Here is a 540050-nt window from a genome sequence, read left to right as displayed (position 1 = left end):
CCAGTTGGCCATTCCCAGTTTTTAAATTTTCAGGTCGAAATATATTCAATTTATTGACCTCCAGGTCGAAACTGGCTGTTAAGTCATTCAAAATTAAGCCACAAACATTGAAATAAATCATATCCTTAGATATATTTTCTTCTAAACTAGCTACATTTCTCGGTTGATAAGGTTATACTCAAGTTCTAAAAGTTAGTCCATAGACGCCTATGTGTAAATGGACTTAGTTTCTGGGCACCTAGTTTCAGAGACTCATAAATTAACATTACCGATAAAAGTCTTTGAATATGTTTTAACCAATCGTGGCTGGTGCAGGAAACATTTGCCATGCACTTTTAGGGCCATGGAGCACCTACATCTCTATTATAATAACATACACATGACCAAATTAGCCAGATAGAATGATTATAAATTTTAAAAAACCAATAACACCAGACAAAAAAATGACACAATTCAAGAGAAATGCGCAATCAAAATTTCTATGGCATCGTCTATGCAAAGTTTCATTTTTATTTGTCAGATCAGGGCTTCTGATGTCACGAGGCGGTAATCGTAATAAAAATACGTCAGGGTGGTTTTGGGGGTCATGCTACCGAGTGATAGTTAAAATTGCACTTGGTTAAAATGGCACCTATGTAAATGGTTAAAATGGTACCTGGTTAAAATGGCACTTGGTTAAAATGGCACCTAATATAGTCAAATTAGCACTTATTTGGTTTATTTTTGGAATGAAAAAAATGACTGATAATGACATTGCTTATCTTATTAAATGCTGTATAGAATAAACAGAACAAGCAATGAACACAATCAACTGAAGTGTAGATGAAAAAAAATGACCAATGACAGAATAAATGTTTATTTTCATTAAACATACCAATATGGATTCACACACACATACACAAACACATATTTAGTCATAAATATTACCAATAAAATATTTTTATTTTTTTATTTATTATTTATGTTAAAGAGCTAATTTCGTTAAGAAAATGAAATATTATTCAAGTTTTGATTGCAAATTCATTAAGTAAATTAGTTTGGGAATTGGATTATGGTTTATGGCTTTGCTAATTACCTATAATTTATGGCTATGTATATTTAATAGGTGATACGGGTATTATAATTATTTAATTAGATTATTTCACTACTTCAATTACCATCTTGATATGTCCTGATATCCACATTACTTTTGTAAAATTTATAAGTTTTATAAGATTATTTACAAAGTAATAGATGTGATATCTACTTCTGTATTTTAATCTAGTTTTTATTTGTGATATAATTCACGCCATATTTTTTTTTTTGGGGGGGAGGGGGGTATTTCATTTAATTTCACAAAGTATTTTTATTGCGTTATATATTTTCCCATTTTTATAAATAATTCAGTGAAAATGATATATAAAGTGTATGAACATATTTATATTGTAAATGAAAAAAAAATATTCAGGCGAAATTATAGAACATTTTTCATCACAAATAATGCATGATATGTCTTGCAAAAAGACTTTAATTTCATATCTATCCAAAACAAAAACCTCCAAAAAAAATACCAGGAAGACTACTAATTATATTAGAGGATTTGTTTTTATATCATTTAATAATTAACCATACATTTATGGTGGGTGCCAATTTAACTATATGCAGGTGCCGTTTTGACCAAGTGCCATTTTAACCAGGTGCCATTTTAACTGCACAGGTGCCATTTTGACCAAGTGCCATTATGACTAGAATTCATGCTCCCTTTTTTTTTTTTAAATATGGACAAAAGATAAGTGGCAAATAACATCCTGAAACCTCTTTCTTTATACAAATTTCTTGACCGTAACCACTGCCCCTATTATCCGCTAGGGCCTGCATGAATTATCTGAAGACAGCTCTTCCAGTTGGTACTCAGCTCAGCATTCCTCTTTATATTTCAATTATATGATTGATGGCTAGAATTGTCAGAAGATTACAATCTAATCAAAAAATGGCGGAGAGTTCCAAGCCAATCGACCCAATATACAGGTATATCGGATCTTGTTTACGCTGAACGAATGTTAAAACTGTTTATGACGGGTTTTACTCTCAGTGTTCCAACTAGCATGACTAGGTAGGTCTCACGCACAGGCGCTTGTTTCTGTCTATGTGGGGACCCCGTGCAGGTCCGGGTGTCAAAAGAAAAGGCCTGCAGCAGCGCTAAGCTTGTCGTAAAAGGCGACTAAATAGTACTCAGAAACCTAGCCGGAGGCTAGGCGCTCTGCCCACAAAGCTAGTGGGATGTGTGCCCCGGGTGGTGGAATGGGGTACCCCTGGCGTGTTACATGCTGAGGTGTCAGGCTATAATACGGAAATCCTGACCTTGTTGGGAAAGATGTCACGTTCCTCGTACGTTAAGGATGCACTATACAGTTAAATTAAGGCGCACTGTTTCGCACACCAAGTTACCCCGGTCAAATTTTGTAAAACTTAAAATTAAAAGTTGAAATTTGGTGGGTATATTGGGTATAAGCCATATATATGGGTATATGGCTGATTTTCAAAATACCTTATTTTGCACGAACTTTTGGGACTCAAATTGTGAGAGAATGAATCAAAAAGGGTCTCATTATTTTTACCTTTTTTCCACCTAGTCCATGCATGCTTTCATCCTGCCCGATATTCTATATAACATAGTATTTGGCTGTTAGTTTTGGAAAGGCACCCCTGATTTGTAATAAAACTCAGTAATATTTTTTTCAGTATGTTACCATGGCTACTGGATTTTATAAGAATAACCACTAAATTACTTATGAATGACTTGAACCTCCACACACCAAGAATTTAAAAAATATGCACTTTTTATGACAAAAACACTAGAAATTTCTGTGTTGACTGCCTCAAAACAGCTTTATTTCACCAAATGAGACAAAATTTTCAGAAATGACCTAACTGTATTGTACTACATTAAAGAACCCAGCTGCGGTATTCGATAGGAGTAGGAACCTTTGCGCTCCGCCAGAGGCTAAATTGCCCGACTTTACCCATCCCTCCCTTTTCCTAGTGACATTCAAAATTTGTCGACCCTATTATCATTGTGTCCCATTCCATTTCTCATTATATCATCATTTCATGTTCATTTTATCATCCATTTCATGTTCATCGTCTGAATATAGCTGAAATATTGCTGCTCGGACGTTAAACCCCAACAATCAACCAATCAATATGTCTATGTGGGGGAAATACTATCAAACAGGGGTCGACTATCTGGGCATTGATAGTCGACCCCTGTTTGATAGTATTTCCCCACGTAGCTAAAGTGGAAAAAAAATGCCTATTTATAAATATTTATAAATAATTATAAATATTTGTAATTCAATAATAAATATTTATAATTCATTTATTAATATTTATAATGATGATGTTATTTATACATATTTATAATTCAATTATAAACATTTATAAATCCAAGAAAATTATAAATATTTATAATTCATTTATAAATATTTATAATTCAATTATGAATATTTATAATTATTTACAAATAGGCATTTTTGTCCACTTTGGATTGAGTTATAAATATTTATAATTCATTTATAAATATTTATAATTCATTTATAAATATTTATAATTCAATTATGAATATTTATAATTATTTACAAATAGGCATTTTTGTCCACATTGGATTGAGTTATAAATATTTATAATTCATTTATAAATATTTATAATTCATTTATAAATATTTATAATTCATTTATAAATATTTATATTTCATTTATAAATATTTATATTTCATTTATAAATATTTATAATTGCCATATTTATTAATATTCATAATTCAATTATAAATATTAATAAATGATTTATATAGGCATTTTTGTCCACTTTGGCTTGCCATACATAGACAGAAACAAGTGTATGATATGTACTTCTAATAACTTCACCTTTTGTAAAGAAAAGGCTCACCCCACATAAAGTCTTTTAATTCATTATTAAGCAAACTTTGCTACCCTCCTTCTTTTGTAAAAAGAGCCTTCTCACCCACCCAAATACATAATAAAAGAATGTAAATGGACCATCTTTGATCCCCCATCTTCTATATTAGCCATGAGTGTTTTACGCTTTATCTTTCCATCCCATATAAAACTGTAAAACATTCTATCTATGTCATTAGTCAAAGAGTGATATATATTATTATTTTTTTTTTATAGGCAATGCAGTAAATAAATGTATAAGCTTTGGAAGTGCTTGATATTTTATTACAATGATTTTACCCTGAAGTGTCAGCTTACATGTATAATAATACCATAGATCTTAACTCTAATCTATGCTAAGATACCTAAAGTTTAAAAATGACCAATCAAGTTTTGTGTCAGGGCATAAGATCAAATTTGAAAACTTTTTACTACCTACCCATAGCACTTTTGTCTTCGAGGTGTCCATTCTTAGCCCAGATATCAAATCAAAATAATTAGAACATTTTAGTGATTCTCTTAAAGATGATACTCTACAATCTAGTGATAAAAATGTATCATCTGCATATTGGCTTAGTGTGGTTTATTGTCAGCCACATGTACTCCTTATATACCAGATGTTAATTTCAGCTTAATAGCTAACAGTTCAACTCCAATTATAAACAAGTAAGGTGAGAGAGGGTCACCTTGACGACATCCTCTTTCTAATTCAAAGAAATTTGATAAGTCCATTATTTATCACACAACTTTTTGTCCAGGCCCTTGATAAAATATCAACCCAGTTGCAAAGAGATTCACCAAAAATAAATTTTGAAGTGCTTTTTTAATGAAATCCCATTCAGTTGAATCAAAAGCCTTCTCAAAATCAATGAGTAACAACAAACCTTCCTCCTTATTTTATTCTAAATAATGCATCAGGTCATAAAGTAATCTGGTATTTTCTCTAATCAGTCTACTTTCCGTAAACCCTTTTTGAGGATCACTTGCTTTTTACTTAGCAGGACCGGACTTTGGGGCTATATATTGTACATATCTTTAGTTTAATGATGTTCTATATCTATTTATAAAAAAGACATTTATTGGGGGCAAAAAACTCACTACCTCAATTGTACTACTATAAAACATTAATATCATATTTTTGTTTTTATCAACATTACTAATGTTTTGTGTTTCATTGTTTTTGTTCTATACATGTATGTACAATGTATATGTATTTGTATTGATTGATGCTCACTATCAGCAAAATGTGTGTAATTATATTCAGATTGTACTTTTCAGCCAAACACAAGCCCAAGTATTTTACACATGATGGAACTGTTCATCTTAAATCCTTGTTTAACTTTCAGGATGAAGGTTGTGAAGTGTAGAATAAGTTCAGGGAGATGATTTAGTGACATAAGCCAGAAGGAGCACACAAGTACAATAGTCAGCAATGAAGTTAGTACATTTTTCAACATTTTTCCCTTTCTTACAAGTATAAAAATCTAAGAATTTCAAAGTTTTGGTAAAAATACACAATTTTCTTTAATATAGCTTTTTGGAGTAATATGGAATACATTTACCACCTTCTTTATCTAAATTAATGTGTAGAGCAGTGTTAGAAACTGAATTTTTTGTTAACATAGACCCATCATAATTTTACATAGACAGCACTGTACATTTTAAAGGAAATTAAGCCAATTTCATCATAGACCTGCTTGATTTTACATAGACTCAGTCCGTAGGTCTACTGCTAATTTCTTTCACTGGTAAGAAAATAATAGACTAGAATTAGAAAATCATAGAAGACATTTGAAGTGACTATGCAGTCAAAAAAACACTCAGCTTCTATAAGTAGTATGGATGTACATACAAACAACTGTTTTGGTGTGATGCAAATAGTCATACCCACAAATATTTAACATACTGTATATGTCTGTAGTACATGTATCATCTGTCAGAATGAATTTTGAATTTTGGAAATATGCTCCAGTGCATGTACTGAATTACAATGAACATTATATTTATATATATTAATGAAAATGATCATTTTTCATTATGTTTTACATTTTTTAGGCTGTACTAGTCTTTGCAGTTGAAATCCAGCCTACATGAAGTCATTGTGATTGGAGGTTAGACCAAATTAGGACTAGTGTACACTGACTCTGAATGGCAATTTCCACACATGATAAAAAAAAACTATGGAATGTTAATGTATATGGGAATATGAAAAAAAAACTGTTGTTTCCTTGAGTTAAAAATGACATTGAAGTTGATAATAAATTAAGTAATAAGGAGCATATAATATATAACATGTACATGTATCAAATGTAACTACAAGTTTTATAAGAAGAATTTGAATGTGTATTTTATGGATGGTAAATTAATCTTGTTTGCATGTTTTTGTTTTTGCCATTAATATTCTAAAGAAGGACAGAAGCAGTGTTTTTTATTAAGAATAGGCTGGAGGCCAATTTGCATGCTTCAAACACCTGTCTGGCTGGTTCAAGTGGACACAATTACATATCATTCAATTAAAAATTGATAGATGTGTCCTGTTCAAATTTGTATTTGACATTTTAGTAGAAAAAATAGTGAAAACACTGCAGAAGTGGATATACAAATATGAAAGGTCAGTCAAATACTGGTCACAGAAATGAAAAGTTGTAGATATATATATATATATGTTTTTATTTACCGGTAAAAAGTGGTGTATGCTTAACAAATAACATCGATGGCGTTCGAGAATGGTTTCCATTTGCATAATTATATTGCGCGTATATACTTCGCAATCTAAAGGAAATGGAATTTCATTTTTATGACAAAGATCTCCATTTTAGGCTGACATTTATGAGAAAAGGAGTCGGGTGACAATCCCATTTTCGTTTCAAAGTACGGGGATCGAACTCAAACGTATCTCAACACAAGGTTATTGTTATAAATTCTCCTACTCAGTGCATAATTGAACTACAAACTACTATTTGGTCATTCCCAGTTGTTAAATTTTCAGATCGAAATTCAATTTCATTCACAATCATTGAAACAAATAATATCATTAGATACACGATCGTCTCAACTAACTACATTTCTCAGTTGCTCAAGTGCTACAGGTTATTCCATAGACATCTATGTGTCAGGTAAAAATCGCTTAGTTTCTAGACACATAGTTCCAAAGACAGGTACATTAACATATCCATAAACAATAAAGCCTTAGAATATAATTTCAACAATGGTGTTTAGTGCAGGAACATTAGCCATGCACCTACAGCTCTATTATAATAAGATACAAATGGCCAAAATAGACTATCATTATTGACCATTTGTTTATCTTGAATCAACCTACTAAACAGAGTAAGCCGACTCTGTTAGGGACAATTGTACTTTACAAGATCCCAACTTACAAGAAAGTGTTCAAATAGAGGCGACACGTGTTATATCTATTCTTAGACAAACTACATCACTCCGAAAATTATACTCAGAGCTTTGGCTTGAAAAGCGGGAATCCAGAGAGAATTGGAAAATTTACTTGTATTTGATTTCAAAATGGTGTTTCCAACTTTGCCAGATCGCGTCAAGAAATAGAATGCGTTGCGACATTTATTGCGAATAACGCCATCTATAGACAGTGTGCTACATGATACTTGTATAAGCCAGTCTTTTCATTTGAAAGTCTACGGGCATATATCTCAAGTCTCTTATTCTTTTATGAGAGTCAACACAAACGTAAATCATAACGGAGCAGATTTTTTTAAAATAAAAATGTAAAGAAAGATATAAAGTTAATTCAAGCCACTTAAAAAATGCGGACAAGAACACGGTTAAGAAAAGTGCATGCACGTGCATGCAAGCATGTGGACAGGTGGGTAAAACAAAATCTGATTCAATAACAGAATAATTATACATATAAGAACATATATTTGATAATAACACAATTGAACATTTCACTATGGACTGCTCGTGTACTGACGCCATAAGAGGCAAATATTGGAACACAGTGTTAGACGTTTTTAGGGTCGAAACACACGTTTACCTTGACGGACTTTTCTCATTTAACAAAGAACGCTCCAATTCTTGGCAATGTTACTGTGTTAATCTGATTTGATTTGTTGCGACATGCATTATTAATATGATCATCTATCCTACATAATAACACGTTAATGAACTGTCCTGTACTACCATACATCGTGTACTAAGTCACAGCCCTAGATTAATCCTACGAGGAGGAATGATCTATATAGCCTAGCTGGCCGAGTGGTCTAGGGCGCTGAACTTTGTGCAGGTAGTATTGCCATATGTCACAGCGGTACGAGTTCGAGTCCCGCGGAGGGAACGACAAAATATTTGCATCGCAAATTTGACCGTTCTAACATCGTTGGGAATTTTTCAGACCTATATATTTATATAAACTTCTTCCTATATATATTACGTGCGATTGTGTGGTCATTACCCAGTCCTCGATAACTAAATACCCGTGCAATTAACTTATATACTAACCGCCAAACCGTTAACGACAATAGTTATCCAACTTATACAAAATCCCTCTTGAAAGATTAATGCGCAATCTTTCAAATTCATTCCGCATACCGCACATAAATTCATAATTCTGACCAACCTTGTCCCACCTATGGATGAAATAGCACTTGAAGAATGGCGGATGATTTTCCCCCTAATAGGGTACGTTAGATTCCACTCTCTAGATAGGTCACTGCTGATAATTTCATGACAGTATGTGGAAATAAAGCCATATTAAGACATTCAAACAAGCAAATCCAACAATTTTTTTCTGTAAAAAGTACATATATTTTTCAAAACCTTACATTATGGAGATCCATGACAAAACATAAATATTCTTTTGTATTTGTCACGAAAATCAGTATCCATGGTTACAAAATGAAAAAATATATCAATTTACAAAGCAAGTTTTGGGTGCATTCCCAAAATCAACTGTCAGAAAAAAAGTTTTCTAAAATATCAAGCACTTTCAAACTGCCAGAAAAAGTAATAATGCATGGTATTATTGTAAAAAAAAAACCCCAAAATAAGTGTACCTTTGTCTTCTCATTTGTTTGTGATTTTAATTCTTAAAGATTGTGCAAAATTTTGCATTTTTGACAAACAGCCAAGTTCGTGCATAGGAGAGAACCCAATCCGGCGAGTACCTGAATCTTTCCGTGTATACACTTAAGGCTAAAAACCACTAATTCCACTTCCCATAGGCTTCTATGCTAATTTCACAATATTCAATGGCTTCTCTGGACTTTACCTTAACTTTAACCTGCAGAGGACTATATATCAGCATGATTCTACATATGTCAGCTCACAATCCTCAGAATGGCATGTGGGGTTAGCAGACATTGCAGTGCAGTACTGGTCACCGGAAGTGAAGTGTCTATAAATAGCATGGGAAATCCCAGTGTTTTCACAAGATAGGGGTATATTTAGAAATCATTATGGAGATTAGGCTTCACATCACAAGAAGCAAAGTGCACCTATAAAATGTACAGAAATGTTTTTCCTTTCAGAAACTGTTTAAATTTTTTAAATGAGATGAGAACTTTTTTCACAGCACTATGAGAAACAGGGGTAATTTCTGCGTAGGACTATTTTTGCGTACGTTCCAAATGCTCATTGGTTGAATTGGTGGTCTGTAACCTTAACACCTCTTTACCTTCAGAAGCATCTATTTATGTATGAATGCTCTACTATCCATGACTAATATTTCTACCAAGTTTCACCTTTTATTTTTAAGTTTTACAAAATTAGACCAGGTCAATTTTGTGTACGAAACAATGCACCTCAATCGCATCTGTAGAGTGCAATCATATTCGACCAAAACTAGTAGATTTAGCTTCTGGAATGTGCGGACGCTCTACCAAACAGGGAAATTAACCCAAGTAGTAAGGAAATGGAGCTGTACGAGACCGAGCTCCTTGGAGTCAGTGAAAACAGATCGACAGGAAATGTATCAAAGCAGAAACTCTACTCAGGGACTCCGAAGTAGCTATAATTACGACAAAGGAAATCTTAGGTGGAAACCTTCTAGGGAGTGGATAATTACAGCATGATATAACTCGTCATTCGCCTAGCTCCGTCACTGCATTGGCTGTTATGCGCTATCAGAAGATGCAGAGGTTGAGGAAAAGATCTCATTTAAACGCTGTCCATGTAACACCAACTCATGATGTACATGTACTATTGGCGAGCACCGCGAAGCGGTGTGAGCTCTATGGTTATAACATGTACTATCTTAATTTTCCATAAGGTTCCCCAGTATATATATATATATATACTAACGTAAAAAGTCATGTTCCGGAAGTAATAAAGAAATGACTGTCCTTACGGAGAGAACTCATCGTTTCCTTATATAAAACAAATAAAAATACCAAGATTAAGATTATGTTCAAGTAAAAATAACATAATCTTTTCAGATAGTATTCGAGTCTTTTCAAATTTTTTTTTACATATTAAAATTTCAAATATTTTATTGTCGTGTAAACATAATAATGTTTGTGACAAACAAAAGCCAACAACAAAATTAATGACAAATCATACAATAATGAAAAATGCAAATATGAGACTATTTAAAGTAGAACATGAAAAAAGTTATGCTTCTTCTACCCTCAGTTTTAATGACTGTTTCAAAAAGGAGCCGATGAATTTTACATGTTCCTTAGAGGAGGAAGGGATTAAGTAGTTTAGATACAGTCTTCAAATTTCCAATTTAGGTCATTCAGAAGTTTATTTCTTCAGTTTTCATATAAATTGCAGTGTATAATGAAGTGTTCTTTAGTTTCAATAACATTGCAATGCTTACATAGTCGGTTTTCCCTAGGAATTTTAAAATATCTCCCCCTCTCTATTTCAAGATTGTGGTCGCTTAATCGTAATTTTGTAAAACATTTTCTAATGTAGATATCAGGAAAGTTTAAAATAAAATTCTTTATCAAGGCTTAATTTCATATTTTTATTTTCATCATAGCTTTTTAATTTATTTTCCATAAGACAAGTAATTTATATTTCTCTTTTACAGATCTTTTTACATGAATCTACAAGATTGACGTCTTTAAGGTTTTTACAGTTTTCAATTTCTTGCAAGATATTATCTTCTATAAATATGTTTTTATATATGTATACCAGGAATAAGTTTCCAAACTGTCTAGGGATTTTGTCAATAGACAGACTTCTTTCAGAAGAGGATTAATGTTTTCAGTGTGGAGTTTTGCCAAATATACCACAGACCGAGATAGAATAAAATGTTTAATAGGTACACAACCTAGTTGGGCTCTTGCTGCAAATATTTGATGCAGACTTTTTTATGCCTAATACAAATTTACAAAAATTCAAATGAACTTTTTCAAATGGGATTTTATCATTAAATGAAAATAAGTCGACAGGATTTCCATTCTAATTTCCTCTATTGATGGCCCTATGTAGCGCTAAGTACCCATTCATAAATGAAACTTCTGAATTGTAAGTTAGGATAGGGCGTACAAGTTTATCAAAGAGATCTTTTTATACTTCTATAGGGAAGTTTCCAAGACTAGCACTTTCAGCTTTTATAGAGAATAAAACTTTTCTTCCTTTTCTTGCCGGATCTTCTAGACTGTGAAGTAACTTCCCATTATTCTTTAACAAGGATCCTAGAAATTTATATTCAGTTACATTCTGTAATGTTTTGCCTTTATAACTAATAAAGGACTCAGATTTCTTTATGCTGTTATGTTGGATTACCTTACTTTTTGTTTTCTCTATATTAAGTGTGAGTTTCCAGTTATCACAGAAAAGTTTATTCATACTTGGTTGAAGACCCCCTTTGCTCTCTGATAGTATTATAAGGTCATCTGCAAATAACTGGGACCCGACATTAGAGTCCACTAGTTTGGGTAGTACAGAACTATCACCTGATGCCACCATTTCTAAATCGTTTATAAAAATATTAAAAAGAGTGGGACTAATTGAATCCCCTTGTTTTACTCCTCTAAACGTTTCAAAGAAAGGAGAGTGACACTTACCATGCTTCAATGTTGTTTCTGTTTTAGTATATTGATTTTTAATAACTTTGAATAACTTAGATCCTAATTTAGCTAGTTTATATAAAAGCTATTCCTCCAAACAGGGAAGAAGTGAATATGATGTGTTTTTTAAACAGTTCGGGAAAAAACGTGGATGTACCTGCGTGTATAGTATATCCACTGTTCCACTTGCTGTTGTCAAGAACCTAATCTGGCCCCTTGGTTAATATCATATGCGATATAAAAGGATCGCTAAAAATACAGACTCAGATCACCAGCGACGGATATGCGCAATATACGAGTAAACTGCCGCTTATGAAATAAAATAAAAACAAAGATGAGGATATCTTTTAAAATTAACTTTATAATTGTGCAATTATATCGAAAGATGATATAAGTATTTTGAACAAAATATTTAAACGTATTTTTAGTTAAATTTTAATATTAGAACGTATAAAAGTAAATAACATAACGTTATATCCGCTCAGCCAATCAAGAGATAAAAGACGTCACTGGTGACTCGGGGTTATATTTGAGAGAAACGTGTGTGTAACGAGAATATTACCCATTCAGGTTAGTCAAGGACCTAACCCGCCTCGCAAAAAATATAACTCCGATTGTATTATCCAAATCGAAGCACAGCTTTTCTAAGATAGGATAGGCAATATTTTTTTTAGGAATTTACAGCTGTCATTTGCGTTTTAATTTTGTTTACGTCACATGATAAGTGTAAAATACAATCGGCAAACCTCGGGTGACTCCGATACTCTACCTCAATCCCTCGGATGTGATACGGGATTTGATATGTGTCTCCGCGCTACATTTATTCGGCGAAGATGACCGTGTCACCTATGACCATTAGAAATATGGCTCGCTTGACCTAGCCATAGGGTGTACGATACGCTCTATCAATAAGACGTACATATCCGTAAAAATAGAATTAAAAAAGTTAAGTTAATTATCTTAGAAAACGACATGTTTATATTTATAAGCACACAATTTCCAATTTCAAATCCATATTATGGGCGCATCCATCTTTAAATGAACATTAAGTACCTCTACATAGAAGATTTCCGAAAGTAGTTCCAATGGCAGCTGACGTAATACAGACGAGGTATGAGGAGGGTACGGATTCGGCCGAAGTTGCGACGAGTGGTGTAAAATATTCCCACCATCCGCGGAGAACTGTAATTTTTCCGATATCCGTACAAAATAATCTGACCCGCTAAAACTGAAAAGTGTGGCGAAGTGCTTACAAAGTTACCGACCCTTTTAAAGCAAGGGGAAAAGCGGGGCTAGGATTTTTTTACTCATTCTTTTACTCATTCATTAAAAAAAACCATTTCCCTCATTATTTAACAAGGCAGATTTTCAAATGAAAAACCTTGATTTCGCCTGCTGATGAAATAAAAATAAAAAATTGCACTTGCAAAACATAAAATATCTTCCAACCCCACCCTTTTGTGCCAAAGGGGGTTTTAATGTCCTGCACTATTTTTGCGAGTCTCGCACAGACGGTACACGTATGGTAAAGCTCGCGTTGCTCGCTGATTTAGGCAATGCAAACTCCATATTAGTTCTTATAATTGGATTTCTGAATGCTGAATGGAAAGAATAAACTGGGTAAAATAAGGTACAATGGGTCAGCAAGGGGTAGGAGAGTGCATCAACATTGAAGAAAAGCTGAGTACATTTTGCCTGAAAAACAACTTACTAATGGGAGACACAATCTTCATGGACAAGAACATCCATAAAAACTCCTTATGGTCATAGCAAAAATCAAATTAACCATATCATTATCCACCAGAGATGGAGGGGAAGCCTATTAAACGTAGTTGCCTGACATGGGGCAGATTTTGGAAGTGATCATTCACTGATATTGGCAAAGATCAAGCTGAAAATAGGGAAAGTTTTAAGACAGACGAAAAACCCCAACAAATTGATATTGATAAACTGAAAGATCCCAAAATACAGAAAAAATAATTCGGATCAAGGTCAACAATAGATTTCCTGCTCTCATGGAAAACCCGGAAAAACAGATATTAAAATCTGAATACCAAGAACAATTTAAAGATGTTAAGAAATGTGCAAGGTCAGACAGAAAAGTTTACACCGAAAAGCTGGAAGATGAAGCAGAAACAGCAGTTTTTAAAGGAGACGTGCGAAAAATTTCTTGTATAACAAAAACACTGGCTAGTAAATTTCAATCTTCAGATCTTTCCATCAAGGATCAGCAGGGAAATCTAATATCTAAGGAATATGAAATCTTGACACGTTGGAGAGATGACATTGAGAAACAACCTAGAAAGTGAGGTACAACGGCTACCAAGAAGACCTTGGACATCAACACCAAATCGCCTAGCATGGTAAAAGTAATTAAAGCAATTCCCAAACTTAAGAATGGAAAGGCAGCAGGAATTGACCAGATACATACCGAGTTCCTAAAAGCGGAAAGAAAATATATCCCTACCATACTTACAAATATGTTTAACTGACGAAATAGCATCCTTCTGGAAAACTGGTCTTATTGTTAACCCCCCCTCCCCTCAAAAAAGGGAATTTATCTGATTGTAACAACTATATAGTGATATAATGTTGCTTTTGGCCACCTAACTATGAAAGTTTTTAGCAGAGTGATCTTTGACCCTCTTCTGCGTAAAAAACAATGGAACCCTAGATAAACTCATCTCCATCATAAAAATGCTATACTATGGTGATTTCTATTCTATGCAAAAGTTATCTGTAGATGAAATCTGCCAGAAGAAATTAAACCGAAGACAGGGCTAGAGCAAGGATGTAACTCGATATTGATTCGATTATGAGAGAAACAACTAAGAACAAACGGCAATGACTTAACTGGGCAATGACAGAAATGCTGGAAGACCTGGACCTTGATGATGACATCACGCTCCTGTCTCATCGTCACCAAGATATACAAAATAAAAAACAGCCAGCTGGTATCTTCGGCAGCAAAAAATGTCTCAAGGTCAATGAATCCAAAACTAAACTAATGAAAATAAACACGATAGCAGATGGTCCCATCATCATGCAAGGTACTAAGATTTAGGAAGTGAATCCTATTGTTTATTTGGGAAACAAGATCAAGAATAATGGAGACTCTGAATTAGATTTACAATCTATGATTTCTAAAGCCACATGAGTCTATGCTACCCTCTGTAACATTTAGAGGTAATCCAAAATGAAAAACCATACTAAAATCAGGATCTTCAAAGGCAATGGACTTAGAGTCGATCCTCCTCTATAGTGCTGAATCTTGTTAAGTCAGATCATTCATCACATCCAAGCTTGATGTTTCCAGACCCGGTGCCTACGAAAAATACTACAAGTCTATGAATAAATAAAATGCATGTATCTAATGACTAGTTGTACCTCAGAACAAGTACCACCCCGATTTCTCAGGAGATAAAAAGGATAAGACAAGTCTGTGAAACGCATTCTTACTCCATCGACAGGGTATCATTACGATGGACTCCAAGTGGAAAAAAGAAAAGAGACATGGAGGAAGTCACTGGAGAAAGAGATGAAAGTAAAGCATTGGACATGGGGACAAGTCCAGCATTGTCCCCAAGACAAAGGGTCATGTAAGTCTGGTGACAGCTTTATGTGTAATCAAGCAAAAAGAGGACTAAGTAAATAAGAAGTTCTCCATCTTTTAAAAATTTAGATAGAACGGAAAAGTTAAGTTTTATTCTTAGCTCTATCCATGTACTTTTAAGTCATGTTAGAGTCTTCTTTAAAATGTCATTAGAACTGATAACAGTGGACCCAAGTCGGACAAGTTCGTAATAGTGAAATCGATTTTTCTCTAATTTTTTGTATTCTATAAAACTTTTCGTATTGTATAGTTTACTGCTTGACCCTAAACGTTGTAAGTTTGCAATAAAGATAAGTCTGTTTACAGTTCAGAGGAAATATCACAGTTTTGCATAAAAATTGTGGTTTTAGTTTCTTTCAGGCATCTGTCACATAGTGTATCTTTTAATGTGATAATTTTGAACGTTTCGTTATATTCTGTTATATTTCAATGAGTTAACGAGTCACTACTTATTTTCGATTTCATGCAACGATATTCAAATTATTTTTGCTTCTATTAATGGCCTTATAAATCACCATTTCAATAACATGGTTTAACAAAGGGTTAAAGCACAATCAATTAAGTGAAATACGAAACCATCTGTTCGAGACTCCGACGACTAGTGTGTTTCCTTTCAAGTTAATGGGTTTCCCAAAATGTGATATTTTTTTTATCTTCACGTCATCGTCGTCTTCAGAAAACAAAGCATATAACATTATTTTTGCATTATACAAGCAAAATGAAGACAACTTAATGCTGTTTTCGTTGTTTTCCTCGTTATTAATAGTTACATATTTAGGTTGGTTTAAAAGCTCATCTCCTTGCTGACTAAGTTGAAGTGGACAGCTAAGTATATTACATGTTTCCGCCGTCTTCTTATCTTTAACAGTACAGTCTTGTTTGATGAATCTCCAAACTTTAAGTACTCATAGTGTAAAACTAGAAAGTCCTTAATCCCGTCATAAGCTTTCCTGGTTCAACAAAAACTTGCAATGTCGTGTATAATAATAAAAAAAAAACAATGAGCACATCGAATGTATGTAATACAGATAGATACGATTTCAACAAAGAATTATAATGCAGAAACAATCCAGTTTTCACCGAGAGCATGCACACCACCAACAAAATATCTAACTCTGTTCAGAGAGACTCCGTATTTCTAGAAAAAGCAGGTAAGCATACCGACGCACCACGCTTTCGAATTTAAGTGGTCATTCATTTTTTTCTAAGTGCGTAATATTTTGGTTTTGTTGTGTATGTCAATTTTTTCTTTGCCTAGTTATTATCTCTAGACTGTGTTCTAATTGATTGCCGTTCGTACTTTGTTTCCCTTTATTCCCCCCTCTGGACAGCTGAGATGTTTGACTCTTTTCTCGTGGCTATAGTAACTTCAGGTACCTGATACCGGCGATTTTAAAAGTCCAAAATTCTCGTCCCACTCAGTCCTGCTATTCAGTGAGACGAATACTTTTGACCGGGTTGCAGCCACTAGATTTTTGGTATGCAACTTCAGTATGGAGTCCCACATCATGCGATGAGGTTTCAGATCTATTGCATTTTACTCCCTGTTTACCGACTTTTTCTCAACATTTCCGGTCAAATGCGAAATTTTTCGTAACATTTTTCTCAGCAACTATAAATATTAGGTATTCAACTTCAGTACGGGTCCAATATCGTGGGACGCAAGCACTTTATGGCAACCCGACCATTTCAGTCTTTGAACCACTTTTATAATGAGTCAAACATACTACTAAGGGTTTTTTTTTTAAAGTCCTTGGCTACTCTTACGAGTCTCGCATGGACCTTTTTTTTTGTGTTTTTGTTGTTAATTCTGCCTCGTACACAGTTGGATAAAATAATCATATACAAGAAAACTTGTAACAGGAAAAAAGACCAAAACAAATTCAAAACAACAATACAAAAAAGACATCTTAATGACATTTCTGTTTGTGAGCAGGGAAAAGGTCCATCAACATTGAATAAAGGTTACAAAAGGGATGTGATCCACAATTGACGTTTACAGTTTCTTGAGAGAACTTGAAAGAAAATAAAACAATTCTATTGAAGAATATATAAAGAAATACAAACTTATTGTTAAGACTTAGTTCGAAAAAGAATAACGATGGAACATTCAGTAAAATGAAATAAATAATATATAGCTTAGAGGGTGATACAGAGTTTGTTACCCTTTGAAAATACATTGTCATCCTCGGCTACGCCTCAGGGTGACAACGATTTTTGTCGGGGCAACAAACTGCTCTATCACCCTCTTAGCTATATATTATTTATATAGTGGCACTGAAATGTGCAAATTCTACGCAACTCGTTCACGTTAGTGTTGTATTTCTGTCAAGGTTTAGGGTGCACTGTTTCGCATACCAAGTTACCCCCGTCAAATTTTGTAAAAATTAAAAGATGAAATTTGGTGGATATATTGTTTAAATGTAGTTAAGCATTTATACATAGACAGATGTAATATATGTAATGGTAAACAGGTGTAATTTAAATGAAGAATATTATCCGGAATCTTTCAATCCTCTGCCGTATTAGGTTCTCTCCACAGCATCAGATGGCCGATTTTCAAAACACCTTATTTCACACGAACTTTTGGAACTAAAATTACGAGAGAATGAATCGAAAAGAGTCTTACTATTTTTACCCTTTTTCCACCTACTCCATGCATGCTTTCATTCTGTGGTAGTGTCTAAGTGCCTGATACATAGCAAATAGACCTCAGTGTCTTGAGACATGGTTTCGATTCTTTTGTGACTTGAGATGTCTCAAGACACATGTCTTGAAGACATTCCCCGAATCAAAAAATTCTTCAAGACACCCAAAAAAATTGTTTTACGTGCCTTGAAGACATCATGTCAAAAAATGATCAGGAGCCTCCAAAATGGATTTTAAACTTATTTCAGTGAATTGGGCTATGCCATGTCTTGAAGACATGTCTAGTAGATGCACGTCTTGAAGACACGACATGTGTGTCTTGAAGACATATGTTAAAATGCATTAGAAGAAAAAATAATCCATTACTTTTTAAAGCCGTCTTATAGATTTAAGCTAGATTTTCACACAATTCGGAATTAAAGATATGAAAAACATTTCGCGTGTCCTTAAGATACTTTACAATAAGCTCGAGAAGTCATACCAGGAACGAAAAGGACTAAAGAAAAGCCAAAGAAAATGGGAAGTATTCTTCATAGCAAAACTTTTCATGATTATTTTTTTTCATTTGGTTTATGGACTATATGTTAATGAAGTATACACCTTATACTTTAAGGAGACTTAAACAAAATTTGGCTTTATTCTTTCATCGTCCACTCAGAAAGATACATTTTCAGATCAGTTTATAACATAGTTCATTTACTCCATCTACATCATTGTGGAGATATAATTATTAAAAAAATCAATTTTAATAGACATTTATAAACTATCGAGTATTTATATAAAATACATTTTCGAATTCGAAATTGGAACAAATTTAAAAAAGGAGCGAAAGTTTCTGGGGACGAACTAGCAGTTGGTACTAGACTGGTTTCCAAAATACGGCACTAGTTGATGTGCGCGGACAAATTTAGTTCTAGTAAGTATAATATAAAACCACGCATTTTATGTTTATCTTTCACGTTTTCATCGGAGATTTTAATTTTTTTTTACTATAAACAAATATACGATGAAAACGTGAAAGATAAACATAAAATGCGTGGTTTTATGTTATAGAACTAGGACAAATTGTGTTGTGAACGAGTTGTGGACTGCAGACCTTCTTGTCGAAGAAAATGACCAATAATTAGTTAAGTATTTTCCTTGTTTTATTTGTTAACCGATTATTTTGAGACTGCACTTTTTGGGACTCAGTATCGTATTAATTTTCCCACACAGGCCACAGACTTCTATAGTGAAGTGCATATTTTTAGGATTTAAAAAAAACTATGTAAATTGATTCAATAAAACTTTCACTTATGTAGCATTTCTAAGGACCTGTGAAAAAATAATTTCCCGCAAAGAAAATCGGGTGAGTCCACGGAGATCGGACAGAAAAATAGTCTTGAACTATAAATAGCCATTTTCTGTACTTTGCATTTCGTTTTTGCACTCATCAAACCAACCTTTTCAGTGAAACATTTTTATGTTATTATGTTAGATTTTCTTTTAAAAAGTTAGTCATCTTATAATGTGATGTTCGCTCTATTTTATAAGTCATTGTTCATATCTTTTGATAATACATTAGTTTGTAGAGAGGCAAAAAGAAAATGCACTACATTTTTATAGCATCCATGTTTTGACATACACCCGCTCAGGGGTCTGCAATGCAATACTGGTACCTTTAACAACAGATCGCATGAAACCCAGAAAATGCCACGCTGTTTTGTACTCACTAAACATTCGCTTTATTATAAGTACATGTACATTACACCTTTGTGGATTTTCAAAAATTGGAAAGTATGTTTGTTTTCCGCTGGTACATGTATATATGCTTTGAAAGCGCATTACACTAGAAATTCAACTTGTCCCACTTTGACACAATATAAATAATTACCGAACTTATGGACAAGTATCATCTGACAAAGAATTTTCCTAGATGATAAACCCTCAATTGAATAAGATACAGTTGTATGTATGTAACTGAAATAATATTTAAAACTTTGCGCTTTGTGGTTTATCTTTATATTTTGTAGTTGGAATAAAATCTTTAAAACAGACATGATATAGGTAGGCTTCCTGTCTTCTCATGCTCTATGGGGATTCACCTACCATGTTTCCCTGCTTGTGTCTATAGTGAAAAACAGAGAACAGAGAAGTACATGTATTTCTAAGTGTTAACCTTCAGCATAGGGGCATTTTGCATACACTTCCTTTCTAGAAAAGATCTTTATTTCTATGGAAGTCAACTGTGGTTGACAGGTCTAAAATCAGAGACATTGCTATGGGAGCCAATGGAACAGAAATTTGAATCGATTATTACACCCAATATTTTAATGATACATACATAATAAATGCATTTCAGATATTTTTATGTTTGGAGATGTGTTTACACATAATTACTACCATGATTACAGTTCTTATAGCCTGTAAATCTTGTGTCCTTTCTTTGTCAGCTATCAAACCAGTTTCAACAAAGATTTGTCATACATTTGTTGTAAATGGCAAATGTTAAAGTAGTCTATTAGCGAGCTCCACAAAGCGTTGTGAGCTCTATGGTCATTACGTGTACTTTCTAAATTTCCCTTAAGGTTCCCAAATATACTAACGGGAAAAAATCAAGTCCCGGAAGTAACAAAAAGTGACTGTCCTTACAGAGAAAATTCATCATTTCCTTCAATCAAACAAATAAAAAAGTATATTTTAAGATTACGTTTCAGTAAAAATAAATTCATCTGATCTGATAGTTTTCGAGTCTTTTTCTTATTTGTTTTACTTATGTAAAGAAGTGAATGTTATGTTTTTAAAAACATGTGGATGTACTTATTTGTATCTCCGCTGTTCCACTGTTTCTGTTGCCAAGAACCTAACCTGCCTTGGGAAAAACCTTGATTATATTATCAAAATCTAAGCATAGCTTTTCTAAGATAGGAAAGGCAATCATTTTCTTGTTTGGAATTTGCAGCTGTTGTCTGAATTTTGTTTACGTCACATGATATGTGTAAAATATTCCGACCACCCATAGAGAACTGTAATATTTCTGGTATCTATACAGATTGATCTGACAAAGTGCTATAAAGTTATTGACCATTTTGAGAGCGAGGGAAAAGGGGTTATGGGGTTGGAATTTTGTAGATACGATAACATAACCCTCCGTACAAGGAGCTTAGTGTAGGGAGGGTTACGTTATCGTATCTAGGAATTTAGGGGGAAAATTGTTGAAGTTATTCATTTATTGAAAAAAAAAATTCCCCCATTAATTAACAAGACAGGTTTTCAAATAGAATATATAAATAAAAATATTGCACTTGCGAAGCAAAAATTTTCATCCAGGTTAACTCCCCATCTTTGTAATGTCCTTTATTATTGTCCTTTATGTCTCACACAGACAGTACATGTATGGTAAAGCTCACTGTGCTCGCTGATTTAGGCAATGCCTATCCCCAGGTTAGGAAACTCAATCAAATTTTAGCCAGCCCTGAATACAATTTTTCAATATATTTACTATATGGCTACATAAATTTTTTTTTAAATTAGCCAGCCTTGCCAAAAAATAGCCTGTCTCAGGCAGGCGTGCAGGCTACTATTTCCAACTCTGCTACCCCATATTACAGGAGATTTTTTGTGCCACATACACAATACCTAGTCAGTAGGCGGTCAGCAAGCATGTTCAAAATGCTTGCCAAATGTACGGTAAACAAATACCTGTATTGTGCTTTTAAAATGAAAAAATGCCATGAATACTCAATAAAAGAAATTTTTTAGTAGTCGATGTACATTACTATCGTACAATAACAGACAAATTGAACTGCGTTTTAATGTACTTCAACATGTTATTGTCAATCTTCTTTTTTCTCACATCTTACTTGATTAAAAGAATCAAGTAGTTCACTGTGTTTTCTTTATTTACACTTTAATGGTACTCTTAAAGCTGAAAACATGTTATATTTTACATGTTTTATGTATTTGTCTGGATAAAAAATAATAAAACGGTTCTTAAACTTTTTTAAAATGTGACTTGAATTGATCCAGTCATTGATGACAAATTGTAGAATAGTCACAGGTGAACAAAAACATTTCATTAACTGTTTGTATATTATTACAGACACAGATCATAACATCATACATGTACATGTAAGTACAATATAAGAATAGCCATTTTTGGAGGCTTCACAGGTTAAGAACTTATGCAGGATTCTCTGAGTTAACACCTACATGTACATGTATGGGGATAAATTCAAATTACATGTATCTCTATCCCTAGTAATATTGTTGGCTTTTTTTCTTATCTTGAATAAAAGTCCGTGTGAGTTTATACCATAATTTGCATCAATTTAAATGTCAGGAATGTGAGACTTAAGTTACTACTTTAAATAGGATGGCAAAAAATTGTGGTTTTATAATGGTACATGTATGTTGCTGTTTACGTGTCGTCAACATTGTGTGTAGACACTTGATTTTCATTCAACAATTTGAATAGTTGTTTGTTGATCTTTATGACGTTTCATAGCAGGGTTCAAAATCTGTCTTTAGACACTTCGTCTTTGTGGGATAACTTGAGTATTAGTTGGTTGATTTTTTATTAAATTTTATAAAAAGGACTTAGGTTACAAACCATAAAATGAAGGTTGGTATTGATTTTGAGGGTTATAGTCCCAACGTTGGCCTTAAAAAAGCATATGACTGCAGTCATCGATATTGTTTCACAATATTCTATACCACAATGGTCAGACGGATTGATTTTGGGGGTAAAGACTTGAACTTTTCAGAAATTAGGGGCCAGAAACATGCATTTTCCTGATGTCAAGAAAATAACTTTTTTTTATTTTTGGTCCAATTTTGAGAATTTTTTTAATTGGATATCTAATTAAAATCCCTGCCTGTATTGTTTAATCAGATTTCAGATATCTCTTATGGTTTTAAGTTATAAGGGGTCAAAGAAAGAGGCTGCACCGGAAAAAATTGACATTTCAATATTTTGGCCTGATTTTGAATTTTTTTAATTGAATTTCAAGTTTTGTGCTATATTATGTCTTCAAACAAGTTGCTGTGTTGGACACTGTCCATAATGAATTGTAAGTCCCTATGATTATGTGTGTCAAATCCCAATATTGTGTCCACACTTGCCCCAACTGTTCAGGGTTTGACCACAGGGGTTGTACCATGCTGCACTCAGGGAAGCAATTTATTAGGAATGCGACTTGAGCCAAGTAAGAATGCCAGTAAAGGGTTTCAAAGGTGCCAGAAACGCATATTTATACTAAATTCACAGAAATAACCATTTGTCAGACTTTTTTTCTAAACACTTGCAGATTATGACAAGCTTTTTGGTATATAAGTTCACCATGATAAGTTACAGGTCAAGTGTACATTTTGTTCCACTACGATGATATTTACTTTAGATTAACTAAAACTCAAAGAAATCACAGTCTGGAGTTTGAAACTACCATTCTGAGTAACAGAATTTAGTTAGAAGATAAAGGTCTAAAGCCTAAAAAAAAACACTCTTATACATTTTTGTATCAGGGTCCTTATACAGTGTACATGTATTTCTCTAACGAACAATTTACTTGAGTATTCAAGATTGGGACACATGGGGTGTGTGAGTGTGCTCACTAAGGTTCTTTAATTATTTTCTGATTTCTGGACAATAACTTGAAAGTCCCTGGATTACTTCGTAATTGTGCCACAAGGTACAAGGTAGGATTGATTTTGCAGGTTTTGACTGGAACTATTTAGGGATAAATGGCTGAAGTGACCACTTTAGTTCTGGTTATTTTTTTATTTTGTGTCAAATTTCTAATTGTAATCAAATTCAAAGCTTTGTTAAGTTAAAATAGTGTGTCCATACTATCCCCAACTGATCAGGGTTCAACCTCTGCGGCAGTATCAATCTGCGCCATGCAAAGCATTTAATTGTCCTTGCTCTTAGACTCAGTGTCAAATTTCTGTTTTTTTTTGGGTAACAAATTCGTGTCCAGGCTGTAACACTTGTCTTTGGATGTAGGCTTTTACTATTTGGCATGTGGGTAGATCACCTAAAGTATGTGTGTCATGCACCACCATGGATAGTGGCCTATGGCTTTACACATTGACCTCAAGGTAAAATTTTTTTTTTCAGTGACAAACTTGCGTCCAGACTGTAACTTTTTTTGTCTTTGAATGTGGGCTTCTGATATATGGCTTGGGGTAGATCACCTAAAGAATGTGTCACGAACCATGGATAGTGGCCTATGACATTGAACTTTGACATCAAGGTCAAATCCCTTTTTTTTAGTGAGAAACTTATGGTTGAAATGGTTTAATCCTGGTTTGCATACATTTAATTACAGGTTTAAATAAACAAAGATGAAATTGTTGTTTTAATCATTATAGTCTGTTCTTTATTGGTCACCTTAATTGCACCTGTATTTTACCTGAAGAATTGTACTTAAAATCTTAAAAAGATATTGTTATGAGAATATCAAAATAAACTTGATGATGTTTTAAATGAAATATTTCATTATTTAATATTTTATTTTAATACATGTTGTCAATATTTGGATTATAGTACAAAAATACAATTATTTACGTAATGTAATACAGTGATCCAGTACTCAGCAGGAGGAGCTCGTCCACCCAAAAGACCAGTTTACCGACGCATCAACACACAACTACAGCAACTCAAAGACAGATATCAGCAGCGGATTATGACTGTGACAGACTACGCAGATGCCGCTTCTCACTTACTGCATCTTAATTAGTGAACTTTTATACGATACAAACATTGTAATATATTTCATGCTTTGTCATTTCTGATAATTTAAGCTGATTTTATATTTATTTTAATGCTGCAACTGATACAATGGGTCTTAAATGTTGTATATGTATTCTTAGTATATGCAAATTATTTATTTTATTTGTTGTGATTCAAGCTATCTGAAAATGAATTGTCTTGTCCCTTATCTTGTTCCATACTTCTTTTTTTCAACTGATATATATTTCTATTGAATGGGAGTGCTGCATTATAAACCGAAAAACTTAAGTTGGTAAGTTTTTTCCCAAATCCATTTCATACATAATTAATTGCCCAGGGAGTGTGGGGTGGGAGTTGGCCAAAGAGATGGATTCCATCTCAACGATTTCTAGTTTCTTGTCTGATTTTAAATTCAATGAAAGCTGTAAACCTTGAATATTGTTTCCATATTTGCCCCAACTGTTTAATCTTTTGAGACACTTCAATATGTATCCCACAGAACATTTTATCTTTCTAAAACTTGCAAATCTTATGTCGATTTTTGTTTGATGTAATTGTAATTAAAGACTGATTTGACATTATTATATGATATTACATTGATGTTTCTATACTGACAGATAAAAGCAAATACAAATTGTGATATATGAATTGCAAATATGGTTGGTTATAAATGAATTGTACAAGTCACAAACAAACAAATTATATTGCCAAATGTTGCCTTTTACTACAGATAATTTTAGATGCAACATGTTTACATGGCTTAGGGTGGATTGAGTGTCTTCACTAAAATTGACCAAGCGTTGGTTGAAATAATAAATTTAAAAAAAAAAAAGCAATGCAAAAATAAATAAGTAAAGCATCAAATACAGTATTATATACATGTAATCTCCCATGCATTCTTTTAGAAGGTCAAATCAAGAATTTTTTCGATGTATATTTAGCTCTCCTTGGCAACCTGAAGCATGTATGTATAAAGCCAGTAGCAACAGTGAACATTTATTGAAAAATACAACTGCTGAATAAATTGATATGTACATGTATCCTATAACAGCTGACTATACATATAGATACAGTGTCTTAAAATATTTAAGTAATGTGCTTGTACATGTATAAAGACTTTTTTAAATATGAAATTTTGTTCACTGTTGTGTTTCAATATGTCTTAAAAGACAAGTGAATGTGATCTGAAGATGTCTTGAGACATGAATTTCATGTCTCAAGATGTCTTAAAACACGATTATCATGTCTCTAGATGTCTCAAGGCATGTCTTAAATACATGTCTTGAAGACGTGTCTTTAAAGGTGTCTCAAGACATCTCAAGACACTGAGGTCTATCTGCTATGTATTTTATAAAACACAGTATTTGGCTGTAGGTTTTGGAAAGGCACCACTGATTTGTTCTAAAACTCAGTCATATTTTTTTTTCAGTATGTTACCATGGCTACTGGATTTTATAACAATAACCACTAAGTCACTTATAAATGACTTGAACCTCCAGACCAAGGATTTAAAAAAAATATGCACATTTTTTAGGGTCTGTCTAAACACCGCTTAGCCCGGGCTAAGTGCACTTAACCCGGGATGGGAACACTTATGTGTGCATATTAGTATCAATAGACAAAATTTGAATTATGAAGAAGTTGTATTTCGATTTTTGTAAGTATCGCTGCAGCAATTATTGATTTAAACGTGTTTTAAGATATCATAATGACACGTGCCTGTATATCCAAGTTCTGTAGACCGTGAAGGATTATCACACCTACACATTTTATTACTAATTATTAATTGGTGTAAATAACAAAGTAAATGTAAATTATTTTGAATGATTTATTGCAGCTCTATATTGTATAACATGTAAAACATCAACAAAATAAAGACATTTGCAGAACTATTGTCATGTTAAAATCTTGGCTTTGTACGGCAGTTTCTAGGTCTTATTCTTTGGTATGGTTTGGCAGCAAGTCTTTTTGGTTGTGGAACTTCAAAGTTTTTATATGAAGACTTAATGCTGGTATTCTTGGTGGTAACATCATTTAGAAGTCTATGCAACAGGTTGTTCTGTTGTTCTTGTGTTTTGGTTTGCCAACTCTGGTAACTATGTAAGTGTTTTCTGTAACGGCCATACAATTCATAATTCCCACTACCGTAAAGTGAACGTTTTAAGTCTATGAAATGCACGGTAACAATATGTAAGTCTTATATCAAATTCGGAATTGACTTTGGTTGCCAGTTTACTGCCTTCTTGAAGACGTGATTTATGGATTCGCAGTTGTTGTTTGTCCATAAACGATTGTAGTCCAGTTGCCAGTTTGGAATGTTAACATAATGAAACAGTCTGTCTTTTAAACGGGTTTGAAAATACGAATCAAATTCATGGTAGTTTCTGCTAATATCTCGAGCCTTGATATGAAAATTTGAGGGATCTATCGCCGATGTCAGTCCGTTGGGCCCAAATAGGTTATTTAGAATATTTGTTCGCAATTGGTCGTTGCATCCAATTTTATTTCTAAGGTGATCGGAAACATTGTCTTTAATGTGTTTAGTGCACAAAAGTCGTTCTATGTTAGGAAAGACACTGTCAATTGCTTTTGTCAAACCACTCTCATCGTCGCTTCCAATTCGTAAATCGATGCATTTCACACTTTCCTGAATGCGTGCTTTTACATGAGATAAAAATGTGTGGTACGAAAGGAACGAACCTTCCCAGTGTAAGAACATAGGGCCTATGAAAATCGGATGATCACCAGTTTCTTTTGACACCACCTTCTTGTTTTTGTATACTAGATTTGTGACATAAACGGCGCCAAGGTTAAAAGTTCTATCTATACCTAGAATGCAATCTTGATCAGTCATCAAAAATTGTTTCAAATCATCTAGTTGCTCTTGGACGGGGGTTTGTTGTTGCCGTGTGTATATACCACTTCTTGAACAAAGCTGTCATTGTTTACCATCGCCAAAACTTCAATAATTTCATCAGCAACGTTTCCAATGGCAGAGGAAGACGATTTCTTTTTTTCGTTGTACTTCTTGTTTCTTATTTGGTGTCTGTCCCTTGGTGCGTTGTCTGAATCGGTTAGAACGAGATTTTTGTATATCTCAGAAGAAGACTGTCTCTGTTCAATGCCTGTTTTTATCTTATCAAAAACCTCTGGTTTGATTCAGATCATTGCGTTCTTTTAAGGGGTATATTTCTGGACAAAAAAGAAACAATGATCAAATAAATCTTACTAACTGAGTTAATTTCCATTGTGCAACAAGACGACGGGCGATACATTGGGGGCGATATATATATACTCAGCGGTCAGAATTTGTTCAGATATTTATTTCGTTCCATATCTTATAATTTTATAATTTATATTGTAAATACGGAAAGTGATAAATGCATTACCTAAAAAAGAAACAACAATCTTTCATCTAAATTAATAATAATTAATATATACATATATATTTATATACACCTCTTGCAATCTATGAAAGACCATGTCATAATCAACGGACGTAGTTGGTGATCCCCAAGGACGCCACATCTCGTATATTTTGTGAAATTTATATTGTATATTGTAAATGCGCTCGCTATGAATGTCCAGAATACCGATGTTCCATATTTAAATGATATTTAATTTTACTCAAAAAATCTTACCAAAACAAGAAATCTTTTTAATATTGCGACAAAAAAAGACTGTTTTTATATTTTATTCTTTATCGTTCTTTGTCTAAACTTAAATTGTTTTTATGAGATGAACATCAAAGACCATTTGTCCAAGCTAGTGCACATTTATTTTTCGCCAATTCTATTGAACAGGTCATTATTGCATATAATTGAAGACAAACAATTAATCATAAATTAATTGACAAGCCGTATATTGCTTGATTAACTTGTTAATTTGTATACGCATGATAGCACACGAAATTGCCGACACACAGACAGCGCGTGCCGTTTTAAAAACCGTTTTTTCCTAAAATATAATAACAATATCTCTAAACAAAGTTCAAATATATAACCATATCTGACATATCTTTTCATCCCAACCTTCAAAAATATAGATATTTATCAATATTTGGGGCTAAGTGCACTTTTAAGGGCTAAGTGCACTTAGCCGGGGCTAAGCGGTATTTAGACGTACCGCTTTTTTTATGATAAAACACTTGAAATTTCTGTGCGGACTGCCTCAAAACAGCAGTTTATTTCAACAAAATGAGCCCAATTTTTTATAAATGGCCTAACCGTATTGTACTACCTTATTATCAGCGAATCAAAAATAAGTAAACGAATATACATTTTCTTGGTGAATCGATTTTGTACTGATAACATATAAAAGTTATACAATAAAAAAATTAGAAAAAGGACAATTCAAAATATGATTTTTTTGTTACCGTGTAGGCGGTAGGTGTAGTGTATAATCAATGATCCATTTTAATGTATTTGTTAAACAATTTCAAAACTGTCCTATATATTTTATAATTTATCGTAATAAATCAACTCCTGTCTGTCGATCACCCGTGACCAAAACATACAACTTCCGTTCCGTATGACTGAGTTAGAGTAATGATTCACGAAAAGAACATGTACATAGAAATCATCTAAACAAAATAAAAGGCATTTTGGTTTCAAAACTGCACTCTTAAACATTACAATTGATTTGTTATTTCGTTTTGTTGAAGAACTGTGAACGTTTGAATTATTATTATAAAGAGGTTGTAAGTTATGAAGGCCAATGGCGCTATTGGTGTCAGGAAAGTGAAAAATTGGAATAATTCCTAATACACTGGAAGCAATAACAACTACAAAGGAATGATATCATATGAAAAAAATGTCATCAAGTTCTTGTTCGAATTTCTGCAAACATGAATTCAGAAAATACCATCTTTCATTGGACTATGTTAGTCCCTACGATTTCATTACATTTCAGGTATGTTTGATACTTATAACACTTGTTAAACACCAATAGACACGAACGTTGGCAATACCTCTCTATATTTGTGTGTGTGTGTGTGTAAATTTATAATGCATCAATTGTAACTGGAAAAATCAGGAACACTACATTATCATATGTCATTAGCTTCGTCGACAACATATTTACTGTAATTTCAAATTTGTTCCATTGAGCAAGGACTTAAAAAGAAGTCCGTGCAATATAATGGGTTTTTTTTTTTTGTTGTTTTTTTTTTTTGTGTTTCATCTCTCTCTCTCTCTCTCTCTCTCTCATGCTAAAAGCAGTAAATTCTCTTAGTTTTTTTTTGTATGCTAGATATTTATATTTATGAATATCTCGGTATATTTTTCAATTCATCATAGATCGAAATTGAAAATTTGTTTTCTTGTCAACACATTCCTATTACATTTAATTCGAAACTCCAACCCGGAACAACCTTGTCGTCAATTAATCACAGCCTTAAACTGACCAGTCAAACATATTCAATGTAAAATTACCGCATAATCATTTGAACCTGTCATGTCATATTCAGTTAACACTAATGAAAACTATAATTCAGATTGCAAACATAGATTAGGCGTATATAAGGAGATAATGGACAACTCTGTTGTATACCAAAACTGTAGCGGAGCACTTTATGTACAAGAATTAATGTATAAAATTGACGCAGTTATTACATGCTAGAATCTAATAAAACAGGACATGTTACCAAAATGTACTTCTTGGTGATATAAGTTCGGAAATTATTTCAAAATAAATTGAATATTGCCAGAATTAGTTTCATTTTGTTACAAAGAAAATACTATAAAACAACCTTTAGTGGTTGCAAAATGAAAAATGTTAAATCGGGCATACAATTGTTTTGCTCTTATAACTGATTATAATTATCATAGACCAAGGACTGGTCAATATCTATTGGGGGCTGGACCGGTGCAATAGGACACACACTTTTCCCCCTTACATTCTGATAGGACTCCAAACACTTTTCATTTAAACACTGATTGGACATCGACATGTGCTTTTTTATATTACAAATGTATTCATGTAAAAAATACGAAAGAAGTTTTTTCTAATGTTTTAATTCAACAGAACTTATTTATTTTACAAGCAAACATAGTGTAATGTACCCATGCTTGAAATCATGTCTGATTTCTAATATGTTGGATCCAAAGGAGCGAAGGTGGACTCGAAACCATGACTTGGGAGGATGATGTTGGATAGGACACATACTTTTGATTGCCCAACTGACAGGAGACATTAAAACTTTCTGTAATTTTAGAAGATAGGACAAATGTTTTTTTTTAAATGAGAATAATGGATCAAAAACATTAACCGGTTCTTTGGCCCTAGAGAAGCATTGCTATAAAATGACAAAAACCACCCAGGAAGCTGTTGACTGCAATTAGATTCCCGTCGCCAGTTGCGACAACATGATATATGGCTAAAAGCATTGAAAATTATTTTTGAACTTCCTCCCTTCTATGTTAGTCATTTCTGCCATTTTCTTTCGCAGAGTATACAAAGAATAATTAGATTACAATGGTTATTATAGAAGTTTATGGAGTTTAAGATTTTCTAGAAAAGTATCACAATCCAATTGTGGTTATTTCTTAGAAATGACGTTTTTTAAAAGTCCATTAAACAGAAATATTAACTGGTTGATCGGCTCTTGCCCATTTAATTTGGCTTTTCTGACTTTTGTCATCAAACAAAAAATAAAATTTCACATTTTAACTTAACTGCTGCGCGTCTCGTTATTTTTTGCCCATTATTTATCAAAATAATGTAAAAAATAAATTAGGATAGCTACAATGTAAAAGAAGTCTTAATGTTAGTAGAGTTAGTAGAAATGAATAGGACGCGAGAGCGCCTGAAATATTTGTGGTTAATAATCAAATATTACTTATACGGATTACGTTTATGATTACTAACTAGTACATGTAGCTAAGGGGTGTGATAAGTGATTAGGGCATAACATTTAGGAATACATGTATTACATTTAACACGGGCGAATATACACGAAAAGACACTTAAAACCCTTCATACCATGGCTGTAATAGATGTAAACAATGTTATTCATTAGCAGTTTTTTTAATCGACGTCATAGCTACGTGCACATATGTTGACTGAATGTAATGATGTTACATGGACATAATGTATATAAATTGATTTATTTAACTCTTTGGCTACTTGATCAGTAAATTTAATTCAACACACGTCAAATTGGTTGAAATATATAGATGCATATAAAGTCAACTCGTTTTCCAATTTCATGATTGCAATAATCAAATAATCCTTTTCCAGGAGTTAACTTTTTTTTGTATAAAAATGAACGGATGAAACGCTCTACTAGGCAATTTAAAGCAAGAATTCAATTTGTATTTAACAGTTGAATTGGTGGTCAAAGAGTCTTTTTTTAAAAACCAGTTCGTGTTATAGGTCAAGACGAAGAAAACGTTCATATTTCCTACTCCCGTTTGTCAACAAATGTGCAGATGCCATTAATTTGGCTGACCATCTCTATAAAAAAAACCGCCACCAACAGAATTCCGCTGCAAAAATCCATACCGATTAATTCCTAGTCCAATACTTCACCTATTGCACCAAAAAATTTCACCTACAAAAGGGTATTACGGGACTTCAATGCTTAACAACCGGACTGATCTTGCCAATAGTAATCAAAGGAACCAAGTTTCGAGAGGAAACAAAAGAATATATTCCAAGGATAAAGACTAGATAGGGAAATTAAACACAAACAAAAAACAAAAAACAAAACAAATACTATCTTTATAAAAGATAACCGACGCATTTTCTCGCTTTGTTCATCGAAACTTATTTTGTGAACTGTGTGAACACTGTGCTACGATTAGTAATTCAATTATTTAATTGGTTCAACTAGTAAGCTATTATTTTTTATTCAATATATAAAAGATTATTCATAACTCAATATATAAACGTGATTGAAAATATTCCGGACACCAATGTCCCTTATGAAGCTTTGAATTTTTCGGTTGAATTTTGCGCTGCAACCACTTGACAAATGATGAATCTAATGAATAAACACAGGTATCACCATCAAATACTAATTAAATCAACACTATGATTTGAACATTCCAACTCCAAATTTCTACAATCGCTTAACCAGTGCGAACTTGACATAGACAAATGCTTCAGTACCATTCTGTGTAAGAATCAGGTAACGTGTGGTACATCTTAACTTAGTCTTTTTAAATTTAAATATATTCAATACATATCTAATCATGAAGCAGCTGTGACTTACATTTTTCGACTGTTTATAGGGAAAAAGTATGGGAAAACTATCCTAACATTTTCCACGGTGCATTTCAACTAAATTTGGTCTATCAATATCTTAAAAGGCAAACTTCACTAACACTTTGATGGTTATTTCTAGTGGTTATGAGGTATAAATTCTTGGATAATGCTATAAAATCTGTTTTTTTCCTTCATGTGCCACAAATTATTCACAATTTGCCTGATTCTTTTACGAAGAAGCACTTAATTGCGATAGAACTAGGAATTGTTATTGTCTGTCTAGCGATGTCAGGGTCGCAGAAGTTTCACTTGCGGTCCAAGCGATTGTAGAAATATGGAGTCATTGTGTTGAATTTGACAGTGACGCCCGTGTTTATTCATTAGCTTTATCATTTGTCAAGTGGTTGCAGCGCAGTAAATAATGATATATTAGATTTATTTGAAAAAAAATGAGTTGAAGCGAGGCACCCCCATATCTGGGATCACCCTTGTATATGTCATATACTAGTGGGGCTGCACATTTGATAGTGGGAGCAAGCCCCTGTGCCCGGACTCCGAGAACAATTGGGAGCGTGGAACAGGTGCACCAGTAGCCGGGTAAGCGCCCTCTAACTGCTTATGAATTTACATCACGTCCATTACATGGGTAAAAATGTTGAATTAGTGGTCCTTTAGGCCTTGCTTCAGGTATTTTGTTTTTGTTTTTTTTTTTTAAGTTTGATTAAAAATGGAACCATTACTTTTGCAGAAGATTCTGATAAAAACCTTACTGTCAGCATAGTTTTGCATATGTATATTTTTTATACAATTATATTAAATTTTCTAAAGAAGGAAAGTATCAAAGTACTATAAATTACGGTGTAAATTACATTCGTGTTCCATAAAAATACCACCAACAGCAATATGTACTCTTGGTTAACCGAATTACTTTCCAATGTAGTTCTGGGGTATTCCGACGAGACAGTTCGTCAAGCTCAAAACGATCTCACGCACGCATTATACCATGGCTGATCTCGTGCATAGTGATATATTTCTTTCACATACAGAACCATAACCTAACTTTGGCTTTATTTGTTCCAGTTTAGCTATTAGCCTAGTTTGTGTTTTATATGTAGATTGAATAAACCGAGACAAAAGTATAAATAAAAAACAAAGAATAAAGACAAAATACGTAATTGATTAAATGTTGACTTTCACCATCCATTTCAGTGTGGCTATCACAGATTATATTTGATATGGCGGATATTCTGGGCGTTGTACCACTTCGTTTGGATTATTTTAACTGGGGTATACAGCTATCAATGGGCTGGTGATGACACCACACAGCAGGTCAAATGGTTTATATACTTGACAGATTGGTCTTATTTTGTTTTGACTTTTTCAACCATTTTTGATTCCATATCTGTGGTCTATATCAGCATAACAAAAGATGACATTGTACAAGGTAAGATCAGAAACAATCCAAAAACAACATTACTTAATAAGAGTACACGAATAAAGAAGAATTAACTTGAATTTTACTAAGATACAAAAAAAACACGTTTTGCTTAGTTAGCACTATATTTTGCACTACTTAAAGATTTCGTGCACTATACGTTTTAAAGAACGAAATCAAACAGAACTCAAACACATTTGTCATTCTCGTTTGCGACCACAAATGCACGGCTTGGATCATTTGTTACAAATATTACAAAATATAACAAATGACAGAGACGGGCAATTATACAATAACGCGACACCATTTTTTTCTTACAGATATATGCCCAATAATGCCGTGGTATCTGAAAGCAAACTGGGTGCTGTTAAACATATCAAACACAAGTAGTGTTTTAATTTCAGTTTTATACTGGGGAATGGTTTATAGTAAGTATAAAATCATTATTTCTGTATTTTGTATTAAATACAAATGAAACTGTCTCCCTTATGGGAGAACATAAAAACAGACAGCCACAGGTAAGAGTTCAAATCTTTTCTTCCACACGTTATATCATAAAAAGTATGGTGCTTAAAATAATTGCATACTGCCCACGATAACATTAATCGTTATATATGTCTTGATATCTGCTGAAAATCAGGCTTTACACATCTTTCATGTAGCTCGAAAAAGGAGTGGATTGAAATGCTCGAAAATTTAATTAATTTTATGTTCACTCCATAACTGTTACGTTCTCTAATTGAGTTGTATCTTTTAATTCATGTTTCAGGTTCAGAACCAATGACAACAGTAAATATAGAGACACATGCCTTAAATACGGTCTACGTGTTCATTAATATTTTGACGACTGGAATTCCAGTGAGATTTTATCATTTCTTCCATTCCATGATATTCTGTGTTGTTTATATAGTGTTTTCTGTTATATATCAAGTTTCTGGTGGAACCAACCATAACGGTAAAAACTACATTTACACTGTGATGGACTGGAGTGACACAATGCATACTGTCATGATAGCATTAATCGTTATATTGGTTGCTGTACCAATTTGTCATTTTGTAATGTTTTTACTATATCTGCTTAGGTTATATTTAAACAAGAAATGCTGTTCGAGACATAAAAAGAGGTGTACAATTGTGACACCAGTAAGACAAAATTCGAAAACTTGTAACGGTCTTGGAATGCAAAACAGTAATGAAGATGTTAAAATTTCTTTGGACGTTACAAGAATTCAAAATCTGTACATAGACGAAAAATTACCCGATCTCCACCAGCCACCTGAAAGCCCTTACGATCTTGTCCAGGAAGATAGCATAGATGGTAATACAAACGAAATTAACGACACTTCAAGTGAATCGACAGAAGATATTAAGCCGGAAACGAGAAAAGAAGCATGTGCAATTATAGAAAGTGTTACTGTTGACAACGAAAACAACAAAAATCGTAAAATGTCTATAAGTTAGCAAAAAGTGAACATTTACTAAAGTAGAAGTAGATGACATTACTTCTGCGACTACTGAGTAATCGATGGAACTCCCATAAAATACCAAATAATACTCCTAGTGGAAAATTTGATTTTATAAAAATATTAATATTTTACAATATAAATATTATTGAAAAATTGTCAAGTATTTTTTCTGCTTACTAAATTTCTTTGGAGGTGTTGAATGGTCTCTTTATTGTTTGATGCAAGGATTTTGTTTGTTATATCAATATTCGACTTGTACTTTCGTATGTTATGCTGTGTTTTATAGCAATATTTCAAGTCTTTATTAATATCGGTGTTATGTTAATACGGAGTATGATCACACATATAGTTTGTGAAAAATGTTAACAGTTCAGAACAAAGACGGCCAGCAAATAACAATACACTAACTTTATAAACAAGCAGAAACTATATCACATACATGAAGTATAATTCTCAAAACTATATCGTGTATTACAAGTAATAATACTGGTTCGGTAAATCTCTTAAATCTATACCTTTGTAAGACACACGATTGATTCGTAATTTACAAGCGAAATATTGAAATACCTCTCTCAAAGATAGGCAGTTAATTTGCACGATGAAAAAGTTTCGGTTGTAGATTAACAAATGAAAGAAAGTTTCGATTAGAATGCATGTGTACTACGTTCGTGGTGCGTTGCCTATTCCCAGAACTGTCTTGTATGATCCCATTCCATATTTGCCAACTGAAATAGAATTTTACATGTCATCAGTTTAATAATAGTTACATTCCTCATAAAGAGCTGCGGTATTAGCGCATGATGCGCCCGCCCTCGACTGTCGAAAACTGGTGAAAAAAATGGATTTTTTTTCATTAAAAAAGGTTCAGTAAACAGATCTTGAAATAATCTTAACTTACAACTCTGTTTGTAGCAATCCAAATCGGGCATTCTGAAGATATGTTGCAACATGCGTAGAGCTGCCTCTTCATAGTGTTCAAGATCAATAACTCAAAGCAAACGAAAAACCAAATTTTCATTAAAAAGTATAGAGAACTCATGGTAAATATAATAAAATGAGGTTAAAAGTTTAAAGCTATTCAGATCGAGGTTTTAAGGTACAGCTTGACATGTTAAAAATATCCCTACAAAGTAAGAGGTTGGAATTCCGTTCTCCCATACCCCAACCTCTTACTTCAGTGCACCACATTGCATACCGCTCCTTCCACCAATCAAAGAACGTCGGTAGAATTGTACCCCCAAAAATTCCATTTGAAGCTTTTTATAGGAGAGTTAGCCCATCTCATTGGTGATGTCATATTCACTCATTTTGATATCATTAAGTGGCAAATAAACAGTTGACAATTTCATGATTAGAACCCCAATTTTCAAAACTTTATAACTTTATTATTTTATATCCAATTTTGGTTCTGTAAAATGTTTCATTTAGATAAAATAATTCATATTTTATATGGGAATATTTTACTCGAAAATAAATCTGTTATGGTTATTATATGTAAACCATTATTTTCGTACCAAATTATTATTATAATTTTATACTCATATAGTCTAATTACTGAATATTTATTTAAATATTCCATGGATAAAAAGAGTTCCATTTGCAGTTTTGGTAACCAAAAGAATTTTTGAATTATATGAAAAAATGAAAAAGTTCTGATAATTTAACGTTGATGCACCATGTCACTCTATGGATTTTTTGCCAAACAAAACCTAATCATATGCAGTTAAGTGATGACATCACGGAGAACTCTCTTGTACAGTTTCTTTACCATTACACGGGAGAATGTGACTAAACTTAAGAAAACCAAATGACCCACCTGATGAGAAAATCCAGCAATCCTAGACATCCGTTGCAAAGAAGATTAATTGAACTTTCCATTCGGGTTTTCAGCATTTTGAATTGGTACATCCGATTAATAAAATTGCGGATTTTAATTTGCGAAACGAAACTATCTAATTAACCAACGAATTGCCGTTACCAACTTAAGTTCTTTTTGTCAAAATACACTGTATTTCGTAAAATCAGTGACCTAATTTAAAATGGCTGTCAGTTTGATAAAATATTTTATAGGTATTTAAAAAAATAGGATTTTTATCGGTTGACTTCCGGTAGGTTAAACTAAAAGACTTAAAATATTTCAAAACACAATGTTTAGCTCATTCGCATTTGCAGTGGCTTTCAACATAGCCAGTTGCTAGAGGTTAGGATAGCACCAAGTCAGAAAATAGCTTGCCAGACAACCTCTAGCATTACTTGAGTAGTTTGAAACACCCCCTTTCCAAAGGATGATTCCAGAAATTGAATTTTCACTTAAAAATAAACAGACAACTAACAACTGTTCATTTTGAGGCAGTTAAAATAGATATAATGCGACGTGTGAAAGCACCTTTTTTAAATGAGTATGTTATAAACATTCAATAATTCCCCAGAGAAAAAAATCCGCATTCACTTAAAAGTATAAAACCCTTAAGTATTCACAACAAACAACTGGGTAAAGTTTAAAATAAATCCAATCAGGCAATCTAAGGAAATTGCGCGACATTCTTGACCCCCTTAATAAAATAAAATAGTACCATATTTCTGAAACTAAATCAAAATTTTCTCCAAAATGTATCATAACAAACCATTCTCATGTTACATTGAGACATGCTTCAGACGGGTGGGGGACATTTGTATGATATTAGATACGAACAATTCACCATAGTTTCACAAAAATCGACAGGGAGCTCATGTCAATAGTTATAGACAAGTCACTAAAGTTTCATGAAAGTAGGGGGAAGTGCTTTTGAGTTATTGTCTGAAAACTTAAAAAAAAACCTTTTTTAAGTATAAAAAATCCTAACACGGAAACAATAAATCTGAAATTTATAAAAATCGAAATGGAGCTTACGTCAATAGATAGGAACAATTCACAAAAGTTTCATAAAAGTTAGTGAAAGTGTTTTTGAGTTATTGTCCGAAGTGTTGACGACGGACGGACGGACAACAGTATACCATAAATACGTCCCGTCCTAGACGGGCGTATAAAAATGACAGATAGCTAGAGTCACGTGCATTATTCTATTGCCTGTAAGTTGCTTTCTGCAACTAATTTCATGACCTACGTTGTACCGAGTCAGGACCACTGCTGTAGTTTCCAACTTTCAGTTTTGACTATTTGGTAAAAGTGAGATTTATATATTTTTTCAAGCATCAATTGACTTTTGTTGTATTTCACCCAATAAAAAAATCGTAACTGAGCTAAATTACTAAATTCATGAATTTGTATTTGTCGAATTAATATCATGAATAAAATTAAAACTCACAGCTTGTAGGTTTTGGTCGTTCTATGAGCCAATACTTGAATCCTTCTTTAGCTCTTTCATTGAAAGTATTACGGAGAAGTGATTTGTTGACGCTATTTCTGCTTCTTGACATATCTCCGGTTCCTCCAAATCCATCTAAAACCAGAAGATCATCAAAAGTGCGATGCGTAAACAGTGGTTTTGACTTTTTGCGGACGTCTACAATACAATATCCAAAGCATGTGCTTTTAAACAAAGTGAACTGTCATTGTATTAAAGCCACCACCAGACAGCTGGTCAAAGCCACACCAACAGCATTAAAACATTCCAAGTACCACCAAATTTCGAGGCATTAGCATGAAGTGGTGTTTGAAAGCAAGCAGACGCCGCAAAATTCCTTCAGTAAAAGAGGGGGCGGAACAAAGAAGTGTCTATATTATACGAACAACAAAAGAAAAAAAATCAAACGTACTCTTAAAAAAACATAATTTTTATTTATTTATTCGAATTTTACATTTTTTGTACATTATTACATAAAATATACGCAGCATTTTCAATACCGGCCCGTGTATCAACAGGAGACTGCTTTATCAAGCTCGATAGCTCTGCTCGAGGCGAGGGCTGATTTGGTCGATGCTTGTTGCAAGGGACGATATGGAACACTGATATGTCATAATCTTTTTACCACATTTATTAATTATTACAAACTCTAGATGACTATTTCAAGTCATACTTTAATTTAATTTCTTTGCTTATTAACACACTGTCACGTATTTGGAAGTGATATGAACGTTTTTGCCCTAGAAGTAGAAAACATAATTAGCCCGGGTTGATAACTGTTTGTTGGACCACAGTCAACGACAACGCACCGATATCAACCCAACGTCAATGGTAACGTCATCAATAAAGGAAGTAACGTTTTTATTATCACATTTTTAATTGAAATAAAATTGATTTCGCATGTGTCATGAATGCATTGTTCACTGAATGTTGTCTGCCCCAAACAGGGCAATACCATTTCAGGAGGGCAGATAACATGAGCTGTACTGACGTCACGAAAAATGGTAAATTGCCAATAAACTACCGTCTGCTGACATAATAGAGAGCAATGCCGCTATAAACACCGAGAAAGTCAATTGCAACATGATTGTTGATCAAACATTATAACATTATTCATATACAAAACTACTACATTGCCATGCTTTCTAGCGAAATATAATTGTGGGACGACAATAGGATATCGGCACTACCATAACTTTATCTCGTGTTCCAGCATAATAAATGAAATGAAAATTTTTAGAACTCATTATGAAAAGGCATGAAAGGGAACAGCAGAAAATTTGCACTATAATTATGAATAAAAAAGACAAATGTAAGAAAAACTTCAACTGGTTACAATATTGATATTATCATACTTACTTATAAAATCTTGGGCTCTGACATTTGGTCCCATAGGAACTTCTGTCTAAAAGAAAAAAATAAATCTTGGAATTTATTATTTATACAATTTCCTTTGTGTTAGATATGTTTATAAAGAAATGTCCCCATTTCAAAATACAGCTAGAATGCGCGACGAAACTCACTTATTAGCAGAATTAGTCCAGTTAAGGGGAGATAACCCATAACATTTCACTACATTTCATTTATATATATATTAAAAACTTTTAGACTATTAGAATGCTATGAAAATGAAACTTATGCTCAATTCAATTGTTCAAGACATAATACTATCCGGTTAAATTTTATCCAATAGATAATATATCATCTTGGACTCTTTTTCCATAAGAAAGACCTTTGTCTGAACTTTTATTCAAAACCCCGAATTGGAAGGCTGTTTTTACAATATATAAATAAGGCTCCACTTTTTTTTATTATTTTCCCTAAAGACAACACTTTCAGAGATTATACACAACATTGTGCAATGAAAATTTTAAATTATTATAAAATATAAATATCACGATTCGGTGGAGGGTATTTCATAAATGATGCTATTGAACTGTAGACCTGCACTGGCAATCAAAGCCATTGACTTACTCTCTGTCTGAACTTAGACCAATGATCTGTGTTTCCCTTTGGTTGGCGAATAGGGTCATATCTCGACCAAAACGTCATGCTGAAATTAAATACATATCAAGACAATTGAACATTTATCAACAACAAAGGAGTCGGCTAAACACAATGCCTCTTACAATTTTTTACTTGAGTCAGACGAAAAAGAAGTACCGGAAAAAACACTAACTTTCAACTGATACTTGGATGCGTAAAAGAACATCAGTTACATTAATTACTCGGAGTGAAGAGTATAAAATACTTTAAAATCTTAGGAATGCTTGACAAAAGGATGGTTAGATAAAATATATACCCAAAAGAATTATTTTAGATGCAATCCAAGTGCCTGTTTCAAGGATTAATTGGTATTAAGGCATTACCTCGGAGTTTGGAGATATATTTTGGAGATATATGAGGTTTGGAGGTCTGTGGGCAAATCCAATGGTGTAATGATAGTTACCCTTCATTTTAGTTTTAATATACGTCCGTGTGCCCGGCTCCTGGTGATTTTCAGAAGATAACACGAAAATATATCAAATCATTTTCCTTTTTCAAACACAATAACGCATGAATTTAAAAGTGCTATAAAACAAAGATTAATTTTTTTTTCAGTACTAGTCCCATTTAAAGCTTCTAGTGACGTTGTTTTGAACATTTCTTGTCCCTCTTTTTGTGATTTTCAGATGACAACATGAAAACAGATAGAAATATTGCTTTCTATGAATTACAGATATAGTTAGGCAGTCCCATTTTTGGCTCTCCAGTTATTTGCAACCCCCTTTTTTATAGTTGTAAGGTTTGTTGAATAGCTAATTTTTCATTAGATGACGTATTTTCGTTGTTACTCTAATTAGAAATTGGTTTTAATTTACGAACAGTAAGTGACTGAATGATTTCAAAAATATTGTTCAAATGTAAAACGTATTAGTAAGAATGTGCTATAAAAATGTCACTGACAAGTTCATTGTTCATTTATTTAACCGACCGACTTAAGAACTTAGCACAAAGATTAACTTGTTTTCTAAGAAGTTCGTGTTTCCGAAAGAGTGCACATAATATCAATACGTGCACACTTGACACCAAACAAAACAAAAAAGAAAGAAACAATACTTAAAAAAACATAAGAAAATGTACAATATCAATTTTTTGGCGACAATTTAAAAATCACTCCAATTATGTCTACAAAGCAGCAGCAAAAGTTTGAAAGGGAAATTAATTTCTTAATTAATACAACTTTCTGTCAAAAACAAAAATCTATGCAATTGCAGAATCTAGTGAAATGATGTATTATGCGAGTCCTCTTGGTTTGTATACTTCTAAAGGAAGTTTACTTATTATCTGAAATATTTTTAAATTACCGACTATCCTACTACATGTAGTATTTATTCATTTTAAGTATGCATTGATTTAAAAACTATTAATATTCTAGTGTCTGAAATACTAAAACCTTTCAACATTCCAACATTTAATTAAATATATACCTGGTCATATGTTTAACATATTCGAATTACTATTCAATTTAAAATCTTTTGTCAGATAAACAAATTAATCACCCGAAACTTCTTTTGAACCAGACTTATTTGTTTTGTCTTTCATTTTTACAGAGTTTCAGGCGACCCAAGACCTTTTCAACAGTGTGAAGTGTTATAGAATTCTAAGTACAGTTTTTTAAAATAAAAAAAAAACAAAACAAAACAAGACAGGACAAAACAAAACAAAAAAAAACCACACTACATCAAGATTAATGTAAAAATTACTTTTTGCAATCGGTTACTATAAAAAATTGTAACCTTGGAATCCGTTTCATTACTTTAACAGATATAATCCTAAGGTTTTTCAAGCTTGCAACTGCAATCGAGGTTTTCCAATCTACTTAAGGCAATTTACTTTCGTGATATGATTAAAAGTAATTAAATCCACTCTGTATGTTAATGTTAGCTATTTGGGACTATACAAATATAGACGAAACTATTTAAAAGTTGGATTAAATCTTTTACAAAGCATGAAAACTTGGTGTGAAATATTTATTTATTAATTCCTGAATTCGAGTAGGTAACTCTTTTACTAATAAGTCAAATGTTTCCTACATCAAGAGAAAAGGTTATCATTCTTTTCTTCTAATATTTCAATAAAATAGTTGTTCCTAACACAAGCAATTACCTTCTTTTCGATTTACTCCCATTTTCTCTACCGCCGATTAATTCTGGGTGAAAATCGACAGCCAGAGTTTTCATTTCTTTCTTATTCAAGGTTTTTACGAACATGGCAACAAAAAAGGTTGTCCATTGTGAACTCACTTTCAAGAGTGAGTGCATTTAAGACAATCTTCTTTTAATTAGATACATCTCAATGACACAGACGTACCTGCTCATTCTTTCGACTGCCGGTGTAGTCTCCATTTCACTAAACGCTAGTATACCGTATGAAGATATTAAATATACGGCCAAAAATATTGTCTGATTAAAACAAGTGTTAGAATCGATTGACTGACAACCAAAAAAAAAAAAAAAAAAAAAAAAACGTCATAGGGGTCTACATGGATACTCAACGTTATGACTACCGAGACGCTCTTTACAACAAAGCCAATTTCCTGAGACGTTTTTTGTATTAGTGCAATTATTGATACCCTTAACCACACTTATCCGTCTGTAAAATAGAAGTCATATACATGAGATTATAAAATTTCGATTCTCGTGTAACTGAATTTCATTGCAAGTACCCTAATTTAATACAGAAGTTGGATTTGTCGTGATATTTAAGAGTTCTTCCTACCTTCGACAGTTGGTCAACGTATTCTAGTATTGACTTCTACAGTGTTGTAATAGAATTAAAATATTCTTTATTGTAACGAGGTATAATTATTTAAATTCGCCTTTTATGAAGTGATCCTTTAATATGGATTTTTACTATTGCAGTATATAATATTATATACCATTTGTTTTGTTTATGTTAAACGGCCAATCGTTACACACACGTACACATTTATGTATGTATTCGTCTAAGTTAAGTTCGTTATGTTCAAGCGATCGTTAAGATTTGGGACGGATTCCGAAACTTAATGAAAGGGGGTGTAGGCCATCATTTGTTTATTTTTGTCCAAATTTTGCACAATATCAAAAAAATTTTCCAACATATTAGGAAGTGGCCCCCTTTTTACTGGATCCACGTCTGAATTCACTTGAAATCTTTACATTACTGAGTCCAAAATTTTAATTTCATTTGATAAATGTTCTCGATGCGGAAATGTAGCTACATTAATGGAAAAATATCACTTCATATATGATCACATTTTACTATGGCACGCCATTCTCTTCTAAAGTATGGGAAATGCGATATAAAATTACACATTCTAAACGTTTATTCCGCACTATGATTTAATATTAGCGTTACTGAATAATGCACCGTTTAGACCACCTTAACCCTGTTTGCACCATACTTATTGTACGGATATTAAATTTCTGATCGATTTTATGTACATTTTATCAGAGGACAATAGCTTAATATGGACTATATAGATGATATACATAGTGATAAAACATTGTCGATTGCATCAAGCTTCTGAATAAATTAAATTTGTTAAATTACCTTAGAAAGTCTAAGAGTGGTTCGACTGCCACTTTTAGACAATTTTAAATATCACTTATCCATAGAATCAATTTTTTTTGTTTCAATTAATACGTTAGCATGCCTTTTTTAATCACACACCTTCGTGTGTGACTAAAAGGCCTTTGCTTTATAAAGCAGACTTTGAAAAATCAGTCTTTTCAAGTAATTCAACTATTTTTCCTCATTCTTTTGTATTTAATTCATAATTATACACTTTCACAGTATTTAGCAAATGGGTAACTATTTACTTACTTCTGTGGTTATTTTGGGTTATTTCAGGTATTTCAATTTAATACCAAGACAACAGGGCAACTAACACAGATGCCCAGCCACCATTCTAATACACTGAACACATCTTACCGATATTTATGTCGGTTTTACAGCATATGCATCGATGGTTCAAATTGGGTGTCATAAAAATAAAATAGATTTTACCTACCGATTTTCTGAATTCTGCAATACAGTACTGAACATATTTCTTTTTTTTTTCAAAAAGCGAACAACGAACTTATGATACAAAAAGATCGAATTTGTAATCAACGTATCCTAGTCAGAAATGATATTCGACAAAAGATTTCCATGCTTTTTAATTATCTATAGTTTTTTTTTCAGCAATGACAGTGGTGTCTCTTTCGGTCAAGATATTTCATTTCACTCCGAGACCTTTTTTTAAAAGGACCTTCACACTCCAATTTATTATCTGATGACAGGGTAATATGTGCAACAATATATATTTCTTTAATTGGAAACGCCATTAGTTGTCTTCTATGAATAGATTGAAAGTTAAAAAAACCATTTTTGAACATACTACATACATCAATAATGCAAGACTTTCTGGAACTGAAGATATACCGTACGACTAAGTCTTCAAATTTTGGGACACGGGTATGAATAAATTTTTACCAAGCAAACTGATGAAATATAAGTCACACACAATAAAGCTTTGTACCATGATGTAAATTCTTCAATACTGCTTTTCTTGCTTCAAAATCTGTGTTTTTATTGCATATACCTTTCCAAATTCCACAAAATGTGTTGTGTTGGTGTTAAGTTGCTAGTAAATTAGTGCTCGTGCAAATTATTTCTTTTTACCAAAAGGGACGACCATGAGATTTTTAGGGGCTGGTAGATTTTGAAAATAAATAATTTGTCCCTGATTATTTAGGGAATACATAATCTGGCCTCATCATACCAGAAAATAAATAGCATGGCTTTGCAAAATGCTAGAAAATAAATGTTCTCACCTTAGCTAGTGAATTGAAAATAAATATTCTGATCTTGGCTAGTAAATTGAAAATAAATGTTCTGACCTCCACAAAACCTTTAAAAAATTGGCTTGTTACCCACACCATAATTTCATAAATTAGAAAAGTATACATGTTCAAATACTCCACAAGTTTTATACAACATCCTAATAGTCTCCAGTGGCAATACTAAATACATGTACACAAATGATTTTACTGGGGTAATGTTTAGTAGACCATGTGCAAGGAGGGTCCATCGTGCACCCCCACTCATCAACTTAATAGTGATTTTGAGGTACCTTTATACCTCCTTTTGCCGAATCAATTTGCCGCCAAAAATATTCTCGAATTCTTTTTCAGTATAAGCCTATATTTGTACCCCACTGGGTAAAAAAGCCAAGATTTTTGTACGCTTATCAGTCACAAAACATTTTGATTTTGACGACCAGATTTTTCTCAAATCAAGGTAAAAATCTGCTTCGTTCTGGTAATTGCTTCTCAATTAAGTGTTCATTCAATGGCCCATAAAGGTCAGAAGTCACATACAGTGCCTGTAATGCAGATCAAATCAATGACAAATCTATATATTTACAGGTTTGAAATAAGTGTCATTATTACTCTGTATATAGCGAGTAATTTACTAAGAACAAATTGATAATCGAGTTTACAAGTTAGCACTACATTTTATCCCGAGCTACTGCATGCATTCTAAATCACTACGAGAACTACAGCTAACCACTGCCACAGAACCAATTACCTCTCCGCTTCTCCGTATTTGGAGGCTGCTCGTCGTTGAGGTTGTATTTCATCTAGCTCAAATATGTCCTCAAAGTAATCATGGTAATAGCTAAATACCAAATACATTTATTCTTTATGAACACATGAAAAAATGATGTTTTTACTTGCCAGCTACTCGTAATAGTGTGATGTATGCGATAAAATATATGATGTTGTTCGTATTTGCCAGTAGGAGGCATTCTCCGTCATAACTGTTAGACAAGCTGAAAACTTATCTTTTCCTAAAATCTTTAACTCTTTGAAAAATAAGTTAGCTGTAGAATATAATTTAATGCTTCCGATGTCATTTCTGATATAAATGTAACTACTTCTATAAATTGGTTAAATCTCTCAGGACTTGTCCCTAATTAATTGAATTTATTATTATCAATGTTAACTAAAAATACGTACTTCTTAGTTTTCATATTCATAATGGAAAACTTAATGAACAAAAAAACATTTAATGTTCTGCATTTGTTTCTCTTACACTCTTCCTCAACATTTTGTCATTCTATTGACGACACAATACGAATAAGAATGTTGATCGATTGTGGTTCTGGATAATATTTTCGACCATTTTGGTGATTTAATTTAGGAAAGAAGAAGAAAAACTGCCAAGCGAAAGAAATTATTGTGAACAGATCAATAATATCTGTCAAGTATCGAGCTCGTGAGCGGAGCAAGTAAAAGATCGTGAACAAACATTTTGCTACCTTTTCGACAATATTAGCAAATCTGCAACTCTTACAAACAAGCAGGCTTGTAAAATACATAGGGTGGAAGAGTAATCAAGGAAACCAAGGTTGCTCTTTGCATGTTCTGAAAAGTGGATTATCAAAATAAAAGACGCATTAGTACATACCCTTTGCGAATACATGTTGTAATAATTTTGACAGATATGTTTGAATTGTTTGCAAAAGTTGCTAATTTGCTGAAACTGTCGAAAAGCAACAAAATTTCAATAAGAATCTAGCAGTAGAGGCATAGGTCAGTTCAAAATCGGAAGACTTCTTTTTTCATTTAAATATATTGGAGTGCAAATTGAATAATTTGTTTGCTTTCCCAAAGTATTGTATGTGCTTTCAAAGGATCAAAACTTTCTCAGACTAAATTTAAATGCATGTTTCCTACAAATACATATTATCTTTTCACACTTTGAATTATTTCCACTTCCAAGTATTTTTCTTTCGAAGTTTTATCGCAGCTTTTTAAATACCATAATCTTTTTCATTTTATGTCTAGTTTATCCTTTTAGAAAATTTTCGATTTATTCAATATGTATTTACAAACGAGAAAGAAATGACCTAATATTATTTCCAATTTGTTCACCTAAACAAATTACTTGAGTGATAAATGAATTAATAAATATTCGTTACTGTACTTTAGTTTTAATTTCTATTAACTGGTATGTTTTTCATGTACACCAAAAGCAGAGTTTTCTTTTAGATCTGCTACTTTTCATATCGATACAGAAAGGAGTTGTGATTTTGTAATTAAAGGGTTCCGGAGAAAAGATTCTCTACCCTCTCATGCTGTACACGGTAACGATGTTTTGGACTTTATGGCGCATATTCGAAGTAGCGAGTGCAAGTGTCATCTCGTGTTACTTTTACGTGTTGTCCAAATATTATAACTTTCAAAGATACTGACATTTCATATTTATACACACGCACAATATTGAAGTTCAAGCATTGTGTTATAATAAGAAAATTTTCGTCTATTTGCATGAACAAGATATTATTTTATTTTTAATGACTTACGAATCGGTTGTATGTGGTCTCCGTTGCATTGATATATCCATTCTCCAATACAAATAATGGTGCTCACAGTAAGACGATATTGTCCTACATAAAATACGGTTTCACTTTCAAATTGTGAAAATACTTGATATCATGCACCCTCAAGGATTAACCAGGTTAGACGGTTGCTATGCGACTTCTGAGGGTTTGCTCTCAGACGCGATCAATTCTAACACCCCGATTAATAATTCAATTTTATCAACACCGTATATGTATGCAGTAATTCTTATACAAATTTTATTACTATCTATAACCATGTTTATCTAATGGATCCTTCGAGCGTTTATGTCGTAAAATTCTTTAAAATTATTAAATTGGCTTTCTATTTTCAAATAGATAATTAACTATTTATACTTTTCTTAAACTGTAAAGAAAATTGATGGGTTTTCATTCTTGTAAGTTTGCCAACAAAATAATCTTAAAATACGATTACACAAGTGTTGAGCGCATTAAGAGGTAATTATCTAATTTATGTCTGTATTGAGTACACAGAGCAAGACAACCAAAGTGTAAATCGCGGGAAAATCTGTTGACAGAAAAAACACAAAAAAGACAGCAGGCAATCAGAAGAATATCTTAACATAATGTAAAAAAAATACACAAAAACGCTTCGCAAGGCATTTTTCTACGACCGCAGAGGTCAAACCTTGAACATTTAGGGAAAGTATGACACGCCATCCAGGCTTAATATAGCTCTTATTTTGGAATAGACACAGTATATATATTTCGACAAGTCTCAATGCGGCCACATATAATTCTAAATGGTTTCAAGTCATAAACCAGCTTCCCTATGGCACCGTAAATTATGGTGCTCACAGTATGAGCTCGCAAACCTTTGCTACTGTCCCTGGGTTACATTCTTTTGATTACCGCTATAACCTTGGTTCCCGTGATTACTCTCTTACACACGTAAACGAAAGCCACAACACCACCTAAATGAATGTTGCGTTTGTTTATGTCCATATATTCAATAGGGTGCAAGGACTACACTTTTGAGAGCTATGCTTGTAGTAATTTTAGTTCAAAATTAGTTTAGCAAAGAGAATACCAATAGACTTTTAAACGAAGACTCGAACTGTATAACTCCATATCATAGTCTGATCCTTAACCTGATATTCTAAATAAACGAGTGACAAAAGCGGACCCGAATCGCTCACACGGAGCTCATTTATTAGCCGTGTATTTGGTGTCACGAATAAAAGAATATTCCAACAGTTGAAACATTGTCCCTATCCGTTACGGTTTGTAAAATATAAGTCTAGAAAATGTTTCACTGGACTCAACGTAATACGACCGCAGATGTCGAGCCCTGAACATTTAGTTTAAACATATTTTATTCAGAAATAGTTTAATTACAATAAATTACAAAACATAATAGTAATAAGACAAGCATTCGGAAACAAGCAGAGCTTATGCTAAGTCCGTCTCCTTATAAGAATGACAATTTGGTTAGCACATATGTTCTATTGCACGCTCACATGTTGAAGAATATAATATGTGGCGAGGAGAAAATAAAGTATTTAGGAAAAAAATGGATGAAATGCATTAATAGGTAGTTGATTATAGTTAGGTGTCCACAAACCTTTACTGTCTACTATATACTTTTGCACATTTGTAAATATATAAATATTTTGTTCTAAAGTTAGAGCATCTGATCCATGAAGCAAACTTTTTGGTGAATCTAACGACAATATGTACGTCTGGCGAATGACTGCATACTTGTTACAGTGAAGAAGATAATGGGCTGACGTTTCAGATTGACCGCATGTACAATATGGGTTATCGACAAGATTTCGCGCAAATTCAAGGAACTACTATCCATACGTAATCGCGCATGGAGCACCTGACCGTTTCTACTGCCGATATAGAAGTATGTTGGGCATTTTACGTTCTGAACTTTCTAACGACGACGCCTTACGAATGTCGACAGGTAAGTTGTTCTATAACTTGACACTTGAAGGTAAAAAGTAACCAGAATATATATTGGTTCTCGTACGTATTTCTGCCACGTTGTTGGAATGTCGAGTAAAATGATGATGCAGGTCCGAAACCGTGTTTGGTATCAAATTACAAAGATAGTCAGGAGCTTTCTTATGCACCATTTTATGAATCATAATAAGTATGTTTCTTTTTACGATTTGCGAGCTTTTTCCACTCTGTCTCAACGTATAATTTTGCTATAGAAGTTAGTTTAGTCCCATCCATTACTATTCGCATGGCCTCGATTTGTACTCTCGACTTTTTCAGACAAATATTCTATATTGTTGTCCCAAATGACGTCGCCATATTCCATTAGTGGTCTAACGTACGAGAAATACATTTTTTTTCGAGTGTAAATCTATCAAGAACTAATCTCAAGCGACGAAGTGCATTTACACGGGTAAACGCTTTTCTGACAATATTGTCGATGTGATTATGCCACGATCCGTTATCTGAAAATGTTATACCCAAATGCTTATGGCTTGTCACTTCCTGTATGTCATGATCGTTCATCTTTAATACCGGATGTACCACTCGTGTAGACTTGCGCGAAATAATCGTCTCAGTTTTCTGTGGGTTAAATTTTACCAGCCAAGTAGTTGCCCACTGGTGAATATTTCGCGAGGTCATTATTTAAGATATTCGCGGCGATAGCAGGCGAATCGACGGTTACAAAGAGGCTAGTATCGTCGGCAAATAACTTAATAGTTGCATCTATGTCTACAACGATGCCGTTTATAAATATATTAAATAACAGAGGTCCCACAATCGAACCTTGCGGTACGCAGGCATCTATGGGTGTTCTTTCGAAGAGACCCCCATTCAAACAAACGCGTTGAGTTCTACCGCTCAAATAACTCTTAAATCAATCCAAGTTTTCCCGAAATACCGTGATTCCTTAGTTTAAGTAAAAGACCAGCGTGCCATACGTGCTATATGTTTTGCTTACGTCACAAAATATCACTCTGACTTCCTTCCCACTATCCGAAGCCTTACCAAAAGTATTCGATATATCAACTAGCTGGTTTATGGCCGAATCGCCTCCCGTAAATCCAGATTGGTGAGCAGTTATAAAATTGTGGCGTAAGAGGAAGTTATGTACATACTTATAGACGCATCTTTCCATACACTTCGAAATAATATTTAACAGCGAGATGGGTCTGTAGTTTTTAACCTCGTTAACATTTTCGTTCTTAAAAACCGGAGTAACGTTTGCCTTTTTCCAATCTGTTGGAAAAATTGCACTAGTCAACGACAAATTAAAGATCGCTTCATTCCAGAAATCTGGTTACAGATTTTCCACCAGTTTTTGGTCGTTGGTGTGCAGTTTACAATTTTACTAACCATATTTGAAATATAATCATCTTGGGAGCGATGAATAAGAGTAGTTAGCTCATTTCGAATATGTCTAAATTTTGCCCAATCTGACTCTCTATTTGACCTCCTTGCTTGTGAATGAATTCGCCGTTTTTTAAGTATGAGTCTACGAAAGTTGTTATTCATCCAGTTCGGATCCGATTTACGGACTGTTACATATCTATTTGGAATACATTGGGCGGCCGCATCCAAAATACGCGTAAACACTTCTCGAGTTATAGAATCTACATCACCGTTTGCAAAAATGTCGTTCCAATTAATATTTGACAGTGTACGTCTATATGCGTAATAATCACCACGATCGTACAGCCATATCTTACGTCTAAACGGTTTGTTAAGTAGTTTTGGGACTGTTTATAATTCCAAATATTGGAGCATTTGCCCCTGAACATTTGAGGCAAATATGGACAAACTTTAATCTTTAAGCATAATACAGCTCAGAATTTTGATTGCAATTAAATATTTAATACAGGTACAGGCTGAGAATTTGATCAGAATAGAAGTGGTCTCTATTGTACAATAACAAAATAAATCAATTCAAGCTTTCCGTTGGTGGTTTAGCAATTACAAAGATATTCGTTTACTTGAAGTCAAGTTATCGTCGGACATCAGGAAGATACTTGTTTCTGGTCTTTAATTCCTTAACGGTTCAAGTCACAACCCAGTCTATCGTTCCGACATTAGAAAATGCTTGTTACTGATCCCCTTTGAGCCCTCAATTCTCAAACGGTTCAAATCACATCCCCAAAGTCAGTCTCAGACTTCCTTTTGTGGTATGGCACCTTGTAGAGTTTCATAAAGATCTAGACACTTATGGTCACTTATACTCGACTTTTCTTCAGGACATGAAATGTCTATGGGCGACGACAGCATGACACCATTACACGCCTCCACTGTGTAAAGTATAAAATTTATTGAAGGAGGGTTCTTAAGTTAAAAATATCAAAAAGTCCCAAAACTCTGAAACTGAAAATACAGTTTTCTCCAAAAAGTAAATATTACAACAAAAAACTGTATAATTTGGAACCATTTCTATAATATGAGATGACATGTAAAATCTTAACCTTCCCTCTTCTTAAAAAAAATAAGTTCTCTTCTCAGATTTCTCCAAAAAAGCATATAGACCATAATAACAAACAATTGTGTAAAGTTTGAAGTTTATTTGACCTCATGATCATTAAATTATTTACCACATTTTATTATGCAAAAAAGGCAGATTAATAATATTTTACAGTCTTTGAAGAAAAGGAAATTCTCAATCACCCCGAACACACAAGACACCTGGAAGTGCAGTACTTTTAGATGTGCACCACATGCATTGAGGTTATAATTTCCTTATAACAGAATATTTCTAAATCACAATCACATGGTAAAATTGTGTCTATGGGACATAAGGAAAAATGTCAACCAATCAGAAGAGTTGCTACACAAGGAATTAAAATTAATTTGTTTAAAATCAAATAATGTAATTCAAAACCATTATTTTTTCACTGAAATTTTGAAACATTTTTGTTTTTAATTATGAACACTAACTACTTGTTTACAAAATTTGGGAAATAAAATTATTTTCTTCCAGCAAAATAACAACATCACTCTATGAAGTAAAATGGTCCATTCAACAGCTTAAATTATAGGAAATAATTTGTCAAGTTTATCCAAAATATAAGGTAGCATTTTAAAAAACACTATGCAGTTTGAATAACAATGGTGTAATAACTTTTGAATAACATGTACCCCTAAGCCTGATGGATAAAGTCCAGGAAGTACTGTTTTCAAAATTGGTGAAAACAACACAATGCTGTCAAGTTGTTGCAGGGGAAACAATTCAAATGACCAAAATGCATATGTCTACTGTACCAGATATTATTTTCTAATATTAAAATGCATAAAAAAAACTAAGTAAAGGCCTGGAATGAATCACCTTTATAACTACAATTTATTCATATTAAAAATAGCAAAATAATCACTAAGTACGGTGTTCAATTGAAGTATACACATTTTATTTCAGGAAGTTGACGAAAATTACCATAAACAGCTTTTTGTAATATATTTTCCAACAAAACATACTAAAAAAAAATCATGGGACATTTATCACAATATTTTATCATTATGAGCCATGAAGTTGATGCTTTGAATTGAATAAGCCAAATTAATCCATAATTTCAAGAGTGACAATACTGATTTGTTACAATTGAAAATTTATTCAAAATTTATCCACTACCATTGAAACCTTTAACTATTACAGCTTGTCCAATTACCATTTATATGTGTATTTTCTTATCAGTTAAGCAAATTTACAAAATAATATACTGAAAACCATAGTTTTCGGTGCTTAACTGTGTAACACATTTAGATCAAGGTAATTTGTTTGAGATAACACAACAAAGATTGAAGACATTTAATTTAAATAGCAAAGAAATACAATGAAATGTGACTACCTGACAGAACATACATATATTAAACATTACATAACAATACATTCACCAACATCTAACAGAAATATCTCTGTTACTGTTTTACGCTGTTCCAAAGCACCCCCTTCCCATAAATCATCATTTGTTGGTTTCTTCTTTATATCAATTTTAGAAAATGCATAGAATTTCATCATATTAGTCTGAAATAAAGCGTCAATTTTGTTTCATATTCTATATAGCTTCTAGACTTTACCATTAAAATAGCATATGCAAAAATATAACCAATCCATATACATGGAAAATCTAAAATCAAATGACTTCTGACAATAAAATGTAGATCTGTTCCAAATTTTGCTTTCTAAAAATTAAACACATTAAAATATTCTATTAGCAAAACATGACTTCCATATCAGATATCTTGAGAACAAATGTTAATGTACAATGACAGAATGTGTCTCTCAGTGATAGTAATGAGTGATTTTACACTGTTTATCACAATGGGTAGCACTTTATTTAGTGTTAAGTCCTCCAATCTCATCTCCTATTGTCACTTAGGAGTAGCATACAACGAAGTCCATTGTCTTGCTGAAGAAGAAAAAAAAATGGAAATGACTAAAAGAAAGGACAGACAGGTCAAAAGCATACCCTCAGCATCTTAATGTGTAAGGTATAAATATTGCAAACAAGGTTTTCTTACACAAAAACTTACCCTAAGCAAATTTAATGTGTATGTTGCAAACAAGGTTCATAGGCACATTTTCATATACAAAAACCAGTACTTTGCACTTCTGTATAAGACTAGGAAGAAAGACCGTCATCCTTTCAACCCATATATAATTACTTTACTATCATCAAAATTTGTCCTTCTGATTATTCAGTTAAACTGTTTCATTTCTGCTTCACAATGCTTTAAAGTCTCTAAAGCAAATAATATTCTTTTTAAATGGGAAAAAATCCTGCTAATCCAGAAGTTTTAAACTTTGATTATCTCCCTTAGAAGGCATAGGATAATAATTTTCTTCTTTCTGGAACATTACATATGATGCTTACTTTTCTATCAAATTTCGTCAAAATTCATTAAACTGTTAATGATGAAATGCCCTTACAAAATACGTAGGCGGTCAAGATGAACAGTCAGACTGACAGCCAGGGTGACATATCACCAACTTAGGGGAAGTATAAATATTAAAAAAAAGCAGCTTGTACATTTTCTGTCTCAGGTAGAATGTGAAAACATCAATTTATCACACACTTAAATATAACAAATGTCTCACCATGTTTAATTGCTTCAGCTTCATTTGTTTTCCACAGCTCTGCTACATCATTTTGTAATGGATCATCAGGATTAGGTGCACTTAATAAAGCTTGTATTGATAATAATACAGTTCTTATCTGTAGTGCTGGACTCCATTTATCTAAACAAAAGTAAGAATCACATATAGAAAAAAACCTTTTTTTCATAATTATACAGAGAGTAAGAACTTCAGGCGGCAGAGTTGGTATTGATTGAAACATTATTACAAGACTACACAATTCATTCATCATTTGATTAATACACGAAGTGTATGATTTTTTTCTTGTTAACTGGGAATTTAGAGTTTTAAAAACATAAAATAATTGACATATGTAAATAAAAAGGCATTCCAGGATGCAGTTTTATACAATGGCAAAGGTTCCACCTAAAACAGTATGGGCAAGTTTAGATACAACATTCACCCTTGATAAAATGTAAATGATAAGACACAGCAATAGTGTGACACAAACCCAAAATGCTAAAACAATTTTAAAATTTACCATGTATGACCCATTGACAATACTTAAAATATTGTGGTAGAAAAATATCAAGGCAACCTACAGAATGGCAGACATTACAGTTACTTGGGAGACTGTATGATAAAATCCTGTTGTAAAAGTTTTGCTTTTAAACAAGCAGAAATGTGCATTTTTGCATATCATGTTTAACTTAAAATTCACTTTTCTTCAGGTGTTGTTGATAACTAACCTTTTAATATGTCTAAGCATATTCTACCCAATTTATCTATATTAGGATGGTATATTTTAGTCATAAATCTAACTTTAGGTGCTGACATAGGATATTCTTCAGGTAGAAACAATTCTAAATTAAATACTCCATTCTCATAGGGAGACTGAAAATAAAAATCAAAACAAATATTTAAAACTAATCAGATACTAAAGAAGGTAGATGTCTCCATAAAGTGCAAAGTTGGGGTGTTTAAACATTGTTTCTTTTGGTTTGAGTTTATGATGCAGTTCATATCAATTATAGCAAACAATAAAACAAATCCATACTAAAAAAGATTTGTCCATTTCCATACACATGTATATGTACCTCTACAAACAGCATTTGCATTAGTATGTTTTAACAACACTAATAAAATCAGTCCATAAAATTTTGAGTTTAAAACTGAAAGTTATAAGATACTGACTCATTTGATACCAAACAACTGATATTAAAGCATACATATCACATCATACCTCTTTTGGACCCTCTACTATAACTTTAAAATATCTGGCATTACTTTCATCTGGAATAGCTTTAATACCGGCAACAGGTTCTGTCATTAATCTTTGTGTTTCCTACAACAAAATAAATTCATCATAAATAAATTCTTCATTATAGTTAAGTATGCTTTTATGTGAAATTATTTGACCCTTATAACATTAAACACACAACCATTTTTCTTCCCATTTCATTGTTTTGCTAGGACATCATGGTGCTGTGATCAAAAGCATGATGGCCACTGTGTGTGTGGCACATGTGTTCTGCCAAGGCTACATACTTGTGTATTTCAGGAAGTATTTTTTGAAATTTGCCTGTATGCATAATTTTCATGCCTAAAAAAAGTTTTCTTGAGGCCTCGAGGCATATCATATTTTCAAATGTTAGTGATAACTTTCGGTTTCGGGCTTTTTCATTTAAACATAACGAGCATGTGGTGCTCCTTTAGGGTTGAAATCGTAAATTTTAAAAAATATAACAACATGCCAGCTGCCACTGCCAAGAAAGGTCTCAGTATCATATTAATTTTCCCATAGACTTCTATAGTGAAGTGCATATTTTTAGCATTTTTTAAAAAATGTGTAAATTGATTCAATAAAACTTTCACTTATGTAGCACTTCTACGGACATGTGAAAAAATAATTTCCCGCAAAAAAAATAGGGCGAGTCCATGAAGATCGGACAGAAAAATAGTCTTGAACTATAAATAGCCATTTTCTCTACTTTCACTTTCGTTTTGCACTTATCAAACCAACCTTTTTAGTGGAACATTTTCATGTTGTTATGTTAGATTTTCTTTAAAAAAAGTTCATCTTACAGTGTGATGTTTGCTCTATTTTATAAGTCGTTGCTCATATCTTTTGACAAAACATTAGTTTGTAGAGAGGCAAAAAGAAAATGCACTATATTTTCACAGCATCCATGTTTTCACGTACACCCGCTCAGGGATATGCAATACGATACTGGTACCAAAAAGGCAAATCACCGATTCTTTAAAATTGTCTTTGACATTATGAACTAACTAGTCTCAATGTTTCAATGAATCTCATACTTTTGTTCACATAATGGCATTTGTGTTGTTCACTGGCTGTTGATCTTGTTTTAACCAATAAATTCAATTAAAATTAGTCTCTTACCATGGATAATTTTATGTATATGTCAATGTGTCCTGTCTAAAAACAGTTCTAAAGGTAATTATGATAAATTCATCATCTTTATAATTCTGCACAATTCACTAACATAAACCAATGTGACATGAACACACACAAAAGACAATTAAATCAAGTTCCAAGGTAAGTGCATGTAAATACGGGTATTTAGTAAACTTTTGACAAGTTTTATTGACCTGTAAAAAATTCACCTACTATTCCAGAAATTCATCCACAAAATTTAGACATATGAGTGAAATTCACCCCATTTTTCAAAAACCTTGGCAGAACACTGCACATAGTTGCAAGCTGTATGAGTGGGACACAGATGCAATGCTTCAAGACATTCTAAAGTCAATTCAAGCTTTTCTTTTCTTTTCAGATTTTAAAAAAGTTCTATAAAACTAATTCCTAAATGGCTCAAGTGACAACACCAAAGTCATTTCCAGGCTTCCTTTTGTGGTATAGCACCTTGTGGTATACATGTAATTTCATAAAGATCCATTCACTTACAGTAGTTATTATCCGAACATCAAGAAAATGCTTGTTTCTGACCCCTATGTGGACCCTGATTCCTAAATGGTTAAGATGACAACCCCCCAAAACCAATCCTAGCCTGGCTTCCTTTTGTTTGTTTGTTTGTTGGGGTTTAACGTCCGAGCAGCAATATTTCAGCTATATTCAGACAATGAACATGAAATGGATGATAAAATGAACATGAAATGAAAAAAAGGATGGGTCACAAGGACAATAGGGTCGACAAATTTTGATTGCCACTGGAAAAAGGGGGATGGGTAAGGTCAGGCAATTTAGCCTCCTGTGGCGGAGCGCAAAGGTTCCTACTCCTATCGAATACCACAGCAGGGTTCTTTAACGTGCGAGGAACGTGGCATCTTTCCCAACACGGTGCACCACTATGGTTTGCGGTCAGGTTTTCCGTATTATAGCCTGACAACCCCAGCATGTAACACGCCAGGGGTACCCCATTCCACCACCTGGGGCACACATCCCAGTTGCTCTGTGGGCAGAGCGCCTAGCCCCCGGCTAGGTTTCTGAGCACTATTTAGTCGCCTTTTACGACAAGCTTAGCGCTGCTGCAGGCCTATTCTTTTAGCACCCGGACCTGCACGGGGCGGCTTCCTTTTGTAGTGTGGCTTTAGAAAATTATGTCACAAGATGTGATATAATTTTCTAAAGATCAAGCTGTCTAAGGATGCCTAACAACCATGATACATGTACCATTATACAACCACACATTTTTTGCATCCTTCATAAAAGTGGGAAAAAATCATGTCTGTGAAGGGAATGCATACAACCCTTCTTCACCTATTTTTAATTGTTTATATTCAGTTCTGCCATTTGACATTTCTAGGTAAGCCTATGATGGGAAGCTGAGAAACTAATTCAAAATTCAAACTCCCCCTTCTTGCTCCTGATTACTGACTTGTAGCCAATTCTTTGAAAATACTGTATTTATTGGTCAGTGGTGGCAGCAGAAGGTTGCCAAATGTGGCCAAAAGCTACATGTAGTTAAGCTTGAATGTTGCTAATTAACTTTTGAGGCTTGCCTATTCAAATGCATTTGACATTAGCCACAACATTCATCTACGCCTTTATTTCTATAACAGTGTGGGTAATGCAAATTTTCTTCTACCACATCAGCTGATGAATGTAAGCAGTTTTATTGAAAAACGGTGTGCTTTATCTGCTTTGTACTGAGGTTTGTTTACCAGTATGTATTAAGATGAAGTGTGCCTATACTGAATAGGGGTGGTCTGATTAGAAATTATTGGACTTCCATGATTACCATTACAACAAACAAGGTAAAGTCTGACATTGATGTTAAAAAAGCCATAATAAAAAATAATTTCTAGATTCTCATTCAACCTTTTTAAAAAATTTGGGCCAGGGCTCACGCTACTGGGCGATTCGGGCGAAATAGTCGCCCTGGAGTCGTTCACTTTGCCCGCAGACGACACCAAAAGCGAAGTGAAGTTGCCCTCTTATTTTCAGACATCGCCCATGATCAGAACTGTACTCCGTCTTTTAGTGGTATTTTCCCAGAGTTATTTCTCTTCCGATAACAATTCAAACAAAAATGGCACCCGTTCGAGAAAATAAATTGTAAAAATTTTCGAAATCTATCAAATTATCGGTTACAGGTAAGTATTTTTATCAGCTTTTTGTTTCAAACATTTAAGACAGGATACAGAATGAACATTCTTCACTTCAGCTTACGATAATTCATGTTTTACTGTTTACTGATTACGGAACGTGCAAATTTGTCGTGCGGGTTCTTTGAACTGGAGTTAAATTTATCTCAATTGATAATTCGGGGAAACCCATAGCGTTTCTTTTGATCTTCATCTTTCATATCAGAACAGTTCATTAACCATTTCAATGGAACATTTCTTAAACTTGAGACAAGTTGGTAACGACCGCTACAGCCTACAATATGTGTCAATAAAGTATCAGTCTTGATTTGTCAGTAATATTTTTTTTACATGATATACTTTTGACTAACTTATATCAAGAGACTGGATATTTTGAACAAGAAATCATTATGGATTAAGTGGGATCAGGAAAAAAAAACAACAAAATGAAAATTCCAACAGAATGTCACTGCCTGAAAATTTCTATCCCAGTGCTGCTGAAAAAACCCAAAATCAATAGGACAATGCAATGCAAGAAGCTTGGCTTTGCTCAATCATATTTTAATTTTGCTGTAACAAATTTGGTAAGGGGTAGAGGTATAGATTAGAAATTCAATTTCATGAATATACCATGCAGTCAATCATTCAGTCAGCAGGCTGATTTCATTTGTTCAAAATACTTAAATACTTACAAATGTAGCTTATAAAAAAGTAATATTTAACTCAATAGAAGAAAATGAATATATGATAATGCTTGCTTATATTGTGTGCATGTAAGTAACATATAACACATAATTTTAAAAAGCATTAGTAAATGATGAACCTACACGTTTACTTTTCCCTAGTGTCTCTCTGAAAGAGAAGTCACTTCTCCCTGTTTTTCCAAAGTAGCTTGAGCCCTGTTGGGCAGGGGGACGAATTTTATTTTTGTTTTTCCTTCAGTAACTGTAATTTGTGCCAAAAACTAGCAGATTGTTATAACAATCTTATTATCTATGCATGCTTGGTGATAGATTTTACCAGCAAAAAGATATTGAAATAGCTCTATTCAAGTATATATTTTCTACTGTTACATCTACATGTATATAATTTCACCAAATCTGAAACCGTTATAAAAAGAAATAGAAGCAAAAAATTGTAATTTTCAAACATAATGATACTTATAAATCAAATTCATACCACACATGAAATATTTCTGGAAATTTGAGGTGACTGACTGAAATGAAATGAACATGGCCAGAAAAACCTAAAGAATTTCAAGTTAAATGAAAAAATGATTGTCTGTTGGTCTGGGTGGGATCTCGAAGTTGGGATATGATCCCTATCAGAACAGAAAGATTCTAGGTGGAGCTGCAACATCAAAATGAATGACAATTGGAATCAGCAGATGCCATAGTAAATAAACAACATCTACTGATATGATTTTATTTATTTGTGGTGTATACCTCTCACCTAAAAATGAAACAACAAAGCATATACAAATCTGAGGTTAACTTATTTGTTGCATGAATCTTTCTTGTTATCTAAAATTGCCCCCCTTAAAGTCCTATCAAACTGCCATTTTTCTGAAAATGACACTGTTTCACTTCAAAGGGGCCACTGGACCTATTTTTCAATTTTCTAGAATGACAACTGAATTTTTATCATTTATGACATTATTTGTGTGATAAACACAAAATGATTTAACTGTTTTTTTTTTTCCAGAATGGTGACAATCTTGTAACTATAAGTGATTAGTACAATTACATCTTGATTTGAGGTACAATAGGAAAGATATCAAAATCCTAAAAATGACATCAAGATTTTCTTCTTTTCAAGACCTCTTGAGACTTACAGCTAACTATACTCGACGTCACATACAACACATTTTCGAATTGAAGCTCTACTTTTTAAACCATCAGGAATTACCGCTAGAGCTGTCTTTCTTTTATTTAATCTGAAGATAGTTCGCATATATATGCACGACGTGTTAGTACCAACGAGTCGCTTATTAGCTTAAATCATGCGTAACAAATCCTTACGGGAAAATCCCATACTAATATCCGCCATGTTGGTTTTTACGGGACGATTTGTTTACAAACGAAGTTCGTAAGTTCCCGTAGAACTCCGGTGACAATCATCTGCTTGATCAACTTCTCGGTATTGTACGTTGTTCGCGTAAAATAAATCTGAGATATCCGAAATAACGCCGAAATGCATTCTGGGTTCTTCGGTTTTTGGACAAACCATTTAAACGTAAACAACATCTCCTAGCACCCCAATCACTGTAAACATGGCCGACTTTTTACAATGTAAATATTGGTACCGAAATTAAAATCTGACCAGAATTTAACGATTTAATGTTTAGGGAGAAACCGTTTGGCTTAACAAATGAGCAAGTCATTGAAGACAATTTAAGCGATGGTAGGTGTCAATAAAGTCGTAGAAAATATTTTTCTTCAAATTTTAACAGTATCTTATTTATGTGATGCCGAGTATAGTCCTTCCTAGTCCGATTTTCCTCTGACCCTCCAACCCTCCTCTTTTTTATTTGGATATTGATATGTCGGGTTGGGGTCAGAAAAATGTGCCATACAAGAAGTTGGAGATTCAGCGGTACCGCGGAATATCGCCCTTCATGCGCTTCTTACGACTTTCATGTTGAAATCGTGTAGGTGGTGCATACCTAGTTCGATTCGAGATTCATTTTTCTTTATGCTGATGTAAGTTTTATCGACTATTTGTCATCAAATCTCGGTAAAAAGAAGTTTGAAAGCCTCAACCCAGGGTCAGCAGCCATTTACTTTTGATTTCCAACTTTGCGTGACGCAAGCGAGATTTGGTCATATGCAAATGAGATTCCGTCATACACAGATGGTCACGTGAGATCAACAAACACCGCCTTCTTTGTGTGTCTAAACAAGCTTGTGTACTGGAACAACATGGTGTCGGTAAGTCTGAATTGGGACACTGGTAGATTAGGAATTAAGGTGGTAAATCAAAGAGATCGTCGTATATTAGATGGACGCAAATTTCAATGTGACTTTTAAAAGAAGTTTCAGCAAGTTTCCCTTAATTTTTCATTATTTTTATCCCTTATCCCCTGCTCTTTGTTATTTAGTTCCTGCAATAATATTCCCAAAAAATTGAAAAATTGAACCAAATTATGTGACATGCAAAATTTTGGCTCAGGTCATTATATTGTTCCTTCCATTAGTGCACTACACCAACTTATTTATACCCCTACTGGACATATATATCTTATCAAGCAGGCGCGGATCCAAGGACTGGCGTACTGGGCGTACACCCTCCCCCCCCCCCCCACAGTTGGAAAACCAATTTTACCACAAGTTTCGCCCCATAATATTTTTGCCTTGCTTTGCACTGCATTTAATTCAATTAACGCCCCCCAAACTCAATCCTGGATCGGCCCTCAAGGAGTCATAAGATTTCTTCATATGAAATTTATGAAGGCATAACACAAAATGAATTGGATGGCATATTTATTTGTCATAGAGTTGAAAATAATCTTGATTTTTTTTTTCAGTGTAACTATGAACAGATGAATTAGGAAACATTTCTGATCTGGTATTTAATTGTTAAAGACCTTCTCATTGTATTGTTCTTTTATCAATAAATAATAATATATATTGTGTTTGTCTTGTTTAGTGACCTTCTTTACGTTGTGTGTATTTATAAGTAAAACCACGTGTTTCTCATCTATAAATAGTCAAGTAATTTCCTGACCTTTCTATGAAAGAAAATCCCATATTTCATATTTCTGCCAGGATTCAGTGTAATATTCATCAATGTTTGCAGTTCTGGGCTTTTGAAATGGTCTGTGCGTTTTTATTCCTCTGTTCAATCACCACTGTACACTGATAGCTGTGTATTATACGTGTCATTGACCTCGATATATTCCTATAAAGTGTGGATAGTATGGGGCACCTTAGGGTAGTTGAATATCATTAGACATTGTACTGAATGAATGATGACTTTTAATTTTCGGTTGATATTTATGCCTAGTACCCCAAGCTCACTAAAATCTGTTAAGCTCATAAAAGAAAATTAAATTTACATTGATAATCATTTGTAGTCGGAAGAATTTAAATAGGGACAAAAAATACCCCAAGCCGCATCATAAGGTGATGTTTGGCATGTCGTCAGAAGTCATCGTTCACCTAGGTGCTTGTTTATTTTAATGTAATTAGAAATCATTTAAATTGTCTTTTATGTCCATTATGTTTTTAATCCATTATTAACACCTCCTGATTGATGATAATCTAGTTTTTACAAAAATAAATATGATTGACATATTCATGACCCGAACGCTTAAAATAGAATTTGGGAAAACCTCTTTACCTGGATGAGGCAAAATTCTCTATGCAATAAACCGAAATGCACCTGCAAGGCCTATGCAAATAAAACGCTTAAAATAGAATTTGGGAAAACCTGTCTTTACCTGGATGAGGCAAAATTCTCTATGCAATAAACCGAAATGCACCTGCAAGGCCTATGCAAATAAGCAATTTTTTCCCTAATAGAATAATAGGAAATGGTTTTGTGCAGGAGAAAATTATGCTAATAACCGAAATATGCAATGAAGCAATATGCGATTAAGTGGAGTCGACTGTATATACATGTACATGTACATGTACATTTGTATATCTGCAAATTGAAACAGCTAATATTTGTGTTGGCTCTTAAATCCTAAAATCACAATGTTTTTGTACAGAATGATGTTTTTGGCATTCATGCACAAAAATGATTTGTAAAATGGACCATGTCTTATGTTTTATTACTCTGTCTTTGTTCAATCTATGAAGCATCAACCATTTCATTAGCAAGGGGAGAGTGATCTTTTAAAAATGTTCCAAATTCCTGAAAGGAATATTTTACTCCTCCAATGAAAAGTAGAATAATAATGATTCTATATTTCCTCAATTACTAAACGAGGCATTTTTTTTTTCATAATGAAATAATGATTTCAGTTGCTTCTGAATTAAAACTAAATATTTGTGCTTGTGCAACATAAATTTCTTATCTGACATCAAATCCCTGCCCCCTAAATCCTACAAGAATATTGTCACTGGAAGACGTAACTAATTTACTAGTATATAAACATGTTTTATTTATGATGCATGCACATAGCAATAGAGACAAGTGTAACATTTTGTCTAAATATGTAGGTACTCAGGTAAAGTCCAAATAAAATTTTAATTAACTAATGTGAATGTTATAACTTTCGCCGTAACATACATAGGTGAAGAAAACTCCTCAGCAATTAAACAAATTGAAAGAAAATGTGAAACCCTACAATACAAGAATGTGTCCTAGTTAAAATAAAAAGCTTTTCCAGATGCAGCATGATACAACCACAGACAATTAAACTCTGCATGTGTGGACACAATATTAGTTATTGACACACTTAACATAGAGACTTACAGTTCATTATGGACACAACAAATCATTTGGACACAATATTGCACATTTTGAAATTCAATATAAGTATAAAGGTCTGCTTTAGAGTGCATTCATGGATCACTTTGTACTTCATTATCTCAAAAATAGGGTTAATTTGGTAGACATACTTCTTAAAGCTCTTGTATTTAGGCTTGGATTTCAAATGGCATCCATTGGAAAAAAGTTTCAAAATTGCACCTATTTACTCAAAAAACGTATGAAATACCCGAAATCTGATTGAAACATGTAGACATGGACTTTCATAAGGAATGTTATAAAAAAAACTTGAAAATGGACCAAATATAAAAAAAAAATGATTTGTTAGGGCATGGCTTCCTTTATAATTTGTAAACTGTAAAAGATGTTTGAAATCTAATTGAAAAATTCAGGCAAGGATTTTGATGTGACATCTACAAATTTTTTTCAAAACCAAACCAGAAATAAACAATTATTTTTCCCTTTATTTCTTGAAAAATACTTGTTTAAGGCACCTTATTCTTACTTGGCTTAAGTCACAACCCAAACGATCAATGCAAGTCTGTTTATTGTGGTATACATGTAGAATATTGTGAAACAATATCATAGGCATTGCTATACTTTTATTAGAGTTGTATTGTTAAATTCAATGAAATTCTTGTTTTAAGACCAATTTATGCCCCTAATTCTAACCCCCAAATCTATACCAACCTTTCTGTTGTAGTTTGCAACCTTGTTTTAAAATTTATAAACATCAACCAATACTAATATTTTCACAAAAACCAAGTGTCTCCAGATGACCACAACAAATCCAAACCAATATACGAGCGAAAAATGTTTGGGGTTGTATAAATATTTGAGATAATTTGGACTCAGACCTGTGAATACATGCAGATATCTTTTATTATGACCAAAGAGTATAATTTGGAATTTATGTCCTCATCTATGGTAACCTATTAGGACTTACATGTAGTCAACAGAACCACATTGGTATTCAGATGCAAGAATCAACCATACATTCATATGAGGTAGTACATATATGTATTATTGATAGTTTTTAATAAAATGCAAAGAGATATGGCTGGAATTTTTTTCTGAAAATAATATTAACCTTCAACTTAGATCGAATTTCCTCTAAAACTGCGACCCTCTTTTTATTTGGACATCCCAACTCAACATATTCATAACTGATTAAAAAAAATATTAGAGTTGCAGGATCAGAGGAAATTTGAATGGTCTTCAGAAAATGTATATGATTGCCCTCTGCCCACACCCCTCCCCCCACACACACACCTCCCAATGCATTTCCAATACATATTTTAATAACCTGTTCGAAAATTGAGTTTAAACAATTAAATTAGAGTATTCTAAGGATGGGGTGCCACATGTAATATTTTACACATCTAAAAAATTCACAGTTCAACCAAAAGTATTGCAGCAGGATCACCAAACAATTGTAAATTGGATCCAACCAGGTGTTTTCAAAATATGTTGTTCCAGTACACACGCTTGTTTAGACACACAAAGAAGGCGGTGTTTGTTGATCTCGCGTGACCATCTGTGTATGACGGAATCTCATTTGCATACAACCAAATCTCGCTTGCGTCACGCAAAGTTGGAAATCAAAAGTAAATGGCTGCTGACCCTGGGTTAAGGCTTTCAAACTTCTTTTTACCGAGATTTGATGACAAATAGTCGATAAAACTTACATCAGCATAAAGAAAAATGAATCCCGAATCGAACTAGGTATGCACCACCTACACGATTTCAACACGGAAGTCGTAAGAAGCACATGAAGGGCGATACACCGTGGAACCGCTGAATCTCCAACTTTTTGTATGGCACATTGTTCTGACCCCAACACGACATACCAATATCCAAATAAAAAAGAGGAGGGTTAGAGGGTCAGAGGAAATTCGGACTAAGCCTGAGTCACCAGTCTGTTTGGATTCAATTGCTAAAGTCATGACGATTCTTTATTTTTTATCTATTAGTAAAATGCGGTCAACTTCAACGTGTGGGCTACTGTTCTGTTAATCGTGAAATTATGTTTTCCCTAGCCGGTGTGCAGTTAAAATTGTTCATATTCAGATAACGACACCATGAAATCACACAATTTAAAAACCTTAATGATTCGACGGGGTAGACCAGGATTTCCAGGAACAGAAGCCATTGTCTTTCACCCGTTTGGGTTCTGATTTTTTTCTTCAAAATGTGAGAAACTGCTCAAGATGGCGATCTTCCTTCGCTAACGTAAAGCTAAGTATTAATACATTCGTACATAAATTGTGTATATTTAAAAGGTTCTGTTATGAAAATATACAAACATAAAATCGTTTAACCATGGACATACTTTATTCTTGTTTTTTTTATCGGAGTAACAGAACATTTTATTTCCAAAAATAAAAATGGTTATTTCGACCCAGATAGAAGTTGTCACATATTTGTCTATTTGTATGGGTTCTTAAACGATACTGTCACTGTATTACAGTTTAAATAATATCGTGTGCAATACCAAAAACCAAAAAAGACATAGTCACACTTACAAAGTCCTTACTTAAACCAATGAGTTAAATGCTTTGTATAAATCCTTGCTTAAACTTTTCTCACCGATTGAGAAGTTTCCTTTTTTCAGACGAATAACATTTTGAAATTTTGCTCAGCATTCATGACCACACCTTCCACTATATAAGTGATCTTCTATGTAAAGCCGTGGAAAATATTTTCTTTGTAAATCGTTAAACAACAAGACAGCTAGTAACGACATTTTGTTGTGTATCTCCGTCTCAATAGGTCATTGAAGTGCCTACAATGGCAAGTTGAGCAGTTTGAGGCCTGTATTCTTAGTCCTTGCTACGATGTGCCTATTGGAACATTGGGCAATGATATCTTCTTAGTCCTTGATGTGCTTATAGTGACAAATTGGGCAACTTGAGGGCAGAATTCTTAGTCCTAGCCACGGTGTGCCTATTGGAACATTGAGCATGGACTTCTTAAAAGTTCTTAGTCCTTGGTGTGCCAATTGGCGTTTTGTGCAAGTACTAGCTTCCTCCACTCTTCTCTTTTGTTAGCCTTTCTTTCAATTGTACCCCAAGTGTACATTCCAATTATTCATCATAGTCTGTCAATAGGACGTCGTTATATGTAGTATTAGGCCTTATACTTATAAATCTTTTCCTTCTTCCTTATACATGAAGATAAACCTTGATCATTATGGAAGCCCAATGCATGACCAAAGCCACCACCACCTCTTTTGCATCAATAAAGTATCCACGTAGTTGTTGTTTGTTAATATGTACATGTGTACATTGGATATTTTATCTGACCAGAATAATTTTATGCGTATATCCAACACCGAAGTAAGATTGTGTACAACCCTATTGTACGTGGATGCCAAACAATACTATATACAAGTTTCCCAACCTTACGATGTATACGGGAGGTGAAATGATGGAAGACCATTTTAGAAATACCTTTAGTATTTCTAGCAAATTCGAAAATATTGTTTAATAGGACCATGTAAACGAAAAGATCATCTGTAGGTACATATTTTAATTTCGTTATCAAAGGAACCAGTACCTCAGGAAAATTCGCAATTCGGGACAACTAATAGGTTATTTACCATATAAATGCCAATTCGATCAAAGGAAAGAGATTTTCTTTTGATTTTTTGCCTGGACCTTTAATTAGGGCTAAATTAATTTGAACGTGTTATAAGACATGACTGGTCAATGCATATTTTCCCAACTTTTGTAGCCAAGTCAATTTTTGTGAAATATTTGCAAGCTTATACTTGTCAAATAAACATTAAACAAGATGAGAAATGAAAACGTAAAGTTTACATTCCTGCGACGCGAGAATTTTTTTACCTTGCTACTTAGCATATCAAGAAATATAAACAGTATACTGAAATAAATCGTTGTAACAAGTATGCAATGGGTACATTTATCATTTACGTGATGTTTTCAGTCATTTTCCCCTGTATTACAAACCAAATTTGTCATCGCAATATAATACATTTTGACATATATCTGTCCTCGGTCTCCAACTTTATAATAATACCACAAACTTTCTACTCATCGATTTTTAATGTGTAATCCCACGGATTTTTTTTTTAGCTGTGTGCTCTCAGACGAAGAGACATGCCCTCCGCAGATCTATAAAGCTACAGATTCACTCGGCTAGAAAAACGGGAGAAGACTTCATAAGTTTTTAAACTTGTGTCATATCCCTTTTGTGACGTAAACAAACAAAATAGTTGTTAACTTATAAAAAACGGTAAATGAAAATAAGAAATAAGTGTACATTGTCTGAAATATTAATATCCGTATTAAAATTTTCCAACAAGTATTTTATTTCCAAAAGAAGTTTAAATCAGTAAAACTATTTTTTTCGTCCTTAAGAATTATGTAATATGGTGTGTTCCCCGAACGCCTACTGGATTAAAACAACATCTCATTAGGTATAGGGATTAAGAGGCCTCTCAAGGGGTGTGTAATTATTAATTTACCTGTAAAATTACCTGTAATTGAAAAGTAGACATTCATAATTTAATAATATGTAGTGACGGACCCTTCATTTTAGTATAACATTTATATAATTTTCTATATCTATATATAAAATAAGAATAAAATTGTAGATTTGCAATAAACTATATTTCATAATTTCATATAAATAAATAAAAGCTAACAACATTATTCATGATGTTTAAAAAATAATAGAAAATTTAATATTTTGCAATAATTATTTTCAAAGTAAGCATTATCTAACAGTTATTATACTGAGCAAATATTTAAAAAAAAAATAGATAATTCATAAAACAAACTAAGTGGTCCAAGCTTTGCACAATTTGAAGCAATTAAGCAAATAATTAAATGATTAAAGTCTGGAACTTAACAAGCTGCCTGTAATTGCTGTCCAGTGATTCGTGTTCAAGGGTACACATACTTATCGACGACAAAATGACACCAGTTGTATACGCTTTCCTACCAGGAAAAGGTCAAGCTACTTGCACCCGTTTTTTCACTCTACTACATGACAAAGTAAGCACTAAATGTATTAATGACGTATGCTGACTCTGCTTCCGAACTTCTTCACCTTGCTTGAACATTTCTAAGAACTTAAAAAAATGTGATTCATGTTTTCATTTGTGACATTAGTGCTGTACTGTGATATGTGCTTAGAATAATTATGTTGTTACTTGTTGGAAATTCATGTTTTATATTGATATTTATATTAAATTACATATAACATTTGGATAACATGAAATTGAAAACAGTGGAATAGTGCTGTACTGATAATGTATGTCTGTATGTCATTTATTGTTTTAACTTTATGTTGTATGCTTATTTATATTTCATATGACATTTAATGTAATATTGTTTTGATTTAGCAATAATTATTCCATATACCCGGAGGTCATTTTAAAAACATTTCCAATGAGTATTGGGATCCTAATTATCGCTTTTTTACTTATCACTTTTGCCAATAAACAACATGGATTTTATTAATAACAAAATCTTACATTTATCATTGAAAGAAATTAAATCTAAAATATTGCTGAATTGATTAATTATGAAAATTAAATATAAGACATCATTTCTTTATTCATAAAGTCCAATTTATTCCAATGTCTTGTTTATGAATCAAATATCTTTCAATTATATTTATTTGCAATGTATACCCAAATTCCAACTTTATATTACCAAAAGCATGCAGTGTCCGCGAAAGGTCGCGAACACAAAACGAACAATGCCAGAAAAATAATAAAAAAGCACCAAGGCATCAATCGCCACACCACCATGTCTCGACCATGATAATTCGAATTTCTTCTGGACATTGATATCAATATATAAACAGAGACCTATAATTACATTACATTACAACGATCCAAATAAAAAGAGGAGGGTTGTAGGTTCAGAGAAAATTAGGATTATTTTCCCCAAACACAAAAAAGGATGTTTAAAATATATTTAATATACAACGTTTCAGACAGAGAGGGCACCGAAATCTCGAGGAGCGGGGAGCCGCATATCAACCTCATATTCTTCCCTCGGTCTATACTTTTCTCAACATTACACGTATGTGGTATTGTACTTGTGGTAAAATCCCATGGGAAAATTACCATGTCCTTTCAATCTGTCATAATCATCATTAAATAATAATCAACATCCGAGCCCTTGCTTACGAAGTTTTCTTTTCTGAGCTCATACGTATTACAAGAAATCGTTGTCCATAAGGGCTAGCTAAGCCTCTAGCGGCTCGCAGATTATAAAACAAGAGGCTCGCAGGAGCCTGAATCGCTCACCTAGGTGAATTTTGCATTTCAAGGGGAATAAATTTAACAAGGAGGTGTCCAACAATTTTGATTCAAGAAGACTTTATCATAAAGATCATTTCACTAAATGAAAGTTTCTTTCTGTCTATCGTAGTTATCAAGATATTGGCTGATAACTTAACAAAACAAAAAACAAATAAAAAAAACAACAACAACAACAAAAAAAAAAACCCCAAAAAAACAGAAACCAAAAAAAAACATCATTTTTCCTCTTTCAAGGGCAATGATTCTTACAAGGATTCATCTGACAACTTTTATCCTTGAACACTTTTGTAGGCCTTATAATAAGAATCATTTCAGCAATTAAAAGAATTTGGCTAAACCTAACCGTTTTGGATAAGATATTAGTATTGTCAGGTATGTCAGTATGCAGGCCCTTGTGTACTTAAAAAAAATAGTACACAATGGCAAGGATATGTAATAACATGTTGATAAGTAACAAGTAACGTGCTGAAACCTATTTATGGATATATGGCAAGCCAAAGTGGACAAAAATGCCTATTTATAAATATTTGTAAATAATTATAAATATTTATAATTGAATTATTTATATTGATAATTGTGTTATATTTAGACATATTTATTATTCATTTATAAATATTAATAACCCATTTATTATTATTTATAAATCATTTACTTATATCTATAATTGAATTACAAATATTTAAAATTCAATTATAAATATTTATAATTATTTATAAATATTTATAATTATTTATAATTATTTATAATTATTTATAAATATTTATAAATAAGCATTTTGTCCACTTTGGATTGAATTATAAATATTTAAAATTCATTTGTAGATATTTATAATTGAATTATATTAATATATAAATTAAAATTATAGATATATAAGATTATTTATGTATATTAATAAATAGGCATTTTTGTCCACTTTGGCTTGCAATATGGGTATAAATATTTATTTACTAATTTGTAAAAAATATGTCATGTTAACTGGTATCAATGGATGACGATTTATTGATACCAGTAAATAATCCTTAATATCATTATATAATTCATTTAATGATATTAGCAAATGATTTATTGATATCAATAAAAATGAAATAAATCATATATTTTTACTACAGAGTGCAATTTCCTTTTTTGTAAATATGATCTATTGTAAAAATATATTTTTTAAAGAAAAAAAAACATGCACAGAATAAAAGTAAAACAATTGTCAGCTGAGAGGCAATGGTCACATATAGTGGTAGAAAATAAAATAGATAAAAAATAAATAAATAAAAATAAATAAGCGTTTCGTTACATTTCACTTCGGTTACGTTTCGCAGTGTACACTGATAACCGCACAAGGTAGATAACTCCAGAAGCATGGAACAAAAGACTGGGATGGCGTCAGATATTGTTATTAATCAAGATGTTTTAAGGCGATGGTTAGATAATGTTTGCGAAATAAGCTTTACTTTTTAGCTGTAGGGTTCGAACAGACGATAATAATTCCATATATGTCTGACTTATACCACTTGACTTGAAACTTAAAAATAATGCCATGCAATATGTATCATTGTATGATACAGTTGCGATCACTTCTAACCTCTTTTCGATCCTGTCAGGACTCGCTGTCATAGAACAGTTTTAAACTGTCAGAAACTGTTCTTACCCGCGATACACCTTGTCAGAGTCTGTCAGGACTTTGGGCAAGCTGTACCTCCTGTCAGGAACTGTTCTAGGCAGAACAGATACGTGGATTAGAAGAGTTCCTGACAGATTCTGACAGTCATTAGCTTGAAAATACTTCTCTGACCGAATTTCATACAGTACATGTACGTGATCACGAAAAAATTCGTAGCACCCGAATCCTGATTGGTACGACGTGAAGGAAGCCTTGCTATGTTTTAACTTGATTTTTTTTTTCAATTTTTTACCCGACTTTTATGTTTAGCATGCAGTACCAACAAAAATTATTGCCTGCCGTATGTGTTATGCCCCTGGCAATTTCAAACAGTTCATACAGAAATTTTAGACCTTTATGGAACTTTAAAATGCTCACACTCATATACATTTTGCAAGAATAAAATATTTTTAATGAATTTTGACTCCAACAAATGTGTCTCAGCCACCCACATGATAGTTATATTGAAAAAATTAGCATTTGAGTAATTAATTTTAGACCCTCATGCAAATTAAAAGTGTGCACACTCATGCATTTTGGAAGAATATGACATTTTTAAATAATTTTGACTCAAAATAATATGACGCAGCCACCGCATGATAGTTATATTGAAAAAATTAGCATTTCAGTCATTATTTTTAGATTGTCATGGAAATTCAAAGTGTTTGCACTCATACATTTTGCAAGAATATGACATTTTTGAAAAATTTTGACTCAAATCAATATGTTACAGCCACTATATGATAGTGATATTGAAAAATTTAGCATTTTAGTCAATAATTTTACGCCCTCAAGCAATTTGAAAGTGTAGGCACTCATATATTTTGCAAGAATATGACATTTTTAATGAATTTTGACTCAACAAAATGTGTCACAGCTACCACGTGGTATTTATATTGAAAAAAAAATAGCATTTAAGTAATTAATTTCAGACCCTCATGGAAATAAAAAGTGCTGGCACTCATACATTTTTGCAAGACTATGACATTTTTAAGAATTTTGACTCAAAATTAATGTGTCACAGCCACTATATGATAGTTATATTGAAAAATTTAGCATTTTAGTCATTAATTTTAGACCCTCAGGCAAATTAAAAGTGTGGGCACTCATACATATCCTGGAATATGACGTTTTTGAAGATTTTTTACTGAAATAAATGTCATAGTCACTTATATGAAACTCACATTTTTAATTTTTACATTTTCTACATATAAGATCTAGACCATGTAGTGAAATTGGAAGTGTTCAAACTCATAAACTTAAACTTGGTCAGTTTTGAACTTCGTGAGAATTACCAAACATCTGAAAGTTATCTGTTATGACTTTTACACTTAGAACAGAAACATAGACCTTCAATTTTATAAAAAACTTGATTTAATTAATGTCACAGTTGTATGACAGAATGTAAAAAAAATTTTAAATGTAAACAATGATTTTTTTTTAATGATGAGTGACTGGACCGTGATCAAGGAAAATTGGAACATGAACAACGATCAAGTTACTGTGGGATGATGATCATGACGAGCTTTTGTATATAAAATTGGAAATTCAATGTAAATTTACATGAGTCACACAGTTTCATTTATTAATCGCGGACTTTCTGTTTTAAATTACGTCACAAAGAATAGAAAGATTTAGTGTCAGAAACTGTCCAGGGGTATGACAGTTCAGAACAGCTTTTTGTATTTTCTTTGTCATGACCCAGGACAGTTTCTGTAAGGATCTGTCAGGGAATAGGGCTAAATACGTTTGACTGTCTTTGATTGTTATGTATGTTATTACTATATTGATGCATTGAAGTGATTTCAATAACACGTACTTCAGTTTTGGATCACATAATGAGAAGGGTTAAAAGAAAACTGATCAATAAGACCAACTGCCTTTGTGTTTACAGAAACTATTCGGAAAATAATAAGAATTGAAACAAAAAACTAAAATAAATATATATTGCAGTTTACAGGACAAGAGAGGCATTTCATTTTAGCCAAGAACATAAATTCATCAACTGAGTGGACCGTGATTTATACTAGCCCAGCACTTTGACAAAGTTTACCACACAAAAGCGGCAGTCTATTATAATAACCCATTGTGTACTTGAACACATTATTCTGACCCCAAACCCGCCATCAGTAACTTTACAACATCTTAATGCTGTAAGTGCTTATCATACTACCAGTTACTTTTTCTTTTTGCTTATCGTAAGAACAGTTACTATTTTTTTTTATCTTCCATGGTATATGTAGAATTGCTAGCACTAGAACAAAGAGGCGGTTCAAAATATCTTATAAAGTGCTTGTGGGTTGATCACAGCCAAGTCTATACACACTAAGTAAACTTGATAGATCTGATTTACCCTATCAAAAAGAAAAGATGTGATGGAATGCATTAAATGTGCTGGTGTACAACCTTAATACAAAATAACGTTTCAGGCTTACTCTGTATTCACAGAGCTGTCTCTGTGTTTTCTCCCATGTATGTTGATTTTTTCATATCCCAGTTCATATGAATGATTGAATAGCAGTTCATTTAGCAAGTATATATCAAGAGTTATGACCACTGTTGTGGTGTACTGGCAAAAAGCTGCAGAACAAACAAATGACACATATTTGACAAAAGAAATCTAGGTTTAGAAAAAGTAAACAAAAAAACAGGTCATGTTGAATTTCGTGAATTGTTGTAATCCCCTACAATCTCAATCCACTGGCATGCTTGCAGTTTTATAAACTATTATTTGACTATGACCTTGACACATGTTTTTTTTTTTTGCATACACAAAAAAGGTGTATTTTAATCTACATGTATGATATATGCGTATATAGAAGGTTCTTCAACTACATAAAATTATAAAACTTCAAAATTGAACTAGCCTTCAATATATTCTTTTTATGCTTCTAAGACATTCATCAGTGTAGAAATTTGTTTCTCCAAAATCACCTATTGTTATTCTCCTTTATTCTTGAGAGATGAATTGCATGATACATTTTACACTTAGTAATACACGCATCTCCTGATTAGCAAGTGACACAGGATTGCCAAATGTGACACTCTTGTGTAATAGCCTGAGGGTGTTTAGCGACCAACGACTACCACTTAGCCATAAGGTTCAAGACATGGACTCTAAATTTACCTGAGTTCACCCCATTGGATATATATTGTACATATACTTTGCTGTGTCTTGTAATATGCTTTTTTTCTTTTCTCTGTACCAATGCTCATTGTATAAGAAATAAAGTAACATATATAACAGCTGATACTGCAGGGACAACGAAAATATTCCAAATGCTAGCTGTAAAGTAAACAAGACAATAACATAAATCCTGGACATTGTGAATGCACAAAAAATATCAGGAAACGTGATACATTGTTGGTAAGAAAAAGAGCAACAGATACCTGTAATCGAGCCACGGTAAAAGCTCTCAAAGTTCGGTGGAACTAAACGTCATTTTATAATTTTTTTTATTTCATACGACAATTAGGCACAAATTAAAAGAATTAAAATATATAAGATGTCAACAACACTAATTAAAAGTTCTAATGCAAACATCAGAGATTGCAGCACAGGGGTTAGTAAATGACAGTTTATAGGTACATGTATGTATGCATGTGTGAGGATTACTCTAGAAAAGTTTGGACTTGGAGTCTTGAGAATGGGCTAGGAGAGCTATTTTGATAGCTTTCAAGCTTTGTAGTTAGTGTGAGAGTTAGAAACACATGTATGCATAGCTTAATGTTAAGCCAATATAATCCCATGTATACCGGTGTCTGGTATGTACAGGTAGTAAAAAAAATGCATAAAAATAGGACATTGATCCCTGTTATGTGAATCTTCCAGTTCCTTCTCGCACGCCAACAAAGTAACTATGTGAAGTACCAAAAATAGTTATTCACATTCTGGAAGTGCTTGGTAGTGTTTACTACATACAACATATACGTACATGTTCACAGCCTCTTTCAACTCATTATTATTTACACGGAGGAAAATGAAGAAGAGCTATACCGTACCTTTGAATACAATTACACTTTGATGGAGGGGGCCTAGTTGTATACAGTTAAAGTTTTGTATTGCATGATCTGTGAAAGAAAATAAAGACACATAGTCCATGGGCTGTGAGGGTCCACTGTGCACCCCCACTCATCAACTTTATGGTGATATTTAGGTACTTTTATACCTCCCATTACCAAATCAATTTATCGCCAAAGAATATCCTCAGATTCTTTTTCAGTATAAGCCTATGATTGTACCCCACTTGGCCAAAAAGCCAACATTTTTTTGACTCAATTGTTTGAGTGTCTTAGCCTTCCTGGGATAGCATGTGTAAATGAACCAATCAAATTTAGGTATCATCGTATAGCCCAATGTCTCAGCTTTACAGTGGTACCAAGAAAGTTGCGGTGATATAGCTCATAACTTGGCAGATAATTGTTTTATATAATAATGTTAATATTATTTTTCAATCCAACCAAGAGCGAAATCATAAGTTGGTCTGGTTATCATCTGCCAGTGCCATTTTTGATATATTTGATTTTCAGGAGGGTGGCTGCTATTCTTTTCCAAACAATACGACCAGCATCAGGTGTGCATATAATTTTCTGACATTTTCCATATTGGAAAACTATTCCAAATCATCATTTTTAATATTTATTAAAGGATTCATATGCAGAGGAAAATTACTTATATTCATACATGTTTATCAATACAAAAAGACAATTGTAGATAGTGTTTAGGCCAAATAAAATTCTGCCTCTGTTTCCTCTTAACCGACCTACTCACGCCTCACCCCATTCTTGGTCTTCATTTTGCGATACGATATTTTCAGCCTTAAAACCCAAAACCTGAAATATATGTTGTGGAAGCAATTTAAATGCATAATATTGTTAATATTTTACACAAAAGAAGTAGAATAAATATATGTATATAGCAAGATTTAGATTTGGTCTTCTTTGGTCTTCATTTCTACCATTTTGGTCTTCATTTCACGATATGATGTTTTCAGCCATAGAAACCCAAAACCCAATATATATGTTATGGAAGCAGCATTAATGCATCACATTATTAATATTCTACATAAAAAAGTAAATTAAAGATATTTTTATAGCAAAATTTAGGTTTGGTCTTCTTTGGTCTCCTTATCTACCATTTTGGTCTTCATTTTGCGATATGATGTTTTCAGCCATAGAAACCCAACCGCAATATATGTTATACTTGAATGCATCATATTATTCATATTTTACACCAAAAATCGTATGTTTGTAGCTAATTTTAGGTTTGGACTTCTTATGCCTTCTTTGGTCTTCAATTCTACCCACCCGTAAGGGTCGATAATTAAATATGTAAATAAAGCTTTTCTTATCTTATTGATTACTGGTCAAGGAGTAGTTCTTATCAGCAAGTAATTCTCGCCAACCGATTTCTCGTCTTCTCCTGGAAACAAGTTTGTGCCCAAAATTTAAGAAAAAAATGTCTAACAGATAACATACATTTGTATATCTTTCTCTCAAAAATGAGCTATCATTCAACAATTTGCATTGAGGAGTAAAATTTTCGTGAGCAGATTGGCAAGAATTGCTTCTGTGTTGAAAATCTGAGATCTACTTTCTGACCAGTATATGGTAACTTAGGGACAATATTTCTTTCAAATTGAGAAATCTGGACTAGTTATGGAATTATACAGCCCTATCTGACAAAAATTGGTACAAAAATAAACATAGTCTTGCATGTTACTAAACTTATGTCTGAAACAAGGTTGATATTCCAAAATGATCATAATTGATGCTAATTTTCTGTTAGTAGAAAATAGGGGTAACAACAAAATTACCAAAAACTAATCTGATCCATAATCAAGTAAAGTCCAAAATAAATCTGGCAAAATAAATATTACACCACCGGAGCAGGTAGTACCACAATGGAAAGTAAGAGCATTGTTTGGCTTTATAAATCTATTTTCTTCATGAAATCAAACAATAAGGATTTCCTTTGTGAATTTCTCCCTCACTCTTCATTTAGTGACCTGTTATTTTACCTCAAATAATCTTTACTGGAAGTGGAGGAAAGTATAAATTAATGATATTTTTTCCAAATTTCAAATACTGTCTATGTTGAATGTTTTGATTGTTGTATTGCGAATGGAACAGCCAAAGAAACGTCACATTATATAAAAGTAACAATACATATAATTAACGTCAATATCCTTGGGTTGTGTAGCGCTGTATATTCTCAACATGTTTTGAACCATACAGTGATTGTGATTAAAGTTTTGAGAATGGGCCATTTTAGACAATCAACAGAATCTTTAACATTCCTTGTAAAAAATTCTGATTCTTCTGGGACATTTTCAGCTGGAATGTGATAAAGTGCATATAGCACCCTCGAATGCTAATCACTGTACTACATGTATATAATACATGTATGATGCAGGTGTAACCAGTAAGAGGACAAAGTTGGATTAGCATTTTTTAAGAATAATCATGCCATTTACAGTTTCACATAAACAAGGATTTTATTTTTCTTCATTACTTTGTAAAACTTAAAGGTGTGAGTGATAAACATGCATGGACTTTGTATAATCCCTGGTTAAAAGATAAGAAACTAGTAAGATCCTTACTCAACATCACAGGTTGCCGACTGGGATTTTACTACACCTCTTATGTTAGTGTAATACCACTATTTCAGGAACCAGTCACTTGAACATACCAGAAAGTACAAGTAGTTTGGAATGAAATGAATATTGCACCCTATCATTCTCATAGATTAGTAGAGGTGTACAAACTTGGTGTCATCTGAATGAGTCAGCAGTAGTCTAAATACTTCATTTTATCTATTTAATGTAAAGTCAAAATATTCTGAACAAAAATTCTAGGCCCTAGAAAATACTGGAGGTTGTTATTAATAAACTTTGACGTTCATTTCGTCGTAAGAAATTCTGACTGCGCTCGGGGAGCCTGTGGTACATTTGATAATATTGGCTTTATAAATAAATGAATAAGAGGGCATAATATTGTTTTGTTATTTTGTAGCCTTCATTTACAATGTTTATTTCAATCAGCTCTCCCTGAGCACTGTCAGATTTTTTTATGGTGAAATGAATGTTTATACTGTGAGTATCACTGTCTTTGATACTCAAATCATCTATTGATAATAAAAACCTTATATTCTAAATATAAATGGCAGGGCAGCTGATGATTAGAGACCAATGATACAATATCCATGAAATATGCATATTAAACAATGATTTAATGACCTGACCCTAGGAAGGTCAAATATTAAATATTAATGAACTGAAAAGCTTCTATAGCATTTTGTCTAATCATTCACTGTCACTACTATTTATATCAAGGGCATTTATACTAATGATTCCTATTATATAATTTGACAATTTGTGATGAATTCAGTTGTGGCTTGGGGCCTGTTTGTTTATACAAAAGGTGAGCAATGCATTCTCTATAGAGCCTCTATTGTACATTTTAGTATTGGTGGAAATGAACAAGCATTTGTTGAAGCTATAGAAAATGCTGCTAGTGTAAATACACGCTTGTGTATTGAAAGAAAAATGAGGTTACCATTTTTAGATTCTCAAACTGGTGTTGCACAGAATCATACTATCTTATGGCATCCATATAAGGACAGACAACCAGGTTGGTACCCCAGTTATCATTTTAACGTAGACTTTGTTTTCTGTAGTCATAAATTTCATATATTTTATAATTAGCAATTTGCTATCGTCATGCAGTAATATAAAGCTTAAGAGATTGCCTTGTGTATGCATTTTAAACAATCAGATCACTACTTATCAGGTCATAGAAATGGTCAACTCTACAGTTATCCTGCTAAGAGGTGGAAAAAGAAAAAGCGATTGGCTTTTATGAATGCAGAATGTAAAAAACAGTCAGACATTGAAACTGGAGAGGCTGGTAAGAATTGTGTATAAGAAATGAGTCTTAAAAATGTGGTAAATTGTTTTTTTCCATATATACATATGCATCATGGTATTAAGTTGTGGGTCAGTCCACACTTGTATGATATCTCTGAAATTACAGGCTTTGGACTTATTAGCTCACCTACATAGGTGTTGACCCTCCCGTTTTTAGCTCACCTGGCCTTTGGCCAGGTGAGCTAGTGTTATCACTTTGCTCCATCCTCATCGTCGTCGTCTGTTATCATTAACAATTTTTCAAAACTGTCCTTCTCTGATACTACTTGACCAATTGGAACCAAACTTGGTATGAATGTTTCTTAGGGTATCCTGCATAGAACTGATGTGGGGATTTTTGATCTGTTGAAAAACATGGCCACCGTTACTATAAATAGAACATAGTGGTTTTTCGCAAAAACTGTTAGGTTTAGCCAAATTCTTTCATAGCTGAAATGATCCTTATTATTAGGACTACAAAAGTCTTCAGGCATAAAAGTTGTCAGACGACACCTTGTAAGAGTTACTGCCCTTGAAAGGGAAAAAATGACAGGTTTTTTTTTTTAACAGTTTTCAGTCAATGTCTTGAAAACTATGATAGATAGATAGAAACTTTCAAATGTTGAAATGATCCTTATGAGAAGTCCTACCAAAGTCTTCTTGAGTCAAAATTGTTGGACGACTTTTTGTTGAATTTATTGCCCTTGAAATACAAAATTCAACCAGGTGAGCAATTCAGGCTACTGGGAGCCTTTTGTGTGTGGGAGTCTCTTGGAATTTTACCTTTTAACCCGCCAAAAAACAGTCTCCTATGCGGGAGGCATTGATCTTCCTGTTTCAAGAATTCCTCTCGTAAAAACCTTCTGTAATTGAATTTATCAAATTTTTGTCTTTGTGAAAAAGAAAAAATTCCCTGACAATAAAATTGGAGAGAAATTTTAATGTAAATGGGCTGAATGCACCCAAGTCATAAAGCAGGTTATCGTACCAAGTCTTGAGGCTACAAAGGCACAGTGATTGAAAACTTTGAACAGAAACCATTCAGTATTATATGTGATGGAAGCAATGGTAGGGGTACCAAAAAGTTTTGCTACTCTTGTTCACATTTTTAAAGATGGAAGCAGGTCCATCAAGACCAGATTCATTGACATGCCAGTGGTGAACATTGGAACATGGCAAAATCTATTTTATGCCATACCAAGCATCACTTTTGTGAATACTTGTATAATTCATTTTGTTGATTCATTTGTATATATCATGTATTTATGGTTTTAAAATGAAATATTTAAATTTATATTCCCTGTTTTATTTGATTTATAACATAACAAAATATGTCGATAATGTCGTCTCGCAAAATATCCCGCAATTTTATGATGGATTGCAGGAGATCTCCCACAATAACGTTTGACCAGGTATGGAACTAGCTGAATGGCCATGTGAGCTATTGCCATCACTATGTGTCTGTCGTCTGTCATCGTCTTCTCTGAGACTACTCAATAGATTGTCAGGGGCTACTGGCTTCCAAAATTCTGTCGCCAGAAAAATCGCCAGCTGCCATTTTTTGTTGCCAGTTTTCAGAAATTAGAGCCAAAGGGTGCCAAAAAATTGTACTTTTTAAAAAAAAAAAAAAAAAGACAGTAGAAGTCCACTGTTGAATTATCTTTGTCAATTCATCAAAATAACCTCTCCATTCATGACATACAAGTACCCAAGATTCACTCTTGATGCATCTAGTCTGTCACTTTCATATGCATAAAATAAAAAAAAGTACTACTTCAGAAACAGGTATTTTACTTCTATCAAAGACTTTATATTACTATTCTCTTATAGTCAGTGATTTTAAAACATGTTCAACTTTGTCCTGTATGGTCTAATTTATCTAATACAATATAATTGTTTTGTTTATTTTTAACAAACTTGATTATTTTTCTCAAGTGGTAAAATTTCTATCAAACTACATTTTGTACCATGGACCATTAACGTGTCCCTGTTTAATTATCTTGATATCTGAATAGCATTTCTGTAATTAGATTTTGGGAATCCCCATTCTATTTGTTTACCGATTTTCCCACCAAAAAAGTCCTATGACAAAAGTGTAAACAAATGTCATCTATTTTCGTTTATCAGTTCTTTTAATTCGAAGTATTTAGACACTTACTGATGGGATGATCTTTGTTAATTGGATTTAATTTATTCTGTTATTAGGTAAGTCTGTTTCTGAATGTATTACATGATTAAACAGGGCTGTGAAGCTTGTATGTAGCCACGTGCAGAAGGCCTTTATTGTGTTTACCTTTGACCAGATGATGAGAGTTTTGATTGGATCAATAATATATTTACATTTGATTGACACCTCCCATGAGGATATTGTCAGTCCAGTCGCCTGGTCCAATTACCTTTAATTGCCTTCAGTCCTAAATTGGTCATAGTCAATTAACTCTGACCAGGTGTCAACACAAAATTAGAGAGAATATCTGTTGCTGATAAATTTTCCGTCAATTTTAATATACAAAACCTAGGCGCCAACAAAATCGCCAACTGCCTATTTTTGTTGCCAGATAAAATAAAAAATCGCAAATTACGACAATGGCGAAGCCCAGCGCAACCCCTGATTGTAACCAAACTTTGCATGAATGTTCACCAGGGTATTAATCACAATCTTTGTGTGGGAATTTTTGATCTTGCTAAAAACATGGCTGCTGTTACTGAAAATAGACCATAGGGGTCAAATTGCTGAATTATGCAAATAACTTAGAAACATTTGGATTTAGCTAAAGTCTGGCAGGGTGTAAAATTGTTCAGCATGATGGGATTGACCTATGCCAAAATTTTCAGAAAGATCCATTGACGAAAATGAGTTATGGGTCCTGAAATGGATATTTAAAAAAAAATCTTCTCTTAGACAACCTGTAGGATGGATTGTAACCAAATATGGCATGATTGTTTGTTAGGATATCCTTAACCATTTTTTATTTGTCGAAAACATGGCCACCACTTCTAAAAATTGAGAACTTGTTTAAATTACTTGATAACCAAAGGGTTTAGCTAAATTATCTAGGGGGGAAACTTAATCGGCATGATGAGACGGAACTATTACAAATTTTCATGAAGATCTGTTGCTCGTTGTTACGAGTTATTGCCTTTGAAGAGTTAAAAAATGACTATGACTTTTTCCGGACCTTTTTTTTCTTAATGCTTGCAGATATTAAGCTAATTTTTGGTATGTGAGTCTACAATGTACCATGATGAGTTAAGAGCAAGTTTCATTGGGATTTTCTGTGAATTAATGCCCTTTGAATTTTTTTTTTTTCAAATACTTTTCATTTGAGAGTCCACTATGTGGATGTGTGGGGTATGTGAATATTTCTTTTATTCTTTTCAGATTTTTTTTATATCAGTGTTGCAGGACTTCAAATTATCAGAAAAGGGGGACTGGTAGTAATATAATTTAGCCAATTTTGTCAGTATTGAAATGTATTTATACTATTTAGATATGCATCAGATAAGCACTGTAGAAAATCCAGCAGCACGTCTGGAGGATGAGAAAGCAGATGTAAGTAAAGATTGGTATGAAGAGTTCGACGATTTAGATGAACCACCTGATGCTGGGGAGATGGTTGATGATCAGTCAGACATCAGTGATTATGAAGAGACTTATATAAAACGTCGTAAGAAAAAGGTTTGTATTAGGTGAAATTATTTTGGAAACAATTGTTGAACAGTTCCAATGATCAAATACTGCAAAAATGAAACAGAGTGATAATCAGCCCATCTGGTGTTGATTTTGTCTTTATTCTGTTTTGTGAAGAAATATAACTGATAGTATGTAGAAAAATTCTATTAATGTTGAACATTTTCACATGTAAACAAACTAATGGTGTTAAGTACATTGACATCTGAACCAAAATAAGTTTAGGCTATCTTTTTGCATCTGGAATTTTTTATGAATATTTTAATAAAATGGACTTCTCTTGTAAGTATAAAAATTACTAGAAATACTCCCCTTTTTGTTGACTTTTCTGAAGGTGGAAAGAAAGGAGAGAGAAACTAAAGTATTTACTATTTTGTAGAATGTTGCTTATAGAGCCTGATGAGTGATTCGGGCTCTTTAGAGCCTCTAGTTTCCATACCTCATGGTAGACATTTTTGCATTTAGTTATGATGCTGGCCCAGGAACTAAAATTACATATACATGTATTACAAAGATTGTCCAACGTGCGCTAAAAATATTATAATTTTGTGCCATGAAATAGGGAACTGGAAGAGGGAGAAAGAAGAATGTTGACAAGGACAAGGATGTCAACCCTGAGGAGCGAGAGAAACCATACGCATGTGATGTCTGCAATGCACGCTACAAGACTAGACCAGGCTTGTCATATCATTATAATCATTTTCATAATGGCATGATGGATGACCAGGAGCTATCACAGTCACCAAAACCTCAAAGATCTACGAGAAACAGTTTGTATAGATTATACAAATACAAAGAACAGGATTTTATTTCTCCAGAAAAATCCTTGTTTTTTGTTAGATTTGACACTTTCTTGATATTTTCATAAATATCTTCCTTTTGAAATGTGGTAGAAAAGTGTCAAAATTCTTGATACACAAAAAAGTACTATTAGTTTGTATTCAAATTTGTATAAATAAAGGAGATAATCATTATTTTTTCAATCTTTAAAAATCTTGATATACGATTGAAAGCTGTTTCTTTAAAATAACATCATAAATATAAAAGCAATAAGTATTCAGAAGTTTTCAAACATTAAGTATTGTAAGAAAGTTATTTATTTATTTTATATATAGAAGTTGTCATATTAGAATTTTTTTACAGCTAATAAGAGTGCTCCAGCAGATGACAAAATTTCTGCAAATAACTACTGCGACTTTTGTCTGGGAGATTCTACTGAAAATAAGAAGACAGAAATGCCAGAAGAACTTGTTTCTTGCAGTGATTGTGGGCGTTCAGGTATAAATGCTTTGACCATACCACTTTTTGATAAATTAAATGAAGAGGGCAAGTTCTTAGAAAGAATTATAACAAAATTTCATGTTCTCCATGATTAATTTGAAAACCTTCATTATACCCCACGTTTTAAAAAGGGACAGTTCATATTTCTGTTTGTCTGTCACTCTTTAATATTCTATTGTGCATCTGCTTACATGGAGATTTTTACCAAAAGGAAGGTTGGTATTGAGTATTATGGCTTCAACTATTTAGGAATAAGACCAAAAACAAGAATTTTATGGAATTTAGCCATGTTACTTGTACAAATATACAGATCTCTATGATCCTGTACTACAAGGCCTCTTACAACATAGATCAGACTGGGAATAATTTTGGGGGTTATGACCTGAACTGTTTAGGAATCAAGGACTGAAAATGGCAAAACAAGCATTTTTTTTCTGTTTTGGATAACAGTTTGAATGAAAGTTGATTGATCTCAATGAAATTGAGCTGTATGTACAAGGTACAGTATCACATAGGGAAGGTTTTGATTGATTTTTGGTGTTATGGTTTTAATTGTTTAGGGTAAAGGGACCTAAGGCAAGTATTTAATAAAACTTAACTCTGGAGTTTGTATAAAAGTGTATTGACTGTTCCACAATGTTCCATGCCACAAAGGTAAGGCTTGGATTGGTTTTGGAGGTTATGACCTTAACCATGAAGGAATGCGAGGCTAAGCCAAAAATAGTTTTCTGGTTCCAAACAATTAATAAAGAAAAAGTTTATGAATCTCTATTGAATTTACTACAAGGTTCCATACCACAGGAGGACATTTTTGATTTATTTAAGGGACTATATGGCTGCTGTTGCCATGCAAATTGCCATTGAAACCCTTTGGCCTATATTTTATACTTAATAACTATTTTGCAAACTTTGCAGGAATGAAATAATAAAGAGCCTCTATATGTGATTAAATTTATTTTGCTTGATCAGATTATATAGCCACAAGATGTCTATTTTTTTCAGGTGAGTGATTCCGGCTTGTAGAGCCTATAGTCCAAAAGTGACCTCTCTTTTCAGTTTGGAAGAAAACTTAATTTTCACTAGATTAAATAGCTTTGACTTTGAGATATTGAATTACAGCGAAAAAGAAATTAAAAATGCATATTACTTGATAAAATCATTATATCAACAAATATCTTGTTATTCATATATTTGTATTTTAAAACCTCCCAATTTTGGAGGCTTTATTCCTTCTATTGTGCATGAGAGTACTTCTTGATGCTAGAGCTCTGTGCGGGTCCGGGTGACAGAATAATAGGCCTGCGGAAGCACGTGTACTAAATATTCACAATACTGTAAACCATGAATTTTTTACAATAGTTGTATATTCCCTGAAAAAGACAGGGTGACAAATTTCTGGTTTACAGTATAAGGTTCATAATTTTGTATAATGGATTAGATGTGTTTTATATTTTTGGATTTCAGGACATCCTACATGTCTACAGTTCACACAAAACATGATTATATCAGTGAAGAAATATCCTTGGCAATGTATAGAGTGCAAGTCTTGTGGTCTGTGTGGAACTTCAGATAATGATGTAAGGTTTTATAAATTTCCTGTGAATTATATGCTCAACATGGTAATCATGTTTTTGTTTAGTGGGGAAAGTCTCAAGTAGACCAACATGCCAGAAACATATCCAGCTCTATTATTGCATCGTATTAATTTTTGTTCACACTGAATGACTAAACTTGACAGGAGTTGCTATTAAATTAATGGTATATTGAAAAAATTCTTAAGTTTAATTTCTGTTGATACAACTTTTTTTATTAGGGATAAAGTTAAATAATTGCATGTTTCATTAACAAGTTTGAAATATCTTTAACAAGAATCATTGTAACCTTTAGGAAAAAAAATAATTTGCATTTAAAAAAAACAATCAGGATTTTTGTTTATTAGATCACAATTATGTCACACCCCCTTAATGCCTGATCATAGAACATAATTTATGATGGAAGGAAATCAACGATTCAATGTGAAATTACTTATCATAGTCCTTTTTCCTGTACTGTTTTCACTCTGATTTCTAGACATTAACCCCACTAATGCAAAGAAAAAGGAAGAAGTGAATTTTTCATTGGAAAAAAACCTTTACTTTGGTAAATTCCTGAATGAATAAGTAAAAAAGCTAAAAGTAATTGCTAAAGCTGAAATCATTTTAGTTTCAAAGCAAAATGTCTTGCTGTCCTGCTTTAATAAGGCAGTGAACCAGTCCGTCAGGAGTGTGAGTTACATTATTTTACATGAATTGTCTAAGAAAAGGACTAATATCTATGTCACAGTCAGTTAGTGATATATGTAACCTGTCTGTCAGGTTTGTAAGTTACATTATTTTACATGAATTGTCTTAAGGAAAGGACTAATAACTTTGTCACAGTCAGTTAATGATGTATGTAACCAGTCTGTCAGGTGTGCAAGTTACATTATTTTACATGAATTGTTTACATTATTTTACATGAATTGTCTTAAGAAAAGGACTAATATCCAGGTCACATTCAGTTAATGATGTTGAACAGAGTAACATGTCTTAACTAAACTTGTGAAAAAACCTTGTGTGGGGGGACATATTGTTTTTGGCTTGTCCTTCTGTCTGTGTGTCCGTCACAAAATTTGTCGGCGCAACTCCTCAGAAACTATTAAACAGAATTTTACGAATTGTGGTATGTGGCAAGAACATCATGTATTTGTGCTTATTGCCAGGAAATTTTGATCCCTTAATTTTTGTAGGAGTTATGCCACTTTGTACTTAGAAATTTGACAAAAATCCTCATAAATTACCTTTTCAGTGCAATGCCATTAAGAAAAATTATTCAGGTATTATATAATAATTGTTAAGAGACCTTTGCAATATCCAAGAACTTATATTATGATATAACATACCGGTAGAAATTCATACTGAAAATAATCTAAAATTGGGAAACCATTTCTTATACCTGCATAGGTTTCATTTCCACTCAGAACAGTTTGCGGGATTGGGGGAGACATATATTTTTGCAGTCAAAAACAAACTTTAATCTTAAGGCACTTTTTGAATCTCTTTATGGCAGTTTAAATGTATTTTAAACCTGAATAAACCAGACTTCTAAACTGAACAAAATCTACTGCACAAAAGAAGTTGTTTGTAGACATCATAGATGTTTCTACCATATGTCTTGAAGGCTTCTAATATAACACAAATATTATGTTTAGTTATTAATAAACATCTATCTTTATTTTTAGGACCAGTTGCTGTTTTGTGATGATTGTGACCGTGGTTATCATATGTACTGCTTGAATCCACCCCTCACAGCTCCTCCTGAAGGTTAGAATCTTAGTATTTTCCTGTTTTACACAACAGATACAAAGACATGCTAAAGGTGTAATATATAAATAACATATAGCTAAGAGGGTGATAGAGCAGTTTGTTACCCAGAGAAAATTGTTGTCACCCCGAGGCATAGCTGAGTGTGACAATGTATTTTCAAGGGGTAACAAACTCTGTCACCCTCTAAGCTGTATGTTATTTATATTATTATACTGAATGTTTCATTTTCATTCTTTTTCAAAGGAAGCCCTAACAATCAGTTATGTATGTTCGTCTTTTGTCTTTAATTTTTCTTCATTAAAATTGTTTTATTTTCTTTCAAGTTCGCATTAATTTGAAACTGTAAGCGTCAGTTGTGGATCACACCCCTTTTTGTGACCTTTATTCTGTGTATCAGCAGTGGGCCTTTTCCCTGCTCACAAACATAAATGTCACAATAATATTTTTTTTTTTTGGTTTTTTTTTTGTTTTTGATTTGTTTTTGTTTTTGTTTTTTTGTTTTTTTCAGGTTTAAGTTTTCTTGTATATAGTTATTTAATCCACTGTTACCATAGATGTCTGCAAGGCAGAATTAAAAAAAAACAAAACAAAAACAAAAAAGGTCAAGAATGCAGTGTATAGACATTTAACAACAATGACATACATTCTCATTTGAACACTTTCTCTTCCAGTTCCAACCTCAGTCACTTTTTGATTTGACAATACAATATTGGTTACATTTGGCATCATAAGTGAAAAAAAAATGTCTATTAAGGAAGTAGACCTAGGTGATATGGGACACAACTCTTAAAAATCATTGGAATGTTTGTGTTCAGCATTTAACATAAATCTTAAGTAAGCATCTAATTAACCTGGATTCATTTTATTCTGCTTCAAACAAAAGCTTGAGAGGCTTTGGTGAAATTGAATATGATACAAACATATCACTGATTTCATGAGGTATGTCCCTTACCCTAGGTCTACCTCCTTAATTGATGTTTTATCAGTTGTTGATACAGACGCAAAACTGACTAAGATAGAACTGGTACCTAATTTTTACAGGAACCAGTTTAGCATTTCATGAGTGGGTAATAGACAAAAAATTATCACCCTCTGAGCCATGGATAGAGCGCAATATTGCCCTTGTATTGAACCAATCAAAATTCAGCAAATTGACATGTAATATAATAATAACGGTTACAAGTGCATGTAAGAAATTTGTCCAGCTGTAGGCTGTGTATCCTGTGAAAAGCAAAATTCCATTTAAACATACATGCCAGCCATTACAAATTTTGGGTTAATTTTTACAATTTTGGGGTCAAAATTACACTATTATGGTCAAAAGTCTCGTATTTACGGATTCCTGGTAGCCGCTGTTCAAATTTGTGAAAGACATATTTTTATATTATCATTGCCATTCCAGTCCGATCTGTTTTTTTTCAGAAAATGCCAAATGCTTCTGGTTTCCTCTGGAGTTACCAATTCATCTTTTGGTAAACTATGGTAACTGAGTTCTGAAACAAAGTTGTCATTTTTCCCCTTGTTTAACTCACCTGGCCAACAGCCGTGCGAGCTATTGCCATCACTTGGCATCTGTCGTCATCGTTAACAATTTCTTCAGACATCTTCTCCTCTGAAACTACTGAATAGATTTGCATGTAAATTATAACAACTGTTCCTTGGAGTATCCTGCACATAATGACCGTTTGGATTTTTGATCAGTTAAAAAAACATGGCCGCCTTTACTAAAAATAGAACAGCAGAATTTTGCATTTATCTCCAAAACTGTTAGGTTTAGCCAAATTCTGACATTGGTAAAAGTATTCAGCATGATGAGATCTATCTGTGGTCAAATTTTGGTAAAAATCTGTTGACCCATGTTAGAGTTATTACACTTTGGACGTTTTTTTTTTTGTTGTTATTACTTTCAAAATTTTTTTTCTCAAAAACTACTATACAAATTCAATGAAAGTTGGTATTTTTGTTTTTAGGGCATCCTTAACAAAATGAATATTTGGATTTTTGATCAGTTAAAAAACATAGCCTCCTTTACTAAAAAAAGAACATAGGGGTCAGACAGCAAACTTTTGCATATATCTCAAAAATTGTTAGGTTTAGCCAAATTCTGACGGGGTAAAAGTATTCAGCATGATGAGATCTATCTGTGGTTAAATTTTGGTGAAAATCTGTTGACCCATGTTGGAGTTACTGCCCTTTTTGGACGTTTTTTGCTGTCTTTTGTTGTTATTACTTTAAAAAAAATCTTCTCCTTAGAAACTACTATACACAATTCAATGAAAGTTGGTATTTTTATTTTTTAGGGTATCCTTAACAAAACGACTGTTTGAATTTTTTATCAGTTAAAAAAACATGGCCGCCCGTACTAAAAATAGAACATAGGGGTCTTGCAGTAGTGTTTTGCGTGTATCTCCAAAACCATTAGGTTTGGCCAATATCTTCCAATTGCTGAAATATCCTTATTATAAGGCCTACAAAAGTCTACGAGGGATCAAAGTTGTCAGACAACTCCATGTAAGGGTTATTGCCCTTGAGAGATGAAAAATAACTTTTTTTTTGTTACAGTTTTCAGCCTATATCTTGAAAACTATGTTAGATAGAGTGAAACTTTCAATTGCTGAAATGATTCTTATTTTATGGCCTACAAAAGTCTCCAGGTATCAAAGTTGTCAGATGACTCCATATAAGAGTTATTGCCCTAGAAAGGCAAACAATTACGTTTTTTGTAGCTTTCAGTCAATATCTTGAAAACTGTAATAGATAAGATGAAACTTTTGATTGATGAAATGATCCTCATGATAAGTCCTACCAAAGTCTTCATGGAGTCAAAATTGTGGACAACTTCTTGTTAGAGTTATTGCCCTTGAAAGGCAAAAATTTAACCAGATGAGCTCTTTTTCCTTGACAATTTTCTGTCAAAACCAAAATGATAATGTCTGAATCAGGACCTTAAAAAAGGAGACAGGGTAATGTTGTTGACCAGAATATATGTTGGAATATCTTTGCCTGACTAAATCATGAAGGAAAAATTATGTGCATTGTGCATATTGTAATCAAGATGTCAGTGTTTTACATGGGCTGTGACAACATGAGCAGCATGTGGAGTAAAAAAACATGAATACAATGCAAAGTGACAATGTGAAAACCAAAACCAAGAACTTTCTTCATTTTTTTAAAAGAAAGAACCTAATGGAACTTCAAGTGACAAATGCTGAAACTTTTTTAAAATAATGTTCTTGTTGAACATAATGTCCCCATTGCAGTCAGTGACCATGCAGGACCTTTATTTTTTTTTTTTAATTTTAACGTTTTTGAATGATTACTGATAAGTGTTCAAAATTACTGAAAATTTGATGGCTTGTTACTGATTGTATCAATAGGGGGCTGGCATCTATGTTTAAATTGGAAATCAAAATAGTGTATCAAACATTGGTATTGCATAAAATTTTACTGAGTTTTTTAAACCCTAAAAAGATACCATACAATATGTTAGTTTGACATAATTGTAATTCAGAAAAATAAACAACTGCAAAAGATCAGTTTTTTACAGTAGTAAAATAGATGCCTTTTAATATATATACATGTAAATATATATTTTTTTGTTTCCAAGGTAATTGGAGTTGCCATTTGTGTATAGAAGAGTTCCATGGTGGGAAGAAACCAGAAGGTATGCAGTGATGCATGTATAAAGACATTGAATATTCTAGAAAGTTGAAAGAAAAAGGCTTGCATATATTATCACTGGTATGACTCACACAATAACTACTGTGTATATCTTTTATAAATGAATAGGTTTTCTTTAAACTATTTGTTGTAATATGTATATCTGGACTTTGCATTGTTTTCAGACTGATATATATATAAATTTGATAGCTATTGATAATAAATCATATAATAAAAAATCATGTACTGATGATAAAGAAAGTTTATAATAGCCATTGCTCTATTTGTTTATGTGAATATTAGATAATGTATCTTTTAGATTATAGTACTGTCACTAGAAGCAGTTTTCTCACATATTTTTTTAGTATGCATGTATAAAACTTGTACAAATGGTTTAGTTCTACAATATTAAGTGTATAGTATATACCGTTACTGTGTTCTTTCATCGTTTATATTTTCTCCATTAAACCAATGTAAATTGAGTCCTTGGTGTTTTTTTTCTTTGAAGGTTGTGAAGTTAGTACTGAATGAACACAAAAATTCTGCCATTGCTGTTTTTAACCCACAGGAATTAAGTTGGTTATATCAATAAATTGCTCTATCAGTAATACTGATAAAAAATAAATAACTGGAAATCTCTTCAGATGTCTTCTACCTATTTTTGGCATATTTTATATGCATGTATGAAGAAAAAGTCCTGTAGAAAAAAACAACTTAAAATTGCTATGGTGTATGGTTGATTGACAAATTAAAGTTTTATAATTTCTCCCTGGAGATGCTGGTTCTATATTGTTTATAAAAAAAACTTTATTGTATCTTTAAATATGATGGGTTTATATACATGTATATTGATTAAAAACTATGTAAATATTGCAGTAACTTCAGTTTTCATAACTGTATGTTTCTCCAAACTGTATTAATAGATAAGCTTTATTTAAAAAAAAGCCTTTTAAATCAGAAAAAAGCCTTATTTATTGTATGTATTGTTCTTATAGCTTATTTTCCTGTAATTCTGTGAACATCATGGATAGATACATACATTAAGTTACTTCTTGTTTAAATTTTTTTTTTAACAAAGTTATCACTTGCTTTCTGTTGTGAATATTTTATGATTACTTTATTTTTATTTATTTTTTATTTTTTATTTTATTTTATTTTTTTATTTATTTATTTATTTTTATTTTTATCAATTTTGATAGAATCTGTCAATTAATGTCGGCATTTGTTTTTTACATGACTGCCAAAATTTGCAGCAAAAATAACTGGAGTGAAAGTGAATAGATTTCATATAAATTTTACTACAAGGTGCAATACCACAAAAGGAAGACTGGGATTGATTTCTGGGTTGGCACTTGGGCCAACTTAAGTATGAAGAGCAGGAAAAGGGCCAGAAACAAGTATTTTTATGAGTAAAATGGAATAGATCTTGAAATTGTACATGGTGTTATACCTCTAAAGGAAGGTTGGGATTGATATTTGAAGTTTTAACTGGAACCATTTAGGAATAAGGGCCACTTTGATTTTGGTCAAATTCTGATTCTGTGTCAATTGTCTATGAGTAATAAAAATTCAAAGATGTATCAAGTTTGAATGATGTGTCCATACTTGCCCTAACAGCTCAAGGTTCAACCTCTATGGTCTATGAGGCTGTGCCCTGCAGAATATTATATTGCTATCAACTGTATGGACTTAACACTTACCATGCTGATTTGTTTGAAAAAAAATATCTAGATTTCGATATTTTGCAAACATGCAAATTGTATGCAAATTAATTGCATCATGGTGCTGATGCTGATTGTTTTGTATAAGTTAAAAAGTAGGTGATCATGGGGTGGATGGCCTGAGGAGGTGGTGGGAGAATGGGTGTGCATGCATGGAGAAAATGGTCTGTTGCCTGAAAATTGTAATTTTTAGCAATTTTTTTGTCATTTTTCACCAGCTGTGGTGGTTATCAGTGGTAAGACAATGTCAAAAGTGCAATTTTTCCAAAGCTTGTTTCCTGTGATGGTCGTTTAAGCCAAATATTGTTCATTACAGTCATAAGTGGAGGGCCAGGGGTCCCCAAAGGGGTAAATCACGAGAAACAAGGGGCACTAGAGAGCCTGAATCGCTCACCTGGTCAAAAATAGTCCTTGCACTTTCTAAAGCTGGACTCATGACCTTACCGTACTATTGTCAAAAGAATCCTTTAATCAATACAGAGCATCTTATTTAACTCCAACAGATCTTTATGAAAATTTCAGCATAGGTCGGTCTCACCATGCTGATCAATTTCACCCTAGAAAATTAGGCTAAACCCTTATGTTTCAAGTTATTTCAAGAAGTTGTCAATTTTTATTAGTGGTGGCCATGTTTTCAACAGATAAAAATGGTTAAGGTTATCCTAACAAACATTCATGCAATTTTTGGTTACAATCTATACTACAAGTTGTCTAAGAGGATATTTTTAAAAAAAATCGATTTCAGGACCCATAACTCATTCATTTGTCAATGGATCTTTCTCAAAATTTCGGCATTCACATACATGTAGGTAATCCCATCATGCTGAACAATTTTAATTCCAGCCAGATTGTGGCTAAACCCAACTGTTTTTGAGTTATTTGCATAATTCTGAATTTTGACCACTATGGTCTTTTTATAGAAATGTTGGCCATGTTTTTCACAAGATCAAAAATCCACACACACAGATTGCCCAACATATTCTACACAATATTTATGCAAAGTTTTGCTTTAATCCATGCAGTAGTTTCTAAGAAGATTCTGAAAGTTGGAAATGTAAAATTCAGGAAAAAATCCATTTCAGGACCCATAACTCATTCATTTGTCAACGGATCTTTCTGAAAATTTGGCATAGGTCCATCCCATCATGCTGAACAATTTTACTCGACCAGATTTTAGCTAAACTTTTTTGAGTTATTTGCATAATTCTACAATTTGATCCCTATGGTCTATTTTTAGTAACAGTAGATATGTTTTTTGCCAGATCAAGGATTGTTATAAATACTCTAAGGAACATTCATGCAAAGTTTGGTTACAATCTATTGAGTAGTTTTAGAGGAGAAGATGTTTGGAAAAGTTTATGGACAACGACGGCGGATGATTAAGGATGACGAAGATGGACAACGGACATAAAAATGAGGATTTTTTGCAACTTTTGACTTCTGATTGGCCTAAAACTGGAAGTGGTTAGTATATGGGTTTGACATCATTGGAGTGGTGCGAGACATCATTATTCTACAGAAATCAGGTGAAATGAAGCACTATGGATCAATTCTGCTGTTGTTTGTGTCTGAGAATTGAGCCCTACCTATAAAAAAACTTTTTGTGGCCTTCTTAACTCATGACCCCTTATTCAGCTGTCAAGTCCCTATTTTTGATAAAACTCTGTATAAGATAGCCTCATTTTAAAGCACATTCACTCTGCTTGCATATGAAATCAAATTGTGGTTTTGAAAGCTAAATATAAAATTGCAAGAAACCAAAAATTGGAAAACTGCCCATGACCATTTATATATGATTCTTGCATGGTAAGGGTTAAGATATGGCTGATTAAATTGTTATATTTTCATCATCACCTGCCCCTTTTATTTTATCCAGACATAAAATACATAATCAATAAAGAGCTGCGCTTTAAGTGCATGATATGCCCGTTGCCCTTTTAACTTGTGCTTATGCTTTCAATGAATTTATATGGTCAACTAGAAATACTGTAAGCTCTGTCAAAAAAGTAAATAAAAATGCACAGAGATTCATTTAGGCTTATCATCAACTGGAAGTGCTAAAGATATCAAAGTCCTCTTAGCACTGGGGGTTTCTGATTCTTGTGAAAACTGTAGCATGAACAAAACTTCAAAGATTACAAGATGCAAAATGAAACTATTATCATACATTTGCATGTCCCATATTTATATTTAGAACTGTTTTTTTTCGAATGTATTTAGAGAACAGGTATGGTGTATATGTCAAAGAGACAACCCCACCAAGATATGCATGAACTGAATATCAATCAATACTAATGATTTCTGAAGTATAAACTGTAATCTGATAAAAAACAGAATCCAACTTCATACACATTCACAAATTTTGTTCCGTTTGATGATTTCCCAAATTTTGAAACCTGTCCAAAAGTTAATTTACAATCACATTCAAAACTATTTCAATAGAGTATTATCCTATACTCCAATTATACTAAAATAAAATAAATTTCAGCTTAAAAATTATTTCCTTATTGAACATCTATACACTTTATCAATTTGAATTTTCCTTGGTTTAATTCTTCCTGTTTATTATCATAAATTATCAATGATAAGATGGAGATTTTGACTGATAATTGTGATATATGGAACATGCTTAGCACATTTAAGTGTTAGTTAGAATCAGGCAGCAGGTAAAACATGGTATGACAAAAAACACCATTTTGAAAGTTTAATTTTCACTGTTTGCAACATAAGAATCAAGGTAAAATGACAAGATCTGCCGTATCATTTTGGTAAATTGATCTACAATTTCATTAAAATGCATTGAAAATGAGCACTTCAAGGACCATTTTCCAAACATTCTATTGAAATTTCTGAACAAATCCAGTGATGCAGAGATCAAATAATGGTCTTTTCAAATAGGAAGCATCCTTGAATGATATTATATTGTCAGATCAGTTAGTTTTTCCCATTTTGTCTGATTTTACAAAAACTTACAGTTAATGCTTCTCGACATATTACTGCAAGACATTTATTCCCTAAATGCAAATTTATTACTATATAAAACATCTTTCAAGGCCAAAAAGGAGTCCCTCAAATCTTAAGTTGATTTGAAGACTAATTTTAATTCTATTTCTAGAAATAATAGAATATTATTGAGTTGAATAATTGCCAGAAACATTTACAGGTTATGAAAGATGTATAAAAAGGAATTACATTTGGACTATATTCTTGTATAGTATTCAGAAACAGTAGGGAAGTTCCTGGCATTGTCTGGCAACATAAGGTATTTCAAAAGAGTCAAACCCAATAAGCATTAATCTCATTTGTTTTCAAGAGTAATATCTCTTAAAAGGATTCTTCCTACACCTTCAACTTATTGAAGACTTTTGTGGGCATTATCATTAATATCATTTCATACAATGACATTTTATTTCTTCAAGATATAAGCTTAATACTACAATAATCTAGTTTTTTTTACCTTTTAAATGTAATTACTCTTATATAGAGTCATCCTGCAACTGTGACAGTGGAATGAAGATTTACCAGTATGTAGAGCTAAATCTAAAGATAGTCACCATTATTTTTTCTCTCATAGTGCTAGAGATACTACTTGAAACAAGTGGTTTTAACCCATGAGTACTATCTATAAATAGACATGGGTGCCTTGCCCTGCTTGCTGAAATGCCTTTGTATTTACAAGACGTCATAGTGTGAAGGTTACGAACATCGTGTGTTTCAACTCTCCCTTGGGTGAGATAAGAAAATTTCACATGGCTAAATATAGGAATATCCTTGCCTCTTTAGTGAGAAAAGTGTACAATAAAACTGGTATATTCGGTTAATGTAAAATTTGACCCTCTAAAATAATTAAATCAGTCTGAATTATGCATAATATTGAGTAAAATGTGTGTTTCTTTTGCAGTTCGTCTATGCATGACATAGGAACTTTAAATTTTGCCTAATTGGGGGAAAAAATTGATTTCATTACAATTTTTTGCTGGAGATTTTGGCCACAAGTGTTGACAACTTAAATTTAAATCATTAAAAGCTATTCAAACAACTTGTGACAAAATATCAAATTTGTTGAATCATGTAACCAATAAGTCCAAGAAATCAAACATTAACCCCTAATTTTGTAAGAAATTTTTGAAAGTTGAATAGAAATAATACTTTTGACGCATAAAATAATAATTAAATGTTTAAATGTTTAAAAGTAGTACCTTCCAGAGGCAATTTAATATGAACATCTTTCTCAGGCTTGTTAGATTGAAGTAAAGATGATGTACATGGTTTTTCAACCTCTGGAGTTGAAGCAGAATAACCAACATTTAATTCATTAGCCAATTAGTTAAAACATGATTCCACTGTACAGGATCAGAAGAACCAGGAGCACCTTCACCCACTACAGAAAAGTCCTGCTCTTGACTGACTTTCTCGATTGTTGTTAATATCAGATGAAACAGATGCTATAATGCCAACATTGTCCACCTGATCCTGCAATCTGACAGAAATCTGTTCATCTGAGGGTAAAAATTTGCTAAAATGAGGCCTAGAGGATGCTAGGTCTCATTTTAGCAAAATGAGGTCAACCAGTGGTTCATGACTGGGTGAAATATCAAACCGTGTTTGGCAAGTTTGCAAGCTATCACTGTTCAAACAAAATTGGCATGTTTGTAACAAGGTCTGAAAAATATCCAAGTAGACATTTTCATAGCTAAATGTAAAAGTGATCTTTTTCCTTGGAGATGGTAAAAGGGGTGAAAAGTCACAAGTAATTATTGTACGGGGCTACTAATGGGTAAAGGGCAAATGTTTTTAGACAGGTAAGTACAGATTTTGAAATAAACAATACTTTTGACACATGAAATAATAATTATATGTTGTAACAACTTGTAAATCTTTCTTGCCTGGCTTCAGTCATTTTTACATCCAAAATTTTAGTGAGTAAGCTAGAAGTTTCAAAATGCAAAATGTTTAACAGGACTGGAAACTGATATAAGTGAATAAACTCCTTTCAATCATACGTTTCACCATCACCTTACATGTCCAGTGGTAAAATGCACAGAGCCATAAATCATGTAAGAAGGAAAATCAATTCCAGGTTAACACTATCATTCAAAGTGTCACGGCAGTTACTAACAGTGTAAATTATGAAATTAGCAGAATGGTGAAATGCCAAAGATAGCATAATATGGTGAAATGTTTCATAAGAACAAATGTTATAAAATAATTTTTACATGTCTCAGTATTTTCAGCTAAGATTCTGATTGTAGTTTATCCTTTTACAGATTTTTCATGCATTTCAGGACATAACCCTGCCTAGTTCCAGACTAACATATCAAGTGTGATTATTAACATAATTCCTTGGAGATAGGAAAGGAGACTGCCTATACACATTTAGACCCTGAGCCAAGAAGCATCTTACATGTGCAAGTTAATTTAATATGTTTGTTTAATAAGTTGTTTTTGACACTTTAGGATGGTTTTCAATATAACAGATCTACTCACACACATACATGCAACTAAAATAAATGACTGCAAAAAAAAAACAAAAAACAAACAAACAAACAAACAAACTAACAAAAACCCAAGCAAAAACATGAGAAGATTTGGAATTTATTGTTAAATATAAATGGCTTCTATCTTGACAGACTTATTAAAAATCCTGACCCAGTCAATAGGTCAAACTACAGAGAAGATTAAAATGTAATACTATAATCCATAACTAACTAGCTAACACAGTCATATATAAGTAAATTATGTTTACATAAACATACCACATTGGTATGCGCAAAACAGGGTCCGACATTATTTTTTATCATACAAAACCTTAAGAAAAAATAACACAACATTTATCTGAACCCCAAAATGCCTCTGGTAAACTATGAATATCAAGGACAAAATGTTTCTACCATGACAATATGGGAGACAATTCTGGATAGTGACTACTCAAAGATAGTATATAGATTTTTTTGTTTAACAACCTATCAGTATGTGTCTATCAGCTAAAAGCTGACTTTTTCTTTCATATAACTTCACGATCTTGAATTTACAGATTACTATGCCTATATATTAATATAAAAAAAACTAGAAAATTTGGTGTTAAAAGAGATTCAGATGATACATAAGTATATAATGAATGCATGAATAGATCAGAGGAATTCAATTTTTTTTTATTATGCAAATGAAAAAAGAAAATCAAATCAAAGGAATCATAAAACTCATTGGGATACTACACTTAAGGCTAGGTAAAAATGTAAACTGTCTTTTTATTTCTACCTTCTAAAATTGATTAAATTTCAATTATTGCATTGTTTATATTCTTAAAATATAAGACCAGAATTGTTTGATTGTTAGAAAGATTTACATAAAGTCATTCAGATTAGAGTCTATTGTCCATTTACCCTATACCTGGAGTGGTATAATATAATCATTATTTATTCTAATGGTATTAAGGTTAAAATGAACTGTATGCAACTCCCTAATATTGTGAGGAAGCAATTAATATTTTAAGGCCTACAAATGTTTTTAATTTTAAGAAAGACATTTTAGACCAACTTGTCTTATGGACAGTTTCCCTTTTAAAACAATGCACAGATCTTCCATATAACATTAAAAAATGCTTTAAATATAACACTGAAGCTGTAATTTATTTATACATACTTAAGCAATTAAGACTGAACAAATTATATTGATCTTGACAAAGTTTGTAGAATAAAGTATCACATTCAAAATCAAAATTAAAACTTCTTGCTTGGCATTTGATCACAGTGGAAATGGTAACACATATTATAATAGAGGATTCATCAATAAATAAACAAATTGTTTGTAAATTTTCTCCATTCATTTGAGACAATAAAGAGTTCAAGAGTTCATACTTACAACCATCACAACTATTATAAGTAGATAGAGATTTAGACAACCAAGTTCTCAACAAAATTCTCTTAAACATTATTCTATAATAGCACCATATGAAATATAAATATAAAATGAATTACATGTCATATTTACACTAGTCAGCAGTGGATTTCTTCATGAGATTAATTAATTTTTTTCTTCACAAGCCTGCCTCTACAATAAAGTGACTTTACATTAGTTTGAACACTTTTGCAACTTTCATTTTGTGTATGCATGATGAATAAGAACAGCAAATTCATAAATATTTAGTGTGTTTTAATTGTCTGTTTTTTCTTTAAAGAACCTCAAAGACTTTATAACATCATTTTTCTCTACAAATCTGAATATGTCTGGGCAAAAAAAATCACTTGAAATATGGAAAGAATTCTGACACAATTCAGAATATTGTCATGGAATTGTCAAATAATTTACCTTCATAACATTAAACAGTGGTGTTATTGAGAAATAAAAAATAATAATAAAAAAAAACCAAAAATGTTCATAATACAAGCACAAAGTAACTTTATGAGCCAAGAAAAGTACTTATTAAATAAAAGACATTTACAATCAACTTAAGTCTGGAACTTTGCTAATTAAAGAAATTCCAAAATATTCATTGACTTAAAAAAAACAAACAGAATCTTACAGTTATGTACTAAAACAGAAATGTGCACATCATAGGGATATGCTGCATGACTAATTGTACAATATGGTAAAATGATAAAATAAGATGATATAAAATTGAAACTATATACATGATTATCATAAAAATGTCAATACAAAATATCAAACAAGAAAGTACTTCAACAACTTTTTTTCAAACATAAAAGGAAAAATATCTACTGATACTATTGGCACATCTGTATAATGACTGAGTATAAAATTATGTACACTGACCGTGAGGTACTGTGAAATACAACCTGGGTAGACAGTTTTGATTTATAGAGGTTACAATTAACATACATAACATGTACATGTAAAAGTACTATGTACTGGCTAAAGCTTATCTTTACATGCAGCAAGCTATCACTGTTCAAACAAAATTCACAACTTAAAGCCCTAATTAAATGTGTAGAATGTGCTTAAAAGTTGGTGTCCAACTATGTTTTACATTTGTAATATTCTCTAGATTTTTCTGTTATTGCTTGCAAAAATATGGTCATGTTTCTATTTAATTCATCTATATCATCTGCCAACATATTTAATGTTTGTTCATTTCTGGTAAAATCATCCTGCATTTCTGTAGAAAAAGACAAAAATTACTATTTAACTAATCACTTCATTTTAGTACTTATATTAACTCATCAGTAGCAATACAAATTATTCTTGATCTAAATTACCAACATAACTTACATGTAACCTTAAATAATACTGACCAAAGTTTGAAAAGAACGTGTAGTTTACAAACTGTGCTTCCAGTTATGTGTCCATCTTTATGTCATACCATTATTTCAATTTTTTTTCTAAAGATAGGATAACAATGCAATGTAAATTGATAAAATGAATACTTATATTAACTAATAAAATAAGGACACAATAGGTTTAAGAAAATTTAATCACATCTGTTCCTGTAGTACCAGAAAAAAACCGACTTCAATCAGCCAAAACTAACACAGTCATTTCTTTTTCATTACTGTAGCCATAATTATATGAAATTAAATAGCAATTACTTACTTCTTAATTTATCTAGTTTGTTGGTTGTTTCTCCAGCTAATTCATCTGCTCTCTTCTTCAAGGTCTGGGCTTTCGCTTGTGCTGACTTGGTTAAATTATACCTTGAATCAAGTTCAGCTGCAGTTGGCTTGTACTGAGTCTCAAGCTCATTAGCTTTCTGAAAGGTTCATAAAAAATATGCACATTTACTTAAGAAACTGTTAATCTGGAAACTATTGTAAAATTTATTACCACAATAATCTAAATTTAAATTAAGACATTTTTAATAGAAATAAAGCAGGTTTTTCATTTAGCATAGAATTAACTAGAGGCTCAAGAGAGCCTGAATCATTCACCTGGTTAACCATTTGCTTATTTGAAAAACTTGAGGAATGAGACAGGCTAAGTTAAAATCAACTAAATTGTCAAATGCAGGAAATGCTTTTCATAGCATTTTCATGACCTGAACCAGAATTTTGCTAAAGGCAATAATTTTTGAATTTTTTTTCAAAAACCTGTCTTATGTCCCCTAAGTTCCATTTTTAGTATAGGCAGCTGTATCTTTTCATGGATTAAAAATCACAACTGTCATTTTGAGCACAATGCACTAAAAAACTATTATGATTATTTTTATTCAATGATCTTAAATGGTTTTAGAGAAGAAGATTTTCAAAGTTGTACATGTGATAAAAAACAACAGAAAACTGTTTCAGGGGTCGCAACTCCTACATTAGTCAATGAATGGTTTTGAAAATTTCAGCATAGGTCCTTCTCATGATGCTTAACAATTTTACCCATGCCAGAAATTTGGTAAAGGCAACATTTTAGAGTTATTTGCAAAAAACTGCCATCTGACCCCTATGTTCTATTTTTAGTAATGGCGGCCATGTTTTTTCATGAATCAACAATCCCAACTGTCATTTTGTGTGGGATACCCTAAGAAACATATATGCCAACTTTCATTGAATTCTGTGCAATGGCTTTTGAGAAGAAGATTTTCAAATTTCCACATGCGAAAAATGCAAAAAAAGACTCTTTCAGGGGCTGTAACTCCTATATCAGTTGACCAATCGTTTTGAAAATTTTGGCATAGGTCCATCTCATGATGCTGAACAATATTACCCAGCCAAAAAATTTGCTAAAGGCAATGGTTTTGAGTTATTTGCAAAAAACTGCAATATGTCCCTTATGTTCTATTTTTAGTAACAGTGGCCATGTTTATTCATGGATCAAAAATCCCAACAGTCATTTTGTGCAGAACACCCTAAGGAACAATCATGCCAAGTTTAAAACCTATCAGTCTAGTAGTTTCAGAGAAGATTTTTTAAAATTTGTCCACGACGACGACAGACACCAAGTGATGGCATAAGCTCACGTGACCTTTGTTCATACGAAAACAAATTTTTGGCTTCATTTTTTAAATTTTTAAGCAAAGAGAAGCAACTCTCTAAACCCACAGACTGGTTTACCGTCCATAGAGCACTGGACAGTGGCAGACTTCAAATTCAAGTAGTTGATTTATTGAAGCTGTTGAAAGTACCTGAATACTTTTAAATAACTTATTTCAAAAACCATTTAGGTACCTATGCAAAAAAAGTTTAAATTTCAAAGAAAAATGCTTTTTGTTCTTCCTTTCCCCAATTAGACCACCAAACAGGTTGTTGTGTGTTGTTTGAAAAACTAGCTTAAACGGCTTGCTTTCCATAAATGTGAAAAAGGACTATTAAAAATGCACGAAGATTTTCAAAGAAATGTCTCTTACATTTACTTAAAAGATTACACAAGAAAATTGGATTTAATTTCATGTCACAGTTCATGTATCCGTCCAAGTCAAGAATAAGTTTAATTGATCTTTCATTGAATATCTTTTCTTTACTACAGACTGTTTAGTGCTCCTATACTTTGTTGAAGACAACAACACATCCATTTTCATCAACAGATTTTACTACATAGGATGTCATCTTGTGCAAATTTTCCCTACCACTTTGTTTCATTATCTATTGTAAAACTTGTACTTTAAGAGGTTTTTATTGCTTGGTTTAATTACTTTCCTATTTACTCAATTAAGCCTTTTTTATAATTACAGTACGAAATGTCTCTACTTTTAACCATCTGACCAAATGATGCATATCTGGTAAAACAATGCACAGGACTAGATTTGTATACAGATTCATTAGAACCTTCCAACTGCTTCATTAATGATGCTAACAACCTAAATAGGACAGACAATGATCCATATTTACTTACTGTTTCAGCAATAAATGCAGTTTCACTAGCTCTCATTGCAGCATCTTCAGCTTGTTTTACTTTAATGTCATTCTCAATATACTTCTTCCTTAAAGCATCAAGTCTCACTTTCAATAATTCTATTGCTTTCAATGACATGTCTGATCTCTCATTAGCAGCTGCAGTCTCAGATTCAATCTGTCAAAACAAATTTGAACCAAAAAAAATTTAAAAAAATTAATACACATTCTTACCTACTTTTAAGAGGATAACATGCCAAATAAAAGAACAAATACTTTACTTATAGCCAACTTTTTTATTATCTGTTATACAGGATTTTTAAAAAAAAAAAATGGGTCGAGGGGAGCAAGTAAAAATAAAAATAAAAGTCAAAATCTTGGTGTGTCGATAGAAAAAATAAAAATAAAAGTAATTGTTTTGCATTTTTATTTTTTATTTTTTGCTATATTCTAAATGTGCGAAAAATAAAAGCTTTTGATACCACATTTTTATATACATTTCATTTCTACAATTATTAAGACTGATTGATACTGTATTCACAATGAAACACAGAATATACACAAATTTTAACTTTTGAAAAGAAGATGTATAAAAATATTTTCAATGTGTAGATACATTTGTACCCCTTTCCAAGTTTTTGGCTACATTTCTGAAATATCTGTTTTGAATGTGTATTTCAAGTCATTTGTGGACATTTCGACCCCTCTAACAATATATTTTTGCCTAGGTGAATACATCAGAACCCACGCCACATTTGATCTTATTGTCACTGATCAGTTATGGTTATTAGTTGGAGAATCACATTTGTATTGCGTCCTAGGTATGACTGGATGTCGACATCTTATTGATATAATGCGTTTTGATAATGGTTTTATTGGTAGGTGAAATGATAAAAATTGTAAGTGAAATTGATAAAAAGCTGCAGCTGAGATGTGTAGTGTTGTCCATCAATCTTTGCTTTATGTAATTTGATAGTGAAAGTTTAAAAGGTCTGTGTTGTTTAAAATAATGACATGTACATTTATTATAATGACCAGTAATCATCAGCTATCCAAGACAGACGAAATTGTAATTATAGACAAGATGTTTACCCAGTACAGTATATAAATGTAATTCCTTTAATTTATCCATAGAGGATAATCTTATCTCTCGGTGGTTAGATAGGAGCATTTTCTAGATAAGATGATTATTTTGAATTTGCAGTTGGTATTGAAATAGTTGGTTACATCAGTATCAATTGCGGAGGTGGAATGTTGGATGATTCTTGCTTTTTAAAAAGTAAATAATTTATGTGCAGAATGTTTTTACTGTGTTACAAGATATGTTGAGATTTAGCAATACTTTTAAGCTGGTGAGTTAGGCAGTGGGCAAGAATGTTGTTTGGTAAATAAGCATTTATTTCATAATCATGGAGTTAAATATATTAATCCTTGTGAAGCTGTTTGCATAATAAAAATGTTTGTGGGACCATGGCAGGACACCTTTGTTATGACAACCGCAGCTTTCTCATCGACAATCTCATCAATTATTTTGTTGACGGATAGAGAAAGATTCACCTTTCTGTATTCCCCAATAATAACGATTTTGAAATAATCGAAGGCTGACCCTTGAACGCGTTGCTGTTGTGGTCGGCCATTGACCTTCAGTGTTTTTTATTAACTAATGATAAATTCAGAGAGCTTCCTATAGCTTACTAAAATAAAACGATCGCTGATTGGTCGCTTCCTTTTTACTCGTCCCATGAAAACTTGCGATCTATTTTCTTTCATTTTTATCATGGGATTTTCTCGCAAATATTCCAGGAGTAGGTGGAATTACAAAAATAAAATGACATTCACATACTTTTATTTTAATTTTATTTTTGGCTAAAATAGGGTTGGCAGTCCTGTAAAACAGATTTTAAAAAAATATTGGCCTAAAGCTCAAAATATACATGCCAACATGTGTGGTTGAAAAGAAACTGTCAGAATGAAAATTTCTACACCATGAATATATATAAATTTAGGAGTTTTACACTGTCCTACTGTATTTTGGTGGGTATAATGTGCATATTTTTTACATAGAAAATATTATGCATCAATATATAAGGTTTGGCCAAAAAATAAAAGATTTTTATAAGAGAAAAGAGATTGCATAATGTAAACAAACAAGCCGGAAGTGAAATGTTACAGAAAGAAAGTTCATATAATCATCAAATACATCTTTAAGTCTTAATAACATGTTTCAGACATAGCTTGTATAATATTTCTATCTTATAAAACAGGTTGGAGATTAAAATAAAACAACTAAAAACCAAAATATAACAGAGTCCTTTTTAGTCAATCCCTCCTTTTTGAATGCTTTTGCAGCTGAAAATGATTATTTTGAAACTAATATTAATTGTAATTAACAATTTTCTTTCTTTAAAGTATGTTTTAAAATGAAAAATTACGAAATTTGAGTAACAACCAAAACTAGAAATGTCTGATTTTCCGACTTTTGATTTTGTTTTATACCCCATTTCATACATCCTGTGTCAATTTTACCATGCTTTGAAATTTAAATTATCCAATTTATATAGCTACCCATCTTTACATGCTGTTTAAGTGTGAATAGAAGTTTCTTTCCTTCACATTTATGTAAGAAATACTTGATCAAGGTAAATAAATTGACCAATCAAGGGCAAAATATCAATCTTCTGTCTTGCAAAATTCTACAGCAATCTATTTCTACAAAACTTTTTTTCCCATTTTTGACCTACAAAATTGCACTGCGCACAATACATAAATGTGCATTATACACACCAAAATATGGTAATCAAATAAAATTGCCATTTGCCTAATAGAAGAGTATCACCCAGTAAATGCCTAATAGAAGAGTATCGCCCAATAAATGCCTAATAGAAGAATATCGCCCAGTAATGTCAAATGGAAGAGTATCACCCAGTAAATGCCTAATAGAAGAGTATCGCCAAATAAATGCCTAATAGAAGAATATCGCCCAGTAATGTCAAATGGAAGAGTATCACCCAGTAAATGCCTAATAGAAGAGTATCACCCAGTAAATGCCTAACAGAAGAATATCACCCAGATATACCTTATAGAAGAGTATCTCCCAATGAATGCCTAATAGAAGTGTATTGCCCAGTAATAAATAATAAAAGTGTATTGCTCAGTAATGCCTAATAGAAGTGTATCAACCAGTATGCCTAATAGAAGAGTGTAGCCTAGTAAATGCCTTATAGAAGTGTAATGCCCAGTAATGCCTAACAGAAGAGTATCACCCAATAAATGCCTAATAGAAGTGTATTGCCCAGTAATGCCTAATAGAAGAGTATCACCCAATAAATGCCTCATAGAAGTGTATTGCCCAGTAATGCCTAATAGAAGAGTATCATCCAGTAAATGCCTAATAGAAGTGTATTGCCCAGTAATGCCTAACAGAAGAGTATCACCCAATAAATGCCGAATAAAAGTGTATCACCCAGTAATGCCTAATAGAAGTATATCGACCAGTAATGCCTAACAGAAGAATATTGCCCAGTAATATGTAATAAAAGTGTATTGCCCAGAAATGCCTAATAGAAGTGTATCAACCAGTAATGCCTAATAGAAGAGTATCACCCAGTAAAAGCCTTAATGAAGAGTATCACCAAGACATGCCTAATAGAAGAGTATCGCCCAGTAATGCCTAATAGAAAAGTATCACCCAGTAATCATAATAGAAGAGTATCACCCAGTTAATGAAACTACATTTTGCACTATTTAGTAACCTAGTGAAAATTTGCTTAGTGCAAAATTTCCCTACCTGAGTAAGATCAGACTCAGCATTTGTGATGTCCTGATCAGCATTATTGATTGCTCTACTAGCAGCTTCCTGTGCTGCAGTAGCTCCTTGTAGATTGTCTAATACATCCTGGGCTTTACCAAGAATAGTGTTGGCATCAGCTCTAAAATATAATTATGTTTTAATCATATATTTCATGAGTTTTTACAGTATTCATGTAGGTTTCAAAAGTAAATGCATTATTCAGGATATAGAAACTAATCACACCAGATAGCGAGTAAATGTCTTGGGTGCCAAATTTAGTGATTTGCTCTATAATAAGGCATATTAAATTTTCGCATCATTAGATTTAATGGAATGAAAATTATATGCAAAATATCTGAACTTTAATTAGGCAAGTTTTTCATTTCAAGATTACCCAAATATTGTGAATATAGTGAAAATTAGAACCTCCAAAATGTTCCATTATACGGTATAAAAAGATATACAAAAATAAAGAGCTACATCTTTGCAACAGTTATGATTAAGTCTGAAATGAGTTATTCAAATAAGGTTTCTTAATTCATTGAAGTCATCTTTTCCTTGCTTTTAACTCACAGTCTTTTTGTGCACTTCCTGGAGTTAAGTGATGTTAGTGATACTTACTTAGCATTTTCAGCTCTTTCTTTGAGTTTCTGTGCTCTAGCCAAGTCATCTCCAGTGGCATTCAAGATGGCATCAATATCCTGTAACCCTTGAATTGTTGCATTAATCTTTTGAGCCAATTCAATGATTTGCTCTGGTGTCAGAGAAATACTCATTGCCAGTACCTCATCAGCAATCTGTTACAGAAAATAATAACATTACAACAAAATTAATGTTATTCTTTCAAAATTAAGAAAAAAAAAACAGGTCTAAAAGTTCATTACCTGCAAGATGACCCCAAATACACCAACTAAATAAGGTAAACTTTAAGATGATCCCAAATGCATTGAATACAAGGGTACCAATGAAAACTTAGGGTTTTAAAAAAGTAAGTATCTCTAAAGAATGAAATTTCATATGAGATAAGGATGGTAAAATTCTGCTTGAATATTCAACTTACACAACACAACAATTCTGAAATATCATTTTAAAGACTAGAATTTATTTTAAGCCTGATTATAATTCAAAATCAACACAATGAATGCTTTAAGTAAAGAAACATGAATAGACTAAAATGCCTGTAAAAACTGCAAACTGTTGATGTATGATAAAGAATTGTATCTTTCTGAAAAAAAAGATGGAACAGATGTTATCCAATATTAATACAAACAACAGCATAGCTTTTTCTAATTAACCACACTTAGTTACATTTTTCACATCCTCAGGAGTAGCTTTTCCTAGTCCAAGGAAGTCTTCTACATCAGTCAGTAAACTCTGAAGTGTGAGCTTGGCTTTCTCAGTTTGGTTCTTAGCTTTAGTTGCCTCATCATAAGCCATTTGGGCTTGACTTTTAGCTTCATTTGCTTCTTGTTGGGCTTCTTGTATCTGAAATAAAATTATATATCTGGTGTCAATAAACAATATACCATTTCCTTTTACAAACATTTTTTGTTTGTTTTAACAACTCATCATAATTTAAAATATTTTCCTCCAGCAGCCTAATTGTAGGTACAAGGGGGTCTTTAATTATTAAAAAATCTGATTTTCAAGAATAAATAGCACAGAAATGGGATTAAAATGGTATTCACTTACAAAGAAATTAGTACAGATTCACATGACAAAATAAACATATGAGGACTGAAATTTTGTTTTAAACAGACAAATGTCAAATTGATTATGACATAAATTCCTACAACCCCCAAAACTAATACTAACCTTCTATTTATGATTATTTACTGTCACAATTTTATAAACAATATCTCACTAGTAATCAAGTTATTGTCTGGAAACCATACCATTACGTACAACGACACTGCCCTATCAATATAGAGGTTTGCAAACTGGTAAGGTTTCAAACAGTACTTACCTCAATTAACATTGTATTAGCATCTCCCTCTTTGACTTCCAGTAACATTTTAGCCTGATTAGCCCTGTCTACAGCATTATCTGCCTTGGTGAGTGCCCCACCATCGCAGCTGATACCTCCACATTTACCACATCCACCTCCACCACAAACAGCATCACAAGGATCACCACGACCATCACATACCTAATATGTATTCATAATTCAACATTATTTAAAAACAATCATTCTTAAATGTAAAAGCAATGGTAGGAATAGTTATTGCAAGACTAGGAAAGTAACTTAGTGTCAGTGTTAACCCTAACCACACTGTGACTGAAAATATAGTTTTCCGATTTTTTGGGGTTCTGGCAATATTATTTTAAGCTAAGGAAACTTGTTTTCATCTGCAAGCAGAAAATTGTGCTTTAAAATAAGTCTTAACTTATATACAGCTGGATGAAAAATAGTCACTTGCGAGCTGAACAAGGGGCCATGAATAACGTTGGCCACAAAAAGTTACTTTTTTAGGGGATATAATGAAAAATATCAGTCTAGATTATAAATTTCAGATTCAATAGGTCCTTATGCAAACCAGTGAACTTTCGAAAATTTTGGTATTTTTGATCTCAATTAGGGAGTTTATTCACCTTGATTAGAGATTCTATAATTGTCAAAACAATTAAAAGGCCTACCATTTCATTAATATCAGCTATTCTGCTGCCAAGATTTGATACTTGATTGTCTATCTCACTAAGTTGTTGCTCATTTTCCTGAATCTTTTTGTTAAAGTCATCTCTGTGTTCACTTAACATTTTTTCAACATCTGTTCTAATTTTGGAGGACTCGTTTAACATTCCTTGTGTAGCATCAACTTTGGCTTGGGCCATTCTAGATTTTTGTTGAGACTCTCTTGTAATGTTAAAGGCCCCTGAAAATTACAAGAAACATTGTAATAAAGATATCAAAATCAGAAGCCAGAATATATGTTTCATATTCAGTTATGTTTTCCTACCCGATGTTGACTTATAAGCGTGCATGAGTGTTCAGAAATCATGGATAGAATGACAAATCTTGAACACTAAGCAAAGCTTACTTTGTGATACCCATTCCTCCTCCACAGAAACAACATAGGAACCCCATCCCCATAAGTCATACAGATGGAAAAAACATACTGCAGGCTTTATAGAGCTTAAACCACTCATCTGGCTCAAAAAGCAACATTTCATTTTTGTAAAAATGCCCATGTTTTTTAATAATATTTTTTTTTAACTTAAAGCAAAAAAAATGTAAAAAAAGGAAAATAACTCAAAACATGGCTTAACATATTAACATGAAAATTTGACCACAGATAGATCTCATAATCATGATCACTTTATACCCAATGTCAGAATTTGGCTAAACCTAACAGTTTTGAAGATATTTGCCAAATACTTCTGTCTGACCCTTCCTGTTCTATTTTAAAGTAATGGCAGCCATGTTTTTCAATGCTTCAAAGATCCCCACATCAATTCTAAAGAACATCCATACCAACTTTCATTCTAATTGGTCTGGTAGTGTCAGTGGAAAGAAGATTTTTGAAAGAATAACATTAAAAACAAAGAAAAAACAACAATAAAGAGCAATAACACCAACATGGCTTAACGGATGAAGACAAAAAATTAATCACTGATAGATCTCATCATGCTTGAGCCAAAACTTGGCCAAATCTAACTTAGTTTTGCAGATACATGCGATATACTTTGGTCTGATCCCTATGTTCTATTTTTATAAATGGCAGCTATGTTTTTCCAAGGATAAAAAATCCCCAGATCAGTTCTATGCCGAACACCCAAAAGAACATTCATACCAAATTTGGTTCTAATTGGTCTCAGAAGAAGTTTTGAAAAATTGTTAACAACAACGGATGCCAAGTGATGGCAATAGCTCATATGTGCCCAATGGCATCAAATGATAAAGAATTTGTGAAAGTTTCATCAAAGTCCATACAAGTTTTAGAGGACTGTCCTTATATCTTCTCAGTATTCTGAGGAATTCATGCATATTTTCAAAATGAATTCAATTACTTTCACTCATTAAAAAAATGATTATCATCATTTGGAGTTTTCTATTACATACATACATTATTTGTATTTGTAAGTATATATATTAAGAAATATAATATTTTAAATATATTCATTTTTCACCTTCAACATCCCTTGCTTGTATGTCTGTAGCATTTCTCCTCAATTCACCAGCTTTCTTCTTCAGTTCTTCAACTCTTCTCTTCAGAGATAGAATATCATTGTTGCCTTTCCTGATGTCATCCATTCTATTATTGAATTGACTCTCTGTGTTGTTAAGTCTGCTGTATTCATCAGATAAAAGCTGTCTGTAAAGCAACAAATATAAAGCATTTAACTGTGTACATACATAATAATTAAGTCTTTTCTTCACTGTCCACAGAATATCTTTAACTGTGGGCAGTGAAGTACAGAAAATGATAATTGCCATCTCAATGATAGGACCAAATTAATGACAAAACAAATGTCAGCATATACAAAAAAAAATTAAAAAAAACATTGCACTGATAAATTCCTTCCTGAAAAGGGAAAATAATAGTTTTAATCAACATTCAGATTTGTTCAAATTGATTGGGTCATGTTTGAAGTTGGTATGTTGGGACTCTAATGATGCTTTTTTAATACAGTCGACTCCACTTAATCGCATATCGCTTAATTGCATATTTCGGTTATTAGCATAATTTTCTCCTGCACAAAACCATTTCCTATTATTCTATTAGGGAAAAAATCGCTTATTTGCATAGGCCTTGGAGGTGCATTTCGGTTTATTGCATAGAGAATTTTGCCTCGTCCAGGTAAAGACAGGTTTTCCCAAATTCTATTTTAAGCCTTCGGGTCATAAATATGTCAATCATATTTATTGTTGTAAAAACTAGATTATCATCAATCAGGAGGTGTTAATAATGGATTAAAAAATCATGGACATAAAAGACAATATAAATGATTTCTAATTACATTAAAATAAACAAGCACCTAGGTGAACAATGACTTCTGACGACATGCCGAACATCATCTTGTGATGCGGCTTGAGGTTTGGCTTGGGGTATTTTTTGTCCCTATTTAAATTCTTCCGACTACAAATGATTATCAATGTAAATTTAATTTTCTTTCATGAGCTGAACAGTTTTGAGTGAGCTTGGGTTACTAGGCATAAATATCATACGAAAATTAAAAGTCATTCATTCAGTACAATGTCTAATGAAATTCAACTACCCTAAGATGCCCCATACTATCCACTCTTCATAGGAATACATCGAGGTCAATGACGCGTATAATACACTATCATTGTACAATGAACAGAGGAATAAAAACACACAGACCATTTCAAAAGCCCAAAAACTGCAAACATTGATGAATATTACACTGAATCCTGCCTGAGATATGAAATATGGGATTTGCTTTCGTAGAAAGGTCAGGAAATTACTTGACTATTTATAGATGAGAAACACGTGGTTTTACTTATAAAAAAGCGTAAAGAAGGTCAATAAACAAGACAAACACAATATATATTATTATTTATTGATAAAAGAACAATACAATGAGAAGGTCTATAACAATTAAGTACCAGATCAGAAATGTTGAACAGTGATATTCCTGGTTGATCCACAGTATCGTCGTCTTACCTGAACTCGCACTTCCGGTAAAATCGTAATTTCGGTTATAAGAATAGCCCGGTTATTTGCATATTTTTTACTGGCAAATAGGCTATGCAATTAAGCGGAATCTACTGTAACAATATAATGAAGAGAAATTACCACTGCATTTAAAAATACATTTTTCTTTTAGAAATTATCAAGAAAATTATAAATCTACCTGAGATTTTTAAGCATTGTTTCCAGATCCTTGATATCTTCAGAGGAGATGTTGGCATTTCTGACAATCTGTTTAATTTCTTCCAAATTATCTTCCATCTGTTTGAACTCCTTGTTGAATGCACTCTCAACTCCTGTGGCTTTTATATCAACAGCTCGTTTGATTAAATCTCGAGTTTGTTCTGAAAAAGGAAACGAAATATATTTAAACACCTTATTCATAATTCATTAAAATAATTTGTCTGCATAATTTTCACGTTGGCACTTGGTCAGCAGCTCGTTGGGAGTTGATGCAACTGTTTTAGTGAACCCCCTGATTTGTACCCAGACAAGAAATGTAAACAGTTAAGATGACTTGTTGGATAGAACTTTTATAGTATTCTAATCAATAAATGGCTGACTAACCATGGAAACATAAAACAACATGCTCCCAGGAGCCTGAATCGCTCACCTGGTTAAAGTTTGTCTTTCAAGGGCAATAAATTTAACAAAGAGTTGTCCAACAATTTTGACTCAAGAAGACTTTTGTAGGACTATCATAAGGATCATTTCAGCCATAGAAAGTTTCTTTCTTTTAGTTTTAAAGATATTGGCTGAAAACTGTAAAAAAAAACCTCATTTTTCATCTTTCAAGGGCAATAACTTTTACATGAGTCACCTGACAATATTGATCCCTGACGACTTGATGGCCTTTTAAAAAGGGTCATTTCAGCTATAGAAATAATTTTGCTAAACCTAACAGTTTAAGAGATATATGTGAAAAACTATTGTCAGACCCCTTTGTTCTATTTTTAGTAACAGCAGCCATGTTTTTTGACGGATCAAAAATCCCAACATCAGTTCTATGCAAGATACCCCAAAGAACATTCATACCAAGTTTGTTCAAATTGGACAAGTGGTGTCAGAGGAAAAGATTTTTGTAAGAAATAATATTCAATATAACAAAAAAACGTCGAAAAAGGGCAATAACTCCAACATGGTTAAACATAACAAAATGAAATAAAGACCACAGATAGACTCATCATGCTGAACACTTTTACCCCATAACAGAATTTGGCTAAACCTACCGGTTTTGGAGAAATATGTGAAAAACTATTGTCTGACTCTTATGTTCTATTTTTAGTAACGGCGGCCATGTTTTTCGAGGGATAAATAATCCCCATGCCAGTTCTATGCACAATACCCCACGGAACATTCATACCAACTTTGGTTCCTATTGGCAGGTGGTGTCAGAGGAGAAGATTTGTTAAAGAAAAAATAGCAAAAAAAAAAAAAAATTCAAAAAAAGGGCAATAACCACATATAGATCTCGTTATGCTGAACACTTTTACCCACTAAGAATTTGGCTAAACCTAACGGTTTAAGAGATATATATGAAAAACTACTGTCCGACCAATATGTTCTATTTTTAGTGACGGTGGCCATGTTTTTTGAGGGATCAAAAATACCCAACTCAGTTCTATGCACGATACCCCAAGGAACATTCATACCAAGTTTGGTTCCATATGGTCAAGTGGTGTCAGAGGAGAAAAGTTTTGAAAAATTGTTAGTGACGATGACTACGACGACGGCGGATGCCAAGTTATGGCAATAGCTCACATGGCCTCCGGGCAAGGTGAGCTAAAAAAAAAAAACCACTTTATTCAAAAGGTTAACATTGAAAGGATAAGCATTTCATGAAGTATAATAATACTCTTTCTTCTCAAAGATGTCTTCTACAATAAAATGTTCCTCCCTTCCCAATATGCATTTTACACGGCAAATAAACTTTTTCCCCCAATCTCCCTTGCCAAGAAGGGGGTGTGAGGAATATATGAAAGAATATGGTACAAACTAACATTTTACTCCCTAAATTACTCTAACAATAAGGGCTATAACAACAAAATTATTCCAAAACTTTAACTGAGGTAAGGATTTTTGCTGTAAATTTTCAAATGTTAATCAACAAATACTTAAGTTATTGCACAAAAACAAAGTGTCTACAAACAATGACCTTGACATATTATACAAAAGTAAAATGTTTTACTGAATGTTGTCCTATTTATACCTGATAAATCTCTGATAACTCTATCCCAGTTGTCAAAGCATTCTCCACATGGTACACAATTAGGTAATTGTCCTGTTGTTCCTCTATCACACCTGTCACACTTGTAGCCACTAATACCAGTTAGACAGACACACTGGCCTGTCCTTCTGTCACACTGGGTCTGAGCAGAGCCTTGGTTATTACAATCACATGCTGAAATAAAATACAGGATTCAAAACTAGTGTTACTACTCATATAATGCTAAGATCTTATAACAAACCAAGCTTGAATAGAAAACTGTCTCACCATTCATTGCAAATATTAATGCATACTACTTGAAATCCATTCAAAAATTTTATCTATGACAATAGTCCATTTGTCCATCATTTCTTTTAACAAAAACTCTTCTATAATAACTTACGATAACACTGAACAGTTGGGTCTCCCCAATAGTTGTCTTCACAGGAGCCACAATCTCTACCACCTCTACCCACCAAACATTCACACTGACCATCAAACTAGAAGAGAAATTAACACAATATACTTGTTTATTTAAGTCATGAATGAAGTTTTTCTGATTTTAAGAGACAAGTGATATAAATATTTAAAACAATCTTCACCAAAAGGAATAAAACTAGAGACTTCCAGAGCCTGAATTGCTGATGTGGCATAATTAGCCACATTCTATTTTTCGTGAAAACAGCCATGTCTTTTCTGGGATAAAAATTCCTAACACTCATACCTAAGGAACAATCATATCAACTTTCATTGAATTTGAAAGTTAAAACAAGCAAAAAGTGTAAAAAAGGGCTTTTCATTCCAACATGGGTAAACACCTGACCACTAACAGTTCATATCATGCTGAACACTTTCACCCAGTCAGAATTTAAATAAACCTAAAGGTTTTGAAGATACATGCGAAAAACTGCTGTTTGACCTCTATGTTTTACTTTTAGTAACAGCCGGCGTGTTTTGAGAGAAATAAAAAATCCCAACAACAGTTCAATACAGAACACCCTAAGGAATATTCATATTCAATTTGCTTCTAATTGGTCAAATTGTGTCTGAGAAAATTTTTTAAAGTAATAGTATTAAAGCAAAAAAATGTCCAAAAAGGGCAATTACTCTAACATAGCTTAACATTATTTACATAAAAATTTGACCACAAATAGATCTCATTGTGTTGAACACTTTTACTCTGTCAGAGTTGGCTTCACCTACCAGTTTTGAAGACATGTACAAAAAAGTACTGTATGATCCCTATGTTCCATTTTTAGAAATGGATGCCATGTTTTTCGACAAATAAAAAAACCCAGCACAAGTTATAGGTAGAATACCTAAGGAACATACATATATAGTTTGGTTCTAATTGGTCCAGTAGTTTCAGAGCAGAAAAGTTTTGAAAAATTGTTAACGAAAACTGATGTCAAGTGACAGCAATAGCTCACATGGCCCTACAAGCCAAGTGAGCTAATAGTACCAAAATAATCAATGAAATGAATGTATAATGTATGAATACAGTAAAGCAAATCATATATCATTTTATATCGTTGCTAATTTACTTCACAAGCGAAGCTCTCTCAACCTTGTATTTTTCACTAAAGGATCCTTAAGTTGGTTTACAGTATTAAAGGGCTGAACAACCAAAGCCAGTCAGCTATGAAGTTTTAAATTGTTATCCACTTGCCTGATTACAATCAACACTATTAGAACCAGTAGGATCACAGCCACAGGAAGAACATCCCATCTGACTTGTTATATTCCAGAACCCTGAAGCACAGGCATCACACCTTTGTCCTACCACATTGGGGAGACAAGGGCACTGTCCAGTTATCTGATTACATTCACCACCTGATAGATCTGTACCATATGGATCACATATGCATTCTACAAAACATCAATAAATATTTCTAATTGTATGTAGCAAGCATGTAATAGGGATACAGTATATTAAACCTCTCTATTTCTTACATTTTCAAGATTTGTGCAAATAGTACCACTATACTACAGACCTTCAATTTCTTCTCCATTTTAATATTTTTTCAGCTCAATTCAACTTACGTTTGCAATCTTGTGTTGTAGCATCACCAAAGAACCCCGGACTACATTGTTCACAGTTAAATCCCTCTGTGTTAAATAAACATTTCAGACATTCTCCTGTTGAAGTATCACAGCTTCCATCCACATTAGGGTCAATGTTGTTATTACAGACACATGGAACACATGTACCATTTACTTCATTCGGGTTACCAAAGTAATTATCTGTACAGGTGTCACAATTGGGACCTGAAATTATCATGTGAAACTAAATTTAAAATATCAAACTTGTTAAACAGCTAATGAATATAATAGCTGAAATAGAATGACCTTAGTAATAACGTAAAGATTCTCTACTTACTCCTCATAGAATGTTTAATGAAAAAGACCCCCCAAAAAAAACAGAAAACATTGATACTCGGATAACAATTTGGAAATGTTCATTTTCTCACCTTTGAATCCAGGATTACAGTTACATACAACAGTTTGTAATCTAGGATCTTCATAACATGAATCTGCATGCTGAACATCACTAGTAGGTCCACCAGGACACATACATGGTCGGCATGGTATTCTGTATGGTATTCTTGGGTTGCCATAGTAACCATCCAAACATCTTATGAAGAAATAGCATGGTATTAGCCAAACAATCAACACCAGGGATCATTTAACAAGGTCGAAAGACAAAGCAGAAACTGGCAAAATTGGAAGTAAATATACAGTAAAAAAAAATTGTAACAGTAAAATCCAGATTTGAAATAGCGAAATTCCGCTAAAAACCCCTTTCCTAAGAGTTTTTTGAAAAATACCACAAATGTACTTCTAGTTAAAATTTAACAAAAAAAGATGGAAATAATCATAAAAAATTCAACAGAGAAAAGATTCGTAACAGCTATAGGGAATTAACTAAAAGGTTAATTATTTGTCTGATATGTAAGGTTTGATAAATTGTTTGATTAAATATCAATAGTTCAGGTTATTACTTCAGACTGTGAGGCAATTAATCAGGTAATGGTCATTCAATTACGAGAACTAAGAAGTTTACTCTTTTACATTCTGTATGGCTTAAAAACACTTCATGTAAGTAAATATCAGTTTTTCTTCCTTTTGACATCAAATCAAATTACAAAGAAACATACACATTACATGAATTATGTGAAAGTACCACCATCACATACAGACGGATGTATGCACCAGTCAAGACTTAATGCATGTGGCTATTCCTTCACTAGATGTATTAAAGTTTATCTAAAATTTTAAATTCACAATAATGCAGAACCTTTAAAGTTTTAATGATTTTAATGGTTTTTCTTAAAAAATAACAGTCATTATGAATCAACTAAATTTTATACAATTGCAATAATAATTCAAGATCAAATATAGGTGAAATTTTAAAATACATTTATGTATCATAATTTAAGATGTGGGTTCTTGTCTGAGGTGCTTTCATCCAGGGGTTTTGGAGGGGATTTTGTGATGCTCCACAAAATATGAATACAAAACAGTCCTGATACTAGAAACCCTACCTTCCACACTGCGGCCCATCAGTGAAATCTTTACAATTAAAACAGTGACCTGTCAGATCATCACATGTATCAGCATTACCATTACAGTTACATGATCGACATTGTGGAAATCCCCAAAATCCATCCTGACAGATGTCACATACTCTATTGCCTACATTATTAATACAGTTACATTGACCGGTCCTGGAATCACAGAACTTGTCTTGAGCACCATACTGATGACAGTTACAAGCTAAAAATAAAAAAGAATGAAAAATGGCGATGACAAGTAAGTACACTCAGAAGCAAATCAGTCCTTATCAACTTTTTCTCTCTTTTCATAAGCAAAATTGTTCCAGATTTCAATGATAATTTTAGAAATCGAAAGTGATCTCTTTCTTTTGGAAGTGAACCTTTCTCTGCACTCAACGATTGCATTTAATCTCACTATGAAGTCACTGTGTCAAGATTCCACTTGTGAAAATCAATCAAAACAAGGGAAAACTTAAGTATGAGGGGGTAACCAATCTGAATGAAAGGATAAAATGGAAAGGCAATTCAAAACTAAGATCTATAACCATATAAAATTTCAGAGACAACAATACTTCAGATTCCAATAGAAAAAGACATACACAAATGTATCAATTTTTCATTTCTCATTTCAACAAAGTACTTAAAACCCTTAGTGTTTTACTAAGGCTTCAAAGGGAATTGTTTGTGATTCAATTATTGTCAGCAATTTTATCAATTTTCCATTGTTCCTAATGCCTGATAATTTCTTACCTCAGGCTACTGCCGTGATACAAAAAAAAATATTGGTAATTATTTTCAAGTGTACACTATGTGCATTGACGTTATTTCAAATAGACTGACAAAAAACATTTATGTCACTTCTTCTATTTTCATTTTTCTTCCAAATTTTACAAGTAAATCAACAAACAACACTATGACAGTAGAATCACATGGTAAAGTGATGTATATCAAATCACAACCAATAAGACGAGATGTAACTTCCAAACATAAAAATATAGAAATAACTATCATAGTACATTTATAGCACATGTGCTTGAAACCTTTTTATCCTGCAGTTAGGCTTTCTACTATACAAATACAGGGTGTCAAATAAACCTACAGTACTAGTATAGTAGCATAATATTTTGTCCGGTTTACATATCTCATTTCGAGCAAAACCTAATGCAAAAAAAACCAAAAAAAACAACAGGTAAACAGTTTCAGGATGCTTCCTACTATGTCTGTGTTCAGGAGATGACATAAAGATATATGATTTATCATATTTTTTCAGCATAAATCAATTTTTTTTTTCAATTTATATTCGCAGTTACAGGATAAAAACAATACATGTTCTTTGCAGGAAATATCAAATTCATATGTCCTTACTGCATAACAGTCAAAATTGCTTTGGATACCCTCATGATCTGACTATTGCTGAATAGTACAAATAAATTTATTATTTTCTGGCAATATACATGTATTGTATACTGTGAATGAATTAATTTTAATGGATGCTAATTTTCAAAAATATATTTCTTCTTACGTTTGCAGCCATCAGGACCAAAGTCATAAGTTCCAGGTGCACATCGGTCACATCGCCGACCAACCACATTTGGCTTACATTTACATTGTCCGCCAGCTGGTTCACATTCACTACTCAAGGAACCAGTTGGATCACACTGACATTCTAAATAGAAATAATACTATTACATATTGATACTGTGCACTTACCTACAGTTTAGCAAAAAAGAAGTTAACTTAATTCTAGCATTTTGTTTTGGATATTGGTCAGATAGTAGATCAGATTTATTACATGACAGAAGCAATTCTCACTAATCTGCTTACTAAAATTTCGATTATCAGTAAAATTTTGTGTGTGATTGCTCATATCTAATAAGTAATATATTTGATACTTGATTTTGAAAAATCAGGATTCAGGGATTACCAGCTAGAAGAACTATAAAATTTGCAGTTTGAAACTGTCTGGTAAAACTTCCACATGTTTGGACAAAACATTGTTTTAGGCCATTTAAACCCCTTAATTCATTAATAACCCACAAAATTTATACTAGACTTATAGACTAACCTTTTTGGTATAAAATATTGTTGTACAATATTAAGAATTAAATACTTCAGTATTATTTGATTTATTGAAATGCATATTTTTTCTCGAGTTCAAAAGTTGACTATGGACCAAGTGTCTTCTGACCTTAACAATGACTAAGACGAAAGTACCTAACCATTATACAACTATCAAATTTTTTGCAATCATATAAGAAAGGGACACCAATATTCCTATGTTTGTTCAAACCTGCTTACCAAGAGCTTTCTGATGAATGATTGATGAGATACTGAATGTCAGCTGTCTACAGAGATCCTGTAATTCTGGCTGATAGACACCCAATTGGCTCTCTCTACATCTATAACGCTGGAATTCATTTTTAATAAACTCAGGATATCCAATGCCATGGAAGATTGGGATGCTGTCAATATTTGGTGTCAAAACAATCTGCAGAAAAATTATTACAAATTGTTAGAGACACTTTCAATACGGTGCACAGTCTTCTTAAATATTTAAATCAACAAACACACTTGTTTTGACAACTTCTGTACCTAAATAAATATTTACTTCGGTAATTTTAAATGTGATGTGTAAAATAAAGTAAAACTTCTTTCAACTGGTTGATGATGAATTAGAAAATACAGCCTACATGTAAGGTGGTCAATATTTTACTAGCTATGCAAAAAGGAATGAAACAAATATTTGGCTGTATTTTATATGACAACATAATTTCCAAACTTTAATTATAGATGAAGGCATTTTAATCATATCTGAAATAACATATTCATTTATAACTATAGTCGGCGTCACATAAATAACATACTGTTAAAATTTGAATAAAAATATTTTCTACGACTTTATTGACACCTACCGTCGTTTAAATTGTCTTAAATGACTTGCTCATTCGTTTAGCCAAACGGCTTCTCCTTAAACATTGAATCGTTAAATTCCGGTCAGATTTTAATTCTAGGTGGCAATATTTACATTGTAAAAAGTCTGCCATGTTTACAGTGATCGGGTTGCTAGGAGATGTTGTTTACGTTTAAATGGTTTGTCCAAAAACCGAAGAACCCAGAATGCAATTCGGCGTTATTTCGGATGTCTCGGATTTATTTTACGCGAATAACGTATAATACCGAGAAGTTGATCAAGCAGACGATTGTCACCGGAGTTCGACGGGAACTTACGCACTTCGTTTGTAAACAAATCGTCCCGTAAAAACCAACATGGCGGATATTAGTATGGGATTTTCCCGTAAGGATTTGTTACGCATGATTTAAGCTAATAAGCGACTTGTTTTTGAGAAGCTGTTTGGCTAAACGAATGAGCAAGTCATTTAAGACAATTTAAACGACGGTTGGTGTCAATAAAGTCGTAGAAAATATTTTTATTCAAATTTTAACAGTATGTTATTTATGTGACGCCGAGTATAGAATTCCATTATATGCAAATCTTATAATGAAAAAAAAAAAAGTCAAAACTGAGACCAACTGACATTTCCATGACAGATATTAAAGACTAGAACCAATTTGAGACCTAAATATGCTAACAAATAGACACTATAATTACCAAATACTCACAGAATCAATCAAAGTAGTTGCATCAGGGGTAGCTACACTGTTCTTGTATCGATTGAATTTAATTCTGATTTTGTATTCTCTTTCAGGCTCCAAACATGCAGCTGGTCTTACAACAGAGTATCTACTACCTGTGTTAAAATATCGTCATAAATATGCTGTTGCTTTTTAGTATACATCACCAAGATATTAGTCAAAGCAAAGTAAGCCATCTCAAGTTGATGGTACTGTAATGGCAGCATTTCATACAATTATACCCATTATTATGGCAAGCCAAAGTGGACAAAAATAGATGTTTTCTAATATTAATTTTTTTTTTTTATATTACAAATTCATTTTTTAATATTAGAAATTCGATTACTAATATCACAAAACTGCCTTTTAATATTAAAAAATCATTTTAGATTTTAAAAATTCAATTGAATTTCTAATATATAAAAAAACAGTTAAAAAAAAATACTGTGAAAGTACTAAGGCCAAACAATGAAATTTGGTTCCCATCGAAAAAGAGATTTCAGTTGATGGGTATACTGAAAACTTCAAAACCACAAATTAAAGAATCCACCAATTGAAGAATCCACAAACTCGTGTTATTTCCCTAATCCACTTTGAATTTTTTACATTAGAAAAGGATTTTATAATATGAAAAAAACATTTTCATATTACAAAGCCATTTTCCAATATTACAAAATCAATTTCCAATGTATGAAATGCATTTCCTAATATTAAACAATAGCTTTATTTTGTAATATTTGAAAATCATTTTCTAATGTACACAAATTTTTGTAAATATCAAAAAATGATTTTTTTAATATTAAAAACCTATTTATGTTTTTTATATTAAAATATGTGACTGATTTTGCAATATTGCAGAGTGATTTTTTAATAGTAGAAATTCATCAGATTTTTAAACTAGTGTACAATTAAAATAGTGCCATGACATTATTTCATGGAGGATCATTTGTTAATGTAATATTTTTAATAAATGACTATGACCATGTGTGTTACTGCTGTAATTCTAATTATAAGATTCTTCATGCTTATAGCTGATTTTGATTGGTTTAGAACATCATACTTGCATGAACTTCTTCAGATCGTTCATACATGCATGAACACCAGTCAGATTGAAACTAATATGGCCACCCTGTAGTATTGAAATGATGCCTGTTAAAAAAAAAATTAAAAAGCCTGACTCAGACTGAACATGTGAACAATCACTCCCAAACATTACATAAAAGCCTTTGGCCGTTCAGTGAGTTTGGGAGCTCTGAGATCTGTTCGTACATGCCTGAACAACTATAATGACTAACATATTCTTTTATAATTTCTGCATAGTTTCATGTCTTAAAACAAGACATGATAACATGACATGTTAGAACATAATGCATTTCTATTTGTTGTACCTGCTTCAAAAACAGTTGTTTTCTGGTCATCAGCAGGTTGATGGTTGGCACATGGTCCTGTCTGATCAACTGGCTCTGACCGTATTACATCAACTCTAATATCTTCCCACATCTCAGGCATCTATAATACAGGATAACAACCCTAACTTCTAGTAATAATACTTAAATACACTAATTTCTTTGCTATGTTATAGTACAACTTACATATCAAGAATCAACTTGTGTACAATTTGTTTTGTTCAAAACATATAATCAGTTATACATTAGTATTGTCAAATAAAATGATTATATCTTAAAGTGCAAATCACTAAAAAAAAATGTCACACATATACAAAGAGAACATTAACATACTCATAATACGATGAAAACAACATGAAAAACATTTTAAAACAACTTAAACAAAAATTTTTGAAAAAAAGTTTTGAACATAAGTTTATATTACAATTCCTGTCTATTAGCTTTATGGAAATATTCAAAAATTGTCAAGGAAATACTGTTGTTGAATTTCCATCCAAACCTGAACCTGTATAGCAAGAAACTAAAATCCCTTGTTTCCAACAATAAATAGATCCATAACATGCATACAAACACAATTATTGGAAAAAGTATAAAATAATCAAATACAACTTACCCATCCTTTAAGAAGCATTAATATGTAATGAAATAAGAAAAATTCTCAAACCTTGTTTAACATTCTTAATTTGCTCTCCCAGTTTTCAGCTTTTGATTATTCCATCAGAAATATAAAGAGAAAGGGGATTTGAAGTAATTCATTTGATGATAATGGTTATAAGAGCTAACTCCCTAGATATTCTGGTAGTATTTTGGATCATTATATAAAGTGCGTGATAAGAAGTCAACAGAGACAAATTATGCAAGCAACATGATTCTAAAACTTAACATACAGACAACTTACTTTCAAAGGGTTAGGTTTCGAGAAAAAAAAAAAACATGATACACAATTTTTCATTTGATTTAAGCTCTTTGCAGAATTGTCTTTATGGTCCAAATCCCATTAAATTCTTTCAATAACTTCCTGATGAAATAGCCTATACCATTGTTTTTTTGTTCACAGTGACTTTTCTCTTTTATGTATTTTGTAACTGCAAACTGTAAATGTAAGCTATATTGAATGGAGTTAAGTACATTCACAGCTAGAGAACATTTTCTTCTTAGTTTACTTTGAAAAAAAAAAAAAAAAAAAAAAAAAAAAAAACTGTAAAATTTCTTGAAATGAAACATTGCATATGCTTACCCTTGGGTCATATCTAATGACAATATCATAATACATTGGGAAAACAAGATCATTGACTGTAAATTCTAAAATATCTCCCTCCATAATCTGCATAAAACCATCACCAGTCCAGCTCCAGTACTCTGGTCTAGGCTCTCGGATGTAAGGGCGTGTATTCTATATCAAAAAGAAAATTAATTTAAATTTGCAATGATATAAAGCAACTAGAGGCTCAAGAGAGCCCGAATCGCTCACCTGGTTAACCATATGCTTATTTGCAAAACTTGAGGAATGAGACAGGCTAAGTTAAAATCAACTAAAGTGTCAAATGCAAGAAATGCTTTTCATAGCATTTTCATGACCTGAACCAGAATTTTGCTAACGGCAACAATTTTGATTTTTTTTCAAAAGCCTGTCTTATGACCACTAAGTTCCATTTTTAGTATAGGCAGCCATATCTATTCACAGATAAAAAATCAAAAAATCACAACAGTCATTTTGAGCACAATACACTAAAGAACTATTATGCTTATTTTCATTCAATGATCTTAAATGGTTTCGAGAAGATTTTTCAAAGTTGTACATGTGAAAAAAAAAACAAAAAAACTGTTTCAGGGGTCATAACTCCTACATTAGTCAATGAATGGTTTTGAAAATTTCAGCATAGGTCCTTCTCATGATGCTTAACAATTTAACCCATGCCAGATATTTGCTAAAGGCAACAGTTTTTGAGTTATTTGCGAAAAACTGCCATCTGACTCATATGCTCTATTTTTAGTAATGGTGGCCATGTTTTTTCATGAATCAACAATCCCAACTGCCAATTTGTGTTGGATACCCTAAGGAACATATATGTCAACTTTCATAGAATTCTGTGCAATGGATTTTGAGAAGAAGATTTTCAAAGTTGCACATGCAAAAAATGCATAAAAAACTCTTTCAGGGGCCGTAACTCCTACATCAGTTGACCAATTGTTTTGAAAATTTTGGCATAGGTCCATCTCTTGATGCTAAACAATATTACCCAAGCCAAAAATTTGCTAAAGGCAATGGTTTTGAGTTATTTGCAAAAAACTGCAATATGTCCCTTATGTTCTATTTTTAGTAACAGTGGCCATGTTTATTCATGGATCAAAAATCCCAACAGTCAATTTGTGCAGAACACCCTCAGGAACAATCATGCCAAAATTAAAACCTGTCAGTCCAGTAGTTTCAGAGGAGAAGATTTTTTAAAATTTGTCCAAGACGACAACGATGACTTGCCAGGTAAAGCTTGATGCTTACCTTGTAGTTACCATAGATTGTTTAAAACCTTCAGAATTGCTACAAGGTAATGAAAACTATAGGTTGAACTGTAGTATTTCAATTTTTTTCTTTATCTATAGATAGATATTAACAATGACTCACTCCAATTCCTAATGCTACTTCTGCCTCATAAAGGAAGTGATCCAATTTTCCAAAGAAAAATCCTGGTCTTGGCTCATCACACTTTCTTCCCATGATGTTGGGTTTACAGTCACATTGCCCATTGCCAATATCACATTCTTCTGATGTAGCTCCACCAACATCACAGTCACAGGGTCGACATCCACTATCAGCTTTACTTAAACCCCAATATCCTGGCTAAAAAACATATCTATATATTATCAGGGATTCTGAGCGCATGGATTACAAAGACATCAGAGTATCACATCACCACAGCCCACAGTGAGTTGGGGTAATGTTGAGGAAGAAATTAATTTTCTTTTCAAATGCATATCACCTAAATAATCTATTTAAGATTAACACCAGAAGAATATGTCTTTCTTTAATGGTCTCCATAACATTCCATAAAATACTTTAAAATATACTGTTATAGCATTCACTTTTTAAAGGGCAATTCACAACAAAGACTTTTTTTGGCCCAATGCAGAATAAAAAAAAAAGTTTTAATATTTCTTGGAAAGACTGGAATGTCAACTTTCATAAAACAACAAAATTATTTCATTCTGATGCAGTTTGTGACATACAAATGACTTCATACATAACATTGTCATTTTTGTGAATTTAAGAGTTCGGAGGTAAACATAACTATATGTAAATATAATATTTTAAATGAACAAACAACAGTTAATTTCTCCATACAATGATTAATATTAATAAAACAAGTAACCCCTCTCATGTAGACAACATTAGAGTAATTTCAAATATTAATATTAATTAACACAAGTAACCCCTCTCATGTAGACAACATCAGATAAATTTCAAAGAAAACAAATGAAAAACATGTAATTTATGTTTATATAAGCTTAAGATTATTGAAAATGAGTTCTTATAAAAAAAGAAGTCTATCTGATTGACTAAGGTGAGTCTGTATGTTTGTTAGTATCAATCGCATCTAAATATCCAAATGAAGATAACCAAATAATGACAAAAGTTCAGATAAAACGAATGTTAGGGGAATTTATGTTAGTGGAAAAATATATTTTATTGGAGATAAGGTTTAACAATAAAGAGGGTTATCAAAATGTGACCTTTGAAAGAATTGTCAAATGTTTTCACCCCTTCATGTACACTGCTTTACTTTAATTGACCAACATTTTTAAGTTTTCTTCAAGTTTTCAGATAAAATTTGATGGTCAAACTATTTACCACATGTTATACACAAATTCAAAGAAATGTGTTGAAATTACTTTTTCTCTTAATTTCCATGTTAATTAAAAATTCATTTTTTTCTAGTACATTGTATGACTAATACAATGTAGTAAGTACCAACCAAAAAACTATGAAAAATATTTTGAGACAGAAAAAGAATTATGCTTTAAATTTTAGCATGATCCACATAAAAAAAAACACATCAATTTATAAAAGGGTACAATGCAAATTCTTTGGAGTTTTTTTTCCTTAATTATAATATAATTTACCAACAAATGTGCAAACAATATATATGCTAAGACAATGAAGACAATTTTCTAAAGATTCAATGTTAATCAAGATTAGACAAGGGCATGTTTTCAAATTCTTAGTGGTGCAAAATATAGGATTTATCATAAATATCTTTTAAGAAACTGCAATAGTTGTTTGGTAAATAATAATAAAAATCAAACTTGCTTGTTACATTTCAGTTTTACAAAATTCTTTGGGCAGCAAACACCCTTTATTGAAAATCATCGTTTGTATTCATAAAGATTCATTATATGTTAAAAAGTTGATTTAATATTTTCATCTTGAAACAAATGATATATTTGCCAAATAATGCTAAACTGCTATTAATCAATCAATATATTTGTGATATACTTACATAACATTCATCACATCTTCTTCCTGTTACAAATCTCTTGCAGAAGCAGGATCCATCAAGTTTATCACAGCCTGCATTGTCTATTGTTCCAAGCAAATTACAATCACATACTGAAAAAAATATATTCAAGCAGAAAATTTATCAACACAAGCCTACAAAAAAAGTTCTGAAGTTATATCCTTGTAATGTAAAAATGGTTCAATTATCTTGGTGACTCATATGAGTCAGGTGTAACTTAAATGTAGATAAAGCCTGATAAAAGCTATGGCACTTTAAAAGTGTGAAATGTAGTATAGGTCTTAATGTCCAGAAAAACTAGTTTGTTTTCTTGATTATCTAATTGTGAAACATCTCACAATCCTAAATAATCATATGAATAATGGTTAAATTGTGTTTGTATTTAAACTTTGTTTCCTACTAGCCAGAAGCATGAGGTGACCAGTCTAGTCATCAAAATTTTCGAATTCCCCATAACCAGTTTAGTCATTTTCATGCATATGCACAGGAGATATTCGTTCCTTTTCAGGCAATTGAAACAAGACTGTCAGTGAAGACTAAGGTTAAATTTGTATAGATAATAGTAATATAAAGACTTTGACCTTTGTAACTGATTTTCTACATAAGAAATGAAATCAACTTTGTTATTAATCAAAACCTACTTTGACATCCATCTGGATTATCTTCATTTAGATTCCAATAACCATCCACACAGGTATCACAACGACTTCCTTCAACATTGTTTTTACAGTGACACTTTCCTGCCTCTAAATTGAAGTAGGGGTCAGTATGATCATCACACCTGCCATCTCTCTCTGAACCAGCTGGATCACAATCACAGGCTAAAAGTAAAACCATCATATCAGCTCTGTCTCCTCAATCAAGCACATTTATAACCACATTATTTTCTGTTTTTTTTTAATGTGTTCATCACTATTGTAACAGTAAGAAGTAAGAAACCTGCTCAATAATGAGGTTGCTCAAAAACAAAAACGATTAAGTACTTAGTAGAAAAATGTAATATTTTTATGATAAAATCATGTAGTCCAGAATGACTTTAGAGTGTTGTTTTTGTGACTGCAAGATCATGAATTTGGAATCCTGGATGTAACCAGGTAAATGTTCACAAAGGGAAGACAAGTGTTCAAGGCCAACTTCAAGTTTTCCTCTTCCCTTATTCCATTGGAATCAGTTGAATTTTAATATCAAAACCATGACTTTATTAATGCCCTCTATGCAGACATGTTTGGAGCTAAGGTTATAATAAAGGTAAACAAGTAGAACAATCTATAATAACTTACCCCGACAGATGTTGGGATCCCTAATATCTCTATTGGGATCTTGGTAGAAATATTCTTTACATTCCTGACAGTTTCTGCCTGTTGTATTGTGTTGACAGTCATCACACACACCACCACTTATTTTACCAGAGGCCACATATACAGCAGGATCAAAGTGACATTTTTCTGTATGGCTATTACAATTACATTCTGGAAATAGGATTTTATATTTCTGCCATATGAAACCAAATCACCTTTCTAACTTTCACTTATTATATAACTTTACTAAAAACTAATCAAAACTGTGATGAAAAAGGTACAGATAAACAAACAAAAAATAAACTGATTAATGGACAGATGGATGCACAGACACCATGACAATTAATTGCTCTCTGTCTCAAAGAAGAGGATGTAATTCAAGAATCTAAGTAAGCTTGATAATATACCCCATGCGCCATCATATTTGGCACTCACTCCAATACCATGATTACAGAGGAAAAAAATTTCTGGGAAAGTTGATCCCATCCAAGCATTGTGATTACATACATTTCATCCAAGTTTGATGGAAATTCAACAAAAAATTAAGACTGTATCTACGGGATGACATTAAGTTTTACCTAAGTCTCCCTCTCCAAAAGGGAGGTTCCTCTGTTCAACTTTTGGTGAAAACATCCAATTCAGGCTTTTATGATCACAAAAAAAATACCCATGTTAGAAAGAAATCCAACAAAAAAACTACAAATACCGTTTGTAAATTCACCTAGTTTATCTCTTTTCAGGCAACAGACAACTATTTTCCTCTTTCAAGCCCATCTACTAAAGAAACCTAACTTTCAACAAAATTTTAACAAATATATACTGAAACCAATCTCATTTAAAATGTCATGTGACCAGAAATTAATACTCTCTTGTAATACTATTGGGATAAGTTTTCAAATAAAATTTTATGAGATACCGGTAATGATAATGGTTTCAATCTTCAAAACAGATTGAAAGATCTGTTTCTAAGAATTGTCTAAATTTAATTCTTACTCTGACATGTATTAGGTTGATTCTGTTGAGCAGGTTTCCAAGGAAGGTCATTGTAAAAGTCCAAACATCTCTCACAGTTATCACCTTGTGTATTGTGGGTACACACACATTTACCATGTACCTAAAATATAAAATATTCTTATTAAAGTCAGAGCAATCATTTCATCATTATGGAATAATTAGATTATAAAGAACAACATTAAATTTTTTTAAAACATTTGATCAAGTCATGAATATTCATACTAACTATTAATGCATATTGTAAATTATTTAGAAGAACAAACTTGCTTACAATGAAATTGCAGATAAAAGGATTCCATTAATCTTTTTAAGCTTAAATGGCCTCTGATGGCCATCTTGTTTAATTAAGCAAAAACAAATTGGACCAATTGTAAAGGATCTTGCATACTGTGAAAGTACTTTTATTCGTGGGTACCAATTTTTGTGGTTAAGGGAAAAATTATCAGTTAATAGATTCTTGAATTTGTGGATTTGACAACTCTACCACACAAACAAATCGGAAATTTCCTTTCTGTTGAGAAACCAAATTTTGTGGTCTATCAAGCCCACAAAAAACATGAAAATTTGTACCCCACAAACAATAATACTTCACAGTGCATTATTTCTGCCAAGTTTGGTTAAAACTGGTCAAGCCTTTTTATGTACTTGAGCAAAATATGAAAAACTGATGGACTATGGAGGCAAAGTGATGGCATAAGCTAACTGGGTTTTTTGGTCAAGGTGAGCTATTTAATATCAATTAACTAATACTTAAGCCATCACACAAAAACTACAGATTACGACAATACAGATGACAAAATGGACAATGACAGTGCCATTTCATTATATAAATATAAATGCAAATTTTTTGCCGTTGTGTACAAAAAATAAAAAATAAAAAACCAAGTGTAGTGTGTACAAATTCCTGAGTAGTATTCCAGGAGTTTCATCCACAAAGTGTTCCTAAAGTGTAGTACAAATTCAACTAAGCTCTCACTTATTTCTAGTGATATCTAACAAAAATGTATAATGCCACCTAGTGGATAGAACTACTCGGAATGGCTTAAGACTACAATGCCGGCAAATTTTTCAAGAAGTTCTCCTTTCTACATCCTAGGTTATTTTTTAGTGTAATGGAAATGGCCTAGTAGTTTGGATGGGCGGCGCAATATGAAACTACATATAGTGACTAACAATCCAACAAAATTTAAAGAAAGTCTGTTAGCAGTTTTCAAGAATACAAATTCAACAGAGTCCCATAACTCCTGTAAAATTTGTCTATTCAAAATGGCAGCGCAATATGATCTGCTGATATGGCATATGGCGACAATCATTCAAAATTTGAACAAAATCCATTGAGCAGTTTCAGAGTTGTGTCCTCAACATAATGTGTGACAGAGGGATACATGCCTGGACACCAGTATTTCTATGTCCCTCTCAGCAGTGTGGCAGATGACACCATTATTCAACTTTGCATTTGAAAATAGCCACATGCATCTGGCCAATGTTGAGTAACCTTTGACAACAGTCACTTTTGGTTTGCTCACTATAATTATTTTCGTCTAATTGACACTTCCTTTGAATCTATTTGAGGGATGAGTTCCATGAGTTGGGCAGAACAATGTAAGCATGTAAAACATTAGGATGGATAATTTTCCTTTTGCTAGCATCTGACAATACAGATATTTCTGAATGCCTTCAAGGGCCAGGATTGTACTAGTGACAATAGATTTTTCAAAATACCTTCAAGGGCCAGAACTGTACTGCACCTACCATATTTCCTACATTTTCTCTGCCTTCATATTTATCAATTGGTACACACTGAGACGCATGACCATAACAACTGCAGCTACCACGAACTATCATTTCATACATGGCATAGTAGTATTTCTCTTTAATTTCAGGTCTGTTGTCAACTAAAGTATCACCTGGAAATATATATATGCATAATTTAATTGATCAACATAAAAATTATTCATAAAAATTATTTATGCTTTTTAAATTGAGTTTCATTTCACATAAAAGAAGACAAATGAACAATTAGAACATCTACTTAACAGCAGTCGAAGAAAATTCAGATCCTTTCTTTAATTGAAAAAATAAACGGCATGAAGCTGCATATGACTGCCGAGTTCAAATCCTGAACATTTGCAAGTATGTGCACACAATTAAAGAGTAATCTAGCTAATAAAGATGAATGGCCTTTGGTCCAGGTGAGCTAAAAATTGAGGGTCACTGGGCAAATGAAAAGCTTTGAAATAGATAGTCAGTCTGAAAATCTGACTAAAATGACTGAACATAAGCGGCAAACATCCTTAATACCTAAATGATTCATCATAACCTCAAAATCAATTGGCAATCTGTAGTACATTTTCAGAGATCCACTGCCTTTTATTCAAGTCACCATACATACATCAGAAAAATGCTTGTTTCTGGCCCCTTATTTCTAATATGGGTCAAGTCATAACCCCAAAAATTTACCCAGCATACATTTGGTTGAATGACACACTGTTGTACAATTTCAGAGATTATCCATTTACTTATAGTCAACTAATTATCTGGAATATTGTAAAATGCTGACTTCTGGCAGGTTCAAGTCTCAAAATATACCCAGTTAGACACTGATGGTAAAGGTATTGAATATAGTGGAACAACATCATAAGTATCCATATGCTTTTACAGGAGTTATATAGTTAATTTATTTTCCCTATTGGCCACTTTTGCCATTGTATTAAAAGTCTTTTCTCATGTAACAACTCAGTTACAATTAACAAGAGGCTCCAAGGAGCCTGAATGGCTCACCAATTTTAATTTTTACACTTCAAGGGCAATAACTCTAACAAGAAGTCGTCCCAAAACTTAGATGTCCTATCTAACTATGGAGGCCTAATTTCATCAAATATAATTTATTTAAGAAAGAAATCTTGGAAATTCCATTTTATCATTGTTTTACCACATGCTGACCATTTATGCTCCATTAGTTTACCCTGAGCGATAGCAGGGAATGAAAACAGTTGATACACATGCTACATGTGTTTGTTAACACGACTGAGGTGGACAGTAATTTACAAACACACAAGCCACACCCAATAAGTCACATGATGCTCATATGGCCATCGAAAATTGACCACAGTTGTGGTCTCAAAGCCTGTTAAGGACATCATATTAGAATTTTTCATCTATCATAGTTTCCAAGAAATCAGCCAAAAATTGCCATTTTTCGCCTTTCAAAGGCAATAACAATATGTGACATACTATCCAAAAATTCACATCCCAAGTCAAAAAACAAAACAAGAGGCTCCCAGGAACCTGAATCACTCACCTGATTAAATTTTTGCTTTCAAGGGCAGTAACTCTGACAAGAAGTTGTCCGACAATTTTGACTCCAAGAAGACTTTGGTAGGACTTATCAAGAGAATAATTTCATTAATCAAGTTTCATTCTATCTATTATAGTTTTCAAGATATTGACTGAAAACTCCAAAAAACGTAATTTTTTTGCCTTTCAAGGGCAATAACTCTGACCAATTCTCATTTCAGCAATTGAAAGTTTCATTCTATCTATCATAGTTTTCCAGATATAGGCTGAAAACTGTAAAAAAAAAAAAAAAAAAGGCATTTTTCACCTCTCAAGGGCAATTACCCTTACATAGAGTCGTCTGACAACTTTGCTCTCTAAGAGGCATATGTAGGCCTTATAATAAGGACATTTCAGCAACTGAAAGATATTGACCAAACCTAACAGTTTTGGAGATATATGCAAAAGACAGAAAAAATGTCCAAAAAGGGTAATGACTCCAACATGGATCAACAGATTTTCACCAAAATTTGACCACAGATAGATCTCATCATGCTGAATACTTTTATCCATGTCAGAATTTAGCTAAATCTAATGGTTTTGGAGATATATGCAAAAATCTGCTGTCTGACCCATATGTTCTATTTTTAGTAACAGCAGCCATGTTTTTTAAATCCAAATGGTCAGTATTTTGTGCAGGATACTCTAAGAAACAATAATTATAAATTTCATGCAAATCTATTCAGTAGTTTCAGAGGAGAAGATGTTTGAAGAAATTGTTAATGAGGACGACGACGGACGCCAAGTGATGGCAATAGCTCACTTGGCCTATGGCCAGGTGAGCTAAAAAAAAAATATGGCCCAGATGTTGTTTAAGAAGAACGAGCATGAGACGAAAAATTTCCAATTAAAACAAGAAGTCCCCTTCTTTGAAGAGATAATACATGTACAACAGGTGACTACATTTATCTTTTAACACACTGTCTTATCAGTACACCACAAACTTTAATTGTTTACCTAAAGTATGTAATTCAGTAAAGTTAACCCTAAGATTTGTCAGCTTTAATAAATCTTGTACATTCTGTGCATAGGGGTCCTCTATTGGGATAAATGGTGGAAGAACCCTGAAAATTACCTGAAAATACACATAAAAGTACAAATAAATGGTGAATCATATAAATTAAATGATTACCAATATGTAAGCGAATGCATGTTAACACACGAGGATGTCTGAAATACTCATGACCAATAATATAAGGGCTATTGCATTTATTTTGGTGGATATAATCCCTAACATAGTATAATATTGCACTCTCGAGATTGTGCAATATACTATCTGCTCAAGACAATATTCACCAATAACTTGAGGCTCAAAAGAGCCTGAATTGCTCACCTGGTTAACCATTTGCTTATTTGAAAAACTTGAGGAATGAGACAGGCTAAGTTAAATCAACTAAATTGTCAAATGCAGGAAATGCTTTTAATAGCATTTTCATGACCTGAACCAGAATTTCGCTGAAGGCAACAATTTTTGAATTATTTTCAAAAACCTGTCTTACGACCCCTAAGTTCCATTTTTCGTATAAGCAGCCATATCTATTCACAGATTTAAAATCACAAGTCATCTTGAGCAAAATATGCTAAAGAACTGTTATGCTTATTTTCATTCAATGATCTTAAATGGTCTTAGAGAAGAAGTTCTACATGTGAAAAAAAGGAAAAAAAAAAAAAACTGTTTCAGGAGCCCTTTAACTCCTACATCAGTCAATGAATGGTCCTTCTCATGATGCTTAACAATTTTACCCTTGCCAGAAATTTGCTGAAGGCAACGGTTTTTGAGTTATTTGCAAAAAACTGCCATCTGACCCCTATGTTCTATTCTTAGTAATGGTGGTCATGTTTTCTCATGGATCAAAAATCCCAACAGTCATTTTGTCCAGAACACCCTAGGGAAGAATTATGCCATGTTTAAAACCTGTCAGTCTAGTTGTTTCAGAGGAGATGATTTTTAAAAATTTGTTTACAATGACGATGACGACGGATGCCAAGTGATGGCATAAGCTCACTTTGGCCAGGTCAGCTAAAAAAGCAATAATCCTATATTCTTAAAGCAACCAAGTTTATTTTACACAAGTAACAACTAGCATAAAGTAAAATTCAGAAGACTATATATTATTTGTAGCCAGACATGTGGTTGATTACATTGGAATGTAATTGATTAAATGATAATGATCACATTTTTGCAATATTATTTATTAAATTACAAATATTTTTATCATATAATAATGATCACTTTGGATTACTTTTGATTACTTTTTCTCAAAAATAGTAACTGATACCACAAATTCAACCTTCATCAGTATATGTTTAATGAAACATTCTATAGATATAAGAGCACTTTTCAGGGTTCTCTATAAGTGCCAGCGACCAGCGATTTTGTTGCTAAAAAAAAATTAAATTGAAAAAAAAAATGTTTGGTTATTTCACGTTTCAAACATAAAAAATTCTGTCAGAAACCGTCGATCATGGTGTTTATTGTAATGCAGATTAGTTTCCTTGATAACTTAATTTTGTTTTGTCGTGATCAGCAGTACAAATAAACAAACTTTAATCTTGGTTAATTGGCCACTTTTGTAATGGATGTAATCCTTTTTTTTTCAAACACAGTACTGATTCCGCATCACGAATTCTGTATGTGGGAAGTTTTAGAATCAATTCAGTGTTCGGTTCGGCCTGAGGGTCCTCAATGGTACCATCTATTTTAAAACTTATTGAGAACCCTGACTTTTGAGGTAGATAATAAAGCATGTTTTCAACACATATGTGCAAGTACAACAAAACGATGTTTGCAATGAATATAATGTTTGGATTTGTTTTTTTTTTTATTGCCTGATATGATATAATAAAGTTAACTTGTCCTTGGACAAGAACTCACTCATATTGCACTTGATTAATTTCAACTTGATTAACAGTGAAAACATTAAATTGCATTTGTTTATAAAATTATTGATGAAAATGAACCCCCAGGCTAAGATATAAATTTAACCAGCATTTGTTTGTTTAGTACAGTAAGTAGTAATTATTTTATCATAGTGACCTGTGTTAACATATATGATAACTATGTTACATCGAATAAGTATAATGTATCAAACACCCGGCCCTCACCTTATACATGTATTTAAATCATTTTATATAGAAACAATAAGATACTCAACAGAACATTTTTAACGTAATGACTAAAAAGACAAAAAGGAATATGAAAATAGAAGTATCGAAAAAATATTATCAGTTGATCAATTACTTGTATTTGTGAGAACGTCTTAAATTGGAAGCTCAGACAATAAACTTTGCTAACTTCCTTGCATGCTCAAACATTAAAATATTCATCTTAGCAATAGTGTTCATGAATGTATATTCATTAAACATAAAAATATCATGAAATGTGTCATATCGAATGTTATTATCACATTCCAATAGAAAATGGGTCTTTGACTCCTAGGTCTGTTGGTTACACAGTCTATACAGCCTATCCTCGACCTGTTCGCCAAAATAACATCCTGTCTCAATGCGCAGTGGTAAAATACCAAAACGAAATTGTGATAAATGAGATCACTCTGATTTGTTCAAGTTCAATGTCACATAACTCAGTAGTTTGATTTTGGTTTTCAAAATTCTGTAAGTCCTCAGTTAAGAAACATTCTGTAAAGAATCTAACCATATTACGGAGTACATTTCAAGTAATTTCTGTTCTACAGTTTTTAAATCTATTGTCGACTCTGAGATGAAAAAATTGTCCATATCAAGCTGTTGGAGTATATATTTCATGTCACTACACCAGTTGTTCGTACACTTTAGGTAGTCCAGTTCAAACAGCATTCTTGGGATTCAATCACCATCAAACGACAGTACTCTGTTCCAGAATCTCACCATATTTATCCACCAACGGTATTGGCTTGGTAACCAGCTGACATCTCCTTGTAGTGCAAAAATAGGAGAAAAACAATGGATTCCAAGGATAGTGGAAGAAATTAGCAGTAGACCTACGGACTGAGCCTACGTAAAACCAAACAGGTCTATGATGAAATTGGCTCAAGTTGCTTTAAAATGTACAGTGACATCTATGTAAAATTATGATGGGTCTATGTTGATAAAAAATTCAGTTTCTAACACTGCAAGGAAGTAGCCGAGTCTGCGATTTTGAATATATTGTCAAATGAGTTAAATTTCCTGAAGCCCCATACTGCTGATGAATAATCTAAAACCTATACAACACATGATGCGAGAAGTTTCTCATATGACTGAAATCAAAAGTCTTTGAAATTATGTATAGTAGATACAATGTATTATGCATCCAAGTGCTTGTCCTCCAGCTTTGGCAAAGTTTTCAGCATTGGTAGTGAAATTACTGCTGTAAGTAAATACTACACCAAAGTATTTATAGCTGTCAATAATTTTGATTATAGTGGCTCCCATGTTCCCTCTTGTATTTCTGAAGTGGATGCATTTTGATGTGACAGTATTCATTAAAACATGCCATCATTTACACCATGTGTGTTATGTGACTAGCATACACTAGATTTTCAGGCGAATTTGCAAGTAAAACTATGTCATCAGCATATGTAAGAGTGGATAATTTCTTTCTGCCTAAATCTAGTCCTATGTTGAGGATATTTATATCGGACACAAAATCATTAATAAAGATGGAAAATAGCATAGGAGACAGATTATCACCCTATTTGACTCCCGTTTTGCAACTAAACCATGATGTCAATTTTTCGTTGAGCATGACACAGGATTCTGAGCTTTGGTACACACATTTAATAGAGTTGTATAGTTACCCATTCACATTATTAAGTAGCCATTTGTAAAGCATCATATCTCTATCTATGAAATCAAAGTACATGTAACTGAAATGGCTTTGAAGTCACACCTATGTTCAAAACTTGATTGACAGTGTATGTATGTAGGGTTGTAGCCCAAAATGCCTAATCCCAGAATGTCTAAAGGTAAATTTTACATATTTAACCTGATTTAATATAAATCATATATTGAGGGTAATTCCCAAAATGTCTAAAGGTAAATTTTTAACCTGATTTAGTATAAATCACATAGAATTTATCACTTTAATTGTGAAAGACTATGTTTTACAACAATCTTTTCCCATGTGTTTTATTCTTTTGCTGAATTCAACACTTTAATATTTGTTTGCACACCAATATTCCTTTGTCCATGTTGTCAGACATACTTAATTATTAAACAACAAAATATGTCAATTCAGAAGACCAACTTGAAAACCTTATAAAAACAAACAAATTGTAAGGGGTGTTGGGCAAAAATGATAAAAATATAAATAAAAATTCATAGTTTCAATAAATATTACATTTCGTTCCTTTTATTACTAATTCTTCCTTTTTAGACATTTTGGGAATAACACTATTTTTTTTCATTAGACATTCTGGGCACAATTTCATTAGCCATTCTGGGATTAGAAATTTTGGGAACATTCTGTAAGAAGTGTCAAGAAGTAAATGATTCAGATATGACATTTTTATTATAATTTTATATGCAGCAAGCATACATGTACGCTATCAAATAATGGTTGAATTAAAGGATTTTTAACATATTTAGAATTAACTTCAGGGTGGAACTTTACTGGATCATATTCAAAAAGAAAAGGTCCATATGGCCCCCTTTGGTTGATAGAAAAAACAGAGTACTACTTGATCTGATGCCAAAAGAATTTCATTTCTCCAAAAAAAAATAAAAATATTCAGAATGTAATCAAATAAAAGTAATCAGAAAGTACAAGTAATCATGATTACTGTCCAGTTTGGTCCTGTAATGAATTAAATCAAATTACAAGTAATCATACATGCAAACATGTAATTGATTACAGCTGATTACAGTTACAATCAACAATTTCCACATGTCTGTAGCTATCCTCAATGTCTACTAGAAAATGACTTATATGACCTGTAGACACATTTTATTACATATAGGGCTGTAAAACTCATTATCTTGAAGGGGTAAAGTCCTATTTATTCTCAGGTAAATTCAATTTTAACCCATAACAAATATTTTCCAAGTACTTATCTACTTGCGACTTTCAATGAACATTTGACCACACAATCGTAAGTACTATAATTTTGATGTGGTAAGAAGATGGAGTTTTCTATTGTGAGCTAGTCAGAGCAATTAATTAGAACCATTCAGAAAGCTTACATTGATGACATTATTGGCAAAGCACCAACTTATAGTGTAATGAAACTCACATACAGCATATATCATCACACAGATGGTAAACTAATGTGTCTAATCATCAACTTTTATTCGATGTTTAGCATACAGTATGTGAGAACTATTTCATGAGTACACAGATAATTTCATCATGCACACTACTGAAGCCCTTGAGCAAACAGGTGTACCAACATTAACAGTTGGAGTCATGCTTGAATACAATCACAATTCCATCAATAATTCTTTATGAATAGTTACATTCATAATAAAGATTCCCTAGATTTGAGTTCAGTTCAGAAACAACCCAAGAACTGTATCACTGTATTTTCAGAAGTTGCTAAATTCAGAATTTAAAGTTCAAGCCCTGTTAGTACCATGATACCATCACATAATTTTTGCAGTCATAAAAAAACAATAAAAGAATACTTTACCTCTCCTTGAGTGGAAGGAGCCACATCTGAATAAGTATCATCACATATAACATCTTCTAATGTTTTAGGGGGCCACTTTTTCACTCCAGGAAATGAAGTGTCACAATCTTCTGCGAAATACCTGTACACTCCCCAAGATCTACCACTGTCAAATGATCTTTCAATTAACATTGCTTTTGGTCTGAATGTTTTAAATGTCATGATTAAATGAGTAAAATGAAACTCTGCTTCTAAGTTTAATTGAAGAGAGACATGTTGTTTTCCTGCCTCTGCTTGCCACCACCTTCCGTACCTATTCCCATACGACCACACTATGTTGGTAATATTATGACTGTCCCTTGGATATCTAGCATCACACACAAAACACTTAGCATCCTCCTCTAAATGACTAACAATACAATATCTTTCTGGTTTGTTTAAACCACAAGTTGAAGTTGCAGATAAAGAATCATCACGACCTATCAACAAGTCCCCAGTGGCAGGGTAACAGCTACCTTGCTCACATCTTGGCTGCCTGATACTTTGAAGAATTATACCTGGAAGACAAATGAAAAAGCAAATCACATTTTAGGATTGATACATTGTTAGTAAAACTGAACCAGTAACTACACTTACAATGTAAAAAGGTAGAGGCTATAAAACAGTATAATAATCTTAAATATTAAAACTACATGCAGTTACTGGCTGTTTTGTTGCAGCTCCAAACTCTTGTGTTAAAAAAAAATCACTAGTAAACCAAAAATAAAGTTTCACAAAAATAAGGCATAAATAAACCCACTGGAACAGGAAGTTGACATCAAACAGCACCCAAAATTACTCATAAATTATGCCATATCTACAAAATGTATATTAAGCCACACCCCATCATACATGTACAGTACTAAAAATGTTTACAATGTATATTCCACTTACAAAATCTGAAATCAATCCTTTCATTAGGAAATGAGATAATTGAGACAAAATTTGTGGGGGACAGAATGAAGGACTAAGTGATTCAAATATACCACCCCTTATTGAGTGGGGGTACAACAATGTTCATGTATACCAGAAATTACATGTATAAATGACAGCTAAAAAAGTTTCATAGGGGTTGTACACGTATGTTTTATGTGTATTAACAGATGTCAAGATTTGTTTCCCATCACTGTGTCAAATGCCGATGTATAAGAAGGGTTGGTTAAAAATTCTATGAACTCATATGTAAATCAGAAGTAGTGTAGAACCTATAAATTCAATACACATCCAATATTTACCCTGTTGAATGGAAAACTGGTATATCTTTATGTTGGTTAACATTTACATTTAATATGTTGAATTGTTAACTTCAATCCTTTTAGGATTTTCAGTCTTCATAATTAACCTTCATCTAACTTGCCACCTTGCCAGCAGGCATAACAGGCAGTAAGTAAGTGACTGTAACTTACCATTTGCACAAATAAGTGAAAACACATGCACAATTTTTGTGAATTGTAATCATTTGTAGGTTGACCTTCTAGCCTAGAAATGCTGTAATGTACTGACAAAATAAAAAATTAAAAAAAAACAAGTGTTTTTGTACACTTGTCACTTACAAGTATATCATTTCAAATCTGTAAAAAACTAGAGGCTCTAAAGAGCCTGTATGGCTCACCTCGTTTGATAAACAACATTCTTTTTTGCACTCATAATTTCAGTCATTTATATTCACATATGATTCGCATAATTATATATATATTTATACTCCACGTGATGCTGCAGATCTGAGCCATGTTTACCACCATAGCGTCATAGTTCTAGCTTCATATGAGATAAAAATGTACTTCTTAAAATATCATACATGTGTGTTTCTTGCTTGTATGAGAACAGCCCCGATATCTATGAAAAATCATTGCCAGTTGTTTAATCTGGTTCCTAATCTGGTTCCCTGGTCAATATCATAAGCCCCTTAAAAATGGCTACAATATACCTCTTTTAAAAAATATCATACACTGTCATATGTATATTATGTGTGCTTTTTGCTTGTATGAGAACAGGAAGTTTACATTAAAAGATGAAAATTAATGATTAATGATTACATTGGAAGTAATCGGACCCATCTCTGATATATAACCATTGCCAGTTGTTAATCTGCTTCCAGGTAACTGAAAATATTCGGGTCATCACCGTTACGGAAGAGTATGCAATCATAACAAGGGAACCAAGATTTTAGCGGAAGTCACCCAATTTTATATCATATCACATTTGTGCCAATTCGGATGTTGAAAATAAGCCAATATCAGTGACGGAGAATATTTTGACGATCGGCAACTTTAAAGACTTCGATTTTAAAAAGCACCATGTTTTTACTAGGATAAAAATTCTTAATGTTCATACCTGAGGTTTTCATTAAATTCTTTCCAGTAGCTTCTGAGGAGAAAATTGTTTAAAGTAATAACATTAAAAATAGCAAAAAGATGTCAAAGAAGGACAATAAATCCAACATGGCTTAACAAATTGGCATGACAATTTGACCACTGCAAGATCTTATGCTTAACACTTTAACCTGTGTTAAAACATAATGGTTTAGGCGATATATGTGAAAAATTTATGTCTGCCCCCTTTTTTCAATTTTCAGTAACAGCAGTAGCGTGAGATATACATGTACATGTATCTAGAATACTTTCATTTAGACAAACAATGAAGTCACAACACCATGCATGTATTCATGTTAGCAAAATAACATGTAATTTATATCTCAATGCTTCATGGCAAAATATGACATACATGTGGATTCGATAACCTTGACAAAATCTTATTATATTGAGATACATGTAATAATTGCCAGCTTAGACACTGTAAAATCCTGAGGATTTATGATTACTAAAGTAGCAAATACAGATGCATTTGCATGGAAGAATGTTATGCAACTACACAAGATTCCATCAAAACAGTCAACAACATATCACTTATGGTTGGCTTAACTGAAACAAGATAACACTATCTTCAATATAGAGTTGCCAAGGTTTCTCAGATTTTCTAAAGCAAGCCACTTATTGATGGAAGATAAGAGTATACTTCTCAACAGGCAGTCTTTCATCCATTAGGACTAAAAAGTCTCTTAAAAAGTAGGGTTAAAGACTAATAAAATCCTTCACAAATCCAAGCAGGATACTTCAATGTCCTACTACTAACATAATGTATGTCTCAATCAGAATTTAGAATTACCACAAACTGTAAATAGGTTTCAGAGGCAGATTGACAAAGGAGTATGGCAGGTTATAGCCTTTTTTAAAATTAGATTTAATATGATTATTGCATGAAATCTAGTTTTTCTCTCTCACTAATTTCAGCATACTCAACTTGTATTAATTCAATTTTTTGGTGACCCTCTAGACTAAAATCCTGATCCTGTATTCTGTCAGAAAACGAAATATTCTTTCTTACAAATGCCAGTGTTAGACCGACTGAATGCATCTAATTCAATAATAAGAAAAACACTTCCACAGTGTCTGACTAGCTACCTGGAATAGCAGGTGCTGGTCAGGTAATGATGTTTTAATGGACTGGTAATTAAAAGCAGTTTTGCACTGGCTTATCTCTTAGACTGACATTGTTCTCCTAACCACACACAATGATGTGCCTTGTTAGGAAAGAGAGTGCAGATACAAGTACACAGCCACTTCCAGAAAATAAAGTTCTCAAGTGCAAATTTATTAAACATCTTGGTTTCTCATTTACTCACAATGTACGTATGTATATATTATGGTAAAAAATTGCTACTGACAGTACACTGAAAAGTTAAGAGTAGATGAGACAAAAAAGAGAGTTACAAATTGTATAACGTTCCACATCATACATGTACATGTCATATTTTCAGTGTCAAAACAGATTGCAACAAAAATGTACATTATTATTTTAAGGAGAATGTCAAAAACTCCACATAAAAATACATGTTTGTATGTACGACTTGATTTTGTTACAAAGGGTTGGTTGATATTTTCTGATGTCATTTCTTGTTTAAGATGGAAAAAAGAACAGATATGGTGAAATGCAACAAATGCACCAGTGTATAACCTAAATACAAAATAGTAAATACCTTCAGAAATCACCAAAAGTTCCTCTACAAGTATATAAGAAGTTCCTAGTAAAGGAAAAATCTTAAACATAGGATAATCAACATTAACCATTGGATCTAGTTTAAAATACTTATTAATCTTATAATAGATCACCATTTCTTTTATGCATTAGAAAAATTAATGTCATTTTATAAATTTTAACAGTCTATAAGTATATGTAATTTTTGCTTCCGATCTTCACTTAATATAACTTTTTGTAAAAAGCAACCATGTTTTTTTCTTGGATAATTTCTAAAGCTCACACCTAAGGAACAATCATATCAATTAAGTTCTGTGCAGTAGTTTCTGAGGATAAATAACATTAGAAATTAGAGGCTCTAGAGAGTCTGAACTGCTCACCTGGCGAACTTGAAAACATGTGATCATATCAAGAGATAATTAAAAGCCACCTTGTTTAATCGAGTGGAATCGAAATGTTTAAGCTGTCCCTTTTAATATTTCTTTAAAGTTTGGTCATTATTTGCATAGTAAAAGTAGATATATACCTTGGCCAAAATATTTCTCCCCAATGGGTGGCCAGAGCCACTCCCTGAGCCACTTGAGCAACACAAAAAGTGAATTGTTTGAAGAAAGCAGTGAGGAAATTAGCCCTGATCAATCAGGATGCCATTTTGTTTTATTAAATGGAATAAAAATTCTATCAGATGTTAAAGTTGACCCTTTTATTATTCCTGCCTAGTTTGGTCACTATTGGCCTTATAAAAGAAAAGATATAGGCAGGGTTTTAGCTAGGATTTTGAGGGCTTTAGTCACTTTTGCGTAGACAAACGACATACTATGGGCAGCAGAATTTTGTAAATAGTCAATAGTATCATAAACTAAAGACATAAACACTCCTAATATATTCATTTTAAGTTTACAGATACAGGCATAACAATAAATACAATAAATGTTACAACAAAATAACTATTATTTTCTTTACATCATGACAAAGCTTTGATGCATTCAGTCTAAAAATAGCTACTATTTGACAAAAGATACTATTATGGTATGACCTGACACTAAACTAATAAGAGAAAATCCTCCTGTCCTTTGCCATACGCCACACCTGAAAAGCCCTCTTCAACCTAAAACTCCTCTAATCAGAAGAATGGAGACAGATCTTTAGAAGAGAACTGATTGATGAAACCTTCAACCTGTTCCTAAGATTGGTCTTGATCAGATAGTACCTTCTAAATCCCCTCTCAGATTGATTGATTGATTGTTGGGGTTTAACGTCCGAGCAGCAATATTTCAGCTATATTCATATGATGAGCATGAAATGGATGATAAAATGAACATGAAATGATGATGAAATGAAAGATGGGATGGGACACAAGGATAATAAGGTCGTCAAATTTTGATTGCAACTAGAAAAAGGGGAGGGATGGGTAAGGTCGGGCAATTAAGCATCCTGTGGTGGAGCACGAAGGTTCCTACTCCTATCGAATATCACAGCAGAATTCTTTAACGTGCAAGGAATGTGGCATCTTTCCCAACACGGTGCACCACTATGGTTTGCGGTCAAGTTTTCTGTATTAGAGCCTGACAATCCCAGCATGTAACACACCAGGAGTACCCCATTCCACCACCTGGGGCACACATCCCAGAGTGCCTAGCCCCCCGTAGGTTTCTGAGCACTTTTGAGTCGCCTTTTACAACAAGCTTAGCGCTGCTGCATGCCTATTCTTTTCACACCCAGACCTGCACGGGGCAATCCCCTCTCAGTCACCAGAAGATAACACAGAAACTAGACAGATAAAAAGGAGGTTGGCCACATTGGCATAGCCAACTGTAGAATGTTGCACTCTGTAAGCGGTTGCACGGTGATATCTTACTGCTGGGTAGTACTTTTTTAGTGACCTTTGACCCCAGATCATGAGTAGAATTGAAGACGTTCGTAATCATTTGATTTCGTTTCAAGAAGAAAAGAGAATCGTAAAATAAATATTTACTGTTGATTAATACTTCATAACTGTCCGTGATTGCGTTAAAATTAATTGAAATCCATGAGATGACCAGTCACACAATCGGAGACATTGTTTTTGTGTGCATTTAAATTTCTAAAAATAGATAGCTAAATATACGTTGCGAGGTTCGTGAAGGGTTTGTTTTTAAAATAAGGATATATATAAGTTATATTTTAAACGTACTTAAAAGCAGAAATGTCTCGAGTCAACTTGAAGCTTTTTTTGGTGGTCGAAAATGACCGGCTGAAGTTGAGTGAGAACCCTGGGATATTTTGTGTGGTCTTAATGATCAAACGATTGATAAATTGTTATTTTAAAGGATTATAAACGATGCTCATATCAGGGATGCCAGGTTAACAACAATAGAATGTATGTCACACCTGGTTGAGTAGGTAATTACCAAGCTTGGGGTCATATACTTGTCGGAACGCAAGGCCAGGTGAAATTATGTAATTTTCGATTGACAGTTTTTTACAACATTGTTATTTAAGGTGACCAAAATTTATACGAAATACTTTTTGAATGGATTTTTTTCTATACACTTTTCAAATTTTAAGTGACGAAAACGATATAAAACATTTTCGTCATTTATGAAATCCTTTCGTAAATAGCAAAAATGATGAGCGCTAGCTTAGCCTATACTATACGCCAAAATGTGTTTCCCCACAGGGTTTCAAAGGCAACTTTGAGTGGTTGCAGCCACCCACTGAGCCACCTGAGCCAAACAACAAAATGCATGTAAAAAAAAAACACATGCACAGATGGTTAAATTTGTTCTAGGGAATATTCATGCTAAGTTCTGTTTCAAAACTCCCAGTAGTTTTCAAGAAGAAGATTTCCAAAGTTTAAAATGTAAAATCTGGCGAAAAAAATCTATTTCAGAACCTATCATGAATTAAAAACATGTCAAAGAAGGGCAATAACTCCAACATGGCTAAACAGATTTACATGAAAATATGAACAGAGATAGATCTCATCATGCTGAACATTTTACCATATGTCAGAATCTGGCTGAACATATTTTAGTTTTGGAAATAAATGTGAACACCCTTAGGAACACTCATACCAAGTTTGGTTCTAATTGGTCTGGTAGTGTCAGAGGAGAAGTTACATTAAAAAATAACGAAAAAATGTTGAAAAAAAGCAATAACTCAACGTGGCATAACAGATTTACATTAAAATTTAACCACTGATAGATCTCATCATGCTCAACTCTTTTACTCAGTCAGAATTTGGCTTTACTTACAGTTTATTGAGATACATGCATAAAACTTCTATCTGACCCCTATGTTTTATTTTTAGTAATGGCAGCCATGATTTTTAAAGGACAAAAAATCCCATCAGTTCTATGCATGATACCCAAAAGAACATTGTTATGAAAAGTCTGAGCTTTCTTTCTATATACAAAATATCACTAACGCAGATAACTATATAAAAGGATAATTTACTAAAACCAGGTACAAATGAATATCAAAGCTGGGATCTTCTAAGTACACCACTTCTTTGTACATAAAACATGTCATATACGGCAATATTACAAAGTGTCCCCTTTGAATTGTCCTCCATTTCGCTTCTGTTATTCCTTAAGGTGGAAGTTAACATCATATCCATGAAACTATGGGAAACGTAATAACTTCATTTAGGAAACGATAACACTAGGAAAAGCTGAATCACAACAAACATTCATACTACGTGTAAGTTTCGTTCAAATTGGTTGTTCAAAAGTTGTTTGGGAGGAGAAGAGTTTTTAATAATTGTTACAGACAACAACAGATGACAGAATTCAAGCGAAGGCAATAGATCACATGTCCCTTAGAGCGAGGTGAGCTATAAATGCAACAATTACAAAACAGCGTCGCTTCACAAAACTTATTCTGCTATTACTACAGTAACATAGGGTCTAAATATAAATCAGATGTGCTAGTGAATGTAGACATGGGAGTATTTACATGTACATGTAAAAAACATATTTTGAGGAAAATTCAATACCAATGCACAATCATTTTTCTAAGCCTCTAAAGAAATGGTGATCTACATGTACTATAGGATTCATTTGAAGTAGCCTTAAGTATTTTTTTCAAATGGTTAATGTTGATTATCCTATGTTAAAGATTTTTTCTTCACAAGTCTTCAGATATACATGTAACTTGCACATAAAATACATATGTACATGTAGAATTTCTACATAAAAAGTGTCGTATCTAATGCAGTGTGTACAACATAATGGAACTTGACCACTACTATGTTGTTCACAACAGTTAAAGAAAGATTTTAGTTCGACAATTTTTAAATACCATACAGAACTCCGCAATGTGTGATTGAATCAAAGAGAAAGGTGGGAACAATACATGCACATTGTATACACCCTGACTTGTGGATTGGGTAATGTATTACAGTATTGTAAGTACATGTAAATGTAAATTTGTCCATTCAGACTTCCGAATCTTTTTTGACTTAATAAAAATAAAACAATTTATATACATCATATATTTTGAAGTGGCTTTCATAGGGGGAAATTAGTTATACTAGTATTTGTTCAGTGACAAATAATAAAATGATTGTCAGTTGTCAAACCTAAATATCAAAACACTTCATTTAACAATAAAACTACTGTCTAACTCAAGGATTAAAATAGTTAAACTATGACAGACCATAATTTCAAACTTGTGTGAATAAATAACAATTTACCAAACAAAAGGTTGGCTTGAATTGCAAATTCCTATCAGCTGTAAGGAACAATAGGCAACCCTATACTGAAACCAGAAATTTGAAAATCATAATTTGATTTCAATGAAGTAATGTATTTTTGACCCTCAAAAGAAAGTCCTGCATTTGGCAGTTATGTAAATCATTTTCAACTTGAATAATATTTCTGATTGCTGGTACTTGAAAAGACTTAAATGTAACATTTATACATTTATCCAAAAAAAAAGCAAACTGAAAAATTTACAAAAAGCATACTTGGTCAATCTTAAGGATTGAGGAAAGTTCAAAACTGTTGACTGGACATTTGATGATTCAAGGTCCTACAGTAAGGTTAACAGCAGTACATGTACATGTACTTAGTTCAAGGACCAGGAGTGAGAACCCTTAATTTCTGAACTGCAACTATACCCTTTTAATGGACTCTATTGTGGACTCTATTTGAAATTCAGAGAAAGTCTGGACTATCCACTCTTAAATTTGAACACCTGATCATATCTTTGCAATACTGAACCCAACAAAACAATACAAAAAGACAATGTTGGTCATGTCTATATACTAAACAGTACCCTGAAAAACCAGGCATTTAGTGGGCAAGCTTTTAAAAATAATAGAATCCCTCATTTTGATCATCAAGCTTTACAATTTTTTAATCTTTACTCAAAGAAATAAAAACTTGTAACTGCAACACAAACACTACATTTTGATCATGTTTTTAAGTCGCTAATATTGTTAGCAACTTATTGCACTCATAAGTTTTGTACTTAATATTCGCGTATGATTTGCACAAATATAATTATATGCCATTAAGTGCTGCAGATCCTTGCCATGTTCACCACCATAGCGTCAAGTTCTAGCTTCATACAAGTAAAAAAATGTACCCCATGAGTTTTATACATTGTGTTTCGTGCTTGTACAAGAATGGAAATTTTACATGAAATAACTGGCTAGCTTTGAACATTACCCAGTTTCTGATTCAGGCACTGAGGCTCGTTATAAGACTATATACATTGTAGATCATATACACTAGCCAATCCCGATGTTTATGAATATTCATTGCCAGCTGCTTAATCTGTTTCATAAAGTGGTTCACCGGTCAATACAAAATGTACCATAAAATCGACTGAAAGATCGCTACAACCATGGAAGTATAATGTCTAGATATTATTGTTCCATGCTACAACCTACCTTTTTTTAAACATATAATACACATGTCTATGCGTGTTTCTTTTAGCTCTTATTAAAATGGGAAGTTAACATTAAAAGATAATGATAGGTTAGCATTGACTTTATGTAATATTACCCAGTTTCCAATTCATACAGGCATTCGTTACAATTCATTATATAAAGGTCATACATTATATATTATCAGGACACCGATATCTATATACATGTATATAGCCATTCAGATCATAAAGGTTACAAAAGAGTTTGCAATATCAAGGAAACCAAGATTTTAGTGGTAGTCACCTGATTTTAAAGCATATCGCATTTGTACCATTTTGGATGTTGAAAGTATGCCAAAATCAGTGACAGTGAATATTTGATGATTAGCAACTTTGAAGACTTCAGTCTTTGATTTAACTTTTGATACTTTAACTTCTATGATTCATGAAAGTTACCCAAACAACCAATAAGATACATTGTACTTATGCCACTTAACTCTGCTGTTGTGGCAAGTAGACTTTTCTGAGAAAAAAAAAACACTTCTGAATGAGTTCAAAACTGGAGGTCACTGCATAACTTATGAATGAGTTCAAAACTGGAGGTCACTGCATAAACAAAGTAATTTCCATTCCAGACGAGAATACATTGCCTTTATTCAATTACAATTGTAACCATGTTTCTTTTCAGAAAATACACAATGAACCAGTATTGTTTGTTACCTACATTTAAATTATGTAAATAAGATTTGTCTTTTATTCATTTTCAGTTGTATTATCTCCCTATGCTGGAATTAAACAATAGGGTACAAAATGTATGTAAGTCTTGTCATGTGACTCCGTGGTTTCATGTGAATAGGTCCTTATCTACCATTCAAATGCATGGATACTTTGTTATTTACAGACCACTGAAAGTGGTAACATCTTTTTTGTGTAGAAATACTGATTAAATGACAAATATATATTTCTACATGATAAAAATGATAAGCAAAGCAATAAATAGAAGGTTTTGCAATGTAATTCAGTATTCGCAGATCCGGGAAGTAAACAATAAAATTCAAATCGGTCGTCATATTTCAATACCTTTCACATAAAAAATTCCAGTAAGGAAAATGAAATTACATGTAGAACAAGCCTTACATGTACAAATCCCATATTTACATATATCTCTCTTAGCAGGCATTGAACAATATTTATCTTCCTTCATGCACTGCCACATCTACATATGATGATAAACTCTCTTATAAAATTCCAACAAAATTCATTGAGTATTTTAGAGAATGTACAGAGATTTACCATGTACATGTATTTATTTTTTGTACAATTATGTACATTTTATTACCTTAACCAGGGTTAGAAAATTGTGGACTGTGGCCAGTAAAATACCAAAAACTCAGGTCGCTGACGAAACCTTTGCAGAGAAGGACCACTACAGTGAGAGATGGACCAGCTGAATCTAATTCTTAGTGGTTGGACCACTACTGCGTAAAAGTTAGTGTCAACTTCTGCTTACTATGTAGGTTTAATTATCTCCCATGAAAGGCATGAGACAATACGATAATATTATTTTGTACCCTTTTCTTTCTTCATACTAATCTACAACTTATCTGTCTAGTTTCAGGCTTTCAAGCGCAAACTGGCTATCTCTGCTGTCATACTGTCAGATTTTTCCCCCCAAAAAAACACCAAAAAAAATCACTGATTTCCCCATTTAATATTTTGTTCCGAATGTTATTTCACAACTGATACTTTCTATTACATGTATATAACAAAACCAGCTTCAAAAAGTATCATGGTGAAGAACTGAATGGCACTGACTGAAACTGGATATGTAAGAGACATTCTAATAATGTTTTCCTATTAACGATCTATAAGTTATCTTTTGGCACTGCATGGTATAATCTTTTTGATACACCTTGTTCTGAACTTGGGGATGTGAAAAAAACACATTAAAATATTTTGAAAATCACAAAATCTAAGGAGCCCCAAGTTCTCCCTTCTCACAGCTCTGATACATGTATGATGTGATGCCTGGCCGCCTTAAAAGGTTCATAAAAAGCCATCATTTAGTTGGGATTACAAGACACAAGTGTGTAGGCAGACAGACAGGGCCATATAAATACAGTACCCCCTGAAATTCATAATAAGGTAAAACTATCAGTTTATCAAATTCAAAACTCACCATGAAATAATGCAAAAAATATCAGGAGTTGCATTACTTGTTTTTCCATTCTTTCTTGTAATAACAATCCTAAACGGTAGAAAATTCCATAAATAAGATTTAATTAATGACCAAACTGTCTACAATAGTCGTTTGATAGTATAAAGCACTGATGCTTTCCTTGGGATAAAAACCCTCCTGCAATAAAAAAAAAAAACAAGATATTATTTAAATGATAAAAAATAGTGCTATACATATACATTGCATGGCCCCTGCCCAATCCAGTCTCTGTTAGAAAAAAGGGCATACCAGTACATACATTTAAACCATTAAAATAATATTTTAATACTGTTGTTTTTTTAAATGTTCTAAATCCTGGGATAATTTATGAGATCAACAAATAAAGCAGAAATTGGCACAATCAGAAGTAAATATACAGTAAAAAAAAGAAATGTAACAGTAAAATCTGGATATGAATTAGCAGAAATCTGCTATTATTTTTATTATCAAGTATTGGTTGTTATGATCCTATTTTGGAATGTTTAGTGGTTGTAAACAAATCTCCCCACTGACGACCTAAAACCCTTTCAGAATCTTTCTTCTCGTGGAAGACTGGTGGAACTATCTATTTTAACTAACGAAATGTTAGTGGTGAAATTAAAAACATCGGCGTCATCGTTAAAGATTTCCAAAAAAATATCGAGCACTGCCACTGGTCATGCGATCGCAAGTCTACATGTAAACCCTCTCCAGTTGTATAGTGTAATAGTGGGATTTGTGACTGTGCATTTTTGTGATCAAACATGACAAATTTCATTCTGAACTCACACGCGTAAATGTTATTTTAGCAACGAACGGAAAGTTTCGTAACTTCAAATGCGAATAACACCTAAAAAATAACATTTTTATTGAATAATAGTGTAGCTTCACTCAGATTTCCCTTAGATCCATTTGCACGTTCTTTTAAGTTCATGTTTAATCACCATGATTGTTAAGCAAACGTGTTTTACAAACTTACCCCAAATTAATTGCAAACGGAGCACTATCTCGACAAACAGTTGTTGAAGTATCGTATTTCCAACCGGAAATTAACTCTGAAATGGGATAAAAGTACTTACATTCAAGAGTGATTGTCAATTTAACGTTGAAAGGCGCTTTTCACTAATAATGACGCATGCAATCAACGTTTATTTCAATTGTTTGTTCATGATGAAATCATGTATGGTTTCTTTTAAAGACTCAGAGCTACTTATATTACCTTTAAAAGGGGGTTTGTAAACATAATGGAATGGCAAACATAATCTCTAAATTTGGGTTCTACCAAAAAGCGTCCAATGCGCCCAGAGAGTTTAAAAAGCGTCCGGAGAGTACAAATACATAATCCACAGCTATTATGAGATATAAAGAGAAAGAGTATGGTGAATATGTCAAGGACACAACACTCCAACCGAGATGAAAAATGTCAGATAAGAATTATAGAAAGAGTAATCAAGGGAACCAAGGTTATAGCGGTAATCAAAAGAATGCAATCCAGGGACAAAGACCAGACATGGAAAACAGACATACACAACGAAGAACATAAAGTAATTAAAATCATACATACAAAGCAACAAAAGCAAATGAGCAACCCGGACTCCACTAAAAACTGGGAGCATGGACCAGGTGCACCGGTAGGGTAAGCGTCCTCTGTTTTTCTAGAAACACCCACCGAGTTGCTCATAAAAAGTCAAGTGCGGGATAGACAAACGAGGAGAGGACAACTATGACCCGTTGAATAAATCAGTTTTCATGGTGCAGGTGGATAAACCATAACGATCCACGAGTTCATGATGACGACCATAAAACTTCTGTAGTGATGACTTCAATCTTGTAGCAACATAACCCTGTTCCAGAAGCCTATTTGTTAGAGTTCTAGCGCGAAACAAAAAGTCTGCGTAGTTGGCATAACGTATGAGTTATGATATGAACACTCCATACGCAGGTGCTGAAGGGATGTTGCCAAAGATGAAAGGAAAGTCAGAAGCATCACAGTATATATATAAGCGTTATTTTCCTGATTCCACGGTATATTATCAGAGACCTCTAAGTTACAAGTCTATGATATTATTTCCGCTTTGCATCATTTTCATAAAATATTGCAATTATTACATTTGGTATTGTATATTTTCCATTTAAACTTTTTTTACGAAATTTTGGATGTCCGACAACTAATTAGGGATAAAACACAAATGTATTTTGTATTTACAGTTTCTGTGTTAATAAATGGTGATGTTACCGGATCCATTTTGTATAAAAACAAATGCTTTTAACATAGACCTGTAGTTAAATTTGATTGATCCATAGCACTACCTGTTTTTATGATATTGCCCACACAATCACTAACTATTTAAAAAGTTGTTTTCATTGGGAAGATTATCGGATCATAGTCAATATTAATTGGTCAAATATCCATGAGGTATTTGCCTAAATTTGTTCACCTTTAAATAAAAAAATACATACAAAAATATGGTTATACGTACTTTTTCTTTCAGAGTATGGGTTAACCGACAACTAATTAACTGAAAGAACACGAGAATTTTCATATACGCGGGCTTATATCATCATGCACCACGCACGTCTTTAAAGCCATGGAATAAAACGTGGCGTTTGCATTTACCGTTTCCGCGTTTTTACACAGATTTTGCACAGATTTCACAAAATTTTCCAAACCCCGGAAACCTGTCCATTGATCTGCCACCGAATACAATTTATTTCCCCACGGTAGGGTCAGGGGCATAACGTTTTGACTGTCTATATATACGTTTTTATTTCAAATTTACTTTTTTATGTACAAGCACACATACAAAACTTCAAATTCAAAAGTATTAACAAAAGTGACTACAGCTCTTGAACTAAAACAGCTGTGTAATTTTACTGGTATTTGCAGCAGTGATATGGGCTTCCCACTGCTGTTGTTAACTTTTTGAATAGTTTTTCATGAAAAGAAAAAAAATAGGGCATCTAATGGGACATTACATAATACCCCGCCGTTGCAAAAAGGTTTTTTTTAAACAAATCCGATCAAACTGAAATCCGAAATTCATCTCATTCTGCATTTTATAATATTTAATGACTTTACAAAGTTTGTATATGATTCTTCCATATCTTCCACAGTAATCAATAGAAACCGTCGGGGCGGACAAACGGACGGACGGACACGCAACTTTACGGAAGGTTTCATATAATGGCTTGACACTTCGAGTAGCGGGGTTTAAAAATCAAGGGAACCAGGATTCGAACGGTAATCTAAAGAATATAACCAAATGATAACAAATAGACGAGGAAAATAGCCACAGACAACAAGGAACAAGAACTAACAAAAATAACACGTACAAACAACAAAAAATCAGTGCATGCTATATATCTAGACTTCATAAGACTTTTGGTGTTATTCACGAATGGTAAGCCCACAACTGGAGTACAGTCAGTGATTTAGAAAAACGAGGCCAATAGAAAATATCTTAAGACGTGCTACTAAATAAGGTATTTAATTTCTACAGAACGAAGAAATCTTCACATTAAGAACGACTAGGTGCTATATTAAAGTTGTCGATTTAACACCACTAACATTGGAATAAACTATGTTTTTCTTGTAGGAATGAGCTGCCGAGACAACCATGCAATATCCATGCATGCACCATTATCATATATCTGGAATATTGAAAATTCATACTCTTTCATATATCATTTTCACAAAAAGTATGGTTATTGGTTTCTCACGTACTTATGGTATAATTAGTAAGTCGATAACATAAAATCTATCATAAACTCATCTTAATTTCACGATCTTATCATTTATCACAAACTTGAAATAAGACCCTTATTAGCGGCTCATCCTCACAGAGAGGGGAGGTCAAATCACCTTATCAATTTGAAAAATTTGATAAAATAGCATATTTTTGTGTGTAAACGCATTTTTTGTCCCCATGTACCCCTTAGGTGATTCTCTGGATCCGCCACTGATCCTTAATACATGATATATAGTAGAGTAAACGTACTGTTTTTTCTAGAAACACACCCGTGTTACTCAAGTCTTTATGTCACGTCATATATTAATATCTTTATTAACGATATATTTCACTTTATTATAAGTGATTTATATAACAATGCTAATGACAATAAATTATCATATAACACCAATGATCTACACAATATTGTAAACACTCTAGAACAGGAGAGTAGTATTTTAATCAAATGGTTCTCAGACAATCATATGAAAGTCAATTAATCCTGAAAATTGACTATCTAAAGATTTACGCCATTCTTCTATAATTTTGATAAAAATACCTTGACAACTGGTCTAAAATCAGAGAAGAAAATGTTAAATTTGTTTAAAAAAAAAATCACATATCTGAGATTCAACAGCTCTTTCATGAAGTCTTGAAATGGTTGGCAGTACACTAACTGGTCTGTAGTGTCATTTTTCTACTGTGCTGTTTTTCTTATGAATTGGTACTATTTTTAATTTGTCTGGAAAAACTGAAAATTCAAAGGTCATGTTGATCAGGTTGGTGATTGGATGTTTTACTACTGGCGCAACTATTTTCAGAATTTTAGGTTAGACTTCATCAAAACCAGTAGCCTTTTTTACATTTATTTTGTTGAACTGTTTTTTTTTTTTGTTTTTTGTTTTTGTTTTTGTTTTTTTTTTGTGAATGCTTCTGCAATAGGTTTGAAGTTGTAATTCATTGGCATTTTCTTTGATTGGTGTTTCTTTGATTTTGGTAATGCTGGAGTGGTAGCTATCGATTTGACATGATTGCCCCATTTCCTATGTCTTTGGCTACATTGATAAATAAGCACTATCTTTAAAAAAAAGATAGCCGACGCAATAAAATTTGTTCTTTTTACTTATAATTTTCTTCATTTCATTCAGGAAATAACACGACTTGCAATTTCAATTCCCGATGCAATTTTTTCGAACGCGACTAAGTTATCAGTATTTGGCTAATCGGGAAACAGAATTTTGATCAGGTGACTTGCGTTTCTATGGGTCAAAGGGTAAAAATCGAAACTATACGGACTGTCCGAAAAAATCATTAAATACACAGCTAATATATTTCTGAATTGTTAACAGTTGATCGTTGTCTTTAATTACAATATCTGATTCAAAATGGCTACCTTTGTTTGTCAAAAACGGTTTATGATGGGCCGAAAGTCTTTACTTTTGGAACCACCTACACATCTTTCTATAAAATACTTTTTTGACAGATCCACGCTTGATCTTATTTACCAAATTTCTTTGTACTATATAATTTTCCCATGATTTAGAGTCTCTTTTGCTTTTAAATATATTATGGACAATTCTTTTCTTAAGTACAGCTTGCCGCAATTTGTGGTTCATAAAAGGAGCTTGTGCTTTTACAATATTTCTCCTTTTCAATGGCACATGCTTATTATATACATCCATGAAGCTGTTGTTAAAACATCATATGCTTCATTTTCCTTTGTATAATCTAAATTGTCTACATTTTACCAAGGAGTTAAATATAGATAGCTATATATAAAACCTTGGTCTGACTGCTCTAAGTCTCTTAAAAAAGGCTCACTATCAAAATTTTTTAAACTTCTATAAAATTTACTAGTTTTTTACTAGGTAGAATAAATGATTTATGCAAGCTCTGATTTGGTTTAAACAAGGATTTTTATAATCGAATAAAAATCCTTTGTTAACAATATTTGAAATAAATCAAGTACACAAATAATAAAAAGCCAATCTACTTTAAAATGTGCGTGGCTCTGTGTTGTGGTCCGATTTTGTTTAGATCCGATTTATCCTGATCGCTTATGTCAAGGTCAAGAAAACAAAACTGGAGGAAGGTATGGAATTAGAACGGGGACTAGGAAATGAATCCTAAAGAAAATTTGAACAAAATAACTGGAATAATATTACACGGCTTACTTTAAATAGTAACTTCTGATTATTCTAAAGTCTATTATCAGGCATCTTGACCTGCTGGTCACTTTGCCTTACATAACTTCATAAGTCAAATGTTGGTAAACTTAGTCTTGGTAAGTTAAGTGTGTACACGTTTATGTCTTGATTCACATACTGGTCACGAAGTAGTTCAATCGACTTTTTGTCCTCTCTTCTGAGATAAGCACATGCCAAAAATTTTAAGATAAAACGTCTAACAGATGACTAATATTTTGCAATTTTCATAGAGGAAGAAAATTTTTGTGAAAGGATTGGTGAGAATTGCTTCTGTCTTGAAAATGGCGAGATCTTCTCTCTGACTAATATAGCATGTACTCAACGTTCATTTATAAAAAACACTGAACTTTGTACTACACTGGTGATGTATCCACATTCTCTTCATATTTTCTCATTCCTCAGCCATAGTGAAGTCATGTTGTTGAATCGACAAAATGTTTTTTTTAAATTTGAAAACAAAGATATCATATTCAGTGTTAATTCCAGAAAATTGCCAGAGAGGGCGAAATAGGGGGTCATTTTCAGAATAAAGGGGGCCAATATGGCAGTATCATAAGGGGTCATTTTTTTATAACAGGAGAGATTCAACCAACAAATAAGTTACCCTCAGGTTTGTAGACACATAGTTTCATTTTAGGTGAGAGGGAACAGAGGTACATGTAAACACTCCAAATGAATAAAAACAGATACTAGTATATGTTTTTTTTTTATTATGGCATTGTGTTGATTCAAATAGTAATTCAATTTGATGTTGCAGCTCTGTTTAGGATCTTTCTGATCTTATTGGGATTGTATCCAACCTGATTCAGGCCCATGGACAATGAACAGTTTCATTTTCACTCGAAATTCTCTAGGTTCGCTGGCCATTTCCGTTTGTTTTCAGTCAGTCAGCTTATCTGAAATTGACTGGGTCCCATCAATAGGATCAGGGGAAATGATCCTGTCCCCTGCACACTGCCTGCAGTATCCCTAAATCGTTTTTGACCTGAGAAAAGTTTTAACTTTTGTTTCTCATGTTTACTACGAAAAGGTCAAGGCCATTGGAGGTTTTAAATGACAGATACACATCCGGATACGGTACCAAAAAAACTGGAAATTCAGAGATCAACCTACAGAAAACTGTGTGCAAGCTGGGCTCACATGCTGCACTTTTTGTGTGTTATGCATAAATAACTGTGCCAATGATGCAAGGGTATAGTCTGGAATGAACACTGTATATTAAGTTCTTGTGTTATTTACCTCCATTATATGTCCTTTCATTTTTAATGGGAGAGCATGGTTTGACCGTCTGATTTATTCTTCTGCCACTGAGCATTGAACCCTTGACCACTGGGTGACAAGCCAGTGACAAACCGATTGTAAAGAATTAATGTTTTAGCCAAGTCAATTAACTGGCTATTTTAATCAACTACTTACATGGTACAACTATGCAGGTAGGCCGCTCTGCTACACTCCCCCCCCCTATACACACACATACACATTAAGAGTACATTTCATGCTAAAAATCTAGCTATCCAAACCCAGTGGGTTTTTTTAGTTGGGCCCCAAATGTAACTGCACAGCAGGATTTGTTTTGCACAATTGCATTGTTGCCACTGAGAATTGAACCCTAGACTGCCCAGTACACAAGCCAGCAATGAACTAATTTGGCTGAAGAATTAATCCTTTAGCCCAGTCAATAGGGTATGTAAGTCTCGTCACATGACTCCGTGATTTCATGAAAATGGGTCCTCATCTCCCATTCAAATGCATAGAGATTCGTCATTAACATAGCATTGAGTTCAACGTTGATAGCAAAATATATTTTTTGTGAAAAATACTGATAAAAAATGACAAATGTCTAGTTCTACTGGATTAAAATGTTAAGAAAAGCATAAAATAGAAGATTTTGCATAGTGATACAGCATTTTAATTTCCGGAAAGTGAACAATAAAATGCAGACCTGTCTTTGGATTTCAATACGTTCTACATCTAAAATTCCGGAAGGAAAACTGAAACTAGACCGAGACTTACAAACCCTATTAACTGTCTATTTAAATCTTCTAGCAACTACAATGCTGGTTGGCCATCCTGTGCCATAATTTCATCATAAACTTTGCAAACTTTCTATGACAACCAGATTTTTAAAATCTTGACAAATCATATCAAAATATTCTTTGCCAGGTAATATTTTAATTATAGGGGACCTAAATGTCCATATGTGTTATAGCAATGACAACTAAATTATAAATGGATTAAATGTCAGTTTAGATGATTCTTTACATAACATGAAGATACATACAGGAATATAAAAACAAACCTAATGGTTATGTTCATAAAAGTAATTGACAGATGCTTGGTTAAGAAAAGTTTTTGGAAGTATTTTACTGTAAATGTATTAATTTTTTGTATTTTCGTGGTGGACTGAAAAACGTGAAAAATAGTACAGTACAGCTGGCAGCATAGTCTGATAAATGCCAGGTATACCTCTAATACCTGGCACAGCTCTTAGAAGTTTACCTCTGTTATTTCTTATATATTACTCATTAATTAATTAAAAAGATAGTTGTGGCATCCCAAGTAAATTTAGCATATTCACCTGGACAGGCACAAGTAGCTAAGTTAAATAGATGATTAGTGAAATGTTATTGAGTTATGATTAGAATTTTATGAAACAAAAACGTGAAGAAATTAATTCAATTTTTATCATAAAAAGAGTGAGAAGAATATTGACTTTGTAAGTCCTTATTATGGCTCATAAGAACATATCATGATACTGGACAGTCATTTCGTTAAAAAAAATATATAAGTCACAAAAAGTTGTATTTTCTTCCAATGCAGACAAATGATTTTATTTTTCAATTTTAAAAGGAAGTGAGTTTAAAAGTTAAAAATGTCAAGGTTTTAGTTTTCTATTTTGTACTCAAGATGAAATTGAAAAAAAAGGAAGTACATATAGACATATCCATCAGTATTAGGTTTGAAATAAAAGCAGTTTTGGCTGATGTTATTTTTAAAAAATTATGGAATATTGAAAATAAATTACACTTTATACCCATTCAAAGTGTAGCTAATGTCATTTTCTTCTCAAGAGTCCAGAGTTGGAACCTTTATTTCTTTTTTGAATAAAAAATGCAATATTATAAAACAATTTCATATGGATATACTACAAAGTAGGATGAATTAATAGATTTTTAATTTGCCTTAAAGTCCATTCTGTGTAATCTTTGACTGTACTACTAAGGAGGTTTTTGATGTCCTTCGCTACCCTGTCGGGTCTCGCACAGACGGCCAATTTAGTGGGTTTTAAATAAAATTGTTTATTTATTTTAATTGTATTTTTAACAAAATAAAATAAATAAGTAAATAAATAAATAATAAAAATTAAAAAATTAATAAATGTTCAGTAGAAAATTGTAATTGGGAAAAAAATGATAATAAGGAAATATGATTTGTGAATTATTGAAATGTTGGTTATTAAATAAAAAAATACTACATGATTTTTGAAAAGTAAAATTAAATAGGACCATGTAGAGGAGGAAAATGCCAAGTCAGATGGAGAAGAGCCAAGGACGGCCATCCGGACCCAGAAGATGGAAGAACTGTGTGATTGCCAAATAGTGTATGCGTTTTAGAGTCAAATGGGTGTGGTTTAGTGAATATCCAATGGTGCAGTGCAAATTTAATAATTGATTGTATTAGAAATTTAGTTACTTACCAAAGGTATATGCTTATTTAGAACACCGAAAAGTTTATGCTGAGCCAAAGAGTGTATGTAAATTTAGACTGGCTTGTCTAGCCGGATGTAGTTCCCGTATTTTACTATGCTAGTATGACATTAGTACGCAGTTTTACTAACACCACATGAGACCATTCAAGCCCATGCCTCTGGTGTCATCTGTGACTGTTTTATGACCTTAAACAAATCCTGTCAAACTGGCTCTAAATTCTCAATTACATAAAACAGTGGATGTACAAACTGAATTTCTAGAGTCTTTACCAGTAAATTTCTATAGAAATTTAAAACTTGAACAGTTTATTTTGCAATAAAAATCTTAAATTGTTACAATATATAAAAATAAAAATTATTACAATATATAAAAATAAAATAAATATACTAAAGATTTCTTTCTTGATTTTTGTTAAATTTTAGCCTCCAAATATAATTTCAATGGGTTTGTTCCGAAAGTATAAAATTCAGCCCCCAAAAATAAAATGTTTCAAATAAATCTGAAAATTGCATTGTTCACTAGTTGAATGTGTGGGCCTTCATATAAAACAAAGTTTCCTTTCAGTTCATGCATGTGTTGCATTTAAATTGTAGATGAAAATAACGCAAAATTAGAAAAAAAAATTGCCAATTTGTAATGAAATTGCTCATTTAGTGAGGCATTTTTATGTAGAACATATAGAGCACTTTTGTCAGACTTTTTGATATATATACAAAAAGAGTTCAGCATCATTACAACTCTTGACAAAATATTTTGTTGTTCAAAGCTTGTGTTCTATCATTTGGGATTAAAAAAACTACCCCGTATCCTCTCATTTTTTGTAAAAATTCTTTGAAAACTGAATAGAAGCAGCATTTTTAGCTCACTTGACTAAAGGCCATGTGAGCTATTGCCATCACTTGGTGTTCGTCGTCGTTAACAATTACACAAAATTCTTCTCCTCTGAAACTACTTGACCAATTGAACCAAACTTGGTATGAATATTCCTTGGGATATCCTGCATAGAATTGATGTGGGGATTTTTTATTTGACTAAAAATGGAACACAGTAGTTTTTCACTTATATCTCCAAAACTGTTAGGTTTAGCTAATTGTGACATAAATAGAAGTGTTCAGCATGATGAGATCTATCTAAAGTCAAACTATGGTTTTAATCTGTTTAGCCATGTTGGAGTTATTGCCCGTTTTTGACTTTTTTTTTTGCTATTTTTAATGTTAATTCTTTCAAAAATCTTCTCCTCTGACATTATTTGATCTATTGGAACCAAACTTGGTATGAATGTTCCTGGGTGTATCCTGGATAGAGCTGATATGGGGATTTTTGATCCGCCATGGCCGATATTACTAAAAATAGAACACAGGGTCAGACAGTAGTTTTTTGTACATATCTCCAATCCAAAACCGTTTGGTTTAGCCAAATTCTTTCTGTAGCTGAATGATCCTTATTATTAGGACTACAAAAGTCTTCAGCAATAAAAGTTGTCAGATGACTCCTTGTAAGAGTTATTGCCCTTGAAATGGGAAAAATGACCTTCTTTTTATACATTTTTCAGTCAATATCTTGAAAACTATGCTAGATTAAAAGAAACTTTCAATTGTTGAAATGATCCCTATGATAAGTCCTACCAAAAACTTATTGAGTCAAAATTGTTGGACAACTTCTTGTATTGCCTTTGAAAGGCAAAATTGAACCAGGTGTATAATTCAGGCTCTTGGGAGCCTCATGTTTTACCAAAATGTGACTCAGTTATGACACCACAGCTTGCAATTTCTGAATAATATTGTTTGTTGGGGTTTAACATCCGAGCAGCAATATTTCAGCTATATTCAGACGAGTTCTCATATAGGATTCAGCTATAATTCAAGCTTTTGAATATGCATATAGGAAATTTCAGAAAGTATTTTCAACAAAATAATTTGCCTGAAGTAGGGTTAACGACTGAAATATCAAGGCAAAAACTGGAAAGATAAAAAAAACCAAATGGTTTTGACTTACTACAGGCATTTCAGATGGAAATGGTGAGTTTAACACCTGCATGGTTGAATCATTGTGTTTCTTAGATTCAAATTTTAATTAAGAAAACAACTATAAACTCCCAAAAATACTTTAATAATATAACAAGCAACTCATAGCCATATGTTCCCTTGTCTGCAAAAAAGTTGAAGTGCAAAAGTTCCTTCACTCCTGTTTAGATTTGTCAAATCTAAACGGTGGTGCAATATGACCAACTACAAATGGTGACTAACAATCCTACAAAATTTGAACTAAATTCGTCTTATAGCCATATAGTCTTATAGTCCAAATGTAATTCCTTTTTTATAAAATCTCTTTTTAAAATCGGTAAATATGTTTAAGGCAATTATTCAGGTAAATTGTATTCTATCATTGCTGCAACTACAAAATCTACATCTTTTCATTGATATTTTATTATTGATAAACAGGAAGTGAAGAGGATTGTTTGTTTGTTGGGGTTTAACGTCCGAGCAGCAATATTTCAGCCATATTCAGATGAAGGAAGTGAAGAGGAGTAATTAAAATTAATAAAAAGTATCTTATACACATTTCTGATTTTATAATTGCAAATTACTTTTTGGGAAGGTTTAAAAGCATTTTAAAAAGTGAAATCATTGAACTGTGATTAATTACAGGTCTTTGGTGAAATGAAACCAAATTTGTAAATGTGTGTGAACTTGGACACTGTTAAACTGATGATCTACAGTTTATTTCTCTGAAATCGGTAGTAAATATTGACTTTCAGTTTATACATATTAGAAGAAAGCAATTCTAAATAATATAGCAAATGTTATTTTATGATTAAAGTATTATTTTACATCATGTATTCTTAGAAAATCTGTTCATGCTACATTTTTTACAAATGATGCTGAAAGCACTTTGATCAATGCATTTTTTATATTTCCTAAGAATCCATCTTCTTACATGTCATGCACACAATTTAGAAGTGTAATTCTATTCTACTTGATTTACATGTAGCATCTTCATACATATGCTTGATGATTTTAACTTTTTTTTCTTTCTATCTTTTATTTTTTGGACCCTGTCTTCAAGTTAGTCTAAAAAGTCCAAAATTAAACTTGATTCTATTTCAACAAAAAAAAAATGAATTTTAAGGGGTTCTTTGATATGCTGACTCTGTGGTTTCAGCATTTGAATACTGGTATTAGCTTAATTTTAAACAGTATTTATTACATAATCACATGAACTCTACAAAACATTCTAATTAGGATTCAGAAGCAAGTTTCAAAATATGTAACTTATACTGTCTCATGAAAAGAAAACATTAGTTTAACATTATTTAAGTATCAACGGCATCAGTAAATTTATATAAAACCATCAATTTGCCTAAGCTATGACTGTCAGTAACCAATCCAAGGGAGACAACTCAAGCAATCCAATAATTAAACCATTTACTTCTATGAAAATAAAATTGAAGACTTGTAAAAATATTTAATAGTTTTTGTCTTAACTCAAAGTTTTACATCAATATTGTTTAGCTTTTCTTAAGTTTCATGTCATTAATATACCCCCTGCTAACAAAGTTTGGGGGTATATAGAAATTACCCCATCTGTCCGTCTGTTTTGGGCATGGAAACAGAAAATGTAAAGTGGTTTCTATCTGACCACAACAACTTGACTTGGATCTCTTTAAAATTGTGCCCCAAAGTGCCATACCATCAAAGAAAGGCTGCAATTAATTTGTGGGAGTGGGGTGTGAGTATGGTATGATTTGTCCTGACGTCAGGAAAAAGGGACCAGAAACAAGCATTTTCATGATGTCCAGACAATAACTTGACTATGAGTAATATATATCTCAATTTAAATTGTACTACAAGATGACATACCACAGAAGGAAGTCTTGGATTGATTTTGGGGGTTGTGACTTTAGTCAATTGAGAATTAAGGGCCAGAAAGTGAAACAAGCATTTTTCTGATTTCTTGATGATAACTTGAGTAAACTTTAAATGAAATGGATCTCTTTCAAATAGTACCACATAGTGCCATACTGCAAAGGGAAGGGTGGGATTGACTTTGGAGGTTGTGACTGAAACCATTTGGGATTTAAGTTGAATTTGATTTTGGTCAAATTCTTATGCCATGTCAAATGTCGTATTGTAATCAAAATTCAAAGCTGTATTAAGTTAGAATAGTGTGTCAATTCTTACCCCATCTGTTCAGGGTTTGACTGCTATAGTTATATTTAATTGCAAGCTGTGAGGCATTTTATTGCATATAAGTGAACATTTAACAAACTGCACTCCATTTGTATTCACAATAGTTTTATTTTGTCTTTCCATAAACTTACAAATGAAAGTAGGTTGATATTTTTAACGTTTAGTGTTAAGTAGCTGATTCTTTACTTAGAGGGATTATGTATCTCACTATGTGAACAACTTCATTGTTGAATAAAACAATTAGTACTGCAATAGATGGTTTGCAAATTTGATGCACATATTAGATTTTTATATGCCTGTCAAAATTTTGATGGGACATATTATGGTATACAAATGTCTGGCGTCCATCTGTTAGTCATAAACATGTTGCACTATACTTGAGAACAACTTATCAAATTTTTTTTAAAACTTAACATAGTTGTTTCTTATGATAGTAAAATGGTCTGTATACTTTTTAGTGAAAATCAGTTTAATACTTTTCGAGTTCCAGGACTTAGGAACTAAAATATTGGTTTTTTTTTCACATGTCACGCTGTATCTCAAAAAGGATTTATGATTATTGCTTAAAACTTTACACACCTATTAGTTTTTAAGATCTGTATACATTTGGTGCTGATTCAATATTTTATTATCAAGTTATTGAATTTTTTATTGAGTTTTTTGTAAAAGAAGGATTTTTTTTCCACATTTCTTGCTGTATTAGGGGGATTCAGGAGGTGTATTAATCCTTAAGATATATGTTTTGGGTGGTTGTATCACCAAAAATCTTCCAAACCCCACCCCCACCCCCAGTTCATTTATTGATGGAATAGCCCTTAGAAAGAACCAATTTGGGGAATTAATTTAAGAGAAACATTATACCATGAACACTGAAAGATGTTGTAGCAATTTTTGTTTCTGTCTTTTATCAACATTCTATTTTATGGAACTTTAAAATTTTCAATATATGTAAAAACAAAATTTTCCTTGAAAAAATCATTGCTCCCTTCATCAGAATTATTGCTTCAATAACAATTTTTGTTTGTCTCTTATATAAACTTCCTATTGAGCTGGAATAAGGAATTAGTCAGGATATACTTAGCATGACATCCTGTACAACCTATTGTTATTCCAAAAACATTTATTATGTTATTTTCACAAGATGACAGCTTATCATGGGCTCGTTGTTTATTGGATATTGGGCTATAATTAGTATATGTTCAGTTTCAATTGTTTCAGAAAACTTTGCAGTAAAAAACTTTAAGTCACTATTCAAATGCAGAGCTAATCAGACTGGAATGATGTGTCTTTACTGGCAGAAATTGTTCAGGGTTCATATCAAGCTGCATTTTATTATATTTGTATGTCTGAAATATAAAGAGTATTCATGTCATTGTTGATAGACAAAAAATAGTTTTTTAATAGTACATGTGTAAAGATATATATCATAAAAAATTAGTTTTATTTGACTGTACTCTTTAATGTATGTTGATAAAATACATACATGTATAACAAGAATATGTATGGTGGATATGTCAAAGGGACAACAACCCCTCCTGGATGAAAATGTCAACCCAAGGCCACCAATTGGTCTTCAATGAACGATGAGGAAATCCTCACACCCAAGGGCATGCTGTAGCAGTCCCCAAAGCATCATTATGCACAGGTACAGGGAAAGAGTTGCCCTTGTATAGTCAAGTAACATATAAATAAACTAACGGTGATAATGAAACAAGACATACAGAGGCCAGAAATTGCTTACTCGGTGCAGGTGCAAAAAATATGGCGGGGTTCAAGTGTTTCGGTGTTATCACAACCCCCCTCTTTAAAATCTGGCCACTATGAAAAAAAATAATACACAATTAAATACACCTAAAAATCAGTTCAAAAAGGTCTGAGTCCCTTGTTACATTGGAAATAAAGAAACTGAATGTAAAATACACAAATGTACAAACTAAGGACCACTAGCAGTTAACTGATATTCCAGCTCCAGACCAGTTTAAACTTACAAAAAGTTATGTCCCCATCCTATGTAAAATAAATCTCAGTTCTTCCCATGCAGAGTTGAGAACCACAGTACATCATAAGTCATACAATAAGGACACAACCCATGTCATGCTAAAAACTGCTTTTATGTAGAATGTTTTAATTTGTATGTAAAGACCCTATGAGCAAATCAAGGATAAAATGCATTCATGTATACCTGCATTGTATTACTTAGGCTATATTCAGTTAGTCAGCTTTATAAAATATTTTTACATAATTCCCAATGCCTGGATACAATAATAAATGTTAAAAAATAATGACAAAAACATAGGTATGTCCTAGTATATATGTATATATGCAAATCAAGTTTCCCTTGATGCAATTTAAATTTAAAAAAAATGGAGCCTTTACATGTATGTCAAACATACATATGTTTTCCACATAAATAAAATATACAACAGTGTTTGATAAATTATACCTGTAAGATAATAAGTTGATAAAATCAATTCATAAAAATAAAGTTACATTAGTAACAACTTGAGTTACTATGACATAAAAATAAAGATATGGATTTTAAATAGATGTTTATACAAACTTAAAGTTTAGTAGGATGTAAAACATCAAAGTTGCTTTAATGTGTGTTAATAAGCAATAAGTTTAAAAACCAGGATTTCAATAACGGAAATCGTGACATATAGTAGTTTTTCTTTTCTTAAGGACTGTACTGACCCTTGACCTACAAGAGTCATGTCCAATCAGAATCCATTAATCATTATGTTGACATTTATTTGGTAACGTGACACAGTCATAGGGTATGATAAACATTTGAAACAGGTGATTTTCATTTAAACTGATTGCAACTGCCACATCATCAAAGTACTAGGTAAGGAAAACATCATTTTACCAATATACCTTATCTCTCTGATAGGATTTGTTATAGCAAACTTACATGTGTAGTATGTACAAAATGTCCATGTAATTTTTATTGTGTTTTATTTGTATGTAATATGTAAGATAACAGCCCTTTAGTACTATTATACAAAATTTCTCCAAATGCAATAAGAATTTATACTTTTACTAAATATAAACCAGTTTTTGATAGCATGGACCAGGGATATTTATGTGTTAACCACATGTCCAGTCTGTGTTAATATAAGTGTTGCATTTTGTAACAGTGATAACAAAAGTGATATAATGAAGGTTGACTATGATACCACCATAAATGACTGGTATGAGTGATATAATGAATTGAAGTTACATAGCTTTGATACATCCAAAATGTAGAAAACCACAATCTAAGTTAAGTTGGATCTGATTCTCAATCTTGTAGCCTTTTACTGATATGCCTTGGCTTCAGAGACTTTCCAATCATCTTCATGCAGTTAGTAACCTCAAGACTGCTGCAGTCATCATCTATCAGGATGTCGGTAAACGATGCAAACTGGAGATCATATTTTTATTGTATTAAGAAAGTCATTGGCAAGCCCTTTAATAACATTTGCCATGAAATGCTTTGAACTTGAAAGTTAAAAGTAGAGAAAATATGTATACTAGAATTATTAAAATTAATTTTTACAATAAAATGGAGGACGTCTTGTTAATAGTGGTGTTAATTATGATGTCATAATTGTTTAATAACCAATGCTGTCCTTAAATTGGTTGTATTAAAAGTACTGAATGGCATCATAACTGTGTATATTTTAATTTAACTTCAAATTTTCTTTTTATTTCATCAAAATACATTTTTTGTCTGATATTATTACTATCACCTCAACCCTGGACAATTGTAAAATGTTCATGTCACAGATTGAATACATTCTAGCCAAGGGATTTATTTTTTTATCATTCTAAGGGTGACAAGTTAAATTTGCATATAGCTAAAAACCCAAACTAATTTTGTAACAACGGTTGAGTTCTAAAACTTATCTTTTACTTCTGAAAATTTTAAAAACTTAAGAGATTGTTTGATAATTACAAAAAATAAACAAACTTAACTAAGACATGTACCAGAATCTGCAATAACAAATTGAGTGTGGATAAAAAGTATAGAACACTAAAAATAAATTTTATAGAGCTTGGACAAATGAACAAGAAGTTTTGACTCCCAATGTTTTAGTGTCTTTGGCAGTACTTATTTTTTGCTCTCCTGGGCCAAAAGGCCATTTGAGCTATTGCCATCAATTGGCATCCATCCTCCGTTGTTGTCTTTGTTAACAATTTTTTGAAACTCCTCTCCTCTGAAACTACTAGATCAGTCAGAACCATACTTGGTATGAGTGTTCCTTATGGTATTCTGCATAGAACTGATGTGGGAATTTTTATCTGTCAAAAAACATGGCCACAGTTACTAAAAATAGAACATTGGGGTCAGACAAGTTTTTTCACATATACTTCTATAACTGTTAGGTTTAGCCTATTTCTGACTGGCCAAAAATTTTAAGCATGATGAGATCTTACTGTAGTCAAATTTTTGTTTTAATCTGTTTAGTCAAGTAGGAGTTATTGCCCTTTTTCGATGTTTTTATTTCTATTTTTAATTTTTTTTTCTTTCAAAAATCTTCTCTGACATTACTTGACCAAGTAGAACCAAACTTGGTATAATTGTTCTTTAGGGTATTTAGCATGGAATTGGTTTGGGGATTTTTGATTCATCGAAAAACATGGCTGCTGTTACTAAAAATAGAACAAAGGGGTACATATTTTTTGCTGATATGTTTGCAATACCATTAAGTTGAGCCATATTCTGACTTGGTAAAAGTGTGCAGCATGATGAGATCTATCTCTGGTCAAATTTCCATTGAATTTTCTAAATGGACAACTTTTTACCTGTCCTTTCTTGCCCCTTTCAGCTATAGTCCCTTTTTTCAAGGATTTAATAAATGTAAGAAAATGTAAAAGTGTGATGCTGGGATGTATGCGGTTTCCTAATTTATATTAGATAGAAAGAAACTTTCAATTGCTGAAATGATCCTTATGATAAGGCATATGAAAGTCTGCCAATATCTTGAAAACTAGTAATAGATTGATGAAATGATCCTTATAATAAGTCCTACCAAAGTCGTCTGGAATCAAAATTGTTGTCAAACTACTCCTTGTTAGAGTTTTTGCCCTTGAAAGGCAAATATTTAACCAGGTGAGTGATTCAGGCTCCTGTCTTCATTTGGTTCGATATTCTGAAATTTTAAAGGGATTGTTAAGGTTTTTAAAGGGATAAAAGTTTGTTAAGAAATAGGAGGGAATGTATATTATGGTAGTATAGGTAGGTATGTTTGTTAAGAAATAGGAGGGAAGTGTGATTATTAGAAAATTTGGAGTTTGTATTACAGTAAAGGTATATAAAAATGGTCTCTCTACAAGTATACCACATCTTGCTTGAATCAATAAAATATTTATTCAGTATTTATGATTTTATTTAGTTGACACAGTTTCCATGACTGCTTATTGATCACTTAGTTTAAATGGAAGTTTCAGTATTGATTTAATAGAAGAAATTGGACTTCAGAAAGTAGCACAAGATATAGAATTATATATCTTTTTTTTTTATTTTTTAATTGTACCAAATTAGCAATGTTATCAAATATTTATGTGTGTTTTAGTTTTTTATATCCTTACCGGTATGTATCTAAATGAGCATGATTTATTTCTATGTGAGAGTGTAACTTAAGGCAAAATGCATCTTTAATGGCTACTGGTACATGAATGTATTTGTATAAATCTATAACTAATTAATACATTTAAGTGTAACATTACTTAAAGAATACTGATATTTATGATTAGTGGATGGAACGTAACTCTGTATTTGTCTGAAGTGCTGTAGTTTTAGACCATCACTGCAAAACTGCTGGTGTATAAAATTGACGATTTTTGACTAGCTTAATGTGGAGTTTCATTACCTTTGGTAGAACCCTACAGGCACTGAAAATACTAGGTTTAAAGAGTTCTTTGAATTTTACGATTTTGATTTTGTCGCCATTTTTTGCTGTTAATGCCATTGAAACTATATGTTACCTCGATAAAATTAATTTGCATATACCGAGGCTAAGTACACATAAAGAAAAACAATCGATGCTACTGCAATACAGAGTCAAGTATAGGGCATTTGAAAATATGTGTCTCAACATAAATTCTATCCGATTTCTTTAGAATTAATGTCGCGTTACTTATATATAGCATTTGATATTCTAATGGGAATCTGGGTATATGGGCTATGTAAAGTCACTTTCTTAGTCGATCCAATTCCCAGAAATTTATTTATGTGGATAATACATGGTATCTTATTATCTCTGTATATTTCTTACTGACTCACTGACTTAATTGAATTGCTGACGTACTGACTTGTTTACTTGCTGACTTATTGACTTTTTACTTTTTGACTTGCTGACTTGTTTACTTATTGCAATACATGCTACAGGCAACAAGTGAAATAAGTGCCTATTTATAAGGAATTACAATTTTAATTAAGTTCAATTGTAACAAGCTTACAAATAAATTCTGTAGCTTGTTGTAAAATATAGGTCGTTCTTCAGTTTGATTGATTTTCTGAAAATAGTCTAAGTTATCAATCATCTGATTAATGGTCTATGTGATGTATTTTGCATGCAGAACTTCACTTGTTACATGTAAGTTTTTGAATCATTAAACAGTATATACCAGTTAAATCATACTCCATCATGATCTAAAGAAATTTAGGGAAATTTTTAGTTTTGTGGTCTACACTTTATTCATAGACCTGTAACAAAATTTTATAAACTTTTACTCATTGTGTTTTCTGCCTAATAAGTTTTGGTTCTTTGTCAATTTCAGGTGTTCATTGCTTTCAGTAGAAGCATACACAACTGCCACAAAAGGAAGCATTTAATACTGTAGGTAAATATTCATTATACAAGTTGAAGTACTTAATACATATACTGGTAATGGATCGGGAATTGATGATTTTTTTTATGATACCAGTAACAAAAGTTACATGTATGTTGACATTTTGTTGTAATTACAACAGGTAATTCCATAATCCAAATATTATCAAGATAAACATCTTATGACGTTATTATGTCACATATGTATACAACACCTTGTGAAATAAGTATTTATTTTATTATTTGATTTTCTGTGACCCATTTATTACATGAAAGCTCTGAAGTGTAATTTCCAGATAGATTTATTAAAATGTAGTTACATAATAGTGCTTGTAATGGTATTACATAATTCTAAAGATACTGCACTTAGTAGTAGATAATTGCATACCAGGTGAATTGTACTTAGGTTATATATAATGGTTGCATTTGAGCTTATACATTGTTAGAGATAGATGGCAAATATCACACACTTTGCATGACTGGATGCTTTGACCTGTTTATTCATAGGTTGTTATAGAGTCTTTTAACTTACTTATTGAAATTTCAGACTAACAACTAGAAAAATTTTTACAAAAAAAAATCATCAGCCTGCCTTAACCGAGGCCTCTTAAAAAGGCAAAAAGATAAACAATGATTAAGAGCTCATCAGTTTTAGTATGTAACAGAAATGAACACTTGACTGACCACAAGTTTTTAAATGATTACTCAACATAAATTGTACTTGTTTTTCTTATATTTAATTAATTACAAAAAAAGAACAAGTGTTTTATCGTGTCCATCTTCTTTTCAACAGAGTTAAAACAGTCTTTCAAATCTATAAAATTTTATTATACTCCCTGCAAACCAAGTATTGGGGATATATAGGAATCACCCTATCTGTCCATCTGTCTGTCCATCCATTTGTTTGTATGTTCACATGTCTTGTAAGCGCAACTCATCCTAAACTGCTCAAGGGATTTTGATGAAATTTACTAGAAGGTTGGGTATCACATGATGATTTGCATGAAGGAATATAATTACTGTTTAAGGACTCTTACCTATTTAGTACTTCTTCAAATCCAGTCTGCTGGAATTGTATTGACTGGTAATTTCTAATGCTGGTAGTTTTTATGGTATTGTCATTCTTGAATTTGTTCTGAGCTAGCTTTCAGTAACTGCAAGTATTCTTTAATTGTATACATGTATCTCATTTTGTCTATATGTTGCATGTTAAGGTATTCCATAAAGGAGAATTGGGTATATTACTGATTGAATTTATTGTGTGTTTATTTGTTAAGTTCAAATTTGACCTTACATGAAAGAGGGGTGACTAAGGCCTTATAAAACTAGTATAAACACACCCCAAACATGTGTCTGTGTGTATGTGATATGTAGTTGTGCATAAAGTAATATGACTACTGTTAGATGATGCAAAAAGGAGATAGTCCAATAAGCTTTTTATATTTATTTAAGTCCATTAGAAGGGGGATATTCTCTTTGTGAGCTTGCTCACACTATTTCTCATTTTGATTGAATTTATAAAGTTGTCTTTCTAAATGTTAACAAGTTTTTGCCTTTATTGAAAGTATTTACTATTATACATTTATGGAATATACTAGTGTATTTTTTTGCTTTTCACAGTTTCTGTTCTTTTTTCTATTGTTACATATCAAGTTAGTTCGTACAGTCTTTTGAAATATTGAACATTGAAAACTCTTTATATTGAAAAATTCATTCCTTTGAAAAGGTGATAATATCCAGAAATTTCAGGCATTGCTATTTTGTGAAAATTTTAGATTTTTTTAGAGGAAAACTAGAAATGATAATTGAACTAAGGCATTAAACATTTTTTTTGCTTATTCATTTTTATAATGCCAAAAATAGTAATTTTCATGCACTGCAAATTTTTTTTTCAGTCATAAAATGGTATCACCCTGTTATTAGGGGCCAAAGGGTCCACAGTTCAAAAAAATAAAATAAACTTTTTATATGGCTGCACAATTTTTTTAGTTGTATAATGGTTTAACTCAGTTGACAGTCCATTAACTTATTTTTATTTCCAATAACTTGAGTAAATCTGATCTGATCATTTTGAAATTTTAACACATTGTTCATAGTGACATGGCAGAGGATTGTATTTTTTTTGTTTGTTTTTTTTTTTTGATGTTTTTGCCCCATCTCTTTTAGATATTAGGGGCGTAATGGTGGGAAATAGGTGTAATCATTAGAATTGATTAGGAAATCTTGTGATTGTTTCAATTTTTTTATTCAGATCTCAATTAGTTCCCTTTGAAGTTCTTTTTTAATATTTTTTTTAATGTAACCTTATCTTTTACCATTTTGAAATTAAATAGGTACAAAAAATAAACTTCTTAAAAAAATCCTTTTTTTTTCTTTGGTCCAATTTAAAAAAATTCTTTATTGAATTTCAAAATGTGTGTCATATTGTGTCCAAACCAGTTGTTGTATTCGTAATAAACTGTAAGTCCCTATGCTTAGGAGTGTCAAAAAATAATATTGTGTCCACACTGTCCCCAAGTAAACAGTCTGACATGTTGGGTCATATCATGCTGCACTTCATTAAGCTCTTTATTTTTGGTCTGATTTTGAAATTTTGAAATTGGATTCCTTATGAAAATTCCTGTTTGTATTTCAGATATCTGTTATATTTTTTTAGTTACAGGGATCAAAGGCAAATGTCTTTGATGAGCACCCTCAAAGCAGAACTTTTTTTCACCTTAAATTGAATTTCCCCTAGTAAGTCAGTAAGTCACATCTTATCTATTTCTTTTTTTTTCCTTTTTTACCAAAGATAGCCCCTCATTTATGTCATTTTTTTCTTGGTACTGTTTACATGCATTGTGTAACCTGTAAGTACTATTGTACATGTATTTAACCTGTAGTTTTCCAACTTTGCTTAGTATATGTAGTGAAGATGTGAACCTTTTATTTAGGAACAAATTTTTACAATTAAATTTTACCTGTTGAACTTCATTTTCTTTTCTGCAGAATATACTATAATTGCTATCAGTACATAATTTGGAACTCCAACTTTATTTTTTAAAATTTTGCATAGTGTTAATGCATGCTGACAAAATATGACAGTGACACAGGTCCAGCATGGTATTGGTCTTGTTTTCTTGTTAACAATTATAATCTAAATATTTCTTCAGATTACATCATGACTTCAGCACTAAGATGTCCATTTCTCAGTCGAATACCAGTAAGCCAGGTGAAGACAGCAGCACCACAGCTTATGAATTATGCAGACAGATGTCCAATAATGGTTCATGCAATGAGATACATGTCTGTTGGGAGTGCTACACTTGAAAAGGGTAACTGTTGTGTACCTTAGGCTATTACAATAGAAATGGTCTTGGAGTGCAACATAGACGTCTTATAATAAAGAGGGAAATCTCTCTTTGAAAAAAATTCCAAAAGAGGGAGATTTGATATAGTGGTGTTTTTGTAACATATTTAAATTGTATTTTGCAACAAAACGTTACAAGAATTATATCACATTTATTTTCAAACATTACAACATCAGATTCAAATTTTTTAAAAGAAAATAAAAAGAGATTAAAAATACATAATTGATAAATTATGAATGGATCTCTTTCAGATTGTAACACAAGGTGTTATACATGTACTACAAATGAAAGCTAGGATTGATTTTATGAGTTGTGATTTGAATTGTTCAGGAATTAAAGGCCAAAAATGCAGCCAAAATCAGCATTTTCATAATGTCTGGACAATAAATTGTTTACCGGTAATTATGAATGGATCTCTTTGAAATTGTACCTCAAAAGGAAGGCTGGGATCCATTTTGAGGTTTTGACTCAAGACTGGGAACTATGGCCAAAAACAAGCATTTTCATGATATCTGGACAATAACTTGGTTAATTGTGAATGGATCTTCAAAATACAAAATGTCATACTGCAAAAGGACAGTTGGGATTGATTTTAGGGGATTTGACGCAAACCAGTTAGGAATTAGGGCCACAAAGAAAAGGCCTGATGTGTATTTTTCATGGTGTACTGTGTATGGACAATCACTTGACTATAAGTGAATGAATCTCTTTGATATTGTATTACAAGGTGTCATACTGCACTAATACAGCTGGGATTGATTTTGGGGTAATTACTTCAACTGTTTATAATTTAGGGGCAAGGAAGAAGCATTTTCGTCAACTGACTATAAATGAATAGATCTTTTTGAAATTGTAGTATAAGATACCTTACCACCAAAGGATGGCTTGGATTAATTTTTGGGTGTTGTGACTTTAACTGAAAAGGAATGAGGGACTAAAGAGCAGCCAGAAACAAGCATTTTCCTTATGTTCAGATAATAACTTAACTAAAATTTAATAGCTCTCTTTGAAATTGTACCAAAGGTGCCATACCCCCAAAGAAAGGCTAGGATTGATTTTGGAGATTGTCCTTATTGAGGAATGTGTAAGGAGCCAGAAAGTAGTTGAATTCTTTTCCAGTGTCAAATATTTAATCACCATTAAAATTCAGAGCTGTATCAGTATTGAATAATGTGACCATTTTTGACCCCACTGTTTAGGGTTCAATCTCTGTGGTCATATCAAGCTGCACCCTGAAAAGCTTTATACTCCACTGGGAATTGAGTGTAATGTGACATTTTCAACCTTTTTTAGAAATAGATATCGGCCAGATCCAGCAATGTCCATTCTTGGCCCACAACAAGATTGGTGTAGAACCGGTTAAAGATGAGATCAGAGTCCAGACCATTACAGGTATGTAATATTATTAAGAGTTCAGCATAATGAGCTCTATCTCTGGTTAAATTTTCGTTTTAATCTGTTCAGCCATGTTGGAGTTATTGCCCTTTTTTAATGTTTTTTTTCTCTTTTTTTTAATGATATATCTTTCAAAAATCTTTTTCTCTGAAAATTCTTTACCAATCAAAACCACACTTGGTATGAATATTCCTTAAGGTGTTTACATGGAACTCATTATGGGATTTCTTTTTCCTTCGAAAAACATGATCGCCGTTACTAAAAATAGAACATAGGGGTCAGACAAGTTTTTCACATATATCTCAAAAACTTTTATGTTTAGCCAAATTCTATCAGTTGTCGAAATGATCCTCATTATAAGACCTACTAAAGTCTGCCTGGGTCAAAGTTGTTAGATGACTCCTTGTTAGAGTTAATGCACTTGAAAGGTGAAATATTGTGTTTGTTTTTACAGTTTTCAACCAATATCTTGAAAACTACAGATAGAGGGAAATTTTCAGTTGCTGAAATGAACTTATAATAAGGCTTTCAAAAGGGTGGGGATATCAAAAACGACTCTTTGTTAGAGATATTGCTCTTTAAAGGCAGAAAATGATGTTTTAGCAGTTTTCAGCCAATATCTTGAAAACTATAATAGAAAAAAAAACATTCAATTGAAGAAATGATCTTTATGATAAGTCCTACCAGTCTTCTTTGAGTCAAAATTGTTGTACAATTCCTTGTTAGAGTTATTGCCCTTGAAAGGCAAAAAAAAAATTAACCAGGGTGAGCGATTCTGGCTCCTTGTTTCTTTTTTTAAGATGCATGCTGGTATTCAGTCAATCACTTTCAGTATATCGCAATTTCTTCTTTCTAACCCAAAAAATATTAAGAAACACCTTCAAGTATTGTTTAAAGATTCACTGTTTCAGAGACAAGACTTGATTTCACTAAATTAATTATCCTAAGATTCTTTCATTGGCCTGATTAAGGAACAGTTTAAAAAAGACTCTTACAGCTGCCAAACTTATAGATATTAGCTTTGTTTTATAGATATTACTGAATGTCTGACTTAAAGTACTGTTAATTCAGAATTATTGCTATTTTTTAGTTATTCTTATAAATTTCTCATTTAAGAGAAAAGAAAATTCCTATTTTTAGTTGTCTGAGATTTTCTTATTTTACACAAGGGTTCAGACAGAGCGTGTGTGCTTTCCCATAAAAATAATAAAAATATAGCACAATGAAATACAGAGTTAGGGCTCCATTATATCTTACTAATTTGTGTTTGGGAGTTCTATTTCCAGTATCTATTTTAACAAGAATAACCAGCAATTTATTATGTCGTGCAGTTTGTTTATCCAGGGGGACCTATATTAAACATCTGGTCATGACATACTACTGCCCACATTTATGTGTCAAGATCAGATGTTAAATTAAAGTCTCATCCTGTGGTGATGATAAATTCAAAATTATGAGTTGTAGTTAATATCTGAATGAACAGTATGATTTTATTTTTTATTATTTTGTTAATTGGACCTAGACAAATTTAATTGTGTTGATACAATGTCTAACATTATTGTTGAATTTCAGACTCTGATAAAGATTTCTGTAGAGATTTTGAGAGAGACTTGTCTCCTGCTCCTGAAAAGGAACCTGCAAAGAAAGAAAAAAAGTCTGGCAGAAAAATCACCTCAAAAGCAGAGCTGTCTCAGAAACAATCCTATGCTTCTGGGCTCAAAGTGGGAGGAGTTCTAAATATGATGAAAAAATCTTCACTAGGAGAAACCTCATGGGGTAGGCCATTCTTGAGTCTTTGTCATTTTTTGTGATCTTTTCATCTTTAATTAATACTAGGTTATTTTCACTAGGCAAAACAAGTGACTTCTTTGCTCAATGCAACAAAAATAACATGTACTTTACAATATCTTAAAATAGTCACTATTGCAAATGGTCTCTATTCATAAGTATTTTATTTTCAATCTCTGTTAACAAAACATTTTCACAAAATCCCTTTGATTTATTGCCTTAATTAGTTTCATTTCAATGATGATTAGAATGTTGTACATGCATTCAGAGGATATCCAAGAATCAATTTTTTAAATTTTCATCTTAACAATAATAATCTCTAATAATCCTATGATTTATAATAAATTCTTATGTTACAATGTATTCTGTCATCCTAGGACAGAGCAGTGATCCAACATTTGATTATGAACAGTTCTTTGGGGAACAAGTAGAGAAGAAAAAGAATGATCATACTTACCGAATATTTAAGAAAGTGACTAGAAAGGGAACCCAGTTTCCATTTGCTGAAGAGCATTCTGGTGAGAAGAAGGACATTACTGTCTGGTGTAGTAACGATTATCTAGGAATGAGTTGGCATCCTAAAGTAACCAATGCTGTAAGGTAATGGCACTGAACTTATTACGAATGAAACTCCTTATAATTTTACAAAATAGTGAGCTTCCATTATGCACTTTTCAGTTTTCTGTCTAATTAAATGAATGTGATAGAGAAAATGTTACTAATATGTGTTTAGGGCAGTTTGGTCTTAATGCACATTTATTCCACATTTCAGAACAAGAATTATGGGATTAATTAATTTATTTTTGTATATTTGTTCCTTGTCTTACATATAAACTGAAACAATCTGATTGTATTTGTTATCTAGCTACTAGACATATTAATTATACACCAACACTTTCAGTGGGGCACTTGAAAACCATGGTGCAGGTGCTGGTGGGACAAGGAATATCTCTGGCAATTCACCATTACATGAAGAATTGGAGACTGAATTGGCTGCATTACACCAGAAAGAAAGTGCTTTAGTGTTTACATCATGCTATGTTGCCAATGATACCACATTGGACACTTTAGGGAAGATGTTACCAGGTAAATAATTTTAGTTAGTGGTAAAACTGCTTTACTCTCTGATCTATTATTAAAAGTGTCCCAAACTACTAGAGATGCTGTATTCATATTTTTTTTGTTTAGCCACAATATCCATGTTCTTGCACTTTTGTGGTTCAATCCCAGGTACAGTGTATTTGTATGCTATTAAGTTTAAAAAGTTAGTTCATGTACTGACAATTTCTCCATTATTACCTTTGAAAAAAATTGAATTATTCACGGAAGTGCAAAGTTTGTTGCTTGATTGATAGCTTCCATAAGCATTTGTCCTTTCATAGAAGTATTGATTTTATAATACTTTCTCAAAAATGTTTCTATGTTAGTATAGTGGCATAGTGTCAGTTTTGTTGGTGTAAGTATTAGACTACTGGTTTTCTCTAAAAAAAAATTAGTATAAGATATTTCAATATGGATTTTTAATGATAGTCATGGTTATTATTTTATTAGCTATTATTACCATTATCTGTTGTGATATATAACTACAGTAAATAACCTTTTATAGGTGTTCACATTTTTTCTGATGCTGGTAATCATGCTTCTATGATACAAGGGATAAGGAACAGTCGTGCTCCAAAGCACATTTTCCGGCACAATGACCCTGAACATCTAGAGCAGCTGTTGAAGGAAGTTGATGTCAGTGTTCCAAAACTAGTAGTGTTTGAAACTGTTCATTCTATGTCTGGTATGTAAAATTGTTGACTTTCATGTTTATATACTTATAAATAGTATTAGTGATAAGTAATCAGGGAAAATACAGATTCAAATAAGCAGTCAAACTCAGAATGTTGATCAATAGAGTAAAACCTGAATGTAATACAGGGACAGAGACCAGACATGGAAAACAGACACACATATAAAGTAACAAAAGTGAGTAAGCAACTTGGACTCTACTTAAAACTGGGATCATGGACCAGGTGTACCAGTAGGGTAAGTGTCTGCTTTTCTAGAAACACCAGCCGAGTTGCTCATAAAAAGTCAAGTCTAGGGTAGACAAAAGAGGAAAGGAAAACTATTATATGTTGAACACCAAAACGATCTATGAGTTCATGATGACGACCATAAAACTTATGTAGTTAAGAATTCAATCTTGTAACAACATAACCTTGTTTTAGAAACCTAATTGTAAGAAGCCTTGCATGATACAAAAAGTTTGCATAGTTACAGCAAGCTCTGGAATAATGTATGAGTTGTGATATGAAAACTCCATACTCAGGTGCTGAAGGGATGTTGCCACAGATGAAAGGAAAGTTGATGAAACAATGAAAAGTCAATGCGTATGTTGTATAGTTTGGTCAGTAGTCTTCCTTTACCATCAATTTCTAAGTGTAGGTCAAGATATGAGGCTGACTTTACGGTGTCTGTAGTATCCTTTATCGCAAGTTCTTAGAGCTAGATGCATTTTATTAATGTTAATCTCTCTTTATTGTGAACAAAAACAACAAATGACAAATTGTATTGTTTCTGACATAGTAATGTTGAACTTTCAATCCACTTCTTGTGAGAAGAAAACAAATTATTCAATTATGTATCATTTTGACAATATTTTTCACAAATAATATATCCCATTTGCTGATATATTATATTTTCTGATATTCAATTATACGATAAAATTTGATCTAAGTATATGAGAAATGGTTTTGTGTTTTGAAAAAATATTACAATAGCCAATATTTTCAATTTTCTGCTATCTGCTTACATGGAATCCACTGTACTACTTACGATATTGTCTACAAGCAATAAGAAATGCATTGATTACAGATTGAGTCAAAAGAAACTATGGAATGAACCCTCAAGTACAACATGTGGAATCAAAGATAAACAAAGGAAATACCACGCTGCAAAAAAGTGCACTTCTTAAACTTGAAAAAATGCCTTTTTCTCCACCGGCACCCTGCTCTTTTCAATTTCTAGCTGGAGCACTGCATATGTTTTATGTTTTGTGATAGGGAGATACTTATACATATGTTTTATGTTTTGTGATAGGGAGATATTTGTACATATGTTTTATGTTTTCTGATAGGAAGGTATGTGTACACTTGTTTTAGGTGCTGTTTGTCCTCTCAGCGAGCTTTGTGATATAGCTCACAAATATGGTGCTTTGACCTTTGTTGATGAAGTACATGCTGTTGGTCTGTATGGTCGACATGGTGCAGGGATAGGGGAGAGAGATGGATGCATGGACAAGATAGATATTGTGTCTGGTACATTGGGTAAGTAATATACCATCAAAATTGGCTAATATGATAGAGATGTCAAAGTGGATGTACCTGATGCTGCTGTAAATCTCAGGAATTCTAATTTGGAAAACAGTTGATGTATGCTTATTTTATTAAATGATCTATAAAAGTTGTGGTTTTATAAACTAAAATAAGTATCTGTTTAAAACATGTTTTTAGATGTCTATTATAAAAAATCTTACTTTGTTTACAGGTAAAGCCTTTGGAAATGTTGGAGGATATATAGCTAGTACCAATAAAGCTATAGACACAATCAGAAGTTATGCCTCTGGTTTTATATTTACTACATCACTGCCACCAACAACATTAGCTGGGGCTTTAGCCTCTGTTAAGGTGAGTACCAAATTGAATTATGACTGATTAAAAATAGCAAAGTTTCATGAGTCTGTGAGAAACACCACAAGTATTTATAGAGCTTTGTTAACTTCAAGGGTTTATATGGCTTGTTTGATATCAGATTGTCTAACACATTAAATCTATTTGTTGTAAAAAAAGCCCAAGTTTTTAGAAATGACACTGGTAGAACTTGTTACCCTTAATTAGGTTTCTTAATTTTTCAACTATCATTAAAAGTCACATAGAAAAAGTGCTAAGTTTGTTAGTTAAAAAAATTTAGAAAATAGATTTCAACTAATATTCCAGTGTTAAGGTCAGTTTACTTCATCATGGGTACAATAGTGGATTTTGAAAATGACAGGCTATGTTAATGTTTTATTTCTTCTTTGTAGTGAATACTTTGTTCGTAAAAGAGAATAATTTATTTGCAGATCTTAAGAAGTGAAGAAGGAAGGCATCTTAGATTTAAGCACCAGGAGTCTGTACAATACCTTCGTGACAGGTTACTTCAGGCTGGACTACCTGTTATACACTGTCCTAGTCATATCATTCCTATACATGTAAGATAATCTTTGGTAACAATCTGTCTGTACACATGTAATCAGATTACTTGACAGTTATCACTTGACAGTTAATGAAGGTGGTAATAGTTGACATCAGAAGCTGAATTCATTCTTGGTTATACATGAAGAAAATGTTGCCCATTTTACATATCAATACAAAATCTAAATCTTGTGTAATTATATATCTCCAATGTTTTCATTGATATAAGGACCACATTTACACAGTTTCTTCTACCATTTATTTTTCTTATTTCTTGTGTATTAATTTGTTCATATTTAGACATTTTACCTTAGACATGAGGTAAACTTTTAGTAGCTTAATTTTGTAATTCGCCTTTTTGCTTGACAAAAGTACCGCAATATTAATGTCGAAATTTTCTAATATTTTATATGACAGGAAAAGGAAAATACCATATTTAATTCACAAAATATGTATAGGTTTTGTTGTTATTGATTTAGCCAATTTATTTCTGTTACTAGGTTGGTGATCCTGCGCTCTGTACAAACCTGTCCAATGAATTGATGACCAAACATAATATCTATGTTCAGCAGATTAACTTTCCAACTGTGGCCAAGGGACAAGAGAGATTAAGGATTGCCCCAACTCCTCATCACACTAGACCAATGATGGACCAGTTTGTAGAAGCTTTGAAGGATGTTTGGCTTGGAAGTGGATTAGAACTTAAACAAGGAGGATGCTGTCCAAAGCAATGTGAATACTGTGCAAAACCACTTGATTTTGAGAAGTTCACTGCCAGGGAGAAGATATGTGAGCGTTCCAACTGCACCTATGCATCCCTTCAATCTGCTCTTTTATAAAGTTGAAATAATAGCAGTGGGAAGGAAAAAGATTAATATGATATAATATTTATATTCAGAAATTTTTTGTACACTTTTGGTTCACACTAAATGGTCAAAAGAAATTTATGAAAGAAAACATTTTTATGAGATTTTTTTCATTGAAAATTGTTAAGATTTAGATGTTTGAGCAAGTCAAATTATGAAATTTAAAGTTTTGAGTCTTTGCAATAAAAAAAACCACAATTTTTTCACTATCCAGATAGCAGATATCTGATAATATATTATGACTAATTAATTTCTTTTAATTTTTAATCTATGAAGGGTCATTTTTTAATTGCTTTGGCAAGATATTTTCAGACCATAGAAATTCCCAAGAATACCCCAGAACACCCCAGAATACCAAAGAATACCTCAAAATATACACTTGAACCTCCATGTTAATTGAAATATGTTTTATTTTATGAAAGATAATGTTTTTATTCTGTTTTCATATTATTTGCATTAACAATCACTTGCCTTGTTAATCTCATTTGAATATACTAAGGTGAGATAAGTCTTCATGGTTGACTGATCACAAGGCTGGTCACACTTTGTTCTTTCATATTAAAAAGAGAATACATAGTATAAGTACAATGTTAAAAATAACTGATATTATGTAAATGCATTAAAACCTGAAAATAGTGAGAATATACAGACATGCATCCGTTAATATGAACGAACAAGTGCTGGGTGCATTTAATTCGTCTGTCGTATTGACAATCCATCTGTTGTTTTAAATATATTTTATTTCCATTAAAAAATATCACATCTCAATAGAAAATATAGTTTTCTATAATTATTATGATTACTCTATAATGTTTTGGTGGTATTCTGGGGTATTCTTGGGTATTTCTATCGACCCAGATATTTTATTAGAGAATAATCCTACATATGAGAAAAAAAAATAGTTTGTTTTCTTGGTTTTATTGAAACTGTGATAAATATGAATTGACTATTAATGTGATTTACTGTTTGTTTGTTAAGTTTAACTGATAGTTTGTAATCTATTACACTACTGGTAAGTTATTTTTCTATTGTAAAGCAATCAAAGCGGGTTGACCCTAACCTGACCTAGTTAAACTGGGGTAGACCAGTGGTCTGTGGTCATTTTAAATAGGTACATTCATTCATGCAGTGAAACAGCTGAAGATAAGATAATTTTTCCTACAGGAAAAAAGACTTTCTAGTTGTCAACCTTGAGCTACTCATAATTTTGGGAATGAAAGTTGTATAAAAGTGACTTAATGATGAATGATTAAAGCTGCATCGATTTTGTATAATTTTTATTACTATTTAATATTTCATATTCAAATTAAACAAAGACTTGGTTACCAACTTCTCATCAAATTTACTGAAATTACACAAATTATTTTAGAATACAAAATGGTTTTGAAAATATGCATAAGCTACCGGTAATGTAAAAAATGCTCTAAGCACATCTTGTATTATATTGTAAATTATAAAATTTGCAACAGGATGGTCACATTATTCAGAGTGTGTCATGACTTATTTTCCTGTATAAAATTATGATTACTTGTAACATGAACTTCAATAAAACTCATAATAAATGGGAAAACCAATTTTTTTATTAGAATACTGTTTCACCAGTTCATGAGTTTTTTCTTCTATCACACTCCAGTGGTTACCTATAGAAACTAACAGGTCAAGTTTTACATTTGAGGAAAAAAATCTAGCTTCAGCAGTTTAACTGCATGAGTGATGATGTCTATTCAAATGACCACAGAAATAAAACATCATCGTTTCTAATTCAATAAGGAGTTCATTGAACTGGTATTTACCTTTGGCTTTTCCAGTTCAACAAGGTCAGATCATCTGACCAACTCTACATTTTTTAAAGAGTGAAAAATTCTTAGTGCTGAAAATGTCACTACATCTTTTTATCTCTTGTTATCTTTGTTCTGCTCAGTGATTAAAATAGATAAAGTGATACTGGTTTAAAATTTTGGTGAATGATCCAATTAAAATTCTTTAATTACATGGCAGTTTCAATGTACCCCAATGTGGTAGAGGTAATATATTTTTATGGCTTGTCACTTAAGTTGGTGGCATGTAGATGTTCTGTCTTTGTATCAGTCAGTTTGTTAATCTTGCTTGGGGTTTATATTTGCTTTCAATCTTTTTGTCTTAGCAGGTGGTGTTACATTATTATGAATCTTGTCACTCATGTTCATCATGTTATAAATGTTTTATCGTGGTAAATATTTTAATTATTTAAGTACCTGACATTAAAGAAAGAATTCATAGGGAGTATGGTGTTATCATTTACACATTGGCTGGGTTTTTATATATGATTATTTATACCAAGAATAACCAGGGATGATTTTATTATGCTTTTTAGCGGAATTCCGCTATTTCAAATCCATATTTTACCATTATGATTCTTTTTTTACAGTGTATTTACTTCCAGTTTTGCCAGTTTCCACTTTGTTTGTTGAGCTCATAAAATCTTCTCTGTATAACAGAGGTTTGAAAAACAATTTAAAGGCCAACCCGTGTATAAATGAGTTCAACACCATACATGAATTATTTTTATTCTAATATGACAGAAACACTATTTTGTGTCTGTATCAACCAGGAGCAGATATATCGGGTGATATATCAAATGGCATTTAAAGGATGTCATATTAGAATTCTAGGCAGGGTATCAGAGTTGTTACAGTTCAGGTTTTCTTACATCTAGTTGAAATAGACCAGTTCCAATTTTAAAACAAATTTATGTAAGCTAGTGAGTAATTTAAATAACTCATTAGGTAGAAATCTGCCTTACATTATTTCAGTGTGTCCTACTTAACTACCACAGTAGAATATTATTCTATATATTATTTTTCTTTTTTTGATCATACTCAGAAATCATTGGGCAGTTATTTACCTAATCAAATTTCAAACCTCTGTAACTCACATAAGTGTCTGGTAGGTCAAACATTGATGAGATAATCTTACATTCTTTTTGCGATTTTAAGATTTATCTTCAGATAAAAAAAGATGTTTTTTACTTCCTAAAATGTTCTCGAAATTTCTGGAGTCTGTAGAAAATCTTCGTGACAGGTTACTTCAGACTGGACTACCTGTTATAGTCCTAGTCGTATCATTCCTATACATGTAAGATTTTTTTCAGTGATCACTTTGAAAATCAAAAATTATTTTTCTGCTGGTTTCTTGATAAATTTTTGTTGAAAAAAATTATCTGTGGGAAAATAAAAATCCTTTCGTCTTAGTTATCACTACATATATCATCATCCATATGTACTTGGATTTTATGTGAAAACCATAAAAGCGTTAGTTCATGTATACTTATGTACATGAAAGAGAAAGGTTGGCATTGATCAGGGCGTGTCATTGGAGGGGGTGGACCCCATTTTTTGAGAAAAAATGTTAATTCTGTGCAAAATTTAGTAAAAAATGAGCAAATAATAGTCTTGAACCCCTCTCCATCCCCAACCACATTTTAAAAAATTTTTGGATCCAGCACTGTTTTTGTTGGGGGTTACAGTCCTTACAGTTTGGAAATTAGGGACTAACATGGTCTTTGAATATATCTTATAGAAACTGGATAAAACTTTGATGGGTATATGTCAATGCTGGGAGTATTATGTAAAGCATTTGGAAATCTAATAAAAAGGCAGAATTAAGGGGGAAATTGTGCATATTTTGTCATTTGAAATATTTTTTTTATTGTTAATACATTCTTTTCTGAATAATTTAAGAAGCTTTAGGGTTGTTGCTCCTTTAACTTTCAGTTGGCTCTTCAATGATCTACATATTCTTTGAACTGAGTTATTTCTTGGCCTGTAGAATTGAAATTTAAAGCAATGTGTTTGCTTAGTCATATGTACATCTCAGACAGCTATTTAATTTCTAGTATAGTTTAGTTGATACGTGAAGAAAGCTACTGTGTCTAAAAAAAAAAAAGAAACTGTTTGACAATTTATCATGATACATGTAATTCAATAAGTATTACCCTCAAAATTGGTTATCTTGTTTTTAAACTGATAATTCCTTGAATTTAGAAGATAGCTAAGGATATGTGTAAAAAAAGTCTACAGGGCAATTGAAGTTTTATTTGTCAAGGAGGAATTCTTGTACTAGAAATGTGAAATACACATGTAATTTCATTTTTATGACCCCCTCCCCCGCAAACAAATTTTGGGGTATATAGGAATCAGTCTGTCCATCTGTCCTTATTCCTTGTAAACACTAATCCTAAACTGCTGAAGGGATTTGGATGAAATTTTGTAGAAAGGTTGAGTATCATATGCAGATGTTCATGAAGGAACATTTTTACTATTGGATGACTCCAAAGGGAGATAAATCCAAATTTGAGTCTGTTTGAAGCGGGGGTATTCTCTTAGTGAGCTTGCTCACAGTATTTCTAGTTTTTTTTATGTTCTTTTATGATTGTTTTTTTTTTTTTCAGGGTATTAGACCAAAATGTTAATCAACAATGGGAAATAAATTTCTTTTTGTTCATCTAGCTATTATCTTCTCTCTAGCATTCTGCTGAGTTTTATAGCACTATCAACACTATGTTGTATTTTTTTTTTTAATTCATAACCAACAAGGTTTTGAAATATGAAGATGACAATGTAACCAAGTTTTTTAGTATCTGTATGCACTTTATTTTTAAAGAAGTCATTCATATGTGCTTGTTTAAGTAAGACCTAGAATGACAAATTAGATTCTTTAAGTCAGATATTATTGTGTACAATAATTAAGATTTTATTTTTGTCAAAAATCAAGAATGTGAGATTTCGATTACTAGAAAAACAATCTGTGACATTTTTCTAACATAATAAAATAAAAAACATTGCAAAATATTCTGAATTTACAGTTTATGGTGAAATGTAAAGCCACAATTATCCTCATTGTTATGTTATATTTTGTGGTATATTTTTTTATATTGTAATTCATCTTGATAACATAGAAAGTGCTGTGGAAATATAGACTCCACATATTTTTTCCCTATATACCAGTAGATTCTGTTCAAAATCTTACTTTTTATGCATTTTATAAAATCTTGAAGGGATTATTGAAGTTGACCAGAATTTCCACAAGAACTGTTATTCACATTTATGAAATATTTGAAAATTTCAATATAATTTTCACATGTTTTAATCGTGGATAAAAAGAATAAAATGCTGATGTCATAGGACTTGGCATTAAACTTTTTAGAACTTAAAGGTCTATATGAGCTTATGCAATCATTTTGTCTGCCCTCTACTACAAGTATATGAAGTCTTTCAAATTAAAAACTGGTAATTATAAAACAAAATACAGATTAATTATGTTGAATAAAAGATAAGAGAAATGCTGAAGTTTTTGTTTGATGTATTCTCTGTATTATCCTGTCTTCATAGTCAATAGTACAGTATTATAACAGCAGCATTAGAAACAAACCCTATTTTATTAATTGGATGTGATTATTACAGTTTAGAATAGAACCATATGACCGCTACCTGTGAGAATTACTTTTAGATTTCCCACAGATTTACTTTTGAAAGTATTTTTGAACTCATTAGAAAAATATCAAAATATGTATCACATCAATAACTCCCATAGGGAATATAGGGTGAGGGTCGACACAGCATGTGATATATATTTATCACATCAAGAACCAGTCCCCACAGGGAATATAGGTTGAGGGTCGACACAGCATGTGATATATATTTTGTCATTTATTTCAACCATGGAATGTACTGAGATGTGGGACAAAAGGGTGCAATACAGAGTTTTTAGGGTGTATGGTGTAATTTTGCCTTGAGACAATTATTGACAGTGTGTATTTTTTTTCTAAATGTATGAAATATTGGGATCATCAGAATGACAAATTCATTTCACAAGTATGAAAGTATAGCATTTTAGTTATCAATGACTACATGATATGAAGGTGTGCTGAGATAACAAGATGTTGCACGCTATGTCATGCTAAGAAAATCCCAGCTCAAAACCATCTGTGGTAAACAGGAAGTAGAAAAGCAACAAACCTGGATAGGAAAGATACGGTATAAGTTATTTTTCAAAAGTATAGTACCAAATATCAAAGCATTCCCTCCAATAGAAGTAGAGAAATCTGTTACAAAAATCTCCATTACACATCATCTTCACTACCACTCATATTGTAAAAGGGAAGTAGATGAGTAAGAACCTGAAAAGGAGAGGCACAGTACAAGTCAACTTGCAAAAACAAAGTACCAAATATCTAAGCATTCCCTCCAAAAGAAGCAGAGAAATCTGTTTCCATTAGGATCACCTAAATAATTACCAAGTCATACCATAAACAGGAAGTAGATATGCGACAAACCTGACATAGCGAGGCATAGTACAAGTCATCATGCAAAAGTAATATACCAAATATATAAGCATGAATGTGAATTGTGTAACGGACAAGATGATTGCTATATCTTGTTCAACATACCCTCCTTAAAATATGGAGAGCTTACATGTCAACAGCAGCATGTATGTATCTTTGGTAGAGCAAAACTGCACATACTCAATTATTTTCCAATTTGAACTTTTATATTGGAACATGATAATAAGGAAAACACTTACATATAAAGACAATAACACTTCTATTTAGGAACAACACAAAACAAAGTATTCATTATCAAGCACTGGTCAAGAAAGTCTATACCCCCTCTCAAAAAAAATTATTGCAAACATCTTTGATATGTACCAGTAGGAGTTGCTTGTCATCACCTCTTCAGTTTGTAGTTAGACCTACATGACATACTGACAGAGTGTAAATTAGGTGTCCATCAGATAATTTTTTTTACAAGAGTTGTGGCCCTTTGGTATCTTTATTGTAAAACTTTGAATTGTCTGATTATTTTGGCAGTGGTAAGATATACTGATTTGATAATTTGTAGTTCAATCTTGGTGAGTTCTTGATAAGGTATTATATTTAGTTCAATTGGATAATTCAATCTCTTTTGCAGAAGTATATTAACCATTTCAAACCTACACCTGCATTTGCCCAGTACCTAAGTTTCTTAAGGTGAAATATGTACAGTACACAGGAAACAGCTTCACATTTCTTTTAGATTCATTTTCAAGTCTTTTGAAAGTATTCACAGCCTGGATAGTTAGTTCATAGTTCATGTACTTAACCATAAAAAAATTCAGAAACTGCCAATGCTAGAGGTTATTAAAGGTACAGAAAACACCAAATGATCTTCATTAGCCATATTTTTACTGTAGCCCTTCTTGTATTCAGATATGGATTTTGGAGATAACCATACATTCATTCCCCAATTAAATTAACCAAATCAGGAACAATACTGCTTGCAATTTGCAAACTTCATGTACAATCTATACATTTTTTTATCTTAAAAGTGAACCAACTGAATAACAAAGTAAAGCTGGTTATGTGGTCTATAACCATTTCTGAAAAAGGAATAAAAGTGAATTTGTTTGTTTATGACATGTATAAATCACCTCTTGTCTGTAAAGACTGTTTCTATTGAGTGATAGGTATGAACATCTCCTTTTTAGAAGTGGATTGAGATTAATGTATTGATGAATTATTTGAAGTTTGATATTGATGAGTTACTATTGATACTGTGTTGTGGTCTGGACTCTAGTGGTTGCTTTCACAACAAAGTCATAAGTGGAAAGTTGGTTGTAAGTATTGAAGTCATAATGCTGATTTTATTATGACATCATAACATAAATAAATTATACACATGACTTTTTGTGAAATTGACCACAATGGTATAAGTTTTATTACCTCTAATGGTTTTGCTTTTTTTTTAATTCAGGAAATTTCTTGTGGCCAAAATACACCAAATGAATAAAAATGAGTATAATCAACAATTTATTGTGCATTTAATAGACAGTCAAACTAAACAGTAAATGATTGCACATCCATTAAAATTCAATAAAACATGTATCAGTAATTTAACTTTTTTACAAAGCAATTTGATTGTTTTCATCATTCACAGTTTTATGTTTTATTTCAGCCTAACAACAAACAAATATGAACAAAATAATAAAAAATGCACATTTAAAATGCTTTTGTATACTACAAAGTGTTGAGGGAACAAATAAGATGTTTTAGCAACCACTTCCTCATTGCCAACAAGTAATTTTGACAAAAAGTGATTGACTGTAGTAAAAAAACTTGCTGAATTTAAAAAAAAGAGCATAATATATTGACCAATATCATATGTTAACAGTTCAAGTTTGAGTAAAAGACAAATCTCAACAACATCATCCATAATAACAAATCAAGAGTGATGAAAAACACTACACCTTAAACCTCTATAAATAAAAAAAGTCATGGTGATATCACAAATAAGCTTGAAACAAACTTCATTTTTTACTTCTAGCAGAGTGTGGATTTGATTTATACTAACTATTTGTACTGTTAAATAATAGCAAGGTGTAAAGTAACACATACATTCCACTTACGTTGATTATTGCCTAGAATTTATCAGTTTGGTAATTTTGTTACATGTGTATTACCCTTTATCATAAAAGCAGCTAAGCTCACCAACTAGTTGACAAAACTATGATTTGCATACAGATAGATACACACATTTATAAATGGACTAGAATAAAGTTGGGATACTTTTGGAACATGAATTTTTACTTTAACAGACAGTGCAAGAGTATAACAAAGACAACACATTGGCAGTTGCCAGTCAAAACCAAATAAGTTCCCAATGTTTTTTTTCTGACCACAAGATCATATACAAAAACTAAAACCATTAGGTAAAGCTATTATCTTGGTTAATTTTCCTATTTCCAAGTACAACGACTCCAATATTTTTATTATTAGTATGCAATTCAACCTTAACCTGAAATTTATCATGATAATGCTGACACACGAAATTGTATTTGAATGTGTTTTACTTAATTAAAATCTGCCAAGGATTTCCATGAGGAATTCAATGAAAAAAAAAAACACACAATCATAAAATTTTACCAGAAATAAAAAAATCAATTTTTAGGGTGTTGCCCCACTTTGGCCCCCAACAAACTGAAATACTAAATGCTATTTGAAATCTGTTAAATATTCTTCAAACAAAATTTATAAGAAACATTTTGTTTTATTAAATTGCCAAAATTGAATGAAAAATAACCCTTCTACATCAATTTTAAACCAATGCCTATTTTACCCATTTTTGTCCCTTATTGTCTGAAACCCCTCATCTGATACTGCAAGAAATAGGCACTTCATTTCACTACTTTTGATCATAGTAAATGTAACAAATGTAGATAATATCTAGTATCACATTATGTATATTTATGTGGAAATTTAAGTTTTCCTTTTTTTTCATAACCACAAAAATATTTTATACTGATATAACTTTTTTCTTCAAAATTTGAAATATGACTAAAATTGGTAAATAGAAAAAAATATATCAGTGATCTGTATTTAGTAAAACTTCTTTAACTTTCTTACCAGTTCAATCCATCTTATTATTAAAATTAATCAATGAATGAAAACAAATATTACAGCAGGTAAAATAGTTAACTTTATGGAACAGTGTTGGTCTTATTTTGATTACATGACCACCATGATGTCCTACAGTAATTATCTGAACAAAAGACAAGATCCAAACTTTTTTATTCCATCAGTATTTGAATCTACATATGAACGAATGTTTTGAATCTTCTAAGTTGTCCAATTAACTCAATTAGACAATTCATCAGGTAATGGTCATTCAAGGGAAAACCAACTTTATTTCCTAAAGTTAACTGTTTCGAACTCACTCAACTGAAAGAAAATCAGAATATAAAGGCACTATCCTGGCAACAAACCTATTTTGTATATACAATCCCTCTATAAAATGCTCCACAAATAATATTTTTCTTATTACTGGTATTGACAGTTTAGTATTTATCACTGCTGACCTTATCTAGATTTAATAAAAAGTGCCATTGTATTACTATGCACAGACAGACAGACAAACCACATATGGCATATCTAGCATTTTTGCTAGTGATTATTAGTAAGTTATGGCACATGAAATGAATTGGCCTCAGAAATGATTTACCTTTAAAAGGAATGAGATAAACATAATTGTACTACAATACATTACCAACTATGAGATAAACATTTAGTTCTGCTTGGATTGAATTTCATTTCTATTGGCATCTAATTTTAAACTTATGACTTTCGTTACACCACGGCACATTTTATAAAACCAAAAAACATTTATGCTATCTAAAATCACACAGGAAAGGAAAAGGACAAATCGCATATGTCCTGCGTTATTAAAAGATTTTGTTCCATACACATTATAAACAATGTACCAATAATGTGGAATTGCCAGAATCCGTACCACAAAAAATGTGACAGTCATAACAACACCATTAACTATATTCTGTTTACTTGTCTTGGGATAACCAACTGTGTCTATAAACCACCTGAAAAAAGGGAATAAATATAAAGGGAACAATATCTTGCTAAAAATAAAACAATGACAGGGTAAAAAGAAAATTATAGAATTTGAATTATCTAACAAATTCAATTACTAACAATACAATCAACCAATTAAGCCGTAATCACGAACTACTGAATCGTATGACACTGGTGTATATTCAAGCAACAATCATCAAAACTCGAAATACTGTGAGCAAACTCACAAAGAGAATATCCACCTATAAAACAGAATTACATTCAAACACATAAGTTCAAATATCAGCACTTGGAATCTGACAAGTATTATTTTCCTTCATGACATAAAAATATGATGCCAAACCTTCTTAGAATTGTTTCTCAAAGCCTCAAGCCTTGAGCAGTTTAGGAGGAATTGTGATACAAGAAAAATGGACAGACTAATGGTAACCCATACTTTGAATTTTTCTACTTACAAGTCACAAATGACATCTATAGGTCAACTTTAAAAGTTTAATTCCTTATTGTTTCTTTTTAACTAAGAGAAGAATGAGTGCTTAATGGAAAAATAAACACTCCAAAGTCATGATCTGTTGAATATATCTTACCTTAAATCAACAAATGGTGTAGATATTTCTGCCAACAATCTGTATATTGCAAAAAATGACATTGTTCCATAACCCTAAAATATAAGTGACATAAATGGGTTCAGATGATGGTGTTCAATGAAAATTGCTCTTATTGAAGATTTATTGAATCGGGGGTGCCTCAATATTCTATTCTTGGACCTAGCTTTGAAATTTATTAACAACATAGTGTTGCTGACACTAGTTTTTATATCATATTTTGGACACTCCATAAACTGCTTTGCAAGCTTTAAAAATGTAGGCTACAAAATTGTTGTTTAAGAAACAATGAAAGAATCATTTTTTTAAAAAGAAAGTATAACTTTATCTTGGACAGATTTACCCTTGAAAACATGTATGGTAATTTCCTTTCATTCAATCTTCATTAAAATTTGATAATGTTACATAGCATTTGAGTAACATCTCAACAACAAACCTCTATTCTAACTATCTTCTTCCATCAACTCATTAAACTAGTTAACAAGTTAAAATTTGATATTCATTATTTTAATGTAATTTTTATGAACAGATTAAAGAAATTTAGAAATGCATCAAAAATATTATTATGCTAGTTCTAAAAAATCCACTCTAGGCTTTGTATAAACAGTTCATCTTAGAATTAGTCTTTTTCAGTTCTCAACCAATGTTGAATCACATAAACTAAAATGTGAAATCAACTTTTCATTACTTACTGTGCAAAATATGGCCATTAATTAAATTATGGAACTAAGTGAATATGCTCAAATGTCCTACGCCTACACATTCCTTGGAGAGATGTGAAAATTTTTTATTCTAATAATCTACTAGGATAGAAAAAAGATTGAAAATGGACCAAACTTTGTTGTATTTGATACAACATATAATAACATACATGCCATGTATCATGATAAGCACTGACAATACTGTTTCAGTAATACACTTACTGTAAACATATATTAATTTTTGCAGCATACTAATTTTCACTGTTTTGGCAGTGGACAGAAAACCATAAAAAAAGTACATGCAAAATGGATTTTTAAATAACGCTAAAACATTTTTTTTAAACCATGAAAATCCATACCTGCCAATATGTTCACTTCACAAAATACTTCAGAGGTATACATTCAGACATTTTTAAGACCAATGAAGTAGATAATATGAACTGAATGTTCTAATGATATGTACATCTTTGTATTGTGTACCTAATCTTTACCATATTTCAGAAAATTTAATTCAAAAGTTTCAGACTTGCTAGAATGACAAAATGACAATGACAAAAATAAATGCAGATCAAAGGACCACAATTAAGAAACAAATCACAGAAACTAATTGTTTTACCACAGTCTGGCTGCTTCTGTCACATTATTTCATTGTGAACAATTAGGGGGGTTTATATATCAATACAAATTAACTGTAGCATTTATTTTTCCTAGACTATCAGCCAGAAGTTATCAATCCAAATGAAGAATTAATTTAAAAAGTATAATCAATTAATTTATTATTGACATGGATCTCTTTTTGATTAGAATCTCCTTATTATATGAAATGCTATACATGTACCAGTATTTGTAAATCTAAATCTACTACATGTACTAGTACTTACAACGACTTGGTAATAAGCATAAACAGTTGCAAAATGGTGAAACAAAAAGTACCAATCCCATAACAGCTTGTAGTGATATGTAACAATGGTTGTATCTGCAAACAAAAGGAAGTGAACCAATTGCAAATATAAATGTAAAAGGCAATGACATGAAAAGCAGATTTTGTGAATTTCTTCATAATGTAGATCACAGCTTTTTTTCTTTATTGAAATTAAACCATATTTTTTCTTTTTTGATTACATTTTTGTACATGTATTTTTAATCATTCTTTTTTTAAACCACATTTATAAAACTAGAAATACAATGAAAATGACATCTGAAAAATAAATATTTTTCTTCAAGCACATTGACAGAATAATGCCTAATCTTCATATAAAATATGAAATAAAGAGCTTTGCTAAGCGCAGCACGGTACAACCACAGTGGTTGAACCCTGAACAATTGGGGAAAGTGTAAACACAAAACAATAAGAGACACTTGAAGACTGAATAAAAAACCTAACTAGAAATTTTCATGAGGAATTCAAAAAAAAAATTAAATTGGAATAAAATCTAAAAAAATGATTTTTTGGTGTGTGGCCCCTTTGATCCCTTTAAACTAGAAAAAGGCAAAATATATCTGAATTCTGAATGAAAAACTCTGGCAGGGATTTTCATAAGGAATCAAAAAAAAAAAATTTGAAATCCAACCAAAAATAAGAAAAAGTTGATTTTTTTGGGCATGCTTAATTTTGTACCCCCCCTTAACTCAAATGCAATTAAAGATAAACCAACCATGTGAACATTTTCCAAAGCAGCATTTCAAAAGGAACAGATTGAAAAAAAATTGTAACAACAAGAAGCTTTTTCTATCAATTCTAATGATAGCACCAATATTCCCTCTTTTAGATCCTTATTTCTGAAAGTGGTGGGGCAAAAACCCTCTAACCCTGTAGGACCCTCCACCACGTCTTTAGGAATAATGTGTTAAAATTTCAAAAAGACTGGATACGTTTACTCAAGTTAACAGATGCAAATCCCAAATAACAATGACACGGACAACAATGATGACAACAGAGTGATACCATTATATGACTGAAAAGTTTTTTTGCGGCCGTATAAAAGAAAATTCTAATTTAAGAAAAAGTTTGGCTTACATACAGTGAACAGAACACCCTTCACATACCAAAAAACATATATCCCACACATATTGCACATGCTATTCTTGAAATAGGACTGTCATACCTGAAAAATTGAACATACTAAATTAGTACATGTACATGTACTACATAAGAAAGTGGAACATTATTATCAGTTAAAACTGTGCAAATAAAATACACCTTGGCCCAGTTGTTCAAAACTTCATCCACAAGATTAATATCTATCCTCAGTATCCTGAATAACTTATGTCTACACAACAACCTGTTAAAAACAGCATTACTCGAAAACTATAAATGGATTGTGTTGAAAATTGATAAAGCCAACATGGTACAAATAAAAAAGTTACAAGATAACTACATGTAGCCATATGTCCCCAACTGTGGCTGATTAATTCAATAAAATCTAACATGATGTTAAAGCTGTTAAAAGGAGAGTGAAATACTCATTCATTTGTAATGCCTTGTTGTATTTGTCGAACAGTATGCATGGAATTCCTGAAATAGTGTATTTTTCATAGGAGTTGCATTCACAGTCTTCTATAAAAGAAACATGTTAAAAAATAATCTAAGTCCTATTACTAAAATGAGAATTTGTCAAATCAAAATTGAAGCACATTTACACTACATATTACAAAGTATTAAAAGTATCAATCAAGCAGTTTCAGATCAGTTGAGTCCACAAGGTCCTATTTTGTTGAAAATTGCTGGAAAAGGTCTTTAAGTCCCACAACTCCAACAAAATTTGCAGAATCAAAATGGTACTGTAGTATGCACACCTACACTTCATAACAATACAACATACCAAAAATCATAAGAATCTGTCCAGTGGATTTATAAGAATTGCATCCACAACAGCTTACAATCGGACAGATGCCTACCATTACCATGTCCCACAATAGCTTCTAATTTGCCATAGGGGAGAAAAACCTTAAAAAGAGGAAGTGGTAAACAGTTTAATTGGAGATCTTACAATGGATTTGTGTTAGAAATCAAATTTCATATTTATTCTATACTGCCAATCAATTATTCACAGTCTGAAAAAAAAATCTTTTATCAGTTCTCATGTCAACATCTGCAAATCCCCAAAACTGGGATGACAATTTTTCAAAATAACATTATTCAATGTAGCACTAAACATTTTAACAGCTCCTTGGATACTTCCTGATTTTTTTTAATATAGAAACTACATGAGTTGGCCAGATGGACAGTCAGCCACACAGCTGTCAATTTAAATAGACTTACTGTATCACATTATCCTACAGTCTACATGTCAGCCACTAAGTGTGGTGTGGTAAAAAAGAGATTCACTCCTTTTCTGACACATTTTCCCTAATAGTATTTTTTAAGATACTGATCTTCTCATTCTGTTACAACAAATTTTCATTTTACAACAAATTCATCATCACAAATGCTGCTATCCCAACTGATATTAGATATCATTACTTAGAAGAGATCAGTCCTGTCCCTTTCAGTCATATGTTGTATTTTAAGGTGGTAATATTGAACATATATACATCCATGACTTTTTATTTTCCCATTAAGTAATGTTTCCAATGTTTAAACAGTTTATATGAATTAACCTTGTTTCCAGCAGTTTACACTGATAAACCATTAACCTCGCAGTTAATAAAAAATGTAAACTGGCCCAAACCAGGTTATGGAGTATAATCTGTTCAAAAATTAGAAACATTCCTTATATTTTAATTTCTACAGAATGACAGTCCAAATATTGATCATTGACTGGTTTTCAAAATGTTACTTTGTTTGGGTTTACTTGTATCGCAGAATGCAAACCAATGGGCGTTAATGACTACACAGTAACCAAGCCAGGTTAAACAAAATAACCTGGTTTGCTCAAAGAGAACCAACCAATCAGAAATCACCAAATATATGGTAAATTAAAATGTATGTGAAGTTTAAACCATAAAACACCATTGTTACACTTGAGTTCAGAATATACATTTTGTATAATTAATTGTCATAGACGTTGTCATCTCCTCCCTACCACTTGACCCCAAGTTAAGTTCTTAATGCCATCTTACCATACTGGATCAGTCCACATTTCTCTGTCATATATGGCAAACACTGATAGAAAACTCATCACAACTGCATGGACCAAGGAATAAACACTAAGATAACAATTAACACAATATACTTTAATGAAAAATAAATCACATACATTAGCTAATTCACTTAGTTTAATAGGAATCTTAATTCATGCATTAGTCTGACACAGAAATGTTTGTCAAAGGTGTATTCCAGTGAGTGGCAGTATCATCATTTAAAAATTTTGAATGTATAAAACAGTTAAACTTGCAATAACAAATCTTTATGTGTCCATGAAAACTCTGTTAAACATGAATGAAAATATTTTAACCACTTAGAAATGGCCTATACAGGTAATTGTTTCAACAACATGCACACCTCAATGATAATTAAACAGTATATCCAAAAAAAACTTATATATACAAATAACATGAACATCATATTGTGTGCACTGTCATTCATGTTTTGAGATCAAATTCAAAAAATATTTAAGAGTCTATTGTTCATTTACAACACTTCTTGCAAAGAAGTGTACATAAACCCCTGAAAAATTTTTTTTTTCATTCAAACAAGGTTGATGATCCTCATATTGGCCAAGCAGATTAATGTACAGGATTTTTTTTTTACAATTGACAATGTTACCAAGAAAAACAATCTGTTCCTCACAAAATAAGTTAAAGGCTTGCAATAAAAATTTTAAAAAATGCGGTGAAATTAAAAATAATGGGTTAATGCAAATCAAAGTGTTCTTTGCAGAAAAGTCAGTTTCAAATAAAACTATAAAAATTGAACTGTTGCAAACTAAACAGATGATGTAATAATTATATACTCACTAAGTATGCCATATTAGCTGTTTTTCTTGTGAAAGAGTTTTATAGGTTGGGCAAATGAAAGCTGACAGTGAATGAATCTGTGTGTAAAACACAAGCAAGACAACATATGATAAACCAATGTACGGCATATATATCCAGTCCCACTCTAATACTTCTAATCTTGTCATCCTGTGATCTCAAATCTAAAACATATGGAATAAGAGTTTATAATGTATGCAAGTAAGCCAACTTACAGAAACATTAAACATTGCTTTGATGACATTAGCCAGGCAAACAAATGAAAAAAAAAATAATAATTGCTATTCAAATGAACAAGACAGCTAAATGTGTAGACAAGTTACCTCAATATAAACTTCATTAAATCAAGTAATTAATTTCCACAACTTAAATATCAATCACCTATAGGATAAACCAGATTTAAAACATTATACAATGACTGATTAAATATCAATATTCTATACAATTTAACTGATAACTTTAAATTCAGTTTATTGACCTGATAGTATATAGATTAACTTGTCTGTCACCCATTTATCTGCACTTGTACTGTAGATAAACTTACTAAATGCATCAATATGACCACTATGGATAAACTTCAGTGCAAGGATCAATAAAAATACCTTCTATAAATGAACTGATGTTAAGTGATTAAATGTTATGCAAAATTTTATTGCATCATAAATCATATCAGACTGAATACCAACTTAAAAGTAAATCCACCACCTTACAAAACAATTACTGATGTTCAAATAGATTACAGTAACTAAATAAAATACCAATAAATGTATTTTTTTTATAACCTAGACTTGCTACAAGTCTCCCTGTAATATGTATTTTATTTGATCTTCATTCACTATCCAACTGCTATACAGAGAGACTTGTATAATCTTCAGTGTCCATAATTGAGGCCAGAAAATTTAGCAATAAAATTTCATTGAACCTGTCACCTTGGTAATAAAAATGTACTTAAAACCCAAACATCACTGATAGTTATATAATAAGGGTGATAATAACCATATTATTCTAACATTCCTAAGCTATGTAACAATTAGTATATATTTTGTGCTTATGGATTCAGATGTTCCTTTAAACACCTGAAAAGAAATTTCTTTATATTGACTATACACCAACAACAAAACAATTAGTATGTGTATTATGTGGTGATAAAGTTGTAAAAAGAGAGTATAGAAGAAAGTTATTTCATGGTAGTACAAAAACAGAATTTTGTCATCTTATTGAAAGGCACTTGGATATTTCTATTTGTCAAGATTTACATACCTTTTATGTAGAAAGTGCCTCAGAAATGTTAAAAAACTTGAAGAAACAATTAAATTATTTAAAGACTCATATAACAAAACATTGGTAAAATTGCAACATTCCCGTGGAAAGGAAAATCCTATTTACTCTAAACTGGTTGATAAAAGAATCATACACTGTATAACCAAGTCTGCATTCCTAGCTTTTAGAAGCAATTAATTTTATGAGTGAACTGTGGAAGAGCAGTGACAAGATTAGGTGGTCTATCTATAGGTGACCAGAATATGGTCACAGGCTCTGCAGATTATACAAGTCTCTCCGTACAGCAGTTGGATAGTGAATTAATATTTTATAGTAATGATATTTAATCAAATAAAATATATATTACAGAGAGACTTGTAGCACGTCTATTTATAACCCTGTCGGTCAGGAAATGGGTCTGTGTTTGTCTTCTGACTATTTGTTTTTATTCTGTATTACTGTGATGGGTGTTGTACAGCAAACATTAATTATTAGTTAAACATGTATTAATTTTTTAGAAAAAATTATGAATCTAGCTAGCACTTTAAATAATCTATTAAGGCTAACTTTTTTAAATACAAATGTATCTTCAAGAGTCTTTTACAGGAATAGTCACTATTACTAAAGGAAAATACAACACTGAACGCTTTTTCCTTATTTCCCAATGCCAATCAACTTACCTTACTTGAAGATGAAATGGATATTTTCTTGATTCAGTCATTTAGGAATTAACTGATTTTATGGGGCTGGGATTTAATATTTAAGTTAATATTTTCTGCCAAGGCTTTTCTTTTACCTTAGGCTATATTATAAAAAAGTCTATGATGTTTCCTGGATTTTTCCCCTGGGTTCTGGTGCTGTTTTATTATATTCCATGCCTACAATGTACCTCAACAAAAACACTATTGTTAAGGTGAAAATTAACTTTTGCGGTTGTCTTTCAAAATAATTAGATTTCATTTAAGTAGCACTCCAGTTAAGAATCATGCAAAATGTGATTCATGGTTGGAAAGCCTACTTATTTTTGTTTTCTGATATATTGTTTAAAATGTTATAGTAAACAGAAATTTACAAGTGACTTTTTATATAACCCTTCTTCTTAGGAGATAAAAATCATGAAGAATGAACTGCAGAATTCAAAATTAAGGGAGATAACTCTGTAAATGACACTAAAATACAATAGATATTGTTGGATTTTCAATGTGGATTATCTTTTAAGAGCAGACAGATTGGAATGAATAATTATGCACTTTATCATATAAACCTATAAAGCAACTTAATAACGAAAATAAAAATGTGTAACCTTTTTTGGTGGTGGATCACACATTACAATACTTGCATGATTCTGAAAACTTTCAAAACTGACTGTTGTAATGTCTTTGTTGTTCTTGTCTGAATTTGAAGCCTCTACATTGAAACAGTATCTCTATGGGATAAGCTTTATCAACTCTACTGTTCAATTTATTTTTAGCAGACATATTTCAAATTGTATTAGCAGAAAAAAGTAAGTTTGCTGATGATGTCACCATTTGACATACAAGGAAATAATGTCAAATGCCTACTGAAAGAACTTCAAAATGATATTGATTGTATACATCAATAGAGCAGACAATGAATGATGAAAATAAGTGTGGAAAAAAAAGAATAATGTATATTCAGTAGAACTATTATCAACAATGATCGATATGTGTACTTGAAGATGGGAACACACAAGAGACTCCCAGGAGCCTGAAGTTGTCCAACAATTTTGACCCAAGAAGTCTTTGGTAGGACTTATCATAAGAATCATTTCAACATTTGAATGTTTCTTTTAATCTATCATAGTTTTCAAGATATTGACTGAAAATTAAAAAAAAATGAAGTCATTTTTCCCATTTCAAGGGACAACGAGTCGTCTGACAAACTTTTTCCCTGAAGACTTTTGTATCCCTAATAATAAGGATCATTTCAGCTATTGAAAGAATTTGGCTAAACCTGATGGTATATATATATATAAACGTCTAAATATGTTCAACATCACCAGAAGATGGTAAAATTTAAATTGAATATTTCAGATAACAGATATCCTTCCTCAGCATAAAACTCATAAAGATCTGTTATCTTAAATATTCAATTTAAATATTACCATCTTCTGGTGATGTTAAACATATTTATACGTTTATTTTATTTATTGTTATGTTTCGCATCGTTTGTAAAGATCCATCACCCCGTAAGAGTGATTGCTGACTATTATTTAGACGATTAATATATATATATATATATAAAACCACTGTCTGACCCCTATGTTCTATTTTTAGTAACAGCAGCCATGTTTTTGGACAGATAAAAAATCTCCAGACCAGTTCTATGCAGGATACACCAAGGAACATTCATACCAAGTTTGGTTCCAATTGATCAAATAATGTCCGTGGAGAAGATTTTTGAAAGAAATAACATTAAATTTAGCAAATAAACTTCAAAATAAGGCAAGAACTCCAACATGCCTAAACCGATTAAAACGAATATTTGACCACAGACAGATCTCATCATGCTGAACACTATCATGTCAGATTTTAGCTAAACCTAACGGTTTTGGAGATATGTGTGAAAAACTACTGTCTGACCCCTATGTTCTGTTTTTAGTAACAGTGACAATGTTTTTCAACGAATCAAAAATCAAGTCTGGTCCCAATAGGTCAAGTAGTGTCTGAGGAGAAGAGTTTTGAAAAATTGTTAATGACAATGACGGAAGCCAAGTGATGGCAATAGCTCATCTGAAACCAAACAAAAAAACTGAAAATATTAGGTGTTGCACTTGATACCAAAATGACATTCAATGCCAATATAGACAACATTCAAAAGAAAACCAAACAATCACTTGGAATACGGAGAGATATTAAAGGGATAGCCAAGGTTTCGACAAAAAGATTAATCGAATTATACCGATCTTTTAAAAGTTCCGCTATTAATTATGCTAGCTGTATTTGGCAGATAATTAATTCTACATCCCTGGATAAACTGAATAAGATACAAAGACATGGACTAGCTTTGTGCCAATAACTACAAGTCTGGGTGTCCTGCAAGTCATTGGTTTAGTATTGCCAATTGAGTCCAGAAGGGAAGAAATTGCAATAAGAAAATTGGCAAAAATCAAGTCAAACAAAACCACAGTACAAATCAAATGTAAACTTTAAAACTTGAAAACCAAGACCATTCCAGAAACATATGTATCACCAATAGGGCAAATGTTGTTACAAGCAATTGAAATGGAAAAAAAGAAACATCAATAAATGTTGATAGCATTGAAAAACAATTTGAAAGCTGAGGAATGCAAGCATACAAGAAATCCACCTGAATATTGGACAACATTAGGAAGTTAAAAAAATTGGACCAATGAACAAGGTAATGAAGGTAAAAACATCATTTGGAGTTAAATTTTAATTTTTATCATCAAATACTGCAGCAGCTTTAACCAATGGTTCATACATGAGGATCCTTGGACCTGTGGATCAGGGGACCATTATTTTTTATAAAGATGAACAGGAAACAATTAAATATCCCGTCACAAACTAAGGATTCATCCTACTTGCAGAACTTGTCACAATTAAGCTTGTACTGGAGAAAGTTGACAATTACAAATACTGCTCAATGAACCAAATCAATATGTTCTCAGACAGTCATTCATTGCCATAATCACTCTAAATTGGAACTCAGATAATTACTGACAAACAATTCATGAAATCAAAACAAGAAAAAAGAAATTGGCAAATAAATGCATTCTGGTAAATATTAACTGGGCTCCAGATCATGCAGACATTTGAGGCAACAAAGATGCAGATTGACCAGCAAAAGCAGCAGCCGAAGACGCAGAAAGGAGTGACCAAACATCAACTGTTATAACCAAACAAGATATTATTCATGCTGCTAAAACATCGGTCACAATCACATAGCAGAAACAATGGAATATGATTGAAGTTGGGAGGAAATATTATAATCATCACCCTCAGATCAAATCCAAAAGAAAACTACCCAAGGACCATCCAACTAAAAAGCACTTTACTTTGATAAATGGACTCAGATAAAGATACTGGTACTCAATGCTAAAGGGATATCAACACTTGAATAAAACACATGTGGAGGATAACAAATGCACTTGCGGTGACATTGAAACATTACTTACAAATGTAAGTCAATGTGATGAATATGATATAGAAAGAGAAAAACTGAGGCATTTTGTATATTTCAAAATAGGATCCTTAAATTTGGATATGGACACCCTAATCAGGGTTCTCCCTGGATTGAAATTTAACCATAGAGTAAAATTTTCAAAACAGTTTTTCCCATGGCTGTCCACAGCATGTTTTGTGTTTCAGTACAAGTGATAAGAAAGATAACATACATAGTATTACAATTTTTATTCATTTCTTTTATTGAATTATAATATTTCATCAATGTGAAACACTGTCACCAATATCAGTGTATAATATGCCCACATCAAGCTTCATTTTCCCTAAACTGGACCACCAATCAACGGCTCTATCAAAATTAAAGTCTATTGATGGTGGTCCTTGTGTGGTACCATCAAAAAATTATTCAAAACTTTCTGAGAAAGTCTGTTTTACGTGGTCTGTTCCTAGATTTTGTTTTAACTAAATTGAGTATGCTGGATCCTCTCTCACAACCTGCAGTGGAAACAGGAATCAGCATACAGATCTCAGTTAGACTGGCCAAATAAGGATGTAATTCTTTGTATTTAGTTTTCAATTACTTTAAAATGAACTTCATGTTGCTCTTCATGTGCACATGTATGACTAATCTGAAAGACTGATATTCCTGAACAGCTGATAATTCATCTATTCAGATCTATTCAGCTTTGATGAATAATGTGCTCTTTTGGATACTTTGTGTGGCAATAGTTATTTTAAAGGTTTCAAATTCATTTATATAGGTATTCATCTTGTTAACATATTTCATTTTATTCTTAATAATCTATCATTAACTCTGTTAAATTGTTAACTGCAAAATGGACTAGAGGAGATTTCATAATTGGAGGCTGATGGATGACGGTGATCAATTTTAAAATAAGCATAAATATGAAATCTAGCATTACGATTCCCTGTCACTCTTATTTCCTGTGGTAATAAACCGTTTATCGAGATGATCTCACTTTTTAATCATGGCACACATTGTTTTAATCATGGCGGCTATGTTATCACCATGGCAGACTTTAACCATGGTGATGTGCCATGATAAAACAGGTCAAGGAGAACCCTGCCTAATTAGTATGGATGCAGGTAAAGATATTCTTTTTGTTCTGTGTGATTATATTGATGAGACAAAAAGATTCTCTTTTTTTTGACAGCACCCACCTACTTGTACAAGTGTGAGAGTACATTATTAGTGTTTACATAATTACAATTACGCATCTGAAAACTACATGTACATATGGGAAGATCTGCATAAAAGTAACGCTTTTGAAGATTGAAGATTGATTGACAAGCCAATGTCCTTGCTTGTTTAGCACTACATATTCTCAACAGTATAAACAGTTATTCATTTTCTACGCACTAGTACCTGCATCTGGTGAGAATATGAGATAATAAACTGTGATATGACATGTATCAGAAAGCCAAAGATCATTACTGGTAAACCCCTTATCTGGGGCCAGTAACTAGAAACTTAATGGTAAGTCTGAAATAGGAGTAGTCTTACGATGGTTTAAAGAGAGAAGTACAAGCTTTCTAAGAGTGTAACCAGAAAACCCTCTTAAATCTCTCGTAAATCATTTGCATTCCTCTGAAGTAGCAAAAGAGCCACTTCTTAGTAAAGTTTTCCGAAGTTACCGTCTTTAGTTTCACTTATTTGTTTAGAATGCATGGGACTTCTTCGTGTTTTGCTTTAAGTCTCTAATAATGATGATGGTGTGTATACAATTAACATTGACTTTTTCCCTTTTCCTATTCATGAACATATGTTTTATATGAGTTCAAACCTTTTTTTCATTGCCCGTGCAAGAGCTGAAGAGGTGGTCAAGGAAAAAGTTTTCTGAGATAAACCTAGCCCCTTTCCTAAAAAAAAGAAAAGCATACATTGTAAATGGCTTACCATTTGATTTCTTTTCAGAGGGTGGGCTAGAATCAAATTTGAATTAAAAGAGGCAGCATGGAAGTTTCCAAGAGATAAAAACACCATGGAAAAATAAAAAGCCATGATCAATTATTATTGTCCAGATATTTTTTGTTTATGTTAGAAAAAAAATTTTGCCACATTGTACCCAGTAAAAAAAAGCCCTACAATAACTTTAAATGAAAAGGCAGAATAGAAAATCCTCCTATAGAAATAAAATGGGTGTGTCCTTACATGGTTAAGTGCAAATTCTAATAATGAAAAAGTGAATAATTGCCACATTTGTAAACAAGAGTATCCTAGGAGCCTGAATCGCTCACCTGAAGGGCAATAAATTTGACAAGAAATTGTACAACAATTTTGACTAAAGAAGACTTATCATAAGGATCATTTTAGCAGTTGAAAATTTCTTTTTATCTATCAAAGTTTTCAAAACTGTATAAAAAACATCATTTTTCACCTTTCAAGGGCAATAACTCTTACAAAAAGTTATCTGACAAATTTTTTCCCTGCAGATGTTTGTAGTCCTAATTAAAAGGATCATTTCAGGAATTTAAAGAATTTGGCTAAACCTAACAGTTTTTGCGATATAATATGCAAAAAAGTATGGTCTGACCCCTATGTTCTATTTTTAGTAAGGACAGCCATGTTTTTTTTCACAGATCAAAAATCCCCATGTCAGTTCTATTCAGGATACCCAAAGGAAAATTCATACCAAGTTCAGTTCCAATTGGTCGAGTAGTGTCAGAGAAGATTTTTGAAAGAAATAACATAAATAGACAAAAAACATTGAAAAAGGGCAATAACTCCAGAGTGGTTTAACAAATTACAACAAAAATTTGACCACATATACCGATAGATCTCATCATGCTGAACACTTTTACACTGTCAGAATTTGGCTAAACCTAACAATTTAAACGCACTATAGACCAAAAATGAAAAATAACAATATTAACAAATAATGAAGAAAGAAAAAATAGAAAACAGATTAATGAAAATATATAAATCAATAATAGCAAATAAATATAAAAATAACAGTTGAATAAAGGAAATAATCAAAGTACTAAATAATAAAGGAATGCTTCTATCATGCATTTAAAAGAACGCTCCTAGCGTGCGTTTAAACAAATGCTTCTATCATGCATTTAAGTGCTAACCAAACACAAGCTCCTAGCGTGCATTTGAAACAAACGATAGGCGAATAATATTAACAAATAATGAAGAAAGAAAAAATAGAAAATAGAATTTATGAAAATATATAAATTAATAATAGCAAAAAATATAAAAATAACAGTTGAATCAAGGAAATAATCAAAGTCAAAGTACTAAATAATAAAGGAATGCTTCTATCATGTGTTTAAAAGAACGCTCCTAGCTTGCGTTTAAACAAACGCTTCAATCCTGCATTTAAACGAATGCAAAATGATGTGTAAACACATGATAATTGATGCACAAATGCTAAAATGGGAAACATGAATGTTTCAAGGAGTGTACATGTACTTAAGACAGAGAAACAAATTTGTTTGTTAAAGGTTGCCCTATCTACCCTTTTTTTTATACCTACCCTAACACATTTATCAGTATTTTTTTAATACAGCCAAACAGTGAAACTATCACTTTTTTAGTTGAGCACCATTAAGATCAAGAAATCCACCAATTTTTTTTAAATATTTCACCTTCCCACCAAACCTTTGTCTTCATACAATTTAACATTAAACAGAACTTTCTTGGCCTAGGTAACCAAATGACAACCATGTGTTTACGGAAGACTTGCAATATGTTTTTATTTTTTGTCTGTCATATAAATGGATGGTGTGAATTTATATCAGAATTGAAGAAATTGTTCCTTGCTCGTCACTTTTATGTGCCTAATTGTTATAGGGATAGGACCTTAACCCTTTAACCACGAAATATCCATTTACATGTAGGTACCCACCATTTTTATCCTAGTAGGGGAGAGGCAGATTTGATGTTGGATAATATTTTTTTCATAAATGGGTAAAATTTTATTTATATTTCAGCGGCAATCAAAATCAATAGGAAAATCATAGAATCACTATTTTATTTCTTCCTAAGTATGAGAAACAATTTTTTGTCTAAAATTTAGGGGAAAAAAGGTTTCACTATCCCTGATAAAGTGGACAGTGCCTTAGATATTTGGTTTTTTCGATTTTAGAGAAGAAGTCCCAATGCACTAACCATTTTTTACTTAAAATGTAAGGGGTACTCTAGATTTCTCTTATTCATTTTGACTAAACTTGCGATAAGGTGTGTTCTAGTTACTGAAGAAAATTTCTAAGCGTACTAAAAGAGTACCCAACGTTTACTGTTTTTTATCTAGTTCCACAATTTAAGTAAGAACAGTCGACGAGAGGACTACATTAATTATTAAAAGTTTACTGTCTGGTCAATAATTTAAAAAAGTCAATTCTTCAAAGAGGGTGTCTAGTTACTCAATTTATACTTAAGTTGCACATAAGATGATCTAAAGGCTAAAGAGAGCTTCTAGTTACTGGCCCCTGGTCAATTTAAGATACTTTCACTAAGAATTAACTCTTAAATGAAATTTCAATTGTCTCATGTTTGGGGCACTAATTTATACTAAAAAAAACCATTTACCTTTGTTTTACGAAATTCAATATCAATTAAGGTAGGTCGTAGCCTGTACTGGCTGTAGCCAGTGTATGGTAAACATTACAAAGTAAATAATAAAGGTTTGTTGCAATGTTGGTCTAGTATATTGGTCCGGTCATCATATGCTAACCAGAGATTATGACAAGACTTCAGAATAAATGGTTGCTGTTCATATAATATCAATTCGCTTGTCAATGTAAGTCTCATAAAGCAAATGAAACTATTGCTGACGTTCACTTTGTCTGTCAAGGGACGGGGAGCGAATCAACAGTGCAGCAAGCCAAACAGTGACAAGTCGTCCCACATCAGATACATCCCAATGTATGTTCAGTTTTTTCCATAACTAAAATCCCAAACTTTCAATCAGAGTGGGTTTTTTTTTTTTGGTAAACGAATCTATAAGTCTCTTGACCATTTTTGTCCAATTTTTCTAACCTTCGAAAACCTACCGAATCCCGCCAAAAATGTCCCTTAAATATCCAGGAACTTAAAATGTGAACGAAATAATTATTCCACTTTCAACAGCATTCTTAAATGGACAATTTTTCTCAGTTTTTCATAAATTTACATCAGATAAAGCAGGGCAGCTTTTTCTACGTTCTCGATATAAAGCCAAGTTGGGATTAGATATATATTACTTATGTTGTTAATGTTGCTTAATTAGTCCCAGTGCAAAGGAAGCATTCTTCTTCAAATCGTTCGCGGATGAGTGTTTTTTTTTCCTGAAAAAAAAAAAAAAGAATAGTTCATGAGCTGACATAGTTTATACATTAAGATACAAGACGATAGCGTAAAAGTACACAATAAACTTTAGATACTGATCGCTTTTATTGTTTCATTTCGTGCTGAAGTGTTTGCGAGCCCTTTGAAAGGAAAGGACACATATCAATGATAATTTCAAAATGAAAGGATATGGATCAAAACATGATTGTGCTCATTCGGAGTTTTAACGACAGCTTTGCAATCTGCATCTGTTATTACTCTGGCCAGGGAATGTATATCTAATATCCCTGTTCTGGCTTTGCAAGATTTTTTTGAACACCTATACGATTTATTACGATTTTTGTTCAAAGCATTAGACATTCTACATGTATACGCAAAGCCGTCAAATATTATAAATGTATATTACCAAAATGCTCATATTGTGTGTCATTCTATAGAATTACTAGTCAAAAGTTATGCATATTGTTTTTTTTTCTTTATTTTTTTCTTTTTTGTCTTGTTTTGTTGTTTGTTTGGTTTTTTTTTTTTTGGTTTTGTGTGTGTATGTGTGTTGTTTTTTTTCCATAATTTTCCGAAATTGATATACGTTGTATCTAGAATGTAATACTAAAAATCTAGTATGATTCCAAATCTTACAATAAAATCAGAATTAGGATTCTTCTGGTATAAAAAATAGGATATGATTGAAGTGCTGAGACAAATTGAAATTCAGTTTGCACTATTTAGGAAGACTCTGGCATCTACTTGCACACCATACATGTTTTCAAATTTCTACTTGATAATCGTGTTTGTATACTTGGAAAGGTTTATATACACTTATTAATATATATGAGGAGGAATATTTTTATATAGCCTAGCCGAGTGAAGATGTCACAGCGGTACGAGTTCGAGTCCCGCTTCGCAAATTTGACAGTTCTAACATCATTGGGAAATATATCAGACTCTTATATATATGTATATATGTATATATATATATATATATAGGTCTGAAAATTCCCACCGATGTCAGAACTGTCAAATCTAGATTAAACTAGATGTTTATATATAGTTTTATAAGTTTTATGCTGATGAAGGATATCAGTTATCCGAAATATTTTATATAAATTTTACCATCTTCTGGTGATGACGTTTATTTAATTTATTGTTGTTTCGCATTGTTTTTAACGATCCATTACCGCGTAAGAGTGAGTGTTGACTATTATTTAAACGAATATATATATATATATATATATATATATATATATATATTCGCTACACTGCTCCATCGGATCAAATTGATAAAGGGAAGATAAAATAAACGTATAGAAAGGTCTGAAACATTCCCAACGATGTTAGAACTGTCAAATTTGCGATGCAAATTTTTGTTCGTTCCCTACGCGGGACTCGAACTCGTACCGCTGTGACATCTATGGCAACACCGCCTGCACAAAGTCCGCCCCTCTAGACCACTCGACCAGCTAGGCTATATAAAATATAGCTTTCGCTGGCCGGGTCATTCCTCCTCGTAGGATTAATCTAGGGCTGTAACTTTCTACACGATGTATGGTAGTACGGGGCAGTTCATTTAGGTGTTATATATATTTCTATATTAATGCGATTGTATCATGATACCAGGAAGGAGTATAATAATACTTACTTGAAGCATCATTATACATGTACCTGTGTACTTGTTAGAAGTATAATGTGTCACGATACATTCGAGGAATCAGGTTATTGCTGTAAGTATTATTTTAAAATAATGTTTCTCGCATATATCATACAATTGACAATCAATGAAATCATTTGTTTCATTTAGTCTTGTTCTCGAAGATGTTGATAAATATCATTTTACTTTCAACAAGTATCACTATATTGACTAGAAGTTATCATTATACTTAAAAGAAGTATCATTATACTTATAAGAAGAATCATAATACTTTTAACAAGTATCATGATACCCACAAGAAACATCCTTTTACCAACAGCAATAACCTGATCGTGATACAAGTCGTGTTAATATCATGATGGAAGAGAAAACTGTCATGATAGCAAAACAAAAAGTATTGTTATAGAAATATCCTTATTGTGACATGAATCGCCACTCATTAATATTTTTATTTTTAAATCATGGTTAGAAATCAAGCTAACTATAGCAGGCAGTTAAAAATTCACTCAATTTTCCAATCCCTCACTTATCGGTCTCTTACGTTGACGAAATTGTCTTATCAGCGAGTCTAAGCCAGACGTCGAGACCTTTAAGGTTTTACGGTACATTTTAATATTCTCCTGAAGAATGCTTTCGTTAGGATTTGTTGTTTTATTTTCTTTTACTGTAGTAACAGCAGTATCCATACAGGCGAAACTACAGTCTGGACTTTGTCTTTGCTTGGAAGAAAATGACGTGTATGCTCGAACAGATCGTAAGTGGTCTTGGTTCTAATACTTCGTTTCTTTAAATTTTCATGATTATTCAACAACAAAACATGTACATATATAAACTTGTCCAGACTTCGTGTACTGAATACGCTTATTGAATATCTTGTGATTGTTGGTGATCTCCCTCAATAATTGCAACTTATCTGTTCTGTCTAACGCCGATTTACAATTTCGACCACGTCATTTAGCATATTGTGCGATCATTATACTATTAAAAAAATGCTTCACTGAGCGCAACTTGATATGATCGCAGATGTCGATCCTGAACACTTGATGCAAGCATGGACACATCATTCAGGCTTTATACATCTCTGAATTTTTTTAATTTTGAATGTGATTAAATATTTGACAAAGGATAAAAATTTGTCTTATTCAGCCCCTTTCTGCACATTTATTCATAAATGGTTCCATTCACAACACCTCAAATCGATCACATCATTCTTTTTGTGGTATGGTACTAAAAAGATCCATTAGTCACACATAGTCAAGTTGTCCAAACCCCCAAAATAATTCCCAGCCTTCCTTCTTCTGTGGTATGACACCTTGTGGCACAATTTCAAAATGACCCATTCAGATTTACTGAAATTATTGCATGTTCGTATATCATGAAAGTTTTTTTTTTGTCTCCGGCCCCTTTAGGCCCTTAATTCCTGAACGGCTCAAGTCACAATCTCGGCAAAATTAATTCCAATCTTTTGTATTATGGCACTTTGTGGTACAATTTCGTAGAGATCTATACACTTATATTCAAGTGTTAAGTGATGCAACCAGCAATAAGGACCCTATATTATATAGATACTCAGTTGGACGACGATGACGATGACAACATTGCAATATGATTCCATCATACCGCAATTGCGGTCGTATTTATCTTTTTATGGGAAAATGTTGCCAATACTTTAATTTATTCTCGTAAAAAGAGATTCCGTCCATTTCGTCCATAAATATACACATTATATACACTAGGTCTACATTATTTAAACTGCGACGCTTTATATACAAAATAAGAGAAATGAGCATTCCCGCTTTCCTGGGAAATTCCGGCTGTCATTTAACCGATTTTTTAAAAAAAACTTTTCTTGTGTACATTAGAGATTAACTTTCGGATAACAATGTCACATTCTATTATTTGTATACGAATCCGTTCAATTTCAGCTGGAGGAGACAATCCGATAGCAGGTGTGCTGGCAAAGGGACATTGTTTGGTTTCAAAAGGTGGACTTCGTCATGTAAAAGGACATACATGGTACGAAGTAAAGCTGGTTGATGGAACGGTAAGGGAACAAGATCTGCGTCACTGTTTTATTATATATTTGTCGACACATATAAACACTAATAAAAAAACTACATTGTGCGGTACAAATTGCCATGTGTATAATGATAGCATATACTGCTGAATAAAATGGCTAAGTTCAACATGCTAAAAATGTAGGAAAAAATTATCAAACATCTCTATAATAAGAAATATACATCTTCAATATGTATGTAAACTAATCACTGTGCAAAGTTTAAATACTTTTTGAGTTAAAGAATACACAAAGAAAGTACCATTCACAACATAAAGTGACAAAACATGACTAAGTTCAACGAGCTCTAAATGTAGGAAAAAAATCATTAAGTTACTCCATATTAGGAGGTCCACATATTCAATATGTATGTATATAAAAACTGTGCAAAATTTTAATACTGTTGTTTCTTAGTTTTGTAGTTAGAGTTAACACAAAATGTAAACTATTAATGTGGCGGGCGGACGTACACACGGACGGACGGATAGAGCGGCTACTAGACCTGCCGCCACTGTTGGTGACGCAGGTGAAATAGGTGAACACCGGATTAATTAGATCTAGATATGTTATGAACAGAGAGAATACTCCCGCTTCAAAGGGGTTTAATGTAATGCGTGAAACCGTTAAATTGTTTGTTTTTTTTATTTGGAGTCTTTCGACAATAATCAAATTCCTTCATTCCTACATTCCTACAGAATTTCATAAAAATCTTTTGTGCGTTTGCATGAAATGGGGAAACACGAACGGACGAACAGACAGCCAGGGTGATTCCTATACTACCTAAACGTTGTTTACGGGGTATAATAAAGATACCCCTTCAGCTATAGAGGCTGACATTTCATTATTCCAAAACCCAACGCAACAAGTCAAATGATAGCTAGTTAAACAAGGTGCTTAAGATTTAATAATGCAATCAATTTAGTTATAAATCCATAATTTGCTTCTTTTAGTGCAGCTGTTTAAACACGTCCAGTTTATATAACATATCATCACAATCCATAATAATCGGATAAGCTAATAGTAACTTATATTTGAATTGTTTATCTGTACAAATTGTCGAATTTTTCTACGAAAGGGTACTTGGGTCGATGGACACGACCTCAGAGCCGTTGAAATGACGGTCTGTACCAACCCGACAACAACGACGTCGACAATTACCTCAAAAACGGCCGTACCTACGCAAGGAACTACACCATTCGGTGCGTATGTCACTGTAATTCACTACTGTAAACATAGAGCATTTAAAAACAAACTTTTTTTTAAATATTGTTTGATTTAATCGAATGCTCGATTTTTTTAATTGAAATGTATGAAACATGAAAAATTTTGCCATTAATAAAGCCACGTCGTTGCTTTTAAGTGGAAGCGTCTTCATTCTCCTATAAATAATTGGTCGGTGTACACTAAACTTTTAAATCAACATATTAAAATCACCACAAGATAGTTACTACGATTTATTATTTAAAAGGGAAAGTTGACGACCGGGAACCAACTCTGATGACGGCTAACGACTTCGGTATATATTTCCCGAATTATCACTTTTTCAGATCCATTTGCTGGCGGCTTAGACTTTTGCTTCACGGATAACGGGTAGGTCAGCAGCCTTCCATTTTGTTTAGAAAATGAATGTAATAAATTATAGTATTCAGGCATATGCTGATATTATGTTCTATTGCACTACCTAACCTCTACTTGTAAACATTACATGTATATTGAATCGAAGAAAAACAACAATAGGTACAAATTTTTAAAATTTTCAAGGCCAAACTTCTTTTTAAAATATATCACATCTCTATTGGCTTGCCTGCTTTCTCTGTATATTTCCAATGGTCACGTTGTATTCAACATGTCTAGAAAGTGTATTTCTCTGTCTTCAGAAAGGGAAAGGATGACGACAATGGAAAACAAAAGTAGTTTAAAACTGCCTTTGAGATAGCCAGGTTCACTTTTCATGGATACCATGAACAAGAAAAAAAAATCCATGTTTAGGCAAACATCGATCGATTTTAATGGGGTAAGGTGGGGATAGAAATCGCTCACCTGTAGAAATTGAAATCATGTGGTCATTTAAATCTTAAATGACATCTGACATCTAGTTTAATCAAGAGGAACCAACGTTTTATCAGATGTTTAAGTTGTTCCTATTGTTACTTCTGCTCAGTTAAAGTAAAAGATATTGGCCGAAATGGGCCCCATAGGATTTCAATGGCAACTTTGAGTGACCGCACCCACCTGCTGAGCTACCTGAGCAACACATAAAGTGGATCATTTGCAATTGTAAAATGGCATTGAGGTCATTGATCTCATCAAGTTTCAAAACAATGACACATATAATTTCAGAACTTTGAAAAAAATGGCCAATCAGAAGCTTCAATGCCCTCTGGTGGCCATCCCGATCAATCAAGCGGAACCAAAAAATAGATTTTCTGTAAAGGCGTACACCATTTCTGCAAAGTTCGGTTAAAATTGGTCAAGGGGTTTTCACGTAGTTGAGCAAAATGTGAAAAGTTTATGGACGACTTGATGACATGAGCTCGCTGGAACCTTCGAGTCGATGAACTAAAATTACTGAAAAAAAACTTCGATTGATTGATTGATTGATTATTAGGGTTTAACGCCCGAGCAGCAATATTTCAGCTATATTCAGGCGACGAACATGAAACTGATGACAAATGAATGAAATGAAACAAGAGGCTCCCAGGAGCCTGAATCGCTCACCTGGTTGAATTTTGCCTGTCAAGAGCAATAAATTAAACAAGTTGTCCAATAATTTTGACTCAAGAAAACTTTGATAGGACTTATCATAAGGATCATTTCAGTAAATGAAAGTCTAAATCTGTTATAGTTTTCAAGACATTGGCTGAAAACTGTAAAAAAAAACCCGTCATTTTCCCCTGTCAAGGGCAATAACTCTTATAAGAAGGCGTCTGACAAATTTTATGCCTGAAGACTTTTGTAGTCCTAAATATAAGGATCATTTCAGCTATTGAAAGAATTTGGCTAACGGTTTTGGAGATATATGCGAAAAACTACTGTCTGACCCCTTGTTCTATTTTTAGTAACAGTGGCCATGTTTTTCGACAGATAAAAAAAAAACCACTTTAATTCTATGCATGATACCCCAAGGAACACTTATACCGAGTTTTAATATTGTCGGAGAAGATTTTTTGAAAGAAATAACATTAAAAACAGCAAAAAACTTTTAAAAAGGGCAAAAACTCCAACATGGCTAAATAGATTAAAACGCAAATAGATCTCATCATGCTGAACACTTTTAACCCCCTTTCAGAATTGGCTAAACCTAACCGTTTTGGAGATATATGCAAAAAACTATTGTCTGATGCCTATGTTCTATTTTTAGTAACGTCGGCCGTGTTTATCGACGGATCAAAAATCCCCACATCAATGCTATGCAGGATACCCCAAGGAACATTCATACCAAGTATGGTTCCAATTGGTCAAGTAGTTTCAGAGGAGAACAGTTTTGAAAAAATTTCTAACGACGACGACGGACGCCAAGTGATGGCAATAGCTCATATGGCCTTCGGCCAAGTGAGCTAAAAAGGGAAGGGACACAAGGATAATAAGGTCGACAAATTTTGATTGCCACTAGAAAAAAGGGGGGTGGGTAGGGTCTGGCAATTTAGCCTCCTGTGGCGGAGCGCAAAGTTTCTTACTCCTATCGAATACCACAGCAGGGTACTTTAACGTGCCAGCAACGTGGTATCTTTCCCAACATAGTGCACCACTATGGAATCAAAAACCCAAATTCTATAAGGCCCTCCGCCATGGTCCTAAGAACAATGTGTTCAAATTTAAAAAAAAGATCGGATAAGTTTTTCTTGAGTTATCGTAAATAAAGTAATATTAACGGTCGTAAACGACAAGTATGATGACGACAGGGTGATACCATTTTACGGCCGATTTTTTTTTCCGGTTGTATAAAAATGAAAGGCCATGATCGTTTAATGTCCTAATAATATATTTTTCATACTTAAAAAAAATCTAAGAAAATACAAGACCTACTTTCTCTCAAAATATAGGAAGGATAAAAATTTGCATCCTAGTTCCCCCTAAAAACTTAAGATATATTGTTATCAAATCGTTATTGGTACTAACATTGACTCGTTCATAGGGTCTTTACATAAAAAACTAACACACTATATTTAAAAGCAGTTTTCCGGCATTACACGGATTGTGTCCTTTTTGTATGACTTATGATGATACCGTGGTTCTCAACCCCGCACGAGAAGAATTGGGATTGATGTAACATACGATTTATCGCGATGAGCATATAACTTTTTGTAGGTTTAAACTGGTCTGGATCTGGTATATCAGTTAATTGTAATCCTTTGTTAATTCGTGTAACGTATAATCAGTTTATTTCTGCATTTTTTTGCGCCTGTACCAAGTCAGAAATTTCTGGCCCCTGTGTGTATTGTTTTGTTTTCACTTTCGATTTTCTTTTATGTAGCTGGAATATATATAAAAGCAAAATTTCGCAATACCTATGTATACTGTTATTTTTGGGCCAGCTGAAGTCTGCCCTGTGGTGCGAGGGCTTTCTCGACGTTTATTGAAGACCCATAGGTGGCCTTGAGTTGACATTTTTCATCCCGGTTGGGTTGTTGTCTGAGATATTCACCATTTCCATTCTTGTATATTTAAGTTTCATATATAGCCAGTTTGACTATATATCTTCGTGTAACTTTTCACCGAAAGAAAAATAAACCAGTTGTCTGTTTATCTTTGGTCATTTTTCAGGCTTATTGGAGATGGTTTACAAGCGACCCAAAATGGTGTGGTATGCACGTGTCATGCAGGCAATTTGGAATGTCCGTCTTGAGATGATTAAATTTTATAAAAAAAAAATGAATAAGTACTCATTACAATAATAAGCTTGAAATTATAATATTTCAGAGTAGTTTCAACAAGAACAATTTGAAAAAGAAATTCAAGGGCCATTACTCTTAAATTGGTCCAGAATTATTTTGTAACTTGGTGAGCAGGTACAAAAACTATGAAGTAACAATTTTAAATTATTAGGAAAATAAAGCTTTATATAGTTAAGACCACTGACGTATCGTACGGTGTTGGTGTCATATTTGGTAACGTCGAAATCGGTAAAATCTCGACGTCTTTTTGGATTGCAACGTACATCGTTCTATGATTGTTACATGTAAAAACAAGTGTGCTTATTTAATTTTCTATTTTCTAATTATTTAATTATCCGATTCGATATTAATTTTTCGTACGTTTTGGTCAGTTGAAATGATTAGATTACATCCTGATATGGTAAATACTATAGTTTGGCATCAACCATTTAAAATGATTTGAAGGAAATTTTTTCCTATGAGAAAAATGTTAGGAATTAAGAAAACAAATTTCGTGATGCGCTAAAAAACAGTAAAACATCCTGACTTAAACAGAAAGCCAACAAACCTACACGCAAAAAAAAGTCAGTAACACCACCACCCCCCCCCCCCATCTCCGGAAATCAAATAGTGGAAGAGTATAAAGTGAATTTATTTCTTTCCTATTTGGTTTTTTATCTCTTATGTAACGGTCTCAAAGCCAAAAGGATCACTCCTTTAGTGGTAAGTAAAATCATATCAAAATTTCAAAACAATTGGCCCACCACAACTAAGTAATCGCATGGAAACGAAGTGTCCCCAGATGACGACAATGTGGACAATTGAGTAAATACATTATACGACCATTTGTTTGTGATCGTATAAAAATACAATTAAAGGAAACGTGACACAAAAATATCATTTTATAAACGTTTATATTTATAAAAACTATAGTATGTTTAGATACGAGCGTAATAAACATTTTCTCATCAGGTTAGCGCAAAATAAATAAAATGATTTATTTGTGTTTTCACGACGACCTAATTAATATGCATAAATGAAAACAGGAAGAAACGCTAAATTACCATACATGGAAGTGCTACGTCATTGGTTCTCAATCTCCATTTGGATTCAAGTAACATCGAAAAAGTATATGCGTGCCCGAAAAAATAATTAATCTTCGAAAATAGCTTGTATATATGATGCAGAGTGGTCCACTGATCTGTGTATGGGTGCAATAATCGTGTTTAGAAAATAAGAAGACCTTAATTAAGTTCTTCTCGTTTTCTGCCAGCTTTACATTTTCGTTAGGCATACATCCCCGGGTGGTAAATACACAACTACTTTGCACACTATTTTTAGGACTTGAACTGGAGGGTACAACTAAAATTGTGACACTGATCTTTGGTTTCAAAATGAGCAAAACAAATTGTATTTTTTAAATGAATCAGCTAAACTATTACATCCATATTTAAAATTATTTCAATTTTACTTCATTTCATATAAAAATAGCAAAAGCAACCTACATTTATATATTAACCATGTATCAAAAATCATCAAGGTATAAATTATTGGAAAAAATTTAAAAAATGAATTGGGAAGTCCCTTATATTTCACAAAAAAGGTGTCATTTATCATTACTAATATAAAAAAATCAAATTCAGTAAGTTGCAATGACTATTTATGCAAAAATGAAGAAAAATATGATTCTCTGCTGAGAACAGGTTCATTTTTGCAGTTTTCCACAAAAAATGCACTAAAATTTGTGTAGCACTACTTTTGTGTATGTTTAAAAGCCCATTGGTTGAATTAGTGGTGTTAAACAAAATGGACCTTAATTTATGGCCACCATGCATGCTAACAACTAAATACACCCTCACACATCTTTTCAACAGCTTAAATTATGAGACAAAACACAACTGTTTAATATGTATTAAAAGCTACAACTACATCACAGCTTGGTTCATAAATTCAAGAAAAAAAAATCCTCATTTCAAGACAAATTCTTTATACTATCCTGCCAATATATTCAGTCTTTGGATATTTTTGCTGTAAAGTCTTCCATTGCACAAGTACATGATCAACAAAATAAAACAAAAGTTTGGCTGATAGTGATAAAGTCTCTACTCTGCACATACTTTCAACATATATAATTTTTGTTTTCCCACATTTGAGAATCTGAAAAAAAATGTAAGGGAAAATTTGTTTTCATTAATATTGATACTTGCTGTTGCAGTGTTACAGTAATAACCATATAAAAATATTGTTTTTCTGAAGTTTATATGTCATAACATATGAGTTTAAAAAGTGTCATCATGATGGGACTCCTTCATAAAAAAAGTTAAAAACAAACTTAAACTTGAGGAATGATGAAGGAAAACATGAACTGAGTATCTTAATGTCCATTAACAGAGATTAAATAATAGTGGCAAAAGCACTGTTATATACCCAATCTGTAAAAATTGAATACTTTAACAAGTTTTGGTTAATTTATATTTTATTTGTGTAAAGTACCTCTTTTATATAAAATTGGGAAATCTGAACAATGAATTATTGTACAATAAAAGTGGGTTCATCTGTAGTTCAAAATTTAAAATTGTTGATGGCATTCATAGAAGATTATTGAATATTTAACTACAATGCTAATATCTGGATGTTTGTTTAAAAAAAAAATGGTTTTCATTTTTTATTCAGAAACAAAAGTGCTTCAAAGAATCCATTGAAAAAGCATATTAAAAAAAAATACATAAAAATACCCCAAAAAGTAAACAAAAAAAGAAATTCTCAAGCCTGTTACAATTACTGAACACTGATAACTTCACTTTGAGATTTAATAACCAGTAAAAAGTTGGTATCAAACAAATACATGTATTACATTCAGTTATCTTTAAAATAGAAAAACTCACCTTTAGTAAGTACCCAGCTATACATAAAGGAATACATGTACCTGGGCCATTACATAAAATCTGAAAAAGATAAAACACATGAACATACATTGAGCAATATTTTAATGTATGACCACATTTGATTAAATAATTTAAGAACAGTTAAAACTTAAAACTGTCCAATTAGAATTACATTTGAGTAATTAATACTGATAAATCAAATAATACCAAACGTTAAATTGTTTTATCTATGCATTATTTTTTGAAAGTTTGATAAACAATTTATGAAATCTAACGAATGCCCCATGATTTTCTGAATTTGTTTAACATTTTGACTGGTGTCTATCTTAGAATGGCAGCTATATTTCAAATTAAAATATGGTATATTGATAGCCTTTATAGGGACCTATTTTTAAATCAAGTTTGAACTTTCTACGATTTTTTTGGGACAATTTTTTAAAAAGTTTAAACAGCAAATGTGCACATTTACATGTAGTCTATATCTGTGCCAAATTAGATTAAATCCATCAAGACATTTTTACGAGGACACCCACAGACGAGATCGAGCAGAAAAAAGAAACAAAGTAAAATCAATTTGTTTTCCAACTTTGTTGGGGAACATATTTAACTAACTTACGAGGTTTGGGTTTATAGAAAACACTAAAGGTATCGCATAGAAGATTGAGATTAACGTGGTCCACACTGTGGTAAACCAGGACTGTTTAACTTCTCTGCTCCGAGGTATTCTGTATATCTTGTACTGCAATGTAAATGATTATATATTAACCTAAATATATCACATGACATATTGGACAATTAGCCAATAAAAGTATGATTTTTTAAGGTTTTCCACATAATATAATATAATATAATATAATATATATATATATTAAATATGGAAAACCTTATGCAATAATAATACAATACATTTCATAGTAAATAGATGACACATCAGGTTTCAGCCATATTAACCAATATGGTTGAAAGCCAAATTCAAGCAATTATATTGAATGAGCCCTAAGAAAACAAGTTGTAATTGTATAGGTTAACCAACACAAACTCTAAAAAATGAAGTCAATTACTGGTAACTCCTCTTGTCATGTAGATCAAAAATATATATATGGTAAAGGGGTTAGGATCTTAATGCCCAAATGGATTGAGAGATACTAAGTCATATGAAAAACCATAATGGATAACACAAAAGAAAATGATTATAAGGTAATTGTTGTGTTCTTTATAGCAGATAAATGTTTCGATGTATTAGAACCAGAGGGATACAGGATTTCAGGTTGGAGGGTGTAAAAGCAAGGTGAAGCAAGGCACGAACATTTTTGAGGGTATAATTTGTAAAAATCAAGATTTCATGCAAAAATTTAATTTTTTCCCAATTTTTAGGGGACACAGGTCTGCTCCTAGATAAAAAAAAAAGAATACATTGTAAGTCAATCTGCATTAATGCACATGTTCATAGTTAAGTTGCCTAGTGTTGTTACCCATTATGACCTTAGGGCTTTTCAAATTACTTCGAATAAAACTAATGTGATACTACTAAACTACCTGTTCTTTTTTTCCTTTTCTTTCAGATTCAAATTCCTTCACCTTATCTTTACTTATTTGATCTGTGTTTGCTATAATATAGTATCTAGGAGTGTAATATGGTCCAATATTTCTCATTAAGCACAGCATTTCTTTGGTATGTCCACCTGTGAAAAACAATTGTAGTTTGAAATGTTAAGACAAGTATGTAGTTTCTTTCTCCTTGAATCAATTAATAATACTTTTGCTTTCCATTTGATATAAAACATTTTATGCAATATTAAGTCCCCAGGATACCATAAATATGAATCTTTACATCATACTTCAAATTCAATTAATAGGTGCTTGTAGTTAAATAGATTCAGGAACATTCCAAATATCTAATTATGTCTTGGTACATGTATTAGTTATTTTGGCAGCACACCTTTTCCACACATCCTTTCCAAAGAGTAAATTCCTTTTACTGTTGATAAGACTTACTCAAGGACAATAACTTTAAAATGCCCAAGAGGTTTAAGTTAATCTATACAATTATAATTCTTTTAACAAAGTATTTATCTAAAATACAGACACGGGTGTGCAGAGTGCATATTATGCTTCACGCTTGACACCAGAAGCAGTAAACGTGACTCTGGTCTCTATAAACATCAGACAGAAATGCCCGAGTGGCATGGTAATTACCCACTCTAGCCTCCTAACTTCAACAGTAAGTGCCCTTGTATTGCTGTGCAATGATCAAAAGTGATCACATTTTTTGTCCACTTCACCATTACATGTACATTGATGTTTTCTATGTGTATTTTGTGTTTGTAATTTACTTTGTGTGCATTAAAATGGAACATCCCTAATCCACTATTTTTTTACCATGCACCCACGTATTGTGCAATCTGCTTATCTCTGCCGATTAGACTGCATCCCTGATCAGTACAAGTTATGTGAAATGAGACTCCACATGGAAAGAAATGTGCAGTACTAGTATATATGTAATTGATTTTTGGTATCACATATGGTATGGAAGTTAAGCCATGATATTTTATTATTTTGCTTTAGTTTACTTATCATCAGGTTATTTTCCTAGTCATGGACTCAGAAGTCAAGAAAATTTAAAAAAGCCCCATTTTTTACAGTTTAATTAGTGGATCATCAATGTAGGAGTTACACTTGTAAATGCGTATACACCTGGAATCAACATTTATCATTATACGATTTAAAAAAAAAAAAAACTTTTTTTTTCTTAACAATTTCCCACCACTAAGAAAAATAGTTCATTCAAAGACATTGAGATTTGAGATTTAACTTAGGGTTAAGTAATCTTGGTTCATGGGGAATTAAATAAGCCAATTTGGAGGTGAAAATTCATTTAACTACCATGTTTCATGAATACTCTTCAGAATCATTATAATCTTTATTGTCAGTTAGTAGGGCATTTTTATTGTTATGCAAATTATCTTGACTGCATTATTCAAGAATTGGCTCTGATAGGTAGACTGGGAATTTTTTCGCTTGAGAGGACCCAATGAAAGGTCTTGTTACATGATTGTTACACTAAAATATCTAGTGCAGTGCCTGCAATTTTAACATATTACCACTTTTAAATAATAAATTGTGATGTTTTATATTTATTGATGTTGGTAATGAGCTGGAACATACATGTAGCATAAAATATCTTTATTTGCTTACATAAAAAGAAATGACAATTTGTTCAAGCAAATCAATGCTATCTCGCACTGCATAACATTTGTGAATAGGAATATATGAATTTCAGATTTAACATAATTTTTTTTTGACAGCTGTAAATTTGGATCTCCTGTACTTGGCAAAATCAATACAGGTATAAAATGTTGTTTATGAAATATTGTAGTGTATGATGAAATGAATAAATTATAAAACATTTCCCCTTAAATTTTACTTGCACTTGCATGTAAAATACATATACAGCTGTCTTTAGCATAGTTTTAGAGCTATATTTTAGGCATTATCAAAACTATGAATGAGAACATTTCAATAATTTGACTTATAAGTTATATTTTAAGCGGAACTCAAAAATGTCGCTACGAACGTCATGACTCATGGTTATACTTGGACAAGAGATGAGGTTAACAACATTGTGGTAAAAAAAAAATAGACAGTGAGCCAGTACAGTTGTAAAATATCATACCAGAGCCCATTATAGCCATTAGGCGTGTCTCTTTCAAGGGAGACATCGCCACCAGGAGTAACTGTTCCAACTATAGGAGCAACTAGGGGTGAACGGAGACAGGGAAACGAAACGATACATTTGAATTTTGAACCAAGTCGTCACTGTGTCGAAGTCGTACTTCGAAAGAGTAATCAAGGGAACCAAGGTTATAGCGGTAATCAGAAGAATGTAATCCAGGGACAAAGACCCGACATGGAAAACAGACATACACAACAAAGAACATAAAGTAACTAAAATCATACATACAAAGTAACAAAAGTAAATGAGCAAATCGGACTCCACTAAAAACTAGAAGCATGGACCAGGTGCACCGGTAGTGTAAGCGTCCTCTGCTTTTCTAGAACCACCCGCCGAGTTGCTCATAAAAAGTCAAGTCCGGGGTAGACAAACGAGGGAAGGAAAACTATGACCCGTTGAATAAATCAGTTTTCATGGTGCTGATGGATACACCCAGAACGATCCACGAGTTCATGATAACGGAAAATACATCGTCATAAGCCCAAATTTTTTTAATGGAAGAGAACATCAGGCGATCCGGTGGTGTGTGTGTGGGGGGGGGTCCTACATATTGGACCATCTTTTTGTTGTCGGGAACTAGCATGGAACCCCTGTTTTTCTTGTAAATGTACCCTCTGACCCTGCAACCCTCCTCTTTTTTTATTTGGATATCCTGCAACCCTCCTCTTTTTTATTTGGATATCAATATCCAAATAAAAAAGAGGAGGGTTGCAGGGTCAGAGGAAATTCGAAATAATTAGTTTAAAATCGTTCTAAGACATATGAGAGTGCCGCATTTGCAGACCACTTAGTATAACAAATCATTTGCCTTTCACAGTAGAGCTCGGAACACCAACTTACCTCTTTTTCCCTCACTTGAAATTGCTGCTAGCTAACTAACATATTACCTCCATGTTAAATTGTACACGGTGAAGACAGCGCACAAAAAATTAAGACACTTTTAATATGAACTGCGGGTGACATCAGGTACTCCGATAAGGTAAGCGCGTCGTGCTTCGCCAGCGGCACTAGTCACATTGCAAGTGCATAAAGTCCGACAAGTACCAAGTTCAATGGATTGGCAATTTCAATATATACATCTGCCTTGGGCTGATATTTTCATCCCAGTGGGGTTGTTGTCTATTTGACATATACACCACTACTATTCTCGTTATATCTAACACCAATGCTGAACTTACACCTGCCTTTTTACAGTAGTCTCGCGAAACAAAGAAAGTCTGTGTGCAATGTACAGCTACAACAGTATACTGGGCAATGTTTGGAAACCATAAGGAAGTATTACCGAGTTTATCTTTTACAGTGATGATTACCTTAAATACTGATATGATGTTAGCAAATACAGTGACCTGCATTATATTCAAGGTATTTCGTGAGAACAATACCAAACATATTTCATTGTCACCTTCAAAGCGATATAAATGACTACCACTTTTTTCAAACATAGTTGGCATGATTGTTAATTCTTCGGTAAGCCGTTTTTGTAGGATGATTTGTTCTGTTTTTTTTTTCGATTATTTTTGTTTTTCACCGAGGTTTAGTGGTTTATTTACATTGGTAATTTGCAGACGAGTGTTTTTATTCTGAATTAACTACAATAAATATGGAAATATAAAAAAGGTATAAGTTTTGAAGATTTGTCTTTAGCATGAACAGAAATGGAAGCTCAAACTTTAATTCGTCGTATTATTGTTTATATGACTTGAATGCCACGAATTCACAAAATCATGTACTTACAAGTCATACGTACTGAATCATTTACAACTTCTTGGTGCTGGATTTGGCTTCCTATTTTGACAATTTCAGATTTGAGAAATTCTTGTATACAATTTATTTTGGGATTCCTTTATAATTAATTTTAATGTTGCTCATGAGAGGTTATTGTGTACAGCATGTCAAAACTTGCAATATTATATGATTGGTATTTTTGTATTTAATTAAGGAAACAACTTTCTTTCTAGAATGGTTTAATTCCTGATTGTCTAAAAGATTATAATTTTGCTAGTCAACTGATATATAGTTGTAAATTTGAACGTCTAAGGTTATAACTTATTATCACAAAGTTGGCAACGAATTTCATTTAATACAAATATATGTATATGAACTTGTACTTAATAATGTAAATGTTTTACCATAGATTAAATCGCAATAAAAGGAAATATCGAAATAACAATTATACGGTTTCAAACCTGATTACAATTTTCTAAATACAATGGCCATCATCAACTCTTAACCAAATTATGTTCAATACCAGTCAATAGATGACACACTATTTTAGAGGAATTACATAAAATTTCGCCCAGGAATCCAAAAAAATGAAGCTGTTAAAATAATAATTTCCGAAAATTGATCGTCCAGAATATTACAAAAATATTTGAATAAAGGTTTAGATTTAATTAACATAGCTGGTATTTTGACATAAAACGTGCAGTTAAATGAACTATCCCTGCTTATTTTGATAATACTGAACTTTCTTCTATTTGCTATATTTTCCCAAATCCAACAAGTAAAGATGCTTTTTATTATAGTGAATTGTGCAAAGATGTGAACATGAAGGAAAATTCACAAATATCTTGAAATTGCAGTGGCTCAAAATACATGTTTGGCCCAACTATCGTCCTCCGGCCACGATCAATTGGGATGTCGTAACATCATCCTGGACTCACCCCCATTCGTATTGTATAATCAAAGTACTGAGTCAATGAAGCTTTCATATTTTGCTCTGTTTCTTACTGCACAATCACATTTCTAATCATAAAAAAGGATTGTAAACTAGGGAAAGTAATAGCGAGCACCACGAAGCGGTGTGAGTTCTACGAGCATTACATGTACTATCTAAATTTCCCTTAAGATTCCCCAATATACTAACAAAAAAAAGTAATGTCCCGGAAGTAACGAAAAGTGAATGTCCTTACGCCGTTACGGAGAAAAATTATCGCTTCCTTAAACCGCACGAATAAAAATACATAGGCAAAGATTACGTTTCAGTAAAAATAAATTCATCTTTTCTGATAGTTTTCAAGTCTTTCTCTATTTTGTTTTACTTATTAAAAGAAGTGAATATGATGTTTCTAAAAAGTTCGGAAAACACGTGGGTGTACGTACGTGTATCTCCGCTGTTCCACTGTCGCTGTTGTCAAGAACCTAACCCGCCTTGGAAAAAATGTAACTCCGATTATATTATCAAAATCGAAGCATAGCTTTTCTAAGATAGGAAAGGCAATAATTTTCTTGTTTGGAAATTGCAGCTGTCGTCTGAGTTTTGTTTACGTCACATGATATGTGTAAAATATTCCCACCATCCGTGCAGAACTATAATATTTCCGGTATTTGTACAGACTGATGTGACCGGCCAAAATTGAAATGGATATTGCTAGAGATGCCTTTAAGGGACAAAAAATGTAAAGCATTGCCAAGTGCTATAAAGTTATCGACCATTTTGAGAGTGAAGGAAAGGGGGTATGGGGTTAGAATTTTTGGTGGAAAAAAATTCAAGTTATTCATTTATTGAAAAAAAACCCCATTAATTAACAAAACAGATTTTCAGATAGAAATATTGATTTTGCTTGCTGCTTAAATAAAAATAAAAATATTGCACTTGCGAAGCAAAAATTTTCATCCGGGTCGACCCCCCTCTTTGTAAAGTCCTTTATTATTTTTTACAGGTCTCACACAGACGATGCATGTACGGTATAGCTCACGGTGCTCGCTGATTTAGGCAATGCCTACCCCATATTAGTTTTACCATTCTTTCTTTTAGAAGAATTTTCTTTCAAAGACCGTTTATTAGCTGAGCAGCCATGGCTTCTTGAGTTGACAAGACGAATGGGGGAAAATGACTCAACCTCTTCTTACTTTTCACACACACAGATTTGACGATACACATTTAAAAATATACATGTTAATTCACTCTTCCATGTTTTTTTTGGTTTTTTTTTTTTTTTGTTTTGGCTTTTTTATATCACTTCACTACACAGCTTTTGCTTTTACTTATCATAGAATTGAAGCAAATATTTATACAACTCCAAGTTCTCCCTTAGTCATACATGGACGGAGACTTTTTAGTTAAACCACTGTTGAATCCTGTGTCCCTTTGTCAAAGCATGCAAATTTGCCATTTTTGGTGTCTGATTACTTTCAAAATGAATTATGTCCATGAACATAGCAGTTCACCCAAAACGAAGGTTCTTTCACCTCTACTAAATAGAATTACTAACAGAGTCATAAAATGGAGGAGTCCCGAGAGACGCAAAAAGGGTATTCAAGACTGTGATAGAAACAATCCGAATTTTCATGTCATTCAAACAACTTGTATCTTTCAGTACTAATGGACCCCGTATTTTTGTTTAATGGCTAAATCAGATAACTAGCAAGTCCCATCCTATTAAATGCAATGTTGTCAAAATATTCTAAATAAACAGAAACTGAAAACTTTTGGTAAATAACATTTTTACTATCTATTCTAAACTATCTAATATTTAAAAAAAAATGCTTAAGAAATGTTTTTAAAATGATTGTAAATACTAGAATCACTTTAATTTTTTTTTTTTGGTTTACAGTGACTGTGTTTATAAAATGCCCCAAAATATAAACTTGAAAATGTACCAGTATAGAAAATTTAACAATGATTTAAATGGCCTCAGCGAGTTGTATTTACTCGACCAGCAGATTTCTACCTAGAGAGCTATTTAAATTACTCACTAGCCTACCTAAATTTGTATTGAAATTGGAACTGGTCTATTTCAACTAGCTGTAAAAGCAGTTTTCTGCAGGATATGGGTTGTGTCCTTATCGTATGACTGTGGTTCTTAACCCTGCACGGGAAGAATAGGGGTTGATATAACATACGATGCGCACATGACTTTTTTAAGGTTTAAACTGGTCTGGAGCTGATATGTCAATTAACTGCTAGTAATCCGTTGTTTGTACATTTGTGTAACGAATAATCAGTTTCTTTATTCATGTTTTAACAAGGGACTCAAGATTTTTTAAATTTATTTTTTTGGTACTAGTATGCTTAATTGTGTAATATTTTCCCCCAGAGTGGCCAGTTTTAAAAAAGGGGGTTGTAATCACGCCAAAGTCCTTAGTCAGGAATCTTTGGCATCTGTATGTCTTGCTTCGTTTTCACTTTCAGTTTATTTGTATGTTGCTGGAGTATATAGAGGTAACTGTTTCGATGTAGCTATGTATAATTTTAATTTGGAGCCATCTGTAGCCTGCCCAGTGGTGTGAAGGCTTCGTCGTCGTTCAGTAAGGACCCGTGGGTGTCCTTGAGCTGGCATCTTTTCATTTCTGTGGGAGTTGTTGTCTCTTTGACATATTCACCATATCCATTCTCCTTATATAAAGTTAAATAAGGACACAAAGACACATTAATGACCCATATCTCCTGACTGTGAACAGGCGCATGTCTGCGTTGTGTAAAACTAGTTTTATAAGGCCTTTACCATAATTTTGTCGTAGGGCAAAAATGGACTTAAACAACAAACACACCATAAAATTTACTCAATAATACATCCAGTTCTCCCAATGGAACACCTCAACAGAAACCATAAAGACAAAATGAGATATTCACTTAAAGAACGCTCACAAGCTAGCTCAGAACATTTTAAAGAATGAAAATATCATAAAAAAAACTATCGGCATGAGACATAATCGGCCACGATAACGCCAATGGACTGGAATGATAACGTCAAGTACTGTACAGGCAATAAGTGATGTAGTGACGTAGTGCAATACTAGAAAAATCAGAGACGGAGTTAGGATTTCAGGTTAGGGGGCGAGGCAAGACATTTTTGCGATAGAATCTGTGAAAGATTCAAGGTCCAGTGATGCAATTCGCGGTCGAATAAACAAGATTCAAAGAATGGACAAGAATTTGAAAATTGTATTCTTTACTGAAAAATCTATAAACTCATCAGGTTTTGTTCGAAAGAATGGGCTTTATAGACTACATTTCTGTAAAAATGGGTGAGAAAACGCCATTTTTAATTATAAACCCGCAAGTGCTATTATATATAACGGAAAAAATGATAACCGAAGACATTATTCTTTCAGTTATAGTGTTAATTAATCGGATTAAAACAAGAACACGTGAAAACAGAAATATTGCTTTACCGGAGAAAACCAAGAAATGGTAACTCCTATGATGCAGAAATTCGGAATTCTTTCGTTGGCACATAGAAGTGACCATCAGCGAACCGTTAAACCAAATATAAGAATTCGAAAGAAAATATGATAGTATTGATATAAAATGCAAAACATTATCGGCGAAAAACAAGAATCATTGAACAAAACAAAAACTAAAAAATCACAAACAATCAATCAGAAACAACATTATTTATGTTATTCATAATCCAACTAAAGCAAATAACTTGTTGTTTCTATATCTGATATAGGTAATCGTTTTTTATTGTTACCAAAATCAAAAATTAAAAAAAAAATTATAGACTCAAAACACGCATACACACCCACACAATACCTGACTGCTTTTTTAACTTTCGTATATGTAAGAAATTGGTTATTAACATAGACTATTATTAAATGTTATTAAAACAAGATTATTTAAAATGATGGTATTGTAGCTAATATATATTTAATTTGTCGAGAAAATGCTATTGTTGTGCGAAAGCGTCTAAGAGTCAATGCAGAAACACGTCCTTTTGATCTAAAGGAATGTACAGAACAGAAATGTGATATTTTTCTTTCACTGCCAGGCACTCGGGAATAGAATATACTGTTTTTAACTACCTTTTTAAAATGAATTCGTTCTTTTTATTTATAGAAACTATAAGCAGTCATACTGCGAGTCAGACATGCATGTTCAGGCTGTTTATGGGTTCAATATATATGTAAAAATTACGAATAAAAAAAAACGTACTATATCCTGTTCTTGGGTGCCTGTGGTTTCATTGCAAATCGAAAACAAAGTGAAAGAAAATTATATTTAACCATTTTCGATATCTTGTGAAGCACTCCGATCAGTATCATCGTCAATTTCATCATAAATGTTTCCGTTTTGGGCATCATCAACAGGTAAGTCACGAAATTTACTGCTCCTTATATTTTCTTGGTCTTCTCGTCCGTATATTGGAGAGTTAATAGTACGCAGATTTCCAGGAACCTACAATAAAAGCGATTTTTTTTTACAGTAAAACAATAACAATAAAAGATTTTTTTCCAAAAAATATTTGAGCAATACTTTTTGCGGACAAAAAAATTAATAAAATTTTTACTATACATGGACGGTTCAAGACATTTGAAAAAAGAGTCCGATCCAGAAATTCATGAAAGAGTCCAAATGCACATAAGTACCAAAACTACACAAAATTAACAAAACTGTCAAACGGAACATTTAGTGTAGCCATTTTACTAAATACACACAAGTAAGGCACCGATAATTTCATAGGCGGGGGTGTGGCCTGCGATCTTTTCGAAAAAAAAAAACATAAATGTTACTGTTACTACTAGTATTTTTGGAATGTTTTTTATTCATCCCATGAAAAAAAAATTCTGTATTTTTCACCATTACTTAACAAGGCAGATTTGCAAATAAAAATATCTATTTTGGTTGTTACTGAAATATGCATTAAAATTTTGTGCTTGCGTGAAAAAAAAATATCCGAAACAAATCCCAGCCCCCATCTCAGGTCAGTGCATAAACCTACGATATACTGAGATGCGTCCACTTCGGAATACATTTGGTAGGTACTATTTTTTCTCGGATAGTTCTTTTTGCATTCTCTACAACAACAAAAGTATATCACAACAGAAGTAACAAGAAGAAAGATAGATCCGACAACTGTAGCACCTGCAATCAGACCTGCGTCTGTCTTTTTAAGTGGTTGGGTTGATTGACTTGAAGTCAGGGCTGTGACAAAAGCAGTCGTAGGTGCTAAAATTAAATTAAAACACAAGCAATTACATTTCAGATCAAGCTGACTTTGTTATGAATTTTGAAAATAGAAATTCTCAAAACTACATTTCTTAATATTCGGGTAAATGTGTGGTTCTTTTGGACCCATGACAACATCATTCACAGAATCACTGACTAGGGGAGTATTTATAATCTCCCTTATACCAGAAATGCCAAAATAGAAATAAGTTGTAATTAAGACAAAACAAGTTTTTGGCTTCGCTTTTTTTGTCCTTCCACTTTTTCTCTGAAAGGTCACTAAAAGTTCTGTAATAATCAACAGAATTTGATTTTTTTTATATTTGAGTTTTGAAATAAACGTGTAATTTATAAATACGTAGTTTTGTATCAAAATTAAGTCCGTTCTTATCAATTGCTAAGCCATAACGGATCATTTTCTTCATCTTCAGCATTGAGGTTTAAACGATCTTGCCAAATACGTGTTCCAATTATTTGTTGTAGCAGATAAACTTATTCTCTGTTTAAACCACATGTTATCATTTGGAAATTGTGATGTACCAGTGTTTCAAATAGTAACCTTTCAATAGCAAAATTAGAACTAAATACATAACAAGGAAAATCGCGATAAAAAAATTGTATACAAGAAAATTTAAAACCAAAACTATCGAAATAGGAAACCAAAGCCTGTACTGAGAAATTCTATCAAAAAAGGTCCGGATAAATTACAAGACAACCCATTAAAGATGTGACGAAATTACACGACATAGTTCAGTTTCGCAAAGAAGAATATGTCACACATTCAATTTTAATCACCAATTTGTAACAGTGAATTTGTAGCAGAATGTTTCTCCCAACCTTAGTTAATCTGTCATTTATTGATTTGATATGTTTTATTTTTGTTGTAATTTGATATTACTTAATTGGTATTTTTATATGAACAATTAACTCAGCATTATATGATTTTTTAATAAATGACATTTTTCCATCAATTTGATTTATCATTTTTAGCAAAACAAGCTCGGGCTCTGAGCTTTGTGTATCTAAGTGTGTAATAATGATGTCTGTCTGTCTTAAATAATAATACTTTCTTTGTAACAGTGACGTATGCTACCGTGGAAAATTATGCATACCCCACTAAAGTATCTACAATTTACAAGTTGTTTCGTAATAATTATTTTTGTAGTCAGCATAGTGTATCGATTTAATTACGTAAAAACATTCGTCGACTTTTTAAAATGCAATTTCTAATATGTAATTTCTTTTTGTTTCCAAATTTAAGTATCTACCTAATTAAAAGCCAATTATTCACACCATGTTTGCACCCAGTTTGATACAAGTGGTTTGATATGGCGTAGAATAGGCGGTATTACACCATGCTTCATATTTTTTTACTTACTCGTTGTATCATATGCTGTAAATATTGATGAATCTGTATAGAAGAAATAAAAAATATTATTTTCGATTTGTAATTTAATTCAATTTGTAACAGGCTTAAGGTTGGTGTGTTCATTTTGAGTAATCAAGGTTGTTGTGTATTTATAACCCGGTTTGTTACATTGGTTGACAGTACGCAATTCAAATAATTCGAAACATTACGAATCACCCTTGATATTTGGTCTTTGATATTTTCACTAAAATTATTGCGTATTAGTCTGTTCAAAAACAAGAAACTTTCATTAAATAGTCAATGAAGGAAAATTGGAAGGACCAAATATCACACTTTTATTTCCCATTTGAATAATAGTAGTATGAAGTTCCAAGATTAATAAAAAAAAACTGTTTAATTATGTATCTGGTTTTTGCCATGACATGGCTATTTATTATAGTTCTTAACTATTTTGACTATCGCATAGTTTATCTCGCCCCAGGCAAATGTTGGGCGACATACATGATTGGGTTTATTCCCCGAACGCCTACTGGATTAAAACAACATGTCATTAATTTTATGGATTAAGAGGCCATCTAAAGGGGCATACAATTAAAGTTACCTGTATTTTTTGTGAATTTATGTCAAATTCTACACATCTATATCTAATAGATGACAACAAAAAAAAAAAATATAAAATATACAAATATCATCAAAGATTAAAATTTAATTTATTGATGATAATATGGCTATATTTTTTAAATTTTACATTTGTTGTTTTCACCTATGAAATATATTTTTATTATAATTATAAAAGACTAAATGTAAGATTTCAATTTTATTTCATTAAATGTCATATGAAATATAAATAAGTATACAACATAAAGTTATAACAATAAATGACATACAGACATACATTATCAGTACAGCACTATTCCACTGTTTTCAATTTCATGTTATCCAAATGTTATATGTAATTTAATATAAATATCAATATAAAACATGAATTTCCAACAAGTAACAACATAAATATTCTAAGCACATATCACAGTACAGCACTAATGTCACAAATGAAAACATGAATCACATTTTTTTAAGTTCTTAGGAATGTTCAAGCAAGGTGAAGAAGATCGGAAGTAGAGTCAGCATACGTCATTAAATCTATGATTCCTGTTTGGTAACGGTTCTTCAATGTGGCGAGACGGCGGTCGATGCTCATGTATTTCTTGGTGCGTGGTCTAGTAGTTCCACCGGCTGCTCTCTGTATTCTGTTGATGTCGTTGGCATTTTGAACATCTTTAAGCATCTTAATTGCAGTAAATATGTTGGGGTGGGCTTGTTGTGTCATCTTTATTTTGCTGTGCCACCCTTCGATGTTGTTGGTTCTGGGTCCTTGTGTTCCAAAGTGGTTCCAACGTGTTCGGTCTCCTTCCACCCACTGCTCTGTGACATAATCTGTAAAAGTCTGAGTTATGTGTGTGATGTTGGCGTCGTCACGGTCTTCAAGAGCCTGGAACCAAACATCCTCAATGGCGTCCATGGATATAAGAGGAAGAATAGCAGCACGTCTCACTAACGTTTTCACATCATTGTTGTCTCGGTATGGTATTTGTAGTCCACTGGCTTGTGTCTTTTTCCAGATGGCCTGTACGTAATGTAAGAAACATCCCTTAGTATGTACGCCTGGAAACACATCTTTGATCGCATTGTGAGCAGCTGTCTCGAAGTCTAGATATGCATTGGTTGCAGTGAATTGAAGTCAATGTTCTGCCATCCATAATAAAAAGTATACATTATAATTGATGTAATTGTTACTTGTTATCAATTTACAAAAACTCTTATAGAAAACATGTCAATATAGTAAATTCTAAGTATTTATCTGCAAGCCCAAAGTCATAACAGTTACAAAAATGTGTAATTCACTTGCACTTTTTACAAAATCTTTAATGGGATTTGTCTCAATTACACTTACTCCATATCATCATTTTTTTTTATTTTAAATAAAAAATGTGTATATGTTTTCTAATTACATTTAGTGCTTACCTTGTCATGTAGTAGAGTGAAAAAACGGGTGTAAGTAGCTTGACTTTTTCCTGGTAGGAAAGCGTATACAACTGGTGTCATTTTGTCGTCGATAAGTATATGTATGGTGTAGATTTGGTAAAAGAGACTAGGGCATGTGTAGAAGGTACCATCACAAAAGAATTTGTCAGTAGTGGCTAAGTCTTGAAGATGTTCTGTTGTTGCGAATGAAATCATTCTGCTGGTTTGGTGTGTGTTATCAAATAGTAAGAATCGGTCTCCTGTTGCTGTTTGTGTCCATTTACCCTCGAGTCTGATGTCTGTTTGAGTCTTTGGTAGTGGTGGTGTCTGCTTACGTCGAGCTCTGTAAAGTAATGACTTAGTGGAGTTGAAAGTGGGCAGATGTTCAACGACTTCTCTAGTAGTATCATCCCACTCATCGTCTCGAAGTTTGTTGAGTTCTTCTGTGAATATAGTAGGGATTGGTCTGACCTCCTCTAAGCAACGTTTAGTAATTTGGTTCATAATCTGTTTTGAAACAACTTCTGCATGATCTGCTACATGACTATGTGGTTGCCTTCCAAAACCAGTGGGTATGTTGTTAGCTGTTGATAATGAGGCTGAACAACCTGGAACTATGCACCTCCAAAACACCTTGTCAGGTGTCCTGCGGTTAACTCTGTATAAGAAACCATCTAAGGCTAGGTTCTGGCCCCCTTTTCTGTTAGTTATGAACTTTACATTCAGTTGTGCATTTGCCATTGTTTGACGTTGAATAAGGAATTTACATTTTTCAGTCCCCTTTATACAACTTTAGAGCTTGTGCTGTTCACATAAGCTGACATGATGAACACGAATCACTGGACAACAATTACAGGCAGCTTGTTAAGTTCCAGACTTTAATCATTTAATTATTTGCTTAATTGCTTCAAACTGTGCAAAGCTTGGACCACTTAGTTTGTTTTATGAATTATCTATTTTTTTTTAAATATTTGCTCAGTATAATAACTGTTAGATAATGCTTACTTTGAAAATAATTATTGCAAAATATTAAATTTTCTATTATTTTTTTAAACATCATGAATAATGTTGTTAGCTTTTATTTATTTATATGAAATTATGAAATATAGTTTATTGCAAATCTACAATTTTATTCTTATTTTATATATAGATATAGAAAATTATATAAATGTTATACTAAAATGAAGGGTCCATCACTACACATTATTAAATTATGAATGTCTACTTTTCAATTACAGGTAATTTTACAGGTAAATTAATAATTACACACCCCTTGAGAGGCCTCTTAATCCCTATACCTAATGAGATGTTGTTTTAATCCAGCAGGCGTTCGGGGAACGGTGTCTTCTAGTTATTCCAACATTTTAAAAATATATATTCTGGATATTCCTACATGCAGAGAACAATGGATGTTGTTTTAGTAGGTTTTGTTGTTTTAGTAATTATTGCCTAATTAATTTTACAGGTAAATTTGGGATTCAACATGGGATTTAAACATTTTATTAGCAAAATTATAATGTGTTTTAGAGAAATGTGGGGCTATTTTTGCCAAATTTATAACTTTTTTCATGGTAATAAACATATAAAATATAGACTTAAAATGTTGAAATATTTGAAAGAAGATAGAGACTGAAAATTAAATTCAGTTAATTAATAAACAAACGAAGAAGCCGTCCATGCCTGCACCTTGCTCCAGTACCAAGCCGATGGTAAACGTGCCCCAAGAAAACGCGAATACCGAGAGATCGACTCCAGACCGACAACACTAAAGATTCGTCTACAGAACCAGGAACTCACATCAGTCGTTTGTTTACGCTGCTTCTCATCTTTTGCATCTAGAGTAGACTTGTGAACTTTTGATTAGTGCTTGAGATGTTGTGCTTTTTATGTTTTATTTATGCATTTACTGTATGATTCTTTTAAACAAATCATGTGTACTTTATCTTTATTTACTGCTTTTTCATTTATTTACAATGTTATCAGTGCTTGAATAGTATGTACTTATAAAGTGTGTATTATCAATGACTTATTGTCATCATAAATAATAAATATTTAATAAAATTGTGAAAAAAAATCTTATTTTTTATTTGATAAAAAAGAAAACTTTAAATGGCACCTCAACACTCACAAATCTAAAATTTTTATAAGAATTTTCACATGAAACCTTTACAGATCCCAAATAAAATTTCATACATACAGCAAAAATGTGACAGGTAACTCCAACACATTTAGAATTCTAATTAAAGTTTTGTTTTTACAGTATACACAAACTTAATCCCTTGTTTATACAACCGTTCTGGCTATTCCTACATGGATTTTATAATTTTTACCTATACATTTTAGAATGTTGAATAGCCAGAATACCCATGATTGTTCTTCTTGTTCTTCTTCTTGTTCTTCATCTTCCAATGATTTTGTCCATAGTTTTTTTAAAAAATCACTGAAGGAATGACTTGAAACTTGGTGACAAGGTAGACCTCACTGAGAAGGTGTGAAGCAAAAGTTTTTGCCCAAAACAAGGCTGCCGTTTTCACGGAAACTAGAAAAGGTCATTTAGGGAAATGGGAAAAATTGGAAATTAAGTTATCTCGGAGACCTGGGTGGCTAGAAACTTAAAATTTGGTATGGTGGGAGAGTTAAATGAGCCTAATAAAATTATGCAATAAAAGTGCATTGATATGTTGTCTGTTGCCAATCTGAAGATTTAACGAATATCAAAAACCACTTTTTTTTCACTACTATAACTTTTTTTTATTTATGAGTGTGTCTAATGAAGATCATGGAATTTATATATACAAAATCTGCAGAAATTCCGCCATTTTCAAAATAGCCACAAAAGACATTGCAATATCTCTGCAACCTGGCCAGGCCAGCACTCCAAAGTATTGTAGAAATGCATAATTTTGATCTTGTAATCTGATGCTTTATAACATTAATCAATTTAAAAAAAAATACCAAGCTTCTGTAAGTATATATATCTATAAATAGCTCAAGCCAAGGCCTAAAAAAATTCTGGAAAAAATATACTCACAACCATAGAAACGGTGCAAAAAGCAAAAAAATTTCGATGTTAGTGATATCGGGTTTAAAAATGTCAAAATTTTTATTTTATGTCCATTAACTGTCAAATCTTCTTCCTTGTTTTAGTTTAAACATATTTATTAAGTAATTTGCATATTTTAACATCAAGCCAAAACAATAGAATGAAACGAACTATAGCAAGTTAATTACAGGATTCAGAAACAAGACTTAAAGTCTTATATCAATCCGTCTCCTGTACTTCTTCTTTGGAAAGCTCTTTCTTCATATATGCGCATCGCCGGTTAGATTTTAGCTATTTCACTTCGTAATCTAATAAAATTTAGCATGGTAAAAATTGATTTACTTTCACAATGAAGTCTAATTGTTATTGGAAAAAAGCCCCTTCAACATTGAAAATACTTTTAAAGGTCCCTTTTAAAAAAAATGCCTTTCCTACAATAGAATGTTCATTTTTAATCACGATAGCAACCCCCAGTTTCCATTTCTGTTATTTTAAGATGTCAAAAGTGCGAATCTAAACTGTGGAGTGCTGTCTAGAAACTTCAGTTTTAGTAATTTAGTAGAACTATATAGAGATGGTAACACGATGTGAAAATTTGAGACTTATATTGTTACCAAGGACGGCATTTGCTTTTTCTCGCAACGGCAATTCCAATTTTGTATTACCTTTTATTTGATACATGCATTTACCATCGAGCAGTAATATTTTTTTCAACTTGCGAGAATAACGTAATAATATGTTGGCGTGCTGCAGATTGGAGTCATTCATTGGAACTTAAAATGTAGTTTTTAATGTTGAACACAATATGATTGGTACAAAAGTACTCTCACGTTTTATTGTATAGAAGCAAATAAATGCATGTGGCATTGTTGTATATGTTAATAATCATCATTTTTGATTTTGATGATATCCTTCCACAATCATCTTAAGGGTATTAAGGGTCTAAAATTTTGAGATGACCACCAAGGCTATTTTCAGGACACAGGAGTAGAGCTAACTAAGTTGACATAATTCTGAATAACTATGATTGTACTTTCGGTCGAAGTGGTATAACTACTTTGCATCGGAATTATTTCCATTGAAAGACAAAATTTGACTTATTTTGCTGCTTTTGGTTTCTATCTTTATTAAGTGCTAATAGAAAGAACCTTGAACTTTTGAAAACAGAAAAAAAAAGAATCTTTGAATTGTTGAAATGATCCCAACGAACAGCACCACAAAAGATCTAACTGATCGAAATTAAAACACCTTCTTGTAGGAGCTTGTGTCCTTAAAAGTGAATATTCTTTTATTTTGTGACATCAAATATTTTAAAGGAAAGGAATGAGTTCAAAGTGGGCGATTTTAATTTGTGAACGGTTTCAATTATACTTTGCTTTTTCCTTTAAATATAAAAAAAAATGCTTAAACGTTAATTTGCCTATTTGCCTTAGATATATTATTAAACTAATAATAATTTTCCTCATACGAAAGTGAAATACTCACAGCTATTTTCATTCTTCGGTTTCTTTCCTTTCATTGTATATGAATCTGCGAGCAAGAGAGACTTTTATAGATAATAAATTGAAACCTTGAAAGGGGATAGATAAATTTCATTTATAATTACAGTCATTGCAGTGTCACTCTTTCCTACATCCAAATTCCTGAACTATCACAATATTCAAGTTTTTCATACTGTACAAATTATTGTTTGCTTAAATAGTGGCAATGTGTAGTGATCAGTTTGTCTGACCCTTTAATGACCGTTTCAATTTTGTACAAATATTAGTAATAATACATTTGAGTTTTTTAACGTCCAGAAATAATTTAATTTGAGATGTAACACGCTTTCTGAATGGATAAAAAAATGTCCATCATCTCATTGACCAAATTTTGTAATGTGACTGTGACGTCATGAACATTGTTTTGCTGAATTACTCCTGGAAATTTGATACTAAAATTATATTATAAAGAATGATATATATATTTTTTTCGGTTTATTTGAAATAACCCCAATGCCCGTGGTGCACACTTGAAATTAACCTGCTACGCAGGTTATCTAGTGTGCACCACGTATTTCAGGTTATGTCATCATGGACCGAAAAAAATATAACAGTCATTCCTTAAATGTTGTTAGTTATATATACTGCTACCGTTTTGATCATTATATGAAAAGAATGATAACGGTCTTAATCTGTCCAAGGGTTTACAATTCTGATTTTAATCCTGACAAAAGGCGAATTGCCTTTTAAAGCTTTAAAATTGCAGTTCAGTTGCTTACCTTATTACAGCAAATATGTAAAACGATATATACCATCACAACATCATATCATATTATTCACTTTTATTCATCATACTATGATGTACCAATGTCTAATACATAATATAGACATCTTCAGACACGAGCGTTTAGTCAGAGTTTCCGTAAAGGAAAAACAAACTTACATTAACATAGATCGGAAATCTGCAATCAAAAGGTCTCGCACTATAATTAAAGATCGAAAACGTAGCTAAAAGCAAACGGTCTAATCAAGTATGTACATGTGTCATTATTAAGACAAATTAAGAAAAAAATGTCTGAAAAAATCATTCCCATGTATGCCTACATCTAGGCAAATATATTTTTTTCTTTATACGAAAAGTCATGAAATCAGATAATACTTTTGATGCAACGACTGACAAAAACAAATCATACTTTAGATGCTATGACTGATCAAAACAGAAAATATTTTAGTCGTTGTTACCACCAAGAGTATTGTTTATTACGGTTTAAACGATGCAGGTTGAGGCGAGATCTGCAATTTTTTACATGAGAATCCACCCTCTCCAAAAAGAATCCTTTGATCCGTGTCTACGCGCAAATTTACCGGGTAGGACTATGTCGGGGTTAAGAGTACTGGTGGTATACAACGATAAGTTAAAAATACAAAAAAAAAAAATAAACAAAAATAAACAAAAACAAAAACAATGTCTTGCTTTTCAAAATAAAGGCCAATGAAAAAAAAAATAATACCGTTTGTATGTTTCAAACACGAAAGCTGAGAAACAAAGAACACAAGAAATAACTCTTACACATCCTTACTTTTTAAAACTTCAAATATATGTACTCCCTTTATTGGATTCATCAATTGAGCGTGAATATTGTGTAAAGATTTTGTTTCACCCTATCTAGTTCCGGGTGTCAAAAGAAGAAGCCTGCAGCAACCCAAAGCTTGTCGTAAAAGACGACTAAATAGCACTCAGAACCCTAACTGGGGGGGGGGGGCTAGGGCGCTCTGCCCCCAGAGCAACTTGGTTGTGTGCCCCTGGTAGTTGAAGGAGCTATCCCTGGCATGCTACTTGCTGGGGTTGTCAGGCAATAATATGGAAAACCTGACCGCAAACCATAGTGGTGCAACATGTCGGGAAGATGCTACGTTTCTCGCACGTTAAACAACCCTGCTGTGGTATTTAAAGGAAGAAGGAGCCTCATATTCGCTACAGGAGCCTAAATTGCCCGACTCTATCCACCTTGTCCAATTTCCAGTGGCAATCGGAACTCGTTGATCTTATTATCCTTGCGTCCCATCTCATTTTCCATTTATCACCATTTCATGCTCATTTAATCATCCATTTCTTGTTCATCACCCGGATACAGCTTAAGTATTGCTGCTTTGGCGTTAAACACCAGACAATCAATCAATAATTCTATATCCAATTGGTCTGAAGATTGTTTATACCAGCATTCTATTTGAAATCGGGAAATCCGCTTAATCAGTTACTTACTTCATACATGTATTTTACCAACCGATCATGTTTATGTGTACCACTTACCACTAGTATCAATTTATTTAACAATATTTTCCTCATTTTTTAATCTTTCTTTATACCATTCATTCTCTTTGCTAACTTGTTTGATATGATTCGCTCTAAACAGAAGTTCAATCAAAGCATATTCTTTAATGAATTTGTGTTATTTGATTTATCTTATTTGGAGGATGAAGAGAGGGTTTTGAAGAAAAAAGATTTTACACTGAAAACGTCGCTGATGTTTTCTCTTCTCACAACGTCTCTTGCACTAAATTACGTCTAACTACCATGTGGATATTTTGTTTAGAAATCGGAAAATACTGTATATATGTGATACGATTCTGCAATATTTCATAATTTAGGGTCTCAAAATATGTTTTGAAATGCATATTTCGAATATCTCTGTTAGGAATGTTTAACTATATTCATTAAAGATATCTAAGGCATGAGCATGAAATACATTAAGACCACGCTCGAATTGGCTAAAATATTGAGGTGAACATTTTCTTAATAATTCGTAAAAACTTCTATCATGTAGTTTATATTTTCCCTATTGTTCATGTTCCCGGTTCTATATTAAATGCACATTAATATTTTCATTTGTTCTTTTTCTGTGTATTGAAATTAATTTAAATGGGTAGTTTACCGTTCGTTTATTGCTGAATTCTCCGATGATGTACAGCGTCCACATCAATATCTCTACCTGGAAAGTGGCCATACTGAATGAAAAACAAACGTGAATTGCGCGTTACTTTTGCGTCGCTTCCTGCGAAATTAGGGTATATATCGCGAGTTTCATTTTTTTTGTTAAAACACTCTATCCGTTCTGTATGCAATATTTAGGTTACGCGTCTACAGTCATTTTCAACTATTTTGGTTACAATATTGTGTCAGAAACCGATTTAAATATCATAATGTGCCGTTTTTAGGTATATGCAAAATACCAAATATTTTGATATATGGCAAATCCTACTTTGGTTTACTGTTGATGACTCGTGCAAAATAAAAAAAAAGCAATTTTCGCAACACAGTACGGAACATCGTGCGCAACGTCATACTCAAAAGTACAATCGAAGTGTATGAAGGGTCAAAATAACGATACTTTCTATAATAAGTACATGTATATATAAATTAGCATGCCAAGAGCACTAGGAAGTTAATAAAAGGTCAAAACAACTCTATCATTAGGTTTGACCTACAAAGAGAAAACTATGTCAGTGTCTTAATGAGGTCTTTTTAACTTCCAATCACACTTGGCATTCATGGAATACCAAGATTGCCAACAATTCTGTCTTCTTTCTGGCTTTATTTACTTAAGTTTGACCAAAACATTTTTTTGTTCTTTTTGCAAGCGAGTTTCGTAGAATTAACAAATTTGCTACAAGTATACAGAGACTGCTATTACTGTTGCAGTAATTACAATGATTTTTCGTTTTAAATATTAATACGATAAGGGCATAACTTTTTGTGGGTTTAAACTGGTCTGGAGTCTGCATGTCCTTTGTTTTTGCATTTGTGTAACGTACAATCGGTTTCTTGATTTATGTTTGAACAAGAAACTCGGATCTTTTTAAACTGCTTTATAAGTATGAATTATTGTGTAATATACCAGTATTTTCCACGTTGCCAGTTTAAAAATGGGGATTGCTGTGATCATGCCAAAGTACTTTAACCCGCCGCGTTTTTTTCGCACCTGGCCTAAGTCAGAAATTTGTTGCTGGAGTATATAGAGGCACCATTTCGTTGTACATGTATATTATGTTGTTTTGGGACCAGCTGCAGTCTGCCCAGTGGTGTGAGGGTTTCCTCGTCGTACATTGAAGACCCATGGATGGCTTTTTCATCCAGGTGGGGTTGTTGTCTCTTTGACATATTCACCATATCCCTTCTGATATTATCATGCAACGATAGTAAATGAAAGAATCAAACTATTAGTTTGTCTTTCTATATTGACCATTAATTCCAGCAAAAAACAAATGCTTTTACAAACAGACATGTCAAGTGATATTTATCGGTATATGGAAGAATAAAACTAACGTAAGGGGTGTCAACATTTATCATTACGCGTGTTTATCGCATAAAGATGAACAGTAATAATAAAAGGGAAATACATCTATTCTTATACTTATGTCTATACCTTAAAGTTGTCGAAAGTTGTTAAAGGTCTAGGGCAGTACTGTAACTTTTCCAAGTTTTGCTTGGCTTATGATGCTTCGACGAGCTTATCTATCTCCGACGTTAAATTGTCCACAGATGGTCTGGGATTATAGCCCCTCTTCTTCCGCTCCTGAACACAGGGCCCGGAATTTCCGCCAATCAGAACGCCTAATAGAGGAGTCAGCTATTTCATTTAATCTACCAGGAATGTGTATTGCTTTGATAAGTATGTTATTTTTAGGTGTAGACAAATCTAAGCAACTGACTAGTCCCATAACCTGAGGAGAGTTTTCTACTAATAATGTGAACCACAGACTGATTGTCGATATGAAAAAAATGTTTCTTGTTTTTTAGTTGGTCGCCCAATATATGCAAAACAACTACTACCGGGAAAAAACTCCAAAAATATTATGTTTTTGACCATCTAGGGGCCAATTACCTTGGGCCCATTTCCCACGAAAATATACACCGTAACCACAGTAATTCCCCTAGCACTATCAGTAAAGAGTTCAATAAAGTCAGCGGAGGGCCTATTTTGAAGGAAATAGCAGTGGTACAGTGGTGTAATGTTCGAAAATGAACTGTTAAACCACGAGATTTTTTTCCACGGGCTTTGATACTCGTACTTTGTGATACAGTCGTTTCAGTCCACATATAGCGTCAATAAGCCTTCTACAGAAAGCCCTTCATGGAGCCACAACTTGACATGTAAAATTTGATTGCCCTATTAAGGATTGTAGCTCGCGTAATGTTACCTTTTTTGAATTTAAAAGGTAGCTAAGCATTTGTTCGATCTCGGCAATCTTATCTTTCAGTAGGCTAAGTTCCATGGTGAAAGTATCAAATTCTATACCCAAAAATGTTAATATCTCCACAGGTTCAACAGTTTTGTCCTCGTCCAAGTGAACTCTGCATTCTTCACAAACGGTTCGGAAATCATTCGGTGTATTGCTACATAATGGTGAATTACCTGACCCCCAAATAAGGAACCATCCAAATAGTGAAGAATATTTTCATTACCGCCTCGGTCTTCGGTGTACCACTGTAATGCAGAACATTTTTCGAATATGGAGCAGATTATGGATGCACCCGTAGGTAAACATTTGTCGTAATAAAATTTACAATCAAACTGGAATCCTAATTGGTCGAAGTCGGAGTGGATACCCTCAATAACCTACACGTGCTTTGGCAACCCAGTTCCTGCTTATTGCAGTTTCTAGGACATCATCCAGTATAAAAATGTCCGAACCTGACAACATTATCGTTAAACAATTCTAGTTTCGTGGATTTGGTACATCGCATCTATCCCAAAGAACTTGAGATAAAGGATATTACAGACACTGTGAAGTCAGCCTCATATCTTGACCTACACTTAGAGATCGATGGTAAAGGAAAACTATTGATCAAACTTTGCGACAAGCATGATGACTTTTCATTCAGAATTGTCAACTTTTCTTTCATCTGTGGCACCTGCGAATGGAGTTTTCATATCAAAACTCATACGTTATACCAGAGCTTGCGTAACTACGCAGACTTTTTTTTGTAACGCGCTAGAATTCTTACAATTAGGCTTCTGAAACAGGATTATGTTGCTAAAAGATTGAAGTCATCACTACAGAAGTTTTATGGTCGTCATCATGAACTCGTGGATCGTTGCGGTTTATCCATCTGCTCCATGAAAACTGATTTGTGCACAGTGTTATAGTTTTCCTTTCCTCCTTCTTCTACCCCGGACTTGACTTTTTATGAGCAACTCGGCGGGTGTTTCTAGAAAAGCAGAGGACGCTTACCCTACCAGTGCACCTGGTCCATGCTCCCAGTTTTTAGTGGAATCCGATTTGCCCATTTACTTTTGTTACTTTGTATGTATTATTTTAGTTACTTTATGTTCTTTGTTGTCTTTGTCCCTAGACTACATCCTTTAATTTCTGCTAGAATCTAGGTTTCCTTGATTACTTTTAAATCCAAATTCAACACCAGAGATAAATTCTTTAGCAATAATAGTTTTCGGGTAATGTTTTTAAGATTCTTTGACCTTGTCGACACGAATAGGTGAGGCTCCAAGCGAAGAGATATTTATGTCTGCCTGGATGCTCACCAAAGCATTTTGTGCATTTTTGTGCATATTTGCATTGTCGTTGGGCCTTACACTTTCCCTCATTTTTTCCCAACAGGCACAAAAGGAATTCTCTGAGGAGAGCTCTATGTCAATGACAGCCCATGATGACTCATATTACCTAACTTTCCGTAACATAAACCGTTCATCATAGGAATGAATACCCAACCTAGTCATGAACCCCATTAATGAAAGGGAAATACATGTATTCTTATACATATTTATTTCGTATAAAAGTTCCGGGTAGTCCCGCATAGTATACACAAGTAACGTAACTTACAAGCATCTACACAGCCAAATAGATAGATAAAATCAGGGGTGAGTGGGGTTTTCAAAGATGCTGAATATGACTTTCTTTTCCGTCGTGCTTTTGTTTGTAATTCAGGTCCTGTTGTTATTTGAAAAAGCAATTGGTGCTGTGCAAGCACTATTTACAGAAGCTGATAGGTATTGATGCGACAGGCAGTACATGTTGGTTCGTTTTTGATAAAGTATATTAAGAGGATCAGCTTTTAGTGACAACTTAATAATATAGCACCGGATGGACTGTTATAATTTTTCAGCGTTTTTCTATAATAGATTTAATGTTCTCGAGAAATAAATACTACTTGGTTCGATAGAACTTCATATATCTAACCGTTTTTCTTTTTTTTTGTATGCTTGTTTTTTGTTTGTTTGTTTGTTTTTGTTTGTTTTTATTGATAGTTTTTTCCTTATGCTTAAAGTAATAGCGATGAAGAGAACATTAATTTTTACTTCTGTCTAGTTATTATTTTTATTGTCTCATAGTGTTAGCGGGATATGACCAGATGATCAGGGGACATGTATACCAAAATTGTGCGCCAGCTTATATTATGTGTTGAAGCTTATGTAATACCACTGAGTTTTGTGATGGTCTCCTGCTTCCCATAGAGACCGGTGATTAAATTGATACCAATTTGGATCCTTAGTAATTGAAATTATCGTTCAAACCAAAGAGTTATGTATTGAATTTCTGCCTGCGTGCCGGTTTTTTTGTTTTTGTTTACGTTATTGGTATTGAGATTTATCATTTTGAAATCGGAAGGATATCTCTTCTTCTGTTACAAAAGAGCACGAAATAGTCACATATACTTAATCGGCAGTTCACCAAATTATCTTTTCATATCCTGTCCACGCAAACATATATTTTTATTTTTTGGCGCTGTGGCCATTTACGCCATTTTCTATTTTGTCTCATTTTTTTGGATTGAGTATTAAACAGGCTTGTGCTAGTATTATCTTGAAACAATTTCAGCATGGAATTTATGTTCAAAGTAAATTTGAAGTCATTTTCTGTTAATTGTGTTGCCAACAGCCAAACAAAATTGCACTGATTTCGGTTTGGAGTTGCGTGTTTTAGAAATGACAGCAAAATTGTTTGTCAAAAGTGCATAAAAGTTGTGTCCAATATGGATCGTGTGTACACATTGGTTCCCAAATGTACAGGATTCAACAGGCTGCGAGGTATCATTCCCGTTAGCAGCATTGTCTAGTTTTTACCAGTACATACGGCAAAGTCTTGTTCAGTAATGCCAACAAAAACAGAAAACAAACAAACATTCTAACAAAACAAAAACAAAACAAAACAAAAATAAATAATAAAAAAACAAAAACAAAAACAAAACAAAGAAAAAAAAGATTGGTCTTGGTCATACGATTTCAATATTTTATTTTGAAATATTGCAACGTTTATGTAGAAGATTAATACAAATCAATCGTACACAACATGTTTATTGAACGTATCAGCTTTTATATTGTTACAGATGTGTGCTGTGATCTAACCTAGTTTAATCAACAAAACTTGCTGTGTGTAGTGTATGTAAAATGTAAACAAAAATGAGCATATATAGATATATATGAAATGGAAAGTTTACAATATTTCATGAGGTGAAAACAAAAGAATTATGCATAGTTCTAAATTAGTAAAATACAACAAAAAGGATGAAACATCTCGACTACGAACCTTTAGGTAATGTATTGGTCTATTTATACTTACATGTTCAGTTTTTATCTAGTATAGGGCAAATCACATAATCCCGTTCATTGCATTTAATGTGTCAATATGATTGAAATACACGGTCTGACCTGTGAGGGAAGCGTAATTTAAGATTTAATTTTAATTAGATTGTTAATGTATGAGCCTTAATTTTTTCGAGATTTGTTTTGAAATCGTTAACTGATGTGCTGTTTAGCATTACACTTTCGAAGTCATACATAACTCAAGTTAATGCTGATGAAAATTTGGCATGACCTTTTCTGCATAATGATGAGCAATTAATGACATCATCTCACAGATGATTGGTCAACTAATTATTGATAATTTACAATTTTAGCATTTTTTCCAAGTTTTTTATTGAATATATTTCTTAAGCATAACAAATGCTTTTCCACTACTTAAAGATAAAAAATAAATTCCTCAAATAACCAATTTTCATGCACGTGACAATTACGTGTGTATCTAAAAATAGAACTCAGTATCCCTCCCCCAATGAACGCTTGATACATATTATCCCCCTCTCAACAATAAATTACCATACATGTAGTCCCCCTATCTTAAATACCAATCTAATCAGACAACATAAATTAACTATTTTATTTTACATTAATATTATTTGATTTATCGTTATTTCAATGTGATCACAAAATAAAGACACACAAAGAGCTTATGCAGACGTTTTATATATACCAAAAGGCAATTAAGTATCAGACAGATAATGATAACAATAAAATAATTCATATCGTACTTCGTAGCATATTCCAAGGCAATTGGATTTCTGGCGTTTTTTTCCGTTGATGTCATAGCCGTTTTTTGCTGAACGATCGGTCCACGCAATTTGCATTATAATGCCTTTCCTAGATTAACTCGGCTGAAAATAAAGTTTTATATAGACCAGATACTTGTATGTAGGTTACTTACAGGCATTGTTTTCACAGATGCCTTCACAGGAGGAGTTCGAGTCTCGACAAATAGACTGACATTGTATATCATTGTATATTAGCAACCTCGTGTTTAAGAGAGTTTAAAACTGAATATTAATAAACAGTTCTTCCCATTTGTACTAGCAGTGCCTGTCGATCTTTATTTCTTATATTTGAGATAGTTTTTGCGGATGTGGCTGTATTAATGTACAATTCCATCTCTATTTTGTTTTCGGCAAAAGTCAATATGTTGCGAACACGTGACAAAATAAAAACGGCTCATTTGACACGTCTGCACAATGAACATATTTACTTTATTCAGATTTTGTGTATTTACTTTTATTCAAAGTATTGAATGAATTCACAAGTCTTAGAAAAATTACTTGGAATCGACATGTTAGTCCAAGAGTAATCAAGGGTACCAAGGTTATAGCGGTAATCAAAAGAATGTAATCCAGGGACAAAGACCCGACATGGAAAACAGACGTACACAACAAAGAACATACAGTAACTAAAATCACACATACAAAGTAACAAAAGAAAATGAGCAACTCGGACTGCACTAAAAACTGGGAGCATGGACCAGGTGCACCGGTACGGTAAGCGTCCTCTGCTTTTCTAGAAACGCCCGCCGAGTTGCTCATAAAAAGTAAGTCCGGGGTAGACAAACGAGGAAAGGAAAACTATGACCCGTTAAATAAATCCGTTTTCATGGTGCAGATGGATTCACCATAACGATCAACGAGTTCATGATGACAACCATAAAACTTCAATCTTGTAGCAACATAACCCTGTTCCAGAAGTCTATTTGTTAGAGTTCAAGCGCGATACAAAAAGTCTGCGTAGTTTCGGCAAGCTCTGGCATAACTTATGAATTGTGACATGAACACTCCATACGCAGGTGCTGAAGGGATGTTACCACAGATGGAAGGAAATTTGACAATTTTGAATGAAAAGTCATCACGTTTGTCGTAAAGTTTGGTCAATAGTTTTACTTTACCATTTATTTCTAAGTGTAGGTCAAGATATGAGGCTGACTTCATAGTGTCTGTAATATCCTTTATCTCAAGTTCTTTGGGAGTATATGCGATGTATCAAATCCCCGAAATTAGGATTGTTTAAAGATAATACGTCATCTAAATAGCGGAAACCGAGATTAAAGAATCTAGCCAAACGATATTCTTTCTTTCGGATCAGATCGGCTATAAAGTCAGCCTCACAAGAGTGAAGGAATAGGTCAGCAAGATAAGGAGCACAATTTGTTCCCATTTGGAATGCCGACCGTTTGTTGAAAAACACGTCCACCACACTGGACAAAAACAAAATTATTAGTCTTCATAATGTTTTTCTTTGTGCAAATATTATACAGACCAAGTACTTCGGGATTTAAATATCTTTTTAGTATGCAATGTTTTAAAATAAGCCAGGTTATAGTAAATTAAGAAGATAAACAAAGTTTTTTTTTTGGTGAACAGATCGCTGTTTCTGAACAAGTCTACAGAATATCGGCAAAAAATACTGAAGCGTCAGCAGTGGATGATCAGTTATTGAATATTACGACAATGCATGCGTTGGCCGCGATAAATTATATCGAAATGTGTACAAAATGCTTATCAATGGAGAAACAACAGAGAAAAGCGGAACTTTGACAATTTTCGCAGACGTAGCATATTTTGCATAACTTTATACGTCGTCGCTTAAATAATGCAATGAAATGTTTTGATTTCGTTACACAATTGACATCATTTAGGAAACATCATCCAAACAGTATTAAACTTGCTGTACATAAATGTTTTACTAACGAATTCTATCTCACAGGTACTGAAGCACTCTTAAAAACCCTTGTAACTTCAGCTATATATCTAACAAGTTTGATATGATTACGATAAAATATGCTCATTGTATCACATATAAATGAGGACAATTGCAATTTATCTCAACAAACGAAGTCATTCAAATGTAGACTATAGCTCCTCTTGTGAGATCAGTCAACTCACTTAATTCTTTTGAATGGTCAAAACTTTCATAAGATACATAAAACCCAAGAAGCATGACAAAACAATGCAGTCTTACCAATAAATGGTATATCACTCTGTGAAAAAGGATAGTTATATAAAAAAAAAACCGGCTGTCATAGGTTTCTTTCAGAAACGATTATTGGCGTTTGTTAAACTGACCACTCGTTCTAAGAAAAGTTGATAGTATTTGATCTTAGATTTATTTTCTGTACTATTTAAGGCAATGATTGATAGTATGTTGGCAAAGTTAATTTAACAGGACTCTGTCTTTGATAATGGAATCTTTATTAGCTTAACAAGAACATTTTTGCTGAAGTACTATTTTCATACATTAAGGTTTAAATTATATAAAAAACAATTCTTTGAATTTAATATCAGCATGTAAAAAATAAAACCATTATGAAGAATATTCAGATCGTTTTTTCCTTCATAAAAGTGATCATAGTAACCAGATTAACACTAAGGTCAAAGGTATTTACGGTATACTACGGTTATGGACCGTGTGTGCAAGACATGATTTTAAAGTCAGTATTTAATTGTTTGATATCTTTGTTGTACCTTGTCAAAATAGGCCAAACAAACAAGAATTATATCGAATATTTCTTCGATAAGAGATACCAAGCGTTTTATAAATGATCGAATTTTATTTAAAATGTCCGAAACGTTTCGTACGTTTTTGATAACATTAAGTCCATCCAAATATTTCTGTATCTATCAATTATGTATATGCCAACTAAGAAGAAGAGATAACACCTGCGCTTCTACCCAGTATTCTTCGATCAAGTGACGGGCTCGGACTCGGTTAAGAATATGCAAGTTGAATAAATAGACAAAACTTTATTCAGCTACGGTCAAGAAGTTGTTGCAGCTGCTGGTGCTAAGATCTAAGTCAATATCAATAACGGTTGCGAGACGTTATATGTTTTTTGAGCTAAATTTATAATAATGTCAGACGAAAAGACTAAAAATGGTGAAATGTCCATTTCAGAGCCACAAGATACCAGCGGATCAAAGTTTTATGTTATTTTTTTAACATGTTTTGCAACCATTGGAGGACTTTTATTCGGATACGACACCGGAATCATTTCTGGATCTATGCTTCTGATGAAAGACTATTTCAATCTATCCACGATCTACCAGGAAGCAATTGTCAGTGCAACTATAGGAGCAGCTGCCTTCTTTGCATTGCTAGCTGGTTTCTTCACTGATTTTCTTGGCCGTAAAATCGTCATTATGATGGCAAGTTTTGTTTTCACTGGTGGTGCAATTATGATGGCTGTTGCAGGAAATAAAGAAATTTTGATCATTGGCCGTCTTATAGTTGGAGCCGGAATCGGTAAGTGCATGTTAATGGTCAGGTATTTACTTGTTGTATATGATACCTATCTCAGAGTTCCTATGGTATAGAAGAAAGCAAGGAGTAAGCGATAACCCTTTCTGAACTTGTTTAAATTCCGTATAAGCATAGGTGCAATTACTGGTTAGCTACACGCATGCAATCGATAAGTTAGTTGAACAGAAAAAATACAGTCAAAATGGTGCGTTTTCCTTCTATAACTTTTAAAAGTAGAACCTTTGCGAACTTAAAAGAGAAAAAATAGTAAAAATAGTGTTTCAAAATAAGGATAACATTAGGTTACTATGAAATTCTAAACTGAAGTCTAAAACGATTGATACACAGTATCAAAGACGGTCCTATTTGTGTTCTGTATGTCCTGTTGAGACGACTCATAAGTACTTGGTACAATCGGCATGACGTCAAATTTTGAATTTCAATACACTAGTGTATGCCGACCGATGAAACGCAAGTTATTTTATTAATAAAGTTCAACAAATAAAAATACTCGTATGAGCTGCAAAGACAAGTATAAATGTTGTGTTGAGAATTTTCAGAATTTATTAAAAAGGCCTATAGTATTCGAAAATTGACACTTTTACTTTACAATTAATAGAATACACAGATTTTAATGAAACAAAATTAAATTAAATCACCTTATATTTGCAGTTTGCATTTTTTTCATATCCAATTAATTTCTAATTGTTTAAAAGAATCTAGAACAACAAAATGTTAAATGTTTTTTGAAGATGTGTTGATGTTCATTTCTTGGTAGCTTAACAGTAATATGTGCGCGATGTATCGATTTATGAATAAATCGCAGAGGGAACGACCAAAAAGTTGCTTCGCAAATTTGACAGTTCTAACATCGTTGGGAATTTTTCAGACCGTTCTATACGTTTATATATCTTTCCTGTATCAATATGATCCGATGGAGCAGTGTAGCGAATAGAGTCGTCGCATTCTGAGACGTTTGTATAATATTGATTTGTTGTGACATGCATCATTAATTTGATCCTCTATCCTACATAATAACATCTAAAATGAACTGTCCCGTACTACCATATATCGTGTACTAAGTTACAGCCCTAGATTTATCCTACGAGGAGGAATGACCCGTCCAGCGAAAGCTATATTTTTATATAGCCTAGCTGGTCGAGTGGTCAAGGGCGCTGGACTTAGTGCAGGCGGTGTTGCCATAGATGTCACAGCGGTACGAGTTCGAGTCCCGCGGAGGGAACGACCAAAAATTTGCTTCGCAAATTCTAACATCGTTGGGAATTTTTCAGACCTTTCTATATATATATATATATAAACGTCTAAATAGGTTTAACATCACCAGAAGATGGTAAAATTTAAATTGAATATTTCGGATAACAGATATCCTTCCTCAGCATAAAACTATATGAGCAGAAAACTCACAAAACTTAACGAGCATGGAGTTTTATGCTCATATAGTTTTATGAGTTTTATGCTGATGAAGGATATCTGTTATCCGAAATATTCAATTTAAATTTTGCCATCTTCTGGTGATGTTAAACATATTTAGACGTTTATATATATATATATATATAACGTCTCAGGATGTGACGACTCTATTCACTACACTGCTCCATCGGATCAAATTGATACAGGGAAGAAAACGTAAACTTATAGAAGGGTCTGAAAAATTCCCAACGCTGTTAGAACTCAAATTTGCGAAGCAAATTTTTGTCGTTCCCTCCGCGGGACTCGAACTCGTACTGCTGTGGCATCTATGGCAACACCGCCTGCACAAAGTCCAGCGCCCTAGACCACTCGGCCAGCTAGGCTATATAAAAATATAGCTTTCGCTGGCCGGGTGATTCCTCCTCGTAGGATTAATCTAGGGCTGTAACTTAGTACACGATGTATGGTAGTACGGGACAGTTCATCTAGGCGTTATTATGTAGGATAGAGGATCAAATTAATGATTATGTAAGTTTACGTTTTCTTCCCTGTATCAATTTGATCCGATGGAGCAGTGTAGTGAATAGAGTCATCACATCCTGAGACGTTTGATTTGTTGTGACATGCATCATTAATTTGATCCTCTATCCTACATAATAACACCTAGATGAACTGTCCCGTACTACCATACATAGTGTACTAAGTTACAACCCTAGATTAATCCTACGAGGAGGAATGACCCGTCCAGCGAAAGCTATATTTTTATATAGCCTAGCTGGCCGAGTGGTCTAGGGCGCTGGACTTTGTGCAGACGGTGTTGCCATAGATGTCACAGCAGTACGAGTTCGAGTCCCGCGGAGGGAACGACAAAAATTTCCTTCGCAAATTTGACAGTTCTAACATCGTTGGGAATCTTTCAGACCCTTCTCTCTCTCTCTATATATATATATATATATACACACATATATATACCGTGAAACAAAGCGAAAGCAGAAAGAAACAAAATACACTTGAAGAAAATATGCTCAGGACAATACTTAAGTCAATGACAGCAAAGACATCTTGGAGCATGAAATAACTAGTAAGTCATTGGAACATAAAGGAGGAAGTTTATGACATTTCAAATCGTACATAAAGCATTAAAAACGTTTTTGACTTAAGTGTTTGTATTCATTTGTATAACTTTACATTGACAGATAAAATACATGAGTAGACATAATTTCCATTCAAACAATATTTGTTTTGTTTTGTTTTATCCCCTTAAATATTTTTTTTCTGCTAGTTTTGGATATTACACTATAAAAAGAAATTTAAAAAGTAAAGACCAAAATAATGGGATCGCAAATTATTAAACGCCCAGGATTTTTGCTACCTATATGGGATTTGATCTTATCACAAGACCCGCACTTTAAATGAACACTGTCAATCATCTTAGCTACTGGGGCATTTTTTTTATTGATTTCAATTGATATTTCAAGAAAAGCTTCAGAATACACCATACCCCAAACACAAACTAGTCGAATACCTTTAAAAATGTTTTTAAAATATTTTAGTTTAGGATTTTCCTTTCACCAATAATTTTTCATAAGCAATTTTAAATAATGAGGATAACAAAAATTTGCCGAACGCTAATCTGATCCATAATCAAGTCTAAAATAAATCTGACAAAATAGACATTATATCACCGGCGTATCTGGTACCGCAATGGTCCTTATATGGTATAGGCATTTCAAACGAAATGATGGCGTAAATTTAGGTTTACAACGTTCTAAACCTCCTTCTTCCATTGCAGCGTGAATATACCGGTGGTGATAAAGTAGCATTTGCATGTTATAATGTCATAATCGGTAAAGCAGTGGTCATATCAGTTTAAAGAATAATTTATTCATATCCCTGATTCAGGAGTGTGTTACGCAGATATTTATGGCGTTCAATTGTAAAGAAAAATAAGTCAATTAAGATAAAAAAAACTTGGATATCCAAACTGTTGATAGTTTCCTACCTGTTGTGTCATAAGTCCATTATCAGTCTTCCTTTGATAAGTAATCATGTCTCTTAAATCATTTAGTAACAGTCCACACAAAATTCAGACACTGACAATGGTAAAGTGACTCATGGTGTAGAAAAACTCACCAAACAAACGATGTTTTTTATCCTACATGTGCTATACTTTCACATAACGATAATCATTTCTGCATGCAGATCTGCACTTTTTAGAAAATCATACATTCATCTCCCACTAAAATCAACCAAATGAAACCTACTCAAGAACGATAACTCTTGCAAAGTGCCAATTTCATGTACAATCTATATATATTTTTTTTTATCTCAAAAGCGCAACACCCAAATGAAAAACTAAGACTTGTTATGTGATCAGTAACTGTTTCTAAACAATAAATAAAACTGATTTCAATGGGGTTTTGACATGCATGAATCACCCTCTGTCTGAAAAAGCTGCCAATTAACACATAAAATCATAAATGCATTCCATGATGCCATTAAGGTTATTTTAACGAGTTACTGATGTTAATTATAATCATTGTTTTATTTTTATGCACCTTTCAAGTTCTCGAGTTGGTATCGGGACTTATTTTTTTCAGTGTACCTTTAATGTGCATGTCGTTTTAACTTAGATATTTTTATTCACTATCTATGTTATACTTTTGAAAACACTGATCATGGTTCGTGGTGACTAAGCGTTACCTCTATAAATTTATAAACAGTGAGACCTGATAAAATTATACATAATAATATAATCATGCAAATAAATGACTATATATATTCTATAAAAATATATATTTTCTGTTATAAATCGGACAGACCTGTAAAATCTGGAACAAGTCTGAACTTCAAACATCATGTGAAATGTACATTCCTAGGTAGATTTGCTTTGATCGGGCGTAAATGACACGTTTTGTAAACTTCCCTTTAATCTTAATGATTAAAATATGTGTCATCTTAGACAAGATAGTATATATATCGTTTATTAGGCTTTGTCATGTGAAGTTTGTTTTGTTCAAAATTTTGTTTGCCGGAGTGCAATTCAAATGTTAAAGATAAAAACATACTTAACTAGTCACAGTGCACAGTAGATGTCTATATGATGGTTAAGTTATGCTCTTACTATTCTTTACTTAAAAGCAAACTTGCATGTTAAAACAAAAATAAATCATTACTCATTACTGTCTATATCTAAAAACAACATTTATGATATTAGATGTTTGTTTGTTTGTTTGTTGGGGTTTAACGTCCGAGCAGCAGTTTTTCAGCTATATTCAGACGAATGATATTAGAAAGATAAAGAGTCGATCAATTCCTAAATAGTTACAACCTCAGAATATAACCTGGCATTAGTATGGCATTTGTAGTCACATTTTGGTACATGGTTTGTGGTTTTCTTGTAAAACAATAATTTTTAGTAGCATAACAATTTAAAGCTTTACAATCCAATTCCTTGCAATAAAAGACGGAAAATAACTCCCGAATTTTGTTATTGCAACCTAATAATTGTCTGCGAAAAAGGTAGCTGAAACATTTATGTATTTTACATCAAACAATTTTTAAATATGACTTGCGTTACTGGTATTTATTGGATTTGTTTTGAGGCCACTGGGCATATTTTATTTTAATATGTTTAGCTCAATAGTCGGGTTAACGGTTATAAATAAAGACATGTTTTGATATCTTGTACTGAATTGAACTTTATAATCGAGTTTACAAGATATCTACATTAATATTTTAAAGCATTTTAGGTTTTTTGTTGTTATTATGCGTAAATCCAATCGGAAAATGAGGAATAAATCTTCGATCTATTTCTTAATTTTCATATCACTTGTACAATGACTATCTATTCATACAAAACCATGAGACATTGCACTCTTTTTGTAGTTATCTCTGCTTTGGCATGTCTTGGGAAATTGAAATTGAAAACTTATTAGTTCCGAAACGAAAGTTGCTTGGAAGTACTTACATGAAAACATTCAGAACGTTTATATCCATTAATACATGTTTAAAAACAATCATAACGTTTTTCTTAGGTTTTGCATCCATGTCTATCCCTATGTATGTTGCTGAAACGGCACCGGCAAACATTCGTGGTGCTTTGGTATCTCTCAACCAGTTGTTTATTACAATTGGCATCTTACTGTCCAGTATCGTAGCGGGTGCATTCAGTACTGACAAAGATAATGGGTGGAGGTATGGAACAAGTTTGAATATTACTTACTAGTACACATGTACTACAATAGGATGTGATTTAAATTACAATAACGGAAACGATTATTTTGGTTTTTTCCTCCAAAATTCAGTTTTATTGGATAAACAGTGTATAACTTGATGTGTATATAATTGCTATTGTAATGTCTTAAACGTTTAGGACAAATGTTTCTTTTCACATCACTGGTACATAATGTGTTAATTTAAGCATACTCGTGAACGTTAGGAACGTTAAGACCTCAACATTTACTATCTAGTAACCAAGACAAATGATTGAATCAGTTTTGTTCCCTGGTCTCATTTTCAACATTTTTTTAAATATGGGACAAAATATATATATAGGATAAAATATTTTTTGCAAGTGATGTATAATTTTAATTTGTTTAAGAATAAACCTTAACCAGAACATTTTTTCCCGATTCATTCAATTATTTATCAAATATACGAATGCAAATTTCCGGTATTAAAATAAATGAAGGAAATGGGCATAGATCATTTGGTGCCATATGGAGAGTAATATTATTAATTGAAAACTGTGTTTAAAATGTATAAACTAATTACATTCAGCAAAACCTATTTTTCATTTGTCTAACAATAACATACATTGTAGTAAATCTGACCCATTCATTGGCAACAAAGAATATGGCTTCTGTATTTTTTTCTCCAAAATTCAGTTTTATTGGATAAACAGTGTATAACTTGATGTGTATATAATTGCTATTGTAATGTCTTAAACGTTTAGGACAAATGTTTCTTGTCACATCACTGGTACATAATGTGTCAATTTAACCATACTTGTAAACGTTTACCACCTAGTAACCAAGACAACGAAAGAAAGACAACATCATTCATGAAAGCTAACTATCATAACGTCGATTAAAATTAAAGTATACAAACTTTATATCATGTCAACTTAAAAAAGAACATCTTGTTCTACATTTCAGGTACATGTTAGGTATTGCAGGAGTACCAAGTGTAATACAATTCTTCGGATTCTTTTTTCTGCCCGAAAGTCCTAGGTGGTTAGTCAACAAGGGCAAAACAGAAAAGGCCAGAAAAATATTAGAGAAATTGAGAGACTCAACAAATGTCGATCATGAAATGAATGATATTATAAAATCAGTTGAAGAAAGCAAAGAATTTGAACAGTCAAGTATGTAGTGCTATTTAAAAATATTTTTTTCATGTTTATTTAAGACTTGTATATATTGAATTTGTACTATTCATTATTTGGCACTTTTTTTAAAGTTCTAATCTTTTTATGTACATTTTTAATATTTATACCAAAAACGGTTTGAAAAAAAATTGTTATTTTGTTTCGATTATAAATAAAACTTAAATGGTCTTGAAAGGTCCAAAGAAGAAGCAATACCGGAAATTACAACCAAAAAGCGAATTTAAACAACACCAGGAAGACAAGGAACAAGTCGTACATCACAAAAGAACAGAAAAGAACACACATAAAACAAATAGTATGAACCACCAAACAAAGGGTAAATTCAGGTACAATTGAAGAAACCTACCATGCTGCTCGGTGTTAGCTAGACAAATGGCAAGAACATCTATGACTTATGGTTGTTGGTCATATTGAAAATGGAAACACCAAATCGGTCATTTCTCGTATTGTACATGGAAGTCCTCTCGGTGATGGATTTGGTTCCCTATTTCTATAGCTTTGTTTTTGAGTACTTTTTGTTTTGTTTTTATTTTTTGTTTTTTGTTTTTTTGTTTGTTTTTGTTTTTGTTTGTTTTTGTTTTTTTTAGGATTTTTCTACCAGGTCTTGATGAATTAAGCAGAATTTTGAAATGATAACAGGGAACACGCTTTGTCCCCCTGTTTTTTTTTTTTTTTTTTTTTTTTTTTTTTTTTTTTTTTTTTTTTTTTTTTTTTTTTGTGTGTGTAATTCACTGGGCCCTATCTAGATAATTCAAATTTGTAACAATAATACTTTGATTTGGTAAGACGACAAGTTTTTTGACACATTATTTTTTTTTTCATAGACGTGTTTTCGACTTTCGCTAAAATGATGTCAAACCAGCCAGTTAGGAAGGCTTTGTTACTTGGGTGTCTAATGCAGTTTTTCCAGCAGCTATCTGGTATAAACACGGTTATGTGAGTGTTTTATTTCCAGTAAGGTTTAGTGACGCGTTTTCAAAAGAAGTAATCGTTTCGTTTGATATTCTGATATCTGAAATTATAGTTTCCCACACTTTTTTGTCATAATGCGTGAAGTATAACTTTAAAAAGCCGAGACTGAATAAACAGATTAACCAAAATAACTGATTAACAGAGGTACCATAGCAGTGTCAAGAGGGTTAACTTATAAAAAACTTGAATGTGTTTTTTAAAAATGTCGGTTAAGTCAATGACACTAGAAAATATGCATTTTTAGATATTACAGCGGTAGTATTCTCCGAATGTCAGGTTTCCCGTCCAAGCTCGCTATCTGGTTAGTATGTGTGCCGTTTGCACTAAACTTTCTGGCAACATTCATTGGTATTTATCTGGTAGAACGTGCCGGGAGGAGGATCCTAACCTTGGGCAGCTTTTTAGGTATGTTTTTTTGATATCATCGTAAACTGAATTTGAATGCTTCTATACGCATATTATCAAATCGAATGATTATTAATGTTCTGCTTTTAAATAGTCTGTATCCATGTTATTTTCAATTCTAAATAAAAGAAATCAAAGAAGCACTGTTGTGATCTTAAAAAGTAAAGAAATGTGCATCTTTAACGAAATAAGATTTGATTTTATCTATATGTTTTATGACTTAGGTATCATCATTGCCCTTATTATTTTGGCCGTTGGATTCCAGTTGTCTGTGATTCACACTCCACCAGTTCCTATTAATGAAACATCAATTAACAGCAATGATATTTGTGTACGTTACAGGTAAGCTTTTGTTTGCTTTTTTATACTTGTAAGGTGAAAAAATAGTCTTCATACAAAAGTGACTGAATCAGTTTTGTTCCCTGGTCTTCAATTAGATAATTTAGTAGAAAACTCATTTTCAACTTTTTTTTAAATATGGGACAAAATATATATGGGATAAAAAAGTTTTTGTAAGTGATGTATAATTTTGTTATAATAGTTTTTAAGATTAAACCTTAATCAGAGCTATTTTTCCATTTCATTCAATTATTTATGAAATATACGAAGGCAATTTCGGGTATTAAAAATAGATAAAGGAAATGGGCATAGATCATTTGGTTCCGTATTAGGAGAAATATTATCAACTGAAAACTTACTTTAAGATATATAAATTAATTACATTCAGCAAAACCTATTTTTCATTTGTCTAACAATAACATACATTATAGTAAATGTGACCCATGCATTCGCAAGAAAGAATGTGGCTTCTGTTTTGATAAAGATAAACCAACAACTACAGGATCCTGTTTACCAGTATATAAAGATCATCCTGAGCGCTATGCCGATCCAAATTTCGGGAATGCTACTCTAGGAACCAACATCACATTTAGATGTGATAAGAAAAACTACGATAATGATATGGATCAATATTCATGGGCTGATAGTTTTTGCCCAACTGATTATTCCTGGATGGCTGTTGCTGGTTTAGCACTTTTTGTAATAGGCTTTGCTCCTGGTAAGGTTTGCGCAAGATCGAAATATGTTTGTTTTCTTCACAGTTAAAAGATATATTTGTTGTTGTATTATTTTCTATTGAATGATTTTTAAAAAAATTAAACTAATTCATACATGTACTGTATACAAATTATGACTTAATTTAAGAAAAAAAATAATAGTGTTTTAGAAGCAATATTGAACATTTCTATTTTTCAATTTGTACCTTCAGCTTTTAATTTTGGCGCTGTGAATTTCAGGACTTGGACCAATGCCTTGGACAGTGAATTCAGAAATATATCCTATGTGGGCCAGGGGAACTGCAATATCCATAGCAACTGCATTTAATTGGATAGCAAATCTTATAGTGTCTTTCACATTCTTGTCCTTGATTGAAGCCATTACTTCGTATGGTAAGATATTATCACTATGTTTTTTTCGTAAAAACTTTGAGTTATATAATGAAATAAAGAGTTTCATCAATGTTTTAGTCGGTAAAAATTAGCAATTGTTGAAAGTCCACGACGGAATCTTATTAAAGATACATACAGATGTTATTTCACCACGTTCATAAAGACAAAAGTCCAAACGTCGAAGGTTAAAGGCAGAAAGGTTTAAACATAAGTCCTTCTTAAAGATGTTAGATTTCTCACACTAGTGTTGTAAAAGGCCGTCTGTTTATGCTTTGCATTACTGAATTTTATCACTATTCAGTTTTCTTAATTTGTTATTTACCTGAATACAATCTTCGTGTTAAGATTGTTGGATCCATAGACTTCGTCAATTAGCCAGGTCTACTCGTCGTATATCGTTTCGTTTAATAAATATCTTCTTCGAATATTGCCAGAATAATCTACTTTAACAAGAAATAAAAGGTATATTACTAACCATGCACAATTAGTTCCATTTCATATTTCGGACTGTATTTTCAACTATTCATATTATCATTTTTATCTTATTAAACAGGAACTTTTTACTTGTTTACTGGAATATCATTTCTTGGAATGACAGTCCTGTATTTCATGCTACCTGAAACCAAAAACAAAACTCTCGAGGAAGTACAAGAACTATTTATGTCAGAGGAATACAAACGCAAACACAAAACTCAGAAACAGTATGAAGCAAAGGATAATCAAGCATACGATGGAGAAAAATTATAATTAAAATTTAATGGTTTGGCTTGTATATTTCATCATCATAGGGATATTACCGAAAGGGGAACATAATTAACAGTTTTCTAGGCTGCAAATTGTTTTATTTCAAGTTTTTCTTGTGAACAAATGCATAATGTCATTAAAACTTTGCGGCTTATCATTAGTTTTTATGTTTTTCACCTAGATATCATACGGAACAGATGGTAACCATCCCTTTTTTTATCGATTATTGTTAATAGTCAGAATTTTTAAATGTACTTGAATAATAACTTGACGTGATTCATTTATCTTCCGTGAATGAAATGTCATATTGAACACATTACTATCTTTAACACCTATTTGTACAATTATCTTAAACTTGAAACACCTCTTGAATAATGTATAATAGAAGTTTTAATTCAAGTTTATTGTATTGGAAGGGTTAGATATGTTTAATAATGTATGACATTATTTCTATTTAGATTTCTCAGTGACAGTACCATATATTTTATTAATCAGTATAAAGTACATTTGACTTTCTGTCATCAAACCGCAAACAATCATGCTACTAATTTTGAATCTCGACGTTACGAGATCTGTATTTTTTATGTGTTTGTTTATCCTTTGAATATTTGCTTATTTTTGTTGTTAGATAAATTTATTATTATTTAAAGGCTTTCTTATGAAAAAAAATAGATGATCTTCTATAGCACTTCTTTTTTGCTTGAAATGTAGATGATAAGATAATGTTTTAACTGTTTGCAAGGCAATTGTACTTTGTTGTTTTTGTTATATCTGTATTTCATGGTTATCTTATTACATCTATTAAACAGAAAAAAAAACTTTTTATATGAAAATCTAACTTGTTTTGATTCAGTTCTCTTGTTATATCTCTGTACTGTAGTGCAATCATTTTGAATATTTTTACTTTATTGTTTGGGAACCAAAAGAAACAGGCAAAAACAATCAACAACATATTGGGTCGCAATTAAACATACAAAACTATAAAGTACATAATTAAAATGAAATTGCCATATGTAATGTAAGTTTTGATTTATAATTAATCGTATCCAGTCTCTGTGTTCTCATGTTTAAGATTGTAAATTTCAAGTAGAAAACATGCATAGCTAACGGTACCTACCGCTTCGACAAAAAAAAAATAAAAAAAAAAGATAAATAAATAAATAAAAACAAAAAGGGAAACAAAACTAAATCGAAAACATAATAATTAGGATCCACAAAGTATGACACACACACTTTATTCAACTAAATTCATTTTAATGAAATGTTGCAAGAACAAAATTTGTCGCAATTACTGAACTTACGTAATGTAAAAGAAGTTTTTTTCTTAAAAACAAACACGTCAAACTTCGACTCCAAAAATAGAAGAATGGACTTTTAAAATTTTTTTTATAAATAATCAAAAGTCGTGTAAGGAAATTTCCATGACTATACAAGTGAAATATGTCGTCCTTATCACCAATTGTTATTCCAACAACCGAACATGAAAATTGTTTGCAGAAATGACCACCACTAAACTAAAACAGATATATATATATATATATATATATATATATATATATATATATATATATATATATATATATATATATATATATATATATAATCGTCTAAATAATAGTCAACAATCACTCTTACGGGGTGATGGATCGTTAAAAACGATGCGAAACATAACAATAAATAAAATAAACGTCTAAATATGTTTAACATCACCAGAAGATGGTAAATTTTAAATTGAATATTTCGGATAACAGATATCCTTTCTCAGCATAAAACTCATAAAACTATACGAGCATAAAACTCACAAAACTTAACGAGCATAAAACTCACAAAGTTCAAGATCAAAACAGTTTCAGAAGCTGAATCGCGTATGCTGTGGGTGATTGTACCTTTATCAAAGGCTCACATAAGCAACTGATGAGGAGCCTGAATGAAAATAACAAAGAGGGTCTTTTTATCAAAGTTACAATTAACTGTGGAAAACAATTTAAAAAAATAAAATAAAAAGTCCAAATATAGTAGTACGGCGTATTGATGTATAGCAAGTAGTGCTGTACCAGCCTTAGATCCAAGACCTAAAAATGAATTATTTTTTCTCGTTAATTCCATCTGGAGAAGTTGTTTGCAATTTCTTCATCCAAAAGCTTTCCCGAGATACTCTTTTACATTTTGACCAGTTTTTATTATGTTCTATGTTCTAGAAATGAACCATATATATACGAATAAATATTGACAAAAGCTCCTACCCAAATCCTGAGGAATAAAGGTTACATGAAACATATCCACCACATTGGACAAATAAGTTGTCGCTAAAACATTCCAGTATTTCGACAGCAGTTTATTTGATAAATTTAATTGCTTGTGTCCATATCTTATTCAGTTTGCATTCGACATTCGGATTAGGCTATTTCAGGAATAGCTCTTTCGACTGTTCTTTCTTTCAAAATATTTTCTACTGAAAATGTCACACCAGAATAATCATTAATAATTGTGTAAATGTTACTTGCCTCTCCCTTTTAAAATCTCTGGACATCTTACTCTGAGGTATATGTATAGTTGTATTCCTGCTAACTTAAGAGAATTGGCTTCTAACTTCATGATCTTAAATTCTTTTAAATGGGATAATTACAACATTCAGAATCTGACCTCTAAATATAGAAAATTAATAATAGAGAAGATTTCATGAACAAGAATAAAACATGGCTATGTGGTATTCATTAATGTGCGTTAAACTGTCAAGAGTGCAATACCATATGATAATGATCGCTTCAAATTATTCAATGAAATAAACACAATAAATGCTTATGTAGAATGCATTTTCGATTAACTGACTGTCCTTATGCGGCTTGAAGTATTAACAACTATCCATGTAATATCACTGTAACTTATCATGAAAATAGATGTACTTCTAAGCAGGAAGAGAGTTTATAAAAACCGTTTATAATATATGTTCTCCCAAAGTTATTTCAATTTAGCCTCTGCATTGTATTGGTATCAACAACCATCCCTTTACGTCATAATTACAAGTATCGATCATTTAAAACGGAAATATATATATACACTCTACTTTTACGTTTGAAGATGGAAGGTCACTAAAATGGATTCAAAATGTAAGTTGTTTGCCAATGTTCTTTAATTTGTTTGTTTGTATGCATTTTTGTTTGCATATTTTTCTTTAGCTAATTTAGATTTGTTTATTTCATTTAATTATGAAGTATTTCTTTTGTTTACCACCAACATGCAAGAAATTACATGCATTGCTAAAAAAGTTCTTATATTCTTTACAGATGTGTTCCTATTTACACAGAAATTAAAAAATGAATATTTATGTTTCGTTTACACAAAGTACTTTAAACGACAAAGAACATAGTGTCCATGAAGTCATATATGAAAATAAGTAGGTCATTCTATTTAAAGTATTCTTCCTTGTTTATTTTATTCAAACAATAGTATCAGGCAGCTTGAGCTATTGAATATAATATCGTCAATATGACAACTAAAATGTGAATAATATAAGCTGAAGTCATTATTTTCTATCCCAATCTAAGAGTGGAACTCTTATTTCCTTCCTTCTCTCCCGTTTTTTTTTATTAAATATCCGCTAGTTTTTGCACGAGTTATCAAGGAAACCAAGATTCTAGCGGAAATCAAAAGAATGTAATACAGGGACCAGATATAGAAAACAGACAATCACAACAACAGAACATAAAGAAAATAAAACAATACATACAAAGTAACAAAAGTAAATGAACAACTCGGACTCCACTAAAAACTGGGAGCATGGACATCTGGAACAGGGTTATGTTGCTACAAGATTGAAGTCATCACGAAAGAAGTTTTATGGTCGTCATTATGAACTCGTGGATTGTTATGGTGTATCCATCTGCACCATGAAAACTGATTTGTTCAACGTGTTAATTTTTCCTTTCCTCTTAATCTTAGTCTACCCCAGACTTGACTTTTTATGAGCAATTCGGCGGGTGTTTCTAGAAAAGCAGAGGACGCTTATCCTACCGATGCACCTGGTCCATGCTCCCAGTTTTTAGTGGAGTCCGAGTTACTCATTTGCTTTTGTTACTTTGTATGTGTGATTTTAGTTACTGTATGTTCTTTGTTGTGTATGTCTGTTTTCCATATCTGGTCTTTGTCCCTGGATTGCATTCTTTTGATTATCGTTATAACCTTGGTTCCCTTGATTACTCTCTACTACTGCTGTAGTAAAGGGGAAAATGTGAAGATCACAGTCATTTGATCAAGAACCGCTTCAGAACTTATCTTGGTTTTATTTTCTTCAAAGATTTGAAAATGCTTTTCAAACTTACAGACAATCAAAGTAAGATACTCCTGTGCCACATTAAAAGTAGTCGGCTGTGGTGTTTACAGAATTTAATTCGGTCAGCATTTTTCTGTATTTCTTTCCTTCATTTAATAAACTTACTTCTCATTTTTCAGACATCGGTAATTTATGCACACAGATAGGATTAGAATGGCATTTACTTGGAATTCATTTAGGTTATTCCAGTGTACAAATGGAACAGTTGAGAACTGCACACCCAGACAATATATACCAATGCGCATTCGAGTTAATATCAAAATGGACCTCTATTCTGGAAGAGCATAACGTAGACACAAGAAATCTACTTGCTGATTCATTAAGGGATGTCGGCAGAGCAGACCTCGCTGATGATCTTATGGTAGCTTCTCCGCGCCTCTCTGGTTATTCAGAAACGAAATATTTCAGCAAGCAATTCAGTAGTGATCTTGTCGATGAACTCGATGGCTTAAGTTTAGGTAATTTATTGTTTAATGATTAGTTTAAGTATAGCGAATCAAATTATGTTTTTGTAAGTGTTTTGAGAGGTATGGTTTTATAAAGTAAAGTAAACCTTTTCTTTTTTTATTGTTGCAGAATCAAAATACTGTATAAATGGAGCAAAAATGGAGGACATAAAAAGGTTTGACACTTAATTGGCTTACATTTAAAACAAAAGCAAGGATATGTTTTCTGTTTAAAATGTTCTATGACTTTTTCAAAAGATTTGTTCAAACATCAAGCCATATTTTAAAAATTAATGTTGATATTTTAGACTGTCACAATAGCCGCGTTGGACGAAGGAGCAGTAATAAGTGCATTAATGATCTCCGAATGGTGAAATTTGAGAACACAAAGACTGATCCACTTTTTAGATTTATCGGTAAGGTATTTAACAAAGGTGAGATGGTCTAGTTGGACATTTACCACTTTTTAATTTGTCCTGACCAAACATAACTCTTAAGAAAAAAAACAATAATAGTTTTCCTTTACTCTATACATTCACCTTTTCTTTAAAGTATAAAATCGTGAATAAATTAGACATTTTTTTTCAAAAAAGGATGTGTTTAAAAACATAATTTGTTAACTTATTAGAGAACAGCTACTTTTGATTTAGGTTGCATTTGTTGTGTTTCACAATATCTGTTCTTTCTACCATAGTAATACGAACTTTTTCTTTTTTGTTTAATTTAAGGTTTTCCTTTTTTGTTTCGATTTGTTTTTTTGTTTTTTGTTTTGTTTGTTTTGTTTTGTTTTTTTTTATTTTAAATTCACTTTTATTCAGAAAGTATTTCGGGTGGCTAACTTCTATTGAGAAAAATCATATTGTATCTAAACGGATTTATTCTGGCATTCGTTCATTTCTAGCATTTCCACAAATATAATTTCGATGCAAATGAAAAAAACAACGGAAAGAAACTCTTGCATCTGATCTATAAATTGGTATGAGATACTTGTAACAACCTTAATGTACGAAAAAAATCAAATCAACAAAATGAGAACACTTGTACTTTATTATTACATATACAGTCTAAAAATATATTTATTTTTCATTGAAAACATTCTGTTTGCACCGAATAGCTGGTTGCAAAAGCATGGTTGTAGAAGTACACGCAACAAAAGAATTCGGTAATTAAGTGTAGTCATTAATTTTCTTTCAGAACAATCCCAAACGTTTATGCAACACAAACTTAACTGCACAAGATCCGGTTTCATAAAGACCGGGGCGTTTGAGAAAGCAATAAACATGCTGTTGTCAACAGGTTTAATAATTCTAACAGGAAACGCAGGTGATGGTAAAACTACAATTGCAGTGAACATACTTCGACGGTTGCAGACACAGGGGTACACAGTATTGGTTCTCTCTGACCCTGGTATGCTTGAGCAAACAATTGACCCAAGCAGGCAAATTGCATATTTTGTAGATGACGCATTTGGAACACCGACATTAAGTAAACGAGCCGTAGAAATTTGGTTATCACTTTACGAAAAGCTTGAAAGTTTAGTATCTGGACAAAAAATGGCTCTTGTGCTTGCTACAAGGAAACTTGTACTAATGAAGGCAAAAGAGAAGGGTATGGGTCGATATTGTCATAGATATGAAAAAGCAATAATTGATTTAACCAATCCCAATTTTTGTCTTACTGATACTGAAAAGAGGATAATGATTGCCAACCACTGCCAGGGACTCGGGCTCTTTCCATTACAACTCACTAGAAATCTTTCATTTTACTCTCCAGGATTTCCGTTAATGTGCAAATTATATGCCAATAACCCACGTCTAAGAAAAAACACAACATTTTTTCACAACCCTCTTGTTGTCTTACAAAAGGACATATCTGACCTTCTGCTAAACGACCAGATTGGTTTTTGTGTCTTAGTTTTAATTGTCCTGTACGATGGTAGACTTCCTGTTGAGTGTTTAGATGTCGATGAAGAGGATTCAGTTGACAAACAAAAGTTAGACGTTGTTGTGAAGTCGTACGGCCTCGACGAATCAACTGCTTTAGCAAAGATGGAGCGTTCGGTATCTATTTTGAAAGGGGTTTATATAGAAGAACAAGATGACACGTATGTGTTTCTGCATGATTCTATATTTGATGCTGTATGTTTAACATTTGGACAGAAACACCCCAAGGAAATAATGAAAATTGCGTCTTCCAATTTTATAGAACAAAGAATAAGAACAGAAAGTACAGTTTCGACTGAAGGTAAGGATGAACTTGATGTCATTGTCTTAAAGAAAGCCAAACTCAAATATTTAGCAGACAGATGGATATGTGACATAAAGAAAGGAGTAATCAGACCCATTGTAAATAATCCATCTTTTCATGACACTTTGATGGCAAAAACCTTTATCGAACAGATCAACAAATTATCTTCATCAGATTTTGAAAGCATTGTTTGTGGAGTTGAAAGCCAAAAGTCCTTTGTAGAATATGTTATCGATGAAAGTCATGTATCTATAGCAGCATATTTATTGAAACGGGTCAAAGATAGTCACTTATTTCTAGAATTTGAAATTCCTGTTAAATGCTTTCATATGGCGATTGCAAAAAAAAATTTGGAATTAGTCAAATTATTGCTCGATTTCGGAATGAAACCAAATATAAGCACTCGTCCTTGGAAAATGAATGCTGTTCATTTTGCGGCAAAAACTGGAAATTCTCATATTCTTCAAGTAGTTTTAGAATACTGTGAAGCAAAGTTCGTCTACAGTACAGATAGTTGGGGACTTCTTCCTATTCACTATGCATGTCAAAGTTCCAGTTTGCCTTGTGTGGAGATTCTTGTTTCGAAAGATAGTGGATTCAGGTGTATAGACGGAGACGGGAAACTTCCTATTCACCATGCAGCATACTCTGGAAATTTCGAATGTGTAAAATTTCTTCATGAGAAAGGTTGTTCACTAGGTGGTACTGATTATGCTGGAAGAGAACTTTTGCATTTTGCAGCTATGAGCGGGAATGAAGAGTTGATCTTTTATTTATTACGAAATGGATGCAATATTAACATTACTGATGAACAATCAAGTACACCTTTGATTTATGCCTGCAGGAACGGTTTTCCTGCAGCTGTATCAGCTTTAGTCAAAGGTGGTGCGAATGTAAACTTTTGTGACAATTATGGCAGATCTCCATTACATGCGGCTGCTGAAGGATGTCATTCTGATGATTCAGCTGCATATGCGTGTATACAATGTCTTCTTCAAGCAAACGCGGATCCTGATATTCTTGACGACCAAGGTAAATCAGCTTTACACTATGCATGTGCGTGGTCATTCGACCATAGATATGACTGCGTTTTTCTTTTATTGGAAGTGTCAAGTGGCGTGAATACTTCTGATAACTTTAAAATGACACCTTTGATGTACGCTTGTAACAGTGGAAGTTTTAATTGCGCAACTCTATTGATTATGAAAGGGGCTAATCCAGATTGCACAGGTAGCCGAGGAAATAAACCTATTCATCTTGCAAGTGCAGATGGAAATATTGAGATAGTCAAACTGTTAATTAGTAAATCAGTCGACATAAAAGCCACGAATGAAGATGGCCGGCAGCCGATTCATTTCGCAAGTCAATATGGCAACGATGACGTCGTTTGTTTTCTTATTTGGAACAAAGTCAACGTCAATGCAACTGATAAATTTGGGAAAACTCCTTTACATTACGCTTGCAAATGGGGGAAAATTAAAACTGTCAAGTTACTATTGAAACTCAATGCCAATCCTCTTATACGAGACAATGAAGATAACTTTCCTAAAGATTTGATCCCAGAGTGGTCCGCTGATATTGAAATGATTCAGACGTATCTAAGTAATTCCTAAAATTCACTGTAAAAACGGAAAACTGACCATGGAAAATTCATTAGTTATTTTACTATCGATTTAAAAAAATATATTTAGATTATTTACTTTTTTTAAAGACATATTAAAAAGGCAAAGAAACAAACTTTCCAGAGCTATATTAAGCTACTTACATTTTGGGTGTTAGTGTATTTCTGTTTAATGTTTTAATCTATGTCTGGGACTGTACATGACATATACATCATTAGTCGAGTGATGATAGAATAATAAATGGCATTTACCTTACTAGTATACATTTATTCGCCGATAGTCCAACGTCTCAAATTTGTCTTTTGGGGGAATGTTACTGAGACCGACTTTTTTCATCATGATTTTTTTACGTTCATTATTTTCCAAAAAGATATACCATACACCAGAACGTGAACTTTGAGTTTAAATAAAATCACTTTAACCTTGGTCATCTTTAATTTCGTGTGTTATGGTTATCCATACTAAAACTAGACGCCACTGCTTTCGAATGGGTTTTAGTTTTAAAAGAGTACATAACTTTTTAAAAATGACAATAATAAAATACAAAATCTTTAGCATAAACATTCACATTCAACAGGACCGCTAATAAAAAGTACTTGATTTGTCAATCCCACATTTCCTTTATTTTCCGTTCAATCATAACCGAAAAAAAAAATTCATGAAGATAAACATTGTGTCAGACATGTTCTTAAATACATGGAGGCTTTTGTGGGAAGTCATACGACCTATGAATAGACAGGGCTGTGGGGTGTGTGCAAAAGTTGTTGACATCTGTCAAATTAGATGGGCATAATTAAATGTGAAAAAGGGGAATATGTGTAACAATTAGTCTGAGGAGATTATTGTTTTTCTCCCAAAGACCAAAGGAGTTGCTTAGAAAATAATTTTATTTCAAATTACAAATTACCCAAGTAGTACTGTTTCTTGTTGTACATCGCATTTTTATATAATTATGAAATCTTCAATCATGTATTTTCAATTGTCAAGCTTTACACGTAAAAGCGTGTCAAGTCAGAAGTGGTAAGTTACAGTGATAAAGCAGTGATATTAAGTTTATTATTTTAAGTAGAAAAATGTGCACGTACAGTACATAAATATATACAAATGCTAAAGTTAGCAATAGGTATGTGGTCTTAAAATTTCGGTAAGTCTTCGGCTTTGAAATATATAGTTGTGTACGACAAAGGAGGAGAACATATTGTGCAATTTATACATTTAAGACAGAGCGAGTAAAAGTTATAAATCACATTTTACATGATATTGTTAGACGGCACATACTAAATAGTTAAATGCACCTAACAAATTAATTCGTAATTAATCTGCCTTTGTTTTAAGTTGTTAACAATTGCATTTAACGGTATCACGCTGTGTGTACCATAGAGAGAAATACTCTGAAACGTTGAGTAACAATTAATGGTCTCAAAATGATACTGCGATAATTATCCCGAAAATTTGAATTAATAAAAACAAGTCAAATTCAAAATCAATTTGACTGCACTATTATGTTAGTTGTATTGTATATGTCTTTTAAACTTCGTTTCTAAATCCGAATGATTATGACCCTTGGTGAACCTCGTTATTTCACCTTAACAAAAGTGTATGGTTTCGCAGTGATCATTCATTATATCAAGAAAGATAGAACAAAATGGCAGGAATTTTACCCGTCACCGGTGACTCAAGAGAATTAAGTCGAACCAAAATGACAGCATCATCACAATCCAGTGAAACAAAAGTATCACACGATCTGCCTTTTCTCAAAGAAGACGTTTTTACAGATACGATTTTAGTAATTGAAGGACGAAAAATTTATACTCACAGATCATTACTTGGATATGCATCGCCTTATTTTACACAATTATTGAACCAGGCTCATAGCGCGGCATTAGCTGAGAAAAAAAGCAAAGCCGAGCTTAAAATTGATGACAGAAATTATGCTGACTTTGTTGACATGTTCGCTTTCTTCCATCCAGGGGTGTGTCGTGAATTAAACGGTAGGTGCAATTTAACTTTTGAAACAAATGAATGAAATGTAAAATATTTACGATCAATTACAATTGTTTACATTTAGAGTTATTTCTTACTAATTGGTGCTCTGATCCAAAAATTTCTCGTAAATAGCCTGATTTACCATAATAAAGCATTACTTTTTGCAGAGAAAATGGCACTGAGATTGCTTCCTTTAGCTGATGAGTATCAAATGTTCGCACTTAAAGACAGATGTGAGAAACTATTAGTGAGCACATTAAGATCAACCCCACTGTCGAAAATGTCAAAAGCATCATCATTTTTGAAAAATGGAAGATATAACACTCCTGATATGTTATTAAAATATACCAAAGCTGCTGACCAAGGCAACTCAAAAGTTCTTTGTGATCAATGTATAAGGCTGTTTTCTAATCCAGAAGTACCACTTAGAGATCTGAAACTTAGCAGTGATATTTCAGACTCAATAAAATCGAAGATATACGAAACAAGAATGGATACTGCATCCACCAAGTTATCTAAGATAGCTAATGAACTAAATAGAGAGAAGCACGAAACAGAAATGTTAAAAAAGGAACTTTCTGACAAAGTTACTCAGAAAAGAGTAACGCCAGTGTCTAAAAATGGAAAAGAAACTATAATTAGTAATCAAGAGAGAGGTCATTCGAAACCAGGGGTAAAAACATCGCACAAACACCAACACAACTATCTCAGTCACCAACGGTAATTATTCACCAGTTATAAATTCAAACGCCAGATCAACTATGTATCTCAGTCGCCAACAGTTATTATTCACCAGTTAAACACAAACACCAATTGAACTATCTCAGTCACCAACGGTAACTATTTACCAATATCGAAAGCTTGAACTAGTTGAGAAGCATATTTGTAATATACAGGCATGAAAACGATGACTAGTTTATGGTTAAGTTATGAGGACATAATTTTTGTAGGTTTAAACTGGTCTGGATCTGGCATGTCGGTTAACTGCTAGTAGTCTTTAATTTGTACATTTGTGTAATTTAAATTCAGTTCCTTTATTTTCGTTGTAACAAGGGACTGAGACCCTTTTGAACTGATTTTTAGATGTGTTTAATTGTATTATATTGTAATATTTTGTTCACAGTGGTCAGATTTTAAAGGGGGATTGTGATCACGCCAAAGTACTTTATTTTTACGCCTTTCCCAAGTCAGGAATTTCTGACATCTGTATGTCTTTGTTTATGTTACTTTAGTATATAGAGGCAACTCTTCCGTTGTACCTGTGTATAATGATGTTTTGGGGCCAGTTGCAGCCTGCCGTGTGGTATGGAGGATCTCCTCGTCGTTCATTGGAAATCAATGGGTGGCCTTCTGCTGACATTTTCATCTCGGTGGGGTTATTGTCTCGTTGACATATACACCATACCTATGCTCGTTATATAAATGCACTTCAACTTGTTGAAGTAAAGCATTATGTGCATTGTAGTTAGAATTTTTTTTTTCTTTAATTTAGTGCCCTTTTTATATGCGTATTGAATAGATTAACCTAAACATATTGCTTTTTCTAGGCAAATTAAATATGCGGAAAACATTCTTGGACCTGTTCACGAGTTCTCAAGGGATGAATTTAAAGACTAAATGTAAGTTAAACTTACTTCTAGTACGTGATAACATCTTGAAGGACAGCTTCTGTGTTTTCTTCAACAGTCAAATTTTATTGCTTCAAATAAGACTTGATGTCATCGATATAAAATGGAAACACATTGATATAACAGATGAACTTGTTCGCTAAAAAGATACATTTTGTACATGTAAAAAATAAATTACACAATATCTACAAGACATATGTGTTGCCAAACCAACAGTTTAAGAACATTGTTTATATAAAAAAAATCGTTAGTTTTGGTTACATCAACGTTTCAATACGATATTAATTACATCATCAATAAACACAGTACTATCTTTTAAATAATACTTTTGACTACTTTTGACTCAATTTTTAACAATCATATTAACAAAACTATGTTACAGCCTATCATTGACGGTAGAATGACATTATAGAAATGTATGAACTGTGTAAAAAGGATTTTTGATATAATCGTCACAGTTTCATTATGTCGGTATTATGAAACAAACCAAACATTTGGATACTGTTAAATCCGATTGTAATAATACACTAGCTTCATTTCATTTCCAGACTGGCAAATTCATCATGGACTGTGGAGGAGCTGAAATGAAATGACATATTGACTTTTTCATAAAACCAAACGCACATTCATGCGTTTGAAAAAGCATGAACATGGATTCAATTAAGTTGATTGTAGTTATTTTATTTTCATTTTTATTTTGTTTCGCACTTTTTTCCTCACCCTTACACTTTTTCTCACACTTTTCTAGAAAGTAAAATAAAATTTGTAATTTATGAGTTTGTTTTTCTATGGCTCGTTGCTGATACCTAATTATAGTTTATGAAACATTTATATGTGCTTCGGCTTAAAAGTTGGTTAACATTTTCTGAAAAAAGTAAATTCTGTACCCGGTATGAATTTTCTTATAATTATCTTAAATATCTTTTTGTAACACATGGCGTACGTATTATCATCAAAGTTTAGATAGCTCGATGTAATTCAATCATTCGAGTTTAACTTGATGGGTAACAATTTGATTTTTTTAAATGTAAATTTGTCGGCAGATTGATATACATTATGCTTGGTAAGTTATTTATCTGACACTTTTGAGGTAATTGGTATATATCTTCACTCTTTGTTTTTACTTTCAAATGATTATTTGCTTGTAATAACTGACAATAGAAGAAGCTAGCAATCGCATGATATTCCACAAGTTTGATAAAGTCCTATTTGTACTATAAATACAGAAGACTGCATTAAGCAATCGCTTGATAGTTTATAAACCGTGATAGCGATGCGTTATGACAAACAACATGCAACATCAAGTTTGAATTATAATAAACATATCTTCCAAGCATATTTTAACGTTGAAATAGATGATTCGACATGAGTAGCATATTTGATTTAGATCATAGTTGTGTTTAATGTCTGGATATGGCTGAAATATAGCTGCTCGGGCGTTAAACCCCAACAAACATTCAATCATGTTTTGTGTCAATCGATACCATTTAGTTTTTTTTTGTTTTTTTTTTTAAGTTTTTTTTATTCTTTTCCAATAAATTATATTTGTTAACAAATCACATTCTAGAAAAAAATCAGAAATCAATTTATTCTATTAAATGTGTATGATTTAGAAGAGAAAACTCCTTTTTCTGAGTTTGAATGTCAATTATCATACTTGAAAATTAAAGGAATACTATATAATATAATTTTACCTTTATTCAGCGATGTTTAGTTATCTGATTTAGTCTTATCTCTTATCCACGCTAATATAATAACGTGCCATTTTCTTGTCTTAAGTCAGGGGCGGATAAAGGATTTCAGGTTAGGGTGGCGTAAATAGAATAAAAGACACTTTTGTTGGTAAAATTTGTGAAAAATCAAGATTTTATAAAAAAAAAAATGTTTTTTTTTTTTTAATTCTAGAGGGGGGCGTACGTCCGGCACGCCCATCCTTGGATCCTGTAAGTAATTGTTAAAATCCCTGTTTTCTAAGACCAAATTGATAAATGTGTTAAGATCTATAGCACCATTCGTAGTAGCGATGAATATAACCTTAACCACTCACACAAATATTGCAAATTTCGGTAAGCTGCACATGTGTGTTCAAGGAGTGACCTCTCTTCGGCAGCATAAAAAAACGAATGCTTTGTAATCCTAAACTCGAGAATAAATTAGCAATCAAGAGAAACAGGATTTGAACAGTTATCAAAAGAATATAATCCAAGGATAACGATTAGGGAAAACAGACACACACGACAAAGAACATTGAAAAAGAAAACAAAAAACAAAAACAAAACAACACGTGCAAAGAAACAAAAGTAAAATAAGGAAAAATAAGCAATCCAAACTCCACTACAAACTGCTAAAAATTGAGAACAAGAACCAAGTGCACCGGTAGCGTAAGCCCGCCGTGTTGCTCTAAAATGTCACGTCCGGGGTAGACAAAATGAAAACTATAACACGATGAACGAATCGGTTCTTGTGGTGCATATATTTACACCATAACGATCCACGAGTCCGTAATGTAACTTTTGTAGTGATGACTTTAATCTTATAGCAACTTATCCTTATTCCTGAAGCCTAAAGTTTACGAAGGCTAGCACGGTACAAAAAGACCGCGTATGGCATATCGTAAGAGTTGTCATACGCAATTCATAAAAAATTCTTTTAAACAAAAACGCATATAATATTAGTCCATGGGCTGGGAGGGTCCACCGTGCACCCCCCCCCCCCATCAACTGCATGGTGATTTTTAGATACCTTTATACCTCCAATTACCGAATGAATGCCAAAGATTATTCTCGGATTCTTTTTCAGTATAAGCCTATATTTGTACTCCACTGGGCCAAAAAGCAAAGATTCTTGTGACTCAATTGTTTGACCGTCTAAGTCTTCCTGGGATTGCATGTGTAAATAAACTAAATATTTGTCCAGTGTGGTGGACGTGTTTTTCAACAAACGGTCGGTATTCCGTTGGGGACAAATTGTGCTCCTTTACTTGCTGACCTATTCCTTCACTCTTATGAGGCTGACTTTATAGCTGATCTGATCAGAAAGAAAGAATATCGTTTGGCTAGATCCTTCAATCTCAGTTTCCGCTATATAAATGACGTATTATCTTTACACAATCGTAATTTCGGGGATTTGATACATCGCATCTACCCAAAAGAACTTGAGATAAAGGATACTACAGACACTGTGAAATCAGCCTCATATCTTGACTTACACTTAGAAATCGATGGTAAAGGAAAACTATTGACCAAACTTTACGACAAACATGATGACTTTTCATTCAGAATTGTCAACTTTCCTTTCATATGTGGCAACATCCCTTCAGCACCTGCGTATGGGGTGTTCATATCACAACTCATACGTTATGCCAGAGCTTGCCGAAACTACGCAGACTTTTTGTATCGCACTAGAACTCTAACAAATAGACTTCTGGAACAGGGTTATGTTGCTACAAGATTGAAGTCATCACTACAGAAGTTTTATGGTCGTCATCATGAACTCGTGGATCGTTATGGTGTATCCATCAGCACCATGAAAACTGATTTATTCAACGGGTCATAGTTTTCCTTTCCTCGTTTGTCTACCCCGGACCTGACTTTTTATGAGCAACTCTGCTTTTCTTGAAATACCCGCCGAGTATAGCCAAAGATTTTTTTCTGTCTCAACGAAGTTTTTTTCGCATATATCTCCAAAACTGTTAGGTTTAGTCAAATTCTGACATGGCTTAAAATGTTCAACATGATGCTATGTATCCGTGATCAAATTTTCATGTTTAATTTGTTATTTACAAAAATAGAATGTTGTTTGTCGAACCAGGTGAGTAATTCAGATTCTTTAAAGCCTGTAGTTGTTTTTTTGGGGGGTAACAGAACTGGTGGACAAAACTTAAACAGAATACTTTAAGGGAAACACGATATTAAAACTGAATGGCGTAACAGATTTTTTTACCACTTTCCGATAAAACATACACAATATAATACGCAGAAAGCATCAACATTTCATCTTTTGTCCACTGGTATATTATTTCGTTTTCTTCGTGAATTAAGAATATTAGAATGGCGCATTGTTTTGTAAACAATGTCATTTTCGGTGATAGTTGCTTCCCAGTAAGACAAGGATTTGTATTTTGACAACTTTATAAATACCACAACATACTAGGTTCTGTATCATTTCATTATCTTTCAAGGAAAAGTCAGTGTTTTTTTCATGATGGTTGGTAGACTCATGAAAAGCCCTTTCGATACGTGTTTATCTTTGACTTTTATTACTGGAGTCGGGTCTTTTGATCGTTTTCGCCAACTTGTTAAATTCACTTAATGCTTTAAAGCATACCATCACTGAACTGTGGTGTTTTAATAGAGATATGTCTTTTAAATAGCCGTTAACATGGTCTTATTGTTTGGTAAATTGATAAACGATTGAATGCACATAAATTTCTATTGTTTTATATCAATAGAAATACTTTCTACAACACAAAAAAGGTTCACTCTTTTAAAACGAATAATTGTTCTGTTCAAGCAAGGTTGTGTGTATATAATATATAGAAATGATATAATTTAATAGCAATACACATGACAAAACTTATGTGAAAATATCTGATCGCTAATATATAAAGATAAAAACATGTCCGGTGCATTGACATATAGCGGACTCCAGACAGCTCCTAAGAAATCTCTCGAAGAACAAAAGTTACCATTCCTAAAGGAGGATCAATATACAGATACAGTGCTGCTTGTAGAGGGTAAAAAACTTTATTTAAATCGGGCATTATTGGGATTCTCATCGCCTTATTTCGAGAAAATGCTAGAAAATGCCCACAAGTCTAAAGTGGCAGAGAAGAAGTCCAAAGCTGAAATCCGAATCAGCGAGAAAAACTATCCTGACATCGTAGATATGTTAGCTTTCTTTCATCCAGGAGTATGCAGGGAATTAACTGGTAAGATCTGTTTAAGATTCTGGAAAATCATGAAAGGCATACTAAGATTTGCCAAGTAAACAGAAAAAGTACTACATGTAAATAGTAAAACAAAATGAACACAAAAGTTGTGCAAAACAACTTGAAGAAATTGGTACCACAAACCGAAAATAAAAATTGAACTAGTCTATCAACAATTGCTATAAAAAAAACAGTAAGATCATAATCACTTTCTTAATTTTAAACAAAAAACTGTGTAAACTGTAAGACAATATAATTGTTTTAATTTATTGAATGACTCCGGAGATATAAATCTGTTTATGTTAAATATATTCTACATACTTTCCAGAAAAAATGGCTTTAAGACTTCTACCACTGTCACATGAATACCAAATGGCAGCTCTAAAAGAAAGATGTGAAAAAGTTCTTATAACAGCCCTGAAAAGGACCAAATTAAATGACGTGAAAGGACCTCCTCAGCAAAGGAATCGACGCGATAACACTCCAGAAATATTGTTAAAATGTATTAAAGCTGCCGACAATGATGTTTCATCTGCAGTTCTTTCAATATGTCTACGAATGTTTGCTAATCCACAAGTTCCGCTGAAAGATCTGAAGTCAAGTACAGATATTTCCTCAACGACGAAGTCTAGAATTTTCGAAAGTCGAATGGACACTGCTGCATATAAAATTAATAAAGTGGCGAATGAACTTGACCGTGAAAAACACGAGAAAGAAATGCTCAAGAAACAACTGAAGGAAAAGCAAATTCCACAAAAGCGAGCAGCATTTGGATATGCAATTGCTGATAGAAGTATGGACAAAAGTAAGGAACAGTCAGTTCCAAAAGCAATACCTTTGCACCAAACACATTACAATTCACATAAGCGCTACACTGAACGTAGACAGTTACAACCTTTGGTTAGTTCTATGAATACGCCTCGATTTTGATCACAGATATGAACATTAACCAGTTCCAGCGAAGATTGGCCAATTTACTTCAACGATTCATTTGTCTCATTTCGAAGCAAGTCCTGTCCGATTGATTTTTATTGTACCAAATGATATTTAAGGAAAAAATATGTTTTTCGTAATTGTAAATCTATGGTCTGAAAACATGGTATTTTTTTACTCATTATGTTTGAACGTATTTCGTTTTCACATATTTGTCAATATTTCTCAGTTTCTACTTGGTTCAAAGTTAGTATAATGGAGGGTTGAACAGATAGTCGAAACACACATTCGATTTCTTATTATTAATAAGCTTTTCCTGTATTATAGACTTGCTAAATCAGAAGTTTTATATGTGGTAATAAACAGATATTTTGCCGGGAAAGTTCTATACGTATTGGTGGATTATTACACATGCTCTCGTAACACCTGGTCAAAAGCATTACTGTAGACCTCACTTTACCGGATTCCAGATAGAGCAAAACATTCATTACAAATGCGAAGTTGCTCAACACGATGTCAATAAATATTCCTAGTTACAACAGAATATATTGTAGGTCAAAACCTGAACACTTCATTCTCGGAATTTGGAAGATAATTTACCTTTTAACACAATTTACGTTTCGAATACAATTTGTGTGTGGTTCTACGTGATGCACATTGATATAACCTACATCATAACAAGGATTTCTATAGTATAGTCTACTTTCAAAATATCTTTGCTGAAACTGGGTGAATATGGTAATAGATCTTTCAAACTAGAGACTCTAGAGCTTGAATCGCTCACATGGTAAAAAAAATCTTTTCAGCCTTCGAAAGCAGTAACTCAAAATTGGACTCTTGGCCCTACTGTACTGTTGTCATAAATAGAGAACATCTTAGTTTTCCATTCGGATTTCAAATTATAAAATAAATTTCTCAAAGTGATGTTTTGACTTTTCAAGGGCAATAAATCTAATAACTTGTACCATATAAACATTTGGCCGGCACGTACATGGTTTAAACGGTTTGTACTTATGATGCAAATTCTGGACTTTGTCTTGACCTTTTCGTAGGGTATGAAATACATGTATTATTCCTTTTTATTAAAGACCCCATGCTGACTGCCAAGATGAAGAATAGGAGAAAAAGCTCTATTCCTTGATATAACGAATTTTGTTACATGCACATTCATTCTATCATCTACTTACTTTCTAATGATAATGCATCAGGTCAAATTCAAGCAATCGGGTTAAGAAAAGCGCATTGCCAAAACTAGCTACTGATGCTGCTTGTATGGTCACTTTTGCAATAACCGAAAATTTCACAAAAGACCGTGCATTTGTTGTGACCTTTTTATATCATTTTTTTTTGTGCTTTGGAACAATTAATACCTTTTCTTTTGGTATTTTTGTGTCATATCTAGTTTTCTTAGCGATAAATATTTTAGATTTATCTGTAAAAATATTACTTGACCATTATGGTAAATGTTTAATAACAGTGGCCAAGTTTTTCACCAAATTAAAAAACCTCCACACGCAGCTTTTTAAAGACATCCTAAGGAACATTCATGCCAAATTCGGTCAAAATGCATCATGTATTATCAGTGGAGAAGACTTCCGAATTTGGAAATACAAAATTCGAGGAAAAATCTATTTCATGACCCACAACCATGGACCTAAATATACATTATGTGTATTATATATCTATTATATATGTATTAGAACAGATCTTTATGAAAATTTCAGCATAGGTCCAGCTCATCATGCTGAACAATTTTATTTCCTGTTATATTTTAGTTCAACCCAAATGTTTTTGAGTTATTTGCAAATTTCTGCAGTTTGGCCCCTATGGTCTATTTTTAGTAACGGTGGTCATGGCCAGATAAAAAATCACTACATATGGATGGTTTAAAATACCCTAAGGAGCATTCAAGCAAAGTTTGGTCTGTCCAGAAGTTTCAGAGGAGAAATTTGAAAAAGTTAATGGACATTGACAACAGACGATACGTGGATGACAGACACATTGTGATGACATTTTTTGCTGAAACATTAAAAGTTTAGCATAGAAAATAGTGTCCGAATCAAAACTTAAAATAACGTGGTTAGATTCAAAATGACAAATTTATGTATTCAACTTTTTCACAAAATTAAATTATAGAACCTGGAACGGGCCAAATTTATAACAGGGTTCAATTTTTTCTGTTTATCAAACAACTTCAAGATTCATCAAATAAAATCAGATTAAAATTTTGATAAAGAAATAAGCAATTCATACTAAGTATGGGCCCATTAGAGTTAGGGCCACAACACCCAAAATGTGTCCCATTACCTTTCATCGTCATATAGATCAGGGTGGTACAATTTCATACAAACTGTTTAAACCACAGTTACTGTCCAAAAAACCAAATGAAACAATGTAAAAGTTCACACTTAACTGTCTATTTTTTCCTTGATGTTATACAGTGTATATTATCTTCAAAAGTCAAATTAAAACAGTTCTGAGAATATTCTCATGTGTTATCAACAGCTATTCTCAATTTATGATGGGATTCTAAGATATCATAAAAGGTCGCTCTTAGTTTTCAGATAAAAAAAAAACAATAAGTGCATTCTAGCCCCTTTTTTTTCCTTTTAAGAGCCGCACACAGGAGATTTGACAAAAAGAAGGCATACTTGAACATGAATTTTATTTACAGTAACTAAGTAAACATACGAAGTAAACATACACAGCACTATAGGACACTAACTAACAGAGAACAACTTCTGAAGAAGAACCTGTAAACTGAACAGATGTTCAGCCAATTCTATCAAATACTATAAGATTGTACAAATAATAAATACAAGATTTCAAAAATCTGGTAAATTACAGACAATACTGACAGTTTTCATAATTGATAACAATCTTGTCATCAATAAGTTAGTCGAGCACTTAAGCAAATAGAAATATACATATGATATGACTCGTACAATACCATATGATAATAGTTACAATTATAAATACAATGCAATGATTTGGCACAGGTTTATAAGCCAGTGAATTAGCATTTTAATGGTTGAACCTAAGTAGAAAAATATAAATATAAATTACTTTCCATAAATATTGCAACATTTTAGCACAATCTTAAATAGTGAACATGCAGCCTGAGATTAGTATAAGAAGAGCACATAACTTATTTGATAAATTATTTTTCCCAATTTACTGTAACAAAATGCAGTTTACTAAGCAAGAGGCAGCACTACAACTTGTTATTTTTATGGCAGATATTAGGTATTGTTCTAACTATCCTTTTAATAACTACCAGTTCAACATTTCCAAGTGAAAATAGAAAAGAAGTAGAAACATCTAAAGAAGTCATTACAAAAAAATAAATATGTTAAAAAAAAAAACTTATTTTTATCAGTGATTTATTTTCATGAATTATGCGTGCAAGCAAGAAAAATATGCAAAAAATAGCTGTGAATTAGTCCTTTCATTATTAAAGACATGTTACTATAAATGAAATAAAAAAGCAGGAAATTCAAGCTGACTTCCTGAAATGTGATATAAGTGTAAGCAAAAACCAGTTGGTTTGAGTATTTCAAAAATTTCAATGGCTACCACATTTATACCTGGAATTGCCCAAATACAAATTGTTTAACAACAGGTAGTGAATTACAAATTTTGCTGATAAACCACCTATCTCAGGAATAATCAGCAGCTCCTGTGGTGTAATATCTATTTTGCAAGATTAATTGTGGACTTGACTTGATTATGAATTGGACTAGTGTTCAGTAATTTTGTTGTTACCATTATTGAAAATACAAAGTTTAATCATTTAGCTCTGATGAATCATATTGCACTCGTTTTGCCACATCTTCGAATACGCTTTACAGCTTTCTAGGTTTCAGAGGAAAAGCATTAACTATTATACAGAAACTGATGGACTTTAAAGACTTTGTAAGGGAAATAAAAATGACAAACAAAATAATAACTACCGGTAAATAGACAACTGCATCACTTAGTGACAACTTACCGTAACTAATTCACCTTTGTTGGTGAATACTACTCATTAATACTTTTACAATAAACACACTTTTTAGAAGTGATATTAGGGATAATTTTACTTGGAAATTGATATTAAATACAATTTTGAGGATGGGATTATCTTCTAAATGTATATCAAACATAAAATTTGTGAAAACAAATACTGTGAAAGTACTATTGTGGGGTACCAATTTTTGTGGTTTTCTTTGATAGGCCAAACTATGAAATTTGGATCCCATTGAAAAGGAAATTTCCATTAATATGTATACTGAAAACCTCAAAACCACAAATTCAAGAATCCACAAACTTGTGTTTCTACCCTAATCCATGAATTAAAGTACTTTACACAGTTCTTTTTAAGAAAACCGAAAAAAAAAGTTTACCAAACAAACCTAAATAAATGTAAACCCTGCATCTGGAAATTTTAAATTAAATTTTTATGCTAGTTACTTTTTTTGTTAAATGTACCATAAAATATCAATATATTGTGTAAACAAAAACTGAGTAATTTCAGAAATAATTGTCATAGTTTTAGTCTGAATGAATAACCCCAACCACAAGATGCACAGTTCATAACACATATTAAGCAAGAAATTTACAAATGTGTGCCACATTTATTGAGGTTAAAAAAATATATCAATCATTCATTATGATTTAATCTAATATTCAAAGTTTAGTAAGTAAGTCAAAAAAACAATTTAAGTGAAACACATCCAAATTTAAATTATTGAGTCAAATATAAGCAGTAATTTAAAGATATGTTCAATGTTTTATGTTCAATTTTATGAATTTTACATACAACCTCCATATTTTATATGAATGATTTCCATAGATCTATACTGGTCCATAAGTTGACTCCCCACACAGAAAATAATGGGGCATACAGATTAAGAGCACATGCTGCAAAAAAAAAAAATTCCTCAATATGTTTTTCTTTTTATACATGTATGTTCAGGGATTGTGAAACCACAGACAGGCACAAAACATTATCAATCCCTTTTTGATGTGACAATGTTACACTATGATACCAAGCTTAAATGTTTAATGACCTCATTGTTACCATAGGTAAGTTTTGCATGGTCAGGGTATTTAATGACCTTGTAGCCTACAGTATGGAGGCCTTGCACTGTCAGAACATTTAATGACCTTGTAGGCTACTGTATGGAGGCCTTGCACTGTCAGAACATTTAATGACCTTGTAGGCTACTGTATGGAGGCCTTGCACATATCAGAAAGTTTCCTAACCTTTCATGGTAAGTGTGACCCTGTTGCCTATACAAGCCTGTTACTGTCAGAAAATTAAGATTCAGCATGTTCAAGATTTCAGAACATAATCTCAAATGTAAACGGAAATGGCATAACATGTATCAATACATGAAAATAGAATTTATTTTCCATATGATTTTCTATAACTAACAATTATAGTACTGTATTCCCCATTGACAGGTACTAATTATCACTAATTATGTATGTGAGTCTTTCTCCTTTATGAAATGTATAATCCCTGAATCTCTGCCTATCCTTAGAAGTCCTCCTTAACAATTTCACCTCTTCTTCCTGGAATCATCTTTTAGTTTCATATGCATAAGGTCCATACATGAAGCAGCATCCTCCATACTGTCATGACCACCAACTGAAAAAATAAATAAAAGTTGACACATAAATTCTGATAAGTCATTACTTAAAAGAATAAAAGTAAATAATGACCTCACTAAGGATGTAATTAACACTAAGGATGTAGTTAACCTAAAGTAAAACAAGCTATAACTAATTTGTTTATGAAAGAAGTGTTTCGACAAATGCAATAGGATAATATTATAAATCTATGTATAGAGAATATTAATAAAGTTGAAATATTTCCCAATTTGAAAAAAAATCTATTAATAATATAATAAGCACTTAAGAAGTAATGCAAAAGTAATTGTTCTTTCATTTTGTGATGTTGGGATTTACTTTTAAAAGTCATTTAAGTTTCATTATATACCATCATCCTGGATTATTTTCTGTAAATATTCAGCCATTAGTGTTCGTAATGCTCGTTTATATGGCAGGCCCAGTCTGTGTGGGAATACAATGGAGGTATCAACTACAGTGTTGTGTATCATCTGAATTAGACATATTTGATCATATAAACATATAGTAATGGTATTGGAAAGACAACATGAAAATTGCCAACTTTTATTATCCCTAAACAAACTCATCTGTACTCATAGTAAATTTATTTAAAACCAATGTTTTAAGTTTATAGTTGAATATTACAATGTCCTGCTGAATGAAAAGAGGAAACAAAAGAATAAATCCTTCAAAGCATTATTATTTTTTCCCTAATTTGATGATACTTGATGATACTATGTAAATGAATGTCCACTTGATATATTCTTACTTGTAATAGTACTTAACTACTATTCACTATTTTTTAACTTGTAAAATTCACTCTTAAATACATCAGAACAATCTACTGTATTATTTTTATTTGGTACCTTGACAGCAGTCAGATCACTTTCTAAGCTGTGACCCATCAAAATTGTTTTATCATTAAGTAAACTAAGTAGTACTGCCTGAACATCACGAAGAGTTGTAGTAACATCTTCCAAATCTTCATCAGTGATACCACTAAATCTGAAATTACGATAATTTTGTTTATTAATAGTAAAGTCACATAAAAATTACTCAATAATTATCTATTTCTAAAGAAAAAATTAATTTTATAGATTATGTATTCTGTACCAACAGTGTAACTCTAAGTTTATCATTTGTCAATAACTACTTCAAGCATGTTTAAAACTACCTCTGCCTACAATGATAATATCAAGGACTACACCTTACCTTGTATTAAGATCCACAATGTCATTATCAGGTTTTACAAATGTTTCATACACAGCAGTGTTGTCCTGATCACAAACAGAAATTCTGGCCAATTCTACACCAGCAGTAGTGTACACCTAGTAAAATATGGATTACTCAACATAGAAGGAATACATGTACTGATTATATCAATTAACTTTCTCAAATACATGTATCATGTCTAATCAATAATAATACAACTTTCAATACAATAACCAATCATGCAACTGATGAAGATACACTAAAATATTTCTCATATTTTTTGTATATAAAATCATGTAGCATGGTTTGAATATGTGGAATAACAAATTAAAGAATATAAGTATAAAATATGATAATAATTTCAGAAGATTACAGTAATTCCAAGAATGTGGATAAGAAGTTTAATTAAAATAATAAGTGATTTAATTTTTGAATATACATGTAATTGGTATATAACATGAACTGACCATTTCACAATCCATAGCAAACACACCATAATCACCATCTATTGGTGGTGAAGTTGGTAATGTCTTCATATAACCTGAAAGTGTCTCTAACTTGTTGGTTTCATGAACATGACACTACAATAAAAACAGAAATATAATGAAAGGAAAAGTACCATACAAAAGTTTAAAATATATTTGTACCATATTGCATTTACGGTAAATATCACTTTGAATGTGGCACCATATAACTGAGTAATTTTTAGACCAGTGCAGACTTAAACCTCAAGCTGTGTTCATCTTCAGCTATGCAGAGTGATAATATTTTAAAAAATGTTTGAATATATTGTCTTCCTAAGTTTTGATAAAATGTGCATATTGGCTTCTAATGATAAAAAAATGCTTTAAAACACAGATCTGTTTATGCTACTGATGACAATCCATAATTTAGGTCATATCAAATGATCTATAAAAATCCTATTTTTGTTACTTTTAACATAGGTTATAATACCTAGTGTGTAATTTTCAAAATTTGTAGAAACTACAGAGAATCAGTAAATGTAAACATCTCTATAAAACAGACAATTCATATTACCTTGCCAACTTGACATCCTTCTGAACTTGAGTCTCCTTGACAACAGTTGTATCTGCTATCAAATAAACCATTCACTGAAAAAAAAGAAACTCCTCTATAAAAAAAAGTTTTAATCTTGTGTTTTAGAATTTGACAACATTATTTTTTATAACCAAATGAATTCTTTTTCTTGAAAAAGAGTTTCAATCTGTTTTTGCAAAAAGACTGCATGCGACAGTGCATATGGCTTATAACACAAATCCATAACAGTTGCTCTATCAAACAAACCTTTTCGCTTCCAAGCTTTTGCCCAGTGATAGACACATTCCTCCTGTCGAGCATATTTTCCACTTGGGTAAACAATAAATTTCTTTCCACATCTTACACAAATTTTCTCATGCACTGAAATGAAGAAATAAAAAAACTTGATATTACATCTTATACTGAGTACAGTAAACAATTTTCCACAGAAGTTATCTGAAGACAAAATATAGACTTTTAAGCTAAACATGTACTTTGGCATTTTTTTTCTTCTTAAATCAATAGTGTCTTTGTCCTAAAATTTTTTTTTCCTGGAGCAATTTTCTATGTTGTACAAAACTTTCTTTCAAATAAAAAATTGTACTTTTCATTTCATAATTTAAAAAATAATTCTTAAAACTAATTAATTATAGAAATTTATAACCTGTCTTGCAAGTTTGGAAATACACAAAATAAATATGAACTGACATAACTCTATGCTCCAGTATGAATTTTTAAGCTTTGGTACATCAGAAAAGTTTTTCAAACTGATGACATCTCTTGTAAACTATATATTATCTGAATATAGATACATGTAAAATGGCTATACTATAATAAGCTTACATCTATCATTCTTTTTGTAGCCGACATCCTTATGGATAATAGCTGATCCTGGACAATCTGGGTTTGGCCTGGGAAAACCATTGTCTTTCAACTGATCATCAGTTAGGATATACTCTGACAACCTACTGTACAACTCTGCACCTAAAATAAGAATTTTTTTAATAAGAGACAAAAATATTATGTGTTTTTTAATTTTATCCTGATTTCAAAAAAACTTAGTAAATTATAATTTATTCACAAAAGTAAAATCAAGAGAAACCATGGTTAACGCATTATCTACAGTTTGAATTATTTTACTAGTAAAATTTCATTTGGATGGGTGTTGATGTGATACTTGACCACCATAATATTCAGCATATTGAAGACTAGAAAACAATTTTCTTTGAAACTGACTTATACTTATGAGAAAATATAATTCACTTTACCATATAAAATATGACATAGTCTTAATTTGTATTATATACTGGGTACATGTAATATAATTGTGTATGGGGTTATTCAAAGGTCAAAATTAATTTTTATTTTCATTGACAGTTCAACTTGTGTCATTTAAATGTACATCTAAAAAGTTTGCCAAAGACAAAGGATAATGTTTTAATTGCCTCACTACATACAATATAGTTCTTTGAATCTTCTTATAAAAATGATTTGATAAAAACACAGACATGAAATGAAAAGTATATGAATGGATTCATTTTCCAATTTAATTTTGTTATTTCACCAATTTTAGAACTATTTGACTTGTTCTGGCTACATCTGATTATTTTTCACCAAACAAAAAAGTAAGAAAGAAATTTTCTTTTAAGAGGCATTTTAAGGACAAATTGATGTTTCTGTTAGTTATAGCAACCTCAAAAACTTTCAGTCTTTGATTTACCTTTACAATCACTTTAACAAGCATGACACAAGTTGCATCTAACTAAGCTCTTTTACGAAGTATAAGGGATGTACCTTTAAAATTTTCTATAATTTTAGTATTCTGTCCTGATCTTTTGACAGTGTATGTTGCTCTAGTTGCATTCTTGCCACCTAGTACTGCTTCATGAGATAACTGCATGGCATTTAATTTGGTCTGCTTAGATGTAGAGGGGCAGCTCTCTGCTACTTCATTTCTCAGTCTTTTTATTGCATTGATGGCAACATTGAGGTAAATTGTTTTAGTATTACTTCTGTTGTAGACAGCCATTTCTTCCTCCTGACCCTGAATTAAGAAACATACAGTTTCAAACAAAGTTTCCATAATCAAGCTTTATAACTGCAAAATGCATTTAGAGGAACCACTTTAGTAAGCTGTTATAAAAGTTTACATGAATTTTGTTTAAGTAGGCACAATCTGGAAATTTTACACACTTGTGATTTTCATAAATTTTTACTTTGTTTATCAATTTTTCGAACACAGTAATATTGCTCACACCAACACAACAGAAAATGATAAGTGTGTTGTAATGTTTCAAATACTTTATCAAAACATTTTAGCTCATGAAGTTATGAGAAATGGCAGAAAACAATACCCTTTTAAAAGCTTCTTCTTCTTGGTCACATAGCTTCAAACATTCATCAATAATGAGATTCAAATATCTCTGTCTGATGTTTGTTGGTACTTTACTTCCAAACTCAGCTGGAATTTGAGGTCTGACTAAGTTGGACTAAAACAGTTAAGAGGTTAGACAAATTAAAGTAATGACTCAATTAATTTGCCTATTTCATCTAAATAATTTTAATATACATGTTACATAAAATGATAGTTAAAAACTTTAACTTACATAATAAAAAGCTTCGCTGAGCACAGCATGATACAACTGCAGCCACACATGAGGCAAGTTTGGACACAAAATTAGTTTTTGGCAGACTAATCATAAGGAATTAGAGTTCATTATTGATACAACAACTCATTTGGTCACAATATTGCATAAAATTTTGTAATTCAATTTAAGTATAAAGGTCTGCTGCAGGGAGCATTCATGGATCACTTTGTACCTCATTACCTCAAGAACAGTAAATGATAGGGTTTATTTGGTAAGCATACTTTTCTTGTATTTAGGTTGGGATTTTCTTATGAAATCAAAAAAAAAAAAAAATAGAAATTTCAAAATCACACCAAAAATTTAAAAAGTCAATTTTTTGATGTGTGGTCCCCTTTGGCCCCACATAACTCAAACACCATAAGAGATACCTGCAATCTGATTGAAAAACTGCAGGCAGGGATTTTCATGAAGAGGCTAATAAATTTTTTTCAAAATCACACCAAAAATAAAAAAGACGATTTTTTAGGGTGAGATTTTTTTTTTATTGGCTAAGGGGGAAACATATTCACCATATGTACCGAAATCACTGTATTTTTTGGGATGATTCAGTACATGGTATGTCATGGCCACCTACGATACTAATGATACAATGCTATTTTTAAATTAATTTATTGGTATTAGTGTTATAGCTAGCACTATTTTAATGAAGCAGAAAAAAAAATATAATTTTGCTTAAATGTTTTATTACAAATGGAATAATGGATCAAATCCTTACTTATTATTTCCTGTCCTGCATAAGCGGCTTTGTTTTGTAAAATATGGTGGCGCCCATAAAAGACATATGTCTATTAAAATGTATTGTGATACTACATATCCAATATCGTGATATGTATCATTTGAGAAAAAAATGTATCGTTACAGCCCTACTCAAGTCACAACCCCAAAAAATCGATCCTAGTCTTCCTTTTGTGGTATGGCACCTGGTAATACAATTTCAAAAAGATTCATTCACTAATAGTCAAATTATTGTCTGGACATCAGGAAAATGCATGATTCTGGTCCCCTTTTTTACCCCAAATTCCTGAAAAGCTCAAGTCTTTACCCTAAAAATCAATCCAAGTCTGACCATTGTTGCATAGAATATTTTGGAACAATTCCATAGACATTCCATATCTTTTGTTGAGAACAAATACACTTTTCTCATACCACGGTATCAGCAATCAAGTTTTTGTCACTTCTTTAAAGGTTTAAAGGTCACCATCATGAAACAGCCAATGTAGGGTGATCATCAGTATTATTTAAGAAACATTTCCTTTTGTCATAATTTTCTTATTCTGACTGTTAACTGATGGACATGACATGACCTACCCTTGAAAATTCTTCACATGCTTTAAGAAACCTACCTAATTATAACAGTTGTTCTATGCCCAAAGCATTTGTTTAAATCAGTTTCCCATTTAATGTAGTTCAATGAAGGATGAATTGTTACAAGAGCCAAGATAACTGCAACAAAATTCAGAAGGATGGAATGATGGACAGACAAAAGGGGGGACCGACAAACAAGGTGATTCTTTAATTGGGGGTATAATAAATCCAATTGATTAAGTCAAAATACATTTTGAATGCAGTTCATACAAATGTATCTAAAAATGCCTGTTTTTATCCACTTATGCTTAACAGTTGGGACCAGTTAACCAAAAATCAACCTTAATCTTATCTCTTAATAGTACAATTTCATACAGATCTATTCACTCTATTTCCTAGAAATCTAAGGCTAACAGCTCCAACACCCACCACTGCCAGGATTACATTGCCATACCAATTTTTTTTGGTGATATTACCAGTATTTAACATACCACATTTGGAATTCTGGCTTGTCGTTTCTGAAATTTAGATGCTGTTGTTATAACAGTCTTTTCTGGCTTTTCCTGTTCATTTGACTTTGGTTTATGAGCTACTCTGGTCTTGGATGATGATGACTGATAAAAAAAGAAAGAAATACAATCATACATAAATAACAGGTTTTCATTTATAACTAAAGAAACAAGCAATTCACAGACATTTCATAAGTTGATGAAAAACCCAGTGGACTGTACATTTAACATTGACACCAATAAAGCACTTGGTGCAACAATGATTTCTTCCACCTTACTATTCAATCCATGACAAAAATTCAATGATAAAATGTAAATTGTATACATGTACATGTACTAAGTTTCCTATTCATTAGATCAATGTTAACATGACCTAAACCCGAGATTGATTCAGAAATTCTTTAATCCCTACAATTCTGGTAGAAGGTCTTAAAGACAAACTTACTGATGAGGAAGTTGAATGTTGATTTGAGTGTAGTTTAGCTGCCTCTTCCAAAGCTTTCTTTCTCATCTCCATAAATCTATTATGCATTACTTGTGCTGGTGATAACTTAGAATAGGGTTTCTCAACTATCTTCTTAGCAACCTTCTATTAAATACAGATCAAGCTATGGTTTATAGAAAGAGCATTTGCTATTTTATCAAGTACACCTATCACTTAATTCCTAATTTGCATAATTCTTAAATAAAGTAGTAATATATAAGTACAATGTCAACATTTATTATCTATATCAAAACTGTGAAAAGGATAAAAAAATAAAAATGAGCAAGCTAACTAAAGGACTTCACTTAAACTTTATCGTTCAACCAGTTTTGAAAACCTTTGACCATTCTTCATTATGTAGAACTTAAATACTCATTAAAAATAGTTTCAATATTTACCTATTAGTTTTTTATCTTTAAGTTTAATTACCTCTGTTGTATTAGACTTGTGTGCAACTCTAACTTTACCGGGAATAACAATGAGTTCATCTGTCTTCTTTTTCTCTGGAGAAGATTTCTGTAATGTAAGAACTATAACAATGAACAATGGTTAAACTTTGATGTAAATGGTTCACTCTTGTACTTTTATAGTAGCCATGTCATCTTCTTATTAACTTGGACAGTAGCCATGACTTAACCCATCAGGCTTTTAAAGTTACCAAACTTAAAAAGCTTGGAGTAAAAGTATTTTTTTCAGTTTAAGAAAAAAAAATCAAATGCATGTAACTTTAACATAATCTTTAGAAATAAGTTTTCTTATAATAGATAAAGCATACCTTTGGCTTGTTTACTGTAGGTTTCCCTTTTTGTGCCTGTTGAGATTCTTTGAAAATCTGGAGACATTCATCATAAGGATCCTGATCAAATAGATCATCCTCATCAATCAATGGATTGTGCTCAAAATCAGAATCATCAAGAGGTTCAGCATCACTATCTTCCCCAAATAAGTTAACATTTATATCTACAATCTTATATTCTGTAGATAATCTCTTTTCCTTTGGTACATTTGATGTCACAGATTTATCACTGTCTGTAGAGTTACTTGATTTCCTCTTAGAACATTGTTTTTCTGAGGATGAGGATAAATGAAGCTTTTCTGAAGATTGGGACTTGTTATTTGAATGCTTTGAGTCACTTGAACTATGAGAATTTTTATGATGAGATTGTCTAGAACTACTAGAATGAGACTTGTGATCAGAATGTTTACTTCTACTTGATGAATGTCTCTCTGACTGAGAGTGATTCTTTGAATGTTTATCTTTGTGACTACCTGATTCTATGTGTATTTTAGTAGTTTGTTGTTTGTCCTTGTGTGAATGAGAATGATTAGAATCCTTGTGTTTAAATGAATGTTTGTCTCTATGACTATCCTTGTCTCTATGAGAATGTTTGTGCTTACTATTCAATGAATAATCACTTGATGATTTCTTTCCTGAGGATTCACTTTTATGATCTTCTCTTCTCCTAGAATGTTTTTCTTTCACATTATCACCTTTTTCATTTTCACTTTTACTTGAGTATTTACTTTCTGAATGAACTTTTTCGCCCTTAGTTTTGTCTTTCATACAGTTATTTTTATCACTTTTACTACCACCTTTATCACTGGTCAATTTGCCAGAGCTAGATTTTTTCTCTGAGTTGGAGTTCTTCTCTGAGGACTTTCCCAATATCTTTTCAAATATGTTACTCTCTGCATTTTCTTTGTGTGAATCCTTATTTTTACGTTTGTCTTTCTTTACTTGTTTTTCTTCCTGTTTATCATTAATAGGTTTGGAATCATCATCATCATCACTAAGTTCAAATGATTTTGTGTACTTTCGCTTTTTCTTTTGAGGACCATCACTATCTTTAGAACTTGAAGATTTCCCATCTGAACCATCATTAGGTTCCTCTGATGGTGTGATTTTGCTCTTAACAATATCTTCAAATGATGACTTTTTGGGATCGCTTAACAACAGATTTTCAAAGTATTTCAATGAATTAACATCTTTCTTCACAGTTTGCTTAGCATCTTCTTTTTTTGAGCCATTAGAATCTTCTTGAAAAGATGATACTTCTTCAGATGAAAAGTTTGATGATTTTTCTTCAATGGATTGAATTGGCATAGGTGAGTATTCTTCATCTGGATCACCATCCACCTGTTGGCATTCATCACTGTCACTAAATCTTGATATATCAAATTCATATGAAGATTTTCGTGGAATTTTAGCTGGACGAATTTTAGTAGGTTCATATGAAACTAGTCTTTTGGCTGCTACATGTAGTGGAAATGAATGGGAGGCAGTAATTGATTTAGTAGAAAAATTTTCCTCAGGATCATATTCACTTGAATTTCCATTTTTACAGTTTGGAGACCCATTAGCATTCTTTTTCTTTAGTTCCTCAATTGGAGTAGGATTATATTCAGGAACAGTTGCCGCATTAGATGATCTGTTCCGATCAGTTGTATACTCAGGTTTCCCAGTATATTTATTGACACCTACCAGAATTCTCTCATTTGGATTTTCAACTTCATACTTTTCTTGTTTGAATTCCTCATAAATAGGATCACCAGTATACTTATTATAACCAATAACTTTCCTAGTTTCTGGTTTATCAATTATCTCCAGTGTTTTGCCATTTAATGTTTCTATGGATGATTCCGTTGAATTGGTAGTCCCTGACCATGGTTTGTCAGCATAGGAACTACTTGAAGTTTTATTTGGCTGAGTCTTTCCTGAAACAAGACAGTATTATTGATACTGTTATGTAATACAACATTGAATTTATATTTTAAAAAAATGGCTAAAATCCTTTCATTATTAAGAGTTTTTCATTTGAGTCAACTTTGATAGTAAAACTTTTTAAGTAAATATATCACAGCTACCTTTAAAAGTAGAAATTGCATATAATTGTTGCAGAAAGTACTATATTTTAGGTAGCAAAAATTAATAGACTCATGCAAATTTAAATATTAGATAAATAGCAGGGTAAAATTACAGATAAGGAAAATACCATTTGGTTTATATGGAGGGGTGCTAGGATCAAATTAGAAATAAAATGGCAGGATTGAATTTTTCAAGAAATAAAAAGCCAGGGCAGCCCATAAGATAAAATAAACAAGAGGCTCCCAGGAGCCTGAATCACTCACCAGGTTAATTTTTGGTCTTTCAAAGGCAATAACTTTAACAAGGAGCTGTCTGACAATTTTGACTCAATGAAGACTTCAGTAGGATTTATCATAAAGATCATTCATAAATTGAAAATTTCATTCTATCTTTTACAGTTTTCAAGATGAAAACTGCTAAAAACATGATTTTTCACCTTCCAAGGGCAACAAGTCTTACAAGGAGTCGTCTCACAACTTTGATTCCTGGGTCCAGGCTTTTGTAGGCCTTATAATAAAGATCATTTCAGCAATAAAAAGAATTTGGCTAAACCTAATGGTTTTCTAACAGACCCCTTTGTTCTATTTTTAGTAACAGGGGCCATGTTTTTCCGTGGATCAAAAATCCCTACATTTGTTATATTAAAACAAAATACCCTAAGAAACATGCATACTAAATTTGATTCCAAATGCTCAGGAAATGTCAGAGGAGAAGATTTTTGAAAGAAATAACATTAAAAATAGTAAAAAAATGTCAAAAAAGGACAAAAACTCCAACGTGGCTTAGGTTTCACTGACCACTTCCAGGTCAAATGGCCACCCCACCCACCCCCCCCCCCCCACACACACCCAATGTAGTGCTAAAAAGACACTGAACCACAAAAATTATCACTGAACATTTACGGTTTGGGTTCTATACAAGTTCTCAGCATTTCAAAAAATTAAAACATTGTTTCTGTACATTTCTGATACATTATTTCATTTTTTTCAGATGCAACATTTTATATGCCAATATTGTCTGTATTTGAATTAATTTGGGTTTCCCCATGTGGTTATATAAAGACTTAAACTACTGATATGTATTATTCAATAAAAGTATCAGGCAGATAGTTAATTTGTTTTATTAAACTTTTTAGTATACTAGTAGTATAATGTAACTTAATCAAAAATACCAATTCACAAAAAGAAATAATTGATAAAAAAGTGCTTTTGGTTTTAAATGTCTTAAGTAACCCCATGCTTGGTCATGCTTCGTGGTTCAGGTAGAATCCAACTGCCCCAAAGTTGGTTAAATTGTTTAACTTTGTCCAAATTTTCAAAAAAAAATCCTTAAATAATTATCTTCTATATGGACATCTACATTGTACATATTACACCTAGCCTTCATATAAATATTCATCAAAATCTAGAGCTTTTGAAAGGAATTGTGCTTAAAGGATTTCAAAATTTAATACCCTCAAGTTCCCTTTGCAGGTACAAATGTATCAAAATAATATTCTTTCTTCATGCACATCTAAATAAGATGCTTCATAGAGTGGTTTAGGCTTCATCATGATGTACTTATGATTTGTTCATATATTGAGTATAAATGTACCCTATCCAGTATCTAGCTGTCCCTTTTTCAAGCACACAAAATTCTTTGTTTTTGATGTAGATGTTGCAATACTATAATCAGTAATTATTGGTGATTGAATAGCAGGGGTACAATCTTTGAAAAGATGCATTTTAAAGTGATAAACCAAAATCACATGAAAATTAAATCTTAGTAAATGAATTTCGATGCAAGTAAAACATTTTGAAAGAAATTAAACATAAATGATAGAAAGAATCTTTCTTGTTCTCTTGATAGACAAAAGGACTCATTAAGAGGAAGGAAGGGGATCAAGCTCCTATATTTAGGCATGCCCTACATGGGTCCATGATATAATTTCTATTCAAAATAACTCCACCTTACTGTACCTCTTTTCAAATGCAGGGCTTTGCAAGGTTAATCCCTTTCAGAATTCTGCGCATGAGGTATTATTTTGTTTTGACCACTATCTGTGGTGGTTAAAACACAAAGAGTAATTAAGGGAACCAAGATTCTAGCAGAAATCAAAAGAATGTAATCCAGGGACAAAGACCCAAAATTGAAAACAGACAAACACATCAAATAACAAAAAGTAACTAAAATAATACATAAAAAGTAAAAAAGGTAAAGGAGCAACTTGAAAAAAATATATATCTCCTGCGCTGATTTCCAAAAGGGATTAATGCAAGGTATGCTACAATTTATAAATATTTGGCATTGTGAAGCACACCAGTTCATTGTATATTGTAATTGTATATAACTGTTTTAGAACTTATATTTCTTTGTTCTTGTTCTGTTTTATTGTGTGATACACACAGAACTAAGATTATCAAATGATGTATCTTATTACATGTAAACACTTACAATACAAATTGGTGTATAACAAACTATCACAATAATTTTTCTCACGACAATTTTTTTATTTAAGAATTAACTTTAATACAGTGTTACATTTTTTAATATATAAAATTACAAAATCAACTCGGTACCTTCGTCAGGTTTTGAGTGTTTGAAGTGACAGTAAGGTCTTTCACATAGGCCGCTCAAGAAAAAAGGACAGTTTAATCCTTTGAAGTAACCCGCCGAAGAAAACATGTTGCTTATTCAAGCACTTTTCTTAAATGTGTATAATGTTTATTTTTAGATTCTTTTTGCTCGGAACCTGCCATTCTGTCATTCATAGTTATGTCCCTTCCTTCGGTCATTCAAAATAAAGACTAGAAACGAATGTAAAGCGGCATATAATGTAGAAATCAGAAACCATAAAATGAAACACCTCAATTGATTATTCTCAGTCAAAATATTCATATGTGCATATATTAAAGTTTCATTGAAATTTTGTTTGATCGCTTGACTGATATTTTCATATAAGGCAACCGGAGAAAAGGGTCTATATTTTTAGGTATACTCCATTCTCCCCTTGTCTTTGATTAATATTACCTTTTTAATATCCCACAGTTCACTAAAACAAATGTCAGCGTCCATGTGAAACTGAGGAACTGAATTGTCATGTTTACAACTACTAAAACACTTTACACTAACTGCACCGTATTAATAGTTCACGTATGTTAACAAGTTGCAATCTATTTATTTAAGTAGGATCAACTGTAGTTAACCCGAAAACCGTCTATGTTGTTAACCGCAGTCATATTTCCCATTAAACGAAATTCTAGTTTCACTTTTACTAGTTTTAATTCACTTTATTGTAATGTAACTTATCAGTAAGACTTATGCAAGGCGCTTGAAGTAAATAGTAGTTTTTAGCTTCTGATTAATTTAATTATGTTCATCCTATATACATTTTTTGCAATTTAAGGGGGTTATTTCACTAACACTAGTTTCAGGCCTACTATTTTGCTGAAGTTTCAACTTATCTATTTGAAGTTTTGAATTTGTCTATTTTGAAGCTAAAACACTATCTGAATACTTATATACAGAACATACAAAGCTGTTGTGTCATAATATAGTCACAAAGAAGGCACGAAACTGCTTCTACATTGTTTTCAAAGAATTTTCACAAAAATGAGAGGATTAGGGTTGGCAGATTATCGCAAAGGTGCATACACACGTCTTGAACACAAGAAAAACTTGCTGGATGTGCCAGCTTAAAACATTGTGTGGCCGGACACATCCTCACAATATCAGCTACATCCTAACATTTGTAATTTATTTTAAAATCAGTAAAACTATTCTAAAAATTGTGGAAAAACTCTGTTCAACATTATTTGACAACCGGACAATTGGAAGTTTACAAAGTTATTTACACATGATGTTCATCATATAATTTTTCATTATCAGCAATTAAGTTTCACTTTAATTAGGTGTTAGTTGTTTCTTTTATGTTTTACTGTGAATACTGCACCAGAATTTTACCTTGGGTGCATTTATTGCAAATAAAACTAATTTTGGTTTTAGTTCATGGTTTTTAACGGGTTTGCTAAACTAGTTACAGTTTTATCAAACTAGTTTGAAAACTAAACTAAGTTTGGGAACATATTTTACTACATGAATTGTTATCACAAACTGATGATGAAAACCTGAATGAAAGACTGTATCAGATTCACCAGCATGTGTTAAAAAGAAAACTGTTCTTCTCGACTTCATACATCTTTGTTTGGGAAATGCAGACGAATACCAAGATTATGTTGAAAACGTTATCCCTAGATATACACCTGATGACTTCAGAAACCGTTTTAGAATGTGCAGATCAACATTTGATGCTGTAGTTCTTAAATTCTCTCCCTATTTAGCTATTGGTTCAAGGGGTGGTCTCATGAAAGTTTCAATAGAAAAACAGCTTTTAATTTTTATTAGATATGCAACATGTCAACAGATCTTCATAGAACTAGCAGACAGCTTTGGTGTTTGCAAAAGCGACAGTTCATACTATTGTTCATCGAATATCTGCAATTATTTGTTCTGATTTTCTCCCTACTTAAGTTAAATGGCCTTCTGGAATGAAAGTACAGGAGACAGTTGACATCTTTTTTGAACACAAAGGATTTCCTGGCATTATAGGTGCCATTGATGGCTCGCACATACCTATTAAGACTCCTAAAGTAGATAGTGAACTGTAACTAGTAACTATAATCAAAAAGCATTTGAGACAACTGTAGTAGTAACGATTTGATGTATGAAAGTTACCCTTTTCATGCTCTTCTACCACCCATTCCATTGAAGGGACGTCTTGTAAAATAAGTCACAACTGTTGCGTCTGCTTTTCCGCCATATTGATTTCTGAAACCAAACTGCAAAACCGCACTGGTGGGGTGGTTTGGTAAGTTTCCGGAACTGGTTAACGTTTGGTCTCAACAAATAAACAAACCAGTTTCAGTTTCAAACTATGTTTTAAACTGGTTTGGAGAACCAAATGAAAGGTTTTGGAAACCTATACAAAACTAAAACCAGTTTGCCTGCAATAAATGCACCCCTAGTTACAGTGGGGGTCAGTCTATGTGATAGATTTTTACGCAGTATTGGTGATTGCACAGCTTGGGGTAAATAGCTTGAGGTTAGATAGAAGCTAACTTTATTAAAACTAATGTTTTAAGTCCAATTTAGGATTATTTGAGGAAAGGAAAGTTGCAAAATTTTGGTGAAACATTTGTCTTCCTATTAAAAGGGACAGATTAATAATATATACTGAAGTATCAGAAGTGTCTTTAATGTCTTTTTTATTTTATATTTTAATATACATGTATTAAGATACAATGTATATTCAGTATGAAAAAAACAAAAAATTGGAGTCATACATAGAAATCAACAAAGCAGAAAGCAGTTTGTGTAACAGTTTATTAGGTCACAATACCAGAATTGGTATGATCATGAATTGGCTTTTAAGCCACAACTGTATAGTGAGGTGCATGACTAACATTTTTTTTGTATTTGGTTTCCACATTAGCCAATAAAATTTGGGGGTTCTTTAAAACGATCTGTTATTTCAATGTTGGTACATGTATCAGTTTCAACATGAATTGATAACAATTGTCTTTCAAACCAAAGTTTCAAGAACATAAGTATTATAAATGTAGTTAGATGGAGTTACATTTAACTTTATACACATTATATACATGCATGGAGTTTTGTCATGTAGCCAGCAAACAAAAGGAGTTCGTTTTCAAATAAAAAAAAAGATGCTGAGTTTACCTGACACAATTTAAAATGGATGACATGCATAATTGCAGTCAGATATGGTTTTGTATGATTGTACATATATATTATGTAGTAATGATGTATTCATGGACCACATGAAAATAATGAATATACATTATGTAGCATTCAAACTGGTTTTAAACCAGGAAAAAGGGTGGGACCCACCAAGTTCATCTGGGACTGGCCTTCCCAAATAAGTGATGAGTCCCAGGACTCATGTAAAATTCCTAATGAGAACCCTGGGGTAGTTTTTTAATCCAAAATTATAGAGTGCAAGCTATGAACAACAAAATCTTTCGTCAGAAGTTGTGATGGTACAGAAGGCTGTTTTTTGTATAAATAGAGTTCGACAAATGTGGTCTATATTTTCTATATAAAATTGTCTCATGAAATAAGCTATTTTTACACAATTTCCTAAATTTTCTAATTTGGATTTATTTTCATCTACAATTTTAGAGCAACACATGCATGAACAGCAATGAAACTGTTTTTTAACGAAGGCACATATTCAATTAGCGAATTATGCAATTTTCAATATTTGAAATACTTTAGTATTTTGGGTCTGATTTGAATATTTTCGGAACATACTCCTTTGTATTACTACATTTTGTGTATATTGAACTTTGAATTTTTAAAAAGTTTAGAAAAAACCTGACATGAATGTTCAGAAACACCAATATCATGCTTGTCATTTTGTTCTGGATTACCCCTTATTTGTCTCCTAATAACCTTATGACGTCTGAGAAACAATATATTATACAGCAAAGAGCACATTTCAAAAATCAAAGTTTTAAACCTGATAAGTCATACATATTTGAAGGGTAGAGTCATTAAGTGCAAATATTAAAAGTTGTTCAAAGGTAAGGTTGTTTTTTATCAAATGAAAGGTTTTAATGCATACATCCCAAATATCAGATGTTTTGTTACCCAGAAATGGGTTGAGTTGGGTCAGTGTGTGCAAAAACTAAAATGTTTTATATGGTTAGGTTGTCGCATATCAAATAAAAGGTCACACAGTGTATATCACAAATATGAATTTTGTTTTACAGAGAAATAATCTGGTTGGGGTTAATAAGTGCAAAATGCTAAAGTTCATAGGAAGTAGGGTTGTTGCATATCAAATAAAAGGTAATCAATTGTACATTTCAAAAATCATGATGTAAATGAGGACAACTGCATTTAACAAGGTCACTAAGTGCAAAAAGAAAATTGTTGTAAAGATTAGCTTGTTATATATCAAACTAAAGGTCTTAATGTGTACATTACAAGGAGAAAGCTTTCAAGGGAAAGACCTTTGAATTATTTTACAAACAATTGACATACTACTTGTAGTTGTGTCTAATTTTACATGTAAAATTAATCATTGTTATTAGATATTCTAGAGGTAATTAGTTCTAACTGTTGATTAAGTATCTTTCGTATTTAAACCAAATTTTATGCAATAAAATTTTTAAGCATGTTTATGTACATGTACATGTAATTCAAAAGTGATTTATCTTTTTAATTGGTAGAAATTTAGTTTCAAATGATTGATGAACCGTAAGGCACTTTCAATTAATTAAATATTGTTTTCAATAATTTTGGAATATTGGACGAACATAAACTGCTTTGCAAACTTCCTGTTGGCTGACATGGTTTATTTTTTTACCATATGATTTCAGGGAAGGAAACCAGTGGTTTTCCTTTAGTGAGCTTTGCTCAGAGACTTTATACACCCTTCTTGCTAGATGGGACATTCATTGTATAATGGAATACCAGTGTCCGTCGTTCACACTTTGCACAAAACACTTTGGTAATGGTTACTTCTATTGATATAAACTCTCTTTCGATTTTACCTGTGTCACCAATGTTAGAAGCAGGTATAGTAGCCTTGTCTGTCCATCAGTCTGTTTGTCTGTCCGTCATCAGTCATGCCTAGGGGTACCTACTTAGAGTAATCTGTAACTTTAAAAATATTGAATTTGCGAAGTGATTATTAGCATATTGAAGCTGTGCACCTCCTTTTATGAAGAAATTTGATTTACTATTTCTACATTTTTAGCATTTTGAAATTAGCATTTTTTGTCACTTTATGAAGTAAATGGTACCTACTTTGAGTAATTTGTATTGAACCAATATTATTCAAATTTTGCTCAGTGATTATACACTGGTACAAATTGAAGTTGTGCACCTCCTGTTATGGAGAAATTTGATTAAGTAGCCCTCCAGCTACATGTAAGTATCATGCAAAATGTGATATATGGTTGGAAAGCCTACATATTTTTATTTTTGATATACTGTTTAAAATGTATAGGTAAACAGAAATTAACATGTGGCTTTTCATATAACCCTTGTTCTCAGGAGAAAAAAAATGTATAGACTGCACTGTAGAATTCAAAGTTAAGGGAGATAACTCTGTAAATAACACTAAAGTACCATAATAACTGTTGGATTTTCAATGTGGATTATCTGCTAAGAGCAGACAGATTGAAATGAATAATTATACATTTCATCATATAGACCTACAAAGCAACTTAATAACAAAAATAAAAATGTGTAGCCTTTTTTGGTATATCACATTTTACAGAATTGGCATGGTTCTTACAAAGACTGCTTCATTTTTAGCATTATATGATATCATTAGGATATTACATGTAGAAATTTGTAACCAATACCAGTGTTTTAACTTGCTTTAGTGTTTATGTTCATATTGAAGATGCTTATGTGGTGACAAATATATGACGATGGCAGGATGGTTCAGACATGACTTGGTGTCGTTATAAATTAATCTTAATTAATTGAGAAGGAAATATAACTTTTTTTTTAGAAATAAAGTAGTTATGGCAGAAAGTTTAAGCCGTGATGAAATAGAGAAAGGGATAAAGAAACTAATTAACTTTGGAGAAAAAGAAAATAATGATTTAAGTCCAGGGATTCAAACGAAAACAACACCTGAAGGAGGTCATGAAAATCTTTATGATGAAAACAAAGAAAAAACCAAGAAGAAATGGAAGAAAAAGAACAAATATGGACTCGCTAATGATGATCAAGTTAGCCCTAGAAGAAGTCAAAAGAAAAAACATTCACAACAGCAAAAATGTTTTGAAGAAATGCAGGGTAATGCTGGAAATAATTCAAAAGAAACTACAGATGCTCAGAGTATTAGTTCAGTAAAACATCTTTCAACTGATTCATCAAATACATCAGAATCGGTTGAAGCTTTGAAACCAGGGCTAATTATCTCTGTCAATGAAAACAGTAAAAGAAGTATTGTTTCTTATTTATCTAAATCTGTAGAAGGCACTAAGGCTGAGGAAGTAAAACAATCTGGTATCGAATCTCCTAGAGAGAGTTCTGGACAGTGTAAGAGGGGAAGTGAAAGTAAAGAGAAACCACTAGAGGACCGACGTCATAGACAGAAAAAGAAAAAGAAAAAAGGAAAGAAAGATAAGTCAGAAAGTGGCAGTGATGAAGAATCCACTCAGGATGCAAAAAATACTAGCCCTCATACGCAGACCTACAGCAAAGCTGAAATAGATGCTTTTGCCTTAAAGTTTTGGAAGAGGGATTCACAGTCAGCTAGCAAAAATAATGAGAGCACAGACATGAAGAGAGTTAAAAAGGGTAGGTTTAACAAATTTATAATTGTTCAACATTGTGTATACATGTACATGTACTAAAACAAACTACTAAAGATTTATCTGTTAAAGTGTACTGGACTGATATCATTATTTATGCACAACCCTGAAACAACTTGTTAACAATCTTCTGACCATATATGTTTATCTGGCATGTACTGGTACACAGAAAATGCTTTTGTTCTATTTCAACAGTTGATTGTATTAGCATTGACTATTAAACACATGGCTAAAATATAGACAAACATGCTTGTACATACACTAAACAACATTATGTTTGGATTAAAGGATTATTTGCCTTTTCTTCCTTATGTGTTAGCACCATAACAAAGACAGATCACATCTTTATACATGTATTAATAACAATTTGTTAATTGACAGAGGAAGAGCTATCTTCAGAAGTTGTCTGTCAGATCTTGGAGCGAGACAAGATTTTTCCTTTAAAAAAGGTTAGTATTTTCTTTAGTAAAAATTAGATGGTTAAGTTATTTGCTAACTTTTGAAAATTAGAAGCAAATGGAAAGGAAATTGCATATAAATATAAGGATTGATGTGCAAGAAATTCTAAATTTTTACCTTGTTTGGTTTAAAATTGTACAGGAATCCCCTATATCCCCATTGGTCTGATAGGGACACCTGCATTTAAGAAAGCTCAATAAATTCCTTCCCTTTGCAAGAAAGTAATATGAAAAAATCTAACCAAAAAAGCTTTGTTAAGTTGGAGGATATTGAAATCATACTTGTCCTTGATTTCCTTGTGTTTGATTCTTTCCTTCCATTTGGAAAGCCAAATCTGGACACCCTGCTTGTGACTATTTCATTATATTCAAATTACATCTAAAAATATTTCAGTGTGACCTTAAAATGATCACCTACTTTACCTCACTTAAGGGTGAGACAGGAAAATTTCACATGGCTTAAAATTATGTAGGACTGTCCTTCTGTCTAAAGCAAGGAAGGTGCCAACACTACCACTTGATGTGCTTCTTAATTAGGACAGGTAGTATAAACATAAGTGTGTATTGTAAAGGTAATACATAAAGGTAATAAGGACCACCATTTATTCATATTACACTTTTGTTGGCGTGGCCTTAGGGAATACATGTTACTAGACAGTTTTCAAATGGCTGACTTATTTTAAAAGTGCAATTGCTTTTAATTTCAGAAATCTATAAGATTCCCAAAAGCAAGGTATTTTTGTAGAGTTTGTGATTATCACATGGATACCCATGAAGATGTTCAAAGGCATGGTAAAGATCACAGACACCAGAGAAGGGTAGAAGTAAGTCATTTAAATTAATCAATAGAATAAAAGATATACTTTGTTGTTGGGACCTTTCTGAGCTTACTTAAAGAAGTGTTTACACTTGTTGGAGACCTTTTGGTGATCTCTGAAAGTATTTACTATTTAGTATATATAGGTTATCCACAGGCGTACTTGTTTTGTTTCACCATATCCATTCTTGTTTCCACAATGACAATTTCTTGTTAGATAAGAACTGTAGAATTCAGATTGTTTTACATGAACATAAAACTTTTAGATACATACAAATTTATAATCTGATAGTGATATACTGGAATGGAGAAACCTTTCTGTAACCTAAAAAAAATTGTTGTTGAAGCATGCATTCATAGTCTTTTATTAATTGCTTTGTATTTATTATATAGGTAGCAGTGGTTTCTTTAATGTTCTTTGTTATATAAAATTTGATAATTTCATTCTCAGACTTTCATTACAACACAAATATCAATCCACCGATCACAATGTTAAAAATTTATGTTGAAAGTATCAAAAATTTATGGAGAAAATAATAAAAATGATAGTCAGTTGGTTATTCATTCATTTCAAGTATTCTATCATAATTATTAGTATGTTCTGAATTCTGTATAAACAATAACAGCATCCATTTAAATTGTTTTATAGAATATAAATATTCAGGATGAATTAAAAAGATTGGCAGACCCATCTACAGAACATATTTCAGCTTTAGATGTTTTATTGGAGGACACTTACAAGGTTCAACATCTTTCAGAAAAAATGTTGAAAGAAAGAAAACAAGTAGTAGAAAAATTGGAATCATTCATAAGAAATCTTATTCCAGGTAATGCTTCTGTTTGATAAGAAGGTCAATGTTCATTGACAGTCATGGCCTTTAGACACATGTTTTTCATTATTGTTTCATAGGTTGGGGGCAGATCCTTGCTTTTCTTAGAAGAGGGTGTCACCATTTAAAAATTATAAGCTCTTATAGTTTAAAACTCATTAAAAATGTGTACTAATGCTAAAACATTTCATAAAAATGACTTGTTGCACTCAGATATGCCTTCAGTAGACCAAGCATAGGCCAAAAAAAAATATGTGTGTTTACGGTCACCCAAATGACCCTCATTTTATCGCCATGATCCTTTTTTTATCTGCAACTTTCTGAAATTCTGGGAATTCCTGCCTTTTCCATCACTGGTACTGGTTTTTATCATATTAAACAACAATGGCAGCCTCCAGTGCCAGCACTGCCAGCAATTTGAAAAGAAAACTAGCTGATAGACAATCATGTGCACCATTACAGTGTTTTCTGTTTCTCTCTATGTAGCTTATTAGCCAAGAAACTACAATTAAAATCCCCCCCCCCAAGAAAGAAAAAATCGACCTACTGACCCTTTTTTTTTTCAGCATGTGACAGTAAACACGCATATTTTTGTTTTTTGTCTTACTATTCATGACTGACATAGTATAAACAATATCAAACTATATTGAATTTCAACATAAATCTGTCATTCTCCATCCAAAAAATGGAGAAATTGGAATTATTATTAGGAATAAATGTATAATCTTTATGAAATTGTACTACAAGATTTCATACCACTAAAGGAAGGCTTCATTCGATTTAAAGGCAGTAATTGCCTTAATGTTTTAAGAATTAGAGGCCAAAAAAGGGTCAGGAATATTTTCCTCAATTTGATGTTTCTTTTGCCTATGTGCAAATTTTAAGTTCTTGAACCACTTCATCTGGTCTGAATCTTAAAATGTGTCAAACATTTAACAATCCTAATTCAGGGCAGTATCAATTTGAATGTCCACACTAGTCCCAACTGTCCCTGGGTTGACATTTTTTTCTATTTTACTGGCAATTACTTGAGTTAAAGGTTATGGATCTTTTTAAAATTGTACAACTAGGATCCATTAAATAAAAGGAAGGTTTCGATGGATTTAAAAAGTTTTGGTCATTTCCCTTTAGGAATTGGGAAAAGGCCAATGGGGGTTGGATGTAGGCGTTTCTTCAATTTTGTATAGGTTGCTTGTTTTTTATGTCTAAAATTTTAATGTTCTTTGACCACTTTCATTTTTGTTTGAATCTTGTTAAACATTTAATCGCAATCAAAATTAAGAGCTAAATCAAATTTAAATTTTAATACATGTCCAAAGTGTACTGGAATCGACTTCTGGGGTTGTATTAAGCTGTACCTTTCCAGTCATTTTATTTTAAAAAAATCATTTTAAAAACTATTTGAATATCTTATTTGATATATATACATTGTACATGAGACAGGTTTGGTCTATTTTAGATGCCAAGCTTCAAATGTTTGGTTCATCATACACAGGATTAGGATTGGTATCAAGTGATGTTAATGTAGATTTAGAGGTCCAGAAAGATCATGCCAAATGTTTGACTGTAGCATTTACATCAATGAAGGAATCTGGTAAGTTTCTGATGTGTAAATGACAGATAATTCTTTATTGACTTACAATGATTAAAAAATCTCAAACTTAAATTTGATTATCCTATAACCCAGTCAATATTGTAACTGATAAAAGTAAAAAAAATACTCTTGCTAGAATATGCAGTTACTGGGCACAGTACGTAAGCTGGCTTTACAAAAAACAAAAATGCCTACTATGTAACCTCGCATCAGAATTGAAAGGGCTCACCTTATTGACGTGTAAGGTAGAAAACTATTATACTTTAATTTTTAACAACTGACAGAAGGCATTTTAATCTACACTGAAGTAGAATCAACACAGGGGTTACAGCTAGTTGAAATAGACCAGTTCCAATGTCAATACAAATTTAGGTAGGCTAGTGATTAATTTAGATAGCTCTGTAGGTAGAAATCTGCCCTACATTATACCAGTATGTCCTATTTAACTACCAGAGAACACTTGTGTGATTTTTTGGACACTGTCTATTAATTTTGAATAGCTGTCAATTATGATGACCTTAACCTTTAAATTTGCCATCCACCATCATAATTGACAGATATTCAAACTTAAACATGTTAAAAAACAGTGTCATCCAATAGATCACACAGGTGTTTTATGGTAGTAAAATAGGGAATATTGGAAAAATGTTGGACAGATTTCTACCTAGAGAGCTATTTAAATTACTCACTAGCCTACCTATATTTGTATTGAAATTGGAACTGGTCTGTTTCAACTAGCTATTAAACTCTAAGACAGTTACAACTAAAGTAATGATTCCTATTCTTCTGAAGAGCAGAGGAGCAGAAAGATTCTGGACTCCTTTATTTTGGCTTAAATTTAATATTGAAACATCTTTTGGAATAATTCTTAGTCTACCCTCTTGTGTCATCTAGCTATTCAGTATTTGTTTTTATCAATCTTATCAAAAAAGTCTTTTTCTTATGTATAAGTTATTGGGAAAGAAAAGTTTTTTTCAACCATAGTCTTGACTGTAAATATATTGAATAGAAAAGAATGGAATAGAATAGAATATTTTTTTTATACCAATCATCGGGCAATAAAGATCATATTACATAAATGATTATTTGTAATATATGTGTACCAATCATGTTTTCAGGAGATTATGAGAATGTATTAAGTGACTTTTCTTCTAAAGTACCATGTATTTACTTCACTGTGAATGAAGTGAACTACAGACTAACTATCAGTAATGATTCAGCCAGAAACACTAGTCGTCTACTGAAACTCTACTCAGACTGTGATCCTAGGTTCAAAAAGCTTGCTGTAGTATTTAGATACTGGGCTAAGGTTTGTTGAATGTGAATGCTAATTTGGTACCATAGTAAACAATGTAAAGAAAAAGTAGCAATCTTGTACATGTTTGGCTAGTCTAGTCATTTTTGAAATTCTGATTACAACTTGATGAAACTATATATATAGATTCTCCTTCAGTCTTGAGGAGATTACAGGATTTCTCCACTCAAGATAGTTAAAATCTAAAATTTAACTATCAAAAGTGTAGAAATCATTTAATCCCCAAGAGAAATGAGGGAGAATCTGTTTCTCCCATGAATAAAACCATAAAAAATAAATTAAACAATATCTTAAATTCTCCCAACATCAACTACATCATCAAGGACCTCCCCTCCAGTCATCATGTCATTGCGTCATTGATATCACAACCATTATGATTAATTGATACACTACCTATATGAATAACATTTGTAATTCAACAAGTATTTAATTTATCAACAATATGAATAACAACTGTAACATGGTAAACATGGTAAGCATGGGAGTCTTCACGCAACATTTTAATTTTCTGGCAGAAAATTACAAATTTTTAATCACTCGCTGGTGTGGTGTGAATGAAGCCTATGAATAGGAGAAATAGATATAATTTATAAAAACAAATGAAATATAACTTGATATAAACTGACATTTTTTTCTGTAAACTTTGATTTTTATCATTTTATATATTGATAATTTTTTTCCTATTTGAGTTTTTTTTTCTGTCAGAATGGTTAAAGAGCTTACTAACATAGTATATAAGAAGATTAGGGTATTTACTATAACTAGGTTCTTCATTTTTTTATTGATCTAAATAACTAAGTTATCATTTTCATTTATTACAGGTATGTAAGATAGACAGACAAGATGAAGGAACTCTTCCAGCATACAGTTTCTACCTACTGTTAGTGTTCTTCTTACAAAGGTGTAAACCACCTGTCTTACCTTTGCTTTACCAGGTAAAGTTTTGTTACATTCTCACTAAGATGATGACCTCTTACAAAATGTGTAGACCACCTTTTTACCACTTCTTTACCAGATATGGCTTTGTCCCAATGTGTAGACAAGCTGTTTTACCTCTCCATTACCAGATATGGCTTTGTCCCAAGTGTAGACAAGCTGTTTTACCTCTCCATTACCAGATATGGCTTTGTCCCATTGTGTAGACAAGCTGTTTTACCTCTCCATTACCAGATATGTCTTTGTCCCATTGTGTAGACAACCTGTTTTACCTCTCCTTTACCAGATATGAATTTGCTGTAACTACGCAGACTTTTTGTATCGCAATAGACTTCTTACAATTAGGCTTCTGAAATAGGGTTACTGTATATACTTGCCTATAAGTCGGATTTTTGGGACTAAATTTATAACTGCTGGGAAGGGTTCCGACTTATAGACGAGATCTCGACTTAGAATTAAAATTTTCAGCTTGAAAATATCAAAAGCTTGATGATTGACATGTGCGTGACACCAACATTGAACAGCCAGACCGGCACGGTTTACCCCAATGTTAAATTGTAAATGCCAGTTTTAGGAAGACTGTCTTCATCTTCTACCGTTTACACTTAAATATGATGCAGTATAAGAATATTTACTGTTTAGTCTTTATTTTGTCACAATACTGATTTTATTTGTATTTCCCACTCATCCATTTTTTGTATTGATTTTGACCTGTGTACACTCATATAGCCAAAAGCCCAAAGGTGTAATAGAGACATGACCCAATAACGTACCATAATTCGTAACAAAAGTAATAAATATTTTAGTTGGTAATGACAATTTTTTTTTAATGAATTTCTTTTTGATAAAACCTCTTAACTCACTTAAATGTCTTCAAATGAGTTGTTAGAGTATCATAAACTTTCTGTTTTATTCTTTGTTGTTCACTATATTTTTTATTTTAACTTGGGTTATTGGTTGTACCCAATAAGAATGAATGAGAAAATAGTCATATCAAAACAATCCACATGGCTTGTCAAGAATTCAGATACTTGCTACTATAAAAACAATTCGGGTTTGCAATTATTCATTTCAATATTTATTGAAGTTTGCAAAACAAACAGGTATACCCATTGAAATTAGGGGTAAAAAATGTTAGCAATGCAGTTGTCAGAAATCAGTCTGACTTATAAGTGGATCAAGGCTAGGTTCCAGAAATTTTGGGCTGAAGAGGGGGTCCGACTTATAGGCAGATCGACTTATACACGAGTATATACGGTATGTTGCTACAAGATAGAAGTCATCACTATTGAAGTTTTATGGTCATCATTATGAACTCGTGGATCATTATGGTGTATCCATCTGCACCATGAAAAATGATTTGTTCAAGATGTCATAGTTTTCTTTAGTCTATCCTGGACTTGACTTTTTATGAGCAGTTCGGCGAGTATTTCTAGAAAAGCATAAGACGATTACCCTACCGGTGTACCTGGTCCATGCTCTCAGTTTTTAGTGGAGTCCAAGGTGCTCATTTACTTTTGTTACTTTGTATGTATTATTTTAGTTACTTTATGTTCTTTGTTGTGTTTTTCTGTTTTTCATGTCTGGTCTTTGTCCCTGGATTACATTCTTTTGATTTCTGCTATAATCCTGGTTCCTTTGATTACTTTTCCAAATGTGTAGACAACCTGTTTTACCTCACCTTTACCAGATATGAATTTGTCCCAATGTGTAGACAACCTGTTTTACCACTCCTTTACCAGATGTGGATTTGTCCCAATGTGTAGATAAGCTGTTTTACCTCACCTTTACCAGATATGAATTTGTCCAAATGTGTTGATAACCTGTTTTACATCTCCTTTACCAGAAATGGCTTTGTCCCAATGTGTAGACAATCTGTTTTACGTCACCTTTACCAGATATGGATTTGTCTCAATGTGTAGACAACCTAAAACCGTATATTTTAATGTAACTTATTGTGATTTTCACTTACACTTGGAATCTGAATTTTGATAATTTCATTTTTTGGATCCATTAGCAGTAATCTCAACTTCTACAAAGTGTATGATTATTTAGTCCAGATTGTTGGTGATGAAGATAACTATCCAATGTTGGCAAGTATAAACTTACGTCCACTTGATTTGAAGATAGTACTGTCACATACATTTATATAACAAATGGAATCTTCTCTTTAAATCTTTATAGGGATCAGATGACACAGAAAATGCATCTCCAACAAAAAATAAGACTCCATTAAAGCCTGAGGTTGTTGACTTTGAGGATATTACTGAGATGGTATGTGTACATGTATTAAGTTTTTTACACAACTGCAAAAAAAAATTTGTGGTTGTCGTTGTAATCCAAAGACACTTGGTTTCCATGCCATAACTTTAATGTTGGTTGATCTTTATAACATTTTATAACAAACCACAAAAGGAAGCTTGATATAGATTTTAGGGATTATAGCCCAACCGTTTTAGAATTAGGGACCAGAAATGGGCTTTAAACAAGCATTTCATAGAATTCAACTACTAATTTATATACATATACATGTAACTCCAGTAAAATGTCTATGATAATGTACCACAATATTCAAACAACAATGTTCAGACTTAGGTTGATTTTGGGGGTAAAGACTTGAACTTAAGAAATTAGGGGCCAAAAAGGGGGGCCATTAACATGCATTTTCCTGATGACCAGACGATGACTATTATTTATTTTTTGGTCCTATTTTGAATTTTTTTTTAAATTGGATACCGTATGAAATCTGTGCCTGCTTTTTTCAATCAGATTTCAGATACCTTTTAGGGTTTTAGCTCACTTGGCTAAAGGCCATGTGAGCTGTTGCCATCACTGGGCGTCTGTCATCGTCTTTAACAGTTGTTCAAAACTCTTTTCCTCTGACACCACTTGACTAATTGGAACCAAACTTGGTATGAATGTTTCTTGGGGTAGAACTGGTGTGGGATTTTTGATCCGTTGAAAAACATGGCCACTGATACTAAAAATAGAACATAGGGGTCAGACAGTAGTTTTTTGCATATATCTCCAAAACTGTTAGGTTTAGCCAAATTCTGACATGGCGTAAAAGTGTTCAGCGTGATGAGATCTATCTGTGATCAAATTTTCATTTTAGTCTGTTAAGCCATGTTGGAGTTATTGCCCTTTTTGGACGATTTTTTTCCTATTTTGAATGTTATTTCTGACAAAAATCTTCTCCTCTGACACCACTTGACCAATTGGAACTAAACTTGGTATGAATGTTTCTTGGGGTATCCTGCATAGAACTTATGTTGGGATTTTTGATCTGTTGATAAACATGGCTGCCATTACTAAAAATAGAACATAGGGTTCAGACAGTAGTTTTTCCCTTATATCTCAAAAACCATTAGGTTTAGCCAAATTCTTACATGATATAAAAGTGTTCAGCATGATGAGATCTATCTGGTCAAATTTTCAGTTTAATTTGATAAGCCATGTTGGAGTTATTGCCCTTTTTCGACAATTTTTTCCTGTTTTGAATGTTATTTCTTTAAAAAATCTTCTCCTCTGACACCACATGACTAATTGGAACCAAACTTGGTATGAGTATTCCTTGGGGTATCGTGCATAGAACTGATGTGGGGATTTTTGATCCATTGAAAAACATGGCTGCTGTTACTTAGAATAGAACATAGGGGTCAGACAGTAGTTTTTTGCATATACATGTATCTCCAAAACCCTTAGGTTGAGCCAAATTCTGACATGGTGTAAAAGCGTTCAGCATGATGAGATCTATCCGTGGTCAAATTTTCAGTTTAATTTGTTAAGCCATGTTGGATTTATTGTCCTTTTTAGACGATTTTTTTCCTATTTTGAATGTTATTTCTGACAAAAATCTTCTCCTCTGACACCACTTGACCAATTGGAACTAAACTTGGTATGAATATTTCTATGGGTATCCTGCATAGAACTTATGTTGGGATTTTTGATCTGTTGAAAAACATGGCTGCCATTACTAAAAATAGAACATAGGGATCAGACAGTAGTTTTTTTCGCATATATATCTCCAAAACGGTAGGTTTAACCAAATTCTGACTGGTTAAAAGAGTTCAGTGTAATGAGATCTATCTTCAGTTAAATTTTCATTTTAATATGTTATGCCATGTTGGAGTTATTGCCATTTTTTAATGTTTTTTTGCTATTTTGAATGTTATTTCTGTCAAAAATCTTCTCCTCTGACACCACTTGACCAGTTGGAATCAAACTTTGTATGAATATTTCTTGGGGTGTCCTACATAGAACTGTTGTAGGGATTTTTGGTCCTTTGAAGAACATTACCACCATCACTAAAAATAGAACATAGGGGTCAGACTGTGTGTTTGTCGCATATATCTCCAAAACCGTTAGGTTTAGCATAATTATTTCAATTGCTGAAATGACCCTTATTATAAAGCCTTCAAAAGTCTTCCAGGATCAAAGTTGTCAGGCGACTCCTTGTAAGAGTTATTGCTGTTTAAAGATGAAAAATGCCTTTTTTGCAGTTTTCAGCCAATATCTTGAAAACTATAATAGATAGAAAGAAACTTTCAATCGCTGAAATGATCATTAAGATAGTCCGACTAAAGTCTTGTTGAGTCAAAATTGTTCAACAACTCCTTGTCAAATTTATTGTACTTGAAAGACAAACTTTAACAAGGTAAGCAATTCAGGCTCCTAGGAGCCTCTAGTTGAGTTATAAGAGGACAAAGGGGCCACACCAAAAAAGATAGACTTTTTTTTTGTTCGATTTTGTAATTTTTTCATTGTATTCATTATGAAAATCTACTTCTGAATTATTCAATGAGATTTCAGATATTTTTAAGGTTTTCAAGTTACAAGGGGTCAAATGGGCTACACCACAAAAAAATCTGGCCAAAGACCATGTGAACTATTGCCATCACTTTGCGTCTGTTGTTGTTACTTGACCAAGTAGAACCAAACTTGGTATGAATGTTCTTTGGGGTATCCTACATTGAACTGATGTGGGGATTTTTGATTTGTCGAAAAAAAAACATGTTTGCCGTTACTAAAAATAGAACATAGGGGTCAGACAAGTTTTTCACATATATCTCCAAAACTGTTAGGTTTAGCTAAATTTTTTCAATAGCTGATATGATTCTTATTATTAGGACTACAAAAGTCTTCAGGGATAAAAATTGTTGACTCTTTGTAAGAGTTATTGCCTTTTAAAGGGCAAAAAATGATTTTTTTTTACAATTTTCAGTCAATATCTTGAAAACTATGGTAGATTAAAAGAAACTTTCAAAAAGTGATCCTTATGATAAGTCCTACCAAAGACTTCTTGAGTCAAAATTGTTGGACAACTTAATGTTAAATTTATTGCCTTTGAAAGGCAAAATTGTACCAGACGAGCGATTCAGGCTCCTGGGAGCCTCTTGTTTAGTCTGATTTTAAATAGTTTTAATTGAAATTCAAGTTTTGTGTTATATTCTGCCACACCAGTTGTTGTGTCCATAATGAAGTCTTTATGTCAAGTGTGTCAAAAACTAATATTGTGTCCACACATGCCCCAACTGTTCAGGGTTCAACCATTGCTGTTGCATCATGCTTCGTTTGGCAAAGCCTTTTATTTGAATTATTCATATAAGTTTATTAGGAGTCTAAGTTCAGGTAGGGTTTTATTTCCATCCCTTATTGTTTGTTGTCTGTCATCTGAGTTCTTCAGTTTGAAACTTTTACTGTGTAGAAACTGCAAGGCAGATGTTTACTATTGTTTGAAGGAATAATTTTAAGAAGAAATTAATAGTAGTTTGGTTTTGATAAGTAAATAAAGATATTCTTAAACATTTGTTCCTAAGTTTGACTTGTACTTGTGTGTTATGTACATATAAAGATGCATTTAGCAATGTTTCAGTGTTTAATTTAATGTATTATTAAAACTATGAATGAAAACATTTCATTAAGGAATGCCCTACATATTGACTTTAGCAGAACCTTAAAAGTAGTTTCAGCATTCAGTTAAATTAAGTAATTGTAACTAAAAATAGGTTTGGTTAATAGGTTTAATACAATGAACAGTGTTATCCAATCAGAAAGAGTAATCAAGGGAACCAATCAGAAACAAGTAAATTACTTGCATAATAGGTACAAGCTACCCAAAAACACTGGTGGATGGTATAATATAGAGATTAAGGTCATCTATTTGACAGCTATTTAAACTTAAAAGGCAGTGTCCAAAAGATCACACATGTGTCCTGAAGTAGTGAAGTAGGACTCATTGGTATAATGTAGGGCAGATTTCTACCTAGAAAGCTATTTAAATTACTCACTAGTTTACCTAAATTAGTATTGAAATTGGAACTGGTCTTTTTCAATTAGCTGTAACAGATATTTGAAAGTATTGCCAATAGAAACAATTCACCAGTTTTGTTGTTCATCAGGCATGATTAGTGTGTTATCATTGAACTTCTTTTTTCATTATTTACATGTTCCTTGGTAACTTAGTAGAAGTGATATATAAAGGGTTTTCATCAGCTTAAATAACATGTGCAAATGTTTAAATACTTTACATATCAAGAAAATAAATCAAATCATTTTGGTTTTTAGGCAAGTGCTTGGAAGTCAGAAAACACATGTGCTATTGGTGATTTATGGTTGAGCTTATTCAAGTATTATGTACTTGGATTTGAGATCAACTCACATGTTGTTTGCATTAGACGTCTAACAGCTTGTACAAGAGCAGAAAAGAAATGGAACAGCAAAAAACTTGCTATTGAAGGTACCGGTCGCAGTTTCATGACTCTGAGTATCTATCCATTAATAATAACAATTATCTGAAATTTTAATACAAAGAAAAAATTAATTTGTGCTAAGTCAAAACAGAAAGTAAAAAAAGTGAAAGAATAATGTAGATAGATATTCCAGTAATTTAAAAATGTGCTGGTTTTGTTATGTTTGTCCTGTCAACTTGACAAAAAAAAATGACTGTTTACTGTTCAGAATTTATTACCGTGTTTCAACATACTAATTTACTGTTTCAGTATCAAATAATTACTTCTCTGTCCTTCCAGATCCGTTTTCTCAGAAAAGGAATGTAACCAAAAGTGTTATAGGCTTTGAACTGTTTGAATATATTTGGGATTGTGTCCGTAAAGCATACAGATATTTTGGACAGCCTACTAACTGTAAGCTACTGAAAAAGAAAAAGAAGAGGAAAGAGAAAATTGAGGAAATTAAAGAAAGGGAGGATATTGTAAAAAATGAGGTAGATGTTTCTAGTACAAGTAATAAAGAGTGTGTTGAGTCAAGTCATGGTGTTTTAGATTCTGTGATACAACATTCAAATGTTGATACAGAGACAAACTTTCCAAAGGATGTTGCATTAACTTGTAAGGAAGAAAGTAGTGCTGGTGCCGAATCTAATCTGAAAACTACTGTAGAATGTAAGGATGACCTCAAACCAAATGTTGAGCCCTTAGTAACTGGTAAAAATATTCTACAAACAAATCTAGACACTGACACAAATAAGTTGTATAAAGTTGCAAGAGATTTTGTTGACAGTATAATAGTGGCAGCTGTAAATTCTGTGAACAGTTCCAATGGTGATTCAGAAAACATTCATTCACATGTGTCACAAGGTCATCCTTCTAATGACAGTTCTGTGATGGTAGCTAATCATATAGTCAAATCTTATAGTGATCTCAATACATCAGAGACAGAAAGCAAAAGCAAAAGTTCAGCAACCTCAGATATAAAAGAGAGTGATGACAGCAATAAAACAGCAACATCTACTTCTCAGCTACACCAAGGACATCATGGTTCAGAACTCTCTAGTGATGAGGTGGAAATAAGTTGTATTGGCAGTGAAAATAAGGCCCAGTATGACCATTCCTTCCATTTTACATCTCTAACTGATGGAAAGGTATGCATTATTTATTGATTGTAAAAAGTTCTGTTATTTTTTTAAAATAAAAGCTTAGAAAAAGAAATAATTACAAAGTTAGGATGATATTGTGTTGCAACTATACTACACTTACAACAATGTTTTTCCAGGCTGCAGCAGTGAAATAATATACAGACAATAAATGTCTAAAGGTACAAGGTTTTGAACAAAAGTTTGTAACAAAAGTACTTGACATATTTGATTGTTGTCGTAACAGAAGTTTGTGATTCATGACTACACATCCTTTGTTGTATGCTGGAGTTTATCTGCAATATTATCAAATCTGAAAGACAGGCTTCAAAATGCATGTACCCTCTAATGATCAGACAATTTTTTTCTATTTTAAAATTATATTTACCATTTAGGAGTTGTTATGGCTCTTTTCTACATAAAAAAATTTAAGCGTCTGGGCATCTTTTATAACATGATAAACTTTTTTATCAGACCATATATTTACTAGTGAGATTTGTCACAGACAGGATATAACTTTCTGTAGTGATGTCACAAGTGTTATATTGTTTTGAAGTTGCCAGGATGATGCCCACTTCAAATAAAAACCTTAATTTTTCTTGCTTAAAAGGTCATATTTCTTTTAGTATAAATTTTGCACTATAAAGACAATAACATGGTACTGACTTGACATGAATTTGGCTCAAGCTGGTGAAAATGCTTGGCTCAGCCTTACATTTTCCGCCTGTTCTTAGCCTCATTTTTATATAAGTTTTATGTCTGGTCAGTGCACTGTTATTGTTTATTTAGTTTAATTTATGTTTTTGTTTTAATTAACAAAAAAATTCTTTGATATTGTAGTATTATGTGATATGATATTACATGTGTGGTCAATTAAAACTGCTGTTTTGTTTAAATCAGTCAAAAGTAATGTTACATAAAATATTTAATAGGGGCCTGCTGTTTACTGTTCATCATGTGAGAAAGAAGGACACTTAAAACAATATTGTCCTGATGACAAATTGCCAGTACTTATAGACCTGCCTACATTTACTAAGTCTCATAAGGAAATGCTGAATGCAGTGCTACAGAGAATACCAAGTAAGTAAAATTTCTTGTCATCTTGAAATGAATTTCTTCGAACTTTAATATTTCTTGTTTAAGGTAGAAAATTTTCGCTCTCCTTGTTCATAAATGAAATAATTAAAGGAAATTTAATAGGAAACAGTGAAAAAAAATGTGGTCTCATATGCTCAAGTTTAGTCCAGTATGTTACCATTCTATGTTTTACATAAAAAGTAATGGATGGCGACCCAATTCACCATAAACGATAACACTTGAAGTTGAAGACTTTAAACGTAGCAAAATTTTGCAAAATTTTAGATTAACCTTTTCTATTGGTTCAGTATTTCCGAAGCCCCAAACTTCTGAACTATATAGTAATATAGGTTTTACAACCTTGTCAAACAGATCTAGTTGACAAGAAATTGATAGGTTATGGTGTCTACCTCTCTTGAGTATCTCATACATAGCCTTCAGTCCCTTTTCTGCCTGTGATTGTATTGCTTTCACAAATTTTCCACTCTTTGAAAGTAGAACACCTAAATAATTGAAATCTTTGACAATATCAAAATTTTGGTTATTGAAATTAAATGTTAGATTGTTGGGCAATCTACCATTACAAAAACAAAGAATCTTAGTCTTGTTAACATTAACTTTAAGTTTCCAAGTTTCACAGTACTGGAGAAAAATATATAATTGATTCTGTAGGTCCTTTGGCGTTTCAGCCATCAGAGCTGAGTCATCTGCATATAATAAAAAAAAAATTTTCATGTATAAATTTAGCTCATTTTCTATCTCATCACATATTGTTGACAACCCAGGTGCATCATGTCTACCAATAAAATCTTCTATATCATTGAGGAAAAGAGCAAACAAAAAAGGAGATAGATTTTCACCCTGTCTCCCATTTCACATGGGAAATATTCAGATGCACCTTTGTTACAAATAATATTGGATTTAATATTCTTATACATATTTTGAATAACATCTAACATTTTACTATTTACTATTAAGAATACATTTATACCAAAGACCGTTTCTCCAAACTTTATTGAACGCCTTCTCAAAATCAATAAATTGCGCAATATAATTTTCGCTTTTTTGGCTTAAGAATTTCAAAAAATGAATATAAAGTAAATATGTTATCAATGGTAGAATATTTTTGTCTAAAGCCTGTCTGGTTCTCATTCAATATCAGAAAGTTATCTGAAAAAGTGTTCAGGCATTCGCTTAGTATAGCTGTAAAAAGTTTATCTATATATTTATTTAAATTGTAGCTAATCAGAATGAATTCATCATTTTGACCATTTGCAAACAAGGGAGTGGAATCGTCATTATTCATAGAGGGACTCAATACTGATATTTGGTTGTCTCTTTCTCCTTCCCTGATTAAGTACTTTCCAATATTCCTTAGAATTTTGTGATCTCATTAGCTTAAGTTTTCTGGCCATATCAGCTCTATATTGCTTCTGACAGGTATCAAGAGTCCTCTAAGATAACTTTTGGGCATTTCTTAACTGTTCCTTTTTGTCAGTGGTCTTGACTTATAAATCTACGTCTAAATTTTCTATAATTTGTTCTTGTCTATATTGAACCAAGGCTTATCATTCATGGTACATCTATAGTTTGCTTGTTAGTATGTCGAGGTATATAAGTTCCAAAAGTGTGCTTTGCACTGCTAATGAATACATCATATATCTTTCCTACAAGATCATCTAAAATATTCGAGTTAATATTCTCTCTCGGTAATTCTAAAATTTGGGTGATTTCATTCAGCTTAGCCTGATCTATATTACATATAAAGTAATTTTCTTTATTTTCATTCCATTTCTTAGCTTTCTCTGTTTCATGTGACATTTGTAACTTTCACTACCTTGTCTTTCTTACTTTTATACATACTCATGGAAATACTCACAGGACAATGCACATCTGAATATAGTTTCAAAAACTCTAGGATTTTGTAACTAAGAAAACTACTGAATAAATCAACAGAACTGATGCAGTAGTCAACAACGCTCACATTTTTACAAGTAAATTTACCCTCTTGATCACCATTCACCCTTCCGTTAAGTATAAACATGTTGTTAGATTTATAAAAATCAAGTAACTGTGTGCCAAATCTGTGTTTGCCTTTATCACTATTAATCCTATCTCTGGGGATATTAAGCTTGTCTAAAAGAAACAAGTTATCATCTACATATTCTGAAAATTGTTCGATGGATCCTTATCATCAAATTTGAAATAGTCTAATTCATCTGAAGTTCTTGCATTGAAATCTCTTAATAAAGAGATATACTTATACCTGTAAGAGATGGTCAAAAAATTCATTTTCTATTTGACAAATTGCATCAATAGAAGTATACCTTGTATATTCCAGAGGAATATACATGATACCAAAAACTGCATTGCTATCTTTATTTACAAGTTTTGCATTTACTCTAAACCATAACCATATTTACAATCAGTCTCAATGCATTCAATACAATCTTCATATTCTATCTTGTATCCCAACAATATACCACCAGATTTAACTTTCGCCACTTTTTTTTTATTTGTCATGTAAACAATATATCTTGGAAATTTATTATTGTCAATACTATCTGTTTTTGTCTCAACAAGTCCAATAATGTCATGATTATTAACCAAATCTAAAAACTCTGGATAGTTCAACCTTTTTTTTTACCCCACAACAATTCAACATTAGAATATTTAATTAATTATGAGAACTTTGATCATTTGGACAGAAAAATGAAATATTCACATCAGTATCACTATTACTACTACAATTTACATCAATATTGCTATTAATATTGCTACTACAATCTACATCACTATTACTATTGCTAGTATTGTAATCTACATCGGTATCCTTTACATTATTAGAGCTATGTATAGTTACAATGACATTATGTTCTATATCAGGAACGTCTGTATTGTCACTTCTGTCTGTGTTCTCTCCATGGTATTCCTAGCTCCACAGAGACGTGGTGTGACATGCTCTCTTTCCTGGTCTAGCTTCTTGTGTAATCTGGTCTACAGTTCTACCTTGATGGTCATTTCGTGAATCACCAGTTGGGCTGCGAACAGCTTCAGCTTCCATCGCCTCACTTTGTACCTCTGGTGGTATTAATGAATGCTACTAGCCATTACATATAATTTCAGAAGAATATGGACCTACAGAGGTGGAGTTAAGAGATCGTGAACTAATTCGTTGTGAAATTCAAGAATTCATTAGAGAAAGATATCAAGGTACATATTTTTAAGGTGTTACATCCTAATGTTATAACATAAAAGTATGAATATTCATTAACATCATGGAAGGTCTGTTTTATTTGTCTCTCTCCTTTAGCTTTATTAAGGATGTTGTATATGAAATGACCCACAGAAAAAAATCTGAATTTGAGAACATATTTTAATGGCTTTTCTTATGTTTTATGCCCCACTTGCAAAAGGTAGGGGCTGTACTGCATTCATGTCTGTTTTACCATATCTGAAATGTAGTTAGTTTCATTCATGTAAAATGAGAAACAAAGAGACCCAAACATTTTTGGTGTTTGTGTGTTAGTAATTCACTTAGAAATTGTAACAGAATTGGAAGAAATATATTTTTGTTCTGGTATAAAAATACCAGTCATATATATTGCAAATTTTGTATGCTGCATGTAATAATGTAATATCAAAATAATATTGTCATGATGTTAACTTAGTTGTTTCATGTTCATTTCAGATGCCAAAGTACATCTATTTGGATCATCCCACAATGGGTTTGGTTTCTCTCATAGTGATCTTGACCTCTGTGTTACTTTAGAAAGTCACCGTACAGGAGAAGTATGACATTAGATATTGATTCTGCTTTGTTGTCAACTTCTGTTCTGTTCAAAGTTTTGATCCACAGTACATGTGTCATAGCTCAAAGTTCCATTTCTTTGGGGTTTTTTTTTAACCTTACAACTTAAATGACTGAATTAAGCTTTCTGCTGGTTGCGAGGGAAAACTACTGTACTTGTGCAGATTCCTCTATAATGAAACTTTTTCTTTTTGCACATTTGTTCTTCTTTTTTTACCATACATTGTATTACCTCTTTTTGTTTTACCCCCACTTTCAAAGTGGGGGTGTAAAGTGATAGCGGTATCTGTCCTTCCTTCCTTCCTTCCTTCTGTTACCAATGAGGATCCATTTTTTTGTCCGTTACTTCCTATACCACTGAATGGAATGGTATGAAACTTAAACAGAATCTTAATTACATGTTTCCATTGTGCACTTCCTATTTTAGATTCTGATTCAAATCTGCTTGGGGATTTCACATAGCAAAACGTGGACTTTGTAATTTGTTAATATGGGCATATGTGGGACTTATTTCTTATCTGTTACTCCTCTTATACCATTGAAAGGAATTGAAGGAAACTTTCACATAATCTTTATTACATGTTCCCATTGTGCAGTTCCTATTTAAAATTTTGATTTAAATCAAGTTGGGGGTTTCACATTGCCAAAAATGGACTTTTGTCATTTGTAAATATGGGGACAAGGGGGACCCATCTCTTATCCACTACTTCTGGTAGACCACTGAATGGAATTGAAGCAAACTTTCACAGAATCTTTATTTCATATTCCTTTTGTGCACCTTTAGGGGTTTCGCATAGCAAAACATGGACTTCATCAATTTTTAATATTTGCAAATGGGGGACTCATTTCTTATTTTTTGCTCCTCTTATACCACTGAATGGAATTGAAGGAAGCTTTCATGTAATCTTTATTATATGTTCCCATTATGCATCTTCTATTTTAGATATTGATTCAAATCAAGTTGGGAGTTTCACATAGCAAAAAAAATGGACTTTGTTATTTGTTAATAATGGGACAAGGTGGACCTGTCTCTTATCCACTACTCATTCTGTACCACTGAATGAAGTTAAAGTAAACTTTCACAGAATCTTTATTGTATGTTCCCATAGTGCACCTCCTATTTAGATTTTGATCAAATCAATTTTGGGGTTTCCTCTAGTTGCTCATTTGCTTTTGCTACTTTGTATGTATGATTTTAGTTATTTTATGTTCTTTGTTGTGTATGTCTGTTTTCCATGTCTGGTCTTTGTCCCTGGATTACATTCTTTTGATTACCGCTATAACCTTGGTTCCCTTGATTACTCTCTCTAGCAAAGCATTGACTTTTGTCATTTGTTAATATTGGGACAAGGGAAGACCTATCTCTTATCTGTTACTCCTCCTATATCACTGAATGGAATTGAATGAAACTTTCACAGTATCTGTCTTACATGTTCTCATTGTTCATCTCTTATCTTATATTTTGATTCAAATCAAAATGGGATTTAAAAAACAACAATCAATCAAGAAATGGAGGTTAAAAGTTTCATGTTATCAAACGGGAGAGTTGGGGGTATCAAGTTTGTGAGCATTGCTCACAGTTTTTTTTCTAGATTCAGTTAAAGTAACTTTCCCTACTAACATTGCATTTGGTACCATTGTATACTGGTATATATACTGCATTAATGTGTTTGTCCAAAGTCATGATAATTTTTAAATGAATAGTCACTGAACACAATGGATTAGGTAGTTAAATTAAAGAAACAGTATAGACAAAATGTACAATTAAGAATCCCAAGTAAATAAACAAACAATAAAGAACCGATGCCATAGTCTTAAATTATCTCATTTTGCTTGAGTACATGTACCTGAAATTTAACCAAACAATGGCAGGAATTATGTGTGGAAGAGCTTCTGTAAGTAATCTACTTTGAGCTTTTGTTGGATCAAGTAAGATGGCTTTTAGTGGCTATCTAAGCTTGGGAAAAGACCCAAAGAACTAACAAGTGAAATTGTTTTGAAACTTGATATGGATTGATGACTTCAAAACCTCTCCACCTTTGTATGGCACAGGTGGCTTATCAAGTTGCTGCGGCCACTCAAAGTTGCCTTTGTAATGGTGTTTGAAAACACATTTTGCTTTATACATGATATATCGTTGTTAGTTCTTAACCTTGGTTTAGAAATCTTGGTAGGAATGATGTTAGGAGTATCACTTATTTATGATTTTCTTTTTGTTCCATTGATATGGCCATCAGATTTCTCTAGTTTAAATCTTTAGCTCACCTAATTTGAAAGACCATACGAGCTATTGCCATCACTATGTATCTGTCCTCAGCCATCATCAGTAAACTTGCATGAACATCTTCTCCACTGAAACTACTGGACAGATTGGAACCAAACTTTGCTTGATTGTTCTTTAGGGTATTTTCAACAATCTGTGTATGGGATTTTTGATCAGGCAAAAAACATGGCCGCTATTACTACAAATAGACCATAAAATGGCAGATGTTTGCAATTAACTCAAAAACAGTTGGGCTTAGTTTAACGTATTTGCTAATAAACAACAGTAAAATTGTTCAGCATAATGAGTTGGACATGTTCCGAATGATCCTTAAACAGATGAATTAGTTTTGGGTCCTGAAATGAATTTTTTCCTGAACTTACATTTCCAATTTTGGAAATCTTCTCCTCTGAGACTAGTAGGATGGTTTATAACCAAACATGGCCAAATTTGACCATCATGGTGAGATGGACCTATGCCAAAATTTCCATTTAGATCTATTGGTCGATGTTGGAGTTAATGCCATTGAAGGGTCAAGAAATGATTATGAGAGATGGGATCCTGGTGGATAACTAAGGTGATCTCTATTGATTAAATGTTTCTTGTGACAATAGTACTGTACAGTAGGGTCAAGAGTCCAGCTTAAAAAAAGACTATAATTGAGCAGGTGAAGGATTCAGGCTCTCTAGAGCCTCTAGTTGTTAAAGTAGTAAGCATATTAATGTTGGCTTCAACTAATTGCATCAGTTATATTTTTGGAAAATATCTTATCTTTTATAACTTGCCGGTAATTTAGACTTTGTAAAGTTCATCTGGACAAGTGTCTTTGTTATTATTTTTACATAAACAGTTTGCACAGCATCTTGAAAAAAACCACACAGATTTTACTGAGCTTGAATAAAATGGTGTATAGAAGGAAGAAAGATCTTGCTACTTGATAGTAAAAGAAAAGCAGTGGTAATTTTATGATCGTCAAAGTAAGAACTTTTGTCAAATCACTGTCGCATTTCTTTAGAAAATAAATGATTGACACCCATTAGCTTTCCTTTGGATTTTTTGTATTTATTAGGTTTACCTTTTTTTCTTTGCTTATTTTCTAATTAGGACCTAGTGTACAATTAATGCTTTCTTATCTTAACTCTTACCTATTTTATTTTAAGGGCCTGAATATGGTGAATTATATTGAAGACATATCTATGAAGTTGAAAACACACCGTGGACTGTACAATGTATTTCCAATTACAACAGCCAAAGTTCCGATTATTAAGTTCAAACACAGAAGATCACAGTTAGAAGGAGACATTAGTATGTACAATTTATTGGTAAGTATTTTTTATTTTGTGGAGATATACTGTAAATCATTGTAATATTACGTTATTTGAAACTGTGAATTCAGAAATTATAAACTTATTCTTTAGAAAAATGTGTATGTATTGCAATCACAATGATTAAAACTTGCATTATTACAGTGTTACCACCACTTCTGGAATTTTCACTTAGTCTCAAAAATAAAACTTGCAAATTATGTTTATGATTGATGCACTTCTTTTATAAAGTTTAAAGCATTGTGATTGATTAATTGTGGTTTTATGTCCTATGGCAGGTATTTTATACAGTTAAGGATGAGAATGTTTGACCAATCAAACAGACCCTGCTTTGTAGAAGTGTGACACATTTTATTGTGCTAGCTCGTAGAAGCAACAGCCTGCAGTTGTCTGATAAGCATGTCCCTCTTTTGGACACATTGTTTTAATTCTGTGAGTCAACCAGTTGTCATTCTATCTCCTATGTACCACATGATTTGCAGAGGAGCTGTGACTACCAGTTAAAAAGTCAGTCAGGGATTGGACTCATTACATCCTGCAAGTGTACTACCATGAGTACACATAGGCAATTAAAAAAGTACTTGCTGCTTAATCCATCATATTTTTATGTTTCCCATCTTTCATAGTTTTTTCAATTAGATATTGTTGCATTGACTTATCTAATAACAATGATCGTCCTAGAAATATTGTAATTTTTTCATCTTTTTATATTAGGCAATACATAATACAAAAATGGTCAGAATGTATGCAGCCATAGATTCTAGAGTCAGAATATTAGGTTATGCTCTCAAAGTTTTTGCTAAGGTAAGTTAAACATGATAAGAAGAATAAGATGTTGATTTGTAGTCACTGAAAGGTGCCTTTTAGTTTCATAGCTGCATATTTCAGTCATAATTATCCTGTTGTATAAATTTGAGGATTTTACGTTTCTTCACAATAACAGATAAAGAGGAAGTTTTTATCATTATAGTTGATTTGGAATCTCTCTTGAAAAAAGTACATAAGATTTTCCTTATTTGATAAGATCTTCAAAAAGTTGAATATGAGTTATTTATTATTATTCCCCTGCTTGAAAGTGATCATGCTGTGCATCCATAATTTGTCTGTCCCCAGTTTGATTTGCAGATAGTAATTTAATGAAACAACACATTTTTTATCTCATGATGCCATTGTTCACCTATTTTGTGTTTCCTCTGAATGACTTATGGGTTTCTTGATGCAAAACATGCACTTTGTCTTTAATCAACCAAGGGGAACCATCTTCTAATCTGCAACTTCATAAGATATGATTGCAAAAAGACCACTAAATGATTTTGACCTAAAGATAACTTAGGCTTTTTCAGTGCAGATGGTGAGTAACAACAAATTTAACAAGTGTAATCTGCAATATCACATTTATATGAAGATAATGAAAACAAATTATGAATTATCAAATGTTCTTTGTGCAATCAATTTCGATAAATCACATGTGAAAAAACTTTGATAATTTGTATGTTCGACCTGCCAAAACAACACAAGACATTTCTCTTGAGACAATACCTTTATTTGATGTCAGTGAATATTGATCCAACCACCACAAAATTTGAGATTTGTTTGTAGGATATTCAATTGATTTTTTTGAATAACCAAAATTACCCCCTTCCCCCCAAAAAACACTCATGCTGAGAGTACTTGCAGATTTAACATATGCATCAAACAAGTTCAGTGCACTTGTGTTCTTCGGTATGCCTGAGCATGTATGGTTATTTTTTTCAATTAATTTAAACATTTTGTTAATGTTAGGAATCACATTAGCATCACTCTACCACAATTCTGTATTTATTTCTCCCATAAGCCCCACTGTCATAGTCCATTGACTTCATGATTATCACTTAGTCACAGTTCCATATATGCAAACATTAAACTATACCTGAGGAATCTGTCCACTTTTGGTGGTGTAAAAAGGTTGAATTGATATTATTTATTGTGCACTATATATAAAATTAGAAACAATGTCACTATCCATCAAGTTTTGAATAACAGCATCCATGTGTGACATGTGAGACATATCTCTCAGATAATAGTTTATTCTGTTCAGAATCATATACTGTGTCAAACATGATCACAATCAGAAGTCAGAGCTGTTTTTTTTATTATTATTTTAAAACTGCAATGAGTTGTAATCTAAAATTTATGAGAGTATAACAGGATTATTCTGGATATCCCAAAAATTATAATCACATTTTTGTGTAAAATCACTATCATATCATTATATGCAATATTTTTTTAATTAAAAGAACTTCTTTCAGTATGGTGTCATATCTCATCCCTGATGATATCTCAGGCAAATCCTTGACCTATGTCTGATACTGACTGAAACATGTATTATACTTTAGATACACCATGGGTCATTCATTGTCTTTCATTTAACCTTTGATGAATGTATTTTTATTTTATGTGATTGTTAAAGCTGAACACTGTATGTTTTCTTACATTTAATTTACCTTTGATATTGGTCCGATTTAAATCTAAGGAATCTTTTTAACAAACCAATATGATAAGAGTGCATTGCAATTGATAATGATAAGCGATGACAATTATAATGATACATGTATTTAAAAGTTTCATAATGAGTGATAGTTGAATATCATAAAGTATCAACTCTCTTTATTTATTTTCAGTATCATTACAAACTCACTGAGGCTCATTTGTTATGATGTTGAAATTAAATAATTTGAGTTGATATTTTGCAATATTCAAATTTCATGAGTTATTAAACCTTTCTCTCTATGATTTCTTTGGAATATTCCAGCCACTTGACATTTGGCATGTATCATGGTGCAAATTCTAGCGATTGTGTCAGGAAAACAACCTTGCTGTTGACCAATCAGGTTTATAGAAAATGATACATAATCACACAACAGCCAAATCCCAATGGCAAATTTTTCATATCGCTAGTTTATATCATATCATCCATGGTATAATATGACAAATATCTAGCTGTCCAAGAAGTAGTTAAATGAGCTAATCATAGGGAATACTGTGAAAGTGCATTAACCCTTACTATGCCTAAGAGCCTATAAATAGGTTTTTCATGATCCTGTATTTTGCCAAGAGCCTATATATAGGCTTAGCGACTGTTGTCTACACAGTTGTCTGTTGTTTGTTGTCTGCAATAATGTCATTGATGTCACAGTTCTGAACGTGATTATGTATGGGTTGCTTCACAGGGTAGACTGTACATATTAAAACAACGCCAAAATAATTCCTTGCAAGTTTTGTTCTTATTTCTACTCGTCATTATCTATTGATCAAATATTCACATTTTATTTACTTCTCTTTGTTTTTACCTTCAGTGCAATCTACTTAAATCAACCTGCTCTTCTTGAATTTTGTACGGGAAAAAAATAGAAAAACATGTAAAAGAAATAACAAAAAATAAAGCAAAACAGAAAAAAAGTAATGATAAAATTAAAATTTTAAACTATATAAACATATGATTTCAACGATACATTATGTACATGTATTTATTATTGATAAAATTGCAAATATTGCACAATAATTGGCATCGATTGCACGGAACATTTTGTCAGCTGAACATACGATTATAAAAATTAATCTTCTCACATCTACTAGTGCCAAGTATTCACTAATTAGGGAAAAGAGAACATTGGCGTAAAGGTAATTTATTTATTCATAGAGGTTTTACAAAATTTTTTAGGATTCCTATCAATGTCATGAATAATAAGCTTAATTCATAAATTCAAGATCAAAAATGAGATTCTGAGAGAATTGTACTATGCAAGATTCACCCCTTCCTGCTAACACGAAATAAAATTTAAAATCAATGAATGTGACTATGTCAAAATTAGATTATTAAATTCATAACTGCTAACATAAACAAACCATTTAATCAAACACAACATTGCAAGCTACATCATATAGAAAGAAAAAGAAACTGCTCCTATTTTTAGAGCTTCGGAACGTAGAAGGTGTCATTTCATGTACAGTTTCATTAGTTTGGATACATGAAATTAATGAGTAAACTCTCTCATAGGATTTGTCATAAAAATACATGTAGGTCGAATTCAAATAATTAGGTTGTTTATCTTTAAAGTATGATCGTTTTTACTTCTGTTTGTTTTTTAAACTGTACTTATTTAAGGAGAATGGATATGAAATTCAAATTACTTCTTCTTAGTAGTTGTAATAGCTTATTATATCCTTTTTAAATAAATATCAGTGTAAATGGGGTGGCTTGTGAAATCTTTTTGTATGCTAACTATGGGTTTTTAAAACTATTAAAAAGGTTTAATATGGAAAATAAGATTTATTTAGAAAAACCACAAGTTGAAAACACTTTTCGTGAAATGTCTAATTATTAATATTCTTTTTACGTATTTTTTTTTTTACTTATTTTTTTCTTTCCTATTTTTTGGTACATTTTTATGTACGTAAGTACGCCAATGCATATATGTACTAAGTTGACAACTTGGCATTATAAAATATATTCAAAAACATATCCAAGTGATTAATGTTTTATGTCTATTTCTTTCTTCATTTGATCACCCTGCCGTTGTGCCTTTTCTTATGACGTTACCTTATTGTCGAAGTCATAAGCAAGGCAGTTGGATTTGAAATTTCAAATTCTTCCTTGGCAAAATAAAGGAAATGCCTTGGCACTCAAAGGGTTAATATATGGATACCAATTTTTGTGGATTAGGGAAGGAAGTTTGTGGATTCTTGAATTTGTGGTTTTCAGGTCTTCAGTATACACATCAATGGGATTTTCCTTTTCGTTGGGAACAAAATTTCGTGGTTTGGCCTACCCACGAAAATCATGAAAATTGCTATCCCACGAACAATAGTACTTTTAATAGGATTATTGTTTAGCCTACTGAAACCTGATTCTGTCTTATTCTATTATTTATAGATTTGTGATATTGGTGATGCATCACGAGGCAGTTTATCTTCCTATGCCTATGTGTTGATGCTAATTCACTACTTACAGCAGTGTAAACCACCAGTCATTCCAGTTTTACAAGAGGTATGAATTATGTCTTTGCTTGAATCTTCAGTTTTCCATTTTTTTCTGACTCTGTCTTGTGTGTGATGTTAAAAAAAATATAAGATATAACAAAAATTCAATATAAAAACAAAGTGGATCAATAATTAAATGATTGCTTTAAAGAAGTTGAATGCCATTTACAATAACCTAACATTGATTTAATAGTGCAGCTGGTAAGGAGTTTATATGTAATTAGTTATGATTTTGGAAATCATCAGTTTAGTCCATTACTAAAAACTTTTCTCAATTGCATTAATTTTTTATATATTTTCTTCAAATTATTAATACACTATACATCAATAAAACACAAACAGCAGTTAGTCCTGTATTCATTGGATGTGTTTTAGCAGTAATCTTTATTTCTTTTTTTTTAGTTGTACAAGATTTATGGCCCAGACAAACCAGAAGTTACAGTAGATGGATGGAATGTATGGTTCTTTGATAATCTTGATACACTGGTAATAATGGTTATAAATAAACAAGTAGTGTTTTGTTTGAATATATAATCTATTGTTAACAAGTCTTACGTAGTAAAATTTTCTTGAGATAAAGATATCTGGTGAGATTATACCTACTAGTGTAAAAATGCATTTGCCTATGATAATGTTCATCCCTAATCTCATGGAGGGAGGGGGGGCAATGTCTTGTCCATCTTACTATAACATTATTTGTGTTCTCATAATAGTTTCAATGTTACTAATAGGTTAGAACTAAACATTTCAAAGTTGTTCAATGTGTGGACAGTTAAATTTTTCTTAAACTTTATTTTCCATGATGCAACTGAAAAAGGATCATGTGGTTGGGTAATAAAAGTTGAAAAAAAATTTTCAGCCTCAGGTGTGGTTGGATTATGGCAAGAACAAACAATCAGTAGGAGAGCTTTGGCTAGGGTTTTTCCGCTACTATACAGAAGAGTTTAACATGAAGGAACAGGTTGTGTGTTGTCGGCAAACACAAATGCTGACAAAGTTTGAAAAACTATGGAATAGTGTTTGCATAGCTATTGAAGGTATGTTATGGTGCAATGCTATGAATTTGTAGACCTAAGAAAATGATAAAAAAAATAATACAACATTTGTACAGACAGACTAACATAACTTTCAATGAAATACAAGCTCTTATTATTCACAAGCTTTAAGGGGGTGTTTTAAAGTGATCAGGATGCCCTGCCATCTGTCTGTCCATCACTTTTGTTTACTCTACTTCTCCAAAATGACCTGGTAAATTATCATAAAACATTCATGGAATGATAATAAATGAATGCTGTTTTTCCCATGTAATTTATATTATTAATACGAATGAATTCAGGCTTGCTAGTGAGCAGAAGATGGACTGCCATAAATTCAGATGAATGGGAAGGGGTTACCATTTTGTTCCTGTAACTTCTCCTAAACCAAAGGAAGATTTTTTTTATAAAACTTTCAGTAAAGGATTATGAGATAATACCATTTGGCTCTTGAATTTTTAATTATGATTCTAAATACTTTGGGGTTTCAGTTAAAATAAAAATCTTTGTCAGTCATTAATTTAAATGGATGATGGGGAGTGTCAATTGAAAATATTGAAAATTGGGAAATTCAGATATTGTCCCGGAATTTTACAGCCCTACTGGACAAAAACTGGTTCAAAAATAAACTCGTATAACAAAAATTTTGTCTAAAAAGTTGTTGGTCTTTTAAAAAGGTCATAATCGATGCTGATTTTCTATTTGTAGATACATGTAGTAAGAGCATTGTTTGGCTTTTGAAATTGATTTTCTGCAGAAAATCAATCAACAACGATTTCCCACATGAATTTCTTCCTTGCTCTTCATTGAGTGACCAGCCATTTTACCCCAAATAATCTTTGCCGGAAGTGGGGGAAAATATGAATTATTTCCAAATTTGGAAGATCATCAATTTTGTATCCACAACTTTTCTAAAACCATTTCATTGCTTTTTATAAACTTTTATGTAATTATAATCAGTTAAGGACATTGTGATCCTTATGTTTTTACTCTGATTGGATTTGGGGTTTCCATTAGTGCAAGTTGGACTTTGCCATTTAATAAGATGGATGGTGTGGGATATGCGTTTTATATCTACAACTTTATTTGAATGTGAAAATTACTTAAATGAAAATTTTTGATACTATTATTAGGTATTATCATTGTGCATATTCTCTTTTGATATTCATTCTGAAAGAATTTGGTGTTCAGCTTTGCCATTAACTCCAATGAGGAACTCAAACTGTATTTTGTGAACAGCTTTTGATCATCTTTATTATAACTTGTTATTTGAGTATGTTTTGGGTTTGGTTTATATTAAAACCTTTGGATTAAATTAGAATTCTAGAAAGTACATATGTACCAAAATGGAGTGTGTGGGGGTATTCTTGTATTGGCTATACTATAGTTGTTAATGTTAGTATTACATAACCTTTCAGCATGTTCAAACAATACTATTTGTCATTGGAAAAATTCAATTTTTATATGAAAAAAGGTCATCAGTGTTGTGTAAACACTAGTTGGTATATTTGTCTCCATTTGTACAATTTTCTATGTGATCTCTATGATCTATTGTACTTATTTCAGATCCTTTTGATTTAAACCACAATCTTGGTAGTGGATTATCAAGAAAAAGTAAGTAAATGTGCCAGTAACTGTAAATAGTTTGTAAGAATAGCAACTGAGATGGGTCTTATCCTGTTTTTAGTATCATATACAAAAAGGGGAAATAGCATAGTTTCAAATGAAGGAAATTTGATGAATATGAAAAACAAAGCAATACCAAGAAAGACACCTGACAAAAAATGCAAATTACACACAAGACTAAGGGACCAAAATGAATGGATGTTTTTTTAGGAACAAACTTCTTTGTTCAGTTTCTCAGTTTTTTATCATATACTATTTTAATATAACTTACCTTTGCTAATTGAATGAAATCAAAGAATTTTTACACAGCCATACAAAAACCAGTGGAAAAAAAAGACTTTTGGCATAGTAGCTGTTTGATATTTATTTAGGTACAATAAAACCTAATTCTAGTATCATTGTAGAGATTTGTCCTCAGCTCGAGTTATGTGTTCATACTTCTGTGTTTATTGTTCATTACAGTGCAGCAGTTCATTCATAAAGCATTAATCAGAGGTAGAGTATTGTATGGAAATCCCAGACCAGACCTGAAAATGGAATTTCAACTTCTCTATGTAAGTGGGTTTTATTTTATAATAAATAGTATGGAAACTCTTGAATATATTTAATGATGACAGTGCACGTAGATAAAAAATTGAAGGGTCTGTAATGTGAAGATGAATATTTATTTATACTAAGGCCAAATAAAAAAATATGTATGGCTCTTGTTACCCGACCGACCTAGATTTTATCACCAACTCTAGACTTCTTTTTGCCAAAATGAAAAAAAATTTATTAGTAAAATAACACAGGCTATTTTTTGTAACTTCTCAAGACTGGACTTGGTATTTACAATAGTGAACAACAATGGCTACGGGCTTGCAGCTGTGGCCAAGAGACAACTAATAGCTGTAAATTAACAAGCTGTTGGTGATGACTGTCTACTGATCAGTTTTTGTAATGTTTTCATGAAAAACTTAGGCGTTCATCATGCAGGATTTAGCAACATTTCAAGCCAACCTCTTGAGTTGTGTAAATTTTCAAAGAGGTGACTTAAACCACACATTTTTTTAATTGTTCTAATCATATCCACCTTCAACAAATATAGATAAATTGTTCTTCTTGATTATGATTTCTTTTCAACATTTCATCACACTCCAGTAAGACAGGGGAACCTAATTATGGTCTGCATCTGTGTATTTGTCTCGTATATTTGGAAATGCAACCTTTGTTAGATAGCTGATTTGGCTTTGTTCAAATTTCGTAGAATTGTTAGTCATGCCTTGTACTTCATTTCTCTGCACTACTATGTAGAGTGGACAATCATATAGAAGCAATGTAATTTTTTATTATATTTTTTTTTGGTGCATGCAAAATTAATGCAATTTTTATATTCATTATACTGCTATTTATGAGAAATCTTCAGTTGAGGTTGTTGCTCTTTAACCATGATTTAATTGAAACTCACCATATTTACTTTCAAATGCCTGTAAAAGAAATATGAAGAATGTGTTTAATTTTATTCATATTCAAGGTTAAACATGCACTTTGATTTGCTGTTCAGTTTTGTAGATTTACCCTCTTCCATAGTTCCTATGTTTTTTAAAAAAGAGTGTTGAAATCCCTACTATGCTACCATTTTAATAACATACATTTTATATTGTTTGACCAAATTTCTCAGCAGCTGTTTTGCATTGATTTTTAATTGCTTCCATTGCTTGAACTTAAAATTTACTTGCATTTTTTTAAACCATACTTCAGGAAATGTTGAGTATTGATCATTTTTGCCCAGGTTGTACTCATGTAAATCAGCTTATAGAATGATGAGTTAGTCCAGTGGAGGGGAAAATATTTTCTCAGCATTTTTTAAGCACAGCCACTAGATATTCTTTAATATGGGGTCCAATATTGTGGTGTGCGATTTCAGCATTTCTGTCCATTTGACCAATTTTAATAGGTTTATTACATGCATTATACATAGGATATGTTTTCTTAATAGGGATACTTCTTTGAAACAAGATACTTGACTGAAGACGGACCTGCACCAAATGACCGCTGTTGTAGGGCATGCAACAAAATTGGTCACATTGCCAAAGAGTGTCCTGTTGTTAGAAATAGAAAAATAAGGTACAGAAAAATAATAAAGTTGTTTTAAAACATAAAAATTACCTACACTGATGGATTCCATACTGAGAAAAACCATTTGAAATTATAGAAATTACATATTTGGTTGTTCTATTGCATGGTGAGTACATTCAGTATGAAAAGTACTTTATAATAATGGCAATGAAGAAGTTGAATGTATAGGACCTTAAGATTCAACATTTTATCATGATTGTCTTTAAATTCAACCTTATTTTCTTAAGAATTGCTGATGACAAAATGTATCAGGCTGACAATTAATAATTAGTTCAATAGACTTTATATAGCGGTCTCTTTCAGTAGAGTGTCATTTAAGTGGGCTACTTATTTCAACATTTAATGGTGGTAGATTTATATTTTTGATTCTTTCTTTTTTTATGTAGGGAGGAAAAAGATCGTAAGAGGAAGGCAGACATGAGAGCAAGAGAAGATGAGAAACCTTATTCTACACAGGGATCACAAAGAAACAATGCCAACAATAATAACCAGAGGAATGAACATCATGGGCACCAACAGAATAGTGGAACTCCTAGAGAAACACAGGCCGGTCAACATCACCATGGAAATAGGAGAGGTAATGATAAGTACATTGAAGGCTGTTTAATCTGAACACCTTATGGATTTAAATATTTTTTTCAGTTAACCAAAGTTCAAAGTACCCATAGATTAATATAAAAGGACTTTAAAAAGTGTCAGGTTCAGACAGATTAACAGAAGAACAAAGACTTTGACATACATGAAATTATAACAAAATACATCTAATGTTGAACGTTATTAGTAATTTCAAGAATCATGTAAGATTTTGTTAATTTAAGCCAGTTGATGAATTAAATATCATGAGAGTCCTCAATTTCTTCTTCTTTTGGGAAAATGAAAGATGATGATATCTGTGAAACCTTAAAAACTCAACATGTTTTCATTTGTTTTCAGTGATTAACCGAACTATATCTGAATCCAATTCTGGCCAGTATTATGCAGGAAAACCAATGATGATACAAGAATCCCAACACTGTACTCAACGTTCTATGTCAGTACCATCAATTCATCATGGCTTTAACCAGTTTAGTCCCAGTTGTAGTTCTCAGGTACATTAAGTGTGAAGCAGAATAGACCTTGTTTTCTTTAGTACCAACACTATTTTTACTATAATTGTTTTGTTTTTTTGTTGTCAAGGCCAAAGTAGTAACTGTTAGAAGCCATTTTACTTTTTACCAGTGTTCATTCTAACTTTTTGAGTGATCAGAAAATAGCATCTAGCCATCCTCTTTTCTTACATATTCAAATTAAATATAGGGCATATTAACGATATATGCCTCTGTCAATTTGTTAGGCTACATGTTAATATTGTGAAGTATTTTATTATGCAATAAATGACTTCAGATGAGGTTGATATCATGATTTATATTTCAGAGAGATCTAATAATTACTGAGGCCACTGGCTGTAGTGATTTTAATTTTCAGGAGTTAATAATTACTTTAACTGAAATCAAAAGTCATTGTTTTATTATATGACTAATTTGTCCCAATGCTTCCATCTAACAACAAGCCCATTGACACCTTTCTGATTGAAATGAACATGCTCAAAGGTGAAGTTCAATACTGGGATCCAAATGTAAGCATTAGGGACATTCCTCATTTACCATAATCATTTGTTTGCTTTGTGCGTGTGTTTCTTGTTTTGTTTTGTTTATTATTTGTGTGGTTGTTTTCCTTTCTTTTATTCACAATGTAAATAACTTCAATCGCTGATAAATTTCCACACAAGGATATCAGTGACGTCTTTGATAGTCAAATAGCCCTTTATATCTTTGTCATTTATTTCTTTTGCTACTCAGACCAGTAAGGACCAGGTCGATGTTGAATGAACGTAAACATTAAGTAAGGAGATTGGCAATTAGCTGTAAAAAAGATTTCTAAATATATCTCCCAATCATTAATAATCATTTTAAAATAAAAAAAACAGGATTTTACCTGGTACTATATTTGGGTACAGGCTGAAGTGATGTATACCTTGTTTGTCATTTTGTGTGGTGATCATCATAATTTGCAAAGCGCCATAAATATTGATTGAACCAATCAAAATTTGGGTTTTTATAGTAATATAATAATATCTGTTGGTTAATACAGCAGCATGAATCATGTTATATAGGTGTTATAGGTTGAGATGGCAAAAAGGTACAGTTCCATGTCGCATAAGCAATAGCAGAAAACTTACTTTATTTTTAATAGCTTTGCAATCTTAACAAAGGCAATAACTTAATTCTTTGTTGTACCTAGGGTTTTCAACAACACATGAATCAGATGCATCAAAGACCATATCATCAAGGCTCACCAAATGCTGGTATCAACCGTGCTTTGTTCAACCAGCAGCCAAGACTACCTTCTGGACAATCTCCCCCAACATCTCACCAGGTACCAGTATCACAAATTTACCCAACATATTATGTTGAGCATCAAGGAATTTTGTATCCGTTTTATTATAATCATCAATTACATTATAACTTTTCACCTGAGCACACTGGAATGAGAATAATAACACCAAATACTTTCTTGGGTTCTCAGTCAAGCATCCCTGCTGATGCAGTTGCTCAGCCCAGTATTGATGGTGCAACAGTAACTCAGCACAGAAATGGCACTGACTCAAAAGCTTCTGACAGTAAGTTTACTGGCTAGTAATCAGTAACTGTCATCTGCACATATTGAACATGTATGATATGCACTTTTGAATTAAATTTTAAAAGTAAAGTTTTAATACTACATACGTGTGTGATAGGATTAAGTTTTTATACTATGAATCTGAACATGTTCTAGTATAAGGGTGCTTTTAAATCCATTTATTGTAGACAACAAATATTGAATTGTATAATAGGTTTGCATTCACGCTGAAGAGCAGATGCATAAACTATAGCATTTTTACAAAAAAAGTGATACATTTACAAAAAAAAAAAAAGTCTGATCATTTTTCGTGCAGTTACTTGAGTATTACTCTGTAGATCCGTTACACCTTTCTCATAGACATAACTTTTTAAACCACTTTACAGACTTTATGTGTTGTTACTACGTTTACTTTGTTTTTGTAGGATCTCTTAATACCATATGTACTTGGTTATACATGTAATTGTAAATTATTCCACAATTTTCAACCACAAAATATCTATAATATTTGTAATTTTGATAATTTCTCAAACTTTTATTGAGTTTGATGTGTCATAGTTATCTTATGTACACAACACCTGTAAATTTGCTGGCATCATATATTCTCGATCAGACTTGAAATATTTTAGTGTATTTGACATATAGGAAGAGTTGGTGGACGCGACTCCTTTACTAGAATTTCATGGAAATTACAAATGACTCTCTTGTGTTTGTGTTCATTAGTAAATTTTCTCATTAATATTGTGGACAAACACTCTTTGATCGTGATCCTAGTTTGTGAAAAATTTGCCAAAATTACAGTTTTCAAGAAATAAGATTATTCGTGCAGTGATGTGGTGAAAGTATGAGATGGAAATAGATCATGATAAACAAAAAATAGATGTTTGTTTGTTTGTTTGTTGGGGTTTAATGTCCGAGCAGCAATATTTCAGCTATATTCAGACAATGAACATGAAAGGGATGATAAAATGAACATGAAATGAAAAAAAAAGGATGGGTCACAAGGATAATAGGGTCGACAAATTTTGATTGCCACTGGAAAAAGGGGGATGGGTATGGTCGGGCAATTCAGCCTCCTGTGGCGAAGCGCAAAGGTTCCTACTATCGAATACCACAGCAGGGTTCTTTAACATGCGAGGAACCCGGCATCTTTCCCAACACGGTGCACCACTATGGTTTACGGTCAGGTTTTCCGTATTATAGCCTGACAACCCCAGCATGTAACACGCCAGGGGTACCCCATTCCACCACCTGGGGCACACATCCCAGTTGCTCTGTGGGCAGAGTGCCTACCCCCGGCTAGATTTCTGAGCACTATTTAGTCGCCTTTTACGACAAGCTTAGCGCTACTGCAGGCCTATTCTTTGAACACCCGGACCTGCATGGGGTCAAAAAATAGAAAGTACTGCATTATCATATACAACATATCAAAGAAAGATGCATTTAACATTTTAAAGTCTTTCATATTTAGTTATTTAATATTAGCATGTTAGTTAGTCATTATTAAGATGAATGTAGTTTATATCTCTGCTCTTTTGTTATTACATATATATAAAAGCTTATTTATAGATTGCATAAAATTCATGTAGCCTATAAATTTGTATTACACTTTGTCTTTCTTAAAGAATAATTTTTGCTTTTTATAATTGGTTTCTGTTGCCATGCTAAAGCACAAATATAATCTGTGCCAATGAAATAATACAATTTAATTTTTTTTTTAATCTTAAAGAAAATATGACATACCAGTAATGAATTAACACACATATTACATCAATAGGAGGATGTTAAGTGCTGGTATGGACAAGTTCTTAACAAATGTGAAATCCAGCAGATTTCTCACAGAACTGCAATAATAGATTTTTTATAATACATATATTAATTTCAGAATTTATGGTATGGGAGAAAATATTTGTAATGTAAACTCATGATAACATTGAAGTACTGGTATTTCAGATTGCAAAAATTGTTTAAGATGAAACCAGAGATTGGAAACAATTAGTGTCATTTTACATGATGGGTTATTGAAATTTTTTCCTTGTAAAAATACCAGTATTGATAATTAATTTTGTAATTATAAGTATGTACAATCAGTAATCTTGTGATCCACATACTCCCGTTTAGTTCTGCATATTGTCTTTCATAAAAAAAAATGTTTAATAATAGAATCTACTAATTTTCAATGACTGAAATAATTCTTCACAAAAAGCCATGAAAATGTTTTAGCAAGTGTTTTGGTACTGATAAGGAAGGGAAAGTTTGGTTTTGATTCAGTCAACTGTACAGGTATCCTAATAAAATAGTTTTATTGTTTTACAATTATGAATAAAAGTTTTGTAATAATTTGCTGGAAATCTTTATACTCATCAATTTGAGTTTCCTTCTGACAAAGCCAAAGGCGACTGTACATATAGGTTTTGTCTATCAGTCTGTCATTCTCTATGCTTGTTGCCAGGGCATGTTATATGACCTCTAATATTTTGGCACTGTCAGTGTCCATGTTGTCCATGCTGTTGTCATCTTTAGAGACTTTGTTTTCATGCCATAACTTAAATACAACTTGGAGGTTCATGATACCTAGGTTTCATACCACAAAAGAAAGCATTTTATTTATATGTTGAATGAATTTTTTTTTTTTTATATATATATATAGTGGTATGGCGCTGTCGTCGTTGTCCATGGACCCTTAATTTCCTGCAATAACTGGATTATTAGTTGGTTGATTTTTATAACAAGGTTCCAAACCTCAAAAAAAAATTTGAAATTGTATTTCAACATGCCATTTCATGAAAGGAAGGCTGGGATTGATTTTTGGGGTTGTGATTTGAGCCAAGAAAGAAGGGACCAGAAACAAATATTTTTTCTTTAATTTCTTGACAATAGCTTGTTTTTTTCTGGTCAGATTTTGAAAATTTTATAGATTCCTCATGAAAATCCTTGTCTGCATTCTTCAAGTAGATTTCAGATATCTTATAGTTTTCGAATTGTAAGGGGCCAAATGGGTCATGCCTTAAAAATCTTTTTTATTTTTGGTGCAATTTTGGAGAAAAAAGGAATTATTAGATTCCTCATGAAAATTCCTGCATTATTACTTAGATTTCAGATATTTCTTACAATTTTTGAATTTTAAGGGGCCAAAGGGGCCTTTTTATTTTTTGTGCAGTTAATTTTTTTTTTTAATTAGATTTCATATGAAAAAATATACAAGCTTTGCAAAGTATGCTTACCTAATTAAGCTTATTGTTACCAGTTTTTGAGATAATGAGGTACTAAGTGATTATGAATGCACCCTGAAGCAGACCTTAATACTGATACTGGTAATGAATTTCAAAATATTGTGCAATATTGTGTCTGAATAAGTTGTAGTGTCCGTAATGAACTGCAAGCCCCTATGTTTAGTGTGTCAAAAACTAACATTGTATCCACACTTGTGAACATAGTGAACATAGTTAGCTGTGGTCATATAATGATTCAATAACAGAGCTTTTTATTTAATTTTGGGCCCTGTTTAGAAGTTGAAGAACATTGAGTTAAAAATAGGGACCCAAAAAGGGGCAGGAAACAAGCATTTTCTTGATGTCTTAATTTTAGTAAAAGTGTATGGTACGTTTTGAAATTGAAGCTAAAGGTGCTATTCCACAAAAGGAAGGCTGGGATAGATTTTTGAGAGTGTGAAACTCTTCTCCCATTCTGGTCAAAATCTTATCCTATGTCTGAGTTTCTTGAATTATGCTGTAAAACAAATTATCTCAATCCACACTTGCTCTAACTACTCTGGTTGTTTGCAGTTGCATCAAGCTGCACCACAAGGAATATTTGATTGGAAGAGCATTTAATGTGCAATTTTCTGAGAATTATGTTTTTTGCATTGTTTTGTAGGATGTCTATCCATATTACCTTTGTTCTTTTTCATTACAGAGACCTCAAAGACAGTGGAATCGTGATCAGTCAAGGAGAAACAACTCTTACATAGGTAATTTTTTGTTGTTTTATGCTTCATTTCAATTTGCTACCCCTCACTAAAGACACACCATAATATAATATTAGGCTTGGCCTATGAGGGATGGAGCTACTTCTACTGGAATAACATTTGATTTTGTTGATAATGTACTGCTGTTATTATTTCTTGACCAATAGAAATATGCAGGACTTCCTATAACACATGCACTGTGTCAGCATTAAAAGTTCAAACAATAATGATAAATTAGATTATATATTTATGTGAAAAAATTTAAATTCATAACTCATACAAATAAGATTTTTGACCTGCTTTGACATTTGCCCGTCAAATACCACTCATATTCAAAATCAAAATGACAATAAATTATCAATTATGTGCAATTTTCAATGATTTCTAATGAAAAGTGGAGGTTTGCAGGTAGATTTTTTTACCCAGAAAGATTTGCTAGATCCTTTGACCAACAAAATATTTGGTCAAGAGTAGTCATAGTTAAAATATACTATGAAAAATATGTTGACACATGTAGCCACTGCATGGAAATATGTCATGAATTTAAACTTTTTTTATTGCCAAATTAGCAGCATTTGCACCTCATTTTCATGTTATTCATGCAAGAACTGGAAAAGCATTAGTAGTAAACCATCATACTAATTATAATACACTTCCAAAACAATTTGTATTTCGACTTAAATTTAACAAATTAATGGAGATTTTTTTTTCTTTTGTGACTTTTGCAAGTGATCCAACATTAAAATTTAATTTCCAAAGTTAAGGTGAAATGCAAAATAGTGAAAACATCCAATAATTCATAAATTTATGAAAACAAAAATTGAAATTACATATATGGAAAATTTGGATATGCTGTACACGTTTTAAGGAGTATCTTCTCGTTAGCAACATAAGTATCAAATATACAGGAAGATCACACTCCCAAAATTTAACATTCATAAAGTAAAATGGGATTTTATTACAATAAATACTTACCATCATAAATTCTGAGCAAGTCCATCTTCGCAAGTCAAGCAGGCGGAATCCCCTATCTAAAAATATCATCCAATGGGATGACCTTTTAGTAGCCATCTACCCTTTATTCATCCATCTAATTTTCAAAAGTAAGCAAGGAGCTATACAAAAAATAACAGGCGATGAAGGGGAGGCTGGGACGGACCTTTAATTTAAGATGGTAAGTACTTTTTAATAAAATCCCATTTTACTTTAAAAATGTTAAATTTTATAACAATAAATACGTTACCATCATAAATTCTGAGTAAATTTTAGAATTAATAAAAAAACACAGAATCTAACATAAAGCTGCATCCCCTGAACCAGAAGATGCAGGAGGTAAAACAACTTTTTGTGCCGTTATCATAGGTCCCAATGAAAATAAGCCCTCAGCTTGGGAAGATAATGATCTTAGGTAATGAGAAATGAAGGAATTTTCAGTTCTCCAGAAACCTGCTGATAAAACTCCCTCTAAAGAAGTATTATTAAACAGTGCCCAAGATGTAGAAATAGCTCTAACATCGTGGGCTTTAATGTTCAGACTAGACAGAGATTCTTGACTAGGAGAATTGTAAGCTAACTGAATGGTGTTACAAGTCCAGGTAGATAACGTTTTTGCTGATAAAACATTTTCTTAATAGGAATAAATAGCCTAGTATTAGTCTTAGCTCTAATACTACGGGTTCTTTGTAAATAAATGAGTAAAATTCTGACAGAACAAAGTAGTTGACAAGTAGTATCAATAGGCAATGAAGGTATAACTATTGGTTCTGAACCTCTACTAGGAATCTGATTTTTGGCTAAAAAAACTGGATCAGTTAAAAGAGTGACTGAAGATTTATCTCTATTGAACCGTAGACATGAATCAGAAATAGACAGAGCATGTATTTCACTTCTTCTCCTACCTGAAGCTAATGCCAGTAGAAAACAACATTTATATGACAAAAATTTGATATCTACTTCTTCAGCTGGTTCAAAAGGAAAGGTTTTTTAAGATGATAAAACCAAACTTAAATTCCAGGAAGGAATTAAAACCTTCTGTCTAGGATGTTCAAGAGTAAAATTCTTAACTAAAAGAGAAATATACTCATTACTACCAAATCAGGACCACCAGACAAGTGGATAGTTCTGGAAATAGCAGAACAATAACCTTTAATTGTGGAAGGAGACAATTTCTTATCTTCAAAAAGGTAAATAAGAAATTCCGCTAACTGCTGAACAGTAATTTTGAGTGGATCAATTTCCTTCTCACTACACCAACTACTGAAGATTGTCCACTTAGCATTGTATACGATGTTGGTTGAGTCTCTTGACTGCTCGTTCAGAAAAGCCTCTCTCCTTGAAACTGTCCCTAGAGAAGCCACGCGAGAATATGTAGATTCTCTGGATTGGGATGAAGAATCTTGCCCTTGAACTGGGAAAGAAGATTGTGTCTTACTGGTAGTAAGAGTGGACGAGCACAAGACAGTTGAAGAAGATCAGGATACCAAGCTTCTTGGGCCAAACTGGAGCAATAAGAATGATCTGACATTGCTCAGAAGCAATCTTCTGAAGAACTGCTGACAGAAATCTGAATGGAGGGAATGCATATCCGAAAATTCCTTCCCAAGAAAAACTCATGCCGTCTACAGCATATGCTTCTGGGTCCGGGACAGGAGACATGAACACTTAAGTTTGAAGTTGAGACTTGTTGCAAACAGGTCTACATGAGGAGACCCCAATAAAGAGTTATTACTTGAAATACTGACTGGAGAAGTTCCCATTCTGTATTCACTGGGGCTAGAGTTCTTGATAGAGAGTCTGCTAAGTCATTGAGTTTCCCTGGAACATGACGAACTACTAGCTGAAGCTGAAGTTGATTGCAAAAAAAGAGAATTTCATTTGCAAGAAGAAATAGCTTGAAACAATTAGTTCCCCCTTGGATTTTTGAGTAAGCAACAACCGTCGTATTATCGGATGCAGGAACAGGAGACTTGTTTTGCAGAATATGCTGAAAGAGTAATCAAGGGAACCAAGGTTATAGCGGTAATCAAAAGAATGTAATCCAGGGACAAAGACCAGACATGGAAAACAGACATACACAACAAAGAACATAAGTAACTAAAATCATACATACCAAGTAACAAAAGTAAATGAGCAACTCGGACTCCACTAAAAACTGGGAGCATGGACCAGGTGCACCGGTGGGGTAAGTGTCCTCTGCTTTTCTAGGAACACCCGCAGAGTTGCTCATAAAAAGTCAAGTCTTGGGTAGACAAACGAGGAAAGGAAAACTATGACCCGTTGAATAAATCAGTTTTCATGGTGCTGATGGATACACCATAACAATCCACGAGTTCATGATGACAACCATAAAACTTCTATAGTGATGACTTCAATCTTGTAGCAACATAACCCTGTTCCAGAAGCCTATTTGTTAGAGTTCTAGCGCGATTTAAAAAGTCTGCCTAGTTTCGGCAAGCTCTGGTGTGACGTATGAGTTGTGATATGAACACTCCATATGCAAGAGCTGAAGGGATGTTGCCACAGATGAAAGGACAGTTGACAAATCTGAATGAAAAGTCATCACGTTTGTCGTTTGAAAATGAGAGATTGCCAGAAGAACCGCTTTCATCTCTAAAAAATTGATGTGTTCTTTCAGTAAGTCTGGGCTCCAGATCCCTGATACTGAACAACCTTCCAGATATGCACCCCAACCAAGGTTGGAGGCATTTGTGAAGAGAGTCTGATTGGGAACTGGAAAGGACAGAAGCAGGCTTTTCAAAACATTCTCCTGAACAGTCCACCATAAAAGGTGGGGAGACAATTCCTGAGGAATAATTGGAATTTGATATTCCCAATTCTGAGAAGATGGGAGCCAATGTTGAAGTAGATAAATTGGAGAGGTTGAATGTGTAGTTGACAAAGAGGAACAACATCTGCTAAAGAGTTCAAGAGACCTAGTAGCTGAGAAAATTGTCGAGCAGAAACTGTTTCCTGAGAAAGAAACTGATGAATTTTCAAGCTGAGGTTCTGAAATTTTTCCTGAGGAGGTAGAACTAGTCCTAGATGAGTCAGGTAATGTTCTCCCAGAAAAGTAAAGTCCTGAGAAGGAATCAGATTTGACTTATTCCAAGAAATTATGAACCCCAGGGAAAGAAACAGTTTGATGATTAGATCTGTGTTTACTGGAAGCTTGTCCTGAAAAAGGTCTTTCCACAGGGAATCGTCTAGATAAGAATGAATCTGAATGGCCTGAGAGTGAAGATGAGCTATGGCAGTCTGCATAACCTTGGTGAAAACTAGAGGTGCAATAGATAGGCCGAACGGTAATGCTCTGAATTGTTAAACCTTGTTGTTCCAGACAAAATGAAGAAATTTTCGGGTAGGAGGACATATTGGAATATGGAAATAAGCATCTGTCAAATCCAGGGAAGTGGTCCACATACCTGGAAGTATCGAAGCTCTGATAGAACGATTGGTTTCCATCTTGAAATGGGGAACAACCAGATAAAGGAGAATAGAAACCTGGATCTATTGATGATACAGGAACTCTTTGTTAAAAGACGATCTATCTCTGCTGACAGAAGAGATATTTTTTGCAGATGAGTCGTGTTGGACAGTGGAATAGGAACTGGGGAAAGAGGTGGTAGTTCCTTGAATTTTAGAGTTAATCCCTTCCCCCCGAATTACTGACAATACCCAACAATCTGAGGTAATATCTTCCCATTTTGACAGAAAATGAGTTAACCTCCCCCTACTGGGATTTGAGAAAGAGGAGTTTTGTAAAAACCTCTGGATGATTGAGTTTTGTCAGTACGTTCGGGAGGGCAACTTCCGAGGTGGAAGGATTAGACCTCTTACCGCCTTTAAAATTACCTGTAACCGTTTTCTTAGAACTACCTTTCATACTGCCCTCAATGAAAACCTTCCTTCTCTTTTCTGTGGAAGGAAAGGAAGAACCACCAGTAGAAGAACCACCTCTTACAATTATTTTCCCGAGAGAGAAACGTTCATCTTTATTGGTGCAAGAGTATGACTAAGCTGTTTTTGAATCTCGTCAAGAGGACGACCAAAAAGTTTGTCGTCCAATGTAGATTTCAACAAAGAATCTTTCAGGCTGTCTGAAACTATAGCTTTATCCAGAATCTCAGATCTTTTGGATAAGGTAAAATTTGCCAAACTTCCCATATGTAAGAGCTGAGAAGAGCCTAGAGCTTTATCAACCTGAAGTAAAAATGGTTTTACTTCAGGAGGAAGAGCAGTATCTTTCAGTTAGGGGGCTACAGCAGACAAATAATGTTATGTTGTACCTAGTACACGAGAAGCATTTCTAAGAAGATTCTCAGTTTTAGACCAGACAGACTGAGAAAGACGCAGTCCATCCACAGGCTTGGAATTAATTAAAGAAGAAGCTTTATCACAAGAAGGAACCAACTTACCCAAAGTAGAATTGAAAATATCATAATCCCTAGATCGGAAATGATCATTAAAGGAAGTTATACTAAAACCACTTACCTTGGAAAAATGAGACTCATTGGCTATGATACCTTCATTAATAATTTGAAGAGAAGTGGACATGTGATTGGATTCTGGGAAACTAGTATGAGACTTAGGTAGGTCATTAGACATACCACAAGAAACTACAAAAGTTGAAACGAGTCTCTTAGGTTTGGGAGGTGACTGAAATGGCACTTTATTGAAGTCTCTCATAATAGAGTAAACTGAATCTTTAAGATCCTTCAGAGTCAGGGGCGTAGCTAGGCCTGTTTTAGTTGTACGCAAAATTACAGTGAGGGGTCTTGGGGGGGGGGGGTCACTCAAGGCCCCCAGTGAGTCTGGCAAGGCAAAGCCCTGAGGGAAACTCCTGAATTTTAACGATTTTGGAGCCAGTTTTTCAGAGCCTATGCTACGTTCATGGTACGCATATGTGATAAATAACCTTTATTTCATCTTTAAAATGTGTGTTTTTATTTTTGTTACTTTTTCCAAAAGTACCTACTGCGTATTTGCATATAGGCAGCTACGCCCCTGAGAGTAGGAGTATCCTCACTTTCAGCAACCTTGTGGGAATTGGTAGGAGACCGATCAATAACAGAAGGAGCAGCATTACAAACAGAAACATACTGAGGAACCTGATCCCTAATTTCACCTTCTTCACCAGAGGAAAAATTACCTTCCTGACTACCTTGGGCCACTGAGAAGCGTTCCTCATCACCACTATCCTCATGTTCACTTTTAGAGCTGTGAACTGTAGGAAGTGGTCATAGAGAAGCTAGGTGTGGGTTGGTTGGTATTTTTCTCCAAAGCTGTGAGGCAATTGGAGAAAGCATCAAACTCAGAAGATATGGATTGACAAAAGTCATCTAGGTTACAGACCACCAATTCAACCAATGAGCATTTGGAACGTACGCAAAAATAGTCCTACGCAGAAATTACCCCTGTTCCTCATAGTGCTGTGAAAAAAGTTCTCATCTTATTTAAAAAATGTAAACAGTTTCTGAAAGGAAAAACATTTCTGTACATTTTATAGGTGCATTTTGCTTCTTGTGATGTGAAGCCTAATCTCCATAATGATTTTTAAATATACCCCTATCTTGTGAAAACACTGGGATTTCCCATGCTATTTATAGACACTTCACTTCCGGTGACCAGTACTGCACTGCAAGTCTGCTAACCCCACATGCCATTCTGAGGATTGTGAGCTGACATATGTAGAATCATGCTGATATATAGTCCTCTGCAGGTTAAAGTTAAGGTAAAGTCCAGAGAAGCCATTGAATATTGTGAAATTAGCATAGAAGCCTATGGAAAGTGGAATTAGTGGTTTTTAGCTTTAAGCTTAAGCCATGGCAAAATGAAAAGTTTCTTGAAATAGCTTTAAACTACTTGAAGATCTTGTTAACTTTGCCATGAGAGGAATACACTACAAAAATCCTTCAAAATATGCATTTTTTTAAGTTATAGGTCCAAATTATGGAAAATTGGTCTTTTTGGCTGATTTTTATGTCCTATCTTGTAAAAAGTGTAGAAAATTTAGTAAAAATATCAAATATTAAACTTTGAGGGCTATATTTACCTAAATATAGTGGTAATAAGCACTTGAAATCAAGTTTTGTGTAGATTTGAGCAAAAATTAGGTTAGAAATGAGGAAAAACTCACTTTCATTACTGCGGTTAAGGCCATATCAGCATTCCCCTATGGCAACATGGAAAATCCATTATTGAGTACTTTTTTTGCTTTAGGTGCCCTTTACTGGTCATGTTTTAATGTGAAAACACTGTATTTACAAATTTAAAGCCAAATATATCACCTTTTGTGAAAATTTAAAGATTTAGGATTTTTGACATGTGATCAAGAAAAAGGGGGAGGCATGTCAGAAATAAATTTTTAAAAATAGACCAATTTCTCAGAAAATGATTACTTTTAAAACTATTTCTTCATTAATATTGTTAAAAAACAAGTTGTGATTGATATTTTTTATTTGAAAAGTCAGAAAAAGTTCTTTGCAAATATTTAATGCATTTAAGTATTGTAGAATATTGTCACTTTTTTGCTCGCACAACTTGGTTACCCTATATTTAAAAATCAAATATTTAAAAAAAGTGCTTGTCACATTTCACTGAAACTTTGCAAATGCATTCAGTATGTGTGTAGGAAGATACCTGTATAGTTATTTATTTTTTCTAAGACAAAAAGTGACCCTTTAGGTTACAGACCACCAATTCAACCAATGAGCATTTGGAACGTACGCAAAAATAGTCCTACGCAGAAATTACCCCTGTTCCTCATAGTGCTGTGAAAAAAGTTCTCATCTTATTTAAAAAATGTAAACAGTTTCTGAAAGGAAAAACATTTCTGTACATTTTATAGGTGCATTTTGCTTCTTGTGATGTGAAGCCTAATCTCCATAATGATTTTTAAATATACCCCTATCTTGTGAAAACACTGGGATTTCCCATGCTATTTATAGACACTTCACTTCCGGTGACCAGTACTGCACTGCAAGTCTGCTAACCCCACATGCCATTCTGAGGATTGTGAGCTGACATATGTAGAATCATGCTGATTATATAGTCCTCTGCAGGTTAAAGTTAAGGTAAAGTCCAGAGAAGCCATTGAATATTGTGAAATTAGCATAGAAGCCTATGGAAAGTGGAATTAGTGGTTTTTAACCTCTAAAACACTCTTAAACCCATCTAATGAGGGGGAGAGTAACCTGGTTGGACTGCCACCTAACAGAAGAGGTAGGTGCAGTTGCAGGTGTAGTAACACCACTAGAAGGCACTGCTACAGAAGGAGCAGAGGTTGACAAACTAAGAGTGTGAAACTTTGAGGACCAATAGGTCCGAAGTTGTTACCACAAGGCCAGAAACCTGGAAAAACCTGGATAAGGGTATGTCTGAGGCCAGGGATGTCTTGACCAAGACATGGGGTTATTAGCCGAGGATGGCAAAGTAACACCACAGTAAGACACTGGAGGCCTTGAACCAGGTAAATTTAGACCCATAGAAACACCAGGGGTACAGGAAACTGAACCTGTGGTGTCTACTGGCCTAGATACTTATAGTAGGGATTACTCTATTACTATCCATAGAACCTACAACTGGGGTCTGTGGAATAGTAGTGTTAGTCACCAAAGTTAAAACGTCAGTTGATTGACTAGAAACATTTGGAGTAACCACCTAATATTACAAAATTTCAATATCATTCACAATATAATTTACCACATGTGTCTTCTTGCGCAGGCGGAAATTAAATAGATGAATAAAGGGTAGATGGCTACTATAAGGTCATCCCATTGGAAGATATTTTAGATAGGGGATTCCACGTGCTTGACTTGTGCAGATAGACTTGCTCAGAATTTATGATGGTTACGTATTTATTGTAATAAAAAATATTTCATACAAGATGTACTTAAGTGTCAGTCCCTGTAAGAATCAGACAGTGGGTGAAACATGGTATAAAAAATCCATCATTTTGATGGTGTAATTTGACTATTTGCACCATAAGAATCAAGAAAAACAGACAAGATTTTCCATATCATGCTGAACCATTGAGAGACAATTTCGCTGAAATGCACTGAAAATGAACATTTCAAGGGCAGATAACTCAGTCAAAAATCTCATTTCCCTAAGATTCTATTGAAAAATTTCTACACAAAGCCATTGATGCTGAGATCAAATAATGGCCATTTCAAATAGACAGAGTATCCTTGAGTGATATTACATAGTCAGATCAGTGGGGTTTTGACAATGCCTGTTTCTGATTTTCCCATTTTGCCTGACTCTTACAAACACTTACACTTAATAACAAAATTATCAAAATAGGAAGCCAAATCCATCACTGAGAGGTTCTACCATGTGCAAGACAAGGAATGAAGCCTCAGTGTTTCAACTATTTTGAAAATTGTTATACTGTAAACTTTGATAAATATGATAATAAAATCTGGTATACTTTGGGGTCAGACATGTCTTGACTACTGGGTTGGTGAATACCCTTGGGGACCTTAGGTCTACCAGCAGTGGCATCAACCCAGTGGTTGTCAAATACAGAAATACCAATCACATATTTTGTTAAGTTACAAAGCTACAAAAAATTATATCTGTACCAACATTTTTATTTTCAGATAACACTCCAAGTGGAATTGTTCAGAAGTTACCCAAGGAATCACTACTTGGACAAGCTGAAAAATACTACTATGGCAAAAGACATTGACATTTGATAAGTCATTAAGTTATTCAGTAACATGCTGACAATTACCATCTGTAGACTGAAAACTTTATAACATGAATTATATAGTAATGTGTAAATTAATGCAGTTTATGCTCAAAATACTTCTTTTGACCTTGATTTCTTGATTATTGTTGTCATATCATCAAGATTAGGTGTTTCATGACCAATTTATGTCAGGTGATCTGTTGTTTTACCTGTCTGGCAGTCTTCACTAGCCTGTCAGTTTGTTTCTTTCATTTAACTTTATATTGTTCTGTCCATGCAACATATAGGAACTATGCACACTGTACTCCAGTGTGCAGTTGTATATGTGTATATTAGCTTAGGGTAAAAGGTTTGTACAAATCTTCCTACAGACTTTATTATTATCAATTTATTATTACCCCCCCCCACACTTGAACAGCAGTAGGTATATAGTCATCATAGTGTCCATTCGGCAGTCTGTTGGTCTGTCACATTCTAAACCGCAACTTCTCTGAAACTGCTGAATGGAATTTGATGAAACTGGCAGTCTTTGTAACATGATGCCATGGTGCACCTCCTGTTTTGTTTTTCCACCTGAATGACTGTTAGTTTCCTGATGCAAAATATGGATTTTGTCATTTGTAGACCAAGGTTGGGACCCTCATTTAATCTGCAACTCCTTTAAAACCACAGAATGGAATTTGATGAAACTAGCAGAGATTCTTTATTACATGCCATCATGCATCCTCTTATCTGTTTTTACATCTGAATGCTGATATTACTTATCCTATATGGTGCCTGGGGAGGGAAGCAGAGGATATCACCAAGTGAGCTTTGCTCACAAAGCGCAGAGTTTTAGGGAAATAGATCAGTTACATTCATGTTGGATTTTTTTTTACTTACTTATGCATTTAAGATGTGTATGTGCTCTTGTTATTGATAATGCATAATGACTATCTTGATATGTATAGGATATTTTTTTTTCCTAACATTTCTGTGTTATTTTATTTTTATTTTTCAAAATTTTATTAGTAAAGACATTTTGTCTTAAATCTGCTTTAAGGCACAACATTAATGTTACATGTTATCAAACTGATAACATTCCTTAAAACTTAAGACATGTATGTGAATTGTTTTAGATATTTTCATTGCTGTTCTGTACATTTTACCCTAAGCAATATACTTGTACTTGTATACCATATTGAAAGAAAGTAATAGGGGTTTGAAAATGTTGAATGAGGCTTTGAAAGGGAACAGTTTTCTAGTTTTTATTTCTTTTGTTGTTACCAGTAATTGATTTTATGATCTATATGCTGTGATTTATTTGAAATTAATCTTAGCATAAGTCATTAATAAAAGCAAAAGGCATTTATACAGCTTTTGTTCTGCTTTATTTCTAAATAAAGGGAATTATTTCTTTTTTATGATTTGCTAACACCCCTGTGGCATTTAGTTTAGTTTTCTGTTCAGCATGTGACATTGTATGTTGAGGATACTTCTCCTATATATATTATGCTGTTGCATGGCATATAGACTGATGATCTGAATAATTTTTATATGACTGCAAACAAAATTTGATCATGTAATGGTATCACCATGTCATTGATAGCATCTGTTAACTTTAATTTATTTACAAAAAACTTGAAATTTTAACACATTATTCCTAGGGACATGGCAGAGCCCTATAGTTTCTGGATGTTTTTACCCCACTCCTAAGTTGGAAAATAAGTGTTATCATTGGTTTGTACCTACCACTTGCAATAGCTATGTCTATGAGAAGTCTTTTAATTAGCAACCTTGCTAAAAATATCAGAGGATAATAGCACTGATAATACTAGGTTTATGTTTGGGCAATATAAATGCAAAATCCTCTGTGACTACTTATTATACATGGAGAACCTCTCCTTATAAGGTTCAAATAAAAGGGATATGTTAAAAAAAAAAACAAAATCAGTACAGATCCATTGTCATCTTTCATGATTGTTTAAAAGAAAATGTCTACAATTTTGAAATTCCCAACTACAATTTTTTTTTATTTGAAATCGTTATTATGTTTTATAATCAGCTGAAAGTTGGTACACATTTACAATGTGATTTGATGATTAAGCTGGAATCAAAGATTTTAAAATGTTTCTCGAATTTTGTTAATTTACATTTTATTTTTTTGTTTTCAAAAATTACAAAATATGTAACCCAAAGTGTGAAGTCTGATATTTTTTCATGTATTTCTTTTTAACATATGAACACCATAATGATAATGTCAGTGCCGTATATTCATGAACACACAAAAATTCTGTTTATGAGACTTTGCATCATATCATATCCATCCTTTGCTGGTACGGTAAACGCTAAGGACGGTACGTAATGAAAACTATCTCAAACCTTTATACAGAATCTTAAAGTAAAGTTTGTGCTGAATTGCATCAGAAAAAAAGTTTAAATTCGGAAAGGAATGTAAGAAATTGTCAATCATAAGGGACATACGTCTGTAGCAGGGCATCTGCAACTTACTCCCACTTTCTGCTACTCTACTTCTACCGACCTATTGGTCTCAGTATTGTATAGATTTATTTCTCCATTGGCTCCAATGCTAACGATGCATGTTTCAAAAAAAAAATTAAAAATTGAAAAGTTGATTCAATCAAACTTTCATGCATTTAGCATGTTTCAGGAAATGTTCAAATTTGATTAACTTAAAAACCCTAAGCCAGTCCTCGGAGATCGGAAAATCGTCAAACCTTGAAGTCAAACGCACATGTTTGGTGATGTCGTTGTGCTGCAGTACTTCTTCCCATCAACTTGATATCCTTCTTATTTCCTGTCTTTGTATCTGTAAATAAAAATCAAACATTTTATCTATTTGGATATATCTTTAAATATGGCCAAAATTCAAGTTCAAAATTACATGCAGTTGTTTAATAAAAATAAGAGCTCAAGAATATCAATACAAGACTGGTACCTATTCACATTCAGCGAGCCAGTACATAGAATTAATCATATCTGGCTGATCTACATTACCCTTACATGCACAGCAGCAGCGAATTCAAAGTAATCAACTTTTAGATACATATATAACAGCAGATAGTTACCCTCTTTATCAGACACTACTTTAAAGGGAATCTTAAAGGTACACATTTATCATACTATAAAAAATCCAACACAAAAATAACAAAGTAAGAGAATATTAATACAAAAAGTTGAGACTTTTTGTCACCTGTTACACCTTGCTTTATATTCATTGTAGGTACTACACCACTTGACTTGATGCACCATTTGTAGCCGTAGTCTTATAATAAAGTGATGTGTCATAATTTTTGTTTTAGGCCATCAAATCAAATTTCTCTTTGACGATTTGGGTTTTTTAACGACCTTGAATACTAATACAGGTCTCTCACGGTCGATGTTTGTAGATAAGTAGAATCAACTGGTGTTGGTGGCAGAGCCCAGCCTTCGGAATACCCGACTGCAAAGAACTTGGTCAGAGAATGTCCTACAAGCGACTGCTGATGTGTAGACGCTCTGGCCTACTCCCAGTGCTGGGTCTGGGAGCCTTTACCCACTCTATCTGTTTTAGAATTATGACTGTGGGCTACCTTACTACTTATCACTTCAATACATCATAAAAGGCAAAGTGCAATTAAATTTAAAATATAACAAATTACTTCAAACACTTCAAGGAACAATTACTGGAGTAATTTTGGAGTAACATTTGATTTAGTTGGAGTTCAACAAAAACATTCTTTTATTGTGGTAGCAAATGTTGTTTTCCGAATAGATAGAAAAGGCCAAAGGGGGTGATAAATTAACAAAAGTAACCAATGTATAACTACAGAACAAATATAGTCCCTAATGTCAATGAACTTTTTCCTTTAACCATCTCTGTGCCACTTTTTTCATACTACGTTCAGTGCCACAGGCCACTTTTGAGCCACTTTTTTTATTTGATGTTTTAGTATATATTGTGACATAACGTCATTGTTAGAGCTTCCTTGTAAACGAAAATCGTGCCAAATAAGAAATAGAATATGTATCTGGATTATTGATATAGTTTAATTATAATGAATAATGATTGCTTGAATTATTGGAATCGATAGGTGTGCCAACTTGATAAACAATAGGTGCAAGCCCCATAAAATATTTTTCTGAATCCCAAAAATTATTTTCAAGCTAACATATTGTTCATGCTACACATACATGTACCAGCACTTGAGAATCATTAACTTTGTGTCATGCTTAAATAGTGTCCCAGCACAGAAATGGTCTGTTTTACTTTTGCTGAATTCTCACTTCATCTAGTGAAACTCATAAGTGATAACCACTGAAAAGAAATCAAGGGAAAAAAATCACAAGTGTCTGATATAAGCAAAATGTTACAATGTAAATTCATGAAAATATACATGTATTTTAACCATATGATATGATGAAACCTCCTATTGTGGGGAAATATTGTTACATGTACATATAATTTTGTGCAAATCAGGCAAAAATAAAGGTTGGGTGGTTAAAACAGTACCAGGTTTTTACTGGTTTTTAAACCACCTGGTCAACATTCCCAAAGTGATTGAAAATTTGCAAACAATATTTCTGTCATTATTCACAGTTTTTGTCCTACATTAAAAAATGTTAATATAGTATATATCTACTATATTTCAGTGTTCTTAGGTTTTATTCTTTTAATATCTCTATCAGCTGTATTAATTAAAAAAATAAACATTTCTTTCTCTAAAATAATTCAAATTTATCTAAAATAACATAACAAAAATGTACAGTGTATTTCATGAGCACATCTTTGCTTCAATAACTATTAATAACAGGTAACATACATGTAAGTAAGAGTAGAACAGGTAACATACATGTAAGTAAGAGTAGAACAGGTTACTTTTCATCTGTCATTGTTAAAACAACATCCCCTCATAATAAGATAGATCATAAAAATTTGTTTGAAGTGATGAGTTCAAAACAATAAATTATAGTCATTTCATTTACCAGTCAAAAACCTTCTAAATATAGAAAATGGAAAGCTTGCTAAGGATATTGCTTTAGGGCTCCTTCCATGTATGATTTTAGCTACTTGCTGAGTTATAATAATGTTTTGAGCCCCATTTCAAAATCTCTGGATCAAACCCTGAATGTTGATTTATCTATGAGCAATTAATGTCACATTGTAAAGTAGAAAACAAATTAGATACATGTATTACTATATTATAAAAATCATAATTTAATGTATGAAACCTTTAATCTTTAATCTTACTGTACTACATATGCCAATAACCATAGTTAGAGTACATGCACATGTATTTTGTTAGTTTTCAGTGTAAATTTCTTGTTCACAGACATACAAATATAAACTGCAAATTTTGCTTAGAAATATGACTACACTGTTCTACACTAGCAATAAAAACAGTATACCTATCACCAGTTTTGAAAATTTTAAATATCTGTGTACATACGAAGTATATGAATAAATAATGTATACCTTCAACACTTACCTTGTACATTGTACATGTAAGAATGTCCATGAAAATCAGATCTTAGAAAAGGTCTACTTTTGGTAGTCTTGATATACACATTTTCAATGCACTTTCATGGACACAGAATTTCAAACATAACTGAGTCTTTCTTGTGTCATGAAAATCCTGTTTCTTACTTTATGATCTGCATTCTAATAAATGTACTAAAAAAGAACCATATTGATAATCAGTTATGACTTACATGGATATAATACACATGTATATTGTATTATTATTTCTCTAAATTCCACACTGAATAGTACATGCCAAAATCTGTCTCACATGCAGTATCAACAGGAGACTCCTATATCAACTCAAGGGCCACTGGCCCGCAGGGTGATATAGGTCGAGGGTTGATTTTTGCATGTCATGTTCATTTTTTTATATTTTATCTATACAAAATGTACTTCAATTGTGTTCTGTACAAGGTATGATATATGATTTGCAATATATGTCTAGGGGTGTGATACATGGTATGCCATATATGTTTGTGGGTGTGATATACAGGGTACTTGAAATGGGTTTAGGGGTGATATACAGTATGCGATATAGGTCTAGGGGTGTGATATACAGAAGGCAATATAGATCTAGGGATGTGATATAGAATGCAATATAGATCTAGGGGTGTGATATAGAATGCAATATAGGTCTAGGGGTGTGATATACGGTATGCAATATAGGTCTAGGGGTGCGAAATACAGTATGAGATATGTCTAGGGGTGTGATATACAGTATGTGATACAGGTATGATAATGGGTATGCGATAAATGGTCTATGGTCGGTAAGGAAGTTTGGATTTTAGGAACATGTACAAGTGTATGTGTAATGTCATGGCCCATGTGTCCACTCGCATCCCAATAACATTACTTTATTTCACAGGATACTCCTCCTTTTTGATTGTTCAAGATTACCTGTTGAATGTGGTGAATATGCCACATGACCTTTCATCCTTACCGTTGAAACAGAGACATTGTTTATGCCTAGGTTTTGAAATCATAATAATTTAACAATTATGTTTATTTTCTATTTTAAATACTTCATTGCTACATGTATGTACAAGTGTGTTTACCATTTTATTTTATTTATGTACATGTACATGTAGTAATTAACAAATATGTACACAATGCTTGCATTTTATGAACAGAAGTTAAATTACTGGGATCAAATTAATCACGCATGAAATTTTCCGATAAAAAGGAGGGATGTCAATCCCATGCACCTCTCCTGGATCACTATACTTACTACACAAAACGTGTACATTGCAGCTCCGAAAATCCGTCATTAGACGCTCCCGACATCTTCATTAAAAGAGAGAAATAAATTGGCAAATCTCGATTGAGCTTTCCTCCCTACAAGTGCGAATGTTCGGGTCAATTAGATAAAATAGTCCAGCTCTCTGCGTCAAAATTTAAATAGTTAATATCATAAAATCATTGAAACCTTGCGGTTCTACACATATTAAATAGCATTAATATTGTTATACGCCCATGTCGTGCGTAAAGTAAACACTACATATTTTACATGGCGTATGATCGGCGGCGGAGCGATATCTTAATGCTAACTTTGCAAGGAGAATAACTCACGGAGTGTTATTTTGGTAGTTATATGTTGAAATGTCTATCCTGGTTACCTAATTTGGTTGCCGACGATCTCTAAGTCAAGTTCAGTCTCTAAATAGACTTCCTTGACTAAAATTAAAGAGCGATCAGAATTATTTAATGAGAGCGGATTAAAGACACAAACCATTTTCTTCTCTAGAGGCGCCTGCGTTTTATTTTGAGTTAGAAATAGTTTCTGTATATAGTAGATGCGGCGTTCTAATAAATACAACGCACTTTAATATATTAATTGCTCGGAATAAATTTTAAGTAGAAAACAAATCTATAGTTGATTTTTTTTTTGCGTAAATTACTTATTCCAAATATTGTGAAATTTTCAAATATGTAAATCCCATAAGAAGCTGCTTAAAGAGTAATCAATGGAACCAAGGTTATAGCGGTAATCAAAAGAATGTAATACAGGGACAAAGACCAGACATGGAAAACAGACATACACAACAAAGAACATAAAGTAACTAAAATCATACATACAAAGTAACAAAAGTAAATGAGCAACTCGAACTCCACTACTAACTGGGAGCATGGACCAGGTGCACCGGTGGGGTAAGCGTCCTCAGCTTTTCTAGAAACACCCGCCGAGTTGCTCATAAAAAGTCAAGTACGGGGTAGACAAACGACGAAAGGTGAACTATGACCCGTTGAATAAATCAGTTTTCATGGTGCTGATGGATACATCATAACGATCCACGAGTTCATGATGACGACCATAAAACTTCTATAGTGATGACTTCAATCTTGTAGCAACATAACCCTGTTCCAGAAGCCTATTTGTTAGAGTTCTAGCGCGATACAAAAAGTCTGCGTAGTTTCGGCAAGCTCTGGCATAACGTATGAGTTGTGATATGAACACTCCATACGCAGGAGCCGAAGGGATGTTGCCACAGATGAAAGGAAAGTTTACAATTCTGAATGAAAAGTCATCTCGTTTGTCGTAAAGTTTGGTCAATAGTTTTCCCTACCATCGATTTCTAATTGTAGGTCAAGATATGAGGCTGACTTCACAGTGTCTGTAGTATCCTTTATCTCAAATTCTTTTGGGTAGATGCGATGTATCAGATCCCCGAAATTAGGATTGTTTAAAGATAATACGTCATTAATATGGCGGAAACTGAGATTGAAGGGATCTAGCCAAACGATATTCTTTCTTTCTGATCAAATCAGCTATAAAGTCAGCCTCATAAGAGTGAAGAGATAGGTCAGCAAGTAAAGGAGCACAATTTGTTCCCATTGGAATGCCGACCGTTTGTTGAAAAACACGTCCACCACACTGGACAAATATGTTGTCGATTAAAAATTCCAGCATTTTGTAAACATCTTCCTCTGTATATTTGGAAGATGATTTGGAATTATTTCTTACAAAGTATGAGGAATCTCTACCAAGAACTATATATTTGTATCTAGGTGTACCATCTTTTTTTTTTTGGAAAAACAACGATGTATAATGTTTTTAAGTCGGGATTTTAACTGAGTATGGGGAATAGAAGTATACAGTGTTGAAAAATCATAGCTTTTAATGCTATTATATTCAGATAATAGTCTTAAAACACGGTCATGCAATTCTACAAGGGATATTATTAATAACCGAAAAAAGAGCAAAAAGAGCTTCACCGGGCGCAGTATAATATGACCGCAACACATTGAACTTATTTATTTATTTTTGTCCTGTTTCTTCAGCGAAGTTCTCATGTCCAAAATAGCCCACATATACTGGTGTGAGAACTTGGAACCATGGTTGTAGAGGTTCCGCAACGGGAACATCATACTTCGTCTTAATTCGTCGCTGCTGTCAACCTCGGTCTCCAAATCATTATCCCCTCCATTGCTGTTTGTATCGGACAAATCGTCCCCTTCAGAATCATTTATAGTAACTTCAGAAACTTTATTCAAGAAAAAACTCAGGCGCTTGATAAGCGCTACAGGAGCGAAAATGAAATAATGAATTCACACAAATTTACAATACAATAAAGTACATGATTGATTAGTATGATATATATCAGATTAGAAGTCCTATAGTATTTTAGTCAAGGAAGCGAAATGAGTACAACACGCCGATTACAAAAAAAAATAAAAAAAGTATAAAAAAAAAAATTAAACTACTTTTTAATTTATCAATTACTTATCCATCAGTCATGTGACCTAGAGGGGTATGATGGGCGGTACCACACCTTTTATGGATGAATTAATTAATGAGCTTTATTACCGTACGTTATACAGGTACATGCGTACGTACCACAGAAAGAAGTGTATAACAGTGAAATTAACGGAATTCATGAAATTTAATATTATGATGTGCATTGTATATATATATATATATATATATATATATATATATATATATATATATATATGGGTTTAAATAAAAAAGGATAATATTCTCGAAAATTTATTTGTGTAACATTTTGTCTGTGTTTTGGAACAAACAGTGTATTCATGAAAATTACCTGGATGTGGACAATATCTTTTCAACCTTTCGCAAAAAGATAGAAAGGTGAGTCAAAACTTTAATGTTACAATACTTCAACATACCGTAGAACTTATGTGGGGTAGGATTCGTTCTGTAATAGGGGGGTATATACTCATTTCGTATTTCAGTGACTGAGTTGTTTGAGCAATGAGCAATGTAATGGAGTTCATTTCCAATATCAGAGCCACAGAGTGTACATATTCGTTCATTTTCTGGAATTCTATTCCATCTCCCTGTCTCAATAGGGATTTTTAAATTACAAGTTCTTGCCTTACATATATATAATCTACTTGCTTCTTTAAGACGTAGAAGGTATGGCTCAAAACAAAATTCAGTCTTGAAATTGGAATAATATTTCCCTCTCGAGGAATTATCACTATCAGAGAACCACTTCTGAATAAACTGGTCTTGAAGACGCTGTTTTACAATATCTTTTAAAGCATTCAATGTATAAAAGTTTACACTATCCCATATCTCACTCATACCAATATTGTCAAAAATAGATTTTACGAAGCTAATCCACTTCAAAGAGCGATTACCGTTTGCGTATAAACTATATAGTCAACTTGTCATTTACGCTTGGTGCCCGTTTGCTGACGTCATTGCCCAAGAACATTTCCATGACAACATTCAATCACAATTTTCATTTGATTTTCATCACTTTCATTCGGCATTTTCCTTGTATATGCTCAGGCAAAATTGTATTCAGAATGTAGATTTTTTTTTTAATTAGCTTATATATATATACATTTGATTGTTACAGTAGTTTGTAAGAATTCTGACATTTTCATATTCATTTATAAAATGAAATCAGTCGTTGTAGATAAGTAAAACATGCTTTTAGTACTGGCAAAATGTTTTGAAATTTGTTCACGATCATATTTACGAACTTGACTTTTCTTTGCCTCCTTTTTCACGATCACAAAAGTGCTCTTTTGTCTTATTAATGAAAAATTTATTTTGATAATTTCAATTTCTTTTGCTCGACAGTGTAACAGGCACAGGGTCTCGTTACAAGAATATGTATAGGTCACATACATTAGCAGGGCCCGATATCTATGTATATTCATTGCCATTGTTTTATCTGGTTCCTAATCTGGTTTCCTAGTCAATAAGCGACCCGAAGTTCGCTAAAATTAATGTACTTCTTTTAAATAATATCATACACATGTACGTGTTTTTTTTTTGCTTGTATGAGGACGGGAGCTTTACATTAAAAGTTGAAATGATCGGTTAGCATTGAATTTTTGTAATATTACCCATTTTCTGATTCAAACACAGGGGCTCGTTAAAATTGACTATGCAGGTGATTGTTGGGGTTTAACGGCCGAGCAGCAATATTTCAGCTATATTCAGGCGATGAACATTGAATGGATGATAAAATGAACATGAAATGATGATGATGATGATGATGATGAACTTTGAGATGGGACACAAGGATAATGAGGTCGACAAATTTTGATTGCCACTGGAAAAAAAGGAGATGTGTTTAGGTTCGGGCAATTTAGGTCATTACATTATACATTATCAGGACCCCAATATATATACATGTATATGTAGGTTATTGTCGACGTCATAAGCAGGACAATTGAATTTAAATCTTCAAATTCTTCCTTGGCAAAATAATGGAAAAGCCTTGGCACTCAAAGGATTAAAAAAATAACGGAAATTGATTTTGGTTTAAGTAAGATAACTTATACAAGGAATATTTTGATCGCTTTGACCGACGGGGATATTTTTGTTGGCCAAATACAAGACAAACATCATGTACTTTTCAGTTTGTCTCTATCTACATAAGTTTTTCCTATCAATGCAAGAACGACAAATCAGTTTTAGGGGAGATGTTAATCGAGGCGTTAACGTGTAATTTTCCCGCAAGTCCATATGCAACGCATAGCTCTATTGATTTAGATAAAGTCTGAAGTGTTGTAACAATGTGTCGCATACGTTTCTTTCCAAATTCATTTTAAGAAGTTACGGAAGAAGAAAAAATAATCAAAAAAATTAAAGTAAGGTCCTCCCCTGTGGGGAAAGACCTTAATAAAATTTGTCGCGAAAAATAGAAATGACTCAGTGAATTATTTTGGTGACGCAACCTCAAGGCGATGAAAATTTTGCCGAATGTTGTGAATCAGTGTTTTTCCACAAATTCCCTAAATCGTCATTTTTCAAGATAAGTATACAAATTGACATATCAAACGATTGAAACTTTGAAAGTTTTATTTCACTAAGAGGCTCCACATGGAGCATATGGTACAAAATAAACATATATACAATTACGAACAATGTTGAACATAATGAATGAACACAACAGGCAGGTAATATCATTTGAATAAAGATATCACTATCTTTATCAATTTGGTAAGGTCTATTACAGTAAATTTATCTTCAGAATTCACTAATTCCCTATAGCTAATAGTACTTGGACTGTCAGTTATTTATTTTGGCAAGAATCTACATCTTTCTTGAATAAAATAAGTACAATTGACCAGATAAGGAAATTCATCACCTAATTCTTGTCTGTATCAAAGATTACATATTCGTTCAGATCTATCAATGGCTAAGAACCTACCAGTTTCAATTGGCAATTTATGACTACATGTTCTACATCTGAGTCGACATAAGTTATACAATAAATATTGTGGTAATACTGTCAAATAATTTTCAAACCAAAAGTTGTCTTGTACATCCCATAATTAGAACATTTAGAGGAATTATATACTTGATCTTTCCAATTTTCAACAAAAATGTCAAATAATGACTGTTTAACCTTTTTGGATAAATGAAAATTTACATCTACATTCTGATCATTCCAAATCTGAATATTACCAGTCTTAATTAAATATCTTTTATACAGTTTAACCACTTTGAGTGATACACATTTTCTTTATCTAACTTGTATAAAATGTTGTACAAACTATAGGAAATTTTTCATGTTTACAATTTATAACACATTCCCAAAAACCATTCATTCTTGCACTAATAGGAATATACATAGGTATTCTACCTAGTTCACCATATATCATACATGTTGATGTACATTTTTTAACTTTCAATATATATTTGCAAAATTCAAGATGCAATCTCTCAATAATATTATTACCTTCACATCCCCATACTTCTGCTCCATACATCAAAATGGGAGCGATCATTGAATCAAACATTTGTGGTAAAATATCTATAGGTAAACATAGTTTTCTTGATTTGCGTAATACATAGAACATAGCTTTCCGTGCTTGTTGTACAAGTCGGTCTTTGTTAGATTTAAAACACCCTTTTCTAGAAAATCTAATACCTAAATATTGAAATTCATCAACTAAATTCATCAAATTCAACAAACTAAAGACAATTCTTCACCATTGATATTAAATCTAATATTTTCAACATTACGATTCGTACAAAAATAACAACTTTGGTTTTCTCAGCATTAATCTTTAAATTCCATGTCTGACAATATAAAAACATTGCATTCAGCGAAGATTGTAGTTCTTCTGCAGATTCGGCTAATATTACAGTGTCAGCATATAACAATAAATACAACTTAAAGTATACCTCAATTTCTGAATCGTCAAACACCAAATGTGCAAATATTACTATTATCAGTGAGGCCATTGTAAGAATGTGACATAAAATCAACCCAAATCATAAAGAAATATAGAAAACAAAAGGGGTGATGCAGAAAAAATCGATTGGAAGCAGTTATAGTTATCTTTCTTTTACCACATTTGCGGAAATTGTTGGAAAAACTGATCCGACAAATGGTTTTCGACTGAATTATCAGATGACCTTGACCTTTGACCTTGGTATTTTTAAGAAACAATTACGATAGTGATCAAAATCATATATGGTTGCTAGGTACTTTTCATTCTAAAAAATGGCCGTTGCTATGGCAAAAACACTAAAAACATCAGTTTTTGAACTCCTACAGCGTTGAAATTACTGAATGTAGTCTTATACTTTTCTTGTAGGGTTTCTCTTTATGAACAACTTTGTCATTTACATTATTCCTCTATCTCTTATTGTTTTGGCTCTGCACACGAGTTTTTATTTAAAAAAAAAAACGATTTATGGGCGATAACTTCTACAGTTTAGAAAATTCTGAATGGAAGAGTAATCAAGGGAACCGATATTCTAGTGGAAATCAAAAGAATGTAATCCAGGGACAGACCAGACATGGAAAACAGACAAACACAACAAAGGACATAAAGTAAGTAAAATAATACATACATAGTAACAGAGGTAAATGGGCAACTCGGACTCCACTAAAACTTGGAGCATGGACCAGGTGCACGTATATTTTTGTAGCGTTTATTGTCCTGAACAACTTTGTCTCTACATTACCCCTCTATCACTTATGTTTTTGGCTCTGTACATGGACCATTTTTAGTCAAAAATCGATTGATGGGCAATAACTCTATTGCAGTTGGTTGAAGGGTTTTGTGATCATAGAATTATTGTAGATCTTGACAAGACATTTCATGTTTGTACCAATCTGTTACGGTTTTCGAGAAGAATGGATAATAAGGCTCAAGGTCATCGCTCAAGGTCACAGTAGGTCATCGAGTGATACATTTTTGGAAACACCATATGTCACCTAGGATGAATGGTGAAAGTCTTATGTTTCTACACCTTACGGTTTTCAAAATAAAAAAAATTACCGAAACTGATTTCGTTTAAAGTTAGATAACTCTTACAATGAATAGTTTGGTCGCTTTGACCCGCCCGACATTTTTGTTGGCCAAGTACCATACAAACATTCTGGGCTTTTCAGACTGTCTCTATCTGTAACAGCTTTTGCTAACTAGGCTAGAACGACGAATCAGTGTAAGGGGAAATAACTCATGTCTGTTAACATGTCAATAATCCGCAAGTCCGTAACGGATAGTCCTAGTGATTTAGATCAATAGGCCAATTAAAGCATGTTGCCATCCCCCTTTTTCCACCATTACGTGGCGGGATAGAACATTAAGTGACATCCCACCAGGTAATGGTTAAAATGGGGGATGGCAACATGTTCAAAATGGCCTTCCTGTTTGAAAATTGAACTGACCCTGTATTTTCTTGTACTAAACAACTGTGCAAAGTTGAAAAGGAATTCATTCATGGTCCGTTCTCAAGTTATCATCGAGGGGTGGACAGACGGACGGATACGCAACTTTGTGGAGGATATCACATAATACCTCACTACTTAGTGTGGTGGGGTATAAAAAGCAACAGGCGAAAAAGGCTACGGCGCCAACACGACACAAGATCCTATATATCCGACACTTCTCTGAAAATCTAATATTTAGTGCATTTAAGCATTGGTGAGTGTATCAGGGAGTGTATATTAGATATGGATATCTAAATAGATAAAGTCGCTGATTGTATATAGTACCCAATATAGATCTGCAGTTAAATGATTAAGTCCCTGATAACATAAATACTTTATATTTTGATGCATGCATGAAAACAAAATACATTTTATTAACTCGGGCTTGCGGGAAAGTTTCGTCTTAACTCTGTAATGTGAGACGGGCTATTTCATATCATTGAATTGAAATCAAGAGGCAATTCGAGGGATCCAGGATTAGTTCCTAAATCAAAAAGAACACCATCAATGGACAACAACCAAAGAAAATAGGCAAACACAACAAAGAACAAAAATGACTATTATATCACGCAAGTCCTAATAGAAAACCGGTCTCCACTTTATAACTATGAACTATGAAGGAAGGTGATACCTTTGGCACGCCGTATTTATATTTATTTCAATTTGTAGATATCATATAATTTAATAGACATCTTCTATTTTTTTAATTATCTTATATGCTTTATAAGATATCTCATAAAGTATATAAGATATCTTAAATATTTCATGAGATATCTTATAACATTTTGTTTAAAAGATATCTTATATACTTTATGAGATAAATTATATATTTTACGACAAACCTTGTAAACTTTCTTTTATAATATATCTCATGAAATATATATATATATATATAAGATAAACTTTATAAGATATCTTATATATTTCATATGATATTTAAAAATAGAATATATCTACTAAATTATATTAGACATCTATCAACTGAAATGAATATAAACACGTTGTGCCATAGATAGCCCTCGCGCTTACTTCGTACTCCAGACCACCGGGACTTACGCAATGCTCGGGGTAAGGAGTAGCTTGCTCCTTGATGCAATCATATTCCTCAAAAAATCCCAGATTTTTGTGTCGATTTGGTTTGTTTTTTTTTTTTTTTTTTGTTCCCCGAATGTTCATCTGAAGTGTATGGACTTTATTGGAATTGATCTATTTAAATGCACTATTGATGTAATCGCTTATATTCGTTAATATTCTCGATTGCATTTGTGTCGGTTTAAAGTTCTCCGCCAAACAAACTTGTGAAATACAACTGTTACAACCGGAAATGACGGGTCAACAACAACAAAATGCATAGAGAGGAAGAAATAGTGGTAAAATTGTTTAATGATGTAATGTTGTCCAGAATTTAGAATAGGTAATGCAATTGTGATTTCATATATAAATACGCATGTACCGAAAGTCGTTAATATCAACACAGGTATTTATTTCGACAGTATGGAGCCATGAGTATGAAGGTTGTCACACTATATATTAAAATGGAGAAATTGAATGGAAGGTGTCGGCAACTTTTATCGGGGATATGCTAAATTAACTGCCTGTCAGTTATATTTTTTTTCTGCTTGCAAAAATATTATTAAGCGTATTGGTTATATTTTTGTGGGGAAAAGATCTAACTTGTGTAGTTAAATTAAATGTTGTCCCACATAACCAAGAAATTTAGAGGCATTTTAACGGAAGCCTTGTAGGGAGGCAACAAAACGAATTATAGTTTTTTCTTCTCAAAATGGCATAATTGTTTTGGAATCAAATAAATGGTGCTACAAAATAATGTTTATAAAATAAAATTGACTCCGTAAATTGACCAAACAATAAAATATTAAGATAATAGTTCCCATTTCACATTTTATTTAAAGTGATCATTAATTGTTATGCATAGTTTAAGTGTACAAAGGTATTGTATTTTTTTTTATTTTATTTTTGGAAATAAGACAAATTAAAAATTAAAAAAAACATCCAAAACGAAGTAGATCAATCAATTGTTTCTCTAATAATTGTTTCTCTAATTCTAGTTGAATTTTTTACCATTTTTTTTAGGTTTCAATCACCTAAATATCTATGTATTGGAGGCTACACATCATTTCAACAAGTACTGAAAAATATCCTGCTGGGTTACAATGAAATTGTCTAATATTTAGAATTATGTATTTTTATATCAATTTCAAGATTTATAATGATTTTATATCTTTTCAGGAACTGTTGGGGATTCTATATAAATGGCCCAAGTATTTTTCACAAAAATAAAAAAATGATAGTTATTAATTTAGTTTCGAAATATTTTTTTTTTATTATTTTTTAGTTGTACAATTGTACATTATCTGCATGTAATTGAGACCATAACAATATTTTATTCCAAACATCAACAACTCTCTAAATATTTCTCCATTTCATTCAGTTCCTATAAATTTCTTGTCAAACTTAATAGAAATTTATGATTAATTTTTCTTTTGAAAACCTGTAAAGTTATTATTTTATTACTAATTTTTTTTCTCTTTGAATAATTGATAAATCAATATTTGTAGTTATCTGGTACTTACCAAATTTTTGTTGTTTTTTTTTTCAACTGCACCTTTTTAAAAATATCATCAAAAAGACTGGTATATACATGTAGTCAGAATTTTTTTGTGCAAAAAGATAGCTTTCCATTCTTTTCCACAGTACATTAATTCCACAACAGAAATTGAAATACAACTTGCAGATTAATCTCTCCCTATCCTAAAATTCAACTTAAAATTAAATAGGGATTCTAGAACCCTGCATTCTCAATTTAAATAGGGATTCTAGAACCCTGCATTCTCAATTTAAATAGGGATTCTAGAACCCTGCATTCTCAATTTAAATAGGGATTCTAGAACCCTGCATTCTCAATTTAAGCAATGATTAATAGACCTAAGAAGTTTGTTTACTTTTTTTTCACCATAAATCATAGATGTAGGCATTGATGATTTAACATTCATTGATTGTTGGGGTTTAACGTCTGAGCAGCAATATTACAGCTATATTCAGGCGAATTTAACAGAAAGTAAGAGTTAATAATTACTAAGTTAAATATATGCAATTTGTCTAAAATTTCCTTGTTACTAAAACCTCCATGTTTTAGTTTTTACAACAATACAGGATGGTTGGTTTTATTGATTGTTCTACTGGGTCTAGTTTGTAGAAAAATTCATATTTTTCAAATCATATGGAAACATATGTTTAGGACCTGCATGAAATGTTTTTTACATGTAATTATATATCTATTTTCCAATATCATATAAATATATATGAAATTATACATTTTATACACGTTTTTTTATGACTTAAATTTTTAGTTCTGACCATTTGTATGTTTTATATGTTGGTCCTAAATTTTGAAAAACAAATTAAACATCAACTTTGTATTGTTACAATTTTTTGTGTATGCTTTCCTGAAGAAAAAAAATGGCTGTATCCTTTTTTTAGTAAACTATTTATGGCTTTTCTTGGAAGTAAAGCTTGCAGTTTTTAAGATATCTGCTTTAAAAGTATACACTACTGTAATCTATTTCTTTAGGGCATTCCATCAAGTCTTTATGCTTACTTCATTTGTATAACATTAAACATTTCAAAATAATGTCATGTAAACTAAATGGATGTGCTGGACAAATATGTAAAATTCTGACTTAAAGTTAAAATAAAATACTTTCCAACATTAGCAGTTGATTCTACAAAAATTGTTCATGTACTAGGTAATTAAAAAAGGTACCAAAAATTATGTTCCAGTACAATTTTTTTGTCTTCTGTTTTGAGTACAATATTTAACTAGCTTGTATATACATGTACCGTTACATGTATCTATAAAGAAATACAACTTAAAACAGTATTTCACAATTTGTATTGGATTAGAGTGCTGTAAGATTACTTCTATAATGCTTCATTTATTTAGTTACCCAGTTGGGAAAAAAAGCAACATAGTGGATCACATGATACATCTGTTTCGTCTTCCAAGTATTGAATTGAACATGTTACATCAACATGTTTTTAATCAAAACTTCACAAAGCTCCATTTAGTTGAGTGTACAAAAACAAAAATGTGTTTAATTGTTCTTATTTTCATTACAGCTGTTACAAATATATTTGTGTACATGTTATAAAAACATGACATCATCTTGTACATACTGTAACTTCTATTTATAACAAAGATTTGCATTTCTTCATGTACATATAGTTATGAACAAAGAAGTTCATTTTTAAAGGATCAAAATTTGTTTCATTGAAAATAATTTTTTTTGCATACAGTAGTGCTTAAAAGTGAATTTATAGTATTATGCAAACATGGTCTTTCTGATATTAACATTTAATATCTCCCTTGTGCTTTTCAGTGCATTAAGTCACAACATGGAAGATACAGAGGAACCAAATGTGATAGCAAGCAGACAGGTTTGTACACTTGTGTTATGACAGTTTAAAAAAATGAATGGTACCTACTGCTTTGAACATCTTGGCTCAATATCAAGTAGATGAAAAAGATGGAAACAGTTGGTTTCCTTCATAGATTCATAGTATAAATTAATCTTGCTAACATGTTTCGCAGTAGAATATGTTTGATTCTTTACTATTAAATAATTTTGTAAACACATTTATACAATGAGAGGTTTTTTTAAATTCAAACTCAAATTCTCTATTGGTATAAAATCCAAATAATAGGATTACAACTAATTACAATGCAGGATCAGGAGTGGATCCAGACACTTTGAAAAAGAGGTGCCAGCTGAGGTTCCTTAGAAAAAAAAGGGGTGCTAGGACATTATTTATCATTTTTTTTTGTCAATTGTACACATGAAAATGACAAATTTTCCCCAAAAAATTGGAGTGTGTGAATCCCCTGCACCCCTATTGATCTGCCACTCAGGACAAATTAAAGATTCCTATCTAGGTTCGAAAGAGTAATCAAGGGAAACAAGATTCTAGCAGAAATCAAAAGATTGTAATCCAGGGACAAAGACCAGATATGGAAAACAGACAAACACAACAAAGAACATAAAATAACCAAAATAATACATATGAAATAACTAAAGTAAATGAGCAACTCTGTTAGATAAATCACTTAAGATACAATGTATGAACTATCAAGGGTTTTTAAAAGGCTCAACTGCCTTTATTTGAGTCGCATAATCTGAGATAAATGGTATATGGTACTCATAGTAGTACAGATTTTTTTAATATCACAGAAAATGCTTATTTGAGCAATTTGGTAATTTAAGTAAATAGATGAGTGTAAATGTTTATCAACATTTATTAAGTATCATTTCTATTTTGGTTGAAGAAAGTTTTTTAACCACTTATGAATAGCAGAGGTGATGATCATTTTCATTAAATTTGATAGCATATGCATTTTGTAGAATTATAGAAAATCTCTTGAAGTGATTTACAGCATTTCTTCATTCTAAAATTATTATGTTTATTTGTTTTAACTTGAATTTGTATTTTTGCAACAAATTTTTAAAATTGAAAAAAAAAACAGATATATGTTTTTATTTGATAATTGCAAAATTTCAAACTGTTTTTTTTTCTCAAAACAATCTCTTACATTCAATACAAAAATCACATATGCTTGGATTCACTTTTATTGATACATTTTCTCTTGAATCCTACATTTTAATACATTTAAACATATTTAATATTGTTTAGTTCATTTAGTTTCAGATTTAGTTAGCTTATTAAATGATTGGAATTTAATATTGCTTTTTAATGTTTTTACTCATAGGATAGAGGATATTTCTCTCTCTTTCTAGCTCCCACCTATTTGATCAAGTTCAATGATCATTTGATCAAGCCACATGTAAGAAATTACATTTAAATCAGTACATATGTATTATTTACAAATAATTTGGTTTTAAGCACAGTGGATGTGTTTTTTTAAGTATTCAGTAGGCATGTCCAAATAAAGTTGAACTTAATTAATTTAACCAGTGTTTCAAATGTGGTTAAGTTTACATTCAGGGACACAGATGTGGGTAGTTTGTTTCAGATGTTTGTAATTTACATCAATGTACCCATTGCTAAGCATGTAAGTTTAAGTCGCATAATATTTAGAAATCTCTGTGCAACCGTCTTGGTCTACCTATATATACTGTGGAAGTACTTTTATTCGTGGATATCAATTTTCATGGTTTAGGGAAAAAGCACCAGTTTGTAGATTCTTAAATTCATTCAGTGGGAAATTTCCATTTGGTTGGGAACCAAATTTTGTGGTTTGCCAAACCAATCAAAACCATGAAAATTAATTGATACTCACAAACAATAATACTTTGACTCTATTTTAATTTGTATATTTCTAAAATTTTGTTTTAAAATTTTCAATGTGTAATTTTTATATATTCTCCCACAATTTTGATATTAAAGATGTGCCATCATAAATGTAAGTGTTTGTAGTTAATATACTTCAAAAAGCCCTTATCATTTCAGTAAAGTTAATGTCAACTTGCGTTTATACTTGAAAATGATTTAAGTGATCAAAGGGTGTCTTCCTTGAATGCCAACATTTTATATGTTACCTATTTCTTGAATGCCAACAAAAATATTACAATAGTTGCTTATGTTGTAATAATAGGAGTTTGTATAACAATTAAAATGTTTTTATTGTATTTAACTGTTGAGATTAATTAATAAAGTTGATAAATGGAACATTTTATACCTTTTTTATATGAAAAAAAAAGCAGATTTTTAAAAATATGTAAGAATACAACAAAATTGAATTGTTAAAAATTTGTAAAAATATAATAAAATTGTAACATTATTTTTTACTATTATGTAAAGAAATGTATAAATTATATACCAAAATATTAAAGAAATTCAGAAATTTAACATCAATAAACATTATTTCAACCTCTGAACTTTAATATTGAAGATATGATTTATTTCATTCTTTTTCATTCTAACGTTTCCACTAATTAATATGAATATATTGCGTAGCAATTACAAGTATTTTATTAAATTGAACAAAAACCTCATACTTAGTAACTAGTACTAGTGCTTAGTACTAGTATTCCTACATAAAATAGAATGATAGATTGAAATATCCAAGTTATTTGACTTCAGAACTAATTCTAAAGTCTATTGTGCTATACATGTACATGTATAATTTTGTGAAGAAATGCTTAAGTAGAAACAGCCAAAGAAAAAAACAAGATTTTAACAACTGGAATAACTATCTGAAATATGAACTGTAATAAATCACCTGTGATTTACCTAGCTGTCAATTAGTATGGGTGTTTTGATAAGCATGCACTTTTGTTGTGATAACCACTAACACCTATTCCTTGAACATCAACAAAATGTTACTGGTAAATTGTCGTTAAATCAAAGGATGTTGGCATTAAAGGAATAAACCGATAAGGCCAATATAGTCTCAGTACAAATAAAGATACATGTACTTTATTCATGATACACATTCCTACTTTGTAAATGTTTGCAATCCTCCATCCATACTCCATGTCAACAACAATTTTTTTTAGTTAATCTCTAGAACTGCTTTTGCATCTTGTATAATTTTTTGCTCAAATTTGAAATAATTTTATTTTTTTTTTCAAAATAATCTAAAATTTCTGAAAAAAAATTAACTTTGAAGACTGTCATGATTTTAAGTCTTTGCATACTTTTAATTTTGATGTGGATTTGGTCCAGCATCTTATTTGTTTAGATGGATTTTATCATGCATCTTTTGTTTGAAAAATCAAAATATTTTTTGAATCATTGTAAAATATTAAGATTAGAAAAAAAATATATTTTTCTGTCTAAGATTTGGTTCAATTTTCCACAATACATTACAAGAAGATGGTATGACAATTTTGTTTAAAAAACTTACATATACAATCACATGTACATGTACCTAAACTGATCTGTGCAACTATGATTCAATCAAGCATTGATCACCAATGGGTTTCCAATCAGTCTTTGATCTGTCAAACTGATCAGTTAAACTAGTGTCGCATCACATGTCCACTGAGCTGTATTTTATAGATTGTGTTGTTTCGTATGTGAATTTTTACACAAAATTACTAATAACAATAGATTGAAACATCAATTAATGACTTTTATTTTACATTTATTTTATTTTTAACAAAAATACATGTACAACATGTGAATTTAATGTCTTTGAGATAAATTTTGTATTGTTTTAAATTTGATTCATTCCAATGGAAAATTTAAAATTTACATGAAATCCATCATTTATAATAGCAAAACTGTAATCAAGTCGGTCACCAGTGATTGGTTATTGATTCGTCAGTGTTCATTTAGTCAGTGGACACCAATCCATCAAATAATTGCGGGGATTGGTTCAGGGACACTAGTTTTTATGGGACATCCATTTGATTCTTGGTGCCAGCAGTTTTGGTTGGGACAGATTATTTATTTTCTAAAATTTGTGAATTAGAAATTTATTTTTCAAATGCTTTATGACTACATTATTTATTTTATTAAACTGTACAGTAGGATCTGGATGTGAGAAAATTTATCATTTTATTTTATGGGTAGTTGAGGCCAGAATATTAATTTTCAAATTTTCCAGGCCAAGATATTTATATATAAAACACTGTTAGGAATCAAATGGTTGTCCTCTTATGCATGTATTATATGTATTTGTTGCCAAATGTTGTGATTGTGATACTGTTCCAGACATCTTATTGGTCTTTTTCTGTATAAGGTATATACTTCTTCCAGTGTGAACCATGCCTCCTGAAAAGTGCCCAACAATTTTACAAAGTTCTAGATGACTTAGTATTCACCAGCCAGACTTACAGAAAAAAGTTTGTAAGTATATTTCATGACTTAACATGTTAAAATTTGCATATCTTTATGTTATTTTAAGCTTTATAGTATGTTATTCATTAATGTGTACAAATATTTGCTCAGTGATGATAATATGAAATATTTTTTCTCATCAATTACAGATTTTGGGAAGAATATTATTGAAACCAAACACATAAGGCTGCACTTTTTCTTATATATATTTTTTTCATGTGTTGCTATAAAATTAAATCTTAGTAAAAGACCCATGAAAAAATCTGGCAGGTCCTATGATCATGTTATTGCAAATTTCTATTTTGCTGAAATAAATTCAATGCATCTCATATAATAATCTGTTTACAATTTAATATTATTAGGATAATAAATTGCAAAGAGTGAATAACTAAAATATTATTAGGAGTGCCAAAGAATGCCAAGATTGAACGAGTGCAAGTTCCGTGCACGAGTTAAATGGCACGAGTGATCATATTTTGGGTATTCATAATAACCAATTGATTATCCTATTTATTATATAGATTTTATTCATAATCTGTCGATATTTTCACCCTGAATATTAAATTCTGTGGTTAGCGGATTGATATGAAAGTTATTATGTTTTGGCGGAAGAAAGTCCGAGAGTGAAATTACTGAATTTATTTCGCAGTATGAATTATCAAAATTTATTACACCAGGAACATTGGATAAAAAACACTATAATAATAATATAATAATTGGTTGAAATACACTGCAAAATTTCTGGGGTTATTGCATAGCTGATTGATTGTTGGGGTTTAACGCTCGAGGTTACAGACCACCAATTCAACCAATGAGCATTTGGAACGTACGCAAAAATAGTCCTATGCAGAAATTATCCCTGTTCCTCATGGTGCTGTGAAAAAAGTTCTCATCTTATTTAAAAAATTTAAACAGTTTCTGAAAGGAAAAACATTTCTGTACATTTTATAGGTGATTTTGCCTCTTGTGATGTGAAGCCTAATCTCCATAATGGTTTCTAAATATACCCCTATCTTGTGAAAACACTGGGATTTCCCATGCTATTTATAGACCCTTCGCTTCCGGTGACCAGTACTGCACTGCAAGTCTGCTAACCCCACATGCCATTCTGAGGATTGTGAGCTGACATATGTAGAATTATGCTGATATATAGTCCTCTGCAGGTTAAAGTTAAGGTAAAGTCCAGGGAAGCCATTGAATATTGTCAAATTAGCATAGAAGCCTATGGGAAGTGGAATTAGTGGTTTCTAGCCTTGAGCAGCAATATTTCAGTTATATTCAGGTGCTAAACATGAAATAGTTATATTCAGGCAATGAACATGAAATTGATGATAAAATGAACATGAAATGATAATGATGAAATGAAAAAAGGATGAGACACAGGGGTAGCAGGGGTGACAAATTTTGATAGCCACTAGAAATAGGGAGGGATTGGTAGGGTCGGGCAGTTTAGCCTCTGTGGCGTAGCACATAGGTTCCTACTCCTATTGAATACCACAGCAGGGTACTTTAACGTGCGAGGAACGTGGCATCTTTCCCAACACGGTGCACCACTATGGTTTGCAGTCAGGGTTTCCGTATTATAGCCTGACAACCCCAGAATGTAACATGCCAGGGGTACCCCATTCCACCACGTGGGACACACAGCCCAGTTGCTAGCCCCCGGCTAGGTTTCTGAGCACTATTTAGTTGCCTTTTACGACAAGCATAGCGCTGCTGCAGGCCTATTCTTTTGACACCCGGACCTGCTCGGGACCTTTATTGCATAGCAGCAATAGAATAAAAATATTCATATCATCACATGCCTGATTAGACATGCCTTTCAAACTACTAAAAAGATTTAAATATTAATGATTATAATATATAACTCAGCTTTGACAGTGCTTTGTATATTGAGTTTTTTTTATTTCTCATTCTTGTAGTTATTGTATTTATTTAATGGTGGTGTATTTATTGTTAAAAATTTCACGATCAGTAATTATTTGCAAATTAAGTATCCAGGCATATGCATATAAATCATTCAGCATAAAATAACTTTCAACATAATGCAAACTGAAAAATTTGGCAAAAATAAACTGGAGCCACCAATCGAAAATTAAAGTACAAGTGTTTCCTTTCTCTTGCTAAAAATATAATTTAAGGTAGATCATACCTAATTTCTTGTTCTTACTAAATTTTCCTTATTTTTCTCATAAATGATGTTGCATGAATATACTTAAGTATTTAACAAAGAATATAGGTCACTTTACTTGATTTTAGATAATTGAGCCTAAATGTTGAAGATTTTTTACAATCTTGTATAGGTTATAAATAGGGAATTTTCCTTATTCTGAGCACAATTAAAAACTAGTGTATAGAATTTTGTTCAAATTTGTAAAAAGAATACTTTACTGATATTCTTCCATCATACTTTTACCAAAAAGATATAAGGGTCACCAAAGTTTTGTCCCACTTAATAACAAGAAACTAAAGTTACTAAACATTTTTCTGCCAATTATTTTCCCCATTGAAGAAATCTTTTTAGAATAATTGTAATTTAACCATATGAATTTTTTTTTAAATTCTTTTAAGATAAGTTTTTTCTTTAAAGTAGATCAAACAGAGTAATCTTTTGTCATCTTGTTAAATCATAAAGAAATATATATTTCTAATGAGCAAATAGTGTTTGGAATTATGTAAAAATATTGTCTTTAAATTATTTGACAAAAATCCAAGACGATTAAGGAGTCATGACCATAGCCATTATACGTCACCTAAGGTGCATGATGTTTCCATAGATGGTCTTCTTCCTTTCATACAAAAATCTCTTGGGCTTCATCACATTCGAACTAAACTCTATACTATACCTCTCACTTTACGGACTCCGTTTACAAAACAAGTCTTGACACTCCTGTTCCTGAACTTACCTCTTCATTATACAGTCTTGTTGCCATCATTTTGGAAATTGGTATACACAGACTCTTTAAACCAGTTTGTGTAAAAGGTCAAGATGAATAAAAACGATCATTTCTTCCACTACCGTTTGTCAACAAAGGTATAGATGCAATTAATTTGGCTAATATCCTCAGTCACAAAAAACGTAACCAACAACCCCCCCCCCCATTATTTCAAGGACAAATCAATAGTGATTATTTCATATTCCTATACTTCACCTATTGCATCAAAAATGTTCAAATATAAAAGGCTATTGCAGAACCTCAAGATTGAGGACTTGAAGTCTGAAACCACCTGACTGTTCTCGCAAAAACTATTTATTTAAATATGATCTTTCCGGTCACGTCATTACAGGAGATATAAGCATTATCGAAAACGAACCTGTGCGTAAGTCCTTTCTGAAGGTCCCAAGTAATCGAGAACCACGCTCAATATATTGGAATTATAACTTTAAAGTTCTAATGATGCCGTGGAGGACTACGCAAGAAAATCTATAAAACGAGAAAAAAAAACATTGATTTTCTGCTATAGTGGGTAAAGGCCGTGAGGTCTTAAATTTTGAAATGTAATAAAGTTTTAAGTAGGTCAATTAGTGTCCATGCTACATCGGTTTTCAAAGAACCCGATGTAGCAAGAACATTGTTTACTATACATGAAAAATATGTTGTACCAGCAGACAAAGCCCAAAACAACGTTGTTTTTGTCTGGAAAAAGTAATACATCAATGTTTATTATCAGAGGTAGACGTAGAAAATAATAGCAGTGATAAGACGATTGTGATTTATTGAATTAGATTCCTGAACTCCACAAGAATCCATACAATGCTACATAGCTTGATCTGCAAAATATACCACCAAACCTCTTTCAAAACTCTTTCTATAGTGGTATTTATTCAGTATGGATCCTGAAAAAAAATCGAAAGATCAGGGGCGGATCCAGGATTTTAAATTGGGGGGGGGGGAGGGCGCAAACTAAAACATTTTTGAAGTTAAATTGTTTAAATATTCTAGAGTGGGTGCAATGTAGATTCTTTTGTTTTAAAATTAGCAAGAACTTAAAGTTTCAACCTAAAACCGCCTAAATATACTCCTGACAACCCATGCTGTGCAATTTTTAGGGAGGGGCGCACGCCCGCCACGCCCTCGCCTGAATCCGACCCTGAACATTTTCTATAGACCCTCAATTCGAGATTATTATCAGAATACAAAAGCAATGAAACCTATGATTTTTTCAACACTTTATACTCCTATTCCCCATGCTCAGTTAAAATCCCGACTCAAAAATATTATACATCGTTGTTTCTCCGGAAAAGATGGTACACCTAGATACAAATATATATTTCTTGGTAAAGATTCCTCATACTTTAAAAAAAAAATAATCCCAAATCATCGTCGAACTGTACAGAAGATGTTTTCAAAAATGCAGAATTTTCGATCGACAACATATTTGTCCAGTGAGGTGGACGCGTTTTTCAACAAACGGTCGGCATTCCAATGGGAACAAATTGTGCTTCTCTACATGCTGACCTATTCTTTCAGTCTTACGAGGCTGACTTTATAGCTGATCTGATCCGAAAGAAAGAATATCGTTTAGCTAGATCCTTTAATCTCAGTTTCCGCTAGAAAGATGACGTATTATCGTTAAACAATCCTAGTTTCGGGGATTTAATACATCGCATCTACCCACCAAGAACTTGAGAAAAAGGATACTACAGACACTGTGAAGTCAGTCTCATATCTTGACCTACACTTAGAGATCGATGGTAAAGGAATACTATTTGACCAAACTTTACGACTAGCGTGATGACTTTTCATTCAAAATTGTCAACTTTCCTTTCATCTGTGGCAACATCCTTTCAGCACCTGCGTATGGAGTGTTCATATCACAACTCATATGTTATGCCATAGCTTTCTGTAACTACGCAGACTTTTTTGTATCGGCGAAATTTTATGGTTATCATGAACTCGTGGATCGTTTTGGTGTATCCATCTGCACCATGAAAACTGATTAGTTCAACGTGTCATAGTTTTCCTTTCCTCTTTCGTCTACTCCGGACTTAACTTTCTATTTGCAATTCGTCTGGTGTTTCTATAAAAGCAGAAGACGCTTACCTTACCGATGCACCTGGTCCATGATTCCAGTTTTTAGTGGAGTGCGAGTTGCTCATTTACTTTTGTTACTTTGTATGCATTATTTTAGTTACTCTATGATATTTATTGTGTTTGTCTGTTTTCCATGTCTGGTCTTCGTCCCTGGATTACATTCTTTTGACTTCCGCTAGAATCTTGGTTTCCTTGATTGCTCTTTCAAAAAAAAACATATCTGTGTAAAAATGGCAAACATAAATTTCATCAACACTCATTCAAAGGAAAGAAAATGTTTTATTAAAATGTAATGAGAATTTTTAGTTTTTTAATATTACAGGGGAAAAATCGGCAACTGCCAGTTTTTTTTAAAAGAATATGAAATATACAAATTTTAATTATTCTTTCAGTATTTATTAGTAAATTCCATACAGAATCTTTATAAAATGTAATAAAAATTTCCAATATTAAGGCTCAGTTATCATCATATTCACGAACTGAAAATATTGAAGGTATTTTTTTTAATGTGAATTTAAAAAATGACTAAAATAGATGTGTAATGGGTATAATCAACCTTTAATCTAAGTACAGCTACTCATATAGGTATTTTACTATTTACATACTAATTTTGTATTTTATCTTGTTATGATTTAATTTGATTTGTAACAAGTTCTTTCATTGGTTAGTTCTCTTTGAGCAAACAAGGTTATCTTGTATAACCTGGCTTGGTACTATTTCATTATTAACGTTGATTTGTCTGCACTCCGTGATTCAATTAATCCATTATAAAATAACATAGTCACAGTTTATAAACTTTCACAAACCAGGTTATTTCCTGTCACCTGTTAAAAAAAAGATACATTCCTAAAATAGATATGACATAAAATTCAATTTGTCATCATAAAAAACACCAAAATAAAACATCTTCTTTTTACCATTCTATAACTAACTGTCTGTTCAATTTGTCTAACAGGAGCTTTTCATTTACCCAGGGGAAAGAACTGAGGTATGTATACTATGTTAGTTTATTTTAATGAAAGTCTGAAGACATATAGTTTCGTCTGTTCATCCATTTAAAAAAAGTCACAGAACTGTTACAGCTTGTAATTGGTTTTACAATGTTTAAGTAGCACTTTTAATATAATCAGACAGGAGGGTATTCCTGCATGTCAAAACCCGCCAAATTCACTTTAATTCTAATTTAGGATCAGGAACAGATTGCAAAACCAGTCTTGTTTGTCATGAGGTGTTGCACTTTTGATATACAAATTACGTAGATTGTATATGACATTGGTATTTTGCCAAGATGAAATAGTTTGCAGACTACAGTATGTTTTATCAAAATACACTAATGACAGCGACTTTAAAAAAGCAAGAAATTAAGTATGATTTTTGAGATAAACAATACATGTGTAATTGATCATATTAGAAAAGCTGTTAGTTCAGTAAAGCCTTTATAACTCTTGTTGGATCGGGCAATAGCTAAATATTGAATTTCACATATTGATGAATTTCGTAGAGTTTTATTATGTTTATGATTGTTAATGTTATAATCAACAAGTTATCTTGTATTTTATTTTAGAAATATGATTTCTTTAAGGAATGACTGTTACATTTTTTGGTCTGTCAGGAAGTAACCTCAATCACGCGATGCACCATTTTATTATGCACCACGGGAATTTAGGTTATTTCAAATAGACCGAAAAATATAACAGTCATTCCTTACAATTTTAATTTTAGTGTCAAAATTCGCAAAAATGGTTGATAACCTCACATTCACATTACGAATTTAGTGTATGAGATAATGGACAAATATTTTTATCCAATCAGGAAGCCTGTTCCTTCTGAAATTAGATTATTCATAAATAAGATTTTTATAGTTTTAATTTCCGTAATGTTATATCAAGTTCTAAAAGCTACTTCCTACACACAGATGCTGAACTATTTTAAAGTTGGTTTGAGGAAGTTTTAAATATTTTTGAAAAAATGCAAAAAGGTCCACCTTTAGATTTCCTTGCTAGCACATGTTACTTATGAACCTGTTAGTTCAAAGATTGATACCCAAGCACGCTTAACCCATGTAGGCTTATACCTTGAAAGTGAAAAAAATAATATCATAATTTTTTTTAAAATCAAGACTCGAAAATGAATTACAGTTTGTGTCAAAAATAATGATTAACAATAAAGAGTTTATTTCATTGAATTATAGAAATCAGACATGATTGATGTCATTAACATAAAAATTTATATGGGTACTGTTAAAAATGATTTTGAATTTGATAAAATATGGATAGAAAGTATCATATTTTTCCCAATTAATATACATATGTAAGGACATTATAACTTTTTTTAAATGTTCCTAATATTAACTGAACAAAACTAAGTAGAATTTCATTTAAACAGAAAAGATGTATTTGTCCTCTATAAATCATGATTGAAACTTTAAAACCACGTGTGATTCACATTCACAATACTAGTATCATCAACATCCAACTGTCGTAGAAACTTAAAATACATTTATGACTCTTTTCTATTGAAACACAGAAGATTTGATTTCGTTTTATGTATTAACTCTTTAAGCTAATATTACTCTTTAGCCATTTGAAAAAAAGAATATTACAAACACGTTATAGCTTTTCACTGTAAAGATAATACTTTTACTCTGACTGGAATGAGGGACAAGATTTACGGCTGTGCAATCCTTGTTCTGTAGCTGCATTGTTATTCTAGATCAGATACTGTTTATATTTTTTAGGGAATATAGCTCACTGTGTTTGTATATTGAATTCATTGGTTAATAGGGTAATCCTAATACAAGAATCCTACAGTTGCAGTTTGAAATCTACGTTTTTTTGCTGAAATCCCCAAGACTATCTCTCTATTTCACTAATCATTTTAAATGCATAACTCAATGAACAGCGAGGCGTAATTACCCGTACCATGACCAAAATGGTAACAGCATATGAAATTCAAAATTACTCACTTTTTTATTCTTTGTAAGATATTAAAGGACTTTTAAAGAGTAATCAAGGGAACCAAGGTTATAGCGGTAATCAAAAGAATGTAATCCAGGGACAAAGACCAGACATTGAAAACAAACATACACAACAAAGAACATAAAGTAACTAAAATCATACATACAAAGTAACAAAAGTAAATGAGCAACTCGGACTCCACTAAAAACTGGGAGCATGGACCAGGTGCTCCGGTAGGGTAAGCTTTTCTAGAAACACCCGCCGAGTTGCTCATAAAAAGTCAAGTCTGGGGTATACAAACGAGGGAAGGAAAACTATGACCCGTTGAATAAATCAGTTTTCATGGTCACATTTTATTCTTTGTAATAATATTATCATTTATTAGAACAAAAGTTGCATTCATAAATGTGTTTAATGTGGAGGTTGTTTTAGTCGATTTATTTAGTTATATTTTAAATTTTGTTTCACATTTTCGTTGAATTTCCAAAGGAAAAAAATAATTATGATAATACATTATCATAATTAACATTTATGTTGCACTTCTGGCAAACCCATTAAAGCCTTTGTATTGTAACCTTAGGCTGCAAGTCTGCTTGTTTCGGGGATTTGAGGAATAAAGAAGACAGCGTCTTTTTTCCAAACATATGCCATTTATTTAATGACGGAAGGTGAAAATATAAAACACATTAGAGCAAAAATTTAAATCACACAGAGAGTAAAGGTTTTGTACATAATATCTATGCGCCCTGTTTTCAACTTAAAGGTGTGGCTCCTAGAAAACGGCCATTCCGTACTAGATTGTATTGACACTTTTGACACTGTTAATCCATGTCCATATCCACAACATTAATTAATGTCGGATTGGATTACAAATACCTCCCCTTTACAGTTATTAAGACAACAAAATGAATTATTTCATTAGCAGTAAAGTTGGTTTCTTTCAGGAACTCTGCTAGGCATTTTTCAAATATTCTTCATTCAAATTATTATTATCTATCTTTTGAAAAGTCGTTGAAAATGAATAAAAGTTTATTTGAAGACATGAGACCAGGAAAAAAGTTCATACTACCCTATCGAAATTAATATTAGTAGCTCGGAATTTGCGGACATTTAATTCATGAAACGTCTTCTCGTCAGTCTCGTAGTAGCATTACATCCCCGATCGAATCAAACCAAAAGACTTGAATTCAACATTCTAGTAGCACAAAATTGTTGATTATTTATTTCCGCTTTATTTTGTTATTTTCGAATAACCAACAAAGCAAATAAACACAAAAAGAAAAAAATAAATAAAGAAATCTCCCCCCCCCCAAAAAAAAAAAAACCAAAAAGAGCACCACAAATATCATTATAAACGGTACCCATGGCTATATTTGTGTGTTAACAGCATCCATCGTGACTTTTTTTCTGATTTGAGCAAACAAACTAACTTCTATACGCGCACCACAATATAAAATTACTGTAAACATATTAATTTTCGAGGTTGCTAATTTTTGCGGAATCTGTCAAATTAACTTATTCGCGGGTATCAATTTTCGCGGTTTAAAAAATGATTAGCGTTATATAGTGTTAACAATCAGTTTTGCGTGTACTATTTTCGCGGTATTCTGTCCACCGCGAAAATTAGTACGTTTACAGTATGCATTTTCTGCTGTAAATGTCAAAATATTAATGAAGCTATCATTTTATGTCCAAGAAACAATTTATCATGGGTGATTTGCGCAGGGAATCCCTGCCTAGAATTTTGAATTACAGCTTACAAATTAATACGGGAGTAACCTGTGCTAGTACCAAGTCTGTGAGGTGGGCTCGTCGTAGAACTTCATGTTTTTTTCAATTTGTTCCTTTACAATTTTGTACAAATACCTAAACTTTGAAGCGACGTTAAAAATGTTAACAGGATCATTAACTCAATGACATTATGATGTTCTCAGTAAACCACCTGTGATTGCTTTGAACTGCATCAGTTCTTATTGGTCAATCAGCCGAAACTTTATCTATTAAATTCATAAATAAACTTCTTTATTACTTTAGTAACGATGTTTACTTTATTTGCAGTTTCAAACTACCATTGAAGTAAGGACACATGAAAACAGAGTATGCTCAAACTGGAACCAGAACACATTACACATATTTTATTTGACATATGTAGCTAGAAGAAATAGGGAGAACATTGGGCTGTTCGATGAAGTAACATCATCTGAGATATTCAGTGAAAAAAATTCAGGTAGTGAAACAGGAGGATGTTGCTTCAGCACAAGAAACAAAAACTTGACAGAGGATAATGGGTTGATGGATAATTTAAATAAAGTTACTGCAGAGACGGAGACCAAGCAATCTTCATTACCAAGAGTAACGCAAAGTTTTCTGCAAGATGGTCTGCATTGTCTGAATGAATATGAAACCCAATCAAGTCAAAATTCGCCAGAAGTAACATACAGATATATACTAGATGATGAGTTAGAGAATGCATGTTTACTGGGACAAGATCTTGAAGGTACAACTGCTTCTGATTTTAATAAATTTGAAAATTTTAGTCTACATAAAAATACTGGGAGAAACAAAGATGGTAGATATATTGATGGCTGTGAAAATGACAAGATCCTTTTTAACAAAACTAACTTAGAAGGGTCCATGTGTGGTGGAGCAATTGATATTGGTTCATTTAACAAAGATATGGCTGATGATTCTGATTCAGATGCAACAATTATGGATTGTGTTGAAGAACAAGATAATACAAACGTGAAATCATTTCTAATACCACCTTCTGATGAACGTGAAATAGGTCAAATAATACAACCAGACAGTTCAGGTGAAATATATTCATCCAGTACATCTGATCTGGAAAAGCAGGGAGACATTCTGGAACCAGGGAAGTTAATTGAAAAGTCTTATGAAACAAAGATCACTTCCATCAAGCAGGAAAAACATGATGTTTCAGACTTAGATGAAGATATAACTTCCCTTAATCATATACAGATCATGGGCACTTGGTCAATCGATGAAAAACAGTTCTCAACAAGTGATAGTTGTGAACAAGATTTGACCCTTCACGGAAATCATAATGAAAGTAATTTCAAATCAGAGGGGACATTTTTACATCAAGACAACAAATCCAAAGTGCTTGTAAATTGTAAAAGAATAAGAAATAAAATCGACAAAAAATCTTTAAAGTCTGCTGTAGCTGTAGAGAAAAGGATAAGTAAAGAACAAAGCAAACAAAATGCGTCATCGTTGGATGATCAATTTGTGATAGAAAATGTTTTCGGTGATGTTATTTATATTATGACAGAGGGTGGTAATTGTAATACTAACACAGATAATATGAAACTAGATAATGGAATAGATGTTAAATCTTCTTTCGAGAATTCTAATCCTGATCCTGATTCAATACCTGTAGTTACATGTATTACGTATCCTACCGGTATCATTCAAAATGCATATGCTCCAGAAGTTGCTTCATCCGTCTTCTGTTCAGAAGATTCTTTAGACAAAAAACATGGTCGTGTTCTGTCAGATAACAAAAGTGTAAAACAACAAAAACTCATGAAAGTCGGTAAAGTGAAAGGAAATCGAAAAATAATTTCAGACATGAAGCAAATGCCATTTAAAGATGTTGCAAATAAATCGAAGATAAGATATTCCTGTGGAAGAAAGTCAAACATTCATCTTTTAAAGAAGGGTTGTCTACACCTGTCAAAGAAGAAACCATTTGTTCCAAAATGCAAAGCTAAGATAATTTCAGGGAAAGAAAAAAACATTGAACTGGACTATTTGGAAACAGGGAATGATTTGAAGCAAAGAAACCAAAAGAACACAGAACAGTTGCATTCAACTAAAAAGCGTGGCCGTCCAAAGTGTAAAGTTGTACCATCAGAGGAGATAAAGTTGGTTAAAAGAAAACCAGGGAGACCTAAAAAAGTTAAACCATTCGTTGAAAATGAAAGTTCTGCAGATAAAATGAAAGAAGATGGTACACAGGATGAAGTAGTTTCAAAGTCTAATAAACCGTCTGGTTGTACAACAAAAAAAAAGAGAGGTCGTCCTAAAGGCTCAAACAAAAAACTAATAAAAGAAAGAGATGATTTAAATGTCATGAAAAATATGTCATTGATTGAGAGAGGAAAATTTATTGACTTTTGGGTGTCTAAGCGAACAAACCGGCAATTCGGTAAGTTTCCTTTCAAAGTGGGACGAAAGCGTAGAATTTCAACGCTTGTGAATTTCGAGACTCAATTAGAAAAAGTAAAATTAAGTTCGGTACCGAAAATCAAAACTGTAACCAAGAAAGGAAGAGGTAGACCAAAAAAATCTTTTAGTTTTCCAGCCACAAATGGTGACGTTTCCAGCAAGGAAGGTATTCAACCTAAAGAAAAATGTGATTCTACGAAAATATATACAGGGCTTGACAGTAACACTAGGAAAGACAATGATATTATCAATTACATGTATAAGGATTTGTTACCCCAAAATGATGTTCCTCGAACCAGTAAGTCTGTCAACAAAATTGATAAATCTGACATTAAGACTGACAACGCTGGTGATAATGGGGCACATGAAATGGTTTTGGTAACACCAGAAAGAAAGACTCAGGTGAACAATAAGTTTTCAAATAATATTGATTTGTTGTCTCCAGAGAAGTCACAACCTATAACCGTTAAGCCATTAAATGACCAAAGACATTATCGAGAATGTGTGTCTGAGGATTTGATCGTGACACCAATAGCAATGAAGACTGTTGATAACAATCAGAGACATATTTCAAGTTCTTCTTCGGTGTCAATAGCTGAGAGGAGTTCAATAACGTCAGTGCCTATATCTAATGAAACCACGGGATCGATGAAAAGCCTCGATTTAGATGCGAAAGGAAAGAAAAAGAGTGGTAGACCGCGCAAGTTAACCATGAAAATAAAGGGTCTAAATAGTAAATTATCAAATGCTTTTTGTGAAGAGGCTAAATTTTGTGAGATAAGTGTAAACAATTCATTGCAAAAAAGTGCAAGTAAAGAATTCATGACAAAATGGAAAAAGGGCAGACCGCCGAAAAAAAATAGTAAACGTCTTAAAATGACAAAATTAAAATTTGGTCTACCAAATGCTGATCAAAAGAAGAAAAGAGGGAGGCCCTCTAAAACAACTGAACAAATTATGAAAAATGATCCTTTGGATAATAATGGTTTTGTATCTAATTCGCATAGTACTACTGCAACTAGAAAAATGTCTAGTCATGGTAAACCATGTGACGAAAGTTGTGTTAATAAATTGACAATTGACGAAGACCCTGAAATAAATTCTGTTAAGGAAAAAATCATCATATCAGAGTCTGGCAAAAAAAAATTAAAAGAAAAACATAAGAAACTTTTTCACAAATTGAAAAATCACTCTATAAGGAATACTAGCAAGTCGCACGGGGACTTAAATTACGATTATGACACAAAAAGTGCTGAAAACCAAGTCGGATTTGAAAATTCCAAACCAAATGGAAAAATTGGTATTTTTATACAGCAAAAGGAGAGTGAGAAAAATGTAGGTGTAAAGTATTTATTGCATCATTCCTATGGTTTGAATTGTGATAATGGACGATGTATGATTGATGACGAAGGGGTCGAATGCTCAAAAATGACTCACAAAAAATCCTTAAGGGACGAAACAAATTTGTCGTTGATTTTGAGCCAACGACATAGTACTGATGACGTTGAAATGAAGCCTTTGGAGAGGGCTCAGTTTCCAGATAATATAATAAAGAAACGAGGAAGACCTCCAAAAATGCCAGTTTTAACTTGCGAGAAGGTTGAAAGTGTAGAAAATATGTTCGACATTATTAAAAAGGGTAGATTGAAGACCGGCAATGAATATGAAATTCAAGATCTTGCTCCAACTTTTGATAGAGACTCCAAAGTAATGCATGCGAATAGAATCATGAAAAAATATCATTCTTCGTTGAAAAACAATTGTGTTACTAATATAAATGTCATAAAGAAGAAGCGAGGGAGACCCAAAAAAGAAAGTTGGTTGCAACACGGGCCCAAGAAAAAAGAAATCCATGACTTGAAATTCTCATCCGATGTTACATCAAATTTCGATGTTATAAAAACAGAGACACACATTTTCAACGAAAGGCATAAAAAAGTAAATGGTTGCAGTAGCATTAACTCTCACCTCAGCCAAACCGTAAGTCCAGATAAATGTAGAAAAAAAGGACGTGGTCGGCCTAAAAAACTGATAAACAAACAAAAGTGTGATGCTGTATCTAGTGAGCACGAAGGGGATTTTCCTATAGAAAATAAGACTAAGTCTTTCCTTTCCGACTCCAACGAGCTCTTATCCACGTGCCACGAAATTCAAGACCAAAATCTTGTAGAGAATGAACAAGAGGTCGTAGGCAGGAAGATTGAGCTCAATTCGGATGGTATTGTGACTGTAACTTTAAAAAAGAATATGAGCCGACCAAAGAAGATTTTGAAAGACTTGAAAAATGGCTGTAATACAAAAAATAAAAATAAACTTCACAATGCTTTTGGCTACAATAGTGGTATGAATGATTTGAGCGTGCAGAAAGAACAATGTGAATTTTCAGGTTCAATAAAAATTAAAAGGAAAAGAGGGAGATATAAAAATAGCCCTACAGACTTGTGCTCAGATCAGCCAGTTAAAAAGAAAACCAAAGGAAGACCAAAGAAGGTCCATACATTAATACGCCAATCTAATAAAAATTTAGGAGACATTGGTGCTGAAAGATCAGTTCATATAGATCATGTAGAAGGTATTTCAATGCGACTGGAGTCAGGTTCGAGTTGGGAAAAATTTTCAGAGTTGAAAAAGAATGTTAAAAAAGCAAATATTAGAAAAAAGAGAGGCCGTCCAAGAAAAACCAGTATTTTGAGTACGTCTGAAATACCAACAAACGAAAAAGAATCACAAAATAGCAATTCTTTTACCCCAGCTCCCGTGATTCAACATGTTCAAAGTGCCGGTGAAGTTAACATTAATGAGAATGAGTTGGAAATGCCTGTCATCGACTTTGAAGGTTCTGTATCAGAAGAACAATGTAATTCTTTAAGGTCAAGCGATGTGTATGTCGATAAAGAAACGTTACTAACATTGACTAAAATCGCTGGGTCTAAAACAGAAACTTGTAAAGACAATGAGATATTACCAACAACAAATGACAAACCGGTTATCACTGATGCCGATCTGCTCGATTTTAATAAAACTATGGACAGGGAAGATAGTTGTGAAAATTCAAGAGCCGATGACAGCCCTTCTAAAGACACGCTGAATGCAGAGCTGTCAAGATTAAAGTGCGGCTTTGAAGTCGTTTTTGAAATGGAAGATAGTGATATTCAAAACTAACATAACATAACAATACTCTTTTTAACGCACGAAAGTAACATCTAGGTTAGAAAAAAACGGTATATTTGTACCATGGGAAGAGATGAACTGTGATTCTTTACTTTTTTCTTCATGTCAACTTATCAATAGTATTTTTTTATAACAAGAGTGTTCAATTATTTGATTTGTTTGGTCATGAAATATAGATTGCATTTTTTAAAGTTTTGCACATTTTTGTTTCCCAAATGGTGGCGTTTTTAGCTCTTCAGTTTGATTTAAAAATCTTGGATAGTTTAAGTTTATTTTCCTCCAAAATAATCTGCAATAGCCTCAACTTTTTTCAGAATTTATTCGTTCATCTTAAGCACGGTGTTAATTAATGTAATGTATTTTCGATGTATTTATTCAGAATTGCAAAGCAGTTGCTTCAAAACCTTCTGCAGTTTGACTGTAGATTTAAATTTGAAGAAATTCTAAATTTAGATAATATGGCAACTGCTTGGACGGCATGTTGGGTCATTGAAATTAACCTCGGTCAATGAGGTATCATTTGGTTGGATATGTATATGATTGTTTTATTATTTACTTATTCCAGTTAAGATGATTTGTATTTTCTTGTCATAAAAGTGAATTCGACATTGACTTTGGATTCAATGTTTACTTTGATAGGGAGGAATCGATAATAGGCAGAAAAAAATCTGGCGACATTCAATGCTTAATTTTAGCATTCTTATTTGATGACAACAAACTCAATGAAAAATTATCAGACTTGTTTTCTGCTTAAAAAAGTGTTATTGCATTTTTGTGAAAAATTGTCCTTTGTACTGAAAATGGAAGTTATCACTAGAAACCATGATGGTCCGTGTCGTTGTCACTGTTAACCTCAAAGAAGTAGCGAAAAACAGATCCATGTGCATCAATGGTTATCTCCATTCCTTTGCTACATATCTCAAGCAAGAACATCTTAAAGACAGTCAATTAATTTCTAAAAGACTGATAATTTATTAGTTGTGAATTGGATAACACAGTTATACTAGTTGGCTGATGTTTTTAATTACTGTATATTTCCCATGAAATAAACAATGACATTTAATGTTCTTTTGTCAGGTTTGGTATTTCAGGTATATTCAGATCATTATATGACCAATCAGTTTTATTCGAGTAACACTGCGCATTTTTTTTTCTATCACGTAGGCTGCTTTTGTAATAATTTTCTTAATAGAATAATTTCATTTTGATAGTTCTTTTGTCTCCTTTTTATTTTTACGTGTTTACATGGAGTCATTAAGATTAGATAGAAATCTACATTACTCATTACCTCCAAGTTTATTGTACATGTAGAATATTGATTAGTTCTTATCTAATGATCATTTTAAGGAGGTAGACCTAGGGTAAGGGAAAGAACTCTTAAAAATCACTGGAACGTTTGTATGCAGCATTTTACATCAATCTTATGTAAGTATCTAATTAACTTGGATTCATTTTATTCTGCTTCAAATGGAAGCTTGAGAGGCTTAGGTGAAATTGTGTATGATGCAAACATATCACTGATTTCATAAGTTATGCCCCTTACCCTAGGTCTACCTCCTTAAGTGCTTTTATTTTGGTTATTTTTAGATACCTAAATTACGCCTAATGTGTTATTTTTAAAAGGTTTTTTTAGAGATTAAAAAGATAAAGATTTCTTAAGATACAGATTTTAATATTGTGTTAATGTTGAAAGTTGCGATTTTTATAGATATGTGGGGAAAAATGCTGTGCTTTAATTGTGATAATTTGTTACTTACATCTAAATTATACTTATATAAATTCAATAATTGTTGCTAGTACATTAATTGACGAAGGCCTTAGTAGTGGAAGAATCGTACTCGTCAAGCTACTTCCTTATAGGTTACAGACCACCAATGCAACCAATGAGCATTTGGAACGTACGCAAAAATAGTCCTACGCAGAAATTACCCCTATTCCTCATAGTGCTGTGAAAAAAATTCTCATTTTATTTAAAAAATTTAAACAGTTTTTGAAAGGAAAAACATTTCTGTTCATTTTATAAGTGCATTTTGCTTCTTGCGATGTGAAGCCTAATCTCCATAATGATTTCTAAATATACCCTTATCTTGTGAAAACACTGGGATTTCCCATGCTATTTATAGACCCTTCACTTCCGGTGACCAGTACTGCACTGCAGGTGTGCTAACCCCACATGTCATTCTGAGGATTGTGAGCTGACATGTAGAATCATGCTGATATATAGTCCTCTGCAGGTTAAAGTTAAGGTAAAGTCCAGAGAAGCCATTGAATATTGTGAAATTAGCATAGAAGCCTATGGGAAGTGGAATTAGTGGTTTCTAGCCTATATGTCGCTTTGATCGCCGGAAAAGGAAAAAAATACTTGAAAAGATGGTTCATGGGGTACTAGAGTTACTTCGTGTACTTAAGTTGGAGTCTTGATACTTTGTTAAAACCCTTAGTAAATTGCAATCCTGAATACTTAACCTGTGCCCTTTTGAAGAAACCCTTTAAAGAGATTTCTTCTTGAAAAAAAGGTTTCAAATCAACTGGAAATTACACATTCAGTTCACAAAATCTGAAAAATTACATAACACAATTACCGCACCGTGTTGAGACCATGCATCTGAAATGGCCTAATTAAAAATACCGTTCGGACAAATTATTCTGTTGAACATGCCAAAAATATCAATAATTTCTAGAATAAACCGAAAAAGACGATAAAGTCCAATTTACAATTATTTTCAATGACAGTTTGCACAAAAAAGTTTGCTGAGTGTAACAAACTTTTGTATGTGTGATACTGGGTGTACAATTGATGTCGTTACAATCCTTGAGACATTTAGGTTTCCCGCACGCACGATACCTAAACACTCACCAAACGCTCGATAAACGAACGCTCCTGTCGTGCGTATAAACGCACGATAAACACGTTTACGCTCCTAGTGTATGTTTAAACGCACGATGGACGAACGGTCACTGCGTGCGTTTAAACGTACGATAGACGAACGAACAATAATAATATTAACAAAAAATGAAGAAAGAAAAAATAGAAAATGAAAATTCATGAAGATATATAAATTGATAATAGCAAAAAATATAAAAATAACAGTTGAATCAGTTAGTGTAATACCATGTACAAATTTAAAGAAAATTGAATTGTGGGAAAATTTTGGGATACCCCAGGTCTACTACCTTATACGGACACAAAACGATGTGTAAATGCACGATAAACGATGCACGAACGCTAAAATGGGAAACGTGAACGTTTCAAGGGGTTTATTAGGTTTTTTGTCCATTTGTAGTGGGCTTAATTTATTATAAAACTCATTTAACTGTCGTTAAACAGTGACTCAGTCGGAAGTACGACACAAGCAGACGATGCCAGTTAATAAGTGATGATTAAAGAAAAATAATGATAACTGTTACACCAGCAATGAAGGGAATGTTTTTTGCGGGAAAGTGGGTACTGAGCGTGGGGTATGCCTAAGCCATCTCTTCCTCCGTCGAACAATAATAATGTCCGCTAAGAGGTCAAATGGTGAATGACTGTTTTTTGTTTTTGTTTTTGTTTTTTTTTGTTAGTATTATACTTGGCAGAAATTTCTATAAAAAACGAGGATACTTACCGTAACGGTGCATTTTGTCAGTACCCCAATTTTTTATGGTCAACTGATGATTACCCATCTTTTTGAAAGAGATTCTATTATTCATTGTTTTTTTCTTTACCTCGAAAATATTTATGATAAAATTTCTTAGTTTGGTAATGAAAAGGCATAGATGGAAACCATTATAAGTAGACAGTAGTTTAACCGGGGACATTTAATATGAATTTGTAGTTAAGTAATCTAGACTAAGTATTATGGGCAATATTTAAGCTGCTTTTTTGTCGTGCTAGGTATACACCCTTTGAATGCGGAGACGTTGCGTACGTTGTTGGTGTCACATTTGACTGAACCGGGGCAGGTTTCGAAAACTTAATTGTTGCTATTAGAATATGGAGTTATCAAAGACAATATAGATACTGAAATGTTCGAAAATGGTTATTGTAGGATTATAATCATAAATCTTTGAAAGATGCCATTAATTGTGGAGGGAAAGCACTATTTGATCACAAGAACGTCCATTTTCAAATGTGGACAGTTAACATTAAGAAATGCTTACTTTCCAATTCACCAATATATTTAAGTGGTTTCTTGGCGTATTTTGATAAGACAAACTTTTTTTTTAGAAAGAGCAGTTTGTGCTGCAGACGACGTGATATTTTTCATGACGTAATGATAAAATTAAAGCGTATTACAATATCACAAATGTCACCCCTTTGATGTGGACATTGTAAAAATGGAGAGAAATCGATTGAAGACAAAATATTAGACATTTTTTTAAAAGTTATGCGAACAGCTTTTTTTAATCGGGACTATTATTAACTATATTTACAATTTATTACATAACCCCAGTGAAAATGTATACAAAATTTTCAATCAGTCTTTTAGTGGAAAGCCTTTTTGTCCACATTTCAGTTATGTTACAAATCTTAATTTTTTCGACGTTGGTCATTGGCTACTTTCTTGCTTACGGTTGTAAAATATAACAACGAATAGTATTTTTACCAAAGTGTATTCACGCTTAAAAGACTGTGTAAATATTCAGAATATCATTTTTATTCTAAATAATAATGAGTTTTATTGTCTAATAGTAGATAAATACGCACGTATGTTGTGCTTTCACGTTGTCTTTTTCCCGACGTTTTCTACACGTTGCATGCTACCCGGTCTTTATCAAAAGCCTTTTTTCGTTAGTTTTGAGTGAACTAATAAAATAAAATCTTGAATTTTACATGTATATATGCTGCAGATAGTATATTCTAAAAATAATGGTATTTGGTTGAACATGTATTTTAGCGCAGCATTTTGTCTGTGTCTAACCAAAATGTCACAACATCTGAAATTTGCATATTTTATTTATTAACGCGTACAGCATGCGAAATTCGAACGAATTGTTCAGAAAGGCTAATGGTGTTGAGTCGATTTCTTCGTATACTTAAAAATGTATTCATCCTCCTCTATGGTTTTATCATTTCATTTTTTCTTTGGCTTAACAAATGGGTTATATATATATATATATGTAAAACTGTGTCTAACAAAAATGTCACAAAGCGCAGTTTTGACGTTTCCAAAGTAACGTTCTGTTTTGCGACGTAAAAACTTTTTTTAAAACGTCAATTTTAAAAATAATAAAAAAATATTAAAAAGTTACGATACCAGATTAAATTAAGACGGCTGTGGATGTAATGAATAAAAAAAATACGATTTTAGCGAATCTGATAAGATAGGTTACAGACCACCAATTCAACCAATGAGCATTTGGAACGTACGCAAAAATAGTCCTACGTAGAAATTACCCCTGTTCCTCATAGTGCTGTGAAAAAAGTTCTCATCTTATTTAAAAAATTTAAACAGTTTCTGAAAGGAAAAACATTTCTGTACATTTTATAGGTGCATTTTGCTTCTTGTGATGTGAAGCCTAATCTCCATAATGATTTTAAAATATACCCTTATCTTGTGAAAACACTGGGATTTCCCATGCTATTTATAGACCCTTCACTTCCGGTGACCAGTACTGCACTGCAAGTCTGCTAACCCCACATGCCATTCTGAGGATTGTGAGCTGACATATGTAGAATCATGCTGATATATAGTCCTCTGCAGGTTAAAGTTAAGGTAAAGTCCAGAGAAGCCTTTGAATATTGTGAAATCCTATGGAAAGTGGAATTAGTGATTTTTAGCCGATAATGAAAGAAATATTGAAAAGAAAACAGGAAAAAGAAAGCCCCCTCCCTTGCGCGCACTCCTGTCTGTTCATATGCAATGATGTCCTGGTGAAATCGGGATCAGCGTGTCTGTATCAAAGTATTTTGAAATGTGTAGACACGCGCTTGCACATTCTCTAGTGAAATATTTTAAAATCAACGTATTTCATGATCGTCTTAGTTACCTCTTGACAATTATTTTAGCTATAAGAAGCTGTACAAATATTGCAAAAATATTTTTTTTTTCAAATCGGACCAAAACAAAAAAAAAAAGATTTATTCTGGTGTGGCCTTTTTGGCCCATTATAACTCGAAAACCGAAAGAGATATCCGAAATCTGATTGAAAAATGCAGGCAGGATTATTGATGAGGAATCCAATGAAGAATCCAATTAAGTAAAAAAAATTCGAAAAAAAAAGTTATGAAAATGTTTTTGGGCGTTGCCCAAATATGACCCCCTATAACTTGAAAACGCATAAAATTTGCTATACATTTGTTTACCCGAATTAAATAAAGAACACGTTAAAAATAGAATAATTGAAATCGAACACAAAACAATCTACATGGGTTTTAATAAAACGCGTATTTTTACCATGCTTGACCCCTTTTTCTAAAGCGGCAGGGGCAACAAAGTCTAAATTAAATAGGAATCTTCTTAGTTGTTGGTAAAATCATATCAACATTTCAGAACAATTCGTCAACCATAACTAAGTTATCGCACGGAAATGAATTGCCACCAGACCACGACGACTGTGCCTTAACATTATACGACCGCAAGTTTTTTTCGTCGTATAATAAAAACGGGAGATTTCACTCTCAAATTTTCTCAGAGGGAGCTTTGCCAAGGTTTCGTTTTCTCGAAATGTTAAGCAATGTTTTATGTTTAGTAACAGACCTTAGAATTCCGAAACGAGTACATGTATTCGGAAATATCAACATACATCTACATTAGAGATATAAAACCAAATAGGATAGAAATCAATTCACTTTACACGCTTCCACAATTTTATATTTGGTGGCGGGAAGTGGGGTTTGCTGACTTTTTTGCTTGAAGGTTTGTTGGCTTTCTGTTTTAGTGAGGGTGCTTTACCTTTTTTAGCGCATCACGAAACTTGTTTTCATAATACCTTTCTCATAGGATAAAATTCCTTTCAAATCATTTTTAAATGGTTGATGCCAAACTATTTACCGTATCAGGATGTAACCTGATCATTTCAATTGACCAAAACGTACGGAAAATTAATATCGAATCGGATAATTAAATAATAAAACGTGTCGTTTGTGTTATTTTATGTAAAACATTATATAAGTACATTTCTTTTTACATGTAACAATTATAGAACGATGTACCTCACAATACAAAAAAAGACGTCGAAACTTTGCCGATTTCGGCGTTACGAAATGTGACACCAACACCGTACGCTACGTCGGAACAGAAAGTTAAATTCGGAAAGCAACCAAAATTGCTCACTGTACAAGCCACATCTACATAGTCACATGCCATGTTTGTCCCCTGCGACGCGTTGCGAGGGGACATGGAAATGTCAGGCGTCAGTCCGTCCGAGTTTTCCGCACTTTTTTGTAATGCTCCTGCCTAATAAGTTTGTTTTTGATATTATGTAGTCTTATTACGAAGAGTTACAGGTTGTGAATGATTTTTACAGCAGTTACGGCCCTTAGACTTTTACCAATTGATTTTATCTTTTGTATGTAGTCTTACTGTGAGAAGGTACAGATTAAGTTCGACTTTGGTTATGGTTGAATGATTTTTACAATTACGGCCTTGGAATTAGAAAATTTCAGTGAATTTAGATTTCTGCACTTTTTTTGTAACGCCTTTACCAATTAATTCTATCTCTTGTATGTAGTCTTATTTTTGAAGTTACAGATAAGTTCGACTCTGGTTATGCTTGAATAATTTTTACAGAAGTTACGGCCCTTGAATTGAGAAAATTTCAGTGAATTTAAAGTTTTCCGCACTTTTTTGTGTGTAACGCTTTTACCAATTGGTCTTATCTTACTCATAGTCTTACTACGAGAAGTTACATATTATGTTCGACTCTGGTTATGGTAGAGTGATTTTTACTGAAGTTATGGTCCTTGGACTTAGAAAATTTTGGTGAATTTAAAGTTTGAAATGAATCTTTTTACGCGGGGGACATTGGAACGCTGTTCTTTTATTGAAATTTGGCCAGTGCCAGCTGAGATTATTGTGACAATAATTTCTCTATCAATCCATAATTGAAAAAAAAAAATAAAAATACCCAGACCAACAAAAAAGGAAGTTGACATCAGATTTACAACATATGCCCTATTCATCCATACGAAGTTAATTACGATGAAAATCTGATGGACAGACGAGGTGATTCTCTGTAAGTGGGGTTTAGCTACATTCTTGCAAACTGTCATTAAATTACGTCAAGAATTTAGATTGATTGTTGGGGTTTAACGCCCGAGCAGCAATATTTCAGCTATATTCAGGCGATAATTTAGAAATATCCACCAACAAGTTTCCTTTTGTTTATTTTGGTTTTCAAAATATAAGTATATACCTTAATAAGAATTTTACTTCCGATGGCAGTAACTTCAATAAATACAACCTACAATTAAATTAAAGACTTTTGTCGCGTTCTGCACATTTATTTTCCATCATCTCATAAATGTTATAAAATGCTTCGCAGGGCTTAGCTCGATAGACTAAATAGGTTCAGCCCTGAACAGATGGGGCAAGTATGGACACATAATTCAGGCCTGACACATCATCGGAGATTTGATAGTGACAAATTTGAGCAGAACCAAATGGCATCTTCCTTAATGGTCACAACCTGCAAAATCAATACCTTCCTTTTTGGGTATGGCACTCGGGTAAAATTTCAGAGATACTCAAGTTATGATATAGACATAAGAAAAATGCCTGTTTCTTTATTCCTAATATGGGTTAAGAAGAAACCCCATAAAATAAAAATCTTCGCCAAGCGCAGCATGATACCATGCAGCCAGTCAAACTGTTCATTTAGGGCAAGTGTGGACACAATATTAGTTTTTGACACACTTTAACACAGGAACATAGTTCATTCTGGACACAACAAATGATTTGACTACAATATTCAATTTCAGTAAAAAGTTCCACTTTCAGTCATTAAAATCATATGAAAATTATTTTTAAAAAGTCCTACATAGGAGTTTGGCCCTTTGACCCACTGTTACTGAAAAATGTGTAGAATATATTCAAAAACTGATTGGAAAAAAAAAACAACAAGTATAAGCCCCTTTGGACTCTTCTAACTCAAAAACTGTAAGAGATATCCAATATCTGATTGAAAAATGTAGGCAGGGATTTTCAGAAGGAATCCAAAAATAAATGGACCAAAAATAAATCAAAAAGCTGTTAGCAGTGGAGGTTATTTAATTCTTGTGAAAATAGTACTTTACACTCAATTTCAAAGATAGCAGGATGTAAAATAAAACTTAAATCATATATTTGCATTTTTCACATAATTAAAAAGTGGTTTTTTAATGGTCTAACTGAATGTTAATCTTTACCCCTTGTCGTGCAGTGCCCTGATTTATCCGGGTTTGGCCGTTTCCACTTTCTTGGTTCTGGCAGTGTTAATCTTAGTTTAGGAAGGCTCAATTTGTTTCTGCAAGCTTCATGACTGTGCTTTAAAATGAGGCTATCTGATATAGGGTTTTTATTAAGAAAAATTATGACTGGAGAGCTGAAAGAAGAGGTCATGAGTTTCCGCTGCCCCCCAAAAAGTGGATTTTTTAAGGAGTAGGGTTCATTTCTCGGCCCCTCGCCAGAGCATAATTAATCTATAGTGCTTTATTTTGTCTGGAATCTTATGTAGCAGTCTTTGTAAGAATCATGCAAAATCTGTAGAAAGTGATACACCTGAAAAAAGGCTACATATTTTTATTTTTGCAATTAAGTTGTTCTATGGGTTCTTAATAGATAATCAACATTCAAAATCCAATTATTCAATGTATTTGAGTGTTATTTACAGAGTTATTTCCGTTAATTTCAAAATCTACAGTGCATTCTATTAATTTTTATCTCATAAAAAAACTAGTTATATGAAAAACTGAATGTAAATTGCCGTTTATGATGGCAATTCAAACAAAATATCAAAAATAAAATATGTAGGCTTTTCACCCATGAATCACATTTTGCATCATTCTTAGCTTGAGTGCTACTTAATAAGAATGATTTTCTGTTGACCATTCAGCCAGGTGAGCTAAAAATGAAAGAAAATGAACAGTTTTAGAATGCTGTAATTTTTATCTGCCATTACAAAGGCAACATGCAATTCAAATTAATACATATGTAATTACTTGTTGGTATGGAATATAAGAATAATATTTACATTCAACAGTAGTAATAATAAGTCAAATGGTAAAAATATATCCTTATACATGTATAAAACTTACAGGTATTAGAAACAAGACATAAAGATACACAAATCTTTGTCAGGGAAGGTGTTGGTTTCCAGCCTGAATGGAATCCTCAAGTTTTATATCTGGAAAGGCTTTAAACCAAAGCAGTAGCATTAAGAATTTATCATTAAATATCAAAATTAAATTGTAACTAATTTTAAAAGGTCAAATTCTTTAACATTTCATCTTAAACTCTCCAACAAAAGGGGTCATATAATTATGTCTTATGATCTTATCATAAATAGCATATTGCTCTTTGGCTTCCCAATCAACGATGGACAAGTTACAAATTTAATATTATGTAAGTATTGCATCAGAATATTCATTTTATGATGGGTATGAAATTTTTTGTCCCTTTTTTCTAAACTGAAGCTAGCCAACATTACTATGAAAAGAAAAATTAAAAAGCCCAAGAAGAACATGGACTATTAATTTGAACACTTCATATCTGAAAGCTCTAAAAGACACATTGACAACTTATAATACATAAAACAAGAAAGCCTACATCATGAAATGTTTGATACTTTAAGCTTATGAACACTAGAACAAATGACGTCTCTTTAAATTTCAAGCCAAATCAAAGTTTTATTAACTCATCAGTTCTATTTTCTATTTTATTACGAAATGAACAGAATATTATTTTCAAATTCCATAAAACAAAACAAAAACAAATAACGACAAGTTTATGTAGTACATACAAAATGTATCATTTAGGTACTGCTACTGAAACAAATTCTAATTAAAGATATCTACTAATGTCAACATTTAATTTACCCCTTCAACAGTAAACTGGCAATTCATTTGATAAATTTTTTAGTCTATTTACATTTCATCTCAATTTTTTAATTTAAACCTATACAAAACTATACAAATGGGTCTGCTAAAAAAATGAAATGCAAGCAACAATGTCAGGCTTATTACACAAATTGGCATTGAATGAATAGCTGTACAAAATATTTTTAGTTTACAAGTCTACATTTTGTCTACATGTACCTTTCTTCTTTGCCAGACTTCAGATAACAAAAGTCTTGACATAAACTCACTGTTCTTAACAATTATGCAGATTTTGTACTGGAAAATAAATGTTTTCTTAGAACAAAACAAAAAAGCAACAGTTAGCACTTAGTATTAGTAACATTACTTCAGATCATTGACAAATATCACACTAACAGTATCAACAAGTGAACTGGGAAATACATGAACATTGCATTTGAAGTTGACATTGTTAGTATTCTTCTTCCTCTCCATTATCTATTAATCCTTCATCTTCTGGTGGTGCAAACCCTTCCTGAAAAAATAAAGAACACAAAATATGCCAACAACAAAAGTAAATATTTTACAATAAAGCAGTAAATTTTCGCAAGTTCTAATTTTCGCCATATTCGCATGGTTCAGAGTAACATGAAAATAAAAGTTCACCAAATTTATGGCCAGATAGGTTACAGTTTTCTCTTGTAAACCATAACCATATCTATGGATGCAAACAATGAAAACTATGAACATTTTAGACCTCTTTGTCAAGAAGCAAATTGCGAAATTTGGCATCCACGAAAATTTCCTGCTATACGGTACAACCATCAATATCTTCACATCTGTAACAAAATTAAGATTTATATCTTTGTAAGATTTAATATACATGCAGTAAATAAATATTAGGTAATTACAACATTTCCTTTTTTCACAACAAATGGAGTGAAATGTTTTAGGCACTACTAGAACATACTGAAATTTTCATGTCAACAATGATAACACAAGCTCAGATCCTGTCTACAGACAAGAACCCACTTCTACTTTATATAAAATTATGATATAGTGAGTACAAACTGATTCCTGTCAATCATAACAAACAGAAACACTTCAGTTCATTTTTCACCCCTTAAAAGCATTAAAAGTATTTAACAATTATTATCTTGCTCCCTGTAGATCTACATTAGATGTCAAAACTGCACATGTTGTTTCTTCTTATTCTGAAGAACGGTTTAGGAGTTGTGCTTGCAAGATATATGGATGGAGAGACAGACAATGAGATAGACAATGGAATTCCTATATATCGCTATACTTTTTGGCAGGGGATAAATGGGAGTGTAAAGATTGTGTCAAATATGACAAGGAACTGAATGTGCAAGGATTAAGAATTTCTGAAACAAAGGATTGGAGCTTCAAACAAGAACAGGGTTGTAGTTCTTAGGTCAAAACCGCAAACTACAAAGAAAACCAAATTTCACTGGTCACTACTTTACAATTTCTTTCTAAACTAGAAGTAATTCATAGAAAAAAACTGACGATCCTCATAACCCTTAAAGCAGCCCTGTCAGTTATTTAATGTGTTTCTGCAGGTAAGTCTATGGATGGCAACATTTTTAGTCCAGGGGCAAATTTTGCAAAAGGTCATATTTTTGTACTGAATGGATCTATTCTGTTAAATGATTTTGAAGCCATTGGCTTCTAAGCCACTCCTAATTTTATTCTTTATTCTTCTGCTCTTTATTTAAATTAGGGGCAATAAGGTGTCAACTTGCTGAACAGAACATTTATGTTCAGGGCAGTTTTCCCAAGATCTTTTTTTTAGAAATGCAAACAAATAAATCTTTCTTACTTCATTCTGTGCTAAAGGCTTTTCATCCTGAAATGCATAAAATATTGGTGAATAGAAGTTTTACTAAAATCAATCAATCAACAGAACAAAGGGAGAAGCTGTGGGTGATCTCACTGAATGTCATCCTGACTTGCAATAGACTGACCATGTAAAAACTCTTATTTGAATAATCTCCCTTTGAAAGCATCTGGCAAGGGTTTTCCTCTACTAGGACATAAAGTTTCAACAAAATACACTAAAATAGACAGAGAATATGATTCCTATAAAACCTTGAACATTAAACAAGCATTGGTCAAAATATCTTTTGTTGTTTTATTTTTCAAAGAAATACTATGGTATCAGAAACTGGGTAAGTTAAAAAGTAGTCACTTCAGCACCAAATGCCAGCAGTAATTTTTTTTCACATGTCATATGTCAGCCAAAAGAAACCAATGCCAGACTTTATTTTAATTTGTTTTCCTCTAATTCTCAACATCATCTTCAACTAACTGGCTCACTTGAAATTGAAAAGTTCAGGAAATTCAAAATTGGAGATTTAAGAAAAAGGCAATGGTTCAGATTTTTAAAGAAAACACTAATTCTCTGAACTGAAGCTGTGAGTCATTCAAATTAGATACTTTATTGTGATTGTAGCCAAATGTGACAATTTTGCTGTCATAATATCCCTACCAAATACCACATGCCTGTGAAAGCAGACAAAGCAACAATCATTTTTTGCATGCTGCAAGACAAAGCAACAATGTAGGACCCAGTGTCCTCCATACTAAGGACACATACACTACTTGACAAAGGAGCTAATGACCTTAAGAACAGCCCTTATAAACTAATTAGCAGAATATTCCATCCTCTTCAATACCTCTGATAGCTCCAAGATTCCAATCAACTATTTTTTTAACATCATACATACTTCTGTTTGATAGAGAATATCTGTAATACTTTTCATAGCAGGTAGATTATCTTGTTCATATTCCTGACATGTAATTTCAATATCACGTAATTTTCCAAAGTAAAAGTCTCTTTCTTTCTCTAATCCTTCGATTGTTAACCTCATGTCATTTAACTAAAAAGAAGAATAGATATGTGACCATAAGTAAATTACTCATTAGATATGAAATACAGTGAAAGTGTAAAATGAATTCCCTTGTTTAAATTGTTATAGTGTGTTCATATCACTACAAAAACTATTATTCCTTTAAATGTATATACAATTTTGTTGTACCCATAATCATTAAATGAAAACAAGAAACATTTTTTTTATATATATAATAATCATAGTACATTTAGAAATTCTTTTTTTGTTACAAGTGATATCATAAGTATTTCCACTATCTGGCATACAATAAATCTAATGCAATGCTATGTGTATTTGTATTTAGTAAACAATTATAATGTAGCAAACATCAATTGTTGAAAAATTTCCTGTTCCTTATTTGTAAGAGTCCTTTATAATGAGATATTTCCTAGTACATGTACAAAGGTGGATAAAGTAAAAAAAAAACTTCCAAAATGGTTTTACTTGTTGCTTTAATTCCTCTACTTTGGCACTGTCTCCTGCTCCGCCACCAACTGTATGATTACTGGTAATGGTCCTTGGTTGGGTTGGTCTCATTTGTGAAGGACTCTTAGCTGCTACTGCTGATCTAACTGTTAAAATAAGAAATACATGTAAATCAAAAGTTAAGTATAGCTAAGCCTGCATACTGAATTTCATATCATTCCAATATGAAATGATATTGGAAATGTAGAGTATGCAAAATCATGATAACTTTAAATCCGATGTTGTATATGCTCAGAGTCTTAGCAGTGGAAGAAATATTAAGAAATGTTCTAAATGAACAGGGTATAGGTGATGACTCAGAATCAAATCAAACACCTGAAAATGAACTTGAAAATGATGTTCCCATATATATCAATGAGAGAGGTGATTCTGTTGATGGTTGGCATTCTTTGATATCCTTGAAGGGTCTGCCACATATACACAAACCTAGGGAAATAACTGGCCCCCAGACTACAATGGACCCAATAAAAGAGGCCTTAGATTTTTGGCAGCTCTTTATTGATGATAGGTTTCTACAAAATTAGACAGAAAAAAAAAACATACAGTTACGCCAATTACCAAATAGCAAACATGCCAGGTGATAATAAAATGCCATGGATTACACCAACCCTGCCAGAAATGAAAGGTTTTCTTGGTCTAACATACCAAATGGGTATAAACCAAAAGCCTAGCACCATGTTATACTGATCCTATCATGTCAACTCCCATTTATTCATAAACATTGAGCTGTGACAGATATACACAAATTTTTAAGATATCTACTCTTTTCTGATCATGCATCTGAGCTAAGACCAGGTAACTATGATCCATTGTTCAAAATTAGGCCTGTGGTAAATCTTCTAAATAATACTTTCCTAGTTCATTCCAAGGAGAAATGTCACAATTGATGAATGTATGGTGCCCTTTAAAGGTAATACATCCCTGACACAGAACATACTCTCTGAACCAAACAAATAGGGTGTTAAAATATGGATGCTGGCAAGTGCTGATAACCATTACAAACATAATATTGATATATACACTGGCAAAACCATTAGAACCGAAGGAAGCGTAGCAACCTCAGTAATTAAGAACTGCATTGTTAATGGAAGATTAAGAGACCAGGGCTATCATGTGTACACCGATAACTTTTTCACTTCTCCCTGTCTTGTAACTGAATTGTGGGAAAACTATGGAATTGTTGCAAGTGGCACTATACGTACTAACAGGGCAGGTTTGCCAAAAGATATAGTGTGTAAAAACCCCTCCAATATTAACAGGTGAGGTGACTATCAATTCAGGCAAAAAATACTTGTATTAGCCGAAAGATTAAAGAAATGTCTAAGTCATCTTCACAATACATGATGACAGTGTAGGACATGTAAGTCGCTTGGTCAATGAAAATGGTGCATTTCCTATAGAAAAAGTTGTTTGTCTTAGGGCAATCGTTGATTATACAGCAAACATGGAAGGTGTTGATAAAGCTGACCAATATATAGAATACTACAGCTATAATCATGAAACATTAAACTTTTCACTTTAAGTCACAATCACTCATCCAATATTACCTTCTTGGATTTCTCTTCTATGGTCATTGAAGGGCTATGGAGTCAAGAATTAATTTCAAAGAATTCAGATTATGCCAACAACCTTGCAAATCAAATCAAGATGTCATGTCTGTTCCAGAAACAAGAAAAAGTTTAGCAGACAAATTATGGCTGCAGGGATTGTGGAAAACATTTATGTTTACCTAGTGCTTTACAAAGTTTATCATACCCAGAAAAACTATTGCTAATTTGATAGAGTTTTTTTAATTCTTAATTGAATATTACATTTCTATAGGTTAAATTGGATAGAGCTGGCCAAATGTAAAGGAAATTTAGTAAAGGTATAGATACATTGTAACTTGTCTGAAAGTTGTCTTATTGTTATCATTCATTTTTTTTTAAGTTCATTTTGATACATGTTGTCAGTTCAGTTATCAAAATTTTATTTGATTTTTGAAATGAAAAATACATGTATACTTTTAGCAACTGAAATATCAAGTCAACAAGGCATAGAAAAATCTTTTCAACCAATAAATTAGATTTTTATTAATTTAGATCAAAGATCAGAATTGATATAGCAGTCGCCAGAGCCTTTAGTTTTGTAAAGCCTGTTAGCATCTGCAATTATCTTGCACTACCGCAGGAAAATAGTCCCACTGGCTTACCTCATTAAGGTTCAAATGCAGATAGTTGGATCCACTTCATAGGTATTTCTAATACATCATAATTAATTCTATTCTATTTAAACCAATAAACAAACCCAATAAACAACTTTTACTGCGAACTAAATCTGCTGATTAATTTAGTATGAATTGACAATGATTCAATTAAAAGTAGTTGACATCTAACCTCTTATCAGTACCTGTTTATTTCTATGCATTTACCCAAATAAACCAATCGTTCACTGTCGTCATATTCAAATTGCCTATAAATGCTTTATTCTTAGTTAAAGACGACAAGGTGCTAAATATATAAATCCTTGTTGATGCATAATAAACCTTTTGATGTTTAACTAGAAATGAGAACCCTGCGAGATTATAAATAGTCATCATTCATAGAAATGAAATATAAAGAGGTATGCTGAGCACCAATAGGAAGAGCTCACATATTTCATGCAAGCCTTGGCGGATCCATACACTAAGTTTTTACAAAAATGTGGCAGTGGTTCCGATGAAGAAACTTGTATAAAGAAAGAGGTTCCAGGCAGGGAATACACACCCTGTTCCAGGCTATTACGTGCCGCTAATTTTTGCCCATCTTTTAAGAAAAGGGTCGTATAACCCCCTGAAACCATCCTGATGTATCACCCATTGTATCGTGTATTTTATTACGGTTACCGCCTTGTGACATCAGAAGCCCAGAGATGACAAATAAAAATTAAACTTTGCTTAGACGATGGCATAGGAATTTCGGAAATGCATTTCTCAGAAATTATGTCAGTCTGTGGTCTGGTGATATTGCTTTTTGAAATAATCATTCTAATGTATGTGTCTCTGGAAGTAGGTGCCGAGAAACTAAGCGCTTTTACATGACACATAGGTGTCTATGCGATAACTTGTAGCAACTGAGAAATGTAGCTACTGTGAAAGTACCTTAATTTGTTGATACCAATTTTCGTGGTTTAGTGAAGAAAAACTAGTTCATAGATTCTTGAATTCATGGTTTTGGGGTTTTCATTATACACATCAGTGGGATTCTCCTTTTCGTTGGGAACCAAATTGCATGGTTTGGCCTAGCCACGAAAACCATGAAAATTGGTACCCTATGAACAATAGTACTTTCACAGTAGTTGAGAGGGACATGTATATTAGGCCATGTTTATTTCAATGATGAATGATCTGCATGATGAAAACAGATATGTTCAATGTGTCATAGTTTTCTGTCCTCTTATGTCTATCTTGGACTTGACTTTTTATCAGCAACTCAGTGGTTGTCCCTAGAAAAGAAGAGGACACTTACCCTACCAGTTCATCTAGTGCATACTCCCTGTTTTTAGTGGAGTCCTAGTTGCTCATTTACTTTTGTTACTTTGTATGTATCATTTTGGTGTGTCAGTTTTACATTTCTGATATTTGTCCCTGGATAGCATTCTTTTAATTTCCGCTAGAATCTTGGTTCCCTTGATTACTCTTTGACAGACAGATTCGACCTGGAGGTTGATAAAATGAAATTCGATTTGAAAATTTACTAACTGGGAAAGGCCAACTAGTAGTTAGAGTTGTAATACCCCTGTTTCGGGAACCATACACCTGCACATATAAGAAAGAAGTTTGAAATGACATGAAGTAGTCCTAAGATTGCATCTTATTATTCTCATAGTTAAGTAGAAGTATAAAAACTTAGTATCGTCTGAAAGCTGAATGAATCAGCAGTAGCCTAAAAACTTCAGTGTATGGTAAAATATTTCTGGACAAATATGCCCTTGATATGACTAATTTTCAAAATGAAAGTAGTGATTTCTGAATCTGGCTGCTTTAACTTTATGGTTCTTTCTTTGAAGGCACATAACTCAAAGGTATGTTGATATTTTTATGAGAGTGAAAATAAAGGGTGCCCATCATAATGAAACCCTCCAGCACCAGCATCTGTACTCATGTAAAATTTGCTATGAGCCTTATAAATAGCTGAATTGAACATAGAAAGTAATGGAGACATGAAATGGTGGTATTACGCCTTTTAGTTCAATTACAATATGCAATATGTCAAAGAGTTAGTGTTCATTTATCAAGGTGTTTCATGTAAACCGACATCAAACCAGAATACAACGCAAACTGGTGCACTCCAATGAAGCATCATGATTTTTGGTGTGAGCGGTTTTTTTTTTTAATATCCTTCGTAATCAGAATGATTAATTTAAAAATAAATCAAAGAATTAAATATGATAGTAACCATTTACAACAATAAGCTTGTGTTAAGATACATTTGAATTCGTTCCCCGAACTTTTCTTTTATACCCTATTTTTGAAATTTGACGATTGTCTGAGGCGTAAACATTCAAACGATTGATATTGATTGACACAGTACATGAGTACTTTGATTCTATTAATTCATTAAATATTTGTATCAGGGTATGATTTGCCTTAACAAATAATCTGGCTAATTTTTAGCTTGAAACAATGGGAAACATCAAGTGTCATAACCCTTGTTTCTTGCTCTGTCATTTCAGGTTACCATAATAAAATACTAGCTTATGTCCGTATTGGAATCATCTAAATTCTCAATTTTATATTTGAAGATAATTTTCCTACGCAAATCTGTAGAAAAATTAGATAACAAAACATGTGGTTGAGCTTAGCTGACATGATTACTTCACCGAAGACTTTAGATTCTAAAATTTATCTGAAATTACAAATGTCTTTATATTGAGAACCCAAGTGTCTCTAATACATTCCCACTAAGGTAAATATCAATTTCACAACTCTTCAATGTTGAAATGCTTAGTAATCTCAACTTTGGCAAGTGTCACCATTCTTCAAGCACATATTCCAAAATTAATTCCTCCAAGTGCAACACATCCTGTGAAATTAACTTATACTTCTCATACGCACCAAAAATAAAAATTCAGTACTGGAAGTGTTAAACATACCTGGTTGTCTCTGGGGTGGTGGTTTCTTCACAGCTGGAGACACTTTGTTCACTGGTTTAGACACACCTCCTACTTGTTGGCCATCACGGGCAGCAACAGGATCATATTCATTCCCTTGATAGTTAGCATCAAAAAATCTTTTAAACCACTGTACAAATTCAAAATTGTCTTGAAATCGTCCTTTAACTAACTTGTCAACAGGGATTACCTAATAAGCAACAAATAAATAAAAGAAATATTCAATTCTTATTTTCCTTATTACTGAGTCCTTCTTAAATATGTATCAACTAGAAAATCTGGAGTCTGAATCACTCACCTGTTATTCAGGTATTCTGATATTAGAAATCATGTGGTCAATCAAACAAATGGTTTAGAGTGTTATCTATACTTACATCATTCCTGTCACCCCCTGAGTCAACTGAGCTAAGTTTCAAAACATTGGCACCTGAGGTTTCAGAAGAGTTAATCTTTGGAAATTGGCCAATCAGAAGATTATATTTATTTTATATTAATTTGTCCCTTTCATTATTTCTTCCAAGTTTGGTCACTATTGCACTATTGGCTTAGTAAAACCAAAATAGGCCAATATGGGTTTTCCCATAAGGTTCTAATGACATCTTTGATTGGCCACAGCCACCCGCTGAGCCACCTGAACCACACCAAAAGTGGATTGTTTGTAGAGGGCATTGAGATCATTAACCTTATTAACCCTTGTTGTGCTGCACCCAGACCTATACAAGATTGGCCAAGGTTCCACTTCATTGGTTCTGGCAATGTTAATCTTAGTTTATGAAAGCACAATTTGTGTCCATCTGCAAGCAGCACGACTGCTTTAAAATGAGGCTGTCAGATATAGAGTTCATTAAAAAAAAAATGACTTGAGAGCTGAAAAAAGAGGTCATAGATTTCTGCTGCCTAAAAAAGTGAGATTCTTTAGGAAGTAGGGTTCATTTCTCAGCTCCTCGTAGAATTAATCTATAGTGCTCTACTTCACCTGGAATCTAAATAGAGGTAAATAATGGGAAAAAATCCTCATTTTTTCACACTAATGACCCTTCAGGGGACTCCTGACCCCTCATGTTAGGCAAGGGGTTATCATGTAGTTGGGAAAAATGTGAAAGTTTAAGGACAATGGACACAAAGTGATGACATAAGCTCACTGGTACCTTCAGTCCAGATGAGCTAAAAAAACAGGAAATCTAGTAATACCACTCATGATGTAAGAACAATTCAAGTTTTTTCAACAAACAGGAATTAAATGTCATACGACTATGAAAATGCATCCAACGATACAGTGTAGCCATGTAATTAATAATAGCCGAGAAAAATGTGACAAAAATTTTGCATATATGGAAAATCAAAGCCTTTTTTTGGAAAACAGGAAGTAGATTTTGAAATGAATCCCACTATACAACATAGGAAGCTTAGTACAATATATTAGCAACCTGTGAATAATAGTAATCAAGAAAAATATGACAAAAAATTTGTATGTTACCACTGAATAAGAAAAGTTCAAGTTTCAATGTAATACAACTAAAAAAAGGACTCAACAATACATTATACCCAAATGTAGCTTTTTATCGATATCAACAACCTGTGATTAGGGGCTGAGAATTTTGTTAAAAAAATATGTTACAGAATGACGGACACAGGTAAAATAGTATATCCCCTTCCTATGGAGCAGGGGTATAAATATCTAATTATAACAAGATTGGATATTGATAAATTGCATTGCAGAAAATGTCTACAGAGAAAGAGGTGATAGCATTTTTACAACCACAATTTTAGTGGTTTTATAATTTAAACCTAACAAAAATTGTAATGTATAATTTATGTATTATGTATTAGTTGTTAAAAGAAAAATGAAAAATATTAGAGCTAACCTGACACCACTTCCTATTAATATTAGTAAATCATCATGAAATAAATGACATTTAACATAAATAAATCATAATAAGAAATCTGTGAGCTATGGCTCACTAGTGACACCCCTGCTTTCAATCATAATATAAGGAAAATAAACAAGGTCCTTGGTTAACAGGAAGTTGTTGATTTTTTCTGATAATGAATCCTACAGTCATACCTACAGGAAGAATGAGTTAAAATTTCAAGCTGCTGTGAAGAGTAGTTGCTGAAAAAATTGTGATGGAAATAATATACAGAATCTCAGACACACAGACAAGAATAAAGACAGTATACTCCCTCTCCTTTGGAGCAGGGCTATGAAACATGTAACCTTATCACAATCTTAGAAGATGCTTAATATTTTGGTTTGAAAGCACAAGATTAATATCACAAACATAGTAAATATTGAACACAAGCTTTCACATATATTTTTATAGTGAAAAAAAAAAGCATATTCTGATAATTGAAAGATGTCCTGAGTCTATTGGCATGTAGCTACGGCTACGACAATTTCAAAAAAAGCGCATTAATGAAACATTAGGTGATACCCACCACGTTATGTTGAAAAAAGTAGGATGGCAAAACTTGAAAAAACTAAATTTGTGATTTGCTGAAAATTGAACTTTACATATTTTTTTTATGATATTTAACAAAAGTGTCAAAAAAGTTCATTAATCTGTTCTCAAGTTATCCTCTGGAAATTGTTAGGGGGAACAGACATGCAACTTTTCAGACGGCATCACATTATACCACACCACCTCATGTGGCGTGTTATAAAAAAAAATGAGCACTTATACTATGTCTTATGTCAGAGTAATGACAGAGGTTTTGTTTTTTACAATTGGTTCAATTAAGTGCAGGACTGACAGGTTATTGATCTATTCCTCAATAAACATCATAGTGTCAATAATGGATCGAGCAACCACAAATAAAATGTTCCATACTGCAAAGCATTTAAGAACCACTGAACATATTCACTTTTCTTAAAGGTTCTTAATTAAGTACATGTAATTGCATACAACAAAAAGTGTGAACAAAACCCTAAGCTGGTAATATTACTACAAAGATTTAATCAATACTATGAAAATGAGTGTTATTTAGGTGACTCATACTATGTATAGTTTTGTGCAATGAAATGCAAGCATCATGACAATAGGAAATAGAATAAATGATATAATAGCTGGTGAACTATTGGCAATTACAATTGTGGCTGGAAACTTAGAGTTAAGTACTAAAAACAAAATCAAAACACAAAAAAATGAAATGTGTAAACCAAAGATTAATTTTATAAAACTACCTTTGTTCAGATTTTCACTCTTTAACAAAATAATTTACAGGAGAAAGATACAATCTATTGGCTTATGACTTAGTTGAGAAAAGAATAGAGAAGTTTATAGGTATAGTGAGAAATGTTTGCAGTAATTTCTCCTCACTGGTGTGGACAATCACGAAGAGGTATGACAACACCACTCACCTTGTCCACTCCTTCTCTCTGAAATACTACCTGCAGGAGCTTGAAATTTTGAATATATTCGTGTTCTAATTTTGTATTGAATTTAACTTTTTTAAGCTGAACAGTACCTGAAATATTAAAGAAGAAAAATAATCATAAATGAAAATTTTTCTATCCCCAACTGTAGTAAACTCAAGACATTATACATTGTTACATATACAGTAATGAGGTTTTAATATAAAAAAAAAAAAAAAAAAAAAAAAAAAATATTATTGTTAAATATGACGTATTTTCTATAACAGCAAAGTATGATTTAGGCTTTAAACAGAGGATTTTCTTAGTATTTTAAACAAAATGTCTAATGTCTTGAGTTCTGTGCTTCAATCTGCAAGTCAAAGAACATTCTAACTTGCAGACTGAAGTGCATGACTATGAATAAATTAAACATGCTGAATAACTGAAATAGGCTCTAAAGAATTTTAGCTAAGATGGCAACAGATTTCTACAAGTTTCATTTTATTCATATATAATTTACATATAGCCACCAGAAAACAATTTAGCAGACTAAAACAAAACCATCAAATGGTTGTTCCATTAATTTGATACATTAAGATGTTCTTCAATTAAAAAAAGTAGAAGAAATCTGTTCCCAATCACAGTTAGTAGATTGCCATATTTGATAAAGCTTATTGTATGATTTTCTCTTCTAAGAAAAAAAGTGACTTCATTAAAAATGAGGTAGAAAATTATACAAGCTTTACCTAATATGTGATACCCTGAGTCAAGAGCAAATAAAATGTGTTTTTTGTGTAGATTTTTCTCACCTTATCTGTCTGCGTTTTCTTGAAAGCGAGTTGAAGTATTTTGAAATTCTGTATATACTCATGTTCTAATTTGGTGTTGAATTTAATTTTTTTCATCTGAACAGTTCCTGAAATTATCAATCACACTATAACAATGTGTATGTCTTCCCACTTATATGGATAAAGACTTCTCTGGCAAAACAAGAGACAAAATTACATCTCTTTAAGAGCCTTCATAGTACTATATCTTCAACTTGAATATTCATTCATTATAATTAAAATTATATAGTCTTCTGCTCAGTGGGCAATTCACAAAAAGTCATAAAAAATTGTGATTGATCACTTAACTTCATATGGTGATATATCATACCTGTACATTCCAGGAGAAAAACAACTGACAAAACGAACAGATCCTGCTTTGTACTAGTCTGACATGCAGAGCTTGATTTTTATTGAGCTAGCTCACAGAAGCAACAACTGCAGGTATGCATGTCATCCAACTCAGACACTTTATTCTGACTCAGAACCGACGAGTCATCACTCAATCCCCTTATATACTGTATGCTTGGCGGAAAAGCAGTGACTACCAATTCTGAAGTCTTTGATGTTACTCGGCTGGGTAAAAGTAGAAGTGAACATTATGGTAGTACATTATATACGTTGTGACATCAAAAGTTTTTTTTTTCATTGTGTCACAACTTTTGACTAACTGTAGAATTTGTGCGCTTACACCTTTTTGTGAAATGAGCAGTGTTTCTGTTAAAGCAAATCTCTGCGTAATTTGGGCATAAAAATTTTTTTTTTTTTACCCCCCCCCCAAAAAAAAAAAATCACCTAAAGGGTCATCTAAGACCGAAAAAGAAAAATATAAAGATTTTATATTTAAGATCAGGTTCACATATTCACTCCCTTAAGGAACCAATAAAATGTAGCATTCGGCACACCTCTGCTGATCACGGTAGTCTTCAGCAAACACGTGAAATGTAATCAGCTGAGGTGGGCCGAATGCTAGAAATCAGTTTCATTCATCAAATATAGCGATGTTGTCGAACTTTGGGTTTCATATCCCAGATACGAGGATGGTCCAAACAGTAACAACAGAAGCTTGAAAGGCAAATTGCTAAAAAGAACCTTCAATAACTGATGGTTAACCGAATATTCTTTGCTATCATTCAACGATACAACAAATCAATGAAATGTAAAATTTGCACTGTTAGTAAATGGTGATATCCTTTTGGACTTGATTGTTCTAAAAAATTTTCAACATCAGCATTAGATTGACATCAATCTAGTGATGTCCACTGACTGAAAGCATGAATTAATAAAAAAGTCTGAGGTATCTTCTAAAACTGATCATGAAAAGTTTGACAAGATGAACCCAACAGTTAATGATTGGTATTGTAGCTTTCATGATTGAAGAGGACATTACTGACAAAAAGTTTGAAAAACTGATTGATCAACAAGTAAAAAAATGATTAAGTTTTAATTTGTTTAGAAAATAAAAACCTTTGACAAAACAATGTGACCCCCCTCTTTTTCCCCCAAAACTCAATCCCAGAGAGTAATAATGACCTTTCATCTCAAAAGTTTCAAAACACTGATGGGCCAAAGATCAGCCATATGATCCTGGACTAGTTTCACAAACGTTTTTTATGAAATCTTCCTTAACTAAAATATATATCAAATAAGATCCCAGGAATTCAAAGATTTGTGAAAAATGTGAAAGAAAATAATAAAAAAAGAAAATGGATTAAAATGTTGACCTAAAGAGTACACCAAAGGAAACTTGGAATGTTTCGTTTTTTATTTTAATAACCATGTATATGTATATGTAATAATAATTGGAAAATTTTTAGGACCACCTGCAATGCCCCTGCCAGACCTTTTGGGCTTGGCAGAAATTTTCATTGTAAACCTGGTAATGAATCTATGGACAGACAGCAGTATGAATACTATTTCTGTAAAAAAAATTGGTGTATACTACTTTCAATACTGCATATGGGGATCTAGTACCAGTGATGTAAAGGTTTCGCATAGATGAATCAAAGAAGCTAGACAAAAGGCAAAAATTTAAAACTAACCTGGGAATAAAATATCCATGAACTGGCAATATGCAGCACCTGAAACACAGAATGTAATTTGTCATAAAAAGAATTAGAGACAGTAAAATTCAAACTGTTTGTCCTTATAAAACTTTCACCAGATATTAATAATTTCAAGAAAAAAAAAATTGTCTCTTAAGTACACAAAACATTCGAAGTAAATTTACATATAAACACAATATTTTCTTTTTTTTCTGATTCTTCTTGTGTACAGGTTAAATTAAGAATCATGCTGGTGAGAAGTAAATATCAATAGCGTATATGCATTAAGTATGTCCAATTGGTAATTTTAGGAATGAAGAGGGGTGGCAAATAATAACTGGCCAGATTTTTTACATATAAGAACTCAACTGAACTGTATTGACTTATCTGATTATGTTCCTTACCATAGACACAATTCTCATTGGTACTTTTATCATAGTAAATAGGACTTTTTGAAGCTTTGAGATTGTTTAGAAAGTTCACCACAAGTTTTTACTAAATTTTTCTTTATTTACACAAGTCTTTTGTGAACCTGAATTTTAACTTATTTTAAAAATGTAATTCAAAGACTAATAATTTGAATATGGTCAATTTTGACTAACTGCAATCATTCTGTTAGAGGAACCAGAATGTACTGACAGTATATTTATTAATGATATACTGTAACTGACAGTATATAACCTATATAGCCTTGTGTTTTACCCAAGTTCTAAGCCTCAATTATATTCTGTGAAAGTACGATTATTCATGGGGGTACCAATTTTTGTGGATTTCATGGCGAAGATAAACCATGAAATTTGATTCCAAATGAAAGGGATTATTTACTTTAGATTGTGTGACAGATCATCAAAACAATGCATTCAAGGATCCACGAACTTGTGCTTTTATCCTAAACCACGAAAATTGATACCCATGAAAAATAGCACTTTCACAGTATTGTTTTTATTTCAAATCAATACCCTGTTATTGTCCCTGGAATTGTATGCAATACATGTATATGTATATATACATTTAATCAAAAAGTTCACTGCTCTAAGAATAACATGGATTTCAAAGGGTTGTGAAATCTTTCAAAATCTTTCATGCAAGAACATAATAAGAACAAGAGGCTCCCAGGAGCCTGAATCGCTCACCTTCTTGAATTTTGCCTTTCAATGGCAATAAAAGTTGGCAAAAAAAATGGCAAGAAGTTGTCCAACAATTTTGACTAAAGAAGTCTTTGGTAGGACTATCACAAGATCTTTTCAACAACTGAAAGTTTCTTTTAATCCATCATAGTTTTGAAGATATTGACTGAAAACTATTAAAAAAAAAGTCATTTTTCCCCTTTCAAGGGCAATAACTCTTACAAGGAGTCTGAAGACTTTTGTAAGACTAATAATATGGATCATTTCAGGTATTGAAAGAATTTGGAAACCTATTTCTGCTATTGAAAGAAACTTTACTGTTTTGGAGATATATGTGAAAAACTACTGTCTGACCCTTATGTTCTATTTTTAGTAACGGCAGCCACGTTTTTTGATGAATCAAAAATCCCCACATCAGTTCTATGCAGTATACCCCAAGGAAAATTCATACCAAGTTTGGATTCAATTGGTCAAGTAGTGTCAGAGGAGAAGATTTTGGAAAGAAATAACATTAAAAATAACAAAAATCGTTGAAAAAGGGCAATAACTCCAACATGGCTTAATGGATTAAAACCAAAATTTGACCAGAGATAGATCTCATCATGTTGAACACTTTTACCGTCAGAATTCAGCTAAACCTATTGTTTTAGGAGATATATGTGAAAAACTACTGTCTGACCCCTATGTTCTATTTTTAGTAACGGTGGCCATGTTTTTTGATGAATCAAAAATCCCCACATCAGTTCTATGCAGGATACCTCAAGGAACTTTCATACCAAGTTTGGTTCTTATTAGCCAAGGAGAAGAGTTTTGTATAATTGTTAACGACGACAACGATGGACGCCAAGTGATGGCAATAGCTCACATGGCCTTTGGCCAGATGAGCTAAAAAGTTGATGGGTCAGTGTGCTTGTTTTTGAGACCTAACCACTTAAAATTTTGGTGGGAAAAGGATTTGTCTAAGTAGGTTTTATCTATTAAAAACACTGAAGAAATAACAAGGATCTCATAAAAACTTCCCAAATAACATTTTAAGCTGTGTTTAATGATAATATGAAAAGAAAAGTGGAGTTCACTGAAGAAAACAAATTTGATGCTATGACATGGATAAAACCAGAGGAGTCCAAAAACCTGACAAAAATGTCTGAACATGAGCAGCGAACATCCTTAATGAGCTAAATCAATTTCTTTTGAGAGTTAACAAACAACTTCAATCTATACATGTATGTACAACTAAGTACGTAAATATTATGTACATGTACATGTAATTTTATGGTGAATTTTATGGTGTGTTTGTTTGTTGTTTCAGTTCTTTTTTACCTATCATCAAAGGGAGATGGTTAAGGCCATGTAAAACTAGTTTAGAACTGCCACAGATTCAATGCACCTGTCCACAGTCTGGAGTTGTTAGTCATTAATGTGTCTTTGCAGTGTGGGAAACCATTTTTTTCCCAACTTGCCATTCTGGCTAGTGGAATATTAATCTTGCTAGCCAAATAGAAATTCAACTAGTCAAATTTTTTGGGGTTTTTTGTCTGTACTATCATCTGTTTTCTCTTGGATTTGACTATCTTCTGCCTTTCTTTTTCTTTCTTCAACTATCTTTTCATTTGTTTTTCAATACATCAAAAACTTTTCCATTTTTCGAATATTCCCTCCCATTGAAGTTTTTCATGTACAATAAGTACTCTATTTCTGAACTCATATTTTAAAAATAAAATTATATTTCAACAGATTCATCATTATGAAACAAGAACATGTTTATCATTGCTTCTTTTTCATTTTCATTTTGACAATAAACAAATAATTTAAGGTAACATATCATAATTTCGTTTGAATACTAATTCGAGATCAGGATTGTCGCATAGCTTTTGGCATAACCCATTTACTAGAAATTAAAATGGCAGATGGTAAACAATGCTTTTCTTTTTCATCAATAAAATTGTGCATCTCATGCCAAAATTCATATGACATATTAGATCTAAAGCTAAACTTCTTAAAATGTAGGGAACATGTTTTTGATGTATGTTGTTAAGGGATGTTTAACTAAATAACCTGTTGGCTAGTTAACTTTCCTTGGAACTCACCAATCAAATGACTGTCGCCAAATTGACTAGTGTAAGCTAATGAGAACTCGCCAAATTACACATATACTTGTATTTGGCGAGCTGGCGAGTGGTGGTTTCCCACACTGCTTTGAGTTGTTATATAACTTTTTCATTTGATTCTGAAGAACTGTTACCGTGTATTTTATTACTATTGTAGTTGGGGCCTTTAAGAGCTTACTTAAAAACCTGTGTGTTTACACTTGTTGAAGACCTTCTGGTGATCTCTAAAAATTACATGCTGGTGCATTTATTATGTTCTTTTTCTATGTAAGTCACATGTAAATCTTAAGATGACACATTTATTACCTGTACATAATTCTTCAATTTTACTGTAGTTTGTTTGAAGACTGTCATTTAACCAAGCTAAAATATCATGTCTGCTGAGATTATCTGATGTTTGATTGGTGCTATATACATTTACTGCCATGATAGCTTTTACCTAAAAAATATATAATCAGTTTCAGTTACATGTAAGCATCGTCAATTTTGAAAAATGTTCATCATTAAATGTAAAAGTTCCAGTACACCTTTCAATGCTTATAATGGTTCTAGCTGGTGTCACTGCAGGCTACTGCAATGAAAAATTAGTATAACATCTTCTTTCTTCAATATACATGTACATATTTACACAAAGAAAAAACAGATGCATACAGCAAAAATAAGTTCCTGTAGTACTGTAAATCTCAGATAGTCTTGAGTTCCAGTTGAATTGATTGGACACATAACACCTGTGGGATCTTAGGGACACTGTCCTTTAAGTTTCAATAGCTGTCAATTATGATGGTGGATGGTGAATTTAAAGGTTATGGTCATCATAACTGACAGCTATTAAAAATTAAAAGACTGTGTCCAAAAGATCATACATTTCAAATAGCTGTAATAGGGCTATTTCAGAAGTAATTGTAAGAGAAGGTCATTAGGAACATCTATTTGGTGGGTGGTTGTTATTCATGACTATAGTTTAGTCTTAACAAAGGAAAATATTAAATTTAAATGGTATACTTGATGAGGTCAAATAAAAAGCGCCCCCCCCCACCCCAGTTTACTAAACTGATGAATAGGCTCATTCTTAAGGGATGTACATTTGTAGTTATAATTATTGTCAAATCACTAAGGATAGCATTTTTTGGTATTAACATTAATTCGCTCAAAGGGTCTTTACATAGAAATTAAAAATCTGCATTTAAAAGCAGTCCTTGGCATGACACGGGTTGTGTCCTTATTGTATGACTTATAATGTACCATGATTCTCAACCCTGCATGGGAGGAACTGAGATTGATTTTACATACAATGGTGACATAACTTTTTGTAGATTTAAATTGGTTTGTAGCTGGCATGTCAGTTAACTGCTAGTAGTCCTTAGTCTGTACATTTATGAAATTTATATTCAGTTTCTTTATATCCATTCTAACAAGGGACTTTTTAAAACTTTTTTTCCAGCTGTAGCCTGCCCTGTGGTGCAGGGGTTTCTTCATTGTTCATTGCAACCAATGGGTGGCCTTGGGCTGATTTTTCCATCCCAGTGGGATTGTTTTCTCTTTGACATATTCAACATACCTATTCTCTTGACATTTATTTCTGAAACAGCCCTTGTATAACAACATATCAAATTCCCAAACAATACTTATTCCATCAGATACTTCCCAAACACTTTGAAAAGAAGTAGGAAATGGCTGTCTTTTCTTTACACTGGCATGTTGTTGTGTATCTCCTTCCAAAGTCTGAAGCACACGTTTGGATAAGAAATAGAAAGTAATATTCTCCAAGTCCAAAACTAGTATCAAAGGTGTGAGGAAATATGGACTTTAGTCCTGATTTCAAGAATATAGATGGATTTCTATCAAAGGAACCAATATTCTAGCAGAAATCGAAAGAATGTAATCCAGGGACAAAGACCAGACATGGAAAACATACACACACAACAAAGAACATAAAAATAATCAAAATAATAAATACAAAAATACAAAGTAACAAAAGTAAAGGGAAAAAAACTTGGGACTCAATTAAAAACTTGGAGCATGGACCAGGTGCACTGGTAGGGTAAGCATCCTCTGCTTTTTCAAGAAACATCCACCAAGTTGCTCCTAAAAAGTCATGTCCAGGGTAGACGAAAGATGAAAGGAAAACTATGACACGTTGAACAGTTTAGTTTTCATGGTGCAGATGGGTACACTGTAATGATCCATGAGTTTATGATGACGACCATAAAACTTCTATAGTGATGACTTCAATCTTGTAGCAACATAACAGTGTGGGAAACCATTTTTTCCCAATTTGCCATTCTGGTTAGTCGAATATTGATCTTGATTGCCAAATAGAAATTCAACTTAGTTACTAGCCAAAATATTTCTATGCTCTTCACATTTTTTAGTTTTTTTTTTCTGTACTATCATCTGTTTTCTCTTCGATTTGACTATCTTCTGCCTTTCTTTTTCTTTCTTCAACTATCTTTTCATTTGTTTTAAAATTTATCAAAAACTTTCCCATTTTCATATATTCCCTCCCATTGAAGTTTTTCATGTACTTTACAGTAACAAAATAAGTACTATTCCATCCCATTGAAGTTTTTCATGAACTTTCCAGTAACAAAATAAGTACTCCATTTCTGAACTCATATTTTAAAAATAAAATTATTTTTCAACAGGTTCATCATTATGAAACAAGAAAATGTATTTCATTTGCTTCTTGTTCATTTCTATCTTGACAATAAACAACTAATTTGCAAGGTAACATATCTTAAATTACCAAGATAATTTTGTTTGAATACGAGATCAAGACCGTCGCGTAGGTTTTGGCACATCCCGTTTACAAGAAATTAAAATGGCAGATCGTAAACAAAGCTTTACAAGTCAATAAAATTGTGCATATCATGCGAAAATTCACTTGACATATTCAGGCTAAACATCTTAAAATATTTGTTTGTTGGGGTTTAACGTCCAAACAGCAATATTTCAGCTATCTTCAAGCGAATCTTAAAATGTAGGGAACATATTTTTAATGTATGATGTTAAGGGATGTTTTACTAAATAAGCTGTTGGCTGGTTAATTTTCCTTGGAACTTGCCAAATTACACATCTACTTGTATTTGGTGAGCTGGCAAGCGGTGGTTTCCCACACTGTGTAATCTTGTTACAGAAACCTAATTGTAATAAATCTAGACAATACAAAAAGCAGTCATGGCAAATTCGTCAAACTGCCAAACATGTCTCGTATTTTCAGTCACTGGTCCTATAAAAAAACAAGTCATTGTTGGACCAGATGTCTGGCATTGGTCTGGTATTAAACACATCCCAAAAAGTCACTTCTGGTTTAAGATGGCAGCCAAATGACTTGAAACAAACAAAAATATTGCCGTTGCTATGATATCATTCGGATGCCATCCCAAACCTTTTAAGTTTGTTTGTTTGTTGGGGTTTAACGTCTGAGCAGCAATATTTCAGCTATATTCAGACGATGAATATGAAATTGATGATAAAATGAGCATGAAATGATGATGAAATGAAAAAGGGATGGGACACTAGGACAATGGGGTCAATAATTTTTGATTGCCACTAGAAATAGGGAGAGGTGGGTAGGGTCGGGTAATTTAGCCTCCTGTGGCGGAGCCCTATGGTTCCTCCTCCGGGAAAATACCACAATAGGGTTCTTTAACGTGCGAGGAACGTGGCATCTTTCCCAACACGGTGCACCACTATGGTTTGCAGTCAGGTTTTCCTTATTATAGCCTGACAACCCCAGCATGTAACACGCCAGGGGTACCCCATTCAACCACCTGGGGCACACATCCCAGTTGCTCTGTGGGCAGAGCACCCTAGGGTTCTGAGCACTGTTTAGTCGCCTTTTATGACAAGCTTAGCGCTGCTGCAGGCCTATTTTTTTAACACCCAGACCTGCACGGGGCAAAAATCTTTAAAGCAAAAGCTTACTGATGCAGAAATAAAATTATGCCAGAAATTCAAGTAACAATTTTTTTTAAAAATTCATCTTGTTTTGAGAAGTCTCCTTTGAAACAGTGATTGTTGTCGATTCAGTCATCTTTATTCATACAGTATACGCATAGAGAACTTATGTGTTAAGAAAGACATTATTTGACTCATAATTTTATGATTCTTGGAAGATGATTTTCATTTTTTATTATACTAATAGTTCTAACAGAATCTGGTCATACACATTACATGTAACAATGAAAGATATTACACATATTAGATAACAAGCATAACTAGTTAACTTACAGATTATTGTTCATCCTGGCAGATTTTTTCAAGTTGTCTGACTGAATGTCAGACTGGAAAAAATAATTTTGTCAAGTCTGAAAAAGTCTACATACATTGTGTAGTTACGGCAAGCTCTGGCATAACATGTGAGTTGCGATATGAAAACTTCATATGCAGGTGCTGAAAGGATGATGCCACAGATGAAAGTAAAGTTGACAATACAGAATGACAAGAATGCTATGCATAGCCATATGTCCCCCGCCACTGTAGAAAGAGTTGAATTACAAATGTTTGACACCTGTATAAATAGCAGATTCAAAACTTATGTGCTTTCATAAGTCCATGTGGCAATTCAAGGTTAATGTATCTTAATGAATCAAATTAAGTAAGGTTAAGAATGTGAAAGATATAATCTGCTGGCACCTCTCCATACAAAAAAAAAAAATCTGCAAAAAAGAACGTGAAAAATGAACAAAGTCCCATAACTCCCATTAAAATTGACAAATCAAAATGGCAGTTGAGTATAATGAACTACATATGGTGACAAACAATCCTACAAAATTTGGTCATATTCCGTTCAGTAGTTTCTGAGGAGTTGTGTCCACAATATGTTCCTATTGCGAATAATGAACAAAGTCACAAAACTCCCATAAAAATTGTTGAATCAAAATAGCAGTTAAGTATGAACAAGTACATATGGTGACAAACAATCCTACAAAATTTGGTCAAATTCCGTACAGTAGATCTGAGGAGTTGCGTCCACAAGGTGTTCCTAATGCGAATAATGTGAAAAATGAACAAAGTCCTATAACTCCCATAAAAATTGTCGAATCAAAATGGCGGTTAAGTATGGTGAACTACATATGGTGACAAACAATCCTACAAAATTTGGTCAAATTCTGTTCAACTGTTTCTGAGGACTTGCGTCCACAAGCTTCGGACGGCAGGACAGACACCAGCATTTCTATGTCCCCGCTCCGCGTTGCAGCAGGGGACAAAAAGTCATAACGTTTGTTGTATAGTTTGGTCATTAATTTTCCATTACCATCGATCTCTAAGTGTAGGTCAAGATATGAGGCTGACTTCACAATATCCTTTATCTTAAATTCTTTGGGTTAGATGTGATGTACCAAATCCCCGAAACTAGGAATGGTTAACGATACTATGTCATCTATATAGCGGAAACTGAGATTAAAGAATCTAGCTTAACTATGATCGGTGAATGGGATTTAAATTTTGCCAATGGGACTATGGCCCCTTTACCCTTCATTTCAATGGGTCATATTAAAAATACCATGGGACAAAATTTGGAATAGCAACTATGGCCAAATATGTACAGATACTGAAGACCAAATATAGCATAAACAAACTTTAGTTTACACTACAGATTAATAATTGTTTATCAAGAGTTGAAATGTTTGTTATTCAGTATTGTATATAACTGTATCAAATGTCAATGTCAATAAATTGTCACATCAGATCACTTTCCTTTTCTGTTGTTTGAGTTTTTATACGTATGTATTGTCTGGTGCTTTATCATAGTCCACAAATCCCTAAGTTGTTTAGGTGAGAGCCTATTTCTTTGTTTAGTTACAATTAGATTTTGCCCATTTATCTTCTAAATTTCTTGGTGGGGCTTTAGGACCAGATGACAGGACTCCACATCATCAGTATTTTCAATAGGGGGGGTTCAGAATCATGTTCTCCTTACCAACAAGAACTTCTTTTGTTTTGGATCAAACTTAAAAAATTTCTTTTATGGCATTTTCAGTCCATACTTTTCTGATATTATAGAGTTATTTAAATTCCTTAAAAATACAATATTAATTGTTCTTTCTTTCAAACGCGTAAATGATGAAGAATATGCAACCTCAACAAATTGCAACAAAGTACCATTTCATTCCCAGGTCCTCAAATCCCCTCGAAAATGTGGTGATCAAAACATCCCAATATAGCTAATAAAAACCTTGTTAAAAGACATGTTCATGCCTTTTTAACTGCCACAAGTAGCGGACAACACTCCACCATCAATGATGGAAACTTTATGCGTGCACATGATGCGGCACATTAGTCACTGAACGTGCCACTTTAAGAGGAAATGTGACTATGGCCCATGGTGTATGGTAATCCATATCACTGCCCATCGGAATACCGATCGTTTGTTGAAAAACATGTCCACCACACTGGACAAATATATTGTTGATAAAAAATTCTAGCATTTTGATAATATCTTCCTCGGTATATTTGGAAGATGATTTGGAATTTTTTTTACAAAGTACAGTCAAACCTCGTTAAGTCGAAGTAACCATGCAAAAATGTTCGAGTTATACGAGGTTCGAGTAATCCAAGGTCAAGGATAAACCGGATATACTAGTAGTTTGGTCCATGACTGTTTCTGTAGTTACTTCATTTGTTGTGCTTGTACATGTACATGTACTTCACTTTACACGGTACTTCGTAATGTCAAGCGTTTCATATCGGAAGATATTTTTTTTGTATGTTGTATATCATGTTTGAAATACTGAACGGCACAAAGTGTTTCAGTGAAATTTCCTTTTTATTTTTTCTATATCAAAAACGTCATAGTTCATAACATGCTGCTCTGTTTGATTCACAATCAGGAGTATCATTAAACCATGTGCTTTACAATATTACAATAAAATTTCAAGTTCCCTAGCGAAATGAATGTAGTCATTGAAATACTCTAACTATCGTCTGTTTGATGTTTCATTAAATAGTCAGATACCATTACAATTCATCTGTATTCTTTATAAAATTTTTCAAAATATCAAAATATCCGATATCACTGTTAGTGTAAATTCCCACGTGTTATTAATAAAATTCGTTTCTTTTAACAACAGGTGCAATTTTAAATTAATTAAATAAATAAATCAAACCATAAAGATTGTCAACAAATTAATTTTAAAGGCTACAATAACTGTTGTTAAAACACACTTCGATCATGGTTTGTAATAAAGCAATCAGTTTTCCGACTAATTAGTTGACTTTGAGACATCAGGGTTAATTAACCTTGAAGTCCTATCGAGGGGACTGATTGATTACTTCGAGTTATCTGAGGTTTCGATTAATCCAAGTTCGAGTCATCCGAGGTAAAATTGTACTGGAGTAAGGGGAGTTTTGCTGGGACTTCGTAATTAGTTCAAGTTATACGAGATTTCGACTAATCGGAGTTCGACACATCGAGGTTCCACTGTATAAGGAATCTCTACCAAGAACTATATCTTTGTATATAGGTGTATCATCTTTTCTTGGAGTAACAACAATGTATAATGTTTTGAGTTGGGATTTTAACTGAGTATGGGGAATAAAAGTATAAAGAATTGAAAAATCATAGGTTTTAAAGCTATTGTATTCTGATAATAATCTTGAATTAATGGTTTCCACAAGATATTTTAAATTTTTCCAGATCCACATTGAATAAATACCAATATGGGAGTCACATTTGTTGTACCTTCTTTGACAGCTGTGAGTATAGAAGTTAAAAGTTTTGAAAGAGGTTTGGTGGTACATTTTGTAGATCCAGCTATGTAGCATTGTTTATACGGATTCTTGTGGAGCTTAGGAATCCAGTACATACACGGTAGATCACAAGTGTTGTCTTTGGTAGACTAACCAAAAGAAGATAGCACAGATTTTTGGTTTCCACTATCTCTTACAGTTAACATGTTATGTTTCCCTTTCCTCTATTGTCTACCCCGGACTTGACTTTTTGAGCAACTAGGCAGGTGTTTCTTGAAAAGCAGAGGATGCTTACCCTACCAGTGCACCTGTTCCATGCTCCCAGTATTTAGCGGAGTCCTAGTTGCTCATTTACTTTTGTTGCTTTGTATGTATTATTTCAGTTACTTTATGTACTTGGTCGTGGCTGTCTGTTTTCCATGTCAGGTCTTTGTCCCTGGATTACATTCTTTTGATTTCGGCTAGAATCTTGCTTCCCTTTATAACTCTTTGGACAGTGTGGTAGCAGTTAAGGTGTTATTACTGCTATTAATTTCCATAGAAAATGTGAAAGAACTCCATTTTAATAAAAACACGATGTCCCAGATGAGTGGGTGTAACACTCACATTTCACTCAGACTGGCATAGTATGTCACCCACTAACACAGCTTTAAAACTACGACTTGAATGTTAAGAGAAATGTTGCTGAGTGTACAGACCTGATTTTACGAGGTCAACAAACAAAGCGGAAATTGGTAATATTGGAAGTAAAAATTCCGCTTTAAAGCAGATGAAAATCAGGTTTGAGTGTACTGTACATGTATAAGTAACTAAAGCTTCATAAAATAGGAAGTTAACCACAAGTTCAAATTCAACAAATAATTTTCAATCCTCATGACAAAGTGATCACAGAGATCTGAATTATGTGTTCTAGTGTTCCTTATTTTTGAGGGGGTCACTGGGTGGACAGGAGCACATCACCCCCACTCTCCTACACTGACTCCCACACTCCTGACAAACGCTTCCCAACCCCTTTTATTCTAACCCTGGGTTACTGTTCTCAACCATAATCCTTGTTTCCCATATTATTCACTCCTCCATTCCCATCCCCTCCACTACATTCCCAATCCTTTCAACCTGTCCCCTTTACCCTCCCACTTCTGACACCTGGGTTGGACATCACTGAATGGAATGCACTTAAAACTGCATTAACCACAAATGTGTTATTACAAAACAAAAGGGGAAATTATGTTCCACTACAAAAAGTGTCATTATATCCTTTATCTCAACTAATTGTAGGGAATGTAAAATCAATGACTTACAAATGGCTATTCACCTATGCACTTCTATGAGTCAAAGAAAACATATTTGTTACTATGAAGGCAGTGGCTGCTCATCCACGCATTCGAGGACCGGGAGCCTCTTCAGACTAATCATCAACACATCCAGTCTGGGTCATTAACACACGATATTGTGTTGGAAACACTTCACTTATGTTAGTAATGTTAAAATTGTGAGAAATTCATTTTTACAAATAGACACAAAATGATACAAATACAATAAAAGTTCTGATGTAACAAATATTGATTGAAATCATTCAGAATTAAGACAAAATACACATTTAACAAACTTGGAAGATAACTTTAAACAAATATGATGAGAATCAGTCTTTCCAAAGGTTGGTCGGACTTTCAGATATCACTGGTAAAAATGTGACAGGACCAGTAAAAAAGTCCAGAACGCCAGACTGGAAGTGCGGAAAATTTCCGATGTTAGTCATTCTTGATTCTGGTCAAGATGGACAGTAAAACTTGGTTCGGTCCCAAAAATATTATGTCACCACAGGACCGAATGTCCTGAAAAAAAAAAACTGAACCTTCAGAAAGACTGAGAATAGGTACAGCGTATATGTCCAGGAGACAACAACAACGCATGGATGAAACTGTCAGTCCAAGGTTAGCACATCCAGAAAGATTGTCTTGGCACATGACTCAGCCTGGCACATCTTAAATCATAATGCTGCCATTACAAAATGGTAATCACAAACACATCCATTTACACTGGTCCTTTTTTGTAGAAACTAAAATTTTAAGAACATCCCATGCATTAGCACTGAAGTACTTTTTAACGTAGTTTATTTACATTTTTGTCCAAGATTTTATGATAAATTTTTGATACATTTGGTAAAAATGATGTATCCACTTTGGCACCAGTCATCATATCTTCTGTGACTTGTTATTCTGTGTCTGGATAAAATATAATCTGTCCTCTTTAAAGCACAGGGGCTTGCTCCCACTATCAAATATGCAACTGGACTATTAAATAACACAAATAGAACAGTCCAGTTTATTAAATGTGGTCAACCATCAATAGTCGTACATTTGCGGATAAATTTGACAATATTCCCAGAACAAATCAGGCTATTCTGTCATGAATTTGTAAGTTACTGACTCAAACTGGATGTGTGGATGATTAGCCGAAAGAGGCTCCTTGTCCATGAATGTGTGGATGAGGAGCCACTGCCTACTATGAAACCCCAGTCTGCCAGTAAACAACACTCAACAGGCTAAGTTGAAAAGAACTGCCATTTTAAAATTTCAAGTTAGGGTGTGGTCATGAATCCAGCATGAAAAAGATCATGATTATTTCATAGTTCAGCAATGAAATGGGGTTCGAAAGGGTATGAAAAGTCACGTTTTTTTTTCGTCTGACATACAGCTTTAGAAATGGAGATTTTTCACCGGAAAAGAAGTTAAAAAAATAAATACTGACCCAACAAATCGGAAATCATGAATGGGAAATGATAGGTAAACTTATAATTTTAAAGGTAATTGCTCTATTCTATAATATCGCAAAAAATCTTACAACTGAAAAAGGTGTGAGTCCAAGTGTCGGTGTTTTCTCTCAAGTTCAAATTCTGTCTGTGCGTCTTTGGCGGAAATGATCCCAGGTGCGTTCGATTTCAACTAAGTGGGGGTACAAATTATTTTTTGCTTGGAATGGTCGAAATTTTCGGGAGTAAATATTTTTGACAGAGAAAGAGATGGCTTATCTCATGCTATATACCAGGAACTTTATATTACTAACAGCTCTCTGATACCATTAAGTACTACGAATTCCTCAGAATTCGTAGTACTTCTAAGTCATCAGTTAGACCTGTAATTTATTACAGGTCTATGCTTAAATGTAAATGTCCCGGGGATAAATTTCTATATACACGTATTACAGTACGGGGGTGTACCAAAATATGGATTTTCCGATTGAGGTATATAAATTTGATGATCGGTACCTTTTCTTATTTTTATTAGTCCAAGGATTTTTTTAAGTATTGTATACATTGTCCAAATTTCGAAAATTTAGCCCATGAAGAAAAACTGTTATTTGCTGATGAAGTGCGAATATATAGATGTTCTCAGCCGTGTAAGCATGTACTTATCAGGGTACTTATACGGTACTTATATACCAGTGTATATATAAACGTCCTCTAGGAAGCAAGTCTAAGGTCACTTTAGTAACTCTAAGAAATCGTTTTACACATTGTTTATACTTTTATTTTATACTAGTCTGTCAAGAAGAAATTTGATATATTATATTCACATGATTACATAATGATAAAGCTGACAATTGCAACAATTTGATTGAATGTCTTGGACCCTTGCATGACTCGATGCATAATTATATATAGGCACCGACGATTTTTATTTGAGCGGGTTTGAGGGGGAAGGGTGTTTGGTTTTGATATCGGATAAGAATTTGTTTTCGTGCAAGCGCAAAATTTTTATCTGCTTTGTTAAATAACAAGGAAAATATAGAAGCATTATTTTTTTTTGTTTGGATCATTTTTTTCTCAGGAAGATCTCAGGACCCTCTTTCAGTTATAAAATGGTTAGTGTCTTATACGGATTATATCGCATAAGTCTTTGTCAGTGTATTTTTAAGTCGCTAATAAACTGTTATCGTAATAAAAAAAACTCCAATGCTATGTCAAGCCTGAATTGTGTGTCCATACTTGCCCCATCTGTTCAGGGTTCAACCTATTTAATCGTTCGAGCTAAGCCCTGTGAAGCATTTTATTACAAATATGAGATAATGGAAAATAAATATACAGAGCCCGACAAAAATCTATACAAGTCATTTAGTCTTAAGTTGTATGACGATTCTTTATTGGAGTTATTGCCATTGGAACTAAAAATTCTGATGAAGGTGATTTGATTTAGTCGTAATATTTTGCATCCTCCAAAGTCAGGGTTTTGAGTCCACCCTCGCTCCCTTAAAATAAATAAAAGGAAAATTTCAGCGGCGGGTCTGGGACTAATAAAACGACAGTTAGTTACATTTAGTCCCAGGGCGGGTGTTTCTAGAAAAGCAGGGGACGCTTACCCTACTTGAGTAAGGCAAGTCAACTTTATTTAAAGTCGATATATAAAACAATAAACATAAGCACGTGACCTGTTCAATGTTTCCAGTTTTTTTTTATCGGAGTCCGGCCGAGTTGATCATTTACTTTTGTTACTTTGTATGTATTATTTCGGTTATTGTATGTTCTTGTTTGTATGTGTATGTTTTCCATGTCTGGTCTTTGTTCCTGGGTTAAATTCTTTTGATTTCCACTAGACTCTTGGTTTAGTTTAAACATATTTTATTTGCGTAATTATGCAAAAGGGATTAGACACAAGTTAGACAAACTTATTAAGTCTTCTCCCATATACAGTGTGTAACAATACATATTGAAAGCATGCAAATATAATACAATAAATATATAAACATAATATTGACATGATATAACTAGCAAATATTGTGATGATGTGATGATGTATGTGGTTGTTATAAATATACTTATATATGTATTATTTCGGTTATTGTATGTTCTTGTTTGTATGTGTATGTTTTCCATGTCTGGTCTTTGTTCCTGGGTTAAATTCTTTTGATTTCCACTAGACTCTTGGTTTAGTTTAAACATATTTTATTTGCGTAATTATGCAAAAGGGATTAGACACAAGTTAGACAAACTTATTAAGTCTTCTCCCATATACAGTGTGTAACAATACATATTGAAAGCATGCAAATATAATACAATAAATATATAAACATAATATTGACATGATATAACTAGCAAATATTGTGATGATGTGATGATGTATGTGGTTGTTATAAATATACTTACAGTATCAATGATACTGATTATACAATAAGGAACCTCTTAGATCCTTTTATATAATTATATACTTGACTAAAAATTATTGTATTTTGCTCATCGGTAAGAGCCGGGTGACCACACGTTAAGGTACTTAAATTTTTGGTCCCTTTGATTACTCTTTAACTCCTTGAAATGCTCTGATATACGTGTGTGTGTGTTTATTCAAGTCAAAACAATCGAGTTATTTTTCTTCGAACCACTTCAGGTTTTACTTTGGTCGAGTTTACAAGTGCCGATGGTCTTTTGATTGAACCCACAGTAAGGGAGTTAATGCAATTTCGCGGTAAATTTCAATAACAAATGACGATGAAAGTATTTCATGGATCAACGTTAACTAAAGTGTTTAATCTATAAGCTAACATAAATAACGGTTGACAAATGATGTTTTAATAGGGTGAGTACTTTATCGACGCGAATTTAAGGCGGAAATCTTGATTCAAAAGTATCGTTCAAATACATGTAACATATAACATGTTCGCCCTGAGTCAGTTCGTCATAGGCCAATTCACCTTTGGAATCCGTTTGTTCTTTCTGTTTACATTTTTGCAGTGATTTTATAATTATTTATTATTTTTACTGGGTAAATAACAGTATTGGAAATTTTGTGTACAAGTTCAACAATATTTGCTGCATTAAAAATGGTCAAGATGGTCATATTAAAAAGCACATGGGGTGAAAGGTAGGGTCTAAAATGTGTAACCTGTACCCTTACCTGTACCAACTTTTCCCTGTACCCAAATTATGTTTTGCTAAAATATTCATGGTTATGGTATGTTAACTGAAAATTGCATGAGATGTGATGAAATCTTTCAATTCATTTCTAATCAATATATTTTTCTAATATTTCTTGTTTGATACGTGTAGGTTTTCTGAAGTCTAAAGGTCTAAAATGTGAAACCAGAAGTTACCATACCAAACAAATTATTAACTATTTCTCACTTTCCTGTCTGAATTTTACGTTTTTTTCTAAAATCATTAAGAGGTGAAAACTTAAGACTTCGGATAAAGTTTTGAAAGATTTGATATTGTTTTAATAAGTGATGAGTTTGAATTACTGTACCTAGCATCAATCTCTGTACCAGCAAAGAAAGGATAGGATCTTATCTAGAATGAAAAACAAAGTCTCATAAACTGATTCAGATGTGATTTTAATTGATTGTCAATGAAAATTTTGATAATGTTATGATGTTCGAATGTCAAATATACTTTAAAATTGTACAGATGACAAAAAAGACCGGACTCTGATTTTGGGGTGCAGGAGCTTTGGGTTACACATTTTAGACATTTTGAAAGAGTAATCAAGGGAAGCAAGATTCTAGTGGAAATCAAAAGAATGTAATGCAGGGACAGACCAGACATGGGAAAACAGACGTACACAACAGAAAACATAAAGTAACCAAAATAACACAAAGCAACAAAAGCAAAATTAGCAACTCGGACTCCACTAAAAACTGGGAGCATGGACCAGGTGTGCCAGTTGAGTAAGCGTCCTCTGCTTTTCTAAAAACACCCGCCAAGTTGCTTATAAAAAGTCAAGTCCGAAGTAGACAAAAGAGGAACGGAAAATTATGACACATTGAACAAATCAGTTTTCATGGTGCAGATGGATATCTGGATATATCTATATCTACACTGTTCTAGATGTATTTTTGTTTTTCTACAAAAGGTGGCCATGCAGAAAGCAGCATTTTTTCTATATTATAGAATTTAAAAGTATGCCAGGGATGTATAAAATATATAGTCCCTGTTTAATTATTCAGTGTAAAAGGATTTCCATTTTTGATGATTGTTAAAGGCTGGAGAGTTTTTTTTAAATTAAATCTGGGGCATATATGCTAAATGTATTTGGATTGTCTGGAAAACATGCTTGCATAATAGTGAAGAATGTGCTTTATTCATATGCAATGTACATGTAAGTTTTATTTATTGTCTTTACACAGTGCTGTAAATAAATAACATATGATACTGAAATATATTATGTCAGATGCAAATACTACTTTAAAAAATATACCATTAAAATGGTCCTCATTTTCTCATGTGAAAATGGCTAAAGCTTTCAAAATCCTGGAAAAAACCCTGACTGTAACGATCCACAAGTTCATGATGATGACCATAAAACTTATGTGGTGATGATTTCATTCTTGTAGTAACATGACCCTGTTCCAGAACCCTAATTGTAAGAAGTCTAGTGCAATACAAATAGTGCGCACATGTAGTTACAGTAAACTCTGGCATAATGATGAGTTGTACATATAATATGAAAACTCCATATGCAACCGACAATCGAATAAAAAAAATTTTCAACAAACATTTTACATATCATTAAGGTTCAGCTAAAGTCAATATCTAGGACATTTCTTAATGAAATGTTTTCATTCATAGTTTTAATAATCATTAACTTTAGTACTGAAACATTGCTTAATGCATCTTTATATGTATATGACACACAAGCACAAGTCAAACTTAGGAACACATGTTTTATAACTTCTATATAACATTAACAACAAAAATATAAACAACATATTTTAGAATAAATCTACAGCAGTCAAAAACATGATTTGACATCTGAAATTCATATAGTTCTGTTCCTAAATGAATAATGCAGTGCAAGCTAGCAATTATTTGTGACAAATTACTAGATCTGAACGAAAAATTTAATATTTCATGTTTATTGGTGTTGGTATTTAGCTGTATCATGGTATAAAATATCTCAATTCATCTAAATTTAAAGAAATTGCAATTTTTTTAAGAATTATACATTTAGGAACAAAACTATATGAATTTCAGACTTCAAATCTTGTTTTTGACAGCTTTAGATTTATTCTGAAGTCTGCTGTTTACATTTTTGTTGTTAATGTTATATAGAAGTTATAAAACATTTGTTACTAAGTTTGACTTGTGCTTGTATGTTATGTACATATAAAGATGCATTTAGTAATGTTTCAGTTTTTAATTTAATGTATTATTAATACTATGAATGAAAACATTTCATTAAGGAATGTCCTAGATATTGCCTTTAGCAGAACTTTAATTCTAGCCTAATTCAGCGACTTTTGGTTTTCTAACTAAGTCAGAGTTTTATATCTGTGTTAGTTGGTGAAACACCTTGTCAGTTAGATTTTTTCTGGATGAAATTTGAGTGTTACACCTGCTCATCTGTGACATTGTATATTCTGGTTGTTACACTCCTTGAGACATTTACCTTTCTCATATTAGCGTTCTTGCATTGTTTATCGTGCGTTTACACATCGTTTTGCATTCGTTTAAACGCACGATAGAAGCACGTTTATTTTTTAACTTTGATTATTTCCTTGATTTAACCGTTATTAGCTCACCTGGCCTTTCATTGCCATCACTTGGCATCTGTCATTGTCATTAACAATTATACAGAACTCTTCTCCTCTGAAACTACTTGACTAATTAGAACCAAACTTTGTATGAATGTTCCTTGGGGTATCCTGCATAGAACTGTTGTGGGGATTTTTGATTTGTCGAAAAACATGGCCGCCGTTTTTAAAATATAAGATAGGGGTCAGACAGTAGTTTTTCACATGTCTCCTATACCGTTAGGAGAAAGTGTTCAGCATGATGAGATCTGTCTCTGGTCAAATTTTGGTTTTAATCCGTTAAGCCATGTTGGAGTTATTGCCCTTTTTCAACAATTTTTGCTATTTTTAATGTTATTTCTTTCCAAAATCTTCTCTTACACTTCTTGACCAATTGAAACCAAACTTGGTATGAATGTTCCTTGGGGTATCATGCATAAAATTGCTGTGGGGATTTTTGATTTGTCGAAAAACATGGCCACCATTACTAAAAATATAAGCTAAGGGTCAGACAGTAGTTTTTCACATACATCTCCAAAACCATTAGGTTTAACAAAATTCTTTCAATAGCTGAAATGGTCCATATTATTAGGATTACAAAAGTCTTCAGACTCCTTGTAAGAGTTATTGCCCTTGAAAGGGGAAAAATGACTTTTTTAATAGCTTTCAGTCAAAACTATGGTAGATTAAGAGAAACTTTCAGTTGTTGTAAAGATCTTGTGATAAGTCCTACCAAAGACTTCTTGAGTCAAAATTGTTTTACAATTTCTTATTTAATTTATTGCCTTTGAAAGGCAAAATTCAACAAGGTGAGTGATTCGGGCTTCTGGGTGCCTCTTGTTTTTATATTCATAGCTATTATTAATTTATATAATTTCATTAATTTTATTTTCTATTTTTTCTGTCTTCATTATATGTCAATATTATTATTTTTTGTCATTCGTCTATCGTGTATTTAAATGCACAATATGAGCGTTTGTCTATCATGCATTTAAACGCACTCTAGGCGTGTTTGTTTATCATGCGTTTAAATGCACGCTGGGATAAAGTAAAGTAAATATTCATGGTTAATCAATACTTTATAACTGTCCGGTATTATTTTATAATAGATTGAAATCCATTTGATGACCAGACACACAATGGAGACATTGTATAAAAAATGTTCATTTAAATTTCTGAAAATAGACAATAGTGTGCAAGATTCCTCAAGGGTTTGTTGTTATACAGAAGTAAACATCAGTCGGCACCAATTGTTTAATAAAACTAATCATAAGACTGAAGATATACAATGTATGTAGATTGTATTTGAAACATACTTTAACTTAATTGGAAATGTTTAAGTGTAAACTGGAAGTATTTTTCAGTGGTCGAACTCATTTGGACATCATACTTTAACTTTCATTCTTCTAAGTGTGGCTTAAGTAAATAACTGACATAGTTCCAAGTCTTGATTAAGGGCTTCTTTTGCAATTCTTATGTACACATAATCTAGAAGGCTTGGGACCAGTACTTAACGTCTTTTATTTCTGGAGAAGTCATTCAATTATTTAAAGTATCAGAAGTAATAAGAGTCACCAGACTGTTTTTACAAGTCCATCTTTCTAACAAAAAATTAATATGTTCATAGTGTTTCACTTATAATTATTATAGTAAATATCAGTTTAAAAAGTGCAGAATTAAAAAATCAAAAGATTACTTCATTACTACCAAATAATATTTTGATGTCTCCCACTCCTTGGAAGTAGCTGTAAAATAATACATCAACAAATAATAAACATATACCAAATGTAGGGTGTACTGAATTTTTAATGACACAACTAAATTTTTATTTGAACTGGAATGCTTAGAATTAACAGAGGATATACACCTGATAAACAGAAACAGAATAAACATTGTATCTTACAATGAATTCCTTATTATGCCATTAATTTTACAACTATTAACAATGTACAAATGGTTGGTGTTGGCTAGGAGGAATCTGGGTGTTAAATGCCAACAATGTCACTGTAACTCCTAGTTTCACTCAGGTCAGACTTAAGTGTTAGAGAACGATTCCACTCTGAGTGTAGTGTACATGATCTCTAAAATTCAAAAAATAACAAAACAAAATCAAAAACAATTTAATGAACTTAAAGAAATAAAATTTGTATTTATTTGATGAATAAAAGAAAGTTGAAACAAAATAAAACTTAAAAAATAACCTCTACAAAACATAAAACCAAAATCAAATCTATGTCACAAAAGTATCTTCTAAAATAAATTAGAACTAAACATTTAATCTGGATTAAAATGAAAAAGGAAAATAATGACTCTGGATAGAATTGATATTTAATACTCACAATCTAGAAAGTGAAACAATTTTTTTAAAAGTCAAACAGAAAACAAGAGCAAAGTTTTGTCTATAAAAAATGAAATTTGTGAATATTTGATCAAAATTAAAATATTGTTAATAACAGTTTTATAATTCAGATAGCCTTCTTAATACCTACCATGGTCGTGAATGTTATATTATGACAGCAATATCTTTGATGTAAGATGTTCAGATTGACCTGTAAATACAACCTCTTGTTCAGCAACTGTTGTAGACTTTAGAAGATTTTTTAACTAGCATATACATGTAAAGCATAAAAAAGCCAAGCTTCTATCATCAGCCATAAACAAAAATATTACACTATCTAATCCTTTCTTAGCTCACCTGGCCGAAGGCCATGTGAGCTATTGCTATCACTTGGCGATCATCGTCATCGTTTTTATCGTTAACAATTTTTCAAAACTCTTCTCCTCTAACACTACTTGACCAATTGGAATTAAACTTAGTATGAATTTTCATTCAGGTATCCTGCATAGAACTGATATGGTGATTTATGATCCGTTAAAAAACATGGCAGCTGTTACTAAATATAGAACATAGGGGTCAGGCAGTAGTTTATCGCATATATCTCCAAAACTGTTAGGTTTAGCCAAACTCTTTCAACTGCTGCAATGATCGTTATTATAAGGCCTTCAAAAGTTATCAGGGATCAAAGTTGTCAGATAACTCCTTGTAAGAGTTATTGCCCTTGAAAGATGAAAAATGAGGTTTTTTTATTATAGTTTTCAGCCAATATCTTGAAAACAATAATAAATAGAAAGAAACTTTCAACTGTTGATATGTTATGATAAGTCCTATCAAAGTCTTGAGGCAAAATTGTAGGACAACTCCTTGTAAATTTATTGTCCTTGAAATACAAACTTTAATCAGGGGAGCGATTCATGCTCCCAGGAGCCTCTTGTTTCGAACTAAATGTTGTTTATTTAAAAATACATAATAGAAATACATGTAATAAAAATATGTTTTGTTTAATTTGGTAATTGGTTTACTTCACAAGCATGTCAGGTGTTTATGATAGATGACATGTTGATAATTGTCATGTAGACTTATCACAACTTAACACAATAAACACACAATGTTGAAGGATGCCTTGCCTTAATACAAAAACAGAGTTTAAAGGCTTTAATAGCATTAAGTCTTATGCATGTCAGACCTTGAAAATGAACAATATTAATCACGAAAAAATAAATGGTTGATTTTTTAAAATGAAATGTGAAGTCATCACCGTCCAAGACATCACAGATCACTTCATTACTGGTTTCCTTATCCTCATACTCATACAATCATACAATCTATTTTTACACAGAGTATTAAATCTGAGGGGAGAAAACAGAGACTTGCAGCAATTTTCAGTCACACCGAATTGCTAGATGGAACTGTAAACGACGATTTTTTTACAGAAATAATATAAAAAATCTAAAAAAAATCTGAATGAAAATTTTTTTGGTTGGCATTATTTTGTCTGGGTTGGTCAGGTGAGGGGAAGCAAACTATCTTTTTATTTTGGTTTTGGGACCAATATACAACGTACTATTATTGATCTTTAACCATGCCAGTAAAGTCTGTTGAATTGCCCCGTTGATTGGAAAATTGGTTTTATTGATAAAGTACTATAATAGTAACTAAGTGATTAGTGATTTGTATTGGCCCAACTAAGAATAATTCAAAACAAGAAAAACCATGATTAATCTAATAATGCATGAAGTTTCCCTGATGTTAGTTGAGTTGCCCCTAAAATGACTTAAGTTAGTTTAATCAGTATCAGTTTTGTTTTTGTTTGTTTGTTGGGGTTTAACGTCCGAGCAGCAAATTTTAGCTATATTCAGACGATGAACATGAAATTGATGATAAAATGAACATGAAACTATGATGAAATGAAAAAGGGATGGGACTCAAGGACAATAGGGTCGACAAATTTTGATTGCCACTGGAAATGGGGAGAGGTGGGTAGGGTCAGTAATTTAGCCTCCTGTGGCGGAGCCCTATGGTTCCTACTCCGGGAGAATACTACAGTAGGGTTCTTTAACGTGCTAGGAACGTGGCATTTCTCCCAACACAGTGCACCACTATGGTTGGCGGTCAGGTTTTCCGTATTATAGCCTGACAACCCCAGCATGTAACACGCCAGGGGTACCCCATTCCACCACCTGGGGCACACATCCCAGTTGCTCTCTGAGCAGTGTGCCCTAGCCCCCGGCTAGGGTTCTGAGCACTATTTAGTCGCCTTTTACGACAAGCTTAGTGCTGCTGCAGGCCTATTCTTTTAACACCCGGACCTGCACAGGTAAAAGGCGACTAAATAGTGAAATTTAGTGAGCAGATAGGCAAGATGTGCTTCTGTCTTGAAAATTGTGAAACTTATTCTATGAACAAATAAAACAATGTAGCATTCTTTTCTCGAGTGATCATACATATATTTTGGTTATTCACAACTTTAGATTAACTGTCTTTAAAATATAATTTTAATATCACTACTTTCCTGGAGGTATATAGTGATCATGGTGTCTGTTCCTCCTTGGATGAATTTATGTACTATTTTAAATGGTAATATAACCATTTTAGTGTTTCTCTTTTGCACAGTTCTAAACATTATATGAAGTAGTTAACAATGCCACTATTAGATGTTAAAGGTGTACAGGTCAGTTTTCCCTTTGAACCATATGCCTGTCAGGTGACTTACATGGAAAAAGTTATGGAATGTTTACAAAAGGTTTGTGATGATTATGTTTGAAATAATTTAGAAATTAAATGTAGTATTTTTATTAATAGTTGTTGATTTGCACTTTCGATAGTGAATGAAAAAAAATATTTTGAATGAATAGTGGTTAACAAATGTCAATGATAGGCTGTTATTACATGTGCAGTGGTTGCCTTAAGATGAATTTAAATAACTGATTGAATTTAGTATTTTATCTGCCTTTGATTGTTTGAATTTTCATGTTTAGTATGCAGCTTTAATTACTTGTGTTTTTAGCCCCATTAAATGCACATGAAACAAATACTAAGAATTTATAAAATATGTTGATTTCACTGAAGGTTAGATGTGTGCATTGACAAATAAACCTGAACTTATTTTGATTTTCAGAATGTTAATGGTATACTAGAAAGTCCAACAGGCACTGGGAAAACCTTATGTTTATTGTGCTCATCATTAGCATGGCTTGAGTCACGGAAAGCTCAAACTGAACTTAGTCGTCAGGTCTCTTTGGCATCCATCATGGGGGAACAACAGAACTCACAATCAGATCTTGATCGACTCAGTAAAAGTTTGCAGTCATCAACTGGTCTTACATGGGGAGGGAGTGATTTTTGTAAGTCAAGTTAAACTGCACAAATCTTAAGACAATATTTGAAGTTGCACATGAAAATTTGGGGAATTTGAAGTATATTTCTCTTTGGAAAAGTTTCTTGAAAAAAAAATTGGACCCAAAAGAAGGGTTGGAAAATCACTGGTATTTATCTTTATTCTTCATGAAATTCATGGGAAGCCATGTTCATTTAAATCTGTCAACATTATTAGACTTAAAAGCACAGTATTTTTTAAGCTCTCTAACTTCATAATGATAAGATTTTGAGGGTTTGTGACTGTTTTTTTTTTAAATCCCCATCTGAATGGTCAGAATTCTTGTGATCTTCCTTTGATGAAAGATGATGTGCTGCATACAATGATGATGTTATATTTTTCAGCTGTGCCTAAGATAATTTATGCATCAAGAACTCATTCTCAGCTAACACAGGCAGTACAAGAATTAAAAAGAACAGCATACAATAGGTGTGATAGAATTTAATAAAAGTTTTTACAGTTGTTTATCTGTTTTGATTTACACACATGTAGTTAGTAATGCTGTATTTAGATATCATGAAGGTTTCATTTTGATTTTTGATTATACATGTGAAAAATGAATAAATCTTTGAAAAGAATTCTTTATATTTAGTTTGATGTGGATAGTATCTGCATGTACAAACTTGTGTATCTTTACACAAACCATTTTAAACATGCTGGCAGAACTGTTAACATGTAATTGATAGGCTGTAGGAGACAAATGTATAACCACCTCACAGTAGTATCACTTTCTTTTGTTTCTTTGCATTTCTCTTCAGTGATTTGAATAAAGTACACAACATTGTTGATAGGCCAAATGCTTTGTGATAAAACTTCATTATACAAACAACAAATGTAGTAGAACACATGTGTTTCTTGTAACAAAATTATATACTTAGCAGTTGACATTTTATTTGGAGATTTGAGTTTCTACCAAATGAGATGCAGCCTTTTTGTTCAAATATGTTAAAAAAAATCTGAATTCATAGGATGTTTGCGTTTTATGTTTGACCATTTTTTATATTATCTGTATTGTAGTGTTAAAGTAAGTGTGATTGGGTCAAGAGAACAGCTATGTATACATGAACAGGTCAGGAAGGAAACAAACAATGCGAACAAGGTAAATTGTTAAGTATAGTTTCACTTGTTGTCCTAGAAATTCTAGTCAGCATTCAGAAGTTATAGCTCCCTCTTTTTATTATTATTACTTCTTTTCTGTCATTTAAAACTTGATAACCTTTCATGGGAATAAATTATGTTCAGGACTATAGCTTGTAGCATATGTGACATTTTTCTTGATAAAGGTTCCTTCTGTTTACTTACCATAATACAATTTTGTATTTATGTGTTTAGGTGATGGGGCTTTGAGTCATATAGGCACATATTTTGTTGTTTTATTTTATTTGACTCTACAAGTGTCTTTATGATTGATTACAGGTACACATGTGTAGGGCCAAAGTCAATGCTAGGACATGCCATATGTACAACAGATTAGAAGGTAGTATATATCAAATACATTTTAGATGTACATGTAGCTATCTCTTATATTATCAGCTTGTCAATAACTTCTTAGTAAAGAAAGTAATGTTCTAATTGTAAAATAAATAAAATTTATATGTAAATGAAGAAGTAACATTCAAATTTGACCTGGAGTAATCAAGAGTTTTTATGTATTTATTCAAATATTTGATAAAAAGATAATGTTCCTCGCATCAACCCTCAAACCACATCAGCCCTCAAGCAAAGCTTTCAGGCTCGATATATAAGTTCTGTGTTAATATATAAGTCGATACGGAAAATTCAGTATTGTAATGTATATTTACAGCTCTTTTTCATGAGTCATTTCCATTGCATTGTCAATTAAGTTGCAGCTATGCATATCTGTTTGACATAAGTTTGTTCCATTTTCTGGTAAAATACTGATTTTAATTTTTGTTGTGTTTACATTAGATTGCATCCGTTCTAATAATATGTTAGGTACAAGTTTGAAGCCATTTAAAGATTAATAAGTTTCTGTACATTATAATTTAGAGATCAAAAGGAACAGTGATGCTCGAGCCCTTATTGGAAATGTTGTTGATATTGAAGACATGATCACTTATGGAGAGAAACAGAGGTATTTTTCACACAGTATATTTACTGTTTTATTTGAATAGACCTTAGGAAATAAACAGTTTTTGTCAATCACTGACTGGGATAATTTTGGAACATTTGCAACTTCAGATGGTATCTAATTTTTAAAAGTTTAAACAAATAAATTATACCTCCACTCAATGAGGGGATGGTACATTTGAATCACTTTGTCTGTCAATCCATCATTTTGTCTGTTCAAATTTTTTTTAACAAAAGTCAACTCTAACTGGATGGATCAATTTCAAATTTGGTATGCTTCTTTACTAAGGTGTTGCATACATTGTAGGCTGTTTTGGTTGCTGTCTGATATCAATTTCCTGTACTAGTGGGTGTTTACCTAGCATGAAGTTGCATGCAACTTCACGTTGTGTCTATTTGATGGTGTGAACTTATCAGTACAACTTCTTTATTAATTTTATTTATGTCTGTAACACAGAATTTTATAACCCTATTTTCAGACTATAAGTCAAAATATTTTTCAACAAGTCATCACCTCTACTTATCCTCCACTTCAATTTATGTAAGAATTAAAAAAATTAAAATCTACAATTGCATTACATGAGGTCTTTACAGATACACAGAATAATTAGTTTATTAATAAAGATCTGTTTCAATTAGATTAATTATTTACAGTCTAACATTTGTTATGCAGATCTTTGAACTTTCAAACCCATTGGTTTCTGACCTGAGCTTGGGCCTTTATGTTGTAAACTTATTTGATAACAATATATTGATAAATTCTTTCATAATTTGGGGTAAACTGCATTCACATGTCTTTGAATATGAAAGCCGACAATCAAACTTCCATGTGAGGATAATTGATTGGTGCCGCTATCCATTTGCGAATGAGTATGACTATGTTAAATAAAATCATCCATCACAGCTTTATCTTAGTCTAAATACACATTTTTAAAACTGGTGCAAACTAAAATAAATACAAAGTGTAACATAAGAGGCTGATTGCAACCAGATTAAAGGGAAATAACTTATGTTTGTTATTTAAAATACCAGGTTATACATCTTATTAAGTACAGGTCTTATCATGACCCAGTTATCCGACTAATCCCATACATGTTTACAATCTAAGGTTTTCCATCAGAGCAACTGACACAGAATTGAATAAAAATAATAAAACTCACGTTAAAATCACACTTTATTAAAGATATAAATAAACTTAACTATACCATTTAAAGTTACTTTGCAGGAATAATATGCTAGGAAAAAGGCTCAACTTGGATCTCCACTGATACAAACAACTTTAGATGCACGTCATGGCTACCCTCGACTTATCTATTTTTTTTTTCGATTTTAGTCAAAAATTGACAATAATATTTATACCCTACATCAACTTCTAGGCAGAAAAATATGGTATATTAAAGGTAAATGTATAATGATTTTAGTTTCATTTAAAGACAATTTACATTAAATATACTATCAAAGTCAAGGCCAGTGTAAGTGTTTCTTTTAAATCTTATTAATTTGATATTATTTTGTTTTCAGAGTATGTCCCTACTACATGGCTAGAGAATTGAAGAATGATGCTGATATAATATTTATGCCTTACAACTATTTATTAGACCCAAGAGTAAGTTTAGTGAATCTATTCATTTTGCTGCATTTTTTCCTTTATGTATTCTTTCTGCACACCACTTTGTTCTATAGTGTGTTAAATTTGTGGACTGATAACCAGTTTGAAAAGAACACTTCAAGGGTTATATACTGATCTTTATGGATTTTGCAATATTTTGTCTCATAGTCCACACTGGCTTACTAGTTCAAATGGAATGTTAGGCTTCATTTTGCTGAAGAACATACAGTAACTTGTCATAACTTGCATAGAATTAAATTGTATCCATGTGCTTCACTTTTGTCTAATTTAATGTTAAATTAATTACTTAAGTGATCTGTTCTGTTTGTTATATGGTAAATATGTTTACCATATTTTTCTACCCATAAGCCCAATTGCCGATTTTTGACCAAAAATTACATAAAAACATAGATAAGTTGAATTTGCCTGATTAGTCAAATTTGCCAGTTAAAGTTCTATGGTCAGACCGTCATATTAAGTAGCTGGATAAACCATAGGTGTCATCAGAGATCCAAGTTCAACATTTTTTCATAGCATATTATTCCAGTGAAGTAACTTTACTGTTAAGTTTGTTCATATTTTTAATCAAGTGTATTTTTTAAGTAGGTTTTTTTTAATTTTTATTCATCAGCATGTCAATTTCTATGAAGACTAATAAATCAGGTGTAAGAAATTGTAAATATGCCAAGCGTGGGCACCCAGGTTTGAAATTAATCTGATAAATTGGTCATAAATATGACTGGTAATTAATAACCAACATAACCTGGTATTTTAATTTACAATCAAAAGTTGTTTTAATCTGGTTGCAATTAGCCATGAAGGTCACACTTTTAATTGATTTAAGTTTGTGCCACATTCAAGTATGTTACAACATACTGTAATTGGGCATAAATTTGCATATTAAAGGATTTATAACTTTGGTATGCTCTATTCAATTACATTTTATCAGTAAAGAATATTTTGTAAAGGTATCATCTAGAGTTTGTTTATATGTTATAACTGTTTTGAAGTTGTGTACCAGTATTCAGATTAGGATAAAACACTGAAGGATGATTTTATTTAACATTGTTATATTTATTCATAAATGAATAACGGCACTGTTTATGTTTGATCGCTTGTTTAATTGACAGGTTTCATTTTCCTAAAACATGTAATTGCACCTTACCCCAAATTACAAATAAATGAAATTAATTTGTTGTAATCAAATCATATTACAATCCAAGGGCCCAGGCTAAGATGGTTTGAAAGGCCAAAGGTCTATGAAATAAATTTTAAAATTTAAAAGGATCTGTATTATATAAACAATTTTGTGCATCTGTATAACCTGATAAAGACTCTTTGATCTAATGAAATTTACTCTAGGTATCTGGTAGACATTTTTTCTTGAAAAATCAGTGGACGATAAGTCCTTTATAACTTGCCAAACAAAAATATCGACTTTTAGTCTGAAAAATACAGTATCCATTTATTTCGTGAAAATTAGACAACATGAAAATTTCATTAAGCAATTTGTTTAAATTTTAATGTGTTTTAAATAATGATAAAAGGCCAATGTGATGTGGCAATGAAAGAAATTTCCACTTCCTAGTAATGATAAAGTTTACTGTATAGAAAAGTATTGTCAGAGTCACGCACATAGATGAAACAGTATTACGAGCCATTGCTATATTCCATTGTATAACACAGAACTTAATGATGTTACCCGCGCCTGTATACATGCATTCAGAAATTATAGAAGTTGACAACTACAGTATGTCTTTGTATCTTTAATCCAAAATACAACACAAACATACAACAAACCACTAGATGATAAGTATTTTAAAATTTAATATTTATAAATGTTATATTTGGCTATGTAATAAATTCTGTAGTTAAACCAAAATGAGACATAGTAATACTATGATGAGAAAAAATGAGATGGATTTATTTTTCAATCATTTGTTTCTTTGTTAAAAGATTATAACAATATGAAAAAATTATTCATTTATCAATTATTTCCATCATGTAGTCGAGGAAAGCTCATGGTGTAGAACTTCAAGGAAATATTATTATCTTTGATGAGGCACACAACTTGGTGAGTAAAAGTATATTTCTTGTTTCTAGTTTTGATTAAGAATGTACCTGTAAACCTATTGTAATAAACAGCAGAGAACTGTTACATTGTTTATGTTTTGTTTTTTCAAATGGCTTGTAATACAACCTTTTATAATTATGTAATAATGTATAGTACATGTATACACTAAAGTAAATCTTTAAAGAAGGAAGGAGGGTAAACAGTCTGTGCCATGCCTTAATCTAATAATAATTGATTCAAGCTAGTTGAAATTCAGTGGAAATTAGTTTTGGGAATTAATGATTTGAACTAGTACCTGAAAAGTTCTGGCACAGGCTGAGTAAATACCATTACTTATAATAAAGCTCCTTTATAATTGCCAGTTACATGTATATGTGTGTGTGTGTGTGTGTGTTAATGCTACTGACAAAATGAATGTTTTCAGGAAAAAATTTGTGAAGATAGCTCTTCGTTTGATCTTACATCGACAGATTTAGCTACTGCTATTGAAGAACTAAAAAAACTTTCTGAGAAAATATTTGAAATGACACAACATGAATCACAAAGTTTGGTTGAAATGACAGATTCTTCCAGTATGCCTGGTAAGAAGTATACTCTTTAGAGATGAAAAATATGTTATGTCAAAATGTCTTTTGGTGAATTAGGACTTGCATATTTGAATCCTTGATGTATTATTAAAGTTCTGTAGGTATTTGTTTAATGACTGAAGCTGATTTCACCAAGATGAATAGAGTAATCGAATCGAGTATGAGCTTCTGTATTTTATTTTCCACATTATCATCGATACATCATAGTACAGGTATAGTAAAGTGTAAAGCATGAAGCCATTCTCTGAAATGAGAACAAATAAATACTTATATAATTTACATCTACTGTGAAAGTACTATTATTTGTGGGATACCAATTTTTCGTAGGTTAGTTAAACTACAAAATTTTATTCCCAACAAAAAGGATTATTAACTTTAAATTGTATGACGGACGTTAAACCCCAACAAACAAACAAACATTAAATTGTATGACAGGATCATCAAAACCACAAATTCAAGAATCCACAAACTTGTGCTTTTCCCTTAAACCATGAAAATTGATACCCACGAATATAAGTACTTTTACAGGAATTAAACACACTAACATTGAAGTTGTCTTAGACAGTGAATTGAAAAGCAAGGCAATATATGAAGTACACTATGTAAAAATATCTATAACAGGTGGACCTATGTGTATAATACGGGCAGTTAGAAAAATGTCAATATTTGACGATAATTTTCTTTATAGAACAAATTGAATAATAACCTCTGTTGTTGCCATGAGTAATTATCATTTAAAATTAAAAAACGACAAAAATAAACTCTCTTCCCGACTATAGGTCTTCAGTTTCGTGAACTCAAGTGCATGTCCTACTGCTATTTTATAGAAGATCATTTCTTAATTCTGTCACCTGTCTGAATTTAGATAGTATTCATCATGTGACAAGGTAAAACAAAATTAGACATATATTTGTTGCTGTCAAAGAGAAATGGTGTTTTCCTAAGACTGAATTAGATAAAAGGCACTGTCAACATCAACATGAAATTAATTATCAATTTATTGACTTATTGACCCCTATTGGGGATATGAACACTTTAAGTATTGAAAAATTATTTTATTTCTGTAATTATCTTACGAAAGTTGCCTTGTTTTGGTAAGTGATGGTGAAATTCACTAGTTACAGTATCCAAGAAATACCATTTAGTAGGCAGCATCTGCAGGTTGCTCAGATTTTCTTTTGCTTTACATGATGTTGATATTTATGAAAGTGCTGTATTACTGAATGTGTAAGTTGGTTGATAATATGTGATTTTTTTCCAGAGCCAGAGTTTACTTTAGAAGATCTCCTTAGATTGAAAGGTGAAGTTCATTTACGTGTGGTAGAATAGAAATGAGTTGAATATGATATCTTTATCACTAAGGGACCATGATCATACTTAGTAATTATATATATGTAAATAATACACATCGAAGTTATTATCATAAAAAGACTAAGCTTAATAGCTTGCTATAGTTCAGCACTGTAGATATTGGAGACAATGGTTTTAAGGGGAAAATTGTGTGATAAGAATAGATTCATTTTGTGTGATCTTATCCAGATGCTGAAGATTACATCAAAGTGAAATCCAATAACACTTATTCATTCAGGTCACACTGGGCCTAATTTCATCCAAAGGTCAACTTTGATGTCCTCAAAAATCTTTCTTCATATGAATTTTCTACCAATTGGATAACTTGATATCTTGATAAGGGGAACCAGACCTTGGTTTATTGTAGTAGCCACATGACTTCATAGTTTGGGAAATTATTTGTCTGAGAAAATTCTTAAACTTTTGTGATGCAATGAAAATGAAAGACTTTGGTTTTGTGATCTAATTAAAATTAGATCCATCAATTGTTCCACTCAGTCTCTGCATGTAGGATCTAACAACACTCCTTTCAACTTTCTGTTCAGATGTTACCTATTTAATTTCAGTCACTCCTGGTATTATTTCAATACCAGATTTTGTTACTTGGTTTTTTTTCAAAAATTCTGTTATTTTCAGCAATGCTGACCGATCTGGAAGAGAAAATTGATGCTATTGAGGTCCCTGGAAATGGTAAAGGGGTTACAAAAGCAGGAATGTAAGTTTTTTATGTGGAACCTACATTCATATGAAATAGTTGTTGCTATAAATTCTCACATTTAATGATGGGATGAAATTGACATTAAAATATATGGAGATAAACAGAAGAGAGACCAAAACTATATTTTTTGCAAATGAAACATCCATCATATAGTTTACATTTAATTTATTATAAAACAGTCACCAGCTGTGGGACTTAGATATTTTGAAGTTCTGATACAAATACTATACTTTTAAGATTTGTATTTGTTTACTTTCTTAGATGTGACTGTCGGTCCATATAACTTCATATGGACTGTCTTACTTTCAAATTAAGAACATCACATCATAATGTAAGAAATAATGTATGTTTTTTCTTCCACACAAATAATCCAGAGTAAACTATAATATAGCAAATACTTAATGTTGCATTTAGTCAAATTGCAATATATGGATCGGTCGGTCACCCAAAAAAAATTCAATGGACCTCAGCTTTACGTTGGTCCATATATATTTGAGGGGACCGGTCCGTCCATATATTGCCATATTAACATTCAGTAGCATCATGAACTATTTGCTTATTGTCTAAACATTTTAAAAAAAAATGAAAATGATTAAATTTCAGAAGGACATGTTACATATTTTTTGGTTGAATACAAATTGTTCCTATATCATCTTATCTTTTTTTTTTTACCATGTGACTGGTGTTATCAACATTTTTTTCAAATTTAGTTGCACTAAAAACTAGTGTTAAAATTTTTTAGTAAATATTATCGTTTTATTACACTTTTCAACACACACAAAAACAGTGATCTTATTTGAATACCTTATATATAAAGGTTTCAATACACACTGAGCATGCAGATTGAGAGAGGATGTCCATTCTGTGAGCTTTCACAGTATTTCTTTTTATTTTTTTAAGGAAAAAAATTAGGAATAAAGAATGGATTTCCAATTCAGTTCTTTCAAAGTTATTCATCTTCTAGCAGGTATTAGGAGTGACTTTTGTGCTATATTTATTTTTCCTTTCTACTGTAGTTATATATTTGAGCTGTTGAGCAGTGTTTCCATTGGGTTTGATACGAAAAGTTTCATTATTGATTTGCTGGACAAAGTTATTAACTATATTTCACAAGATGGTAAGTCAATCATGTTCTAGTGCAATTAAATCATGAAGTATCTACTCTTTTCTTATTCTCCACCTTGAAAACAGGGTGATCATCGTGTCTGTTCATCTAATTGTCAAAGAGTTTTTCAGATATTTCTCTGCAAATACTTATCACAGCTACTTGGTATTTTGATAAAAGCTTCATATAGGCATCCCATGTCATAGAGATTTGATTTCAAACTGAATCCACACTGACTGCTTGTTTGCTGACTTATATTTTGTCCATGTGTTTTCTTGTATAGGAAGGGAGGGTTTCCTTTAGTGGACTTTGCTAACAGTATTTCTAGTGAATTTTAAAATGTAAATGCAATTAATATAAGAATGTTACAGAGTTCTTGTATCAATTTTTCATTATGGTATTTATAAAATAATTAATTGGATAAATCGATGTTCCAAATATCATTCATGAGTGTTATTTAATGCAGTACAAATGTATTTAAATGAATATATAGTTAAATGGCATTCTAGTTAGGGATACATCATATACAAGGTATATTGAGTCTTATTAATTTTCAAATTTTAAATAAAAAATTTGTTGTTTTAGAAGTAATTTGATTTTTCCTTGTGGAGGAAGGTAATACCACGTAAGTTGACAGACAAAAAAAAGTTTTATTACGTCCAGTGTAAAATATTGTTTATTTCACTCTGAAAATTCAATAAATCACTTAATTGTTTTATGGCATACTTTTTTCTGTTAGAGTGTCACAACTCTTTGCTCTTTTGACATGAACTTAATTTGATGTTACTGATGAATTGGAATATTGATTAGCTGATCACAAATTTGTATGTATTTAAATACAGCAATAAAGTGATGGGAATATCTGTAATAAATATGATAATAAATTGATTATTATGAACAATTAGAATATGCGTCAGAAATTCTTGGAAAATTAACTCATGCATGGATTAAGTTTCATGCACTTATTAAATGTTGATGTTCACTCATATTCTTATTACAGTTATTCACTGTTTCCAATTAGTTATCTTTAAAAAAAATCCTTTATAATTGTTGGTAATGTACTTCATGTATATTTCACTTATGTTTTGTGTTTGTTTTTGTTTCTGTTTATTGAATGAGATTTGAACATTTTTGCAATCTTGATATTTCCTTTTAAATTGCATTTTTATTTACATGATAGTTATTTCATTTAGGGTTAAGTGGATTTAGTACAAAAGGAGCTGGTCTCACCAAATTCTGTGATGTTTTAAAGGTTTGTTGTACAATCGTATCTATGATTTAAAATCATCTAAGTCTTTGTGCCACACCACGAATTGGTCAGGGCATATAATTTTACCCTTGTCCATATTTCAGTCATTCCACAACTATCAGTTTTCTGGACTTCTTTTCTAAACACTTTGATATATTGAAGTGATATTTTTATCCAGGTGTTTATTTATGATTATTATATATATAGCTATGTTTTATTGAAAGTTCCCAGTGTAATAAATTTTGATAATTCATACTGTAAAATAAATTTGGTAATTTCATTCTCAGACTTTCTCCCGCCAAAACATTACAACTTTGATATCAATCCACCAATCACAGAAATTCATGTTGAAAATGTTGATAAATTATGAAGAAAATAGGATAATCAACTGATTATCATGAATAACCAAATTATGATAACTCGTGCCAAGAACACTTGAGGATTTTACTCCTGCGCGGAACAAGTTTTGCACACTCGTTACATCTAGGCCTTCTTTATCACTGGTGATAATATTTTGGTTATTCACTCTTTCTAAATAATTATCCTAATCAAGTTTGAGTTTTGTTCTGGTTCGTTGATTTTTGATTGAGTTGTGCCCTTTAACTTAAAAAAATTACTGTTATGTCATAATTACCAGACTTTGTTCTAACTGCCTTGATATATTGAACTGATTTTTCATATGTATTTGTATATTGATGGTTCACTGTTTGAATTTTGTTCTTGGTGGAGTTGTGCCCCTTTAACATAGAAAAATTACTGTATTGTTGTACTTTGTTGATTTTTGATTGAGTACTGATTGCACTGCATGTAGATGCATTCTTGGTGTGCAGACACACATCTAGTTACAAATATGATTCATGGTATATACATGTACATGTATTGGTATGATTAAATATTTTTTATTTAAGGGGTGGTTATACTTGTTTTATAAAATGGCACATTATGATTTGAAATAATTACTTTTCCTTTTTTTTTGTAATTTTCATGTTGTATGTTATGTAAACATATATTAGCTACATGTACCATAAAAAAATCATTTCAGATAATATTTAGCAGGGACATGACTGAAGGAGGTTCACTGCATTTACACAAGGCTAATTTAGCTAGATCTTATAAGGTAAGCTTACAACCAGGTAATTCATTCTTTTTGGTAATTATAGTTTCATATTTCTCTTGATATTCATAAAAGTCAAAGCTTTGGCTCATCAAAATTTGATTAAAAAAAAAAATTCTAGTTCATCTGTTCCTCTGTTCACATATCTTTTAAATGTCAGTCCCTGAAGGAATCAGGCAGTAGGTGGAACATAGTATGAAAAAAAACACATCATTTTGATAAAGTAATTTGACTATTTGAACCATCAGAATAAAGGAAAACCAAAAAGATTTTCCATATCATGCTGGACCATTGAGTTACAATTTGAAATGCACTGAAAATGAACATTTCAAGGGCAGATAACTCAGTCAAAAACCTAATTTTTCTAAGATTCTATTGACAAATTTCTGAGCAAAGTGATGGTCACTTGTTGTAAATCTGAATTAAACATTAGTTAGTAAATTAAGTTGTATAATGAAGTGTATTATTATTAAGGTACACATACAAGAAGTACAATCAAACAAGAAATTTAAGAAGATAAGTAGTTGGACCAGCAATACTTCTGAGAAGATGGGTTGGTTTATGATAAGACTTTTTAAAATGCCAATTGTGTTTCATGCAGTCTGAATTTCAGCATGTCAATCCTTTTGCAATCAGACGTAAGGTTATGGTTTGCTTTTCTGTTAAAAGAATTTTATGGAATCTTATTGTAATAACGTATATCATATATTTAGATTAAAATACCTTTTATTATATGCATTATGGGTGATTGTTTAAACCATATATTGTTTACCTTATCCCTTGAATCACATGCCTAGACTTATATTATTTACCCTTTTTCGCATACCCTTTTTCACACCCCTAGACATTTATCACATACCCTATATCACACCTCTACACAGCACACTTGAAGTATAGTTACGATTTATGATATGATAACACGATTTGTCTGTATCACGTGGTATCAACCCTCAACTTTTATCACCTCTTGGTCAGTGGCCCTTTGGTTGAATAGGAGTCTCGGGTTGATACAGCATGTGTTACAGATTTTGACATGATATTCAGTATGCAATACACGATATATGTGGGAGAAGGAAGGCAGGAACCTGTACCTGGGAATAAGGAGGCAGGAAGTATTAGTGTGGAGGGTCTGGGAGTTTGGGTTAGGGGACAGGAAATTGCAACAAAGTTGGAAGGTTTTTTATTTCCCTGTTTTAAAAGGCAGGAGGCATATAACGATCATGCTGTCCATCTATCCCGGTTCTAACCCCTAACTCCTCTGACATTGCTGAATAGAATTTGAAGAAAATATAATATATTCTTTATCACATGATGTCAATAGGAGGACTTTTTATGAATTTTGCAATACCAGTGCTATAAGAATTATGTTTTTCCTCAGCTGAACATTGGATGTCTTACATACTCAAATTCAGAAAAACTTCTTTTAAAAGCTTTCTTAACATGACCAAAGGAACATATTAAAATCCTTATGAAGATGAATAGTTTCCTTTTTGTAGTTCTTCACCGTTGTTGTTTGTTGTAGGTAAAACTTTAAGTTATTGGTGTTTTAGTCCCGGACACAGTATGGCTGACTTGATGGCTCATGATGTAAAATGTGTAATTTTAACCAGTGGTACCCTATCACCATTGTCATCATTTACCATGGAGATGCAAATGTAGGTATTATAATTACTGTACTTCATTAGATCATACACATGTCAATTTAAGTCATTGCTATCTATTTATTTTCATCTAACAATGTCGTTAATAATAGATTGAAACCAAACTGTGTAAATTATCTTTATTTTGATAAAGTAAGATGACTACCCTCAAGATAAAAGAGAAACAGTCACAAAGCTTGCTTGAATTTTGATATTAGGAAGGCTGATCAGCATGACCAGAACTGTCAGCTCTTTTCAATTTTCAATGATATTTCAGCAACTATTTTAGCTCACCTGGCCAAAGGCCATGTGTGCTATTGCCATCACTTGGCGTCCGTCGTCGTCATTAACAATTATACAAAACTTTTCCCCTCTGAAACTACTTGACTAATTAGAACCAAACTTGGTATGAATGTTCCTTGGGATTTTTGATTCGTGGAAAAACATGGCTGCCATTACTAAAAATAGAACATAGGGGTCAGACAGTAGTTTTTCGCATATATCTCCAAAACTGTTAGGTTTAGCTTCAATCTGACTGGAGTAAAAGTGTTCAGCATGATAAGATCTACCTGTGGTCAAATTTTGGTTTTAATCTGTTAAGCCATGTTGGAGTTATTGCCCTTTTTCAACAGTTTTTTGGTATTTTGAATTTTATTCTTTCAAAAATCTTCTCCTCTGACTCTACTGGACCAAATGAAACCAAACTTAATATTTAATGTTCCTTGGGGTATCCTGCATAGAACTGATGTGGGGATATTTGATTTGTCGAAAAACATGGCTGCCGTTACTAAAAATTGAACATAGGGGTCAGACAGTAGTTTTTCTCATATATCACCAAAACTGTTAGGTTTAGCTAAATTCTGACATGGGTAAAAGAGTTCAGCAGGATGTGATCTATCTGTGGTCAAATATTCATTGTAATCGGTTTAGCCATGTTGGAGTTCTTGCCCTTTTATAACGTTTTTTTGCTATTTTTAATGTTATTTCTTTCAAAAATCTTCTCCTCTGACATTATGTGATCAATTGGGACCAAACTTGGTATTAATGTTCCTTGGTGTATCCTGCATAGAAAGGATTAAGGGAATTTTGATCCATCAGAAAACATGGCCACTGTTGCTAAAAATAGAGCAAAGGGGTCAGACAGTAGTTTTTCACATATATCTCCAAAACAGTTAGGTTTATCCAAATTTTTTCAATAGCTGAAATGATCCTTATTATTAGGACTACAAAGGTCTTCAGGGATAAAAGTTATAAGATGACTCCTTGTAAGAGTTATTGGCCTTGAAAGAAAACATGCATGAAAATGTCCCTGTAAATATTAATGTCTTACCAGGAACTTGAATTTAAGATTTCCAGAAATAGCAAGTTATTTCAAACTAACAAATCAATAAACCATGACATAAGTAAAAATAAACAGTGTCTTTTGGGCTCTGCACACCTGGGTGATGGGGTGCGGGCATTTTAATAAATTGGTAGCATGATCTTTTGATTTTATATAATTCGATTGAATAAAGAAATTGATCTTTTGATTTGATTTTTAATTATATCATGAATATTCCAAACTCTAGACATCCTTGGTAGGAAAGACTTTAATTTTAGTCTTTTATGCTTTGATAGACAAGACAAGACAAGACAATTCTTTATTATAATCTCACCTCTAACTGACATATTATATATACATTTAAAAGCAATATATATGATTCTAAAAGTTAATAGTTCACATTTGTCTAATACCATTATTATCGATATACAAAACATATACATTTAAAACTTTATGTTGTCAAATTAGAGCCACTCTTTTCAAAGAGTTATGAGAGACTTTAAATAAGTAATTAAAATACTATATATATACATTTTCATTTTAATATATTATATTAACAGAAATTACCTGTATAAAATATTTCTTCTAGTTAATAAAACATCATGGCAGATTTTGGCTGAATAAAAGAACATTTTTTCATCACTAAATAAAAATATGAATTTTTCATCATCAGTTAAATTATCAAAATTGTCATTAAAAGATTTAGCCCGAATAAAAATATCTTCTCTCAAATGTGAATACACAGGACAATGCAAAATTACATGTTTCTCATCCTCAATATTACCATTATCCATACATACATTATTAAAACACAATCTATTTTCACTCAATACCTTCATATCTGCCAGTTTCTATTTTTTATGGTGCAACACCATAACGAAATTTAGAAAAAGCACTTCTGTATCTACCAGGTATACGTGTTTGTAAATATCGTTCTACTCCATACCCTTGCTTAAAAAGTTCTCAGCTTACTATGATTATTACTATTTAAATTATTGAACCATTTATTATTAAAATTTTCAAAATTTATATTTTCTAACATATTTATAGAACTTTTGTTAAATATAAAATCTGTATTACAAAAATGGTTTACATTTAGCTCTCTAAATTTACTATGTACTCTAAAGTTCCAATTCTTTGTTCTATTATTACAATTTCTATTTGCCCATAAAAAGACTTTTTTATTAAGTCTATTATTACACATTTTTGTAAATCTTGACTACATTCTAAAAACTTATGACCACTGCTTAATTAAACAAGACGACCAGCCCATGTCACCATAAAGTGAAAGATTTGGGGTATATTTACTGACCCCCATAAAGAAACGCATTGCTCTATTTTTTACAGCATTAATACATGAAAAGTCTCTACAGCCCCATATAGAGGCACCATATTCAATAACTGACGTAACCATTGTATCAAATAATTTTGTAAATACAGAATAATCAAAACCTCCATTAGCTTTATATTTAGCTATAAGTAAACCTAGAGGTTTACTAGCAGACTTGGCAACAGCCTTAGCCATATCTACGTAATTCAAAAATTCACTCATGACTAATCCTAGATATGTATATTTATCTACAATTTATATCTTTTCTCTATCAAACGTAAACTTAAATTCAGTTCTCTGAACAGATTGAGGTCTAAAATGAACTACTTTTGACTTAGTTAAATTTACACACAAATCATTATTTTGACACCATTGACTTAAAGTGTCCAAAATTCTTTGCAAGTCATTTTCATTTTCACATATCAAAACAATATCATCTGCATATAGCAAAACTGAAATAATAGAGTCATCTAATCTTACACCAACATTTAACATCTTTATTTCATCTACTAAATCATTAATAAAAATATTGTAGAGCAAGGGTGATAAAATACAGCCTTGCTTCAGGCCTGTTTTTACATCAAACCAATCTGTCATAAGACCAATTATTTTTACACAAGATTGTACATTAATATATATGGAAAAATAGCAATAACACCAATATTTTCAAGTTTACTAAACAATATATTTCTATTTACAGAGTCATATGCTTTTTTAAAGTCAATAAACGCACAAAAAGTAGAGCAGTTATTAAGTTTTCTAGTTTCAATTATTGTTGTTAATGTAGACAAATGGTCGACTGTACTGCGACCTTTTCTGAAACCATTTTGTTCGTCATTTAAAACCTCTAACTCTTCAAATTTGTCAGTAAGTCTGGCATTTAATACCCCACAATAAATTTTATATGATGTTGGGGCCAAAGTAATTCCCCTATATGCTATCGGATCTCGAGGGTCAGCTGTAGATGATTTAGGAATAGGAGTAATCACACCTTTACTCCAGATAGCTGGAATTTTACCAGATTCAAAACAAACATTAAAAATACGAGTTAATGCATTCAAAGCAGTTTGATTTTTTAATAATTCCATTTGAATCTGATCTATACCAGGAGCTTTCCCGTTTTTTGCTGTTCTTAAAATATTAAAAACCTCTTCTACAGAAATAATATTATCTAAAAAATCATCATTTCTACCATTGCTATTAACAATATTTGAAAAATTACTATAATTCTGGTTTAACATATTACAAAAACTATCTTTCCATGTATTCATAACAATATATTTATCGTCACTTATTGACCCATCATTCAAATTTACTTCCATAGGGATAACATTTTGTCGATCATTTCCAACACCTATTTTACCAATTTTATGCCAGAATCTTCTGAATTATTCGAAGAGTTTATTAAGTCCTCCTACGACGAGTGCCAATGTTGACGCTTAGCCTTCTGAACATTTTTATCGAAGGTTTTACGTTTTTGTATGTAAATATGGTGTAGACGTTTTCGACAGTTCCCATGTGACCTAGTCCATTCCTTTTCAGCTTTACACACATCGTTCCAAATAAGCGTTAACTCATCATTCCACCACGGCTTTTGACATCTGCGACGTTTATTACTATAGCCATCACTAATAACAGATTTAGACTGAAGTTTTTGTAACATCTCTGTTTTAATAATTTTTACAAAATTTTCATAAAAATTGTCCAATGATACTTGTGACTTTTCTCCATTCTCCAAAAGCATTAAGTTTTCATTAATAGTATATGTGTGATGTAACATGCTTTCTTTAATTAATTTTAATGATCACCAAGCTGATGAGCTAAACACATACATTTTTTTCATGTGTAAAATTGGTACCTAATTAGTGTGTCATAATACTTTTTAGGGAAATTTAATTTTCACTGTGTCTAATTTTGAGCATTTTTATGTTACTGTGAAACATAGAAAAAATTAGACAGACATGAAAAAAACTGACAAGCAGTACTTTGGACTTAACAAATATTAGTCCAATTTTAGTGTTTGTCCTTGTAAAGATAGGGTTTATTTTTTTTGTACCTGCCTTGCCAACATACATCTAAATAACTTACAGTAAGTGAATAGAGTAATGATTTCCAGTAATAGAGGACTGTGATTTATTCTGTAGACCATTCCCTGTAACATTAGAGAATCCCCATGTGATAGAGAAACACCAAGTGTGGATAGGAACTGTCAACAAAGGTCCTGATGGTGTTACACTTAATTCAAACTTTGAAACAAGGTATGCATATTCTAAAGAAGTGGGCTATCTTGTTTAGAATTATGCAAATGAAAGCACAATGTAATACATGTAATGATTGTTGTAAATTAATGGGATTTTATAAACCACTGAAGTTTTGTAGAAGTGACTGTCCTAACCATCATGTTCATGCTGATGTAGACAATTCAATTAATTTCAGAACAGAAACATTTTTTATAGTAATTTAGATGGACACCTTATTTAATGTAACTAGCTTGCTTTTTATTTTTTTCCCATTACTTAAAAAATGTGATCAGTATCCTTTACATCTTTTGTAATAAGCTCTACCATAGTTATCATGAAATGCCATTCGATTAAAGTATTCTATTATATATATTAGATACACCTCAAGTTACCAAGCATCTTTAGGAAACTCAATTGGTAGGTAGTACAATTTCACTCTTGCATCATTATAATTTTATTACATTAAGTTAGATGTAGCAATTCACTCTGAAGATAAAGAGAATAATTTAAATACAGATTTACCTTTGTGTCTTTGTGTCATTATTTTACTTTTTAGTTTGATTTTGAAGAATTATGTAACCATGAATTTTATTAGTTGTGTTGTCATGGTGTTTTAAAACTTACTTACATGTAAAGGTGTGTTTACACTTGTTGAACTTATGGTGATCTCTGAAAGTATTTACCAGTACTATTTTGGATTTAGGTTATATGCTTGTTGCAATTGTTGCATTTCATTATATCCATTTTGTTCCCCTATGAACCATATATGCGTCAACTGTCATGATAGTGTAAATGCAATCAATATGTCCTTTAATGATTTGAGACTCACTTAAAAAATGTAATGAAGAAAGCTGGAAAAGTGGAGAAAAAAATTGTTTGTTTACTGATCAAGTAGTGGTTCTTGCTGGCAAGTAATTCTCACCAACTGATTTTTCATTCTCTTCTGGGAAACAAGTTCATGCCCAAAATTTAAGACAAAAGATCTTGCAGATTGTTGATATATTGTACTAAAAAATGAACTGTCATACAACGGTTTTCACTGAGGAATAAAATTTTGGTGAGTAGATTGGCTAGAATTTCTTCTGCCTTGAAAATGCTTAGATCTGCTTACCAGTATATATGTTGTGAAAAAATGTCGGAAATATTCCACTTAACTGTTTTGACAAATTCCAATTTTTCCTGTACTCACGTGAACTGTGCTCACCTCAAGCTGATATTGTATATAGTTTGTTTTCTATTCAAAGCCATGTACAGACTTCAGGGATTTTATCTAATACAGTACAAATATGAACTGTATTTAGTTTTGAAAAAAGGACTTAGAGTTTAATGTTTGTTTTGAAAACTATTGGAATACTTTTGTGAGCATTCTAACAAAAACCACTTTTCTTCAATTTATTTTAATAAAATTTGATATATACATTGTCCTTAGAAAATCTAGGCTTGTTTTCCATTAACAGTGATAACCAACTGGTTCATCTGGTTTAAACCAATAATGGAACACAAAATTGTAACTCAAGTGGAACAAACTGTATAGTGGAAAGCACCCCTTGGACTCCTTTAATTTTCAAGGTTAAAGGTCATCCTCAAGTTGGTTTTTATTATTTTTTTTCAAATGACAAGATGATGTCAGGCTTTATGATGCTGTTGTTTATTGTTCTAAATGGAAACATTCAATTTGTTGCTTACAACGTATCTTCTTTTATGTCTCATCTATAGAGTATGAAATTTTCAACTTTGCAACACACTTATAACAGTTTTGCATTATCATTTTTTTAGTCAACTTTTCAAGAGTCACACCAAATGGTTTATTGATATTTTTCCCTTCGTACCCTGTTATGGATAAGTGTATAGAATATTGGAAGGTAAGAAAAGCATTCACTCAATTTTCCCCCAAAATGTTTTTTTTTTTTTTTTCAAGAATTGCTGTTTGTAAGCAAATTTTTAAGACTGAACTTCCTATGTTCATTTAGAGAAGTAAAATTGTTTCACCACAGCGCAAAACATTTTGAGTTATGATCATCTTTAGTTAACATAGCGCTGATAAATGTTACTACGATAGTAGTAAATGCTTCCTGAACAATCAGTAATGAAATGCATCTCAATTCTGTGATCTCCATGCAAGTAGCAGATTCACTTGAGGATTGCTGTTTTAAAATTTCTTAATATAAGATGAGGATGTACATAAACGAATCATTATTGAATAAGTTCAAAACTGAAGGTGATGCATACAAAACTGAAGGTGATGCATACAATTTGCATTCCTGTCCTGAAATCTTAATCAAAATGATTTACAATTAATCACATTTTTATCTGGAAAATACTGAACACGTCAGTGTTATTTCTTCCTAAATTTGTTTTACAGTATGATGATATAAAAAAGCATAAAGATAATTTTGATTCATCCCTGTCTATGAAAGAATTATGTTTTTATTTTGAACTTTCAAAATCGTTCATTTTTCTGTTTCAAAAATTAGGAAAACAATATATACAACAGAATTAGCCAGTATAAACCAGTGTTTGTGGAACCAAAGGGGAAGATGGATTTTCAAGATGTAAGAAGCTATGCAATGAAACTTTGTTTTTTCTTTTTTGCATTGTTAGATAAAAGAACTGGTTGATATGTACATATGAAGTACAAAGATGTCTGGAATAATTTTTTTAAACTATATATTCAAAGTAACATATATTTGAAAAATGCAGTAGTGAAAGCTCACATTTTAGAATTTTTACACAAAATTAGGTTATGGGAATAACTTGACTTTTGTTATTTTAACTACAGAGAATATTCTTCTTTATCAGTTCCACTACTGATACACCCTGGTTTATATGGAAAAATAAAGTACAGACCATGCAGTTATTTCTTTAAAAAAATTACTTATGAAAACTGTACTTGAATATTGATTTTTTGATCTATGTAATAATTCTGATTTTAGGCAATGTTTGAGTTTTATGAGAAAATAAGAGACCCATCACTGAATGGTGCTATATTTATTGCAGTATGCAGGGGAAAGGTCAGTTATGTGATTACTTCTTACTATATGTGCTTTGGGATTGGGGCAGCCTGCCTGTCTTGAGTGCAGGAGGTTGTAGGTTTGATCCCTGGCCAAGTCACACAGAAGATTTCAAAATTGGTGGTCACGGCTTCTACACCAAAGCACTAATTATTTAGGGAATATAAGATATAAGTCAGAATAATGTGTCACAGTGCGGTGACATGCCTACATGCAGGATGTTGTTTCTGTGAGCTAGCACAATAAATATCTGGCTCAAAGTATCAAACTACTACAAAGCAGGATCTGTTTGATTTGTCAATTGTTCTCATCCTGATATGCATGAATATCTGCCATAGGATGATAAGCAATAATCGATCTATATGTAATTTTCATCATAAATGAATATTATAATACAATATCAAATATTTTTTAACCATTTAAGGAATGACTTTATATTTTTTGGGTCTAGGAAGAAATAACCTGTTATGCAGGTTATTTTCAAGTGTGCACCGCAGGCATTAAGATTATTTCAAATAGGCCGAAAAAATGTAACCGTCACTCTTTATAATAATACTCTAAAAGTGGTGGTCATCCTATAGTGATCACTCTGTCCATCCATCCTTCTGTTTCTTACAGATCATATCTGGGCTGTAACTTTTTTTTCTTTCAATGTAGACTTGATATTTGTCATGTGGGTAGATAAAGTGAAGATGACGTGTTGTGTACCATGGATACTGGCCTATCACCTTGAACTTTGACATCAAGGTCAAATTTCTGTTTTTTTGTTGACTAACTCTTGTCCAGGCTGTTACTTTTTTGTCTTTTAATGTTTGCTCTTGATATTTGGCATGTGGATTGATCACCTGAAGCAAATTCATGTATATTGCTTAATTGCCATGACAGGGCCAACAGAGATGGATTCCATTTCAATAATTTCTAGTTTGATTTGAGTAATAAAATGCAAGGAGTAAATCACTAAAAAAAGTTGATGACGTCATAGTCACATTACAAATTTTGGTCTATGAGATGGTGGACAAATTTTTTCATCCTGTCAGAAAGCGTGTTACTTCTGAAATTAAATTATTTAGAAATACAGGAAACCACTATCAGTAAGTCTTTGAATTTCCATGCAAAGTATTATCATATAAATCTTAAAGGAAGCTACTGATGTGTACCAGTCAAGTTCAAATTTAAGCACTGTTATAACAAAAAAAATTACGTTTTATTATAGTAGGGGTGTTTTAGACTGCCTATTGACTTTTAAAGAGCTTTAGTGTTTTAAAAATAACTAACAAGAAAATCATAAGAATGCCTCTCATATATTCATGATATGGCCACACTCTCGCGAAGCTCTACATGCCTTCAAAATAAGCCTTGACCCATATCATAAATCCAATCTAATTTACCCTCAAAACAAGTAACACTGAAATTAATTTTTTGGACACGATTGTAAAAATTGATGTCAGTGGCAACCTCATTACAAGCCTGTACACCAACACAACATAACATCAACTACAGATCAAGAACAATTAGCTGAAAATTTAAAGAAATATTCAGACTACTCCAGTTTAGAAGACTATAATGAACAGAATTACTCAACTGCTGAAAATCTAAGAAGATACTCTGACTATACCCAATTAAAACATTATGCAGACAATATGCCAATAATCATTAGCTCAGATGAAAGCATTGCCACTACATACCTCGATGAATGTGAATATCCAAAGGAGTGCATCACCAACACCATCTATGGAATATTCAAAACCACACAATAACTTTTGTTTAATCATTTTATTCTTATGAACAGTAATTTACATACAATACATTTCATTTCAATTTCAGCCAGTCTATGACATCACAATAAATAAACCGCTAATATTGTACTTCATGGAACATAAAATTTGTATAAATGTCCTGATGATGCCACAGTAAGCAGCGAAACAAGTTGATGTATTAAAATAATTTCCTTGCGGTAACTAGGATGTTGTTTTTTTGTAGTTTATAACTGTATTTTGTTAGGGGCCATTAAAATTATTTGATTTTGGTATCAATCATGCAGTTTAAATTCAGAATTAATAACAGTGAACATTTCTGAAATCTTGTATTCTAATTCACAATATTTAGCTAAGAATCCGGTGTTCAATTTAGACTAGATAAAACCTTTTTGCCCTTACATTGACCATGGAAAGAAGTCTTTTTGTTTTTAATGGAGATTTCTTTTTAGTGTTTTTATACATGCATTAGTAAGTATCCTCCTAATATATCTGTATCAATACAATCACTAGATATATTCTCATTATAATTTATTTTGCAGGTCAGTGAAGGGTTAGACTTTGCTGATGAGAATGGCAGAGCTGTTGTTATTACTGGTCTTCCTTACCCACCTTATATGGATCCTAAAGTAGTACTAAAAATGCAGTTTTTAGATGAAGTGAAGAAATCTCCAGGGATTAAGGTAGCTATATTGTCCTGTCAGCTGAAGTTAAAAATGAGTGATTTAATAATGACTTACAATTAAAGAATAATTAAAGTGTATTTTCATTGGCTACCTTTCTTTACTCATACATCAGAATTTGAACAAGTTAAAGGGGTTAAGATGTTGTTAAATACTAAATTTTTACTTACTGTTTGATTTTGCTTTAGATCTCAGGATATTTATGAATTTATTGTAAGCTTCAAAATTGTGTCTCTTGAAGAAGTTTACATATTGTTGATTAATATACCTACAAATTATATTTTGGTATTTTTGAGATTATGTTTTAACAGACATTGACTGGTAAAGAGTGGTATAGACAACAAGCATCAAGAGCTGTTAATCAGGCTATTGGTAGAGTAATTAGACATAGACAGGACTTTGGGGCTATTCTCTTGTGTGATACAAGGTGAGACTTAAGAGTTTTGTGATGAATAATTACACTGTGGTCTGTACTGTCATAAACTTAAAACATGAGCATCAGATTTGAATCTTATTAACTCTTAATGGTCTTTTTGCATCCCTTAAATGATTTGAAATTAAGGAATGCAGCTTCAGCTTGATGGATTGCATAATGTGTTCGGCTTTTATGCTTGATCCTGCATCAACTGGTCCTGTTTGCAGTTCGTGTGTTGAGGGTTTTAAAATTCTTTGTATCGCAAATCTCAACAAACCTTAATAGTAACCATTTGTGGAAATATTTTATATTTGGTCTAAATCACAAGTATTATTGATTGTATTTAGTGTGAAGGTTTTGCATACGGCCACATGCACTTATTGTTTAATGTTCCTTTGAATTTTATGGATGGTGGAAGATGTCTGGTTTTTAGTTGATTTCTGGTGTTGCTGACAAGAAAATTGAAATATGAATTTGTTGGTTTTTTTTCAGGTTTTCTTCACCCGATTCTATTAGCCAGTTACCTATCTGGGTACGACCTCATGTAAACAAATGTCTGAACTTTGGACAAGCTTTGAAGGATATAATGGTGTTCTTCAAAACTGCAGAACAAAAGGTGCAATTCTGTTTTTGTACCACATAAGAGAATAATTCATTTTTAGTTCTTCAAAAAATGTGGTACACGTGTTGTATAATGCTATCAACCCTATCATACCATCATATAGAAAAAACTAGAATCAACAACCTTCAAATCTAGACTATATTGGCATATCTAGACAATGTTAGAACCCTCTTGGTTTTGAAGGTCAAATATCCGAGTCGATGTAGCATTATGAGGGGATGCAGCATTTAGTTATTCAGTCAGTGGTTGATTTCACAGAAGGTCACTACAAAAAATTATTGTAGGTAATGTTGTCATAATGTTGACTAATTTTGCACTTACAATGATTTGTGAAATCAACTTCAGGAATTCAAAATTTCTATATAGCAACTTACTTTGTTAGGATTCAACTTTCCTCTCTGACAGGGAAAATATAGCAGCACATAGCAATCTTCTTCAAATTAAGAACCACATGTTTGATAGTCTTTATATTTTCACATTCTGTTTTACATCAATTAAAAAGCAATATATGTTACTGATATGTTTCTAGATGCCAGCACCAAAGCCTAAGAAGAGGATAAATGCCTCTAGTTCACAAGGAGCTTATTTTATGCCTACCATTACAAAAAATGTCAGACCCAGTGATGTGATGAAAGCAAGGACAGTTTCTGATCATGTCTCAAGTCTGGCCAAACCAACAGGTTATGAATCAGAACATTACACATTATTTAGAATCTAAATGTTTAAGTCACAATACTATTATACTAAAAATTCTCTCTAAAATTTCTCATATCCATGGGTCTATAAAATCACTTAATAACTATTTTTTAAATGTTACAAAAAAGAAATGTTTTTAATTTCCTGAAAAATAAATTATTATGATTGTTCTCTACTGAGAAAATTTTTCCACTTGTCCTTATGATAAAAGTTTATTTATTTTGAAGCAAGTTCGTTAGTTTAATTTTTTAGTTGAATAACAATTATAACATTTGTGTTAGATGATGGTACCAATGTAGCTAAGTTATGTGTTCAGTATGAAGGTGGGACTACTGATAAAGTGTCTGCTAGTGAGAGCAAGAAAGGTCTTTTAGGAGCACTGCAGGAAAGTGAGGTATTTATTGCATTTAAGATAGATTTGTTTATGATATTGTAGGTTTTACTTATTCTCTACTGCCATTCGGGATTATGAGAGCTTTTTCTATATAATTCATGCAATAGTCCTGTTTAAGTACCATATTTTCCGGACTATAAGTCAATATTTTTTTCAGCAAAGTGTCAGCCTTGACTTATCGTCCACTTTGACTTATCTAAGGATTTTTCAAGAAAAATGTTCATCAAAAATTCTTTTCATTAGATTTATTTAGTTCACTTTTGATTGCTTTAATTCAAAATTTTTGAATTCTGCAATTAACAAAAGCCGTCACTCAAACAGTCGAACCGAAGATTGAATTCGAATATTGTTGATCATTGCCGCTATCCTTTATGAATGAATACGATGATGGTAATAAAAACTCTGAAACTTTAAAATGGATAAAATATATAAATAAACTCTAGAAGATACATTCACAAAACCCATTTTTTAAGTTGGAAAACATTATCGAGTGTTTGGAGTCATCGGTCTTTTAATATACAAATTTATACCCATTTACGGTATGTCGTAACATATTCACACATGGCTCAAATTATAATTCAATTAAGGTGTTATCTAAATGGCTATTTGCAACCAAATTTGCAGGTAACAATTATTTTTTATTGTATTTCGTAATACCAGGAAATATTGTTTATTATTAACCGCTAATATTATGACCAATTCATCAAATGAATTTCCCGCTTATTTCACACATGGCTGCCCACATTTGACATATTAATGATTTCGTTCTCCTGATGACCTATGGCTTCAGAGCCATAATTTGACACACCATTCAATAAAAATAATTGAACTTGCAGACAAAGTACACTTTAACAAAAATACAGATATTTATTTTATTCAGAAATCTTATACTTAGTAACATTGCTGGAATAATATGCTGTTGAAAACAAACTGCTCAACTCGGATTTTCGCTGACATGTACGATATAAATGCTCACATCTGAACCGCGACTTATCTGCCGAATTCAACTTGTCTATGTTTTTTTCGTCGATTTTGGTCAAAATTAAGCAAATCGACTTATAGCCCGGAAAATATGGTACATATTGTATTAAACCAATCTCTGCTTTTTACAGAAATAATTGAATTGTTTACTGATGGTTTTGAGTGAATACTTATGATAAACAAATACAAATGGACGCAATCAAATATAAATAAAGATGGGACAAAATTTTCATTCTCAGAAACCTTATTAGGTAAAGATTACAAAAACATTATAGGTTAAAAGCTAAATATTTTGTAGGCCACTCCTTTAGATGATAGTTATGATGTAAGTATGAATAGAACTTAGCCACTGATTCGATTTTTCAGGTATGAAACAAATACCCTATTGTCTCCTTATTTTACCTCTAATCATGTGATGGGGCCTGTACTGCAATCATCTTTTATTGCATGTATGTTCCATACCTGCCAATTTTTGACAACGTTTTAGGTCAAAGTCTTCCCTAGTCAAAATTGTAACCTTATAATTTGTTTACATACATGGTTCTACAAATTTTAGACCTGTGAGATTGACAGTATTCATTAATCTTTAAAAAAATATTGGCTGTTCATAAAGTGTAGATCCAATCAGGATTCATTTCTTATTGTCAATCATCAACATAACCCTGATCAGCTGATTGCTTATCAGAGATTGTTTACCTGTCATAAAAGTACCCTTACCTGTTTAGACAGCAGTTGACAACTTTTGTCAGATTTATGGCTCTTATTATCAAAGAACTGAGATTGAAACACAAATTTAGGGGTTTGAATTTGTTTTATTGATTATTTTGACAAAATATGGAGTGTTGGAGGGACAAATGGTCAAAATTGTGAAAACACAATTAAATCGTGTAAGTTTGCAGATATGATGTTCATCTAAAAATAGAAAATTACTGTTCTGATCATATTTTTAGCTCTCTTGGCCCAAATTCTTTGCCATCACTTGGCGTCCATCAATGGGTCTTTTTAGAATTTTTCAAACATTTTCACCTCTGAAACTACTGAGCAAAATTGCATAAAACTTTGCAAAGAAGTTCCTTACAGGATTTTGCACAAAAGATGTGTTTAGATTTTTGATCCGTCAAAATACATGACCACTGTTGCTATTTTTAGACCACAGGGTCAAGTCATCAATTTCTGCATTTATCTTGAAACCTAAAAGAGATATATGAAAATAAATGTGACTCCTTCTTCAGCTTGAGGAGCTCTACATAAGTTACCATTGGGTCAAACTTGTCAGATACTTTCTTGCTAGAGTTTTTGTCCATGAAACGTGAAAAATGTGGATTTTTGTGGTTTCCACCAATATCTTGAAAACTACAATTAATAGGAAAAATATTTCTATTGATGAAATGATCTAGTCAAAATTGTCTGATGACTCTATGATAGAGTTATTGTCCTTGAAAGGCAAATTATAACGTTTTTGCAGTTATCAGCCAATATCATGAAAACTATTACTGATTTAAAAAAACTTTCAATTGACGAAATGATGTTTATGATAAGGCCTACAAAAGTCTCTTGGGTCGAAGTTGTTGGACAACTCCTTGTAAGAGTAATTACCCTGGAAAGGCAAAAAATCACAATTTTTGGCCAGTATCTTTGAAACTATAATAGATAAAAATAACTTTTATTTGATGAGATAATTCTTATAAGGCCTACTAAAGTCCAATGGGTCATCAAAATTTTATGATGATGCTTTGTTAGAGTTAATGCCCTTGAAGGGTAAAAAGTGATCCAAGTGAATGATTCAGGCTCCTGGGTGCCTCTGGTTTCTTCTCCAACCAGGCAAAATAATTTCAAATTTTGTGTACAACTTTGACATGAGGAGTTATTCATCCTCTGGTATTTTGAGTTATGATGGATCCCAGCTTACTGTTTTAATAGGAATAATATTTGTAAAATTCGCTAATTTTTGTTACAAATTCCCTAATTTCTAAGTGGTAGATTGCCTTTTCATTAAATACATAATAATTGCTACTTATGATTTTTCACTTCTCCCAGAACATGAATTCCATGAACATATTTGGAAGCAATGCTGGTATTCTTAGCATGATACTACCTCATGTTTCAAACTTTTGCTTTTCTAGACATAGAAAAAGAACACAAAAAAAAATTTGGAATGTATGACTTGTTACCAAAATTTGCAACATTTCCATGATTGTTATTTTTGTATTTTTTAAAAGCAAAATTTATCAAATGCCAGGATCTTTCATGGACTCTCCCATAATTAACATGCTAGGATAATTAGAAACCCAAATTTCCTTCAAATTTGGCTTCTCTTTTTTGTGTACCATTCTGTGTAAGAAACAGGCACATCATTTTTTTCAGTTAGCTTTTCTTTGCCTTAAACATGTTCAATACATCTGGAGAACAACTGAAAAGCTATTTAAATTTGTCTTAAAGCATCTGTGATTTAGGTCTTTTTTGACTGCTTATACATTGTATAGGGAAAATATACAGAAAAATTTTCCTGTCATTTTTCCAGTGCATTTCAACTAAATTTGACCTATCAATATTTAAAAGGCAAACTAAACTTTACAAACGCTTTGATAGTAATTCCTGGAGGTTATGAGATATAAACACTTGGATAATGCCATAAAATCTGTGTTGTTTTTTTTGTGTTTTGTGGTTTTTTTTTGTTTTATGTACATTTTACTTGATTCTTGGAGAAGTACTTAAATAATAGATCTTTTAATAGTAGTTTATTATGTGTCTTGATACAATGTCTTTTTCACATGTTGTAGTTCTATTTTCAGACTGCTGCCTATAAACACACCAAGAATAATGCCGTTTATAATAAACAGAACAAGAAAAAAATAACAATAAAGGTAATCTTTATGCTTCCCTCTTTCAACAAGAAAGGGTATGGTTAGTTGCTATCTGTCATACTTGTTAACCCTCACCATCTTTGTGAGACTCAGGCTAACTCAGCCACTCATTTTGCTTTTATGAAGTTTCCTACATTTGAGGTATCAAGAATTTTACACCTGTACGAATGCAAGGTAGGGAAATCTAAGACCCCATGGTAAGATTTAATCATTCTCTAACAAGGCTCTGCCAAGTTTAGAGAACTATTACATGTATATCTTACCCAAGGATGTTTGATTTTTCCCAGTCTTGCATGAAAAGCTGGTGTGTGATTCTTTTTCTCACTTCTATTTCATTTTCTGATTAAATATTTAACTTGAAATGACCTGTATGTAATAGCTGAAAATGAAGTATTAATGTGGCAAGTGATACATCATGATCAGGTGTAAAATGAAGGTCACATCAATACAGTCACTGGAAAAAAGCTTACTGCAAGAAATAATCAATCACCAGATATTCCTGATAAAGTTATTATTTAAAAAAAAAAATAGTCACATACTGGTAAGATATGATCATTCACGAAATCTTTATTTGTGCCATTTTTTTACTGGAAAGCTCATATGTTCTCTCTCAACCTGAGGGTGAGATAAGGTAATCTTGCACAGCTAAAATGAGGAATTTTCTTGTCTCATCAGTGAGAAAAGAATTTTCTACTAATGTGCTTCCCACCTGCACAATCTTACAAAAGATTTCTGAGAAAATTTTAAAGGATAAGTTGCTATTCTTGTAGACATGGGCATTGGTGAAACATGAACTTCACATCAGCAACTCCTCTTAAACCACTGACTTGAATTCAATGAAACTTTCACACATTGCCATAGTGTTTCTCCTATTTTTCTTTCTGTCTGAGTGATTAAACTTCATTACATTTGTATATACAAAAAGAAAACAAAATAACAGCATTGTGTCTTTATTTTCTAGAGGAAAGAAACTATGACAGAAAAATCATGCATATTAGACAACATTGCAGATAAACCAGCAAAAGTGAAATCTATCCATTTGTATACAGCAGAGTCATATATTGCAGAAGTAAGTATTTCATTGTTTTTCAATCTGATGCTATAGTCATCAAAATTTTAGTAGTTAAAATTAGCTTCCCTGAATTGAAATGCAAGATGGATACAGTTCTACCATAGGGGGTTGCATGGGCTAGCACATGAATAAAAAATAACCTTGGCTAACCTGATGATTTCATCAGCATATTTAACAGGTATGTGTCAGTCCCTTCATGTCAAATTTTAATCAGCAAATTTGTTTGCAATAATCTTACTTAATATTAGCTTTCATTATTCCTTTTTTATTCCTTTTTTTACAGTATTTATGCCATGCCACTTTGTCTGAAAACTATAATTTTCAGGTCAAGAAGATTTTACCCTCTGAGAAATATAAGATGTTTTCCAAAGCTCTGATAGACTACAAGAAACAAGGGAACTTACAACAGTTAACTCCTGTATTGGTTGGTTTATTTACAGAAGATCCCCAGAATTATCCTTTTTTCAAAGGTAGTTACAAAAATGTACAATTCAAAAGAAATATATTGTGGTATGATTATCTCATGAACATTTGTATTTATAATTTCATGTTATCAATGGTGCTTATTTCATAGCACTAATTATAGGCATTTTCATATGAATAAGATAGAAATTAAAAAGTGAATTACAGCCAGTTGAACTGTTAACTTCAAGGGATAAAAATTATATTCTCTTGATTTAATTACCAGTACCTAATGAAATGTCTTAAGTAACTGGGCACTTGACAAGGAGATTGTTACTTTCGATTTTTCCATATTTGATTCTATGTTTTCTTCAGTTTGTCAAGTAATGATCATTCTATTAACTTTATTTTCTGAAGTTAAATATATTACTTGCTGTAAAAATATAACCACATGCATGTAGCAATGTAAAAATGAAGAAATTTAAACTGCCCAATTGTATTTAGAAAAATATTTTTCAAATTCTAAGACATCGTCACCGAGAAGGCTGCCATTTTTTTAGTTATTATGGTTATGACTTAAAGTCTTACTTTCTCACTGGACTTTTAGACACAAAATCTGTAGTTGGTTAATTTTGTTGCAAAATTTTCTTGTTTCTTTGAAAAGCTGGAAAGAAACTTTATCAACATCAGTTCGATAGATTTTTTTTACCAGACAAATAACAGGAAAGACTGCTCTGATTAGAAAACTGAAATGTCATTAAACATTTTGTATCATATTGATCTTGTTGATGTTAAATGAAAAGCTAGGCAGATTTTAGTTTAAACAAATTTATTTGCTCAAGAATACAAGCAAGGGGATTGTACTAAAGTTATAACAACATTATGGAGGTCCTCTCCCAGCTAGGCTAGCTTTAATTAGCTCACCTGGCCATAGGCCATGTGAGCTATTGCCATCACTTGACGTCCGTCGTCATTAACAATTTCTCCAAAACGGTTAGGTTTAACCAAATTTCAAATGGGTAAAAGTATTCAGCATGATGAGATCTATCTGTGGTTAAAATTTTGTGAAAATCTGTTGACCGATGTTGGAGTTATTGCCCTTTTTGGATGTTTTTTGCTGTTTTTAATGTTATTATTTTAAAAAATCTTCTCGTCAGAAACTACTTTACAGAATTCAATGAAAGTAGGTATTTTTGTTTTATAGAGTATCCTTAACAAAATGATAATTTGGATTTTTTATCTGTTAAAAAAACACGGCCACTGTTACTAAAAATAGAACATAGGGGTTCAGACAGCAGATTTTTGCATATATCTCTAAAATGGTTAGGTTTAACCAAATTCTGACACGTGGTAAAAATATTCAGCATGATGAGATCTATCTGTGGAGAAATTTTGGTGAAAATCCCTGTACCCATGTTATTGCCCTTTTTGGACGTTTTTTGCCGTTTTTTTATATTATTACTTTGAAAAATCTCCTCAGAAACTACTGTACAGAATTCAATGAAAGTTGGCATTTTTGTTTTATAGGGGGTATCCCTAACAAAATGACTGTTTGGATTTTTGATTGGTTAAAAAACATGGCTGCTGTTACCAAAAATAGAACATTTGGGTGAGACAACAGATTTTAGCATATATCTCCAAAATGGTTAGGTTTAACGAAATTCTGTCACGAGTAAAAGTATTCAGCATGATGAGATCTATCTGTGGTTAAATTTTGGTGAAAATCTGTTGGACCATGATAGAGTTATTGCCCTTTTGGGACGTTTTTTGCTGTGTTTGATGTTATTACTTTAAAAAATCTTCTCCTCAGAAACTATTCTGCAAAATTCAATGAAAGCTGACATTTTTGTTTCATAGGGTATCCTTAACGAAATGATTGATTTTTGATCGCTGAAAAAAACATGGCTGCCGTTTCTAAAAATAGAACAATGGGGTTAGACAGCAGATTTTTGCATACATCTCCAAATCTGTTAGGTTTAGCTAATAGCTTGCAATTGCTGAAATGATCCTTATTATAAGGCTTACAAAAGTCTCCAATGAATCAAATGAGTCAAAATTGTCTGACAACTCCTTATTAGAGTTATTGCCCTTGAAAGGCAAAAATTTAACAAGGTGAGCCATTGTATTCATTATGTTGCACTAAAGAAGGACCTGTATGTTTTGTCCTTTATGTTTATGTTATGGTAACCTATCTTTTATGCACTTTAATATTTATTGGCATGCATATATATTAAGTGATTTAATACAAACAATACCATAGTAATGTGGCATTTTAAGACAGATTTTTTTTATAGAATTTTACAGATTTGTTCGACCCAAAGATAAATATGAATTTGACAAGTTATGTAAAAACATCACAGGTATAGGTTGTGGCTACAAACCAGAAGATTCTGTTTCTAAGAAAAGACTTCTCTCTGATGACTCAGGTTAGTTTTGATCCAATGTTGATGTTCAAATGCAATTTTTTAGTCAAACTCAAATAAAAGTTTAGTTTGTTATCTTGGAAGGGTTTGTTGTGGGTTATTTTTTCTGAACTTTTTAGTGCTATAAATGTGAAAAATTTATATATGTTAAAAATCTTCATACATTAGAATATAGGAACAGATCATTTGTGAAATAAAGGAATTGGAATGAGAGTTAAAAATATATGTACGTGTGGGGGGAGGTGGGGTAATGTGTAGCAGGTACATAATGCTCAGTGTAATATACTTATACCTACTTGTTTGTACAGTCAAACCTGCCTTAATGACCAACTGTATTGAACAATGATCTCCTGTTTAAAAAAAACTGATTGAATATCCTTTTGTAGTGCATTTTATGATAAATGAACCTGAATATAAAGACCACTTGTCTTGTGTGACTATAATATTGCCCTCCTTGGAAGGTCACTTTAGACTTTACTATATACTGTATAGTGGGTAGTTTTCGTGGGGTGCTAATTTTCTGTCTAATAAAGCCAAAATTCTACCAAATATTTACTCTGGGCTTAAGTACTTAGTGCACCACTTAATATCTTCCAAACTTTTTTCATATACCTTTTTGCTTTAAAATCTTAAGTCCAAATTTTACACCCTTATTAAACCTGCCATATGGTATTAAAAGTTCTGTATAGCCTGTTTTGATTATTGACTTCCTGCAAAGGTGAATTCTACTTAGTTATTTCAGTGGTGTAGCTACCATGTATACAGTGATGCACCTGCGTGCACCAAAAAATGCCTATCTAATTTTTTTTTTCTAAATGCTTGTTTTTAAGTCCTTTGCCGAAAAGACCAGGTATGATTTAAAAAAATATTGCAACAAAATATTATTCACTTTCTCCCAAGCTAAATAGCTTACACCACGCCTGTCAATGATTCTGTATTTTATAAACAGAGCGAAATGACATATCTGTGTACAAATCCCTCTATGACAAAACTGTCTCTATTGCACAGGTATTCGAAAGCCTAGAACAACAGGTAGGCAAAGAAATCATGCTAACCCTGCTGTTACAATTGTATGCAACTACTGGGGCATTATAATATATTATCAGTTTTTAGATCATCCCTTGAATGAGTAATGAGACTGTTTGTGTAATTTCAAAGGAAGATTTCTTGCACAACCCCTCAATGATTTAAAGCAAGAAGATAAATTGCAAATTCATCATGTGTATGTCACGATATTGAGTCTGAAGAAACCTTTTCCAAGAGATCCTGAGATGGAAAGCAAGATGGGAAATTTATCTGAACATTCACACAGACATTGACATTGATTTGAAAACTGTTATTGATAAATTTAATCAAGCAAAAAATGGAAAAATGTTGTTGGCCTGACAGTAATACTGTAGTTTTTGTATGTGTGATACAAATAAATAAATAAATATATATGAAATGTGAATAAAATAGGGAAAGATTTTAGATTTCATTTCATCCACAATATGATTACAGGAGACATGTAACATATATATGTAGTATACCTACAATTCATAGACCATGGTTAATATATATATATATATATATACAAAAAGATCTGCACTACCTTGTTTTCATTTTTAAATCAAAAGTTGTTAGCATAGACTAGTAATATATTGTCTATATTGTGTTTGTCATCCTGAATAATCTGTATATAATATTCGAGAAGACTGGAAACTTACTGATTGAATTTGCCAATCGTTGACAAAATAGCTATAAACAGAAAATAACAAAGAACTAGTCTTGAGATTCCTTCTTGTTGAGAAAGATGCATTCCTAAACCCATGAATTTCCAAGCTTCGGGGGATGGGGGTGGGGTTGCTCCCTTAGTCTCCCTACCAGACCCCCACCATAATTGTCTGTGTTCAATTTTGAGTAGCTACGTCACTGTATTTTAATGTTGTAAATTCTTCATCCCATGCTATTTCCCAAAAAGCAAGGGACCCTAGTATTCTGTTCACCATTGCATTAAGAATTTATTTCAGCCACATATGTTTGCTTCATTGATTGATTTCAATAAAACTCCCATAGATAGATTCTTGAGTAAAGAGGTTTAATTGTTGTTTGCTTATAAAATGTTGTTGAAATCTCCTATAATTATGAATTTTAGGTGCACCTGAGAAAAGGCAGAAAATAAGTCAGCTGACTGTAAATAAAGTGTGTAATACACTAGAACAAGTAAATAATAGCAAAGAAGTCAAGGAACCGACTGATACAAATCAAAATGACAATGAGAATAAAATTATTGACACTTTAAATCAAAGCACAGATCTGTTTCCACAGTTAGAATCATCAAATACTGATAGATTGAAAGAGTATGAGGATAAAATACTGAAAGCTGATGCTATACCTTGTGCTAGTAAATATCCATCAGGTAATTTGTCAAATCTTGTGACAGTGAAAAAAAAAGGGAGAATAATTTTTACTTTTGATTTATTAAAAACAGCTTTGATCAGCAATAGCTGCTATTGTAAGTCTGTTAGACATTCTAGATACTGTTGAATGATCAACTTCTTTTAGCCAGCGACTGAAAACCAAAAGTAAAAACTATGACATCGATTTTGGTTCTGTTACGTTCACTTGTTGGTGCGAAAGACAAATTTTTGTGGACCTGATCTCAAATGAATTTTCAGTAATAAAATAATAGTGCTTAAGCTTTTCATTTTAAGAAAGTATTCATACATAACTGACAAATTGCCTGTCATGTATGGTGAAAAAATTACTATAAAAACATAATACCATTTTTTTTTCATATAATTATCAATAAGATTTGTTTTGTGGGGAGTCTTCAAACACTTGCCCTTGAAATCTTATTTCACTACTTCTCCTAAAACAGCTTGTAACATTAGCTTTTCGAGTCAGTCAGTGAGTTAACTTGGTTGTGATCATCTAACATTTTAAACCAAGTAATCAACTTGTAATAGTAACTTAAAAAAATATTATTTTTGGCTGATATTTTTGTAGGTTATACATGTGAAAAATGTCAGAAGACTGCAGAAAGGCCTTTTGAAGCTGGGTGTGGCCACATATGTTGTTTTCCCTGTTGGAGAAATGCATTTGATGTAAGGCAATAGTTTCATTCATAGGGCCCCATCAGGAAAAAGTGTTAGTCTGTCTATCTATCCATAACACATTTGTTTTGGGCTTCTTTTGTCTTTTGGTGTATGCTTTTGATATTTGACATGAGAGTAGATCAATTCAAAACAATGTGTTTAAAAATGCAGGTTATCAAGTTAGTGTCATTGCTCATAATTTTTCTAATTTATTTTTGATCTGATCTAAGTTCAATTTTTTTATAGGATTCACATGGTTTTAGAGCATATTGCATTTGTACCATTTCAGATGTTGAAAGTAAGCCAAAATCAGTGGCATAGAATATTTGACGATATGCGAATTCGAAGACTTCAGTCTTTGATTTCACCTTTAATTGAATTTCAAATGGTGTGCTATATTGTGTCCATATTGAACTGTAAGACCCTGCGCTTAAGTGTTTTTAAAACTAATAGTGTGTCTACACTTGCCCTAAGTGAAAGAGTTCAGATGTTACAGTCATATCATGCTGTGCTCAGTGAAGCTCTTTTTTTTTTTATTGTTTTTATTAGTTTGCTCTGAGTATTTCCAAATAGCTTTATTGTTGTTCTTTTTTTTTTTCAGACAAATAAGTTGTGTCCTGTGTGTAATGCAAAGGTTAGGAGGAGGCATTTAGTGGCCAAGTACTTCACTGGTCCAGATTTGGATTAGCAAAAACTGTACAGAGATCTGCCATATTGTGTTCAATAAATAATTTCAAATTTTCATCGTCAGTCCTCTTATAAGCACATAGGTTTTTTCCTTTTTTGCAGCTCGTTAAATAATTTCTTCACAGTACCTTATTCTTTGTGCTTTTAGACTGAGTCAAGCATTTGATTCAAGGCTGCTCTGCTGTTGTCACCATTTTGTGCTACTGTCAGTATCATTTTTGTCACAGTTTCTCATACTTTTATTGAAGTAGGCCGCTTGTAAAAAAATAGATTAAGAAATTCATGAAAGTCTTATCTGAACCGTTTCTATGTGATGAGTTTTTTGTTAACCAAGATCAGCCTGCTGTTTAGTGTGAAGCTTACTGAGCTGGGATGGTTTTTCATTTAAATTTAACCTTAAATGTATCTTTGCTTTATCACTGGTTGTAGAAGTTCTTTGCTTGAAAAATAATAGAACATTATTTTGCTGATTTGAAGGCAAGTCTCTTGTAAATTCACCAGCCAGTATGTACTCCCCTAAACTGAGTTGCCATATGTCAACCCCATTTTTCTCACGAAAGAAAACATGATTGTTTGCAGGACTTGTACTCCACTCTTCACATTTTCACTGATAAAGATTTATTAAAACTTTTTGTGTCACAATTATGCATGCAGATTAGTTAAAACTTACATTGATGAGGTATAAGGTAAGCAGTTGATGAGAAAGAACAAGATAATTTAAAAAAGTAACATCACAAAACGTAAGAAGATAAAACATATGGTCACAGCTTGAGAATACCTCAAACAGTTGAAGCAAGCTTAAAGACAACTCATTTTTGTGATTAAATATTTGACCAACCTTTATAAAAATGAAAGAGTACAGTGAAAGTACTTTAACTCATGAATTGGGGAAGGCACATAAAGTCAAGGATTCTTGAATTCGTGGTTTTGAGGTTTTCAGTAATCATAAAATGGAATCCCCTTTTCCTTGGGAACCAAATATTGTGGTTTGGCCTTCACATGAAAACCATGAAAATTGATACCCCATGAACGATAGTACTTTCAAAGTACAAATAAAAAAGGCAGGCCTTTTGAAATTTTACATGATAGAAGTAATAGTTATACTTAATAATAAAATTACCTCCTGGGAACAGATACTGTATGGCAGGTACAGGTATAATTAAAAAATACTTCATGGGGGGTAGATTTGTACTCATTTTAACATGGGTACGGCATATATATTCAATTATTTAATACCGAGCAATAGCGAGGTGTTAAATGAGCATATAAATGAGTATAAATCTGCCCCGGGAGAAATTATTTCTTTTCTAATATGACAGACATGGTAATTTTTGTGACAAAAATTTCCCTAGGCATAGCCATAATAACAGCTGTTCCATTTAACCTCCCCAGTATGGAAGTTGGATTAAATTTGTATATTTATGTCGTCGTATGTGTTAAATGTGTGTATTTGTATTAATTGATTTCAATTAGATTACCTCTCAGCCGTTTAATCATTGTGTAAACTTTTTTAAATGAGTGTTTTGTCTCGAAGTGACAGCAAAAGAAAAGAGACAGTGCGCAGGTGCTAAAGGTAGGGTTGTACCGATATGTACTGTTTGGCGATATGATGACGTCATATTAGAAAATTTGGCAAACAAGCATACTAAAATTTTGTAGATTCTTAATTTGGCAAATGCCATGTGATGCACCAGGTACTTAAGCGCATAGTAAATATCATTTACAGAATTTATTTTTTACGTTTTCAGACAGTTAAAATACACCAAAATTAGCACCCTGCAAAAACTACCTCATATACTGTACAACGAAGAAAATAGAGGCTTTAATAGTTTGAACAAGTATTGACACTACTATCCAAATTAAGGTTTGAACTACAATTTATGTGAATAATGCAGAAACTAATTTGTTTCTGCTTAACAGGTTTAATGTCATTCTAAACCATTTAACCGAACAACTACTACTGCTACTTTTAATAATATAAGTGAAAAATCATTGTGTTATGATGTAAAACCAAAGAGAAAAAAATCTTAAATGATTCATAGAAGTCTCTCTGCAATTCTTCTTGTCTGATAAGCTGCTTAACCTTGATAAAGATTTAGCAAAGATATATGCCAAAATGTTTTCAAATGCCTAGGGAGTTAATTAACAAGCGATTGAAAGGAAGACCAACTCTTCCACTGAATCTAATCATTGGTGTACACTTAAAGACATGCACTATTTGTCTACTTGATAACCTCAGATTTTCTTGGTCTCCTGATAACCTCTCAAACTCTATTCTTGAGCCATTAGCATCATGATCAACACAGAAACTACAGACATGTTTTTAATAAACAATATGATGATGAAATTAGAGAACATTAATGGCATTCACTTTGTATGTCACTGCACTAGATTCCAATTGGCTTTGGTTTTAATGATGGTAGATCTTTAATTCCATCTTTCTTTATCACTCTTACAGTATATGCTGGTAGATTTACTATAAATCTCAACTGAATCTACAAATACACAAAAAGTACATAAGTAAACATCACAAAAGCTTTCAGAATTTTTAGTTCACTACTGGTAGTCTCGGATAAGTAAGCACCAAATGTAACTATGGCTGTGTTAAATACAACCATGATTTCCAATAATTTTGAAGTGGTTAATTTCATTTCATCAGAAAAATATCATTTCAGTTTAAACTTACTGGGTTAATAAACACCAACCACAAATATGTTGTATACATGTATGTTATACTGATATGGTTCTTTATTTCTTAAGTCAATTTTTTTTACTGACTTTAAAAGAAAAACATGTCCATCTTTTTATTATAAATTTCTTACTTTCACATCCATAAATATGAAAATCATTTTCAACCTAAAATACCAAAATATGAACTGAGGTGCAGCCATAGACCAGGGTACTGAAGGTTTGTTTTTATTTCTATTATCTATTCTGATTAACACCTTTCCAGCCAATAAACAACAACAGTAATGTTAAAGGGGTTAGCTAAAATGCAGTGATCAAGTTCCATTCAATAGATTTTTCTTATTAAAGGTTTTGGTACTTAAAACAGGATCTTGTGGCAACCCTAACCTCCCACATATAATTTAATTAAGATAAATTTCATAGGACATAAAGATTTAAGGATAGATTATTGAGTGACTATATGTACAGAAATACATACTTCATCAATACATTTCTTGAGAATTTCTACAGCTTCATCCTCTGTAATGTCTGAAAAATACATGCATAAATCATTGGTAGAGAAGTATCTTTAGTAAACCTATTGCTTCTCAAGTTTGTGACCATCTCTTATGGACAAAACATTTGATAATTAATTTCAGTTAACTGGTGCCAATAATTCCTCCTTATTTTGCAACCATAACCTACAATAAGACAATTACATGTGTCATCACAATATGTATATATACACCAGTAAGTTCAATAAAAAATCTATATTGTGAGTTACAAATTTCCATGTGTAATGTCCTAATGATAGCATATACCAGTACATTTACTGCTGAAAAAAATGGCTAAGTTCAACATGCTCAAAATGTAGGAAAAATTAACTATTTTTTTCAATAATAGACCTACATAGCTTATACAAATAGTTGTATCCTTAGATTTAATATTTTAATATATTTGTGTCACCTAAAAACATAGAAAGTGTGCACTTTTAAGTTTGTTTGGCAGGATACAAGTATTGGGCTCCTTTTTTGTGATTAATTGATTAAGCATTTCCAGTCAATTGTCAAAAATCTGCCATGAATTACCACAAGAGCTTTTTGTGCAAGTGAATATATGTATATAATCCCTGTGCAAAGTTTGAACAATACTGTCTACATACTTTTTGAGTCCCAGTTTAAACAAACTGAGTACCCATTTAATGTTAGGGACAAACAGACTCACAGACAGATGGATAAAGTGGAGAGGCTACTAGACGTTGTGTCGCCATTAGTGATGCAGGTAAAAAAGAATTCTGGCAAGGACTAAAGTTCAATGAATGAAAAGACAAAACAGATTTAAAAACATTCCAGTGCTATTACATCGAGGGTATAGGTAGATTATCTTTCCTCTTAAATTTTTTTTAAGCAAATGTAAAATTTCCAGGTTTCAGGTTTCACCTAAAGGTGACATTGAACATCAGCTGCCATAAACACATTATGACAATATTGTTAATACATAGGCAGCCTTTGTATTCTTAATAACTGAATGATTTTATAAGTGAGTAAAGAATCCTTAACTTCCAGAAAATGTTAAACAATGAAATCTCATCCACCTTCTGGTAAGATTTCAATTTTTTTAACTGGACAAGCTAAAATCTTACACATTAGATGCCTGATACCAAGGTCTTGTACCCTTAGGAGCAGTGTTGGATTCATTGTGTATTACCTTCTCTATAATTTCTATCCAAGATGCTGTATGAGAAGAAGGCACCATATCCATGAGCAGCAAATGGGCACTTGTTCATAGATGCCAAGTAATCCATGTAGTATAAACAGGGTCCTTCCTGTTTGTCAAAACCTGCTAGAAGTAAATTTACCTGGTATGGGGTCTGCAATAGAATTAACAATTAATTTTTTTTTGGTTTTTTTTTATGATATATAGGGTGATTGGTCAATGGCCAACAAATATTTAAATTAAAGATCTTACATTAAACTTTGTTTTGTTAAAAATCACCATCAGGCACAATATTTTATTTTTTTCCAAGTTCTATGTAAACAATTATTTTGCCCTCCATTTTCTTGCATCTTTTATGTCAGAAGACCCAGCTGGCCGATCTAGTGATTTTGGAAGGGGTTCCAGGATAATATCTGCCAAAGTTTTGCATGAAATTAACATTTTCCTGGAGTTCTGATAACCCTTAACCATCCCCTAGATCTGCCACTGTCCCAATCAATATATTTTGAATATTTTGAATTCAAATTAGCATTTATAACTATATAGAAGTTGGTGTTTTTATAGAGGTGTTAATAAGAACTGTCTATAGTAGACTTGACAGTACTGCATTAAAATTGTCTCACCTGACTTCTTAGATAATCAGCTAAATTCTTTCTCACAAAATTAGCTGCAGCATGGGGGGACAGTTCATAACCTACACAGAAATTTACAAGCATAGTAAAGTATAATCTAAATGTAAATCACTTTTTAAGTATACCTGGAAAATTAAGGGTTATCATTCCGACAATGACAACCTCAATGACAGCTACCAATTATTTAATTCAAACCTATAAAAAGGGGCTAAGCATCCATCTGCCTTTAAAAAGAATACGAAGAGACTATTTAAATTTACTCTGGTCATAACTTTTAAAAAAGTTTTTTGTTCAAACATATTCATTCAAGTCAACACAGACAAATCCAATAAACAGTAAAACACATTATACATTTGTACATACAAAATGAATAGTAGGAATCAGAAACAAGCTTAATAGCTTATCACTGATCTCCCTGGGACCATATAACATCACAATGCCCTGATGCTATCTTTCCGACCAGGATGCTATTCAAAAAGAACTTCCCATAGGGCCCAATACAAGTGTGATGATATAATTTTTCGATGCAAGATGCTACATTCATATTAATTCAGGGGTTACTAGGATGCTATCTAAATCTTAGGGAGAACACTGCTTATACAAAGTTCCATGTCCTTAGAATTAATAATAAATTAATGACAATTTGTGTCACCTAAGAAATAAAGAACGTGAGCATGTTTAAGTTTGTTTGGCAGTATATCATTCTGAGGCTGCTTTTTTTGTGGTTCAAAGAACAAGCATTTCCAGTCAACTTTTAAAAAATTTGCCATGAATAACCCCAAGGATGTGTTTTATGTAAGTGAATATTTACCATTCCTCATTTTATATAGCTGTATATTCTTTGCCATATATTCAGCAAACTGTACTGTATCTCCAGATTCACCACTTACTAACATCATCAAGTTGTCACCCAATTTGAACATTTTATCAGTATCTGTAAATGAAATGTAGCCAATTTTATTGACCAGTATAAATGTCTGACACAGGATAGGTTTTAGGGTTACACACAAATACACTTGTACACATTAGGCCTAAAATAATTTTTAGAGCAGAAACACAGGTATTTATTTTCTTGTCCTAATATACATACATGAATATACAAGCAGGTTACGGTAACTGAATTTAATGGGAAATACTTGCTAAATGCAATTTTAAATTCAATTTTGCTAGTAGAAGTTATTTCCACTTGCTAAAATTTGCTAGTGGAATTCTATATGTCATATAGGTAAAGGCCAGAAATAACCCCAAAAACTTAAATTTAGCCATTATAAATTTTCAGTACTTGCTAAATTTAGCTAGTGGAAAAATTCTGAAATTCAATCCCCGGGTTATACATATACTGTGAAAGTATTTTAATTCATGGATACTAATTTTCGTGGATTTGGGAAGAAACACAAGTTTGTGGATTCTTGAATACGTGGTTTTTGAGATTTTCAGTATACATAACAATGGAAATATCCTATTCCATGGGAACCAAATTTCAAGGATTGGCCTTCCCACAAAAACCACGAAAATTAGTATCCCATGAACAATAGTACTTTCACAGTAGTTCCAATTTAATTCATTACTAGAGATGTAACAAACGGCTTTCACATGATAGGACATACACTTCTATCAGGATACAAAAAAAGTAAGTAGGTATAATATTTTACATTTATATATATTTTTTTAAATTTTATACCTATATACGTATGTATTTTGGACAATACATTGTATAAGGAGAATGGATATGGTGAATATGTTCAAAAGACAAATCCTGCACCAACCTCTAGACCTCAATACAATCCCAGTAATTTATATTTACAAATTCATTTATTTATAGTTGAGCAACTCGGCGGGTGTTTCTAGAAAAGCAGAGGACGCTTACCCTGCCGGTGCACCTGGTCCATGCTCCCAGTTTTTAGTGGAGTCCGAGTTGCTCATTTACTTTTGTTACTTTGTATGTACGATTTTAGTTACTTTATGTTCTTTGTTGTGTATGTCTGTTTTCCATGTCTGGTCTTTGTCCCTGGATTACATTCTTTTGATTACCGCTATAACCTTGGTTCCCTTGATTACTCTTTAAGTTGATTATTAGCCACTTCTCACACTCATAATATTTGTATATTATTTGCATAATTATATACTACTACACCACCTTCTGTTGCAGAGGGGTGCCATAGAATCGTCATTTCAACTCAATATGAGATCAAAATGTACCTCTTAAACACCATTCATATGTGTTCTATGCATGTTTTTTACTTGTATGGGAAGTTTACATTAAAAGATGAATTGCTTGGTTAGCATTGAACTTTCTGTAATATAGCAGAGAAATGACAAGTCTATGACCTAGAGGCTGCTAGTTATTTTGATTGAGAGACATTGGGTCATCATGGTTACTAAATCACCTGATTTTAGAGCATATCACAACTTCAGTTGAGGTTTTACCTTTCTGAACTCACTCAAAGTTTGCCGATCTTAGCCATTTGACACACTCTTATGTTACACAACAATATAGTTCTTAATTCGAAAAAAAGAATACTCTAATTTAGCTAGTAATGTACAAATGTACAATGTCAAAAGATGTGAAATGGAAAAGAACAAGTGTATATTATCAATCATCATCCTTGCATAGTCTTCCTTAAATCAACCTAAAATCTTCAAGTTTCAGCTCACTAAAATTTGTGATTTTTTTTAAGTTCTGAGCCAAGTCCATACATATATCTATGGCAAGGTGAGAATGAGAAAATCACTGATTGGTTGGGAGTTAAGTTAAGTAGAGTACTGAAATCACCTGGATATTGAAAGAAAGCCCAAATCGGTGGCATAGAATATTTGACAAAACCCGTCTTTGATTTTTAAATGCAATTAAATCATAATTTCTGTTGCTACATTTTATTGTGACTGATGTTCTCCTAACATGGCATAGCCTTAAGATTGTCAAATGCTGGCAACCAAAGTCACTATTTCAAACTTTATTATGGTCATATTAAATTAATTTGTGATATATAGAATAGAATAGAGCAAAACATATTAAAGATATTTTAATTCCAACTGTTTACCCTATATGCATACATGTATGTTAATCCACCTAATCCTGGCAAATTTATAGGATTAAGTCATACTCAGCTGTTAAATGAGATGAAAACTCATTATTTTTTTTCCAGGGTTCTTTCTATATGCTTCAAGTCATTTTCAGCTTGGGTTAAACAATGTTTAAAATTCAAATTGATTACTAGTATCATTCCATACATGCTTTATAATTACTGCAAGATTTAAAAATTTCAGACAGGAGTTTAGACCTCAGATTTAGACCTGGAGAGTTTACTGGTAAACAACATTTACTATAATAGAGTAAAGTGTAAAAGATACCCTTTTCTTTACATTTTCTTATGTACTCCTTCTGATTGTCATCCAAGCCTATTTTTCATTTAAGATTAGGAAATATATATGACTGTTTTCTGTTATAAAGGCAAAACTTCCAGGTTTGTAGGTAGGAATTTTGTATTTTTTATCTATTAATATTTTTTTTAACCAAGTGTCATATAAAACAAGTTTGTAAAATACAGTGTTCTAGGATTTTTCAGAAATTGAGGTTTCCTTGGGAAAAATACATATAAAATCAACTTTCCCACAGTCAATGACTGCTTTCCTAACAAAATAAATCCTTACAGCATATGAAGTTTTCAACCTGCCACAGGAAAATGTAACTAAGTACCTGACTTTCCCCGACCCAAATTTCATTTCCCCCAGGTAATGGGAAATAGGAATCCTAGAACACTGAAACATACATGGATTTATTACAAATGAAGAATATGGTCTTTAAAGGATAATTATTATACACTCCTAGATGTAACTGGAAGCAGCCACTTGGCTGATGAAACCAACCCAGATTGGAACCAGATACAAGCTGTTTTCAGAATTTTGGAAGTAGAACAAACACAGCACTCACTGCTGTTATATATATATATTCTATTAAACTATATGGTTTATTCATATATAGCTGCCATGTATTTTGACAAGCCGCCATAATGAATAATAATTCCCACAAATTTGATAAAGGATGATGATGCATTATTTACCAACTTTGAAAACAATCCCTACAGTGATTTCTGATGAAAAAAAAATCCTTGGGAAAAAAAACCTAAAGGGACGGACAGATGACTGACACAGGACGATGATTATAGCTTAGTCTTGGTTTTATGTCAGGTGAGCTCATGTCAGTGTTTTTAAGTGGTACTATCACTGAGACATTGATATTTGCCCCTTGTAAGACTATTGGACTAGCAGACCAACAAGGTTTTGGACCACCAAACTGTTGCACTAACAAGCAGATCCCTTCTTCAGTCTATCTGATACCTAAATACCATATGCTTAATGATGAAAAACAGGGACTACAAATTTTTTAGTCTTTGATAGGACACAAACTCCCGTACTATGTACGAGCATGTAACCCGTATTCCCCAAGTCCACTATACTGTCATGACGGTACTGGTCAGAGAACACATGTAGATCTTTTCAATTCAAGTCAATTCTCGTCAATCTGCTCACTAAAACTAGTAAAACATTATCCGTCAATGAAAAATGTTGAATGGTAGTACATTTTTAGAGCAAAATATCAGCAATCTGTTATTAGTTTTTTTCTTAAATTTTTGAAATGTTCTACTTCTCTATTGACTTCAATCTTGTGACCAACTATATCACACTGAAGATACTGTCACTTTTCTCTGCGCATGGAGATAGATGTTACAAACAAGAAACATACAAGTACAAAGCCGGTGGGGCCATTTAAAAAAACTAGTTACCGTGTTTCATGCTGACAATACTCCTTGCTGTAGCTGTGTCTGAAGCTACAACAACAAAGTCTTTGCCTTGAATGCCTATCAAACACTCCATTTTTGTCGGTCAAAATTAATATTCGGTATCGATGAAAATGCAAAATAGTACTTCCGGCAAAAAGTTATTAAACCGCAACCGTTTTCGGTAAAAAGAAAATCCGGTATATCGGAGCCACTGGCTAAGGTTACTCGAAAAAGTAATATCACTGGTTTGTATTATACGTTTTATTTTGCACCATTTTTATCATGGAACAAAGATCTATATATGAAGTTCATAACCCCAGTAAGACTCGTTGGTGATTGGTCCAATAGAATATTTCACAACGTTTCCAGGGGCAGGTCCAGGATTTTAAGGGGAGGCGTAATTTTATCTTACGAGAATCACAGTTTATTTTATTTATTTTTCACTGATTATTTTTTTATTCCTAGGGCTAAGTTGTTATCCACTATTTTTTCAAATCACTTTCATTATAACATTATTTAAATTTACGTATTTTTTTCACGTTTCACTGTTAGTAATAGAATATTCAATAATTTATTATTATCAAATTTATTTTATAATATTTAATTTATTCTATTTTTATTTTACTAAATTATTTAACTATTTATTTGTTTTCTTTTTCTATTTTTTAACTTAAGTTATAAATTCAAATTTAAAAATAATTTTATTATAAAGCCCTCATAATTTGGCCGTCCGTACGAGACTCGTAAAAGTAGTCAAGGACGTTAAAAAAAACCCTTAGTAGACACGGTGAATGAATGAATATGATAAATTGTCATATTCAATGCAACATTTAGCAGATTACGATACTTTTTTTTTCTTTAAAAGGAAAGTACGCCCGTTACGTCCTCACCTGGACCCGCCCCAGGTTTCACATGTCCAAATGATTCCAAATAACACTGTAAATTGGAAATTTTACTTTGATTGCTTTGGGTTCAACTGTAAAAATGTTTGTTTTTGTTTTTTAGTTTTTTAGTTTGTTATTTTGTTTTTTTATTTCGTTTCTTTTTTAAGTCGCTAATATTAATAATACTTTATTTGAAAATTACACCCATATGGGTCAAGCAAATACAATACAAAGAACAAACATAAAATACAAATTGGACATCAAAAATCAATATATATACAGGTATATGCAATTGTGCAACTTTTACCGGTATGGACCTCAATTTCGCAATTCTAATGATTGCTTTAAAAAAATCACATATTGCTGGCAAAAGTTCAGCTTTTGCAGATAGTATATTTTTTAGTTGATCTAGTGATACTGGTAAAAATTAGGGTTTAGTTTAACAATTTCTGCAAATAGCTTATTTCTTACATTCGAATTCTGTTTACTCATCATCAACTTCATCTTTACATATTTTACATTCCCTTGAAATATTTTTATACCTGCCTGTTTCAACTTCTAGCGTATGATCGCTTACACGAATTTAGTAATCATTTGTCTGTTTTTAATGTTAGCGCCCTCTTGCACTCGTAATTTCAGTACTTTATATTCGCATATGATTTGCATATTTATATATTACTACTCCACGTTATGCTGCAGATCTGTGCCGTGTTTACCGCCATACGTCAAAATGTACCTCTTAAACATCATACACGTGTGTTCTATGTGTTTCTTGCTTGTATGAGGCACAGGGCTATGTTACAATTAGAATATATAGGTCAAATACATTAGCAAGGCCCCAATTTCTATGAATATTCATTGCCAGTTGTTAATTAATCTGGTTCCCAATCTAGTTCCCTGGTCAATATCATAAGAGACCCAAAGATCGCTACAACGTATCTCTTGTATACACAAGTCTGAGTGTTTCCCTGCAGTTTTTATGTAACTGGTGTCAATCATATCAAGGGAACCAAGATTTTAGCGGAAGTCACCCGATTTTAGAGCGTATCCCATCCGTGCCATTTCGAATGCGAAAGAAAGCCAACATCAGTGACAGAATATTTGCTGATTAGCGACTTTGAAAAATTAGACTGTGACATTAACTTCCTAAACTGTTATAAAGTAGCTAGAAGTTGTAAAAAAAACAACAGAAATCTGATGGCATTGTCATTTTTGTCAAAAGAAAAATCATTTAGGGAATTCATGAATTACCCCAAATAAGTCACTCTGATATGCTTTGGATTAAATTAGATAACTGGAATAATTTGCCTCTCGACATCCGTAAAACTTCGTCATTAGAAAACGTTCAAGAACTCTATTTAAGTTCAGAATATAAAATGTCCGGCATATTTTTTTACATCGACAGTAGAATCGATCAAGTCCTCCAAGCAAAGTTGCGTATGGACAGGAGTACATTGAATGCGCATTTACAGTGGCGAGTCCAGAGTTTTAGGCAAAAAAAATTCTTGACAGGACCGCCGGTGAGGATCAAGAAGTGATCCGAATTTGCTAGAGGGTTTGGGGCATGCCCCCTAGAAAATTTTGAAATATTAAACCTCAAATCCTGCATTCTGAGGGTATCTTGAACAATTTTCAACAATTTTTAAAAATTGTAATTTTCTAAGGGGGCGGGCCCCCTCCCCTTGGATCAGCCACTGATTTATTTTAAATACGTGAAACATTATAGATAACCCATACGGTATATGCGATCAATCGGTGGCCCTTGGGGCGATATAGGAGTCTCGGGTTGATACCACACGTGATACAATTTTTCAGTATGTATCCTATTGCCATGACGGCTGAGTATGTACAAAGCTCTTGGCTGACATGTATTAACCACTGATGCCAAGTTGCTCACAATTCCAGGCGGTTTCAAAATAAAGAGAATTGTCCCTAATCAACAGTTTATTACGATTATACATAAAATACTTGTTACAGGATGAAAAGTTATTTTGACATCAGAAAATTACGAGAACTCACATATACGGTGCGCTCAATCAAGTTATCATCTAAAAGTTCTCAAATTCCTTAATACGGATGGGATCCATATGGTACAGGGAAGCAACACAGCCGACATCAACAATCGAGGGATTCTCCATATAGCGATAACTTCCTGTTAAGGCAAGTTACACTATCGTCAACACATACAATCTACGACCTCGGACCACCGTCCGGCACTTCGGACCATTGTCCGGAATATGATAACTTCCTGTTAAGGCAAGTTATACTAACGTCAATAATTCACAATAACCACGGACCATTGTCCGGAACCTCGGAACATATTGTCCGGAATACAAACACTTCCTGTTAAGGCAAGTATACGCAAAAACGTCAAACAAACATCATCAACAACAACGAATTAACTTCCAGTTACGGCAACTTAAAACTCTCAGAAATAATATTCCTCTTGCATCACCTGTCACGAAAACACATTCCTTAACCACATAAAAAATAAATTCCAACCTTACATTCAGTCTGCAACCATATATTCCTAAACATAAAATCTGCAATCCTCCTTCTCTCTCTCTCCTTCTTCTCTCCTTTTTGGCCACCTATCCCATTTTATTCCACTACTAAATTTCAATCTCCAATCTTATTTTAAAACTGAAAATCAAAGCTCTTATATACTTTTCAACACCAATTTTACACCAACTATGCACCAACTATTTTAATTATCATAACTTACATAACTGACCTAAAGGCTAAATTAAGCACCAATTTAGCACCAATTTCCAATAAATCAAAAACTTTGACAACTACTTAAAACAACATCCTACATGGGTAACATGATACTGTACTTCATCACCTTTCCTATAGAAAACCGCTTAAAATCATGATAAAGATAAACTTCTGGATAAAAGACTAACGATACAATGACTAAATCAAAATATGCTTATCTAGACATGCAACTAATTATCATGAAAATATACACCTCTACACTATTATAGCCGAAACCACTTCTTGTAACTGAGTTTGAGCTAATAAAACTATTTGTATTTGTATTTGTAGTATTCGTACCTTTTATACGACAGCAAAATTTTCGATATGGTATATCACGTCGTTATTTAATTTGAGTAAAGCATATCCGATCTTTTTTTGAAATTTTAACACATTGTTCCTAGGGATATGATATGGAAATAAGGGGCCATAAGTGGGAAATGGGTGTTATCATTAGAATTGGTAGGAAAAGCTTATTGTTGATCCGATTTTTGTTTCTGATGTCATTCTGTTCCTTTTGAAATTCTGTTTTTAAAAAATTCTACAGGTTAGGCTTATCTTTAAACGTGGGTACAAAATTATTGGGTCACTCCAAAAAATCTACTGTTTAAAATTTTTTGCACATGGTCCGTTTTTGGAAGATTTTTTCTTCATGAAAGTTCTTCATGATGTCAACACTCACCTGTGATTTGGTTTTGGTTGGCAAAAAACCCATTGAATGGCATGAGGCATCAACTTTAAAGCATCATAACTTTTCCATTTTTTAAGATAATTGAAAAATTCTTCTGGTTCCCAAAATTGCAAATAAAATTCTTTTTATCCATGGAACGTTTAAATAAATATTCAGTAATTAGACTATATAATTTTACATGAAAATAGAGGTTTACAAATAAATATCATAACAAATTTATTTTTCAGGTAAAATACTTATACTTTCACATACAAAAAATGAATTATACTATCTAAATGAAACATTTTACAGAACCAAAATTGGATATAAAATCATGAAGTTATTAAGTTTGGAAAATTGGGATTCTAGTTATTTAGTTGTTTATTTGCAACCAATTTGACACTTAATAATATGCAAATTAGTGAATATGACATCACTAATGAGATTGGCGAATTCTCCTAATACAAAATTCTCAATCAGATTTCAGATATCACTTTCGGTTTTTTGAGTTATGAAGGGTCAAAACCAGTTGTTGTGTCCATCAAGAATTGTATGTCCTGCTCGATACGCTTAAAGTGTGTCGGAAACCAGGTACTTCATATTTTTGTATATACACTCCCTAGCTGCGATAACTATTTTTATACCTGCCCCAAGAGAGGAGAGTTCTATAAGCTCATATGCAGCGATCGTATCATGCGCTGGGCTAATCCCCTAACCCCACGAATAAAATCTGTGCCTTAGCAGCATGCAATAGATTTAAATAGTCTATATATTGCCTTAAGGAAATAAAAAACAATATATGTTTTCCATAATGCAGACCATTGCATTGCGTTTTTACTATGCATTCTGTTCCACGTTCTGTTAGGTACCAATTTTTGAATGTACCGAAATTATCAATTCTTTTGAAGCGTCATTTCCGGTTCATGAGAAGCGCGCGATACACAAATTGGGTAAACAAATTCATTTGCAATTTGCAGGTACTCTTGTAGTTGTACGTAGACAAATTGGATTCACTTTCGTTTGCATTGCCGTTTCCAGGTTGTAAGTTCCCTGTAAGCATTGCTTCTTAAAGAAATGTCAGTTGGTGATGTATGATTATTTTCAATTACTGAAAACACGAGGTGTTTTATATAATGGAACTATAATATATTGTAAGGTGAAGTCCCTGCTGAAAAAAAAAGAAAGACATATTCGCCCTTGAAAGGGTAGTAAATGAATTGGCCAAATCTCCCATTGTAAAAAAAACAGTAGGCTTTTTTAATTGGTTGCAATAGTAGTAGGGAGGTCAGTCAAAATATGAAGTATATAGAAAATGTACAAGTTTATATTAGTTTGAAAGAGCCCAAGAAATGTAACTTACTGGTGCAAAAATTTTTAAAATCGGTCAAGGGGTTCAAAAGTTATTACAATTTAAAGTTCAAAATTTTGGTCATTTTTCTTGCGAAGGCAAAAATGTCACATTTTGGGCACTTCTGTGGCCCACATAAGTCAAACAGGTAAATAAATTCATACATTGTGTCTTAATCATTTAAATAAAGCCATTTCATACTTTGATTTAAGCCATTCAGGAAACTTGTATCTTAGATACAAAGAAAATTACACTTTTTTAAAATTGGCAAAAAAACACCTTGGACTTAGTTTTTTTTTGCTATGTGTCAACAGTATCGTGAATTAAAGTGCCATTTTTGGATATTCATATTTGGAAATTGGAAGGTAGTAGAAATCTGATACTTTGCTGTTCTTTCAAGAGTAATCCATTAAACAGAAATAAATAAACAAATATTATGTCAAAACCTCTGATTTGTTTTTCATTGGAATCAGAAACACTGTGGCAGACCCCCTTTTTTTTAAATGCGTTTTTTCAACAAAAAAATACATTTTTGCTTACTAAGAATTCAAAAAAAATATTTAATTTTTTCTGTCATTTGTTTTGTGTGGCAATAAAGTTGCTTGACTTGAAAAATCATGTTTTTCAGCTCAAAAAAATTTTTTGAGGTCGAAAATTTACATTTTAGGGTAAATTTTAGAGCTATTTTCAGTGGAAAAAATGGCGAAAGGTCAGACAAAAAAAGACATTTTGAATTTAAAAGCAGTTTTTAGCACATGACAGTTATTGTTATTGTGATTGAATATGTAAAAACACATTTTTATCAAGAAATAATTGAATTATATTTAAAAACCAACAAGCAAATGTTGAAAAATGGGGGTAAATCGAACATTTTTGAAAATTTCAGATTTACAAAAAAAACCGCATATTTATGCTTATATTGATCAAAATATCAACCTACCATATACTTATGTGATACCATTTTAAAGCTTAGAATCTAAGCTATCACATCAAGATACTTTCATCTTATTTTGCTATAAAATGTTTAATGTGGCTGAAAATTTGTTAGGCCTATACCTTAAATGAAGCCAGACGATAATCAAAATAAACATACATTTTTGCCGCAAAAAGTGGCAAAATAATATTATATCAAGGTCTGGTCAATTCTAAGATTCCTAATGTAGTCTTGTAATGTTTTCTTGTTTAAATAGGGTCTTTTAACATAATAATCTCATTATTATGTTAAAATTGAATAAAATTTCAAAAACAAATGCTGTTTTCCCAAGAAATTGAGAAAATTTTTATGAATACATTGACTTGAACCAATGCGCATCCTTTCACTATGGAACTTTGAAGCCCTAGCTGTTTCCTCATGTGTACTATTATGTACATTCAATGATAATAAACAAAATATCATCATTTGATTAAGTTTAATGAACTTTTCGAAGTTTCCATTTCAGGCCAGAAGGGTTTCTTCACCAGGATCTACTATGTCTGCCAAATCTACAAAAGAAATTATGTACATAAGGACATTACACCTATTAACATCATTTACCTTATCAATTTACTTACAGTTAGTTTACTTTCTATTAAATCATAATCTGGTTTGCTAACAATCTGAAAAAATGTAAAACTTTATTTGATATTGGTTGCTCACAAAGCGGTTGACAAAAGATGTGGCGAGGAGTTAAAAACACCGAACTTCCTTTTCCAGAATAATTATCTTCATTTCAAAACAAGAAGATTGTTTTATAAGGTTATATTAATGTTATGTTAAATAACTTAATATGAATAATTTCGCTGCCTGATCCTTCTGGTTCTTCTATCAAGTGTTGAACTCTCTTACCAATCAGGTTATCGGGTTCAGGTGTGTCTGGAACTACCCTACTTACTGTACCCCACATGGTCCTACCTCAGACTCAGCCCATATTCGTCTCATAGCATAGCCCACTATGCTGCTCAGGCCATCTGAAATAAACAAGTAGTGGAATTCAATGAATATGTACTGTGAAGCAGTTTTAAAGCAGAGTCTAAACACAAAACTAATCGACAGTTCTTGTAAGTAATATATGATTCAAATGTAAATGTTTATTTGTTACCATAATTAAAAGACTCAAAAGTTTTACTATTAAAATAAATAAAGCTACTAAACTAAATCAAAGTATAAAAACTAACTTACCATGAATTCGAAACATCTCCAGAACTCAACAAAATGAAACTAAAATGATGAAAAACAAACAGAAAATAAAACTAAATCATAATAAAATTTACATCAGTATTTACTTTTTATATGACAAAATAAAATAAATATTTAGGCAGCCTGTTTACTAATACTTTCTTCTGAAATAAATCAATAATTAGAAGAAAAAACACAGTACAAGTATGTTTCATATACATACAACAAAAGATTGGTATTATGAGTCAATCAATGTGATCCTAAAAAGGCAAAAAAAATATTAAACCATAATTAATTAAAATTTAATGATAAATAATGTATATTACTAGGATTTTAAACCTTTTCCAAGCAATTGTACATGTATATGAATATTAAATAAGTAGAGCATCTACAATCCTCTAAAAAATGAATATGTAAGATAGCTGTTAAAAATTGTACAATATGAATATATAAAGTAAACTTAAGAAGATGCAGGTCATATGTAAAATATGCAATTGCCACATATATAAATCTCATCAAATAAGTTCTATTTATCAAGTAAAGTACAAGCAGGGCTACATGATAATTGTTCTAATAAAAGTCATAATTAATATATATTAACTGATAAAATGAAAACCAGAAAAAAAGTTGTGTATCATTTGAAGAAGCAATTTAAGGTTGAATTTTTTTTCTACATATGATAATTTTGAATAAATAAAACAGTTAAAATAAATATAAAGAAGGTTTATGCTTAAACATGTGAGTTTCATATAAATTGGGCACTACATATAAATTAAAATTGAATTATCAAGGAAATTAAATGCAATATGTGCAAATTCTCCCAACCAATAGAAAAAAAGCAAGGTAAAATACAGAGACTTCCGATAATATAGGAAAGTCGATAAAGTCCGAAAGAATTTGAATGGATTGCAATCAAACGTTGGGAGAATTTACCTCATTACATATTCATCGTTTAATAAAAATGTTATGGAAACATATTCCAACTAATGCTAAATGAGAGTAATCTTTTTTAAATCAGCTCATGCAGAATCAAACGAAAATCAGACCTTCCAAGAAGGTGAATATAGTTTTTAAGCTTGCAGATGATAAAAGGTCATTCTAGAATTTGACCTTACGGAAACAGGGCGATTAGGCTTATATTAGACATAATTTAGGTACTTGCCGTAAGTGATTGGCCTCCATGGCCTAGGTCCATCGTTGTCTGCACCACCAGTCAAAAATCCGTCCAGAAAACAGTCGGTAAAAGGCATTTATCCACGAGTGTTCGAAAATCTTAACAGAAGCTATGGCGGATCAGTAACATCCGGTTAGCAAGAACGATAACCGGTCCCGCTTTAATTTTTGTGAAAACCACGCCCTGACCACCCTAATATCCAATCGATTCCGCAAGCTATTATTGTTTTTCTTCTGAAACCAGGGTTACGGATGGACGCAGAAAGGATTAAATTTTCGGAATCCGACTGTCAGTGCATTCCGGGTACGCAAAAACTTTTTTTTTTCAACATGTTTTTCCTTAAAATTGTGTAAAAAGTATGTTTTGTAACTAAAAAATTAGCCTGACAAACGGATTATCAAAATTGAAGATATTTCCAAAAATTTAAGCCATAAATGAAGAAAATCGGTCCAGTAATAGCTTGCGGAATGAATTTTGAAATAGGTATGATCTTTGACACATAGTTTTTCAGGCGGCCATTTTTCTCAAAGTATCGTCACTTCAAACGTTTGTACCAAATGACCATCAACTCCAATAACAATGAAAGTTGTATATTTAGATAGAGAAATGTCTCATCTTCAATTACATATATTTTTATTGTCATGCAATGGATTTTTAACCATTTTCTAACGTGTTAAAGTTGACTCAAAATTGAGAATTTTGCTCTCGCAAGAATATCGATAAACGCACTACCGACCTCCCTAATAGTAGAATAGATCCTTTCATATCTGCTAATACTTTTTCTAGTGTTATAGTCATTACTGCAATGTTTGAAGGCAGCCTGTTAATGAGCACATGTAATAAATCATCCACAAGTTTTTTTATTGATGCTCGAAATGTTACTTTTTATGGTGTGATGCAGGGAGTGTAATATAAAGTCCCTTTGTGATGTCATCTCAATTAGTGTCTTACACTGTACTACCAACTGGAGGTACTGATGTTCTTAAGACATATAAATAACAGCAAAATTAAATGATTTGAGACCTATGATGGACAACTTGTATTCAAATTACATGTAACTTTACCTGTATGGATGGATAATGCACAGTTAGGATGTTATATCGCTGATGTCACAATCAGTGGGAATATGCTAGACTATTCCTAAAACGTACAAAATGTAAGAGGTTGGAATTCCATTCCTCGATACATCAACCTCTTCCTTCTGAGCGCCATATATTGCATATCGCTTGCTCTTACACCCATTGAATGTCTGTTCAAATTTGGCAAAAGTTTACCATCTACGAGCTTTTTTATACAGTTACATTTTTCTCACATCTTCACAATATCAGCTGCATCAGTAATTTATATAAAAATCATTAAAACTATCCTATAAATAGTTGAAAAATGCAATGTGGTTACCAATGGTTTTGTAGGAGGTACTTTTCACCATTTTGTTTAATAAAAAATGTATGAAATTTTAAACTTCTGGAGATACATGTACCTTTCAGTAGTTTAGAAGGGTAAAAGTACCTGGTACCGCCTCTTAATAAAGGCCTGAAAATTATAAGTTACAAAGTATATGATAAAAAAATTGTGACAAATAATTTCAACCTTATTTCTTTGATTAGAAGAGTCATAAATCTGATAAAAGATGTTAATTGCTGTCTAAATGGGTAAGGGTACATTTTATGACGGGTATATAATCTCAGAGGAGCAATCAGCTGACTGGGGTTTGACAATTAGAAAATAAATCCCGATTGGTTATACCACTATTTCGTGTGAACATCCAATCATTTTCTAAAGATTAATTTCTATTCCACATTTAATTTGACAATACTGTCATTTTAACAGGTCTCAAATTTGTAGAACCATATGTGTAAATAAATTTTAAAATTATCATTGTTTATAAAGAATGAGTTACCTCTCCTGCAGTCTTCACATTTCCTGTAATTTCAACAGTGCATTATCAACTGACATTAATGGGAAGAAGGAAATATTTGATTAATGTAGTTTCAAAAAGTACAAATGAATTTGAATGTAAATAAAAGTTTTCTCATTTATTTTTTTTTAGTGTGATGCAACTTAAGAATTTTAATTAGGTTTGGAAGAATCCATCACAAAAAAGGGGCTTACAAACTACAATCTATTATAGTGCATGCACATGTTGTTTAACTGAAAAAGGCTCTTTAATGCTATAGTGATTGTCTCATTCATACATTACTACTGTAAAACCCATGCAATTTGCAAAATATGTCCCGAAAATGTCAGTTCATACATTGTCCCGCGTAATAAACTCCTTTGGGATTTTCAAAAGTTGGTAGGTATGTTAGTATTATAAATGTAGTTGTGTATAAAGTTATGTCATGAAGCCAGCAAACGGAAGAAGTTCGTTTTCAAATTTAAAAAAAAAGGTGCTTAGGTTACTCTACACAAGTTAATATGGATTACATGCATAATTGCAGTGAAATTATTTGCATGATTGTACATACATGTATGTAGTACTATTTATGCACTAAAATAATAAATGTAGTGTTTGAACTGGTTTTAAACCAGGAAAAGAGTGGGACCCACTATTTTTGAAATATAAAATCCTGTATTTGTAACACTATGGCATTTAGCATGAAAGTCTTAACTGCGCAGACACCCGTCCAGCTCTGTAAATAAAAGACTTAAAATATTTTAAAACACCTGTTTAGCTTATTAGGATTTGCAGTGGCTTTCAGAAAGTCAGATGCTGGAGTGTAGGATGGCTTCAAAACAGAAAATAGCATGCTAGACAACCTCTAGCGTTGCTGGAGTAATGCTAGACTTCATTTACAAATGATGTGCATCAACGTTAAAAGCTCTATCACATCCTGAAGGCATATGTGCGCTTTCGACAAAGATTTTGAGCCATTCACATTTTGACAGAGGATCTGCATATATAGGATGTCGCTGATGCTCCGTCTCTATAAAATGAAGAAAATCAGGTAAGTTATCTATAAATATGCTATTGATCTGTAAAAATGACTACTGTCTCTTGCACTTCTTTTTCAGCAATTTTGTCAGCCCACTACTGTACTTTATATGGCATATCCCTGTTCATCGATCTGTTTACATTCTGTACAACAGGTCAGAACTATATCTCTGTAAACTGGTCTGGGGAAAATTTAATGACTACTTACAAAGGATGTTCCTTATTGCCTGTCAAAAAACTTTTTGAATATTTCTCTTTTATCATTTGTACAATTATAACTTCACATGACGGCATGTTTTGGTGACCAGAAAACCAGAAACACAGAAATATTTATGGCATTTTCTTCGTTTTCATAATAACCCTTGAGCTGCTTAGTGCTATGTGTGACTATTGTGGTTCCAATATTTTTATTAACCTTTGCTACGCTTGACTATTGTAGTGCTTAGGGTTTTTTTTTTTTTTTGTAGTCAGTTGTTTATGATTGTTCAGAGGCAATGGAGGGAATTCCAGAAACGGTTATAATGGAAATAAATTCTTTTGGACATTTTGATTGGTCGAAATATGGCATGTTTTCAAGATTCTCAGATGTTTTTATGCATTACAATGATAAAATCAAATGTAAATTATATTTGATGAAAAATGTCTCCAAATGGTGGACGTTAATTGAAGAGACGATGACGTTAGCTTCAAACATGCCAAGTGAGGTTGATCAGATAGTGATATGTATAAAAATGATATTTTTTTTTCCAAAGGAGAAATTCAGTAAAGACTTCTTTTTGCCTCTTAAGTTGGACATTTTTGAAAATTTGATTAAAGCTGATTTTGTAGACTGTAATAGTATAGAATAATGGTTGCAAACAAGATTCTGATGAAATTCCAGAAATAACAGTATGCATTTACATGTATGTAATTTTTACGAAAAACCTTTAACTTTGAACATTTCTGCAATTTTTAAGATGGTTTTTGTTTGGAACAGAAGTGGTCACACAACTGTTGACTCAAAATATTTTTTTCACAAGTTGTAACTGACGATTTTGCACAAAATATATGAAGCACAAGAGTTAACACACATGTGGTCATTGTTAAAAGAGTGAAAAACGGTACAAAATTTACTGTTTTTTTTTTTAACAGATTTTCCCATTCAAAGCCAAGTTTTAAGGGCATTTATGACCGTATATGTTCAAATTATTACCGTAAACCAATCAAATCAACTATAAAACACATTAAAGAGCTGGAGAAACAACAGAACATTTTCTTCATGTGGACTGTTTTTGGGGCCAAATTTTGTCCTTACTAAACCAACTTCTTTGTCTTTTTTTCACAAATTCCTTTGACGTTTCTTTTTTTTTTTTTTATAGTAAATGAGTTTTTGACTTACTTGTGCTATACTTTGATATTACCTGTGACTTTTTAAAGTGTGAAAATATTTTTCTGATGTTTTATGTTTACATGTGTTTCATTCAAACATGGTAAGCACGATTAGTCATTTATTCAATTTTTTATTCAGCATTACACAATAAAATAATAGAAGTCAGCACAGCAGAATAAGGGTTAATCTTCAGTACTGGTGTCAGTGCCAAAAGCTATTAATAAAAATTAATAAAGTCTGATGATGATCAACACCATCAATTTCTTCAGTTGGAAAAGTTCTGCAAGATGTCTACATTATATGTATATTTATTTTAAAGATTTCAAATTTTGCATGACCCTGTGCATTTTACAGAAACCCATTTTTCATTAAAGGTTACTGTAAAAGTATTGTTTGTTGTGTAAACATTTTCATGGGTTTGGTAAACCACAAAATTTGGTTTCCAACAAAAAGTAAATTTTCAATACATTTGCATGATAGAGCTGTCAATTACACAAATTCAAGCATGGCTGGCATTTACGAAGATTTGTAGTGATACATTTTCCATATATATCAAATTAATCCTATATTCAACAATGGTGGTACACATTGAAATGTACTTCGATTGTACTCCCATCATTCAAGTCTGTGGCTAATGCATTCCAATGATCGCATACATCATTTGAAAAGCATTCATCCCATCCGAAATTCTGTTTCCATGATGACTTGTCACTGCATGAGTATTTTAGTCCTTACAGTTACAGGACTTGTAGGCCAAGTGGATCAAATATCTTTGAAGATTGATTCAAGATTTAACATTTCGTAATCTCAGTACTGCAAAACTCAATATTCATGTTTTGATAGGAGAGTTTATCTGTATCTATGTTCCATAACATCTCTAACATAACATCTTGCTTCAGTCTGTCAGATGTTGAGCTTGGATTGTTCTCAAAATGTTTCAAAAGTGTAGCATTTAGTGTAAATGGAGGTGAAGTTGCACCAAACAAGACAGATTTAAAGCAGTATGAGGTGAATTTGTTGGATCGTTCAGCCCGAAAAAGCATGTTTAACATCACAGTCTGTTTGGGTAGAAGCCTTCTCAGAATCAGTGTTTACTGCATACTTTTCAGCTAGAAATCTAGTTAGAATCTCTGTGATGTCTGTGGTTTCTGGTTGATATGAATGTAGATAGTTGTTGAGGCTTGAGCTATGCTTGTTTTCTTTACAACCACAATTGTAGATGATACAGATTGGTGTAGAAGTGGAGGTTATCTGCACCGGATGGTGAGGATTGTAGTGAATGCATTTAGGTTCATAGTCATTTTCATTGCTGTTTACTTTTTCCATGAACTCTGTTCTCTTGCTCTTTGATTATATTGCTATAAACTTTCAGTAAGTTTTCATCCTGGCTTAAGTGTGGGATAACTTTTTCAGTTCTCCTTAACATGATCACTTTGTTGGCAATTCTGCTGAGTCATCAATCCACGGAATCTTTGGAATGTATGTACTGTCATCATAGGTTATAGATGTTGATGCATGCCATTTCATAGCATCCGGTTACTTGTCTGTTGTTTTGTTTTTACTGGTACCAAGTGATTCCAACTTTCAGAATCTCTCCAAGTCGTGATTTTTATATCTGTGATCGGCTATATGTGCATGATGTGTGAGTTAGAATGCCTCACACTTGCCTTGTGGGTAGCCTGTATGTGAGTTTATAGTATACTCTTACAGTTTCATCCATGACAATATCCCAGTAGTGATCTGCCCTAATCAACACTAATATCTCATATGTCATTTTCTGTCAAAGAATGGGCTGACTTCAAACCTCTGAGATATGTTCAGTTTATCTTGTATTGGCACTGCAAGCGTAGGTACAATATGCACTGACGTACTGAAATCTGCCTCCAGTTAGACAGTTGCTTTCTCTGTATAGCCAACGTTTTTACTTAAGTTACCAAATGCTGCTATGTTCAGTGTTTCTCTTCCTTCTGGCTTAATAAAATTCGTCAACTAGGTCTTCTGTTATGAAAGATCCTGGGCCCTTTCATCAAATAGAATGATAGCATCATAACATACCAGTGTGTGACTACACTAACGCTATGATAATTTTCAAGAATACAGAAAAAATTTCCTTAATGGTAGACGTTAGTAGAATAGGTCCATCGTTTTCACATGATTGTGTATTTGAAGTTGAAGCTTGAGTTTCATTACAAAGACTGGTGTGGTGTTTTCTCTTACATTTGCCGCAGGTGTTCTTTGACTTGCACTCCAATATCATGTGACTATCCAAGCAGTTGAAACATATGTTTTTCTTCTTCACACTTTCCCATCTAGCCTTGGTGGCTGTGACTTTTTTACACTCCTTTGCAAAGTGTCTGTCTTTGCAAAATATACAGTTCTTGATAGATGAGTTTTCATTCAGTGATCACGAGTTTGAGAAGTACTTGGGGGTCTTTGCAACATATTCTTGAAACTCAGTGTTTCATACTTGTGTGATGAAAATAGGTTCTTTGGTTGAGTGATCTAAAGTAACAACAAACCAGCATGTGTAAAAATAAACACTTTTACTATAATTGTCCATAAAAACATCCACAATGCATCAAACAGAAAACAATACAAAACATCACAACTCATGAGCTTAGAACCATCTCCATTGTTGTGCTTTTTCAGTGTTCAAGCTAGGATTTGAAAATAGAGGGGCGCAGGGAAGAGGGCACTTTAACGTGTGGCATGTTTTTTTTGTTTTTTGTTGGGGTTTTTTTTTCAACAAAATAGGGACTTTGATTTTGCATGTTTGTGTTAAGTCAGTAATTTGTATTCTTATTGCTTACCTGCAAACATTTGAAAATGAAAGTGCATCATAATTTGCAGTAAATTTGACTGCATGACTAATATATGCATGACAGCCTTATCTTTCTCAGATGACCAAGTGCTTTTAGAAATTTAATATATATATATAGAGGTGATTAAGCTGAATATGTATTACTGTAGCCTGCAGATCCCCTATGAGAAAGTTGGGACATCAGTTCTGATTTGATCAATTGTTGTGTGAACAAGATTTGTCATTGTTCTTGCAGTGAGGCAAGAAGTCACCATATGGTGTTGATAAGGCAAGTGATTCTTTACATTTATGACATATTATGAGGTGAAATGTTGCATGAAATATTACAAATATTCAATATTGCTCCAATTAAATATCAAAATATTAAGTAAAAGAAATATTATTTCCTGTAACTATTGCAATTACCCTTTACTGTTGAAGATATAGAAAATTTTTAAAATATTGAAATTATAAGGGAGGTAACTGACATCGTGAATAAACAAACATGTGCAACATGCAATTATTTACACCGGTAATTCTACAAAATTTAGACCTGTTAACTTGAAAATATTTGTAAAATTAGTTGTGCAGTAGAAATTAATTATTAACCAATGATTGGCTGTCCATAAAATTGTTATAGATCCAGTCGAGATTCATTTTCTACTTGTCAATCATTATCCGATAACCCTGATCAGCTGATTGATCACCGATAATTACCTGAGGTTTACCTGAGGGTTTATTACAACAGGATGTAGTTAATGAAGGTGACACTTCTTAATTGGCTTGAGGTAATTTATTAACAAGAGTGGAAATCTTAAAGGGCCATTCAGATAATTATAAAAGGGCACTAAGGGGTACTAAGTAGGGGCAGAGGAGCACGGGCGTGATAGGGTCAGGGCGCGGCGCCCCTACATTTTGTCCTAGCTATTACACTGTTTTTCTCCAAGTCCCTTGACGACGTCACTGACGTTGGCGTAAATATGAAGCAGAATGGCATGAGGGAGAGACCCAAATTTACAACAATTGGTCTTGAAACTCGTGTATTGTAGTGTTTGGATGCGATGAACGGGACGTGAAACTTGTTTGAAGATCTTGACTTGTGAGTTTTTCATAGTGGCGTAACTTTGTCTCTAATTCTGTCATCTTGGCTTCGATGTTGTCCTCAGTGATGTTCTGTAGAATGTCCTCATCCAGTTTGAGAATACCACTTTGTTTCTTTTCTATGGAATCAACGATTGGACAGGAAAGTTCAGTGTTAAACATCTCTTCTTCAGCAAGTTCCTCCAGCTTGAAGAATGTAGTGATGGCGGCTCTATTTTCTGCTTGGTAAGTCTTTATCCATGATGTTTTCATCTTGAATCTGCCTCTTGGGACCAATGTGTTTACGATATAAAAGAATATTAGCATGAGAAGTTAGAATGACGTTATACATAGAAACAATAATGATATTACTTTAGAGAGCAGTAACGTGTAATAGTGCATGTGTGAAGTGTGTATAAGTTATTGAAGTCCTTTCTCCTCGACAGGGATTGTCAGACCATTATACAGAAAACCTGACCACAAACCATAGTGATGCACCATGTTGGGAAAGATGCCACCTTCCTCATGCATTAAAGAACCCTGCTGGGGAATAAGATAGTAGTAGAAACCTTTATGCTCTGCCATAGGAGGCTAAATTGCCCAACCTTACCCCCTCTCCCTATTCCCAGTGGCATTCAAAATTTGTCGACCCTATTATCCTTGTGTCCCATCCCATTTTTCATTTCATCATCATTTCATTTTCATCGCCCAGGTATAGCTGAAATATTGCTGCTTGGTTTTAAAACACCAATCAATCAATCAAAGACAAAATAGTTATATTAACAAATGTATGCTTGATTAAGACACTGGTAAATACACTATTACATGTACATGTATATCTACAAATTCAGTAAATCTGAAAATTTTTATTTATTCAATTAATATACGTACTGGTACTTTTAAATTTTAAACCCTAAATTATTATAAATACGATTTTTGTAACTTATTTTAATTTGTACATGTATGTTAATTCGAAAATACTGAGATGAGCCACTTGGTGGGCAGACATTTCTGCCAACGGATGTTTCGACTGAAAATATATATAATTTAGTGTAATGTGCTATTCTTTGCAGATCAAGTTTATTCAATATTTGATCATTGTTGATAATTAAGATTATACTCAAAGCAAATTTAAATTTTAAGTTGATAAATTTAAAAAATAATTTATTATTTTAATTCTTTTGTGGAAAAGATACTAGTTTATAAGTAATGAATGGTTTCAATTATTGAGTAATTACTGTGCATACTTTCATGTTAGGACAGTTCTTTGAATACTTAACTGTGAATGTACCTTAATTTGTGGATACCAATTTTTGTGAATTCAGGAGGAAACACATGTTCATGAATTATTAACTGTACAGGTAAAAAAAAAACAGTAGGTACATGTACCTGTTCAGTTAATTGATCATTTCCTGTTGCATGTTGGATTCAGGTGTTCTTTTTGGGAGTCTTGTTAATTGGAGTGAAAAAAGCAACAAGAAATACCTGGCATTGGATGTCATATGTTTATCAGACTATGCTGCGAGCTGTGCTGTAAATGAAGGGGTCCATAGAATATATACATTTTCAATTGAGACATGATTTATTTGAAAGAACATTTAAAAATTTGTAAAAAGTGGTGAGTTTCAACACTGTCAATACGTCAGACAGATTAAATGCATTCCGCACTTGCTCATTCATATTAATGGAACCAATTTTTATCTAAATTATGTATCCTCTTTAATATGTAAGAAATAAGTGTCTTCACCCCTTGTGATCAGTCAACCAAGAAGGCTTATTTCACCTAACTACATGTATTGTCAAATGAGGTCAGCAGTCAAGTGATTGTTTATTCCCTTATTATTGACGTATGAAATCAAAATAAAATAGCATATTATTCATTTTTATTAGCGCACCTAGCCGAAAGGCCATGTGAGCTATTGCCATTACTGTGTCCGTCGTCATCCGTAAACTTTTTCAAATATCTTTTCCTCTGAAACTACTCAATAGAGTGTAACCAAAGTTTGCATTAATAGTCCTTAAGGTATTTTTAACAATACTTATGTGTGGATATTTGATCTGGTGAAAAACGTGGCCGCCATTACTAAAAATAGACCATAAGAGTCAAATTGAAGAATTATGCAAATAACTCAAAAACAGTTGGGTTCAGCTAAAATCTAGTAGGGGGTAAGATTGTTCAGCATGATGGAATGGACCTTTGTTGAAATTTTCAGAAAGATCGGTTGACAAATGAATGAATTTTACATTTCCAACTTCGAAAATCTTCTCCTAAAACTACTGGATGGATTGAAACAAAGCTTTAGCATGAATGTTATGTAGAATATGTTTAACAATTTGTGTGTGAGGATTTCTGATCTTGCAAAAAATATGGCCACTGTTTCCAGAAAGGGACCATAGGGATCAAATTGAAGAATTATGCAAATAACTCAGAAACAGTTGGGTTTAGCTAAAATCTTGCAGGAATTAAAATAGTTCAGCATGATAGGATTATCTACATGTAAGTGAATGACGAAATTTTCAGATCTGTAGACAAATATATGACTTATGGGTCCTGAAATGGATTTTTTTTAGCTCACCTGGCCATATGCCATGTTAGCTATTGAGCTATTGCCATCACTTGGCGTCCGTCATCGTCATCGTTAACAATTTTTCAAACATCTTCTCCTCAGAAACCATAGATTTGCATGAAACTTATAATGATTGTTCCTTAGAGTATCCTGCACAAAATGATTGTTTTGAATTTCGATCCGTTAAAAAACATGACCACCATTACTAAAAATAGAACATAGGGGTCAGACAGCAGATTTTTGCACATATCTCCAAAACCTTTAAGCCAAATGTTGATGGCCACTGTTTCTAAAAATAGAACATAGGGGTCAGACATTACATTTTTGCATATACATGTATATCCAAAACCGTTAGATTAAGCCAAATTATGACATCAGTAAAAGTATTCAGCATAATGAGATCTATCTTTGGTCAAATTTTGGTGAAAATCTGTCGACCCATGTTGGAGTTTTTGCCCTTTTTGCTCTTTTTGATGTTACTTCCAAAATTCTACTTCTCAAAAACTGCCATACAGAATTCAATGACAGTGGTAACTTTTATTTTTTTAGGATATCCTTAACAAAATGAGTGCTTGAATTTTTGATCGGTTAAATAACATGGCCACTGTTACTAAAAATAGAACATAGGGGTCAGACAGCAGATTTTTGCATATATCTCCAAAATTATTAGGTTTAGCTAAATTCTGACATGTGTAAAAGTATGCAGCATGATGAGATCTATCTGGTAAAATTTTGGTAAAAATCTGTTGACCCATACTGTACAGAATTCAATGAAAGTTGGTATTTTTGTTTTTTAGGGTATCCTTAACAAAATGAGTATTCAGATTCTTGATCAGTTAAAAAGCATTGCAGCCTTTACTAAAAATAGAACATAGGGATCGTCAAGTAGTTTTTTGCATATGTCTCCAAAACCATTAGGTTTATCTTTCAATTGCTGAAATATCCTTATTATAAGGCCTACTAAAGTCTCCAGGGATCAAAGTTGTCAGACGACTCCATGTATGGGTTATTGCCTTTGAGAGGTGAAAAATTACATTTTTTGCAGTTTTCAGTCAATATCTTGAAACTATAATAGATAGAATGAAACTTTTGATCGACGAAGTGATCCTCATGATAAGTCCTACCAAAGTCTTCATGGAGTCATAATTGTCGGACAACTTCTTGTTAGAGTTATTGCCCTTGAATGGCAAAAATTTAACCAGGTGAGCAATTCAGGCTCCTGGGAACCTCTTGTTTTTTTAAATCTCCTTTTAGACAACTTGTAGGATGGATTGTAACCAAACATTGCATGAATGTTAAGATAGACCTAACAATTTTTTTCTATCGAAAACATGGCCACCACTAATAAAAATTGACGAGTTATTGAAATAACTTGAAAACCAAAGGGTTAAGCCTAATTTTCTAGGAGGGGGATTGATCAGCATGGTGAGACTGACCTATGCTGAAATTTTCACGAAGATCTGTTGCTCAGTGTTGGGGTTATTGCCCTTGAAGAGAAAAAATGACAGAGATATGAAGACCAGGTGGATAACTAAGATGCTCTGTATTGATTAAATGGTTCTTGTGACAATAGTACAGTAAGGTCAAGAGTCCAGCTTTAGACTACTTTTGACAAGGTCAGCGATTCAGGCTCTCTAGAGCCTCTAGTTTAGATTTGTAGATCTTTTACAATACACACTTTGATACTTCATAATGATAACTTATTTATAAAAGTTATGTAATTGCACAATGAATGTCCAAAATGATATGTATATAGAACAGGGAACCAATATCGACAAACATTAAGTGACGACGTACACAAAGCGATGTTTATGAATTTCACAACAGTTGTATTGGACAGAGTACCATTGTGAAACCAATGACATTTTCCTGTATATATGAATGTATTTATGTATGATACATGTTTCAAAATTTGTCAGTTTATACTTTTATTTTATTCTGTGAAATATCCAAAAGATTTATAGCTCTCCTTTTTCATCTGTCTTGAAAAAAATGTCATTATTTAAAAAAAAAAAAAAAAGTGACCATCATTTTACAAGAATTTTTAATTCTTTACAAAATGGGGTGCGGCAGAAGTCTCAGAGTTAAAAACTGAACAAAAAAAATATAGTTATATCATATGGTCTTTGCATTGACTAAAAATAGTCAATTCTTTGGTTGACCCCAAGATTGCCAAGCCATGTCGAGATAACATGTTACGATTGATGAAGAACAAAATTGTTTTGAAATATTATCATTATATTTAAACGTTCATATTTTTAAAATGTTTTAAGTAAATTTTGCCAATTATTTGATCTATGTTTGATGTTCAGTATTGCATCTATTCTACATTTAGAATGTCTTAGCTGTGAGTAAATTACTATATAAAAAAATATTTTGGAACAATTAGTTTTAAAAAGGAGACAATTATTCAACTGCAGTAATTATCACCACATGTCTAATTGGCTTGACCACACATAGTAGACCTGGCCAAATGCAGCGGGTGGTCAGGGTTAAACTTTCATTAATTTAAAATGTAAACATTATCTTGTAAACTTTGATTTACTGATACAGAATTGTAATCTAAGTCCATATATATATCAAAGGAAACTGGTCACATTGATAAATTCTGGATGTTTGTCAAAAAGTGATTAGAAAAAAATCTGAATAAAAACATTATCTGTCATCTAATAAAACATATTTCAATCAATTTGAAGGTTTAAATGTATATTTTAAATTCTTGGGTATTCTTCTGTATATTTCTATGGTCCATAAATAAAGTGTACTGTAAATAGAGGAAAACTATAGTCAAACAGAAAAAGAATGTCTTTCCTGAAACTTTTTGAAAATGTTAAATCTCAATTTATTGATTAAAATATTGATTTTTGAATAATTTGAATTTGAAAAAAAATTGAATTTCTTAGTTCTATTTTCCATGATTTATAATTTCATTTTAGATGGAAGAGTGTAAGAAGTTTCGCCAGTATTCCAAAACTTCCCTGATAAATGCCTACCAAAGTGTATTTGATGGTGTGTCTGTTTTTGGAGCATCCTGCCAGTATGGAGTCCCCATGCAGACACTCAGGGATTGTGTGTTCTTGAAAATTAACCCAGAATGTGAAATTTCAGGTCACACTCCATTGTTTTCAGATAAGGAGGAGTTATACATACCATAGTAAATCATCTTAAAAGTGTTTGAGAACTTGGTTATGGATTCAGTAGGAGCTGAAGCTACCCGATTTGCAACTGATTATGCAATTCAGCTTGGAAAATGCAACAAGAATAATCCTTTGACAAGAACCTGGATGGATTGTTTTTTTGAAAGGTGGCCTGAGTTAAGAGTTGTTATGTCCTAGGAGTTAGAAATAGCTAGGTTAAATCTGCATCTTTTGAAGTAGTTTCCATATACTTCAGGGAATTTTAAAGTTGTATTTAAGTACAATCTTGCAACCTATCAGCTTCTCATATACAATGTTTACAAGAAATATAACCTAATCTCAAACCACCTACAGTTGTTGGCATTGTAGTCCAGACAAAATCATTTTGAAACTTTAATAAACAAATTGTAACAGAATATATTTTGAATCAAATAGCTTTATTCCCAATATAGAAAGAACAAGGTCTTAGATAATCTAAGTTGCAAAAAACTCAAATAAGTAGTGGAAGGGGGATACAAATTTGACATGTTTTTAATAGATTTTCTATTTTTATCGATTCCATATAAGTATGATACTTTGGTGGCATTTTTTTTTCTTAATGAGGCCAACATTTTTTTATAATTGGGTTTACATAAATTTTTTCTGAAAAAAACAGGGTTAAATAAGACCCCCTCCAATCCTAATTAATGATATTAGAATAAAAGATAGGGCTTATGAACTAAATCCATCATTCTGTTCTATTGATTTTTGTGAAATTTAAAGAAATCTAAGACTGGACAAAAAGATTGAATATTTTTATTTCAAAATATCTCTAGTTCATTAGCAGTTAGTTTCTATAGATGTATATAATTCCAGGTGAGTTAGATATTCCAGAACCTAGATGGCTCAGGTTATATGACTCATTTTAATCAAACTATTGATTCTGTGCCACAATATTTGAAGATCAATATATTTATTTAGATGCAGTTCCATTAAACTCAACAAGTGCACCCTTTTGCATTTAAATCAATGGTAGAATTTCCTAGGAATGCATATATGTTGTTATTTGGAAGCAAGCCTCTCTTTAAGTACTGATGCATTATGATTATGTATTGAACATATAGCGAGCTTTCTGCTGCTTAGTCTGGATAGTATGCAATTGGTGATTCAGTGGAACTGAAGTCATTGACGACTTGGATGAGTCATCGTAATCTACATTCTGGGGTAGGATAGACAGCAGTAAAAGGAATCATTTCTTGTTTCGGAGCTTGCTAAATTCTTGTTTCCATTATCTATTTCTGGAATTTTTTTTGTATCTTGACTTATGTTCGCTAATTTGAGGACTGATCAAGGTGGAAGAAAAAACAAATTATAATTGGAAAGTAAGGAGCATTAAAGGAAAAGTCATTTAAATAGATGCAAGGTAATTCTTTTATGTATTTCATGTAAATTGTTACGCCATATGCATTTGCAGTACATGTACTGTATCATAAAATAGAATTCAAAACCAGACTACAAATTTAAATTTGAGCTGAATTTCAAAACTATAATCTCAGATGGAATATTGTATAGTAGCAGTACATAATGATGTCATGAATACTGATGAGTCATGTTTTAATTCCCTGTTTAATATTGTTTCCTATTCTGTTTCAGACATTTTCGGATCAATAATCTTTCCATAGATTTCTCTTCTTTTTAGTCATTGGAGTCTTTATAAATCGTTTGCTTACAAAAATTAGTACAAATATATGTTCATGTTAGATAATGAGATTAAAGATGAAAATATATTATTATAGTTATGGCTTGCTTGAATAGCCCTCTTAAGGGTCACTTAGGTCCCAGTGAATATTGCTCTTAATGTATAATGAATGAATTAACTGCATTTACAACATAATCGATTATCAGAGGAGTCAGTCTGTCTGGATTGTTCATGATATTACCCCATGATATTGAGGTAGGGTCTGGTACAATGAACTTTCAGATTGCTTTTGTAGTTTTGGGTTTCTTTTACTGAACAATTATAATTGGCTCCATAGCTATAGCTTGTGTTGAGGTATTACTATGGAATGGTGGGATGCCTTCCACATTATCAACCTTGACCTTTGATGTTCAGGTCTTGTGTGCTCGTGATAAAATATTAACTTTGACCTGCAATTGTTAATTAATGATAAATATTTGTTGATTAATAGGTGATCTTGCTTCTCATTATTTTATGCTCTTTTTTTATATATCTAATTTGATTGCTAAAATTTACCAGGAATGGTGAGATGCTGTGGGCCATGGTTGTCTGTAGCCACTTAATTCAAATGCAATAACTTGGGCAATTTATGGAGTTACCAAAATGTTTTGTTTTGTTTTGTTTTGTTTTGCTGAACATTATGTTAGCACTGATTTTCAGGATTTAACCTTAGTTAGCCATTTATGATTTTGGGGGAGGGGGGACAAAACATGCCAAAAGCAATATTTTTTTTCCTGGTTTCTGGACAATTTGGATGAAAGTGTGTGAATATTGGTGTGATTGATTTACAAGGTTTCATTACTCGAAAGGAATGTTTTGATTAGTTTTAGAATTGAAGCTCTGACTATTTTGGAATTAATTTAGTGTGCTAAAGAGGGCCAAAAAGAACTATCCTCATTAATGGTATAAATTTAAGGACTTTGACTGCTAGGCACTTGTGATAATTGTTCAAAGTTTAATATCTGGATCCATCCAGCTGTGTCATATTGTTATTTTAAAGAGTTATTTGCCTTGAACAACTGAAAAGAGGACACGCATATCACATGCTTCATGCAGTTATTGTTATTTTACTGCAGTAAAGTTAGGAAAATGGAATGTTGATGTAGCTTGTGATATTTTTTTACAAAGTTGGGTCACAAGCTAGTTATATGAAAAGAAAGCCGTTCAAATGATATATTGCTGATGGTAAGTTAAAACTGTATTTCAGTTCCAAATGTAATCCATCTTTAGCCCACTCACTCACTGATATTATTTAAATTTTTTTTTTGTAGTTTTTTAGAAATTTTAGATTTTAGATATATTTTCTCTTTCCAGGAAAGTATCAAGTGAAGTGCCTTGTTCAAATTCAAAATGTCAACAGGTAAGGCTAACATTTTACATGTGAATTCAAAGTATGTCTTAAGTGTTTCTCTCTGATAGTTGATTAGGTGGTTGCCAGTAGTCTGTTTTACTTTCCTAATGATCACTTAGGATTAGAGGCCTAAGGCCATGTGATCTTTTACTATGATTTGGCATCCATCGTTGTCTGTCGTTTTACCATACTTTTTCTTTAAAAAATCATCTCCAGAAACCACTCAGTGGATTATTAATAAAGTTGGTCACCATCATCCTTAGGTTTCTGCTTTGAAAATTGTGTCTTAACAACTATTGGGAAACTGTGTTTATTTCTTTAAAACACCCCTGATTACAGACCACAGGGGTCAAGTCACCAATTTTTTACATATATCTCTTAAACTATAAGTGGTTCCTGGAAAATAAATGTGACCTTTAGCCTTCAGCTTGAAGAGCATAACAAAATTCTCCATTGGGTTGAAGTTGCCGTACACCTTTTTGTTGAAGTTATTGTCCTTGAAAGGCAAAAAATTAGTTTTTGCAGTTCCACTAAGGCTGTTTAACCATCCCCTATAATGTAAATTCAAAAATGAACCAAAACAAACTACCACACAACAAATTAATTTTAAATTATACATCCAGCCTTGGTTGTCCACATGATTTGAAGTTGCAGGATTACTCCTTGTTAGAGACATTGCCTTTGAAAGGCAAAAAATGAGTGGTTCAGGCTCCTGGGAGCCTCTAGCTACTTTTAGTACTTGTTTTACATTTTCAAAATGTGGGAAATTATTTTATGGGTACGAATTAGCATTTATATGTACATGTATATGCTTGTTGAAATAAATTTAATGATGCATGTGTTAATATGATGAACAGTTATGATCAATTATCAGAATACTGTGAAAGTACTTTAATTCATAGATTAGGGAAGAAACACAAGTTCATGGATTCATAAATTAGTGGTTTTAAGGATTTCAGTTTACACATCTATGGAAATCTCCTGTTCGTTGGGAACCAAATTTCGTGGTTTGGCCTATCCATGAAAACTATGAAAATTAGTACCCCAGGTACTTTCACAGTGTTTAGTCTTTCAATGATTCAATTACTTGCTGTATATAATTCAATGTAAATTGTTAAATTTCACCATTATCATCGGGTATATTTGGATTGAATTGGATTGCTTTTTCTGAAGGACATGATTTTAAAGAAATAAACTTGATATAGCAGAGACCTGCTAAAATAATTAACTTTTGCCCCTAAAAGTTGGTAATTGTTGGCAACTTTTTGCACTTGATAATATTATTTTGAATGGGTGTGGAAGTCTTTATTCTTTATTCATCCCTGACATTGTTCAGCAGATTCCACTTAATTTAATCTACTTTAAACATTTAACTTGTGCCAACTGATGCAATTTGTTGGTATTTCCCAAAGTTGGCCAAGTTTTAACAACTTCACTACAATTTAGTTAATAAAAATAGATTCCTGAAATCAAAACTAAATTAGCACCAGAATTTCATCAAATTGAATTTGAAGAAAACATTTATTCATCAAAGAGGTATGTGTTGAAGTATGCCAATGAGAGCCATATTTTTTATTTATTAATATTTTTACCATTAGGGACTTAGATGACTTTCACTGTTACAGTCTTAGATTATTATTCTATTTTAAAAAGTCGATCATGGTAGAAAATATCAAATATCAAATAATGATCTGAAGAAATCTATTTCTGTTTCTAAGAAAGAATATTTATCAGGCAATTTTGATATCATATGGTGCATTAATTGCAATATTTCAATGATTTACAATATCTGTAGAATGTTTATCTTTCAGATTGTAACAATCAAGCCACTACTGATGGTAAAATCAGACCTTTTTAAGAGTTTTTTTGTTTGTTTGGTTTTTTTTTTTTTTTTTTTTTTTTGTCCTTTTTGTTCATGATGTTCAACTTGAATAGCTGTTTAGTTATTTTTGAAACTACATGTACATTGCAGTTTTGAATTTTAAACAGTTTAACCTTCTTGCACAAAGGATGCTAATGAACTGTCTTTTTATTCCCCACCGTACAAAGGGGCCTTGTATTATGTGATACCCTCTAAAAAGTTGCTTGTCTGTGTGTCCCTAGACCGTTTCCAGATAATAACTTAAGGGTACACTTTACAGTTACATAAAGGAACACTGTTTCGCACACAAAGTTACCCCTGTCAGATTTTGTAAAACTTAAAATTAAAAGTTGAAATTTGGTGGATATGTTGTTTAAATGTAGATAAGCATTTATAAATAGACAGATGTAATATATGTAATGGTAAACAGGTGTAATTAAATGAAGAATGGTATCCGGAACGTTTCAGTCCCCTGCCATATTAGGTTCTCTCCTCAGCATCAGATGGCTGATTTTCAAAATACCTTATTTCGCACCATGCATGCTTTCATCCTGTGGTAGTGTCTAAGTGCCTGATATTTTATAAAACATAGTATTTGGCTGTTAGTTTTGGAAAGGCACCCCTGAGTTGTACTAAAACTCAGTAATATTTTTTTTTCAGTATATTACCATGGCTACAGGATTTTATAAGAATAATCACTAAATTATTTATTAATGCCTTGAACCTCCACACACCAAGGATTTCAAAAATATGCATTTTTTATGACAAAACACTAGATTTTTCAGTGCAGACTGCCTCAAAACAGCTTTATTTCAATAAAATGAGACCAAATTTTCAGAAATGACCTAACTGTATTGTACTGCCTAAGAACAGATCATTGAAAACTTTGCACATTTGTTTAGTACCATATAACACAGGTTAAGTTCTTAGGCCATTTTCAACATCTTACCATCCCATTTTTTCACCATTACGTGGCAGGGTATCACTTATTGTTCTATTAATGCCCTATTCTTTTATCATTAATATTTAACTGAGCTTTACAATCAAAATGATTTATTTATGAATAAGTATGTCTTCTTTTACTGCTGCTAGCCTGCAGTTATTGGATGACCATATTTTCATGTATGCGACCAACAAATCCACGTAAAATTAAATCATTGGATTTACGAGTACCAAACAGATCAGCATTTGATGCAATTATTGTTTGGAAAGGAAAAGGTGAAAACAATGTTGTACTTAAAACTGTGCTATATATGTTTGCTTTAGTGTAACTCTTTATTTTTCTTGCACTTCATTTTATGGCCCTACTTCTAGGTACACAAGTACAGTATATCTGTATGTTAAGTTTTCTATCAGCATTGTTCATTGAAATGATATGAAATCTGATGAGAAACTTAACCCTATACTCCTTGTGTTCCTTTTGTCTTAAGAAATCATCCACTTTTGTTGACAATTTTTTGGTCAGTTTTAATTATTTTTCTTTGGGGATGAGGCATTCCCTGTCTTCCTGCAAGTTAAAAAATCTTCACTTATATTCATTTACATGTATTACTAGATTGAGATAATTATAGGTTTTATAACTCATGAAAATTGAATATTGTAAAATTTCAACTCTAGCTATTTTATTTCAACATACTTGAATTAAATAATAGATGATATATTGCAATATTCAAATTTTACAAGTTATAAAACCTTTTTCTCTATGATTTCTTGGGAATATTTGATTGATAGGGTTTGAATTTCAGAGATCATCTGTTTATGATGTCACCAGCTGTTTTGGGAGAACAATGTACGAAATGTTACGTCACTTCAAACCAATCAGATTTTATCAATAATGCGTCTCAATCACACCACAACCAATCACTACTGTGAATTCTTCATATCACATTGTCCCATGATATGATATTGTAAAATATATTGCTGTGGCGTCCAAAAAATAGATAAATTACCTAAATCATAGAAAATCTGCATTTCACCTCAGTCATAGAAAATTTTTACCTTCTTGCCAATAGATTATAAGGCCTATCTTCCCATCTGTAAACACTTTCCAATCAACATCCTTCAATGGAATTAACAAAATATGGTTAATTTCATATAGTAAAAATTAAGGAGTCCTTTTTTTTATTTTCAAGGCTACATTAAGTGTTATGCTAATATAGAAATCCTGTGCTTTGTATTTCCCTAGATTAGCTCCAATCAAGCAGCCACAAAATGATTTGATAATCTTTGTTGTATAATGCCTTTATTTACATCAATTTGACTTTTTCAAGTTTAGTGGAAATGTGAAAATTTGTTATATTACTTGACCAACCATACCAGTTGAATTCAAACTCATTCCATAATTATATAGTCATATGATTTCAGGTTTTTTATTCTTCATAGTGTATATGTATGTCTGAAATGAGACTTTATATATACATTTCTATTTCAGTTATCAAATGTATTTCACAAACATATGCCTTAAAAGACCAATGCAGTCATTAAAAAAAGCTAAAACCACTACCGATATTTTATGAAGCTGATAAGATTCGGAAGTATTGAAATACATAATATATTGAAAGACTAAACCGTAATTAAAATAAATTCTAGATTTTTATCCAACTTTCCTTTAAAAATAGGAAAGGGTGAATTTTATTTTATTTTTTTTTTATTTTACTGTTCCATCTTTGGATTTTCCTATTGTAACTGTCACTTACGCTGAAAAACTAGTGATGTTGCTCACAGTATTTTTTTTTGGGGGGGGGGGGGTGGAAACCATTTTTAGCAGTAAAAAATCATGGTTTTTTTTTACAAACCAGAACTGAAAAATGGGTCTAAACAAGGCACAGAATCTTTCCAGAAATTTGAGTCTGGAATTGTCTTCACAATTCGAAAATTGAAAAAAAATGTTAGGGCATACAGGGATGAGAATCAAGGAATTTTGTCTAGGAATTATAGCCTAATGGGAAAATTTCATATGACTTATATTATGGACTATGGTGTCATGGTAATGTTACATTTTTTAATTATTTTCATTTTTATACATATTATTCCATTTTCTTCATTGTTTTTATATATTTTTTTAGATATAATATAATATAGTATATTACCATATTTTAAATCCGAAACAAACTTCACCTTTGATGTCTTGACATGTTTAATATAATACCCTATCGGTACTGGATTCTACATGTCTTGTATTATTTTGGGTGTACACTACTGTCTCAATGTGTTACAATTCATTGTACATGTACAAATGTATGTAATGTATCTAAGAATTCTGATTAATACTTTTTGTTAACTTAAGCCTCATTGATTTTTAATTTGGGTTAGTTATTCTAATGAAGAAGTTTTATATTATTTAGAGTTAAATACATTATTAAATCTTTTATACACAGAAGGTGCCAGACAAAGTACAGGGGGTGTTGCTTACGACTTTATTTTAAAGCCAGCAACAGAAAATACTCTTCCTCGACCTGTGTCACCACCTAAAGAAAAACCATTAACGCATGATGAAATCTTCAAAAAATTACAAGCAGCTGAAGAAAGGAGACAGGTTTGTTATCTTATTTTTTTATTGTTCTTGTACACATATATGTATTTTTAAAACTCTATGAATTCAAAAAAGGTTGGTATAATTATTTTTTTTTGGGTGGGGGGGGGTGTGTCCTGCACAAAATGACTATTGGTATTTTTGATCTCTGAAAAAACGTGGTAGCTGTTTTTAAGATAGAACATTGGGGTCAGACAGCAGTTTTTTACACGTTTTCAAAATCATTAGGTTTAGCCAAATTCTGACCTCACTGCAGTGTTCTAGGATTCCTATTTCCCATTACCCAGGGCAAGTAAAACTTGGGTCAGGGAAAGTTAGGTACTTAGTTACACTTTCCCGTGGCAAGTTGAATACATCATATGCTGTAAGGATTTGTTCGGTTAGGAATGCAGTCATTGACTGTGGGAAAGTTGATTTTATATGGATTTTTCCTAAATTATTTTATAACTACATCCATAGCTTTTGTGTTGCGAGTCAGAAGCTGCTGACATAACATTTTCCTAACAATAGCAGTTGTTTAGCATCTTTAGAATGGGACAGACTACATTGAATAATCAATATCTGTTGCATACTTGCCAACCTTTATGTATCAAATCACTAGTTTGCTAAAATCTATATCTGAAGTTATATAATTCTCATTCCTCTGTATTTTATATTGATTTCCTTGTTGAAAAATGCCCTCAATTTAGATATAAAAAACATTGATCAAAATTAGTGGTGTCTCATGCAGTAAAATTCATTTTGATAATAAATAGTACTACCCAATATACCAGTACTAGTATTTAAAAATGATATTTAGCTGGATTTAGTTTTATTGTAATTTTTTCACAGCCTCTAAATCAATGTGATTGTATGTGATTGATTGATTGATTAACTAAAATATGTACTGGTACTTCCTTTTTATTGAAAAATATACATATTTGTTCGAGAATTATTCAATTTGTATTATGCTTTGGTCTGTCTTTCCAAACAGACATCTGACATGTCAGTTAAGAAATGGTGACAAATTGTAGCTTTTGTATTATTTTTTTTGTTTTTTTTTGTTTTTTGTGATGAATTTTCATTTTAAATGTCTTTGCCTTTTAGTGTTGGAGGCATTAAGTTTTACCAATGTTCACATGTACATCTGTCCCAACTTTATTTCCAATCTGTGTTTGAAATTTTGCGGTGTAACAGTTTATACAAATATGTAATGACGGTTAGACCACAACATTTTTCATGACAAAATAATTACAGTATTTGTGTAGTGATTGTATTTTCTGCTTTTGGGCAACCTCATAATTATATGATCCTCTACTTCTGAAGTGGCATAATAGATAATAATAAATACAAAAATACCAATTTATTGCAAATTTGCTGCACACACATTTGAAGGACTTACCTCTCATTAGCAGCATTATAATCACATACAAAGGAAGATCCAAATCCAAAAATTAATTAAATGTTGACAAATTATATTATATACTACCTGTATGTAGACATAAGTCATCATTGGTATTTGTAGTCCTTGGAGCAACAAAGAGTACAGTTTGCAGCCAAAGAAAAAGAAAGAGTACAGGAAGTAATAGCCAAGTCTTTAGAGGAAGAAGAAAAGTTTGCCAGGGAAGTGAAAGCTAAGTTAAGAAGATCCTTGGAAATCACAAAAGAAAACAGAAATTTACAGATTCAAGCTCTACAAGAAAAATTAAGAGATCATGTAAGATATATTTAGTATTTAGTTTTATGTTTGTTAATCTTTGAAGCATCTTGTAACTGATATAATTAGATTTCAGGTAAGTAAAATACTGTTATATATAGTTGTGAGTTGTATTTAAGGAGCTGGGATTCTATGATTAATAGCTCAATCAAGCAATTTATATTATTAACAGTATTACTTAGGTATGGAATTTTGTCCATGTTCTCATTTATTAAAAAATTCATTTAAGAACAACAAATTTATATACATGTATAACAAAATATTATGTTTGACTTTCAGTTCAGTAAACAAAAAGAAATACTGTTCAAGTAAAACAGGATTTCCAGAACCTTACTTTTAAAATAAAATTGAACATTGTACCCCAATTCAACTAGTGGGTGGTAGATAGGAATCACCTTGTCTGTCTGATATTTCGTCACAATTATAACAGCTGCCATCCGATGGATTGATTTTAAATTTTGTGTGTGGTTTTATATAAATTTTTGTGAGACTTTGCCATTTTTATATCCCCACTCTGAAGGAAGTGAGGGTGTACTGTTTTATTCTTGCCCATGTTTGTATCCATAACAATTTTTTCTTTCAGAGTTTTCTCAAAAACCATTCATCACAACAGCTTGATATTTTAACACATTCTTCCAGTAGGCATGCCATATAGTTGGGTCCATCTTTGGAAAAAATTGACAACTTCCTGTTACCAAGGACTTTGTTTATTTTGCTTATATTGTGATTGAAGTGGGGGTATCACTAGGGAGCCATCACTCACAAATTTCTTGTTATACCTCACCACACAAGTAGTGAGGTATTATGTAATACCCTCTGAAAAGTTGTGTGTCTGTCTGTTTGTCCCCCAACATTTTCTAGATTAAAACTTTAGAAAATATAAAAGGATATTTTTCAAACTTTGTGTAGGTGTTGAGTCTCAATTTTGAATTTCAGTTTGATCAGATTGTTTACACAAAAAAAAGTTATGGCCATTTTTTTTGTTTTTGTTTTGTACTGTTTTTGTTTGTTTGTTTTTGTTTTTGTTTTTTTGCTGAATTTAAATTATCTTTCTTCGATTATTACAGAATTGTGAAAGTTATTTCTTTTTTGGAGTATTGTGTCTGATAACACAACATTGTGGTGTATCATTTATTGTCCCATCTGATGCCTATTTTTAAGTAAATGATTTTCATCACAAAAATCTCTGCTCCCAATGGATAGATTATTGTCAGATTTTTTGTATGGCCACATATAGATGGGGCATATGTTTGAAGTGATTTTGTCAACTTCATGTGTAAGTTGGGGTATGCCTGGCACGACTATGAGTGCAACTTTGTGTTTCATGTAATTCTAAATCTAGATAACACTGTTCTAGGTATTCTTATACACATGTATCATTTCACACACAAAATATCTTGGGAAATAATTACAGTAAAGATGACTTTGTGCACCTCCCATTATGTTTTCCTCAGAACATATAAGGCATATTACATGTACTAAATGTTATTTTATCATTTAAATGTCTCAGTGTGTATTGTCTTTCACATTATTAGAAATTTGATCATTATTACTGTATCAATCTGTTGATCAGTCTTGGCTTTAGGTATGTAGTTTATATCTTGTATAACTTGTAAAAAATCTATGTACACAACAGTTGACCAAAGTTGAAGAAGTGTACAAGAAAAGTGACACCATGGCTAAAGATCTTGAACTTGAAGAAAAAATCAATCAGAAGTTGGAAGCATCAGAAGAAAACAGAAATGCTCAAATCCAAGCATTGCTCTCGCGTCTAAGAAATCATGTAAGACTTTATTTCTTCATGCTTCATCAGATAGCGCCCATCAAAACCAGATTTCTGGGTCTTGACTTGCTATTATGCAATTAATCTCCTGTTATGAAACCATTTCAAGACACTGCATTGTTGCAGCTCTTCCAACTTCTCAGCTTATTAAACTTTTTTAAGACCAAATGTGATGTACTGGTCTCTTTTGGGGTTAAATAAATAATGGTTTGAGGGTTCTGACTGACCTTTGAGACTAGAAACATGTTGGCTTACTGTTGTTTATACACATTCTTTATAAATGTTTTAATTTCTCTGTGTTAACCTTTTTGGAACCCCTTAAAAAAAAATCAATAAATTTTATTGGAAGGTCATCTAATTTTGTACATAGTGATGATCATCAATATATCCGACTTCTTTGGTTTTCTTTTAAATTTGTCATTGGTAAATTCAGTATGTTGGTGACATATGATATTCCTTCATTTGCCTACAAAAATTATTTTGTGGAATTAGGAAATCATGTTTCAACTATGTCCTAGTCAGTAGGGACATTGAACATCATAACTGAGGGAAAATTAAGACATACATATGAAGTATTCAACTGATTTATATTTTGTGGCTTTGTAATTGTTAGGTATTAAAGATTATAGTCTGACCAAGCTTCAGAAAGACTGATCTGTTTAGGGCTATGTGGACTTTTCTTATTTATTTGGTATTCCTTTCATCAGTAATGTTAAATGTTATTTAAGAATATTTTTGCTTTTGATGGTTAATTTATTTTTATTTTTAAAATTTGCATAATGCATGGCTTTTGAATATATCTCAATCCATTTTGCATGGTTGTAGGCAAAACATATTGAGGAGGTGTGCAAGGCTGGTGAAAACATCAACAAAACCACTGAGGAGAAAATAATCCAAAAAATGGAAAATGCCCTTAAAAATCGGGAAGAATACTACAAGGCACTTCAAGAAAGACTGAAAGAACATGTAAGGATATGGTGCTAGTTCCAAAATAATGAGGCTTATGTAGTTGAAGATCATAGAATTAATATAAAGTTATAGAAAATTATTTTACCACCATAGCATTCATTTGCATGGTTTGATTTATAGAACATAATTTGTTCACTATTTTTAGATAATTCCATTAGATTAAAGTGTATATCTTCAAAAAAGAAAAACACACACACACACAATGCTTCTAAAAAGTATTCTAGTAGTATTTTTCTCAGTTGTATAGAAAAAAAAAGGCTGTGACTTAATGTATTTTATATCTGCCTCAGTCACAGTATTGAATCAGTAATTTAAAATTTTATACTATCTATTCAAACAATTGAAGTAAGGTGTTTAATTAAAAGGTTAACAGTAATTGTGTTCAGCTCACTATATGTTTGTTACTGCATAATGATGTATATATTGAAATACCTTTGATCTGAGAGAAGATTCATTAAGGTCTTGCTATTCTTTAAATAGCCCTAGAGTTTCTGTCTGTCTGGCATAAAAATCATTACTCTCAGGTGTACTTGGCAGATAACCTGCATAAGATTCATTTATATTAGTTTAGTTGTGAAGGAATAAAATGTAGATCTAAATGTGTCAAAACATCATATTGAAGTACCTTGTTGGTTTTTGAATTTTTGAAAATTAAATGTACCTGTACTTAGATGTTATATACCTCAACTTTGATAACCAAAAAGAAAAAAATAAGGATATTGTGCATTATGGTTTTGTAAAAAAAAATTCTATGAGTTTTATGCACCATCAGTTTCACATAATTGTTTATCTTTCAAATTTGGATATCACAATATTATATTCTCCTGTTGTTCGTGTATTGTCAATACATTTTGTATAATATAACATTTAAAAAAAAAAGAAGTGAATGGCTGCTGTAAGCACTGCTTAAAAAATATTTATTGACTGTAGTTGACTGTGTTTGGAGCTATTTAGCAGGTAAATTTGAGCAGTTCTGTCTTGCAAGTAGTAGGTACTAATAATTTTAGTAATGTGCTGAAATTTTTGTTGTATTCTAGGACATAGATTTATGATTTCATGTTATGAAATAGATTCAGCATAGGTTTCTTTTTCAGATATGTAATATATTTCAGGAGTCTGGTCATTAAAATAGAATTAGTACAAGTAAGAGATTTTTCACCTTTTTTGTAGGAGAAAAAAATAGAGGAAGTACGCCGTAATAAGATGTCACTTTCTACTAGTGCTATACAGTGAAGCTACAGAACTAACTTGGACATGAAGCTTTGAGTATCTATTGTCAATTACAAATTTTTACTGTAGTAGATTGTGTTTGATATCACACAAGTAGTATTTTTTTTATTATCAATAATCATTAGTTGTTAATTTTTTCTTTGCTGTTTTAATCTCCACATTTTTCCACAAATTAGTCTTATTTACATAGGAACTAGTGTACTGGAAAGCTGAATTTAAGAGTTTCAAGTAAAAACCAGTATATACTCTTTTTTTTTTTGTAAATGAACTTACCAACTAACTATTCACTAAAAGGATATAATATTAAGGCTTTTAGGAGTAGATAAAAATCAGTGATGTTCCTGCTACTATTGTCTGTTTTCCTCATACTTCATTAATTGCTATTATTGCTTCTGAAAGCCTTGATAAATATCCTATTTTGAGGAATTGTAGAACTTTTTCTTTTTTTTTTTTTATCTTGATGAGTATCTGACTCTTGGCCCACTGACAAATTGTCTCTGCTGACTGGTAATGGGATTTTAGATCTGAATAACACTGGAAAGAGTACGGGTAACATATTTGTAAAACATTCTGTATTAAATAAGAATTTTCAATTGATCAAAGAATTTCTACTGATAAGGTTGTAAATAATACAGAAGGCTTTGTGAAGCCTTGCCAAATTACATTATTTTCAGATTAGGCTTTACCTTGTCTTTTCATCATTAAAGGTCTTTTGTTATGTAACTTTGAATTTCTTTTCATTAGTGTTAAGAAAACTTATAATTACCATTGTAAATTTTTTGTGGTATTCTGGGAAGTGGTATTTGTGAAGAAAATGCAGTGATAGAAAAACTGCAGTGAATAGCCTAGACAATGCAGTCATTCCAGAATTAACAATTTTTTATTTGTATTTTCTTGTCAGGAAATTTTAAGAGTGCTGCATCCTGTGTGTACTCTGAATTTCTTTGTACTTGACAATGTGAACAGTTTTGTTGAGAGACTTCACTTCTAATTGATAACAAGTAATGGCTTAAAGTATTATAATGTTTTATTTACATTTTGATTAGTGCTAGTATATTTGCTGATGACTGACAGAACATTTTCATTTGACCATCACCACATTTATTTATTATCATTTTCATTTTATCAACAGCCAGTATATTATCTTGTTTTGATTAAAGTATTTGAATAACTGTTTACATATTGATCGCTGCTTTATCTTATTATCTTTATGTCTGTTCATGTCTCTTTGCCTACATTTATCACCCTGTATTAACATTTAAGTTTTCAACCTAGTCAATCATTATTTACATGGAATATAACTTCAAAAAGTGTGTTCATGTATTTTATGTACATGTATTACTATATAAATGTGTGTGTATTATAAGTGTATTTTATGTACATGTACATGAATTTATGCAATGTTGTTCTTACTATATATTTCACTGCTCAAAAATGATGTTACCTTTTTGTACTGTATTACGTGATTATTTTTTTATTTACTGAAAAGGAAACATTTAAGATATTGGTGTAACATTTGTGGATTGGCATGTTCATTGTTTAAGCATAATTTTCAGAATACCAAATAAGAAATATCTATTAAACAGCAATAGTACTAGAATACCAAATCCTAGTGTTAGAAATAAGTGGTGGCCCTTTATACTTGAAAATGATAGTGGCAAGTTGATCTCTGAGGTAACTTGCACCAAATGGCAACTGGAAAATTGAAATTTTGTAAATGGGGAAACATTGAAACATAATTCATCAACAAGTTAAAATCAACCTAAACTTGCACACCAGGCAATATTTGTTAAAAAAGTTATTTCTAACACTGCAGATTCATAGTAATACTTTTTTTTTCAATTTCTTTTGAAAGAATTGTCATCTCTTCTATTTCATTTTGTATTGTTTGTGTTTGTTACTTTTGATTGTATCTCAGAGTAATCTAACAAACAGCATGTTTCTTCACTACACCATTTCCAGCAGTTGCTATATTCCTAGGATCTATTCGTTTAATCTAATTTTTTGTTACCAAAACAGTGTAGTAGAGTGCAGACAGAAGTGTCATTTATTTTTTTTCTGTTTTAGTTAACTTTTGTTTTGAAACTTGTTTGGATTTATTGGCTATTACTACCTGGATTTTTAATGGGTGAAATCTAAATTTCGATTAGAAATACCTATTGATGTATCAAATGAATCGTTATTACAGCAGCTGTGGGAACTATTTCTTATCTTGAAATAACTTTTCAACTATCAGCTGGTAATAAGTTCTAAAGCTTGGGTCTGTTGATTTACATTGGATTAGTTGATCAGGACTAGAGATTAAGGATATATTTTCCTGGATTTCCTGGGGTTTCTTTATCCATATGGTCCAAGATATTTACACAATTTCTTTTTTCATTTTTGTTTTCTCAATTCCAAAATGTTTGATACACATCCAGCTTTTGTGGTATGAGAGTAATCTACATTTTCTGTGAAAATGTTTAGCTGATACTTGAGGGAGAAACTTAAATATTTAAGTTGTCCTATTTTCTGGAAAACAATAGCATTTATCTGCCTTAAATATAAGTATGAAATATTCAGTATTTACCACAAGCTGAAAAAAAAAAATTAATGACATCATGCACTAGAGTTAATAATATTACCTATATACTTTTGCAATACTCAAAACAGCTGTTTTCTCAATATTTGGACTGCAAATTACACAGTTGTCCCACCAGTACTATCATATGTGTTCAGTTTATATTCCAATGTAAAATTATTGTTTTACTAAATGGGCTTCAGTAAAGCTTATTAAAGATTTATTTGCAGGATTTTGTCATTATTTTATTACCTGTAATGGCATTATGAGCATACAGTTGTAAAGGGATGTACACCTTAATTAATCTTAAATCTTCAAAACGTAATAACAAAACCAACTAGAATTATTAATAATAGCAGGACATTACTTGACCCTATAATTATAAGTGATAATATGAATTGCTTGTACTCTGGTGTATTTAATATCCCGAATGAGATTAGAAATCATTATGCAGTAATAGCAGTGATAGAAAGTTTCAAAGCCCCTAAACATTCCTTTACGAGAGAAGTGTGGGAGTATGATAGACTGGACTGAAAAATTTGATGAGAAACTTGGAGCTATAGACTGGGAAACTAAACTTAATAATTTACCTGATATCGATGCTATGTGTGTCGAATACATTTACTAATTTGGCCAGGAAATTTATACTAACAAAAACAATTCTCATACGTGATAAAGATAAACCTTGGTTTAACTGCAATATCAAAAAAGAAATTAGAATTCGTGATGGATTGAGGAAAAAAGTCTTAAGCATAAACGGGATCAAGACGTCCATAAATATAAACGTAATTAGGTTAATAATATGAAGACGATTGCAAAGGAAAAGTTTGAAAGTAATTTAGATAATATGCTACTAGAACATTCTAACTCTAAAACCTACTGGAAAATCATGAAAAGTCTATTAAGGTCCAGTAAAGCAAACAACTGTATTCCACCTCTTCGTAACATAATAAACGATTCTGGTATTGATCAAATAGCATATGATGATAATGATAAGTGTGAACTATTGAATAATTATTTCAATTCAATTTCAAACTTATACGATCAGGATGTTCATCTTCCAGACTTCCGGTTGAAAACCGAAATTTCGATCAGTGATTTCGTAAGAGTAATCAAGGGAACCAAGGTTATAGCGGTAATCAAAAGAATGTAATCCAGGGACAAAGACCAGACATGGAAAACAAACATACACAACAAAGAACATAAAGTAACTAAAATCATACATACAAAGTAACCAAAGCAAATGAGCAACTCTGACTCCACTAAAAACTGGGAGCATGGACCAGGTGCACAAGTAGGGTAAGCGTCCTCTGCTTTTCTAGAAACACCCGCGGAGTTGCTCATAAAAAGTCAAGTCCGGGGTAGACAAACGAGGGAAGGAAAACTATGACCCGTTGAATAAATCAGTTTTCATGGTGCTGATGGATACACCATAACGACCCACGAGTTCATGATAACGACCATAAAACTTCTGTAGTGATGACTTCAATCTTGTAGCAACATAACCCTGTTCCAGAAGCCTATTTGTTAGAGTTCTAGCGCGATACAAAAAGTCTGCGTAGTTTCGACAAGCTCTGGAATAACGTATGAGTTGTGATATGAACACTCCATACGCAGGAGCCGAAGGGATGTTGCCACAGATGAAAGGAAAGTTGACAATTCTGAATGAAAAGTCATCACGTTTGTCGTAAAGTTTGGTCAATAGTTTTCCTTTACCATCGATTTCTAAGTGTAGGTCAAGATATGAGACTGACTTCACAGTGTCTGTAGTATCCTTTATCTCAAGTTCTTTTGGGTAGATGCGATGTATCAAATCCCCGAAATTGGGATTTAAAGATAATACGTCATCTATATAGTGGAAACTGAAATTGAAGGATCTAGCCAAACGATGTTCTTTCTTTCTGATCAGATCAGCTATAAAGTCAGCCTCATAAGAGTGAAGGAATAGGTCAGCAAGTAAAGGAGCACAATTTGTTCCCATTGGAATGCCGACTGTTTGTTGAAAAACACGTCCACCACACTGGACAAATATGTTGTCAATTAAAAATTCCTCTGTATATTTGGAAGATGATTTGGAATTATTTCTTACAAAGTATGAGGAATCTCTACCAAGAATTATATATTTGTATCTAGGTGTACCATCTTTTTTTGAAAAACAACGATGTATAATGTTTTTAAGTCGGGATTTTAACTGAGTATGGGGAATAGAAGTATACAGTGTTGAAAAATCATAGGTTTTAATGCTATTCAGATAATAGTCTTGAACTGATTGTCTCCAAAAGATCTTTCGAATTTTTCAGGATCCACATTGAATTAATACACTACGGGAGTAACAAGTGTTGTGGTAGGACCGTAGACCCTCTTTGACAGTTGTGAGTATAGAAGTTAAAAGTTTTGAAAGAGGTTTGGTGGTATATTTTGCAGATCCAGCTATGAAACATTGTTTGTATGGATTCTTGTGAAGTTTAGGAATCCAGTACATAGACGTTAAATCACAATTATCGTCCTTGGTGGAGAGACCAAAAGAGGATATCACAGATTTATGGTTTTCCACAATCTCTTCTTTGGAGAGAGTGGTAGCAGTGTAGGTCTTATCACTGCTATTACTTTCTACGTCTACCTCTGATAATAAACATTGGATATAAAACGTTTTGCAGACAAAAACAATGTTGTTTTGGGCTTTGTCTGCTGGTGCGACAACATATTTGTCATGTATAGTAGACAATGTTTTTGCTACATCGGGGTCTTTGAAAACTGATGTAGACTTGGCACTCATTGACCTACTTAAAACTTT

At 32.4% G+C, this 540050-nt stretch overlaps 22 protein-coding genes, 2 long non-coding RNA genes and 2 pseudogenes across 60 annotated transcripts; 12 read left to right on the top strand and 14 right to left on the bottom strand.

Annotated features, from left to right (window-relative positions):
* Positions 1–26687: 26687 nt before the first annotated feature.
* On the bottom strand, positions 26688–28797 carry LOC148628415 (uncharacterized; annotated as a pseudogene).
* Positions 28798–29478: 681 nt separating this feature from the next.
* On the top strand, positions 29479–36095 carry LOC148628414 (uncharacterized). The gene is made up of 4 exons (XM_088587034.1): positions 29479–29811; positions 34318–34552; positions 34864–34971; positions 35313–36095. The coding sequence occupies exons 1-4, from the start codon at positions 29704–29706 to the stop codon at positions 36002–36004; spliced, it is 1143 nt and encodes a 380-aa protein (XP_088443160.1). The 5' UTR covers positions 29479–29703; the 3' UTR covers positions 36005–36095.
* A 307-nt stretch (positions 36096–36402) lies between these two features.
* LOC148628413 (uncharacterized) lies at positions 36403–48995 on the bottom strand. 10 transcript variants are annotated; one of them, XM_088587055.1, is made up of 6 exons: positions 48730–48995; positions 46950–47039; positions 41328–41406; positions 40713–40758; positions 39315–39512; positions 36403–36734 (listed from the first exon to the last, which is right to left on the bottom strand). In XM_088587055.1, the coding sequence occupies exons 1-6, from the start codon at positions 48768–48770 to the stop codon at positions 36670–36672; spliced, it is 519 nt and encodes a 172-aa protein (XP_088443181.1). In that variant the 5' UTR covers positions 48771–48995; the 3' UTR covers positions 36403–36669. The 10 variants fall into 10 exon arrangements, with proteins under 10 accessions (XP_088443181.1, XP_088443194.1, XP_088443203.1 ...); XM_088587068.1 differs by having other exon boundaries at positions 39315–39449; positions 48730–48971; XM_088587077.1 differs by lacking the exon at positions 46950–47039 and having other exon boundaries at positions 48730–48984.
* Positions 48996–54509: 5514 nt separating this feature from the next.
* On the bottom strand, positions 54510–68054 carry LOC148628412 (ubiquitin-conjugating enzyme E2 N-like). Its single transcript, XM_088587020.1, has 5 exons — positions 67905–68054; positions 57036–57137; positions 56542–56686; positions 55814–55954; positions 54510–55124 (listed from the first exon to the last, which is right to left on the bottom strand). The coding sequence occupies exons 1-5, from the start codon at positions 67950–67952 to the stop codon at positions 55087–55089; spliced, it is 474 nt and encodes a 157-aa protein (XP_088443146.1). The 5' UTR covers positions 67953–68054; the 3' UTR covers positions 54510–55086.
* A 5348-nt stretch (positions 68055–73402) lies between these two features.
* On the top strand, positions 73403–94120 carry LOC148628411 (zinc finger protein ubi-d4-like). 2 transcript variants are annotated; one of them, XM_088586997.1, is made up of 9 exons: positions 73403–73516; positions 81221–81387; positions 81547–81663; positions 85154–85341; positions 85916–86123; positions 86497–86631; positions 88099–88211; positions 89894–89975; positions 93586–94120. In XM_088586997.1, the coding sequence occupies exons 1-9, from the start codon at positions 73455–73457 to the stop codon at positions 93651–93653; spliced, it is 1140 nt and encodes a 379-aa protein (XP_088443123.1). In that variant the 5' UTR covers positions 73403–73454; the 3' UTR covers positions 93654–94120. The 2 variants fall into 2 exon arrangements, with proteins under 2 accessions (XP_088443123.1, XP_088443131.1); XM_088587005.1 differs by lacking the exon at positions 73403–73516 and adding an exon at positions 75767–75908 and having other exon boundaries at positions 93586–93801.
* Positions 94121–100938: 6818 nt separating this feature from the next.
* LOC148628410 (laminin subunit beta-1-like) lies at positions 100939–156459 on the bottom strand. 2 transcript variants are annotated; one of them, XM_088586985.1, is made up of 31 exons: positions 156339–156459; positions 155242–155418; positions 143151–143686; positions 137500–137617; positions 134959–135113; positions 133186–133306; positions 132175–132363; positions 131536–131715; positions 130877–130986; positions 129004–129219; positions 127618–127773; positions 126363–126483; positions 124963–125090; positions 123640–123829; positions 122864–123007; positions 121330–121561; positions 120256–120419; positions 119828–120052; positions 119454–119653; positions 118188–118284; positions 117788–117979; positions 115742–115922; positions 114053–114237; positions 112562–112797; positions 111891–112073; positions 111233–111409; positions 110546–110721; positions 109922–110063; positions 106136–106312; positions 103910–104066; positions 100939–103475 (listed from the first exon to the last, which is right to left on the bottom strand). In XM_088586985.1, the coding sequence occupies exons 2-31, from the start codon at positions 155288–155290 to the stop codon at positions 103336–103338; spliced, it is 5277 nt and encodes a 1758-aa protein (XP_088443111.1). In that variant the 5' UTR covers positions 155291–155418; positions 156339–156459; the 3' UTR covers positions 100939–103335. The 2 variants fall into 2 exon arrangements, with proteins under 2 accessions (XP_088443111.1, XP_088443102.1); XM_088586976.1 differs by having other exon boundaries at positions 156239–156345.
* A 4582-nt stretch (positions 156460–161041) lies between these two features.
* LOC148628409 (5-aminolevulinate synthase, erythroid-specific, mitochondrial-like) lies at positions 161042–192858 on the top strand. Of its 4 annotated transcripts, none has more exons than XM_088586904.1 (12): positions 161042–161079; positions 175863–175925; positions 179065–179226; positions 180556–180654; positions 182230–182433; positions 182823–183045; positions 183347–183531; positions 184052–184231; positions 185595–185759; positions 185980–186119; positions 186554–186682; positions 187166–192858. In XM_088586904.1, exons 3-12 carry the CDS (start codon positions 179073–179075, stop codon positions 187502–187504), a joined length of 1818 nt encoding a protein of 605 aa, XP_088443030.1. In that variant the 5' UTR covers positions 161042–161079; positions 175863–175925; positions 179065–179072; the 3' UTR covers positions 187505–192858. The 4 variants fall into 4 exon arrangements, with proteins under 4 accessions (XP_088443030.1, XP_088443050.1, XP_088443041.1 ...); XM_088586924.1 differs by having other exon boundaries at positions 161047–161079; positions 175863–175921; XM_088586915.1 differs by lacking the exon at positions 161042–161079 and adding an exon at positions 171838–171942 and having other exon boundaries at positions 175863–175921.
* A 2485-nt stretch (positions 192859–195343) lies between these two features.
* LOC148628408 (TLC domain-containing protein 4-like) lies at positions 195344–214412 on the bottom strand. 4 transcript variants are annotated; one of them, XM_088586935.1, is made up of 7 exons: positions 214117–214412; positions 204115–204296; positions 203278–203364; positions 201262–201320; positions 200097–200191; positions 198497–198570; positions 195344–197917 (listed from the first exon to the last, which is right to left on the bottom strand). In XM_088586935.1, the coding sequence occupies exons 2-7, from the start codon at positions 204279–204281 to the stop codon at positions 197608–197610; spliced, it is 792 nt and encodes a 263-aa protein (XP_088443061.1). In that variant the 5' UTR covers positions 204282–204296; positions 214117–214412; the 3' UTR covers positions 195344–197607. The 4 variants fall into 4 exon arrangements, with proteins under 4 accessions (XP_088443061.1, XP_088443078.1, XP_088443068.1 ...); XM_088586952.1 differs by having other exon boundaries at positions 214262–214411; XM_088586942.1 differs by lacking the exon at positions 214117–214412 and adding an exon at positions 204456–204601.
* A 2644-nt stretch (positions 214413–217056) lies between these two features.
* LOC148628407 (uncharacterized) lies at positions 217057–223467 on the top strand. The gene is made up of 5 exons (XM_088586897.1): positions 217057–217253; positions 218425–218543; positions 219631–219754; positions 220103–220145; positions 223320–223467. The coding sequence occupies exons 1-5, from the start codon at positions 217127–217129 to the stop codon at positions 223399–223401; spliced, it is 495 nt and encodes a 164-aa protein (XP_088443023.1). The 5' UTR covers positions 217057–217126; the 3' UTR covers positions 223402–223467.
* Positions 223468–225326: 1859 nt separating this feature from the next.
* LOC148628406 (UDP-N-acetylglucosamine transferase subunit ALG14-like) lies at positions 225327–230122 on the bottom strand. Its single transcript, XM_088586888.1, has 5 exons — positions 229988–230122; positions 227851–227996; positions 226931–227053; positions 226315–226374; positions 225327–225586 (listed from the first exon to the last, which is right to left on the bottom strand). The coding sequence occupies exons 1-5, from the start codon at positions 230031–230033 to the stop codon at positions 225416–225418; spliced, it is 546 nt and encodes a 181-aa protein (XP_088443014.1). The 5' UTR covers positions 230034–230122; the 3' UTR covers positions 225327–225415.
* Positions 230123–236371: 6249 nt separating this feature from the next.
* On the bottom strand, positions 236372–246791 carry LOC148628404 (uncharacterized). The gene is made up of 5 exons (XM_088586873.1): positions 246636–246791; positions 245861–245905; positions 239320–239352; positions 237715–237941; positions 236372–237170 (listed from the first exon to the last, which is right to left on the bottom strand). The coding sequence occupies exons 2-5, from the start codon at positions 245892–245894 to the stop codon at positions 236994–236996; spliced, it is 471 nt and encodes a 156-aa protein (XP_088442999.1). The 5' UTR covers positions 245895–245905; positions 246636–246791; the 3' UTR covers positions 236372–236993.
* On the bottom strand, positions 240957–242073 carry LOC148628405 (uncharacterized). Its single transcript, XM_088586862.1, has 2 exons — positions 241333–242073; positions 240957–241056 (listed from the first exon to the last, which is right to left on the bottom strand). The coding sequence occupies exons 1-2, from the start codon at positions 242071–242073 to the stop codon at positions 241018–241020; spliced, it is 780 nt and encodes a 259-aa protein (XP_088442988.1). The 3' UTR covers positions 240957–241017.
* Positions 246792–254214: 7423 nt separating the features above from the next.
* Positions 254215–269256, top strand: LOC148628403 (proton myo-inositol cotransporter-like). 2 transcript variants are annotated; one of them, XM_088586849.1, is made up of 10 exons: positions 254215–254406; positions 258363–258710; positions 264176–264335; positions 265298–265506; positions 266355–266466; positions 266747–266907; positions 267132–267249; positions 267678–267964; positions 268203–268355; positions 268909–269256. In XM_088586849.1, exons 1-10 carry the CDS (start codon positions 254379–254381, stop codon positions 269100–269102), a joined length of 1770 nt encoding a protein of 589 aa, XP_088442975.1. In that variant the 5' UTR covers positions 254215–254378; the 3' UTR covers positions 269103–269256. The 2 variants fall into 2 exon arrangements, with proteins under 2 accessions (XP_088442975.1, XP_088442964.1); XM_088586838.1 differs by lacking the exon at positions 254215–254406 and having other exon boundaries at positions 258049–258710.
* Positions 269257–272074: 2818 nt separating this feature from the next.
* LOC148628402 (uncharacterized) lies at positions 272075–277999 on the top strand. Its single transcript, XM_088586815.1, has 4 exons — positions 272075–272206; positions 273549–273887; positions 274184–274291; positions 275070–277999. The coding sequence occupies exons 1-4, from the start codon at positions 272194–272196 to the stop codon at positions 277733–277735; spliced, it is 3126 nt and encodes a 1041-aa protein (XP_088442941.1). The 5' UTR covers positions 272075–272193; the 3' UTR covers positions 277736–277999.
* A 127-nt stretch (positions 278000–278126) lies between these two features.
* On the top strand, positions 278127–282125 carry LOC148628401 (uncharacterized). Its single transcript, XM_088586827.1, has 4 exons — positions 278127–279735; positions 279898–280450; positions 281278–281349; positions 281907–282125. Exons 1-3 carry the CDS (start codon positions 279390–279392, stop codon positions 281345–281347), a joined length of 969 nt encoding a protein of 322 aa, XP_088442953.1. The 5' UTR covers positions 278127–279389; the 3' UTR covers positions 281348–281349; positions 281907–282125.
* Positions 282126–285856: 3731 nt separating this feature from the next.
* LOC148628400 (uncharacterized) lies at positions 285857–288146 on the top strand. The gene is made up of 2 exons (XM_088586801.1): positions 285857–286288; positions 286617–288146. The coding sequence occupies exons 1-2, from the start codon at positions 285976–285978 to the stop codon at positions 287216–287218; spliced, it is 915 nt and encodes a 304-aa protein (XP_088442927.1). The 5' UTR covers positions 285857–285975; the 3' UTR covers positions 287219–288146.
* A 4448-nt stretch (positions 288147–292594) lies between these two features.
* Positions 292595–305661, bottom strand: LOC148628399 (uncharacterized). The gene is made up of 15 exons (XM_088586791.1): positions 305458–305661; positions 300809–302748; positions 300463–300549; positions 299995–300138; positions 299532–299654; positions 297442–297576; positions 296882–297131; positions 295931–296071; positions 295355–295468; positions 295088–295161; positions 294517–294630; positions 294050–294165; positions 293704–293842; positions 293208–293328; positions 292595–292856 (listed from the first exon to the last, which is right to left on the bottom strand). The coding sequence occupies exons 1-15, from the start codon at positions 305561–305563 to the stop codon at positions 292768–292770; spliced, it is 3693 nt and encodes a 1230-aa protein (XP_088442917.1). The 5' UTR covers positions 305564–305661; the 3' UTR covers positions 292595–292767.
* Positions 305662–305920: 259 nt separating this feature from the next.
* LOC148628398 (terminal uridylyltransferase 4-like) lies at positions 305921–362003 on the top strand. 2 transcript variants are annotated; one of them, XM_088586770.1, is made up of 27 exons: positions 305921–306031; positions 311427–312223; positions 312619–312686; positions 313403–313519; positions 314162–314339; positions 315802–315936; positions 317055–317245; positions 318073–318186; positions 320372–320461; positions 324755–324926; positions 325219–326069; positions 326993–327140; positions 330264–330350; positions 330829–330929; positions 334372–334533; positions 335251–335340; positions 339449–339562; positions 339958–340041; positions 340415–340592; positions 342156–342203; positions 342678–342769; positions 344194–344321; positions 344720–344910; positions 345267–345421; positions 346614–346748; positions 350907–350961; positions 360561–362003. In XM_088586770.1, exons 2-27 carry the CDS (start codon positions 311440–311442, stop codon positions 360647–360649), a joined length of 4557 nt encoding a protein of 1518 aa, XP_088442896.1. In that variant the 5' UTR covers positions 305921–306031; positions 311427–311439; the 3' UTR covers positions 360650–362003. The 2 variants fall into 2 exon arrangements, with proteins under 2 accessions (XP_088442896.1, XP_088442887.1); XM_088586761.1 differs by having other exon boundaries at positions 346614–346992.
* Positions 362004–362585: 582 nt separating this feature from the next.
* Positions 362586–367675, bottom strand: LOC148628397 (uncharacterized). Its single transcript, XR_015923353.1, has 4 exons — positions 367384–367675; positions 366121–366305; positions 364826–364949; positions 362586–363461 (listed from the first exon to the last, which is right to left on the bottom strand). It is a non-coding gene; the product is annotated as an uncharacterized LOC148628397 (long non-coding RNA).
* An 8955-nt stretch (positions 367676–376630) lies between these two features.
* On the top strand, positions 376631–399622 carry LOC148628396 (uncharacterized). The gene is made up of 5 exons (XM_088586748.1): positions 376631–376730; positions 379717–379774; positions 384059–384148; positions 390131–390163; positions 394191–399622. The coding sequence occupies exons 2-5, from the start codon at positions 379733–379735 to the stop codon at positions 399483–399485; spliced, it is 5460 nt and encodes a 1819-aa protein (XP_088442874.1). The 5' UTR covers positions 376631–376730; positions 379717–379732; the 3' UTR covers positions 399486–399622.
* A 9922-nt stretch (positions 399623–409544) lies between these two features.
* LOC148628395 (microtubule-associated protein RP/EB family member 1-like) lies at positions 409545–439064 on the bottom strand. 4 transcript variants are annotated; one of them, XM_088586691.1, is made up of 9 exons: positions 439005–439064; positions 428772–428904; positions 425228–425266; positions 423168–423274; positions 418986–419193; positions 413832–413959; positions 413223–413375; positions 412316–412342; positions 409545–411007 (listed from the first exon to the last, which is right to left on the bottom strand). In XM_088586691.1, the coding sequence occupies exons 2-9, from the start codon at positions 428890–428892 to the stop codon at positions 410945–410947; spliced, it is 846 nt and encodes a 281-aa protein (XP_088442817.1). In that variant the 5' UTR covers positions 428893–428904; positions 439005–439064; the 3' UTR covers positions 409545–410944. The 4 variants fall into 4 exon arrangements, with proteins under 4 accessions (XP_088442817.1, XP_088442827.1, XP_088442837.1 ...); XM_088586701.1 differs by lacking the exon at positions 423168–423274 and adding an exon at positions 422365–422471; XM_088586711.1 differs by lacking the exon at positions 412316–412342.
* LOC148628393 (regulator of telomere elongation helicase 1-like) lies at positions 431268–487942 on the top strand. Of its 6 annotated transcripts, none has more exons than XM_088586630.1 (35): positions 431268–431314; positions 449614–449743; positions 450119–450344; positions 450721–450805; positions 451394–451475; positions 451793–451853; positions 452387–452471; positions 453989–454073; positions 456085–456150; positions 456575–456731; positions 457999–458037; positions 458724–458802; positions 459822–459922; positions 461104–461162; positions 462202–462276; positions 462748–462826; positions 463796–463928; positions 468709–468822; positions 469181–469221; positions 470581–470666; positions 471279–471356; positions 471738–471815; positions 474112–474252; positions 474564–474679; positions 475160–475283; positions 475819–475969; positions 476267–476379; positions 477659–477685; positions 480153–480224; positions 481186–481293; positions 481622–481766; positions 483993–484124; positions 486256–486519; positions 487110–487207; positions 487800–487942. In XM_088586630.1, exons 2-35 carry the CDS (start codon positions 449642–449644, stop codon positions 487884–487886), a joined length of 3489 nt encoding a protein of 1162 aa, XP_088442756.1. In that variant the 5' UTR covers positions 431268–431314; positions 449614–449641; the 3' UTR covers positions 487887–487942. The 6 variants fall into 6 exon arrangements, with proteins under 6 accessions (XP_088442756.1, XP_088442765.1, XP_088442782.1 ...); XM_088586639.1 differs by having other exon boundaries at positions 431286–431326; XM_088586656.1 differs by lacking the exon at positions 431268–431314 and adding an exon at positions 431329–431445.
* Positions 465635–466759, bottom strand: LOC148628394 (uncharacterized; annotated as a pseudogene).
* Positions 487943–490195: 2253 nt separating the features above from the next.
* LOC148628392 (proteasome subunit beta type-2-like) lies at positions 490196–497848 on the bottom strand. Its single transcript, XM_088586732.1, has 6 exons — positions 497685–497848; positions 493712–493834; positions 492892–492962; positions 492260–492422; positions 491052–491101; positions 490196–490380 (listed from the first exon to the last, which is right to left on the bottom strand). The coding sequence occupies exons 1-6, from the start codon at positions 497773–497775 to the stop codon at positions 490273–490275; spliced, it is 606 nt and encodes a 201-aa protein (XP_088442858.1). The 5' UTR covers positions 497776–497848; the 3' UTR covers positions 490196–490272.
* Positions 497849–502898: 5050 nt separating this feature from the next.
* Positions 502899–537488, top strand: LOC148628390 (stathmin-like). Of its 10 annotated transcripts, none has more exons than XM_088586567.1 (8): positions 502899–502969; positions 523589–523634; positions 525437–525463; positions 528864–529021; positions 530523–530714; positions 532351–532497; positions 533323–533463; positions 534637–537488. In XM_088586567.1, exons 2-8 carry the CDS (start codon positions 523625–523627, stop codon positions 534697–534699), a joined length of 738 nt encoding a protein of 245 aa, XP_088442693.1. In that variant the 5' UTR covers positions 502899–502969; positions 523589–523624; the 3' UTR covers positions 534700–537488. The 10 variants fall into 10 exon arrangements, with proteins under 10 accessions (XP_088442693.1, XP_088442700.1, XP_088442675.1 ...); XM_088586574.1 differs by having other exon boundaries at positions 502900–502942; XM_088586549.1 differs by lacking the exon at positions 525437–525463 and adding an exon at positions 526579–526704 and having other exon boundaries at positions 502916–503044.
* Positions 504735–507412, bottom strand: LOC148628391 (uncharacterized). Its single transcript, XR_015923329.1, has 2 exons — positions 505499–507412; positions 504735–505287 (listed from the first exon to the last, which is right to left on the bottom strand). It is a non-coding gene; the product is annotated as an uncharacterized LOC148628391 (long non-coding RNA).
* Positions 537489–540050: the final 2562 nt, after the last annotated feature.

This window comes from Perna viridis, chromosome 1 (assembly GCF_037379345.1).
Source record: "Perna viridis isolate PV_CMFRI_1.1 ecotype Kerala chromosome 1, ASM3737934v1, whole genome shotgun sequence".
NCBI classification, from domain to species: domain Eukaryota; kingdom Metazoa; phylum Mollusca; class Bivalvia; order Mytilida; family Mytilidae; genus Perna; species Perna viridis.
This window is presented reverse-complemented; position numbering and strand designations above follow the sequence as displayed.

Bases quoted from the DNA above. Each gene is read 5' to 3' on its own strand.
- LOC148628395 (XM_088586691.1), bottom strand. From the start codon at position 428,892: ATGGCAGTAAATGTATATAGCACCAATCAAACATCAGATAATCTCAGC. The intron at 425,267-428,771 runs GTAATAAATGTG...TCTGTGTTTCAG, and splicing joins AATTGAAGAATTATGTACAG to GTGCTGCATATTGCCAGTTC. The intron at 419,194-423,167 runs GTGAGAAAAATC...GTTGCTTATTAG, and splicing joins AGAAAACGCAGACAGATAAG to GTAATCCCTGTTGACAAGTT.
- LOC148628399 (XM_088586791.1), bottom strand. From the start codon at position 305,563: ATGTTTTCTTCGGCGGGTTACTTCAAAGGATTAAACTGTCCTTTTTTC. The intron at 295,162-295,354 runs GTTTGTTTGATA...CTTTTTTTTCAG, and splicing joins AAAAGCTTGGAAGCGAAAAG to TGAATGGTTTATTTGATAGC. The intron at 294,166-294,516 runs GTCAGTTCATGT...ATATTTTACTAG, and splicing joins TTGCTATGGATTGTGAAATG to GTGTACACTACTGCTGGTGT.
- LOC148628412 (XM_088587020.1), bottom strand. From the start codon at position 67,952: ATGGCTTCTGTTCCTGGAAATCCTGGTCTACCCCGTCGAATCATTAAG. The intron at 56,687-57,035 runs GTATGATGTGAT...TTTTATTTTCAG, and splicing joins TAGTAGAGGGTCCAAAAGAG to TCTCCCTATGAGAATGGAGT. The intron at 55,955-56,541 runs GTTAGTTATCAA...ACTTTTGTTTAG, and splicing joins ATGCTTAGACATATTAAAAG to ATAAATGGAGTCCAGCACTA.
- LOC148628409 (XM_088586904.1), top strand. From the start codon at position 179,073: ATGACTTCAGCACTAAGATGTCCATTTCTCAGTCGAATACCAGTAAGC. The intron at 183,532-184,051 runs GTAAATAATTTT...AACCTTTTATAG, and splicing joins TTTAGGGAAGATGTTACCAG to GTGTTCACATTTTTTCTGAT. The intron at 184,232-185,594 runs GTATGTAAAATT...CACTTGTTTTAG, and splicing joins AACTGTTCATTCTATGTCTG to GTGCTGTTTGTCCTCTCAGC.
- LOC148628414 (XM_088587034.1), top strand. From the start codon at position 29,704: ATGAAAAAAATGTCATCAAGTTCTTGTTCGAATTTCTGCAAACATGAA. The intron at 34,553-34,863 runs GTAAGATCAGAA...TTTTTCTTACAG, and splicing joins AAAAGATGACATTGTACAAG to ATATATGCCCAATAATGCCG. The intron at 34,972-35,312 runs GTAAGTATAAAA...TTCATGTTTCAG, and splicing joins ATACTGGGGAATGGTTTATA to GTTCAGAACCAATGACAACA.
- LOC148628410 (XM_088586985.1), bottom strand. From the start codon at position 155,290: ATGGAAAAACAAGTAATGCAACTCCTGATATTTTTTGCATTATTTCAT. The intron at 135,114-137,499 runs GTAAACAATTAA...ATATATTTCCAG, and splicing joins TACTGAATTACATACTTTAG to GTGATACTTTAGTTGACAAC. The intron at 123,830-124,962 runs GTGAGTATTTGG...ATTTTTCTGCAG, and splicing joins CAACTACTTTGATTGATTCT to ATTGTTTTGACACCAAATAT.
- LOC148628406 (XM_088586888.1), bottom strand. From the start codon at position 230,033: ATGTCTCCCTTGAAAGAGACACGCCTAATGGCTATAATGGGCTCTG. The intron at 227,997-229,987 runs GTATGATATTTT...TGTTTTTCACAG, and splicing joins AATGGCTATAATGGGCTCTG to GTGGACATACCAAAGAAATG. The intron at 227,054-227,850 runs GTAGTTTAGTAG...TTTACATTGCAG, and splicing joins GAAAAGGAAAAAAAGAACAG to TACAAGATATACAGAATACC.
- LOC148628400 (XM_088586801.1), top strand. From the start codon at position 285,976: ATGTCCGGTGCATTGACATATAGCGGACTCCAGACAGCTCCTAAGAAA. The intron at 286,289-286,616 runs GTAAGATCTGTT...CATACTTTCCAG, and splicing joins AGTATGCAGGGAATTAACTG to AAAAAATGGCTTTAAGACTT.
- LOC148628390 (XM_088586549.1), top strand. The intron at 530,715-532,350 runs GTAAGATATATT...TGTACACAACAG, and splicing joins AAGAAAAATTAAGAGATCAT to TTGACCAAAGTTGAAGAAGT. The intron at 532,498-533,322 runs GTAAGACTTTAT...GCATGGTTGTAG, and splicing joins TCTCGCGTCTAAGAAATCAT to GCAAAACATATTGAGGAGGT.
- LOC148628392 (XM_088586732.1), bottom strand. From the start codon at position 497,775: ATGGAGTGTTTGATAGGCATTCAAGGCAAAGACTTTGTTGTTGTAGCT. The intron at 493,835-497,684 runs GTAACTAGTTTT...TTTCATTTACAG, and splicing joins TATTGTCAGCATGAAACACG to ATACTGATAAAATGTTCAAA. The intron at 492,423-492,891 runs GTGAGACAATTT...ATTCTATTGCAG, and splicing joins CTGATTATCTAAGAAGTCAG to ACCCCATACCAGGTAAATTT.
- LOC148628403 (XM_088586838.1), top strand. From the start codon at position 258,320: ATGTCAGACGAAAAGACTAAAAATGGTGAAATGTCCATTTCAGAGCCA. The intron at 267,250-267,677 runs GTAAGCTTTTGT...CATACATTATAG, and splicing joins GATATTTGTGTACGTTACAG to TAAATGTGACCCATGCATTC. The intron at 267,965-268,202 runs GTAAGGTTTGCG...TGTGAATTTCAG, and splicing joins TGTAATAGGCTTTGCTCCTG to GACTTGGACCAATGCCTTGG.
- LOC148628413 (XM_088587055.1), bottom strand. From the start codon at position 48,770: ATGGATATATCAATGCAACGGAGACCACATACAACCGATTC. The intron at 47,040-48,729 runs GTAAGTCATTAA...TTTGGTATTTAG, and splicing joins AGACCACATACAACCGATTC to CTATTACCATGATTACTTTG. The intron at 39,513-40,712 runs GTAAGTATGATA...ATTGTATTGTAG, and splicing joins CAGAGCCCAAGATTTTATAA to ACGTCCGCAAAAAGTCAAAA.
- LOC148628405 (XM_088586862.1), bottom strand. From the start codon at position 242,073: ATGGCAAATGCACAACTGAATGTAAAGTTCATAACTAACAGAAAAGGG. The intron at 241,057-241,332 runs GTAAGCACTAAA...TATGGATGGCAG, and splicing joins TCACTCTACTACATGACAAG to AACATTGACTTCAATTCACT.
- LOC148628396 (XM_088586748.1), top strand. From the start codon at position 379,733: ATGGAAGATACAGAGGAACCAAATGTGATAGCAAGCAGACAG. The intron at 384,149-390,130 runs GTAAGTATATTT...TTTGTCTAACAG, and splicing joins AGACTTACAGAAAAAAGTTT to GAGCTTTTCATTTACCCAGG. The intron at 390,164-394,190 runs GTATGTATACTA...CTTTATTTGCAG, and splicing joins ACCCAGGGGAAAGAACTGAG to TTTCAAACTACCATTGAAGT.
- LOC148628404 (XM_088586873.1), bottom strand. From the start codon at position 245,894: ATGAAAGGAAAGAAACCGAAGAATGAAAATAGCT. The intron at 237,942-239,319 runs GTAAGTAAAAAA...ATTTAATTTTAG, and splicing joins TACAGCATATGATACAACGA to CACCTACGACTGCTTTTGTC. The intron at 237,171-237,714 runs GTAGGTTTATGC...CTTTTATTGTAG, and splicing joins TGGACGCATCTCAGTATATC to GTTCCTGGAAATCTGCGTAC.
- LOC148628398 (XM_088586761.1), top strand. From the start codon at position 311,440: ATGGCAGAAAGTTTAAGCCGTGATGAAATAGAGAAAGGGATAAAGAAA. The intron at 342,770-344,193 runs GTAAGTGGGTTT...TTTTCTTAATAG, and splicing joins TGGAATTTCAACTTCTCTAT to GGATACTTCTTTGAAACAAG. The intron at 345,422-346,613 runs GTACATTAAGTG...TGTTGTACCTAG, and splicing joins GTCCCAGTTGTAGTTCTCAG to GGTTTTCAACAACACATGAA.
- LOC148628402 (XM_088586815.1), top strand. The intron at 273,888-274,183 runs GTAATTTATTGT...TTGATATTTTAG, and splicing joins ACTCGATGGCTTAAGTTTAG to ACTGTCACAATAGCCGCGTT. The intron at 274,292-275,069 runs GTAAGGTATTTA...ATTTTCTTTCAG, and splicing joins TCCACTTTTTAGATTTATCG to AACAATCCCAAACGTTTATG.
- LOC148628411 (XM_088586997.1), top strand. From the start codon at position 73,455: ATGGAACAAAAGACTGGGATGGCGTCAGATATTGTTATTAATCAAGAT. The intron at 85,342-85,915 runs GTTTGTATTAGG...GCCATGAAATAG, and splicing joins TAAAACGTCGTAAGAAAAAG to GGAACTGGAAGAGGGAGAAA. The intron at 89,976-93,585 runs GTTAGAATCTTA...TTTGTTTCCAAG, and splicing joins CCTCACAGCTCCTCCTGAAG to GTAATTGGAGTTGCCATTTG.
- LOC148628408 (XM_088586935.1), bottom strand. From the start codon at position 204,281: ATGACAAGATTAGAAGTATTAGAGTGGGACTGGATATATATGCCGTAC. The intron at 203,365-204,114 runs GTGAGTATATAA...TTGTTATCTTAG, and splicing joins CAGCTAATATGGCATACTTA to TGTTTATTCCTTGGTCCATG. The intron at 198,571-200,096 runs GTAAGTACTAGT...CTTATATTTTAG, and splicing joins ATGCTTATTACCAAGTCGTT to GGTTATGGAACAATGTCATT.
- LOC148628393 (XM_088586630.1), top strand. From the start codon at position 449,642: ATGCCACTATTAGATGTTAAAGGTGTACAGGTCAGTTTTCCCTTTGAA. The intron at 451,854-452,386 runs GTAGTATATATC...ATTATAATTTAG, and splicing joins TATGTACAACAGATTAGAAG to AGATCAAAAGGAACAGTGAT. The intron at 454,074-456,084 runs GTAAGTTTAGTG...TCCATCATGTAG, and splicing joins ACTATTTATTAGACCCAAGA to TCGAGGAAAGCTCATGGTGT.
- LOC148628407 (XM_088586897.1), top strand. From the start codon at position 217,127: ATGCTTTCGTTAGGATTTGTTGTTTTATTTTCTTTTACTGTAGTAACA. The intron at 218,544-219,630 runs GTAAGGGAACAA...TTTCTACGAAAG, and splicing joins TAAAGCTGGTTGATGGAACG to GGTACTTGGGTCGATGGACA. The intron at 219,755-220,102 runs GTGCGTATGTCA...TCACTTTTTCAG, and splicing joins GCAAGGAACTACACCATTCG to ATCCATTTGCTGGCGGCTTA.
- LOC148628401 (XM_088586827.1), top strand. From the start codon at position 279,390: ATGGCAGGAATTTTACCCGTCACCGGTGACTCAAGAGAATTAAGTCGA. The intron at 279,736-279,897 runs GTAGGTGCAATT...TACTTTTTGCAG, and splicing joins GGTGTGTCGTGAATTAAACG to AGAAAATGGCACTGAGATTG. The intron at 280,451-281,277 runs GTAATTATTCAC...TGCTTTTTCTAG, and splicing joins AACTATCTCAGTCACCAACG to GCAAATTAAATATGCGGAAA.